This window comes from Ovis aries, chromosome 17 (genome assembly GCF_016772045.2).
Source record: "Ovis aries strain OAR_USU_Benz2616 breed Rambouillet chromosome 17, ARS-UI_Ramb_v3.0, whole genome shotgun sequence".
In the NCBI taxonomy this organism is placed as follows: Eukaryota; Metazoa; Chordata; class Mammalia; order Artiodactyla; family Bovidae; genus Ovis; species Ovis aries.
This window is the reverse complement of record NC_056070.1, coordinates 58,192,277-58,616,161: the sequence shown is the minus strand read 5'-3', so window position 1 is coordinate 58,616,161 and position 423,885 is coordinate 58,192,277. Positions and strand designations below refer to the sequence as shown.

Here is a 423,885-nt window from a genome sequence, read left to right as displayed (position 1 = left end):
GGCCCAGGAGTAAAATGTCAAATACTAACAACCAGTATGGCATCAGCACCACCAGGGAAGGACTGAGGAGCTGAAGTGGAGTCCTGGAGCTTCCTGCTGTGTCAGGTGTTAGCCTTGTCTTCTCTGCATTACGGGAAGTGGATGGAGGCCCAGGGAAGAGAGGCTGAGGTAGAAGGTATGTGGTGGGCTGCAGGCACTGGCTATTTATCCATCAATACAAAGGTAGGAAGGAAACCTATGACAAACCTAGACAGTGTATTAAAAAGCAAAGACATCACTGTGCCTACAAAAACCCATATAGTCAAAGCTATGGTTTTTCCAGTAGTCATGCACAGATGTGAGAGCTGGATCATAAAGAAGCCTGAGCACCGAAGAATTGATGCTTTCAAATTGTGGTACTGGAGAAGACTCTTGAGAGTCCCTTGGACTGCAAGGAGATCAAACCAGTCCATCCTAAAGGAAATCAAGGAAACCAACCCTGAATATCCACTGGAAGAACTGATGCTGAAGTTGAAGCTCTAATACTTTGGCCACCTGATACCAAGAGCTGACTCATTGGAAAAGACCCTGATGCTGGGGAAGATTGAAGGCAAAAGGAAAAGGAGGCAGCAGAGGATGAGATGGTTGGACAGCATCACTGACCCAGTGGACATGAATTTGAGCAAACTCTGGGAGACAGTGAAAGACAAGGTAGCCTGACATGCTGCAGTCCATGGGGTCACCAAGAGTCACACACAACTTAGCAACCGAATAACGACAAAGGTAGTCAAATATATGACCTGACATAGCCAGGCTCCTGAACATCAACCCACTGCCTAAAATGAGGGCCAGCTCTTTCTTCTCTGTCGACACTTCCCCCTTCCTCCTTCAAGTCTCAGCTTATGGGTTTTCTCCTCCAGGAAGTCTTCCCTGACCCCATCTTCTCTCTTGACCTCTCCTTCCATAGCATTTACCACACTGTCCTAGATGAATTGACATCTGTCTTCTCCAGCTCTTTAAGGCTGAGTCAGTGTCTTCCTAGTTCCAAAGTCCAATAAAGTGCTGGACACAGACACCTGGGTACACACATGAGTGAAAGGTTTTCTTTTGGCTTTTCTGGTGTGTGGTGCAGACACAGATAAACTCGTATGGAGGGATGTGTGAACAGCGAGTGAGTAAATGTCCCCCATACCTTATCTATCACTCCTTTAATTGAGACAGTGGGGAATCTTAGGACATGGGTTTGGAGAGAATGTATTGCTGCAGCTAAAAGGTCTCAGACTGTGGTCTCAGGCAACCCAGAGAGATCCTAGACCTTGCTGGCAGGCATGCACAGGCAAGCGACTTGACCTTCCTGAGCATCAGATCAGGTCAGTATTGCTCCAGCTTCACAGGGTTATTGAGAAGCTCAAAGGCAATAATACCTGCAGAACACTTAGCCTTCAGCAGCTCTGACTCAAAGAGAAGTTGGATCTTGTTCACCAGGGGGCCTGAATTGGTGACTGTGGTCACTGGACAACAGGAAAAGAGGTCATCTGCCATTTGTAGCCGTCCTCGAATAGGCAGCTCTGATTTTTGCCTTCCATGAGCTACCCAGTCTCCTGGGTCAGGCAATTGCACAACAAAAGTGAACTTTTCTCTGCAATAAGAATATAACTATTGGCAGATGTCACTGAACCGAAATCTGGAAGACAATAAAAATGGGCATTTTCTTGTGGGCCTGCAACTTCCTGTTTCTCTGCAGGAAGACCCCAATTTCAGCCCTGAGAGAGAGAAGACAGTGGTCCTCAATCATAAAAATCAAGAGAGAAACCAATGCATTGATTGCCTTCCCAATCAAAATGCCTTGTTTTCTGCCTTTCTGAATATTCTGCCCAAGAATAATTCTTGGCTAAAACGCGGCATAAATTGTCCCATTCCCCATGCTTCCACCTCCTTCCAAACCACGGTCTCCCAACAAATCCTGAATTCCCAAGAAAAGGCAGTTTTGCATCCTGCCTGAGAACTCAGACTCCAGAGTCAGACAGACTGGAGTTCCAGTCCTCCCCTTACTGGTTCCTGGCTGTGAAATCTTAGTCAAGGTTCTTAACCTCTCATAGTTTTTTTCCTACCCTGTTCGGTGAGCAAAGAACAGTGTCTATATGGTGGAGTTTCTGTGAGGACTAAGTGACACTAAGTGGCAGAACTTGGTGAGATTTCACAAAGTATTGGTTGTTGTTATACTCATTTGTTTTAAAGAGAGGATATGGGATGGCAAAAATATTTTAAATGCTTATAATAAGCCCTGCAGACCCACAAAATTTGGGAGACTCTCATTTTTATAAATCATCTCATCATCTCCCGATGTGGTAGGAAAGATTTAGAATCAGTTCCTTGGAATCTGGGAATGTGATCTCACTGGAAAAAGAATCTTTACTGATGTAATTAAGTTAAGCATCTTGAGATAAGATGCAAAGGGGCCCTAAGTCCAATAAAATTGTCCTTAGAAGGGGAGGAGACCTGTATGAAGGCCATGTGGGGACAGAGGCAGAGATTAGAGTGATACAGTCACAAGCCAAGGAATGCCAGCAACCACTCAAAGACAGGAAAGGATTCTCCCCTAGAACCTTCAGAGGGGGCAGGAGCATGGCCTTGCCAACATCTTCGTTTCTGGCCTCCAGAACCGTGGGAGGATACACTTCTGTTGTTTTAAGCACCTTGTTTGCAATAACTTGTTGCACAAGAACACATCTTATGGCATCTTTAATAGGGAATTCAATACCTTGCCTCACAGGGTTCTAAGAATAAAGAAGGTGATGCTGCAGGTTTGCTGCCTTGGGAGTTTTGTTAGAAGCCAGCATGGAGCCTGATCATTGACAGCAGGCAGACTTGGGTTCAAATCCCAGCTTCCCTTTTACTTGCTGTACAGTCTTGGGCAGGTGACTCAACCTCTCTGAACTTCAGTTTCTTCATAGGTAAAATAGGAATTGCTGTTCAGTTGCTCAGTCATGTCTGACTCCTTGCGACCCCATGGACTGTGGCACGGCAGGCTTCCCTGTCATTCACTATCTCCTGGAGTTTGCTCAAATTCATCTTCATTGAGTTGGTGATACTACCTAACCATCTCATCCCCTACTGCCCCCTTCTCCTTTTGCCTGGCTTCATTGAGTTATGCAAGCCCCATTGCCAACAACAAGGCTGTGATCCATGAAGGGAACAATAGGAGTGGTAATATCCTTTTTAAAAAAATAGTTTATTATTTTTGACTGCACCACGTGGCATGCAGGATTTTAGTTCCCCAAGCAGGGATTGAACCCAGGCCCCTTGCAGTGGAAGTAGAATCTTCACCACTGGACTGCCAGGGAAGTCCCTGGAATAGTGATATCCTTATATCATGTGATAATGGGATGATTCAGAAAATACATCCGAGGTGCCTGGTATACAGAAAATGTGACGATGACTCTTTGGGGGAAATCCATCTAGCTTCTCACACACGTGGCAAGATGCTGATGTGGTTATGGAGTGACTATGGCCGTGGGGCAAAACTAAATGGCATCATGAGTGGGTTGACCCTGCAGCCACTCCTGGTTAGCAAAGCTAGAAGGAAGGACTTGGCTGTCTCAAGGTGCCTCGTGAGACAGCCCACACTCAGGCCTCCTGCTTTATTGTTCCTGCTGAAATCAGGGGACAGAAGCCTTGAAAGCCAGCCCCCAGTGTTGCTCTGTGTCTGCCAGGAACCTTCTAAAGGTGATGACTTTTAAACAGGCAGTGCCAATTCCACGGCCGTCCCGCTTCCTCAGGGTGTCTGTGTTCAGAAGGCCCCACCATCCGTGACCCTCCTACTTACTTCCTAGAAGGGGCACATCCTTTCCACTCAGTTAAAAGGACATTTTTTCCAATGAAAGCGGGTCATATTTCAAGTTGCATTGCCAAGGTATTGGGAGCCAGTAAAAGGGGGCATTTAACACCGTATTTATTTTGACTGGCAAAACAGGTCATGGCTGTAAAAGAAACAGCTCTTGAGAAGGAGGCAGCCTCGCCGACTCTGGGCTCACTCTTCCTACCCACACACACACTGTTTAAAGCATTCCAGCGCTGCTGCCAACCTTCCTGGCAGTGCTCTTATTTCTTTACATGTATGTTGCATTCCATCTGTTTAATGTGCTCTCTGTGCCATTCGTGGATTTTGGCAAGGCCTGGAGAGGTGGCATGGCATGCTGAAGCTTGTTCTAAGCAAAACGGGGCACAAGGCAGAGGGAGGTTGGAGGTTGATGAAGGGGTCCTGTTTCCCCTTTGACTCGGGTGTAGGGGGCGGCGCCTGGAGTTGCAAAGACTGAGGGGGAGTCGCAGAGCAGTTTTTTCTCCAGATGTGGTTGAATCACGTGTGTGCCACTACGGCAGTTCATCCTTAGTGGGGATTTTGGGGTGTACTTTTACGGTTTCTGATACGTGGCCAGAAAAATTAAAGTGATGGAGGAGGGTAACTGTGGGGAAGTTGACTCGTACTCATGAATCTGGGTTTCCACCTGGAAATCTTCTAAAGCGAAGCCAGAAAATGCCAACACCTGGATCCAATGGGCCCAAGGCCTAAAGAAAACTGAACTCCATCTTTACATTATTCTCAAGAACCATTAAGTACTTGGTTGGAGAAGCTGAGGAGACGTGCTGTGATTTGGATCCTATTTCATCCACTTGGAAGACAGGAAAGCCACGTTTATGTACCGCCAAAACATCTGGTGAATTCAGCTAAAGAGAAAACTCACCACTCCAGTTGCAGGGTTGGGGGATGGAGGTGGGGACAAACCCTTTAGAAACAGTTGTTGAGTATTGGGTGACTAAAAAACTTCCTGTCGATTGACTCAAATGTTCACTTTTCCATTGGTTCCTGTCGAGTCCAACTCTTCAGAATGAGGAAACAATGAAGATTCTGGGCAGAGAAACAAAGATTCGGGGGTTAAAAAGACACAGAAAAAAGACAACTTAAGAAAAAGGTTGAGTGCACTTTTTTCTTTTTTTTGAGTCCAGCCAAGAGTGTGAACAGAATCCCCGTGTTAAGAAATGGAATTACTCACCTGAATCAGGAGAGATGATATGGTAAAGGAAAAAAATAAGATCCAGCCTCCTAATAAGAAACAGCCACATGTGGAATAAAATTAGTGCGAATTGTGTAATCCCAGTTGGCCAGTTGTAACAACAGGGAGGAGGAGAAAGGAGGACGGGGAACATGTTTCAGATGTGATTCAACAGGTCCTGGAGCCTGTCCTGACCCTCTGGGTTGGAATTTCTGACTCCCTTCTCTGCCTTGACTCAGAATAGGAAACCGTATCCTGACCGCGCGTTTCTTTTTATAGAATTAAACTTTCTTGCCAACTTCCTCTGGAGCACAGGATCATCCCTCCTCGCCTCTAAACAATACGCCAATCATCGGATGGAAGTGAGGGGGGGTGGGGGTACTGACCTGTTTGCACCAAACATAACCCAGACCCTGAGCAGAAGACAAACAACAGGAATGGAGCTTGGCTTTCATACCCAGCCTGGTAAATACAACATGTTCTTACAGGTTGGAAAACCGTCTGGCTCATCTTTTGTACTTTCTCTTCTTTCTCCCACTTCTTCTAACTTGGATCTCATCAGTCAGCTTTGACGTGGGCCAAGTTCATGTTTGCCAGATACTGAGTGGATAATGGATGGTTTGTAAGATTCGTAATAGGTTAGAGATGAGGAGTCAGGCAGCCAAGTGTATACTGGATGTGTGTGTTGAGATGACTTCTCCCGATTTCCCACCCAGCCCTGAGAAGGGCTGGCCATGTGCACCCAGCTGGCCATGTGCGGAGGGGATTGAGGGCGGTGGGGACAGAGTCCCTTGTTTTCTGTCCATTCGGTCACCATATTTGCGCTGGGATGCAAGACTCCCAGGATACTCTCTTGCCTTGGCCAATCAGTTAGTGGGGGTCATTTCTTGGGGTGTAAGATATACTGAGGCTTGAGAGGCCAAAGGGGACATTAACAGAATGCAAAGTGTTTAGTAGTCCCTCATTAAAAATGGATTTTGTTTTCAATGCTTTTGAGGAGGGAACAGTGAAGTTGGAAACTGTGCTTGTAATTGGGAGCAGGTCTCCTGCCAGATTCTAACAGCTTCAAGGGATATCCAGTTTTAGGTTTACAGTACTACATTCTGGCTCATTGAAATTGCATCTAAACGTTGCCAGAATGTGTCATAAACTACAAAATCTGTACAGAAATGTATCGACATAATGGCTCTGTAACCTTAAATCAGAGGGCTTGGGGAGCAGCGTTTGTTCCCAGCAGGATCGTTCTTGCTTTGTCTCATGTCAGACTTGGGGCGCCTGGGACAATTATCATTCATGGGATTCCGACTCTGGTCTGACCAGTTCTCTCGGCTCTTAGGACACCATGCTAAAGGACTCTAGATATAAAGCGTCTTCTTTCAGCTCCTCCATTGACCAAGCTCCCTCCAATCTCTGAGCCTTTGCTAGTGATATTCCTGCTGCCAGGAATGCTATTTTCCTGTTTGGTCCCCAATCCACCCCTCAATTTACAGGCTGATTTTTCATGGAAGCCTTCCCTGACCCCTCAGAGTGGGTTCCTTTGTAGCTGTTTTAGTCCATCTGGGGCTTGTTGTTGTTCAGTCTCTCAGTTGTGTCTGATTCTTTGTGGCCCCATGGACTACAGCATGCCAAGTTTCCCTGTCCTTTACCATCTCCCAGAGTTTGCTCAAACTCATGTCTGTTGAGTCAGTGATGCCATCCAACCACGTCATCCTCTGTCACCCACTTCTCCTCCTGCCCTCAATCTTTCCCAGTACCAGGGTCTTTTCCAACGAGTTGGCTTTTCCCATCGGGTGACCAAAGTATTGCAGCTTCAGCTTCAGTCTTTTCAGTGAATATTTAGAGTTGATTTCCTTTACTGGTTTGACTAGTTTGAGCTTTCTGTCCAATGGAGTCTCAAGAGTCTTCTCCATCACCACATTTCGAATGCATTTGGGGCTGTTATAACAAAAATATCATAGACTGGTGGCTGAAACAACAGACATTTATTTCACACAGAGTCAGTGTCTGGTGAGAAGTGAACCCTCACCATATCCTCAAACAATGTCCTCAAACATGGTCCCAAACACCATGCCACGTCCTCAAACAATAGAGGGTGTGAGGGGGCTTTCTGGGGTCTCTTTTGTAAGGGCACTAATCCTGCTCCTAAGGACTCTGCCTTCATGACCTAATGGCCTCCTGCCTTCATGACCCCACCTCCTGAGAGGGGAGGGTCACATTGGGGGTTAGGATTTCAGCATATATCAAGACTGTCACTTAAAACTTCTGTTTCATGTCTGATTAGAGCTGCAACTTCTCATACTATAACTGGGTGCACACAGATCTCCTGAGGTTGTGTCAACGTGCAGAGTCTGATTTAGCTGACCTGGAGTGGGGCCTGAGTGTCTGCATTTCTAACAAGCTCCCAGGTGACGCTGATGCTGCTGATCCATGGACCATACCCTGAGAGCAATGGTACCAACCTCTCTCACTCACGGTTCCATGAGAGAAGAAAATCTGACAGAAAATGAGTTGAGCTTCTGTTTTCTCATTTCTCCTAAGGATGGTGCTTAACTAGAAGCATTGACTAGAAGTTAGTTCCTTACACATCTTGTCTGCCTTAAGGTTAGGCTTTTCAACTTCCATTTGGTTGATATTTGGGGTGAGGGGCTGTGTATCATGGGATGTTTAGCAGCATTCTTGGCCTCTACCTCTTGGATGCCAGTAGCACCCTCCCACAATTGTGACATCCAAAAAGGTCTCCAGACATTGCCCAAGAACTCCTGTCTTAGGACTTTAGGGCATCTTTCTCTGGCATGCCCAGCTGAGAAAAGTGCAAAGTCAAAGAGAGTGTTTTGTTCATGGCTATAGGCCCATTGTCTAGCACAATGCTCTCTATATGGCAGGTCTATAATACGTGTTGACTGACTGAATGAATGAATGAACGAATGAAAATGAATGAAAATGAACTTTCAGATCCTGCTTGGCTGGTGGGTGAACAAAACTGCCTTTACACAGCCTCCAACCTCCTCCGCTCCTTTCTCCCCCTCAAAAAACAGTACAACTTAGTGGGCCAGTTGTCATCCAAGGCACGATTTTTCTAAATGTAGCATTTTCCAAAGTAAATATCCTTTTGAAAAAAATATAAAGAAAGATTCTCATTTGAGATCTGTTTTTAAATGTCTCCAATGACTAAAATCCTCTTACAGTAAGTACCCAGAGAGTTGCATTTGCTTAAAGAAAAGAAAATGCCATTTTTAGTCTCAAATATAGAAAGTACTTGAAAACCATATATATATATATATATATTTTTTTTTTTTTTTTTGCATCTGACTGGGCAGATTATAAAATGGTAGAATTAATTTTGGTTCTAGATTGTTTCTAAAACTCCATCTCAGACTGAGGACTTATAGATAAAGTAACATCAGGAACTTATTTGAAAAAAAATTTCTAGAGTAAAAACACAAAGAATTTGAGGGAAAAAAACAGCAGTTACAAGGATTGGAGGTGAGAGGAGAGGTTAATTTTATACAATTTCAAGAGGAAAACTGCAAATAAAAATAATCTGCACCTCACTCAAAAACTATAGACTGAGGTTCTATTAAGAAAAGAGGTGAATTCATTCAATCTGCTTGTTTCTACATATTCAGAGACTTCAAGTTTTTAAACCAAATTGCTATGGAGAAAGCAAAGCTGACCTCTCCTCTCTTTCAAACCTTTGGTCAACTAGGATTTGGGGCACTGAAGGAGTTTCTGGAAAAGGATACAGTGGTGGCAACATTTCATGCTCTTCCATTATTATTCTTTTGCACTTAGCAGAAGCAAAAAATCTTTTTTTTTTTTTACCTTATGTGCTTACTCTGAAATCCACTGGTAGTGGCTGTGTGTGTAATTTGGGGAAAAGAGTCATTGATCGGTAATGTCTGCCGTAGGCAGAGTGGAGAGTAGAGGTGAATCAGCTGTGTATTTGCCATTCTTGGATCTTGGTATGGTCTTCTCTATCACAGGTGTTTTAGGAAAAGAAGGACATCAAGGAGAAGGCCCTGCCCACCTGAGCAAAATGTGCGTCATTCTGTATCACAGAGACACACCAAGACAATGTTTCAAATCAAGAATACTCCTTGAGACAGAGTGACACAGAAAGGCACTCTGAGGGCACACTTCCCTTTCTCCTCTGGATATATGGAAGAGGATACCATATGCATGTCCTCCCTCTCAGGGGCAGGATGGCCAGGACATTGCCTTTCCCCCATCCAGTTACCCTACATTCGACTATGTCACCATGATATCATATGCTGCCAAAACCACACATCCTCCTTCCTTGGAAAAAGGCCTTTTCATAAGACTTATTAAGTCTGAATATTAATCATATTCATCATTATTCAGTCTGCCTGCTGTCCACAATATTTAAATGAAGGAAAATTTAAAAATGGAAAAAGACAAGTTTACGATTTTCAAGACACTGATGAGTAAGAAATGATGGGGAAGAAAGCAACAGTGACTGTAAAAAAAGAAACAGAGCATTTAAAAAAAAAAGAATCCACAAATAGACTCAACTTTCAATATTAGTCTTTATTTAAAAAATAAGGGGAAGGATGATTAAAGAGATGAATTCACTTTTGAATAGAGTCCAAATGACTTAAGAATTATTTGGATTCAAATATTTCAGTTGGACAGGGAATGATATTAGAGTTATGTGATACATTAGGGGCTAAAATGAAATGGAAATATTTCTTTTGTTTAAAAGCAATTTTCTGGCCTTTGTGGTCCTTGAGAATTTCCTAGGTTGTAAGTGCCAACCACCATCCCCCCGCTTTGCTTTGGACACATGGGCTCCTAGTTCAGATCCACTCTGTTTTGGTGGGGGAGGGAAATGGAGTCTGTATTTGTGAGAGCTCCTTCTTAAAATCATGTGGCTATGAGGAAGGCTTTCCACAGAGAGTTGAGAGGTCAGTAATTTTGAATCCAAATTAGGAAGTTTTGATAATCATGATATAGCAGGATCACATCTGAATTGGTGCTGGCTTCAGAACCTCCCCTCATGGAAGACAGCCGCATGAGTCTGTCCCCGGTGAGTGAGGCTGAAGTGGAAATTCCAGTTTGGGAAGACAGGAGGCAGGTGGCCCAGCAGGTCTCCAGCCACATTTCAAAAAACAGTGTGTATGTGATAGACCCCAGCAAGCAAGATGTAACTATACACTCACCAAATATTTGTTAAGCACCTACTTTGTGCCAGGCCCTGAACTAAGGGCTCTGACATGTGGCATCCCATTAAACTCCCACCATCCAGCCCCAACTTTTGACAAGCAGACCATCCAAGCAGACTCCACCCATCTCTCGTTCCTAAATGTGGATTTGATAGTTACCTCACAGCAGGGTTTCTCAACTTTGGCACTAGTGGCACTTTAGGCTGTGTGGCTCTTTGCTTCGGGAAATTGCCCTGGGCACTGCAGGATATTTAGTAGCATCCCTGGCTGCTACCTGCTGGATGCCAATGTCATACCCCATCCTAGTTATGACAATGCCTTTCTAGACATTGCCAAATGTCCTCTGGGAGAGGAAAACTGCCCCCAGTTGAGACCCTCTTCCTTGGACACAGAATGGTTTGAATCCTCAGGCAGTTGTAGGTAAACTTTCCTTTATTCTGTCTGATGGTCTGACTCAGTGGTTTTCAAACCCAAGTTGTTTGTACACAATACCATATACACCCTACTTTATGGGCAGAGCATTTTCAAGTGTATCTTGACCCCATCCTTTTTTGCCTTATGTGCTGACATGAGAACCTAAAACCTCTTTTAAATTTAACACCACCAGTCTCCTGAAGAGTCCTGCAGTGATCACAAAGATCTTTCCAGGATAGAATTTCTTTTATGCCCAGGCTTTTCCATGGAGCCAGTGGTGACACCTGCCATTGCTAAACACTCCCCATGGTATCCCACCATCTCACTAAATCCTCATGTTTACACCATTTCTGCCCCATTTCAAGAGGAGACACTGAAGCTCACACAGGGTAAATCACTTGCCCCAAATTCCACGGCTAGTAAATGGTAGAGCCCATTTGATGCCAAGCTGTATGACTTTTCAATAGAAAATACAATATGCACAGCATACACTCAATAGCTATCAGTGACTGTTTACTAGTGGGAAACAAATCTTTCTAATTTGATCACGAATAGTCATTCAGAATTCTTTCCCCAAGCTGAAGAAGCCTGATAGGATTGCCCAATCCTCCTACCATCCCAGCTAGCAAGGATAGGGCTTTTCAGAATGTATATATGTATATATATATATATACACATATACCTCAAATTGTGTTTCTCTTCTGCAACACAAAACAGAAACTACCCAAACATGCATTAACTAGCTGTCAAAACAAAACAGATCATTTCCTTTGGAACTACAAAAAGACTGGAGTGTTGGCAGGTACTACAGAATAACTCACCATCATACTTGCCACACCATAGTATCATTACACATTTCTACTATATTCTCCCACATGGCTGAGTGCTTCTTGACGTCAGGGACTGACTTACTCATCATCACTAGACGCTGGTCCCATACTATGACTGTAGAGTTAGTGAATAACACATGAATACCCTTTTAAACTTAACACGCGTATTTTATCTCCATTCTCTCAGTAACTGTGGGTGGTATATATTTTCAAGAGCCTCTTTTTCATAGAAAGAGACTAAAGTTGAAGGAGATAAAGTGACCAGTAACAAGGTCACCCTGTGGAAAATTGTGGACTCAAGTCTCATGCTTTGAACTCCAGATCTTTTGCTTTTTACAAAGAGGGCTTTCAAGGTCAAGATGGGTTGGGATCCCCAGGTCCTAGCCTTGACCCTGATATCTAACATTTCTGAACTGTCTTACTATGAAGCAAATTAAATATAGGGAAATTGCCTCCTATAAGCCTTTAATGTTCACGGATTCGGCCACACAGTCTTGTGGAGAGAAAGAACAATGTAATAAGTACAGGCGGTTCCTATAGGAGGATATGGGATGTAGGCTTACCCAGGGTGACTTTTGGGTGGGACCTGAGAGGATGGCCGATCCCTTGATTCATGAGTTTCTTCTTACATGTGGCCTTTGGCTGCCCTGACTGGGAGTCCAGTGTTTATAAACGTTTTTAAAGTATTTAAGGGTCAGCATTTTTCATACAATCTGACTCCTAAATACAAAGATACTGCTTTATCTGGTACCCAACCAAAGAATAATGTGGGATAAACTGACTGGGCAGAACTTACAAGATTGAGAGATGGTCTACAGATGACCAATATGGCTGCTTCCAAAGGGATTTTTGAGGGATGTGTGGGACTGTCACCAAACATGGTGATTCTTGACCCCAAGATATACCTGAGAATTACTGGGAAAACATCAAAATCAGATCTTATACAAGAGATCTGTGAAGATATAAAATAAGAAAGAAAGACAACGTGGACATCTTTTTTGAGTTTTAGACATTTTTCTTTGACATTCTATATTTTTAGCCCTATTTCACAGATGAAAAACTGAAGTACACAGAGATTCTGTACTTTGCCCAAGAATGTAGCTAGGAGGGGAATGAACCTCAGTAGTCCAGGCCCTCTAGACTAAACCACATTCCTATCTCCCCAACCAGACAGTCATCTCCAGGGGACTGAGACTGGAGTTTCTCATCTTTCTGTCACCTTCAAACCTGATGCTATCATGTAAACACCAGGAACTCAGTAAAGCTTGTTTTGATATGAATCAACCTCTTAGACTGTTGACTGGCCTTTAAAATTTTTTGATAAGGGAAAAAGAACCATTACCCAGGAGGCTCAGTGGTAAATAATTCTCCTGCCAATGCAGGAGACTCAGGTCAGATCTCTGGGTCGAGAAGATGCCCTGGAGAAATGGCAACCTACTCCAGTGTTCTTGTCTGGGAAATCCCATGGACAGAGGAGCCCAGGGGGCTACATACAGTCCACGGGGCTGCAAAGAGTCAGACAAGAGTGAGCACACATGCATGCACCCAGGAGCTCAACATGTTAAGCGATCTATAGCTTGGTAATCACACCAGAAGGAGTGGAAACCCGGTGATGAAATGAAAAATAAATAGAATTAACGTCATCTGCTAAGCACCATTATAATGCATAACAGCGGCTGGTCTGCTCTCTATAGAAAATACAACCTGTTTGCAATGTTTTGTTTGTGTTACTGTTTCTGTTAGTATGAAAGAATTACAGATAAAGAATTAAATATTTTAGTGAGAATTCTATTAATCGGGGAAGGAGTTGAATGTGGACCTATATTAGTTCTAACTCTGAAAAAGGCTTTCCAAAGCCTGATTGTGTGTGGGGGCTAGCAGGGGAAAAGCTTAGCCTACTCAAGACAACTGTTTTTAAGCAAGTTGACAACCACTTTGCCGGGGTTCCTTTAATGAGCTAATTATAAAGGGCTCTTAGGTGTTCACTGCAGCCAGTCCTAGAGGAGCTCTACTTAAGAAACACTGAATGAGTCATTAGCACCTGAAATACTATAAACACTATAGACTCTTAGAACTTATAATGAAATGAATGTATCTACCACTTCAGACTGATCTGGCGAAGTCAGAACTTTTTCAGTTGCAAGCAACAGAAAACTAACTCCAATTGGCTTAAACAGAAAGGAATGTTTGTTAACATTAGGCAGAGCTGAACCTTCCTGCTTAAAGGGATGTCAGCAGGCATCTAACTTTGTCCGTTTCCTGCCTTTTCATCCTTTGTGTTTGCTCCATTCTCAAGCAGGCCTAAATGATGTTGAAGCCATTCCTGACATTTTCAGCCTTACATTCTACTTGCTTAGCATCCCAGTGGAAAGAGAGCACTCTTAATATCAGCACTTCTGCCAAAAATCCCAGGGCTAACATTCTTTGTCTCTGATTGGTGTAGCTTGGGTCATATGCTCATCCCTGAGCCAATCCCAGTGGCCAGAACAACACTGTACTCTTATTAGTCAGGACTGGGTCACGCCTACCTCTAAAGCCAATACATGGCCAGGCCCACCTTGAGCCACAAGGATCTAGGGGAAGGGACCATCTTCCCAGAGAAATATCTGAATTCTGATGCCAATGTGGGCAGGGATACAGAGCAGGTGGATGCTGGAGCAGGCAAAACCAATGAACACTGGAACCTTCTCTCTAAATTATCTCCAACAAGCAAGGTGTTACCAAGCAAGAGAACTTTACAGGTGTTATTTAGATATTTGCTCAGATATCTGAGATTTAAAACATGACCTATATTGGCTACATTATTTTGGAAATGTTTTTCTGCAAATTGTACTCACCCACATGGCTTGAAGCTTTGGGGGTTTTCTGTCTTTCTGTTTGTGCGTTGTTGTTGTTTTTTTTTTTTCCTAATTCTTGGAACTAGTCCTTAAAAAAAAGAGGAACAGAAATGCCACGGAATGATTCAAAACAGACAACTCTGAGAGCAGACAGAGATGGCAAATTAACACACTGTTGACATTCCTCCTGTCCTGATGACATTTCTTATGTTTAATAATATTCTCACGGTTCCTTTTTGCCTCTCCATTTTTATGTTAATAACTGTGTTTCAAGTTACAAAAGCAATAACAACCTAACTCAGGAAGAACTGAACACATCCAGGAAGCACCATGGTGAGCACATACACACATATACCCACATACTATCACCCATCATTTTAGTTAGAAACATTTATTTAATAAGTACCTTGCCCTTGTTATAGTCCAGAAACCATCCTAGCCCCATATCAAAGATGAGGAAGCTGAGGCTTACAGTGTTCAAGCTGGTTAAGTGGTGGATCTGGGAACAGAACTCATATCTGTCTTATCTCCAAGCCCTCATCCTTACCCACCTCTGTTACTCCTCCTTTTTATCCTATTACCCAAAGATCTCCAAAATTAACCTTACAAAAATGACATGATGTTCATAATGTTTTATGGCCTGCCTTTTCATATACCACATTCTCCCATGTTATTTAATATGCTTCTATGCAGTTTTTTTTTTTTTTTTGGACTGTATTGAATCTGTCATATAGACGTGCCATAATTTACTCAACTAATCCCTGATTATTGGATATTCGATTTAGTTCTAATTTTTCAGTATTATATTAATGCTACAGTGAGCCACCTTGGAGGAACATTTTTTGCATACATATCTGATTGTGTCCTTATGACAAATTCCTAGAAATTCAGGATCAAAGGGATTGGGTATTTTTAGTGCTTTAGTATATTGCCAAGTTGTTCTTTAGGAAGGCAGGCCCAGTGTACAATTCCACAGTAACAGATGAGTTTCTGCTTTTCCACTCTTTGCCACTTACGCCTCCTCCTCAGAGATGACCAGTCATTAGTTAACTGTGCCTCCCACCCTCCGAAATGGGAAACAGTGCTCACGCTCAGTCACAAAGTCGTGTCCATGGACCGACCCCATGGACTGGAGCCCGTGAGACTCCTCTGTCCATGGACTTTCCCAGGCAAGAATACTGGAATATGCTGCCATTTCCTCCTCCGGGGGATCTTCCCAACCCAGGGGGCACACCCAAGTCTCCTGCACCTCCTGTATTGGCAGGCAGATTCTTTACCACTGCACCACCTGGGAAACCCAATTGGGAACAGGGGCCTTTTCAAAGTATAAATCATTTAATAATATTCAAATGGTTGAATGCAAATGCAGTGGTAAAAAATTGTCAGTGATAATTTGCATCCCTATCATTGTTACTGCCTACATTGGGAAAGTTCATAACCTTTCTTCCCCAGCTCTTGGGACTGGATCTGCAGCCTTGGCACAGGACTCTGGCCGGTACCATGAAAACAACTCTCGGTCCAAGTCAGGAATCATGCACTGATTTCCGTGAAGGAGGCTATGAGGCTGGCCTGCCATCATGATCCTTGCTTATGACTGTATCATGTTGACATGGAGCCCAACTTCCCTTTCTCCGGAAACAACCATGGCTTGCTCTGGGGAACCACTGTCAGTTGTTTGTGTCCCATGGTGGGTCCTGACTGGATCTGCCCTGGGCCGGTAATGTAGCTGGCCTTAAAACACAAGCGAATCAGATGTCTTTCAGAGACTTGAACTTGAAAAACTAAAACAACTGAAGGCAAGTGGAGAGTAGTTGAGTCCATTAGAGGGAAGGAGGGGGCTTGGGAGGGAAGATTCTGAAGCTCGGGATTCCACGGCTCTATGTCAAGCACAGGCTTGGAACACCAGAGTAGTGCTCAATATGTGTTTGTTGTTGAATGAATGAACGGATTTGCTTACAGTGAATTTTTTTTTTTTTTTACTCAGTTCAGCACTCTTTCCTCCTTTTTTCTGGCAACACCTCTGATGGGTAATTCTAAAGCATCCTTCTAGTGGGAGGAAGGCAGCCTCCACTATGTGTGAGTTGACACTGTCCCCCGGACCCACCTGAGCTGGGAGGTGAAGTATACCCCTTTAGCCCTTAGGACCTCTCCATGGTGTGACGCCAACATTCTTTTCCTTCTACACCCACGCTCCCCTCTGGCTTATTTCCATTCCCAGGATGGGCTCTGTACTTTTCCATCCTTTGTGTGTTTACTGGTTCTCAAGTCTTGCCTACTTCTCCCTCCATCTCTCCCTATCAAAATCCTTCAAGCCCAGCACAAAGACCACCTCTACCAGGAAACTTTTCCTGCTCTGCTCTATTTGATTTTCTTCAAAGTACTGGTCAGGACCTAAGACTCCCTCACTTCTTTAGGTGATTATGGTCTGTCTTCCTGGCCATGAGGTGCCTGGCGTGAGATCTTGTCTGTCCTGTTCCCAGCTGCATTCCCAGCTCTTAGACCATAGTCTCGGACACTGTTGGGGCTCAAAAAACCTGTCTCAACTGACCTAGCCTTAGGGATATTGTCTAAGCAAGGCCACCCAGGAGTTGGACTCTTGAATAGAGGGTGGGCACCTGCTTCCTAGGTGGCTCAAGTGGTAAAGAACCAGTCTGCCAATGCAGGAGACACTAAAGATAAGGGTTCGATCCCTGGGTTGGGAAGATCCCCTGGAGGAGGAAATGACAACACACTCAATATTCTTGCCTGGAGAATCCCATGGACAGAGGAGCCTGGCGGGTTCCAGTCCCTGGGGTCGCAAAGAGTTGGATGCAACTGAGCATGAACACGAGGGGAAAGGGGATCTGCTGAGTCATCTGTTGGTTACACGTCATGGCCAAGGGCCTCAGGTCTGCTTCAGTCCACCCTTTTCCTAGGACCCAGAGGCTCATCTCTTCTTTAATTCCAGAGCTACCCCCATAACCTTCCAATCAATTATTTATTTGCCCATGTGGCTGTTTCTGCTCTTTGTCATCCCCAAACCCTAACCACATACTGATCTCCATAACTAAGGTTCATTTACTATTTTGCAGAGGATGAAGCTGAGACATGGGCTTGGCCCCATATCCCAGAGATAGCATCACTTGTGGGCTTTGAGGAGCTTTTCCTGAGTTCCTGTTGAATGTGGCTGATCAACAGCCAACTAAGAACAAGATGGAGCCCCTTCACTGTTTTCTGAGCGTCCACGCTGTTGTTGGCAGCCTGACCTCCACCTGGTAATGAAGAAGTGAGTGTCATTCTCAGAAAGCAAAGGGCCAGGTGGGAGATGTTGCATGCCATCTGGAAAGGTGCGGACTGAGTTTGTTCCTCGGCAGCTTCCATAACTGAAGGAGACACAAAACCAAGGCCCTTTCTTCTTGGGCTTGGGTTCCTCCTGGCTCCCACATCTATCATGGTCTGTCTGATGTTCTGGGTCCACGTGCCCTTACAAAGAGTTGGACATGACTGAACACAAGTACAAGGGGAAAGGGGTCCTGCTGAGTCATCTGGTGGTCAGATGCTCCTATCCACTCTGATTGGACTCCGTACAGAATTTATGATATAATGTTGGGCTGATTTCTTGACCTGCCATCTGTCAAGACCTGTCATTCATTTATCAAATATTTGCTGAGCACCTACTATGCATGGCCCTATTCTGGATATATCAGATCCCTGCCTTGTCAAACTGACAACAGAAGGAATAAATAATGTGATAGATCACAGTAAATGAGTAAATTCTTTAGTATATTAAAGGGTTATAAATAGACCTTTCTTTTTCCAGAAGATAAAGTAGAGCCAGGTAAGGGGCTAAAGAAGAAGTAGAGAGGCTGGTTACAGTTTTAACCAGATTACGGGCATACCTTGAGATGTGAGGTAGGTTCCGCATCATCATATAAAGTGAAGATGGCAATAAAGCAAGTCACATGAAGTTTTCAGCTTCCCAGCACATACAAAAGTTATGTTCATACTACGCTGTAATCTATTAAGTATGCAACAGCATGATGTCAAAAACCAATCACATACTCTAAGAATCAGTTCAGTTCAGTCGCTCAGTCGTGTCTGACTCTTTGTGACCGCATGAATCGCAGCACGCCAGGCCTCCCTGTCCATCACCATCTCCCAGAGTTCACCCAGACTCACGTCCGTCGAGTCAGTGATGCCATCCAGCCATCTCATCCTCTGTCGTCCCCTTCTTCTCCTGCCCCAAATCCCTCCCAGCGTCAAAGTCTTTTCCAATGAGTCAACTCTTCGCATGAGGTGGCCAAAGTACTGGAGTTTCAGCTTTAGCATCATTCTTTCCAAAGAAATCCCAGGGTTGATCTCCTTCAGAATGGACTGGCTGGGTCTCCTTGCAGTCCAAGGGACTCTCAAGAGTCTTCTTCAACACCACAATTCAAAAGCATCAATTCTTCGGTGCTCAGCCTTCTTCACAGTCCAACTCTCACATCCATACATGACCACAGGAAAAACCATAGCCTTGACTAGACGGACCTTAGTCTGCAAAGTAATGTCTCTGCTTTTGAATATGCTATCTAGGCTGCTCATAACTTTTCTTCTAAGGATAAGCATCTTTTAATTTCATGGCTGCAATCACCATCTGCAGTGATTTTGGAGCCCCCCCAAAATAAAGTCTGACACTGTTTCCACTGTTTCCCCATCTATTTCCCATGAAGTGATGGGACCAGATGCCATGATCTTCGTTTTCTGAATGTTGAGCTTTAAGCCAACTTTTTCACTCTCCTCTTTCACTTTCATCAAGAGGCTTTTTAGTTCCTCTTCACTTTCTGCCATAAAGGTGGTGTCATCTGCATATCTGAGGTTATTGATATTTCTCCCGGCAATCTGGATTCCAACTTGTGTTTCTTCCAGTCCAGCGTTTCTCATGATGTACTCTGCATAGAAGTTAAATAAGCAGGGTGACAATATACAGCCTTGACATACTCCTTTCCCTATCTGGAACCAGTCTGTTGTTCCATGTCCAGTTCTATCTGTTGCTTCCTGACCTGCATACAGATTTCTCAAGAGGCAGGTAAGATGGTCTGGTATTCCCAGCTCTTTCAGAATTTTCCACAGTTTATTGTGATCCACACAGTCAAGGGCTTTGGCATAGTCAATAAAGCAGAATTAGATGTTTTTCTGGAACTCTCTTGCTTTTTCCATGATCCAGCGGATGTTGGCAATTTGATCTCTGGTTCCTCTGCCTTTTCTAAAACCGGCTTGAACATCTGGAAGTTCATGGTTCACGTATTGCTGACGCCTGGCTTGGAGAATGTTGAGCATTACTTTACTAGCGTGTGAGATGGGTGCAATTGATCCCTGTCTCCTGTACAATGTCACAAACCTCATTCCATAGTTCATCAGGCACTCTATCTATCAGATCTAGGCCCTTAAATCTATTTCTCACTTCCACTGTATAATCATAAGGGATTTGATTTAGGTCATACCTGAATGGTCTAGCGGTTTTCCCTACTTTCTTCAATTTGAGTCTGAATTTGGTAATAAGGAGTTCCTGATCTGAGCCACAGTCAGCTCCTGGTCTTGTTTTTGTTGACTGTATAGAGCTTCTCCATCTTTGGCTGCAGAGAATATAATCAATCTGATTTCGGTGTTAACCATCTGGTGATGTCCATGTGTAGAGTCTTCTCTTGTGTTGTTGGAAGAGGGTGTTTGCTATGACCAGTGCATTTTCTTGGCAAAACTCTATTAGTCTTTGCCCTGCTTCATTCCACATTCCAAGGCCAGATTTGCCCGTTACTCCAGGTGTTTCTTGACTTCCTACTTTTGCATTCCAGTCCCCTATCATGAAAGTGACATCTTTTTTGGGTGGTAGTTCTAAAAGGTCTTGTAGGTCTTCATAGAACCATTTAACTTCAGTTTCTTCAGCGTTACTGGTTGGGGCATAGACTTGGATTACTGTGATACTGAATGGTTTGCCTTGGAGATGAACAGAGATCATTCTGTTGTTTTTGAGATTGCATGCAGGTACTGTATTTCGGACTCTTTTGTTGACCATGATGGCTACTCCATTTCTTCTGAGGGATTCCTGCCCGCAGTAGTAGATGTAATGGTCATCTGAGTTAAATTCCCATATTCCAGTCCATTTTAGTTCGCTGATTCCTAGAATGTCGACGTTCACTCTTGCCATCTCCTGTTTGACCACTTCCAATTTGCCTTGATTCATGGACCTGACATTCCACGTTCCTATGCAATATTGCTCTTTACAGCATTGGACCATGCTTCTATCACCAGTCACATCCACAACTGGGTATTGTTTTTGCTTTGGCTCCATCCCTTCATTCTTTCTGGAGTTATTTCTCCACTGATCTCCAGTAGCATATTGGGCACCTACTGACCTGGGAAGTACCTCTTTCAGTATCCTATCATTTTGCCTTTTCATACTGTTCATGGGGTTCTCAAGGCAAGAATACTGAAGTGGCTTGCCATTCCCTTCTCCAGTGGACCACATTCTGTCAGACCTCTCCACCATGACCCGCCCATCTTGGGTTGCCCCGTGGGCATGGCTTAGTTTCATTGAGTTAGACAAGGCTGTGCTAAAAAATGCTAACCGTCATCTGAGCCTTCAGTGAGTTTTTGCCATAGTCACATCAAAGGTCAGTGATCACAGAACACCGTAAGAAATATAGTAATGAAAATGTTTGAAATATTGCTATCCAGATGTGACAAAGAGATACAAAGTATGCCAATGCTATTGGGGAAAATGGCGCCTATAGACTTGCTCAAACCAGAGTTGCCATAAACCTTGAATTTGTAAAAAAAAAAAAAAAAAAAAGCAGGATCTGTGACTCTCTATAAAGTTAAGCACAATAAGAGGTCTCAGTGAAGCACAGTGAAGCACAATAAAAGGCCTGTACTCAGTGGTGGCCTCACTAAGGAAAAACTGGAGGAAAGAATGGCTGGGTCACATGGATGCTGGGGTCCAGGGTGGGGAGAAGGGTTTTGCAGGTCCAGGGACCACCAAGTGCAACATCCCTAAGTGAGGAGTTTTAGAACCCAGCAGATTGGGGTTCCGATCTCTAATGCTCTACTTTCTCTCTGTGCAAGCTCGGGAAAGTTAATTAACCTCTCTGAGTTTCAGAGTGCTTATAGGCAAAATGGAGATAAAAAATTAGATAATACCCGTAAAGCAGGTTGAACAGGGCTAATTATCAGTAACTGTGACGAACAGGCCCTGCCCGATCCTAGAGATGTGGACATAACTACAGGAAAGTCCGAGGTAGCAGCGGGCAGTAAAGCGTGATGATTAAGAGCATCAGCTGTCATTTAGTAGTCCTGTGACCTTGGGCTAGTTTATGTAACCTCAGTCTCCTCTGTTGTAAGTGGGATAATAATAGCAGCGACATCAGACAGTCATTGTGAGGAATCAGTGAGCGAATCCTGGAACGTGCTCAGAAGGTGGGCTTGGCTCTGAAGAAGCACTCAGTGAATGGCAGCTATTTTTTTGGCTGAAACCATGGGGAGAGAGGCATTCTTTTCTCCGTAGGATTGCTAAACTGGTAGAATGTGAGCCGGGAGCTGCTGGGGGCCATCGGTGGGAGGTCTTCCCTGCAAAGGAAGCCAACCCAGGGAAAGCAGAGCTGAAGGGTGGACAGAAAGGGACTTCTGACAACTTAAAAAAAAAATGTAACTTTAAAAATTAACCCAAAAAACTTACTGTCAGGGGCTTGCACCATACACACATTCAGCTTATGCAAATCCAACTTGCCTTGGTGCAAGCTGGTTGCTTGCCTTGGTGATGCAGTCCTCAGGAAGCAAAGGGCCAGGCAGGAGGGGTTAGGTGCCAGCTGGAAAGGTAAGGACTGAGTTTGTCCTTTGGTGGCCTGTAGCTGAGTGGGGGGGATGGGGTGGGAGCTCCAAGCCAAGCACCCCCATCCTTCTCCCTTCTGGTTCCCAACCATCCCAGTGTTTAGCACCTTTGGATGCCCTTTTTAGAGCCTCTCAAAATCTCACCAACTTGTACATTAAACAAGTTGTTTAAGAGAAGGCCTAACAACAAAAAGCCATGATGACTTATTCTCTGCTTTTAAAGGATTTTTTTTTTTCATTGCGCTAGTGTTGAAAATCCAGTCATGTGTCTGTGTGTGGGAGGTATTGTTTATTCATTCAGTGGGTAACTCCAGCTGCACTCTGGACATGCGGGCCCTAGCTGTGACTCTGGAGCCCAACTCCCTCCCCCCCGCCGCCTGCAGGTCACAGCGGAGCCATCCTCACTTGGTGACCCCCAGCCCACTGAGAGGGTCCCCCGCTCCCTCCTGAGGGCCACGACCTTGTCCTGAAAGCAAGTAACACGTACATCCGTGGATTTCCAGTTTTATGTGTGACTAAGTGTCACTTTCTAGGAAACTACTGAGTTACTACAATTCACTAGTCATAACTAAAATTAGTATGTTACTAGGGTTTACCAAGAACTCAGCTGCAGCATTCTTCGTGGAAGGCTGGCTCCTGCTCCGTGCTTCCCAACCTTGTAGAACTCCTACTACGCAAATTGGAAAGGGAACTGGGGATGGAGACTGGATGAAGTGTCTTTGGCCACACCTAAGTTAACCAAAAGGGGCAAAAGAGCTTGAGAGCCACTGTTCTAGGATCTAGAAATTCAGAAATCTCCTCTCTGGGTGCTTTAGTGACCACCCCCCCCCCCCAACCAACACATTTCAATAGCCCTGACATTTCCAGTTGCCTCTACATCAATAGTGATTGCACACATTTAAACCACAATAAGTTACCCACAGAACACATTTTAAACCAGTATCCATAAATAAAATTCTAGTTCTGACCTCCAGATGCCTAAAGAACTCCTTCATACATTTAATATATACTCATTAAGACTTTAAAATAGGGACTTTCCCAGTGGTCCAGTGGTTAAGAATCCACCTACCAATGCAGGGGACATGGATTTGATCCCTGGTCTGGGAAGATCCCACATGTGGCAGGGCAACTAAGCCTGAGCACCACAACTACTGAACCTGCACGCCTAGAACCTGTGCTCCACAGCAAGTGAAGCCACCGCAGTGAAAACCCCAGGCACCACAACTAGAGAGTAACCCGCTGCTCACCACAACTAGAGAAAGCCTTCCCACAGTGACAAAGATCCAGTGCAGCCAAAAAAAAATTTTTTTAAGACTTTAAAATATATCAGGCATGGGTTAGTTCTGGGGCATGCAGTGAAATCAAGTCTGTCACATTCCCTGTCTGCATTCAGCTTACAGTCTGGTCAGAAAAAGGCATGACACAAGCAAACAGCAAAGCAATTATATAATTCCGGGGGTTTAAAATACTAAACAAGGTATTGAGAATAGCAGGGGAGGCCCTATTTAAACACTGTGATCAAGGATGGTGTTATCAGCCAGGCTTCTGTGGTTGCAAGCAACAGAAAATGAAGCTGGAATGTGGTTGCAAAAATGTGAGATGACTCACAGATGCAATGGAAAACCGGACAAGGTGCTGGAAGAACAGGAACCAGGGAAATGCTGGGAATCCTGGGCACAGGAGGAATGAGATGTCTTAAATACCTCAGACAGGAGGTATCATGGCCAACCATTTCCTATTCTTAGTTCACATGAGTCAAGGGCCCCTCCCTTGCTGGAGAAGTAGTGGAAGGGCAGGACACCTTGACTGACAGCTGTTCCAAGACCATGTGGAACAGGGGGAGGGAAACGGGGTCCCATGGCGGATCCCATTGGCTGGCCAGATCAATATACTTCTCCACCTCCTTCCCTTCTGCATGTTTCCATTATCAAGGCTGATACAATCTAATTCCTCGCCTTCCAAACCTTCCTTGCAGGAATAGGTGGCCACATATATGACACAGGTCTGGTCAATAAGACAAGCTGCTGGGGGTTGGGGGGAGAGGGTTCTGGAAAAGCTTTTTGTTTTTGAATAAAAGGGACAGAAGTTGCCAGTAGCACCACTTCCCTCTTCTTCCTGGTTGGAATATGGAAAAAAAACAGCTTGGAATGTTAGCCACCAGCCTTCTTACAGACCACAAGAGCAAGCCCAAGAGAAGTAGGGAGATACAGGTCAGGATGTTACTGTGTTGCCAAACTCTGAAATCACTTGAGATCTTGCTTTGTGAGAAAAATAAACCACCTTTTTTTTTTAAGCTACTGTTTGTCAGGCATTCTTTTGTTACTTGCAGCCAACTGTATTTTCAGCAGATTGTGGTAGATTGTACTACTGTTCCCCACCCATTGGCTTCCTTCCCTATAGCAAGCTTATACACTCTTGTTCACTGCTGTGTAAACTGCAATCCGCCCCCTAAAGGTGGTCTATCCTTCCCAGTCTTGACAGACTGGGACATGTGACCTACTTAAGCCAATGGAGGATCAGCAGATATGCCTGACATTCACATGCCAAGTCTGAGTTAATAGCTTTAAGAGAGGAGGTGGAGAATTCTCTGGTGGTCCAGTGACTAAGACTCTGTGCTCCCAATACGGGGTGGGGGAGAAACGGTTTGATCTCTGATCAGAGAACTAGATCCCACATGCCACAACTAAGAGCTTGCATGCCACAACTAACACTGGGCAAAATAAATAAATATTTTTTGAAAATAAAAACATTTCTTTCAAAAAAAGAGAGTGTACATTTTTAGTTGTTACCTGCTGTTTGCCATCAACCACCAGGTGGCTTGTCCCAGATAGTGGCTTCTCCTTCAGCTTGTCTCATGGAATGAGAGATACACGGAGCTGTGGCTAAAAAGGTGCCATACATGAAATAAACGTTTGTTGTTGTGACCCACAATGTTTGGGGCTGTTTTTTAGTCTGACGAAGCTGACCAAAACACTGTAAATGATGCTTTACAGTGTACCTGCTTCCCCCTGCCCCTGCCAAAACTGGTATGGATGTTGGGCAGGCAAAATTACTGGGTATCAACTATTGAAGACCTTGCTGAGGAAGTGGCAAGAAAAGCTGAGGCCTAAAGCCTGCAAAATAATCATCTAGTCAAAGAACCAGGTGAAGTATTCTAGGTCAGAGAATCACGTGCTCAAAGATCTGAAGTAGAAAAGTGCTTGGCTTTTTTAGAAATTGGAAGAAGGTCAGCATGGCTGGAACATCCTCATTCTTACTCCTTAATCTGTGTCTCTTTTCTCTATTTTTAAGCCTTTGGCTTGGACTCATGTTTCTGGTGCCACTCTCGTCTCCTTGGACTTGCTGACCCAACTCAGATTCACTCTCCTTGACCGTCCACCTCTCTAAGGATTCAGCTTGCAGTCATTTCTGGCTCATCCCACTCTTAGCTCTTTGGGGTATCCTTCTTGCCCACGCCAACTGTGACCCCATGAACCAAACCCTAGACTGAATCCAGTGGAGACCCTCTGGAAACACAAGGCCAGGCATCAGACAAGGTGGACTTTCTCCCCATCTCACTACTCAGGCTCATTTTGTGGGGCTCCAGTTCGGCCCCAGGGAAGGAGAAATCCTTCCACATATCTCTTAATTGGTGGCCACACATAGCTCATTAAGCTTAATTAATGAGCCTTTATCAACTTATTTTTGAGCCTTGGTGGAAAGTTGAATTCTATGTGCAGGCTGGGAAAACAGATGGATGGGTGTGTCTGCATGGTTCTCAGCGGTAGGTTGAATTCCTGGTGAGCACTCATTGGATCTTCAGTTTAAAACAGTCAGAATCCCAAGCTTACTAAACTGAATGGAAAATATGCTCCTAAATCCTATGAAACAGATCCATTTTAAGATACCAGCCTGCCCACAGGTCCCATTGCTGAGGTCCTGCCTGCCCCCAGGAGGCCCTGGAATGCTTCCCAGAGGCTATTTCTCAGGAGGCTTCTCAGTTCTTTATTGATTCTCTGTCCTTTGTTTCTGAGAGAATTGTGTCTTTACAGTAAATCTTGTCTTACTTGGGGGAGACTGAGCAGGTTTCTGTTTCGTCCAACTCAGGATGTTCAGCCTAGACCACCTGCTTTCAATTTTGCCCTAAGCTGTGTTATCTGGTAGAGACCAGAGTGTCATTATCTGGAGAAGGGCTGTCTGCCCATTTTCAACTGATCCTTTGGGAGAAAGTTTGGCTTTTTTCACGGTGGAGTCAAGGTGACCCTAGCAAGAAGTGAAGAAGGTTAGGGAAGTAGAGACTGAAATGGAAACATGATGTTGGAGGCTAATAGAGGAATGGAAGATTCTGGTGGTGCTTCTAGAATTTAGAAACTGGGGTGACTGGGGGCCCTACTTTAGCCTTGCAAACATGTTTGGTTGGGTTAGAACTATGGTTTTTAAACATTTGAGTGTAAATGCTTTCGGGCAGGAATGCACTTAATTTTTTTTTAATGTCGGCCATTTTAAAAGTCTTTATTGAATTTGTTACACTATTGCTTCTGTTTTATGTTTTGCTTTTTCTTGGCCGCAAGGCATGTGGTATCTGAGCTCCCTGACCAGGGATTGAACCGGTCCCTCCTGCATTGGAAGGCTGATTCTGAACCACTGAACCACCAGGGAATTCCCATGAGTGCACTTTTTTGTTCACCATAGTTCTCTCTCACCACTTCCTATTGTATTCTACCCAAATGTTTCCTTCACTTCAAGTCATATTAATATTTGTCTGGCTTCAGCTAATTGAGATTATCATCTGTGCTTTACGTAAAAAGCCTGGTGAGAAAGTTAGTAGGACTCTATCATTCAATTCAACCCTGACTTCACACTTGAAATCTTTCCACCAGAGTCCCTCCCACTTTATCAGCCTCTGTTCATCATTTTCATACATCTAATGTGTTCAAGAGTTACGTGCAAATCTGCACTGAAAATAGAAGGAGTGTCTCACATTGTTTTGGACTCAAAAACAGAGAACTAATATTTTTCACCAGTTTGTTGAAGCTTGAGGAGGAAAATAACCTCGAGTATCCCTTTGGAAGGGAGAGGGCTCTCAGTGGTAATCATTCCTGCCTCTAGGACCAGCGGACTTCTCATGGGAGGAAAAACCAAAAATGTCTCTCTAAAGAGCAAGGGAGAAAAAGAAAACACACTCTGGGACTGCCATGATGGGGAAGCCCAGTCCAGGGCAGTGCTGAAGGCAGGGGGCAATGGTAAGAGACTCTTCAGCTGCATTCCCCAGCTCAGCCTGAACTTTCGACCCCATTGTCTACTCTAATTACTGGAACCAGCAGGATTAATTCCTCGACCTACTTTCCAGTCCTTTTTGCTGCCACAGAGCGATAAGGCCTCACTGGGTTTCTCTCTGTCATTTTAATGCAGCAGAACTCGCTGAGAAGTTACATGTGAACTCGAATTTGAACCAAAGGAGCATCTCATTTTTTGAACTGAAGAAAGGGACTCAGGATAGCTCCTTTTTAGCTGATTCTGACATTCGGCTTCTCTAAAGTTACTCAACAAAGAGCAATCAAACACAGGAAAAAACTCCCTACTTTGAGAACAATTGGAGATAGAGCTAAAAACAAGGTATCATTTTATATCTCCTAAATTAGAGTAAGATTTAATCTAATAATAAGTGCTGGTGAGGTTGTAAGAAATCTATATGTTCACAAGTTGCTGGCTGGCACAATTTTATAATATGGCAATATATAGCAGGGGCCATTAAAAACATCGCTGTCCATTGATCCAGTAATCTCATTCCTGGGAAGTTATCCAAAGGAAGTGGTTCAAAAGAAGGAAAAAGCTGTATACATAGAGACCTTCCCAGCAGCATAGAGACAGAGGGTAGCAAAATAACCTGTGGGCTAGCTGGCAAGTCTATGGACCAAATTCAGCCTAAGACCTGCTAAGACCTGTTTTTATATGACCAACAAGCTAAAAATGTTTTTCTTTTTTTTTTTAAAGAATTATGAAAAGATTGTTAAGGCAAACAAACAAAGGATATGTGAAGTGCTGACCCTAGAGGAAGAGAAAATTGGATGAAGACTATAAAACAACATGGGGAAATGTTTATAATACATTAAACTTTGCAAAATATAAATGGGATGCTTGCCATGATATCAACCATGTAAAAATTTGTCATGCCATACAGACAGGAAGAGAATGCAAAAAAAAAGAAATCTGTTGTTTGGGAGTAATTTCAAAGGTTTATTTTTCTTAAAAGAATTTCTTCTTATTGGTTAATTGTTTTTTATTGAAGGATAATTGCTTTACAGAATTTTGCTGTTTTTTTTTTTAAAGCATTCCTTCTTATTGGAAACAGCACAGATGTTCACGGGGAGGGAGTTAATTGTGTGTATGTTATTTCCTTATGATGGAGTACTATGCAGCAATCAAGAATGATACTGTGGGTCTGCTTTTACTGAGATGGAAAGGTACTTAAGATGTATGTCGAAGGAAAACACATGTTTTACAGCAGTTTGTGCAGTGTGCTCTCATTTATATATGGGCACACCTCATTTTATTGCACTTTGGTTTATTGTGCTTTGCAGATATTACATTATTTTACAAATTCAAGGTATGTGCAACCCTGAGTCGAGCAAGTCTATCAGTGCTATTTTTCCAGTAGCACTCTCTCATTTTGTGTCTTTGTGTCACAGGTTGGTGATTCTAGCGATATTTCAAGTTTTTGATTATTTTTTATATTTGTTGTGGTGATCAATGAACTCTGATGTTACTGTTGCAAAAAGATTGACTTGCTGAAGCCTCAGATGATAGTTAACATTTACTTAACAATAAAGTATTCTCTTTTTTTTTTTTTTGGCCACATCATAAGGCAGGTGGGATCTTAGTTTCTGGACCAGGGATTGAAACTGTGCTCCCTGCAGTGGAAGCACAGAGTCTTAACCATTGGACCACCAGGCTTATATTCTTAAATTAAAGTATGTACCTTGTTTTATTTAGACTTCATGCTATTGCACACTTAATAGACTACAGTATAGTATAAACAACTTTTATATGTACTGGAGAAACTGAAAACTGCCTGAGACTCGCTTTATAGTGATATTAGCTTTATCACAATGATCTTGGAACTGAACCCAAAGTATGTCACCTTTATATCTCTGTCTATAAGGGTGGAGAACAATCTGGAAAGACAGACATTGAATATGTTTATAGCAGTTATTTTGGGGTGATGGGATTTGTGGCAAACTTTTTTTCTTTTACTATTTGAAGGTTTAGGGTTTTTTTATTTTTTGCAAGGATCATTTATTATTTTTAGAATCAGAAGGTATTTTCATAAAAATTAAAGAATGTTGTGAAGGGTTTCCCTGGTGACTCTGGTAAAGAATCTGCCTGCCAATGCAGGAGAAATGGGTTCCATCCCTGATCTGGAAAAATCCTACATGATGAGGAGCAGCTTAAGCCCATGCACCACAATTACTAAGCCCATTCTCTAGAGCCCAGGAGCCACAACTACTGAGGCTGGAGCACCCTAGAGCCTGCGCTCTGCAATGAGAGAAGCCACCGCAGTGGCTGCACGCTATTAACTGAAGAATAGCACCCACTGTCCGCAACTAGAGAAAGCCCACACGCAGCAACGAAGACCCAGCACAGTCAATAAGTAAAATTATATTTTTAAAACGTTGGTAAAATGTTTTTACAGTAGAAAAAGAAAAATGTGCCATTTATAATGCTGCCGAAGTTACAGGAATCTAAGCAAAAGTGTCCCTCTGAGCTGCTGGCTGCCTCGTCACACTGTGCCCACCTTAAATGCCGTATCCTCCAGCCTGAGGCTCTCTGACACAGACTGAGGTCGCGAGGGGATGGAGGCTCTTACTTTGGGTTCAAAATTTAAAGTGACAGCAAAAAAATCTCAATAGTCATGATAAATATTTTAATCCCATTTTTTTCAGAAATTAAAATTAATGGGGGAAAATCCATAATGAACAAAATATTAACATTTTAAATAAAGACAGGATCAGTATGACTGATTTTCCTTTTGCCTCAGGCCACCATATTGCTTGGTACACCACACTGTTACTGATCCTGTCCTTATTTAAAATGCTGATATTTTTATTCATTATGGATTGTGGAGCATCCATTTTTATTTTTAGAAATATCATATTGGGCTTCCCTGGTGGTCCAGTGGTGAAGAATCTGCCTGCCAATGTAGGGGACAGAGGTTCAACCCTTGCTAGAGGAATATCTCACATGTCAAGTAGCAACTGGGCCCACACAACACAACTATTGAAGCCCACATGCCTAGAGCCTGTCCTCCCCAACAAGAGAAGCCACTGCAACGAGAGGCCTGCATACTGCAACTAGAACGTAGCTCCTGCTCACCACAACTGAAGTCCACATGCAGCCACAAATTCCCAGTGCAGCCAAAGATAAATAAATAAATCTTTAAAATGTATCATATTAAAATATTACTTATCTTGATCCTGAATTTTTTGGCACCTCCTTAAATGTACTGAAAAGCATCAAATTGTGCATTCAAAAGATCTTTAAAATATATAAATTATATCTCAGTGGAGCTGTTTAAAAACTATTTGTGGCAAATGAAATTTAAATTTTATGTGATTTTCACATATCACAAAATTATTCTTTTGATTTCACTCCTCCAATTTACAGGTATATAAACTTTCTTAGTTAGTGGGTGATACAAAAGCGGGTGACTGTCCCAATCTGGCCCACGGACCATAATTTGCTGACTCCTGAGTTAAAACATGGGAAGTGCTTGACATGGAGCCTGACAAGCAATAGTTTAAGCTTGAAAGGAGTTCACTGGCCTCTGAATCTGTTTCTTCTGATAGAGGATGGGCTCACGCTAGCCCATACCTATGGTATTAATACCTATAATACCTGGGAGTAAGTTGAGGAAATACAGGCTATGCACCTAGAATAGAATTTCCTTTTGGGGGTGTTAAGATTGAGTTTCCTTACCTAACGAGGAGCAGGGCTGCTGAGCGAGGCCCCAGGCATCTCCCTCTGGAGGCCCAGGGGGTGCTGGGCCAGCTCCAGTCACTACCTATCTTCTCATCACTCCTTGGTCTCGTCCTCTCTTCCATAGTCCCCACTTCCCACTCATATTTCTCAGCAGAGTTTGTAATGACTGTCCAAGCAGCCGCCACCTAGCAGCTTATCTGCTTCATTACTGCATGACAGGGCCGTAAAACTGCAGATAACCCTGGCTCTCTGGGCAGGAGGGCGGCTGCCTTATCAGACACCGGCTACAATAATTAACCACGCGGGGAAATAAAAACAAGTATCAGACAGTGGATGCCTCATACGTGACCTAAAGCCCCTGACTCCACAGAGACTATGGGCTCTGCTGTTTCCTTATGGCTCTGATGCTGTTCTCACTGCAGTTTTCCTGAAATTTCCATCACCTGAGCTTCTGTTCCAGCTGCCTGTGACTTCTGAGTTGAAAACCCCGTGTCTTAACCTCTCGTTTATCATTCACCTCTACCTAGCTTTACATGCTCCCCAATTCTTCCACTTCAATTTATCACAGCAGACCATCAAAGAGGAAAATGGACTAATGAGGCCTCCATCATGGGCTTTTTGAGTGGATTAAATGAGACAACATACATGAAGGGCCTGGCTTGACGCCTGGCCCACAGTAGGTCTTGGTGAACAACTGTTAGTATCATTTCAGTAGATATGTTTAAATAGCAGTGCCTAGGATTTGCAGGCCTGTCCTTATTTCCAGGGGTACAGACTGTCGATGGGTCAAATTTCATCACCCCAAATGTAATCAATATCTTGCCCTATCAGAATGGTTTGTAATCAATTTCATTCATTCATTTATTCAACACTGAGGGGCTTCTGTATCATGTTAAGTAATATGAGATCTTCTGTAGGCATTGGAAACAAGCAATGGACTTATCAAAACTGTGTAACTGAACATTTAAGCTCTAAGCACTCTTCTAGACAAGAGTGGCATGGTTCCTGTCCTCAAAGAGCTTAAAGTTGAGATGTGCAGCCAGGCACACAATGCAAGTAACTTGCAGGAAAAAGGAATAAGTTTAGCCTAAAGGTTGAGCTTCTTCCTGTAGGGGGAAGAGTGTGAGTTGCCCTTGAAGGAAAAATGGCCAGGGTGGTGGGGAGGTGAGGGGGCAGTGGCCCAGATGTGAAGGGGGCTTGGTCATCTGAACACCAGCACAAGGGAAAAGCAGAGATGGTCCTTGTGATTTCAGCATGTTATTACACCAGCAGCTCCTTCTTAAATGTACTTTGAAAGGTTTGCTAGGTTCCTAGGTTTTTTTGGGAAACTAGTCCTGACATGACTGAGCCACCTCAACTAACAGCACAATTTCTGTTTGGTGAAAAGATAGACCCTCATGTGTTTAGCTGTTGTAATGGTTTTGGTTAGTCAGTGGCAAAGGTGATCCTGGTGGGTTGAATAGGGTTGATCATAGACAAGCTTTCTGGTCAGAGCCAAGAGCATCAATCGAAAGCATCAAGTCATGAGTGTCTGGGGTCTAGAGTCAGGTCACCAGGCAGGTTCAGCAACTGAGAACTCAGGAGCTGGCAGTGAGGCTAGGACTGGAACACAGAGAAGCTGGCTGCCCCTTTCTTAAGCCAGAAACATGACAATGGACTCCTGGGTGGAGGAAGAAGTGCCTCCCGTCCAACCCGGCAGGCTTGGGCATGTCAAGGCCAGAGGAATGGGTCTCCAGCTGAGATAAGAAGGGCTCATATACCCTGACATCTGATTGGATCTTGGCTTCCACTCCATTGCATGCCCTGTTTCCTCACTAGACCTGGCATTTTGTTTCTCTGATTCTTTCTCGTGAGGTCTTATTTTTATAACCTTCTTCCTTTACTCACTTGCTGCTAAGAATAAGGTAGAAAGATGAGAGGGCAGGAGGCTTAAAACTCCAAGGGGCTGTGGCTTCTTCTCCCCATTGCCCCTCCACCCCACCCCATGCATAAACATTTGCTGAGTGAGCGACTGAATGCACCAATGAGCGGGTCCTGCAGATTCCATCCTGCTACTATCTGTGCTAATCCATAATCATTTCTATTTGACTTTGGAATGCATTATGTAATTTGAATTCTGCAAATTTACCTTCCTAATTAGGTTCTTCTTTGGCTAACACAGAAATTACTTTGCACAGATTGAGTGATGGTGGGGGAATGTTTGCTAGGTGTTGGGATCATTAGGTAGATAATCCATATATTGGCAGTCAAGTGCTGACTATATCAGGAAGGTCAACTTGATTGATATTTGAGGCATGGGGAGTGTGTGTGTGTGTGTGTGTATGCATGTGCACACGAGCCTGGTGTTCTGTTTCTGCATTAGCCAAGCCATGGAAACTGGGTCTACTTAAAGCCCTACCTTCCAGCTCAGTCTTCGTCTAAACTGTCTGTCCTATCCTGTCACTGTTCTGAGAATGATGAGACTGTTCACAGCTTCAAAGATCCAGAAAGGAGTGCGATTACACCTAGTCCTGCTCATACTTCAGGACCTCAATGCCAGGGACTAGGTTCCCAGATTAGTACATTAGATGCTGGGATACTGCCTTATCTAACCCCTGCTTGCCCAGTGCATATAAGGATGAGCAAATGGATGGCTGGATGGGTGAACTCTTTATACAATAGGTCCCCAGTCTCAAATCTTGGTTCTCCAGGAACAATTGCTGATGTATTGACTTCTGTGCCATCCATCCACCTGATCTCCACTGACTGACCCTTCTGTTTGAACTGGGGCTGGGTTTTAGTTGGACTTTGATTACTAGAATCTACTTTCCCCTGGAAAGTATCCCAAGTGCCCAGCCCAGCTGGTGATTCTTGGCCCCATGTGCCTGGGTTTAGGATGCCCAGTCCCTGAGCTTGTTTCAGTGTTTAGACATTTGATGGGGCCTGACCTGGCCACGTGCCTTTAAGCTGGCAGGTCTCACCCCAGCCACATGGCCAGTATTCAATACAAATGAACCACTGACACCATCAACTCATTCACAGCCTTTGTCCTGGATCACTTGCCTTGACCTAGCTAGCTTGCCTTTTGTTCCTAATATCCTCTAGGTATATCTAGCCCCTAGATTAACCTTCAGATTGATTTATGCTTCTATATTGGCTGTGATCTCATAATTTCCTCCTGAGCAATGGGTTACACTTGACTTCCTACCCCAGAATTGTGTCACTGAGCTCTGCCTTCTCTCCTCAATGAAGGTTCATGCCAATCCCTTTGATTACATCACTACTGGCAGCTTTGGGTTAACATTTGGCCAAATCCGGAACTCTATATCCATGGCATTTTGTAGCCTTCTCGCTCCTGGGTCTATCCAGCCTTGGGAATGACAGCAGGATGTCTACACCTGTGGATCTGCTCATAATCTCAACACCAGCCTTTCCTGATCTCTCTTGGCAGCTTTCCTTCATCAAACAAGTATCAAATACCTACTGTGTGTCAGGCACTGTACGAGGCCCAGGGGATTTAATTGCAGCCTAGACATACACAGTCATTACATGAAAGTCTCTCAGGGAGATAGACATGTAAACAGGCAACTGCAATGTAGCTTGTCAAGAGCTAGAACACAAGGAAGAGAGCTCTGTGAACCATCACAGCACCTCTCAACAAGAAGTCGTAACTAGAACAAAGGAGATGAAAACGGTGCCAGACGCTGAGTGCCAAAGGAAACCCCAAGGAATTGCTGTTTCAGAGTCCTCTACTCTGGAAACCAGAGCCACTTCCTCCTCTGGGGGAGAGGCACTGATGGTCCAAGAATGGCAACCACCAATGCCATGTGAGTTGGCCTGATAACTGACTGGGCTCTGGAGGGCAAGCCAGGCATACTCCCCACAGATGGAGACTTTATTGAGCCTCCCCTCTCCAAAGAAGTATTGCTCCAAAGCAAATGTGGTGCTTCTGCCTAAAAGGAAAGTGTTGGAGAAATTACTGAAAACACAATGATGTTCAATTCTGTCTCCAAGATAATGGGGACAGGGCTTTAAAAGAGCTCTTTGATTCTAAGAAAAAAAAAAAAAATTAGAAGGAAGCTGAGCACTTGTCTCTGTGAGATGAGAAACCAAGAGACAACGCAGTATGGAAGTCCTGGGGTCAGACCATGTCAAAGAAAAGAGCAAAACAAATGCCATGAAAATAAGGTTTGTTCCCCTCTCCCCCACATGCCTATTCTTAGCTGATACTCACAGCATGGCATCTGGAAATCTGAATTCACTAATTTGAACTGTGTGAGGAGAGACAGTCTAAACGAGTAAGTGGTTCAAATGTTAGAATTTATTTGGAAAGAAATGATTCAATTATCTGGAAGAAAGTATGGTTGCTAAAGAAGCAATGTCAGGAAGTAGGGGAGGGGGTCTCCTTAAACGAATATCTGATGTTCATTTGGTAAAACAGAATTGTGTTCATGAAATGATGCCTGAGGTCCTCAAGAAAGTGCTTGCCCTTCCTCTTCTTGTCTGGATGGGCTTCCCCTACATCATATGACCTGCTTTGTTGAGATGACATTCACTCTACTCTTCCCCTTAGAACACGAGCCGGACAATGTGTAGGGAGAGGAGCTTCTCAATAAAGAAAGGGCCCCAAATGCCTTCCCTCTTATACTTGTTACTCTTTTAATTTCCTTGTCAAAACCTGGTTAGGATTTAAAGCAAAAGGATTTTATTAGGGGAAAGGTCCATGTGAGAAAAAACAGGGAGGAAGCCATGAAGTTAGGCGGATTATCAGACCCCCAGTGAAGAGGAGAGGAAAGGCAGGTCTTGTGGGAAGCAACCTAGAGTGTCATGCAATCTGAGGAAGATTCATTCGGGCAGGCCCATGGATCGCAGCTGCTGTGCTCATTCACTGGCTGGGAGCAGCAGCCCTGGGGATATCAGAGCCCGCACTGGGGGTCTCAATCAACTATGAGTCCTGTGGTAAGAGGTCCTCAAGGCACATTATCGTGGTTGCTTCACCTCTCTGTAGTTAGGGTGGCTCCACTTTCGAGTTTAGATCTGTGAATGTCTGGACTAGGGGCTTCTGCTTTTGGGTATGACAGGCAAATGGAGAGATAAAGTTTGCATGCTAAAATATTTCAGGGACTTCCCTGGCGGACCAGTTGGTTAAGACTCTGCGCTTCCAGTGCAGGAGATGTGGGTTCGATCTCTGATCAGAGAACAAAGATCCCATATGCTATGTGGTACAGTGAAAAATAAATAAAATAAAATATTTCAGTTGCTGAGATATTTCAATAGTTTGTGAAGATCATTGGGGTAAATATTTCAAAAATTAAGGCAGAGCTTCTCAAGGGTAGTCCTCTTCTGTCAGAAAACACCTGTTTAAAAGTTTTTATTTCTGCCCAGATCTGTTGAATTAAAACCTTAGTGGTTGAGAACCAGAAGTCTAATAGATGCCATATTTATAGATAGCACAAAGTAAAGAGAAACTTGTTTGAGGTTATTTACACCAGACCCAAATTAAATGATACCTAAATGAAATATGACCATATTTTAACATCAGTCTTCCTACTTTTTCCTTTCCACTAGTAGCTACATACACCCTTCTGCTTCAGATTCCTTCTGTTTTCCAAGTCCTCCCTTCAGACAGCTAAGGGGAGGGGGGGTAGTTAAGAACATTCTCAGAGAACTGGGCTTCAGAGAAAGCAGTAAGATTACTCAATTGTTTCCCTCTTGTTAATTTGAGGATCTTAAATTATGCATGTTGTTGTGCTCACATTTGCATGTTCAATTCACATGCCTGAGCTACCAGTCAGCAAGATAAAAATCAAGCACAATAATTTAAGTAACCTGCGTCTGATTTCTCCTCATCCAAATTTCAGGGCTAACCGTCTCTGAGACAAAGAATAGATAATTAAATCACTTGGGAAATGCAGGAGGAGTACTGGTAGGGTCAAGAAAGGAAAGCACAGGTCACGGAGCCAACTCCTGCCTCCATCCCTTCTAGATTGCCAACGCTTTCTCCTTCCATGCCCCGCTGGATTTCATAACCTCTATAAGGTCGCTTTCCCAGAAGGGACTGACTGCCTTGATTCCAATCCTTAAATCTAGCCAGGCAGGGAGACCAGAAGTGGAGTTTGTCCTCTGTCTGACGTGGGTAACCTTGAATATAGAGAAACCACCACAATAGGACCGTCCTGAAATTTGAACCAATGCGAACCAATATGCAGATTAGGAAGTTGGAGCCACCCGACCATTGGCGGATTGCTCCTGTGACGTCACAAAGACCCAGCCCAAAAGTGGCCAGAAGTGCCGTGGGCAAGTTTCCCGGCAAGTTGCAAAGTTTTTATTATTATTACTATTTGTATATGTGAGCCCCTTAAAAAAAATCAGCTGGTCCTGTTTTCCTGAATTTCCTGTGTTAGGAGAAAAGTGTTCGTGTACTAGCCAGAGCTGAAGGGCTCAGGACTGAAGAGCATTTTGTTCTGTGTGGTGGCTGTGTCCCTTTACTTAGGGTTGACTGGTGTTTTGAACAAAAGTGACATGAGGGAAAGCTGTGAATTCCAAATGAGCCATGGGGACTTTACGAACCTCTGCAGCTTAGTGGTGTCTGAGAAGCCCCAGCCTGACCCAAAGTCTGTGAGCCAGCTCAGTGGAAATCTTTGGCTGCAATCTTGACGCCAAGGCTCAAGAAATGCAGGCATAGGAGGTTGGGGCCTCCCTAACTTCCCCTACCTCTCTTTGCCAGGTTCAGGGCAAAGACAGAAGCAAGTTCCCTGACTTGTGAGCTTCTAGCAGTTGGCCCCTCAATGCGAGGTTCCCAATTTCAATACCTCTGAAGAGTTGAAGTCTGTTAGAAAGGAGGGAGAAAACTTATGTAGAGAATAACAAAATAGGTATAACTGCTAGCTTCACACACCCTGAAAGCTTGTTTTTCCCAAACAACTGTCCTTGAAATGTCTGGCAGTTCCTATGACGCTGTCTATTTGGTCTCCTAGAGCCACTAGGAATTTTTCCAACATCTCTCACCACAGGAACCCCTCCTCCCCAAATTGGCACAGGCAGAGATGGAACACAGCTGAAACGTTTCATGGGAGTTGGGGGAGGCACTCTGTGTTGTTTGGTTTGTCCAGATACCATTTTATCTCCTGGGAATAGCATCCATTTCCCCCTACCCCCACCTTGGGGGAATCATCCCATCACTGCTGTGAGTCTTTGTTTGGATTAAGAGGGAGCCCCACTCCCCAACTGTAGAGACCGGAATGTGTCCCAGGCCTGGCTGACCTGCATGTCTCATTCTCCTGGCTACACAGGGATCAGGATTGAGCATGTCATGTGCGTGTGGTCCAGTGATGGTCAATCCAGGGACTTTGATAGGAACTTTGTGACAATAGGTGCTCTCTTTTTGCACTGAGATCGCTAAACTGACAAAAAGCAAGCATGGAGTTGATGGTGACCATCTTTGCCTTTATAAGGAAAGAAGCTATTCAACAAGGAAGTCAATACCATAAAAAAAAAAAGAGAGAGCTAAAAGAGAGAGAGAGATTTCTGATAATGTTGTTTGAACACCTGGATCCAGCTGTGCCTGAAACTAGAAATGGGAAATTTTAGTTAATGGAACCAATATATTTTCCTTTTGGTATAAGTCAGATCAGGTTGAGTGTCTGTTAACCTGGTAAAAAGAATCCTCACTTAGATACCCAATCACCGGGTAAGGCTTACTCTTACATCTCAAGGATGGTTTAGGGCTAGATTAGTCCCCTTCCTGTGTGGTTTCTTCCTGGTTCCTTCTGCTTAGCTGGGGGGAGGGCGGTAGGGTTGGTTTGATGACATAAAATCCCATGGACGGAGGAGCCTGTTAGGCTGCAGTCCATGGGATCACTAAGAGTCGGACATGACTGGGTGACTTTACTTTCACTTTTCGCTTTTATGCATTGGAGAAGGAAATGGCAACCCACTCCAGTGTTCTGCCTGGAGAATCCCAACAACGAGGGAGCCTGGTGGGCTGCTGTCTCTGGGGTCACACAGAGTCGGACACGACTGAAGCGACTTAGCAGCAGCAGCAGCAGGTGACTGACAGAAGAGACTGGTTATTCTGGAGTGGTACAGCACAAGGATCAAATGAAGGGTACTGGGGTCATATATAGGGCTGGGAAACTAACATCACCTCGCTGAGCCCCACTTCTCTCATCTGTAACATGGGGACAGTGAAGGTCTCTCCTTGAGGTGTCGCTGTTCTATGCACAGCGTCTGGTGCATAGTAAATGCTCAAGAAATAGCAACCATTAGCTAATTCTAGACAATCAACCGCAGAAAAGATGGGCTTTTCCCCCTGGCCTCCAGTACAATGTGGGAACAAGGGAAGAGAGGGCTCTGAAAGCCTTCACTGCAATTCTAACCAACAATTCAGAGCCTCTGTTGACACTGCCAGCCACAAGCACCTGCTAAGCAGGCAGCATGCACCTGCCACCTGCCACTCCAAGAAGAGATTCCTATCCAGCCAGAGCAGGCGGCCTTCCTTCTAGGCCAGATCCTGGCTGTGTGTGGAGTCTGCAAGCCCGCCCACCTGTTCTGAAACCCCAGCTGGGCTCCGTCCTTCACTTGTTCCACCTCCCACCCCCAGCTTCCTTCCTTGATCCCACGCCTTCCACGTTGTTGACACTGTGCTAGGATTCACAGAGTGTGCAAGGAAAGAAACCTGCATCAGTAAAGCACCTCCCACCTGCCACATAATTGCTTTGCTTATCTGTCGGCCTCACGAACCTGAGAGTTGTGTTAAACACACCCATTTCACAGAGGCGCGAACTGAGAGCACTTCCTGCCATGGGTGATGGACTCAAGATCCGAATCCTGGCGTGTTTCTTCAAAGCCCATATTCTTCCCTTTCTTCTCATAGGCTGCCTATCACAACAGAGTGTAGATGGAGGCACGATGTCACATTAAAAAATTTAGTGTGCAATCGCACTTGTGGCACTTTATCTCAGAGAAACAAAAACCAAAGTTCACATAGAAACCTGTACATGAATGTCTACTGTGGCTTTATTCAGAATTACCAAAAACTAGAAACAACCTAAATGTCCCTCAGTTAGAGGATGGGTTAAAAAAAATCTGTGGTATATCCATACTATGGAATATTATTCAGTAACAGAAAGGAATGAAGAACTCGGATGCATCTTGAGTGAAAAAAGCCAGTCTCAACAGTTTGCATACTGTAGGATTTCATTTATGTAACATTTTCAAAATAACAAAATGGAGACTAGATTAGCAGTTGCCAGGGACTGGGAGAGAGGAGTTGTAGCTATACAAGGATAGCATGAGGGAGCTTTGTGGTGACAGAATAGTTCTTTATCTCGATTGCGATGATGTTTACACAGATTTGCATGTGTTAAAACTGCATAGAAATGTCCACATGCAGGACACCTGAACCCAGCAAGATCTGAATAACTGGTCAGTTGTATCAGTGCCAATTCCTGCTTTGGATATTACACTACAGTTATGCAAGATATTCTCCTTTGGGGGAACTGGGTAAGGGTACATGGATCTTCCTTATCCTTTTATTTCTTTTTTGAAACTTCCTATGAATCTATAATAATTAAAAATTTTCCCTTAAGTTAAAATAACATAATTCCTAGTACAGAATAAGTGCTCAGTAAATAGTTGCTATAAATACTACTAGGATTCTGGATCTTATGTAGCCATATGCATGGAGTAGGGAGACAGATATGTTAATAATTGACTCAAATACAGAAGACAGAAAGCAGAGATGTGCAATAGAAACATACTCAGAGCCATATACAGTTAAATTCTTTCTAGTAGTCGCATCCAAAAGGCAAAATGGAAAAGATGAAATTATTCAGATGAAATTAACTTTAATAAGATAGTTTATCTAACTCAATACGCCCCAAGCAGTATCATTTCAACATGTAATCAAGATAAATATTAGCAAGAATTTTACTTTTTATTTTTTGGTACAACATCTTTGAAATCTGTATGTAAGTAATCAGCTATACCCCATAACAAAATAAAAAGTTCAAAAGAAAAAAAAAGTTTAAAGTAAAAAAAATCTGTGTATTAAATATAACACGTCTCAATTCAGACACTAAATTTTCATTGAAAATACTTGATCTGTATTTAGATTTTATAATTTATGGTTGAAAAACTAGATTCACATACCCAAGTTATTCCAAACATACTTAGTTTTCCAATAACTGAATGCAATATTAGTTTTTTAACTTAAATTTAAACTAATTAAAATTAAGTTATTTTAATTAAGAATTCTGTTATTCAGTTGCACTAGTGGCTGCCTTTGGCTACTGTGTTGAGCAATGAAGGTAGAAAGGGGTGTGGGCTAGACAGAGGATTCCAGGTAAGACTTTAGGGAAGTGACACGTTTGAGCCAGGCCTCAAAGGATCAGTATGATTTTCACAGGGAGGGAATATGTCAAGTACACAAATCACCCTGGACAAAAGTAGGCAAATTCTTCTGGTTGCCCATGCAATATTTATACTACTTTCCTTAGTGACCTAACTTTGTTTTTTGTTAAGTGGCAACAGACCAACTAAAAAAATTTACATTTCCTAGCTTCCTTTGCAGATTGTTGTTGTTCAGTTGTGTCGACTCTGTGACACCATGGACTGTAGCAAGCCAGGCTTCCCTGTCCTTCACTATCACTTAGAGTTTGCTTAAACTTGTGTCCAGCTATACAAGTCATTTCTGATAAACAGTATGTGGAAAACATTTGGGTAGAGCTTTCAGGAAAGCTTTTTTAAAAAGGGTCAATTCAGCCACTGTACCCTTTTGCTTTTCTCTCTTCCTCTTTCTGCATGCCTGGAATGAAGACATGATGGCTGGAGTTGCACCAATGATTTTGTGACCTTGATAATGGCAACCATAAACCAAGGATAAATAAAAAAAAAAAATGAACATGGGACATTGATGATTCTGAGGACATAGTATGCCAGTCCTGGACTTCTTTTTAAGTGAGAAGAAAATAACCCTGATTTCTTTAAAAACCACTGTTATTCTGTTACCAGTAGCTGGGGCTTTTCAGGAGGCACTAGTGGTAAAGAACCTGCCTGCCAATGCAAGAGATGTAAGAGACACAAGTTCGAATCCTGGGTCAGGAAGATACCCTGGAGGAGGGCATGGCAGTTCACTCCAGTATTCTTGCTTGGAGAATCCCTTGGACAGAGGAGCCAGGCAGGCTACAGTCCACAGGGTTGCAAAGAGTCAGACATGACCAAAGCGACTTAGCATGCACACCAGCAGCCAAGCACAATTCCTAACCAATACAAGGTGTGAGTGGGGAAGGGAATGGCAGCCCACTCCAGTATTCTTGCCTGGAGAATCCCATGGACAGAGGAGCCTGGTGGGCTACAGTCCATGGGGTCACAAAGAGTTAGACATGACTGAGCGACTAAACCACCACCACCACAAGGTGTGAGACTGATCGGAGAAAAGCAAATAGTTTGGTACAATTGGTATTTCATAAAACCATCCTGGGAAAATTATTTATGTATTGAGTACTGCTTCACAGAGCTTAAAAAGTATAATTTACCTAACCATTGCTGCAATAAAATCGTGTTAATAAGGAAACTGAGACACAGGGAGAATTAAGCAACTTAGTCAAGGTTGCAGAGCTGACAGGTAGTGAATCTGGGCTTCAAGTCCAGGCAGTGTGTCCAAAGGGCTGCTTTCTTGGACAAAAGTAAAGGAATTCTGTCTGAATAACGTGAAGGAGCTCAGACTAGGTTTGGACACATGGACCCTGGCCTAGATGTTCAGATGCCTTCAGGCCCCTCTGGGTCTCTGAATACCAACCTCAGATCATCTACTTGGATGTGCCAGGCCATGTCCCCTCTACTTGACTGCACCCAGACTCTGGGTCATGCCTCTGAAATTTGCTTACTCCTTCAAAGTGTGCTATGTAGCCTCAGGGAGATGACCTCTTGGCTGGATATCATATTCTCTATTTTTTCCCAAGCTGTCTGACCCAGCAGGGAGCTCCCTCATTTTTACCCCAAGTACACTGGCTTCCCCCAGGGGCCCTACAGCATCAGAGGTTGCAGGGAGCCTCAGTGGGGCTGAGCTCATAGGTACGCCAGGCCAGGGGTTCAAAGCTAATGTCTCTTCTGATTGGCAGGTGGTCATACTTGTGCTGGCTATTAAAGACATATAATAACGCCCTTGCTTGGGCTATAAACTCTGTGTCTTCACAGCTATGGGATCTTGAAAAAGTCACTTCACCTCTGAGTTTTAACATGCTCATCTATAAAGTGGGACTATAATACCTCCTGTGACCAATGAGGCTGCAAAATCAGATTAGGCCTGTAAAGAACTCAGCAGCTCACCTAGCTCCTTGACAGGGCTGGGTAACTGGTAGTTACTATTATTCTGCTAGAGATGTCTCAGTTCAAGAGTGTGCAGGTCAGCGTTATTGCTTCCTGGGTCTTGAACTTGAAGTGGGGAGCATCTTTGATAACGAACAACTGCAACCTCCTGGCTCTGAGCCTCAGTTGGTAGGTAACATGGAAGGAACACTGGTCCTGTTTTTAGATGATCTGGGGTCTCATCTTAGCTCAGGTCTGATGTGGGACAAGCTGCCACTAAGATCTCTGAGCAGTCTTCAGTGGGGAGATTGTAGACAAAGACCCGCAGGGGTCCAGGTGGGCTGTGCAAATGGGAGAAGTGGTGTAGGGGGTTGGGTTTCAGATACAAGGAGAGGGGGCAAAGGTAGTAGGGATGAGACAGGGGTGGAGAGGTTCCTGTCTTAGAGTAGGCCAGTTCTACTGGCCTAGAGTCACTAGCAACTTCATGAAAGGAAGTGAAGTGAAGTGAAGTCGCTCAGTCGTGTCCGACTCTTTGCGACCCCATGGACTGTAGTCTACCAGGCTCCTCCCTCCGTGGGATTCTCCAGGCAAGAGTACTGGAGTGGGTTGCCATTTCCTTCTCCAGGGAATCTTCCCGACCCAGGGATCGAACCCGGGTCTCCAGCATTCCAGGCAGATGCTCTAACCTCTGAGCCACCAGGGAAGCCCTCATGAAGGGAAGGGAGGTAGATATGAACATCTATTAAGCTCCTACTCTATACCAAACTCTCTCTATATTATCTTATGTAATTTTAATAACACAGTTCAAGGAAGGCATTTTAATCCCCATCTTATAAAGACAGAGATTAAGGCCGAAAGAGGGAAATGACTTTTCCATGAGTCACACAGCTGGAGGCAGCTGAACTGACATTCAAACCCAGGCCTGTGTCTAGAGCGGGGGTCTTTTTGATTCCTTGAAAAATGCCATTTGGGGGTTTCCTTCTGAGGGTGCTGCTCCTCTGACTGAAACCTCCCCAACTCCCTACTTTCCAGGCCAGTTCCTTCTCATTCTGCAGGCTTCAGTTTAAACATCATCCTTTGGGGAGGCCTTACCTGACCACTCCCCGCCCTGCGGCTCTGAACAGGCCACACCTGCCTGAGTTATCCTCTCTTACTGAGCTGTTCCCTGCGTCACAAGGCACAATCACTTATTAACTTTTTGTTTGCTTCCTTTATCTAGACAAAGGCTTTACTCCCAAGGAGCTCGCATTGACATGGAGAAGAAAGACACGGAACCCAGAAACCAACAGTTATCCAGGATGGTGATAAGTGCTGAGAAGAAAGAAAACTAGGTAATGGGCTGGAAAGTGACAGAGAGGAAAGGGAAATTTAGAGTGGGGGTTGTCAGGGAGGGCTTCCTGGGGAGGTGATATTTTTGATGAGATCTGAGAAGTGAAAAGGAGTGAGTCATATGAAAATCCAGGAGTTAGCTCCAGGCAGAGGGAAAAGTAAGTACAAAGGCCCTGGGGTGGGAATGAGTTTGATGTGTTCAAGAAGTAAAAGAAAGCCAAGTGGCTAGAGTTGGCAGTCCCAGGGAGGGTGACAGGAGATGAGACAAGGCCAAGGGCCAGATCATAAAGGCCTTAGAGGCTGAGCTAAGGAGTTGGTTCATTGCTTGGTTAGTCTCCCACCTAGGCTGTGAACTCTACAAGTGCAGGGCCCTTGCTCACCACTGTATGTCAACACTGTAGCCCAGTGCTTGGCACATGGCAGATGCTCAGTAAATATTGTCTGAATCAATGAACAAATGTGTTCACACACTGCCTTCTACACTCAACACCTTCTCTCTGTGTATTTTACCATCTCTTTCTCCCAGGCTTCCTGTTTTCTCTTTGCTGTCCCCTTCACCCTAAGCCCCAGCTTTGAGAATGTACCCTAATCATGTGAGATTATTTACTGACAAAGGCTCAGGGGTCCCCCTTTCAAGGAGGCCTGTATTTGCATAGCGCATTGCAGAAAGTGAAAGTGTTAGTCACTCAGTCATGTTCGACTTTTTGCAACCATATGGACTGTACTTCAACAGGCTCCTCTGTCCGTGGAATTCTGCAGGCAAGAATACTGGAGTGGGTAGCCATTCCCTTCTCCAGGGGAGCTTCCTGACCCAGAGATTGAATCCAAGTCTGCATTGCAGACAGATTCTTTACCATCTGAGCCACCAGGGAAGCCCATTTCAGAAAGCTCCCTCCAAATCTGATGGCATCAAATGGCGGAATTTCAGGCCCATATGTGTCTGTGTCTACTTGGAAGTCCTAGTTGCCCCCTCAGATCAGTGCAAGAAGGCGACCCCAACCCACCAGCTGCTAGGAAACTCGGTCACATCAATAATTCCTATGCCTTGCTCTTACACCAGTGCCCGAGGGAGCAGGAAGTTAATTAGCTTTGCTAGAAAGGGCCTGTGAAGTGTGTGGGACTCTGCAGACTCGAGAACCCTTCACACTCAAGGCACAGCTCTGCATTCCAGCCCCAGCCTGGGCTCTCTCGGCCAGATCTTACACCTGTTCATGGTGTGGGGTGGTATTTACAGACAGTAGACACCCGTGGGTCAGCAGGAGGACAGGGATGGGGCCACCCCTGCGCTGCGTTTGAGTTGTCGCAGAGTTAACTTAATGATGAAACAATCACCATTCATTCTCCCTTCTCCTGGGAGTGCAAATGGCTTTATAAGCACCAGGCCTAGGGCAAGCGGTTTACCTTGGGTGGGGAGTGAGCCTTCAGTCCATTAAGGGGAGTCTGAGAGCAGAAGTTAATGGTCCCTCCAGGCCTGGAAGTTAATTTGGCCTTGAAAAGAGTTCTCAGAATCCATTTGCCGACCACTTCGGCCCACACTGATCTCCACGCCCTGCCTACGCCTCCTTGGAACCTCTCCGCCTGCTGTTCCTTGGTCTGATTTTCTCCAAGGTGCTGGCCCAGGAAGTCACTGACCTTAGATTGGGTTTCTCAGAGAGGGGAGTACCTTCCTTCTGTATGCAACACAGGTGATGTAATGCTAGTGAAACGCTTGCCTCTGGTCCAGAATTTAAGGTGCTAACAAAAAACTCAGTCATCAAGATAAAATAAGCATAAGCAATATTAGAAGAATTAAGATTCATGAAAAATATCTATGATGAACAAAATAAAATGTATAATAAGTACAGGATCTTATTCTCACTCACTCTACTTGGACCCTCGCTCAAATGACCTTGACTCTCATTGGCATGACCTTGACCCTCACTCATCTCCCTATAACCCTGATGCAAGATGATCTTAGATAGCCCACACATGAACTTTCAAAATTTTAACACACACTTTTTTTTTTTTTTTAAATTATGGCAAGTGATCCCAGCTTTCTATTCATGGTAGGGATATACCATTTCTCTTTTATAAAAAAAAAGTTTTATTTATTTATTTTTGGCTGTGCTGGGTCTTCATTTCTGTGTGGGCTTTTCTCTAGTTGCAGTGAGAGGGGGCTGCTCTCTAGTTGTGGTGCTCGGGTTTCTTACTGGGGTGGTGGTTTCTCTTATTATGGAGCACGGACTCTAGGGCCTCTTGGTCTTCAGTAGTTGCAGTATGTGGGCTCAGATGTTGCAGCTACTGGGCTCTAGAGCACTGGCTCAAGAGCTGTGGTGCACAGGGTAATTTGCTTCGAGGCATACGGGGTCTTCCTGGATCAGGGCTTGAACCAGTGTCTCCTGCATTGGTAGGCACTGAACCACCAGGGAAACCCCAATTTCTCTTTAAAAATACATTTATTTTAACAAATAATTTAAAGAAATGTATTGAGTAAATAATAGGATGGGGCCAACGTCCCGGTGGGGGGATATTTGGTCAAAGGCTTCACCTGTGATCCTGCTGATGGCAGGGCCAAACTAACCTTCTCTTCTGTTCCTTGTTGTATGAAGGTGACTTCTGATTTATAGCAGGAGCTTAAGAAAAAGAGAATGGGGCTTATTGGAAGAGTGGCTTCGACAGTCACCAAGTCCTGCTGAGCCCCATACTCTTCACCTCTAGAATGGGGCTCACAACATTTGCCCCAGAGGGCTGTGAGGTTTATAGGAGATGACTATAATGTGCTCAGTGGGGATCAACAGGGCCACACCTTGATTTTTTGTGGACTCCTTTCCTGGAGAAGGGAATGGCTACCCACTCAGTATTCTTGTCTGGAGAATTCCATGGACAAAGGAGCCTGGCAGGCTACAGCCCATGGGGTCACAGAGTCAGACACGACTGAGTGACTAACATTTTCCCCATTAAAAATACGAAGTTGTTTTTTATATTTGCATAGTTATAAAGATAAATGCAATCCACTTTAATTATTAATATATTCACCTTTATACCAACACAGTCAAGGTATGCATCTTGCTTATTTCAAGAAGTATTTTGGTTGGGGGGGGGACTCCTGAAAGTACCATGTCCACAGGCCTTGTGCCTGCTGTGCTAGATGGGGAGGCCAGTGCTGGGCACAACAGGCAAGCACTTATTCTTTTAATCTTCACAGTGCCACAAAGCAGGCATTACTAGCTCCATTTTATAGATGATGAAAAGAAAGTCCAGAGAGGTTCAGCAACTTGCTCAAGGTCACACAGCCCCTGAGTAGCAGGGCAAAGGTCTGAATACAGACTCGCTGATTCTGGAGTCTGCCATGCTGCCATGCCCCAGGAAGTGGGAGAGTCTGGAGGGCTGCCAACATGAGCAACTGTGTCCCTTGGTAATGGAAGTTGTGATTACATTTGGGGCCGGCTCCTGCAAGGCCTATAAGGTGGAGGCATTCTACAGGAGGAACCCAGTCTTCTGGCCCCTTGGTTGCCTGCTAGTTTGGGAGGGGGCTGGGCGACATGTGCAGGCTGGTTGCTTGGGAGTCTCTGGGCATTTAAGCTGCCACCCTTAGGCAGCGAGACGTGCTCAGGGCCTCTGAGACTCTGAGGACCAGACTCCAGCAGACTGGGCTGCAATTTGCTTCACAACTCTGTGTTCTTGAAAAGGACAAAGAAAAAGAGAAGAGGAACCTTGGACGCAGACCAAAGCCACTCAGGTTTTCCACTATGTGTCTTCTTACAGGCTCCTCAATGAGAAGGGCCTGACAAGTGTCACCTGAACAAGGGGTCAGAGCCATTCCCCTCCATGCACACGACACTGCAATTTTAAACAACTGTGGCTTGAGACAAAGATCCTCCCAGGGAAGGAAAATCTAACCGAGTTTGCAGTTTCTAGCTCCGGCACTTCTTGAATTATACATGGGCAAAACCCCCTTGAAGGCTGCTTTTTAAGCCGTGAGGGGAAGGCATGTAATTTTGGTCTCTGGCATTCTGCTAGAACACTTGCTGAAAGTGGGGGCCCCTCCCCAGCCAAGTGGCGTTTGCCTCGAAACCAACTGGGGGACGTTTGACGCCTCAAATAGCTTCAAGCTGCCAGCTGAAAGGATGCGGAGGGAATCGGTTTTCTTTTTGCCACAGGCTTGTCTCCGTAGGGGCCTCTGTCCCTCGGAGGCTCTTGCCTTGCCGTGGCAGCTGTGACACCGACCACAGACATCCTCCTCCTTCCTGGCTGGGAAGACGGACAAGTGCTATATTCTTCCGGAAGGGGAGGCAGGGGGCTGGGTAGGGGTCTGCAAGGTGCAGCAGGTCCAGCCAGACCCATTCCGGTGTCCTCTGGGAGATGGCAGCTCCAGGTCCAGACCGCCCTGACGTTACGCCGGGTCCAGAAAGAGTGAAGCCATTTCTGGCCCCTGTAATCGGGCAAACTGTCTCCAGTGATCTGCAACTGCAAAATGCATCCTAGAAGAAGGGGGTTCCCAGCATTCGTCTCCCACGGGGGATTGGCCCAGGACCGTGGTTGAGGATTCTGAGTCAACTGGGATCATTTGGGCCATTGGTGGCTTAAAGTGAGGGCCCTGGTGACAGTCTTGGGGTTTGGAATGGCTCTTTGTAACTTATTAGCTGTGTGAACCTGAGGCTACTGCACCTCTGGGACCCTCAGTTCCCCTGACTGTAGAATGGGCTGATTATCTACTTCAAAGCATTGCTATACAAATGAAATGTATGCTGTGTGCCTTTAACACCGAAGCAGGGCACATTTGAAAAAGAGTGAACGTGTTAGTCTCTCAGTCATGTCTCTTTGTGACCCCATGGACTGTAGCTCACCAGGCTCCTCTGTCCATGGGATTCTCCAGGCAAGAATACTGGAGTGGGTAGCCATTCCCTTCTCCAGGGGATCTTTCTGACCCAGGGATCAAACCCAGGTCTCCTGTATTTGCAAGCAGATTCTTTACCATTTGAGCCATCAGGAAAGCCACCAGAAATAGTGGCTGTCATGATCATTTGCATGCTGAAGGTAAGCAAATGACAAGTGGTGTTAGTTCCCATTGGTAATTCAAAGGGTGTGTGTGTGTGTGCACATGCATGTATGCATATGTGAGTGCCTGTTCCCTGAGTGTGAATATGAGTGTTTGTGCATTCATGAATAGGCTCCAAGCAAAGGTCAGGGGAAGAGTGTTCTTGTTCCTAGACGTGGAAACTTGAGAAGGGCAAATACTTCATTATTTAGATTCAAAAGCTACTCATTAGAGGAGACTAGGGCACTTAGAAAGAAGAGCTGACCTACAAGTGTAAAATGTTATTATAAGTAATGACAATGATTATAGGATGAGGGTTGAATGGAGAGAGGGAGCCGGAGAGGTTAATGTCCATTAACTACAACGAATTAGGAGATGGTGCTTCTGCAGACACTTCTGGGTGAAACCTAACAGTCTGTTTATTTACCTCACGGGGAGCTCTTAGCACATCAAAAAGGTATTTAAAACACCCCCCCCCCAACAATTAGCTTTAGGAAGAAGAGTAAATATGGATGTAATTTATCACTCCAAGAGAGCCCTGCTATCAGAGACAGATGCCGTCAGTTAAATAAAACAGACACTAAGACTTGCCAGAAAGATCAACCCAGAAGCAATTTTCTCATTTGCTGATCATCAGTGGACAGTAGGATTTGGGGGCCCACCAACAATTCATGTCTTTCTGCTGACTTTTGTAACCTGAATTACATGTTTCTTTTTGCATCTAGTGGGGGAAGGATGACTTAGGAATGGGTTGAGGTGATTTCAGTGGCTTTGTCCATCTGTGATTTTAAAATGTAATAGAAAGAAGTTGAACACTGAAAGAGTCACAGGATTGGGACTTCACTGTAGAGGGTCCAGTCATCCCAGTTTGCCCGAGACTAAGAGGTTTCAGTGCTAGAGCCAGGAGAGGGTTGGTCACCCCATTTATATCCCCTTCCCGGGGTTCCCAAGTGTGAGTATCAGTCAGTCCCAGTTGGAGTAATAGTGGGCAGAAGCTGGCTTGCGGCTTTCCCGTTAGAAATTCAACCTCCCCCCATATGGTGAAACAGACTGTGAACCCATTAGCAGCAGGAATGTGGGGTCACGTGGGACGAGTGCAGGGGAGCTGCACACATCGAGGTAAATGTGCAGGGAGACCTCTGATAGGTGAAGGCGCGGGGGCCCAAAAGCTGATCTTGTACAGATTGCTTCTAACTTCTCAGAGAACTCTTGATGGAAAATTGCAGAGCCCGGCGACACTTTGCAGATTCCAGAGTCTCTGCCCTCCCCACCCCCGCCAACAGGTATCTGATCATGTTTTATAAACTAGGGCAAGAATGCACACTAGACACTCAAAGTGCACATCATTCTATCATTTCAGCTGTTTCCACTGCTTCTGAGATTTTTGTATATAAATATCTCTGCGTGTGCGTTTGTGTGTACATTTCTTGACATATTTACGAAGTCCCAGTTTGCCAACCTTCAGGGCATAATGCAAGAACTATTTTTCATCCTAATCTTCTGTAATGACATGTTTTATTATACTATTTCAGCTGTTTCCATTGCTTTTGCTGTTTCATGTTTTATGTATTTTAACTAATGCTTTAATTTTAGGACGTTGTGCCCTAAGGTGGTTTCACAAAGGCTCACTTTGGAAAAGCAACAGGGATTCACAGAGATGGCCGTTGGAGGCTCTACCCACACACAGCTTGGCACAGAAGAAAAGAGGGTCCGAACACAGGGCAGGAAGCAGACACACAGGAAGGCAGACTGTGCGGGTCAATAGCTTAAGGGCCTAGCATCCATAACACCAAAATGTAAGGGGAGCTTGTGTTCGCCTAGGGCTTCTGCCCCATTTGGAACCTGCGAACCCCCTGGGTTCTGGACAAAGCAGGATGGTTGGTCACCCTACCAAGATGGTGGGTTTGATGCTTGAATATCCTGGTTCTTAGCAGGAGGGGGGCTTTTGGTGTGACACAGAAAGAGCCTGGAGTTTGGAATGCACTCTTCTTAGATTCAAACCCCAGCTCCACCCATACTTTAACAGTCATTTGAATCTGAGGAAGTCACTTAAGCCCTCACTAAGCCTCAGTTTCCTCATCTGGAAAATGGAGCTGGGAAAGCATATTGGGCAGAAGTGCTATAAGGTATGGAGGAAGTGATGTGTGATCTATGCCTGGTACATCATCTCCTGGTTCCCCAATCTCACAATGAGGGAGCCACAGCGCATGCTCAAAATTCATGTCCCATTGCAGGCCACCACCCAGACCTCCCAGACTTGGGCACCAACGTGTCCCCATAGCCTGTGCAAACCCATTGGTAGTAGGGACTAAGGAGTACAAGAGGCATAATAATAATGGTAATAACAGGAACGGCAGCGGTAAGGAGATACCCCTCATCCAAGGTAAGGAGCAGCGGCTGTGCTTTGCTGGAGCAGCTAAGAAGAGATATCCCACGCCCAAGGTAAGAGAAACCCAAGTAAGATGGTAGGTGTTGCAAGAGGGCATCAGAGGGCAGACACACTGAAACCATACTCACAGAAAACTAGTCAATCTAATCACACTAGGACCACAGCCTTGTCTAACTCAATGAAACCAAGCCATGCCTATGGGGCAACCCAAGACAGGTGGGTCATGGTGGAGAGGTCTGACAGAATGTGGTCCACTGGAGAAGGGAATGGCAAGCCACTTCAGTATTCTTGCCTTGAGAACCCCATGAACAGTATGAAAAGGCAAAATGATAGGATACTGAAAGAGGTACTTCCCAGGTCAGTAGGTGCCCAATATGCTACTGGAGATCAGTGGAGAAATAACTCCAGAAAGAATGAAGGGATGGAGCCAAAGCAAAAACAATACCCAGTTGTGGATGTGACTGGTGATAGAAGCAAGATCCGATGCTGTAAAGAGCAATATAGCATAGGAACGTGGAATGTTAGGTCCATGAATCAAGGCAAATTGGAAGTGGTCAAACAGGAGATGGCAAGAGTGAACGTCGACATTCTAGGAACCAGCGAACTAAAATGGACTGGAATACGGGAATTTAACTCAGATGACCATTACATCTACTACTGCGGGCAGGAATCCCTCAGAAGAAATGGAGTAGCCATCACGGTCAACAAAAGAGTCCAAAATGCAGTACCTGCATGCAATCTCAAAAACAACAGAATGATCTCTGTTCATCTCCAAGGCAAACCATTCAGTATCACAGTAATCCAGGTCTATGCCCCAACCAGTAACGCTGAAGAAACTGAAGTTAAATGGTTCTATGAAGACCTACAAGACTTTTTAGAACTACCACCCAAAAAAGATGTCCCTTTCATGATAGGGGACTGGAATGCAAAAGTAGGAAGTCAAGAAACACCTGGAGTAACGGGCAAATCTGGCCTTGGAATGTGGAATGAAGCAGGGCAAAGACTAATAGAGTTTTGCCAAGAAAATGCACTGGTCATAGCAAACACCCTCTTCCAACAACACAAGAGAAGACTCTACACATGGACATCACCAGATGGTTAACACCGAAATCAGATTGATTATATTCTCTGCAGCCAAAGATGGAGAAGCTCTATACAGTCAACAAAAACAAGACCAGGAGCTGACTGTGGCTCAGATCAGGAACTCCTTATTACCAAATTCAGACTCAAATTGAAGAAAGTAGGGAAAACCGCTAGACCATTCAGGTATGACCTAAATCAAATCCCTTATGATTATACAGTGGAAGTGAGAAATAGATTTAAGGGCCTAGATCTGATAGATAGAGTGCCTGATGAACTATGGAATGAGGTTTGTGACATTGTACAGGAGACAGGGATCAAGACCATCCCCATGGAAAAGAAATGCAAAAAAGCAAAATGGCTGTCTGGGGAGGCCTTACAAATAGCTGTGAAAAGAAGAGAGGTGAAAAGCAAAGGAGAAAAGGAAAGATATAAGCATCTGAATGCAGAGTTCCAGAGAATAGCAAGAAGAGATAAGAAAGCCTTCTTCAGTGATCAGTGCAAAGAAATAGAGGAAAACAACAGAATGGGAAAGACTAGAGATCTCTTCAAGAAAATTAGAGATACCAAGGGAACATTTCATGCAAAGATGGGCTCGATAAAGGACAGAAATGGTATGGACCTAACAGAAGCAGAAGATATTAAGAAGAGGTGGCAAGAATACATGGAAGAACTGTACAAAAAAGATCTTCATGACCCAGATAATCATGATGATGTGATCACTAATCTAGAGCCAGACATCTTGGAATGTGAAGTCAAGTGGGCCTTAGAAAGCATCACTACGAACAAAGCTAGTGGAGGTGATGGAATTCCAGTTGAGCTGTTTCAAATCCTGAAAGATGCTGCTGTCAAAGTGCTGCACTCAATATGCCAGCAAATTTGGCCACAGGACTGGAAAAGGTCAGTTTTCATTCCAATCCCAAAGAAAGGCAATGCCAAAGAATGCTCAAACTACCAAACAATTGCACTCATCTCACATGCTAGTAAAGTAATGCTCAACATTCTCCAAGCCAGGCTTCAGCAATACGTGAACCGTGAACTCCCTGATGGTCAAGCTGGTTTTAGAAAAGGCAGAGGAACCAGAGATCAAATTGCCAACATCTGCTGGATCATGGAAAAAGCAAGAGTTCCAGAAAAACATCTATTTCTGCTTTATTGACTATGCCAAAGCCCTTGACTATGTGGATCACAATAAACTGTGGAAAATTCTGAAAGAGCTGGGAATACCAGACCACCTAACCTGCCTCTTGAGAAATCTGTATGCAGGTCAGGAAGCAACAGTTAGAACTGGACATGGAACCACAGACTGGTTCCAAATAGGAAAAGGAGTATGTCAAGGCTGTATATTGTCACCCTGCTTATTTAACTTCTATGCAGAGTACATCATGAGAAACGCTGGACTGGAAGAAACATAAGCTGGAATCAAGATTGCCGGGAGAAATATCAATCACCTCAGATATGCAGATGACACCACCCTTATGGCAGAAAGTGAAGAGGAACTAAAAAGCCTCTTGATGAAAGTGAAAGAGGAGAGTGAAAAAGTTGGCTTAAAGCTCAACATTCAGAAAACAAAGATCATGGCATCCGGTCCCATCACTTCATGGGAAATAGATGGGGAAACAGTAGAAACAGTGTCAGACTTTATTTTGGGGGGCTCCAAAATCACTGCAGATGGTGATTGCAGCCATGAAATTAAAAGACGCTTACTCCTTGGAAGAAAAGTTATGACCAACCTAGATAGCATATTCAAACGCAGAGATATTACTTTGCAGACTAAGGTTCGTCTGGTCAAGGCTATGGTTTTTCCAGTGGTCATGTATGGATGTGAGAGTTGGACTGTGAAGAAGGCTGAGTGCCGAAGAATTGATGCGTTTAAACTGTGGTGTTGGAGAAGACTCTTGAGAGTCCCTTGGACTGCGAGGAGATCCAACCAGTCCATTCTGAAGGAGATCAGCCCTGGGATTTCTTTGGAAGGAATGATGCTAAAGGAGGGATTGGGGGCAGGAGGAGGGAGGGACGACCGAGGATGAAATGGCTGGATGGCATCACTGACTCGATGGACATGAGTCTGAGTGAACTCCGGGAGACGGTGATTGACAGGGAGGCCTGGCGTGCTGCGATTCATGGGGTCGCAAAGTGTTGGACACGACTGAGTGACTGAACTGAACTGAATTATTAAACAGTACATATTTAGTTTGTCAGGCTCCTCTGTCCATGGAATTCTCCATGCAAGAAAACTGTATTGGTTGCCATTCCCTTTTCCAGAGGGTCTTCCCAATCCAGGGATCGAACCCAAATCTCCTGTGTTTTTACTGTCTGAGCCACCAGGGAAGCTGAATAATGGTAATAATTACTATTACAAAACATTATATTTATATTATAAAATACTTTATCATCATAAAGTATTACAATAATCATGGTGGTATTAAGATGGCTTCTGCTTACAAAGTGCTAGCTATGTGCCAGGCAAGCCCTGTGTTACACATTGCCCTTCCTTATCCCATGTAATCTCCCAGCAGGACACCTGCTGGGTAGGTGAGACCATAACTCCCATTTTGCAGATGAGGAAATGGAGACCCAGAGAGGTAGGTGAAGACATTTGCCAAAGATACATAGCAAGCAAATGTTCAATGGGGCACTGGAAGCCACATCAGAGGTACTCCAATGTCCATGCTTTTTAGCATGAGGCCCGGGAAGAAAAGCTATGACAAACCTGGACAGTGTATTGAAAAGCAGAGACATCACTTTTCTGACAAAGGTTCATATAGTCAGAGCTATGGGTTTTCTAGTAGTCATGCACGGATGAGAGCTGAACCATAAAGAAGGCCGTGCACTGAAGAATTGATGCTTTTGAACTGTGGTGTTGGAGAAGACTCTTGAGAATCCCTTGGACAGCAAGGAGCTCAAACCAGCCTAGCCTAAAGGAAACTGATCCTGAACATTCACTGGAAGGACTGATGCTGAAGCTGAAGTTCCAATACTTTGGCCACCTGAAGTGAAGAGCCAACTGTTTGGAAAAGACCCTGATGCTAGGAAAGATTGACGGCAGGAAGAGAAGGGGGTGGCAGAGGATGAGATGGTTGGATGGCATCACCAGCTCAGTGGACACGAGTTTGAGCAAACTCTGGGGGATAGTGAAGGACAGGGAGGCCTGTCGTACTGCAGTCCCTGGGGTCACAAAGAGCTGGACATGACTTAGCTACTGAACAACAACCTGCAGCCTCCTTGTCTAGAAGGAGTGCAGAATCAGTCAGGGTTGTAAGGCACTGAGAAGAAATGGAGAGAAAACGTCAGTGGGCAGAGCTGAGAAGCCTTTCTGTTATTGGGCCTCGAACACCCACTCCAGCCTGGAACAATCCCAAGGTAGGGCAGGGGCAGGAGGCTGATATTTGACATCTGCCTTTCTCATCCTCTTTTCTCACCTGTACCCACTGCATATCCACATCCCACCCACCTGTCTCTGCGCCTATGCATGTACGTGTGGTCCGTGAGCATAGAACATACATGTATGACTGTTAGCTCTCGGAAAACTCCTATTCACCCTGCAATGCCCAGCTCCTTGATGTCCAGGCCCTTGACTCTTTAGATTCCCACTAGTGGCTTCTTTACTGACTTAATGGTAGCATCTGCTCATGCCTGACATGAAATGATAGAAAGTTGGTGGGAAGTTCATTGGTCAGAGAAGTCTCCGCTGTCTTGCTAACCCTGTCTGGAAGACAAGAAGCCGATGTGTTTCAGACCCTAACAATGTGCTACCACACTGAGTTTATTTAATTAATGGGGTCCCAGAAGCATCATCATTCCTATTTTCTAGATGATGGGTAACCAAACTACAGCCCCTAGGCTAGCTGCCTGCCTTTGTAAATAAAGTTGTACTAGACACAGCTATCCTTGCTCATTTATGTGTGTCCACGGCTGCTTTCACACTACAGTGACAAGGTTGAATCGTTGCCGCAGAGACCGAACGGCCCGCAAAGATATTTACTATCTGATCCTTTCCAGAAAAAGTATGCTGGCCTCTATAAATCAACGTAAAGACCTGAGGTTCAGAGAGGCTTAGCAACTTGCCCCAGTTCACTCAGCCAGCCGAGGGCAGCCCTGGGGCTCAAACCTGAAACCCCAGCCTTCAAGGTGGTGCTCTTTCTATGCCCCAAATGCTTTCCTGGCTTTCTTCCAAGTCCTCTTCCACAGACGTCCTCGGGTGCTCAGCATCAGGCCACATAGAGGAGGCTCCCTCCTGCTTGGGTTGGGGGCCAAGTGCAGCTGCCGATCACAGAGTCACCTGGACTCAGGTGTGAGCACTTTAAGGCACATGGGGGCCCAGAAAAATGGGAGTGGGCTGGAGAAGTTCTTTTCTTTTTTTACAGGTGAAAATACATTTGATAAAGAATCTCACCTCACCTGCCAACTCATTTCCCAAGCACTTTACATATAAACCCATGATGCCAAGTGAATCAGTCTCTGCTTAGCTGCTCTGCTGTTTCCAGTTTCAGAGAGGCCAGACCCAGCACAGCTTGAAAGTGGCAGGGCCTTCCTTGGGTCTGGAGACCGCCCCTCAAAGCAGGAGACAAAACTCCTTCCCACGTCCCACAGCCAAGATCCTCTATGTCCCCCTCCCCTGCACCCCAACCAGCACCCACCTTCCCCATTTCCACCCTGCAGCCTGCCCCTCCCTGCATCTCCAGGGGTCTGCTTCCCCACCCAGCCCTGGGAGTTCTGTTTCAACTGAGACACAATTACAGATCACAGCCCTTTTCTTCCTCCCTTTTTCTTTTTAATAAAACTGTTTTGTGTCTCCACTGGCCCCCCTTCCTGCATTCCTCCCATCTTAGTCTTCCCCTCTCCCCCTCCTGTAGGAAATGTCTTGGATTCTCTCACTGGGGTGTAATGGTTAAATTGCTACCAGCTGATTAAACAGCAGAAGTTGAAGCTGTAATCCTTGGTGTTCAGGAACCTGGGGAAGCAGAGATGAGGGCCCTGACCTGCTTAGCCCCCCTGACCCCCTGCCATGGGCCCGCCCTAGCTTCGCTCTTTTCATTTGTCCCAGGCTGATAGAATCCTGGGGCGGGGGGCGGGGTGTGGAATGGGGCTGGGGGAGGAAAAGGAGAGGAGAGGCAGAGACAGGGGAGGGAGAAGGGAGGTGATGTCTCCCCAGCCCTGGCCCAACCTCGAGGAATGTCTGTTCCCACCTCTGTCCCGTCTCTGCCCCCCAACAAGCCACACACACACACACACACACACACACTGACACATATACATGCAGACATTCTCACATACACACATGCTCACACACACCCAGACCCCCAAGCCGCACACATACCCTCAGACTCACACACACTCACATGCACACACATATACACACTCACACACACATGCAGACATTCTCACATACACATGTCACACACATCCAGACCCCCAAGCCGCACACATACCCTCAGACTCACACACACTCACATGCACACACATACACACACTCACACACACATGCAGACATTCTCACATACACACACTCATGCTCACACACACCCAGACCCCCAGTCACACACATTCACACACTCTTGCCCAGGCACTTTCTCACTTTCTGGAGAATGCAGACCAGGTGAAGGAGAAGACTCACCTGCCTTGCCCCTCCCTCCTCCAGGGAACACTGTCTCCCCACCTGCCCCACCCAGGAAAGGATGGGGAAGACAGAGAAGAGTGAGCTGGGAGGGAGGGGTCAGGGGAGAGGGAAGAGGAGAGCTTTTTGGGCATGGGCCCACTCAGATTGGACTCAGGCTCTGCAGGAGCCCAGGAGTTTCGGGACAGCCCTTCTTTGATCTTCTCTGAGCCTTGTTCGCTAACTGGGGGTGACAGCCACCTCACAAGGCAGCTATGAGGATGAAGCAAGTGAATACAAAGCATCATGCCCAGCCCGTCACAAAGCCTGTCTCATCTCAGATGGCCTGGGCTGAGGGCTGGGGTGCAGGGCAATCGTCGTAACCTCTAATACATAACCTTCAAATACATTCACCCCCTACCCCCACCTGCTGGCAAATAAAGCTGTGTGCCCCTGGGCTCCTTACGGGACCTCTCTGACCCTTAGCTCTTCCCCTGCAAATTGCCATCACCATGCTCTCCTCACGGGCCTGTGACAACTGGATGTGACCCTGCACAAGCCATGCCAGGTTCCCAGAGGCCGGGGGCCCCTTAAGGGTGTTTCTCTGTTATGGGTGGTGTGGTTACAAGTGACGTGGTTGTGGACTCAACCTCTGGGAGAAGAAGAGCAGAGGGCAGCGAGCCTCCTTGGGAAAGTTTATTTCCATGGAAAGTGCAGTTCAGATGAGGGGAGGATCCAGCCTAGACTCACCCTCCCCCACACTTACTCAGAAATCAAACAGGAGAGCCCCAGGGTGAAGAGGGAACTGGCTACCAGCACAAGGAATGTCTGCCCCTCGTCCAAATACCCTTGAAAGTGACCTTTCTCTTCCCTTGGGGGAAAGAAAAGCCTCTATCTTAGGGTTCTCCAGAGAAACAAACTCTCTATCCGGAGACACGTGTCTCTGTCATTGTATCTATATAGGTAGTTCTGTATATAGAGATGTAGATATGAAATACATATGCTATATGTAGGATAGACATAATATGTTACTGCTGTTTAGTCACAAAGTCATATCCAACTGTTTGTGACTCCATGGACTATAGCTCCTCTGTCCATGGGATTTTCCAGGCAAGAACACTAGAGTGGGTTGCCATTTCCTTCTACAGGGGATCTTCCCAACCCAGGGATCGAACCTGTGTCTCCTGCATTGGAAGGTGGATTCTTCAGCACTGAGCCACCAGGGAAGCCTATACATGATATAGACCAATCCATAGAAGATTTGGGTATGCAGCCGGCCTTCCTTACCTGCAGACTTCACATCCCTGGATACAGAGGGTTGCTTGTATTCACTGTGCTATGCTATTTTATGTAAGGAACTTCAGCTTCTTTGTTGGGTGTTTTGTGTTTTTTTGCCTGGAATCAAACCTGGGCCATGGTAGTGAAAGCCCAGAATCCTAACCGGTAGGCCACCAGGAAACGCACGTGTTTGAAATTTGTATCTGTTGGAACCAAGCCCCCACATATACCAATGGACATTAATAAATATAGATCTGAGATAGATGTCACATAACCTACATCTATCTCTATCTGTCTATCTATTGAGAGGGAGAGAAAGAGATGTATTCCAAGAATTCGGCTTGCATGATTACAGAGGATGAGAAGTCCCACAGCCTGCCATCTGTCAGCTGGAAACCTGGGAGAGCTGGTGGCATAAGTTCCAGTCCAATCACAGGAGAAAACTGCATCCAACTCAAAAACTAGCTGGCAGAGAGTGAATTCTCTCTTCCTCTGTCTTTTTGTTCTATTCAGTCCCGCAAGGGACTGGATATGGAAGGGCCATCTGCTTTACTCAGTCTACCCATTCCGATGCTAATCTCATCCTTAAACACCTCAGAGACACACCCAGAAAGTGCTTAACCAGATATCTGGGTACCATATGGCCTCATCAGGTTGACACATGAAATTGACCATCACAGCCTCCAAGTCAGGGAGTAGGAGAGAGTGGAGGAGAAGGCTGCTCGAGGGCTGAGGGTCGGGCCCATTTCTGTGCAGTGAGGGTGATTAGTGTCCCCTCAAACCCATGTTTACCCAGAACCTCAGAATGTGGCCTTCCCTGGAAATAGAGTCTCTGCAGACACAATTATCAGGGTTTCCCAGTTAGCTAAGGTGGTAAAGAATTTGCCTGCAATGCAGGAGGCCCCTGCATTGGTTTGATTCCTGGGTCAGGAAGATCCGCTAGAGAAGGGATACCCGCTCCAGTATTCTTGGTCTTCCTTTGTGGCTCAGCTGGTAAAGAATCTGCCCGCAATGCAGAAGACCTGGGTTCAATCCCTGGGTTGGGAAGATCCCTTGGAGGGAAAGGCTACCCATACCTACTCCAGTATTCTGGCCTGGAGAATTCCATGGGCTGTATTGTCCATGGGATCGCAAAGAGTTGGACACAACTGAGCGACTTTCACTTTAGACACAATTAAGCTAGAATTGAGATGAGATCATAACAGATTAGGTTGGGCCCTACATCCAATGAGAATATCCTAACAACAGACAGAAAAGGACACAGACACAAGGATGAAGGCTGTGTGAAAACAGAGGGGGAGACTGGAGTGATGCGCCATAAGCCAAGGGATGCTTGGGGCCACCAGAAGGTGGGATAAGCCAGGAAGGATCCTCCCCTAGAGCCTGGAGATGGAGCATGGCCCTGGTGACACCTCGATTTGGAACTTCTGGCCTTTGGAACTGTGAGACAATAATTTTCTGTTTTCACCCACCCAGTTGGTAATAATTTGTTAGAGTAGCCACAGGAAGCGAATACATCCTGCAAAACATGCACCACTGGTTCCATTTTACTGATGGGGAAATTGAGGCACAGGGAAGGGGAAAGTCCTATGTTCAAAATAACACAGATGGTTGGAAGTGAAGACAGGATTCAAACCCAGGTCTAACTCCAGTGCCTGGAGCCTCTACTGCTGAGTCCACCCAAAAGGGACACATCTGCGGGAGAGGGATGTAGTGAAAGATGGAAGAGAAGGCAAGCGCTGGCTTCCTCTGCTGCCAGCTCACAGGTAGCTGTGCTGTGGGAGGTCCAAGAGATAGAACCTGCTGTCTCAGGGGTCCTTTCCTAGGCTGAGAGTCCCTGGTGAGGTGGGGTGAGGTCTGAAAATTGCACTGGTGTAATTATGGGAGAAAGAAACTCTAGTCACAGCTGGTTTGACCAGAACATTCTTCCTGTGTAGGACCTGCCCTGAACTTGGTGTGTGCAATAAGCTACTAAACTTGGGTGTTTACCTAGAGGCAGGGCTGAGGCAGGTACCCAGGGCTCAGAATTCAAGGAGGCACTTGCTCACAGAGTCGTGCCCGGGCCCAGCCCCACAGTGGCATGAACTTGAGCCTGAGTGCCTTCTTACATTTTGCCCGGTGCTTGCGTCACCCCCATCCTGCCCTGCCCCCAGGGGTAGGTAACTTTTTAGAGAAACAGGGGGCATTCTTGGCTACTGGCAGCAAGTGGGCTTTGGAGCCACAGAGACCTGGTTTCAATCCTGGCTTTAGCTGCTTACCAGCTGGGTGACTGTGGATGGGTCTATTCTCTTATTTGAACTCAGTTTTCTCATCTATAAAATGGGTATGATACATTAAAACCTACCTCAGGGGCTGTGGTGGGGATTAAATGAGAGTCTGCCCAAGAAGTGCCTGACACTCAATTAAGACTATTGTTACTATATTTGCATCTTGGAAAGAGGAAGTTGGGGGGTGGCAATGGGAGTACCGGCTGCATCTGGAGGCAGATCAAAGGTGGCCAGCTAAGCTGACAAGCCGGTTGGGTGTACCTTCAGAGTGAACGATAACTGGTCATTTCTTGTTTAAGAAAAACCGGGGCTCAGACTGGAATAGCAAGGCAGCCCGCGCATGCAGCTCTTTAGGAATCTTCACAGCTCTTTACAGGAGTCACACTTCCCTGCCTCTTCCTCCTGTCTGGACTGGAGCCATGATGCTCCTGTGGGCTCCTGTGGGAACCACCTCCTGGTGGGGGGCGCTGGAGACAAGAGTCCCAGCTCCCCACAATTTCACCTCTGAGGATGTGAGCTGGTCACCTCCTGGGGTCCTGGTGCTTCCGTTGGAGACACAGAGGACGTTGGGCTGGGTCCCTGGCAATAAGGACAGGTTGGGTTGAGCAACCGCATCTGTTCCTTATCCAGGCGAAAGATCTTTTCTGAAGTGCAGCTCTGGCTGATGCCCTGCAGCGCGGCAGAGGTTCCTACTCCCACCACCCGTGAGTTCACAATTCTCCAGGCGGACGGTAGTGGGCTGCGAGGCCCCACAACGGCCGCCTGCCCTGCGAGGAAGGCAGACAAGGCCTCACATCATTGACCTGCTCTCACTTTTCAAGCTCATCAATTTGCCGTCTTGACCCTCGTTCCCAGAGAGAGAGAGGAGAGACTTACATCCAAAGCAAGGAGCAGGCCCAAAGTTCCTATCTGGGTTTTTTTTTTTTCTTTTTTTCTTTTAAGGGTGGGGCTGCTCATCAGCCTGAAGCAATCCCCTCCCAATCTTCTAGCTCAAACTACAGCCCTTGCCTGCTTGTTTGCACCTGGCTTGAACCCAGCTCCTTAATCTGTCCCTCTGCTAGGGCTCCCAACACGATGACGTTCACACTTTTCCATTAGCACAATTATCACATTCTTAATCAGTTTGTCTACCATTTATGGCGCTGTTACTATGTGCCAGGCATCGTGCTCAAAGCTTTCTTATGTTATCTCATTTAGACCTGGCAGTAACTCCAAGAGAAGATGATTAGTTTATAGACAGGATGAGCTACTTGATCTGGCTCACCCACCTGGGGAGGCAGGGTTTGAATACAAATCTGTTCAACTTCCCAATCTGGGCCCTAAACTTCCCAATAAGCCATCCTGTACTTTGGTTACCTGCAGACCTATGTCCCGTAGGGGCACAGCTGTCCAACCTCCGGGCCGCAGACATGTACCTCCTGTCAGATCAGTGGCAGCATTAGTTTAGAAATAAAGTGCACAGTAAATGCAATGTGCTTGAATCATCCCCAAACCATCCCGTCACCCTGGTTTGTGGAATAACTGTCTTCCATGAAATCAGTCCCTGGTGCCAAAAAGGTCAGGGACCACTGCTCTGGGGTATAAACTCTGAAAGAGCAGAGAGACACAGCTATTATTTTTTCAAAAGAAATTATATAAACTTACAATTGAATAAATTCTATTACTAACAAAGGAAATAAGTATTCAGAACTCCTCCCTTAATCAATTGACTGCATTATTCTACTATCCATGCTATAGGTTTGTGTCTATTACCTCTTACGGTGAAGATACTATATGGTATTTGCTACTGCACATCTGTCTGCACATCTTTTCCCAGCTCTCCATTCAATGAACTCATATTGGTAGCTTGAAACTGGCCACAGTGAGAGTCTTTGCACCATAGCAATTGGCAAATGCTGCAAATCAGAGTTTTCCTTCTGGGAGCCAATTATCAGATATTTACCTGTGCACCAGTAGTCACAACCTTTGTGGTAGGTATTAATCATTTCCCTTGAACAGATGAAGCAGTTGAGGTTCAGAAATGCTAAATGATGTGCCCAAGGCCAACTTCTAGGAAGTGATAGGGCTAGGGTAAGATCCAACTTCATACCATTTCCACTGCCAGGATACACCTTCATGTCTCCTAAAGACAGGGAAAAAAAAAAATCCAGAAGCTCACTTTTTTCCAACTTACCTGATCTCCAGCTGCTGCCTTGTCTTTGGTGAATGCCAGCCATGCAGAAGACCTCTGATTCAGAGAAGAGTGGTAGATAAATCCTTGGCCTGAGAAGAAGGGAGAGAAAGAGACAAAAAAGACAAGGTCAGGGGCCTCCCTGGTGACTCAATGGTAAAGAATCCACCTGCCAATGCAGGAGACACGGGTCCGATCCCTTATCTAGGAAGATTCCACATGCCACTGAGCAACTAGGTCCATGCACCACCACCACCAAGCACAGGCCCTCGAGCCCGTGAGAAACAAGGACTGAAGCCTGCGCTCCGCAACGAGAGAAGCCACTGCAGTGAGAACACTCACCACCACGAGAAAGTAGCCCCCTGCTCACCACTAGAGGAAAGCCCGTGTGCAGTTTTGAAGACCACGCACGGCCCAAAATAAATAAATACATAATAATAAAGAAGCAAGGTCAGGTTTTTAACAGACTGAAATCAAATTCCACTCACCTAAGCCTTCAAGAGCTGGTGCTAGGTTGGCCAATTAAAAGTCATTTTATCTCTAGAGTCCCTTTGAGGGTTATTCAAAGAAGACTTAACAATTAATCTCTCACTTATCCCAAGAACAAAACAAGGTTTCCCACCTCCAATCTAGCCACTCTTTTCAAAATGGAGAGGTGCAGTGTTAAATTAATGCTATTAATCGTGGATTGCAATCGCAGAAGAACTCTGCGGACCCGGCATGGTGTGTTGCATCTTTCAGTTACACGTGTATTTTAATGTAGACTCAAGGTCCCTCTTGTGAAAGAATCATGAGCTCAGCAAATAGTAGAAAAACCTGACACTCATCGGTTGGTAAATATCATTTGTTCTGTCTCTGGGAGGGCAGAGACCTCGGCCCGGGTGCCCTGGAGAGACTGAATCCTTACTCCTGAGAATTATATCATTGAAGGCAAGCCCGAACTAAATGGTTGGAGAACAGTGAGAGAGGAAATACAGATGCTAAACAAATCTGGAGGGCAATTCAACGACTATTATCCAAGAGAGGAAACCTCAAACAACACTTAGAAATCATTCATATATACTTTCAAACTAGCAAAGTTAGCAAGGAGGCAAATAACTCCAGTGGAGGTCAACACTGGGTAGGATTTGGTGAACCAGACATTTTTCATTCAGGGTAAACAGTACAACCTTCTAAAAACAAGCCAGGTAGATGATGCTTATCCTGAACTTTGTGTTCACTACAAATGTCCTCAGTTGTTTTGCAGAGGCATTTGCTACTTTGTCCATCTTGGACATGGAAATCACAACCATTTGTAACTTAATCACAGAGGTGACATCCCATCACTTTTGCTGTATTCTGCTGATTAGGAGTCAGTCTAGGTTCAACCCTCAGGAGGAGGGAATTATACAAAGGTGTGAACAACAAGAGACAAGGATCACAGGGTGGGATGAGGGGGTAAGAAGGGATCTTGGAAGTCTGTCTACCACACACTTGTACAAGCCAGAGGTGAAATCAGCTCCTCTTGAACTATGGTGGGTAGAGAGTGGAGGGAGAAATCTTCCCAAGAAATATTGGGATGCTTTTACCAGAAGACGGATAAGTTCATATAATTTGTACAATAGTTGGCTATTTATTTAACAAGGGGCCAAGAGGCATATGGTCCCTCTCACCAAGAGGCACACAGTGCCTCCCACGACTGTCAGGGCTCAACAGTGTCATCAGAGATCCTAGGTTATTTCCACTTTTTTACTCTCCCAGTTTCAGAATATCAATACTGTCTGTCCTCATGGTTGCAAGACAACTTGCCAGAGCACCAGACATCACAGTCTCATCTGACAGTGTCAGATACAGGATGAGAGAAAAAGGAGGAGAAGGAAAGAGAGAAATTATTCTTAGGCTAATTCTTTTTCCTTTGGGAAAGAAAATCTTTCCAAGACCACCCTCCCACAAGACTTCCTATTACATCTGTTTGAGTAGAAGTAGGTCACCTTCCCATCTCTAAACCAATCATTGGCAAAGAGAAATAATACTGTGTTTTGTTTTTTCTTTTCCCTCAATTTAGGCATGACCCATTACTGGACACGCAGAGTCAGACACAACTGAGCATGCATGCATGCACATTACTGGACCTAGATAGACTGCTGTTCTGAACATCAGGGGAATTTATCAAGAAAGAAGAAAGGAGGGGTCATTGGTGAGTGACCAAGAAGGGTATCCATGATAGTAATGATGATTATCCTAGGCATGTTTTTCTGGCTACCTATAATCCACCAAGTCCTGGACTAAGCATTTCATGTGCATTATCTCATTCAATCTTTGCAACCACTCTATGAGACAGGTTCTACCTAGTACTCATTTTTTATGGGTTGAATTATGTCCTCTCCAAATTTGTATGCTGAAGTCCTATTCCCCTCCACCCCACCCCATCAAATATCTCAGAATGTGACCTTGCTTGGGTCATTGCAGGGATAATTAGTTAAGATGATGTAATTAGGGCAGACCCTTATCCAATATAACTGGTATCTTTTGAAAAAGGGGAAATTTGGACACAGAGAGAAGGAAGGCAACAGGAAGAGGTGCAGGGAGAAGATGGCCATCTAAGGAGAGAGACTTTGGACAGATCCTTTCCTACACAGCTCGCAGAAGCAAGCAGCCCCGCCGTCACTTTGATTTCCAACTTCTAGCTTCCAGAACCATGAGACAATAAATTTCTGTTGTTTGAGCCACCCAGTTTGTAGTACTTTGCTACAGCAGCCTTAGCAAACAAAGATACCATTTTTACATAGTAATGGCTGAGAAAGTTAAGTGAATTTCCCAAGCACTCTTTCCAACCCAGGTCTCTCTGACCACAAAACCTATGGTCCTAACCACAAATCCTGTATCCTGCAGGAATGGGGAGCTGGAGAAAGTTTGAGTGGCCCATTGGAGCCACGTTTCGGGTGGAATGTCATTACTGCAGAGATCAAAAAGTTCCTTTTCACGTCTATTGTCAATCTCTTATCCCAGGCTCACAGTCTCTGGCCTGGTTTCTAGGAGACAGGCAGAACCCCTCCTAGTGGCCTCCTCATAAAACCTCCTGTGTGGACAAGAAGCAGGTAATTAAGTCCCTTCCTTTCTAGGACCTGTGGTCTTGGCCTTTGATCTTTCCTCGCTCTGCCCTGAAGCTTCCTTGGCCAATGAAGGAGGTGTGAGCAGGGTGTGAGAATAGCAGTGCGAGGGCGAGTGTCTAAGGGGACCTGGGACTCACCCAGAGCCAGGGGGATAGGGAAGGAGTGCTGGCTGGAGGCCTGACCTGCCACACATGATGTGGCCATGGCGACCCCGGTCTACCCAGCCAGGGGCTGACGATGCTGTATCTAGCTTCCTTCTTTGCTCCTGAGATCCAAAGTCACCTGATAGTTTGGCGCCTCTATGTACCTCCCCGCCTTCAAAAATGTATACATTTATATACTGGTTTTTTGGTTAAAAAAAAAAAAAAAAAAAAACAGAGAGAGGGAGAGTGAGAGACTGAGAGCTGCTTCTTTTATCTCCAGTCATTACAAAGCTCCTCTTCCCATCCCAACCCTGGCCCCGGGGCCGCCTCCCTCGCCATTCTCTACTCAGTTTGCAAGGCTGTTATTTCTGCCAAATGAGTCATTGATGTGGGAAAGTTAATTTATTTTGGCAGACTTCATCACTGCTCTGAGAAATGGACTGTGCACCTAATGCTGCAGAAGACACAGGTTATTGTGATGATTCATTCATTCCTCTCTGCTTTATTTCATTCATTCATTCTCAGAGCACATGACCATCTCTCTCACAGATACACATGGGCGGATTCAGGGATTGTTTTCTATCTCAGGGAGTAGATATGGGGCTTACATGAGGTCATGTATGTAAAAGGATTAAATAATAATTATTATTATAATAATAGCTAATCCTCATTTGAGCCCTTATGTGTCAAGCTTCATGCTAAGGTGTTTTGTTTTTAATAAATATGGCACTAAATCAAGCAGGCTTTATTTAATGCCTTTAACCCTGTTGCTGCTATCTGGGGCGGAGACGATGATTATCTTCATTTTGGAGATTCAGAGACTGAAGCTCAAAGGGGTCAAGGTGACCAGGTCACAGTCATTACATGTCTCATAAGTGGCAGAGGGAAGTCATGTCCAGCTCCATCTTATCACAACCCACATTTATAAGGTGTTGGCCACATGGCAGGTACTGGACTTACAAAATGCTTCTCCACTCCCAGTCCTCTTGGTTTTTCACAGGAACTGACGTGGAGACTGTGATTAGCATTTCTGTTTTCCAGCTGAGCAAACCTTGTTTTGGAGAAGCAGGGCAACTTGCCTGAGGAGGCATGGCTATTACCCAGAAGAGCTGGGCAGAGACCAGGTAGTGAGCGGAAAGCAGGCAGTCTGGGCTCAGAAGATGCTTTGCCCTCACTGTGAGCCGAGAGCTTGGTGCTTAGCGTATGTGTCCTGTTCTTATTGACCATACTCACCATCAGCACCATCAACACTCCTTCTGACGTCTTTACATGGTCTCAGGCACATAGGTCCTGTGACAGAGGCAGTGCTGTGTGCTCACCAAAACCCCATGTCTCCATTCTTTGAGACACACAGATGGACCGCAGCAATGAAATGGGTTCATGCCACTGAATTCTGACCAATGGAATGTGTGGTAAGTGATGAGGGTCACTCCCAAGCCTGGCCCTAAAAAAAAGCCCATGATCCTCTATCTGCTGCTCAGATGCAGAGGATCCCGTGGAACATTCTGAGACCCTAGGGGAGGGTGGAACCACTCAGCTGGAAGATGTCCAGGTCCCTGGGTGATTGTCAGAAGCCAAGCTCCTCCAACCTGAGCCATACCGGACTATAATGTGGACCTCAACCTTTACTGGCTATTTTTTGTAGCGGCTAGCCTAACCTTACTCATAGAGATGTTACTGGAAGGAGTTTTGATATAATGACATTCTGATCTAGGGTTCCCTTGGGAAAAAGAACTCAAGCTTCATAAAGGTAGAGTCCCCTGTGTCAAGTGCAGGGCCTGACACACCTTAGATCTTCAGGAAATACATCTGGAAGTGACCAAATGGACCTCCCATCTCAGAGGTCCTTGGACCACTGGGAAGCTTCCTGGATGGAGATGCAGGAAAAAAGCCTTAATCATGCTACCTAATCCTCCATCCTTTCCCAATACTCATGCTAACTAACTACCCTTTTCCAACTCCCTGCATATCCCTGGTAGAGTGCTGGGGAGACAACCCAAGCAGTAACATATAGAACCTGCCTGTCAAGTCTGACGTCATTCTACAAATATCAAGCTGACTTCATTCCATCCAATCTGGCTGTCAAATCTGGAAAAAGCCAAGCAGAGTGGGCTCCAAGCTGCACACACTACATTCAGATGTTTACAGAAAACCAGTGCATGAGGATTTGCTCAAAAGCTAAATTTCCTCTTAGCCAAAGCCCAGAAATACCTTTTAAACCCTGAGCAAATAAGCTAGAGAAGGCATTTTCCCTCTGATGGAGCCCTTAGAGCCTGGGAGATCTTCAATTTTGCAAGGAAGCAAGCTCACTGCAGAAAGGTGTGCTGCACAGTGGGGCCCTTCCCCACCCACAACCAGCTCCTTCAAGAACTTTCCCTTTAGTCCCAGAGCACATGGCATAAACGGCCACAAGCCCCAACCCTGACTTCAGGCTGTGAACAGAAGCCGTGACATGCACATTTAGGCCCACTTGCAGAGATGCTGACTTTGAATAAAATTAAAAGAAGCCATTTTTTTTTTTTTTAACTAACCAATCAAACAAAACCATTTTCCTATGGGGTGTTGAACTGAGTGGGATGTATACTGAACAAAGCCTGCTAGAGCCACCATTGACATGGGGAATACTGCCTGACATCAAGTTCTTAGGAGCCAAGTGATGGCTTTCTACAGAAACCTTGTTTCATCCTCACAACAAACTTCTGAGTCAGAAATGGCTGTTATTACCTCTTCTACACATGCAGAAACAGAGGGGCAGAGAGGTTCAGCCATGGGTTCAGTTTCACACAGCCAGAAAGCAGCTGTCCCGGGAAGCTCACTGAGCATGTCTGCAATTAGCCAGGTCCCAGCTAAAAGGCCAACTCAGCTGGGCCACATGATCTTGGGCAATGTATTCATTAAATAACTTCTCTGAGCACCTCAAGAATAGCAGCAGTACCTAGTTTATAAATTTAAGTGAGATGATATATGTGAACATTGCTAGAACGGTCATTGGGTCTTACGGCCTTTCATCTTGCCTGTTGTTTTATTTGTAAAGTGCTATTCAGGCTGCTGGTGGTGGGAAGCAGGGGTCTGCTCCCATATCTGGATGCATCAGAGACCCTGGGGACCCGAGATCAGGAAACAGCCAATTCTGGAGCCTGAGTGCATTGGCAGCAGCGGGAAGAAGTAGGAAGTGACCACGGAAGGGTGAAGAGAACTTGGCGGGAAGAGCAACAAGACCTTCAAATCTAGCAGCAAAACCAGTGAAAGTGGCCCCTCGATCAAGTGTGATGTGGCCCTACTGGGTACAGCCACAGGGGTACCCCTTCCTTCTACCTATAACAGGGAAGATGATGTTTTTGATCAAGAAGAGCGATGCAGATAGAGGAAAGCCTGTGGACTGCTGGGGTGGTCGGGGCAGCGTTTGGGAGAAGGAAGGGGCCAGTTGAACAGGAAGAAATAGGCAGTGTATGAGTTTTCTGTGGCTGCTGTACCAAATGATCACCAAGTGCTAGCATAGAACAAGAGAACTCTTTCTGTCTTTCCGTTCTGGAGGCCAGAAGTCTGAAATCAAGGCGGGGTCAGGCTCACACTCCCGCTGAAGGCTTCCCGCTGAAGGCTTGGTGGGAGGCCCCTTCCTGGCCTCTCCCAGCTGCTGGCAGCTCCAGGCATCCCTTGGCTTGTGGCTTCATCACTCTAGCCTAAGCCTTTCTTTTCACATGACCTTCTCCTCTGTATCTCCCCACCTTCTCTTTTGTTCTCTTCTAAGGACACTTGTCATCACATTTAGGGACACCCCCCACCCCCGCTTAATTCTGGATAATTTCATCTTGAGATCCTTAATTTTATTACATCTGCAAAGACCCATTTTTCAAATAAGGTCACATCCACGAGTGGAAGTATCTTTTGAAGGCCACCATTCAACCTGCTACAGGCTAAGTATTCATTTGCTCCCTAAAACTTACAATCATTAATGATTCCAAACACTAAAAGGCACAGAACATAAAATAACAGACTTCCATGTACCCAGAACTCGATTTAACAGATGTCAACATTTCCCCATAACTGCTCTGATCTCTGTCTTGGAAAAGAAAAAAATATAAAACACAACAAATACATCCCTTCTCTTCCTTCTCTCCTTAGAGAGAACCACAATCCTGAATTTGGTCTTACACTCTCGTGTATATTGCTATACTTTCCTTGCATGTGTATGCAACTTTAAATAATTGATAGTATTAATTCCTGTGTGTTTTTAAAGTATTACATAAGTGCTACCACACTGTATCTCTATAAAAACCTGAGGCTTTATAAAGATATAATTCACATATCATAAATTTCATCCTTTTAAAGTTTACAATTCAGTAAAAGTGTGGAAGTGTTAGTAGCTCAGTAATGTCTAACTCTGTGACCCCATGAACTGTAGCCCAACAGGCTGCTCTGTCCAGGGAATTTTCCAGGTAAGAATACTGGAGTGAGTAGCCATTTCTTTCTCCAGGGGATCTTTCTGACCCAGAGATTGAACCCCAGTCTCTAGCACTGCAGGCAGATTCTTTACTGTCTGAGCATTCAGTGGCTTTTAGTATATTCACAGAATTGTGCAACCATCACCACTATCTAATTCTAGACCATTTTCGTTACCCGAGAAAGATCATAATCACACCCTTGCCTTTCTTTACCCTCCAACCTCTGGCAAGCACTAGTCTACTTCCTGTCTCTACTAACTGGTCTATTTGGGACACTCCATATAAAGGAAATACATGTGGTTGTTGGGTATCTTTAATTTAGCACAAAGTTATTAAAGCTTCCCTAGCGGCTCAGACAGTAAGGAATCTGCCTGCAATGCAGAAGATGCAGGAGACAGGGGTTCAGTCCCTGGGTTGGGAACATTCCCTGGAGAAGGACATGGCAACCCACTCTAGTAATCTTGCCTGGAGAATCCCATGGGCAGAGGAGTCTGGTGGGCGACAGTCCATGGGGTTGAAAAGAGTTGGACACACCTGAGCAACTAATACCAGTTTTCAAAGTTCATCCATGTTGTAGCATGCATCAATTCTTCCTTTTTATGACTGAATATCTTATTGTATGGAAGGACCATATTTTGCTTATCCCTACGTCATTTGATAGACATTTAGGTTGTGGCCACTTTTCGGCTATTTTATGATGTTGCTGTGAACATTCACGTACATGCTTTTGTGTGGATGTATGTTTCAGTTCTCTTGGGAATGTATTTAAGAGTGGAATTACTAGGTCACATGGTAACTCTATGTTTAACTTTTTGAGGAACTGCTTAACAGTCTTCCAAAGTGGCTGTTGCATTTTGCTCTGCCCCAAGCAATGATGACGGTTTCCGATTTCTGTGCATCCTTGCCAATACTTGTTATTGGCTAACTTTTTTATTATAGTCATCCTAGTGGGTGTGAAGTGGTTATCTCACTGAAGTTTAGATATTCATTTTTCTGATGGTAATGACACTGAGCACCTTTTCACATACTTATTGGCCATTTCTGTATTTTCAATTGAGAAATGTTTATTCAACACTTTTTTCCTATTTAAAAAGCTGGGTTATTTTTCTTTTTATTATTGAGTGGTAAGAGTTTTTAAAAATACGTTCTGGATACAAGTCTTTTATCAGTTATATGATTTGAAAATATTTTTTTCCCTTTCAGGGGAAGAACGCACAAAAATTTTAAATATTATGTCCAACTTATTTATTTTTTCCACTTGTCACTTTATTTTTTAATTTTCATGTCATTTCTAAGAAACCACCACCTAATCCAGGGTCACAAAGATTTATGCCTATGTTTTCTTCTAAGAATTTTATAGTCTTAGCTCTTACATTGAGGCCTTTGATTCATTTAGAGTTAAATCCTGTAGATGGTATAAAGTAGGGTCCCAGCTTCATGCTTACACATGGAGACGTCTTTCTTGTATGTGCCTCAGTACATTTTGTGGAAAAAAGTTTTTTGGCCACTGAAGCGTGTCTTGGCACCCTTGCTGAAAATCAATCAAATACAAATGTAAAGGTTGATTTCTGGACTCAATTCTATTTCATTGACCTATATGTCTGTTCATATACTAGTACCACACTGTCTTGCTTATAGTAGTTTTGCAGTAAGTTTTGAAATAGGGACATGCCAGTCCTCGAAATTTGTTCCTTTTCAAGAGTTTTGGCTCTTCTAGATCTCTTGCATTTCCATCTAAATAATAGCATCAGCTTGTCAATTTCTATGGAGAAGATGGCTGGAATTTCTATAGAGATTGCACTGAATATTGAATTAATATTGAGATTAATTTGAGCAGTACTGCAATCGTCACAATATTATATTATGTCTTTCAACATAATCATGGGGATTCTTTCAATTTATTTAGGTCTTTAGTTTTTCAATGTTATTTTATAGTTTTTAATATTCAAATCTTATACTTTGGTTAAACGTATCTCTAAGTATTTCATTTTTTTATGCCATTATAAATGGAGTTGTTTCCTTAATTTTGTTTTCAGTCTGCTTATTGTTAATGTATAGAAACAATTGATTATTATATATTGATTCTGTATCCTACAACCTTGCTTAACTAATTTTAAAGTTCTAATAATTTTTACCTTTGTTTTTTGCATTTGTGGATTCCTTATGAATTTCTACATACAGGATCATTCCATCTGCAAATAGAGATCGTTTTATATCTTCTTTTCTAATCTGGTTGCCTTCTATTTTTTCCTCTTGCTTAATTGCCCTAGCTAAAACCTCCAGCACAATGTTGAACAGAAGTGGTGACAGTGGATATCCTTGTCTTGCTTCTGATCTTAGAGAGAAATTATTCAGTCTTTCATCATTAAGTATGAGGTTAGCTGTAGGGTTTTTCATGAAAGTGAAAGTGAAGTCACTTAGTCGTGTCCGACTCTTTGCGACCCCATGGACTGTAGCCTATCAGGTTCCTCGGTCCATGGGATTTTCCAGGCAAGAATACTGGAGTGGGTTGCCATTAGATGCCCTTTATCAGACTGAGAAAGTTCCCTTCTATTCCTAGTTTTTGAGTGCTTTTTTTAAAAATCATGAAAGGATTTTGGATTTCATCAAGTAATCTTTCTGCACCTATTGAAATGATTGTGTGATTTCCCCCCTTTATTCTATTAATATGGCACATTACTAGTGACTATTACTAGTGACACATTACTAGTGACTAGTTACTATTACACATGACTAGTTTTTTAGTATGTTAAACCAATCTTGCATTCCTGGGATAAATCCCACTTGGTCATGGTGTATGATCCATCTTATATGTTGCTGGATTTAGTTTGTTTTGTTGAGAAATTCTGCATCTATGTTTACTAGAGATATTTTTACTAGACCATACTATATTTACTAGGCTGTACTACAGTACAGTCTGTAATTTTGGTGTCTTTGGTTTCAGTATCTTAGTAATACTGGCCACGGGAATGATTTGAGATGTATTCTCTCGTCTCTTACTTTTTGGGAGAGTGTGTGAAGGGAACAGTCTTAATTATCCCCTTTTAACATTTCAAAAAATTATTCTTACATGTGGGGTAGAATTCTCCAGTGAAGCCATTTGTGCCTGGGCTTTTCTTCATTGGAAGTTTATTTAATTACGTATAAAATTCTTTAAATTTTAATGGCAGTTTTTCAAAGGTCTAGCATATGGTCTCTCCTAGAGAATGTTTCATGTGCGCTTGAGAAGAATGGTCACTGATGTTTTGGGGTAAAATGTTTCATAGACACCTAAGAAGTCTGGTTGGTTTATAGTACTGTTCAAGTCTTCTATTTCTTTGTTAATCTCCTGCCTTTTGGTAAGTACTGTACTGACATCTCCAACTTTTTTCACTGAATAGTCTAGTTCTCCTTGCAGTTCTGTCAGTTTTTGCTTCCTGCATTTCAGGACTCTGTTATCACCTTGACTGATTATCATTATGAAATGTCCTTTGTCTCAAGTACAGTTTTTTCTTAATGTCCATTCTGTCTGATATTTGTATAGCCATTCTCGTTCCCTTGTGGCTACTATTCACATGATATACCTTCTTCCATCCTTTTATTCTCAATATACTTGCATCTTTGCATCTAAACTGTTTACATAGATAGCATATAGTTGGATTTTAAAAATTCATCCTGCTCAATTTTGCTTTTGAGTGGTGTGTTTAGTTTCCTGGTGGCTCAGACAGTAAAGAATCTGCCTGCAATGAAGGAGAATCGAGTTTGATCCCTGGGCCAGGAAGATTCCCCTGGAGAAGGAAATGGCTACTCTAGAATTCTTGCCTGGACAATTCCATGGACAGAGGAGCCTGGTGGGCTACACCCCAGGGGTCACAAAGAGTCAGACACGACTGAGCGACTAACAGTTTCACTATAAGGTAGAGGTTAATGTAATTTTGGATGAGGTGCCTGTAATTTTTCTATGAGTCTGTCTTTTTCTTTAACCTCTATTCCTCTATCACTGTCTCCTTTTGTGTTAAATATACATGTTCCAGGGTACTATTTTAATTCCCTTGTTCTTTCTTTTGCTACATTTTTTTGAGTTAACTTTCTTAGTGATTGTCCTGCAATTAACACCTTCATTTAAAACAACTTAATTTCAACAGTACACAAAAACTTTATTTCAAAATAGCTTTTTTTCCTTACCCTGCCTTTGTGTTATCGCTGTCTCACAACACAGTACACAGAAAAACTACATCTTTCACATTATAAGCCCACCAACACACGTTAATAGTTACTACTTTATGCTGTTGTCTTTTAAACAACAAAGGAAAAGAAAAGTACTTTTATGAATTATTTTATATTTACCAATATAATTATCTTTACTTGTGTTCTTAATTGCTTTCTGGGATTCAAGTTAATGCCTAGGGTGCTTTAATGGCAACCCACTCCAGTACTCTTGCCTGGAAAATCCCATGGACGGAGGAGCCTGGTAGGCTGCAGTCCATGGGGTCGCTGAGAGTCGGACACAACTGAGCGACTTCACTTTCACTTTTCACTTTCCTGCATTGGAGAAGAAAATGGCAACCCACTCCAGTGTTCTTGCCTGGAGAATTCCAGGGACGGGGGAGCCTGGTGGGCTGCCGTCTATGGGGTCGCACAGAGTTGGACACGACTGAAGCGACTTAGCAGCAGCAGCTTTAATTTTAACCTGAATGATTCTCTTTAGTATTTCTTGTATAGCAACTCTCCCAGCAATAAATATGCTTCTTATTTGTCAATGTCTTCACCTTCATTTTTGAAGGATAGATATACTGGGTATGGAATCCTTTGTTCACAGTCTTCTTTTTGGTACCTTGAATATGTCATCCTGCTGCCTCCCAAACTTGATGATTTCATATGAGAAATCCATTGTTAATCTTAATGAGGTATGAGGTAATGAGTCACTTTTCACTGCTTTCAAGATTTTCTCCTGGTCTTCTCTTTTGACAGTTGGACTATCTGTGACATATCCGTGTCCAGATATGAGTTCTTGGAGTTTACCCTACTTGGAGTTTGTTAAGCTTCTTGGATGTGCAGGTTAGTTTTTCCTTAAAATAAATTTGTGATATTATTTGAATATTCCTTCTTCCCCTTTCTCTCCTTTCGAGGACTCCCATTATACATTCAACGGTATACCACAGGTCTCTAAAGTTCTGTTCATTTATCTTCATTCATTTTTCTTTCTGTTGCTCAAACTGGATACTCTCAATTCACCTGTCCTCAAGTTTGTGAATTCTTTCTTCTGCCAACTCAAATCTGCTCAAGTCCCTCCAATGAATTTTTCTTTCTAATTATGGCATTGCACTTTTCAACTCCAGAACATCTATGTGGTTCTTTGAAAAGTAATTTCTATCCCATTATTAATATCTCTGTGTGGCAGTACTTCATCTCATGTGTGTGTGCATGCTCAGTCCCTTCAGTAGTGTTCAACTCTTTATGACCCCATGGACTGCAGCCCACCAGGCTCCTCTGTCCATGGGATTCTCCAGGAAAGAATACTGGAGTAGGTTGCCATGCCCTCCTCCAGGGGATCTTCAAACCTAGGAATCAAAACCACGTCTCCTGCGTCTCCTGCATTACACGCGGATTCTTTACCACTGAGCCACCACGGACACCCACTTCATCTCATCCTTTTCTTTTATCCTTTAGACATGGTTTCTTTTAGTTCTTTGAACATATTTAATACAGTTTATTTAAAATCTTTGTGTGGTAAGTCCAATGTCTTGGCTTCCAAAGGGACTGATTCCTGTGTATGAGCCGTATATTCTGATTTTTTGAATGTCTAATATTTCTTATAGAAAACTGGACTTGTTAGTAATATAATATGGCAACTCCAGAGATCAAACTTTCTCCCCAGGGCTTTTGCTTTTTGTTGTTGTTACTGTTTGTTTAGTGACTTTCCTGGACTTATTCTATAAAGTCTTTAATCTTTGTTGTGCATAATCACTGAAATCTCTGCTCTGCTATCTTAGTGGTCAGTTTTTTCATTTAACAGAGATTTTCATAAATGCCTTGAACCAGTTAGTCTCCCAGTCTTTGCTGAAGGTTTATGTGTATTGGGTTATACTTTTCACGCCGTGGCAGGTAGTTTTTCTAACTGCTTTAATCTTCACTTGTGCTTGTACACAGCTCTTCAAGGTTAGCCAGAGTTGAGCTATAAGTACCTTCTAAGGTATTTATGACCATACACACAGCCTTGCATATATGTAAGACTTTCCAAATTCCCAGGTCTATATCAGCTTTTCAAAGACCCCTAGGGACAGTTGTCTTTTTCTGTTGTTTGATCAGCTTCTTTTAATCCCAAATGGTAGAACTGCCTTGGGTGACTGTGATGTTAAAAAATTGCCCCTGATTGTTTTTGACAAATGTTATGGAGATAGATCTGGGAGAGCTCTGAGTCAGGTCAGATAAAGACAAGACCTAAGAATGGACCTTTTCAGCAAGCCACCAGACAGGTTATATGGTGACAGTGCTCTGGGAATGGGACTTTTGGAGAGCTCTAAACCCATTTGATCCCTCTAGTAGCAGCAGGGGGGAGAAAAGTGGGGTTAGGGTAGGTAAGTTAAAACAAGGCAAAACTTATTGTTGTCACTGAAATTCAGTCATTAAAAAATAATCTTTAGATTGCTATAAGCCTTTAATTTCCAGAGTCCTCAGAAAGTTCTTTTTGACAATTTTTTATAGTTCTCATTGCTTTTATGGAGAAGAAGGATTTCAGAAGTCCTTTCTCTTCCATTCTGAAAGTGCTCTCAGTTCAGTCAGTCAGTTCAGTTGCTCACTCACGTCTGACTCTTTGTGACCCCATGGACTGCAGCATGCCAGGCCTCCCCGTCCATCACCAACTCCCAGAGTTTACTCAAACTCATGTCCACTGAGTCAGTGATGCCATCCAACCATCTCAACCTTTGTCTTTCCCTTCTCCTCCTGCCTTCAATCTTTCTCAGCATCAGGGTCTTTTCTTTCTCTATTTCTTTTTTCTTTTTTCAGGGTCTTTTCAAATGAGTCAGTTCTTCACATCAGGTGGCCAAAGTATTGGAGTTTCAGCTTGAGCATCAGTCCTTCCAATGAATATTCAGGACTGATTTCCTTTAGGAAGGACTGGTTGGATCTCCTTGCAGCCCAAGGGACTCTCAAGAGTCTTCTCCAAAATCACAGTTCAAAAGCATCAATTATTCAGCGCTCAGCTTTCTTTATAGTCCAACTCTCACATCCATACATGACCACTGGAAAAACCATAGCCTTGACTAGATGGACCTTTGTTGGCAAAATAATGTCTCTGCTTTTTAATATGCTGTCTAGGTTGGTCATAACTTTTCTTACAAGGAGCAAGCGTCTTTGAATTTCATGGCTACAGTCACCATCTGCAGTGATTTTGGAGCCCCCCAAAATGAAGTCTGTCACTGTTTCCACTGTTTCCCCATCTATCTGTCATGGAGCGATGGGACCAGATGCCATGATCTTAGTTTTCTGAATGTTCAGTTTTTAAGCCAACTTTTTCACTCTCCTCTTTCACTTTCATCAAGAGGCTCTTTAGTTCTTCTTCACTTTCTGCCTTAAGGGTGTTGTCATCTGTTTATCTGAGGTTATTGATATTCCTCCTGGCAATCTTGATTCCAGCTTGTGCTTCTTCTAGCCCAGCATTTCTCATGATGTACTCTGCATAAAGTTAAATAAGCAGGGTGACAATATACAGCCTTGACATACTCCTTTTCCTATTTGGAACCAGTCTGTTGTTCCATGTCCAGTTCTAACTGTTGCTTCCTGACTTGCATACAGATTTCTCAAGAGGCAGGTCAGGTGGTCTGGTATTCCCATCTCTTTCAGAATTGTCCACAGTTTATTATGATCCACACAGTCAAAGGCTTTGGCATAGTTGATAAAGCAGAAATAGATGTTTTTCTGGAACTCTCTTGCTTTTTCCACGATCCAATGGAGGTTGGCAATTTGATCTCTAGTTCCTCTGCCTTTTCTAAAACCAACTTGAACATCTGGAAGTTCATGGTTCACATACTGTTGAAGCCTGGCTTGGAGAATTTTGAGCATTACTTTACTAGCGTGTGAGATGAGTGCAATTGTGTGGCAGTTTAAGCATTCTTTGGCATTGCCTTTCTTTGGGATTGGAATGAAAACTGACTTTTTCCAGTCCTGTGGCCATTGCTGAGTCTTCCAAATTTACTGGTATATTGAGTGCAACACTTTCACAGCATCATCTTTTAGGATTTGCAATAGCTCAACTGGAATTTCATCACCTCCACTAGCTTTGTTTGTAGTGATGCTTCCTAAGGCCCACTTCACTTCGCATTCCAAGATGTCTGGCTCTAGGTTGGTGATCACACTATCGTGATTATCTTGGTCATGAAGATCTTTTTTGTACAGTTCTTCTGTGTATTCTTGCCACCTCTTCTTAATATCTTCTGCTTCTGCTAGGTCCATAACATTTCTGTCCTTTACTGTGCCCACCTTTGAATGAAATGTTCCCTTGGTATCTCTAATTTTCTTGAAGAGATCTCTAGACTTTCCCATTCTATTGTTTTGCTGTATTTCTTTGCATTGATCACTGAGGAAGGCTTTCTTATCTGTTCTTGCTATTCTTTGGAACTTTGCATTCAAAGCTCCAGTACTTTGGACACCTCATGCAAAGAGTTGACTCATTGGAAAAGACTCTGATGCTGGGAGGGATTGGGGGCAGGAGGAGAAGGGGACAACCGAGGATGAGATGGCTGGATGGCATCACGGACTCGATGGATGTGAGTCTGGGTGAGCTCTGGGAGATGGTGATGGACAGGGAGGCCTGGCGTGCTGCGATTCATGGGGTTGCAAAGAGTCGGACACGACTGAGCAACTGAACTGAACTGAACTTGCATTCAAATGGGTATTTCTTTCCTTTTCTCCTTTGCCTTTCACTTCTCTTCTATTCACAGTTATTTGTAAGGCCTCCTCAGACAACAATTTTGCCTTTTTGCATTTCTTTTCCTTGGGGCTGGTCTTGATCCCTGCCTCCTGTACAATGTCACAAACCTCTATCCATAGTTCTTCAGCCACTCTGTCTATCAGATCTAATCTTTTGAATCTACTCGTCACTTTACTGTATAATCATAAGGGATTTGATTTAGGTCATACCTGAATGGTCTAGTGGTTTTCCCTACTTTCTTCAATTTAAGTCTGAATTTGGCAATAAGGAGTTCATAGTCTGTGCCACAGTCAACTCCCAGTATTGTTTTTGCTGACTGTATAAAACTTCTCCATCTTTGGCTGCAAAGAGTATAATCAATCTGATTTCAGTATTGACCATCTGGTGATGTCCATGTGTAGAGTCTTCTCTTGTGTTGTTGGAAGAGGGTGTTTGCTATGACCAGTGCATTCTCTTATATATAAAATTTGACAATCTGCTTTGTTCTCTTAGGATTTCCTTTTTATATGAGACCAAATTTATTCATATTAACTGCTGAATAGTATTCTAATTTGTAAATAAAACACCACATATTAATCTACTCTCTTGGTAAGAGATGGTTATTATTTTCCAAATTTTGTTCTTATCAATAATACTATAATAAACATCTTTGTGCATGTCTATATGAGAAATGCTCTAGGACATACATGTAGAAATGTGTTTGCAGAGGCACAGTGTATATATATCTTTAGTTTTATGTGATATTTCCACATTTCTAATCCACCAGCAATTGCCAACCCACCAAAAACAAGTAAGAGTTCCAATTTCATCACATTCTTGCCAACATTTGAATTCATCAGATTTTGTTCATTTTTGATAATCTAATGGGTACTAAATGGTATCTCATTGCTTTCTTAATTTGCATTTGGATATTTTGTAATGTTAAGTCAAGGCTATGAAGCTATGAAGAAGGTAGACATTCTTTCAGCCTGGTAAGCTGTAGAAAAGCCAATAGGAGTTACTATTCCCAGTGATAAACGTTATCTTTTAGCTATTCCCACTGAAGCCAGACCCTAACAGGCAGCTGCAGATCTTTTCCTGGTTGAGTTTCAGATGAGATCACAGCCCCAGCTGACCTCTTGACTGCAGTGAGGGATGGTAAGCAGAGGACTGAGATAAGCCTTGCCTGGACTCTGGATCCAAAAAACTGCGAGATAGTAAATATGTGTTGTTTGAAGGCTCTAAGCTGTGGGAATATTACTAGGGAGCAATAGGTAACTGATATAGGAGACAAGGACAGATTGCCAAACTCTGAGGTTCTGTGGGTTTCCTTTACTGGATTTGGACTCCACCCTAGGAAAGAGCAGAGGGCCTGGGTCCTGAAGACCATCATCTGTTTACTTTCTGTCCTCTGCAGATGAGGACGGTATCTATAATCTCAGTGCGCTGCACAGTGTGTGGCATAGCATGGGTGATCCATCATTATGTGTCAAATTCTAAATTGATGAGTGAGCTCCAAGGCCCCCAGAGGATCAGGGAAACCCAGCTGCAAAACACAAAGAGCCAGGCCTGAAGACCCTCAGCCACAAGGTCAGAGTCAGGCCTTGAAATAGGCCATTTTTCTCCTTTTATGAGGACCAACAGGAGAGCCTCACTGAATCAGACCATGACAGTGTGATCATCGGTGTTGAGGAAGGCTGAGGCCTTAGGAGCAGTGCAAGGTGGTGGTTAGTGCAAGGGTTCTGGCACTTATTGGATTCGCCCCCAAATCCTGACTCAGGCTGGTTCCCTTCCATTGCTAAGCCCCAGTTTCTCATCTGTAAAAGGGGTGCTCATTGATGATGGTACTCATCTTGCAGGTCTGTTGTGAGGATTCATGAACACATATAAAATTCTTAGTAGCAGTAGTTTAGATGCTCAGTCGTGTCCGACTCTTGTGACTCCACAGACTGTAGCCTGCCAGGCTCCTCTGTCCATGGGATTTTCCAGGCAAAAATACTGGGTTGCTATTTCCTCCTCCAAAAGAATATATATGTTTGTGTGTGTGTGTATAAACATATATATTCATATAGTGAGTGAAGTGAAAGTCGCTCAGTCATATCTAACTCTTTGTAATCCCATGGACTATAGAGTCCATGGAATTCTCCAGGCTAGAATACTGAAGTGGGTAGCCTTTTCCTTTTCCAGGGGATCTTCCCAACTCAGGGATCAAACCCAGGTCTCCTGCATTGCAGGCAAATTCTTTACTAGCTGAGCCACAAGCACATCATAAATAAATGCTCAGCTAACATATCTCTTGAGAAACACATTTGAATAGACCATCAATGAGCAAGGTGGCGAGCCCCAGGCAGCTAAAATTGTGTAGACTGGAGCCCAGTTTTCCTTTCATGGAGTCACAGGAAGCTGGCTCCACGCAACATATGCCAAGGAGAGGAGGAAGCTTGGAGAGAACCCTGGGGAAATAGGGTGGGATGATGCTATCTAAAAACACAGTGGTTTCTCTTTCCCCCTCTTAGGGAAGAACTGCTGCCCAAACCCAGAGAGTTACTGGAGACAGGACTAGTCTGACATATAAACAGAGTAGCAGTTGTGCAATGGAGATGACTGAGAAGCACAGTGAATGACCCCTCCCCCTCCCCTCCCCCTCTCCCACCCACAGGCCAGTGGCAGTACCGGAGATCTCCATCAGTCTACTCCTAAAGGTCCTGAGAAATGTAATCTGTCACCTTACACTCATCCAACATCTCTTTAGCTCTTACTGCATACAGACCATTTTGGGAGAAAGATCTACTTATGTGTGTCTGGTAATTTACAAGGTACCTGAGTAGCTAATTTGATCATCATGATAATGCTATGAAGTAGGTATTGAAGATTCTCCCCATTTTGTAGAGGAGGAAACTGAGGCCCCATGAGGTTAAGGGTTAAGGGGCTTAATGCAAGTCAAGCATGTAGTAAGTAGCAGAGTCAGATCAGGCTCCACAGTCAATGAGCCTGGCTCCAAGTTCTTGGTGTTTTGTTCATTTTTTTGTTTTGCTTTTTTTTCATCCCCGCTGTTCTCAGGTTTACAGAAAACACACAAGTCGGCCAATTGACAAAAGGATCAGGGGCTTTTCAAACCTGGTGTCCTAGGGGTCCCCTGGGGGCTGAGAGGTGGGAGAGGGTTGACAGGTGGGTGGCACTGAACCTCCGGCTCCCCAGACATGGTGACCAGATCTGCTCCCATTTTTCTGTCTCTGGAGGTACAAGTGGTTCGATTTTCCAGGAAAGATGATAACCAGAGGAAAACCAAACGAGAATTTCTTGAACAAATACTGTGCATCAATACCTATTGAGCCTGGAGTGGTGGGGAGGGCCACTTCAGGGAATGTAAGGGGAGCTTACAAAACAACCCACTTGTGAAAACTTGAAGAACAATAAAAAATTAAATAACGGCTCAATTTAGCAACAGACGAGCTGTCCCACAGCTGTGTTTGGTTCCCTAATTAATTGCTTCAGCAGTGACTTGGGTGGTCAAGGGAGAGTAAGGATCTGTTTAGCTGAGTAACCCAGCATCACCCATTATCAGCACAAAGAGCAGGAGCCTGGAGCCATGAAACCCCGGGCTGGGCAGGTTTGGATGGGAGGAGACACGAGGGAAGGTGCTCAGTGCAGGGTGGTGAGCACCAAGGAGGCGCAGTGTTACAGCCAGAAGCCTGAGCAGAGGGCAGCACCACAGGTACAGCTCCACCATCACCACAGCCTTGCCCGTCGATGAGGACTCATCCTTCAGAAAGCACCCCCGTGGACCCCCTCGAATCCCCCTGCCACTTGCCATCCTGCTGGACCCTGGTGGACAGAGATCACACGCTGGATGGTCCTGCAGGTGGAGTGCGAACCCCAGCCCTGCCTCCCTGGAACTGGACTATGTGGAGGAAACAACATCCACCTTGTGGGGCTGCTTGGATGGCAAGCTGGGTAGTGCACATACACAGCCTGGCACCATTAGCTGCTGGCACATGGCAAGTTTTCAATGAATGTTATTGGCTACTCTCTGCAGTTATCAATACATTTAACATGGGCAGCCTGGGAACAGGCTCATCTTGGTTTTTATTCACTCATTTAACAAGCATTTAATGGGCACCTACCCTGTGCCAGGCACTGCGCTGGGAGCCAAGGCCAGAGATGGAAAAGTTCATTTTCCTTAAGTAGCTCCCAGTCCACTGGGGAGGCAGAGGGCAGATAACCCCCATTCCGAGTTAAGTATCAGAACGTCTGCCTGGGAACAAGGAGGCTAGTTCATGTTTATTGAGCACGTGCTGTGTGCCAGTTATGATGCACTTGATATGTATCATTATCTCATTTGATCTTTACGAGGTAGGGCTTGACTCTCCCTTTTCCAGAGGGGGTCGCTGAGGCCCTGAAAGGCTCTGAAAGGCTATGGCTTTTCCCCAAAGGCACGTGACCCACACGTGGCATGAAGTCTTTACTATTATTTATTATTATAGCAGTCCCTGCTTTTGTGTGGTTCTGATATGCATGAACTTCGGTTACCGAGCTTTGAAAAATAGCTCTAGCCATCCCCACTCTCCAACGTGGTTCAAATTTCACTGACCACAGTATATTGGGCTTCCCTGGTGGCTCAGACAGTAAAGAATCTGTCAGCAGTGCAGAAGGCAAAGGTTCAATCCCTGGGTTGGGAAGATCCCCTGGAGAAGGGCATGGCAACCCACTCCAGTATTCTTGCCTGGAGAAATCCATGGACAGAGGATGGTGTCTCAACAAGTCAGACAAGACTGAGCGACTAACACTGAAGATGGCATATTAAGTGTGAATGACTGCACAAAGTACAAACTTTGCTGCTGGCTCTTCAGTCTCCAGATCACTAGGTAAGTAACTGAAGTGCATCATGGCCCATGACCCATCACGTCACTTCTTACTAGTCTGCTGGGGACTAGTCACTGAGCATCTGCCATTCAGCCCACGGACTGACACCTGAGTGTGTAGCTGTGTTGCCTCCCTGCTCTCAGTGATAACCCATGTGACAGTTCACACAAATAGATGACAAAAAGAAAGGAATGGCCAAAGAAGATGAAAGTGCAGCACAGGAAAGAAATGAAAAAGCAAAGCTGGAAATGAGATTTGAATCAAGCTTCAGAGGCGTTTGTCGCTGGAGAACATCAAGGGTCAGGGTTCTCCAGAGAGACAGAAATAATAGACTATATATTAGACTATACATGGGCTTTACCGGTGGTGCTAGTGGTAAAAGAATCTGCCTGCCAATGTGGGAGATGCAAGAGATGGGGGTTCACTGCCTAGGTTGGGAAGATCCCCTGGAGTAGAAAATGGTATCCCACTCCAGAATTCTTGCCTGGAAATTTCCATGGGCAGGGGAGCCTGGCAGGCTACAGTCCATGGGGCCACAGAGTTGGATGACTGAGTGCCTGAGTGCACACACACACACACAAACACACATCAGTTACTATGCACAGATATGATATACTCTAGATAGATACAAAGAAGGATGGATGGAAAGGTGGATGGATGAATGGATGGATAGAAAAATAGTAAGTAGGTAGATAGAGGAGGCTAGTAAGTACAAAATCTGCATGGTAGGCTGGCAAGTTGGAAACACAGTTAACAATTCAGTGTGAGTCTAAAAGCCATCTGCTGGCATAATTCTCTCTTCCTCGAGGGAGGTCACTCTTTTTCTATTAAGGCCTTCAACTGATCGGATGAGGCCCACCCACATGAAGGAGGGTAATCTGCTTTATTTAAACCCCACCAGTTTAAATGTTAATTGCATCTGAAAAAATACCTTCACAGAAATTTCCAGAATAATGTTTTATCAAATAATCTGGGTATCCTGGCTCAGCCAAATTAATATAAAATTAACCATGAGAGGATTACAGGCTTACAGAAAAAAACAGACGATCATGAGAATATTGACACTGTCTCCATGTAAGAGGCTCTAGACCTGCTGCCAGAGGAAGACAGATTTACTGACATAAATGAGGGAAGTGGCTGTGACGAAAAGGATGAAGACATCCCAAGGAAGTGAAGCCAGCAGGAACTCTGAGATATTTCACAACATTCAAAGCAATAAAGGATAAAATGCTGGAAAAGGACCCAGTCTTATAAAGGAAGATGACAATTTGCCAAGGCATATAAAAGCTGCTCCCTCTGTATTATTAAACAACCAGAAGAAGAAGGCAAGCACTGTTCAAACTATTCTTGATCATATTTACACAAGGAAATAACCACACTTCAGTTCTAAATGTTTCCAATGGTTTAAATTTAGGTATACTAAATACATGTTGGAAGAGGGTGTTTGCTATGACCAGTGCGTTCTCTTGACAAAACTCTATTAGCCTTTGCCCTGCTTCATTCCATATTCCAAGGCCAAATTTGCCTGTTACTCCAGGTGTTTCTTGACTTCCTACTTTTGCATTCCAGTACCCTATAATGCAAAGGACATCTTTTTTTGGGTGTTAGTTCAAAAAGGTCTTGTAGGTCTTCATAGAACCATTCAACTTCAGCTTCTTCAGCATTACTGGTTGGGGCATAGGCTTGGATTACTGTGATACTGAATGGTTTGCCTTGGAAACGAACAGAGATCATTCTGTCATTTTTGAGATTGCATCCAAGTACTGCATTTCAGACTCTTTTGTTGACCATGATGGCTGCTCCATTTCTTCTGAGGGGCTCACAGCAGTAGATATAATGGTCCACCCGTTTCAGTCCATTTTAGTTTGCTAATTCCTAGAATGTCAACGTTCACTCTTGCCATCTCCTGTTTGACCACTTCCAATTTGCCTTGATTCATGGACCTAACATTCCAGGATCCTATGCAATATTGCTTTTTACAGCATTGGAACTTGCTTCTATCACCAGTCACATCCACAACTGGGTATTGGTTTTGCTTTGGCTCCATCCCTTCATTCTTTCTGGAGTTATTTCTCCACTGATCCCCACTAGCATATTGGGCACCTACTGACCTGAGGAGTTCCTCTTTCAGTATCCTATCATTTTGCCTTTTCATACTGTTCATGGGGTTCTCAAGGCAAGAACACTGAAGTGGTTTGCCATTCCCTTCTCCAGTGGACCACATTCTGTCGGTTTTCATTCCAATCCCAAAGAAAGGCAATGCCAAAGAATGCTCAAACTATCGCACAATTGCACTCATCTCACATGCTAGTAAAGTAATGCTCAAAATTCTCCAAGCCAGGCTTCAGCAATACGTGAACTGTGAACTTCCAGATGTTCAAGCTGGTTTCGGAAAAGGCAGAGGAACGAGAGATCAAATTGCCAACATCTGCTGGATCATGGAAAAGCAAGAGTTCCAGAAAAACATCTATTTCTGCTTTACTGGCTATGCCAAAGCCTTTGACTGTGTGGATCACAATAAACTGTGGAAAATTTTGAAAGAGATGGGAATACCAGATCACCTGACCTGCCTCTTGAGAAATCTGTAGCAGGTCAGGAAGCAACAGTTAGAACTGGACATGGAACAACAGACTGGTTCCAAATACGAAAAGGAGTACGTCAAGGCTGTATATTGTCACCCTGCTTATTTAACTTCTATGCAGAGTACATCATGAGAAACGCTGGGCTGGAAGAAGCACAAGCTGGAATCAAGATTTCCAGGAGAAATATCTATAACCTCAGATATGCAGATGACACCACCCTTATGGCAGAAAGTGAAGAGGAACTATAAAGCCTTTTGATGAAATAAAAGAAGAGAGTGAAAAAGTTGGCTTAACGCTCAACATTCAGAAAACGAAGATCATGGCATCCGGTCCCATCACTTCATAGGAAATAAATGGGGAAATAGTGGAAACAGTGACAGACTTTATTTTGGGGGGCTCCAAAATCACTGCAGATGGTGATTGCAGCCATGAAATTAAAAGCTTGCTCCTTGGAAGGAAAGTTATGAGCAACCTAGATAGCATATTGAAAAGCAGAGACATTACTTTGCCAACAAAGGTCTGTCTAGTCAAGGCTATAGTTTTTCCAGCGGTCATGTATGGATGTAAGAGTTGGACTGTGAAGAAAGCTGAGAGCCGAAGAATTCATGCTTTTGAATTGTGGTGTTGGAGAAGACTCTTGAGAGTCCCTTGGACTGCAAGGAGATCCAACCAGTCCATTTGAAAGGAAATCAGTCCTGGGTATTCATTGGAAGGACTGATGCTGAAGCTGAAACTCCAATACTTTGGCCACCTCATGCGAAGAGTTGACTCATTGGAAAAGACTCTGATGCTGGGAGGGATTAGGGGCAGGAGGAGAAGGGGACGACAGAGGATGAGATGGCTGGATGGCATCACCGACTTGATGGACATGAGTTTGAGTGAACTCTGGGAGTTGGTGATGGACAGGGAGGCCTGGCGTGCTGCGATTCAGGGGGTCACAAAGAGTCGGACACGATTGAGCGACTGAACTGACTGAAATACATGTTGAATACTAGAGTGGGTTGCCATTCCCTTCTCCAAGGGATCTTCCTGACCCAGGAATCCAACCTGGGTCTCCTACATTGCAGGCAGATTCTTTACCTTCTGAGCCACCAGGGAAGCCCCTAAATACATGTTTGTTTTGCTAGTTTTTCATTCATTTCCTTAAACATTTGTAACTAACAATGAGAGAGTATTCAGTGTTTTGGCAAAAAGAATATTAAAGGTCACAGAGTAATCTTTATTTTCTCACATTGACTTTTTTAAGAACATTTTGCACAATTTCAGCTTGCAGGTTCTTACAGTCTACACAACCGTGCAAAGTAAGGACTGTCTGCTTTATCTGTAATGTCACTGATTATCATCATCAGCTCTACCAGGCAGGTCTGGCAGACATGCCAGGATGCCAGCCCAGGTGTCAAGTTCCTTTGACATCTTTTTCTGACTCTGGACAGGGAGCCTCCTACAAAATCCCAGGCCGGCTCTGGCCAAGACTGCTCATCCTGCCTCGGCAGGGGTTTCAGGATTCTCTACAGCCTCAGGAAGTTCTCAAGGAAGAGAGCTCGGTTTACACACCAATAAAAATAACTCAGGGGGTGATAAACAGCCCCGTGTCTCCAGGGCAAGCCGCTCTTACGCAACCTGCCTTGATTTCAAAAGCCCCACATGGCACTGGGAGGCAACTCAGACTTCGATGTACACCCTGGCTGACAGCACAGGGAAGGGGCCCCCGTGGCCACAAGATCTGGGGAGAAGTGACTTTGGCAGTGACATGGTGGTGTTTCATTCACAACAGAAGGTACACAGAAATAGCACATCGATTGACTGGCTTAAATACAGATATTTCTTTTTACTTTCTATTTTTGGCAAGGTATGTAAGCAGTGGATGGTCTTAGTAGAAAACTCATAAAAGAAAAAGAAAATCAAAACCACTTATGGTCCAGACACCAGAAAGCCCTGATAGAGTTTTCTAGAAGCTATGTACCAAGTGTGTACGGTGTAGACTTTCAGACCACAGACTCTGGAGCCACTTTGTAAGTCTGTTGCATGGATAGAGGGCTTCCAGTTTTCTTCCCACTGCGAAAGAAGGCAAGAGGAAGCTGCTTGCGGTTAAGTCTTTGGGTACCTCAATTGTTTCTTCAAGGTAAATTCTTGAGAGTGCAGCCTCAGTGTCAAAGACAATTCACATTTTGATGGACTTGTTCATCCACTCCCTACCCAGGAAACTGTTTAACATGGGCTACCTGGGGACTTCCCTAGTGGTCGAGTGGTAAAGAATCACCCTGCAAAATGCAGAGGACTCGGGTTCGAGCCCTGGTCTGGGAAGGTTCCACATGCCGTGGAGCAACAAAGCCTGAGAGCTGCAATGACTGAGCCTGCCTGCCCTACAGCCTGTGCTTTGCAACAAGAGAAGCCACAGCAATGAGAAGCCCATGCATCGCAAACAGAGAGTAGGCCTCGCTCACCACAAGGAGAGAAAGCCCACATGCAGCAATGAAGATTTGGTGCAACCAAAAATAAATAAATAAATAAATATGTTAAAATGGGCTCCCTGGGACTCCTGCTGCAGTAAGGGTTGGCAGCTGAACCAACCATCAGAGAAGGGAGGCCCAAAAAGGCTGAGTCTCCCATCCAGGGCACACAGTAATTGTCACCATTAGACTGTCAGCCCCACGAGGACAGGAATGGTGTCTGCCCTGCTCACTGTGGTGTCCCTGCTCTCCCAGTGGCTGAAACAACTCAGAAGAGCCAGAATGTTCTGGAACTAACCGGAGCCCTGAGGACCTCACGTCATTCTGCTAACCATTTTCTTAGAGATACCATGCTGGATTCTTTGCACCTTGCAGCCTTTGTTAAATTCTATAATGAATAAAATATTAGCCAACACACTTCAAAAGAAAAGGAGGGCGCCAGAAACCCCCCAGAAGGAGGACTCGGGAACAAAGCAAGCCCGCCGTGAGAGGCAAAAATAAATAAATGCATCATTATTGTCCTTTGATTGACATGTCTTGAATCATTTATGGCGAGCTCCGCCTCTTTCTAATAATATGGAAATTGGGAACATGTTGCTTTCCGTCATGATTATGAGTGCATTTCAGAGCATGTTTGCAGGTGAGGGAGGGACGGATGTAGGTGGTGACACAGCCACTAAGGTGTGTGTAGATTTCAGCAGGCGACCACCATGGGCTTCCTGCAGTGTGGTGGCCTCTGATGTTAGTCAGAGAGTGAAATGTCTCCTGTCCTTGTCAAAATGATCATCCTGTCATTCAGTATTTAACAAGTACGCAGTATGCACTAGGCCCTGTGTCGAATGCCCAGGACTCTGCAGGATCCATTCTTCACTTTGCTGGGATGAAATGCTGCATGAACACCTACTCTGTGCTGGATGCCGTGTTGGATGCTGTGTCAGTGGAGTCAGTGGAAGAGTCTGGAGAGTGACACAGATGCACAGACAAGCAGCCACCTCTCCCACCTAAGTAGGGCTTATTCTTCTAAAACCAGGCTTCCTGTGCATTCACTCCTTTGATCCTTCCAGAAGTCCTAATGGCCACAGGCTTGAGGATTCTTCTAGTCTCAGACTGATCCAGCTTGGGCTCCTGGCTCTGCCACTTACTGGGGAAAGTGACACATCCTTCTTAAGTCTCCTTTTCCTCCTCTGTAAAATGGAGTGCTGCGAGCTTCCTTGTTAGTGTAAGTACATCCCAGCCATTGCATGGGATGTGCTTATACTAAAAATATTCCCTGTTCCTCTGGAACTCCAAATGAACTGGGTGCTAGCTGTTTTTTTTGTTTTTTGCTAAATCGTGTAGTCCTGGAAGGGGAGATAGTGATGGTGACCAATGGATGCCTCTCAAGGGCAGTTAACACTCCCAGTTCCTTCCAGATCAGGGGCAGGGGAAGAGGCATGTTGTTTCTGTAAAGGGATTCTATGCACAGCACCAGTAGCATCCTTGAACACAACTTCTCACTCTCCATTGTCAAACCTTCACATTAGGCGGACTCCTGGGTCCAGCAAAGTTATAGGTAGACAATCCAGTTTGTTGCTAAGAATCATAGACTCTGTCAGATTTAACCATTGCCAAATCCACCTGTCTGGTTTTGCTGAGAGGGCCTGGAGAGGTTGTGTTATTTTCCCAAGGTTGGGGTCACAAACTCCATTGCCAAAGGGGTCAGCCAGGAGAAACAAATGGTGTCCAAGATGATGAGGAGTGGTGGGGAATGTGGCAAACTGGAGAGAAGGGACCCCTCTAACAAGGCAACAGCAACAGCCTGTTTCCCAGAGCCATAAGGAAATGGGTGCTCAGAGTGATGCACGCCTCTAAAATTCTCCTGAGTGCTCGCTTCAGCAGTGCATATACTAAAATTCTCCTGAGGAGATGGAAATATGCATGTCTGTTTCATGTGAAATCTCTTGGTTTTGAAATGTTGGCACCTATTGGAAATTCTTAAGAACACTGGAAGGGCCAAGGAAAATATGTCAGCAGGCCAAACTGGGCCCTGGAGTCACCACGTGCAATCTCTGGCCTATGGCCCCTTGGGACATGGGAAGCACAGCCAGGCTTCCTGGGCCAAGGTCATTTCTATCACTCCAGCAAAAGGCCACGGCTCGAGAGGAGGGAGACAGGAGTGGAAATACTGGAGGAATGGCCAGCAGCTCCTACCCAAAGCCTCCAGTGTGAGTTAGAGTGGGAAATCTCAGGCACCGGTGTTATTTTGTTTTAATTGAGATGGAATTCAAGAACATAAAATGAACACTTGTAAAGTGTAAAGTGTTCAACGGCACTGAGTGCATTCAAAAGGTCATGCAACCAACCTGATCTAGTTTCAAAATGTTTTGGTCACCCCCAAAAGGAAATTCTGCACCTGTTAAGTGGTCACCCCCTCCCCATCCCCACCTCCCTCCAGCCCTTGGCCACCACTACTCTGCTTTCTATCTCTACAGATTTACAGATTCTGGGCATTTCAGATGGATGGAATCCTACAACATGCAGCCTCTGGTGACTGGCTCCTTTCGTTTAGCATCATGCCTTCAAAGTTCTTCCATGTTGTAGCATGTATCAGTGCTTCATTCCTTTTTATGTCTGAACAGTATTTCATTGTCTGGACGGACCACATTTTGTTTACCTGCCTATCAATGGCTAACTGGGTATTTTCACCTTTCAGGTGTGGTGAACAATCTCAAGGCTCACTTTTTAAGGGGAGGTAACCCCACGCTGGTGTTCAGGGACACAGAGACCCAGTGGACCCACTGTGTGCAGCAGCACAGTGCCTAGGGCCCATGAAACTGTCTTCATTCCTTTGAACATCAGAAGCAAAAAACCTGACTTTCAGAGTTGAAGAAAATGTTTTACTTTTGAATTTGGCCTGGATTATATTTGTCTTTATACCAAAGCAGCCATAAAATATAATTATGGAGGAAGGAACCCACAAAGGCAAAAGTGACTAAGGCACTCATGTCCTGCAGGGACACAGAACAATTAAGGACCTGGAGTTAGAGAAACCAGGTCTCTAACCTGGTCAGAGGGGGACCCCTCGTTCTCCTCTGACTCGCCAGCCTTGTGGGTATGTGCCCAGGGGCCAGGTTCTTTGTCCTGTCCAAATGTGGCATTCCTCACTGCCAAGACAGGGCCTGGCATCCAGTAGGTACTCACTAAATACTTTTTGAAAAGATTCATTAACCTAACATGAGTCACAGAGTTCTCTGCGCCTTGATGTTCTCATCTGAGACATGAAGAAAATAATCTGGATCTCTGAGGGTGGCTGAGAGGGTGAGAAGGCTGTGCCGGGTGCCAGGAAGGGAGAAGGCCTTAAAGAATCCACTTCCTTCCCTTTGCTTTTTTTTTGGCAGGGTGGGGGCAGGGTGAAGTTGATAGCCGACTTACGAGAAGCAAGTCTCTATCAAACCCGAGGTGCATTTGCTCTTGTCTCTCTGAGCAAATATATCAGGTATTTCGACATCTTGGCTGAAGATCCCAGGGTCTTGCGAGTGGGGGTGATTAGCAGACAAAACCACAAAGAAAACGTCGAGGAAAATAATGCCAGAGAAAAACAAGTACTGACAGGGAAGGGCCAGTGAGGGAGTGAGTGTGTGTGTGTTTATGTGAGTGTCTGTAAATGCATTGTGTGTCCGTGTGAGAACTGTGTGTGCTTGTGAGCACAAGTGTGCATGTGTATGCGAGCACATGTGTCTACACACGTGGTGGGAAGAGGCGGTGGCAGGGAAGGGAGGGAGGGAGAGAAGAACAGCCCTGTGATCACAGACACAGGAATTCTGCTTTGACTTTAGGTTGAGGCTGCACATTCCTGGGGCAGGCCTCCGGTGGGGTCTGAGAGCGGGAAATGACCATATCTGGTGTTTTGTCTTGATGAGAGGAAATTCTTTGCCCAGGGCAACAGCCCCCCTGGGGTGTGCCCTCCTCTGTGGGTGACTGGGAACTCAGAGACCCAGAGTCCAAGATCCTCTTCAAATCCAATTTGCATGAGAAATCAATGTGGTTTTATTTTATTATTTTGTTGTTGTTGTTCTTTTTCTTCAGGCCCTGAGATGCCAAGACCCTCAAGCAGATAATAATGATGCTTTTCAGACCAGGACTTCAAACTGCTTAGCTGTGATTAGTCTTCTGTTTAAACACAGGAAAACTGGGGTGATTTGAAGGAATCCACTGACAAGTCAAAAGGAGGCTCAAGGAAGCCTTGGCCCCATGCTGGGCCCCACTTACCTGGGGGCAAGGAGGTCCTGCTGGTTTCTGGACAGAAGTAAATTGAGTCTCTTATTGATGTCTCCAGGGCAAAGCCCTGTAGGCCAAGGAGGCAAGTTGCAAGATCAATTCTGAAAGGCCCTTTTATGGTCAGCTTTGTCCAGAGGCATCCGTGTGTCATGGAGTAAGAGGCGGCTTACTGGTTGGAATAAGGTTTGAGTCCTGTGACAGGAACCTCAGTTTTCTCATCTGTGAAATGGGGATAGTGTCCTTTGGCACAGGGTTCATTAAGGACTAATTAGATGTGGGAGAGTGTAGCGCAGTATATGGTGCAGACCCAAGCCGTGGTAATCCATAAGTCATAATACCACCATCATCATCATCATCTCCCTGTGAAAAGACTATTGAGGGGGATAAGAAAACTCACCCCACACTCCTGGACCCTTCAGGCCACTGCTGCTAAGGGAGGAGGGCAATTCCATAGAAACAGTGACAAGATTTCCTGGTAAGAGTTCACTGTCTCCTAGGTTCCTGGGGAGCCTTGGAGGTGTGGGCTGAAGAGATTCTGAGAACCCCTGTATCAAGAATGTCTGACTTCAATATAGAACTTTTAAAAAAATTAATTAATTACTGTTTTGGGTTTTTTTTGTTTGTTTGTTTTTTGTTTGTTGTTGTTGTTTTTGCCACACCACATGGCTTGTGAGATCTTAGTTTCTCAGCCAGGGATCAAAGCTGGGCCCTCAGCAGTGAAAGCTCAGAGTCCTAACCACTGGACTGCCAGGGAATTTCCCAGGTGGAACTTTCAAAAATTTACTCTCTAAAGGATCTGGTCTAAGACTGTGTGTCTGCAGACCCTGAAACTGATGATCGGCTTGATGGGAGCAGGTATCCTGGAAAGGAACTGAGTTTGGAGGGACACCCAGAGTTCTATAGACCTGTGTTCCAATCCCCTCTCTGCTGAATCTCAGCTGTGTGGGCCTGAATGAATAAACAATGCTGCGGTAATACACTCTCTTGGGATGACAAATATCAGGCTGCAGGCCTCACAGTAAGAGGCCCCAAATGGCAGCTCTGTTGGTTGGATCAACGCAATCAGTAAATGGACTGGTTTGAGATGACTGAAATGATAATGGTGAGTCTTACAGATGCTTACAAAGAACCACCTATGTGCCAGATTCTGGGAAATGGGACTGGGCTACTGTCTAGGAGAGGATCCAGGAATGGTGGTAACGAATGTAGTCTGTTCACCAAGTCCAAGCCAAGGCTGACACATCCCTCTCCAGTGCTTCCCTGGTAAGATGGGCCTCTGGGGAGAGTAGACCCAACCCCAGAGTCTTGGAACTGCTGTGGTAGTCCCTGGAGACACGGGGTGACAGGGGACGGTTTTCTGACTCCAGACAAACAAACAAGAATAGAAGAAAAACCTTGCCGAGTTGTCAAGTTGGGAGGGCGTCCCTGACAGTTGAACCTAGTCTTGGAAGACTGAGGTGCGGCCTGGTTCCTCGGGAGCCTCTCTGAGGTAAGATGACTTGCCCAGCATCATGTCAGATTGGCACAAGGGCCTCTGGGACACCAGCTACCAGTTAAGAAGTCCCCAGGGGCTGTTTCCTGACAGAAATGGGCCTCCCTGCTCTTATATTCAACCTGCAGCTGCAGAGGCCCGCAGGATTGCTTGAGGAAGGTTTCTGAGGAAAAGGAAGGGGGAAAGGAAGGAGTTGGTCATCTGGCTTTGGGTCTCTGGGCCCACTAAAGGTTCTCACGGGTTTCTCTCTGGTCAGGGATCAGGAAGCAGCCTGGTCCTACAGCTCCCTAGGTGTGGTCCTATCAGAGAGGAGATGAGTGGGGATGAAGTCAGGACAGTGGAGGACAGAGGGTGGGGGTGGCCTCCCCCGCCTCTCCCAGTAAGGATGCATCTTCCAACAGGAAGCTGCCCAGAACTCAGTATCTGGCTGAAGCCGTGGTCTAACAGCTGTGTGGGCATTATAAATCTCTCTCTTGGAGATGAGGCTCCAAGGCTCTCGATGGATCCTGCTAATGGTAAATCTGTCAGTGCCCACAGCGCGAGACCTGGACTCAGAGCATCAAGGTGAGACTGTCTGCTTCCCTCAAGCCTGTTCATTGCACCTGCTGTCTATTTCTCTCCAAACGTGGAGGGCTGTCACCTTCTTCATTGAAAGCATCAAGGCAGGTTTAACTGCAAGGTAGACTGTGCTTCAGGTCCAACTGAAATGCCTCTGAAGCCAAAGTTTCACCTAAAAACTTTCTGCCAGAAGGGACCGTTTTTCTGTAAGACCTTGGGTGATTTGGATGAGTTTAGGCCAGTGTCCCTTGGGTATTGTGGAGGTTTGTGTGGTTTTTATTGTTTGCTTTTTTGGGGCAGCCTAGCTTTAAATCTTCACTTTCAAAAAGAAAAAAAAGTGGTCATTAGCCTTATTTTGATTTAGAAGATGGGAAATCAAAAGTTCAGACCCCTGATTTATTACCTCATAGATGTATGTCTTTGAACAATCCCTTCATCTCTCTTAGACTGCTCATTGTAGAAAGACGATGATAAAGTCTTATCGGTTGGGTACAAGGATGAAATGAGATACTCCATCAATCAGAGCTTTAATTGGAAACATCCAGTGTTACTGTTGATAAATAAACTCCTCAAGGAACAAAAAGCTCTGATTTGTAGCACTTGCCAATTTCCATAGTGTAAACACTCCCATCACTGACACTTGCAAGCTACCAACATGACACTGTTGAATAAAGAGCTGGGAAGAGGAATGAACCATTGGTCCTTCTGCACTGAGCGGAGGCGCCTTAGTGCATTCCTGAAGACAACAGACACAAACTCTAATTGTATCATGAAATAAATGAGTCCCAAGGATAGAGGGTAGCTTGCAGAATTCCAGTTGGTGAATTAAACCTGGAGTTTGTGCAGGCAAAAGTTACATCCTAAATTACCCACAAAGCCATCCAATAATGATGTTGCTACTGTCCCCTCCGGCACAGATACAGTAACATGCCCCATCGTCACTAATAACTCTGGACACTGGCCAATGCCACGAAAATTGCAGCCACTGATAGCCCTGAAAATACCATGGTGCTGCGCTGTGCTGTGCTTAGTCACTCAGTCATGTCCAACTCTTGCGACCCCACAAACTGCAGCCTGTCAGGTTCCTCTGTTCATGGGATTCTCCCAGCAAGAATACTGGAGTGAGTTGCCATGCCCTCCTCCAGGGTATCTTCCCAACCCAGGGATTAAACCCGGGTCTCCCACACTGCAGGCAGATTCTTTACCATCTGAGCCACCAGGGAAGCCCTGAAATAAGATAGAGCTGCTCCTAATGTCATCCTTGACAGCATGGAGAAGGCCCTGGGAGAGGTGTGGCTCCTGCTTCCTCCCACCATTAGTTTCCATTTAATGCAGGAAGGTGCATCTGATTGGTAGAGTCAAGTCATACATCTCTGCCTAGCTGCAAGGGAAGCTGGGAAAGTGAGTTTATTAGTTTCCTGTGGCTGCTCTAACAAATAACCAGCAATCAGGTGGTTTGAAACCACAGAAGTTTGTTCTCTCACAGTTCTATGGACCTGAAGTCCAAATTCCAGGTGTTTGCATGGCTTCCCTTCCTCTGGAGTTTCTAGGGGAGAATTCTTCCCTGCCTCTTCTGACTTCTGATGGCTGTTACCATTCCTTGTGGCTACATCACTCCAGTCTCTGCTTCTGTCTTCACATGGCCTTTCCCACTTTTCTGTGTCTCCCCTCTGTGTGTCTCTTTATAAGAATATCTGCCATTGGATTAAGGGTCCATTTGGATAATCCAGGAAGACATCATCTCAAGATCCTTAAGTGCTTCTGAAAAGACCCTTTTATCAAATCAGATCAGATTCACAGATTCTGGAGGTTTAGGGTGTGGACATATCTTTGGATATATCCAAATAGTGGACATATCACTATTCAACCCACTGCAGTAAGTATCTGTGTTTTTAGGTTCTCTGGCAAACAGTGAGCCCTACCTCATTAGATGGGAGATTCTTTCATTATAAGATGGGGGTTCACAGGCTGGGCAGTTAGAAAAACACCCAATGTCTTCTAGAACAGGGGTCACAGCATTTTTTCAGTAAAGAGTCAGAGGGGAAATATTTTCAGCCTTGAGGGTCATACGGTTAACTACTCAACTCTGCCCTTGTGGCATGGAAACAGCCACAGACATTCTGTAAACAAATGGGGGTGGCTGTGTTCCAATAAAACTTTATTTATAAAAACAAGTGTCTGTTTAGATTTAGCCCAAGGGCTATAGATTGCTGACCCCTGTTCTAGAACATGAAGGAGTGCTTAGGAGGTATTGACTGAGTCTTTAATCCTCAGCATGTTTGAAATGTATTGAACATGGAGGACAGAGCCAGGACAGAAATTAATAAACAACTAAAATGTATCACTAATGCTCTGTGACCCACACTTTTGAATATGCAAGGGTGAAGAGCTGTAGTATCTAACTGGAAAAAACAACAACAACAACATCCAGTTTTACCTGTTTTAGAGCATAGTACTAAATATGGGCCACATTTTGATTCCGGTGTCATACCTAGTGACAGCATCCCTGACCCAACCAGAGACCAGGGAGGAGTGTGGAGGATTTACACAAATGAACCCCATCAGAGGAGCACTGGGGGCAGGAGTCTAGCACTTCCTGCTGGCAACAGAGAAGAGCCGCAAATGCCTCCATGAAGGATGAATCACATGAAATCCAGATTTCTACCTCTAAGACGGCAAAAACAGCACAGAAAACAGTGTCTGAAGGGCAAAAGGGCAAGGTTGGTGCTTATAGTAAAAAGACAACACAAAACAGTTTGGCTTTGAAGGCCAACAGACCCAGGTCCTTATCTCAGCTCCTCAGTCACTCAGTACAGCCCCTGAGTAGGTCTCTTTACCTCTCCAAGCCTCGATTTCCTCATCTGTAAGATGGGAAGAGTTAGATCCATCCCACCCAATGGTTAAAAGGATTGAAGGGGACAATTTTCATAAAATATTGTAGCACCCAATGAATGCTCAGTAACTAACACTTGTCAAATTCCTGACAAGTCTGGAAATTAGAAGTGGATTTTCAAAGTCTGCACACCAGAACATATATGGCGAAGAAAGCATACTCCTTCAAAGGAGGCCCCAGGGAAGCCCGACCCTTGGCTGGCCGGCCCGCCCACGGAACAGCAGCCCTGGCAGGGTACTTCGGGAACTGGCTGCTGATGAGCCTTTGGCGCCTCAACAATTTGTCCTGACTTTCCTCAGCGGCCAGCAGGTCTTCAGTCTTGGAGAGTGGACTGCTTTCTGGATGGAGCCCAAGGTTAAATGGAGCCAGGTCTGATGAACAAGGTAGGAGATGAAGCTGGCTGGGATCACTTTGGATGAGAAAATATCATGATTGCAAAATAATGAGCAGGGGTGACTTGGAGCCTTTCTCTGAAGGAAATCCCCAGAGAGGAGTTCCAAAAGGGCTTTAAGCATTGGGAGCTTTCCTGGAATAAGTGAGTAAGTCCCTGGAGGGGTGGCTATGGCAGGGGAAACACTTGTTTGGAAGGGCAAGCACTGGGGTATTGGGGGGGAGGGGTGTCTCTGTATGTTACAGTCGTATCTTGTGAGATTCATTCATTCAACATTTGATAAGCAATGGCACCCCACTCCAGTACTCTTGCCTGGAAAATCCCATGGACGAATGAGCCTGATGGGCTGCAGTCCATGGGGTCACTGAGGTCGGACACGACTGAGTGACTTCACTTTGACTTTTCACTTTCATGCACTGGAGAAGGAAATGGCAACCCACTCCAGTGTTCTTGCCTGGAGAATCCCAGGGACGGGGGAGCCTGGTGGGCTGCCATCTACGGGGTCGCAGAGAGTTGGACACGACTAAAGCAACTAAGCAGCAGGGGCTCCCCTGGGGGCTCAGACGGTAAAGAATCTGCCTGCAATGTAGGAGACCCTGGTTTGATCCCTGGATCAGCAAGATCCTCTGGAGAAGGGAATGGCAACCCACTCCAGTATTCTTGCCTGGAAAATCCCATGGACAGAGGAGCCTGATGGGCTATCACAGGATGAGACTGAGTCACTAACACACTCTAAGGCTAAGGCCCTGTCCTAGGCACTGGGTGTGGTGATTATACGCTTTCCTCCTTACCCTCAGATTACAGCCACAAATAGACATTATCGCAACTTTTGCGCTATGTTAGTTGCTCAGTCGTGTCTGTTTGTGACTCCATGGACTGTAGCCTGCCAGGCTTCTCTGTCCGTGGGCATTCTCCAGGCAATGTCACTGTGATCTTTGCAAACGGTCCCTCTGGAGTTGTGCAGTGCACAACCTGTAGAAAGGTACATGGCAGCCTTGAATGGGAGAAAAAAACAAGGGTGTGAATTATATGTGTAAGCTCAGGGAGACACTTGGTCTGGATTACTGAGGAGGTGAAGGCATTTTCAACGGAAAAGGGGTGGGGAAAGGGAAAATCAGACTCAGGGACGTTATGTACTAAAGCTCCAGGGGGAGGGCAAGGTGGGTTCTGAGAACGCTGAGACATCTGGTAGATTTGGGGAGGAGGCCGGCCAGCAGGCTAGGGGCAAGGAGGTTGAGGGGACTGACTTCCTGCACATGAGTCAAGATCCCCCAGGAGCTTCTGGGGGAGTCAGAGAGGCCCTTGAATGTCAGACATTCCATTCCTCTGAGTCGGCCTCTGCTGGAGAGAAAGATGCAAGGAAGCACACTGGCCTTCCTAAGCGTGGCACAGATCAGGTCTGGATACCAGCTCTGAAGCCTATAGGCTGTGCTGTGTGTTCTCCAGTCAGTCACTTAACCTCTCTGAACAGGAGTTTCCTAACCTGCAAAATGGAGGTCACAGTAATGCTGGGGGTTGGGAAATTTGGCAAGATTCGAAGTCAGAGATGCAACAGGTGCTGTAAACGTTCTTTTCTTTCCTTTCCAAGTTGTGGTCTCAGTCAACCTTTGTTTAGGGACGGAAACTGATACTTAGGGTGCTGACAGCACCAGCCCTCTGTAGGCTGAGCAGGTAGGAGATAATTCTCTTTCAGAAAGTCTCCCTAGATAGCTGGCCCAAGTCTCCACATTTCCTTCATTAACATGAGCATTAGAGAGCACTTTCTCTGTGTTAGGCAGGCCCTTGCTCCCCTGCGATTTTTTTTTTAAATGCAAATCTGCCCCTTTGAGTCCCCAGTACCTGAGGCTAAGTGACTTTTATTAGTGTTCCATCGACCCTAGAGTAGAAGGGTGGGGCCCAGAGAAATGGGGATTGCACATCTGAAATGGAGAAGGTAGGGGTTGCTTCCCCCATCCTCACCCCAGAGATAGCAAGGAAGCTCCTGGAATTGGAATATGGAAGGAAGAGGGGAAAGAGCTTCGAGGGCATATTAAATGCCTCCTCTATCCTCACCCTCTCTCTGCATGGTACTGTGTGGGGTGACTTGTGTGGAGACAGACACTCTGCATACCCTGGGTGAGCTCTGTGTGCTGGGCTGGGATTGTAAACACCAGAGAGCCCTCAGGGACTTACTGTCTGGATGGGAAAACATCATCAACGGATAAGTAAGGCATGGAGGCCAAGGTGATGTTGCAACGGTAACTGTGATGGCTAGGGCTTCCCAGGTGCTGCTGCTGCTGCTGTGGCTAAGCCGCTTCAGTCGTGTCTGACTCTGTGCGACCCCATAGACGACAGCCTGCCAGGCTCCCCCGTCCCTGGGATTCTCCAGGCAAGAGTACTGGAGTGGGTTGCCACTGCCTTCTTTGTGGGCTTCCCAGGTGACTGACTCAGTGGTAAAGAATTTGCCTGCCAATGCAGGAAACAAGGGTTTGATCCCTGGGTTGAGAAGATTCTTTAGAGGAGGAAATGGTAACCAACTCCAGTATTCTTGCCTGGGAAATCCCATGGACAGAGGAGCTTGGCGGGCTACAGTTGCAGAGTGGGACACAACTTAGCGACTAAACAACAATAAACTGTGATGGCTACCTGTTACTGAGCATTTACTGAGCCTGGCCCTGTGCTAAGAACCTTGCTACTTATTATCTCCACCTTGAGGTGGCTATTAGTAACCACTTTTTGCAGATGAGGAAACTGAGTCTCCCAAGGTCAGAAAGCTGGCAGGTGGCAAAGACCAAAAGAACCTAAGTTCTCCACCGCTGAGTTATTTGGCCTAAACTGGAAAATCAGCCCACCTGTGTGAGTTCTAGTAGGGATTTCCCTCTGTTACCTTTCATTGCCTTTCATTGTAACATTTTGGAAACAGAACCCTATTTTGTTTTGAGAGGGTTTGTTGTCTCATTCTGAAGACTTCATCAGAAACCCTCAGGGGTCCCCTCTTAACCACAGGATTCTTCCCAAGACACCCTCCCCACTGCATTGTCTCCCCTTCTTTGTGTGGGTGGGTCTACCATGGGGAAGAAAGAATTTGAAATCAGAAATACTGTATGTAGGAAATAAAGCCTCCTGTTAGGTGCAAAACGTAGAAACATGCAAATTTCTGCAGTTAAAAAAAAAAGACATCAGTAATTGCATAATTTCAAAACCGAGTGGCTCGAGCGAAATTTAAACGGTGGCGCACAGTTGCCATGTGTTAGAAACGTTTTAATGGATATAAACAGACAGGCTTACCACCCCTTTCAGGGCTATGCTTGGATTAGTTGAGGTTTTTATTATGTAAAGATCTTCAAGAATACATTCCTTTTAAATCTGTGACCTCCCTCATGACTATTGTGTTTGTGTATAAAAATATAAATTTATATTTATATAAATATAAAAAATATAAATTATGGGTCCCCATATGGCTCTTTCTGTGACTTAGTTGTATGTGAAGAACTGCCGTCTAGCTATCAAACAGTAATCAAATCCTTACTGTATGGAGTCCAAACCCCATGGCAACACTGAATACGAGCTGTCTCATCCTTCCCCCATTCTTGCACCCCCCATTCCAAACTCCAGAACTCCCAGACAGCGTGTCCTTTCTCATTGTCTCAGCTCTTAGATATGTAAATGAAATTAGTTTCTCTACCAAGTCCTCTCCACCTTCCTCATTTGTCCCATGTCTGCACTGAATGGAGGTTCTGCTGAGTCTCCAGGCTCAGGTCTTAGAACTGGGCTGACAAACACTCTTAGGGGAGAGAGGGAAAGAGGTGGAAATACCAGCGCTGGTAGGTTGTAGATTTCTAGCAATGATTATCCCTTAGTCTGATCTCTGCACTTTCCCCCAGCCTTACCATATCTTGCTGATTCCTGGGTAGAGGTAATTCCCCAAATACACCCACTGCCCATCTTAGGCTGCCCCCTCTGTCTGACTTGCCCATCTGCTTCATCTTCAGGAGTCCACTCTTGCATGGTTTCTTCTGTGACCCATCCCCAGCACCCTTACTGGCCCCCCACCCCAGGCACACTCAGCCCCCCTTTCCTCTGGATTCCACCCTTGACACACCTACATTCTTGACAACCACCTGCAATGGTTTGTTTACAGGTCAGTTTTATCTCTAGGTGGTGACCTCCCAGAGAGCAAGGACTAACTCATTTTCATGCCTCCATCCTCAGCACTGAGCCCTGCAGACACAGTAGGTGCTCCACAGATGTTGTTGTTGTTTAGTTCCTAAGTTGTGTCCAACTCTTTGCAACCCCATGGACTACAGCACGCCAGGCTCTTCTGTCCTCTACCACTCCCCAGAGTCTGCTCAAATTCATGTCTATTGAGTCAGTGATGCTATCTAACCATCTCATCCTCTGTCACCCTCTTCTCCTTTTGCCTTCACTCTTTCCTATTATCAGGGTCTTTTCCAATGAGTTGGCTCTTCCCAACAGGTGGCCAAAGTATTTGAGCTTCAGCTTCAGTGTCAGTCCTTCCAATGAATATTCCGGGTTGATTTCCTTTAGGATTGACTGGTTTGATCTCCTTGTAGTCCAAGGGACTCTCAACAGTCTTCTCCAGCACCACAGTTTGAAAGCATCAATTCTTTGGCACTCAAGCCTTCTATATGGTCCAACTCTTATATCTATTTGTGACTACTGGAAAACCATAGCTTTGACTATATGGACTTTTGTCGGCTAAGAGCTGTCTTTGGTTTTTAATACACTGTCTAGGTTTGTCATAGCTTGTCTTCAAAGGAGCAAGTCTGTTAATTTCATGGCTTCAGTCAGCATCCGTAGTGATTTTGGAGTTCAAGAAAATAAAATCTGTCTCTGTTTCCACATTTCCCCCTTCTATTTGCCATGAAGTGATGGGACTGGATGCCACACTCTTCGTTTTTTTAATGTTGAGTTTCAAGCCAGCCTTTTCACTCTCCTCTTCAGCCTCATCAAGAGGCTCTTTAGTTTCTCTTCACTTTCTGCCATTAGAGTAATATCATCTGCATATCTGAGGTTGTTATTTCTCCCAGCAATCTTGATTCCAGCCTGTGATTCATCCAGCCCAGTATTTTGCATGATGTACTCTGAATAGAAGTTAAATAAGCAGGGTGACAATATACAGCCTTGACTACTACTTTCCCAATTTTGAACCAGTTCATTGTTTCATGTAAGTTTCTAGCTGTTGTTTCTTGACCTGTATACAGGAGATATAGGAGACAGGTGAGGAGGTGGTGTGGTACTCCCATCTCTTTAAGAATTTTCTGCAGTTTGTTGTGATACACAGTCAAGGCTTTAACGTAGTCAATGAAGGAGATGTTTTTCTGGAATTCACTTGTTTTCTCCATGATCCAACAAACGTTCGCAATTTGACCTCTGGTTCTTCTACCTTTTCTAAAGCTGGCTTGCACATCTGGAAGTTCTCAATTTACATATTGCTGAAGCATAACCAAAGGATTTTGAGCATATCCTTGTTAGCATATGAAATGAGCACAATTACATGGTAGTTTGAACATTCTTTGGCATTGCTCTTCTTTGGAACTGAAATGAAAACTGACCTCTTCCAGTCCTGCAGCCACTGCTGAGTTTTCCAAATTTGCTGACATATTGAGTGCAGCACTTTAACAGTATCATCTTTTAGGATTTGAGACATAGCTCAGCTAGAATTCTGTCACCTTCTCTATCTTTGGTCATGGTGATGCTACCTAAGGCACATTTGACTTCACACTCCAGTATGTCTGGCTCAAGGTGAATGACCACATCATTGTGGTTATCTGGGTTATTAAGACCTTTCTTATATGATTATTCTGTGTACTCTTGCTACCTCTTCTTAATGAGCTCATCCTTGCATGAAATGTTCTGTTGATAGCTCCAATTTGTTTGAAGAGATCTCTAGTCTTTCCCATTCTATTGTTTTCCTTTCTGTCTTTGCATTGCTCATTGAAGAAGTCCTTCTTATCTCTTTTTTCTATTCTCTGGAATTCTTCATTCAGTTGAGTATATCTTTCCCTTTCTCCTTTACCTTTTGCTTCTTTTCTTCCCTCAGCTATTTGTAAAGCCTCATAGACAACCACTTTGCCTTCCTGTGTCTCTTTTTCTTGGGGATGGTTTTGGTTACTGCCTCCTGTACAATGTTGTGAACCTCTGTCTGTAGTTCTTCAGGCAATCTGTCTACCAGATCTAATCCCTTGAATCTATTCATCATCTCTACTGTATAATCAAAAGGGATTTGATTTAGGTCATACTTGAATGACCTAGTGGTTTTTCCTACTTTCTTCAATTTATACCTGAATTTTGTGATATTATATATATATATATATATATATATATATATATATATATATATATAATCTGAGCCACAATCAGCTCACAGTCTTGTTTTTCCTGACTGTATAGAGCTTCTCCATCTTCGACTGCAAAGACAATAAATCTGATTTCAGTACTGACCATCTGGTAATGGCCACATGCAGAGTTATCTCTTGGGTTGTTGGAAAGGGGTGTTTGCTATGACCAGTGTGTTCTCTTAACAAAACTCTGTTAGCCTTTGCCCTGCTTCATTTTGTACTCCAAGGCTAAACTTGCCTGTTATTCTAGGTATCTCGACTTCCTACTTTTGCATTCCAATCCTCTGTGATGAAAAGAACATCTTTTTTATTTTTTGGTATTATTGGTCTTCATAGAACTGATCAACTTCAGGTACTTTGGCATCAGTGGTTGGGGCATAGACTTGGATTACTGTGATGTTGAATGGTTTGCCTTGGAAATCAACTGAGATCATTTTTTCATTCATGAGATTGCACCCAAGTACTGTATTTTGGACTCTTTTGTTGAGGGCTACTCCATTTCTTCTAAGGGACTGTTGCCCCTGCTGCTGTTGCTAAGTCGCTTCAGTCGTGTCTGACTCTGTCCAGCCCCACAGACAGCAGCCCGCCAGGCTCCCCCCATCCCTGGGATTCTTCAGGCAAGAACACTGGAGTGGGTTGCCATTTCCTTCTCCTAGTAGTAGATAAAATAGTTATCTGAAATTCACTCCACAGATATCACGATATAACAGAAAGGCTTTTGGCATTCCACAGACTTGAAAAGGAAAGTGAAAAGGAAACGTTCCAAGCATAGGGATTGATATTCCTCTGGGAAAGGCACAGCACAGGCTGACTGCCCAGTTCCTCATTGGGTGCTCTCGTGTACATTCTGGGTGAGTAAGCAGGGACCCTTGGTGTGCTCCATCCCCAAAGACAGCTGAGCAAACAGCTTGCTCTTTTGCAGTTGGCAGTGCCCCTGCTCACACCCAAAGGCAGGGTTATCTCCCCTCTGCTTCAGTCAGGGCTCGCCTCAGGATAGAATACAGCAGAAGTGAGGTAGGTCAACATCCAGACCTCAGCCCTATGAAGTCTTTCAGCTTCACTGTTCACCACATCAAGAAGCTCAGGCTATCCAGCTGGAAAGGCCACACAGAGGAAAACCAAGCACCCCGGCAGACAGCCAACACCAACTACCAGACAGGGGAGGGAGGACATCTTGGATCTTTTAGACCCAGCCATGCTCCCAGGAGAGTGTAGCCACATAGGTGAAGAACAGCCCAGCAGGGCCCCTCCTGAATTCCTGACCCATCGAATCATAAGCAATAAAATAGCCGTTGTTAACATTTAAAGCATCTGTGTCTCAGAATGGTTTGTTATGCAGCAGTAGATAACTTAAACATTAATATTTTTCTGAATGGGCAAAAAAATTGGTGGTGCGGGTTTCTGTGACTTCTGAGTTGGGAGCTAAGAGGGTATGACTAGAATTCAAGCTTTGCTATCTGTATGTGCTTGTTTGCTTGCTTTCTAGCTTTAAAATACAGAAGGGTCCATTAACCCAGGGATCACAGTCAGCATCACCAGAATGGAGCAAAATGATAAAGATGCATTGGGAAGAATGCAAGACATTTCTGTGATCATCCAGCCAAAAGTGTAACACCTGAAAATAATCACAAATATCTGACAAACCCAAACTGAGGGGGCATTCTGTAATATACTGACCACTTCTCTTAAAAATTATCAATGTCTTGGGACTTCCCTGGTGGTCCAGTGGCCAAGACTCCATCCTCCCAATGCAGAGGACCCAGGGTTGATCCCTGATCAGGGAACTAGGGCTTCCCTGGTGGCTCAAATGGTAAAGAATCTGCCTGCAATGCAGGAGACCCTGGTTTGATCCCTGGGTTAGGAATATCCTCTGGAGAAGGGAATGGCAACCCACTCCAGTATTTTTGCCTGGAGAATCCCAAGGACAGAGGAGCCTGGCAGGCTGCAGTGCAAGCAGTCACAAAGAGCTGGACACAACTGAACAGGAACACTTGCAGTTTCTTTTAGGGAACCAGATCCCACATGCTGCAATTTAAAATTCCACATGCCGCAACTAAGACCCATCGCAGCCGAAAAAATAAATATTACAAGAACGTCATCAATGCCTTGAAAGAAAGAAAGACCGAGGAACACTTCCAGATTAAAAGAGGCTGAGAGATATGAACTGAATGCCATATGGGGTCCAGAGTTTCCTTGTGTTATAAAGGACACTGCTGGGACAAATGGCAAGATCCATGTAAAGTCTGTGATTAGACAAGAATGCTGTTTTGGTGGTCATTCCCTGATTTTGGTAATTATATTGGAAGATATCATATTGTAAGAGAATGTCATCTGTTTTTAGGCAACACATGCTAAAGTATTTAGAGGTAAAAGCAGTATTACGTCTGCAGCTTACTGTGAAACAGTTCTAAAAAAAAAAAAATCTTCCTCTTCTATGTATATCTATCTAGAGAGAAATGGAAAAGAATAAGGCAAAAGTGATAAAGCGTTTACATTTGGGGAATCCAGGTGAAGGGTGTGTGGGAATTCTTTGTACTGTCCTTGCAGCTTTTTTGTAAGTCCAAAATCGTATTTAGATAAAAAGTAATGAAAAAGAAGCAGATTGCAGTGGGTGCGTGATTGCCCCCCAAAAGAGGAAAAACTGACCTGCAGTAGGGGCGGGGCTGTCCCTGGAAACGCCTGCCTCAGCTGACACAGGCCCCATTCCCATCTCCCTCTGGTGGCTCGCAGGCCTGCCCTGCCCCATAGTCACAGCTAAACTCACCGTCTACCTCACTCACGCCCGGGCTTCTCTGAAGGCCAGGCTGGGTGTGGACGGGTCACGGGCCCCAAGAGGGCGGTCACGGAGAGTTTTCCCTAGGAATCCTCGGCTGTGGAGACCCAGCTCCACCCTCCTTGCACATCTGGGTTTGGGGGACTCTATTCAGAGCCACAGAGCAGAGGACCATGGAGGTGAGGGGTCTACAGAGGCCCCCCGTCTGTCAGTAAGCACTGTGAAGAGTACATACCTCAGGTGGTCTCACTGTTTCACATGCCTGGGCTGGGCAGGGCTGAGAGGAGAGGGTCTTTACGGCCCAGAGGAAGGGCGGTATAGGCGGCATTCACAGGATCTGGGCCGACCGAGCCTCCCAGGCTGAGTAGTGCCAACCGGGCATGTTTCTGGGCAGAGTTTCCTTCCGGAGGGGAGCTGGCTGGGCAGGAAAGAGCCAGGACTTTGGGATCCAAGAGAGCCGAGAGGGCAGACTCTGACTCGCCCCTTCCTGGCTGGGTGACGCTGGCCCAGAGACGTCTCCTGGCGCTGGATGAGGGCCCTCATCTGCAAGGGAAATCATCAAACACACCCTGAGATGTGAATCAAGTGGTAAGACAGTGTCCAGCACAAAGGAGGGTCCGTGCTTCGATTCTATTCATGTTTAAGGAGCATGGGCTCACAGCCAGGCACAGCGGGGATGTCCTGTGTGTCCCCCAGACCCCTGAGAGTAGACTCAAGGCCTTCCCCTCTTGCTTCTTCATCCTGGTCTTCCCCCTCTTCTGTGCCAACATCACCACCAAAGCCCAGGTGCTAGAGCATTTGGGTTCAAATGTGAGCCTTGCCTTGGAGTGACTGAGGTTAAGTTACCTAACCTGTGTGTGCCTCAGTTTCCCTACCTGGAACTGGGTATAGTAATAGCATCCACCCCCTAGATTGTTCTGGAGATAAACTAAATTCATCCTTGCAAATAATAGTGAACGCTTGCATAGTGGTTACTACATGCCAGGCACAGATCTTCACTTTTAATTGGTGTCACCCCCATTTTACAGATGACAAAGCTGAGGCACTGAGAGACTACATAATTTGTCCATGATTACACAGAGAATAAAAGGTAGAGCTGAAATCTGCGTCCCTAACCCCTGCTGTCTCCTGCCGTGGGCATACAGTAAGAGCTCAATTCACGTTTGCTGTTACTGAGGCTCAGAGCCAGGGCCAGCTTCACGGGTGCACCACCTGTACAGTTCCACAGGGCCTGGCACTTAGAAGGGCAATGCTTGTTAATGTCCTGTCACTGTCTTGAAGTTCTCAATAATGTTAACAAAAGGGCCCACATCTTCATTTTGCACTGGGCCCCCAAAATTCCATAGCCGGTCTTGCTTAGAATCTGACAGGACGTGACCACCTCTTCTTCCTTCTTCATCCCCCACCTAGACTTGAGTCCCCTGGGCTCTGAGATACAGCTACTTATCTCTCCATCCACCTTATTCCATGCCCGGCAGGTAACACGTTCTCTTGTTCTGGCCAAGAGGGACAGAGGTGGCTAGAGTCATAGCTGTTGCCCCCGCCCATACTTCCTCTCAACATCCTCAAGAAGAGCTTCCAGCCCCAGGAGCCTCAGGAACTGCCAGAGAAGAAACTTTTCAAGGCGTGTGAGGACTCCCAGCCAGTGGCCACCCAAACCAGGTCTTTGCAGAATGGCCAGGGAAGGGGGTATAGCCAGAAAACGGTGTAGATCGCTACAACTGGGGAATCCCAGCCGGGCCTGAAAGACCCTAATAAGCAGTTAATTATGATGCTGGCTCTGTAAACAGTGGCAGAGACCTGGCATAATGTGTAATTACACCAGTTGGAGCTAGAACTGGGCAGTGTTTTCTCCTGCGACGCCGGAGGTAACACAGATCCCAAAGCCAAGGCTTGTGGTCAGGGCACAAAGGTAAACAAGACCCTCCCTAAGGGCAGGCAGGACTCAGTCCAAAGGTTCAAGAGCAGTAATGATGGGGGTGAAAAGAATTTTTTCTTTTTTATATAGTGAGCAGGTAGTGGGGGTGGGGGTGGAAGGGAGGACAGCACCTACTATGTGTCAGTCTCTGTGCTCCATTGAGATTATGAGAAAGGCATCTGGGGCCAGGCAGAGGCCTTGGGCATTTCTGGGACTGGATGTCACACCTCTACAATCCTTGCCTGCCTGCCTTTCCCTCCTCCACACACATTTCTAATTACTGATACTTTAAAAATTGAGGTGAAATTCACATAACATACAATTAACCATGTTAAAAGTATACAATTCAGTGGCATTTAGTACATTCACAATCTTTTTTTTTTTTTAATAATTGAAGTACAGTGGATTTACAATGTTTCAGGTATATAGCAAAGTGATTCAGTTATACATATATATATTTTTTCATTTTCATTATAGGTTATTACGAGACATTGAATATAGCTCCCTGTGGTATATAGTAAGTCCATGTTAGTAATGTGTACATTCACAACCTTGTGTAACCACCATCTCTACCAAGTTCCAAAATATTTTCATCACCCCAAGAGGAAATTCGGTACCCGTTACTCACTTACTCCCAGGCAACCACTAATTTGTTTTCCGTCCCTATGGATTGGCCTATTCGGGACATTTTCATACAGATAGAATCATATCACATGTGACCTTTTGGGGCTGGCTTCTTTCACATTGCCTCCTGCCTTCAAGGTTCATCCACACAGTAGCATGCATCAATGCTTTATTACTTTTTATGGACAAATAATATTCCATTGTCTGTATCTGCCACATTTTGTTTATCCATTGGTGGACATTGGGTTATTTCTACTTTTTGGCTTTTATAAATAATGCTGTGAACATTTGTGGACAAGTTTTTGTGTGGACATGTTTTCAGTTCTCTTGGGTGAACTGAGGAGTGAGATGGCTGGGTCATAGGGTTACTCTAGATTGAGCTTTTTGCTGGTTTCTATGGCATATGGTGCCATAGAAACATATTCCATTCTCATCTGTAATGCACAAGGGTTCCCTTCACACCCTCACCAATGCTTATTTTCTTTCTTTTATTTTTTAAAATTTATTGGGGTATAGTTGCTTCACAGCTTTGTGCTAGCTGCTGCTGTACAGCAAAGTGGATAGGCCACATGTAAACACATCTCCCCTCCCTTCTGGATTTCCCTCCCATCTAGATCACCACAAAGCACTGAGCAGAGCCCCTTGTGATAAACAGCAGGCTCTCACTAGTTATCTATTCCATGCATAGCAGTGTATACATGTCAATCCCAAAATAATCACTGATTTCTCATGGGGGCTGAGGTAAGCCTCTGTCTGCCACCGGGGCTGAAACACAGAGCCCTGTCCTCTGGAATTATAGGAAAGCCCAAAAGAAGCTTTAGCCTTCCCAGGTGGCTCAGTGGTAAAGAACCCGTCTGCAGATGACGCGGATTCGCTCCCTGGGTCAGAAAGATGCCCTGGAGGAGGAAATGGCATCCCACCCCAGTATTCTTGCCTGGGAAATCCCAGGGCCAGAAGAGCATGGCGGGCTACGGTCCATGGGGTCGCAAGAGTCCGACACGACTTAGCAACTAAACAACGACGACCTACAGAAGCCAGAGTGCAAGAGGAACAATTTGGGGGCCCCTAGAAATAATTCATCGCCCAGAAAGAGCTGGATACTTTTATCCAAGCAGCTCCAAGTTACACCAGTCCTGTGGGGCCTGGTGATGAGCTCAGCGCGGCAAGCTGCCCCCAGGTGCTGTGTGGGTGCCACGGAGGGAAACGGCTAAGTGTGAGCTGAGAGACAGCCTGGGCCTCTGGAATCCAGCTAGCTTTGCCCCGGACGCTCCTGCCTGAGTGTCACTGAGAGAGGCGGCGTTTGCAGCTCTGGGGAACCTGGCACAGGGCAACGCTGACAAAATGAGGGGCCACTCCGGCTACTGGGGCGTGGTGGGAACAGGGCCAAACTGTGGGAACAGTCACATGGCTTCTCCCGCCTGTGAACGAACCAAGGACAGCCATACCTTGTTTCATTGTGCCTCACAGACAGCGCATTTTTAACCAACGGGAGGTCTGTGGCAGCACTGCGTCGCGCAAGTCTGTCGATGCCGTTTTCCCAACGGCTTTTAGGCACTTCCTGTTTCTGTCACGTTTTGGTAAGTCTCGCGATATTTCAAACTTGCTGCTAAGTCGCTTCAGTCGTGTCCGACTCTGTGCGACCCCATAGACGGCAGCTCACCAGGCTCCCCCGTCCCTGGGATTCTCCAGGCAAGAACACTGGAGTGGGTTGCCACTTCCTTCTCCAATGCATGAAAGTGAAGAGTGAAAGTAAATTCGCTCAGTCCTATCCGACTGTTAGCGACCCCATGGACTGCAGCCCACCAGGCTCCTCTGCCCATGGGATTTTCCAGGCAAGAGTACTGGAGTGGGGTGCCATCGCCTTCTCCGATTTCAAACTTGGTCATTATTATATATCAGTTATGGTGGTCTGTGACTGGTGATCTTTGATGTGACTAAAATGAAAAGGTTAAGACTTGCTAAAGACTCAGATGATGGTTTAGCAATAAAGTATCTTTCAGTCAAGGTATGTGTGCATGGGTTTTTTTTTTTGGGGGGGGGGTGGCTAATGCAACTGCACACTTAATAGGCTATAGTAAATGTAAATATAACTTTCATATGCACTGGGAAGCCAAAAAATTCACGTGACTGGTTTTATTTCAGTATTCACCTTATTATTCCGTTCTGTTGGAACGGAACCCGCAGTAACTCAGCGGTCTGCCTGTACCTCTGCATTATACTTGGGAGGGAAGAGAACCAGAAATATTTGGCAAACAGCACTAATGACTCCCATGTATATCCGACTGTTAGTCGTGTATAATCTACAATGTATTCATAGGTAAGCAGTAATTACAGTGATGTTTAGGAGTGCTCCTGTGTACCATGCACTGAGCTAAATGCATCCTTTCATGAATTCTCATGGCAATCCTGGGGCCTAGGCATTATGATCTCTAATGATTCTAGTCTGTTATTTAAGGATGCTTTAGGCTGCAAGTTACAGACAACACAACTTAGGTTCAAATGGCCTTAACCACTAAGAAGATTCATTATGTCACATAATAAAACATCCGAGGAAGGGCACACTCCGGGGGTGATGCCCATGGCTGCATTGTATCTTCAAGGTCACCAGTTCCTCCCATCTCAGACCTGACCACCTCAGGCTGCAGGGCTTGCAACATCACATTCAAACGTCATGACCATCCAGCATCACCTTCTTAGGAGGGAGGAGGAGTTTTCCCAGAAGCCCTAGCAAACTTTCCCCCTGTGTCTCTTTGGCTGTCATTGGATCACATAACCACTGGGGAATCAATCCCAGCAAGAGAAAGGGGAGCCCCATGCCTGACATCATCGTTTGGGTTTAATACACACTGGGGAGATGGGAGAAGTGGGGTTAAGCACAGTGAACAGATCCAGTGTTTGCCTTCTTCTTGACCTCCTGGATATTCAGGGAAGCAGCCCAGGCAAGGGTGGTCCTGAGCCCTCCAGCCCAGTCACCCTCCACTCCTGATTTCCTTGTTAGCCATGGTGTCCAGCACCTAGGTATCATCTGCCTTCAATCCCCGCCTCCAGCATCTAGCCAGCCAGTGACCCCGCACGTCCATTCCAATCAGTGAGCCCAGCTCAGAGCCAGCCAGAGAATTTTCCATTTTGCTCCTGATCATGTGTCCACCCGCATCAGCCTTTCCCTGCTGCCCGCAGGGCCGAGGCCTCTCAGAACTGCTCCTGTGCAGTCAGACATATCGGGCTGATCAGCAGTTCTGGGCGGGGGGCCAGCAGGGGCAAGGGCCTTTCGGGTTCTGTCGGTCCATGTACGTCAAGCTGTTCCCAGCCGGTGGCTCCAGCACCATCAGGCAACATGGCAGGGCCTGGCTCCGTCAGTGCAGGAGCCATGCAGTTAGAACCCCGCCTGTTTTGCCTGGGGTTGGGTGAAGGCGATGGACAATGGTAGTGAGGGTTTGGGAGGAGTAAAAGGTAGGGATGACAGAGGAAGAAGAAAAGAAGAGAGCAAGAAAAACACAAGGAGATTCCAAGACAGCGGAGATCTCATCTTAGTCCTGCCTGCCTGCACCCCTAACACCTAACAGAGTGCCTGGCACAAAGCAGAAAAAAGTTGGTTCAACTGGTCTAAACAATGGAAGAGAGAGAGGTGATCCCAAGAGCAAGGAGGGGGAGGAAGAGGAGAACGACACAGAGAACAGAGCAGGGCAGGAAGGGGTGGTGAGCGTAACCCCTCTTGTTTGTCTTTCCATCCCGTCATTCTCGAAACCCCCGGTTTACTGAGGCAGCTCCACAAGTGTTTATCTTGCTGAACCAAGTGAAGAGGAGGAAAGGGGAGCCAGAATCAGACAGGAAAGAAGAGAGAAGGAAGAAAACCCCGGGGGACGGGGCTCTTGTGGGGGAGAGAGATTGTGAGACAGAGAGAGAGAGAAAGGGGAGGGGAGGTCAGTAATCAGGAAAGAGAACAGGCAGGACCAACCCAGCAAAGGAAGAGGAAGCAAAGAGGTGAGGCAGGCAACTGGGAGTGGGGCAGGCTCAGCCCTGTGATGAAAATGCACATTAGCAAACGTGCTGGGATCTGACAAGTGCCAACAGGCCCATCGCAGAGTTAAAAAGTGCTACAGCTGTCAGGGTTTCCATTTTTAAGTCAGCACTTTTCCTCTCCTTCCCATGCTGGGATTCTGCAACTATGGTCTTCCCCGCGCATCTCCCTCGAGCACCTGGGGCTTGTCCTGGAGGCTTTAGACTTCCAGGGAACCTGGGAGGGTGGGGTGGGTATGTTAGGAGAGTCCATGGGCTGGGGGAGGGGTATGTGGCTGCTGCCCCTACAGCAGTTGCAGAAGTGTTCTGTGGAGGGAGGGCATGGGAAAGCAGGTAAGGTTTTCAGCAGACACTGGGAGGACCCAAGGCAATGAACCTTTATGTACTGGGTTGAATAGGGTTCCTCCAAGTTCATGTCCGTCCAGAACCTCTGAGTGTGACTTTAGCTGGAAATTTGGTCAAAGACCTTGAGGTAAAATCATCCTGGGTTTACGATGGGCTCTAAATCTGATGACTGGGGTCTTATAAGAAGAGGAGAGGATGCAGAGCCAAAAGGAGAGAAAGGTGGTGCGAAGACAGAGGCAGAGACTGCAGTGACATAGCCGCAAGCTGAGGAACACTGAGGAGGGCCTGGAGCCACCAGAAGCTACAAGGAGGCAAAGAGCCCACTCTCCCCTAAAGCCTCCAAAGGAACCCTTGATTTTGGACATCTGGCCTCCAGAACCGAGAGGGAATCGTTTCTGTTGTTTTAAACTCCCCACTTCCGGGTAACTTGTTACAGCAGCCCCAGGAGGACTAATACAACCTCCTGGCCTTAGGGGACCCATTTTGCATGCTCTTGGGTCTGATGGAATGAGGGGCACGACTGTCAGAGATGAGGGAGGGTGCCTGGCTCTCAACCCAGTCCCACCCAGTCTCCAGAGCTGGAGAGTGACTTTTGTCCCCACACGGGAATCACATTGACTCTGCTCTCCAGAAGAGAACTCAGGTTCCCGCCCTGGCAGCTGGAAGTTCTGTCTGGGGGCAGGGTGGGGGGTAGCTGGGGAGTGGGGACGGCTGGGGGTGGGGGGGCTTTCATCCAGCTGTGCATTCAGGGGCTAACAGAGGCTTAGGAAACCACCAGACCCCACAGGACTGGGGCCCCACAGGACATAGGGGCCCTCCTGGGTGCTCCTTCAGCAAAAGCCATGACCTCGGATAGTATCAAGTCCCGCGAATTCCAAGATGTGTGAGTTTCCCTTGGTCTAGTCTTCAACTCTGGGCTTTGAAAACAGCCTCCTCTGAAAAATGAGAAAGAAAATTCCTTCTTCCTGTGGTCACTGGGAGAATTAAAGAAGAAAATGTACAAGAAGAGCCTAGGCAACGCTTTAGGAGATGGTGATGAGGGAGGTGAAGATCTTTCCAAGCCAGTGTCTGTCTGGCCCTGGATGGTTATAGTGGGCCGTAAGGAAAGATGGCCTCTGCTCTTTAGCAAAATTGGCCACGAATTTGTGAAATTATTAGCAAACTATTAAAATACACGACAATAGATTTAGTACCGCCTGACTGGGATCAGATCTGACAGGGGGTCATGCAGGCAGGAGGTAGTGTCACATGACTAATTCATCCAAGTTTGCCTGGGACAAGCCTGAAATAAGCACCAAAAGTCCCATAGCCTGGACAAACAGGGATAGCTGGTTAGCCTACACGGAAGTGGAAACTTCAGGTGGACCTTGAAGGAATCATTCCTTCATTCATCCATTCTCTGAACATTTTTTGAGAGTTCTCCAAAGGCCAGACTCTTTGGGGCACTGGGGGCACTGGGGACACCTGACACAGCTCCTGCTTCCAGATCATTCGCTGGCATACGTGTATGCATACATCTATCATTCAGAAAAGCATCTATTGGGCAGCTGCTGTGTGCCAGGCACGCAGGTGCAGCGATGGCAAAGACAAGACAAGCGACATCATTTCTGATCTCAAGATGCTCACGTCTAGTCGGGGGGAGGGCGGCAGTGCGCCCCTTCCAGTGCAGGAAGAGTTGCTGCAACATCTAGTGGGTGGAGAGACCTCAGGAGAGAAAAGGGACTCCCAACTCCATTAGGGCTGTGTTTCGGTGGCAGTTCAAAGAATTTTCTGGAAAGAGGTTGCACTGAGAGGTGGCAGGCACCAGTCAGAGAAATGGAGAAGGGTACTGAGGCAAAAGAATCAGCCAGAACACAGGTGGCCAGGCAGGGTGCCTGGAGGAAACATAAGCAGGGCATGTGTGTGCAGAGAGAAGCCTCGGGCACCTGGCAGGGAGGCGGTCAAGATGAGGACAGGCAAGGAGAGGGAAAGGAAGGAGCGAGTCTGGTCTGCAATGGCACAGAGGATGGAGCAGGCAGGATCTGTGGAAGGGTCTTGACTGAAGGGAGGTGTTTAGGCCTTGCGCCCACCCTGGCTGGGAGTGGGGCAGCTGTCCTGGCTGCTGGCGCAGAGCACCATGGGAAGTGCAGGGGAGGGAGGGCACACGAGCTCAGCTTCAGGACCAACCCTTGCTGGGAGAAACAAGGAGAACAAAGAAAAGTCAGGATTCACTGAACATCACCCTACACTTGGGTCCCAGTTTGGGGGGCTGGATGATGGCACTGAGCCTTCCTTGGAGTTTGGATCAAGCAGGCACATTGTCCCTACTTGTCCTGTAATTTTTTCTATCCAAAGAATAAACACCTGTTGAGCATCTTGGAGCGGGGCCCCACTGCTGAGAAGACAAAACTGGGTATTGTGAGAGAGAGCCCTGGGGGTCTTGCTTTTGGGCTTTAGTGAGCATGGATGGGGCCAGGGCAAGCTGATCTCCAAGGATCCAGACCTGCTAGACTTGGGAAGACACGAGGAGAGGAGGAGAGTTCCACGCTGAGCAAACATTACATGCAAAGGATCAGAGGTGGGAATGAGCCGCATATACGGAAGGAGCAGAGGGGCATGGAAGCAGTGGGAGATCTGGGGCCAGGGGAGGTGAGGCAGGTACAGAAATGGGCCGGGTCAGATGAAGCCTGGTGGAGGGGAAAAGTCAGTGAAAAGGCTCTCCTTCTCATTGGACATGGCGGCCCAGACACACAAGTGGCCTGTCAGCATCAGAGCTGAGGTTAGGACCCAGGACCCCAGCTTTCCGATTTCCTCTTAATCTGACCCTGTTTCCCCTTCTGGGGAGGTGAGGACAGCAGCTCAGCTGGTGGTGTAGGGAGAGACCTTTCAAGATTCTGCTGCTGCCCCAAGAAAGGCTAGGTTCATCTGGGCCATGGGGCATGGCCCCCAGAGCCCAGAACCAGCCTGCACTCGCCGCACAGTCTTTATGTCTGCCCCTTAATTTCCAAGCCTTTCAATTTCCTGATCTCGGAGAATTTTACAGACATGGTGTGCGTGGCTGGCTGTAATAACTGTCTGTTGAATAAATGACCCCTTCTGTCTTGACTCACAGGTAGTTAAACCTCATGCTGAGAGCAAAGGTGAAGCCATCGGGGCTGGGGGGCGGGGGTGGTTTGCTTTGCCAGTGACCTGCAGGCTGTCTTCACTCTTGGGGGCTTCAATTTGTCATTGACAGAACATGACTAACAATGTTTATTTAACTCCTTTGGTGTTTTGGAACTGCTTAAGCAAAAATATTTGGCGTAAGAAATGCTTTGTGAATACTGTTCTTGAGTCTCCCTCTGGTCGAAGCTCCCCAGTTTTCCTCTAGGGAGCCACCTCTCCCCTGCCACCCTTATACACAGTCCCTTTGGGTGCCAGTGAGTACATCCTTCAGCTCCAGGGACAATGTGACTCTGGACCCACCTATCAGAACCCTGCATTTCCCGGCCAAAGGGGCTGAATCGGAAGTGGGCACGTGGCCCAATCAGAACCAATGGGACTTAATGATTTTTGTTACTGCCTTTGGAAAACCCTGCTCACTCTTCTCTGCTGGACTTGAAGCTGGGAAAGTGTGGTGGGGGCTGCTGGTGACCATTTCGTGGAAATTGAGAGTGGAATCAATATGGAGATCTGGTAACATTTGCACTCCTACATCCGACAGTACCTAAAGCCCACCTCTCCTCTAGGCTTTTCGTTAAATGCATCAAGAAGTTCCTCATTTTGCTGTAATCAGCTTGAGTTGGGCTATTGCCTGTTTGAAATCTAAAGAGCCCTGATAAGGTCATCGTGTAGATTGGGGTCAGCAAACCATGGCTTGTGGGCCAGATCCAGTCTGCTGCCTACGTTCCCCCTCCCCACTCTTAAGGGCTTTAATGAGATATAATTTACATAAATTATTTCACCCATTTAAAATATAAATTTGGTATATTTTTATGAATATACTCAGTCATGCAGCCAGTACCAAAATCAATTTTTGGAACATTTCCATCCACTCCCAAGATTTTGCTCGTGCTCTCTCTTTTTTATGCTTTATCAGTAAATGAATGTTTTTTATTTTTATTGATATTTTTGGTGGTGCTGCTTAGCATGTGGGCTCTTAGTTCCCTGACCAGGGATCGAACCTGCGTCCCATGCATCGGAGGCATGAAGTCTTCACCACTGGACCGCCAGGGAAGTTTCAGTGAATGAAATTTTTAACAGCAGCTCTACTGAGATATGATTCACATACCATAAAAGTCACTCATTTATAGCGTACAGTTCAATGGCTTTTAGTATAGTCACAGATATGTGCAGCCATCATCACCACAATCAATTTTAGAATATTTTTACTGCTTCAAAAAGAAACTCTTTTAGCCACCAGCACCCCACCCCTCTCAATCCCCCGATTCTTCCATTCCAGCCCTAAGCAACCACTGATCTACTTTCTATTTCTATGGGTTCACCTATTCTGAACACTTTGAATAAATGGAATCATACAGTATGTAGCATTTTGTGTCTGGCTCCCTTCACTTAGTGTAATTCAAGACTCACCTGTGTTGTAGTGTGTATCAGATGTACTACGCTGCTTTTTATAACCAAGTGATATTCCACTGATGGGCAGACCACATTTTGTTTATCTAGTTATCAGTTGATCGCCATTTGGGTTGTTCTCTCTTTTTGACTTTTACGACTTTTAATTCATGACTGTTGGGCTGCTGTGAACATTAGCATACAGATTTTTGTGCAACGCTTGTTTTCAGCTCTCTTGGGTATACACCCAGGAGTAGAGTATACCCCTGAGTCACATGATAACTCTAAGTTTAACCCTTGAGGTACTACTATTTTCCAAAGTGCTGTACCATTTGACATTTTCATCAGTGGTGTATGAGAACTCTGATTTCTCCACTTCCTCACCAATGCTTGTTATCTGACTTTTTAAGTACAGTCCCCTTAGTGGGTGTGAAGTGCTGTCACCTGTTTTCGTAAATAAAGTTTTATTGGAACACAGCCACACTCATTTGCCACTTCAGTATTGCCTATGGCTACTTTTATGCCACCAGGGCAGAACTGAAGAGTTGACAAAAAAAGACGATGTGACCTGTAAAGCCTAAAATATTTACTATCTCACTTTTTACCGAAAAAGTTCTTGAATCCCTGATTAAGACCCACTCTTTCACTTTTTTTGTAACAGGAAACTTAGGCTCAGAGAAGTTCTGTCTCTATTCAGTCCCTATATCATGGGAGACAATATTACAATATTAGATGTGGTGAGAATTTTAAAAGGCAGTCAGTAAAGTACCTAGCCCAGGGGTAGATATGCATTATTAAGTGTGACAGCCCCAGAAGCCGAGGTGCCCAATACCTAGTCTAGTAGTTCACCCAGTCCCTAATTCCCCATCTCGATGCTTCTTCCATCAGTCAGCTGGGCCCAGCTGAGTCACTAGTGTGCACACTGGCCCTTCCTTACCCTGATCTGATGTGTATTGGACATAAAACGAGATTCCCTACATCTGGTAACATCACTCAGCATGTGAAATGCAGCCCTGCCTCCTCCCCAGCGTCCTCTGCTCTCTGCTGTTCTGGGGGCCTCTGGCACATCATTGCTTTTGCTGGCCTGCGAGTCTACCCTCACAGCTCTGCAGCCGTCACCTCTTCCTGGCACTGTGTCAGAGGATCAGCTCTCTCTGGTCCCCACAGTCACTTCCTTCCCACATGCAGCCATGCACCGCAGAACAGGTCATGCATGCTTCCATGGTTGAGAACATGGGCTCCATCCAAAGTCAGGGTCTGGCCCTGGGACCTCGGGCATACCATGCAACCTCTTTTGGCCTCGGTTTTCTTATCTGCAAAATGGGGATAGCTGAGTCTACCTCTTAGGGCTTCACTGAGTAATAATTAAAGGAATAGAATGCCCGAGAAGCCCAAAGCATAGTGCCTGGCATGTTCAGTTGCTCAGCCGTGTCTGACTCTTAGTGACCCCATCATGGACTGTAGTCTGCCAGGCTCCTCTGTTCATGGGATTACCCCAGCAAGAATACTGGAGTGAGCTGCCAGTTCCTTCTTCAGGGGATCTTCCCGACCCAGGGATCAAACCTGTGTCTCCTGTAGCTCCTGCATTAGCAGGTAGATTCTTTATGATTGAACCACAATAGATGTGTTCTTGGAAAAGCAGGGGTAGAAAAGAGTGACTGTGCTGCAGCTGTGCAAAGGGATTTCTGTACATTCTTTCCATGATACAATGGGGATGAGGGTTCAGAGACATGAAGTGAGCTCCCCAAGGTCACACAGCAAGTGAGGGATAGAGTTCTGTCCCTAACTCCCTGCGCCACCTTGGGCCAGGCCTCTCCCCTTTCCAGGCCTCCATGCCCCCATCTGTCCCCAACACTGGGCTGATGATCTAGAAGACCTCCTGTTCTAGGTCCAGGGTCCTAGCTCCCTCAGGGTCCATCTCCTGGCAGGGGAGTTGCTTATCTATCTGTTACTCATCTGGCTTCCTGACCAGCCAGCAGTGCCCACATCTGTCCCACTTGCTGCCCACACTTCCCCAGCCTTTCCCTCTCTTGTTTTCGTGTCTTAAGAGCATCACCTTCTTCCTGCACAACTGACTCAGCCAGGAAACATGGGCTTGGGGTCCTCCAGGTGTTTCTACTCCTGGCTAATTTGTTTTCACCGAGTGCCAATCTGATGGCTCTGCAAACTTCCCTTTGAGTTGGAAATAGGGGCTTGCTGCCACTGCTGCGGCAGTGTCTGGAAAGAATAGTTACTCAACTGAGGTCCGTGAAATGACTCCTCTACAAGCCCTCTCATCTGAGTCAGCCCTCCAGGATGCTGTAAAATCTGTGGGAAGAGACCTCTGATAGGAACTTCAGCCTTCACAGTCACTCTGCCTGGAGCAGCTGACTGTCCCTGCCCACTTCCTGCCACCTGCTCCCACTCTTCATGGCTGACTTTCTCTTCCTTAGAGTCTTGTCTAGGAATGTCACCTCCTTAGAGAAGCCCTCCTAGATTGCCCCATCTAAGTAGCCCTCTGCTCCTCTCATCCTCATTTCCCGTTTGCTTCCTTCAGCATACTTGACCCGTTTCAGTTTTACACATTCCTGTTGACTTGTTTGTGTGCGTGTTGAGTATTCCAGGTCCTGGTCTGGGGCAGGGGGATAAGGCCCTCATCTGGGTTTTCCATCAGTCTGGAACTCAGCTCTCTCAGTGCCTAGTGCATAGTAGGTACTCAGTGCCTTTTGGCGGAATGAATGAAAACTTTGTTTGGAGCAGTGAAGGACGCCTGGGGAAGCTGCTCTTTAGCACTGAGAAAGCGCCGAGCTGGAGGGTCCTCCTGCTGGGAGCTGACATCATCGCCAAACTTGTCCAGAGGCTACAGGGCCGCACGGAGGGTACTGTGTGTACAACTATCGTCACAGCTCTTCAGACTTCTGAACAAGCTGCCCTCCCAAGAAAACGCATTACAAAGAGCACACCCCTCACCCTCCTGCTCAGACAGCCAGCGTCCCAAGAACTAGCCCTTTGTTTATGATAATAAAGCAGGGGCCATGGCAACACACTGTGATGTCATGGGAGTGTGAGGTCATAAATCCTTCCAGGGGAAGAGCAGGACAGACTGGACACAATGGAGTCCGAGCCTCCGCTGGCCTGGCTGGGACTGTTTGCTGGATATGTTTTTCTCACCCCGAGTGGCTCATTTCTTTTTCTTTATTCCCCTCTCTCTCTTTTTTTTTTTTTGTTTCTTGTTTCCCTCTCACTCTTTTTTTTTTTAATCCCCAAGTAAAAGAAAATTAAAATAAATAAATAAAAGTTTTAAAAGACTCCGAGTGGAAAGATTTGTCCCAGGAATTTCCTGTTGGCTAATGTCCAGTTAGCAAGGAACACCAGCAGTCATGTGAACAAGGCTTGCTCGTCCTGGACCTGCCACAGGAAAACTTCCCTGATCCCCCAGTTTCGTGGCTGAATGGAGCAAAGACTTGGAGGGTTGCTGGGCTTGGGATCACGGGGTTTGCAAGGAAATCTTTCCCTTGCTCACTTTCTCTGTCTTTCCTCCCACTCAACCCTTCTCCCTCTAGCTCTTTTTCCATCTTTTTCTCTTCTCGCTGTTCTCACGCCGTCCTGCCTTCTTCTGGATCTGGCTTCCTCTCTCTCTGTTTTCCCCCAGGACTCTCAGTACGTCTCCTTCCATCTCAGTCTCCATCTCTTTCTCATTCTCGGTCTCTCCGTGTCTCTCTTCCTTGGAGGTTCTTTTCTCCTGCTGACTCTGTCTCTCCCAGTCTCTGTCCCGGTCAGCCTCACTGTTTTTGACTCCCAGTCTCTCCCTCTCTCGCTTGCTCCTTTGCCTCTCGTCTTTCCCCTGTGCTCATATTACTATAACAAATCAACGTTTCTGACTCAGAACACTGAAGGGTGGGCCCGCTGCCCGTGCTTTCTGATCTGCAGGCTGAGCAGCGAGGGGTCCAGGTTTCCGGCCGGGGGCTCCAAGTGGCAGGAGGCGATCGGATGCTGGACTCCCACACCCACCTCAAGGAACTTGTTGGGCCTGCAATTCTGGAGCTGCAGGCGCAGCTGGAGAAAGGGTAGCCCGCTGCCTGCCAGGGCCTACAGACCTTTTGGTGTCACGCACCTCCCCCAGCCAGCCCCTTCTCTGATGCTCATTTGGAGAAGGAGTGGGGGAGTGGGAAGGCGGGGGGGGGGGGAGACTCTTCCAATCACTGGCCACCCCAGGGCCTGCCCAGAGCCTCCTCTGACAACCCATATTGTGTCCTGCATCAGCCCCCGTACTCAACCTAAACTCACATTTTTTTTCTACCTCAAGCCTACTGACATTTGGGCTGGAGAATCCTTTGTGGTGGGGGCTGTGCTAAGCACCATAGGTTGTTTAAGAGAATCCCTGGCTTCCACCCACCAGATGCCAGTAACATCCCTCCCCCCAAATGTCCCCTGAGATGGGGGAAATAAATCACCACTGGGTGAGACTCACTGCTCTAAACCATCTCTGCTCCTGTCCTTCTACCCAAATGCCTCACTCTCATTTTCTCCCTTGCTAAAGCCATCCACTGCTCCCTTTTATTATTATTACTATTAACACCATAGCAGACATCTATCTAGGACTTTCTATGTGGCCAGGAACTGTGCTAAGGGCTTTGTATATGGGTATGCATGTGTGCTCAGCCGTGTCTGACTCTTTGTGAGACCCTTTGAGACCCCATGGACTGCAGCCCACCAGTCTCTTGTCTGTGGGATTCTCTAGGCAAGGCTACTGGAGTGGGTTGCCATTTTCTTCTCCAAGGAATCTTTCCGAGCCAGGGATCAAACCTGCGTCTCTGGTGCCTCCTGCATTGGCAGATGTGTTCTTTACCACTGAGCCACCTGGGAAGCCACACTTTGTATACGTGTTAACTAATTGCTTAGCGCTTTTCCCTAGGGCTGCTGAGGTTGATCACAATAAAGCAATGCCCCTTAGCTCAGGGCTAGGTCGGTAGATATCGCTATTATTGCCTCTGCATGTGGGTCTTAGTTTCCCCAAGCCCTTTCATGCCTCTGTGCTTCTGCATCTGCCCTTTTCTCTGCTCACATGGCCCATGCCCCCTTTTTCCACCTAGCACCCTCCCCTGCTTCCCCCAGGACCTGTTTCTGATCTGATTGGTTCTCTAAAGACTTACCTCAGGGCCTGAAGCACCCTTGAGCTCCTCTGATGGAGACACATCTCTTTTTCAACAGTTCCTGCAGTGGACACATGCCCCCACTCCATCCTCCCCACAGCCCTCACCACCCCACAGGTTGGGAGCTGGGAATGGTGAGTGGGCAGGGGCCATGGTTCATGCATCTCTTTGTCCTGGTGGCAGATGGGGTTGGGGCTTGGTGATCACTGAATGTTCTGATGAGAGTGAGTCAAGTACGTTGGCTGGGAAGACTAGAACAGGAATACAAATGGAGAGGAGGAGCTGGCCCAGCTCCAAGCCCCCTCACCCCATCTGGGTCCACATGGTCCAGCCACTCTCTCTTACAGACTCCATGGGTGGCTGTGTGAACCAGGTCTGCCCATCAAGAGAAGTCCCACCCCCGTCCCCAGCCACAGTAAGTTGGCTCGTGGATGGACACCTGACTCAACTTGGTCCAATGACTTTTTTTTCTTTTGGAAGAAAGAGGACTTAAAGGTACACTCAAGGGTCCTACAGCCTGAATGGCAGCTGGAGGAAAATCCAAACCAAGAGAGGCAGGACTGCAAGATGGAGGAAGAGCCCAGACATCAGCATTTGAAACCCTGGGTCAGGTGATGCCTGAAGTTTCCACCTTGAACTCCACTTCTGGGGCTAAAAATTTGCTTATTTCTTTGAAGCTGTTTGGAGTGAACTGTCAGTCCCTTTAGGTCAGGCCGCCTGACTTCCCAACGAGTGCCCTTTGCCCTGCAGCACCTCCTACACCCTCATCCAAGTCCTGGTGGGAAAGTCCTTCATCCTTTTGGTCTCAGACCCAAGCGCTCCCCTAACCAACGAGGGACACCTAGAGGCCCCCTTAGCTCTGCATACTGTTTGCTGCCCGCCCTCCCTCAGCAAACTCAAGATGATACTTAGACCAGGAACTGAAAACACATCCACGTGTCCCCAGGGAGGAAGAGAGAACTGCCTCTCACCTTGGGGGTCTGTCTGCTCAGCGTCAGATCAAGACATGAGGCCTCTGCACAGGTCAACGGAAGGCAGGCCTTGGGGGAGGGCTCGCCGGGGCCCACACCTGCACATCTCCCCTGTGAGAGATGAACAGGGTGCTCGACTTCCACCGCAGCCCCACCATCTCTGTATACAGCCCTGCCACCCCAACCCTAGAGCCTGGTCAAAGGCAACTTATTAAAAAGTGAGTCATGGAGGATGGGGGTGGGGGAGCATGCCACCAAAGTCACTAATGTCGATGCAGCTGCACCTTCTAGAATGAGGTACAGATGGGCGAGTGTACACATGTGTGTGCGAACCCAGTGGGTGAACTGCCGTGCAATGCATGCTGCAGATTGCATGTCCATGCCAACAGCATGGTGTGCGTGCTCTAGGAGGCATGTGTGCGGGCCCGCATGTGCACACGCCTCCAGTGCTAAGCACTCTGAAGCACTGCTCTGCTCAGGATTCTGAAATCTTAAACCTGGGAACAAACATGGGGCATGGTGCTGTCAGGCAGTGAGTGCAAATAAAAGCCAATGGACAGTTCTTCATCGTACCCAAGGTGGGTACTATCCAAACGTAACCGTTCTCCAGTATCGGGGATTCTGGGAGGCACCCCAGACTCATCAGCGCTCATGCCACTTCCCACCCTCACACCCAGATGGTGGTGCCTGAGATATAATCGCAGTATAACCCCCCTCAAGGCTGCGAGCCATGGAATAAATTTCGAGCCATGCTATAAACCGTGCTTTTGGATGTCATTGAGCGCTCCCGTGCCAATGACATCACCGTTTCCATGGCAACTAATATAATTAACATGAGAGAAAGTGCAAGGAGAAAGAGAAAGGAAAGAGGGAAAACACCAAGTCTAACCCCAAACAGAGCAAATTACACGGTGGGGGAGAGAGAGGGGGGCCGAAGGGGTCTATAAAATGTTTTACTGCCACTTGTTAGGAAGGCCCGACATAACTCTGTTCATGGCTGCGGGGGTAATGAGATCATTTGCAAACTGTATCTCTCGCAAAATACAGAAAGGGCTTTGTCGCCTTCACAGTTTATGGAGTTGAAACAGAGGAGCCTGCTCCAGGTGAAGCAGGAACACCTCCGCCTCCCTCCCTGCTCAAGGTTCCTATTAAGCCAGAGCCTACTCAACTTGGGGCTCGGAGGGACTTAAACAGTTGCGGGTTTGGTCCTCTGGGCATTCATGTCCTCAAGCTGAAACATATCCAAGCGTGAAGCAGAAATGGGCAAAACGATGCGGCAGACACTCCTAGTTGACTGTGAGTGGTGAAAACATCTCACATCCCATTCAGGCTTTCCAGCACCTAAGAGATTCTCGTAAATTACCTTGATCAAGCTTAGTCAACTCTGGGCACCTCCTGTTTTACACCCACTCTACAGATGGGCACATTGAGGCTCAGAGAAGAAAGTGCACCTGAGTGGGCTGAGCTGAGTCTAGGACCCAGCTCTGTCTGACTGCTGGCACAGGGACCTCTCCACCATCTCAGAGTCATCCCAACCATTTCACAGCTGTCAGCTAACTCCAGGTGGGACTGGAAGAACCCCCAGCCCAACCTTGGCTTTCAGGTTGCTTGCAGGGTAAGTTAAGTCATTCTTCTTCACTGTGCCTCAGTTTCTCTAACTTTCCATTACTTGATAACATTGAGCTGGTCTGGCCCAGAAGGGTGGTGCCCTCCGTGTCCGTGGCCAGCTTCATGTCAGAGTCAGCTGGGCCCACGAGAACACCTCATGCAGGTCTCCATCCCATGGAGAGGTGGGGCTCCTCAGAAGGACTTGGGGTGCAGTGTGGGGTGGGGACACCAAGGACAGTGAGGGCAGGATTGGCTATGTGTGGAGCCCAGTGCAACAGTGCAAACTGAACATGTGGGTCTGTCGTTCACAAGACAGGAGCAGTGCTATTAAAGGTGCTAATATATAAAAAGCCTTTTCCTTCTCTCTCAACCTGTCAGAGTGTTTTTATTAGCTATTCAATGTTGTGTTCTCTTTGGCATGGAGATACTGGGGGGGTGCAAATGCTGACCCAGGTGCCCAGGACCACTGGCTGCTGGGTCCCCATTCCACCACCTGCTGAACTAACTTGCTGTTCCCTGGGTAGGGTGGAGAAATTGATCAGGACATCTTCCCCTTCCATAAGCCTGCCACCCCAGCCCCTGGTGGACCGTGACCCCAGGTACCAGGTGGCACTTAGCACTTGGATTGGGGATGTGCAATTGGCTTGCCCCCTCTGAGTTGCCTGCTGACTGCACCATGGCACTGCCAGTCTGGGGTACAGAGAAGTTTGCCAGTCTGTCCTCGTGCTTCAGGACACACATGCCCAGCCCCACCTCTCCCTGTGACACCCACAGTCTCCTGCCAGGGACAGGGTGGGAGTTATTACTGGGTGGGACTGAGGAGAGGTTGAGAGATTCCCTCCTGGGGAGATGAGAAGGAAGGCCCGGGTAGCGAGACCCAAGGTCAAAGCTCCAAGCCCTCTGTGCATGTTGCCTCATCCCACTGACTTCCGCTTACAAAAGAAATCCAAAGATAAACGTATTAAGGATTTCAAGATGGTAATAGCAGAGCCTCAGACTCCAAGTATACATGCCCCGAGTGATGGGACCTGTCTGTCACCTGCCCATGCAGCCTGCCGGAGTCTTGTTGACTGTGATTCTAAGTACGATTTCCTGTGGTGGAAAAAAGAAAGATTCCTTAGCTAGAAAGAATGTGAATTGTAAATGATAAGATAAAAGATAAAGACAACCCCTGGGGTGGAGGGGGGTTGGAAAAAAGAGTAACTTTTCAGGAGAGAAACCTGACAAACACTTCCTCCACCAGGAGATCAAGGTCAACATCAAGTGTAAATCAGAGGTGAGAAGCATGGCACTTTACTTCTGTGGTCTTCCTCCCCAGTACCTATGACTCCAGTCTAGTCAAGAGAAAAACTTCAGACAAATTTTAACGTGGGGAGGGGGGTGCGGCTGGAGTCCAGCAAAATCCCTGACCAGAAATCCTCAAAACTGCCAAGGTCATCAAAAACAAGGAAAGTCTGAGAAACTGCCACAGGCAAGAGGAGGCTAAGGAAACACAATGATTAAATGTAATGTGGTTAATTGGATGGGGTCCTGGGACAGAGAGTGGACATTAGAGAAAAGCTAAGGAAATCTAAATATAAAGTATGGGTTTTAGTTAATGGATTTGTATCGGCTCCTTCATTGTGACAAATGGACCAGGCTAAGGTAAGATATTAAATATAAGGGGAAATTGGGTCTAGGGTATAAGGGAACTCTCAGTACTGTTGAAACAGGAGGGAAGGGGGCAGGGCACAACCTTTGAAAGAATGACAGAGCCTGAGGACAAAACGTGAACAGATTAGAATCAAATGGGTCCAAGACGGCGGACAAATCAACCTAGACTAGGCTTCGACTGAGCGACTTCACTTTCACGTTTCACTTCCATGCACTGGAGAAGGAAATGGCAACCCACTCCAGTGTTCTTGCCTGGAGAATCCTAGGGATGGGGGAGCCTGGTGGGCTGCCATTTACGGGATCACACAGAGTCAGACATGACTGAAGCGACTTAGCAGCAGCAGCATAAGTGTTATTTGCACAGTCGTGTCCAACTCTTGGTGACCCAATCGGCCTCCAGGCTCCTCTGTCCATGGGATTCTCCAGGCAAGAATACTGGGTGGGTAACCCAGGCCTTTCTCCAGAGGATCTTCCCAACCCAGGATCAAACCTGAGTCTCCTGCATTTCAGGCAGATTCTTTACCATCTGAGCCACCAAGCAAGTTAAATGGCAAGGCCAACCATCAAAGACCAAAGAGTGAGTAATGGCCTAATTCCTGGAAATCTCTGCTCCTTTCCCCGATTAGTTGGAATAATCCTTCCCTAGATCCCCTGAAATGCAAAAAAGCGAAATGGCTGTCTGAGGAGGCCTTACAAATAGCTGTGAAAAGAAAAGAAGCAAATAGCAAAGGAGAAAAGGAAAGATAAAAGCATCTGAATACAGAGTTCCAAAGAATAGCAAGGAGAGATAAGAAAGCCTCCTTCAGCTATCAATGCAAAGAAATAGAGCAAAACAACAGAATGGGAAAGACTAGAGATCTCTTCAAGAAAATTAGAGATACCAAGGGAACATTTCATGCAAAGATGGACTCGATAAAGGACAAAAATGGTATGGGCCTAACAGAAGCAGAAGATATTAAGAAGAGGTGGCAAGAATACACAGAAGAACTGTACAAAAAAAGGTCTTCATGATGGTGTGATCACTCACCTAGAGCCAGACATCCTGGAATGTGAAGTCAAGTGGGCCTTAGAAAGCATCACTATGAACAAAGCTAGTGGAGGTGATGGAATTCCAGTTGAGCTATTTCAAATCCTGAAAGATGATGCTGTGAAAGTGCTGTACTCAATATGCCAGCAAATTTGGAAAACTCAGCAGTGGCCACAGGACTGGAAAAGGTCAGTTTTCATTCCAATCCCAAAGAAAGGCAATGCCAAAGAATGCTCAAACTACCAAACAATTGCACTCATCTCACACACTAGTAAAGCAATGCTCAAAATTCTCCAAGCCAGGCTTCAGCAATACGTGAACCATGACTTTCAGATGTTCAAGATGGTTTTAGAAAAGGCAGAGGAACCAGAGATCAAATTGCCAACATCTGCTGGATCATGGGAAAAGCAAGAGAGTTCCAGAAAAACATCTATTTCTGCTTTATCGACTATGCCAAAGCCTTTAACTGTGTGGATCACAATAAACTGTGGAAAATTCTGAAAGAGATGGGAATACCAGACTACCTGACCTGCCTCTTGAGAAACCTATATGCAGGTTAGGAAGCAACAGTTAGAACTGGACATGGAACCACAGACTGGTTCCAAATACGAAAAGGAGTACGTCAAGGCTGTATATTGTCACCCTGCTTATTTAACTTCTATGCAGAGTACATCATGAGAAACGCTGGGCTGGAAGAAGCACAAGCTGGAATCAAGATTGCCGGGAGAAATATCTATAACCTCAGATATGCAGATGACACCACCCTTATGGCAGAAAGTGAAGAGGAACTAAAAAGCCTCTTGATGAAAGTGAAAGAGGAGAGTGAAAAAGTTGGCTTAATGCTCAACATTCAGAAAACAAAGATCATGGCATCCGGTCCCATTACTTCATGGGAAATAGATGGGGACACAGTGGAAACAGTGTCAGACTTTATTTTTGGGGGTTCCAAAATCACTGCGGATGGTGATTACAGCCATGAAATTAAAAGAACGCTTACTCCTTGGAGGGAAAGTTATGACCAACCTAGATAGCATATTCAAAAGCAGAGACATTACTTTGCCAACAAAGGTCCGTCTAGTCAAGGCTATGGTTTTCCAGTAGTCATGTATGGATGTGAGAGCTGGACTGTGAAGAAAGCTGAGTGCCGAAGAATTGATGTTTTTGAACTGTGGTGCTGGGGAAGACTCTTGAGATTCCCTTGGACTGCAAGGAGATCCAACCAGTCCATTAGGAAGGAGATCAGTCCTGGGTGTTCATTGGATGGACTGATACTGAAGCTGAAACTCCAATACTTTGGCCACCTCATGCGAAGAGTTGACTCATTGGAAAAGACTCTGATGCTGGGAGGGATTGGGGGCAGGAGGAGAAGGGGATGACAGGGGATGAGATGGCTGGATGGCATCACCGACTCGATTCACATGAGTTTGGGTGAACTCCGGCAGTTGGTGATGGACAGGGAGGCCTGGCGTGCTGCGATTCATGGGGTTGCAGAGTCAGACACGACTGAGCGACTGAACTGAACTGAACTGAAACCTATTCTAAAAAAAAAAAAAAATGATGTCTATTAAAAAAAGATACTGCCCCCAACCCTCTCCCCCAATCCCCCTCAACATAAATATTGATCCAAGACCTTGCTGGTACAGAAAAGGGCAATATAGTGAAGTGGTCACAATCATGGGCTCTGGTGGCAAGAAATCTGGGTTCAAATTCTGGCTCTGCCAGTCTGCTGTGTGACCTTGGGCAACTGACTTCACCTCTCCGAACCTTAGTTTCCTCATGTGTCATAAGTGGGTAAGAATAACAGTCAGTGTTGTTGTAGGGATCAAAGTAGAAACTTCAGATGAAGCTCAAGGCATTAAACCTGGCAAGGAAAGTGATGCTGCTCCCAGGGGTAGGGACCCATCCATGAATAAATCTAGCCAAGCCTTTTCCATTCTCACACTGGAGCAACCCTGGGACAGAACATGTCTTTTGAAGATGTCCATATATAGAAACAGCTTGATTTATTTGATGGCCCTATTGAGTCAAGGTGACTCTTAATTGGAACTGCCAGAGTTTATCCCTGGCCACTGGGCTGTATCACTGAACTTCAAAAAAGATGGTATGATTGCGATTTCTCTATGATGAAGCCACATTCTAAGGGGAATGTGGGTAAATCCAGCCCGAGGAACTGCAGTATGGAGAGAAAGGTTTCCTCTGGATTTCTTAAGAGCTTCACAGAAAGGGGATTTCCTCGCCTCCCTTCCCCATCTAAAAACTCGATAATAATGCTGCTCAGCCTCAAGGTTGTCACAAAGACTCAGAGAGACAGTGCGTATAGATGGCGGAGGCCAGGGGCCTGCAGAGGGCAACCACTCAGTTTATATGGACTATTATTTACTGGCCTCCAACTGGGAGCTAATGCCAGACTATCACAGATTTGGAGACTGGGACTCAGGGAGGATAAATGACTTACTCAAGGTCAAACACAAGGTGAGTGGGAAACTCAGAGGTATCCTTTTAAGCATCCTTTTCTGACGCTGGGAAAGACTGAGGACAGGAGAAGAAGGGGGCGACAGAGGATGAGATGGTTGGATGGCATCACCGACTCAGCAGAAAACTCCAGGAAATAGTGAAGGACAGGGAAGCCTGGAGTGCTGCAGCCCATGGGGGTCGCAAAGAGTTGGACATGACTTAGCGACCAAACAACAACATCCTTGCCTAATTCCCACAGTGGTGATGCGTGGGCCAGTGGCAGCTCTGTGAGCTGAGAGGAGATTCAAACACACACTTAAATTTCTCCAGAGACTGAACTCTTAACTGGATTATTCTGTATAAGGGAGCGGCTCTACTTTTGACATTTTCTATATCCTCACAACAATCTACTAAATCATATCCTTGGAGCTGCCCAGGAAAGGAGAGCTACTCAAGTCCAAGGTGATCATTTTCCTTTGCATGCACAGTACAAGGTCTGCTGTTTGGGGGCATTTGTACAAGGCATGCAAACACTGCGGCTGTAAATATTCATGTTGAGGACCATAGCTGGGCCATTCTTCACGGAGCTGAGCTCAGGCTGACTCACAGATGGCCGTCTGAAAGATGCACGTGGAGGATGTGAAAGGTACCACTTGCCCTCTGCTGTCCCTCCTGCTGCCTTCCCGATGGCTGGCCTGCTGTGGCCTGAGCTTCCCATATTTGACCTTCGTGGACCTGCTTCGGTCTCCTGCAGGCTGCTGGGAAAATACATGTTTCTGAGGGAGGCATCGGGCACCAGCCTTGTGGGCAGCTGGGATTGTTTTAAGTAGTAGCCCCGCCCACATTCCAAATTCAGAATCCAAAGGCTGGCGAGCTCCCTGCGCCGGCCAGAGCACTGTACTTCCCTTGCCCTGCGCCGGAAAGCACTTTGTGCAATTAGAGAGCCCCAGAGGAAGGGAAGGAATTGTTACTCCATTTATGTAGGTTGGTGCAGCCTTCCTTGATCACGTGTCTCAACTTCCTTGCCCCCACCCCACAGCGTCTGTCTCATGAACATTCTCAAGGCACCGTGGGAATAGTGCCCATCCGTTTCTCAGCAGCTCTTCCTGCACCCGCCTTTCCTGTACAGCTCCCCTAGCCTCCTGGGTCAGATCTCTGGCCCCTGGGAGACCTGGGTGACAAACGCACTTCATTAGGGTGCACTGGTGGAGACACCAGTTCGATTCCTGGGTCTGGAAGATCCCCTTGAGAAGGGGCAGGCTACCCACTCCAGTATTCTTGGGCTTCCCTGGTGGCTTGGTCGGTAAAGAATCTGCCTGCAGTTCGAGAGACCTGGGTTCAATCCCTGAGTTGGGAAGATTCCCCTGGAGGAGGGCATGGCAACCCACTCCAGTATTCTTGCCTAGAGAATCCCCATGCGCAGAGGAGCCTGGCGGGTTACAGTCCAGAAAGGCCACAAAGAATTGGACATGACTGAGTGATAAGCACAGCACACAGCACAGGGCACACTGGGGATGGGGACAAGGAGGGATCTTTGGTGGGGGGCAATCCGCCAGATGACTGCCTAGGATGGAGGGGGTGCATCCCCATTTGATCCTGGCCAGGATGGTTTTCCCAGTGCTGCCTTGATCGCTCACTGTTACATAGTGGGGCCTCTACTGGGCGCTGAGCGTGACATACGTTTCTTGGTAAGATGGTAGTATCAAATAATGATACATGTTTCTGTTATTATTGTTTTGGTTGAAAGCTTATGCCCTAATTTATGCCAGAATGCGTCCTTTCTTCTCAATGCTCACCATTACCCACAAATGTTTACAAAGCTCCCATCTGGTACAAACCCATTATGGACCAGATGCAGGGGGTAATGTCCAGCTGTGGAAGAGAGCTTACTGACTGCTTACCTAGGTACCAGGCACTTTACCTGTGTTACTTGCTTTATCCCCCAAGAACCCTAACAGGGAGGTGGAATGACCCTTATTTTATAGATTTGGAACCTGAGGTACAGAGATGTTCATGTTTCTAACCTAAAGGGCAGAGCTGTGGCACAGAGTCCCTCGTGCAGAAACACAATCCCTGCCTTCATCAAACCACGGTCTGTGGTAGAGCAGAGAGAAAAAGAACAACCTGTCGGAGTTGGTGACCCAAGTGAGCACCAGTAGGGGCCATGTGAGCTCAACGGAGGTGGCCTTCCCTGTGAACAGAAGTTACCAGGAAGCACCACCAAGCAGACAGAGGAGGACATTGGTAGAAGTAAGTAGACAGGACATAAGAAAGAACTGGGGGAGTTCAGGTATCAACTGGGCTTGAGGGTAAGAGGTGAGAGAGAGAGAGAGAGAGAGGAAATTCTGATGAGGGCCAATTGCAGAACTTTACTAACTAACCAAATGAGCTCAGACTTTGTTTCGCAGGCAATGGGAAACCCTGTTGGCTTTTAAGGAAGAAAGTGATTTCTTAAAAAAGGCAGTGCCTTGGGAAAATCCATCCAGTTGTGTATCATCATAGTTAGTACAAATGCTTCTACTACTACCATTCGTCAGCGTATTTCTTTCTTTATCAGTCAGGCACTGTACTAAGCCTGCTAAGGACTTATTTTACTGTCCACATGGCACTTTGTGAGATTTATAATCACGTCCATCTTTCAGTGTCCATCCCTCTATTTCCAGACATTGGGATAGGGTGGAAGCATTTTGCGTTGTGAGATGGATGTGGATTTTGGAGGTCCATAGGGCAGACTGCAGTGGGTTTAATAGTGCCCCCCCCCAAAAAAAAACTCACATCTACCTGGCATCTCAGAATTTGACCTTACTTGGAAACAGAATCTTGCAGATGTAATCACTGAAGGATCTAAGATGATACCATCCTGGGTTTATGCTGGGCCCTAAATACAATGGCTGGTGTATTTGTGAAGGAGGAGAGAACAGAGAGACAAAAGGAGAGGAAGGCAGTGTGACTGTGGAGCCCGATTGGAGCGATGGGTTGACAAGACCTTGCCAGGAGCCACCGGAAGCTAGGAGAGAGGCATGGGACAGATTCTCCCCCCAGAGCCTCCAGGAGGAACCCATCCTACCGACACCTTGATTTCAGATATCTGGCCTCCAGAACCATGAGCGAATATACTTCTGTTGTTTTAAGCTATTCAACTTGTGGCAATTGGTTATGGGAGCCCTGGGAAAGTAACACATACTTTGTTGTGAGTAAGAAGACCTGCCTTTCTCTGATTCGGTCTGACAGAGTGGAAGAGGGGACGGTGGACTGGATCCTGGTTAGAAAGCCTGCTGTGGTTGAGAGCTGCCAACAGGGCTTCATCCACAGGAGTATGTGCTCAGGACTGTGCATGGTGCCCAGCACACAGTAGGGGGCTATAGGTAGGCCTGCGAGAGTGGGAACTGTCCATCCTACTAGGTGCTGATCTATGAATGGGCACACAACCACCTTGGAGATGCACCGAGTGAAAGGAGGGAGGTGAAAGAAGACCAGGGGTCTGGGTCAAGGTGTGGGGGCTAGGGGAGAAGTAGGGATTTCCCCCCTCCTCTTTCCTTCAGCCATCAGACAGGGCATGGCTACTTGGAAGCTATGACCTCCATCACACATTTCAGAAGAATTTCAATCTGCCTCTTTCTCGAGCCCAGAGAACCAAGATAATCCTAAGTGCCAGCCTACTGAACCTAAAACCTCATCACTCACCCAAAACATCCATACAACTCTCACAGCAAAAAGTCCTAAGGGGTCCCTCTGATTCTGAAGGGCCAGAAAGCACATTTGATTTTTTTTTCTTAATTCTCATCTCTCAGCATAAGGAGAGATAGTAGATATTTTTCAGATAGGCTGGGGTTTTTTTTTTAATCAAAAGGAAATTAAAGATCAGGGAATGATGTACATTTCTTACAGGGAGAGTGGGAGACTTATTCCTCGCCTGTCTTAAAATAGCCTGACGGAACACAGTATTTGCATTATGCTTGGGGTCAGCTGCTCTGGGGACCGTGGCCCAGCCCTGCCTGGAGTGGGGAGCGAGGGGCTGAGTTTTCAGATTTACTGCATTAATGCTCCTCCAGTTTCTGTGGAGTAGCCACTGGAGAGAAGCTTGGCTGCGGATGTAGTGAAAGAAACACACACAGAAACGCAGTATCAATAACTAAATATAACTCACATCTGAAAAGCCTTTCACTGCACCCGGAGTACTTTCCAAATATATTATCTCATTAAATCCATACAAAAGCTGAGGGAGGTGGGGTCCTCTCTCCCTCCTCTTATGAGGGGGATGGAGATTCAAAGCCCAGGCCTGTGACAGCATGCAGTGTTTCCTTTCATCTACAGCTATGGTCTTCCACAGGCTTCACAGAGCGCTAAGACTCCATGGAGGTGCCCTGGGGACCAAGAGCAGGGATGGGCTAAGGCAATATCATCTGCTGTAACAAACCAATACCCTCGCCCTCTACAAATCTATTACTTAACACAATAGACATTTATTTTTCACTGTGTGAAATCCCAGGCAGGTATGCTGATTGGCAGGCAGTCTTCCCCACGATCACTTAGGGTCCCTAGTTCTTTTCACCTTTTGGCTCTGCCCATCTCTCAGTCAGGGCTTCCCTTGTGGCTCAGATGATAAAGAATCTGCCTGCAATGCGAGAGACTTGGGTTCAGTCCCTGGGTCAGGAAGATCCCCTGGAGAGGAGAATGGCAACCCACTCCAGTATTCTTGCCTGGAGAATTCCATGGACAGAAGCCTGGTGGGCTACAGTCTATGGGGTCACAAAGAGTTGGACACGACTGAGATTGGATTCTCTGTTTCTTTGCATTTAGCCTTCAGATGGGACAGAGTTTTACGGGCCAGGCCTGGATATGCCCCCATCTCTTATCACTTCCACCCTCATTCACTGGATAGAGCTCATGGCTATACCTACTCACAAAGGAGGCAGAGAGATATCGTCTAGCTCTGTTACAGGAGGAACAGGAAGGAGTGTGGTGAAGAGCTAGCCAGTCTATTTTATCGGGCCCTCCGCTCTGACTTCCTGTTCCAAGCAGAGCAGTTCTGGTTTTATCTGTTTTATATATGGCATTCTGGGCTTCCTTGGTAGCTCAGCTGGTAGAAATCTGCCTGCAATGCAGGAGACGCCGGTTTGATTCTTGGATTGAGAACATCCACTGGAGAAAGGATAAGCTACCCACTCCAATATTCTTGGGCTTCCCTGGTGGCTCAGATGGTAAAGAATCTACCTGCAATGTGAGAGACCTGGGTTTGATCCCTGGGTTTGGAAGAGCTCCTCTGAAGGAAGGCATGGCAACCCACTCCAGTATTCTTGCCTGGAGAATCCCAATGGATAGAGGAGCCTGGTGGGCTACAGTCAATGGGACTGCAAAAAGTCGGACACAACTGAGCAACAGCACATATGGCACCCTGTATAAGATTTATTTTGGAACAAGAATCCCAGGACGAAAAAATGTGTCAAGGCTCTAGATAACAGAGCTGATTATCTGGACCACTAGGGGTGGTTATGAAAAACAGATTCCTGGGCTGCTCCCTTGGTGAGTCTGATTCAGTAAATACAGGGTCTGATGTAGGTACAGCCAGTGTTTACGCTGGGCTCCTCCACTTGCCTTTGCAAATCCATGGACAGATTAATGAAGGATAAAGAGAGCAGAGGATCATAGTGAAGAAAAGACAGGAGACAGCAAAAAAAAAAAAAAAAAAAAAACACTAGTGAGGATGTGAGGAACAGGAGCTCTTACAAAACCACGTATCTAGTCAAGTTGAAAATAAGTATAGTCTGCAACCCAGCAATTCCACTCCAAGTTTTCTAGAGAAACTCTTATCCGAGTGCATTCACAGACGCATGTAACAATGCATCAATGTCATGATTGCCAAAATCTGGAAATGAGCCAAATATCCAGCAGCGGTAGAAGGGGTGGTCTACAGCATGTTCGTACAATGGACTACAACGAAGCCGTGAAACGAATGAAGCACCACTGTGGACAAGAGCGTGCCTGAATCTCCCATTTTGTTGAGGGCAAAGAAGCAAGGGAAAAAAGAATGTATGAGTGAGAGTCCATTTACATAAAGTTGTCATTCAGGCAAAACAAAACGAAAGTGTAGGAATGTAAACATATGTGGCAAAACAATTACAAATAAATATCTAAAGGGCTCAGATGGTGGATGCCTCGGGAGAGACACACAGGGGCCCCTGAGACACTGACTGTGTTCTCTTCTTTGCCTAAGTGGTTGATGTATGAGTATTTACAACTGATAATTACCTTCATACTGACATATATGTTTCATGCCCTTTTCCATACATAGGTCATCTGTCTCAGTGAAAGAAAATGAAGGGAGGGAAGAGGGCATTCATTGGTCCACACAGCTCAGGCAGTACAGCACAGGTTCCAGAGAACAGAAAGCCTCAAGACTGATAAAGTCCCAAGTTCAAACCCTCTGTCCCCTTAGCTCTGCATGCTTGGAGTGGTTCCTTAGCCTTCGGGTCTCTTCGAGTCCTCGTCTCTGTAATGGAGATGAAAAGCCTTCCTCATAGGACAAAATATACACCGTGTTTAGTCTCCTCATTGGAAAAAAAATATAGAACACATTTAGCACAGGTATCAGTACATAGTAGGTGCTCGATAAATTGTAGCCTGCCTAGGCTAACAGACACCTAGGTTGTGTGAGCTGACAGGAGGCTGGATCTGAGAAAGCAAAAGCCAAGGACACTATGGTCATCATTGTACCAGCCTAATCCCTGTCTCATTTTCCCTCTCCATCTCCGTCTGTCCTGACTCCTTCCATCCACCTCCTTCTGGTTAACATCACAGGGCTGGATTTTTCAACTGCCTCGGATGGTTGTGGAACGAGGCATGCAGACAGACAGACACCAGGTGTCCCCGCTTCTGTGCTGTCCTCATGCGGGTGAAGCTTGGTTCCTTTCATGCCATCAGTGCCCATCCAGCACTCAAGGGGCATTTCGGAGGCTCCTCACCCGATTCTGAAGCCTGCACACCCTTCCTGGGGAAGGCGGGCGACATCACTCTGTGTTGTCTTGGCTCCATCTTCATTCTCTCCTTAGGACCCTTCTCAGTTCAACACTGTCCCCAAGGTACACACCTATCAATTTCAGCACCAGGCAACAATTCTGTCCCAGTTCAAAATGGTTGTAAAATACAAACATAGCCAGTGGTGAGACTGTATCTGACCTGATGTGGGCTAGGGCATCCTTAAGGTTGGGGGGCCTTCAGATTCACAGACGTAGGGCATCTGTGAAAGGTGGAGAAAATTTCCCAGGAGCCGTCTTGCTATTTTGACCACCCGTTCTCCAATTATGGCCTCTGCTTCCTTTATCCCCAACTTCGGGGCCTCTCTGCAAAAGTTTTTGGGACAACAGAGATCATTTAAATGTATCAAGCACAGAATTATTAGAAGTGCATCCAAGGGGTGTTAAAGGCTATGTGCAAGATTCTGTGGTCAATTAAGCTTTGAAAGTATCAGGTTGTGGTATGCTGTGCTTAGTCGCTCAGTCATTTCCAACTCTTTGCGACCCCATGGACTGTCACCCATCAGCCTCCTCTGTCCATGGGGATTCTCCAGGCAAGAATAATGGAGGAGGTTGCCATGCCTCCTCCTGGAGATCTTCCCTTTTCCCAACCCAGAGATCGAACCCAGGTCTCCCACATTGTAGGCAGATTCTTTACCATCTGAGCCACCAGGGAAGCCCAATACTGAAGTGGGTAGCCTATCCCTTCTCCAGGGGAACTTAATGACCCAGGAATCAAACCAGGGTCTCCTGGATTGCAGGGAAATTCTTTACCAGCTGAGTGTCTGATTAATAACAACTAAAAAAAGATGCCTTTACTACAGGACTTCTCAGAGCCTTTAATATGCTAATGTACATAAGAAAAGCTAATGAAGGACTAGAAACATTTTCCAAACTCCCCTCAGAGTTTCCCATGAGACTAGTGTTCCCCAGAACACTACTCCCTCCCACCCCCCAAAAAAAATTGGGGGGGCAGAATTCTGCTGTAGCTGGAATTTCAGATTGATGGTATAGAAATATGACTCCTGCTTTCAGTGAGCCCACTGGGCAAGTATCCCTGCTGAGGGAAGATGGAAGGTGAGCTAGGCCTCTGGGTTTTTTTGCCTCACTCTACCCAGCAATCAAATGGGTGAAGGGTCATTAACTCCAAGGCTGCCATGAGAGGTTATTACATTTTGCTATGTGACTCTGGAAGGAGACATTATTATTATCATCAAGGGTACATAAGAGTGGGCAGCTTCACAGCATCATATAATTTCTGAATGACAAAAAAGATTCCCATTAGATCATCTAATTGGCTCCTTTGGTCAGAACAGGAAGATCCTGGCTGATCTAGTCACACCCTTGGCTTTGCAGGCACACCTTCCTCGAGGGACTCAAAGCGCTACACTTTTACTAGGGTCAAGAGTTTCCCTGGAGATGAAGGAGGAGAATGAGGGGTGGTTTCCTCAACTGCAAAAAAAAAAAAAAAAAGATTATTATTTTAAATTACAACAGAAACATTGCTCCCAAGCCCCAAATGGCAACCCTACAGGCATAGACAATTAATACAACCCAGTTCAGCTCAGTTCAGTCACTCAGTTGTGTCTGACTCTTTGCAACCCCATGGACTACAGCACGCCAGGCTTCCCTGTCCATCACCAACTCCCAGAGCTTGCTCAAACTCATGTCCATTGAGTTGGTGATGCCATCCAACCATCTCACCCTCTGTCATCCCCTTCTCCTCCTGCCCCCAATCCCTCCCAGCATCAGAGTCTTTTAAAGGGAGTCAGTTCTTTGTATCAGGTGGCCAAAGTATTGGAGTTTCAGCATCAGTCCTTCCAATGACTATTCAGGACTGATCTCCTTTAGGATGGACTGGTTCAATCTCCTTGCAGTCCAAGGGACTCTTAAGAGTCTTCTCCAACACCACAGTTCAAAAGCATCAATTCTTCGGTGTTCAGCTTTCTTTACAGTCCAACTCTCACATCCACATGTGACTACTGGAGAAACCATAGCTTTGACTAGATGGACCTTTGTTGTCAAAGTAATGTCTCTGCTTTTTAATATGCTGTCTAGGTTTGTCATAGCTTTACAACCCAACAGTGGAAATGATTCCAACAGCACTCAAGAGTCTTGGGTTTGAATGCCTTCAATTTGCCCAGAGCTCAGGACACGCCAACCTCTGCCCCCTTGAAGACAAAAGCAAGGAGCCATGGAGGCTGCATCTTTCACCTTTCACCTACTTGACTCAGAATCACGAAGTCGGGAATGTCAATCAATACACAAGTGCTGGTTATAGACATTTTCTTTACCTACTGTGCATGCTTTCTATTGAAAAGCAATACAACTTGTGGTCAAATGGCCTCGCTCTTTACTGACTATGTAACGTGGGGCAAGTTATTTAAGGTCTGTGAGCCTCAGTGTCTCCTCTGTGAAATGGGACAGTAACAGTGCCTACCTCACAGTGTCAGCATGAGGCTGCAGTGGATAGCCCGATGCCGTTATGTTTAATGGTGGCAAGTTGTCACCACTGACCTCACAGAAGCCTGGGCATGAGAGAGAGTCTGTGCTGGGAAGACCTTTGTGACCACTGCAGGACTCTTCAGGAGACCAGTGGTGTTAAACTTAAGGGAGGTTTGGTGTTCTCGTATCAGCATATAAGACTTTTTGGATGGAGTCAAGTTATCCTTGAAAATTCTCTGCCCATAAAGTAGGGAATAATGGTAACATGTATAAACCATCTGGTGGTTCAGTGGTAAAGAATCTACCAGCAATGAAGGAGACACGGGTTCAATCCTTGGGTGGGGAAGATCCCCTGGAGAAGGAAATGGCAGCCCACTCCAGTATTCTTGCCTGGGAAATCCCATTGACAGAGGAGCCTGGGGGGCTACAGTCCATGGGGTTGTAAAAGAGTTGGACATGACTTAGTGGCTAAACAACAATAAACCTTGAGAACCACTGAGTCAGACCATCAGTGGGAATAAAAGGAATATTTGTCTAGAGCTGCCTGAGGACTCAGATCATTCTGTCTCTAAGGAAGAGGGTATCTACTGGGGGTGACTCCCCCTCCCCCACCCAGAAGACATGTGGCCATATCTGGTTAAGGACACTCTCATGAGCTTCTGGCGGGAAACCAGACCTGCCAATCAGCTGTTCGGGGAGTACTTTGGCAATAAGCGGCAATAGCCTTAAAATATGTGCATCCCTTGACCAGCAGTTCCACTCCTGGGGATTCATCCCAAGGAAATCAGAGTGTTCAATGTGTCGTTTAGTTATAATGACATTCACTACAGTTTTTGCAAAAACAGCAAAAGATTAGGGACCTACTTGAATGCCCAACAATAAGGAACTGATTGAAGAGTGTGGTACTGACGCATGATATAGCCACTACGAATGATGCAAAAGTTTGTGTGCTGACATAGAAAGATGTCCTTTCTGTACTTTGGAGAAAAAAAATAAAAAGGCAGATTTTACAACGAAGCAATGTAAGACATCTAAAAAGTGTATATGGCTGCATATGTATAGAAAGAAGGTTGATAGCCAATAAACATATGAAAAGATGCCTAGCTTCACAGTAATCAGGGAAATGCATATGAAGATGATGTGTTTATCCAGGAAATTGACCAAAAAAGAAAAAAAAAAAAGGACTGATCATTTCCAGTGCTGTCAAGGGTAAGGGGGATCAGATTTCCTCATGCACTTTACGGAAAGAGATAATTTGAGACAGTCTTTGGAGAGCCGTTTGACAATGTCTATCAACATTGATCTATAATTTCATTTCTATGAATCTTTCCCACAAAAATGCTTGCACAGGTGGACAGAGACATACACTTTGTATTAGTGACAGATTGGAAGTAAACTAAGTGCCCATCAGGAGGGGAGTGGGTCTATAAATCACAGTTTGTTGATGTAATGGAATGTTACCCAGTTGTCAAAGAGAAAATGTAAGATCTGAATGAGTGGGTACAGAAAGCTCTCCAAGACATATTGTCAGGTGACAAAAAAGTAAATCAGAGAAACACACACATTGCATGACCCTGTGTATGGTTTTTAAAAACATACTGCATATCTATCTATCTATACATGCATGTCTACAAAACAATAAGACAGTGGGCAAGTTTATACCAAATGCTTGACAGCAGTGACTTCTGTGGGGAGGGACTGGGGAAGCAGGAAAGTGGGTACTTTTTTATACCCCCCTTCTTGCATAGTTTGCATGCATTCATGCAATTGGCTGAACTTAACAGACAAAGAAGAGCTGTGGAAAGATGTTAACACTAGGCTTTTCTGGGTAGAGGCGTTATGGGTGATTGGTTGTGTTTCTTCTGGCTTGTCAGGATTTATCTACGATGAACATAGGTTATCTATACAATTAAAAAAGGAATGATATTGATTGAATACCTTATAAAGGAAAGTTGCATGGCTCAAAGTATCCTGGAGTTAAAACTCCCCTCTAGGTCCTCCCCACCATTCTAGGCAAAACAAGGAACTCTCTCACCCAAAGAAAAAATAGACATTAGGCTGATTACGCCCAGCTCCAAGCTGGCCCAGCCTCTGGCCGATCTCCAGAACTCCTTGCCCCAGCCGTTTAAGAGATAACTACTCCCAGCAACCTTGGAGAAGTACAGGCCCCCTTAAGACAGTAGCTTTCTACATACATGCCTATATATACTTACTCTTTTCTTAGATAAGTGCAGCAGCTCACTAATCTGACTGCTGCCCCTTCTCGCCTCATTAAAGGTGATCTGTTCCTGTAGGGTGCCAGTCTCGTTCTTTTTCTGAACCTCGCCTACTCTAACTCCGTACCTTACACCTTACAAAAGCATTTTAGGAGAAAAAGCTACTGCAAAGTAAAGGACACAGCTTTCTACACTCCTGGTAGGATCTGGTTGGGACACTGTCTCTCCAAACAAACACACACATACACACACATGACAAGACACAACAGAGACAGTAAGTGCTTCTAGAGGTCAAAGGATGCTAAGAATGGTCTTCAGTGATGTGGCAGGGAGGGTGTCCTGGGGGCTCTGGTAGTTAAACACTGCCTTGTAGAAACAGGAGGGCTTTAATAGACAAGAAACCCTCCAGTAATTGAAATTCTATTATCTGTGCTGGTGGCATCCTGCTCTGGGGATTAATGACCCTTGTTATCAATTAATTCTTCCTGGATTCCAAGCTAGATATTGGCTACTACGACTTAAGTGGCTTTTTTGTGCTTCTGTCCTTCGTGGACACGGAGACCTTCCTGTACATTGCAACAGGAAAAATAAGCTGTGTGTCCCATCCATCTCCTAGATTAAGACCACAGACAAAGGAGAGGAAACTCTCCCTGATGCGAAAACACAGTGCCATCCACCACTGCCAGCCCTGGCTGTTCTTCCATAGTAAAGATGTGTTCTCTGAATCCCTTTCCTCAGCTCGGTTTGCTCGGCAGCTGTCCGATGCATGTATGTCATGAGAAAACTGCCCAGGGTGCCTCACCTCTGTCCTCAAAGTAACCCTGGGAGGTAGCTGTGATCATCGCCATTATACAGATGGGAAAACTGAGACCCTGAGTCAACAGACTTGGGCCACGGAGGTCAGGTTTGAGACCCAGAGACAGGGTACCTTACCTGCATCATCCCTGCCTTAAACTGATGAGGTCAAGGGTGTGGGTGATGTGTTCTGAGTTAACGAGTTTCCTTCTGCCCTCTCTGTGATCACAGCCCACTGTACCTAACCCAGGCCAGACACATGGGCTTTCAGTCTCTGAGGATCAGAACCAAGTGTGTCGCCATCAACATACACTTTTCCGTGCCAATAAAAGCTCAGCATGAACACACGTGCTGCGGTTAAAGACCTCTGCCCCTAAGGGCTCACAGGCAGGTACAGGAGACACACTCTTAAACACACAACTTTAGTACAAGGTGGGACACATGACGGGATGGGAGAGGAGGAGAAACGTCCAAGAATTGGGAGAGGCCGAGAGGGGCTTCTTGGAGGAGCTGACAGACCAGCTGATCCTTGAAGAACAAACACAGTTGGCTGGCCAAGAGAAGCAGGGTGGGGGTGGGGGTGGGGAGCAAGATGAAGCCAGGAATACGGAACAAAACGAAGCACAGCATAGCAGCATCAGGCAGCGTTCGTTACGTGCTGGCTGTGCAGCTAGTTTCATGGATCACCTCATTTGACAGTCACACAGTCCCTACAGGACAGGCACTGTTTTGTCTTCATTTAAAGTGACTTGCCCAGTGCTATGTGGCTCAGAGGGCAGAAGGATGGATCCAGGTCTGTTAGGCTTGAGGGAGGGGTTCCTGACCTTCAGTATATGCCTGTAGAGCGGTGGTTCTCAGTGGCAAGGGGAGGCGATCTGGTAACATGCGGAGCCATCTTCAGTTGTCGTGGATGGAGTGGAGGTGCTCCTGGCATCTAACAGGTGGAGGCCAGGGATGCCACTCAATGCCCTACAGCCCGCAGGACGGCCCCACCACCAAGCACAGAGGAGGCAGGGTGTCTGTCTGTGCTGGGCACTCAGTGCCTAGCTGGGGAAGATACCATAAGAGATGAAGCCATGGGGGTGGGCTGGGCAAGGTCACACTGAGGCCTGGAGACAGGAAGGGTTTGAAGTAGGGGCCGATCTGCGTCTCAGGACGCTCACTCTGGCACTGCAGGGACAAACATCTCAGAGGAGAGTTGGGGGGAGCTGCATGGCAGGTTGGGGGCAATAGACCAGAGCCCAGGTGAGATTCACGGGCAGAGGGGGAGGGAAAGGAGTGGAGGGGACAGAAAAGCCGCTCCTGTGAGTTGCTTCACAGGCTGACACCGCGGGTCCCACTATGAACGATGGTACATTAAACCCTCTAAATGAGAGTAGCGACCTGATTAGAGATGGAGCCTAGGGGCTCCCCCCTCGGGATGCACACAGATTAACATGGTTATTCAAGCAGCTCCGGGCTCTCAGCCTGCAGTCACATCCAGCCTGTGGGCACTGAGGCTCCCCTCTCCTGCCCTTAGTCTCCTGGCTTCTCCCTGTGCCTGCCCTACCCTGGGGATCCCTGTCCCCCTGTCCTGTGTGTCCTCCATCCTTGGCACATGGCCATCTCCTCCCACTGCCCCAGGGGTGAGACAGGGGCTGGTGGAAGCGCACAGACCCAGGCCTTCTCCAGGAGAGGACTCGCTCTCTGCTCCCCCATCAGGGGCTGTCTTTTGGCGGGGGGCAATTCCTGGGGACAGGGTGGAATTTATTGGTGCTTGGGTTCCAGATGGACCTGTCTTAACTGAGCTTACTCTTGTTGCTTAAGTTTGAAGACAGGAGGGCCTGGAAATGGATCCCTTGATGACTCCCCACCCTGGGTTAGACTATTAGTTTCTTCCTTCAGAAAGACTTGAGTGTCTGAGCTCTGGGACTCAAGTTGCTGCTGCTGCTGCTATGTGTGTGTGAAGACTTCTGGGCATAAGGACAGCTTCAGTACCTCTTAAATCATGAAGTCATGTCAGCCCCTGGCTCAAAAGCCTTTGGACACTTACAGAACTACAAGATGAAATCATGGCCACCCAAGGACCCCCATGATCCCGCCCTCCCAGCACTCTGACCTCATCTACCATTTTTCTCCTACAGCGACCTTGCTGCTCCAGCCAGAACAGGCTCTGAAGAGTGCCTTTGTTCAACAGCCCCCCCACCCCCCCCACCAAAACGCACGCTGATAACTCCCAAACCCAAACCCTTCCTGGCATGGGCTCCCTGTGCTGCTCCCCCCAGGCCCCACCCCTGCCTCCCCCTCTCAGGTGAATCTGCTACCTGTTCATTCATTCCCACTTCCTCTGCAAGGCTTCCACTATGCCCTCAGCCCACACTCCTCCAGTCCCTCCTATGACAAAGTTTCAGGACGTGCGTTTCTCCTCGGCGGTTGTTCCTCGGGGCAAGTGTCTTGGCAGATGGGAGAGGGTGGTGGACACACAAAGTCAATATTTATTGCTATTGTTGCTGCTGCCATTGTTATTTTAATTCTCCAGTCTCTGACCTTGCTTCCCTGCCTTCATCTCTAAGTAACCGCTGACCTACTTTTTGTCTCTATAGATTTCCCCATTCTGGACTTTTGTGTGAACAGAATCATACATTCCAGGATCTTTTGGGGCCTGACTTCTCTCACTTAGTATAATATCTTCATGGTTCATGTGTGTGGTGATGTGAACTGGTCTTTCCTTCCTTTATACGGTTGAGTAATATTCCATTGTCTGGATAGACCATATCTGGTTTATTTGTCCTCTGACGGCTATTTGGGCCTTTTTTACCCTTTTGGCTATTGTGAATAGTGCTGCTATGAATGTTTGGGTACAGATGCTAAGTGGACATATATTTTCATCTCTTAGAGTAGCCTTTGTTTTAATTGCTTTCTTTTTTTTTCCCCTGGCCATATTTCATTTATTTTGAAATTCCAAATAACATTAGAACATAGAACAGTCGAATGGGTGAAGAGAGAAGGCGCAAGTTTGAATAAAGCATCTTCCTGAGGCCATCGGGCAGTAACCCTCTAGAACAGCATTGATCCCATCCTATCTTTCTCTCGGATCTAAGAAATCCCTCAACAAACTCTTGTGAAGTGATGTGAATGACAACAACCCCATGCCGAATGACATGAATGACTAAATCCAATTCTACAAACACTCACTGCACCGAGTCCCTTCATGCCTGCCAGGTACAGGACACCACAGAGTGCAAATATCATGCCCATTGTACAGATGAGGGAACTGAGTGAGTGGCAACCGCCACAGCCCTGTGACCCACGAGGAGTTCTAGAAAACAGCTGGAGGTGTGGCCACTCATCGTTTATTCTTCCAGCTTCCTCTACGGGAATGAGATGCTGGGGGCTCTGCTTTAAACAGGCAAGTCTGGATTGCCTCCACAGACACGCAAGCCGGTGGAGCTCGTTTTACAAAAAGGATCCTTTATCATCAAAGAACTGAGGTTCCCATTCTTGGCCTGGTCCCTGGGGGCCTCTGTTCTGTGGTGCAATGGGCCAGAGAATGCATCATTTTACACACCGGCTGGGCTTAGAAAGGAGTTGTAAGTCAAACTTTCGCAAATTGGGTCGTATTTTAGAGAACAGATAAAAGCATGAGACGGTGAATCTTTGGGAAGAACCTGTGCATGAGGTGATAATCAGAACCAGATTTATGATTTCCGTGGAGACAAGAATCAGAGATAAATGTCAACAACGCCTGGAATCCTGTGATGATTAATTAAGAGCCTCCTCGGGTAATAGACACTGTCCTAGCTTTAAAGATGTTTTCTCATCTAAACCTCAGCAAAAAAAGAAAAAGAAAACAACAACAACAACAAAAACCCCTTTTGAGTTAGGTGTTATCTATTTCCCGTTTAAGAATTGGGGAAACAGAGGCTTGGTGACCCGGTGGTTAAGTAAATATTAAGTAACTTGCCCAATGTCAGCGGCTCAGGGGTAGACCTGGGCTCCAGGCCCACCCTTTCTGTGGAAGCTCTGGCTCTTAACAGGAGGCAGTGCAGAGGTTGCCTGTGGACTCTGAGGTCATCCTGCCCACCCAGATGGAATCCCAACCTGTCCCTTCCTCCCTGTACATCTGCTTCCTGGACGGTAAAGTGGGCTGCAGAAACCCTCTCTCAATAGGTTGTAGTGAAGTGTCAATGAGATCATTTATTTAAAGCACCCAGCACACAGCTCATGCTCCATAAATGATAGCAATCATCATACTGAACTGCCCTATCGTGGAAATGTCAAGACCAATGCCGGCACACGTCAAACACCTACAGTGTCCCGATGGCCCCATCTGTGCTGGGATCGGATTGTCTGCGTTTTATACTTGCCCTGTCGCTTACTCACAGGGGACTTTTGCAAACTGCTCAACTTCTCTGGTCTTCAGGCTTGGGGCCACAGCACCACCCTAGAGGGTAACTGTGAGGATGGAGTGAGCCATGTAGGGCCCGATACCAGGAATCACTCAGATGGTCGCTGCCATTATTATTATATGCTTGATTTACAGATGCTGTTTAAGTGGTCCACCATCCTGAGTGAGTTTTTACAGGGGAGGGAGCTGAGACTGGAGAGGCTGGTATTAATAACTCTCCAGGTCCCAAGAGCAGTCCAAGGGGAGCTGCGGTCTGTTCTCATCTGACATTGTGAACACCCAGCAGGCTAACTACCCAAGAGGTATCCTCAGCACCCCTCTTTCCTGATTTTGCTCAGGTGTACACCATCCCTCATCTAGGGAATGAGACCTAGTCCTAGACACAAAGGGCTATGTGGCAATTTGAGTCCCTTGGGAAGCAGACGCCAAGAAGATAGATGGGTGAGAGATTTATTGGGGAGCTGCCTGTGAAGGACAGAGGGAAGGAGCAGGGAGAGACAGGAAGCCCGCAAGTCACAATGCTGTTCTGACACCTGGGAAAGGAGAGGGAGAAGGAAGGAAGGAAGGAGGATTGGTGAGGAGGAGCCTCAGATTGCAGTGCAGCTTTGAGAAAGTCCTAGTTGGGCTGATGTGGGTTAGGGTCCCACACGGGATGGAAATTTCCCAGTTCTCAGACCCCCCACCATGAATACAGCCACTGTTCTGGAGTACTTGGGGAGAGCAGGGTATCTATCTGCATGGACGCTGCAGCAGATTCATCAAAGGTGTAACACTTGCAGGCTACCAAGTGACTGCCTTCATTGCAGCAGGGAAATCAGAGTAGTATGCCTCTGTGGCCAGCACTGGTCCTTGGCATTAGACCAAGCCATTCAGAGTGATTCTATTCCCCCGGCAGTCCTGTCTGGGTGGAAGTATGTGATGTGCTTGGCCCATTGAGACATATGGAGAAGTCTACTGTGGCACATGTGGGGAAAATATTTTTTCCTTTTCCACTCAGTGGAAGAGATCTATACGGATGAGGTGTCTGGAGCTGTGGCAGCAACTTTGAGATCATGAGGGGGACAAACTTGAAGCCAAAAACCAGGACATTCAAGATGGCAGAGTGAGATTTAAAACTGAATTAACCACCTTGGAATATTCTCCCTCAAGAGGCTTGCTATGTGAGATAATAAATCCTTTATCACTTATCTATTTCTGTGTAACAAATTACCACTAAATGTAGCAGCTTAAAACAACTAACATTTATTATCTCACACAGTTTGGAGAGTCAGGAAGCTAGAAGCAGCTTAGCTGGGAGGCTCTGGCTCATGGGTGCAGTCTAGAGGCTGCCCTAACTGAAGCCGCAAGCAACTGAAGGTTCAGCTGGGGCTGAAGGACCCTTTCCCAAGATGGTTCACTCATGTGGCTATTGGCAGGAGGCCTCAGCTCCTCACCACAGGGCTCCATCCATAGGTCAGACAGCTTGAGTGTCCTCAGAACATGGCAGCTGGCTTTCCCCAGGATCTAGTGATCAAAAGACAGAGAAAGGAAAAATCCAAAACAGTTTTTATGACCAAGTATCTCAAATAACCCATTGCCACTTTTGCCTTTTTACTGTTCGTTAGTTGAAAGTTACGTAGGCCAGGTTACACTCAAGGGGAGAGAAGTTAAGTTCTAGTTCTTAAAGGGAAGGGTAGCAGAGAGTTTTCGTATTACAAGCCATTGGTTTGTATTACAAACCATTACAAGCTTGTAATGGTTACTTGTAGTTGGATCTTCTCTACTTATAAAGATCCCAAAGACAACATTCATTACACCCCATGACACTGCCAGCTTGAGTGGGGGAGAATTATGTGCTCCGATGGGGATCCAAACCCTCAGGAGATTTTCCATTTCAGAAACTCTCTAGGTCCATAAGATTCCCACAGAGTGGGCTCCTTAAAGATAGGTGTACCTGTCAAATAAGCCCTGCTAAGTCACTTCAGTTGTGTCCGACTCTTTGCGACCGCGTGGACTGTAGCCCGCCAGGCTCCTCTGTCCATGGGATTCTCCAGGCAAGAATACTGGAGTGGGTTGCCATGCCCTCCTCCAGGGGGTCTTCTCAACCCAGGGATCAAAACTGTGTCTCTTACATCCCCTGCATTGGCAGGCAGGTTCTTTACCACTAGTGCCGCCTGGCAAGCCCCCAAATATGCCCTACCTAAAAATAAATGCAAAATAATACTTTGTGAGAAAATATTAAAACGCTACAATGAAGGATAAAGAATAACTCAACGATTCCCACGAACATCACCTAGCTTAAGAAATAAAACAGCACACATGTACTGGAAGCCCCATATACTCGCACACTCTGATCATGTTGCTCTCATCACCTCCAGTGGGAAGCATTCTCCATATTTCAGTGTTTTCCATTCCTATGACTTTCTCCACACTTTAACTGTACATAGGGTAGCTCTGAGTAGTCTATGGTGTTGTTTTGCACATTTCTAAACTTTGCAGAAGTGGTGTCACACTGCACAGATTTTTCTGCAACGTGCTTTTTTCTCTACATTATAATCTGTCCGATTCAACCATGTGAGGGTATGAAGAAACTGGAACCCTCAGACATTGCTGATAGGAACATAAAATAGTGTGGCCACTTTGGAAAACAATTCAGCAGTTTCTCAAAAAGTTAAATGTAGAATTGCCATATGACTGAGCGATTCCACTCCTAGGTATATACTCAAGATTATTAAAACAAATGTCCACACAGAACCTTGCATGTGAATGTACATAGCAACCTTACTTATAAGTGTGAAAAGGCAGAAACAATCCAAATGTCCAGCAACAGATGGGTAGACAAAAGTGGTCTACGCATACAATGGAATATTATTTGGCCATGACAAGGAATGAAGTACTGATACATGATGCTAAGTGTGCAAACCTTGAAAACATTATGCTAAATGGAAAAAAAAAAAAAAGCCAGTTCCAAAAGACCATATGTTGCACAATTCCATTTATATGAGATGTCCAGAACAGGCAAAGCCACAGAAGCAAAAAGCAGGTTAGAGGTGGCGTGAGGATGGAGATGGGGACTGACTGCTAATGGGTATGAGGTTTCTTTTGGAGTCAATGAAAATATTCTGGACTTAGAGAGAGGTGATGGTCGCCCAATGAATATCCTGAAAACCACTGCATTGTATACTTTCAAGAGTGAATTTTATGATGTGTGAATTATATCTCAATAAAAAAGACTCAGCTGTAATACACAGGCCTGGTCACTCATTTTTATTCCTGGATCATAGCAATCCATTAGTAGGAAAATTCTAAATTCATCCATCTTCCCGTTGATGGGCATTTGTGTGGTTTCTCTCTTTGTTGCTATTGCAAGCAGCACTGCCAGGAGCATCCCCGGCGTATTTCTTTGAGCACATGTGAGGGTTTCTTGGAGGTACGTACCAAGGAGTTTAGTCGCTGGGGGGTAGGGGGTAGTCATCTTTAACTCCACACCACCCCTCTCTAAAACTCCTCGCGAGTCTGGGGAGAGAAGGCAAGGAAGCCAGCCCTGCCTCCACCCTTGGCCCCTGCAAACCACCTGAGGTCTCAGAAAATAGGGCAATCGAAATGGAAAACAAATAACAGAAATCAAGTGGTGGGCTGCTTCCCCTGTCGCTGTTCCGAGACCCGCCGGACAGGCAGCAGGGCCTCCCCCACCAGAAAATATTAACAGCATTTAATGAATATTCACAAGGATTCATTAAACATTTCCCCGTGTGGCTGAACAAAACAGTGTTCAAACCCCCAAGCCATTAACAAAAAAGGAAGAAGAAATATTACAGGGATGATGTGCACAAGCTAGAAACGCCACAGGCAAGAAACAGCTGCTGCTTTTTTTTTTTTTTAACTCAACTTCATCTTCTTCACCTCACTGGTGTTTAAAATGGGCCCAGTGTCCTAAGTCTCTGTGACTTCTTTGAATAGGACAGCCCTGATGGATAGGGGATGATGCCTACATTTTTCTACTCCGTGTTCCCCGAAAGCTGCCTTTGTCACAGCAGTAGTATTTAACAAGATGCTCCTGTTGGAAGGGGCTCTTGTCTGAGCCACCCCCCTGGACCCTCCCCGCCACCTGATGGGTGGTCCAAGTCCTACGGAAACCCATCACATGACAGACAAGGAAAACAGGTCCACGTTCATCGGTGGACTCACCCCAGGACCTGACGGAGACAAGAGCATTACGTCCTTGGTGCTTTGGCCATCTTCTGAGAAAAGTTGGCCTTGTGACCTTATGACTTCGCTACCCTGATCATAGCCCACTGGACCAGGCATGCGCTTGACCTGAAGACTGAAGCTCAGACGTGGTTGTGGGTGAGAGCATTGCCCAACAGATGCGCCCTCCATTGTGCAGCAGCTAGGGAGCTGGAGAGACCTTCTGTCTGGGGTAATCTGAGGCCAAGACAGAACAGGTGGGAGCCCAGGCAGAGGCGGATGGGCCTAGAGCACACAGCACGACCTAGTCTTGGAAGTCACCCTCTGTCACTCAGCCACATTCCATTCCTTCCAAGTGAGTCATTAAGTCTGGCTCACGCTCAAGGAAAGAGGAATCAGTCTCCACCTTTGGACAGGAGGAGTACCAAAGAATTGGTGGGTATTTAAAACCACCCCAAGGCCCAAGACTTATTACCAGGAAATGGTGAACGTGGGATTTATCAATACATTCCTGCTGCGAATATGGGCAATTTTGATATCTTTTGCTTTCCAATATGGTAGCCTAGCCACATGGCGACAGAGCACTTGAAATATGGCTAGTATGCCTGAAGAACTGTATTTTTAATTTTATTTAATTTCACTTAATCCAAAGTTTAAAAGCTCTTCATTCCACAACTGGAAAACTTTTATGTACATTTGGCACAACTTGGGTAAGTGGATTGTCTCTACCCATAAATTTGATGCAATCCAAGTAAGATTGAGTATTTCCAATGAAAACTTAGCATCCTAATTCAGATGTGCTGTGATATAAAATATACACTAGACTTTGACTGCTTTAGTATGAGGAAAAAGAATATAAAATGTCTCATTAGCAGTCTTTATATTGACCACATGTTGAAATGATAATATTCTGAATTATTGGGTTAATGAAAATACATTACTAAAATTTATGGGACTTCCCTGGTGGTCTGGTGGTTAAGACTCCGCCATCCACTGCAGGGGATGGGGGTTTGATCCCTGGTCGATGCTCTAAGATCCCACATGACACAGGGCAACTAGTCTTAGATGCTACAATTAAGACGTGATGCAACCAAATAAATAAATATTTTTTAAAGGGTATATTTTAAAAATCATTTTACCTGCTTCTTTTTTGCTAATTGAATTTGGCTCTTAGGAAATTTTATTGCATATATGGCCCACATTATATTTCTATTGACAGCACTATATGATATACTAAACACTATGGATTCATAGTTCCTACCTTCCTGGAGCTTACAGTCCAAAGGGGAAGATGGATAATAAGGGATTAATACAAAGAATAATGAGTGTTACAAGGTAGAAATCAGAGAGCCATGCAGGTTTCACAGGGGACCTGACCCAGACTGGCCCGTCTCTGGAGCAAGCCTGTGATTTGAGAGGGAAGGAGGAGTTACGAAGCCGGAGGCTAGGAGCAGCAGGTGGGAGGCGCAGGGCAGAGGCTGCATGCTGGGGGCACAGCGCCAGCCCGTGGGCTCAGGGCTGAAGGAAGCGGATGTGCCAGGAGCATCGCCACTTTGATGTGCAGGTGGCGGGGTGGCAGGGAGGGGCCGGGCTGCCATCAGCTGTCAGGTTGGCACTTGCTGGGTCTGCCTACGCACTCGCTGGGCTCCGGAGGCCCCCGAGGCTCTTGGGGTTGTGGCTTCATGTGGCGGCTCTGGAAAGCACCTGGGAAAGCTAGAGCGCGGAGCGTGGGGCTGGTGCCGGCTCCTGGGCTCCTTCCCAAGAAGAGGCCAGGAGGTAACTCTGATGACTATGTTACAGCAGGACTTGAACGACTAGGACTCCCTGGTCCCTGCTTCTGGTCAAAGTGATGTTCAGGGCAGTTTCAGAGGATTCTGTGGCTGCCTACCAGGTCCCTTGCCACGTCTTTCTTCCCCCAAACCTGCTCCTTGCATTGTCAACCAAATTCTTATTGTTCCTAAAGCATGCCAAACACGTTGCTGCCTCAGGGCCTTTGCACTCACAGTACCCCTGTCCTAGAATACCTCCGCTCAGAACTCACAGAGCTGGCGTCTCCTCACGGCTCAAGTCTTAGCTCAGAGGTCACCTCTGTCCATGACTTCGCATTCTAAAGTTAACTGCACAGGCTGCCTCTCTGTCTCCCTTCCCCCTTGGATTTCTGCTTGTATCACACTCCTCACCATCAGAAATTATCTTGTTCATTTGTTAGTTTGTTGTTGTCTGTCCTCCCAACCAGAAAATAAGCTCCAGGAGAACAGGGGCCTTGCCCAGTGCCTAGAACAGCTCCTGGCATGTGCTCAAAAAATATTTGTTCAATGAATTCATTCATCTTCCTAAAACTTGGATCTGAAAACAATTATGGAGACCTCATAGGAATGCGGACAAATGTTTGTGATGAAATGCTAAGTTAAAAAAGGAATAGAAAATGATACTCTCTGATACTGTACATATAAACTATGTAAGTTCAGGGACAAAGAAGGAAATGTACAAGTGGGAAACAGTCATGTGCTGGGGGTGTAGGACTAGAGGGCATTTCTGTTTTTCAAACTTTAATATGGTTTATTGTTGTTTTTTTAAATAACAATTTTACTAAGAATTCATACACCATAAAGTTCACCCTTTAAAATCAGGCAACTCAGCGATTTTACTTTTTATTTATTTGTTTGTTTCTGGCTGTGCTGGGTCTTTGTTACCGCACGGGCTTTCCTCTAGCTGCAGCTAGCCGAGGACACTCTCCAGTTGCCGTGTGCCCGCTTCTCTTTGCCGGGCTCCTCTTGCTGCAGAGCACGGGCTCCTGGGTGTTAGGGCTTCAGTAACTGTAGCTCCCAGGCTCTCAAGCCCAGGCTCAGCAGTTGTGGCGCCTGGGCTTAGTAGCTCTGAGGCATGTGGGAATCTTCCCGGACCAGTGATTGAACCCTTGCCTCCTGCATTGGCAGGTGGACTCTTTACCACTGAACCACCAGGGAAACCCTATTATTAGTATTAGTAGTAGTACATTCTCAAAGTTGTGCATAGATCTCATTTCAGAGCGTTTTCATCATCCCCAAAGAGCCTCCTCGCTCATTAGCTGTCAGCCTCATTCCCTCTGCCTACCCAGCCTCAGGCAATTGGTAATTTATATTCTGTCTCTATGAATCTGCCTGTTCTAGACGTTTCATATAAGTGAAATGATATAATGTGTGGCCTGTTGGGCCTGACTTCTTTCACTCAGCATCCTGTTTTTAAGGTCCGTCCATCTGTTAGTACTCCATTCCTTTTGTCTGGCTGAACACTATTCCATTGTAGACTCTCCAGTGTGGATATACCATATTTTGTTCATCTGCATCAGCTGATAGACATTTGGGGTTTTGGTGTCATATAGCTTTTACCGTGACAAAAAAAATGTTAAAAAGAAAAAAAAGTGAAGTGTGGTTTTCTTTCTGTCGATCTACAAGTGTGACCTTGTCATCCTGCCTCAAACTCTTTGGAGGGTAACCTTTTAAGATAACCATGCAGCTTCCTTTGCTTATGCTTGGCTATCTTTCCCGCATCATCTTCAGCTCTTTTCCCTGGACCCCTTAGCACCTGCTGCCCCCTCTGCCACTAAGTCTCAGCCAGTGCTATCCCCTCTTCCTCTTGCTGGAAAAAAGTCATCTCATTCTGCTCATATGTTATTTCCTTTGGGAAGACACCCCTCCTCATGGTCTTCGGCCTACGACTTGCTCCACTCCTAAAGGACTCAGTGTTTCGTTTGTTCCTCTGCCTGCCTTGGCCTGCGATAGTACTGCTCTCGAGCTTCTACTCATCTTTGCCTCCCTGGCATCTGACATGCTCACTTGCACTCACCGGGTACTCACTCAGGTCTGACTGAATGTCTAAATGGGGCTGTGAGCTGTTGTGATAGGCTGAATAGGCATCCAAGATACCACCCTCCGGCAAACAAGACATCAAAGCATTGAGGTTAAGAGAACAGGCTTTGATGATCTTAGTTCTAATGCTGATTCAGTTCCTTGCCAGCTGGGTGGCCACTCAGAGATCACTTCCTCATCTTTAAAATGGGGATAATTTCTCCCATCTGAGGGAAGTGTGCAGGTTAGTGCAGGTATAACATGTAGCAGAAAGCAGTTGGCTCACTGTGTTGTTTCTAAACTGAGATAGACATGGCATAAAAAGTATCATTTTAACCATTTTTAGGTGTATAGTTAGGCGAAATTAAGTACCTTCAAAATATTGTGTCAGTAAGTGTTTTGTTGATGGATATATTGGAAGTCTTAATGGTGTCTATTATGCTAGACTCTGGGCATCCCAGGTGGCTCAGACAGTAAAGAATCTGCCTGCAATGCAGGAGACCCCGGTTTGATCCCTGGGTCCAGAAGGTCTCCTGGAGAGGGGAATGGCAACCCACTCCAGTATTTTGCCTGGAGAATTCCATGGACAGAGGAGCCTGGTGGACTATAGTCCATGAGGTGGCAAAGAGTCAGACACGACTGAATGACTTTCACTTCACATGCTACAGACTAGATTAAATTTTCTGAACCAGTCAGAGACTCCAAGTCTCCACTTTAAATACATCATTTCACCTTCCCAAGAAGATGGGGAGGTTTTGTGCTTGTTTATACTGGAGGCTCTGAGTGTTAAGCCCAAGGGTGCTCAGCAGGCGGGTCCAGAGCTGGGATAGTCCCCCAGGCCCACTGCCGCCCCACCACCTGTCTACAGCTGCCTGCTAGGTTACGATGACCCCTTTTCGATTCAAATTGCTTTTCTGAGGTTTTGACTCTAGCAGTAAGAGGGCTGGAGCTGAATGGGGTTGGGGCAGGCAGGGGGAAGGTGATATCATTCAGGGACCAGGTAGGTGAGGCCAAGGGCTTCTTGCCTCCTCAGCTGAGACCATGCATTCTGTATGCGGTGACAAGGCAGGGGCTCGGCCTGCTGATGTCTTCATGAGGCTGGGATGGACTCCACCACAGCAGGCCCAGCGCACACTGTGACAGATGATAAAGATCTCACTCGGCTTGTGAGATCCACTCAGGGGACTGAATGGAAACAACTGAAAAGCCCTGCGCACCAGCCACTGAAGCTGAAAGCTCACAGATTCTGCTGATTTAAGGTCTTCTGTGTGGATCTGCTGATCCTAGAGAATCTCAGCTATTTGGAAATTTTAATAGAGTCTCTGGGCTTCCTTGAAGGGAACCAGAGTATTGGAATGCGAGAAGGACTCTGTCTGGTTGAGGCCACAGCATGGAGAAAGGACAAGCGTGCATCTGACATTCGGCCCATCATGTTTTCATTTTGAAGACTAATTATGATTGCTTTTAAATTTCACACTGCCTCCTGGGGAAACTCTTAAAGGAGCCCCTGTCCCCTATTCCCTTTGCCACGGGACAGATATTTGTCCTTGCAATTGCAAAGTCTCCTCCTGCCATCCTTGCTATATTTCAGCAGCTCCTGAGAGCCCAACAAAGGCTAGTTAACCAGCTAATTGCAACTACAACTGACCCCTTGAGTGTGTGAATGAATGTGACAAGTGGCTGGTGACATGCTCAAGTCACGTATTTGTGTCACTGAGTTTACCATTTGATTCTGTTCTTCTAAGTAAAAGGGTCTCACACCAGGTGATTCCAATTCATAGTGTCTTTGAAAACAGTCATGAAATTGGCTAAAAGATTTAACAGGCTTGCATTTATGGAAAGAGGATGCTGGATAAAACCCTACAGAAATCTGACCCATTGCCTTCTAGGTGCTGACGCTCTGACCACAGCAGATCAGCAATATTCTGCTGCTGCTGCTAAGTCACCTTTCTTATAAAAAGCATTTCAAAATGAATGGGAATGGGCAAGTAAACCATTTGGGCATAAAATGGGATGGCCTTTGGTCACTGAGGAAGGAGAGGGACATCTTCCACACCTGGCACCATTTACCTGACTTCCCACCTGCACACCTTTGCATATTCTGGTCCCTTTATTTAAATACTTTCCCATCTTTCCCTCCCCTAGCACACATGTGTAAGGCATTCAGGACACGTCCAGCAAATGAGTAGACTTTTCCCTTCTCAAGGGTTGACAAAGTGAGGCACACAAGGGGTGGGTCTTGGGGCAGCTGGGAGTGGAGGACGGTAGGTCTTGGTGTATTAGAAACAAGAGGCCTGTGGCATATAGTGAAGTGGGAAAAAAGGGAGCTTAAAAGCAGTGTCTTATGACCAAACTTTTTTGCAAAAAGGAAACTCCATGTTTACTTGTTTGCTTTGTGCACAGAAAAGTCTGGAATGGTATACAGCGCATTTGCAATGATTACTTCTAAGGAGTCAGGGGTGGCAGAGAGTATGAACAGGAACTTTTTGCTTTTAATTTTCTTCTTTCTAAAGTGTTTACTTTTTCCAATAGGCATTGTATTAATTTTATAATTAAAAATTGAATAAAGATTTTTAAATATGCTTAGGGAATAGAATAGCTATGCTTCCCAAATATTTGCAGTGGCCTTTATCATGGATGTACCAAGCTGTTGTATCATGTTGATTGCATGTGTTTTAATTATTTAACCAGATTCTGAGCTCCCAGAGGGCAGGAACCAGGTCTAACAGCAATACGGATAAAAGAAATTCCGACACTAACTCCACCATTCCTCACTGCTAAATGTGCTACCTACATCACCTGGCTAATTTCATCTGCTTTTAAGTCTTCAGAGCTCCTTACTGTTCCAGGCAGGCATAAGGATTCAATAAATATTTTTGATTGAATAGTGTGATTTGCAATACTTTGGGGAAATGTGCAACCGGGGCTCCTTATTCAACTGTGAACATTTTTCTATGAGTGGGATTTTAAAATGTTTCTCCTCACAAAAGGAAACAGCAGGTAGGAAAGAATGTAGAGGGCAAGCTTTATCCCCACCTAGGGACAGAATTCCCTAAAAGCTCCAGAACACACTAGGTCATGTTTCACAGGGTGGGTTCTGTGGAACCCCAGTCCTACATAATGCTCTGTGAAAAAGAGTTTCCATGATTTGGAAAATGCTTCTTATAGCAGATCCTCTTGGAGATTTCATGCTTGAGCATGATAAAGGCTCTGAAAAGTCCTGCAGTAAAGAAGCAGGTTTAACTTTGTTCAACCCCAAGTTTCCCCCAAATCATTTGATCACAGAGTCTGTTGTTTCATGAACAATTTTGGACAAGTTTCATGTCATACACACTGAAAAATACTGTGCTGGAATGTTCTCAATCAGCTGCCACCAAGAAATGTTTGATCCCCTCTTGGAGGCAAATCAAGGTTACGCCCCAGGCTTGAAATGGTCAGTACTAGGTGCTTAAAGTTTCCTCCAATCAGGTCCAAAGGCCGGGTGGGGTGGGGGGAGAATGTGGCAAAGGTTATTCGGCCTGGAGGGGAGTAATTCATCCTACCCTCCAGCTGCTAGAAGGGCAGAGCGCACCTATTCTTGGTGCTCTCTGGAACAAATGGTCTAATCCTGGGATATATGGGGTCAGTTCTGGGATAGCTCCACCGTGGACTCACTGTGTGGCTTTGGGGGAGTCACTGTACTTCTCTGAACCTACTTCCTTATTTAAAAATAAAAAAGTACATCCCTTGAAGAATCTTTTGAGGGGTGGACATCCTATACAGGAGATGCTTGAGGATGGAGAGCTGCTATTGGTATTTCCCCAGTTATTCATTTCCGCTACAGCTCTGCTCACCTGGGGAACTGCTGGGATCTCTCTTTGCTTCTCTGAGTTTCTACCTCCCAAACGCTTGGCATGCTCTTTGGCACCGACCAACGAAACTACAGGGAAATTTGGCAGACCTGCAACAGTTAGAACTGGACATGGAACAACAGACTGGTTCCAAATAGGAAAAGGAGTACATCAAGGCTGTATATTGTCACCCTGCTTATTTAACTTATATGCAGAGTACATCATGAGAAACGCTGGGCTGGAAGAAGCACAAGCTGGAATCAAGATTGAGGGGATAAATATCAATAACCTCAGATATGCAGATGACACCACCCTTATGGCAGAAAGTGAAGAGGAACTAAAAAGCCTCTTGATGGAAGTGAAAGAGGAGAGTGAAAAAGTTGGCTTAAAGCTCAACATTCAGAAAACGAAGATCATGGCATCCAGTCCCATCACTTCATGGCAAATAGACGGGAAAATTGTGGAAACAGTGTCAGACTTTACTTTTGGGGGCTCCAAAATCACTGCAGATAGTGACTGCAGCCATGAAATTAAAAGATGCTTACTCCATGGAAGGAAAGTTATGACCAACCTAGATAGCATATTCAAAAACAGAGACATTACTTTGCCAACAAAGGTCTGTCTAGTCAAGGCTATGGTTTTTCCAGTGGTCAGATATGGATGTGAGAGTTGGACTGTGAAGAAAGCTGAGTGCCGAAGAACTGATGCTTTTGAACTGTGGTGTTGGAGAAGACTCTTGAGAGTCCCTTGGACTGCAAGGAGATCCAACCAGTCCATTCTAAAGGAGATCAGCGCTGGGATTTCTTTGGAAGGAATGATGCTAAAGCTGAAGCTCCAGTACTTTGGCCACCTCATGCAAAGAGTTGACTCATTGGAAAAAACTCTGATGCTGGGAGGGATTGGGGGCAGGAGGAAAAGGGGACGACAGAGGTTGAGATGGCTGGATGGCATCACCAACTCGATGGATGTGAGTTTGAGTGAACTCCAGGAGTTGGTGATAGACAGGGAAGCCCGGCGTGCTGCGATTCATGGGGTCACAAAGAGTCGGACAGGACTGAGCGACTGAACTGAACTGAACTGACTGAAAATTCATCGGATACAGAGAAATTCTGAATTGAAACATTTTGAAAAGAAATGTCATCTTGTAACTTTCTGCATTGTTACAAATAAAACCAACGTATCATCAGTCTCAGGAGAATCTTGTTAAGTGCTTTTAAAGACAGGGAAAAGAAACGTGACCACATTCACTGTTCATGGCAGAAACAAATACAAGAATAACCTTCGCGGTCGCCCAGCCTTGGGTTGGAGTATCAGTTACAAGGTGTCCTTGCTGGACAACCCTGGGTAAGCAAACTAAATTTCTCTGTGCCTCTGATTGCTCGTGTGTAAAACGGAGAGAAAAAGCACCAGATCTCAAGGACTCACGATCTAAAAGAGCGCAGCGCGCCTGCAGAGGACTTGGTCCAGAGTCAGCGCCCAGTATCACTCTTACTACGACTACTACTAATTACTACGCACTGAATAACTCTTGGCTCCTTCTGCTTGTAACTCTTTGCCCCTTTCCTGTCCTTTCCCCACGGCCGTCTCCCCCACTCCCTTTTATCTGTTCCAGCGATACAAACAAAAAAGCCAACCGCGGACGCAGCTCGGCCGCTCAGGCGTTTTCTAGGAACCGGGTCAACGTCTGGGGCCGATGCTGAGCGCGGATGCCCCGGCGCGGCGTTCGCCTGCCCCGCAGCAGGCCCGGCGCTGCGCGTTCCCAGGCCATGCCCGGGTTCTCCGCGGGGCGGGGCGGGCGCGCTGGCGGCGCGGGCGGGGGAGGCGGCGTCGCCGGCGGAGGGTTCCCCGAGCGCCCGGGCCTCCGGCTGGCGGGACGCCGCGTCCCCGGGGCGGCTGCGCTGTTCAGCCCCAGCGGGCCCGCCGCGCCGCCGCCGCGCTCACTGCCGCGTGCATGCCAATTAGGCCCTAATCTGATTTCTGTTCTATCTCTGCGAACCCCATTAAAACCCAATTCTGCTTATTAACAACAGCTTTCTCGCTTCGCAGTGCCTCGCCCTCCCAGGGTTGCTCCGGCGCTGTGAGGATCGGGGCTCCGCGCGCCGGGCCGCAGGGGACCCCCTTCTCCGGGGCCGCCGCGCCCGCCCCTCCGCCCCCGGATGCGCCACCTCCCCACCTCTAGAGCCCCACCTCCCCGCGTTGCCCAGGCCGGGGTCGGGACCCAGGCCCGGCGCCCCCAACGAGTCACGGGACCCCTTCTTCGGGAACAATGGGATCGTAGAAAGCTGGAACTGGGCGTTGTTGGGAACTCGGAGGTCATCAAGCCCCGCCTCCCACGCCCTGCAGGAATTCCCTAGACGCTGGGCGATCCTCAGGCTGTTCCCGGTACGGGGAGCTCACTCCCTCTCTCAAGGAAACCTGGTCGGCTTCAAGTTCCCGGCGCCTTCGCTGTGTGACATTAATCAGAGCTCTGGACCTCTCCGGTCCGAAGTAGCTTCATCTGTACCCCGGGGGCGCGATGATAATGCTTGCCTCCTGAGACTGTTGAAGGATAAGAAGACACCGGCAAAGCATAAGAGCGCCGGAGTGAGGCAGCTGTAAGGAGCAGCACTACGGATCCATCTAGGTACAAAATTCAGTTGTGGTTAATTGAGTTAATGGTTAAATGATGTAAGTCCTTTCCATTTTTGGTCTCTGGAACTGCTGGAAAACTTTGTCCTTTCATGAACCGTATGGTCCTCGCCCCTGTTATAACAGCAGCAATGCTGATGAGTGAGTGTTGCCTTCTGCTTAACCCCGGTGGAAGGGGCTTGTCCCAGTCAGTTCTCAAAAGACACAAGGAAGGGCCTCCCTGGTGGCTCAGTGGTAAAGAATCCGCCTGCCAGTGCAGGAGACATGGGTTCAATCCCTGGTCTAGGAAGACTGCACATGCCCATAGAGCTACTGAACCTGTCCTCTAGAGCCTGGGAGCTGCAGCTACTGACCCCACATGCTGCAGCTACTGAGCCTGCTTGCCCTGGAGCCCGTGCTCCTTAGCAAGAGAGGCCACAGCAATGAGAAGCCCTCGTGCCACAACTAGAGAGTAGCTCCAGCTTGCTACAACTAGAGAAAGGCCTGCACAGCAATGAAGACCCAGAACAGCCCAAAATAAAATAAATGTATTCTATAAGACACACACACACACACACACACACACACACACACACACACACACACACACACACACACACACACACACACACACACACACATATATGGAAGGACCCTGAAAGATTTCATGTTTGGCCCCTTGACCTCATGGAGAAAAATAAGGAAGGAGGATAGACATCCTTTCCTCCCGTGGCACCTGCAGCCAATTTCCTGTCAAAACTCTGGGCCAGTAGCCCTCCCACCACAGAAATACTCTGGATGCTGCAAGAATTATATTAATAGAAATGGCTTTGTAAGTGTGTTAAGGCTGTCCCAGTATTTCGCTCAGGGAAGCTGCTTTAACTGCCCGGCTCCTGTGGACAGAAATTTGAGTTGACTTGAGCTGATAACCTCTGGTCCACTTTGAACCTTCTCTACCAGAATCCCAGATCTGGGGGCCTGCCTTCTCTGCCTGCCAGCTCCAGACCCTTGACTTTCTGCAGGGTGCACAGATAGTAGGGTCCACAGCCTGGACTTGGCTTCTGATCTTTCTTGGACCCTGGTAACTTGCAGGCACGGCTCTGACCAGTCTGCTTGCTGGGCTGGGTTCCAGAGCTCTCCCCCAGACCTGTCTCAGTGCCCTTGAAGGGAACAGGTGATCTCTCTGAGGCTACTTTCCAGGCATGGAAGAATGATGTAGACAGACTGGTCCACCCCTGCTCATCTTCCTTCCTGCCTAAGGCATGCAATTTCAAGATGACTAACTGGGGCTAAATAGCTGAGATACATGAGTTCAAAGCCAGCCTCTCATTCCTTTGGCAATGAGGTCTAGTCAGTGATAATAATCAAACTATGTGACACTTAGCACTGCAGGGACCCTCAGAGCAGACCTTGGTTATAGCACAGAAGCAGGATCCTGGAGGGTCCATGTGCCCAGGTACCATTGTCCCCTTATTGCTGGATGGTGAAGAGGTCCAGGCGGTCCTGCAAAGGAAGGGGGCTGGCATAGCCGAGGTGGCAGGTGGCACTTAGGGGTTCAGATCAATGGCTTCTTACCAACTGCTACAGACAGAAGTGTCCCATCATTTCAACAGTGTCGCTGTATTAGTATGAATACATATCATTCAGCGCTGCCTCTAAGCATGGGGGCTGACATCACTGTTTTCCCACCAGATTTTAAACCCCATGGGGAGGAGCTACATTGTACCCTCTTCAGAGCATGGCATAGGGCCTCGCACAGACCCATACACATGCGCGCTCGCACATATACATTTCTTATCTCTGAAAGAGGGAGGGATGGAGGCATTCATGGACATTAATGAATAAACCTGGAGCTGATGACACCCTTCCCCTGAAGGTGCCTGGAGCAACTTGACTTCCTGTCTCTTTCTAATTAACCTGCTGACTTGTTGGCTGCCTTCTTTTAACAGCTGGAAGTTTGCGGGTGGAGGGTTCCGTTTGTTTCAGTGACTTCCAGGAAGGACTTGCCTGTGTCCTGACAGGGCACGAGAGGATCTGCTTCTGTGAATTTTAACATGTGATACCTGGATCGTCTCGCAGCCAGCACTTCTTTCTTTTCTTCTTCTTCATTCTCAAAATGATCCCCTTTCAGGATACATTCTTGTTCTGAGGCAGCCTTAACAGATGACCACAAACTGGTAATCAATCACTGACTTAAAATAACAGAAATTGATTTAAACACTCCATCTCTGCCTCTGTCCTCACGTGGATGTCTCAGATCTCTCTCTGCCTTTCTCTTGTGAGAACACTTGTCACCGGACTTAGGGAGTCAGGATGGTCTCATCTTGAGATCCTTAACTTAATTACATCTGCAAAGACCTTATTTCTATAAAGGTCGCACTCACAGGTATGGGGATTCAGAGGTGGATGTGCCTCTTGAGGGGATAGTTTGGGTCACATTGAACCCACTGCTTATCTGCTTATTCACCTCTGTGCCCTACACGAGCACAGCACGGGTCCCTAATGACTTTGTGTGGAATGAATAAACAGTCTAGACAGGACTCCCATGGTGAGGAGATTGGTCATCTTTTGGAATCAGGCCTGTCCCTAAGCACTACGCATTTCCACTCTGCGTGTGTGCGTTCATGCTCAGTCGCTTTAGTCATGCCAATTCTTTGCGACCCTATGGACGGTAGCCTGCCAGGCTCCTCTGTCGCTGGGATTCTCCAGGCAAGAATACCGGAGTGGGTTGCCATGCCCTCCTCTAGGGGATCTTCCTGACTCAGGGATCAAACCCATGTCTCTTAGTCTCCTGCATTGGCAAGGGGGTTCTTTACCTCTAGCGCTTCCTGGGAAGCCCTTCTGCTTTAGCACTCTGTATTTGAATCCCAACAAAATTTAAGGACTGGGCCCCAGAAGAGGCAGCAGCTGAAGGTGAGTCCAAGAACCAGCACACTACCTTGGTTCTACCACATACTGGGTATATGATCTTGACTGCATCCCTGAAACTCCAACCCCAGTCTTCTTCCCAGCAAAACATGAGTGATAATAATGACCCCTCTCCACCAGGATTCCCGTTCAAGGGGAATGACCTAACACCTACACACTCTGTTCCGTGAGATGTTGGATACAGGGGGAGTGGACTGTGGGAAGGGTGCGTACCGACAAAGGTGACTTTTCTGTCCAAGAAGCAATATAGTTGACCAGTTGTGGCCGCTGTCACCTCCCAGCCATGCCCTAACAGCCCTTGAAAGAAGCAGCTGCCTCCAGGAAGGGCTGGGTGGTGCAAGACAAATTCACCGACTGCATCTCATGTTAACTATGCGGAATGCACACAGGCACCCAGCAACCCACGTGGGGCATTCACTTTGGGCTCCAGGATTGCTATGAAAAAGCAGAGCCTCCTATTTTAAGTTCTCTGGCTTGACAGTTAGCAGCCGAAGGGACATTTATATCTTCAGCCTCTCCTGCTAAAGTTCCTATCCAGATGCAGCCTGCCATAGCAGGGAAAGCTTGAATTCTATGACAGGAAACCAGGATTCATGGCCCAGGACTGTCTTTGAACTACCATGTGCCTTGGGTCAGCCTCAGTTTCCTCATCTGAAAAATGGGGGTGATAATAATATCATATTGTTACCTGCCATGCCATCTCAGGCCCAATGGTATAAAATAGCAGTTTAAACAGCTCGCAATTCTAAAACATATCCCAAACATTTCGTATGACTGAAGTTGTAGTGTAGGACGGTGCTTAAGAGCTCAGTTGCCTGAGTTTGAATCCTGACTCAGTTCCTTAAAAGCTGTGTGACCTTGACCAAGTTCACTGACTTTCTCTGCCTTGGTCTCCTCATCTTGTAATACATTATTCCTAATTACTCATAACAGTTTACAATGGAATAATTTTATAGAGTGGCTGACAAGGATTTAAATGAGTTGATTAACTTAAAACCAGTATACAATAAATTGTTGTTACAGTTATTTTTACTTCCCATTCCATAGGAGGGGAATGGCAGTGACATTACAGGGCAGTGAGCTGTGAGATATTGTGGGGGCAATGCTGCACAGAGAAAGCTTCTATGGCTTGGAGAAAGAGAAGCCAGGTGTGCACAGACCAATAGGTCTCAAGGTTGGGGGGTAGTATTTTGTCCTTCAAGGATGTGTGAGCAATGTCTGGAGACATTTTTGGTTGTCATGACAGGGGCTTCCCTAGTGGCTTAGACAGTAAAGAATCTGCCCACAATGTGAGGGACCCAGGTTCAATCCCTGGGTCAGGAAGATCCCCTGGAGAAGGGAATGGCAATCCACTCCAGTATTCTTACCTGGAGAATTTCATGGACAGAGGGGCCTGGTGGGCTACAGTCCATGGGGTTGCAAAGAGTCAGACACGACTGAGCGACTAACACTATCACTACTATCACTAGGTTGGGGCAGAGAGTGCTGCTGGCCATGGACTCTGCTTGCTGCTGCTGCTGCTGCTAAGTCGCTTCAGTCGTGTCTGACTCTGTGCGACCCCATAGACGGCAGTCCACTAGGCTCCTCTGTCCCTGAGATTCTCCAGGCAAGAATACTGGAGTGGGCTGCCATTTCCTTCTCCAATGCATGAAAATGAAAAGTGAACGTGAAGTTGCTCAGTTGTGCCCAACTCTTAACGACCCCATGGACTGCAGCCTACCAGGCTCCTCCGCCCATGGGATTTTCCAGGCAAGAGTACTGGAGTGGATTGCCATTGCCTTCTCCACGGACTCTGCTTAATGCCCTACAAAACACAGGACAGACCCCACAGCAAAGAATGCCCTGGTCCTAGACGCTGATCATGCCTAGGTTCAGAGTCCCGGGGTAGAGAGATCCTTAGTGCTTCCCTGTGGACACCAGGATGGCACGGAGCTGGCAAGCCCTGCAGAAAGCCAGGGACTGGCTAGTGGTCCCATCAGCGGGGGTGGGGCAGAGCCCCTAGTGCAGCCCCGACAATGTGAGGTGTCGTGGCCACGCCTTTGTGAAAACCTGGGAACTAGAGCCAGAAGCTGCCAGAATTTCAGCAGGAATTTCCCTCATCAGTGACTGGCTCACCAGGGAACTAGAAGTCAAGACACTGATTTCTGACAGCGCTGTGAGAATCCTCTATAGGTCAGAAATCAACCTTGGCAATTCCCTGAACATGTGCGTATTCTCACGCGGTAAAGACTTACTCAGCACTGAGGGTCTTCCCTGCCCGACCGCGGGTAGAAACTGCAAAGCACTGTTCCTCTGACACATCAAAGATCAGCTCCAAGTACCTGTCCTCCTATATGGAGCTTTGCTCTTTGCTGGGAGGCCCAGGAGCCCGGGAAGCAGTACAAGGCATGGGGACAGAGTTCTGCATGTCCAGTCATCTTAGCTTGTAGGATGACATGTTCCTCTTCTTGCAGAGGACACTGCTCATCAGCTGGCTTGGCCTCTGGGATATCTGTGGGCCCCAGCATCACCTGGGTCACACGATGCATTTTCTGCCTGTGAGTGGCCTCCTTCTGCCCTCTCTCCATGCTACCAAAAGGAGCTGCTCTCAGTGGCTGTTGCTGTCTTCCCTTGACCTTGAGCTCTGGAGATGGTCTTCTGGGTAGGATATGGCTTCATTCCTCACCTCTCAAGAGGCCAGGACGGATGTGACACGACAGGCACTGGAAGCAGAGTCAGGACGCCTGGTTCTACCATCAGTAAAAGGTGGGAGTTTGCATAGCTCATGTTTCCCAGGGCCGCTGCCACATGGGCCCACAAACTTAGGTGGCTTAAAGCAATAGCGATGTCTCCTCCCACAGTTCTGGAGGCCAGATGTCCCAAATCAAGGTGTCAGTAGGGCCGTGTCCCCTCTCCCACCCCCTGAGTCTCTGGGAAGGACCCTTCCTGATTTACCCCAGCTTCTGGTGACCCCAGGTGTCCCTTGGCTTGGGGACGCATTGCTCTTGTCTCTGCCTCCGTGGTCACATGGCCTTCTCTTCTCTCTGTGACTGATTTATAAAGGTATATGCTCTGGCATTCAGGTCCTGCCTGGGTGACCCAGGGGTTATCTCATCTCAAGCACAGTAAGTCAATCACATCTGCAAAGACCTTTTTTCTCAATAGGATCACAAGCAGAGGTTCCCAGAATCAGATGGGACTGTCTTTGGGGGAGGGGGGCATTTTTCACATCACTACACCCACTTCCCATCTCTGGTCTCTTCTGGAAAAGGACAGGCTGGTGGGTCTCAAATTCCCCTCTGGCTCCAAAAATCTGATCTTCAGAGAACAGACTGCATCTCTCCTAATGTTCACAGCAGCAGCATCTCCATAGAGCGTTCCAATTTTTTTCAACGCACTCTCCCATCTGTTTGGCTTCTTGCTGCCGACCTCCTGATGAGGAGCACAGGGTGGCTAAGATTAGGCCCATTTAATTGATGATGCAACCAAGGTCCAAAACCTCCCTACTCATTCTCCCCTTGGGTCATTCAGCTAATTAGAGCCATGAGCAGGCCTCTTGGTTTCCTTGGGCCATGGGACAGCCTCTCAGCACCATGGGCTTGGTTCTGGAAGCAGAGGAAGCTGTTTGCCATGGAGATCCAAGCCCACTGTCCATCCCTAAGTCATACTCCCTGGCTGTGTTGGAGGGACTTCATTGGAATTTGAGGTTGTCCACATGGCAGCGGTATCCTGGTCCACGTCTGGCTGCATCACACCACGGGAGACCTCTTCTTCCTTGTGAGGATCTTCCTAAACAAGGGGACTTCTCAAACCTCAGGAACTGAGAGACTGCTAGGGACATCAGCAGGATTCGAAAGATCTGCTTTGCTTCCAGGCAAAGAAAGATTTCAGCAGTGTTGTGCTGATCGTAGTTGCTTAGTCGTGTCTGACTCTTGGTGACCCCTCTGGACTGTAGCCCGCCAGGCTCCTCTGTCCATGGGGATTCTCCAGGCAAGAATACTGGAGTGGGTTGCCATGCCCTTCTCCAGGGAAATCTTCCCAACCCAGGGACTGAATCCAGATCTCTTGCATTGCAATTGGATTCTTTACCAGCTGAGCTACCAGGGGAGCCCAGACCAAATTCAGAAATGGAGACCAGAGGGGCAGGTACATAGTCCTCATTCTCCTTGCCTGTGACTTGCAGATCTGGACAAACGCTGTCCTGTCCTAGGCCTCAGTTCCTTGAAATAACAACAATTTGGTGGGAGGGCATGAGGGAGGGTAGAATACCTCACCCCTGCCTTTTACAGCTAACTCAGAAATGAGGATGAAGAGCTAATAACAGTCAAGTGTTTGGAGTTCTTGGGAAGAAAGATTCAACATCTACACAAGGTATCATTAGCTTCATTACTTCTCAGGAAGAGGTGGGGGAACCAGTTAGAAATTGGCTAGATGAGAGGTGAGTATACTAAGATCCCCAGAGGGTGTGGTGGGTAGATGGGCTGGAAATGACCATTATTTATTTATTGCTTTTGTTAAGTGCCTATAATGTGCTGGGCTCTGTGCTGGATGTGTGTGGGACACAGACATATATACAAACCACCCAGGGTCAGACTTCTGTGAGTGGGTGGAAGTTAAAGCTCTCACATCTCCTCTTCTCGAAAACAGAAGCCTCTTCCTGACAGGCCAAACCTGGTGCCAGAAATCTCTGCCTTTAGCTACAGCTCCTTGGGGGTAGCCTGCAGAGAACATGTATCTGGGTTAAGACATCTTATTACTTGGGGGGAGGAAGGCTGTGCCTGGCTTATAACATATGGACTGAGCTCATTTCACCCACGCTCAGCCACTGCTGCCGCTGGGACCTGGGCCTCTTGTGTGCACAGTGTGGAGACTGGCCCTGGGCTGATGGGCTGCTGCTGGGCGGGTCCAAGGTGGGACCAGGAACTCATGCCTGCATAAATCTAGGCGGCATTATTTCATCCGATTCTATGCTGTACTCCAGGAATGCATTTAGAGAACACAGTGAGAATGGTGGGAAGACAGGGGTCAGCACCACTGGAAGGTGGGGAAGGAAGGGTCAGTGCAGGCAGTCACTTTCCTGCTTACAGACTTACAGACTCTGGAGGAAACAGGACATCAACCAGCAAATGTTTAACTAGATCTCAGAGCAAGAGAACAAATTCAAGGGCCAGTAGCAGACCCAACTGCCAGGTGTATAATACCACGTAGCCTGTGGTGGATTACAGGTCTTTGTGAAGCTGAGAAGAGAGTTTTGGATCCTCTCTTTTGAAAAGCGCACTGACCTTTGTATACAGAGGTACACATGTGATGCATACTTTGAATGCAATTTCAGGGGGTCCACTGATCCTTGAAGCTCATCCCAGGACCCCAGTTAGGTACTCTTCTTTTCCGAGTTTCCATACTGTGTTTTCACTTCCGTGTGTGTGTGTGTGTGTGTGTGTGTGTGTGTGTGTGTGTGTGTGTTAGGGGCAGGGGTGGGGGGTGGCGGTGCTCAGTTGCCCAGTCCTACGACTCTACAGAGTGTAGCCTGACAGACTCCTCTGTCCATGGGATTCTCCAGGCAAGAACGCTGGAGTGGGTTGCAATTTCCCACCCCAGGGGATCTTCCCCACCGACCCAGGGATTAAACCCGGATCTCTGGCGTCTCCTGCATTGGCAGATGGATTCTTTACCACTGGCGCCACCTGGGAAGCCCTTACTGCCTTAGTTTGAAAATTTTCAGCAACCCTGGGAGGTAGGTGTGGCATCATCCTTCTCTGTGTAATGGAGGCCCAGAGGGAGCACAAAACTTGCCCTGGATCGTGTAGCTAGTGAACGTCCAAGCTGGGACCAGGAACTCATGCCTGTATAGATCTAGGAGGCACTATTTCATCTAGTTCTATGCTGTACTCCAGGAATGCATTTACAGAGAACACAGTGAGAATGGTACCTCCTGGGGGTCAGCCAGTAAGGCTGCTCTGGTAAACCTGGGTCTTCCCATAACCGTGTCTTTAGAGCTCATTTACAGGCATATATGCAAATGGACCAACTGAGTGACAGAAAAATGAGTCCAGGGGAAAATCTGATAGGGATGCAGTATCTAAAGACTTGGATGTCTAAACCTGTAAATGGAAGAATAGTTCCAAATTATCCATTTAACCAACAAATTCATATATGGAGCACCTCCGATGTGAATATCCACCCCCAACCAGCTTGAATAAAATCCAAACTCTTCACAGTGGTTTGCACGGCCCCTTGCCTGCCTTTCTCTCCTCCTGTCTTCTAGCTCTCTTCCTTACGCTATGGCAACCCTGACCTTCTGTCCATACCCGGCTCCTGCCAAGCTTTTCCCACCCCAGGGCCTTTGCATGTACTATGCCTGCTGCTTTGGAATATTCTTGCCCTGGCTCTTCTTATGGCTGGCTCAGTCTCATCCCTCAGGTCTCAGCTTGAATGTCACTTTCTCTGAGAGATCTTCTTTGACTTCATCTAAGAATATCCCTCCACTATTCTCCAGCCATCTGTTTCTGTCTTCTTAGCACGTTTAACAATCTGTAACTGTTTTATGTCTTTATTTCCTTATGTCCTCATTATCTCTCTCTCTCTTGACCATATAAAGCTCTATGGAAGTGGGAGCTGTGCTGTCTCAAACATCATTATATCCCCGGCCCCTAGCCATAATAGGGGCCCAAGTGCTGAAGACAGAGTGGCTGAAAAGTATGTTTAGAAGAAGGAGGACTCCTCAGCCATCACTTTACCCTTCCTAGTGCAGCAATACAATTAAATCTGGTCCCAGAGTGTGATGCTATCTTCACTGTGAGCTAGTGGGAGGGTGACTGTCTGAGATGGCGGCCTCTGGGTCCAAGCAAGCAGCCAAGTTGAAAAAGTAAAGGTCCTATGCCAGAACAAATATGAATTACACATACTTATTTGTTGATTTACCTATTTATTATCTGACTCTCCCACTTGACTGTAAGCTCCTTGGGGGCAGGGTTTATATCTGTTTCATTCACCACTGTATACTTAGCACTTGGCATATAATAGGTACTCAATAACCACATGTTGAATTGAAAAAAAAAAAAAAAGTAAAGGTCCTGCAACTTCACCTTGGAGAAGCAAGAGCAAATGCAGTGTGAGGGGAGGGTTGGGATGCTCCTAACTTAAAAAAGATGAGACAGTAATGCTGGCTTACAGAAAAAATGTCTTGCCTACTGTATCCATCATCAAAGGAAACCACCTTATGGACAGTTTTATGACATAGTCTGAAGCACAGGAAATGGGCTGCACGGGAGTGTCAGGACTTTTAGAAGTTGTATTGCTTTCTTAGGAAAATGCTGCTGGCTTCTGGAACTGCAGTTTAATTAAATTCAGTTGGCTGGATACCTTCAAAGGCTGTTCCATGTTCTTACCAGCCCTTGCAGACACAGACATCTTCCAAGCAAATGTGTGAGCACGGGAGTGGTGAAGCAATCCTTGGCGAGATAAGGCGGGCACTCTCCTATCTTGGATCATACCACCCCGGCATGTGGCAGAGGCTTAGGGGGCACAGAGTCTGAGGGACATGACTGTCCAGTCCTTCCTCCACCCACCCGGCCCTGCCTCCCCAAGGGACCACAGAGGCAAGAACAATGCTTTCTTCTTGGAGGTGTGTGGGACATCTGGGCTAGCAGAGAGGCACCCAAAGGGACAGACCCACATCGACTGGTTCTTCTGTCTTAAGCACTGCTGAAGACCCTCCCAGAGAGACTCATGTCCACCCGCAGGGGTGGAACCTGTTGGGCAGGTTACCCAAAGCTGATCTCCCACAGAAGAGAGCTTTGGGGGCTGCAGGGCTGCTGTCCTTCTGAACTGACCCTGATGGTGAGCCCACGACCACCTGCACACCCTTTATCTCATTGGACTGTGTCAACCACGCTGAGAAAAAGCTTTTGCTGGGCCCCTCTTCCAAATCAAGGCAGAAAGGTCATCACCGCTGGCCTGAGATCATTCAGCTTGTAAGTGGCACAGGTTGAGAGATTGAGCTCATACATTTGGCACTGTTGGTTAATGACCTATCGCTACTGATTATCAGGCACTGCTTTGGGCGCTTTGGATTTGAGTATATAGATACTTTCCCCCAACCCTCAAGAGTATATATTTAAAAAAAAATGCAATCCTTGCCCTCAAGGAGTTTACTCTTTTCTTTTACACTTAAGGTTGAATCTTTAATATTGATGTATGTATTTGTCTTATTCTCCAATTAGGCGGCACACCTTTTAAGAACAAGGAGCCTCACCTCAACTTGCCATGGCATGGGCCATGGACCCTTGGAGCAGCTTGGTGAAGGTCAGGGACCCCTGTTCAGGATCAAGCTTTTCAATCCATAAAATAATGCATTTAGGATTGCAAAGGAAACCAATTATACCGTAATACAGATATCAAAGGGCTTCCCTGGTGGCTCAGAGGGTAAAGCGTCTGCCTACAATGCAGGAGACCTGGGTTCAATCCCTGGGTCAGGAAGATACCCTGGAGAAGGAAATGGCAACCCACCCCAGTACTCTTGCCTGGAAAATCCCATGGACAGAGAAGCCTGGTAGACTATAGTCCATGGGATCGCAAAGAGTCGGACACGACTGAGCGACTTCACTTCACTTCACTTCACAGATATCAAAATATGAAGATCCACATTTGTGAAATAGTACTTTATGAGCTTCTTTATTATGTATTAAGTATCAAGATCTAGCCGCTGGTCAATCTACTACTGAGATTTTTGTGAGGCGCAGAAACAATATTTTGATATCTCTACCACAACTGCTAACGATAGTCTCTGTAATTTGCACGTGTGCTGTGGTCACAGGAACTGCCGATGCTACAGTCGTTTCTCACCTGCATTCCTCATGCAAGAAAATGCTGCCTTTCTACTAGAAGTTAGTGAGAGTAAAGACGTTATTTTTTTTCACCAGGTAAATTCATGGATCCCTGAATTCTACCTTTGCACCTGCAAGGGTGCAGGTGGCTGAGGATGCCAGGTTTGGGGCCCTGTTAATCTAGTGGTATTTCCACACTCTGTGCTACTTTGCAGTCAGCCAGGACTGCTGAGAGCCTCAGCAACCCTGCTGAGAAGACGCCACTGGCCAGGGGTTGCTGTCCTGTCTCGTTTTGTGATTGAGTGCATGCTTCTTCAGCTTTTCCGCATCATCCGAGAGGGTACGGTGATGGTGATGGCATGTGGCAATGAAGCAGTAAATAAAGGCAGGAGAGAAGAGTGGTCAGGAGCACGGTTGAGGTGATGGGGCGGGGGCTGGCACAGGGGATCAGATTCACAATCAGATGATCCCCTGCCCTCCACTCATCAGCTGTGTGTCCTCAGGCAGGTCAATAAGCAATCAAGACTCGGCTCTCTCATCTGTGCAATGGGCTGAAGCATACACCCTCATGGGCTGGCTCTGAGGACCCAGTGAGACAAGGGATGGAAAGTTCTGGAACAATGCTGGTGCATGGGGAACACTCAGTAAAACACAACGGTCTGAGAGCCACCTTGCCCTTTCACTGTTTACCGAGTGCCTCTCTCCAAAAAGGAGATTGCAACGGGATAGCTTTTGAATCAGAGTGTTCCAGTCTCCTGCTTATTGCTGTCACCCAGAATTCCACTCTAGGAAGTGGCTATTCACAGCTGGGAGGGGCTGGTGCCTCTGGGGAGCCTCAGAAAGTTTCTCTCTTCTTCCTGGCCCAGTCCAAGCTGATGAGTTTGGGGAGCTGATGAGTTTAACCATTGGTTCCATGGCTTTTCTTTTCTTTTTGCTTCCTGCCGCCCCCATGGGTTTTTTTTTTTTTTTTTTTTTTTGTCCACCAAAGCTGAGTTGCTGAGTGAATCGTTAAGGGAGTGAATTCCAAGAGCGTGAGCTTCTCTTGTTTCCCAGGACAGGTTTGGGCCAAGACAAACCTTGGTGATGCCAACAGCAGTTGCTTAAACAGTGGAGCTCAGAGCTGGCTTCCCGGCCTGGCTTGCGGGGCTCTGTTTGAACTTTCTCCTCTCTCCTTCCACCCAGTGATTAAAGGAACCACATGGAACTTTCTCCTTATGCCTCTTCCCCTTCCTTCCCCGTGTGCCCCCTTGGAAAGGCTCCGCAAAGTCCCAGTTTCTCAAAGAGCCCAGAGCTGTGGCCTCTTGATTTATGTTCACTTGGCAACGCGAGGTTGCAGCGGCCTGAGAAGCCTGAATAACTGGAAAAGGGAAATGGAGGAGGGTGGGGCTGATGGGAGGGTCTGATTGTGGCTTGAACTTGGCCCTCCCCACATCAGCACAGAGCCAAGGACTCTGGGACCAGTGGCCAAAAGAAAATCAAACCAAGTGGCTGGAGTGTGAAAAAGAAGTTAAAGTTGTTCAAAGAAATGAACAGTATCTGTCCTTTCTGGATGCTTGGTGACTCTTTGGGTTTTCTCCTTCAATAGATGCCTCCCCCTGGCCATTTTGGATTTAATGTGTAAACACAAGGAAATAGGGAAATCTTAATCCCCGGCCCATTAGAGGGGCTCCACAAATGTTATCTAAATTAAGTGCTCTTATAAAAGAAATGAAAGTCGACTCTCTTTGGTTTGGTTCTGTTTTGCGTCTTGCCTGGACCCGAGTTCACATCTCTATGAAAGCTTTCACCCCTGCACATGGAAGGTTGTGTCTGTTCCCAGAATTAGATCTTAGGTGACTTGAGGGCAGGAGCTATTCTTCTTTCCTTCTCTCCCTCCCTTCTTCTCTTCCACAAATATTTACTGAGCACCTATATGTGCCATCATTGTCTCCTCTTCACCACCACCCTAACGCTTAGCATGCCTGTCTTCTAATAGGTCCATAATATGCATTGGATGGATAGATGGATGGGCAGATGAGTGAATGAACAGATGGAGGTTTAGGTGGGACTCCAAGAAGTAAGCTAGGGTCTTAGAAGGTTGTACACATGGTTATATCTCAGAATTGGGATCCCAGGCAGCAAACAGGTGGGCTGGGACTGGAGCTGGAAACAAGGACCCTTGGTTGCCAGTCCCAACTTGGCGGCCATCTTGCTGTGGGTCTGGGAAACAGTTTCTTTAAGGCTTTGGGCTGCAGTTGTGTTATCTATAAAATGAAAGCAATCTCAAGACTTCTTTAGAGTTTTGTTACTCTCCAAAACTCTTTACCCTCAAACCAATGAACTCAGATCCTTCCATAGAAGAATTATGAGACCACCAGATCCACTCCGAGTTCGTTCATTTCTTGCATTGCCTCTTCTTGGTCTGACTCAGAATTGCCCATGTCTTTTCTTGTTCAAGAATCTACAGCGGCTCCCAAGTGCCTATCACATCCAGTGTACTTTCCTTTTCTTGGCTTTGAAAGATTCACAGTCTGTCCACAACCCACAAACCCACCACACTTCTCAGCTCTCAGCATTGGGAATCTCCCACTAGAGTCCAGCTGGTTGCTCCCTGACACCGATTTGCCTCTAGGCCCTTACTTATGGCACTTGCTATTCCATTTATGACTTCTAAATCTTAGTGATTTTATAAAATTTCTATTACAGTCAACCAAATTTAAGACAGTTTTGAAGAGATCATCTAAAAATAAGAACTTACTACAGAAAAGGGGAAAATGACCCATATTTCCAGAGCCAAAGACAAGCTCTGTAGACATCTTGGTTTATTTCCTTCTGGTCTTTTTTTTTTTAATCTCAGCAGGGTTTTAGGGGATGGACTACATCATTTATTTAGCAGCCATGAAGAGATACACCACGCCCAAGGTAAGAGAAACCCAAGTAAGATAGTAGGTGTTGCAAGAGGGCATCAGAGGGCAGACACACTGAAACCATACTCACGGAAAACTAGTCAATCTAATCACACTAGGACCACAGCTGTGTCTAACTCAATGAAACTAAGCCATGCCCGTTGGGCAACCCAAGACAGGTGGGTCATGGTGGAGAGGTCTGAATGTGGTCCACTGGAGAAGGAAATGGCAAGCCACTTCAGTATTCTTGCCTTGAGAACTCCATGAACAGTATGAAAAGGCAAAATGATAGGATACTGAAAGAGGAACTCCCCAGGTTAGTAGGTGCCCAACATGCTACTGGAGATCAGTGGAGAAATAACTCCAGAAAGAATGAAGGGATGGAGCCAAAGCAAAAACAATACCCAGTTGTGGATGTGACTGGTAATAGATGCAAGGTCCGATGCTGTAAAGAGCAATATAGCATAGGAACGTGGCATGTTAGGTCCATGAATCAAGGCAAATTGGAAGTGGTCAAACAAGAGATGGCGAGAGTTAACGTCGACATTCTAGGAATCAGCGAACTAAAATGGACTGGAATGGGTGAATTTAACTCAGATGACCATTATATCTACTACTGCGGGCAGAAATCCCTCAGAAGAAATGGAGTAGCCATCATGGTCAACAAAAGAGTCTGAAATGCAGTATTTGGATGCAATCTCAAAAGCGACAGAATGATCTCTGTTTGTTTCCAAGGCAAACCATTCAATATCATGGTAATCCAAGTCTATGCCCCAATCAGTAATGTTGAAGAAGCTGAAGTTGAACGGTTCTATGAAGACCTACAAGACCTTTTAGAACTAACACCCAAAAAAGATGTCCTTTTCATGATAGGGGACTGGAATGCAAAAGTAGGAAGTCAAGAAACACCTGGAGTAACAGGCAAATTTGGCCTTGGAAAGTGGAATGAAGCAGGGCAAAGACTAATAGAGTTTTGCCAAGAAAATGCACTGGTCATAGCAAACACCCTCTTCCAACAACACAAGAGAAGACTCTACACATGGACATCACCAGATGGTTAACACCGAAATCAGATTGATTATATTTTTTGCAGCCAAAGATGGAGAAGCTCTATACAGTCAGCAAAAACAAGACCAGGAGCTGACTGTGGCTCAGATCAGGAACTCCTTATTACCAAATTCAGACTCAAATTGAAGAAAGTAGGGAAAACCACTTAGACCATTCAGGTATGACCTAAGTCAAATCCCTTATGATTATACAGTGGAAGTGAGAAATAGATTTAAGGGCCTAGATCTGATAGATAGAGTGCCTGATGAACTATGGCATGAGGTTCATGACATTGTACAGGAGACAGGGATCAAGACCATCCCCATGGAAAAGAAATACAAAAAGGCAAAATGGCTGTCTGGGGAGGCCTTACAAATAGCTGTGAAAAGAAGAGAGGTGAAAAAGGATAAAAGGAAAGATATAAGCATCTGAATGCAGAGTTCTAAAGAATAGCAAGAAGAGATAAGAAAGCCTTCTCCAGTGGTCAATGCAAAGAAATAGGGGGAAAAAACAGAATGGGAAAGACTAGAGATCTCTTCAAGAAAATTAGAGATACCAAGGGAACATTTCATGCAAAGATGGGCTCGATAAGGGACAGAAATGGTATGGACCTAACAGAAGCAGAAGATATTAAGAAGAGGTGGCAAGAATACACAGAAGAACTGTACAAAAAGATCATGACCCAGATAATCACAATGGTGTGATTACTCATCTAGAGCCAGACATCCTGGAATGTGAAGTCAAGTGGGCCTTAGAAAGCATCACTACCAACAAAGCTAGTGGAGGTGATGGAATTCCAGTTGAGCTATTTCAAATCCTGAAAGATGACGCTGTGAAAGTGCTGTACTCAATATGCCAGCAAATTTGGAAAACTCAGCAGTGGCCACAGGACTGGACAAGGTCAGTTTTCATTCCAATCCCAAAGAAAGGCAATGCCAAAGAATGCTCAAACTACCAAACAATTCCACTCATCTCATATGCTAGTAAAGTGATGCTCAAAATTCTCCAAGCCAGGCTTCAGCAATACGTGAACCATGAACTTCCTGATGTTCAAACTGGTTTTAGAAAAGGCAGAGGAACCAGAGATCAAATTGCCAACATCTGCTGAATCATGGAAAAAGCAAGAGAGTTCCAGAAAAACATCTATTTCTGCTTTATCGACTATGCCAAAGCCTTTGACTGTGTGGATCACAATAAACTGTGGACAATTCTGAAAGAGCTGGGAATACCAGACCACCTAACGTGCCTCTTGTGAAATCTGTATGCAGATCAGTAAGCAACAGTTAGAACTGGACATGGAACAATAAACTGGTTCCAAATAGGAAAAGGAGTCCATCAAGGCTGTATATTGTCACCCTGCTTATTTAACTTCTATGCAGAGTACATCATGAGAAACGCTGGGCTGGAAGAAACACAAGCTGGAATCCAGATTGCCAGGAGAAATATCAATAACCTCAGATATGCAGATGACACCACCCTTATGGCAGAAAGTGAAGAGGAACTAAAAGCCTCTTGATGAAAGTGAAAGAAGAGAGCGAAAAAGTTGGCTTAAAGCTCAACATTCAGAAAACGAAGATCATAACATCCGGTCCCATCACTTCATGGGAAATAGATGGGAAAACAGTGGAAACAGTGTCAGACTTTATTTTGGGGGGCTCCAAAATCACTGCAGATGGTGAATGCAGCCATGAAATTAAAAGATGCTTACTCCATGGAAGGAAAGTTATGACCAACCTAGATAGCATATTCAAAAGCAGAGACATTACTTTGCCAACAAAGGTCTGTCTAGTCAAGGCTATGGTTTTTTCAGTAGTCATGTATGGATGTGTGAGTTGGACTGTGAAGAAAGCTGAGTGCGGAAGAATTGATGCTTTTGAACTGTGGTGTTGGAGAAGACTCTTGAGAGTGCCTTGGACTGCACGGAGATCCAACCAGTCCATTCTGAAGGAGATCAGCCCTGGGATTTCTTTTGGAAGGAATGATGCTGAAGCTGAAACTCCAGTACTTTGGCCACCTCATGCGAAGAGTTGACTCATTGGAAAAGACTCTGATGCTCGGAGGGATTGGGGGCAGGAGGACAAGGGGACGACAGAGGATGAGATGGCTGGATGGCATCACGGACTCGATGGACGTGAGTCTGAGTGAACTCCGGGAGTTGGTGATGGACAGGGAGGCCTGGCATGCTGAGATTCATGGGGTTGCAAAGAGAGGGACACGACTGAGCAGCTGAACAGAACTGATGGCTGGTTGGCTGTGGAGGCTATTTCTAATCTCCGACTATAGTCTGTGTTATGAGAAATATCCTGTTGTAAAATCTTACACATCTTTAATTATTTCCTTGGGCTAAATTCTTAACAGTAGAATCACTGAGATTAAAGGCTTTTTGACAATTGGCGTTGAGGGGGAGTGCATTGCATGGGAGTGGGGTAAGAGGAACCAGGTTGAGATCCAAATTCTTCTGTGAGTCGGAGACCATGTTGAATGAGAAGGTGCCACCCCCATCTTTTCTTTGTGAACTGGCCAGATAGGCATCCCAGCACCCTTGCTTCCCTTCCTACTCATGTTCTGGCCCAACATCAAGCTTCTGAGACATCTAGGAGGTTCTTTGAAGGCACTAAGCTAAAGAGAAAACCACCATGGCGTCTTCAGCTGGAACAGAGGATTCAGAACCAAGTCCCTCCTGGGTCTCCCCGCCTCCACCACCCTCACCCCACTTCCCCCCACCTCCCTTCTTGGTTGATGGAACTGTGCACTTGGACGTGTGTGATTGACTGTGGTATTAACAAAATATGTATGACACAATGTTTTTAAGCTTTTTCCAGAGATATTTATATCACACAAATGGCATGTTGGTTTTTTCTCCCCTCTCAACCACCAAGAATGAATAAATCAATTGTCTTAATCAAGCTAATGGAGAGGGCATGGGCTAGATGGGTGAGAGAGGGCTCTTTGCCTGAGCCTACGGCTCCTGTATTGGGGGTAGTGGTGGGGGGTGGGCCCTGGCAAAGTTGCTCCACGTCTCTGGGCCTCTGATCCCTGTCTTCTAGATGGGAATGGTCATATCCAAAATCTAATGACTTCATGGGATAAAGATCATCTTCTAAGTGTTTGGAATTCCTTGGAAGAGAGTAGCTGCATGAATTTTTAATCCTCTATTTTCAGCTCTTTGGAGCTGCATGTAGGAGCAGAGCTGTAAACACAGAGAACTCACCACTACGGTCTAGTGTGTAAAGATTTTTGTCTCACACAATCCCATAGAATCTGACCTCAAGAACGACTCAGAGTGTGGGGGAAATGCAGTTTGTCATGGTGGCTGTTATTACATAAAAATTAATGCCTTGGCAAACACAGGGATCACCCTGTCATGCTGAGGTCATGTTTACACCAAGCGTATATATTTCAAGTTCCTAAACCTTCAGCAGCACTGCAGGGCAGAATCGGCACAATTCCCACTCGAGACACAGAATCCCAGGCTGGAATTGCCATGGCTCTTAAGGAGGACATTAGTGAGGATGAATTGTGCAAGCAGAATCTCCTAAGCCTCCACATTTCTTATGTAGGAAGCAGGTTCTTCAGGTTCTGATGTATCGAGACCTACCAACTCCACTGAGAAGTGAAGAAAAGAGAAATTCAGAAGGATGCAGGACCCGAACTTGGATCTCATTCATTGTTCATCCATCCATTCACCAAGTATTTTTGGAGCACCTAAACTCTACCTGGGTCTGTGCTACGTGCTGAAGGTACAGAGGATGAACAAAAGCAGAATGGTTCCTGCCTGGGGGGAGGTTGTTGTCAAGTCAAGAAGGTGGACGTTAATCAGTAATCACACAGGAAACGTAAACTCACAACCAAGCTGGGAGCTATGAAAGGAAGGCTATGGGTCTTAGGTGCATCATCACTGGGAAATCTGATCTAGCTTTGGAGATGAGGGAAGGCAGAAGTCATTGTATATACAAGCCCCCTTCTAAGAGAAAGAGGTCTACTTGAGGATGCAGAAGCCCAGAGAAGTAAAAGTGAGGGGAAGAGAAAAGATGGAGCTAGACACACCCATTGGGATGGCTACTAAAAAAAAAAAAAAAAATAGGAAAGTAACAAGTGTTGGCAAGGATGTGGAAAAATTAGAAGCTTTGTGCTCTGCTAGTAAGAATGTAAAATGATGCAGTCACTGGAAAACAGTCTTGGTGGTTACTCTACAAGTTCAATATAGAATTACCATATGACCCAGCAATTCCACTCCTAAGTATATACCCCAAAGAATTGAAAACAGATGTTCAAACAAAATCTTGTATGCACATATTTACAGAGGGATTATTCACAATAGCCAGAAGTTGGAAACAACCCAAATATTCATTAATGAAAAAACAAAAGTTGGGTTGTCCATGCCATGGAATATTATTCACCTATCAAAAGAAATGAAGTTGCTACAACATGGATGAACATTGAAAACATAGTGCTAAGTGAAAGAAGTTATAAAAGGCCACACACCACAGGCTTTCATTTATATGAAATTTCCAGAATAGACAAACCCATAGAAATAGAAAGCAAATTGGTAGCTGCCAGGGGCTGAAGGAGGGTGGAATGAGAGGTGACCTCTAATGGGTAAGGGGTTTCTGTTTGGGTGATGAAAAGTTCAGGACTAGAGAGTAGTGATGGTTGCATGACAGTGAGAATCTACGTAATGTCCCTGAGTTACACATGCTAAAATCATTAAGATGGTAAACTTTATGTTACATGAATTTTATAGTAAGGATGATGATAATGATAGTATGAATAGCAAAAGATGTAGCTAGTGAGGTAGACTGAGCCAGCTGGTGAACGATCTGGATGGTGTTCTCATGTTCAGAACAACGAACAGATCATCCTGATGGCTGGTGGAAAATGGATGTGAGTGGGCAGCAATATTAGGCTGGGTATGGGAGAGGAGGTAGAAGCCTTGGTGCAGGAGCACGATGGCTTGGATCAGGGGGCACAGTAGCGGTGGAAAGAAAGAGGCAGATCTGAACAATACGTAGCAGGTTAAAGCAAGAGGGTTTGGTCATCCCAAACAAACTCAACTCTCCTCCCTCATTATCCCTTTGCACACTTATTCTTGGGGCTTGAAGGAAGAAAGCACGTGGACAGCATGGAAGAAAAGACCCTTGGGTTCCATTTTTTATTCTTTTTGCTGCCAGATCTTAAGCAAGTAACTTCGTTTCTTTGTGCCTCCATTTCTTCCCCTGTAAAATTGGGACCCTAAGACCTATTTCATGAATTCTTATGTGGAGACGGGAAGAAATAAGCGAATTGAGACAAGAGCGCCTGCCCTAGCTTTCTTCCTGGGATTCTTGGGAGACCTAGAGAAGCTGTTAATTTTTCAGAGACCACACAGATCACCGAGGGGAGGCAGCTCACACCGCTGGGGCTGATATCACAGCTTTTAGAAGGCAGGTCTCTCGAGCAGTCTCCAAAAGCAGCGGCTTTATAAGAATCTCCAAAGTAACAGATTACAGTTGTCGAAGCTATAGGATTAAAAGAGAGTGCATTCTAGGAAGCAGTGGGAGATGGAAAGCAATCGCCCATCACGTTACTGTCTTTCTCTGTGCTCACTCCGCCCCCGGCTAAGCCCCACCCAGACCCCGCCCCCGATTTTAGCGCGGGCCACGCCCCCTCAACGCCCAGCTCCCAGGGTAGGAGGCTCACCTGCGCTAAGCCATCGGTAACCGAGAGGGGATGAGAGGGCATTTGGTGGGTGAGGATCGGAGGGCTAGAAATTGGCAGGGTGAGAATTGGGGAGACGAATCCATCCCTGTCTCTGCTCTTCACTCACTCCCTTGTTGAGGGCTTTGGCTTTTGCATATTGTAAGTACTTATTTAATGCGTGCGCTGGCTCGAGAGCTCTTCGTTTGTCTTGCTGTCCTTCATATGCCAATGGGCTTCCGCCTCGTGTCTGTCTGGGCTGAAGCTCCTGGAGAGGAAGGTGCTTCCCAGCAGCTCCTTTTCGACCCCAGCCCCCGGGCCCAGGGCAGAGTGAGGCTGGGGCTGGGGAGGGGTTAGGAGTGGGGGATGAGAGCAGACGAGTGAGAGCCCCACTTGACAGGCTTCTGGAACCAGACCCGATGCCAACTTGGTTTCTGTTCTTTCCCTCAATAAAAGGAACTTTTCATTTGTGTTCTGTTTCCCCAGACACCCTTTACATTTTTAAAATGTAAAGATACTGGTTCCTATTCATCTGATTGGAGGCATCACAGAGCAAAAGAGAAGCTAAGTCCCGCACACACTAGCACACGAGCACGCGCGCGCACGCGCGCACACACACACACACACACACACACACACCCTCCTCCCGAGGTTTTCCCGAACATACCTACTCCGGTTACAACTAGACCCGGCCCCTCCCCCACCTCGCCTTTCCCCTGCCCCTCTTCAGTCTTGGGAGGAGCATTCTATCTGTGTCTTCCCAAGTCCCCGAGGGGGATCTCCTGTGTTGGAGTGGCATGGGGTGGGGGCGGGGGCGGGGGCGGGGGCGGCGGGAGGGTCACATAACGAAGACCAGAAAGAACAAATTAGATAATCAGAGGAATTATAGTAATTGCTTTCACTTTCCCCGAGCCCGCTCTGCGGATTCTCTGCCCCCGCCCCTTCCCGGGCTTTCTGTCTGTCGGGAATACTCAGTCTTTCCGACCCTCTCCCCTCCCCCAGGCTCCTCCTCTCCTCTGCCCTCGCTCGCTTGTTCCCTCTCTTCCTCCGTTTTCTGGTGTGCTGGAACGTTCAGCGGAATATGATGAATGATCACCTGTCACGGCTTGTTTATTATAATGCAGGCAATCAATTACACATCCCCAACGCTGGCCGGCCCGCAGGAAATTTATATGCTCAGCACAAACCAATGTGAAAATGGAATCTCATTTGCCAAATGTCTTTCTCCCCGTACAGCACGATGATTACAGTCTGTGTTTGTTTCAACAGTCGTGTACAACTGACAGTGCCATCATTTACTGCCTGGCTCGGGTCACGTTTCTCTAAGGGTTTATTTATTGCGTTAGGAAGGCCAGCACAGGAAAAGGACAAGAGGGTCTGTCAGAGATGCCACCGTGTTAAAAAGTGGGCGGGTTGGGCCACATTCCTGGGCAGGCTGTCCTCGCCCCTGGGCCCTGCCTCCCCAGGCCACCTCCTCCAGCATCCTGTTGCCAGCACTCCTAGGCTCCCAGAGGGAGGCAGCTCTGGGTATAAGAAGCTCCACAGGTCCTAGTATCAGAAGGACCACAGTATAAACTGTGGTTCTCCCACTGCACAGTTTTGTGTGTGGTCAGAGTTTCAACCTCTTTATCTGGAAAATGGGAGTTTTAATATGCTCCTTGCAGGAATGTTGTGATGTCTGGGATATCAGAGGGGTCACTATGTGTTGGTTCTAGTGACTTCAGATCACGCTCTGGCCAGACTAAAACCCACCCACGGGAGGCAGAGGTGAGGTCCCTTTGTGAGTTGGAATTCATACTCTGTGTTATCATCTTCCTCCATCTCTACTTTCTGAGACTCACCTGTCTCAAGATCGTCTGTTCTCTTTCCCACTAGAATTTTGCACTTTTGTTTCCTCTTCTTTGACAGATAGTGTGCCTCTGGGAAAGTAAGATGACCGCCCTGCTCTGCTTCCGTTTCTGTCGTTGTAAAAATAGGTGTAGCATTCCTGGCCTTTCGAGCTGTGTGACCTCAGGAAGGCCAATCCCTTTATCTCTCCCGGTCTCGAATTCCTCCCGCGGAGAGAATAACTCCTAAACAGCCAAACCCAGTCTTACTGGCAGGATCCAGAGTGTCCATGGTGTAAAAGAGCCGTGTATACTGGAAAGTGCCACTGTGGTCCCTGCCTGGCCTCTTTCTGTCATGAGTTCTGGTTGGTCTTTGGGATTTTGCTGCACCAGGCATTGATTCAGATCTGTGGCCCCTACAGCACTTGGCATAAGGCGGGAGATCAGTAAAAGAGGAGCAGGGAGATTCTCGTGTGTATTTAACTGCTCTTTTTTTTAAAAATTGTATATTTCTTTATAATTTTACGTAGATATTTGTTTAATGAACACCCTGCTGGGATGAAAACTTTCAGAGGAAAGGCACCAGGCTGACTTTGGTCATCTTTGTGTCCCCCAGCGTATAGCCTCGACTTGGCACACCCTAAAAAAAAAGTCAGTAAATATTTGTGGCTTTAATGGAGGAGTGAATGAGTGGCTACCTGAATAAATTCATGACAAGGGCAACCTCTGTGGTACACAGGGTGGGCCCAGGTGAACGGATATTTACAGGTATCTTTACCATCCCTGAGCCTCACAGAACCACCTGTGTCACACGTGTCTCAGCCTTGTCTGGGTGCCCAGGGTCATGCATCCTACGTGTTGCTGTTTAGTCGCTCAGTCATGTCCGACTCTTTTGCAACCTCATGGGACTGTAGCCCGCCAGGCTCCTCTGTCCATGGGATTTCCCAGGCGAGAATACTTGAGTGGGCTGCCACTTCCTTCTCCAGGGGATATTCCCCATCCAGGGATTGAACCCATGTCTCATGCATTGACAGGCAGGAGCCACCAGTAAGCCACCTGGGAAACCCTGCACACAGTACGTGTACTCATTGCCAACTGGTGAGAGATCATAGACGTGTCTGCCTGGCTACTCCTACCAGCCCTCAGACCAACATCCCCTGTATAAACTCCCTGATTATTGCTCTCCACCCCATGTTGCCATAAAATCACGACACCACTTTATGGTATTCAGGTCCCCCACATGCCCAGAACAGTGCTTGTCAAAAACAGATGTTTTCAGTCAATAAAGATGATGTTTTCTAAGCATTGATGTATGGACTACTACTTAGAATTCCATTAAAACATGCTGGGTCAGGTAAAAAAAAGATTCAAGTTCATATTCAAAAAGCGAAAAATTAACAGCTGCAGTGTATATTTTAGTCAAGTGCTTTGGATTCGTGGAAGGGGTTTCTTTCTATAAATATAATTATTAGTCGCCATGAGTATACTAATAATGGGCGGGGGGGGGGGGAGGAGGTGGCACAGAACCGAGCCTCCGCAGCAGGCTGGGCTGTGTAGCGCCGGGTATTCCCTCTGCTGACGTGCTTCACTAGTTGACTAACAGACCTTATTCCCCGGCCGAGCCGATCAAATCCTGCCAACGCCAGCTTCCTGACGTGGAGGGGGAGCAGGAGCAAGCGCCGTGGGGTCCTGGGGGAAAAGCAGCCTGTGTTTGTTGCTGCTTTGACAGTTGAGGCTCGGAGAGGGGCTGGCAAACAATGGGAAATGAAACATTTGAGTGGTTGCAAAAAATTCCGTGGGAAATCCCCCCTGGTGGTATTTATGTGCGCTAGCAGTGACAAGGGGAGCTCAGGGCTTTCGATTTCAAGGGTTCCTGGGCAGACCACAATAGCGTGCTGAGATGGCAGTCCCCAGAAACAGCTCTTCTGGGGCTGCACAAGCCTGACCCTGGTCTGTCCAGCTAAGGTTTGGCCACGTGCGTGGAGCTGGCTGTGAGCTTGTCAAGCGCTCATCCACGGTTTCACAGCGCAGGCCTCCCTACTTCCTTCTCTAAGACAAACCCCTCTCAACTCTTCCTCTAGATTTTCCCTGGCCTCAAGAGCCTGGGGGGAAGGAGGGAAGTGGAGAAGGGGGTGGGTTATATGATTGGTAGAGTTTCCCTTGGGCTCAGCCCCACCTGCATAATTGTGGGAATGTTAGTCCCCTGCAGACCCCTTCCCCACCATCGAATTGAAAAAAGTCCAAAACTGAGGCCTTATATACATTCCCCTGGCATTTTCCCATTAATATCTGGCCTCCTGCTTTCTTCTTTCCTGCTTATAATGGACATTTATTTGTCTTCTGCTTCTCCTCTCGACTCTCATTTAGAGAATATAGTGAACTGATAGTAGCCACCTTTTGTTTTGCTTTCCTGAGAACTAGAGAGTATTCAAAATCCTTAACCACTCTTGCCGATGTCTTGCTGCTGCTGCTGTAATGGCATACATGTGTTTATAGATCCACTTAGGGGTGTGGTGGAGGTGGGGCTTCCCTGGTGGCACAGACAGTAAAGAATCCGCCTGCGATGTGGGAAACCTGGGTTTGATATCTGGGTAGGGAAGATCCCCTGGAGAAGGGAACGGCTACCCACACCAATCTTCTTGGCTAGAGAATCCCATGGACAGAGGAGCCTGCAAACTACAGTCCACGGGGTTGCAAAGAGTTGCACAGGAATGAGCAACTTTCGCTCCACAGGGGTGAGGTGTATGGATTTTTAGAGACACTTAGTAGATGAGAAAACCGAAACTTACGGGGGATAAAAAAAAAACTTGCCCATTGTATTAGTCGAGAGGTTTCAGTTGCAAAATGACAAACTCCTAACTTGAATGGACTTAAGCCAGATCAAAAGTGTATGACTTTTTAACTGAGAAGTAAGGGCCGTGTGAGTTTCAGGCATGGCAGGACCCAGGCTCTCCTTGAAGTCTTCAGGAATTTGCCTCTCCTCACCTCTTCAGCCCTGCTTTTCCCTGTTTGGATTTCTGTTTTATAGAGTCTGATGGAGGCTTTCTCCTGGTTGCCTCCTGGAAAAGTCCCAGGGTTGGGTCTGGTGGGTTCTGATAGGTTCAGCTGCCCATTGCTAAGCCAATGACTAGGGCAAAGGGGCTAGAATGATCTGATTGCCCGTGTCTCCATTACATGCTCGCTGCTAAAGCCTGGCCAAGTCACAGGGACAGAGTAAGGGTGAGTGGTTCCCCTGGGGAACACCAACGTGCTCTTACCAGAAGGAGAAATGGATGCTGGGTGGGCAGAAAGCCACGGTGTCCTGTACTCCCACATCACGCTGCCAGGCGCACAGGGCAGGCAGGCCTGCACGCAGATCTGTGCTCCTCCGTGTTGCGGCAGACCACCTCGGGGACCCCCACCCTCTATCCAGCCCTGGGACTCTAGGCCCACTTCTACCCCAGGAATTCACTCCAGTTTTTAAATTGTGCTCCTTAGGTGCTGCTGGATGGAAGAAGAGTGGTGGCGAGCCAGGAGGACTGCCGGCTGGGACTATAGGACACCTGCCCTTCTCTCCACTACGCAACAACTCTTGGGTCCATTTGTATGTTTCATTCCCTTGAACACTTTAATTTAAATAAACAGTTTCTTATAGTTTTAAAGCTTGAAAATCAGCAGGGTTTTTTTGTTTGTTTTTTGCAACCTTTGCCCGCTCACTCGTTCATAAATGAGTAACAATAATAGCCAGAAAGAGGCAGGAGCCTAGCCAAGGCCACGTGGGCAGCAGCAAAGTGCAGGGTCTGAGAAGTCACACCTCAGGGTTCCCGTGTCCTGCCCTTCCCACTTGCCACCTTGCGGGTTGGCTAGAGGTCTGTGGACAGAGACCATCGCACGCACTCCTGCCGTGCCTCACTGACTGGTTAGTCAAGGAGGCAAAATGGCGCAGCTTCCCAGAGCAGAGCAGAGAGAGGGAAACTCTGTGTGGCTTTTTCTCTGGTCTCTGGGTACAAGCAGCCACGGGGGACTCCCTCTGTAGGTAAAATCCTGCCAGCATGGAGAACACCAGCCAGATTCCGCTACTCCTGCCTTGTCCTGGGAGCTTACGTCACTGTCCCAGAAGAACTTACATGAGTGAACCATGCGCTTCTGTTTAAGATGTTTACAAACAACTTCTCTGCTCTGTCCTCTGTGTCTGGAAAGCTGGTCTCTGGGCTCCAGACCTGCCATGTGTTTCAGACCCACCACTCTGCAGCACCGGTCACTGCTAATCATTGCAGCTAACCTTTTTCAAGTGCTTACAGTCTTCTCAAAAGTGTATGTTAAGTTCTTGATGGGTATTGTTTCGTCGCATCCTCCCAAGAACCCCATCAAATCCTCCCAAGACCCTCTTCGTCTCCCCATCTGTAAAATAGGTGCTGTTATTATTATTTCACAGGTTAGGAGATGAAGGTGCAGAGAGGTGAATCTGATTCTCCAGGGTGCTCAGCCAGCTTCAAACTAAAGCCATCAGAACCAAGAGCATGAGCTCATGTACATGAGGTGCATGATGAATGCGTGGACAAGGAAGAGGCAGTTGGGGCCGCACCTGTACCCAGACAGAAATTTCTCCACTTCCGTTTCCCTTCTCTCCTACGCTCTCTTGCCTGGTGTCTCCGGCAAACACACACACGGGATTCCAGGGAGAGAAGGCTCCCAAAGTGCAGGCAGAACATGGGTGGGTCGGGTAAGGAGAGGCACGTGGGCTCATTATTTAGACTACCTTGTGGCCACTTATTGAATTAGTGTGATTCTTAACATCTTCAGCTTGGATCTCCTCCAGGCCAGCCAGCTGGTGCATTCAGTACGACTCAGCTCGCCTTAACTCAATTAACAAAGCCGGACTGAGCTGAACTCAACAAGTATTTCTGAAGCACTGAGCTGGCTGCCGGGGCAGGAAAAACAAAGGAGGGCAAGACTCAAGACTATCAGACTCAACCCTGACGGAGATGCCTTGAACTTCTAGCAGATAATGCGGTGCCATGTTGTCTAAGAACCACCTTTGCACTCCCCCTGTGCTATGGCTTACTTCCTAGTCTTCTTTAAATTAACTTTTAAGAAAATTCATTTCCTTCTTTAAACTTAAATATTATTTTAAATTATCGAAGTGAAATCGACAGAACATGAAAACAACTATTTCAAAGCGGACAATTCAAGAGCATTTAGTGCATTCCCAGTGTTGTGCAACCACTACTTCCATCTAGTTCCAAAACATTCCCATCCCTCCAACATAAAAACCCTGCACCCATGAAGCAGTTTCTTCTCGTATCCACCTCCTCCTAACCCCTCATAACCGTTAACCTGCTTTCTGTCCCTGTGGATTTGCCAGTTCCGGGTATTTCATATAAACAGAGTCATACAATATGTGATTTTGTGTCTGGCTCCTTTCGCTCAGCACCACGTCTTTGAGGTCCGTCCATGTTGTGGCCTGTGTCAGTTCATCATTCCTTTTTACGGCTGAGTAATATTCTGCCATCTGCATCTATCACGTTTCGACTATTCATTCATCTGTTGGTAGATATTTGAGCTGTTGCCACCTTTAGGCTATTGTGAATAGTGCTGCTAAACAAGTTTACCCCATTCATTCATTTAGATACAATTGACATATAACACTGTGAAAACATGAAATGCTTCATGTATTTGCATGTCATCCTTTCTCAGGGGCTGTTAAATCTTCTCTGTATGTTCCAGTTTGGGGATATGTGGTACCAAAGTGAATGCTGAATGTTTATTTTAAAAGGAAAATTTAAATAGGATCTGTAACTATTATAAGTAAAAATGTCACCTATGTGGCACATAAAATCAGCCCCATGTACTATTCTTCAATGTAGTAGTAAAAAACCAGGCTTCTAGATGTGGTCAGCCTTGACTCTGAATCCGGGTTTCACCCACTGTGGGGCCCTGGCCGATGTCCTGTCTTCCTCCAGCCCCCTGAATAGCACATGGGTTAGTGGCATGGACTCCTGCACAGTCAAAACCATCCCAGTATAACTCTCTAGGTGGCCCTCATATCCGCGGTTCCACATGGAGGATTCAACTGGCCACAGGTCATGTAGGACCATAGTATTTATTGAAAAAAATCTGCAGGTAAGTGGATCCATGTTGTTCAAGGGTCAATGGGCCTTGTAATTGCTTCCTCCTGAAGCTGTTGTGAGAATTAAAATCATGTAAGGTGCTCAGTGCTGTCAGGCACGTAGTCAGTGCTCAGTATATGAAAGCTTGTAGGTAGGATCACAGATTCTAAACAGGCACACTAACAGGACTGGTAGCTAACAAAGCAAGTTGTGCACCGTGTGCCAGGAACTTGGGAAATGCTTTGCGTTTGCATTAATTCATTTAATCCCCACAAATTATTATTACCCCCATATTGTAGGTCAGAAAACAGACTGAGAGAGGTGAACCCAGGAGCTGAAGCAGAGACCTGAGCTCTGGGAAGGTTAAATGACAATATGAGAAGTAATCCCAAATCCACTGGAATGTCAGGCTGTCCCTGGGCACAGATAATTAATTGCAAAAGGGCTGCCTGGGCCCTGGCCTGGCAACTTGCTGCAGACCCTGCCTGGAGGTGCCTCGCAGCTGTGTGTTTTTATCAAGTCCCTCTTTCTTGGGTCTGCCAAGAAGAGGCTCCTCACATCTTTTCTAGTTGACTTGTCTTTCGTAGCTAATGGGATTCACCTGCCCTCCCTGTACCTCATCGTCCCTTAGAGGCCCTAAAACTGCCCCTTTCCTCTGCAATCTCCCCTCTTCCACCACTTTGGGAAATGCCACACTGTATAAAATATTGTAAAATGCAAAGTACATTCACAACTCTTCTGTGTGCACAGCAATAGAAGATAAGTTTTGGGGTAAATATACCAACTCTGGAGTGATTTTGTGATTTATTCAGAAAATTGGCTTCCAGATCACTGTGGACAAGACCCAACTTGGCTGGAAGACTGTGATCCGTCAGCAGAGCCACACGGACAGCTGAGCTGGCCAAATTTTCTTCTGAGAAAAGATAACTCTCATAGTGAAAGGCAAGAACTTTTAAGAAAAATTTATGCTACAGTCTGGTCCTACAATGTATGCAGTTATGTTCTGTATGTTCATTCAACTATGGGACTCTGCAGAATAGTAATAATAACAGCATGATAACGAGAGAAAAGATAGACTAAAATACATGTAAGTGCTAAGGCAAGGGTTCACCTGCCTTTCCTCTCTGGGGTGCATGCAGTATCAGCCCTCAGCATGAGTCCAGCACATAAATATCTGCTGTTTTCGTGTAAGACAGCCTCTAAAATTTGGCCAGCTTCATCTGGTGCTCAGCTGAGCAATCAACAACCTTCTCCAAAGCTGGAGAAACCCAGCTGTGTTGGGCTGACAGCGAGAAATCACGACCACCCCCAGTGGAACGTCTCTCCAAGGGCTTTCAAGGTTAATTTCTGATCATGATCTGAATTCGATTAGCTGGAGAGCTGTACCATCACCTCAGGTGTGACTCTGCCGTATTCTCAAAGATGAACAGAAACTGGTTTCGGCTGTATTGTCAAGGCAACTATTTTCTGAAAGCCAGGACCAAACCTACCACGGGGTTCAGTAGGGGCCATCAAAGTGATAAGATCTGAAGAAAGTCAATTAGCATCACTCCATGCCTCATTTCCCATTCTCTCCCCACCCCATACTAAAAAAGCCTAGAGGGGAAAACAGCAAAAAAAAAAAAAAACAAACCACCAAACTTTTAAAATCTGGTGGTGTTACTTTAATGGGGAAACTCTCATCCTCCGTAGTCTAGTATGTTTATCAGTTTACCTACTTAGTCATCAGCCGCTAAAAGTCAGAGGGTGCAGAGATTCCCAGCAGTCTGGGGAGCACAGAGCCAGTTCTCTCTCTCTCAACCTTGTCCCTGCGTAAAAACTCCCACTGCCCACAGAATGACATCCAAACTCAAGGATCTTCATCTGCTGGGCCCTACCCACCTCATAAACTAAGTTCCCAGGGCAGGGTCTGGTTCTCACTTATCTGCAGGTCTGCCTAGCACTGAATGTGCAGAGTTTGGCAGATAAGCCAGAGCACAAGGAATACATGTCAAATAAGTTTAAAAAAAAAAAGGTAACCTGTTTAGAGGCTGCCCTGGTGGTCCAGTGGTTAAGAATCCACCTGCCAATGCATGAAACACAGGTTCGATCCCTGGTCCAAGAAGATCCCACACGCCATGGAGCAGCTAAGCCCGTGTGCCACAACTGCTGAGCCTGTGCTCTAGATCTGTGCTCTGCAACAAGAGAAGCTACTGCAGTGAGAAGCCCATGCACTGCAGCTAGAGAGTAGCCCTCACTCGCCACAATAGAGAAATCCCGCGGTGCAGCAATGAAGACCCAAAGCAGACGAAATAAATACATGTTTTGAAAAAAGTAACCTGTGTAAAACACAGGTAAAGTGCAAATCTCAGCACTGTCATATTAAAAAAAAATTTTTTTTTTAGAGATAACTAGAGAGCAATTTAAATCTTTACCAAAATTTTCAGGAAACATCCAAAAAAAAATCTTATTTATAATGTAAAGCAAAACTTTGGAACTTTGGTATTTCTCCTAAATGGCATCTGGCCCCCAAGTCACTCTTGAATTCTCCCCAACTCTCCTTCAGCTCTAACTTTTCATTTCCCCTCCCATCTCCCTTTCCAAATACAGCATCTGCTCTTTTCTAGAAGTACAGGGTAGCTGCTTAAAAGAATGAGTGCTGGGGCTCACCTTGCTGATTACCAACACAGTTCTGTCACTCTGATTTGAGCGGGAACCTGGCATGTAAGTGCCCCATAGATGCAACCTGTTATTTAAATCCTATTGGCTTCCCCATTCTTTTTTTTTTTTCCCCAACTTGGCCCGCTTTTCCATTAATGCAACAAGAAATGTATATGAGTTTTCTAGGGGTGCCAAAACAAATTGCCATAAACTTCATGGCTTAAAATAACAAGAATTGACTCTCTCATAGTTCTGTAGGCCAGAAGTCTAAAATCAAGGTGGCAGTAAGGCTGTGCTCCCTCCAGAGGCTCCAGAGGAGAGTTTTGCTCCTTGTCTCTTCCAGCTCCTGGTGGCTGTTAGCATTTCTGGGCTTGTGTTGTCAGAGCTTCACTTCCTGCCCGTCTTCACATGGCCTGCCCCTGTGACTCTCTCCTCTGTGTGTCTCATGGGAACGCTTGTCATTGGATTTAGGGCCCACCCAGATGAATCCCAGATAGTCTCATTTCAAATTCCTTAATTTAATTACATCTGCAAAGATGCTTTTTCTAAATAAGGTCACATTCACAGGTTCTGCGGGGTCAGAATACGGACATGCCTTTTGCAGGGGGCCATCACTCCACCCACTACAAGATGATACTGGGTCCTTCCTCTTGTGGGTTGTGGGTGGGGGGAGACAAGGCTGCACACTCCTGTAATTCTTTTTTTTTTTTTAATCTTTTTATTCTCATTATAAGTCAGTAGCCAGCATCAGGTACTTGGGAATGACGAAGGAAAGAGGCAGATGACAGGAAGGCACTGTCAACTTTTCCTTTTCACTGATGTTCGTCAGCTCCTTAAATGACGCAGGTCTGCAGCCATTGCACACCTGATTGCAAGAGCTGCTGCGTCCTGGGGGCTGAAGTGGGTGCAGGAAGCAGAGGGTTTCAGCCACAGGTCTGACCCTCAGGCAGACATATCCTGTCAAAGGCCTAGGGACAGAGCATCTCAGCTTTCCCACCGGGGGTCGTGAGCTGCCTGCATCACTGGCTGGGGCCAGGGGACAGTTCACATTAGTTATTTATTGATATCCTGTGTTAAGGTTCTACCTCGGCTGCACTGAAGGGATCCAAGAGGCAGTGGCTTCACACGACTCACACTGCAATCAGCCAGCTTCTTGGTGCAATGTGTTTATCTACCCAGAACTATTTTTGGTGTGTGTTCATAGACAGCACACACTAAAGTATTTGGTATTTGAGATGCAAGCGTTAAAGATGACTAAAGTTAGCTGATAATGAGCATGCCTAGAATAGACGGATTCTGTGTGTGTGTGTGTGCACTCCATGTGTGTGCTCTGTTGTGTGTCTGCAAAGCAGATGTCTACAAGCCTGCCCTTATGTGACCTCACCAGTGTCCTGGATCAGCTAAGATGTCCATGGATGGAAGATGGAAATGGATGGGAACTGGCCTGTCTCAAAATACTGCCTTACCAGACACCCCAACCTCTCCCAACTCTATTCTGCCCATCCTTCAAAGCCCAGCCCATTCTGCCTTATCAAAGACCCTTGCTTGGCCATTCTCTGAACTCCTAGACCACAGATAACAAAGAGGCTTCATCTCCAGGACAAGCCCGGAAGAAATGGGCAGGGAACACCCAGAGTAGTATGCTGAGTGGGATGCTGAGAGCATTCAGACCACACCTACAGCATAAAGCCTTTACATGTCCCTGCTGTCCAGCCCAGGATCTAGATGTAGTAGGCACTTAATCAATACTTGTGCAGTAATTAATTTTCATTGTTTGGACTCTGAAATTAGGTCAGAAGAAAGGTCTCTCTCTGAAGCGCAATTCCCTGAGGACTTCTGAGAGTAAACTTGGATGACCACTAGAGGGTTAGGTGCCTGGGCATGTTCTTTTTTTTTTTAATTGGAGTATAGCTGATCTACAATGTTGTGTTAGTTTCAGGTGTACAACAAAGTGACTCAGCTACACTAGTACATATATCTAATCTTTTTCAGATTCTTTTCCCATAGAGGTTGTCACAGAGCACTGAGTAGCTCCCTGTGCTATCCAGTAGGTCTTTGGTGATTATCTACTTTATAGATGCTGCTGCTGCTGCTGCTAAGTCGCTTCAGTTGTATCCGACTCTGTGCAACCCCATAGATGGCAGCCCACCAGGCTCCCCCGTCCCTGGGATTCTCCTGGCAAGAACACTGGAGTGGGTTGCCATTTCCTTCTCCAATGCATGAAAGTGAAAACTGAAAGTGAAGTTGTTCAGTCATGTCCGACTCTTTGCGACCCCATGGACTACAGCCTACCAGGCTCCTCCGTCCATGGGATTTTCCAGGCAAGAGTACTGGAGTGGGGTGCAATTGCCTTTATATATAGAAGTATGTATATGCCAGTTCCAAACTCCTAACCTTCCCCCACATTCTGCACATTTCGTAGACCAAATCCTACATGTGTACTGGGGTGTCCCCCTCTAAAAGGATGGCCCTGTTGTTTAGTGAGGTAATAACACCAGGCTCATCTGTCAAGTCCATCTCTAATTGTTTGGTTTTCCTAATGGAATGTAGTGTCCTCAAGAAGAAGAGAAGCACCATAATGTAAGGTTTCATGTAGGCTGGTTTATAGCTGTGAGCTGTGGACCTGAAATGATAGTTAAATCAATAAAGAGGCACTAAGCTATTGTCTCAGAATCTGCGTGTTGGTAAAACCCTAGTATTGACAGCCTTCCGTGGATGTGTTGCAGGCCAGGCTTGATTGGGGTGCTCGCTCTCTCTCTCTCTGGACAGGAGCAGCCAAAGAGAAATGGAAGTATGAGGCTAGCTGATTGTTTTCACAGTCTGCATGTCAGACCGCCCCCCTAACAAGACTCCAGGTCAAGTGCTCTTCACTCTGTGGATCTAGTGGGGAGAAATTAGCTCTCAGTAGTATTCCCAATTATGGAGAGAAGTGATTCCTCCCTGCTATGGCTGTCACGGGTCTGGCAGTGGACCAAGAGGCAGGAAGCCTGTCTTCTTCCTCAGCCTCTTTCTCCATCTTGCGGTATGACCTTGGCAGGTGACTTAACCTCTCAACTTCTTCGCTGCCTCATCTGTAATGTCCCACCTTTTATCACTTTCATAGTCCTGGTTCTAGGATAAATGAGACAAGCCTCTAAAAGCCATATTTTAGTCTCCAAGAAATACTGGAGCCAGGTAAATGCTAAGGATATTCACTACATTTGTTTTTACTGTGTGTTACTAACTTGCGGGATTTTAATAATGGCAAAAAATGAATGGATTTATGTAATTGTTTTGTTTTGTCCTAGGTGCCTTGAGGCATTTCCAGAGTATTGTGTTATTGCTCACCTCTTTTATGGAGTGGATGTTGTTGTGCCAATTCCTTAGCAAACGAAGGGAGCTGGCTTTGAAATGAGCCACATGGATGGGCTGGAAGTAATTCCTACTCCTAACGTAGTGTGGGGCTTCCCTGCGGACCGATAGGTCCCTAGCACACACTCACTGATACTGGCTCAGCCAATTATTCAGCCATATCCCCAACCTCCCCCCACCAGCTATGCTGACTTTCTTTTACTTCTTTACAAGCACCAAATGCTTTCCAATCTCAAGCTATGCACACCTTTTCTTTGTGGTGGGAGGCCCTTCCTGCCCATGTTTCCTCTGGCCAATCCTGACCCACCCTTCTGGCCTCAGCTTTGATGTCACCTTTGCAATGAAGTTTTCCATGACCCTCCATTCTCTGCTCTCACAGGCACTATATCTGTCCTTTACAGAGCTTATCACACTTGTGTCTAAATAACTGTTAGCTTAATGTCTGTCTTCCCCACTAAAGATGAGTTCCATGAGGGCAAAGAACTACTTGTCTTATTCATTACTGTGGAGCCAGAACTGAGAAATAACTCAATAAAAATCTGTGGAGAGAGAGGATGGATGGATAATGGATAGATAGATGGATGAAAGGACGGAGGGATGGATGAATAATATATAACTAGGTGGATGGATGGATAGATGGAGAAATAAATGAATGTATGTATAGATGGATGAATAAATGGCTAGATGGATGGATGATGGATGGATGGATGGATGGATGGAGAGTGTTTGTATATGAGAGTGATCCAAGTCATCAGTATTCATCATCAAAAGAAAGTTTAAGTTCCAAATATTCAGAGAAGCCTAAGGATACAGACCTAGGGTACATGTCAACAGGGCCACAGAGACTCTGGGTAGAATCCTTCTTTGCCTCAACCTAGTTTCTGATGATGCCTGCTAATCCTTGGCTTGCAACTGCTGTTGCTGCTGCTGTCGCTTCAGTCATGTCCAACTCTGTGCGACCCCATAGACTGCAGCCCACTAGGCTCCCCCATCCCTGGGATTCTCCTGGCAAGAACACTGGAGTGAGGTGCCATTTCCTTCTCCAATGCATGAAAGTGAAAAGTGAAAGTGAAGTCACTCAGTCGTGTCCGACTCTTGGCGACTCCATGGACTGCGGCCCACCAGGCTCCTCCGTCCATGGGATTTTCCAGGCAAGAGTACTGGAGTGGGGTGCCATCACCTTCTCTGCTACATTGCTCCAATTTCTGCCTCCATGGTCACATGGTATTTTCTCACCAGGCAGAGGAACCAGATCAAATTGCCAACATTCATTGGATCACAGAGAAAGCAAGGAATTCCAGGAACAAAACCTACTTCTGCTTCATTGACTATGCCAAAGCCTTTGACTCTGAATCACAACAAACTGTGGAAAATTCTTAAAGAGATGGGAATACCAGACCACTTCACCTGTCTTCTGTATACAGGTCAAGAGGCAACAGTTAGAACTGCACATGGAACAACAGACTGGATCCAAATCGAGAAAGGAGTACATCAAGGTTTTATATTGTCACCCTAATTATTTAACTTATATACAGAGTACACCGTGTGAAATGTTGGACTGAATGAATCACAAGCTGGAATCCAGATTGCTGGGAGAAATATCAACAACCTCAGATATGCAAATGATACCACTTTAATGGAAGAAAGTGAGGAGGAACTAAAGAGCCTCTTGATGAGGGTGAAAGAGGAGAGTGAAAAAACTGTCTTAAAACTCAACATTCAAAAAACTAAGATCATGGCATCCAGTCCCATCACTTCATGGCAAATAGAAGGGGGAATGTGGAAACAGAAACAGATTTTATTTTCTTGGACTCCAAAATCACTGTGGACAGTGACTTCAACCTTGAAATTAAAAGATGCTAGCTCCTTGGAAGGAAAGCTATGACAGACCTAGACACTGTATTAAAAAGCAGAAATATCACTTTTCCCACAAAGGTCCATCAAGTCAAAGCCATGCCTTTTCCAGTTGTCATGTACAGATGTGAGAGTTGGACCATAAAAAAGGCTGAGCACCGAAGAATTGATCCTTTTGAATTGTGGTGCTGGAGGAAACTCTTGAGAGTCCCTTGGACTGCAAGGAAATCAAACCAGTCAATCCTAAAGGAAATCAACCCTAAATATTCATTGGAAGGACTGATGCTGAAGCTGAAGCTCCAATACTTTGACCATCTGATGCAAAGAGCCAAATCACTGGAAAAGACCCTGATGCTGGGAAAGACTGAAGACAAAAGGAGAAGGGGGCAGCAGAGGATGAGGTGGTTAGACAGCATCACTGATTCAATGGACATGAATTTGAACAAACTCTGGGAGATTATGAAGGGCAGGGAAGACTGGCATGCTGAAGTCCATGAGGTCGCAAAGAGTCGGAGATGACTTAGAGACTGAACAGGTAAGGACATCAGTCATACAGGGTTAAAGTTCCAGGCTACTCCAGTGTGACCTCATCTTAACTAATTACACCTGAAATAACCTTAGTTAGGACTTCAAATGTGTCTTTGGTTGGGGAACTCAATTCAACCCATAACAATCTGGGAAACAGCAATGCTTCTCCCAGGTATGTATCTTGGAGACACTCCTGCCTAGGGTGACAAGGAGACATGTGTGAGCATGTTGGTGGCAGCCAGGTTTGTCACAGCAAGGAGCTTGAGGTGACCTACCTGTCCATGACAAGGGAAACAGATAAACCAAACATGATGAATGCAGATCATGGAATAACACGCAGCCGGCAGAAATAATACACTGGGTTTGCATATATCACCATGGATAGATCTTAAAAACAGCATGAGATGAAAAAAAGTAGGAACTAGACTGAGATTTATGATACAAAACCATTGACATAAATTTAAAACACACACACCCAAAGAACAACATTATGTATGTTTCATAAGCATTGGAAAGTGGGTTGGAAGGATTTATTTTGCACACACTGGAGTCACTGCCTGTGAGAGTGGTAATACTAGATGAAGGCAAAAAATAATACGAGAAAGCACGAGAAAATAATACGAGAGGGTTCTGAGGCAGACAAGTGCTGAATCTGTAGCATAAATTGGGACGTGTGATTCTACGAATGCATGCATCTGGGGTCCAAACTTTACAAAAGGGAAGAAATTATGTAACGGATTAATTAGTGACAATTGTGCTGGGGACTCGGGGCAGTTGGGGGGCGCTCACGGTCTTCCAAGGACACACAGCAAGGAAACTTGATGTGCTCTGGAACAGCAGGTAAGCCTTTGTGGAGAGAACAGTGCTTACGCTAAGACCTGGAGAAGAACTGGAGTTGGGCTGGGTGGGGAAGGGCAGGACAGAGGGTTCCAGGAAGAAGGATGGCGTGAGTAAGAACCCAGGAGAGTCCAGGCTGGCCGGGCGCGTTAGCCTGGGAGAAGGGCACAGGCCCCACATCATTGTTCTGCCCTCCCCCCAACCCCTAAGGGAGGAGGGGGCACAGGGCTGGCTGTGAGTGTGTGTCGCCCACTCAGATGCACACAGGGACCAGGTGGCAGAAAAGAGTAAAGGATACAGATGCATACGAAACACTTCCACAGAGAATCACGGGTCTTCCCATACTTTAAAAACACAGGGCTCTCTCCAAGTCTTTTTTGCCTCCTGTTTGATGGAGACATGGGTGCTTGTTTCTTTAAGAAAAACAGCAGTGGAGTGTGATGAGAAGCCGACGATTCGGAGCTGGGGGAACTCTAGGGTCGGGTGGGGCCTGTGGAGCACCAGGAAATGATGCCCCAGTGGAAGGCCCAGCTGCTGCTGAGCCATGGACAATGCCCGCCTCCTCCTGAATGCAATCCCGTGTTGACAGCTCTTTCCTTTTTTTCAAGAGAAACCTGAAGTTGCTCTCGATATTTATGGGAAATCTTTTCCTTTTACCTATTACGATCTAACACAACCATAATGAGGTACCACTTCACACTAGCTAGGATGCTATCATAAAAAAATAAAATGGTAAGTAACAAGTGTTAAGGAGGATGTGGAGAAATTTGGAACCCTCACCCATGGCTGGTGGGAATGCAAAGTGGCCCAGACACCATGGAAAACAGTGTGGTGTTTTCTCAAAACGTCACACAGAATTACCATACGACCCGGCAACTCCACTCCTCGTTACACACCCAGAAGAGCTCAAAGCAGGTGCTCAAACCAGTGTGCCCACAGACACATTCATAGCAGCATGGTTCATAAATAGCCAAACGGCGGAAACAGTCAAAAGTCTGTGAATGGCTAAAGGCATAAACAAAAAGTGGTCTATCCATACAGTGGAATAGTATTTGGCCACAAAAAAAAGGAAATGAGGTGCTGACACAGACTACAACAGGGATGAACCTCGATAACATGATGTTAAACGGAAGAAGCCAGACACAAATGGTCGTACAGTGTATAGTTCCACTTATACGTAGTGTCCAGCACAGGTACATCTCTAGAGACAGAAAGATCAGTGGTTGCCAGGAGCTGGGGGAGAGGCAGATGGGGATGAATGAATAATGGGCATGGGGCTTCCTTCTGGGTGATGAACATTTTTTGGAACGAAATCAAGGGGGCAGTTGCACAAGACTGTGACTGTACTGAATGCCGTGGAGTTGTTCACTTTAAAACGATTCACCTCATATTATGTAAAGTACCCCTCAATTAAAAATACTAGAAAATATGTAATTCAAACATTCAATAGAAAATATATATATATATATATATATAGGCCCAATGAAACAAGCCTGCAGACTGAATCTCAGGCCTGGGATGCCCATGTGTAAGTCTGGTGCGCTTAAGCAAGCCCCCAGAGACAAGTTTTGTGCAGAGTTGGGGGTTAGGATCCCTATTTTATTGGGAAGGAAATGGAGGACCTCGGAGGTAAAGGGAGTGGATGAGGGTTGAGAGTAGGAGCTGGGGCAGGGGGCCAGAGTGTGGTCTCTAAGCAAACTGACCCCATGTTCCCTGAATTTGGGGCTGAGGTCTGGGAAAAGACAAGAGGGACAACTATTGGAGCAGAGAGTGGTCAGAGGTGTGGTCTGAGCTGCAAGTTCAGACAAGAACCATGTGTCGAGATTCCCTGGAATGGTCGCCTTCTCCTCCACAAGGCCAGGAGCATTCCTGATGAATTTAGGCAATTCAGCAAACCCATGCTGAACACCTACTGTGTATACGATTTGAGCTACATGTGAAAATAATAAAAGTTAGCAAGTGGGACACCTAAGGGTTTGCTCTGTGCAAAGCCCATTCTATGCAGGGCCTCTCTGATACCCACAGCAAGTCTATGAGGCAACAGCAGGGCTGGCACACCCTGCATGCATCGACATATACCAGCTCAACCACACACCACTGGCCAAAAAGAAGAGAGGGGGATGCTCATTAAAAGGGTGTGGACAGCACCCCGTGTCCTGTCCCTATGTAGACTTGCCACACAGGAAGCACGCAAAGGAAATGTGTGGACCTGCGCACCTTCAGCCTCCAAACCCAGGAGCCTTTCCTCTTGTGAGCATCTGTCATGTCACCACTAAGTGTGATTCTCCAGCAAGGTGTTTCAACTCTTCGGGGGAAGGGTGGGGGTCTGAAAGATTTTCATGGACGCTTTTGCCTTCGCCCTGGCCTTAGAGTCTAGCACCCACATACACTGCCATTCATAGGTAGTACTATCCTCCCATGACACAGCTGAGAAAACAGAGAACCACAGGGAATAAGTTACTTGCCCAAGGTCTCTGAGCTAATAAATGATGAAGATTTGAGCTCAATTTGTTCTACCCTAAAATTCACTCCTTTTTTCTTTTTTCTCCACCATATGACATTCCTGTCTTCAAGAGGGGCCCAAAGGAAATCAGCATGCCAGAACACAGAGACTCTTCACAGACTCTCACTTCTGGAGGTGGCAGTGAGCAGAACCTCCTGGTTCTGCATGAGGCCACAAGTAAGTTCAAATTCAAAAAGATATGTATTGAGCTGTGTGATACTTAGGATTGCAAGACATAGAACCTAACTCAGACTGGCTTAAACCCAAAAGTGAATGTATTAGCTCATATAACTAGAAAGTTCGTGGGGGCAATGGCTTCAGGCATGGCTGGATCAAGGGGCTCAAATGGTCAGAACACAGTCACTGCATGATTGTTTTCTTCTGTGTTGGCTTTATTCTTAGGCAGATTCTCCCTCCCTTTATATAAAGAGATCCACCAGCAGCACCATGTTTCAAATTTCACCACTGAGAAACCCAGCAGAAAGATTTCCCTCCATCCCCATAATTCCACCAGCATCCCTGAAGTTAGCTCTGATGATCTAAAGCTTGAGTCCTGTGCATATCCAGGAAGTAGTCCCTACAGTCAGGAGTGTGAGAGTCTCCAGGATCAGTCCCAGGTCACAAGCTCACCTCCAAAGTGTGAGAATGACGGTGAGCCCTGAACCTTTACAGAGAAGAGAGAGAGGGCTGCTGTGGCCAGAAGGTAAGGGGGCAGGCTGAGGCAGGTGAAACAGATGCACTGAAGCCACCCTGGGACACCACGAACTGGGCTGGGCATGCTCATCGCATGACAGTGCGCACAACAAGCGTATCATTCCTGCTTCATGAGGCTCAGAGGCTCGACGTTGTAGCCAGCACCTTATTTCCAGGTGAGGAAACAGCCTTCCTTGCCCAGAGGCATCCTGCCGTCGGGTATCACAGCCAGGACTTGAAGTCAGATCTGTCTAACTCCAGGACCACAGCTTGCTGCTGTCCCAGAGGAACCCGTCCATGCTGGTGAGCCCCATGAAACCTCTTCAGTGCTTTGTTCTATTCTCTTAACTCGCAGACCCAGTCAGCAAGTTCTTTATTTCCACAGACGGTGCTGTTAAACTAATGGCTCTGGGACCTAGAGGCTGGCCTCTGAGCAGTCAAGCCTTCCCCACATTCTGCCTTGCAAAGAATTCGTTAGAAAGTCCAGGAGCCAAGGCCCATGTGGAAACATTTGGTGGCCGCCATTTTGCTTCAGGATGGCAAACATGAGCACCTTATACAACCTCTTGCCCAGCGTTAAAGGCAGCCGGCGGCCGGGGTCGGTCATCTCCTAGAAAGGCCCCTTGGAAAGGGTGGTGGCGGACCTCATCAGGCTGAAAAATGCTAAGAAGCCAGGGTTGAAATAGAGGCCTCTTTCTGTTTGGTCAATAAGCAGCTGTGAAGGATGCGTAGGACGGAGCTAAATTTATTTGCTCCTTTCTGTCTCGGAACAGCAGCAGCCAGGCTCAGAATGCAGCTGTCTCACTCTCCCGTGAGCCTTCTGCAGGCACCAGCATGCACAGAGGTTGGCCCTCCAGGACGCAATTCCCCCCCCTCTCTCGTTGGTTCCCTTCCTGCTGCAGGCAGGATTTCCAGGGCCTCTCTCCAGTCGGGAGAACTGGGGAGCTGCCTCCCAGGCCCTGGGTGGAATCATTTACCTTTTTAAAAACAGACGGGCTGCTGAACAGAGATACCCTGGCCCTTGCGGCCACACCCTGGAAAACCACACAAGTCCTGACCGCCTCTGCTTTCACTGCTCAGACCTGTGGGAAACTTGTAAGACACAGCCTTGTGGGGAGCGGGCGGGGGCGCCGCGGGAGGGGCCCTTCCACCGACACAGCCCAGGCGGGCTTGGCAGAGTCCTTTCTGGAATCCATCTGCCTTTGCAAAGCCTAGCTGAGGGCCACCTTCAGCCAGGGCCTTGAGCATACTGGTCAAACTGGGTTGGTTTTTTGTTGTGTGTGTGTGTTTTTTTTTTTTTTAAAGAAGTGCTTTGTTGAGTCTTTCAGAAGGTCCCTGCGGGTGGGGAAGTGAAAGGAGGAGGGGATGCCGGGGGAAGAAACTGCTTCTTTATTTCTAGCCTTGCCTGAACGGCTTCTTGACGGTTACTGCTACGGTTCTGCTGAGTCAGATGCACACCCCCCCAGCTGCTCACCGGAAACACAGCTGTGAGGCGAAAATAACCACAGGGCCCGGCATGGAGCACCGTGCGCCTTCCAGAAAAGAGGGCAGAAAACCTCAAAACAGAAGAGAAAAATACAAAACAACAACAACAAAGAAAAAGCCACCCGTCAAAAACCCACCGCGGCTCGCTCACCTGGCCAGGCCTGTGGCGCTCTCCTTGGCGGTCACAGCTCAGAGATGGGAGCCGGAGAGCCGGAGAGCCGAGTGTGGCGGCTCTTCCACTGTAGCAGGTTAAGTAGGGAGGCCCCCTTCCCTCCCCTGCAAATGTGAGATGTCTGTTTCTTAACCACCGCGACCTGTGAACGTGATCTTACTTGGAAGAGGGGTCTTTTCAGGTGTGACAAATTTAAAGATCTCAAGATGAGGTCATCTTGGATTGCCTCGGTGGGCTCTACATCCAGTGACGGGGGTCCTTACAGGCTGAGGGCGAGGAGAGAGACCCTTGGGGAGAACACACTGCAGACACTGATGGGAGGGCCAGGGAAGATGGGGAAGGCGAGTCCTGATGCAGCTGCTAGCCAAGGAGCACCAAGGATCTGGCGCGGAAGCCGTGGGGAACTGACAAAGCCACCATGGCGCCCGCTTGCCAGGTGTTCTGCTCGCCACCCTTCTCCCTTTGTCTGGACTTGAAACACTCATAGCATCTTGGTTGCAAGGTGTCTTACACAGATATTGAGGTTCCCTTTTTTCTGGGCTTAGTAATTATCAGGAAGTAGGGTGGTGCCCCAAGAACTCCAGGATCTAGGGAGCAGCTGGGGTCCCCAGTTCTAGATAAGACTCTGCCACAGACAGAGACACAGCTGTGTGACCTCATTAACCAGCCACCATTCACTGACGGAGCTGAGCATGCTGTGGTAGAAAATGGGTTCTACGTTTGATTGCTGGCTCTGCCACTTACTAGCTGTGTGGCCTGGGGTAAGCTACTTAACTTTTCTGGGCCTCCGTTTCCTCACTGATTCAATGGGGGAGCTGTCCCGTTATACACTGGGGATCTATCGGTACCATGGAGAGATGACCTGAAAATGATCCTGCTATTAAACATACAGAGAGGTGTTGAAAAGAACAGTCACTGTTAGTACAGAACAGAGTTTCTAAGGAAATCAGGGTAATTCCTGGGTATGTGAATGTGAATGTGAAGTTGCTCAGTCGTGTCCGACTCTGTGCGACCCCGTGGACTGTAGCCCACCAGGCTCCTGCGTCCATGGGATTCTCCAGGCAAGAATACTGGAGTGGGTTGCCATTTAATTCCAAAATAAAGAAGGAAAGAAAGCCCAAAGCTGATAGCACAATACCTACAGTGCCTGGGGACAGGAGGCATGACCTTGGGTCACAACAAGGCTGGGAGCTGGAACTAGAAAACTGTCATAAGACTGGTCTTTCATGAGCTTCCACTCTGACACAGTTGTAAGGATTATGTGAGTTTGTACCTGCAAAGTTGTATTTGGATGAGGCTGTACTTGACAGCTCTTTTAATGCCTGTTGTTTTTGGCAGTTAGGTAATTATGACACTGTATTTTGGTGACAGCATCCCGGTTTATCTTTGGGAGATCATCTCTCTTCCACCACCTTGGTAGGAGGATATGCAACTCAGACCTGGCCCATCAGAGTCAAGGATTATTCACAGATGGATGTGCAATCCAAAATGGGCTGATCAGAGTGAATGATATCTGAAAATATTGTGAAAGAGAAAAATTCAGTCTCTCTTGGATCTGCATGTGAGCGGTGTCTAAGCCGGGGGCTGCCGGAGGACGTCTCTGCCACTATCTGGGAAGAACCTGCCAGAGGATGGTGCCAAAACCAAAGAAAGGAAAGATGAGAGGGAGAGAAGTTCCCAGTGATACTGTCTGAGTCCCCCTGGATCCAGCAGAGCCTGAGACTATCAGCACCTCCAAACTTCTGGGCTCCTTCCCTCAGTCAGTCAGTCAGTTCAGTCGCTCAGTCATGTCTGACTCTTTGTGACCTCATGGACCGCAGCACGCCAGGCCTCTCTGTCCATCACCAACTTCTGGAGTTTACCCAAACTCACGTCCATTGAGTCGGTGATACCATCCAACCATCTCATCCTCTGTCGTCCCCATCTCCTGCCTTCAATCTTTCCCAGCATAGGGCCACTTCCTTCGTTCTTCACATCAGGTGGCCAAAGTACTGGAGTTTCAGCTTCAGCATCAGTCCTTCCAATGAACACTCAGGACTGATCTCCTTTAGGATAGACTGGTTGGATCTCCTTGCAGTCCAAGGGACTCTCAAGAGTCTTCTCCAACACCAGAGTTCAGAAGCAACTGAGACTCTAATTACATGTAGGGTCAGTCACCTAATACTGTTGCAGAGTCTCCAATGCTGTGGTAATTTTTTTTCCAAGTCTTTTTTCTCCCTACAGTTTGAATAACTTCCATTATTGTGTTAACGTGTGTACTAATCTTTTCCTTACGCAACTTTTTATTGTGCTGTTGTTTAATATGCTAAGAAGATGTTTAATATGTTACTTAAAATGTAAACCTGTCCAGTGGATTTTACATTTAAGATATTTTTTCTTTCTAGAGGTTTCCTTTAAATTTTTTTCTCCTACTTTTCATTCATGTTTTTCTTTAAATCTTTGAACGTATTTGTAATAGCTGTTTTAAAGTCCTTGTCTGTTAATTACACCATCTTTATTATTTTGAGTCTGTTTATCTTGACTGATGTTTCCCTTGGTAATGGTTCACATTTCAGTGCTTCTTTCTTAGATGTCTAGCGTTTTTTTATTTAGATTTTGTTGGTTTTGGAGGGCAGTGATTTACTGGTTAGTTTGATTTTTTGAGGCTTTTTTAAAAGCTTTGTTCGAGTGGATCTAGAGGAGTCCTTCTTCTAAGGCTGTTTTAGCCCTGTTACCAAGGTCTGACCTCACCGTGGCCTCTAATGCGTACCTTGGATGTTCAATAGGATGTTATTCTCATCCTGGCTTGCTGCAATAAGTGCACCTAATCCCATGAGCACTCTGGGAAGTATTCAGCCTATACCTCCAGTTAGATATGTTTTGCCATCTTTGTAGTGTTTTACCCAAAGCCTGAGCAATTTAGTATTCAGTCAGTGACTCCAAGAGCTCCTCACACAGATTTCTGGCACTGTTTATCTACGTGGTACCTTCTTCTCTGGAACTGTACTTCACAGATTCCAGCCTCTTTAGCCTCTGCATATGATAATCCATGTCTCCTCAACTCTAAGAGGCCACTATGCTTTGTTTAGAATCATCCTTCTTGTGGCTCAGTGGTAGGGAACCTGCCTGCCAATTCAGAGAAAGCAAGAGACACAGGTTCAATCCCTGGGTCTGGAAGATCCCCTGGAGTAGGAAATGGCAACCCACTCCAATATTCTTGCCTGGTAAATTCCATGGACAGGGGCCTGGCGGGCTACAGTCCATGGGGACGTGACTGAGTAAGAACGCACACCCTTCCTGTGCTGCAATCTAAAAAGTACTCCCATGCAGCAAAGTGGTCATGGGCTGAGTCATCTGCTTCCCTTCTTTCAGGCTCACAGTTCTGCACAGCCTGTTGCCCAGGGCCTGAAAACAGTCGTTTCATATATTTTGTCCATTTTCCTACCTGCGTACAGCTAGAAAATAAGTCTGGTGCCAGTTACTTTATTATGGCCAGAGGCAGAAGGCGACTCTAACTAACTTGAGAGAGAGAAAAAAAAGTATGCATTGGATGAACCTAGGGGGACTCACAGAATAGATGTACTAGCCAAAGAACAGTCCTCAGAAGGGACATTGGCCACAGCAGCTCTGGAGTACAAGGGGAACTAAGAGAGTGTCTCTTCTGGGCACGGAAACCTGGATGGACGAGCTCCCACACTGTGGAGTCCTTCAAGAATCAAATTTCTGGGAGACTGTGTCTGGACTAGCCACAGTCAGGGGCTTATGTCTTGGCCAGAGGAGAGCAAGTCACTCTGATTAATGATTACTACCAAGACAACATCCAATGGAAGAGGAGGGGTCACCAAAACAAAACCGGGTTTCTCTATCCAAAAAAAAGGAAAATGGCTAATAGCCAAGGATAAACAACAGACACAATATCCAACCAGTCCACTCTAAAGAAGATCAGTCCTGGGTGTTCTTTGGAAGGAATGATGCTAAAGCTGAAACTCTAGTACTTTGGCCACCTCATGCGAAGACTTGACTCATTGGAAAAGACTCTGATGCTGGGAGGGATTGAGGGCAGGAGAGAAGGGGACGACCGAGGATGAGATGGCTGGATGGCATCACTGACTTAATGGATGTGAGTCTGAGTGAACTCCAGGAGTTGGTGATGGACAGGGAGGCCTGGCGTGCTGCGACTCATGGGGTCACAAAGAGTTGGACACGACTGAGTGACTGAACTGAACTGATTAGAGAGCAGCATTTTTAAGAGGAGTTGGCTCTTAAATGCTGAGCCTCGGTGTTTATTTTTGCTGTTTCCACACTAGACTGCATAGCTGTCCTTCCCCTGACATCCCTGCCTTCCCCGGCAACAGAGAAAGACTTTCCCAGCAACAACTGCCCTATATGGGCAACATACAGACAAGATAAAGGGGCTTCCCAGGTGGCACAGTTGGTAAAGAACCTGCCTCCCAATGCAGGAGACATAAGAGACTCGGTTCGATCCCTAAGTCAGGAAGATTCCCTAGAGAAAGAAGTGGCACCCCTACTCCAATATTCTTGCCTGGAAAATTCCATGCACAAAGGAGCTTGGAGGGCTACAGTCCAGGGGTTTGCAGAGAGTCAAACACGACTAAGTGCACACACACACACAGACAATACGAACTTCACATCAGGTGAGAAACATCAGTGTAGGGCTCATTGGTAATAGATTCTCTGAGCCTGCCAATGTTCAAGGAAGACTTCCAGAAAATAAAACACATGGGGCGGGGGTGGGGGAGGCAAGCTTGAACCTGTGTCCTGGGAACAGAGCAAGGAACAAGACATGTCCATTCTGCTTCCTTTATTCATAAGCCCTCAGAGCTGGAAGCTCCCTGCCTGAAAGAGAATGTTTTGCGTTTCAAGAGTGAGGATGAGGTGGCTGCAGGCTAGTTCATCCAGCAGCTTAATTCAACCAAACATACAGTCAGATGCAACAACAGGTGAAGGAACCAAACGTTCTCTGCTTAGATTGTTCTGAGGAAATTCTACCGCCCCCAGTCTGCGTACAGGCTAATCAGATACTGTGTTTGTGTGTCTGTGTGTGTCTGTGTCTGTGTGAAAGTTCTACAGAACTCATCACCTGAGGTTCTAAAATTTCCACAAACATGACTTTCTTGTATAATCATACCCATCTCGGAGATGGAAAATCAGAGGTACAGTACGTGGAATGGTGAGTCAGTGACACAACCTAGAATCGAGTTCATGACTGCAGGGTAAAGTTCTCTGGAGCCTTGAAAACAAATTTTGAAAGCATGGGCAGGGGGAATCAGGGAGGAAAGAGAGAGAGGGGGGAGAGAGAGAAAAGAAAACAAGTCTTCACAGGTGCTAGGTTTTCAGAATGTTGAGAGATGATGTTTATATACAATCAAGATTTAAATTGAAATCATAGTCAAGTAAAAGCACATCGAATCTCATGGCTATGTTTTCCCCCCCCCCCCTCATACTTTGTTTATTAGCTATGTCCATTGTCTGGTTCAACTTAGAAAGAAGTCTTTTCATTCCTTGTTGGGGCTTTTCCTTTCCTAAGAAAGAGACTGTGGTGCGTTCGTGCTGACTGAGCTCACCTCCTCGGCCAGTGAGAAAAGGATATGGGGATTCGGTTAGCCTTCTGGGGAGGTGTCCAGAGCTTGTGAGGGTTATCGAGGGACAAACGATTCACTGCTGTGTTTCTGATGCCAAGCACAACGTCTGATGCATGGTGGGTGTTCAGGAAATTATTTGTTGAATGAAAGAATGATGGCATGAATGTGAACTTCCAGTCATGCCTCGACTGCATATTTGCCAAGACAGACCCCAGTGCTGCCAGGGCTTTGCACATTTTTTTCATTCTTTGTCGTCCTGGCGATTGTCTCCTCACCCCTTTTAAGGCAACGGATCTTAACCTTTTGTGGGTCATGAACTCCTCTGAGAATCTGATGAGAGCATCGGAGCCTCTTCTCAAAAAATGCATAGACTCAGACACATGGTTTTGTGGATCTTGTCCAGTTGTGAGCACGTGCCCTGAACCTCATCCGCTGTCTCAGCCGAGCAATCCCAGCCTTATTCTCCTTCGTCCCCACAGAGTTGCTTGCTCCTTCACTGGGTTCCCATAGCACTTTCTTTTTAGTTCAAAACAACAATATTCTGCTCACACGTGTCATCTGGGGAGGGCTCGGATGTGCCCTCTGCTCTGTTAGCTGGGGCGGCTTGAGACTTTGATTGGAATCATCCAAAACTTGCTCACTCACCTGCCTGGAGGTTGATGTTGGAAAGACCTGGACACGGTTTTGCGGATCCTGTCCACTTGTGAGCACGTGCCCTGAACTTCATCTGCTGTCTCAGCTGAGCAATCCCAGCCTTACTCTCCTTTGTCCTGGAGGGGAGCTCTGCCCTACCCTGTCTCCTTCTCTCCTCTCCCCGGGCCCCTCCCCTCAGGCTCTCTGAAATGTCCAGAGCACTTTACACATACTTCTCTCATAATTTAACAAACAACACTTTAGTGATTATTTATGCCTGTTGATGGTGGTAACTGACTTAGTTACCACCAACACCACAGCACATTCCACCGGGGATGACAACCACGTGTGCATATCTATTTCCCTGTGGCCCTAATGAGTACCTTGCACATGGTATCTATTAGGGATCTGGGTAAATAGGGCTATATATGCTAATTGAAATACCAAAGTAAGTATGTGCTTATTATTATGCCCCATTACATTTAAGAAATAGGATTAGAAGTTAGCCTATTACATACATCAATACCACAAAACAAAAAATTTTAAACGAGGAGATGGGGACTCGGTGAAAGGTAGGAAAATATGCTGAAATGAAGAATAAGATCAGTACCCAAAATATACACCATGGACTACTACACCATTATTGGCAGTGACCTAGAAATCTGCTTTCAGCATCCTGCCAGTAAGAGCAAAGAGGAAAATATAATCAGTTGCAAAACTGATGGTGTTGGGTATAAGCAAACTGACTGCATAGGAAAGCACAGCTCCTACTGGTAAAATTGCAACCTTCCAGCATTAAAAATGATAGCAAGTTTATACTCCATGCAGGTTAAGGAAAGTTCAATACAAGCCAATCTATATAAGTGGCCTTAAAACAAATGGATAAAGGGGTGCAGGTCTCTGAGAGTCTTGTTTCATCCACAGAAAAATGTAAGGCTATCTAGTCCAGTTTTTCCTAAAGGGCATGTGATGGCATACAGTCCTGGAAAAGCTCTGCCCACAGAGGGTTCTGCAGTCAAGGAGGCAGGAAACCGCCCCCAACCCCATTGACTTCCTCTTGGGATCTCACAGTGAACACTAGCATTTTAAAGGCTCTGAGAAGTCCTGCAGTAAAGAAACCCAGCATTTCTCAAGCTCCTTTGCCCACTATTGTGCAGGAACCTAAGGACAGTCTCCAGATGGGACCTAGGTCCCTTGATCCTACTGTAAATAGCTTTTCTTTCTCCTAAGAATAGGTTAGATGAACAGACTGCCATTCTTAAGCAGCATATGCCAATATCTCTTTCTTTTGTTCCTTCTTAAAAGGATGCGGGCAGGGGGGAACTTCCCTGGTGGTCCAGTGGCTAAGACTCTGTGCTCTCAATGAAGGTAGCCTGTGTTTGATCCCTGATCGGGGAATTAGATCCCACCTGCCACAACTAAGAGTTTGCATGCTGCAACTAAAGCGTGATGCAGCTGAATAAATAAATCAATACTTTTTAAAAAGGACATAGCGTAAGAAGGAAAGAAAGTAATGCCTGCAAATCTCCTCCTTAAAATCACCTTTATTTAAAATCCTATTTGCTCTTTTTTTCTAGGTATGACTCCAAATAAAGAAATAATTTTTAGAAAAGAAACTGGTCATTCAAATTCCAAGTAAGGCAGAAAAAAGGTGTGAGGCACCACCACTCAGAGCCCACAGTTTCTCCCCATGAGAAACTAATAAGGGGTCAGCACACCTCTTTTTCTTGCTGGCCACCTCTGTAGATATCAGATAAGACCCCTGCGGTATCTGTAACCATAGCCAAGGGATTTCCCTGGTGGTCCAGTGGTTAAGAATCTGCCTTGCAATAGATGAGACACAGGGTCGATTCCTGGTCAGGGAACTAAGAGCCCACAGGCTGTGGAGCAGTTGAGCCCTCACACCACTACTAGACAGTATGTGTGGCGCAGTAAAATATCTCACATGCCAAAACTAAGATCCATGCCAAATAAATCAAAGCATCAACAGCAACAGCAACAAAACCCCCCATAACCATAGCCATGTCCTCCATTACCTATAACTGAGCGCTAAACCAGCAGTACTTACTCAGACCAGTGGGAAAACCATAGAGTTGCGCCTTCGGCAGATGGCAGGGAGCAACAGGGACAGTCTGTTGGCTTAGCCTGTGAAGAGAAATTAAGGGTGTGTGTTACCTTTTGTCCAGTTCCTGTCTCTAAAGAATCCAATCCCTTCGAAAAGGGAAAGCATGTCTGATTTTGGCAGGCCATGGAACAATCCCAGAGTCCTTTCTTCACAAAGCACTTGTTAATATCCTACGGAACACATAGCAGAAAACTGATGGAATGAGTGGAAGGAGTGCAGAACCTTTAAGGTCGATTCTCAAACTAGGTTCCATGGAGCACCAGTGGTTCCCCAGTGCTTCAGGGGCTAAGGGAAGGAAGGAAAGAGGCCCCTGGCAAGCAGAGATCTGAGTTCCCAGATGCAATCAACCAGGGCAGTTTCTCTTTTTCCAACGCAAGGACGTATTTGGGGAAGAGAAGGGGCAGGGATTTGGGTACTTAAATTAGAAAATGTTGAGAACTACTGCTTATATGGCGCTTCACATATATTATTTCTCATAGCTGAGATTCTGATAAGAATTGAAAAGCTAACAATTAACGTTATATTCTTAGCAACAACCCAGGGGGCAGAAATTTAATTTTTTTTTTAATCAAAAGCAGAGCAGAACCATGGCAAAACATGTGATAAATGATGAAAATACTTGAAGCCATATAATTAATAAAGAGTTAATATGCTTAGGTTATAAAATGATCCTACAAATTAATGAGGAAAAGACCAATAACCCAGTAGAAACGTGGGCCAAGGATACAGAATTCACAGAGGCAGAAATGCAAATATTCAATAAACATATGAAAAGATGCTCAGGCTCACTTGTCAGGGAAATGCAAATGAGAACAATGAGATACTATTTTTTACCCATCAGATTGGCAAAAACGGAAAATATGTGTAACATCCAGAGCTGGCAAGAGTGTGAGGAATCTAGCTCTCTCGAGCCGTCGGGGGAGGACTGTAAATTATTATAAAGTGGTGGAAAATCAACTGTTGGTATTTTTGAAAATTTAAACTGTAGCCCGGCACTCCCACTCCTGGGAATATATCCACCAGAAATGAAAATGCCAGTGTATAAAGATATAAATATATGAAGAAGCATATCGCAGCATCGTTTGTAATAGTTAAAAAAAAAAAAACCTGGAAACACTCTGAAAGTACATTAATAAGAAAATGGTTGAACAAATCATGATTATTTATATTAAGGAATACAGTACAGATATTAAAAATTATAAAATAAAATTGTACACATTGACTGGGAGATATGCCTACAACACCTTGTTAAACAGAATAAAAGCAAGTACAATCCTATTTTTATTTAAAAAACATAACAAAAAGACCAAAAAAAAAAATGTCACAACCAGTAAAAGGGTCTCTATGTGTTTTTATAAATAAAGAAAACAGTAGGGAAACATTTATACCTAACTGTTAACACTGATTGCATCAGGGAGCTGGATTGGAGAGGAATAGTAAGACTACCAATTTTATTTCAGACACTTCTTTATTATTTCAAATATTACAAAAGATATGTATTACTTTTGTAATTCACATGATCAGAATTTTTAACAACAGAATTAGGACAGGAAATTCAAAGCAAATCAAATTACTTTGACAATCACTGGAAGGCAGAATGGAGCTGGTCTCCTGGTATGGGGTCTTAAAGCATTGAACCCAAGGGGATGCACAGCTAATAGAAGGCACCCCAGCTATGCAAGGGAGTGGGCTGAAGGAGAGCCTTTTAACAGGGCTGACATTTTCCCTGAAAAACAGTCATGACTCTTCTCTAATATAAGCGGAAGGATTGAATGAGACCCCAAAGTGACAGGCTATAGCAGAGGAGTCAGAGGGATTTCCCTGGCGGCTCAGTGGTTTAGACATTGTGCTTTCCCTACTGAAGGCCCAGGTTCAGTCCCTGGTTGAGGAAGTAAGATCCTGCAAGCTGCTACCTGGCCAAAAGTAGAAACAAAAAAAACAAAACAAAGAAAAGGAGTCAGCAAATTTTTCTGTAAAAGACCAAATAGTACCTCTATTAGAGTTTGTGGACTGTTTGGTGTCTGTCACAACTGTTCAAGTCATTGTAGCAGTATGTAAATAAAATGGGCATAGCTATGTCTCAATAAAACTTTGAAAAAACAGGTAATGGGTGGATTTGACCCTAGGGCTGACCTCTGCTACAGAACATGGGCTTAATTATTTTTTAAAAGCAAACCATTTCATTGAAGTATATCTAATATATGTATGATAAAAGTATGCCAATCTGATGAATTTTTCAAAGGGAACATATCTTTATAACTACCGCCCAGATTAAGTTGCAGAACATCACCAGCACACCAAATGTGTTCCTTGGGCTTCTCCCAGGTATACCCCAGCCCCCAGAGATAGCCCCTAATTTGACTTCTGTCCTCACAATGTGTTTTGCATGGTTGTAAACTTCATATACATGGAATCATACAACACTTTCTTTCACTCAGTGATATGTGAGATCCCTCCATGCTTTCCTGTAGTTTTGTCCAATTTCATTACTATATAGTGTTCTATATATAGCGTTGCAATTATCAAATTGTAAGAATACGTCACACTTTATATATCTGTTCTGATACTGATGATATTTGGGTTGTTTCCAGTTTGGGGCTGGCTACAGAGTGAACATTTTTGTCCCTCTAAAATTCATATGTTGAAACCTAATCCCTGTTGTGACGGTATTAAGAGGTGGGGTTTGGGGAAGGTAATTAGGTCACATGGGTGGAGCCCTCATGAGTGGAATTAGTGCCTTTATAAAAGAGACCCTAGGGAGATCCTTGTCCCTTCCACCCTCTGAGGACACAGTGAGAAGATGGCATCTATGAATCAGGAAGTGGTCCCTCCCAGCACACCAACTCTGCCGAAACTTTGATCTTGGACTTCCCAGCCTCCAGAACTGTGAGAAACAGACATCTGTTGTTTATAAGCCGCTCAGTCTACGGTATTCTGTGATAGCCCCCTGAGTGGACCAAGACAGGGCTGTTACAGACTATGAATATTCTTGGCCATGTCTTTTGGTGCACACATTTACTTATTGCTACTGAGCATATTCCTAGAGTACATGTGCTACATCCAGCTTTTGTAAATACCAAGTAACTTTCCAAAGTGGGTGTCCTAATCTGCCCTCCTATCCTAAGCATATGAGAGTTCCAGCGGTTCCCAGCATTGCCAACACTTGGTATTGACAGATTTCTTTGTAATTTTAGCCATTCTTGTATATGTGCAAAATTTTTATGCAGCAAAGTTCAAAAATCTTAGGTGTTCATCTAAAAGCTTTTACTCATATGAAAACTATTTGTGGTTCGAATCACCTTCCCTTAATTACTAATGATGTTGGCTCTCTTTTGACAGGTTTATCTGCCCTTTGGATTTCTCTTTTGTGAAAAGAGTGTTCATGTGTTTTGCTCATTAAAAAAGAAAAGGATTTTCTTTTCCTTATTGATTTACAAGAGTGCTTGAAATATTCTGAATACAAGCTCTCCATTGATATCTTTATTCCAACTATCTTCTCCCACTATGTGGCTTGCATTTTCATCATCTTAATGGAGTCTTTTGATGAACAGAAGCTCTTAATTTTATTGAACAATTGATGAATTATTTTTTCCTGGTTATTTGTGTGTGTGCCTGTGCCCTGTTTCAGAAATATTTGCTAAAGGAAAACTGTTTCTATACTCACAATACTTGTGAATGAAATGTGTTGAATTTTTTTCCCTCAAACCAACCAATTTCCCAATCTTGGAACACAAACCAGGTGTCCTATAATTTGACTCGATTCTGACACTAAACTCCACAAGTTAAGAGCTCAGTTCCCACAAGACTGTCCTCAGTCAGATGCCTGTTACAAGTAACAAGTGCCCCAGGTACCCATACCTCCATCTGACTTGGCTACAAAGTCAGGAATTCCCACAACTCCCCACATTTGATAATTTGCTGGAACAGCCCGCAAAATTCAGGAAAATATTTACTTATAAAGGGTACAGATGAAGAGGTACATAGGGTGGGGTCTAGAAGGGTCACAATCACAGAAGCTTCTGTCTTCATGGAGTAGAGATGTGCCACTCTTCAAAAATGATATGTCCCCCCACCCAGAAGCTCTCCAAATCTCATAGTTTAGGGGTTTTTATGGGGGCTTCATTATATAGGCATGACTGGCTTTAACTCAGTCTCCAGCCCCTCTCCTCTCCCTGGAGGATGGACAGTGGGGCTGAAAGTTCAAAGCCTCTAATCATGACTCGATCTTTTTGGTGACAAGCCCTGGAGCAGGAAATGGCCACCCAGCTGAGCATGGACGCACGCATGCCCCATCCTGAAGTTATCCAGGAGACCACCAAGAGTTGCTTCATTAGGATGAAAGAAGTTCCTTTGACCCAGCGAATTTCAAGGGATTTAGAAGCTGTGTGTCAGAAAATAGACACAGAGTCCAATACATATATCTTATTATGTCACATCTGCCTATCCTAAAAGTCATGAAGACATTCTCTTATGTTGTCTCTTAGAAATGTAGAAATATTCCTGTTTTACCTTGTACATTTGAGTCTACAACCGTCCGAACAACCTCAATCAGAAACGTTTAGAAGTGAGTGTTACCCACTGCAATAGTTTCAGTCCTTGTGTTCTTCCAGAACCTTGACATTTGCCATCAAGAGGTAGAGTTTATCTTCCCTTCTTTTCAACCTGGGCTGGCCAACAGAATTCTCAACCAACAGAATGCCACAGAAGTGACAGCGTGACTTTTTCCAAGAATAGGTCACAGAAAGTGATGTGGTTTCCACCTGGCTCTCTCTGTCTCAGGACATCTGCTGTGGGTGCCTTGGCCACCATGTAAGAGAGCCAGCTTCCCTGAAGCCACTGTGCTGGAGAGACCACACTGAGATGTGATATACACCCAAGGAACCCCGCTGTTCCAGCCCCCAACCAGGAGTATAAGTCTGCCCAGCCAGACATGAGCATCTAGGTGACCTAGACTTCTAGGTGACCCTACTTTCGCCACATGAGATACCCTGAGCTAGAACTGCTCAGCAAAATGACCCATCTTTCCAGGCTCTGGACTTTTTGGTGGCTTAGTCATAAAGATTCCAGGCTCTAGCTTAGCACTAGTTTTACTGGGAAAACTAACCTGTGACTGGGGTAGGCTGCTTTCTACTCCTGCTGTTTATTTCAGGGGTGAGTTTTCAAACTCCAAAGACAAAGGAAGCTTTGACTTTCCTTTGTCAAGCCTCATTTTAATCTATTTAGTGGCTATGCAAATGGAAGAGCCCTTTCATGAACGGAGAAAGACTCCTGGAGATTAAACAGATGGGAAAGATGAGATAAGATGGTCCCCTTGGATACTCTTAAAGGGTAGTGAAGTCTTGGTGTTCATCCAGAGAGATTAGCTGGGGATCACTTCACTAACTTTGGTCAGAAAGATAAGACCAAAGCAGGGCTGGGGGAAATTTTACCCCATCCAAAACTGGGATAAGGTTGATTTCACAAAGAGATTTCCCTGCTCCACAGTCCCTGTCACTCAGCTTCTGTCTCCAGCCATCTGGCAGTTCAGGTTAAAGAAAAAACTCCTTCCAATTAGCACTCAGGGACTAACCAGGCCTTGGGGAGTCAACCCAGGGAAAAAGGCTGGTTCTACTTCCTGGAGGCTTAAGTGGAACATGCAAATCATTGTGTTTGAACTATCAGCAGGACTGCATTTTTCACTTTTGTTTCAAGTGATGCTTGGATGGGGAGACACGTGTGCACGCGTAGGTGGTTTGTGCCAATGTATGGCAAAAACCTTGGAGAAATATCAGTCACCTCAGATATGCAGATGACAACACCCTTATGGCAGAAAGTGAAGAGGAGCTAAAAAGCCTCTTGATGAAAGTGAAAGAGGAGAGCGAAAGAGTTGGCTTAAAGCTCAACATTCAGAAAACGAAGATCATGGCATCCGGTCCCATCACTTCATGGCAAATAGATGGAAAAACAAATGAAACAGTGTCAGACTTTATTTTGGGAGGCTCCAAAATCACTGCTGATGGTGACTGCAGCCATGAAATTAAAAGACGCTTACTCCTTGGAAGAAAAGTTATGATCAACCTAGATAGCATATTCAAAAGCAGAGACGTTACTTTGCCAACTAAGGTCCGTCTAGTCAAGGCTATGGTTTTTCCTGTGGTCATGTATGGATGTGAGAGTTGGACTGTGAAAAAGGCTGAGTGCCAAAGAATTGATGCTTTTGAACTGTGGTGTTGGAGAAGACTCTTGAGAGTCCCTCGGACTGCAAGGAGATCCAACCAGTCCATTCTGAAGGAGATCAGCCCTGGGATTTCTTTGGAAGGAATGATGCTAAAGCTGAAACTCCAGTACTTTGGCCACCTCATGCGAAGAATTGACTCATTGGAAAAGACTTTGATGCTGGGAGGGATTGGGGGCAGGAGGAGAAGGGAACAACAGAGGATGAGATGGCTGGATGGCATCACGGACTCAATGGACGTGAGTCTGAGTGAACTCCGGGAGATGGTGATGAACCGGGAGGCCTGGCGTGCTGCGATTCATGGGGTCGCAAAGAGTCGGACACAACTGAGCCAGTCAACTGAACTGATGGCAAAAACCACTACCATATTATAAAGAAATTATCCTCCTATTAAAATTAATTAATTAATTAATGATTGACTTGCTAATAATGGCAATAACACCTACCTCTATGCACAACCATATTATTTACCTGTTTATTCGCCACCTCCACACCACCACACGAGCTACAGAAGGTCAGAGACCTGGCTTGTCCACTTCTTGCTGCTTCCCCTGCACCCAGCCCAGTGGGCTCCAGAACAACTTCCTGAATGAATGAATGAATGAATGAGTGATAAATGATAACAGCAACCTTTTAGGGGCACCTACTCCAGGCAGGCACTGTCCATTATTTCACGTCCTCCTTCAGCTTCCCTTGAGGGGAAACCTCTGTCTTGGTTTTACAGAGATTAGAAAATTTGCCCCAAATCTCAGACTCTCTGAGGAGCAGAACACAATTTCAAACCCAGCCTGTCTGACTCACATAAACTTCTCTTTAATACTAAGCACAAAATTGGCCACAGAGGGGTTGGGGGAGACCACCAACCCTTTTTGTCTTTCCTGAGATAAGAGGGTTTTCATAAGGGCCTTGAAGACCAGAGTCGAAAACTCTACACTGCTCTGCTGAGCCTGGACCCAGCTTTGCAGCCCCAGCCAGAAACCTCTCCTTAGGCCAGGGTTCCTGTCCCACTTCTGTGGCCTGGGAACTTGCGGGGAAAGGGCAATTAAATTAACGGGGTCATGGAAAGAGGAGGAGGGTGAGAAGCTGGTGGCCAAATCCAGAAAGACCAGATTTCAATTTGCATAATAATTTTGTTAGCAACAATAGGCATCCAGGACATCTATTTAAAGGCTGTAATGTTAATTTAATGGGAAAAAAGCTAATACAATTCCCCTAGAATTTTTCAATTAAATTAATGTGATGGGCTTTAATGGATAGCTTAAGTAAAGAGCGTGAATTGGAGAAATATTGCATAAATTATACATACACTTATATATATGCTGCCCATATATATAATCTCTCTGCTCTAAGGTTCTGACATATTGAGAGGCCCTATGCTTAAATCTGGCAACCAGTTATAACTCTATTTCAATTAAAGTGACCCTTTTATTATCCAGAGAAGGGGAGGGCTTCTTCCTGTGGGGTTTCTTCAAACCCCTACCCTTCAACAACACACCAGGAGACTACAGTCTTAATGAAACAGAGGACTCACTGAGCGATAGGCCACGACAGGAGAGAGCACAAAAAGTCGATGATAATGAGACATCTCGCAACATAAAAGCCTCTTACTCCATCCCTGCTCCCTGAAGACATCTAACAGGAGAGCAAATAAAATGCACTGAGTTTCAAGAACCACTTTACTTTCTTGAGCATGAATTTATTCACACGTCTCGTTCAGTGAGTGCGAACTGAACAGCCACTAAACTCTGGACACCGTTGTGGATGCTTCCAGGAATGTCAAAGTGAGCAATCAGACATGATCCCTGCCTCGCAAAAACATCCAGGCAGTGTTCAGTTACGCTCTTCATGCTTCTGTATTGTCACTTGTTAAAGACGATGATGTTAAAAGATGCTTACTTCTTGGAAGGAACGTTATGACCAAACTAGACAGCATATTAATAAGCAGAGACATTACATTGCCAACTGAGGTCCCTATAGTCAAAGCTATGATTTTTCCAGTAGTCCTATATGGATGTGAGAGTTGGACTGTGAAGAAAGCTGAGCACCAAAGAAATGATGCTTTTGAACTGTGGTGTTGGAGAAGACTCTTGAGAGTCCCTTGGACTGCAAGGAGATCCAATCAGTCCATCCTAAAGGAGATCAGTTCTGAGTGTTCACTGGAAGGATTGATGTTGAAGCTGGAACTCCAATACTTTGGCCACCTGATGTGAAGAACTGACTCATCTGAAAAGACCCTGATGCTGGGAAAGATTGAAGGCAGGAGGAGAAGGGGACGACAGAGAATGAGATGGTTGGATGGCATCATTGACTCAGTGGACATGAGTTTGGGTGAACTCTGGGAGCTGGTGATGGACAGGGAGGCCTGCTGTGCTGTGGTCCATGGGGTTGCAAAGAGTTGGACACGACTGAGCAACTGAACTAAACTGAACTGAAAGATGATGACAGCAGAAGCCGCAGGTCACTGTCCGAGATGGTCCCCAATAACCTCACCACCTCGGTTTCCTACCTTTGTGTGGAACTCTCCCTCACTGAAGAGTGGAGCCAGTAGGATATGCAGAAATGGAGGAGGTGATTGCTAAGCCAAGATCATAAAGGATATCGCAGCCTCCTCTTTCTTCTCTCTCTCTCTCCCTCTCTCAGCTCATTTGCTCTGAGGGAAGCCAGCCACCAGGTTGTGAGGATGCTCAAGCAGCCCGAGGGGTAGCCTATCTGGGGGAGGGACTGAAACCCCCTGCGTCATCCTGCCAACAGCCATGTGAGTGAGTCACTTTGAGCAGATCCTTCAGCCCCAGCCAAGCCACTGGATGAGACAGCAGCCCAGCTGCCATCTCACCGTGTTGAGAGATCAGGAGTCAGAACCACTTTGCTAACCATACTCAGGTTTCTGACCCACAGAAACTGTGCAAGATGATAAATGTTTATCATTACTTTAAGCGTGTAAGTGTCAGAATAATCTGTAATGCCCCAATAAATAGCAGACACAACAGTCTCCCCATTCTGCTGCTGCTGCTGCTGCTAAGTCGCTTCAGTCGTGTCCGACTCTGTGTGACCCCATAGATGGCAGCCCACCAGGCTCCCGTCCCTGGGATTCTCCTGGCAAGAACACTGGAGTGGGTTGCCATTTCCTTCTCCAACGCATGAAAGTGAAAAGTGAAAGTGAAGTCGCTCAGTCGTGTCCGACCTTCAGCGACCCCACGGACTGCAGCCTACCAGGCTCCTCCATCCATGGTATTTTCCAGGCAGGAGTACTGGAGTGGGGTGCCATTGCCTTCTCCACCCCATTCAGCTAGCCTTGGGTGAAATCACGCTGAAGGCAAAGTTGGTCCTCTCTTCAGGGTCCACACCTGCTTCCATTCACCTTTCTATCCCCTTTACCAAGGCCACACTCTCTGCTCCTTTGCTTAAGCTCTGACCTGATGCACAGGCTCAAAGCCTGACTGACCATTCTCAGGGGTATTGTCATTGTAATTAAAGTCTTTCAAAAATTCAGATATTAAGAAACAAAGGTCCCCAGGTGAAATCTCAGGAAACTGAGGAGCTGTTAGGTACTGGGAGCACTTAGGGATCCTTACATCACCTCTCCCAGGGGCCCATGCTTTTTACTCAGTTTCAGCAGCCAAAACAGAAAGGGCACACAAGTGCTAACACTGACTCACTTCCAGTTTTTAGCATCAGTCTTTGTTTCCGTGGGCCACTTTTCTCCCTCACAGACTATTGAGTTCATGAATTGCTGATACAAAAGATAAATAGCTAAGTGAGGTTTATATTGATTCAACTCCAAAATGGACCAGCAGTGAAGCCCTGGCTGTATCGGTCCATAGAGGTGGCTGTGAACTTGCAGGGAGCCCCAGACTGAGTCTTGGCTCATGCATGAACACAAGTGAGTCCAAGCATCTCTCCAAGCCCATTTTCTCTTTCGTAAAGTGGGGATATTAATAGCTGTCTCACGAAGGTAGGAGGGAGCCTGGCATGTAGGAAGAGCTGAATGCACACTGCTCTTGTACAGCACCCTGCAGAGAGCGTGGCAGAGGCAGCAGGAAATAGCCTTTCTGCTCAGCATCCAGCAAACTATCTCACTGAGCCTCACAAGAGCTGACACCTAAGGGAGAGGGCGGGTTTGCTGTGTCTGATGGTCAGTGCTCTCTGACTGGCAACCTGGACTCCAGGGGGCTGCCCGGCTACCAGCAGCTCTGCTGCCTGCCCATGCAGGTGGTCCCTCTGGGCTGTTTCCCAAGGGGGTTTCCCTCTGAGAGGGACTGCTGTGTTGGCCCCTTTCCCAGGAGGCATGAAGGCCACAGCAAGGGGGGTAGGGAAGCCGGAGTTCCACAGGGTGGAGTGCAATGCTCTCCCTGTTGGGACTGACTCCCATCTGAAGTGGAGGAAGGCTGAGTCTTTAAGGGCAGCACATTTAGGAAAGTCATGTAGGGGGTGGGGGGGCTGTCTCCAGAGCATACCACCCATGGGATGCCCCAACCACCCAGATGCTTGGGTCCTTCTCCTGGTTTGTGCACACCAGGGTAAGAGAGCTACCACTCCACAGAGTCGGAAAGATGCGACTTGAGGGTTACCCCAGCTGTCTCTGCCACTGTGTGGATCAAGTCTGTCTGCAGGAAGAGAGAGCAGGGCACACAGTTCCTACTTCTCAACCATTTCCTTCCCTTTTTGAGCAGACAGCTGGGTCCTTGTCCTTTGCAGCACAGTTCATCACTGTCCATGAATGATCAACAGGAGAATCCAAACAAAATTCATTAGGGAAATGAGTACTGACACCCTGTCTTATAAGTGAAAGTGGGCAGGTTGTGTTACAGAAATCAGGCAGCCAATGAGAGAATTCGGGAGTTTTTTGCCCTTGATAGGAGATGCTCTTTGCAGTGGGGGCTGTGATGGAGTGATGATCCTGATAGTATCTGTCGACTCTCCCCCACATCCCTGCATCCGTACATCAGCTTATTCACCTATCCACTCATCCATTCATGCATCCACCCGTTCATCAATGCACCAGTCAACTGATCCATCTATTCATCCATCCACCCATCTATTCTTTTATCCACCTACCTATCCATGTGTCTATCCATCCATGTATCCATGTATCCATCCACCCACGTATCCATCCATCCATCATTCATTCAATCATTCACTCATTCACTTGGCAAGATTTTATGGAGTACCTAGGACTTCACTTTCACGTTTCACTTTCATGCCTTGGAGAAGGAAATGGCAACCCACTCCAGTGTTCTTGGCTGGAGTGTCCCAGCGACAGCGGAGCCTGGTGGGCTGCTGTCTATGGGGTAGCACAAAGTCGGACACGATTGAAGCGACTTAGCAGCAGCAGGACATCCGCGGCCCTATGGGATTCCCAGTTCAATGCGCACTTAACTGAGAGCCTACTCTACGCCTGCTATGCTACCTGCTGGTTTGTGAAAGGGAATATGCCAGGGCCCTCCAAAGAGTTTACAGTCTGGTTATGGGTGGGGGATAGAAAGGTAAACACCTGTTAGAGTGAAAGGAGTCTAGAGAAACGCAGAGGAGACCAATCCGTCTGTGATTCAAACTGGCCCACAGCAGTGACAATGGGGCTGCCCAGAGCCTCTCAGTCTCCGCCCAAACACCACTGAAAGTAATTGTGCATCTGCTGAAGAGCTAGTGGGGGAGGGGGGTGGGCAGGAGAGATAACTCACCACTGTTTCACCTGACCAGCACCTCTGGGGAGAATAATAAGTGCTCTTCCGTTCTCAGCTACCGTGGTTCAGGCAGAGCTGACCTCACTCATCTGCTCCAGGTCTGGCCAAGCAGAGAACCAAATACTGCTGGCTGGAGGAATGAGTTCTGCAGTGTGGGTAGCAAACCTTCCTTGAAACCTTGGTAGGAACCTGGGGAAAGGGAAGACTCTTTCTAATTCTAATGGGCCTGGAGCGGCCAGAACCCATGCTTCCCACCACAGAGCCAGTGTGTCTGAGGATGATGCCAACACCAGGGAAGCAAGACCCAGAGGAGGAGAGAGGGAGGGGGCGTTGTTTGGGCTCCTGGATCCGGCCCTGCTTCCTCTGATATGTGAGCCAATAAATCCCTCTTATGGCTTCAGACAGCCTATACTGGTTTCTGCCACAACCTAGAGTCCAGAGAACACACCTGGCAACATTCAGAAATAAGACCCACGGCCATAACTGCTCCATCAGGCAGTTTTGTCTGCATATTGGGAGATAAAGCAGTGGAATGGTGGGTGGGCAGATGGGCAGGTGGACGAGATGATGAACTGATGAATGCCGTCTTGTTCACCGGCCAGTCGGAAACTCTTATACCAAGAGCAACTTCTGTCAAGGACGTGTAGGGTTCACCGACTCTCTCCTCAGGGGGAGAGGTGACCTAGATTTTCATTTTAGCCCTGCCGCTAATCTGCTGTGTGATCTTGAGCTGGTGACTGTCTCTCTCTGGGCCTCAGACGTCTCAACTGCAAAGTGAAGGAACTGCAATGAGATCCACTTTTCTTGAAGCATAATCAGCAATCTTTTGAAATGAAGTGGAAAAACTATTTACACATGCATATGCTTAGGAACTGTGATGTGTTAAACTGTGTCCCTTCTCCCCTCCCCTCAAAGATATGTTGAAGACTTGCAGACTTTCAGAGTATTTCCTTATTTGGAAGTAGAGCAATTGTAATCAATTGTAATCAGTTAAAATCAAATCATAGTGGAGTAGGGTGGGCCCCTAGTCCAGCATGACTAGTGCCCTTATCAGACAACTGCCAGGTGAGGACAGACACACAGGAAGAAGGCCAGATGAGGATGAAGGCAGAGATCACAAGGATTCAGCTGCAAGCCAAGGGATGCCAACAACCGCCACATACTTCCAGAAGCTACAAAGAAGCAAGGAAGAACGCGTCCCTACAGCCTTCAGAGGGAGCGTGGCCCTGCTGACATCTTGATTTCCAGCTCCTAGTCTCCAAAACTGGAAGACAACCAATTCCTGCTGTCTTGAGCCCCCCAGTTCACGGTGCTTTGTTACAGCTGCCCCAGGGCACTGCTGAGGCAGTCTGGACGTCTGCTGATTCCGTGTGGCGTGACCCCTTGGAGACCACCAGTCACACTCTTGCCTTAAAAGGTCTAACGATTCCTCCAGAAGAGACCCACTTAAACACATCTAATCTAGGGTTTCCACAAGCTCTTTGATGGCTGCTAAGATTTGATGATCTCTAAGATCTGTTCCAACAGTGAATTTGTGGGATTGCTCTTAAGTTCATCATCTCAAAGGGAGAAGACACGGCTAGAAAAGAAGCCAGGCGGGGAATGTGGGTAGGTCTAGTCAAACTTTCATCCTTTTTATATTTTAATTAAAGAAAAAAGAATCTGCGTACGTGGTTTAAAAATATTCAAACAGTTTTTAAAAAGCCGTACACCTCTGTACATGGAAAATAAATCCCTCTTCCACACCTCTCCCTCAGGCCTTCACAAAACACTCTCTTATTTATTCATCTGGAGATAATTCTATGCATATATGAGCACATATATAGATATGGTAGCCTACTATCAATATACTTTTTGTTTTCTGCAGTATCTTTTTTAAACTTAACATACCTTTAAGATTCTGTATCAGTAGCTACAGATCAAAGTTTCTCAGTCTTGGCACCACTGGTATTGTGGGCTGTATAATTCTTTATTGTGGGGGCAATGCCAGGCGTTGCAGAATGTTTAGTGACATCCCTGGCCTCCACCCACTAGATGCTATTAGTGCTGCCCTTCCCCCGACAGTCATCACAACTTATCACAACCAAAAGTGTCTCCAGACTTCGCCAAATGTCCTCTGAGGGGTCAAGCTGGCTGGAGTGAGAACTGCTGATATAAATCTGCCTCGTTCTTCCGAAGGGCCATCCAGCCTTCCGTTGCATAATTTATTGTCAGCCCCTTACTGGCAGCCACTTACATTGTTTCCAGTCTTTGGTTGGTGTAAACAATGTTATAATGAATATTCTTGCACAGGTGTCTTTGGCACAAAAACATAAGTTTATCTGTTGGCTAAATCTGTAGGACATTGTCTTGTTCACCACTTAGTCAATATTGGTTAAGCAAACATACAAATGGGCTTCCCAGGTGGCTCAGTGGTAAAGCATCTGCCTGCCAAGCAGGAGATGACGTGGGTGTGATCCCTGGGTTGGGAAGATCCCTTGGAGGAGGAAATGGCAACCCACTCCAGTATTCTTGCCTGGGAAATCCCACGGACAGAGTGGGCTACAGTCCATGGGGTCGTAGAGTCGGACACAGCTCAGCAACTGTACATACACATATGAATAGGAGAACAGGAACCAGGAGCTTCCAATTCCCTTCTTTTCTACTAAGTGGGGGAAATTCTGCCTAGAGTTGGGAATGAAGCCAAGGCGGAGTAAGAAGCAGCACCAAGGAATGGAGGCCTCATCTAAGCCCCTTGATGCAGCCGCTCCTGCAGCCACCACCTCCTGGATTTGTCCACTCTGTGAGCCAATGTATTGTCTCTATGGCTTAAGCCTGTCTGAATTAGGGTTTTGTAACCTTTAACTAAAAGATTCCTGGATATCGACAGAAGCGTTAGTCCTCCAAGAGGCCTGTCCTGATCCAAACCTAATTTCCTGGGCTGCTACGGACCCCGTGCTGCGCGCACTCAGTCGGTTACTTCTTCCGTGACAGGCGCCCCCATGGATAGGTCTCCTCACCCCTCCATGCAGAGCCCCTGCCCAGACTGGATGCTCAGAAGCCTCTGCTGAATGAAAGAATGTGAGTACCATATGACTCGCAGCCTCAACGCTTCTGCTAAGTAGGGGCTCAATAAATCCATGTGAGGAGCCTTCTGGCCGCAGGAGAAGCCTCTTAACGCAATTCTGGAAGCTCCGCCAAAGGAGCAGAACAATTCCAGCTCCAGGGCACGAGGCTGGGCGGGGAGGAAGGGGTCTCTAGGGGTTGAGGGGCTGTCTTCCAGGAATCTCTGCTGTCCAGAGCCACCCACTGGACTTCACTGGGCAAGTGGCTTCTGAGGCCTCTGACTGCGCCTAAACTTTCCACTCACTTCCAGAACAGGGTTGGCTTCACTGGGAACCATCCTGCTTCGGCGAACATGCCCCACCTGCCGCAAACAAAGCACACCATTTACGTCGTTCATGTTTATAAAGTGCTCTGAGTGTCTTGGACCAGAGCCTCCACACAAGCGCAAAGCTTCACAAGCCAGCAGAAAGGACTAGAATCTCCTTCAACAGCTTCCACCTTGCAAAGCGGCCCAAATCCATGCCAGAGGACCCTGAAAGACCCAAAGGCAACAAGTAGGCATCCTAAGTGCCGGGCTTGTTTACACACATTCTATATTGACAAATGAGCACCTACTGTGTGCCAGACACTGGTCTAGGAGCTAGACTGGTGTTCAGCAGGGAATGAAAGTTTTCATTCTAATGGGATGGGGGCAGGCAGAGAAAGGAAGGAGTCGTTTCAAATACAAATAAACAGTGTAAAGAAAAGAGAACAGGGACTTCCCTGGCGGTCCAGTGGTTAGGACTCTGCGTTTCCATGGCAGCAGGGTGGGGGGACATTGATCCCTGGTTGGGGAATTAAGATCCCACAAGTTAAGTGGCACAACCAAAAAAAGAGAAAGAGAGAGAAGAGTGAGCGTGGTGGTAAACAGGACTCTGGGGAGGTGTTTCTCGAGGTTGGGAAACCACTCTCTCTCCTCCTCAATCCCCCCAGCCGCTGGAAGTCACCTCACTGGGGGAGGAGGCTGCAGGTTATGGAGCACAGGCAAGTGACCTGCCTCAGCCACACGGCCAGACAGAGTGGGCCGTGTTCAGGGTGCCGGGGGTTTGTTTTCAGCAGCTTTGATAAGACGCTCAGACATAGAAATGACTGTCATGAAATAAAGGAATTTCTCATACTCCCAGATCCCGAGAAACAGGAGGCGTGGCCGACATGCCGGGTCCCACGGGGAAGCACCAGGGACTGTCAGGAGGTGGAGGCAGCAAGGGAAAAGTACAGGCGAGAACTTTTACTATGGTTTCTCCTGGGAGGAACGGGTGAGGCAGGGGAGCAGGCTCCAGATGGGCTAGTTGGAATAACCTCAGTGAGATCCGGGGTGTGAGGGCTGTGCCCACGTTGTATGTCCTCGGTTAGCAGGGCAGGTGGACAGTGGCTCAGAGGGTGAGAGTCCTGTCAGGAAGAGGGTCGGAGATGTGACCTCTGGATTGGTTGGTCTGCATCTGTAAGGCATGCTTCCTGGCGACTTGTTCCCTATCTCCAGGAACTGGCTAAACCCAGGAGGAGTAGGTCCCAAGATGTTCAAAGCATCAGAATACAGGAAATAAGACACAGCTAATATGCAGACTCAGCCTGGGGGCTCAGACTATCCCCCCAGCTGCCCACAGTCACTGCAGGGACCGAGACCCTGGCTATGTGGGACTCTCCACCTGTGGGAAGGATACAACAGGTCTGGTTCCACTACATAAGGAAAGAGAAGAGTTGCTCTGGTGTCACTTAGGACACTGTCTTGGCATGGCCCATTCATCCTCATAAGCCTGCAGACAGAGGGTACAATGAGATAGACAAAGGCCCTTAAACTGTGAAGCTGATGAGAAGGAAAATGAGTTTGTGCTGCGATGCCCAAGAATTGTTTTATTTTCTTATAAATTCTGCCCCATTTCAATTCAGAGCTTGTTGTCAAGAGCAAAGGACAGAGGAGGTGGTGTCCTTGATTAAAACAACACAAATACTGTTTTCAAAAATGTAGCTGGCTGGTGCCCATGTTGTTTTAATTTGCTGGGACCAGATTGTCCAGCCCTCGTGGATGTGATCCCAGACAGGCTCGTTTGACTTATTCAGAGAAAAACTCTGTTTTCAGCCACAAACTGCACCCCTCACCCTGGCCAAATATGTTGTAATCCTTGCTAAAGGTCCCAACAGTTATTGCCCAGGAGTCCCAAGCCCACCTTCTGGATGCCAACTCCAGAGGCTACACACATGTTCTCCACGTGCCACTGACCCCAGAGGGAGACCGCAGAGCTGGTCCAGGCTTACCCTTACAGTAAAGCAGGTTGAGCTACCAGCATATGGTAGGCACTCCATAATTGTTTGCCCAATGAATGAGTGAGCAATTGGATCGGTGGATGGATGGATGGGTGGATAAGTGATGGATGGATGGATAGATGGTTGGATGGATGGATGGCTGCATTTTCTTTAGCCATTCATCAACTGATGGCTTTGGGCTTTAGGCTTGGTTCAATTTCTACCAGGCAGGTAAAAAGAATTTTCTCTCTCTTTTCCAGTGAAATGTTTTCATCCCCATATTGACTAGAACAGCTCTCTCTTTGGGGTCGCACAGAGTCAGACACGACTGAGCAACTTCACTTTCACTTTCACCTCCATAAAACAAAAAACAAAAAAACAAAAAACAGGGTTTCCCTGGTGGCTCAGTGGTAAAGAACCCACCTGCCAATGCAGGAGAGACAGGTTCGATCTCTGGTCCAGGAAGATCTCACATGCCACGGAGCAACTAAGTCCGTGCACCGCAAGTGTCGAGCCTGAGCTCTAGGACCCGTGCTCCGCAACTAGAGGAGCCGCTGCAATGAGAGAAGCCAGCGCAATACCGCAAGGGCAGCCCCCGCTCTCCACAACTAGAGAAGAGTCCACACAGCTGTGAAGACCCAGCACAGCCAAAGATACAAACAAATAAGCATTTAAAAAAAGCAAACACAGAACTACTACTGCATGATCCATCAGTGCCACTGCTGCGTACAACTCCAAAGGAGACGAGACCAGAATCTTGAAGAGATACCTGAACTTCCAGGTCAATGAAGCATTATTCACAATAGCCATGACGTGGAAGCAACCTAAGTGTTCACTGACAGGTGAATGGCTAAAGAAAATGTGGCATATTTACACAAGGGAATATTATTAGGCCATTAAAAAAAAAAAAAAAAAAGGAGATCCTGCCATATGCAACAACGAGAACCTGGAAGACATTAGGCTCAGTGAAATTAGCCAGACCCAGAAACACGATACTGCACGGTATCACTTATGTGTGGAATCTGAAAAAGTTGACCTTGCAGAAGCAGACAGTAGAACAGTGCTTGCCAGGGGCTGGGAGAGTACAGGAGATGGGGAGATGGTGTGGTCAAGGGCACAAAACTTTCACGGTGAAGATGAATAAGTTCTGGGGATCTACTTAACACTGCTGGTTAATAGTACTGAACTCCATTCTTGAAACTTGATAAGAGTGTAGATTTCAAGTGTTCTCCCCCCAACACACACAAAATTGTAAGTATGGAAAATAAAGATAAAAGAATCCACCTCTGTCTCTTTCCTTTTATTCTGCTCTCTTACTTCATGCCTTAAAACAAGTCTGGCAGCAGCAGAACGCAGGGAGCTCATGAAGACAGTCTCTCCTTTAAAAATGACCATGATCTCACTCCTCCTCCCACCCCCGTGGAAACTGGAGCACGGCTCAAGGAGACCTGCTGTCACAGGATCCGGCTTACGGGCACAAAAGCCGGGAAATTTCAGAGCCAATCTGGGCCAGGGGAGGCCAGAGCTCGTGAGCTGGGCTGAAATGATTCTTCCAGACTGCAGAGAAGAGAGTGGCCTGCCCGCCCGCCAGCCTGCCCAGCGGCAAACAGGAAATCCCAGAATTTATAGATGACCCCGTTACAAGGCAAATGTTTTGGAACAAATTGTTCTTCTTTTTAAATCCTTGTTTTCCACTAGTTCTTCTTTCTGGATTCCCCCCTCCTTTCCACCTTCCCGCTGTCCTTGTTAAACCGGGGCCACAGCGCCACCTGCTGCCTATCGCGGGCAGAGGGCCTCCACTCGGACAGGCCCTGGGTCCTGCCCCCAGCCCCCCTGCCCTACCAGGGGTGAGTGAGCGGCTTTCTGGCTCCTGTCCCAAGGGTTTGTGCTTAAGGTCACGTACCAAGCCGCAGGAGAACTGCTCCTGTGGTTCTTACGTGACCTGAAGACTCGTGGTAAGCTGTCTCCCCACCGCCCGTCCTCTGGGAAGGCTGGTGGAAAAAGCAAGTCATGTGGTATGACCGGCCAAGGCCAGGTCTCCACTCCGCGCACACCAGCTGGGCCAGCTTTGGTCAATCATGTCAACCCAAGGAGCCTCGACTTCATCCGGGCCCAAATGCAGCAACTTCGCCCGGTGGTCTGGAAAACGTGAGGTGCACGTGCCACAGAAGATGCTCCACGGACGTTGGTCTCCTTTCTTTCTGTTTGGAGTGCTGCTCATTGGGAGGGAATAGCCAGAGAGTCTTAGGGGCAAAGCCTGCACCTCATGTTTCTCTCCTGACAGGAGAGCTCCGCACGGGCACAGCCCGCCCCGGGCACACGATGAGCCTCAGCACAGCCCCCGCGTGTGAGCTGACGACTCTGGGTGGGCTGCTTCCCCCTCTTCAGGCTTGGGTTCCTCCCCTGTATCTGGGGTGGCATTCATGCCCACAGCACAAAGCTTGCTGAGCACTGAAGTGAAAGCACATCCAGAATTTAGCGGGGAGGACTTGGAGAGTAGTAAAGTCGCCCACGACCCTAGCTGTCGTCATTATCGTGAGACGAACATGGTGCCTCACACGTGGGAAGAAGCATTTGGTAAATGAATGAATGAAAATCATCAGAGGACGTGAGGCAGAAGTTAGTCACAGTTCAGGCACCGATGTGCCATGAGATACTAAATGTCTGCACTTGACCATTCCCATCCAGAAACCTTCCTTTATTGAGTATACGATCCTCCACCCAGGACCTCAATTTTTCCACTTGTTGGATGGGCATGACATCCATCCTCCCTATTTCTGAGAGGGGATCTGTCCAGGGGTATGTGTGAAACAGCTTTGAAAAGTTTTAATAGAGTGTAGGAAGGAAGGAAGGCTTTATTTTCATTTAGGGTGGTTCCATGTGCCTGGTGGCTTCACCCTTACCCTCCAAGGGTTCCTGGGGCTCTCTGGGGGTATGTGAGGTTTCTCTTGATGCAAAGTGGTAGCCATGTCCCCGAGCCCCAAATCACTGGGTGGAGTTGGGGGAGGGGGTCAGATCAATTTTATACTACAGAGCCTGGGCTAATCAGCTCTTTTGCTACTGACCCAAGTTGAATACACTCCAAGAAGTGAGTTCCCCTCTAGGAAAGCTCCTCCTCTAACCCAGAGAGAGAATCATGCCCTATAATGCGTCTCCAATATGGCGACTAGTTGGGGAAGAGATTCGAGGCAGGAGACGGGTGGGTTGGATGACATCAGGAAGCAAGGCTGGGGGCTACCATAAGCACCGTGACAGAGTCCCAGCCTAGTCTGGAGGGTCCCAGGGAGCCACAGAGTATTCATAGCAAGGGAGGGACGTGTCCAGAAAGAGAATTTAGGCAGCCGCATGAGGGATAAATGACAGCAAGGACCACACAGCTCCTTCCATGCTATGTGGCCTAGAGGCAGGATAATCGACTATCCTGGATCACCCAGGACAGAGGGAGTTCTCAGGGCATGGGGTCTTCAGGAAAACCCAAGGAGAGTCCTAGGACGAGCCAGACATGCTAATTCAGTGTAAACAGTGCCTCCTGGAGTTGTACAGTCCCGATTCTGACTCCTGCCCTCTAAGGCAGGCTTTCCCCTCACCTCCTCACCTGCCCTCACAGATAACCTGTCTCTGGTCCCACTCCCTCTCAGTTCTATTCTGCTGAACAACAGCTAGCTTATTGGATTAATACACAGGGATGGATTGCACGCTTATCCTTTCTAGGTAAGCTTTACGCATTTAAACAAAGGCTTCTTGGAGACAATGTTTAATCCAATGGAGTGACTCTAACCATAAACATGTTTAACCCAGAAGAGGTGGGGGAGACATGGAGGTGCTAAGCGGGGAGTTGCCCACGGCGCATCCCCCGCCTGGCATCCTGTCGGCGGCGATCTATTTCACCTTGCACGGAGCCAGCTGTGTCTTCCTGGCTTTCCACTCACCCTCCTGCCCTGGCAAGGGAGCCGGCAGGAGCCCAGGCTGCTTAAATATTCTGTAAATAATGCTGACTGCGGAACTTTATAGATAGACTCACAGAATCACAGCCATAGAATCACAGAATGTCAGAGGAGAAACAGATGCTAGACATCATAGAGTCCAGGGTCAGAAAACACACCGACTCAGGCTGCCACGTCCCCCTGCCAGGCCCATGGCAGACATCACTAATCCATCATGACACCGTCTAGCTGAGCTTGTTTGTCGCCTTAGACTCCTCCGAGGCATTCCAGGAAGCAACTACCAATTATCTCGGACCTACTAATAATAGCTAAGGTTTATTGAATACACTTACTGCGTGCCTTTTTCCACACCCTTTCTCACTGTTACCACTTGAGTCACTAATTGTCTGCCAAGCCCTTTATATCAGCGTTTCTCAATCACAGCACCATTGACAAGTGGGCTGGACAATTCTGTGGTGGGGGGGGGGGTGGGCAGTGGGCTGCCCCGTGCATCCCTGGCCTCTACCCACCAGGTATCGGCAGCACTTCCCTCCCACCCCCCAACTCCCACCCAAGTCATGACAACCTAAACTATCCCCAGGCATTGTCAAATGTCCCCTGGGTGTGGGGGTCGGGGGGGGGGGCATGTCCCTCCTGGTTGATAACTGTTTATAGAGTTTCTCTAATCTTCATAATACTCCCCTGAATTTGTATTATATGGGTGAAGAAACCAAGGCCAAGAAAGGGCTCAAGACAAGTTGGTGACAAAAGCAGGATGCAGGGCCCAAATTCCCCTCCGAGGACTCTTCCTCCTCCAGCCATTCGGGAAATTCCGTTCGGGTTCATTGTCTTCGGCTGCAGATTCCCAGGGGAAGGAGTGGAACCTGCGAGGCTGAGAAAAACCAGATGCCTAATCGATGCTCCCCCACGTATGACGAGGGCGCTGGAGGAGGACAGGGCCTGGCTTGGCAACCATCTTGGGCTTACCTCCCCTGAAAATGGCCCTGGGTTGTGGAGGCAGCTCCCCACCCCGGGGAGGAGAGGGTGTCTGGGAGCCTGCAAAGCTTGCCAGCGGCTCAGAGACTGTTAGAGAAGGGGGAGCAGCAATAGCGATAATACCCTCCTTCCCGCCAACACTGACAAGGCTCTCCCCACTTCATGAGGAGCACGTGAAACCCGGCTTTGCCCCCAGAGGTTTGGGATTGAAATTCTGACAGTTTGGACATATAGCCCGTGGGCAATGTTTCCCTTCTCCGGGGGCTTGTGTCTGTGCCAAGAATTCCTAACAAAGGCGGAGGGGGGTGGAGATTAATTAATTGTAACCCATTTAAAAAAAGGGAGGGGGCTCACGAAACTGACTGGTAAGATGCTAAGAAACTGTCCATTTTTCTCCTTGGTAGCGATGAAAATGTCGTGAGTTTCTACACACATATTTTACAGACGTTCCATAAATCCTCTCGCTGTGCTTCTTCCCTATAAGTAAGGTCCCCTGGGAGGTCATTGAGTTTCCTCACTACGTGTATTCAAGAGAAAATTGGATGTAACACTTAGAGTAGGCAGCGGTCGGTCGGGGGAGGAAAGGGGAGGGCGTCTGAGGAGAGAACGTGGACCCAAAGTTCAGTGCCAAGGACAGCGACACCCCTTGTCTTGGAAATTCCTGACATTTCCAAACTGTCTTTGGCTACTAGTGCACAAATAATCTCTTTGTACTATCTTTTTATTCCTTTTACGTATTTATTTCCAACCACAAAAGTAATACTTTTTTTTTTTTGCACAAAATCTGAAAGAGGAGAGGAAAGTAGAAACAAAACAGGACCCCCACCCCCACCTCCCGCAAAAAAAAACACACACACACAAAAACCCCCACCTTGGACCCCAAGATTTTTTGCTTTGTTCTGTTTTGTTTTGAAGATTTTCCTGGGCAGTTTGGTAGCATCATTTCAGCCACAGTAGTCCCACCTTCAGTGTGTGTGACAGGCACTCAGGGAGCTTGTTAAAACTGCAGAATCCCCAAGCCTGTACTCCCAAGAGTGGGGGAGGTTGTAGGTCGGGTTGGGTCCCACAGATCTGCGTTTTTAATAAAACCCTTGGGTGACTCTGATGCGGGCGGACATTGGACCACACTTTGAGAAATAATGAGTTTCAGGTTTTTCAGACCCTCCGCAAATCAGAGATGTGAAAATCCAGATTTAAAACAAAAATTGGGGTGGTGGAGGCAGGGGGGCGGTGAGGATTTGTTTTCTGGAAGGGCTCAGCTTAAACAGGCATTTCCCTTAGTGCTGCTAACATATGATTCCGTTCACACTCGGTGATTCAGCGACGCAGCCCGGACTTCATCCGCGCACTCTGGGCCAATACGGCAAAACGCCACCTTTTTACAGAGCAGCGGTGACACCCATCTGCTCGGATAAATTAACGTTTCCATCTCAGATAACTCATTTGGCTGGATCATCAAGGTTACATGCCAACTCAGAGAGAGGGGAGGAGACGATGTGGGGGGGGGGTGGGGGGCAGGAGAGGCGTTTTGCAATGTATAAATTGCAACACTGCCGCATTTTTATAGCCAAAGTGTGTGTGTGTGTGTGGGGAACACAGCTATAGTGAGGGCCAAACGCACCCCGTTTCTGTCTCCTTTCATAATTCCTGCTGATGCCTCGGGGTAGGTCACAGCCAAAGCTGCATCAGCTGCAGATGGGTGCAGTGAGTTGGGGCTGATGTTCCTGTGCAAGACACTGTGTGGAGCATGTGTGAGCGTGAGGGTGTGCGCCTGTGTGTGCGTGTGCATGTGTGTGTGTGTGCATGTGTGTTGGGGGTACGGCATCGAGATGTGAAGATTGTTCTAGACAATGACATCAAGAATTTCAGTGAAGGGCACGGAGTCCATAGTAAAAAGGTATTTCTTTTTTTTCTTTAACTTTTTACTTTGAAATAAATTTAGAGTTGAAGAAAAGGCTCGGAGATAGTAGAGATTTCCTGTACATGCTTTGTCCAGCTTTCTCTAATGTTAGCATCTTACACAACTATTGCCCAACGAGCCAAACCAGGAAACCAGCATTGGCACATCGCTGTTAACTAACCTACAGGTCCTATTCTCCATTTCACTATTTTTTCTCTCCTCACGTCCTTTTATTCCTGCCAAACAGGTACTTTCAGGTCAGAGAGGGTTGGGTATGAACCCCAGCTTTGTCACTGGGAAAGTGCCCAAAACTCTGCCGATGCTCAGAGTCCTGGTTTCTTCACCATCAAATGGGAGAGAGCCATCTCCACCTGATAGGATCCTGGTGAGGACTGCACGCAAAACTGTGTCCTGAACTTGGCACAAAAGTAGGCACTGATGTTCATTTTTCTTTTTTCCACCCTCTTTCAAAGGAGCACAATTCATCCTCAAGGACAAATGGATATTTGCATAAATTCCTGTTGGACCAGCTTGACTTAATCTCAGCTGCTGGTTCCGTTTTTTGTTTTTTTTTTTAGTTAAAAAAAAAAGACAAGAAGAGGAAATAAATTAGGAAGCCATTGCAATAGCCCTAAGCCTGCACAGTGGCAGTAGAGAGGTAAGGAGAGAAGAAGTTTAATAAACATTTCAAATGCAGAATAAAGAGGAGCTGATGACCGTTTGGATGTGGAGAAGGGAAATGGGAGGAGCCAACGATTAGCAGATTATACTTCTGAATGACTGCTAATCCCTTTCACTGAGATGAGCAAAAGGAAGCAGCTCAAGGGAGGAGAGAGGCCAGACACAATAATAACCCTAACCAGCACTTGTTGAGTGCCTGATGTATGCCTGCCAGGTGCCACGCCTAGCACTTTCCCAGACAGCATCACTGAATTTTCTAAAACAACCAAAGAAAATTGTGACACAGAGAAATTAAGTCACTTGCCCACATAATTTTTGGGAAGTATTAAAACAAAGTAACCTGCAGGCAGGACAGGCTACATAGCTTGCAGGGCTCACTGCAAAATATAGATGAGAACACCTTGTTAAAAATGCATTAAGTATTTCAGGATGGTGAGAGCAGAACACTAAACCAAAAGCAGGGTCCTGCTGAGAGCGGGGCCTGGTGCGACCCCACAGGTCTCAGGCCCTGCTGCAGGAAATCTACATGAGGGCAGGCACAAGGAAAGGCTTTGAGACAAGACAAGAGCTAAGGAAGGGCACGGAGGGCCACACTCACAGCAACCAGCAAGAGAAACGCACAAGGAGTAGCCAGCATGTAGAAGCAGGAAGAGGAAGATGCACTCAGAGCCACCGAGGATGGAGGCGCCCCTCTGTTTGCCAACTGGGACATTGCTGTTGGCCTTGGAAGCCCAGTTTTCAGGAGCGGAGGAGGCAGAAGCTGACTGCATTAGTCAGTGGGCTGAATGGAAGTGCGGGAGCCTCAGGGCGGCCCTGGCATTCATATCTTAAGAAGTCTTTCCCTTGCCAAGATCCGAGGGCAAGTTTGTGGCACCACAAAAGTGATTTAAAAAAAAAAATCAAACCACTGAAAGACTGCTTCTCATTTGGGTCCCCTGGGCACTGAGAAATGCCTTTCTCCTTCGGCTCCTTCTCCTCCCACTTAGCCTCACAAATGTTTGGCTGACTCCATCCTCAAGTTGTGGCCGGGGACTGGAGCTGAAATGCCTTTGAGGATTCTTGTACAGCCACCACGAGATTCTCTTTCTGGGGACTTCAGTGCTGCCAAGGCTTCAGCGTGGCCGGGGCTGGGGGTAGTGCTCGGATCCGGGAAAGGGCTACTTTCCTTTGTTTGGACAGTTGCAACCAGAAGGGACAGAGCGTCATGGACTGTTTATTTATAGACGTTGGCTGGGCTGTGGGTCTCATTCCGAATAGAGATACTAAAAGGAAAAGAGGCAGCTCATAGCGCCTAGATTCGGCCTCACGGAGAGAAACTTGCCTTCTGCGCCAAGCTGCCTGCTTTCAGTGTCATCCCTGAATGGCCCCACTCCCCTTTTTCCTTCCTAAGCCAGAGAGTCCCCAAATGATTGGAAGCCCCAGCAAGCAACTGGCCTTCCAGGCAAGTGTGCAGATCACCGACATTGGCACTGAACACTTAGACTTGCCATGACTGGTTAATTCCTGCCTGCGTGCATGCTAAGTTGCTTCAGTCATGTCCGACTCTTTGTGACCCTATGGACTGTAGCCGGCCAGGCTCCTCTGTCCATGGGATTCTCCAGGCAAGAACACTGGAGTGTGTTGCCATGCCCTCCCCAGGGAATCTTCCCCACCCAGGGATTGAACCCGCGCATCTCTTAGGTCTCCTGCCCTGGCAGGCAGGTTCTTTACCACTAGTGCCACCTGGGAAGCCCCGGTTAATTCCTGAGTATAACAATGATCAGAGTTTTCAGCAAGCTGTATGTTTCTAAAAGTCACAGGAATGGTCCATACCACAGTGAAAGTTTAACTTTTTAAAAAATGGACTTCGTTTTTAGAGCAGTTTTAGGTTCACAGCAAAACTGAAAGTGAAAGTTGCCCAGTTGTGTCTGACTCTTTGCGGCCCCACGGCCTATATACAGTCCAGGGATCGAACCCAGGCCTCCCACATTGCAGGCGGGTTCTTTACCAGCTGAGCCAAGAGGGAAGCCCCAGCAAAACTGAGTGGAAAGTAAAGAGAGTTTCCATTTACCCCCACCCATCAACACATACTGCCTCCCCCCACTATCCTTATCCCAACAAAAGTGGGGCGTTTGTTACAACCAATGAACGGACTCACCATCATCACCCAAGCCAACAACCGACACTCTGGGTTTGGACAAATGTATAATGACATGTTACCACCATTATAAGAGCGCACAGAGTGGTTTCATTGCCCTGGAAAGTCCTCTGTGCTCCACCTCCTTACCATCATCCTCCAACCTCACCCTTCCCCCATCCCAGCTGCTGGTAACTTCTCATCTGTTTACTTTCTCCATAGTTTTGCCTTTTCCAGAATGTCACATAGTTGGAATCATATGGTATATAGGTCTTTTAACAGGTAAGCTTAATATTAACTTTTAAAATACACGCTTAATGTGGAAAACCCCAGCTGCACAGAAGTGGACGCTGCTGCCAGTGTGAACTAGTCTGTATGAACCAGCTATGCTGCGCTGTGGTAACAACTTGGCCCTGAAACCTCAGTCCCCCCCAACAAGTCCCTTCCTCAACCATACAAAGTCTGATGCAGGAAAACGGGGACTCTCCCCACTTCAGCACGCGGCGCCAGAGATGCTGCAGCAAAGCGGGGAGCGAGAGCCGAAAACTCCCACCTGCTGTTAAACGCCTCCACCCAGAAGGGACACGCAGACACGCTCACACTAATGGCCAGACTCGCCACTCAGCCTCTATCAAACCACACAGAGACAAGAACGGATGTGAACACAAGGGCTACACAGCAAGCAGGACTGTCTCTGCCCCAAAATGAAAGTTATCTCCAAACCCTGATCCCACTCCACAGAGGTGACTAGCTCCTGGTAACTGCTGGGTTCATAACTTTCCAGATTGTCCTCTAATATATGCATATTTATGTACGTTACTCATAACCCGCTCTCCTACACATTCACTTTGTAATGCCTAAAACTTCTTTTACATAAATGGGACTGTGCTTTGCCTGAGTTCTTGCAATGTACTTTTTTCCCACTGGACAGTGTATCTTGGACGTCCATTCCAGTAGCAATGAGCTTAAATGTGGTTTCACAATAAAACAGTAAATTTAAACTGCTCTCCTGGTGCTCTCTGCTCCAGCTGTGAGCTCTGGGCTACAGAGATAGCATCTTATCACCGGTGCCATAAATTGGGGCTTCCCCGTGTACAAGGAGTGGTGCTAAGTGACCTACCCACTCCCAACACCACCAGAGAGACGATGCCATTGTCATCTCCTCCCAGTGTTCAGGTGATGTAGCTGTAGCCCAGAGATGTGAAGAAATGGACTGTCCAAGGTCACGTGGCTGGCGAGTGGCAGGAGGACTCCATAACTTGGGTTTTCTCCTCCTTCTTGCCTGTGGTGCATTTTCAAAGCCTCAGTGCCTACCCTGGTCTTGGTACTAGATAGGTGTTAAGTAGTATTCATTGAATAAATGGCTAGGAGGTGCCCAAAGACTGAAAGGAATCCCCCAAACTATATGGAAATGGCTATAGGCATCTGAGGGGCTTCCCAGGTGGTGCTAGCAGTGAAGAATCTGCCTGCTAACTCAGGAGATGTAAGAAACGTGGGTTCGATCCCTGGGTTGGGAAGATCCCCTGGAGGAGGGCATGGCAACCCACACCAGTGTTCTTGCCTGGAGAATCCCAGGGACAGAGGGACCTGCAAGCCTTTGGTCCACAGGGTTGCAAAGAGTCAGACATGACTGAAACAGCTGAGCACACACACACAGGCCCCTGTAGTATTTACTGCCAATACCAGTCTCCACGCTTAAATACAGTGTGTCCTTGGATTTGTAGTCTGACGATACTACAAATTCCTAAGGGCCTAAACCATGTGTTTCCTACTAAGTATCTCCAGCTCCCATCAACACAGGGTAAGCGAGAGCATCTCACCATCCTGCTGGGAAGCCCCAGGCTCCCCGGCGCTCACGCTGAAACACCCAGTCCCACCAGGCAGTGTGCTGTGTTTGCGCCTTCCCCCTGCCCACAGACATCCTTCCCTCCCCTGGACCTAAGCTCGAATGCCCCTCTCCAGAGGACTTCCATCACCCCTACCCTGAAGACCACTCACTGTCTTCTCTGAGCCGGGGTCCTCAGCCTCAACACTAGTCACATTTCAGTTCAGTTCAGTTGCTCAGTCGTGTCCGACTCTTTGCGACCCCCATGGACAGCAGCACGCCAAGCTTCCCTGTCCATCACCAAGTCCTGGAGCATGCTCAAACTCGTGTCCGTTTGGGCCCAGACAGTGCTCTGTGGTGGGGCTATGCCGTGCATTGCAGGCTGCTCAGCAGCACCCCCTCCCCGCCCCCCACCCCCCGCACACACAGTTGTGACAACCAAAAATGTCCAGCCGTTGCTGACGGTCCCCGTGCAGCAAAGCCACCCTCACAGAGAACTCCTGCACTAAGTGATCAGCATGTACACAGCCATCTCTTAGAAAAGGTCAAAAGGATGAACCTATTCTAAGAGGCTGGCGTAGCTCCTCTAAAGAGGCATTTCTCTGTGTCCTTCCGGAAATGACTTACAGCACTAACCACGGCAGCGCTCAAAGCAGCCTAGGACTGGTCTTCTGTTAAACAGAATTAGACCTTCTAAGCAAAGGTCTTCTGTGAAACAGACTTTCTGGGATGTACAGGGGGAAACCGCTCAGGGTTTCTCTTTGCTTCCACGGAAGGGGAAAGGAGGGAAAGGATGCTCGTTCTTTATGACAGCATCTTAGAATTCCTGCCTGGACTTCTCACTCAAAAACCAGGTAGAGGCTGCTGACAGGTGCGGCTGGACTGAAAGGCAGGGAGTGAAGGGCTGGCTTAGAACCCTTCCCAGGTCTACTCCAGAAGAAAGTTGTCTGTATATATAACTCACCTAATACCAAGGTTAGGAACGCAAGCTCTGAACAAGCCTGACAAATGCATGCTGTAAATGGCGATAGTTGAGGCAAAAGCAATACGCCACATTCATTAGGGACACCCTCGGCCTGGGGCTTCTGGCTTCGAAGGGATAATCCAAACAGAGCTTCAGACCTTGTCATTCCCCATGGCTGTGACCTCCAAGCAGGACACACTGTAAACCAACCAGGAAGCTCCCACTTGTGCCCCCTGGAAGCTCAGCTAGGGGATGGCTGCTCTAAGAAGTGCCTTCAGCCCCCAGCATTGAAATATGATAACTGTTTTGCTTCTTGGAATGAGTTTCAGGTTCATTCATTCAAATGGTCTGCAAGTGCTGATTGGGCCCTAACCACGTTCCTGGTAGTCTATGAGCTAGTGGTTAAGAGTGCCACGGGCTCTGTAAACAGACAGCTCACTTAAATGCCATCTCTGACACTTACTGTGTGATGCTGGGAAAGTTACTTAACTTCTCTGAGCCTAATGTTCTCGTCTGTAAAACTGGGATAAAAATACCTACCCCTGGGGCAGTGATGATTAAATGAGATAGTGTCTATAAAGTGCTTATCAAAGTAGCATCAAAGAGGAAGCAGATGGTATTATTATTACTATTATCATTCAGGAAAAATAGCTTTGTAAAGAATAAATAGCTCTGTAATCCCTGAAGGCAGAGTGCAAAGGGACAGCGGTGGACAGCAAGGCTGGTTGGTAGATAGAACTGCATTATTGACTAGGAGAGGATAGAAAATCATACAATCTTAGAGCAGAAAGGAGTATTCAAGATCATTCAGTTCAACACACTTTGCAAGCAAGGAAATAGAGCTGAAGTACACGGATGTTGGGTGACGTGACTTGTCCAAGGTCACAGAGAAAGTTAAGGGCAGGTCTGAGCCAGACGGAGCTCAGGCTTCCTGACGCCCGAGGCTTTTCCATGGCTTTATCTATCACCGATGCATGGACGAAAGGGAAGTACCTCCTCCCTCAATGTAAACCAAGACCATAGTCACAGACAGATGTTCCAAAGACTTTGCTGGTGGAAAATTCAAGTTGACGTATAGTAGTTTTAAGGAATGTTTCCATAGAGATGCACAAATAATTGGAACAATAATCCCTTATATGGACAGAAAAGAACCATTCATTCAGACAGGACATGAAGAGGAGGTGGGGGTGATGTGCTTTTTCTGGAACGGTGGACAGAAAGGCCAGGCTGAGAGCTCCAGAGATCTGGGTTTAAAAGCCAACATACTGGACAGTCAGTCCTGCTCACAGATAACACCTAGCCTGCACGTCTTCATTGAACAAGCATGTTTTTCTGCAAGCCAGGCCCTGGCTGGGGTACTGACCACAGACTGTCAACTCCTCTCCCGAAAAGCATTTCTGCCTGTATGAGTCTGCTTTTGCTGCTGTGACATATGGCCACAGACCTAGCAGCGTATAGCAACACTGGTTCACGTTCTGCATGTCTGAAGTCTAAACTCAAGGTGTCAGAAGGGCTGGCTCCTTCTGGAGGCTTCAGGGGAGTGTAAGTTTCCTCGCCTTTTTCCACTTGTGGAGGCCACCACCCGCATTCCGCAGCGTGTGGCACCTTCCCGGTGTCCTTCCCCTCTCCAGGATCGATCGTCACGGCTCCTACTGCTGACGCCAGCACAGGTGCAGCGTGTGATAGCTGAGCGGCCATCGGAAAGGTGCTTGACTTCTCTGAGTCCCAGTCTCCTCTTCAGAAAGGCATCAGTGGTGGGAACGCGTGAAACGAGGTATGTGTGAATGCTGAGCACCAGGCCTGGCCCCCAGTAAGGACTCGAGAAAGGCTGCAGTTTTTATGATAGCAGTGATTATTGTTACAGCCACCATCATCATCTGATGCTCTCATTTCCATCACACAGCTCAGGGGACACAGATGAAGAGGTGTGACATTTGCCGGGGATCTCAGGAGAGACTTCAGAAGAGGAGAGCCCTGAGCTGGCCCTGACTGGATGGTTGTGAAGAAATCTGGCCAACAGACAAAGGGGAGAAGAAGGGATTTCCTGGACAAAGGAACTGCACAGCGCAAGGCACGGGTGTCCACAAGTACACGGGGCGTTTATAGAACCAGGAGACCTCAGGCGGCCAGAGTAGAGGGTCAGGAGTCGGGTCAGGAGGCAGGATGGATGGCGGAGAGCTCAAGAGCTAGGTCTTTGGGATCAGAGGGGCCTGGGCTCAAGCCCCATGGCTCCTCTTAAGAGCTCTATAACCTGCTGCTGCTGCTGCTGAGTCACTTCAGTCGCACACTCTGTCCCTGGGCATCTTCCTTCTCTCTCCTCAAACTCCTTTGTAAAAAGGGGGAGGTGACAGTGCCCACCTCCCATGGTTGTTGCAAAGAAATGATTCGGGAGAGCCGAGAGGTCTCCTGGGAAGGGCTTTGCAGACCTGACTGCGGAGCCACTTTCTCTCCTCTTGTTTTCCCTTCGCTCTGTGCCCTCTGTCCCTTCTCCTCTGCCAACAGGAAGTCTGAGCACTGACCTTCCTAATCTCATGTTTCTATCGCTGTCCTCCTGAACTTAAAATAATAGACTTTGCACAGGTGGAAAAGATGTTACAAGACCTTTGCTCATCTATAAAACGTGGGTAATGCTATAAAACGACGCTATCATCGGCCCTCTATGGTTGCCCTGAGGATTCGCAGCGACTGTGCAGAAGGCGTTTGATAGCGCATCGCAGGAGGTTAATGGCGTGGGCACCGGAGTCGGACGCACAGAGCCCAGGTTCTGGCTGTGTCGGTTACCAGCTCTGTGACTGTGGGCAAACCTCTCTCAGTCACAGTCCCTCGTCTGCAAAATGAGGATGTTCATGCCGGTGGCAGAGGTCCTTTGAAGGGGGTAACTGAGAGAATGCCTGGGATATACTCGTTACCTGTTATTATGATGATTCTCTTTTCATTTACATATGAGGAAAATCGGTCTCAGAGAGGGGAAGTGCCTTGCCCAAGGTCACACAGCAACTTGGTGGCAATGCATCATACAGGAGGCAGCTTCCTGTCGGATCAGAGGTCCGGGCGCGTTCTTGGCACGGGTTCCAGTGCCTGGGACCTGAGACTATGCGGCGCACTCTCCCTTCGTAGGCTGTTGTCCTGTGTGAAGGGCAAGGTGGTCTCCCCCGCCCCCACCCCGCTCCCCTACAGCCTACAAATCCGCCTTGGTGGCCCTGCATCTCAGGGCGGTGCTGCTCTGCCTGCTGAGGAATCAGATGGCACCAGCAGACGGTCTCTCCATGCTACGGGAGCCTGCATCGCTCCCATCATTTATTTTGGACAGAACACAAGATGGGATATCAAAGGAATCAGCTGCTGGTCAGAGGAAACGGCTAAGGGGCCAGACCTCCTCCCAGGGCTTCCGGGAACAGAGTAAACACCCTGTGCAAGTGGGAAGCTGGCTCCCCCATTTTAATCCGACTTTATGAATTGAAACTTAATCCATTCAAAGATATTGGAGGCCAACTGGTTTCCCGGTAGAAAGCTTTTTACTAAAAAAAAAAAAAGTTATATATACTTTTTTTAAATTAAAAAAACTAGACGTATTTGTATTTATAGAATTCAAGTTAAGATCGAAGAGTCTCAAGCAACAGTTGGGGGTGAATGAAAGGAAAGGGTCAAGACCACTGGCTCCCTGAATTCAAAGGAGCCAGAGGATGACCTTTGGCTCGGGGCTATATTTTCCATCGTGCTCTGCGGAATAAGTGAGCTTTTCAGACTTCTTGGGAGCAGATGCTGGTGTGAGTAATGCCTTCCTTTGCTCAAGGCACAACATAAACATGTCCTAATGCCCAGTCAGCGGGCACACAACTACAATCCAGGCCAACAGGCACCACTGTCGTTAAGAGGCAATTGCCATCGTCCGGCTTCAACAGCAAGCATGCCTGAGGAAGAAGTTCTGGGGAGGATGCCTTGTAGGGGCCAAAGACGTCAGTGTTCGCGTCTTCCGTTCTGGGTGTGGGCGACCGGGTCACGGATGGGTTGGTGCTGACATTTTCCTTGGCAGGTAGGGTGCAGTGGAAAGGACAATGACCTCAAGGTCGGCAGATCTGAAGTCATATGCCTGCAGGATGTCCAAATCTATCCTTAGTTTCCCTGTCTATAAATTGGGCATCTCCCGGAGACATACTCTAGGTTTTGTGTGTGGGTGTGTTTTAAGTAAATTTTAATTTTTAGAGTGGTTTTAGGTTCATAGCAATGTTGAGCAGAAACACATGTGCAGCTCCCTCATTCTCAAAGTCCCCTAGCAGAACGGGACATTTGTTACAGTCGATGAATCTACACGGACACATCGTCATTGCTTAAAGTCATAGCTTACATTCGGGTTCAATCTTCGTGTTGTACGTCCTATAGGTTCTGACAAGAGTATAATGGCATGCATCTGTCGTCCATGTATCACACAGTGTCACTGCCCTAAAAATCCTCTTCTTGTTGTTTAGCTGCCTAAGTCGTGTCCAACTCTTTCACGACCCCATGAAAGTTGCCGTTTCCTTCTCCAATGCATGAAGGTGAAACGTGAAAGTGAAGTTGCTCAGTCGTGTCCAACTCCCAGCGACCCCATGGACTGCAGCCCACCAGGCTCCTCTGTCCATGGGATTTCCCAGGCAAGAATACTGGAGTGGGTTGCCATTTCCTTCTCCAGGGGATCTTCCCCACCCAGGTGTCAAACCTGCATCTCTTGTGTCTCCTGCTTGACAGGCGGATTCTTTACCACTATGCCACCTGAGCCACCAAAAAACGTTCTGCACTCTGCCTATTCTTCCCTCCTCCCACCCAGCTGCTGGCAACTTCTCTTTTTACTGTCTTCACAGGTCTGCCTTTTCCAGAATGTCATATAGTTGGAATCATATAGTATCTTGCCTTTTCAAGATTGGTTTCTTTTACTCACTAATACGCATTTAATTTTCCTCCATGCCTTTTCATGGCTTAATAGCTCATTTCTTTTTAGTGCTAATAATAGTCTGCTGTCTGGATGGACCGCAGTTTATTTATCCATTCACCTACTGAAGGGCATCTTGGTTGCTTCCAAGTTTTGGCAATTATGAATGAAGCTGTTATGAACATCTGCATGCAGGGTTTCATGTGGACCTAAGTTTTTAACTCCCCAAGTCTGAAAACCAAACCAGCTGTGTCTCAGATGCTCAGCATCCTTTTGATCGTTTGCAGTCTAGAAGTAAGCCCAGAGGAATTTACTCTGCTGTGTCAGTCACACTGGCCACTAGAATCTGAAAAAAATGTAGCTGAGAATACCAGGGAAATGGCTGAAGTGGAGATCAGAATGTAAGAATTATCTTTATACCCACAGGAATAACAACCCTTTGTTCAATCAGTTTTTCACAGCAAAATCAAAAGGTTATCAAGGAACCTCATCCCCCTCAACCTCAACAATCAATTACAGGCATACCTCGTTTTATTACGCTTCGCAGATACTGCTTTTTCTTTCTTTCTTTTTTTTTTTTTAAACAAATGGAAGGTTTGTAGCAACCCTGTGTCAAGCAAGTCTAGCGGCACCATTTTTCCAATAGCATTTGCCCACTTCCTGTGTCTGTGTCATATTTTGGTTAATTCTCGAAATATTTCAAACTTTTTCACTATTATTCTGTTTGTTATGGTGATCTGTGACCAATGATCCTTGATGAAGGCTCAGATGAAGCTTAGCATATTTGAGCAAAGAAGGATTTTTAATTTAAGGTCTGTACTTTGTTTTAAGACATAACGCTAGTATAGACTTCACAGACTGCAGTAGAGGGTAAACATGACTTTTACATGTGCTGGGAAACCAAAAAAGATACATGTGATTGATTCATTTTATTTCAGTGGTCTGGAACTGAATTTGTGATATCTCCCAGGTCCTCCTGTACTATCATGTAGGATGAACAACAATAGAATTGCCCTCCACTTCAGCCCCGTCTAGAATTCAAAACTGCTTTTGGCATACTGCTCCATTCATTTTCACAGTAACCCTGGGAGTGTTCTGTTAGGTAAAATCTATATTATTTTTACCACTACAAAATACATAGTGCTGTTCTCTTGACGGAAACTTACTCGGGCTATGGTCTTTAAAGGAATAACTGGGAGAAAATGCTCTGGGTGGTCTGAGCTCTTGCGGACAGTCCGAGTAACTCCCAGATGTAAGCATTGCACACACCCCCACCCGACCCCGACCTCTGCAGCAGTGAGGAAATGCTGCTTCTGAAGGGTCAGGGCTGGGAAACAGCTTCTGACGACCTGAGTACCACGGGGCCCTGGGAAGCTCTTAGGTTCACGGCATTTGAGTCTCCTGAAACAATATTATGTATTATTCTTGGCTCTGTAGCTCTCTTACTGGGTGAATTTAGAGGTTCGTGTAAACTCTCCACTTTCCTCACTTATAAATGGGTTCATTGTTTTTGTCCACCTCATGAAGGTGTTGCGCTGATAAAACAAATTGAAGGCAGACCAGTAAGGCCCCTGAATCATTACATGGGCTGCGTCAGAAATCCTAACTGCATGTAGTGAAAGAGCTTGCAGAGATGTTCACAGTCCTGACCAGCAATCACCAACTGGGGGTGGACTCTGCAATCAGACAACTAGTGTCCAGGATTGGGAGGACCTGGAAGAATGCAGGTGTGGAGCAAATGGATGGTCTTCTGAATTGGAAAGAACTGGGCTCAAATCCCAGCTCTGCTACTTGCTGGCTGTGTGACATTGGGTAAGTCAACTAACCTCTCTGAGCCTTCATTTCCATGAACTGTTCCATGAACTGAGAAAGCCCAGTCTCTGAGGATGAAATGGCAACCCACTCCAGTACTCTTGCCTGGAAAATCCCATGGATGGAGAAACCCAGTAGGCTACAGTCCATGGGGTCGCAAAGAGTCGGACATGACTGAGCGACTTCACTTTCTGAGGACTGCTGTAGGGATTAAATGAAGCATCTGACATTTAGTAGATGCTTAATAAAGGACAATGCTTATAAGAGCCTGTCATTTTTCATGAGGTCTTATGAATGTAATGCAGTGTTTGCAAAATGTGCAGCATTGTTGCCGCTTACAGGAAACAGAGCATTTCAGGTGGGCCATGGAAATTCTTAGATATGTGAGATTAGGAACAAACAAGGCACATCAGACTTGTTATTTCACGACTGTTACCACTTAGAAGGGGGCTAAGTTTTTAGAAAATCAGTCATTTTAAAAATGATAATAGATAAGTGATTATACAGTTGGACTTGGGGTAACAAAACCTGAAGGTGGTGTATGAAAGCCTTAAACCACAAATGGTTGATGGAATAGCCCAAAGGCACCGTGCTAGGAGCAGGTTCTGACCTTAGGTTCACACTCATCAGTCACATGGCCAAGGCCAGCTCCTAAATCTCTGAGCCTCAGTTCCCTCATATGTAAAATGGGATGATAATATCTAAGAAGGTAAAAATGAGGTTAAAAAAAGAAAACTCTTGGAAAACTGCACAAGCACCATCCAGCATAAGAGGTTTATTACTTGTTATCCCTAATGTGTGCTTTGGCAGAGAAGTAATCTATGCTTAGCTGCCAGTTGATAAGACTGAAACATAGAGTAAGTTCAAAGTCAAGGAGGGTGTCAATCCCCACCCTGCCATTTACCATCCTGCAGCTTTGAGAAAGCAGTTCAAAGTTTCTATACTTTAACTTTCTCGCCAGTGGAAAAAAAAAAAAATGGGGTTAAGAAAAACAATACCATTTGCAATTCGGCTCAAAGGTTGTAAAGGCCAACAACCCAAAGGAAGGTGGGTAAACTGTGACAGGACAGGACCAGAGGTGAAACATACGATGTCTCTTCAACATGCAAACATATTCTTTAACTCACTCATAAGATACACACTAATTAAAACCACAATGGTATGACTTTTTTCTCATTTTTAGGGGTATGGCTTTTTATCACCAAATAATCAGTTTGGTAAAGCTGTGTTAATGGTATAAGAAAAAGTTTTGCCTTCATAACAACGGTGAGGAGGTGAACTGTTACCACCTTTGGAAAAAAAGTGAAAGAAAATGAAAGTTAGTCGCTCAGTTGTGTCTGACTCTGCAATCCCATGGACTATAGCCCGCCAGGCTCCTCTATCCATGGAGATTCTCCAGGCAAGAATACTGTAGTGTGTTGCCATTTCCTTCTCCAGGGGATCTTCTCAACGCAGGGACTGAACCCAGGTCTCCTGCACTATAGGCAGATCCTTTACTGTTTGAGCTAAAAGGGACGCCCACCTGTATGGAGGGCAATTTATAATTTGTCAAGAGCATATAAAAGTACAGATCCTTCGAGGCTGAATGCTAGGGTCCACATCCTAATCCCTGGAATATGTGTTACCTTATGTGGCAAAAAGGATTTAAGATTAAGTTAGGAATCCTGAGACTGGGAAGTTATTCTAGGTTATCCAGGTAGGTCTGCTATTATCCAGGGGTCCTTATAAAAGGGAGGCAGGAGTTCAGGGAGGAGGAGGCAATGTGCTGATGGAGAAGAGATTAGTGGCTCTTGAGAACAGAGGAAGGGGCCACAAGCCACAGAAGACAGCTGGCCACCAGAAGCAGAAAAAGGCCAGGACACGCTTTTCCTGGAGTCTGCAGAAGGAAGCTGACCTGCCAACACCTGGGTTTTAGCCCGATGAAATTGATTTTGGACTTCTGACCCCTAGAGCTGCAAGAGAAGATGGTTCAGTGTTGTCCTGAGCCACTCGTTTGTGGCTAGGCAGCCATGGGAGACTAACATACGTTCTGCCACGCAGTGACCCCATTTCTAGGGCTTCATCCTGCAGACACACCTGGGTAGGCACAAAATAATGACAGACAGGGTTGCACGTTGATCTCCACAGGTCAGCTCTCTTGTCCACGAACAGGCTCTGACTGTGCTTTCATGCCGTCGTCTGCAGGACTCGGTCACACCCAGGCACGCTTCATCCTTCCCGCTACACTGACGCTGGCAAGACGGTGCCTATCTGCCAGCCCCGGGCCCGACGCTGACACTGCGGGCAGATTGCCCTTGCCGCAGCAAGTTTCTAGCCCCTACTCCCAGGGTCAAGTGTTAGGGAAAATTCCCTCCTTATCTAATCCTGAGAAGCCCTCGGGTGAGCCCAAACGGAGCTCTCCTCTCTCTACAAACACAATACACAGCTCTTTGTCTTCATTGTGGAGCGAGGCTTTTTTCCTGACATGGGAGAAATACTCCTGCATGATGGATTAAAATTCCTCAAAGAGGGAGAAAGAGGAAAGCAAAATAAATGTATCTGCATGACTTTGAGTACAGATCCCCTTGTGGGGCCTTGTACCATCCTCAGAGCTGGGCTGGAGCTGTTTTAAAACTAATGTTGTGCGTGAGACGAACCTACTCGATTGAAAAATCTTCTGTTCAGGGATGGAGATGGGCAAGAAATCAGTGCCGGGGCTCTGCGAGAGCTTGCTATGGTTATAAACGTTCCCAGCTGCATCAGCAAAGCTGCTCCGAGTTGACCGTAAACCTTTTGCGGGGAACTCAGGAGGCAGGGCTGACAAGGCAAATTGAAAACTGGAGTCCCTTTGACTGGGAGTCCTCTCAGGCTGCTAAAAATACCCAGCGATCTGTCCCATGTAGGGGCAGGCCAGGGAACCCTTTCTCCCCCCACCTCCCTGTGCCCAGTAAGAAAAGGGGCCAGTTAAGGAGGTGCGGATGGTGGGCCAGGAGAATTCAGCAGATACCAGGTGAAGCAGCTCTTGCCAGACCTGGTGCTGTGTGCCAGAGCTGCAGAGTGTCTCCCTATGCTAGGAGGTGAGGGCAAAGCATGGACTTCAGAGCCAGAGAGATCTGGGTTCAAATTCCAGCTCTGCCATTTATACTTGTCTGTAGAGTCACAAAGCACGTGGCTTTATAAGCCTCAGTTTTCCCATCTGCAAAGTGGAGCTAATAATCTGAACTTGTGGACTGCAAGCTTTAGGGATTATGTATGGCAAGTGCCTGGCATAGAATGGGTTCTGTACAAATAGGAGCTGCTATTATTGCTCTGCCAATCTAGTGAAGAAAGACCTTTAAAAGCAATGGGAAATCAAACAAGGAGGAAAACAGCACACAATCCCAGGTTTGTAAGGTTTGGGCAGCATGTATCAGAAAAATTCTCAGGAAGGAAACGTTCTTGATAAGACCTCACCCAATCTCTGTAGTCACAGAAATCTCTCCCCAACTTCTGATGTCAATAAATGCTGCCTTTCTTCCAGCCTGCCCAGATCTCCTAGGGGGGTGTCCTTTTGTCCGGCATCTTTGCAATATTCACCTGTTTGGTGTCTGCAGCACTGAATGGCATCGTTCCTTCTCTGATACCCAGGGAACTGGAAAATGGCAGGTGGCAGAGATCCAAGAGGGCCTGCAGCTGGGAAGGTGCTGCCAAGGCTACCAGTCCAGTTGGGACCCCGATTCTGCGGCAGAAGCAGAAAGGAAAGCTGTGCTGAGGGCACGTGGAGCTCACCATCGGCAGCACAGGGATTTAAGCATAGGGCCCCTGTGCAGACATTGTTTTGGGGGCTGCTATTGGGAGCTTGGTTTCAAATCTGGTCCTCTCCCATAACTTTGAGAGTGACTGCATATCCTTAAAAAAAAAAAAACAAATATATCTATATCTATATCTATATCTATATATATCTTTTCTCTGGTTCCTCTGCCTTTTCCAGAGAAAAGATATATATAGATATAGATTTATTTGGGTTTTTTTTTTTTTTTCAGAGATGGGGATACCAGACCAGCTAACCTGCCTCTTGAGAAATCCGTATGCAGGTCAGGAAGCAACAGTTAGAACTGGACATGGAACAATAGACTGGTTCCATTTAGGAAAAGGAGTACATCAAGTCTGTATATTGTCACCCTGCTTATTTAACTTCTATGCAGAGTACATCATGAGAAATGCTGGACTGGAAGAAACACAAGCTGGAATCAAGATTGCCGGGAGAAATATCAATAACCTCAGATATGCAGATGACACCACCCTTATGGCAGAAGGTGAAGAGGAGCTAAAAAGCCTCTTGATGAAAGTGAAAGAGGAGTGTGAAAAAGTTGGCTTAATGCTCAACATTCAGAAAACGAAGATCATGGCATCCGGTTCCATCACTTCATGGGAAATAGATGGAGAAACAGTGGTAGCAGTGTCAGACTTTATTTTGGGGGCTCCAAACTCACTGCAGATGGTGATTGCAGCCATGAAATTAAAAGACATTTACTCCTTGGAAGAAAAGTTATGACCAACCTAGATAGCATATTCAAAAGCAGACTGCACGCCAGCGAGTCCCTCTGCCAGGCAGGTTTGCCCTTCGACCCTCCCCATGCTTGACCCTCGGATCGCAGGTCAATGTCATCTCTTCCAAAAGGGCTGCCTGGACCGTGCTGTGGCGGAAGCCCACGTCTCCCTCATTATTCTCTGTCTGGCCACACTGTGGATTCCTTCAGAGAGTCTACCCCAATTTGTAATTATTTCACCTGTTTACTTGCTTATTGTTGTATTATTGTTCATTGTATTACTTGTTGTTTATTGGCCACCTCTAGATGGTAGATTCTATGAGAGCAGAGATAAATTTTCTCCTTAATGCAAGGTCCCCAGACCTAGCATACTCCTTGTTCCGTTTTATTGTAATAACTTGGAAGATCTTAGGTGAATGAACGAATTAGCATTTACTGAGCATCTGTGTACAAGAATTGTCATAGAACATGCGCCTATACATGCATATTAACTTGTCGAATCCTCATACTAACCCTATGTGATAGGCATTAGGTCTTATTATTCTCCCTATTTTACAGATGAGAAAATTGAGCACAGAAAGGTTAGGTCATTTGCACAAGGGCATACACAGCTAGTCAATGGAGAATGGAGTCTATACCTAAACAGACTAGCTTGGGAATCCATAGTCTCAGCAAGAGCTGCCTGGAAGGAAGGAAGAAAGGAAGAAAGGAAAGAAAGAGGGAAGGAAGGAAAAGTAATGAATGAAAAGTAGACAAGTCCAGTATTTCCAGAAGCAGGGCGATCTCTAGGGGTCCCTTCAGGTCCCAGGACCCTATTGTTCAGTGGGGCAGAGGCTACCCGGGGCTGCTGCTCATGCTGAGTGTTTGCACTCATGGAGTATGTGGGTATCTACACTGCCAGATGCTGGCAAATATTGTTACATCCACATCTCACAAGGGAACTGAGCTTTCAGACTCAGAGTCACAGAGCTTTTCCTGTGTGCTGACTTACAGAGTCTCCTGTGAGACTCAGAGATCCCCAGGGAGAGAAAAAGGCAAGCTTCCCAAGTTAGACCCTGCTGGAGTAACTGGACTGGTCAACAGGTCTAGACGTTGGCCAAGGAGAGCCCTCCAAAGATATCTCATGTGACACGCTGAGCAGTCAAGTTCACATGTTTGGGTAGTGATTCTCTTAGCTGCCCCCTCACCCTCAACCTCAAACACATTTTGGAGTGAATTCAGATCAAAACAAAGTTCATTTTTCATTAGTGATGGCAGAAAATACTATTTTGTCATGATTATGATGTTGTCATTTACCATTGTCTCTTCTGATATGACGTTATGATATACCGTTACACACAATGTTATGAACAGTAGAATCTCCATATCTGGGTCTCTTCGGAGTATCTAGAATAATCACAATGGAGATACAGTAGAGACCACAGTCATATTTTCCCCAGGTCATTAAACAGTGAATGGATGAAATAGGATATGACCAGAAGATTTGTGACTTCCTTGCTCCAAAGATTAATAAAGGAGTCTGCACAAAGATACTGACTGTTTTTTCCGAGAGCTGAGATTTGAGCGATCTCTGTTTTGCTGTATTTATAGTCTCTGTATATTTACATTCTCTTTATATTTTGCTGCCTTTTCTGTTTGTTGGTATTCTTTTTTAAATTAATCAACCAATTAATTAATTTTAAATTGAAGGATTTAAAATTACAATGATTTACGATGTGTGAGTTTCAAGTGTACAGCAGATTGATTCAGTTATACATATACATTTTTTTTCAGATTCTTTTCCAGTATAGGTTATTACAAGGTATTAAATATAGTTCCCTGGGCTATATAGTAGGTCCTTGTTGTTTATGTCTTTTATATATAGTGATGTGTATCTGCTAAACCCAAACTCCTAATTTATCTCTCCCCTGCCCCTAGTATTCTTTGTCAGTAAGGATGTTTTAGTTGTTTTTATAGTCAGAAAAATAATAATAATAAACAAACAACCAAAGGAAGGCATTTGATGAGTCAGTCTGGACATTGATCAACACAATAACCTTAATGTTCTGTGAGCTCTACGGTTTCCCGAGGCTAAAGGACTGGGTGTAGGAGGATAGAGAGCTTTGCCGAAAAGAGTTAAGGGGAGACTGGGGCCAAGGCCTGGAGCCCAGAGGAAGCAGGAAGTGGAAAGAATCGATGTAGAGGGTATAGGGCTCAGGACACGAGGCTCTCCCATCTCTAGCGCTGAAAATCCCGTGTCCTGGGGAACCCCCGGTCCTGAGCACACGGTGACAATCAGTCAGTCTGACGGGCAGCAGGGCAGTGCTGTAGAGACAGCCCACTTACAAGGCAGCTGTGGCCACCTTATGACTTTGCTCTGTCACCTCATGAACACTCAGAATCCTTTAATAAAACAGCTTGTCCAAGAGGTCTGCTCTTTCTCCATCCCCGAGAGGCCCCCTTCATTTCCTGAGAGAGGACTTTATTCTCGATTTGTTTTCACAGTGGTATTTTTAAAGTCTCAGCTGTTCCAGGGAGAGTAAATAGGCTTTAAAATTAATTATCAATTAAAGGGAGGTTAATTGGCACTGGGCTAGCCATCTATTTTGTCTGTAACTGAGGCAGCCCACCCCTCCCCGCTCTCCAGAACCCCAAAGACCTACACGAGGGCCAATAAACCCCAGCAGTGGAGGCTGTTCGTGTGTGATCTGAGGACTAATGAAAATCATCCTTGGTATTTACCTCTTCCCTGTTGGAAGGTGAATTCTGTGGTCATTTTGATTTTCCTGCTCATCAGTATGTATGCCAGTCTTCCAGGTGGACTTACCAAATTAAAAAAAGTGGCTTGCGAATATTTTATTGGCATAAAGATTTCTCAGCAGCCCCCACTGCACTTAGGGAAATTGCCACGACGGAGTAGCTCGTTTGTTACCCGGTGTGTATCTTCCCCTGTGATTAACATCTGGCACATCTTCTCATGTCCTGATTCCATTTAAGTTCAGTCTGATTCCTTAGCTCTTTCTGATTCCTTAGCTCTTGACATGTGATCCCGTGCCTTCTCGCTCCTGCTGGAAGGCCCGGAGTCCTTCAGGTGGGGGAGAAGGCTGTGGTTTGTGTTAACAATGATCCTTTGCTGAATTCCACAGCTCATCTGACCTCAACATTAATGAATATTTATAGGGAGCCAATAGGGTGCATTTGCCAATTTGGCTCAGGCCAGACAGGTGAACACTTGCAACCAAGATGATTACCTCGCCTGGTGTAATGATGGGTAGGAATATGGAAATACACCAAATTATACAAACAGGACAGGCTGGCTCTTCTCTGCATCCTGTCACTGACCTCGAACGCCTTAAAATGCAGAAAACAGGACTTGAAAAAGCCATGCGTCGTTTGGGTGTCCTAGGAATGTCAGTTGATGATCTGAGACCCAGGGAATCTCTTGGGAGTCAGTTGGAGTGTGATAGTCAGCGGGTCGTGTTAGGCAAAGATGCACCTGGGGCCTGCCCTGTGCCCACAGCCACGCTTTCTCCTCACTCTCTCCGCTCCTCTCCTCTGCTAGTCTCAGAAAGGTTGAACCTATGATATGCTGGTGGGTGATATGGCGGCCGTCACAGGCCCTGGAGGTCAAGCATGTTCAACCTCCGGTTCGGTTCAGTTCAGTTCAGTTCAGTCGCTCAGTCGTGTCTGACTCTGTGACCCCATGAATCGCAGCACGCATGGTTGCACCTTGCATTGTCGCTCTCAGTCACTATGTCAGGCACAGGGGGCTGGCGTTTGCCCCATTGAGCAGAGGAAGATACTGAGGCAGAGACGGTGGTTTGGAACATGGTGATTTTGGAAGGGGGGACTGGGGTCACTGGAGAGGTGGGAGGAAAAGCCCAGCTCATCTCTTGACTCCCTGGCTGAGGTTCTAGCATTGCTCCCATGGCAAATGTGTTCACTGCTGACTTTCTCCCTCCAGGCTCCCTTCTCCAGGTCAACATCCATTCCTTTCCTTTCTCTTCCTTCTTCCTTGCATCTCTTAAACGGAAGTTTCTCATTCTCAACACTACTGACAGTTGGAGGCAGGTAATCCTTGGTCTTCAGGGGCTGTGCTGTCCCTGCAGGTTGTTCAACAGCATCCCTGGCCTCTACCACCTACCAGACATCCACAGCAGCCCAACCGCGTTGTGAAAATGAAATGTGTCAAATTCACAGAGACAGAAAGTGGAGTGGTGGTTACTGGGGCTGCAGGGTGTAGGGAAAGGGGGGTTAGTGTTTAACAGGTATGGGGTTTCAGTTTTGCAAAATGAAAACAGGTTTCTGTGAATGGTCGGCCGCCGATGGTTGCACAAAAATGTGAAGGCACTTAATGTCATTGAACTGCACACTTAAAAGCGGTTAGGATGGTAAATTTTATGTATGTAGTATCTACCGCAGCAAAAAAACAATAGTGAAATAAATGACTTAAATGGAAAAGAAACCAGAGCTGAGTTTAATGGGGAAATCCCAGGGATGTGCAAAAGCACCGGCGCTGGGCATTTGAACTCTTGTCTTGGTTTTCATTCTCGCCCAGCACAGAGGAAGGAGAGCATGTGGACACAGCCGTGCTGGTCTCTGGAGACAAGCCGTGCTGCCCCCCAGGCTGGAGAGCCCCCAGTGACCAGTGAGAGTCCTGAAGAGCATTTTCTGTTCCTCACGTCCTACCACTCTCCCCCCGCCCCCCATCCCACGTTAAAAATATGACTCATCATCTTAACCCAAGCAGCAAACAGAAATAGCAATTGCCTCCTTGTGTCTCTCTGTGTCCATCCCTGCGATCTCTTGTTTGTCATGATTTCCTTGAGGTTCTTGAGACGCTATTTTAAAATCCCCTACTGGCAGAAAGGGAGATTGCACCTTTTCCATGGCAGCCTCCCAGCTCCGCCCACACCAACCCACTGATTCTCCAGATAGGAAAAACTGAGGACGATTTGTTCTGATCTGCCACCGTGAGTGACGGGGCTCTGCTGTCCTCCTCTCAGTGGGCTTTCCGGAAAGAACTCTCTCCAAGGCTGTGCAGTTCAGTGGTCAGACTGGCTCTACCCAGGCTCTGTGTGGAATTTCCCAGGAATGGGGTTAATTTATGTGGTCTCGAAGATGACTACCAGAGGACTCTTAAACGGAAATGGGTGAGGTTAGAAAACATTGTCAGTCCAGTCTTTGAGAGGTGAAGCTGGCCCAGGTCAGTGACTAGGAGCTGCTCTAAAGCAGCCGTGAGGGGCAGCGTGGTGTGAGTTATTCAGTGTTGTACACAGTGGGTGCGGCATCATTTAGCAAGGTGGAAAGGCAGCAGGTTTTCCAGACTGCTTTAGCACTCTTAAATTACCCTTCAGAAGGAGTTATGAGTGAACTGGACAGCTGATGATTCTCAATGGGAAGACTATAAGGTGTGTGTTGGGAGCAGGGGTTGTCTATAGTCAACTTAAGATTTCAGGTAGAAGTGAGCCGGCCTACTACTCTCTCTTGCCAAGCCACAAAAGTCTGTCTCAAACAGATGAAGGTCAGAGCTGGAGAGTCTGAGTGACAAATACTGGCGTAGCTTTTATTTTGAGCAACCTCAGGTTATTTCATCTTCCACTGTGCTCCTTGGGAAAATATTTTCCAGAAGCCAAACTGTGTCCAGGCACAAAACAAAACCTGTTCATCTCGTTGGGAGTTAAATAGTGAGGGAAATGGAATTTAGCATGTTTCTGTAAATATTCATTAATTCAGCAAAATGATCTTAACATGGGCAAGGCGCTGTGCTCCCTAGCTCTGAGGCTATCAAGATAAGAGTGTTTTAAAATGACATATGTTTAAGCAAAGATACCTAGTGTTTAAATACCAATGAATCTCCCTCATTTTAGGACAGAGATCAGCTCGAGGCCCAGTGTGGCGAGCCGGGGACAGCCCGCTCCCTAGATGATGGAAACAGCCTTCTTGTTTGATGTTACTTCTGCTAACTACGCTTCTCAGAGTGAAGGTAAACATGAAGGCCAGGGGAGTTTCACAAATATTTGCTCTTTGGTTAATATTAATGTATATTCATGTTTACTTGAATTTTCAAGTATACCCTGAATTGGTACCAACTGGCCATAAATGAACTAGTAGCAAAATCAGTAAGAGCAACACGGGAACAGGTGCTAGATTCTTCACAACCATATCAGAGCCCTTAAACGGGGTTCAGGCATTTCTTTTTTTTTTTTTCCTGTTTTTCATCTTTACCACCAATATTAAGCCCCGGTGTTGAGGAAGAAGAAGAGACATTCTAAGCACCCCTATGGAAGTGTTCCTTTTCACAATCTTAGTCCTGGACTAGCATCCAAGAGTGAGTTATCATTCCCATTTTACAGACTGAGGGAACAGGCACAGAAATGAAGTCTTTTGCCAAAGGTCAAACGATTGGAGCCTAAGTCTGTTTGGCTGCAGGCTCTCTATTATTATGCAAATAAACGAAAACATATGCTTTCCTTTACGTGGCATAGAAGTATGGAAAAATAAATGAAATCAGAATTTGTTTTCCCTAGTGCATTATGAAAGGTTGTTTTTCAGATCATTAATCATCTGATAGAGAATAGGGAAGGAATGGGGAAACTGAAAACTCAAACACCCCAAACCATTGGCGGTTACAGATGAAGCACCACTGAAATCATAATGCTGACCACTGGGAAAATACAACTCGATTTGAAATGTTTGATCTATACCCAGCTTTCAGCAAGCTCAATTATATCAAATATTTAAATAGATTAGCAACAAGGGCAGAGAAGCAGGGGTAATATTGAGAAGAGAAGAAGCTTTGGAGTCAGAGCATCCTGGACCCCAAATCTGAGTGCCCTCTACTACTTCTAAGCTGTGAGACCTTAGGCAAACTGCTTAACCTCTCTGAGTTTCAGTGTCCTCATTTATGAACTGAAGATAATAACACTCCAGCAGGGTTATGGCGAAGTTTAAATAAGACAAAGTATACAAAATCCCGTGGATGGAGGAGCCTGGTGGGCTGCAATCCATGGGGTCATGAAGAGTCGGACACGACTGAGAGATTTCACTTTCACTTTTCATTTTCATGCATTGGAGAAGGAAATGGCAACCCACTCCAGTGTTCTTGCCTGGAGAATCCCAGCGACGGCGGAGCCTAAAGTGACTTATCAGCAGCAGCATACAAACACCCAGGCTTCCCAGGTGGCGCTAGCGGTAGAGAACCCACTTGCCAACACAGGAGCTGTAAGAGATGCAGGTTCGACCTCTGGATCAGGAGGATGCCCTGGAGAAGGGCATGGCAACCCACCCCAGTATCCTTGTCTGGGGAAGCCCATGGACAGGGGAGCCTGGCGGGCTACAATCCAAAGGATCGCAAAGAGTCAGACATGACTGAAGCGACTTGGCACACACGCACGCATACAAAGGACCCATCCCATTGGGGATGATCAATAAATATTGATTTCTTTCTTTTTTCCATTCATTAGATTATAAAATTGTAACAAGTGTCTGAGGCAATTTCTAAGGCTAGGTTGAGAATAATATTAATAGACTGTGAAGGAATTAGGAAATAATCATACCGGGAAATTTATTTGAGGCAGAAGAAGTGCTATCCATCTTTATGATCTAAATGCGTGCATCTATGACCCACATACATGTACTTGTCACACAAATGTGGAGACGTGTCCATTTCTGAGTTGCTGCGACAAAGGTGCCAACACACATGGTCCTGCTTTCTGAGTCAGAGACTTTGTTCAACACAGTCCTTCCCAAAGCGTGCTCCTTAAAGCTCCAATCTTATAAATATTTCCTAAATGGAAAACCAAAATGAGCATTCAGACTCTAAGTTTGGAAATCACAGCATACTGTATCTCTCCCTCAGAAATTTTAATACATGTTAATGGCAAACCTATTTGACCACAGAACCCTTTTCCACTTAACATCTATTATTCATCTTATGAAAATAGTGTCCCAGTATGCTGGAAAATGCTGTTGTTAGACTAGTTGAAAACCTACTGCATTTTGACAGTATTAAAAGAGCGACATTTCTAGTCACTTCTGACTTGACCTCTGTTCCCCCTGGCTTTCTCTCTCAAAGTCATTTCTGCTTTCACATGTGCTCACTGTGGTTTATTCTACTTAATATAACAAGAAGCAATTTATTCCCGTTTCAGAACATGAGAGCTAGACTCTCATACAGGGGAGGGAAATGACACATTTCCTAAATCCACTGTCCATCATGAGGAGCAAACAGAAAGTGGCACTTGCACCAATGTGGGCAGACACTAATTTTGGCACTTAAAATCCCTTAAAAGTTCAACTGCCCGTATTTGACACATCAAAGAGGATTTTATTGGGCACATCAGAAGGGTGATCGTTTCAAAAGAGCCACAGAATCAAACAAGGACATAAAAGCGCAATTTATCACTTTGTCAAGGTTCAGCAAGGTCCCAGTCCACAAGCTAAGAGCCCCTAAAGCGAACAGGAGCCATCAATTCCATAATCAACAAGAGTCAGTAGAGACAATATCAATGAGCTGCAGAATACTGTCATACTTTAAACGGTTCTTGGCCAATGTCTGCCATAAAGCTGGAACTTCTTGCACGACTGGTACATTAAAACGTTTTGAAGCTGTAATCAACAAAAGATCTATTTTAGTGTTTGTGTCAAAAGCCCTGTGGGAAGCAGAATTCTAGTTTGGCCCCCAAGATGCCCAGCTCTTGCTATATATACGCCTTTCCCCAGTTTTTTAAACACCAATCTAGGTACTGCTAAGAAGGGATTCTGCAGAAGTAATTAAGGTCGTAAATCAGTTGACCTTTAGAGACAGAGATTATCCAGGTGGGTCTCACCTACCCACATGAGCTCTATAAAGCTAGATCTGAATGTCAGAGATTCAAAGAGCAAGGATTCTATATGCCCTCACTGGCTTAATGATGGAGGGGCCCACGTGGCAAAGAATGTGGGTCGCCTCTAGGAGTTGAGAGTGGCTCACAGCTGACAGCAAGTTCTAGAGTCATAAGAAACTGAATTCCACCATCAACAAGAACAGTTTTGGAAACAATTTTCCCCAGAGCCTCCAGATGAAAACTCAGCCCAGATGACATCTTGATTTGAGCCTGGAGATATTCTGAACAGAGAACCCAGCTCCTCCATGTTGGACCTCCAACCTACAGAACCGGGAAATGGTAACACTGCGGGTGTTATTTGAAGCCAGTGAGCTTGTGGTGACTCGTTAAACAACAATATAAAACTAAACAAGTCTCAGTCAACTCAGGGTTAGTCTGGAGAGCATAGGGAGATGATTCTTAAGTAAGGGCAGAATGCAATTGCTATTAGGACCCTCTATTGCTTTTCTTAGTCTGGTTTCTCAGCTGACAGTCAACCATCAGAATTAAAATTTAAAAACACAAGTGGTGGAAATACAAATCAAGACCATGAGAAATCACTTCATACTCAATGGAGTGACTATTAGAAAAAGAAAAAGGACAACAACAAGTGTTGGTAGAGATATGGGGAAACTGGAACCCTCACACATTGCCGGTGGGAATGTAAAATGGTGCAGTCACTTTGGAAGACAATCCAACAGGTAAAATATAGAGTTATCATATGACCCAACAATTTTGCTCCTAACTATATACCCAAGAGAATTAAAAACGTACAGTCACGCAAAAGCTTGAACATGAGTCTGCATAGTAGCATTATTCATAATGGCCCCAAAGTAGAACCAACTCCAATTTCCATCAATGGATGAATGCGTAAAGAAAATATTATATATCCATACAATGGATATATATAGCATACAACATTATGCTACGTGAAAAAAGCCAGATACCAAAGGTCATATACTAGATCAATCCATTTGTATGAAATGTCCAGAACAGGCAAATCCATTGAGAGAGAAAGTAGTAGATTAGTAGTTGCCAGGGGACAGAGAAGGGAAAATGAGAGCCTAATCATAAGTATGGGGCTCCTTTCTGGAGTGATGGAAATGTCCTAGAATTAGACAATGGTGATGATTGTATAGGGGCTTCCCTGGTGGCTCAGTGGTAAAGGGTCTGCCCGGATGCGGGAGATGTGGGTTTGATCTCTGGGTCAGGAAGATCCCCTGGAGGAGGAAATGGGAACCCACTGCAGGATTCCTGCCTGGGAAACCCCATGGACAGAGGAGCCTGGTGCGTCCATGGGGTCGCAAAAGAGTCGGACACAACTTAGTGACTGAACAACAAAAGCACGATGACTGTATAATATAGTGGGTAAACCAAAACTACCGAAGATGTACTGTGAAATAGTGAACTTTATGTGACGCAGATTATATTTCCATAAAAATGTAAAGAAACAGAAGTGACAAAAAGCTCATAAATGAAGTGGGTTTTTTCCCCAAATACATCAACTCTCTGTATTTTATTCCATCCCCATCTTTTTATTGTGAAAAGTTCCAAACATATAAAGTTGAAAGAATGAATTCCTGAATACCTTCCACCCACATTCAACAACTGCCGACATCTTGTCATATTTGCACTTTGCTTTGATGCCTCTCACTTTCTTTCCACACATGCACATACATGGATTTTGTTTTTCCTTAACGGATCATGTGAGTTTGTCTTGCCCGCACCACAAGCATAAGTATTTTGAGGGTAAATATTGATAACACCTTTTGCATTCCCCAAGCCATCTAACAATAAACACCGGAGAACAAACAGTGGGATGCCTCACTCGTCTCCAGAAACACTATTCTCTAGGGCAGTAAGCTTCAAACACTGTGTAAGCAACAGAACCCTTCCTTTGGTTGATATCATATTCAGATGAACTTTGTTTGGATACCTAGAAAACATTTGTGAGGATTAAATGTAGCATGCTCAGTACACGGTGAGTGATCAGTAGCTGGCATTATTGGGTCACAAAGAAACCAGGTTTTACTAAAATAGTAAATGGCAGCTTAAGCTTTAGTACAAACAACAGGTCAAAAGAGCCTTCTGAATTAGGTAAGATAGTTAACGCAGTAAAAGTGATGTTCTAGGGTTATCATCTAGTACAGAGACGATAGCTAGGGTTTGTTGACTGGTGGGGAGCGCAGGTTTGCTATGATTTATTAGGGATGTCTGCCATGATGCTGGACGTTCTCTATTCTGAGTGGACATGTCTTCCACGTCTGATCTGGATTCAAAAATGCAGCATGAACGCAGAGTAGAGGCCTGACCAGTCAAAAAGCAGTTTCAATAATAACATCTAGGTTCTCACTAAACGTTCTTCCCCGTGCCTGACTTTTTCTTTCCGGTGTTGTTTCACTGCTTACCTGTGCAACCTCCCAACCTCGCTGCTCTCCCTCCATCCTTTCTCTGTTACCCAGATGACAGAAACCAGAGAGCGAACACACAAAAGCATCATGCGGTATCATTGCAACCCAATTCTAACACGCTGGTTACGAGTGCCTGGAAGCATGAAGAGATCAATAAGCATCATAAGGAGTGAAACTTCCCTGCCCTTCCCGCCCCGCCCCAAGCTTGAAATAATTCAGCGTTTCTCCCTTTCCTTCTCTGGGAAGTGGCTTCCAGGTACAATTCCTCAAACAGGGCAGATTTCTAAACATATCTACATCAGAACCTTATCCGCAATCTTAAGTGAAGACTCAGTGCCCCAAGCCAGGGTGATGATACCTGTGAACTTTTTGGCATTTCATTCATGGTATTCAGCTAAGTCATCTCTTTTCCATGAAGATTTTCTTTGGAATACACTCTAGATAATAATAACCACTTACATCTATAACATAATACTTTTCAAAGAATTTTCATCAACAATTATCTAATTGATTCTCATTTTACAGATGAAAATTCAGATGTTGAAGCATCTGAGAAGTTAACTGAACTCTCTGGAGTCACACAGGATGGTCCAGTGTCTCTCCCAAGAACATTCTTTGGGAGTAGCAGAAAGAGGCTGGCCCACTTACCAGCTGCATACCGGCAAGATAGCAAAACTCACTGAGCCTCGATTTCCTCTTCTGTAAAACTTCAAAAGTTATAGCTACCTTTTAGGCTTGATATGAGAGGTAAAGATGTATAAAGTGCCTATCCCCTTGTGGAATGATGAAAAGCGGCCCTCCAAAGGTATCTATTTACTTCCTAAGTCCTGGAATCTGTGAATATTATGTCATATGGCAAAAGATATGATTAAGCTGAGGATTTTGAGATGGGAAGGTCATCCTGGATTAACCCGGCAGGCCCTAAATACAATCACATGTTTCTAGAAGAGAGAGGCAGGGGGAGATTTGACACTGGCACACAGAGAAGGTGATGTGAAGACAGAAGCAGAGATTGGAGCGGTGTAGAACACAAGCCAAGGAATGCTGGCGGCCACCAGGCGCTGGAGGAGGCCAGGGATGGATTTCCCTTAGAATCTCTGGAGGGAGTGTTGTCCTGCCAACACCCTGATTCTGGACGCACACATACGTACTGTACGAACAAGCGCATGATGGTGCCTGTCTAGCAGTGTCGCTGGGAGGATGGAACAGGATGATGCCTGTTCCAGGTCTGGCACAGTTCCTGGCACATCGCTCTCATGCAGTAGCTGTGGGACATTATCTCAGTAAGGAAGAGCCATCGTCTCCAAGCAAAACTCAAACTGAAGGTAGAAATCTAGGTGAGTTCCCTGTTGCTGCTGTAGCAAATTACCGCAAACTGAGTGGCTCACAGCAACACAAGTCTACCGTCCGTCATTCTGGAGGTCAGTAGTCTGAGATGGGTCCCCAGGGCTGCCTCCCTTATGGGTGCTCTGGGGACAATCTTCTTCCTTGCCTTTTCTGGCTTCTAGAGGTCACCCGTGTCCCATGGCTCTTGGCCCCACCTCACTGCTACCTCCTCTTCCGTGGCTACATTGTCTGGAACTCTGACCTTCCTGCCTCCCTCTGATGAGAACCCTTGTGATCACATTGAGCCCGTCTGGATAATTCACACTAATCCCCGCATCTCCAGATTCTTACCCACATCTGCAAAGTCCCTTTCATCACATAAGGCAGCAGATTTGCAGGTTTTGGGAATTAGGTGGTGGACAATCTGAGGGGCCATTATTTTCCCTCCCACAGAAAACCTCAGTGCTTTGCTTCTCCCATTAGAGGGCAAAGAAGTCCTCTAAATGGACCTGCTGTTTTCCTTTTCTTTTTAATTGAACATAGTGGGGAAAGATGGAAATCTGCATTTCAATACAATATTTATACTCAGCAGACAAGTTAACATGTTCAGGAGCTTATTTAAATTAGGAGACTTAGAATCAAACATGCAGATCACTTACCTCATACACATAAAAGTGGGATGGAAAGAGGACCCTAGATAATGTTCGTCACTTTCTTTTAAAACCATGGACACCGATCACACACAGCAGCATTTGTGCAGCAGCTTGTCAGCAGCTCATGTAATCAATGGGAACATTCATCCCAACAATATGTCCAGCCATCTACTTTCCATGACATCACTGTTTCTTTCCATAGAAAAGAACTCTGCAAACGTTCCCAAAGGAACACGTTTTGGCTCTCTCCCTGCTAATTTCTCCCATCTTTTGCTTTCTTTCTTTCTATGAATCTTCTGAGCCAGACGGTCCCAGTATCACATGTATCTGCGGCCTCTGTGCCCCAGTGTCTGTCCCTTCCTTCCTTCCTCTCTCTGACAAAGCTGCCTCTCTCTCTCCGCCTCTGCCTGGAAAAATTTTCTCACTAACTCGGATGTTCAAACCCAACATACAAAGGGGAGGGAGGGTGTCTAATGTTTGCGGGTATTAAGGCAACCTGAGAGAGGACAGAAGCGGCTGCCTAGGGTAGTGTGGGGAATGAGGGGCATGGGAAGTCACTGCCATTGGGTATATGATTCCTATCATGAGCATTGCACAACTCTGTGAATATTTTAAGAAACCACTGATCTGCACACTTTTCATGGGTAAATGATATCTCACCCATGAAATATTTTTTAAAATAGAGCTTTTCTTTAAAAAAAAAAAAATATTGATTGATGGATTTGGCTGTGCCAGGTCTCAGGTGCAGCATGTGGGATCTCTGATCTTCACTGTGGCATGCGGAATCTTTTAGCTACAGCATGTGAACTCTTAGGTGCAGCATGTGGCCTCTAGTTTCCTGACCAGGGATCAGACCCAGACCCCCTGCATTGGAAGTGCAGAGTCTTAGCCACTGGACCACCAGGAAAGTCCCAATAGAGATATGAAAAGAGAAGAGAGAGACAATCTACTACTACTACTAGACTACTACTCAATTAGTAAGAGTAGGTCTTCTTCCCTTAGGAAAAGTGCCTGTTTTCAGTATATGTAGTAGGCTCTGTGTCCATTGGAGGAGACGGTCAGATTAATGGACTGTGACGCAGTGACAAGGTAAGAGTTATGACGCAGGGAAGCAGAGAGTCTCAGGAATACAGCAGGAACCAGCAGACCTGAGCTGTGTCTAGCCTGTCTGTTCCACTGAAGCCAGAAATCCACCCCTAGTAAAACCATCTCTAACCCCCGACACCATTCACAATGCCCCCTTGCCTCACTGCACCTTACCCTCCTCTGCTCTACTAGTTCACCAGCGGCTGGGTTCCTGGACCTGCTCCTGGTCTCTGCCTGGCTGCTCTGCCTAAGCCAGTAAGGTAGGCCAGGCTAGGGCGCTCTTCCCAGCGTAGGTGACACTTCATCTCAGCCTTGAAGGGCACTTAAGAGGCAGCCAGGTGAAGAAAGGACAGAAAGCATTCCAAGCCAAGGATGCACCTGTGCAAAGACACGGGAGTTAAAAGCACATTTAGTCAAATTCAGGAATTATAAGCAGTTTGTGTGGCCAGGCCATAAGGAGGGTGCACACCATGGACAGGGGAATAGAAGAAGCCACACAATTGATGCCATACTGAGGAGTGTGGACATTATGCTGAGGGTTATGGGCACTTTTCAAACACCTATGAGAGATGTGACTGTTCACAGCAGCACTATTCACAAAAGACGTAAAGGGAAAGCAACTCAAATGTCCATCAACAGATGAATGGATAAACAAAATGTGGTGGGTCCTGGCAATGGAGTATTATCCAGCCACAAGAAGGGATAAAGCGGTGACACAGGCTACAACATGGATTAATTTTGAAGTCATCTAAGTGGAAGAAACCAGATATAATGAACAAATATTGTACCATTTCATTTGTATGAGTTATCTTGACTAGGCAAATTCACAGAGACTGTAAGCACATCAGAGAACACCAGGGGCTAGTGTTGGGGTTAGGGATAGAAAGTTACTGCTTCCTGGGTATGGGATTTCCTTTAGGGGTGATGGAAAAGATTGGGAAGCAGACTATGGTGATGGCTGCACAACGCGATGAAGGTAATTAGTGTCACTGAAGTGCAAACCTTGAAATCGTCAAAACGGCATATTTTATGTCTGTATATTTCACCACAGTCTTTTTTTTTTTTAATTTAAGTATGAGAAACACAAACGTTCATACAGTATTATTCAGAATAGCCAAAACGTGGAAGCAACCTAAATGCCCATCAGTAGATGGGTGGACAAACAAAATGTGCCATGTCTATACAAGGCTAAAAAGGAATGAAGGGCTGACATCTGCTATGAATGGATGAACCTCCAAAACATATGCCAGGTGTAAGAAGTCAGATACAGAGAGTCACATACTGTATGATTCCATTTATATGAAATGTCCAGAACAGGTAAATCCATAGAAACAGCAGATTCAATATCTGTGAGAGGCTAGGGGAAGAGGCACGGAGAGTTACTTCTTAATGGGTATGAAGTTTCCTCTGGGGGCAGCGGAAGTATTTTGGAGCTAGATAGAGATGATGGTTGCACAGCACTGTGAATGCACTGAACATAAGTGAATTGTATATACTCTAAAAATTGATTAATCTTATGTTTGCAACCCTTTCGACTATAACCCACCAGGCTCCTCTGTCCATGGGATTTTTCAGGTGTGAATTTTACCTCAATTTTTTTTTTAACATATCAGAGGAAAAGCTTCCTCATCCAGTAAAAATCTGTCCCACAATTTGAAGGATTTACATCACTGAGCAGGGCCCAAAACCTAAGGCAGGGTCTCCACTCTGAAACAACATTTTCTTAATTCCTCAGGAACCCCTGTCAACCAGTCTGAAGAGGAGAGCCCTTCAGCCTACAATGTAGCAGCTTCCAAACTGAAACCAAAGATAAGAGTTGAGAAAAGAAGGCAGATTCTAGGTCATTTCCAAACAGCAAGTCCTGCCTGCTCCCTTAGAACCACAAAACAGAAGTGAAAGTGAATTCGCTCAGTTATGTCGGACTCTTTGCGACCCCATGGACTGTAGGCCACCAGGTTCCTCCATCCATGGAATTTTCTAGGCAAGAGCACTGGAGTGGGTTGCCATTTCCTTCTCCAGGGGATCTTCCTGTTAAAGGGTCACAATCTGATCTGCCTGGGATGAGGGCAGTTGGGTCTGTGTTTGGAAACCATTGCAGGAAATACTTGCAATCTAGAACTATCTAGAAATAGTTCTAGAGAGTACAGGGCCACCATGGACTCTTTTTCCCAGCTCTCCTGTCCACCAATGTACTACTTTTAAAATTCCCTCCAGATAATGATTTATTTCCACCCCTGGCTTTTGATCTTTCTTCTAACACCACAATCTTATTCCTTCTAGTTCAATGAGTTGAGGAGGAACTCAGCAAGGGCTTCAGAAGATTCTGGGGGTGACAGTGAAGTTAACGGGGCTCCGCATACCAGAGCACTGGCTTGGTTCCTCATGTTCCTCGAGTCCTCGAGTCTTTACAAGAAACAGGGGCATTAATTTTTCCCTCTGCATGAATGAGGCCACCCACAGGCCCCAGATGTACAGAGGCAGTGGCGACGGAAAGCTGAGCCACGCAACTTACTCACAGCTCCAGTGGTCTCAGTACAGAGCAGCTTTAAGGGTCGAGGAGAGGATTAATAAGAAAGCAGAACAAAGAGAAATTTGGATGATTTTTGTAATGTTTACATTAAGAATTCAACTGCCTTGTGATACTCTACCATAGCTCTCAACTGAGGGATTCTTGGCTATATGACATTTTTAGTTGTTACAACTAGGGAGGAAGGGGTTACTGGTACCTGCTAGACAGAGGTCGGAGGCTGCTCAGCATCCTACAATGCACAGGACAGTCCCTGCAGCAAAGAATAATCTGACCCAGAACGTCAGTAGTGCCAAGGCTGAGAAACTCGGATATACCACATCTACATTAAAAGACTGTTTTATTTTGTTTTTGGGTTTTTTTTGAACATAGAGTAGTCACTAAGAAAAGAGAATTTTACACATGAATACATAAATAGGATCTCAAATGCTTAGCCAGAGTATTTCCTAAAGATAACATTCCTAAAATAAAAAATTAAATAACACAGGACCTTGAAAACTTCCTCATTTTCTTCATTAATCTACAAGGCTAGGGATTGTTTACATATGTGCCTAAAATGCTCACATTAGGAAAAGCTTTGCCATGAAGGAAATCTAAATGGGATTATGGGACCTTGAGCTCTATTTCCAGATGAATAAGATGGCTTCTGTCCCTAGGTGCCGCACAATGTGAGAAATTTTCTAATAGTAATGCAAAAATGCTTATAAATATAGGCAAAGAAGTGATTCACTTCTCCTGGGGTATTCAGAAAAAAATACCCAAGAAGGCAGATTTTGAACTTGGCCCTCTAGTAATTTTTCAAGAGAATAAAATGAGGAAGAACATTTGAGATGAGAAAGAGCTAAGACACTGCTATGTACTGAATTGTGTTCCCCCCAAAGGAAATATTAAAGTCATCATCTCCAGAACCTGAGGATGCAACCTTATTTGGAAATAGGGTCATCACAGATGTAACAGTTAGATCACACTGGAGTGTGCCGACCCTTAATCCAGTATGACTGGTGTCTTTATAAGAAAAGAAGAAATACAGTCACACACAGGGAGAATGCCATGTGAAGATGGAAGCGGAAAGTGAGGTATATGGTTGCAAGCCAGGGAATGCCAAGGACTGCTGAGAACTACCAGCAGCTGGAAGAGGCAAGGAAGGATTCTCCCCGACAGGTGACAGAGGGAGTGTGGCCCTGCCAACTCTTTGATTTTTAGACTGCAGCCTCCAGAACTGTGAGAAAATAAGCTTCTGTTGTTTCAAGCCACCCAGTTGGTGGCACCTTATTACAGCAGCCCAAGGTAACTAACGCAGGCACACAAGAGTTCAATAACATAAAATTCCTTCATTTTGAACAAACAACTGGATAATTGTTTCAGTTAATGTGGTGGTGAGTAACAGAAGAGTCAGTGTTGAAAAGATACCACAGTACCTGTCACATCTTTCTTGAAGGCTGTATGGAGGAGGTGTGACTGTGGGAGCTGTGAAAAGGGATGAAAGTGATAGAAGGGAGATGGTTTGATAAGCTGAGAATTATGCTAAGAAAAGCTGTAAATGCTGAGATGAGAGGCAACATGTAGAGTAGCATCAATGCCAATTCTCGACTAAACTATCAACTGGGAAATTTTTGAACCCTGGATATCAGTAGTGTCAAGGATAAAAAAAAATATATTTAAGGCTTTAATGTCAGGATTAGAATCAAAAAGGAAGAGATAACTGAAAAAAAGGAGGAAGAAGAGAGGGTAATCAACAAATGGAAACAAATAAATATAATTCCATACTTATAATACCACAAAGCATGAAATAAAAGTTTTTTTTTAAGCATGTACACAACCTGTACAATGGAAACTACAAAACACTGCTCAAAGAAATTTTAAAAGACTAAAATAAATGGATTGATATACCATGTTCATGGATGGGTAGGGTCAAATTGTTAAGATGTTGATTCTCCCCAAACAGATTTAACATGACCCCAACCAAAATCCCAGCAGAGTGTTTAATAGAAACAAGCTGACCTAAAATTTATGTGGAAATGCAAATGAGCTAGAACAGACAAAATAGGAGACATAAGAGATGCGAGTCCGATCCCTGGGTTGGGAAGATTCCCCGGAATAGGAAATGGCAACCCACTCTAGGATTCTTATCTGGGAAATCCCATGGACAGAAGAGCCTGGTGGGCTACCGTCCATGGGGTCACAAGAGTCAGACACGACTTAGTGACTAAGCAACAAAGAAAAGAAGGTATACAATGACCAGTAAACCCACGGAAAAGTGCTCAACACTAGTCACCAAGGAAACGCAAATAATTGAGATACCGTTGCGTCCATTAGAAACGGCTACCATTAGAAAGACTGATAAAACCAAGTGCTGATGATACGGAACACCCAGAAGCAGACACTGCTGGTGGGAATGTGAAAATGGAACATCGACTTCGGATAAAAGGTCTGGCAGTTGCTTAAGAAGCAAATATATACCTACCTCACAACCCAGATACTCTTAGGTATGTGTCCAAGAGAAATGAAAACATATGTCCACACAATCTCATACACAGCTAGTTATAAGAACTTTTATTCATAACATCCAAATCTGGAACCAACCCAAATGCCCATCAACTAGGTGAATCTATAAACAAATTGTGAAATGCTGTTCAACGGTAAAAGGAAATAAACTACTAATACATGTAACAATGTGGCTGAATCTCATAAACCAGTAAAAAGAAGGCAGACACAAGAGTACGCACTGTTTGATTCCATTACCTGGAATCATACAAATTGTAAAAGTGGAGTGACAGAGAGCAGATCAGTGGTTGCCTGAGGGCAGAGGTGAAAGGGGACTGACTTCTTCCAAAAGCTGGAAGGGATTTGGAGGGGTGGAGTGTTGGAAATACTCTATACTTTGATTGAAGTGATGGTTATCCGGTCGCAGACATTTGTCAGAACGTCAGCCCATACACTTGAAATGAGTGCTATTTATTGTGTGAAAATTACACCTCAATAAAGTTGACTAAAAGAATAATAAAGGTAAAGTCAAAGATCACCTTGATACTTTGGGAGCGTAAGGAGACTTGGCTGGGCTGTGGTTTAATCCTGCTTGGTGTTACAGCAGGCGACATCATTGCGGTGTTTTGTTGACACGCAGCTAGAGACCAGGACTCTGAGTTTTTCTCCGCTGACTTATGAGTGTGTCTTTCCAGTGCTCAGTAAATGATGACAGGAAGAGGTTTGAGATCAATTCTCATCTTGTGTGCTCTGCAGCAGGGAACTCTGATTGTGATTCACAACATTCTCTCAGTGTCAGCTTCTCTTTGAAAACACAGAGAGTGAAAAATGTGTCCTTTACTTGAAAGAGGGAGGCCAGTTTGGGTAAGCACCAGCCGGAGTCAAGAGCTGCTGAGCACAGGCTCTGACTGGGAAGAGTTGTGACACTCACTCTTCCTCACCGATCTGCAAACCAGGAGCCCTGGTGGGGCCTGCTGGACTCCGCGTGAGGAACCTGACCTATTGGGAGGTGACAGTCTCATTGACTGATTCTCTCCCACCTCGGCTCATGTCACAGACTCATAGGGCCTGTCAGCGCCAAAAAAATGCCCACAAGTTTCCCCCCATTCTCAGGCCTGATGCTATGTAAGCCTAAACCATCCTGCAGGTGAGAGGATGGCTTGTCCTGCGTCTTGGGTAACCAGCTGCTGTGTTGACAGCAAACAACTGCGTGAGCTGTTGAAAGAGTGAGGGACGACCGGAGGCCCAGATGCGGCCAATCCAGGAGCCAGTATCCGTCCACCGGTCCTCCTGGGGCCCAAGCGGCCACCACATGAGGGCCCCGATGGCCAGGGAGAATCCAGCAGGTGCCACAGGACCAGTCAATAAGGTCAGGATTCAGTCCAGCTGGTGCTGCTAGCGGGGAAGCAAAGGACGAGGAGGCAATGTGGACTTCTGCCTCAGCCACCCAGGGATTCAGTCCTCCCCCCACATCCCACTCCACTCAATACCTCCCATGTGTATTTTTTGACTTAGATAATTCTCATTGCCTCAAAAGCCTGCAAAGTGCTATTTTCAACACTGCTTCAGGACGAGTTATCAATGTGCGTCTCTGAGGTAGAATATTCTGGAGCCACCAGTGTTCTTTTCTTTTTCACGTTGTTCTTATGGCCTGTGTTTCTCTACCTAGAAACTCAGTCTCTGCCCTCATTCCACCCTGTCCCGTTCTTTGAGTTCAATGTCTATCTCCCTATAAGATGGAAAGCCCTCTGAGGACAAGTGCTTTATCTCTCTTCTTCCTTGTTAGACAACAGGGCTGAGCTCACTGACTGGTATATAATCAATATTCAGTAGCCTAACTGCCCCCCTCCTCAACCATATTCCCTGCTGGGGGGCAGTGGGAAGCCTTCCCTGTGTTATTTGGGGAAGCAAGACCCACAGGTTCCAGCAGCAGAGAGGATCTCAGTCCTTAATACCAATGAACACTTGCAAATAGTCCCAGGACTCTTCCTGACCTTTTAAACCCTCTGCCAGATGCCACAGCTCAGTTCGGACTCAGGAACCACCTGCGACAGTGGGACCTTGGGCTCCCCTTGTTCACCCCATTCCCCAGAGGCAGCGATGACACAACTTTAGAGTCCCAAGATTTTCACCAGACTCACCCCACCTCCGACCCCTGGGAGACCAGATTTAACTCACTTGAAATCAAAGTTTCTTTATATGTCTTTTGGCAGGGGATGGGGGCGAGTGGGTGTGGGAACCCTAAAGGAGATGTTCTAATGAACTTATTTTCCTTCATTTAAGGGTAGGGAGATTTTAGGTCATTTTAAATATTCCTTCTCCGTTTTACTAAAGCTTTGTTTGTTTTCCCAGCAGATCTACTATGATAATTAACTAAGCTCCCTAGACTCCTCTCCCCAGGTGCCACTAGTCATAAAGAACCTGCTTCTCAAGGCAGGAGACATAAGACGCGGGTTCGATCCCTGAGTTGGGAAGATGCCCTGGAGAAGGGAATGGCAACCCACTCCAGTATTCTTGACTGGAAAATCCCAAGAACAGAGGAGCCTGGCTGGCTACAGTCCAGTCACAAAGAGTCGGACAAGATTGAAGCGACTTAGCACACACAGACTTCTCGTGAGAGGGACGTGGTTTTACTAGGCCGTGAACCCCTTGTGGATATTCATGGCTTTTGATCCTTTTTTAAAAGATTGAAAATCGTTGGTATAGAAGCAGCAGCAGAATCTCCGTAAGCAAAAGGCTTGTGTTCAAATCCCAGCTCCACACCTTCAAAATGAAGTAACTCTGGGCAGGCTATTTATGTCATGTTGGAAGATCTGTAGAGGGCTGTTGAAGGGTGTTTCTACATGGAAGCCCTCCTGGGCTACCAGGTCAGAGGGCACTCATGTTCTTCGGAAACTCCAGCCCAATGCCCTTAGGCAGTGGCATCTGCTCTCTTCACCCACAAGTGCAGGTGAGTCTGTCCTACAGACGAGGAAACAGGCCAAGGGAGGTTACCGAACATCCCTGATAATGATAGAGAGGGGCTGAATCTTGCAAGCAGAAGGGAAGAGGAAAAGAAAAAAAAAAATCCAAACCCCAAATCATGCTTCTTTGTTCGCCTTCTGGAACTCAGACTCCCGACTTGCCAGAGCGAGCATTGCGTTGAGTCCTGGAATGTTTTTCGAGACGAAGATAGCTTCCCCATCCTGTCGTGTTTTTCACTCTCCCCTGACTCCCACCTGCTTGTTGCTGTCTGCTGGTGTCACACCTTCTGCACACTCGGAGCTCAGAGCTGAGCCGGGCTGGGTGAAACCGGGGCTCCATCTGCCCGCGTGCTTGCTGGGGGGTGTCTGAAGGTAACTTTGTGCCGGCACCCTTTGCCAGGAGGCTGAGAAGCCTTCTGCAGTGCCACCCGGCTCCCATCCACTCTCGGCAGAAGAAGTCGGTACCAAATCCAGCCCCTGGTGCCACTCAGCCAGATGGCAGGGGAAGCAAAACAAAAGTGACCTTGTTAGCAGACTGTGTCTTCCCCGGGAGAAGCTATTTTTGTTGTGGTTGTGAACTGAAGTTGTCTCGGCTGAGTTCTCCTTCCCTGCAAGGCTGTGGAATGTTAATTTGTTCCAAAGTTCAGTATTTTGATTAGAACCAGGAGTGCCAGATTTTGTCAGAAATATTTTGGAATGGGGTAGGCTCATGCGCGCTCACTCTTGCCGGCTCGCTCTCTCCCTCTCCCTCTCTCTCTTGGCCGCTGTACAAAGTAAATGTTGCTGCAGCAGCTGCTCTGGGGCAACAGCCCAGCACAAATCGGAGCTGAGGGGTGAACCCGCTCCTCCCTGCATGCGGCCATGACCTCATCGCCACAGAGGCACCAGGACTGGGGACAGACGTGAGACCATACTATCAGGACACACCCTCGGTTCGTGTGGAAATTGCCGAGAGCCCGACCCAGAGCCTGAAACACAGTAAAGAAATGTGTGCTGGAGGAAAACATGAGCTCCTCCAAGGCTCAAGGCCGGCAGAATTTCTGTAGCCAAGAGGTCACATTCAATGTTTGAATTCACATCAAAGGTTTTGGACTCCCAAAACCCTCCAGGTCTTTATCTTTGGTTCTTTTCCCCGACCATCTTCACTTCTCTCTCTCTTATGAGTTATGAACCCAAGTCCTGTACAAGTATATTCTGTATTGCAGAATAAACACAGATAAGATGAAAGTGCCCACCAACCTCCAGCCCCAGTCTTAGCCTGTAGGCCTTTTTGGGACGTAATGAGGTGCAGGCCCTTCGCCACTGCCTCATGGTGATTTGATTGTATCAAACCTATTACTTGTCGTCAGTCTGGTGGATGAAAATCGGCTTTTGATTTTGGATTTGATTTTTTTGTTTGTTTGTTTTATAGCATAAGAGTAGTTAAAAGCATGGACTTTGAACCCAGCTTCCCTGTGATCTGATCCTAGCCTAGTAGTAGAAGTAGCAGCAACAGCAGCTGTGTGGACAGGTTACTCAACCTGGCTGAGAGTCCATTTCCTCGTGTGTGGGATAGGAAGGTTTCAGTGTTTAGTTCCAGGGGGTTTGGGGGTGTTGAATGGACTTACACAAGCAGAGTATTCAGATCGGGCTGGCCCGTGCAGCACCCTGGGTTGGGGGGTGGGGGCGGTTATCATCAGCACCATGATCTCCCTGGTCACACATACCCCCGGCCCCACACCATCCCTTTCAATTTTGGGCTCAACGATTTCCTAGGTCTCCCAGGTTCCGCACCACACAGAACTTTGGAGCAGGGATTTCTGGGCTTTTGTTCCAGCCTCCATGCGAAGAGAGAACAAATACTTGGGGAGGAGCAACTTTCCTGCTTCTTCCAGCTGGGACAACGAAAGTCTCACGGAGGCAGCCAGGATGAGCATCCTACAGGACAGCTCCCCTCTCCCTCTCCAGGGCCTGCGCTGACCCCGAGGGCAGCAGTTGAGGAGGATTCCAAAGTACAGTAGGGATGCTGACAGGGAGCCCATGCTCTGCTGCGAACATAAGGGAGTGGTGGTGCCTGCTCTTTCCTGTTCCTGCTGCCCCCGCTCACCTCCCGCCCTTTCTACCCCGCCACCAACCACCACTGGTTTGCCTGCCATCAGTGAGAGGAAGGGATAAAAGCTCTGCTGAACCCAGGGTGCTCAGGCTTTGCTTCTGGGACCGTTTGTAGATCCTACCTCCACTTGATCTACAGTTTCCTGGGTACGGTCATCTCCAGCAGACAAAGCTGGACGCCCTGGCCACTCCCTCATCCACACTGTGGCCAATGTGGAGGCTTGGTGGGACCCTTGAGTGGGTGTTCACAGCAACACAGCCCCCAGACAATAACCGTTTAGAAGCACTAGTAGGCCTGCAGTGAAGACCAGCTCTTTGAGATGCCTGTGTACTCCAGGCCTTGGATCGATCCTTGGAAGGGAGGAGCAGGTGTGCGTGCTATATACACAGAGGCGGGCGCTGCAGTTCCAGGCTGAGGCTCCTCAGGAGCCCGGCCAGCTCCGCTCTCCCTCTCATTTCCCTCTGCAGGGCCAGGGAACCGTGGGGGTGCTGCAGGCTGACATCTGCTGCTACACACACCTGTGCTAGATGCCTTCCATGCAGACCAACTGTCTGTCCTTCTTCCTCTCTTCCCTCCAGCAGCTCTTCCTCCCTTTTCCCCCAAGGGGGCCTTTCAAATGGGTGTGCAAACTGCAGGCAGATGCTCAGGGTGCTTCCTGGACTGTCCAGGTACAGGGCAGCCAGCACTTCATCCTCGGCACCTGGGCAGCCAGGTCCCGAGCCTCCGGAGAGCTCACAGGTGGGTGAGCTCACCTGTGAGCTTTGGGAAAACCCAGTAGGAACAAAGTACACGCTAGTCAAGCAGATCCAATGGGCAAAGTGTCTCTACCCTGCACGGTGACACTTCTCGTCGGTTTGAAGATTTCTGTCCTCCGTTGGCTCTAAGTTGACAACCAGAAGAAGAGGGGCACATATATTGGATCACCCGGAGTGTTTTCTTCCTCATTTACTTCTTTTTATTATTTTTGGTTGTGCTGGGGCTTTGTTGCTGTGTGCAGCCTTACAGACTCTGGGTACGTGGGCTTCAGTAGTCGCAGCAAGTGGGCTCAGTGGTTGCGGCATATGGGCTTAGTTGCTCCTCAGCATGTGGAATCTTCCCGGACCAGGGGTCAAACCCATGACCCTTGCATTGAGAGGTGGATTTTTATCTACTGTACCACCAGGTATGTCCTCACCTGGAGCTTTTTCCAGATTCACCTGGCCAGTCTGCACACCTCCCACTCCCAGGCAAACTGGGGAGAGGAGTTAGTTGAAAGATGTCCCTAGGGCCAAGGTAATACTAACAGACCCCTTCTCTACCACCACCACTGCTATCCTTGTGCGTTTAAGCTCTGATTTAAAAATCAGTAGTTACTGACACAATGGGGGAAAGGATGGTCTTTTCAACAAACGGTGGTGAGAAAACTGGATATCCATAAGCAAAAGAATGAAGCTAAAGAGGTATCTAAACGTGGGATGTCTCAGAGTCTTTAAATGCCAAAGTGCATGGTCAGTCTTGAAATGGGTAAAGAGGATGCAGATAGTCCTCAAAACCATTTGACATCGGGGTCCTTCTGGATCCCCCTCTTTGAGGAGGATTTTTATAATATGTGCCAGTAGATGCTGAACCAAAAGATTTTGCTTAGAGTAAGAAGAATTCATCCTGCCTGGGATTAGAGAGAGCCGGAGGGCAGCATGCGGAGTTAAAGAGGTTCCTCCCATCCTTTCATTCATTCACTCAGCACACACTGTTAAACACACGCTAAGAGTTGGGCCTTTTGACACACACTGAAGATATGGAGATGGATGAGAAATGGGCCCCCCTCACCCTCACACAGGAAAATCTGAATAGCAGGGCTCCCTGCTGCCCCACCGAGAGAACTTAGCCCAAATAGTACAAGTTATGGGCTCAACTATTTGAACCTGACAGGGAATGGGGAAGGGGACAGGCAGGGAGGTGAAATGGGAAATTATCATAAAGGCCCAAGAAACAGATGATGAGGGCCTGAGTGGCAGAAGGAGAGTGGGATCCAAGAAACATTAGATTTGTCCTGTCAACCAACAGGTGACTCTTGAAGGCTGTTTTATTCTGGGCACTGTGGGGATACAGGAAAATAAACACAAGGCATGATTCTGAGCCTGCAGGAGTTTCTGTCTAGTTGATCCACTAACTATCCATGAACTATCTTCTCAACGAGGCTTATCAACTTTGTCAGAAGCAAACACATCCCGGGACTAAAGGGACGGAGATGAAAATGGCACTCAGACCCAGGCGTAGAGAACACAGCAGGGGAACAGGAAGACTGACCAGCTCCTTTGGTGCCAGGTGTCACAGACGTGCTGCCTTTGGGAACCCAGACAACCACTAGGTGACAGATGGAGACGCTGTACCCTTTCTCTCCCACGATAACCAGAATAACACCAGAGTAAGAGAGGAAGGAAGTAGAACAGAACAAGGACAAGGGTGGGGTTGCAAGTGAACAAGCTAAATGGGACCACAAACAGCAAGGCACAGTGGCAGCCGCCAAGCTGAGCTGTGCCGGAAGCTGAGAACTGGCCCCGAGGCCAGGTGTGACTCCAGACATTCAGAAGGGCCAATGACTTCTACAACGTGCTTTGGGAGCCGCGACTCCCTAAAACGGCATTCTGCCCCCTCCCAATCACTTCCTGACCCCTAAAATAAGCGGCAACCAATAGTGAGGTGAACCGTGAATGCAGGTTGAGGGGAACACATACCTGTCAAGGAAAGAGGCCAGAGTCGGAGGTGAAATTCAAAGTTGATGTTCTATTGGTTTCTTCTTGCAATTTGTGAGTCTTAGGGTCACAAACCCAGACTTAGTGTGCCTTTGGAGCATTCTGGGCTGTGTAATGGTGATATGTGCTCGCTCCTGTGGGGGTTAGGGGGAAGAGGATGCTGCAGAGACTGTGTCTTTTCATCTCTAAGCACTCGGAGGCCTCCTGCAGGCAGCTTTGGAAACCCAGTCCTGAGGTTAGGACACTAACGAGGGCTGCTACCACACAGGAATGAGAGGGTGAGAATGTGAAGGCAGGGGAGGGAAGGAGGTGGGGAGAGGGGACTACTGGTCTCTCCAGAACGAGAAACAGAAAAGGAAAGGGACTTGTCTGGTGTAGGTTTGACTTTCACGCTGGGGAAAAATCCCCCAAACGCTAAACCAACCCTGACTCCGTTTCCCCCTTGTGCAGTTAGGATGTCACCAGGCTTCTTAGCAGACTTACTCGTTTTCTTTAGACTCCAGCATGGCTGGGGCCTGAAGGGCAGTACTGGATGGAGAAATGTATCCATGGTACTCAGTATTCTGAATATGACTCAGGAATGCTTTAACAGAGCCTGCCCCGGGTCCCCAACCCCACTCAGCCCCCATTGCAGGATCTTAGGTTTTCAAGTTATTCCTGTTTTACTGACAAGCAAGCTGAAGGGAGAAGGGAAACGTCCCCTGACAACTAGCCTACAGCTGACAACTTAAACACCAAAGATTCCAACTCCTGCATCTCCTTCTGGGCTGTGGTGGGGGGTTGTCAAACTACAGCCCACAGGCCAAACCTGGTCCAAGGCCCGCAAGTTAAGAACGGTTTTTACCTTTCTTAATGGTTGGGTTGAGGGGGTGGGGTGGGGGAAATGTAAAAGAAGAATATTTTGTGAAAAGTGAAAATTATGTAAAATTAAAAATTTTTATCCATAAAAAGTTTTATTGACCAACAACCATGCCAACTCATGATGTAGCGTCTACAGCTGCTTTTGCGCCTTAACCGCAGAGCAGAGCAGTTGCAACAGAGACCGTATGGCCCGAAGACCTGAAAATATTCACTCCCAGGCCCTTAACAGAAAAAGTGCATTCCCTGGGGGCCAGCAGTATTGGCTGCTGGGCGTTGAGACCCTCACCCGGAAGTGACCTCAGAGCTGCTCACCGGAGATTCCCCACTGCCCCCATGGCAGCCACTCACCCGGCAGGTGCAAAGGCCCTGCCCCCTGGCCTCCGTGGGGGCTGCTGCCCCAGGGAGCCCCGTGGGAGTGCCTGACACTTCTGCTGCATCTGCTGGGTCCTGCCCTCACTCCTTTACAGACACTGTTCCCCAGAGCACACTCCCGGGAATCTGCACGCAATCTCTGTCTCAGAATCTGTTTCCTGAAGGCCCGATCCAGGTTGGGGGAGCATAATGAAAGTCGAGGCAAAATATTGTCTTTTCTTCTCCGCTAATCACGGACCAGCAGCTGTGTCTCCGTTTCTTTTTCACATAGTTTGATCCCTGATCAATTTCAAACCAGTTCTCATTCTGGCGATTAGATTTAATAGAGAGAATTTCAGGATAGGGAGCATAATGGTTTTCTATTCTTTTTTTTTTTTTTTAATATTTATTTATTTGGCCACACCAGGTCTTAGCTGCAGCACACAGGGTCTTCAGTCTTCATTTCAGATGCGGGATCTTTAGTTGCAGCATGGGGGATCTAGTTCCCTGACCACAGATCAGACCTGGGTCGCTTGCACTGGGAGCGTGAAGTCTTAGCCACTGGACCACCAGGGAGGTACCCATGGGAGCATCACCGGTTTTTCAGTTAGCTCTTCCTAGTGATATCTTCAGAAGTCATCCAGACTGCCCTGCTTAAAACTTGTCAACTTCCCACGGCCCTGGGGCAAAGGTCACAATAACATCCATGTCCCATATGGTCCTGCCTTGTCTCTAGCTTCACTTTATCTCTGCGTCCCCTTGTTCTCTGCACTACACATCTCTGACACTCCCCAAGGGTTAGTTCCCCTACCACAGGGCCTTTGCATGTGCTGTCTCCATTACCTGGCTCACTGAATTAAGTCCTGTTTATTCTCTGGATCTGTTTAGTTGTCTCTTCCTCAGGGCAGCTTTTCCTGGGCTGATTTCTCCATTAGAGATAGCCATGGACCCACAATACCTTAGGGGCCCAGGAGCAAAATGTTTAACTTCTTTTAAAATCAGAAGAACAAAGTGACTATAATAGCAACTATATATTGATGATCTAGCCTGGGTTTATACTAACTCCATTGTAAAATGTAATTTTTAAAAAGAATGGGGTCCCCCAAGGCCTGATGAATGCAACCCAGGCCTTTTCTGAACTCCTCAACCTCCCAGCACCACTAGTGGGTCAGGTGACCCCATTAAATGCCTGCAAAGTGCCCTGAACTCTTCTATCAGAGCACTTACCCTGACTGTCATCTTGCACCTGTCACCTAAACTGCAAGCTTAACAAGGGCAGGGGCCACACCAGACACACTCTGACAGCATCGTGTCTGACACGGCACCTGGCTTATCAGATAAGCTCAAGAGATATATGCTGCAGGTGTGAGGGCAGGCAGGCGACACACCTGCACGACTCAGCCTACTTTTTAAGCAAGAAACTCACTTGATCTGCTTTCAACCACCCACCTCACAGGCGGGTTGAGGGGAGGGGACAGGACGGAAACCCAGAGGAAAGACTCACAATGGACTTAGGAGAATGGACCTTGCCAAACTTTTCCCCTTGGGGAGGGGGGCAGGGACGACAGAGATGGAGTATAAACAAACATTTCCTTGTCTGGTAGGTCATTTTGTAATTATGTGCAGGTCAAGCACTTTAGACTCCCGGAAGTCAGACAATATCTGCTTCCAGAGGCCATTAATGCTCAAGGGCCCCCCAGAGTGAAGGGGGACTTTCATTACCAGGTCTTGTCCTATTTGGGCAGGAAGCATGCTAAGTGACAGTCCAGAGTGAAACAACGGAGCCAGGAAAAAGCAATAGGAAGGGGCACTGACCTCAGAGTTCAGAGAAGAGGAGGGGGAACAAAGCAAATGTGCTATGAACTCAGGGAATCGGCTAGGCCAGCTTGAAGCCCTGAGCAAGGTGCTCTGGGGGAAAGTGGTGAGACTTGGCAAGGGGACTGGAGAGCGGTGCTGGCCCCCCGGGACGGTCTTCACCGCCACTGGGGCTCTCCGCTGATGGGAAATGCGTGGAGCCAGCTGGAGGACAACAGGAGCCTGTTAAGAGAAAGCAGATGCGGCTGCTGCCAGATGTGGGACCTGGTTCTTGCCACGTGGCTGCCCCTTCATTCATGTCCATTCAGCAACAATGGCAGGGACCATCCAGTTCACCCTCGATGGTGGGGTTACATCGATGGGGTTGGAGAGTGAAGAGGATAAAGGGGAAGCTTGACTGGCAGCCAAAAGGAAAACATAACCACACACACCCATCCACACACAACCCCCAACTGGTAGCAAACAGGATGGACTGGTGGCCACGAGCCAAGATCCTCTGGGTTCACACTTGACACTGGCTCGGTGGCACAGCCGCTGGGCTTCCCTTTGCCGGAACGAGGTGGGTTATGGAAAGAGGCACCGGCATTCTTAAAATTCTCCTGTCCTTGCAGACCTAAAATTAACAAGACTGTTTACACTGCTGGATGTGGATTCAGAACACAATATTAGTAAACAATATAATAAGGATCCAGTGATCCAATGGTCTGAACTGCAGTTGTCTTTGCCTGTGGCAACCAATTGCCAATGCATTTAACAGGCTGTAATTGTCACTAATTATGTCGCTGTCCTTTGTATTCAGGGATGACTGATACCGTCCCTGTATGTGGCAAAGAGCATCAAAGAAGGAATCATGTAATCTTTTTTCTTCAAATGGCTTTTTGAGATACTATTCACATACCATACAGTTCAATTTTTTTTCTTATATATTCACAGGGTTGTGCAACCATTACTGCAATCTAATTTTAGAACATTTTTGTCTCCCCTAAAAGAAACTCCATCCCAATAGCGGTGAAACGAGTTCCCCTTCCCGCCACCGTCTGGAAACCACTAACCTCCTTTCTGTTTCTGTGGTTCAGCTTATTCCATGTATTCCATATAAATAGAATCCTAGTGTTATCTTGGGGTTATCTTGGCTTTCACTGTGCAGCATATTTTCAAGGCTCGTCCATGTTGGGGCATCTCCCTGTGTCGCATCATCCGTTCTCACTGCCAAATATTACTCCATTGTGTGGATATGTTGCATTTTGCTTCTTGATTCACCGGCTGATGGCCATCTGGGCTATCTTCCACCTTTGGGCTACTACTGCCAATGCTGCTGCGAACACTGGCACGCTCAACCAGGTAACATCTCAAACGGCAGCTGCACTGATTATCGCACAACTTTAAACCCTGAGTACCTTTCTTCTAACCTCACACATTGTATGAAAACACCCTATGCTTTCCAACTTATCTTTTCCTAAAAGGCAGTTCCGTGTAAAGGGATCATGGCAGACTATGGGTTAGAACAGTGGAGTCTGTGAAGAGACAACATCTGAATGATTTGGGAAGGCAAAATTGCTTAGCTAGGCAATGCTTGGAGAAGGCAATGGCACCCCACTCCAGTACTCTTGCCTGGAAAATCCCATGGGCGGAGGAGCCTGGTAGGCTGTAGTCCATGGGGTCGCTGAGGGTTGGACACGACTGAGCGATTTCACTTTCACTTTTCACTCTCATACACTGGAGAAGGAACTGGCATCCCACTCCAGTGTTCTTGCCTGGAGAATCCCAGGGACGGGGGAGCCTGGTGGGCTGCCGTCTATGGGGCCACACAGAGTCGAATGAAGCGACTTGGCAGCAGCAGCAGCAGCAGCAGGCAATGCTTCTTATGTAACAACTGTGTGATGTGCATGAATTTGCACATCGGTACGCTTATGAGACAGGCTATATGCAAAAGGTGCAAACCTGGGGCCCAGAGGCCAAATTCATCCGCATGGACATGCTGTGCTGGGCCAGCATATTAAAACTGTTGTATCCGACATTTTAAAAACATGATACAAATCTTGATTTCTGCTCTCTCTTGAAAGTGCAGAAGCTCTAGCCTCACAAGGACTTGCCCTTTTGGATGGGGTCACCTTATTGCAGTTGCCAAGACTCCGCAGCTCCCCTTCTTCGCCGATTTTGAGGCCAGGCTCGGCTGTCACTGATCACGTACATGCACTGCTGTTTCTATGATGACAAGAGAACCCTCTCTCTGTAGCCAGGCCTCTGCCAAATGTGAGAAAATCCAGGTGAGCAAGGTTCAAGACAAATGGAGAAAGCATATTCCTTTGCAGAGAAGAAGATCACTCCTTTGCGATTTAAGGAGCACAACCATCTGCATATGGCTGCGTCATACTGCGTGCGTCACTCCTGTCTGAGGCCTGTCTGTCCTCCATAGGTGTTAAGAGTCCGCAGCCCTAGGCCTGCAGTCTTCTCGTGTGTGTTTGTGGCATTTCTCCTGTCTGAGCGTATCTCCTAGGTTCTCTGAGGACCATCTCTCTAGTTTCTTTTTGTATCCATCACCCCTGGTTCCCTGAAGCACCTCCTATGGGACTGTCAATCAAAGATGCCTCGATATATTAACATGACAGGCTATCAAATCCAATAAAATATTTGAAGATGATAAGTGCATTCATTAAGCACTTGCTGTATGCCTGGCTCTGTTCTAAGCTCCTTAGGCACTCAGGTCTTCACCTGCCCCATGACAAACAAGGCAGGTGAGTCGTCCAAAGTCACCTAGTAAATGGTGGAGCTGGATTTGAAGTTTGGTGGTCAGATTGTGGAACCCACCCTCCTGACTACTAGTCCAGATGGCTACTCTAGAGTGACTTTTCTCGGATTTAAGGTCTCTTTTATAACCAACTGAGAGAAACTGAAACACAAAGCGGTCCAAGTCTCACTCAGGATCAAATTAAGCCTGAGAGCCCAGGACTTTCTTCCATGTGGACTGGAAGTGAGTTCCTTGTAGGTACCTGATTCTGCTTCACACAGGCCTTCCCATTCCAAGCTCACCTGTACTTTCTAAATGTCAGCGGTTTGGGGATACAAGAATATATTCAGAAAAAAACTCAGAAGCTGCCTTTTCTCATTAAGAGTTAAAAAATAAAAAAAGTCACATCCCGCATGGAGATGAATTATAAGTTTTTACAACTTCATTAGATTACAGGCTGAGGCACATGAATAGCAGCAAAGAGGTGGCTGAGCGTTTCAGCTTTTCATCTGCAGAGCTCACTGCGGTTCATCAAGTGCAATCAACCCATTTCTCCCTTTACTCTAGAGACCTCTTGCAATAGCTCCTGGGGTGGAGTATCCTATCTTCACAGATGGGGATAGTGTGATTCAGAGATGTGAAGGGATGTACTGAGTCCCAAAATCACATGCACCAAATCAGCAGCAGCTCGGGGGTCAGAATTAGTTGATTCCGTACAACGCGACAATGCCCAAGCTTGTGCCAAGGCCTGCAAGCAGTGCTGGGAACATATGGAGACAGGTAAGATGCACCTCTTTCCCTATGATGATAGAGTCTGTGTGTTCGGCTCAGATATGTACCCCAGAGAAGCCCCTGTTTCTCCAGGTGCCAGAGGGCTAGCCACTCTGGGTTTCAGCAGCCCCGGGGGACTGAAGCCCCAGCCTGCTATGGCCCTGGGCCCTCCACTGCAAATTCTACCCCCAGCCTCCTGCTGGTGGTCCCCCCCCCTCCTAATCTGGTGAAGCCTGGGCATTAAGGAGTCCAAAGAGCTTCCCCTCAAAGCCAAACATGAGCCGGACCCCTATATCACTCCTTAGATCAAAATAAATTCCAAACGGACTAGCATTCAATTTAAAAATTAAAGCCATGAAAAGGCTAAGGAGAAAAAAACCTGGTCATTAAATATATAAATATAGTCATGGAGAGGAAAAGGCAAACATAAAACCCAAAAGCCATAAAGAAAAGATTAATATATCTAACTACATAAAAATTAAAATATCCATGGTGAAAAAAATTACAAATGCAAACAATAAACTAGAAAAATATTTGTAACACATTTCTTTAGTATTCATAGAGCTCTTAAATATCTCTATTTTTTTTTTAAAGACAAAGTCAAAGCACAAACTGTGCAAAGGGCATGGAAAACCAGTTCATAAAATAATTATAAATGGCCAAATAAACACATGAAAAAAATGTACTCATAATGCACGTGAGTTACAATGAGCTAATTTTTCAGTGGGAAGAGTGTCAAAGATTAAACAGGTTGATAATGCTCAGGGAGGGTGAGGATAGGGGGCTGGTACTTTCATACACTCTGGGAGAGGGGAAACCGGGCAGATATCTGGAGCATAATTTAGCATCATCTACTGGAAGGTAAAGCGTGCATACCTGGTGACTAGCAAGCCCACTTTGGTCATTTATTCTACAGGTACATTTGCTCCTGCACTGCAAGGTATACACACAAGGATGCTTCAGAAGCACTAGTTAGAGGTGAACATTAGACGCAACGGAAACATCTATTGATAGGTAAAGGATGAAGCAACTGAAGTTAAGTATCCAGCCATGTAAAAGAAGTCTGCATGTGTTGATCTGGAAATACCTCCAAGGTATGCTGATATCCTCAAAAAAGCAAGACCCAAACATCTGCAGGCTGGCCCTGACTACCAGTGGCATCTCCTGTCCAGTCTTATTTCAATTCCAGCCCTAGAGTCAGGGCTAATTTACTAACCAAATGACCCTGGGTGAGTCACTCAATCTCTCTGTGCCCCAGTTTCCTCCTGGTGAATGGGGATTGTAAACACTTGCCCCTGTCATGGGATTCAGTGGGATAATACAGGAAGCACTTAGAAGAATTTGGGGCACTTGGTAAGCACTATCTAAATATTGAAATTTTTTAAATTACCACAAAACAAAAGAGTATGAGGTAGAACAGTGTCGGTAGCACTTGTTATAGCTTTTGTACTTACAGGGAAAATAGATATAACACGTGCAAAGCATGAGCCTGTATTTGCATAAATACAAGATAATGGTGACACTGGAGAAGAACAGAGAGGCTGGGGACAGCAGTGGGAGAGGGACTTTTCTCAGTAAAATCCTTTTGAATGTTGAACCATGTACACGTAGTAGCTGGGCAGAAATGGACAAAATTAAAAAAAGAAAGTTATACATACGTACAGATCCTTATACATGAACAGAAAATTTCAGGAAGGCTATACAAGAAATTGGTAACTGTTTACATCAGGGGAATGGGATGAACTGGAAGGGAACTTTTACTTTTGTTTCTCTTTTATACCACATTGTTGCATTTTTTAAATTTCACACATGAGCTTTATGTGAGCTTTATCGGAAAGAACAAAAAAGGCATACCCAAGCCAAAAGAGATGAATAGAAAATGGCTCCCTTCCTACATCACTTATGAGATTCGTCCTCCCTAGTGGTCTAGTTCTTTCGGCTGAGGGGCTAGTCATCCCTGACGATGGGCAAGAAGCTGGATGGGCAGGACTTGGATCTGACTGTGGTCAAAGTTCCAGGCAAGGTCCGGCCCGGGTTATTTCTCCATCCATCTCCCATTGGTAATGGAATCAATATCCACTTAAAAACCTGTGCTGGCTTCCCACTGCCTACAGGAAAAAGTCCAAACTCCATAACACACCATGAAAAGTCCTTTGCAATCTGTCCCCCTACACCTCTCCAGCTCCATTTTCTACATTCAAATCATACCAAGTAGGGCAGCGCTGGGGGACAGCATGTGGGGTAGGGTGGGAGGGACAGATAGGCCTGGGGAGAAATCTTAGTTCTCCACCTGGTTAGCCTTGACCTCAGCTGAGCAATGCAGTCTCCCCCAGCATCATCTGAAAAACAAGGATAATACCACCTACTCCTTGCAGGATATTGGAGGATTAAACAAGAAAATAGTTAAGCTCATCCTTCTGTCTCTTGATCTCCTCCCTCATCTTCTGCCTGGCGAACTTCTCATGAAACCTTTCCTGAGTCCCTCTCCAACTTCCCTTAGTATCATGGTGATACCTACCAGTTCATATTATAATTAGGTTATGCATCACTTAGTTCAGATTTGGGCAGAGTAGGTGCTCAGTAAATATTTTCTGAACCAATACATCTGATCATTTACCTTCAGTGAACTCCGGCACCACCTTTACCACATTCATCTTGAGAGGGGGAGTAACTGAGAAAAGGAAAATAGGCTTCCAATTCAAGGAAGCAGACAAGGGCTGCAGTGTACTCCTCAGGGTCGGTCTTTTGTCTCAAAGAAAGTTGCACAGAACTTTGCCATGGATTTCTTAATGCTTTGCTATTTCTCACTTCCCAAGACTTCCCTTTAATGCTTACCTGTTTGCATACAATGTAACCCCTGGGCACCATAACCCTGACTTCACTTTCAAATGAAATGTTTTTGACAAATGGAGAAGCAACCCAACCATTCCATTTTCCAATTACAGATGCACTAGGGCCCCACACCTGAGAAATATCAGCCTCATTCTCTTCCTGTCTGTGACCCCAGAAAAGGTCAGAACAGATGTTTCTAAATTGTGTACAAAAATAAACAAAGCCACAGTGAAAGGCTCCCTGGCTGGCCCCGACTTGACCAGCAGCGGGGCCTGGAGTGTGGTTCAGCGGCTGTGGTGGAAGCGGGTGAAAGGAAAGGAGAGTTCCTCACGGCAACAATGCTTTGGTGGGTGGAGAGAGGAGGGTCCCAGCCCCTTGAGCTGGGGGGCAGGAGCTCCTTGATGCCTGCCTGAGGCGGGTGAACGACAGGGGAGGCAGGGGAGGCTTGGCAGGATTTGGATCTTCGCATTACTCTAGGATCTGAGTCCCTGCTGTCAAATCATTAAGCACTTTGAAGCAGAGATTCTATGGCTGGTGAAAGGAATGAGAGACTGGGGAAGTGGAGGAAGGATAGGGCAGATGAGGACAAGGAAGTCGCCATTTATCCGTTTGCCTAGTGCCGCGCTGCAGACTTTCATATATATGATCTCATTTCATCCCCATGTCCCGTCTGGGAGATAGGCATTCCCATTCTGCAGATAAGGAAACTGAGTCCAGAGAGGGCAGTGTAGTCAAAAGTACAGCACCATGGGTAGCCCTTGTTACCCTACCCCAGCAACAGACTGGGGCAGGCCCTCACGCTCTGCAAGGCAGCACTCGTCCTATGGGTGCCTGCGACCTTTAGTTGGTGGAAGCCAGCGACTCCCGATCTCTCCTCTACCCGCAAGAGGAAAGCTGTTCCTAGAAAAACCACATCCTAGGGTAGGGGAAGAGGTGATACTGCCCCCTAGTGTTCGACGGACCACACGCACCTCCGCATCTCTTATGGCAGTTCTTTCCCTTTAAGACTGCCCCAGATATCCATTTCAATCAGATTTTGACTTAGTAATAAGTCAAAGCACAGGAGAAGCGCTCCTGTCATTCACCCTGTCGCTCATCCAGAGTTGTGCGGGTGGCCCTGGCCCAGCAGTGATAATGCGCATAAAGAGGTCACGTGTGGAGGGGCCCAGGGTAGTCCTTAACCGCCCTGGGCATTTCGAGTTAGTGGAATTAGATTCCAGGGCTCTCTTTCCTTTAAAAGGCACATCCATCAACTTGAGTACAGCAGAGGCTCTGATTCCAAGCACATCTTTGCTGAAACACAGAGTTCCGAGCAGGTAAACACTGCCCCTAACCCATCTTTAAAGACAGGGTGACTCACCCACAAAAGCCCAGCAAGGCAGGCATTCCATGTTTGCTTGGGGTGGGGGGCAGGGGAGGGTGGAGAAAGGAGAGTCTTCTGATGGGGAAAAACCAAGGTTTATGTATAATTGGTGCAAGATGTCATTTTTTGGATCGGATGAAAGATTTTCTGGTCTTTATCCTATTAAAGAGACTTTCTAGAAATTTCTCTTTATAGAGTAAGAGCTTAGTAATCAGAAAAGAATCCAATTCCAGATAAGCCCATGCTTTAAAACAGATTCTCAGGCAGCCCCTCTCCTCCAACAAGGGATGGATCCCAGTTTCAGAACACTCACATGGGCTCTGCAAGTTCCTGGAAACTTCCCTGACCCTTGCTTGCCTCAGTTTCTCCTACTGTAAAATGGAGCCGTGCTAGCTGCCATTTGTGAAGAGTTTCAAGGAGACTGAAGGGTCTTAAAGAAGGTTTCAAGTATCCTGGACTTGGAATTCTCATTACAAAACCTTATTTCACCTTCAAAGCACTGTAGCATTAACTAGATCTGCCTAATTACACTGCAGAGAAATGCCTTGAGTTTATTTCGCCTGAATGTGACAGAAATTGGGGTGGTCATCTGTCAAAAACGTTCCTGTGCCCACGAGATAGATACATAAACTTTCAGTCTTATCTGATTACCAATGAAGGTTCTGTGTGGGATTTTTTTTTTTTTAAGGTCTAAATACTGAGTGCATGATAAGAGAACAGTTCCTTTTTGCAATATGCCAGCTGTCAAGGGTTTCTAGGCAAGATATTATTTCTGATAAATAGATATGGACAATAGATAATGTCTATATTAATCTCACTAAAACGTGGTCCTCTCCTGCAGCTCACCCAGGACGGGGACAACGGTGTGTAAAGAGGCAGATGCCAGACAAGAGACTTTTTTCTTGTGACAGTTTGAGCTCCCCTGCCACAATTAACTTTTTCTCCCCCTCCCTCTCCTCCTTCATCTCATGCAATGTGGTTCAGTAAAAGGGGGTCTGTATTTTCCTCCTGCTGATGGAAGTTGATTAGCAGTCAGGTGGAGTGATGCTCAGGGGACAACACAGCGGATTAATTAAATCACTTCTACTGGCTAAGTGGTGACACTTTGATTTATAGCAGAGCTCACTCAACCAGACAGCAGCTTTTCTTGCATGCCGAAGGAGAGGAGGGCCACACTGGCCACTGGTTGGAGGCCGAGGGCTTGGCAAACTTTAAAGACAAGCATCCTAGTCATTAAAGCAGAGGCCACCCGCTGGGCTCGTCTCTCCAGGGCAGGGGGACCTGCAGGCTCAGGAGAGGAGCTGGAAAGAATGGAGCTGCTGAGGCAGGCCAGCAGTCTAACAAAAAGCTAGGGGATCTGTTTCAGAACATGAAGAGCTCCATCACACCCCTGCAGAAAGGCAGGCTTGAAACAGCTTAGCATACTTTTCTCCAGGTTCGCCTCTACTGGAAGGGTTCGTTAGCATCACACCTTGGTTTGCTCAAAAGACACAGCCCTATGATGGTCCTGTTGAACTGATTCCGGGCTGTTTGTGACTATTTTCCATCATAGCACAGGGTCTTCTCAATGAGGAGCCCTCAGGCCAAGATGCACACAATAGCTGTGCTCCTGGTGGCATGTTTTATGTTATGAGCTGGATACATCTGATGGCTAATCTTATTTCACTCTTTGCTTGGGCTCCTAGGAAGCTCAGAGCTGACCCTGCAGCCCAAACCACAGGCCCTCACAGATGCCCCTGTATGTGAATGCCTCATGGGATGCAACTGTCCCTTTACCCAGAACACTTCTGTTTATCTTAAAATGTTTGGGGTGAAAGCTGCCTCCAACTCTCTTAGGAACAAGATCATATAGGATAGTAGTCAAAACCCCTAGACTTCACCCATATTAAGCACACTCTAGTTCTCTAGATGACCTGTATTGAAGAAGTGTGCTTATTAAGACACACATTCCTGGGACCTACTGCAGACCTTCTGAGTAGGTCAAGACAGGGCCCAGGAACCTCCTAAACAATCCTGGAATGTTTGAGAACTATAGTTTCATGTTTTTAAATTTTTATTTATTATTCATGTACTTGGCTGCGCTGGGTCTTAGTTGTGCATGAGAACTCTTAGCTGTGGCAAATGGGATCTAGATCCCTGAACAGGGATCAAACCCAAGCCCCCTGCGTTGGAAGCTCAGAGTTGCGGCTACTGAACCACCAAGACAGTGCCAAGAACTATAGTGCTAAGCCCCAAAACCAAATCTCAGCACCAGCAATTAATAGTGGGTCGCCTCAAGCAAGACCTTTCATTTCTCCAGGCTTCCTTTCCTCAACTGTAAAATAGCATTGGTGAGAATTAAATTAGATGTTTGTAGGTAGGCACACACCTCAAATGGATGCCTGGAAACCATAATATTCAATAAATAGTGGGCAGCCCAAGTGGCCATCAGCTGATGAATGGATAAGCAATGCAGTATATACAAAAACGCAATATTAGTTGTTAAAAGAAAGTTCTGACACCTGCCACAACATGCATGAATCTTGAGAACATGATGCTAAGTGAAAGAAATCAGACACTAAGAAATAAATATTGTATGATTCCACTCATACGAGAGTCTTAGAGGAGTCAAAGCCATAGAGACAGGAAGTAGAACGGTGCTGCCAAGGGCTGGGGAGTGGGGGTGGGATTAGGGTTTAACAGGTACAGTGTCAGTTTGGGAAAATGAAAGACTTTAGGGGTTTGGGATGGAGGTGATGGCTGCAAAATGATGTGAATGTACTTCACGCCACTGAACTGTGCACTGAGAAATGGTTAAAACGGTAAACTCTATATTAGGTATATTTTATCACAATAAAAGAGAAAATAAACAATAGACATAGTTACCTCTCCCACCACCAACAAACCAAATTTATTTTGGACACCCTCCTCCCATTTCCCACCTTGCTCCCTCAGATCCTCTAAATCAATTTAGCAACAAAGCATCTGGTTGAGGTGTGGGAGGAAGGAGAACAGATGAGGAATGGGAAAGAAATGACAGTATCTAGCCCTCTCATTGTTTTTTCTTTAACCCAGGGATCCCAAAAGTCCCCAAGATGCCACAGAACACTTATCCCAACTGTGAAGGAAGCTGATGCAACATCAAATATTAAAGGGTATAGGAACCAGCATAGCTTTCCATATAAATGAATCTACTAACATATATGAAGATTGCTTTTAAAATTCAAACATAATTATTTTTTAAAAGGCATCCTGTGAGCACTGTCTCTCTCCCAACACTGACACTTCTGGGCCCCTGTCATGCTCCAGTGAGGCGCCTGTTGGCAGCCAGCCCAAAGCACTTTGTAACATGCCCTCCAGATCCTAAGTGAAAACTGATCAAAGAATTGGCACCGGCAAAGACAAGACTGAAATCAGCTCTCAAAGGGGTGGGGCTGGGCTATTGTCCCTCTTTGTGGGAACAGCTGCTTAACGGGGAATTGGAGCAGCGTGATTATAATATGCAGACGGGCCGCTCTGTTAACAGAAGCCGGCTTAAAGTACTCTGGGGGCCTCCACCTTGCATTTTGGCAAAGGGCTCTGCGAGGATGCTGTGTCAAATCTTTTTTGAAAATGTCTCCTTGACACGGAGGGTGAGTGAGGGCGCCTGCGAATCTCATTACAGCCCCAGGCCTCCCCTCTGCTGTCCCCCTGCTCCCTTTTCTTGGCTGCTGCCGAGTTGGGGGGAGCTGCACAGGGGGGTCATCCTGCCCCCTGCTTTAATCAGGACAGAGGCAGTGCAGGAAAGGGGAGCTTTGGTTACCTGGGTGGGCCTGGGAGCCTGGCTCTCGAATCCTGTGAGAGATCTACAGATTCTCCTGGGTGGGGAGGGGAGGAAGATGGAGTGAGTTTCACCCAAGTTCTTCTGAATGACAATGTGTCACGGAGAAATTCATCTTCATCGTGCTCGGCGCCACCTCTCGACACTGGGGACCTCAAGGAGCCCCGTGGACACACGTGACCTCTGGTTTCACAGACCCGGAGTAGGGGTGGGGCGGGGGGGGAGCGATCCTTGGGGAGGGGAGGGGAGGGGTGGAGAGGGGAGGGAAGCAAGCCCTGAGGCCTTAGGCTCTTCCATGTTCCTCATCTGACATAATCCTCCCCGTGCTGACATCCCCTTCAGGAGAGGAGGAAACTGCATTAGGAAGGTTAAAGCTATTTTCCCGAGGTCTCCTAGGAGAAAGTACCGGGGCTACCACACAGCTCCTGGTCAGTTTCCCTCCAAGGCCTTTTGTCTGTGGGTTGGTTTTGTTTTTAATTGCACTCTGCCCTAAGGAAACGGATGCATTTCTTTTTCTAGGGGGAAAAGTCGGCTGCTCCCAAAATCCTGTCTGCCCCAGTTCGGAAGGATCTCACTGCCTCCTCTGCCCGTTGGCAGCTAAAAGGCCCCCTGGCCTCCATCTCTGCAGAGACAGAGGAGGAGATGTGGCGGGAGAGGGGGGAGCCGGGAAGAGTTTTTAAATGAATATATGCATGTGTCTCTCCTGCTAATCACTGGAATGCATTTTCAGGAGAGGTAAGCACAGGGATTAGCTGCAGGACTCCCATTAATGTTAACTTTATTTCAGTAATGAGGTGGCGAGGCATGCAACAATCACGGTGGCTAACACGGCGTAATCACAGTGATGAGATACGCGTGCTGGGAAGAGGGGAGAGGGGGCGAGAGTCGGGAGGGGGGAGGTCGTTCGCTGGTGGGGACGATGACACCGCAGAGGCAGCAGGAGCCGCACTTGAGAGGCGAAGGGAGGAGGCGGGTGAGCCCTGTCGATGGGCTGAGCTGGGTAAAGGCAGGCCCCAGCAGGTAGGAAATAATAACAGCAGCTCCCCAGTGAGGCCTTCAGTAGGCCAGGCCAAGTGAGGAGCCCTGCTCTTCTCATGGCATCCTCATGAGGAAATGGAGACCTGGGTATTATTACCCCCATTGTAGAGATTGGCAAACTGAGTTTTTAAAAAGTGAAGATATTTGCCAAAGCCATGCAGTCAGTGGAAGAGTCCCAGTTTGAAGTCATATTTCTCCTAATTAGCTACACTTTACAGTATGCCCCCATCGCTATGAATATAAGGTGGGAGAAATAACCTGCAAACACCAGACGCTGAAAGAGCAGTACCAGAAGGAGGAAGAAGTGGCTCTGTACACGGGCCCCCTGCCTCCATGACACTGGTTTGCAGCTGTATTTGTAGGGCTCACCACGCCTGACCCCAGCCGTCACCTGGAAGTCTCAGTGATGCTGGGAGAGGGGATGGAGAAAAGAATTGCCCTCATTAGCCAAGTTCCAAGTACCGCCTGCAGCCAGGAAAGAAAGCCTCAAGACAACCGCGAGCAAAAGCTAGAATACACGCTGGCTCTCCAGACCACACAAATCCTTCCGTTTGAGAATGTATGCTGGCCAGAGACCAGTCACTCTCAACAGAGCCTGGTGGCCTCCAAGGATGACCTGCAGGCTCATCTGGGTGCCTGCGAAAAATGCCACTTATCCCTGGCAGTGCTTATTCCGCTGGTAGAGGGGCTCTGGAGCCACCCTTCCACCAGACGCCTGGCCTAGGTTTCCTGAGATTTCTTTGTGCTTTAAAGAGCTTGCAGGTGGCCAAGGCAGAGCGTTTCAGTGTCCATGACCAGTTAAGGCACACTCTGCAGGCCAGCCCTGCCCCCCTCCATGACCCCTTCCCCTCACAGGTTACTCAGAAGCATGAAGTTCGTAACATTCAACGTGATTACAGAGCACCTGACACGACTGAAGCGACTTAGCAGCAGCAGCAGCACCATGTCCCAGGCTCCACCCTATGCCCTTGGAATACAGCAGGGGACAAATCTAAGTCCCTGCTTTTCTAAAGCTTGCATTCCACTGAAGAAGACAAACAGATCGGATGGCCTGTCAGAGAGCGCCACGAAGAAAAATAAAACACCTGCCGGAGAGCAGTGATTCTCCACCAGGGCGACGCTGCCTCTCCGGGGACAGTGGGCCATGTCTGGAGATATTATTGGGCGTCACAGTGGAGGTGCCACTGTCATCAGGTGGGGAGGGGTGAGGGACGCTGCCCAACAGCTTACAATGCCCACGGCAGCTCCCACTACAGAAATCATCTGGCCCCAAATGGCACTAGTGCTGAGGCTGTGGACCCTGGCTCAGAGAACACGGATGTCTGGTCTTCAGGGAAGGGGTGAGGGAAGGCCTCTGGAGAGATTCAACCAGAGATCCAGGGGCGGGAAGGATGTCTGTGGGCAGTGGGGAGGCGCCCACAGAGCACACCGCCTGGTGGGCCTGCTGATTTCAAGAGTACATGCCCGGGAGCCTGCGGCTTCCAGCAGGAGAGTGAGATGCTCTCGCTTTCCTTTCCTGAGGGTCCCTCTGTAGGGAGCAAAGGGGAGTGGGAGAACCAGCTGGGAGGCTGCTGGCCTCTTCTAGACCAGAAATGTAGGGGCTTGAATGAGAGCAGGCGAGGCAGGGTGGCAGGAAGTAGTCTGCTGCAGAACATGCCATCGAGGTAGAACTTTTGGGACTCGCTCGTGGATTAGAGGAGGATATGGCACAAAGGACTCAAGAGTGATGCTTGGAGCCCCCTCTCCACTAGGTCGCTGGTACAAGTGTGTCCCTGAACAATGTGACTCCCTGCCCCACCCCTCCCCTTAACCCGGTGGTTCTCAGGAACATGAGACTGTGTCTGGGACATCGTGGGACACTGGGACACACTGGGACATTGTCACCACTGGGAAGGAGGGCTGCTACTGGCACCTAGTGGGTAGAGGCCAGAGATGCTGCTCAATGCCTTACAGCGCACAGAGCAGCCTCCCCGCTCCCACCTCAAAGACTCACCTGGCCTCAGATGCCAGTGGTGGTGAGGCTAAGGAATTCCTCCCCGGTCCCGGGCTGGGGGCCTCCTCTCACATGGCACCCAGCCCTGCCAATTTAGCGGGACTTTGTCAGAGCCTGGAGATTCCCAATCAATGCCCGTCGGTGGCTAAGGTCCATATTAACCACATCTCACTTGCTTCTGACGGTGACACAAATCAGATGCCGCTGCTGTCGCCACCGCCACCACATGAAACGAGACTGCTGGAGAGCAAATTCATTACGCAGCTGTTAAGAGCGACAGAGCATACACGCGTCTCTCCCAGACGGGGGGACCTGGGAGCCGGCCCCGCTGCAAGATTGAGTGCCTGCCCACCTCCTCCTCTCCGTGACCTTGACGCGCCGGGGCAGGGCCTCCGACGCACAAGCTAAAAATCCGAAAGGCAACACAGGCAAGTGACAAATGGATGGGTTAATGTATTTCATGTCTCCCTTGCCACCAGACTTTCATTCGAAAAAAAAACCCCAACAACAACAAACCTCCATTTTGGGGGCTTAATATCCCAGCTGCTAGGAATCAGATTCAGCAGAAGGAAGAAAGTGTGACATCAACGTAGAGATCTGTTTGTATTCAGTTGCGTTTGCTTAAAAACCGGTTTGGGGTCCGCAGGTTATTCTTGCTGGCTGGGACCTCGAGCAACAAGCGCTCACACTTCCAGGTGGTATCTTTAAGGAAAGCTAATTAGAATTCTTGGCACTTGGAGCACGGAACATTTTACAATTTTCTTCAAAGCAATTTGCCAACATTAGCTAATTAAAACACCCAGCCTTCCGTTGAGGGACAATGGGAAGAAAGTAGAATCTTCATTTCTCAGCATCTGCCGGAGGGTAAAAGCTCCAAATTCCTGTTGCTTCCACTTGGTGGAGGTTTTTCTCTAAAGGTGGCCTTTCGTGACCTTTTTGTGATCACTGAACAGACTCGGCCTTTTCTAACACTTTGTCTCTAAAATAAGGGACAACACTAAGAAGGGAAGGAGTTTGAACAATTAAGATCGGCCTGCTAAACCAGAGGTTAGCACACTATAGCCTGCAGGCTGAATACGGCTCCCCCCCACCCCCCAATTGTCCCTTCACAGATGCCTTGACCAAGATCTTCTACCTGGGAGGGTCAGACTGCCCTCAGCCCTGACTGGGTTTATCTCCTGCACCCATCTCCAGGTATCTGTGTCATCAATGGGGCTTCAGCACTCAGGCAGAAGCAAGAACCGCATATGTTTGCAGGGAGAAAGGCTTCTTCATACAGGATAAACAGCTCAGCCGGGACATGTGCTGGCAGAAGGGCGGAGAGGGCTCAGGAATGAGCACAGATGGCCTTCATTTTCAGCCACTTCTTGCCTAATGCCTTCATCTCACATCGAGATGCAGGGCTGGGTCTGACCCCCACTTCCTGGCCTCATTCAGGGTGAGTTCAGGACTCACTCCCCCGTGTTGGGCACCGCCCCACTAAGTGAGGCCTCGGGTTCAAAGAAGAGCACAGGATGGGACTCGCCAGGTCCCCAGGCTACCTAGGATTGTTGGGAGGGGTCAGGGGTCACCAATGGAGCTAATTTCCTCTGGTCCTGAGGTGTCTGATGGAACAACAGATGTGACTTGTTGGCTTGGGGTCGGTAGAGACATTCAAGACACCCCTTTCCATTTCTCCCCCAGCCTCACTGGCACATGCTTATCTGCCTTTATCCCAAGCATTGTTTGTGTAGAGTAGCTTGAAGGGTCCTTATTCATCCAAGACAAAACTGCTTTACGAGGGTATGGGAAAAGCTGCTCTTGGCCACACTCCCAGCATCCCCCTTATAACAAGGCCCCTCTGCCAGTCAGCCCCTTGAGGAAGGAGCTGGTGGAGGCAGAGGTGGGGGTGACCGGCAGACAGGAGGAGGGCACTGCCTAGAGATGCTGCACAGGCCTTTCAGGACTGGAGGACAATGCAGGTGTGCCCACAGGCTCACAAGCCGCCATGCGCAGGACTGGGGTCTTGCAGGACAGACCAGAGTGGGCTCAAGCAGACCACTAACTTAGGGTATCAAAACAAAGACACCACAGACTCCTGCAGTGGCCAGGCTTTTAGCTTAGTCCAAACCCCTCATTTCACATTTTGGATCCACTCAACTGCATTAACCCTAACCCACTAGATGCTTCTGGGAGGCAAAGGGGGCTTCAGAGTCTGTTCGCTAGCTTGAAGTCACAGATTCATGGCAATTCAGGGTCAAAAGACAGGGATGAGTATTTGCTGAGTGTGGCTATGTGTAAGAAACTTTACACACACCATCTATTTAATCCAAAAAGAGCCTGTGAGGAGGGTACTGTCATACTATCATGCCTGTCTCACAAATAAGGAAACAAGCTCCAGAGCAGCTAAGTACTAAGGTAAAATGATGCTACTTGTCCAGGGCAGAACTGGGGTTTAAGCTGGGGTCCTTCTGGCTGAGCCCAGTGCTCCACTTCCTCCGTGGGGTCCCAAGTCCAACACCCTTTCCCAATACACACACCAGCTCTTTGCAAAGCTCACTGTACACACTTTAAAAACAGCTTTATTGGGATGTAGTATAAAATGCACACCTATTTCAAGTGTATTTTCAGTATATTTCTTGGTATATTCAGAGTTGCGCAGCCATCTCTACCATCAACTTCAGATCCTTTTCATCACCCTGAAAGAAATCCCACATCCATTAGCAGCTACCCTTAATTCCCCTCATATAGTAATCTGCTTCCAGTCTCTATAAATTCGCTTATTCTAGACATTCCATATAAGCGGAATGATATAACACATGGCCTTTGGGGACTGGCTTCTCTCACTAAGCATCGCATTTTCAACAGTCACCATGCTGCAGCTTGTGTCAATACTCACTCCTTTCTGTGGCTGACTCATACTCCCCTGTATGGATGGTGCACATTTTTATCTGTTGATCTGTTGATGGGCATTTCGAGTGTTTCTACTTTTCAGTTGTTGTGACTAACACTGGTATGAATATTGGTGTAGGTGTTTTTTTGCACATTCTTTTAATAATCACATTTTTACTCCTTTTATTAAAGATTGAAAGTTATAAACACCTGTTCTCTCATTGAACAACAGTGCAAATATTCGTTGAAATGACTGAGGCATTTACAATAGGAGAAGCAGTTGGGTGTGGTGAAGGAAAATTAGGTCAGGAGTCAGGACACAGAATTTCTTTTTTTTCTTCATTCAATAAAGATTTATTAAAATAGAGTATAAGGCATTCTATTGGATACCAAAGATTCAGTTCAGTTCAGGTCAGTCGCTCAGTCATGTCCGACTCTTTGTGACCCCATGAATCGCAGCACACCAGGCCTCCCTGTCCATCACCAACTCCCAGAGTTCACTCAGACACATCCATCGAGTCAGTGATGCCATCCAGCCATCTCATCCTCTGTTGTCCCCTCCTCCTCCTGCCCCCAATCCCTCCCAGCATCAGAGTCTTTTCCAATGAGTCAACTCTTCACATCAGGTGGCCAAAGTACTGGAGTTTCAGCTTCAGGATCATTCCTTCCAAAGAAATCCCAGGGCTGATCTCCTTCAGAATGGACTGGTTGGATCTCCCTGCAGTCCAAGGGACTCTCAAGAGTCTTCTCCAACACCACAGTTCAAAAGCATCAATTCTTCGGCGCTCAGCTTTCTTCACAGTCCAACTCTCACATCCATACATGACCACAGGAAAAACCATAGCCTTGACTAGACGGATTGTACGTCGTAATTGTTCCATCATTTTTTTTTTTAATTGTTGCCCATTCTGTCCTAGAAAGCAAAGATTAGTCACTTATCTTCCTAGGGCCTCACTCTCAACAGCAAAGTGGGAACAATACATAGATCTGGGTAGACCTGGGAGGGCTGGGAAAAGCTGGCAAAATGGTACACCTGAGAGAGTCCTAGCCGACCAGGGACTCAACAAACATAATAATTTGACCCAAATGACGCAAGAAATGACTTGTATTCATTTGCCTTTCCACACTGAAGGTAAAGAACTGCTTCCTACTCGATAGTAAAAATGTTTGACACACTAGGAACTGCCTGTAGACTGAGAGGCACACAAGCTTCCCTACCTTATAGAAAACAGGTTCACTTTTTGTAAGTGGCTGAATTTTTAAACATTACCTCCAAAGGTGAAAAGACCTTAAAGCAACAGGAGTAGGTCAGAATGAAAAGAGTTAATTGGTACCTGACAAACTGCCATGGAGAAAGGAAAAAACAAAAAGACCTTCCGTAAAGCCTTCAAGTTTCTGGCATTGCACTTTTCCGACTTTGCCAGAAGATGGCGACGCGGTCCCACAAGGTTGCATTACTGCACCGCTGGCGATCAAAGGACAGGGACTTGGAGGGCAGCTAAGTTGTGCTGTATGGAGACTTCTGCTCCTTGTCAGTTGCACTGCAGAGGTCTGGGCACCGCTAAGCACATTCGTAGGGGAGGAAAAAAGGACACATGGAACAATGATGTGTTTGCAAAGGCTACAGGAATCTAATGCAATTTGCAAACGGCTTGAGGTATAAATCCAGATGTCACCAGAATAAAGATATTGGGGGTGAGGGTGGGCACGAAGACATTAAAACAAAGAACATTATGCAATTAGTATCAAACAATTATCTTTTTATGCTACATCTATTCCAAGGAATATTATCATTCATTAAAAATCAATTAGCATCACAATATGACACCAAAACCACAAGCAACCAAAGAAAAATTAAACTGAACTTCATCAAAACTAAAACTTTTATGCTTCAAAGAACACCATCAAGAAAGTGAAATGACAATCCATAGAATAGGAGAAAATGTTTGCAAATCATATATCTGACAAGGGGCTCATATCTAAAATACATAAAGAAGTCTAACAATTTATAAAGACAACTCAATTTTAAAATGGGCAAAGAATTAAGATAGACACCTCCCTAAAGATGTCCATGTGGCCACTAAGTACATGAAGAGATGTTCAGCATCATGAGCCATCAAGGATACGCTAATTCAAAACCCCCAACGAGATACCACTTCATTATCATTAGGATGGCTACAATAACAAAGGCAAGTGTTGGCAAGGGTGTGAAGTAATCGGAATCCTCGTACACTGCTGGGTGGGAATGTAAAGTGGTACAACTGCTTTGGAAAACAGACTGGCAATTCCTCAAAAGATGAAACCCATATCATAACCCAGTAATTCCACTTCTAGGTATATGCACAGAAGGGAACAGCAATCATATGTCCACCTAAAACTTGTACACAAATGCTCAGAGCAACGTTATTCACAATAACCAAAAATGCCCATCAACTGATGAATGGATAAGGCAAAGGGGGTCTATCCATACTGCGGAACACTTAGCCATAAGGAGGGATGAAGTACTGACACATGCCACAACATGAGTGAACTCTGAAAACATGCTGGGTGAAAGAGGTTAGTAACAAGCGACTACATGGTGTGCAATTCTGTTTATGGGAACTATTCAGAATAGGTCAGTCAGTAGAGACAGAAGGTAAATTGTTGCCACAGGCTGGCAGGGAGGAAGAAGGAGGAATGACTGCCAATAGGTATGGGGTTTCTTTCGGAGGGATGAAAATATTCTGGAATTAGTGGTAGTGGCTGCACAGCTTTGTGAACAGGAAAGAATACTGAACTGTATACTTTAAAAAGGTGAATGAGCTCTATATGAACAATTCAACTAGAAAAATAAACCTTAAAAAAAGAACAAAGTTCTGATACATGCTATAATTGGACAAGTCATGGAAACATGATGATATAGGAAAGGAGCCAGGCCCCAAAGATCATATATGGTTCCATTTAAATGAAATGTCCAGAATAGGCAGATCTACAGACTGAGTAGGTCAGTGGTCACCTAGGGCTGGACAGATCAGGGGACCTGGGAGAGTGATAGCTAACAGGTATGGGACTTCTTTCCGGGGTGATGAAAATGTTCGAAAATTGATTGTGGTGATGGCTGCACAGCTCTGAATACACTAACATCATTGAACTGTACACTTTAAATGGGTGAACTGCATGCTAAGTGAACTACAGCTCAACAAAGCCGCTACAAAAAATAAGAGTTCCAGGGCTGCTGGGTCACACAAGGGGGGAGGGGCGGAGGGGTGACACAGAATACACCATTCTGGTACTATGGGAACGATGCCCTCTGGAGTTGTGAAGTATGGGTGTTCGCCCATCTCCCTGGATCAATGCCTTCTTGGTAGGCAGTGCCCTGGTCACTTAACTCCACAGCCAGTCTGGCATGCAGACATCTTTCTCTGCCTTGTGATCACCAAATTAGATGTCAAAGCCCCTTTCAAGGGCCATTCACTTGGTGACAAAATGGTAAAATAGGGTTGCAATTTTCTTGTTAAATATATGTGCATGTGTACAAAAAGAGATGTATCACATAGTGGTTATCTACAGATAGAAGGATTATGAAAGTTTTTATTCTGTTTACTTCTCTGACTTTCTATAATGTGTCACTTTGTGACTAGGAAAAATGCATATATGGATTTACGCATCAACTGTGTTGCTTTCTCACACCTGCATGTTGGCATTCCATTTTAAAAGTGTCAGTCACTCAGTCACATCCGACTCTTTGCGACCCCATGGACTATAGCCTGCCAGGCTCCTCTGTCCATGGGATTCTCCAGGCAAGAATACTGGAGTGGGTAGCCATTCCTTTTAAACTGGTTCTACTGATCAGTATTATATACAAATACATAGCTTCCTCTGGAGAAGGCAATGGCACCCCACTCCAGTACTCTTGCCTGGAAAATCCCATGGATGGAGGAGCCTGGTAGGCTGCAGTCCATGGGGTGGCTCAGAGTCGGACACGACTGAGTGACTTCACTTTCACTTTTATGCATTGGAGGAGGAAATGGCAGCCCACTCCAGTGTTCTTGCCTGGAGAATCCCAGGGTCGGGGGAGCCTGGTGGGCTGCCATCTATGGGGTCACACAGACTTCGACACGACTGAAACAACTTAGCAGCAGCACATAGCTTCCTCAAATCTTGTCTGGTTTTTTTTTTCATATTTACTTTTATTTATTTACTTGGCTGCACCCTGCCAGGTCTTAGTTGGGACATACAACATCTTCGATCTTCGTTGAGGCATGAGGGATCTTCAGTTGTGGCATGCAAACTCTTGGTTGCGGCATGTGGGTTTTAGTTCCCCGACCAGGGATCGAACCCAGGCACCTGCATTAGGAGCAGAGTCTTAGCCATTGGACCACCAGGGAAGTCCCTCCTCCAATCCTTTATAAAAAGAACCAAGCTGACAGGGAAGCCTGACATGCTGCCGTCCATGAGATCGCAGAGAGTCTGACATGACTTAGCGACTGAACAACAAAGCTATACTAGTGTAAGTCTGTGAATGAGGCAGGATTCAATAAATGGTGCTTGGCCGTCTGAGCAAAAAACGCTCTCTGGAAATCCAAAGTGACGGTTTATCCTAAGGAGGATGGTAACATCATCACCTAAGAATGTTTAGGTATTAATACCATGTTCCCAAAACCAGAAGCTTAAGATCAACCCGACTTTAAATCCCAGGAGACTCTTCTAGGTCTCTGCACTACCTAGCACAGAGCTAGGCAGACAGTAAGTGCTAAGCGAGTACCCGCTGAATGAATGACCGGAGCTGACAATCCCTCGTCACCCCCATTCACAGGGCAACAAGGCTGAACCCAGGGTTTCTCCACCTCGACCCTGCTGACACTGAGCAGTGGACAACCCTCTGTGGTGGGGGCTGTGCAGGGTACTTGAGCGTGTGCCTCAGCTGGAGGCACACAGACATACACACGTCATGACAACCAAAACTGTCTTTATACATTGGCTTATGTCCCCTGGGGGGCAAAATGCCCCTCTGGTTTAACATCACAGGTTTAAAGCAGCACTTTTCAGGACTTGAGGCTAGACCCTAAAACTAGAACCCCTGAAGGCCAGGGCTGGAAGGAACCTTGGGCAGGCTCTCAGGTTCACTTTCGTAGAAAAGAAACACACTGGCGCCAAGATGACTCCAGCGGTGCAGCTCAGTGTTGCTACCCACCATGCTATCCTTTGGGCTTGCATAGTAACTCAGTATCACTTCCTTCAAGGATTGTTATCAGTCACCGCAGGCCTCCCTAACAAAATGCCGTAGACTGGGGAGCTTAAAGGATAGGAATTTATTCTCCTGCAGTCCTGGAGGCTGGGAAGTCTGAGATCAAGGCGTCAATAGGTTTGTTTCTCCCAAGGCCATTCTTAGATTGCAGATGGCGGCCTTCTTAAAGCCCTCTTTAAGGGCTTTCTCTCCCTCTTCTCATAAGGACATAGTCCTAGTAGATTAGAAGCCACCCTCACAGCCTCATTTTAACTTAATCACCTCTTCAGAGGCAGTTTATCTGAATAGGTTACACTGTAACGCACTGAGGGTTGGGAATTCAGTATATGGATTTGGGTAGGAGGAGACAGTTCAGCCCATTATAAGGACTCTGATCAGGGCGAAAAGGGAAGTTACCAGAGCTGTGCTGAAAGGCTAAAATCCTCTTTCAGTGCATTCTTCAAACACTCTTTCTGGCAGGACCAGCAGCAAGAAGGTGAAACATTTTGCTTAAATCAAGGATGATCCAAATCCTAGGCCAAATAGCAAGCTTTAAAGCAAATAACCCCTTCTCCATCTCGACCTCCTTCTCAGCACTCAGCCCACAGTGGCACTTACATCACAGGGGCTAAAAGTCAAGGTCCTGGAGCAAAAAGAGATTGGGTTCGATCACTATCCTGGTTTAAACCACTAAGACGATGTTTTCCCAGACAAAGAAATTAATCTCTGAGTTCTGTAGAATGAGGATAAAAAGACCTACAACTTCATAAGTGTGGTTGTTGAGATTAAATAAGAGGCCTTTAGCGCCAGAAATGATTGGAAGACGGTCGCTGCAATCACAAAGTGCCTGGACTGGGCCCGTGTGCACCTTCCGGGGCTCTGAAGCTGGCATCTATAACCTGGAGAAAAATATAACCCGTGTCAGAACCTGGCTCCTAAAATGAAGATGAGAAAGAACACCTGCCTCAGGAGACACTGCCGTGTGAACGCGATGGGGCCAATGCAGGATGGGACACTGTAAGCAGTTCCCAGATGTTTTTTGTCCAGGTAGGACCAATCAAGAGACTATCCTCCATTTCACCTCAGCAAATGGGTGGGGAGGAAGAAGAGGACGGTATAGGCCCCGAGTTAAGCCTGAGGTCTTCAATGGCACCAGCAGCAGATTTCCTTTTCTTTGCAAAAGGATATGCCTGAGTCCCTGTGCACAAAGTCGACAGGGCTCTGGGAAAGAGTCCTGGTTTGTCCTCACCACCAGATGGTCCTTCGTCTACAGAACAGCCTCATTGTCTCAGTGAGAGGGAGCCCACGTGGGCACAGGTCTCCCGGTCTCCCAACAAGGACTATGCTGAGGACAGAAAACCTAAGTAACTGGTGCCCCCAAGTGGCACAGAGAGCAACTGTTGGCGTTTGTGCCCCCAACACCTCCTGCTCTCTCCTCTCCCCTTCCTCCCATCTCTCCAGCTTCTCTTTCCCCTTTTTTCCTTGACAGAGTGCCCATGAGCATCGTTTAACTCGGCAGTCATCCTTAAAGGTCTGAAAAGACTGTGATGAAAAGAAAGGGCTTTAAGATCATATTGGACTTGATTCCATAGTTCCTCCCTCTGTTAAATCAGGTCAATGAGCTTATTTGTGTCAAATAAATGAGCCTGGCTGGCTGCTAAGCGGCTGCAAGACCATTTATATCAGGCCTCCAAGCTGGCATGCAGCAGGCTGCAGGCAGAGCTTAGGAAGGGCACGGGTGTCAGGGCTTACACTCTCAGAGCACACCCTGGATTGCTGCCCAGGCAAAAACTTCCTCAGAGAAACTGAGTCCAGCACGTGCGGGGGACTCCAGGCCTCTTGAGGCTCTGGAGGGAAGCACAAAGGATGCCAGCTCCAAATAGCAACCCATGGAGCATCTAGAACATCTTTAGAAACTGACATCCCTCTTGCCCTCAAAACCCATCCCCGTGGACCACAAACTTGACAAAACATGGCCGCTTTAAACTCACCTCATCCTTTTCCCGAAGCAGGTATCCAGAAAGATGGTCCCCCTGTATCCCTCCCAGACATTTTATAATTCTATTTTTTTAATTTCCTTGATTGCTGCACTTAGTGATTCACTGAAATGAATGACATAGTTGGGGATATTCGGAGTGGGGCTCCCCTCATCTTTTTTCCTCAGCTCTCTCAAGAAAGTGGGGTTCTGCCATGACAGGTTTCAACCTCCTCATGCTTCCTGCGGGTCAACTCTGGCTGAGGTAGGATGCCTGTAATTTATTTGTGAGGAACACAAAGACTTGTCTCCCTACTGTGTAAAAATAAAAGAAAAGGGATGTAGAAAGGCAATGCCAAATTTGTGTGCAGTTCTAAAAGGGCTTTCAGCCCTACCCTGACTTTATGTTGAGGCCCAGATGATACAATTAAAATGTACACTTTTCCCATTCTGTAAATTAATTAGCTATAATTGAGTTAAGCCAACCCGATAGGAACTGTTTATTTTAAAATATTATACAGCAAGATTCTACCTTTATTTACGTACTAACACAAAATATACATTTATGTACAAAAAAAGGCAAAACTTTACATCAAAACTTTAATTAGTGGTTATCTCTGGGGGGTGCTGGGGATCTGATAATTTAATATCTTTGTAATTTCCTATATTTTGAGATTTCTGCCTAGTAATCACAAAAGATATGAAAGGGAAACCTTTTACTGAGCAGTAACTACAGAAGCCCTAAATAGGAATTCCAAGATGCTCTGAGCATCTCAGGTTAAGCATATCTAAATAATTTAGCACTGTGTTAAGGTACAGCTACAAAGCACATTCTGGGCCTCCTTGCCAAAAGGCAGCTGTTTTTATGATGGAAAACACAGCAGCTGTCTTCACAGGTGCAGAGCAGCAATACATGATAAGTTGGTCCCAGCAGAGAAGAATATGGTGTCTATTTAATATTTGAGGAGAGAGGCAGAAAATGGTGAGCCCCAGCTGAAATCTTCAAGAGAGAAGGGGAAGCCCTGGTCTGAAGAAAACAGTCTCCAGATGGCTGGTCTCCACTTACCCTCTGAGAATCAGAGCCAAGGACCAAGTTGCTGGGCTCTAGTCTTGCTTTATATGTGGCAGGATCTTTGGCACAAAAATCAGAATTTTGGATCTGCAAGATATCTTAGTAATCACCTGCCTATGACAAATGACAAAACCAAAGCCAGAAGAGGTTAATTTACTCAAGGCCACTAAATGTTTGTGCTCTCGTCAATAAAATTAGGATGCTGCTCACACACTGCTGTTACACTTATAAACACACATACTCCTCCTCAGTAATAGGGACATGTGGCCACCATAGACTGAGATTTTGAATTTCACTGATAGCCAATACCACTTTTTCTCATTTAGCAAACATTTCTGACTTTGATAACCCAGATGCAAGCTGACCAGAGCTTCCCTACACTATGCTCCATAAAAATATGTAAGAATTTAAAAAGTCCAAAGACTGGAGGAACTACTGACCCTACCAAAAACTAGGAAAGCACCCACTTACAAATAAAATGCATTGATAGCAGTGATGTGGTTTTGATTTTGGTTCCCTTGAAGACATTGACCTTGCAGTCCTGGGAAACAATATAGGACCCGTTTAAACGTTTGAATGACAGTTGGACCCACTCGCTTTAAGTGGCTAGATGTTTTGTTTCTTTATAATATTAAAGGCTGTACTTCTATTTTTAAAATGTCCACCACTGCAGCTCTACAGCAGGGGTGAACCGAGTCGTACACATGAAGGTATGTGGCGAGGGGCTACCAGGACACGGAGCCAGCTGCACGAACACGATGACCCCCACTGGTCCCCACTCAGGCCTGAGGGGGCCACCTGTTCCTCTTCCCACCTGTGAAAGCAAACCAGACGAAGAACATCGCAGCCATGTGACTGAGTGAAAACAGGGATCCCGGTACTCCAATACTCCAAACAGTCTTCACACTGTGACAACAAACCCTGCAGGAAGAGTCCACACAGGCAAGCGGCTCGGAAGGCAATGACTGACGCCACAGAGTCAGGCAAAGTGCTGTGCAGTAAAGCACTCTCACAGTTCCACCAGCGTTTCCTTTCCATTATTACTATTCACTTATGTGGTACTTTTTTATAGTAGAAGGACCAGTTTTCTGAATGGGATCTGTAGTGACATTTCCCTTCCCCCCTCATCTTCCAAAGCCCTCCTTGCAAAGGGCTGCTGCAGGAGAACAGGGAGGGGTGGGGCTGTGAGTAAACCTGAGGTTATTCTGCCCACAGGAGGGTGTGTGTGCTTGGACTGTGTCAGCACGCAAGGGACGCCAATGCAGAGTAATAAGCCAGTTCCTGGAGGCAGCACTGGGCTGGTAGAGACCAGCGAGGAAGCCGTATGTCCTGTGGGATTTCAAGGTAATTTAATCAGCAGCACTTGGGCACAACAGAAGGCAAGGGCAAGGAAATAATCAAGTCACCTCTCAGCTCCTGGTAGTTTTTCCTCTTTAACTGAAAGGGAGGAAATGTGACCAAGAGTAGGGCCTCTCCACGTTGGCACCACTGACGCTTGGAGCTGGATCATTCTGTGTCGCAGGGGCAGTGGGGTGTTCAGTGGTATCCCTGGTCTCCAACCATCACACCTAATGACCACCTGGCAATCTGGACGTTGCCAACTGTTCCCTGGCAGCAAAACTGCCCCCGTTTGCTGCCCTAGATCAACTGGAAAGGTTAGTTTGTTAACAAGCCACTTGCCTCTGAGAAACGCAGGGCTGAGAAAGACAAGAAAAGGGGTTTAAGGCTTCCTTCAGTGAAAAACGCTCTGTAAGATAAAGACCAATGAGAGAAAAACTGGCCAAGGTCACAAGCAGCAGTTCACTACATCTGAATGATAAGATGATCAATCAAAATACGGGAAGAGATCAGATGAACATCAATTAGAACACTGAGATCCGTCAGCAAAGAGTTAAACAATGCCATGGGGTTCTTGGGTATACAGAAAGAGACACTCATCCCATACATTAGGTGGGAGTATAAACTGGTGAAAATCATTCTCCAATAAACATACAATCGTGCACGTGAAAGCGTATCATCAGTGTATTCCTTATAGTAGTCAAAAAAAAGTAACAAGCTAAACGCCCTCAGCAGGGGATTAATAACATTACTGTATATCCATGAAACTGACACCATGTGATCACTAAAAATTATTAGATAGGCCTGTATGTCACAAAGAAGAATGTTCATCAGAGGACTGCTTTCAAGAGGAAAAAGGGTTCTCATATCTGCCTAAAAAGTCATGAGGGAAGAGGAAAAAACAGAGGCTGATCTCTAGATTGCATGATTTTAAGTAATTATTACTTTCATCTTGACATATTTCTAAACTACCTCCAGTTAAAAAATTATCTTTAGCATGAGTTCTTCTAAAAATAGTAATGAAAACAATACCCAGAACTCTGTAGTTCCCATCCTTCCACCTGAGGGGCCTACCCATTCCCAACCTTGTTGACCACCTGATGTTGGGCTCCTGCTGGGTTGCAGATGTGGACTTTGTGCCCAGGACTGAGCCCTCACTCACTCAGACACCTCACAACAACCCCATGAGGAGCCATCGGATGTGATCCTGTATCACAGAGCAGGGCCTGGGACCTAAAGAGGAAAGAAGACTACCCAAGGCCATGCCTTAGTAACAAGCAAGAGTTACTGACTGCAAGGCCACACTCTCTCCAGTTGGTGAAAAGCAGATTAAAGAAGCAACGTCTCTGCCCATTCACAATTTACCTGCAAATCCCAACGATGGGAACAGCTTGCTCGAAATCTTGCACACAGCTCCCACAGCACCTGTGCAGCCTCACCAACCGAGGCACTCCCTGGATAGCCTCTGAGTCAGCTCTGGGAGCAGGCTGAAAGCTGCAAACCCTGTTCGAAAGTCCTATCCTCCGCTTTTACAAGAGCTGCAGAGTTGGCCCTTTGATACCAGCTCCAGCGCTACCAGGTCCAGGGCCACCCTGAGTCCCAGGCTGCGTCGAGGAGGGTGGCCCTTTTTGTATAGCACGCTTTTCATGGAACATTTCTTTCCCTATCAGGACATATCTTTACAGCTCCACCAATAAGCACGGCAGTTAAGATTCAGAATTAAGGGAAGTGCTTTAAATTAGCCAATTACCTATCACCCCAAACATTTCGAATTTAATATTTTCTTCTAAAGGAATTCTTGTTTCATCTTTGATCTTTTCCTAAAACCCAATGTATATCACACACTTTGCTGAGCTCTGGGCATACAAAACTAAGACAAGGTTCCTAATTATGGAAACTTCCAATTGAAGGAACCAGAAACAAACCAGAGAGGAGAGTAGAGAGGGGTCTAGGCTGGAAGCCTGGGGAGGCCCATGATGCTCCAGGTCCTTGGGAGGCTTCGCTATACAGTCTGCAGTACCATGAGTTTCCAAAAACAGCTAACACACCTCTTAACTGACTACAGTACAGAGAAACATATTCCAGGACTGAATGAAAATGACCTTTAGATTATCGACCCAATTTGACTACTTATGCCACCTCTCCTCTCTTCTGGCCTGGAATCCAAAGCTATATGCTCTCAGGGGAGTGTTTACAGATGAATCAGCATTGGAGCAGGCGAGGGGCACCGGGAAGGACAGTAGACCCCTGAGCAGCAGATGACGGTCGTGTTCTGGTTCTGTCGTGGAGAAGGGAAGTCACTTCACTCTATTACCTCATCTACAAGGTGGGAACAAGAGAGCTTAATTTTCTACTTAAGTTACAAAGACTGTGAAAGCAGTGAAAATGCAAGACGTGCACACCAATGTTCAAATACGGAGTAAACAGGCATGGCTGACCTTTGCCATAAACTGTTACCACAGCAAATCTACTGTGAGCTATTGCTCAAGGGTTCAAACAAGCTCAAAGAAGAGGCTTGTCAGTGACAACCACCGGGAGACAGGCTGAGTTACCAAAAGCGGTGAGACGATGAAACAGGTAGAGGTACTCACGCTTTCACAGAACACACACGGAAGCCAAAGAGCCTGATGCACACTAAATAAATTTCCTGGGATCTAACATTTAAAAACAACTGCCAGACAGTTTATCCTCTAAGAAAGTGGACTTAGGGGGACAAAGAGCTTGGGAAGATAAGGGTGAGAAATAATGTGAAAGAGTTAAGGGAAATTCCCACTATGCAGACTTCAAAGATACAGAGGAAGGCAAAGCTCCACTGAAATAAAAACGCTGAAAGCGGGCTGTAAAACCTGTGCTCTGCTCCAAGGGCAGCAGTTGAACAACCGACAAAGAATGAGGGAGACCTTGACAGATCCAGGGGTTAGTGGAGGGCTCTGGCAAAGAACTGTGTGTGATAGCATGACTTCTGAGAGCAAAGAGCTGTATTACGCGACAGGCACGACGTCTTGATCTAAGCCCCCAATACTGCTGGCATTGACCAGAGGGGGGTTGCTGTACCAGAAGCACAGGAGGCCCCGAGTAAGCAGACCAGTGCCTGTGCGTCCTGCATCCACCGAAGATAGATGTCTCCTATAGCACCTTGACAGAAACTTGAGTTTTGTTCTTTGTCTCTGTAAATCGTAGAGAAACCAAATGTCTGTACCTGTTACATCTCCTGAAGCTGAAAGCAATAAAAGATGACCACTTACAGTCAGCTGCAAGATGTATCTTCACTTGGGAATCACCTTAACACAGAGTTCCCATGTCAGGAGAGGAGGAGGCTGCCCCGCAGGTGACTTTCTTGAGACTCCTGATGTTCCAGGGCTGAGAAGACCAGTCATTTCAACCAGGGCGTAGGAAACAATTAACAAAACCCTCCAGGACAACAAGGCAGAATTTCTGGTTAAAACGATGCATGCACATCAGTAAACAAGCATATCCAAATAGACTAGAAAAAAACCTGAGAGCACACAGTGCCAGATGCCAGAAAGTTAGCACAGGATGAGAAGGGAACAGCATCTGAGTTTCTAGACAATTTTAGACGTCAGTGTGCACTCCTGAAGATGCTGTCAAAACAAAACCAAAAATAAACCAGCTTGAGAGAACACGCACGTTTTAAGAGGCCAAAGTTTTAGTGGGTGAAGGGACGATTTCACTCATGAAACTAACTCAAGAACACAAGAAAACAACAAGAACAACAATCTCCTTGTATATATTCCACTGTCAAGGCAAAACATTTTTCTACAGGAAACAGAATTTTCCCACCACTCCAAAGAAGTCCAATAAATAACTTTACAGTGAAGGGCCCGGGGAGAACACACAAGGGGGCCGACATGTTCCCAAGCAGCCGCAGGGCTGAGGCGCCCAAAGCGCCGACGCCTCCGCCAGGTCACCCGCCGTTCTGTCTTTCTCGAATGTGACCTGCTGGCGTTTCCAGCTGCTTTACGGAGCAAGTCCATCTGGTCAGCCCGGGGGCGAGTGAGGCCACAGAGCACAACACAAGAAGTGGTCATAATAAAGTCTTCTCTCGAAGACCAGAGAAAAGCTTCAGGCTGCAAGTTCTTCAGCAGCACGTCCTCCCAGAGGGCCGAGTCCCCCGCAGCATCACGCGGGTAAGAGCTCCGGAGGGCTCTCTCCGTAGCAGTACTTTGCTATGGGATCCCTATAGGTGTTCTCGTGCTGCACGCTCTGTTGGCAAAACGGAAGAGAAGAGTGTGGTGAGAGAGAGCGGGACGGCGGCCAGCATACACGCCCTGTAGGAGCCCAGGTGAGCCCAGCTCCAAAATGTCACCAGGGCACCCTCTGCAACCAAGGCGGGTGCTCGGCACGGAATGCCAACGAAGGGCATGAGAAAGGACAAGCGTCACAGGACTGCTTCTTTTATACACACTAGTGAGTTTTTTAAAACCCAGCTGTGACTGGGACAACCTGAGACAATAAACTTTCCTCAAATTATTTTAAGTCAGTTAAGATCCAACAGGTGTTCTGCACTTGACCCTGTGCTTCAAAGTAATTCGGTCTTCGGCACTGCACCCTGCAGAGGTGAAGGATACGCACTTCCAATTGCTTCCATCAAGGTTTGTGTACCTAAGGGCTGGCACATGGACAAAACACCACGGTGCCACACAAATGACCACACAAATGCTTGACCACATCTGGCCAAGCAAATGAAGTGTGACTACAGATAATCAGCCTCAATGACTAATTTTTCAGCAATTTGTTTTCATACAAGCAACTTGAATTTTTGGCTAGCCAAGAATTCATTAATTAGTCTAAGACCAAGGCTAAACATCTAAATTGTATTAATCCAATTTGTAGTCATGCAGCCAACTCTGTTTCTCGGGACACTGTTATAAAGGCAAATTGGCAACTGGGAATTTTCTCTTTACAGTGAAAAAGCAAAGTCAGAAAGTTTAGCATCTTCACTCAAGTTTGGAATTAACTCCTGGGTTTTACCAGTTAAGGAAAGAAAACACCTGGCCTTTCTTCTATTTTTCATTTCTCAGAATGAGAGTATGAATCAAAGTCACGGGTTCAAACTTCCTCCACGTTTCCTTTAAAGTCTATTCGAATGGAAAGCTCTTTCAGCGAAACAAGGCCATTAGGAATTTCTTCATGTTTCAAATACTCATTATAATCCTTGAAACATTTACCCAACAATGCTAGATGCCTTAAGAGCAGACCAGAGACATAGAGAGTAGCATAAAACCCAGAGGACTACAGAAATCTGGCAAAGGGTGTAAGAGCTCCAGAGAATGGCAACTGAGTCACGTATGTCAGACAGAGCCAGGTCCATCTTGGAGACACCATGAAGGAAAGCCAGAGGAAGTGCGCTTGTATAACGAACACATCTGGTGATTTTACAGAGGGCACTCCAACAACCACCCAATCAAAAAGGCTGAGAGCAGAGGATGGGGAGTCAAAACGCAAAAAGGTTCAGACACTTTCAGCAGCTGGTGCCATGTTTAATGCCCAAAGAGCAAAGCATTTAATGACAACATGCTAGAAAGTACTGAAAGCTTAACAACCTACAGATTTATCTGTGTATTTTCAATACCCACCTGCCCCATGCCCTTGAATCCTAAAATAAACCACATTTTTGTCCCAGAATAACTTAGTACCCACTCTAAACGAGTGGTGCCTGGAAAGCCTTAGTCAAATTTCAGTCAAAGACAGAGGAGAGAGCTTCTCTCGGGAATTTAACTAGTAGGACTTAAAATGCAAACAAGCTAATCAGACAGGGAAGATGCAAGTTAGTTAGACCTTGATTTAAATAAATATAAATATTTTACATCCCTAAATCATAAAAATCTCACGTTGACATTCTAAATACAGTCAGCCCTCCGTATCCACAGGGTCCGCATACATGGGTTCAACCGACCACAGGTCAAAAGTATTTAAAAAAACTCCACAAAGTTCCAAAAAGCAAAACATGGCCTTTACACTGTATTAGCTATTATAAGTAATCTAGAAATGCTTTAAAGCATACGGGAGTCACGCAGCGGCGGGCAGCATACGGGAGGATGGAGGGAGGTAATATGCAAACATTATGCCATTTTATATGAGCATTTAGGAATTTGGGGTCCTGGAACCAAATATGCTCAGATACCAAGGGATGACTGTACAATTAATCCCCCAAAGTTCCATTTAAATCTCTTCTCCATTATCACCCCCACCAAAGGGCCCCCAGTGTGGATTTTCAAGTTTTCTTCCAGACGTTGATTCCCACCGGCCCACCCCGCCACCAGAGGCATCATGGATACTGACCTGGGATGAGGTCCTGCATTTAGCCAAACACAATTCAAAGTGATCTTCGACTGCCATGAAGAGGTTCTGGAATGCCACAGCTGCCCGGTTGAGGAAGCGCTCCAGGAGGAGTTGCTGTGGAAACAAAAGTTAGTACCTATAATAAATTCCAAACTCAGCAGCACAAGGTAGCCTTGGAAACTTCTCCTAAACTAAGAGACGGCTGATGCAGGGAGGGGAGGGAGAGAAAGAGAGGCTTACATGAGCAGGAGGCTGGTGTCCTATTCCTTAGACATCTGACTGGGAATACAACAGCCCACTCTACCAAAGCACAGCTGGAGGAAAGAGAACTACGTCCTTCCCTTGCAGGCAAAGGCTACCTCACAGCAGCCATTTCTGACACCTACACAAGGTTCTCTTCTATTTTCAAAGAATCCCACAGAAAGACTCTAATGCTCAATGTGAAACGCAAGCAGAAAAGTTAAAGGAGTCGCAGCACAAGGAGCAACTCTCCATACCTTGTTGGGCTGCAGGCAGCAGGAGACACAGTACTCGTAGGCGCCGCAGCAGCCGCTGGACAAGCAGCCGTCGCAACAGTACTGCTTTGTGCCAGGGACGTTGACGTTACAGCAGCCATTCACCAGTAGGTCTTTCCTCTCACAAACATAACCTGAAAGTCAGAAACTAGCCTGAGTATAGACCTAGCAGTCCCCTACCTGTGACCAGGGGCGATCACACAGCGGCAATCAAAGTCCTGCTCCCAAAGAACATGAAGCCGGAGTCTGGAGTCAGGAGCATCCTCAAGACCATAGAGTTTGGAATCAGACGGTGTCCAGTCAGAGCTTGCTACCTGCATGCAGCAGTTTATAGGAAACACAGACTCCTATTTTATAAGTAGGCTATATACATCCTAATCCACCTAAATGACCTTTTAGTCTGCGGTCACATATTTGATTTAATCATCACATGGCCTTTGTTTCCCTGTTCTAACCTATGCAAGCCAATTTTTCATCTATGCCTGGAGAAAAATGTAATGCTTTTTCAAACAAAAATCTGAAGAGAGGAAAAAAAACAAAGCGTTCATTCCTGAAAATGAGATCCTCCTAGATTAAAAAAACAAACAAAAAACTTCACACACACTTTTTTATAAATGCCTTTCATATACTTGCCATTTCACATTTAACCTTTAGAAACTGATTTAGGCTGTTTTTAAGTATACAGAGCAGGGATTCAATTAGTCCTCAGGATTAGGGAATGCCAGTACTCTATAAGACCCAAGGAATAAAAATCCTAATTTCCTCCACTCATCATCTAAATAGACCCCCTCCAACTTAGTTCATGCATTCATATTCAACTTTAAGAAAACAATGTCCTCACAAAAGCAAACTTATTTTTCATAGCTGCTAAAGAGACAATTCTCTACACCCTTCTGGGAGTGGGACAGGAAAATGTAAGAATAAGTCCACGAGGGACCCCACCTGGCCCATGGGGCAAACTCCCAGGTGCAGGCTCAGGCCCACAGGTGCACATAGGTGCAGAGCAGCTGTTCCTCACATCCTTCCATTCCAAATGCCCCAGCTTCATAATCCTCAGAGAATGAGACCTCATGAAGCAAGAGGTTGTTTTCAGAAACCATTCTGGAAAACACAGTCTGTGCAAAAGCAGGAGGCACCAGTAAAATAACAATGGAAGAGGCAAGAAGGGCCCTCACTTCATACTAGGGAAGCTGAGGCCTATGAGAAGCCGATCCCATTTATCTGGGTGCTGGCGCTTCTTTTCGCCACTGTGGTAGTTTTAACTGTGTGGTTTTGTCTTCTAAAACAAGAGAGTATGATCCTAATGTCACACTAAATGTTTCTGGGATTCTTCCTAACTATTCTTACTCATCTTCACAGGAATTACAAATTAAAAATCCAAATAAGCCAGCATGTTCCTTAAAATTCTGCCCCAAATGATAAATACAGAGCATCTTATCATATAATGTCAGAAAGATGTAAAATATTACCCTTGTTGAAATGATCTTTCTGCCCTTTTCTCTTTTCCAGGTTGTAAGTGTTGGCATCTCAGGTCTTCTATTTTTCCCCAGTACAATCTGTCAATATTTAGCTTTGAAACCAGATCTTTCTAACTTCTGGTGAAAGAAAGCCCATCAAGATTTCTCCTTTTGCACCTGGAGAAACACACTCTTACAGACATTATTTCCAACATGGAGTCCTGTGAAATCACAATCTCAGTGTATGCTGCTCCTGACTGGGAAACCAACTTATAACCTTTGCAAAGTTTCTAACTTTATTGGTTGTCTTACTGAATAAGGTGTAACTCTGGCAACACTCATGTTGGTGGCATCTGCTCACTAAAACGCAAAAATTTCCTGCAAGTTTTCTTTATTACACTGTTTATCTCCTCTCGTGTATTCATGGAGGTAATATAAAACATATCGTTCCTGGATTTTTATTGATTAGTTCTTGGAACTTTTTACTTAAGAAATCTGACAGTCTTTGTCTCATTTGAATTAATCAGAGGGCAATCATTCTTTTGCTAGCTATGACCAAAGGAAAAGACAAACTGTCATTTATAACCTAATATTAAATAATAAAGTCAAGGCATAAGATTTCAAGCTTTCTCATTGGGTATTATACAAACTAAAGTCTGTAAGAAAAAAAGCACTGAATTCCAACTTCAGCCCTGGTCTTAGTCCTAGGTCTACCCCTGCCTGACTAGCTGGGTCATACTGTGGAAGTAGCTTCCCTTAACTGAACTTTACTCTATTTAAACAAAACACATGTTATTTGCAATTTAATCTGCTTTTCCAATGTAATCTTAAAAACAGAGCTCAACACTGTTTAGTCTTCCTGATTCTTTCCTTTAATCCCAAATAACCTCATATGCTCTGACACCTTTGAGATCTTTTAGGAAAAGGTTTTTTTTCCTTGATTATTTTACTGGGGTTGCAAACTTTAAAACACACACACATATGCACTGTAGTCTCATTTTAAAGACAGTACCTGTCTTCATTTTGTTGACCTTCATCATGTATCAATGAAGACTCTAATTCAAGGTTACTGTTATCAATTTCAGTATTGTTAGGTTTATTATTCATTTGTTCTGAGACTAACAGCAAAATTTACCCTTGCAAAACAAACCAGATTATTTGCAAACCACCAGCTGAAAAAGGAAAAAAAACCCACAAAACAACTGAGCAATTCTGACCACTGTTTGGATAATCGACATTAAGGAAAAGTGGCACCAGACTGCAGAAGAGGAAGGGAGCCAGCCTTACCCAGTTCATCTGTGATGAGGTGTTTCCCCTGAATGGAGTTCCGGCACTGGTTGCTGGGCCGACTACTATTGCCCAAATTAAACTGTACTTTCCATGGGATGGGTTGATCGTGGTCTTGGACCTGGAGGAGATTCCGATCTCTAACTGCCCTCTCCTCCTACAAAGAAACCATAAATGAGAAGGTTAAACTATTGTTTCTTGCATTTTCACTAATTTTTCATATAAACTACAGTAACAGGACAAAAACAATATAAAAAAGCTTGCACAACAGGATACCTCACTTGGTATAAGAAAAGTCTGGGCCAAAGTCATTTCTAAAAAGTGCAAAATAAACCTGAAGGAAGAAGTAATAAATTAGGGCTATGCTTCAAAACTTACATAAATGCCCCTAGATTAAGTACACATTATAAATGGGTACAAAAGCATTAATTTCTTCAAAAAATTTGGAGGGGAAGAGTTTTGAACTTTCTGACAGCAAATCATTTAAAACGTTTTTTATGTTAAAAGTAAACACTTACATTGTGGAACAGAATGTAAAATCTGAATGCGCTTTTAAAATGAGAGAGGAAACTTCAGAGAAACTTTCCAGCTGTCACTTCAGACAATACTGGACCGTATCACAGGTGACAAGGCTACTTTAGTTTGCAGTGAGAACAGCGGCAAACTAAACGGGAACTCTGAATTAAGAGCTTGGTTTTAGGTGCAAGAGCATGGAAACTTGCAAATTCTTTCTATGAAAAAATACTGAGTACATGACCCTGGGGGCTCCCCAGGTGGCGCCAGCGGTAAACAACCTGCCTGCCAATGCAACAGACACGAGACACGCAGGTTTGACCCCTGGGTCAGGAAGAGCCCCTGGAGGAGGGCACAGCAACCCAATCCAGTATTCTTGCCTGGAGAATCCCAAGGACAGAGGAACCTGGTGGGCTACAGTCCACTGGGTTGTAAAGAGTCGAACATGACTGAAGCGACTTAGCAAGCAAACAATGTGATCCTTAGAAGATATATCTTTCTTTACAAAAGACACCCACGTCAGACAGCCTTTACCTAGACATGCAAAGTGAGGAGCTTCTCTAGAGGCAAGAGTTTAGACCTTTTCTCCCAGCCCCCACGTCGCAGTTAGACTTTCCAAACTGCCTTGTTATACTCTTAAGACAAACTAAGTAAGGTGCCCAAGAGCCAAAACACAGACCATGCCATCTTCTGATTCAGGAGACAGCCACCTTCTGAATTACTCAACCTATCTATTGTTGGAAAACAAAACAATGATAAGACTCCCTCAGAGAGGTTGTGTATATGGGTGTGTATATGTGGGTCCCTAGTGGCTCAGTGGTGAAGAATCTGCCTGCAACACAGGGTTCAATCCCTGAGTTGAGAAGATTCCCCGGAGAAGGGAACGGCAACCCACTCCAGTATTCTTGCCAGGGAAGTCCCATGGACAGAGGATAATTTAACCATTCTACCATTTTGATAGAACTCTGTGGCTTTTGCCATTAAGAATGATCTGTCATGCGTCATTGAGCAAAAGGGACTAACCTTGAAAGTTGATGACAAAGGTTATACTTTAAGACAACAGAAAAGAGTTATTTTTCTGGGAAGAGTTATTTAATATTTACAACATGCATATCCACATATACTTTGGCACAGCAAACACATTTTTGAAACCTAGCCTCTAGAAAGTACCAATATGTAAGGGTGTATTAGGATGTCCACTATAGGACTGTTTATGTGATAGAAAAAAAAAACAGGAACCCCAACCACAAAGAAATGATTGAATAAACATGTATAGCTATGGCTATTACCAAAAAAAAAAAAAAATAGACATGACTGATGTGTATTTACCTACAGTAGGAGTCCTTAAACATGACTTGCACATTAGATTATATAGGACACTTAAATTCTGATTCCCGAGTCCAACTCCAGACTGAGTAAAAAGCTCTGTGGGTGGGACCTGGGAGTCATCATTTTTTCAAAGCACTCAGATGATATTAATAAACAGGGTTGCAGATCACTGATGTCCTTAGTATATTAAGCTAAAACACAAGTTACAGAATAATGTGCATATTACCACATGTTGTATTACAATAATAACTGCATTAATGTATACATACAGGATTGTAAGCGCTGAGATAAAGGCACGGAAAGATACACTACAGACCATTAACATGGAAAGGACAGGTGATTATTACCATCTTTCATCTTTGGAAAAGTTTCATTTTTAATTTAAAGTAAAATGGTAAAAGTTATTAAAAACACGGTTATTAACAATAGGTGACACTAGTGAGGAATCTACAGGAACTCTACCCTTGAAACTTCTCTGTAAACCCATAATTATTCCAAATTAAGTTTATTATTTTAAAAAACCATGATTACCAATCTGAAAGACATAAATATCCCACAATCCCATTACTTAAATAAAGCTGTAGCCATTTCTGCATATTAACTTCTAGCCTTTGACCCCAGCATTTATACTACAAATTAGGATGCTTCACATTCAGCTCCTCTTGACACTAATTGGATGGTAAACGATTCAAGTACCTACATTATCTTGATAATCATTTTCAAGGCTATATAATAATCCATCATGTTGATATGCTGTAATTTAGTAAACACATCCTCTACAGATCAATGTTTCTGCCTGCCCCAGGTTTTTGTAATCATAAACAGCACTGCAATAAAAATGGAGACCTTTTGCTTATTCTCTTGCATCATTTATGGTAGGAATTATTATTAGAAGTAGAGTTAATGCTATAATTCATTCAGTCACTCAGTTGTGTCTGACTCTTTGTGACCCCATGGACTGCAGCACACCAGGCTTCCCTGTTCATCACCAACTCCCAGAACCTACTCAAACTCATGTCCATTGTGTCGGTGATGCCATCCAACCATCTCATCCTCTCTTACCCCCTTCTTCTCTTGCCTTCAATTGTTCCCACCATCAGGGTCTTTTCCAATGAAGTAGTTCTTCACATAGTGCTAGATAATTTTCCAAAAGTTATACTTGCCACTTATAACATTACCAGCATTTAAATAACACTGTGCCACACCAGTACTGAATTCTGCTCCTTAATTTACTAAAGGTAAAACAGTCCTACCAGGTGGCTTTAATTTCTATTCTGCCCCCTCTTTTGGGATTCCCTGGTAGCTGAGCTGGTAAAGATTCCACCTGCAATGCAGGAGACCCCAGTTCAATTCCTGGGTTGGGAAGATCCCCTGGAGAAGGGATAGGCTACCCACTCCAGTATACTTGGGCTACCCTGGTGGCTCAGCTGGTAAAGAATCCGTCTGCAATGTGGGAGAACTAGGTTCAATCCCCGGGTTGCGAAGATTCCCTGGAGAAGGGAACAGCTACCCACTCCAGTATGCCGGCCTGGAGAATTCCATGGGCTGTATAGTCCATGGAGTCACAACGAGTCGGATATGACTGAGCTACTTTCACTTTCCCCTCTCTTTTGTTTCTTTTGAACTAGCATCAGCATGAACAAGATGGGTTATACAAAAACATCATCAGTATTACTTGGTTGGGGGAAGAATGGGAGCTAAATGCAGAAGCCTTGGGAATACCAAATCACTTAGGTGCACACTGCTTAACCACCTGTAAATTCATGCTCCTCTGCTCTGTTGGGGCTGTATCAGTTAATGACATAATCAAGCTATGTGCAAGCTAAACTGCACTTCAAATGCTACCCTAGATAAATTAATAGCCATAAAGACTTAACAGGCTGGTCAAAGTACAGTAAACTGGATTTACAGTATAGCAAGGTCGAAAGTGCTCTTCAAATTACTCTCAAACTTTCCTGTTATTCCTCCTGAAAGAAAACAAGCGTTCATGGTCAAGGGCATTCCAGAAGGGCCTCTTCCACATTACTATGATCCTGGTAAACAGGAAGGCAAGGCTCCCAGCATTTGAGATTGTTTTCAAACCTGAATATTCACAACCTTACCAAAAGGATTGGGTCAGAGTTGTACAACCAGAAAAGACTGTACAAGACAGTGTGTAAGACATAATGACGAAAGTAATGAATTAGCACATTTGTTTTTCCAAAGGTCCACTTTTACAACGATGTGGTGAAGGGGCACTGAAGGGATTTCTTCACTGAACAGGCAGCTTTAAACCTTTCCCCAGCTGGTCCACCTACCCTAACAGGCTGTCTCAATTTTAAACATCTCCTCCCAATATGTTTGTATTTTCTCATTTCAGATCCATCCAAAGGTATGAAGTTCTTACAATGTGTTAAGGATATAGAAACAAAGGTAGTTGGGTTCTCTATTTTCAAAGTGCCTCCAGAATTTTCATAAACTACAAGCAACTATAGAAATGTTTTATTCCTAACGTATATTACTTAACCTCTGATTTAAAAGGGGGTATATTGATAACTGGGGCTTCCCAGGTCGTGCAGAGGTAAAGAATCCACCTTCCAATACAGGAGACACAAAAGACAAAGAGTTTTGATTCCTGGGTTGGGAAGGTCCCCTGAAGCAGGAAATGGCAACCTGCTCCAATATTCTTGCCCGGAAAATTCCAAGGACAAGGGAGCCTGGTGGGCTGCAGTTCATGGGGGCAGCAAAGAGTCAGACACAACTGAGTGACAGAGCACATAAGCACACGCACTAATAGCCGTCCTATTTTTCAGGAGCTAGCCTAAGGGCCAAATGAGATACGTGTCCCATGTACGCAGGAAGGCACCTGAGCACAAGGTATTGTCATTAAAAGACTCGCTTCTGATTCTCAAAAGTAAAAAAAAAAAAAAAAAGGGGGAGCTAAAGGCCAGAGGGAATCCCGAATGTCCAATATTTGGGGAATGACAAATAAATATAACCTGATCATGGAAAATTTTAGTTATAAAAAATTTATACTTAAAGCTTTTAAAGATGGGGAAAATGCATACATGTTAAGTAAAAAAAGAGTATGCCCCAATTATATGTTTAAAATATGAAAATGAAGAAAGAAAATATAACCAAATATCAATGAATCCCTCTGGTTGCTGAGACTAAAGATAACTGCTTTCCTTGTCTAACCTGTGCAGCACTTTACAAACTCTGAAAGGTATATGTACTTTCGTGATCAGTGAAAAACAGAAAACACAGATTAGCAACTCTCATGATTTATTACACTTTAGACAGTGTCTAACTTGAAACCAATTTACATACTTAATTACTTAAAAGATGATGATGTTCATGTATTCTCAAGTAGTTATGCAAATAGCCCTGACACTTTCAGAACTGCACTACGTGAATAACTATGAGAACAGTTATTTACCTGAGAGGACCTCTAAGGACCCTTCTGACTCCAAGACTGGGATTTCTTTAATCTCAGCTCAAATGCCCCAAAGAGTTAGGCCCACCTTGCTGCTCTATCATAGTACCTCGTTTTGTTTTCTTTATATTACTAATTGTTATGTGACATAATCCTGCTCATTTGCCATTTCTACCCCTCACCCCCTACAGAATACAGGCTCTTGGAAAGTCAGACTACGTCTGCTTTGCCCCCCACTGTATCACCATCATCTAGCAGACATTGCCTAGTGCAGTTGGTTTTCACGAAAACATTTGTTAAATCAGTGTGCCCAAGTCACCTGGCACCCAGCCCTCTCCCCCAATGGCATCCCCACCAAGGTCACTAATTTCTCTTGTGTTCCCATACCTACAATTTAAACTATCCCCCAAAGCATTAATTAACATGAAAACCAAAGAAAAGAGGAATTCAAAGCTGTAGAGAATAATCAACTATCTCTAGGCAAAAAGTGGCTGCATCTGCTCCAAGAGTTCAGTCTCACTGAAGCAGAGCTAAGGATCATATGAAGCTTTGGAGTTTTTCAGTCTCCTCTCAATTAATTCTAACCACTCCTACCCCGCCTTCCTGTCCAATAGATAGCACAGCTCTGTTACAGATGGAGCCTGAGTCTAGGCAAAACGGAGCCCACTTGCCTCAAGCCACTGATCTCAGGAGTGCCGAAGACCAAAACAGCAGCAGAGAACAGAGCCAGCAAGCAAACTCACACATGTGTAAGAGCATCAGACTGGGATGCTGTTCATCTCACAAAAGTCCACGGACCCTTTATACTCTTAAAAATTATTCAGGACTTCAATATGTGGGTCACTGAGGGTTATGGCTATTGATAGTCATCATACTAGAAATTAAAACATAACTTCTTAAAATATTTAAATAAGCTATTTGCTTAAAAATAACAATAATGAACCCATTACATATCAACAGGTTTTCATGTGCGTGTGGGAAAAGAATGTTTTTCAAAACAAAAGTATGTATTTGGTGAGATGAGAAAATGTTTTTACGTGTCTGCAAATGTTTTTAATGCCTGGCTCAATAGAAAACAGCTGGATTCTCACAACTCCCTCTGCATCCAATCTATTGCAATATATTGTTCGGATTGAAGCTTATGAAGAAAATCTATCTCATACAGATGTGTAGTTGGAAGTAGAAAGAATATTTTAGTGGTTTTTCCAGATAATTATGGATAATCTTTGATAGTACATCAAAACTTGACAAGTATAGTTTCTTAAAAGTTCACTGCAAATGGTATGGCCACTTTGGAAAACAGCCTGGCAGTTCCTCAAAAAGTTAAATAGAGTTACCAAGTGACCATCAATTCCACTCCTAGGACCATACCCAAGAGAACTGAAAACCTATTTCCAAACAAAACCTTGTACACCAGTGTTCATGGCAAATAGTCAAAAAGTAGAAACAAGTCAATATTCCTGCCCTGAGAATTCCATGGACAGAGGATCCTGGGGTGCTACAATTCATGGGGTTGCAAACAATTGCAACTAAGCAACTAACACTTTCACTACTTTCACTTTTTTCAGATACAAGGCAAGTCTCCATCAGACAAAATGTGGTAGATGTTTACAAGAGTATTATTCAGATATAAACTACTAATACATACTACAAGATGGATGAGCCTTGAAAACACAAGCTTTTAATTGTAAGAAGCCCAGACACAGAAGACACACAGTACGATTCCATTTACACGAAATGTTCAGCATAAGTGAATCCATCGAGACAGAAAGTTGACTAGCGGTTGCCAAGGGCTTAATGGGCAGAAATAGAGAGATCATGGCTAACATGTTTTTTAGGCCATGGGGTAATTGGATCCAAAAAAATCTACAAAACGAAAACAGTTGTGAACAGTTTTAGGGACTCAGAATCATCCCCCCCACCCCCCAACACACACACCTCTATGATTGTGGCCATAGATCAAAAGTTAAAAAAAAAAACAAATACCAGGACACCAGAGTGAAAGGTAGTTGTAGTGAGAATTCCCTGGTAGTCCAGAGGTTAGGACTTCGCATTTTCACCCAAGGGCCTGGGTTCAATCCCTGGTCAGGGAACTAAGATCCCACAAGCCTCATGACATGCCCATCTACAACCAACCCTCAAAAAAGGAGACTGTAGGGAAAGTAAAAGAGTAGACAGCATCTGAGTCAATAAAGGAAAAATCAGTGGGAGTGTGCCAAACTGGGAAGAAAGGAAGCCACCCAATTATAAAGATTAGATTGTTCAACCAATATCTGAATAACCACGATAGTGTCTGGCAGTATTCTAGAGACTGGGATTCTATGAACAACACAAAGTCCCTGTTCTCCAAAAAATTATGTTCTAGAAGGGAGAGTGAGGGGAAACAGATAAACAAACAAATGATCCAGAAATCCTCAGTAAGCAATTTCTACCACACACAAAAAAAAAAGTACGACTATGGACAAGAAACTGAAGTCACTGAGACTGTGTCACCTGGTGTGACCTGGGGCAGTAACAGTAAGCCTCACTTGAATTAACAAGACTCACCATGCAGAGATCCTGGAACTGAGCCTGGAGTTTTACCTAAATGCAAGGGGGATCCAAAGAAGAACTGTATCTTCTTTTCTATTCAGATGATCATCCCCTCCTGCTGATAGAGAAAAAACTATAGGACAAGAAAGAAAGCAGAGACCTGTGGGTGGGCCCCTGCAGAGGTCCAGGCAGCCTGCCCTAGGGTGGCCGCGGTGACAACTGGGAGAGAAGAACAGATTCGGGATCTGCTGTGGAGGCAGAGGAAATGTTTTGCAGGCGAGGAGTGAGATAAAGTAAAGCAGAAAGTATCTGTGGCCGGACTACCTGAGGAACAGTAACTAGTGAGCCCGGGAAGACTAGAGAGGAAGTGCAGGTGCTGGAGAATCAGGAGTTCGGTTTTGGACAAGTAAGAGGAGCTGACAATACATTCAAAAGGGACTCAAGCAGGCAACTGGACAGAAGAACCTGGGGGTTTCTGAATCCGTGGAGGTTGGAGTTAGAAATCAGGATAGCCAACAGCATATAGTTGATATTGAAACCAACGGTGCTAGAGGTGAGCAACGGCAGGTGGGAGGGAGGCAGGGGGCTGAGTCCCTGCTCACTGTGGCACCCGCGGGACAGACAGGGGACAGCATGTGACCACGAGAAGGTGTCTGTGAAGTTGTGAAAACACACATCCAAGAAGCACTGAGTTCACAGGAATGTCACCCACACGTCCTAGTCACCAGAGGAAGCTTGTAACACAGGTGAAAAGTGGGATACAGTTCTCTAATTTCCCTTTTTACAGGTTCCCCACCAACCTGCTAAAACTAGGGTGACCATCTCCTTTACTGATTTTTTTTTTTAACTTAGAAAATAACTGCTTTCCAATACTGTGCTAGTTTCTGCCGTCCAACAACGTGAAACAGCCGTAAGTATACATATATTCCCTCCCTTGTTTAGTAATTTTCTATTCACTGATACATTCTATTTAGGAACTTGACTCTTGAAAATGAAAAGGGGAGATTTTTTAAACTCCCATCAGAGCAACAGCATAAAGCAGGGTTGTCCCGGTTACCCTCTGAAGCAGGCTCATTCGTTGTAAAAGCCCAAACGCTCCTACCGATTTCTAAACATCCTGCCCGTGCTCTGGGTAACATATTTCCCACCAAAGCTCTCTGCCTTTTCTTTCAGAAATTCGCACAGAAAAGAAAAACTCAGGGGGTGGCCAGGTGAAAACAAAATTCCACCCAACCCTGTTTTGTATAGGAAGGGAACCGCGGGGGTCCTGGCGATCACTGAGCCCCGAAATTAAATAAAAACCAGGCACACCGGCGCTGGCCTCGCAGCTTGGCTACTTATAGCCCAGGAATCTCCACCTTTCCCAGTCTCCAGGTTCCCCCGCTACAATACGGGGACAGTACACCTACACCCCACCCCAAACCTCCGTGAAGATGAAAGGAGAAATGCCAGCCCCGCTCAGCCCTGGGACCGGCAGGTGAGAAGCCTTGAGCCCGGCAGGTAGGAAGCCCTGAGGGTGAAAAGAACAGCGTTAGAGGCCCATCACAGCGGGCTCGAGTCCCAGCTCTGTCCCAACCAAAGGGGCAGGTCCCTTCTCCCGTCTCAGCCCCGGCGCGCCGGACACTCGGGCAGCGCGGCTGCAGAGGCAGCTTCCCTCACCCGGGCAGCCGGGGCAGCACTGACCTGCTTGAAGGTGCTGGTGAGGAAGTAGACCAGCGAGAGCCCGAAGACCAGGGCAAGCACCCACCTCTTCCGCAGGAGCCGGCGCCACACCATAGCCGCCAGGTTCACCATCCCGGCGCGGAGCGGGGCAGGCCCGGGGCCCCGGCGGCATGGCCCCTACACGGCCGGCAGCCCCATGGCTCGCGGCGGGCGACGGCCCCGCGGCCCTCAGCCCAGCCAGCTCCCGTCAGCCACCTCTCACCTCCCACGTGACTCCGCCCCACGCACCGCCTCCTCCCCTCTCGCGTCACCCGCCGGGCCTCATTCAGCCTCCTCCTCATTGGTCCCTACAAAGCGGGGGCTTCTTATTGGCTAAATCTCGGGAAGGGGGTGGGCAATCGTGTGCGTGCGGCCGGTGGAGCTATGCCCGGGTCTTAGCGCCGGACCTAGCGACCTGGGAGAAAAACCTGAGGAGAGGCCGGAAGCATTCGGAAGTCAGGTGCTCTCCCGGCCGCGCGAGTGATTGGCTTGGAAGGACGTGAATGATGCCGCTGTGATTGCTGAATCGTTTGTGCAGGTAAAAAGAGAACGTTATTTTTCCCCCTCCAGTATGGTAAGTGTAATCTGCCCTTGTAGTCCTGGGGCGTTTCGCGCTAAACGTTGGTTGCAAGAACGAAAAACGCCCACGGCATTGTGTTCGAAGCGCACCTGCCTTCTTCCAATGCAAGTGATGCGGGAGATGCGCTCTTGCGTGCATTTCCGTGCAGTCATATAACGGCCCGGGGATGCAACTTAAAATCTCCCCTACACTGAAAACTCTTGGTAAAATCCTTCTTAGGAATGGAGTGCGATGTATGAAGCAGAGGATAAAAAAGGCATTTCAATCAGTCATTTCAGAAGCATCCCACATGCAAACGTTTTATTCCAGAATTCAGTATCGGAATAGTTATGTACGGCCTGCTTTTAACACAGAACCTGAAGCCCCTTCGAAAGCAAGCATCTGAAAGTGGGATCTTGGGTATTTGATTTAGGAGTCTGTGGCAAATTTGTGGATGGAAACTTGGGATTTTTTTTTTTTAACAATAATTTGACTGCGCCGGGTCTTAGTTGCGGCATGCAGGATCTTCTATCTTCTTTGTGGCTTTCGAGCTCTTAGTTGCCGCAGTATATGGGATCTAGTTCCCTGACCAAGGATGGAACCTGGGCCCCCTGCATTGGGAGGACAGAGTCTTAGCCACTGGACCACGAGGAAAGTCCTGAAACCTGGGATTCGGTATTTTATTTTCCCCAAGGATTTGTAGGTGATGAGGAATCATTGTGGGGGGAGGGGGCATTAAGGCAAGATTGCAGGTTCTTGAAATAGATTTATGGGATAAGTTCAGTTCAGTCACTCAGTCGTGTCCGACTCTTTGTGACCTCATGGACTGCAGCACGCCAGGCTTACCTGTCCATCACCAACTCCTGGAGCTTGCTCAAACTCATACCTATTGAGTTAGTGATGCCATCCAGCCATCTCTTCCTCTGTCATCCCCTTCTTCTGCCTTCAATCTTTCCAAGCATCACGGTCTTTTCCAATGAGTCAGTTCTTCGTATCGAGTGGCCAAAGTATTGGCACTTCAGCTTCAGCATCAGTCCTTCCAATGAATGTTCAGGACTGATTTCCTTTAGGATGGACTGGTTTGATCTCCTTGCAGTACAAGGGACTCTCAAGAGTCTTCTCCCACACCACAGTTCAAAAGTATCAATTCTAAAGTGCTCAACTTTCTTTATGGTCCAACTCGCACATCCATACATGACTAATGGAAAAACCATAGCTTTGACTAGATGGATCTTTGTCAGCAAAGTCGTGTCTCTGCATTTTAATATGCTGTCTAGGTTTGTCATAGCTTTCCTTCCAAGGAGCAAGCATCTTTGAATTTCATGGCTGCAGTCACCATCTGCAGTGATTTTGCAGCCCCAGAAAATAAATTCTCTCCTGTTTTCATTGTTTCTGTATCTATTTGCCATGAAGTGATGGGACCAGATGCCATGATCTTAGTTTTCTGAATGTTGAGTTTTAAGCCAGCTTTTTCACTCTCCTTTTTCATTTTCATCAAGAGGCTCTTTAGTTCCTCTTTCTACCTCAAGGGTGGTGTCATCTGCATATCTGAGGTTATTGATATTTCTCCCGGCAATCTTGATTCCAGCTTGTTCTTCATCTAGCCCAGCATTTCTCATGATGTGCTCTGCATATAAATTAAATAAGCAGAGTGACAGTATGCAGTCTTGACATACTCTTTTCCCAATTTGGAGCCAATCTTTTGTTCGATGTCCAGTTCTAACTGTTGCTTCTTGACCAGTATATAGATTTCTCAGGAGGCAGGTAAGGTGTTCTGGTATTCCCAAATCTTTAAGAATTTTCCAGTTTGTTGTGATCCACATAGTCAAAGGCTTTAGCATAGTCAATGAAGGAGAAGTAGATGTTTTTCTGGAATTCTCTTGCTTTTTCTATGATCCAGCTGTTGGCAATTTGATCTCTGGTTCCTCTGCCTTTTCCAAATGCAGCTTGAACATCTGGAAGTTCTAGGTTCACATACTGCTGAAGCCTAGCTTGGAGAATTTTGAGCATTGCTTTGCTAGCATGTGAGATGAGTGCAATTATGGGATAAACTTTCCTTCATATATGGAGATGGTGCTACTGACCAGTTTTGTTTTGGTTTGTGTTTTGGGTGATTTTCCAAAAAGAAAGAAGGCTTCTCTGGTGAATTGTTTCTAATCAGCAGCCCTGGTAACACCAGTACTGTCCCCTGAAGAAGGCTGGTCAGGATCAAGAAATCACTCAACAGCCAATTATGGCGCCTTGAACTAAGCCAGATATCATCTTTTGTTCTGCGACAAGAAAATATTTAAGGAAGCTAAACCTATTCATATAAAGTGTCTGGCTTTTGTTTCTTCTCTAGGGTGAGAGGTCAGGGAAGGAGCAAGGCATATATAGAAAGAGGTAAAGTGAGAGACCCATTGATGTTTTACTTGTTGAATGCAGCTCTGTGCCAGGCAGTGTTCTACATGTGGAGGTGGAAGGGCAAACGAGGCAGATGGATCCTTACTTTTATAGCGTTTATATTCTAATGGGGGACAGAGCATAAATAAATAAGCAAGCATGTAAATAACTGATCGATGCTATGAAGATAGTTAAACAGGGCAACATATGGTGGGTCAGGAGGGTGAGAAGAGAAGACCTCTAGGAGGAGGCGACATTTGACCTGAGGGAGCTAGCCAGAAGGAACAGCATTCTGGGGAGAGCGAACAGCAAGCACAAAGGCCCTGAGACAGGAACAAGCTGGCATCTTTGAAAAACGAAAAGACCAGTATGATTGAAGGGGCTTGGTTAAAGGGAGAGTGGAGGCAGGTGAGGTTGGGGACAGGTGAGGCCTGCAGGCCAGGAACAGAACTTTGATTTTCTTCTGGTTACAGTGGGTCACCTTTGGAGGCCCTAAAACATGTCTATATTTCCCAATCAGGACTCAGAGTTTGACAATAGGGCAAAATATGTTCAGATCATAACTGTCCTCAGGAATACCAATGAGGGATCAATGGGAGGCTAGCAAAGGATAAGGAGGCAACATAACCTTCTGTTTATAGCCACCCCCCCCCCCCCATGAAGCCCTAAGACCTCTTAGGTTCAAGGCATCCCATGGACTAGTCACTTAAGTATTCTGTGCCATCTAGGATTTGGAATCTCTGGTAAGCTCCTGTGTCCCTTTGGAGAGAAGGAAGAGGGAGAGATCTGCTTTCTCTGGAATCCAGTGGTCACATCCCCACCTGGAACCCTGAATGCCCACCTGAGGTGTCGTCAACATGGAGTTCTGAAGTCCATGTGGTTCCTCACAGTGAACCAGGTGACGTGTCTGCATGGGGATTCGCATCTTCATTACCAAATGTGAGGGCTGGAAGGAAGCTCTGGGTTCAGACACTCCACCCCTCTCCCTTTGAACCTATGGGGACTCTGAGGCCACCAAGAGGTTACTGACTTGTCCAGGGTCACACAGCAAATTAAGGGTGGCATCAGTCCAGGATCTGTGTCTCCCAAATGTCTGTCTACTGCACCTCCTCCCGCACCTCTTTGCTTTATAGTTCACTTCTTTCTCCTCTCCTGTGAAGACTTCCTCCACCTTCAAGTCTCATCCTCCTCATCCATGAATGACACTTTCCTCAGGGGACAGAAAGTTGATTTGAGGGTTGAATGACATACCAGACTGAAACCCAGTTTGCAAAATGTCAGAAAGCTCTAGGGATATAAGATATGAGTAGTACTTATTTATAGTTACCATGGCAATCTAGGTGCTGGGAATGTTGGGAGACTCTGGTTCATGCCTGTGTTGACTTTTAGGTCTTAAGGAAAATGCAGAGACGCCACAGCAGCAACACAGAAAACGTTCCACCTGAAAGGTAGGCATCACTCTCATTCCATCCGAGGCTCTGAGCTTCAGGTGGTCGGGACGACCCAAAACTGGATTGAATGTTACCTGCTCCTCAGGGCTACTTGTCAGAAGGGTGGAGGAGATCTGATCGGAAACTGCTTTGCACAAAGATGACTTCATATCCTCAACACACAACAGCTTGCTGTTGCTCTTACGGTAATTCTCAAAGCCTGTGCAGCCAGTGGACCACTTGACTGTGTCAATGATTGCACCCAGGAGATTTTAATTTATAGAGGTGTCTGGGTGGGAACATGGAGAGGCTGATGACCTTGAAAGAAGATTTTTATTGCTTGCACTTCCCAAGAGAAAAGGGCATCCCATCCTACGCAGGGCCACATGGGGAAGCACCAGGGTCAGCCAGGAGACAGAAAGGAGCAAAGGGAAAGCATAGGTCACAGCGTTTATTGTGTTTTCCACACAAAGTAAAGCAGGGCAGAGGAAACAGCATAGCATTGACTAGTTTGAATAATGTTGGTGGCCTCTATGCTATAGGAGTGGTCTCTAGCTGTCTGGTACCTGGCCCAGGGTGATTTGAGGCAGAGGAAATATTGGCTGAGAATGTGAATTAGATAAAGGAGATGGTTGGGGATATAGGCTCTGGGTCACAGGGAAACTGTAAACAAGTTTGGCCATTAGTTTGACCCTACAATGTGTGTATGAAAGTGTTAGTCACTCAGTTGTATCTGACTCTCTCCGACCCCAGTGACTGTAGCCTGCCAGGCTTCTCTATGTGTAGAGTTCTCCAGGCAAGAATACTGGAGTGGGTCGCCATTTCCTTCTCCAGGGGGATCTTCCTGACCCAGAGATCGAACCCAGGTCTCCTGCATTGCATGCAGATTCTTTACTGTGTGAGCCACCAGGGAAGCCCCATAATGAGCAGATGCCAAATAGACAAATACAGAACCTAAGAAAACAACAGGTAAAACACTAATGAACTAGGATTTCTATCTACGTAAGCCAAAAAGAGTACAGACCGTGGGGCCCTGTTCTCAGGTTGTGACAGTCTCCTGGCCCAGCCCTCTCACCATGCTGGAATATACACCCAAGGAGCTGGCAACCAAGCTTTTCCTATTTCAAGTCCCCTGTGACTCTGAGGTTCACAGCAAAATCACAAGTACTCACCAGTGCCAGTGTTGAGTTTTGTATGAATCCTCCCTGTTCTCTGGGGAAAAACTCCTTTAGTCAGATAACCCTTCGACAAAATCTCACATCAGTCACTTCCCACTTCCGTGCCTTTGGCAAGCACCTTCACCTCTAGGCTTTAGTTCCCCCGTCCATAAATGGCAGATAACAAAACTCAGGGTTGCTTGTGAATGAGTGAAAATACAGAAACACAGCACCTGGGATGTTTGATAAGCTGCGCCGTTGGAGCTTTTTCCAGCCTCCAAAGACAGAACTGCTCTCCGCTTTTAAATGAATGGTGAGGTCTTTGGGGGCAGAGATGACACTAGAAAAATAATGGCCACTGTGACTTGTATACTTTCCTATGTCACCCTCATATTAGCCAGTGGACGTCAGGACTGTTTTTATCACCATTTTATAAATGAGGAAACTGGGGCTCAGAGAAGGTAAGTAAGATACCTGAAGTCACACAGACAAGAAGTGGCAGGGCTGAGATTCAGGCCCCAGTCAATTTGACCTCTGCGAAGTATGTGCTTTGAGACTCTACATTTCAGCTATCTCCTATTTTGATGGGTTCACTGTTCTTCCAGGTTGCTTCACATTCTAGCCTTTAAGTAGTTAAGTTGGAAGCTCACCCTCTGCTTCCCCCAAGGATTATTCTTTCCCATTTAGGCTGAAATCTCAACTGCATGCTGGGGAAAGGCCCAGGGAAGGGAGGCCAGCTATAAAAAGGCCCTTGGTGGGTTGGGCCTTCCCTGGTTGTACTAGAAGTCCCCTGAGCCCAGTGAGCTCAGAGTGCTGGCGAGCTTAAGGCAGGCAGGAGGTTTTCCAGAGCCCCTGGGATAGTGGGGGAGAAGGTGGCCTCTGTGGGCACCTGCCAGGACTCCTGCTGCCTCAGTTCAGCTTCTTAAAGTGCAGAAAAAGCTGAAGGCCCCTTGAGGATCATAGCCATGGTGTTAGTTATTATTGTCTTTATCATCATCCCAAGCTCAAGAAACTAGGCCCACACATTTCCTGGGCTTTTGGAGCCAGCAGGGATGGGCCATGGGAGGTGGGGGAATAGATAGCCATCTTCAAGTTCCCTCCCTTGCCCGGGCATAAAGTTGGTGGTTTATAATAACTTACCCCTGGGTCAAGTTTGTAAGGCCGGTGAAGCCAGTCCCAAGATTTCTGCAGATCAGAATCTCCCTTGCCGGGTTTAACAGATGTTCTTCAAGATGTGAGTAGGTTTTCTGTGGAGGAAAATAATCCCGTGATCAAATAAGTTTGGGAAATACTAGGTTTAAACAAAGTTAATGTTTTCAATTGCAGGCCTTCTCAGAGCCTTTAGTGTAACTTATTCATTCATTCTTTCAAATAATATTTATTGAGCATGTTCTGTGTGCCAGGTGCGTTGTGCTGGGTCATGGCAATCCAATGGAGGGCAGACAGTCATGGTCTTTATGGAGCAGGGCCCAGTCTGAAATACCATTCTTAGTGCCAAGTACATGTTATAATCACCTGGGGGCTCTGAGGGAATAGAAGTGCTGCGACCCAACCCCAGAGATTTTTTTTCAAGTTAGAATTAATATTATAACTTCAATGAATTTGTATACTTCTAAGTGTTTCTTTTTCATTGATTGGGTTTTATCTAGCTGTTTCATCTTCTAATGTCCGAGGCACCTGCTTTGGTCTATGCCGCTGGCTGGGCACTGAGAACAAAGAAGTGAATCAGATACAGTGTGTGGCCTCAAGGAGCTTACAGTCTAGTAGGAGAACAGGCCATGTAAACAAATCAGTGTCCTGCGTTGTAGCTTGTGGTATACTGTCCAACCCCAGAGATTTTTGATTCAGTTGGTCAACACTAGGTCCAAGGCCTGTATTTTTCAAAAACTCCCCTGAATGATTATAATGTACATGCAGGGCTGAGAGTCACAGGTAAGGAGTAAAATAACTATGATCAGTCCCATTTTGTGCCTGGATGATAGGAGGTTAGGGTACAGTGAGGACAGAGAGCAAAGAGACTGTCATTGTCTGGGAGGTGGGCAAAGCTGCCCCGAGAAAGAGAGAGTTTTAGCTGAAATCTGATGGATCAGTGTAGGTTTCCTGGTGGGGCCAACCAGTGAAGGGGCTGGGCTTGGCAAAGGCCCTCCAGTAGGAAGCGCTTGGGTAGTGAGAAAAGGGCACGTGGTGAGATAGTGGGGGAGAGGGTGGCCTCTGTGGGTACCTGCCAGGACTCCTGCTTTCTCAGTTCAGCTTCTTAAAGTGCAGAAAAAGCTAAAGGCCTCTTGAGGATCATAGCCATGGTGTTAGTTATTATTATCTTTATCATCATCCCAAGCTTGGGATGGGCCAGAGCTAATCCAGGCTGTCTGGCAAGTTCATCTCTCTGAGACTGAGTCTGTGTGCTGTGCTGTGCTAACGGACTCAGTTTCTTCATCTATAAAATGGGAATGATATTAGTCCCTAACTATGGGATCTATCTGAGACTGCAGGAAAGCATTTAGAATGGGAAGCCCTTTTAGTGGGATAGTGAAATAATTGAATATATGTTGGATTTTTTTTTTTTATTCACCCTGTTCTCTGAGTGGGAGATAGTTTATATAAGGTCAAGTGTGAAGGCAGTGTAAAACCTTCCCTGGAGCCTCCCTCAGGGGCCATTTCGTGCCTGGGTGATAGCTGCCGTGCATTTATTAAGCACCTACTGTATGCCCTGGGTTGCGGAGTCCAGAGGATGAGTGGAAGTCATCTCTCACTTGGAGTAAACTCTGGGTGTTTTAGGTATACTGAAGGGGTCTGTGGAGGTGCCTTGGGGGCCCTCTTCTGGGGTGAGAGGAGGAGGAAGAGGGTGGCTCTTTGCCCCTCCCACTGACACAGCACATTAAACTAATCAGTTCCACCTGTTCTGTGGACTGATTCCATTTGAAAAGGACAAGTCCAAGAGAAGACATGACATCCAGGGCTCTGGGGCCTGGTGTTTATGGGAAAGGGCACCCAGTTCAAGGCTCTGCATTCTTGGAAGAGTAACTCTAGGCTCTCTGCTCCTCTGGCAGTGGCTCTGAAAGAGCATCAGCATGCTTTATCTGATTTCAGTACAAGAGGCTGTGCTTGGAACTAGAAATGGCAGTTAGCCCTGGAGGTTTTGCATAGGGATAGAGATAAGAGTTCCCATTTACTTAGTATCCGATAAATTTGATCCCCAGGAATTCTATGCATGAACGGTGTTTATACCCATTTTCCAGGTGAGAAAACCAAGTGTAGACTTGTTAAGAGCCCTAGGAAGGGTGGAGCTAGGGTTCACACCTGGGCTTCTCCAATTAAGTCTTCTTCCCATTACTCTCTGCCACCCTCCAAATATCAGCTGTAACCACGGTGGATCCTCTTGGGAACTGGGAATCATTGAACTTGGAGATGACAGAGCCAGGGGAACCTGAGTTCCTGAGGTTATTCTCGAATCGTAGGACCCTGCGCTCCCTTTTCAGTGAAGTAAAGTGGTTAAGAAAGCAGACTCTAGAGGTAGCCTTCTGGGTTTGAATCTCTCTGTACCACCCCTTACCAGCTGTGTGACTTTAGACAAGTTACTCTTTTCTGTGCCTCAGTTTCTTGATCTGTAAAATGGGGGTATTATTAGTACCTAACTCACAGGGTTGATAGGAAGACTTAATGAGTTAATTTAATGAAAAGCACTTGGAAAAAGTATCTGGCACATAGGAAATTTTCAGTAAAGATTATAACCCTATTGCTATTATTACTTGTATTAATTTGCAAGGGCTGGCCATGACAGGGTGTTGTAGACTAGGTGGCTTAAATGACAGAAATTTATTTTCTCACAGTTCTGGATGCTGGAAGTCCAAGGTCAGGGTGTCAGTAGGGTTGGTTTCTTCTGAGGCTCTCTTGGTGGCTTGCAGATGGCCACCTCCTCCCTGTGTCATCATATCATCCACCCTTTCTTGTGTCTGTGTCCAGATTTCCTCTTGTAAGGACAAAAGTCATATTGGATTAAAGTGTCAGTCGCTCAGTCGTGTCTGACTCTTTGCAACCCCATGGACTGTAGACCACCAGGCTCCTCTGTCTATGGGATTTCCCAGGCAAGAATACTGGAGTGGGTTGCCATGCCCTTCTCCAGGGGATCTTTCCCACCCAGGGATCAAACCCTAGTCTCCTGCACTGCAGGCAGATGCTTTCCCATCTGAGCCACCAGGGAACCTGGACAAGGGCTGGCACTAATAATCTCCTTTTAACTTAATCACCTCTGCAAAAACCCTTCTTCAAAAACAATTGCATGCTGAGGTACTGGGGGTTAGGGTGTCAATGTATGATTTTCCTGGGGGAGGGGGCACAATTCAGCCCATAACATTATTGATCCTGTCATTTGCCCCCCATCCTCCACTGCCTGACTGGTCCAGAAATCGCAGCCAAGCGCTCAGCTCCGAGGCGAGTGTGGACGAAGGTGGCGTCTTTGAGAGTCTGAAGGCGGAAGCGGCCTCCCCACCAGCGCTCTTCTCGGGCTTATCCGGCCTCCCGGCAGGCGGCCTCCCCACCACCCCATTCCCATCCAGCTTGGTCCTGGGGGCCGCGGCTGGTGGTGGGGACGTGTTCCTACAGATGCCGGCATCCAGGGAGGAAGGCGGGGGTCGTGGCGAGGGGGGCGCCTACCACCACCATCGGCAGCCCCACCACCACTTCCACCACGGCAGCCACCGCGGGGGCTCCCTGCTGCAGCACGTGGGTGGGGACCACCGCTCACACTCGGAGGAGGCAGGCGATGAGCAGCCTGGGACACCAGCCCCAGCCTTGTCAGAGCTGAAGGCTGTGATCTGCTGGCTCCAGAAAGGGCTGCCCTTCATCCTCATCCTCCTGGCCAAATTATGCTTCCAGCATAAGCTCGGTGAGTGTCGGGGAGATGCAGGGGTCAATGCCTGCCACTTAACCCAAGGGGTTGGGGGTCTCCATCCCAAGTGCCAAGGGCAGGCAGTAGAGGTCCTCATGGTGCAAAGTCCTTTAAAGGCCAGGATTCCGCTTCAGACCTGGGTTCAAATCCTGGTCGACTAGCCTTCTCTGAGCCTGTTTCCTCATCTGTCCAGCAAGGGTTGTGATAGAAACTTTCAGCTGGTTGGGTGACTTGAAGGCGTGGAGGAGTTTAGACTTCTCCGATCTGAACCTGAATTCTTCCCCTTCCTAGCTGTGTGATGCTGGGGACATTATTTAACCTCTCTGTGCTTTAGTCCCAATGTCCATAAAATGAGGATTAAAATAGTATTTGTACTATTCAGGGGTCCCCAACCTCCAGGCCGAGCAACAGTACCTCCTGTCAGCTCGGCGGTGGCATTAGATTAGAAGTAAAGTGCATAATAAATGTAATGTGCTTGAATCACCCAGAAACCATTCCCCCCATCCCTGACCTATTGAAAAATTATCTTCCATGAAGTCAGTTCCTGGTACCAGAAAGGTTAGGAACAGCTGTACTATTTCATATGCTATTATGTAGGTATCATAGATACGCATATACTATAACGGTGTGTTACAGATACTATTATATGTACAGCTTCTGCCTTCATAAGACTGAGTAAGGTTAAATGAGTAAACATGTGTTAAGCCCATAGGTCAGTGCCTGGCAGAGAAGAAGTGCTGTCCAAGTGTAGATAATCATCTTTATTATATTCATTGTTAGTACCTGTAAAATATTTAATGTGGAATCCTGCACATAGCAAGTGCTCAATGAATACAGCCAATTACTAGGAAGGAAAATAATGATTCATGAAGTACTTAGCATAATACCTGACACATACTTAGCGTTCAATAAACGTGGTCTTTGGCCCACTGCTATTTATTTCTGTTACTGGTATTAGATCATGGTGTTGCTGTGTCCTGGAGAGTTTTAGGCTATTGTTTTTATCTTATGGTAGAAATTACAGTACAAATTATCTCATAGCCTAGTACATAGCCTAGTACATCCCACAAGAAATATCTAGAAGAGGTTAGGCCATCATTTGTGTCTTATTTGCCCCTTTCTGGTATGTTCCAGCTGACCCAGGTCACTCCTTCCTTTTCGGGATGCTACCATATCAGTCCCTTCCTTTTTTTTCTTTTTGACCAATTAAAAAATGGTGGCTTTTTTGGTTTCTATAATCGCGTACGCACTGGGTTCTGGGCCCTTCAGCACCTCCTTCCAAGTCTAGCACCAGCCGGACTCAGGTGCCTGTGGCAATGGTGCCGGTCCCCTTCTTGGGTGTCTGAGCCCTTTCCCCAGGTGCTGTGGACAAAGCTTCAAGCGGGAGGTTCTGCCCCTTGCTTCTAAACTTTGCAAGCTACTGAGCCTCAACCTTTGCAGGCCCCTCCTTTCTCCGTCCCCCCTTTCTCCTAATGTACATAAAGATTATACTGTACACCTATACCTTTTCATGAAAGAAAGTGAAAGTGTTAGTCACTCAGTCAGGTCTGGCTTTTTGCAACCCCATGGAGTGTATAGACCACTGACTCCTCTGTCCATGGGATTCTCCAGGCGAGAATACTGGAGTGAGTTGCCATGCCCTTCTCCACCTTCCTTTTTATTCCTAGAAACAGAAGCTGGCCTGTTTCTGCTTACCTGAATTCCAGCAAACTTGCCACCAAGTTTTATTCCCAAGTTTGGTCATATTCTTTCTCAGTTGTCAGGTTTGTTCAGTTGATCAAAGAGTATAAGAAGGGATTGTGGGGTTACTGATTTTGATTTGATATGTTTTCAGGAAAGCAACTCATCTTTTATAAAGTAGATCTGGAAGCATGCATGGAATACATGTACTATTTAAAAAGTAAAAGTGAACTGCAAGCATGGGAAATTCTGTACATTGTGTAAAAGCAGAATCCTGTCCACAAGGAACAAAAAGTAGGATTTGAAAATCCCTGCTCAGGGAGAATTCTGACTGTAGCTTAGCAAATTGTGGAATAAAACTCCATTCTTTTCCCCCCTCTCCAAAGGTCGTGTTTTCCTGTCAGCTAGGAATTCTTTTCCCTTTTAGCATGAAACTTCCATTTCTTATGGTGCTGTGGCCTTTTGCTACATATGCTTTTATTACAAATAACATGCCTCAGATTCTTTTTGAAAATAGAAATACTTTGTCTACCTGATGCGAAGACCCAGCTCATTGGAAAGGAGTCTGGTGCTGGGAAAGATTGAAGGCAAAAGAAGAGGCTAGCGGAGGATGAGATGGTTAGATAGCATCACTGACTCAATGGACATGAGTCCGAGCAAACTCCCGGAGTTAGTGAAGAATGGGGAAGCCTGGCGTGCTGCAGTCCATGGGGTCGCGAAGAGTGAGACATGACTTGGTGACTGAACAGCAACAACAGAAACTGCTAGAGATTGTGCACTGTAAGCAGTATCCCTCCTTGAGTTCAGTCCTGTTATTATTCTGTTTTTACAGAGGAGGAAACTGGGCTCAGAGCGGGGCAGTGACTAGTCCAAACTCACACAGAGAGAAGGTGGCAGAACTGAGATTTGAACCCAGATCTTACCAGACTGCACAGCCCATGCTAACTGGTCCTATAAAATACCCTCCCCCCAGTGGCCTCAGTCCCATCCCTAAGTCAGGGGCCTTGAGGTTCCCAGCAATATACATGGCAGCCCAAATGCCCCAGAGATGGGATTTTCTCTCTCCTCTGTGGTTGGTGTGTTGACTCTGAGGAGGGCAGGTATGTGTCCCATGTCCCTAGTAACCCAGGCCAGACCTGACACATCTAAGTCGGTGGTCTTGGCCCTTCCTCTGCCCTGCAGGCATTGCTGTGTGCATTGGAATGGCCAGCACCTTCGCCTATGCCAACTCCACACTCCGGGAACAGGTCTCTCTAAAGGTGAGTCACCTGGCAAATCAACCTTCCAGCGCTGCTGTAACAAATGACCACAAACTCATTGGCTTAAAACCACACAAATGGGTTCCTCGTGGTTCTATAGGTCAGAAGTCTGAAGTGGATTCCCCTAACCTAAGATCAAGGTGTCCACAGGACTGTCTTCCTTCTGGAGGGTTCAGAGGACGGTCTCTTTCCTCACCTTTTCCAGGTCCTAGCAGTCACTCACATTCGATGGCTCCTGGCCCCTTCTCCTCTGGGCCACCCACATTGCATCTGTGAACATCCTTCCATAGACACATCCCCCTCTGACTCTGCTCTTCTGTCTCCTTCTTCCACTCTCAGGGCTCTTAGGATTATTTGGACCAACCCCGCGGATAATGCAGGAAACTCTCCCCAACGCAGGGTCAGCTAATTAGCAATCTTAATTCCACCTGCAACCGTTATCACCATGGAACCGAACAGATTCACAGGCTGCGGGAGTTAGAACAGGAGCACCTTTGGGAGTCATTCTTCTGCCTCCTACCCTGGGAGGTCCCAGATGTGCCACCCTTCTCCCTTCCAAGAGCAGCCTCTCCTCTCATGCCCCTAGCCGAGTCCCCTTACCCTCCTGACATTCAGTCAGTTAACTCATTTCCAACCCACCCTCATGGTTAAGGCCACCCCAGTGGCACTTCTGGGTGGCTGTGTGGGTCTCACCACCATCATCCCCAGTGCCTTCTGATACCTGCTGAGCACTCAATGTGTCCAGCACAGTGCTGGACCCATTTCACAGCTCATCTGGGAGATCCGTCCCAGCAGCTTGGGAGGCAGGCAGAATCACAGTTTATTTTTCCAATGAGGAAACAGTGGCCCATAATTTCTTGGCTAAGATCTAAGTTTTCTGCCTAAGGCCATACAGCCAGTGCGAAGCATGGTGTCAGGATATGAATCCAGGCACTGTGCCCAGAGCCTGTGCTCCCCCAGGTTCAAATCCCAGCATCTCCACCCTCCTGCAAGCCCTTAGAGGGGTGACCTCACTGATCTCATCCTCAGATGCCACCTCTGGGCAAGGAATTGCCACATCCACTTCACCCACTGAGAGAATTAAGCAAGGTGGTGTGTGGAATGTGTTTTGTGCAGCACCTGGCTCATAGGAACAACTTAGCTATTTTTCCTTAACAAGCCTGTGTATTCTGCGGCACATGGGCTCCTATCATAGCCACAATCCTCTCTGACCCTGCTTTGGGGTCGTCTGCTTTCTTGGAAGCACCTAGGCCTCCATGAGGTGAAAATGCCAGCTCAGTCTTTATTTTAAACGTTGAAGTCAGGAGTAGGGCATGAAGCCAGAGGTTCTTCTTGACCCTCAGTCTCGTCTTCTTCACGCCAACCCCTTTCTGTTGCTATTAGAACAACAAGTTGGGACTTCCCTGGTGGTCCAACGGTTGAGAATCTTCCTTGTGATGCAGGGGACACAGGTTCAATCCCTGCTCAGGGAATAAAGACCCACATGCCATGGAGCAGCTGGGCCCACAGGACCCAACAGCTGAACCTGCACATGGCCACAACCAAGGAGTCTGTGCTGCACAACAAATGATCCCGCATGATGCAACCAAGTTCCCACATGCCTCAACTGACACCCCACGCAGCCAAATAAATAAATAAATGATTTTTTTTTAAATGACCTATAAAAAAGAGCAGGTTGTTCAGTGTCATAGTGGGGCTGTTGGGGCTCTCTCTTTCTCAGATGCAGTAACATCCTCAGGGTGCCTTGACTTGAATTGTAAGGACAAGGGAATGCCTGTATCCATGAATAGGTTTCTGGGGTCTTTGCACCTTTGAAGACTCGGGTGATGTTTTGCCTATATGTGCACATTTCAGTGGCAGTAGGTCTACACGACTCTTGGTTTAGGAATCTCAGCTGACTACTGGAGAACTACCCCACCTGTCCTCCAGAGTCTGGCTTCTCAGGGCATTGCTCATTCCCTCTCTCTTCTACTTTTGGTTCAGATTTACAGGGGATTAAGCTGGAATCTATTATTTATTGGCATAAAAAGGGCTGCCGAGTGGATTAATCACATTGATAAGAGCAGTTGGTTGGTTGGAGGTGGTTTCTCGAGCCGTTAACCTTGACCACTCCTGGAATAATGGGTGGATGGAGATGCATTTATTTTGTCTGCTCTATGGAAATGTGTGTTGTAACAGTGGGTGAAGTACTGAGCTGTGTCTGGAGACTGGAGCATTTACCGAAACCACAGGGAAGGTTACACTGGGAAAGTTATGACCTCATCTTATTCCAGCAATGCAGCCGCCCTGGTCCAGGAAGAGATAGGCTTTTGAGAATCTACAGCACTGGGTCTGATTCTGTATCCCAGGGTACACAGGCGGGAACACCCTGCTCTACGCATCCTCTAGAAATTTCCTAGGTTTGCTCTCAGGCTGAGAGACTACTAAGAAAACAAACTGAGAAGGTTTCCCAGCTTGTCTTCCTGGGGACGAATCAGAAACAAGTCTGAAGAAAGAGAAACTGGGCTGGATTGCAGAGGGCTTTGACGTCGACGTGTACAAAGCTGACTGTAGTCCTACAAACGTGCCCCTACGCTGAATGGTCAGTCCGGAAAGGTGCATACCAGAAAAAGTTAGAACAGCAATTTCTGACTTGTCAATCTGAATCGAGTGCTGGGTTGTGAAGTTGGAATAACAGGTCCTGCCACTTAGTGAGCCTGAAACATGCTCCTATGCCCGACTAAATGTTTATATTTGTCACATTTACTTAAACCTTAACAAAACCTCACTTTTGAATAAGGGCACTGGACCTTAAAATATATGCCCCTAAAGGACTTCCTTGGCGGAGCAGTGGTTAGGACTCCACGTTTTCACTACAGGGGGCACGAGTTCGCACCCTGGCCAGGGAACTAAGACTCCACATGCCTCACAGTGTGGTCAAAAAAAAAAAAAAGTTATTAAAACATGTGTCCTTGAGCAAGAGTTGCTTAAATTCTCAGTGCCTCAGTCCCTAACAGTAAATGTAAACTAACATTTCCTATATGGCAGTCACTGTTCTAAACGGTTCATGTACATTAGCTCTCACGACTTTATAAGTTGATATAATACGCACCCTTTTAGCGGGTGAGGAAAGAGAAATGCAGTGAGTTTAAGTCATTGCCCAGGGTTGAACAGCTCCCAAGTAGCAGATCAAGGATTTGAAGCCAGGTCATCCAGCTCCAGAATCAGTTTTGCTAAGCATGGTGCCCTTCTGATTCTGGATAGTTCTCCAAGCAAGTTCACACATTTCTGTTACCTCCACTGTAACCATTGCTTAGGTTCCAGTGGGATGGAAAGATGCCAACACCCTTCCTTTCACCATTAGCCGTGTTTCCTCCAAACCTTTGAGAAAGGGAACATTTGCCCCTTGTTGGGGAGCATTCTAGAATATTCTGCGAGGTGTACCTTTGACATTTCAGCCTCCCCACAGATCTCTTGCTTTGTCTCCAGGAGAAGAGGTCGGTGCTGGTCATCTTGTGGATCTTGGCCTTTCTAGCGGGGAACACCCTCTATGTGCTCTACACATTCAGTTCTCAGCAGCTGTATAACAGGTGAGCAGAAGAGTCTGACCCTCAGTGGGAAAGTGGGGAGCTTTGTTGCACTTGGAACCCACACCCCCTTCGTTGGAGAATGATATAGTAGCCCTCAGTCACACTGTAACCTTCAGATCCCACCCTGTTATTAGGTGCACACATGCCTAGAGCAGAATTCTTGAGCAGAAATAGGATGCAAGCCTCATGTATAATTTTGCATTTTCTACTGACCACCTAGTGCACAAGGGGAAAGGACTAGCCAGTGATGGTCTCTAGTACAGGGTTGAAACTCAAGCCAAGCTTTCAGATTATGTCCATCTGTTTTCAAAATGGACTTTGAGGAGTAAGCAGTTTCACCACTTTCTGGGGCCACCCAAAGTTGCATAAAAGCAATTTGGAGAATTCGTTCCAAGGCGTCAACATGCCTCTCACACATTGCATTAGTTGCCTGGCCCAGAAGATCAAGGTCCTGGTGGAGGGTAGAGGAGATGGAGTTTCCCAGAACCTTGGATGAATTTCCAGCTTGTGCCGTTTTCTGGGCATGATCACATTCGCAGGCCCAGACCTCTGTGCCCTCATCAGACCCGGGCTGAGTCAAACTGGCAGCAGATGAAGGGAAAGAGAGCGTCTTGGGGAAAAGCAATAGAGCGCCTTCCCTTTTGATGTCAGTGGTCTGGAGTGTGTTTGTGATACCAACAGCCATTATCTTACTTTGCTTTCCAAGTGAGCAGGGTATTGCTGTTGCCATTTTACGGGTAAGGAAACTGAGGCTTAATGAAACCCTTTTTAATGAACCTTAGTCCTGGTAGGTGAAAGCAAGTTTGAATCATCCCAGGATTTGAAGTCTGATTACCAGAAGGTCATAGTCCTGCCACATACCAGCTTATGCCCTTTGGCAGATAGTGGAGCCTTTTTGAACCTCCCCTAGTTTCTGTGTTTGTGAAACTGGGAGCAAGTTAATTGCTGCTTTACCCACCTGAACAGGCTAATGATTACAGAGGCCAAATATTATAATATGCAGAAACTACTGGGCAAACTGTGCAACATTTGATATGTCCTAATCATGTCATGATGTTATTGTTTTATGATGAATTACTATACCTTTTGGTGGTGGTGGCTAATGGGGTGGAAAACTGACAATAAAATGTATCCGTCCATTAAAGTTCATAGTGTATCTTAGAAATAAGTGGATGTAGTGATCAATCTGTGGAAAAACACTTTGGCATCTCTCCGGCGTCAAAGCCAACAGAAAAACACAAAGATGATGAAGTAAAACCCAGGTAGGTGAATGTAACAGATTGGTGTCTCTGGGATAAAGTGGAAAGTGGATGGCACATCTTCATTTTTTTGCAATCAGAGATGCATGCATAACAGAGAAGCAGGGCGTGAAAGTCAGCCCGCCAGCCTGGGATATGCCCAGGGAGGGACAAGAGCAGAGACGAAGAGAGGAGCTCAGGGCCGCCCGCTTCTCCCCATATCGTAACCTGGGTGCGTCTCAGACTTGGAGACGAGGCATCCCATGGAGATGGGGCTCAGATGTGGAAGGACACTGACAGTATCATGAGAGATTGCCAAAATAGATTGTTTTCATTGATTTAGCCCATAGTCTGGCTCTTCAAAGATCTTTATTATAAATAGAAATTGATTTTTAAAAATAAAAGTAAGAAAACAGACCATTTGACTCCTAGAATGCTCTCATCAGGGGACCTCAGCTTGCACTGTTGTCTGCCAGCCCAGCAGAGTATGTGGGAAGAGTTTAGAAAGCACTCAGTCTGGGCTGTGTGCACTGTGTTGGGGGGACAGGCACGACTCAGAGTGGCCTTTCCTTGGAGCTTCTAATCCAGCAGAAATAAATGCAAGGGGCCCAGCACGGTTTGGGTGCTTGTTCCAGTCCTAGCTCCACATTCTAGCTGAGATACTGTGGGCTCCATGATGTCACAGAACTCCAGACTCCCCAGCTCAAAATGCGATAATCATAGTGCCTACCAATCAGAGCCCTTGGGAAGATGAAATGACTTGAGACACATACAGCAGGTGGAATAGGGCCAGCATGATGTAAAGAACCAAGATATTATTAACATGAATAATACCATCATCTGCAGAGGTGACAGAGAGCAGTGCTGCTCCACATGTGGGCCATGGACCAGGGTCAGTTTGAGAATGACTTTTTGTCTGTCTCCCGTGAGTGAAGTACAGAAGTTGAGTGTGAGGTTGCCTTACCTGGTCATGGATGGGTAAGAGGGATTACACACTCCAAGCAGCACTACCATAGAGTAAGGACTGAGGGCAGTAATTGTAGCTAGCACACCTGGGTTCAAATCTACCACTGTTCTTTCGTATTTGTAGGACTATCTGCATGTTCCTTTACCTTTCTGTGTCTCCATTTTCTCACCTGCAAAATGGGTAGATAACAGTGCCTGCTCCGTAGAGATGTGATTATCATTGTCAGTGCTGCTTGGCAGAGTCTGTAGTATGTCTATTATCGAATCCCACCAATAACCCTAGGAGGGACAGAAAGATTCCCATTTTATTGATGAGAACACTGAGGCTTATAGAAATAATATGATTTGCCTAGTGTTCAAAAAATGGAGAAGCCTGGATTCAAATTCAAGTCTGTCTGATACTCATGCCCGTATGCTTAGCATGCAGTATGACTTTGGGTAACTTACCTTACCTCTCCAAGCTTTAGTGCCTCATTTATAAAGTGAGGGTAAGCAATGCTTACTGCACAGAACAATAAGATACAGTGAGTAAAGGGCTTAGCACGCTGTCACACATCAAAACCTTCCTCCCTGCTTCTCTCTCCCTCCTTCATGGTGTTGGTCAGCTTTTTTTCTCTCCTTCCCTTCCTTCCAGTTTCCCTTGTGGAAGCCTGTTGTGGACCCATAAAACTGGAGGGGATTTTAACTTATGATGTTCTAGGCCAAGCTCATCATTTAACTCTCAGGGGAACTGAGGCTCAGAGAGGTTAAGATAGCCACCCGAGGTCACACAGCAAGTTAGTAGCATATTCAGGAACAGAACACAGATGTCTGACTCGAAGTTTAGTGCTCTTTCTACAGGTAATATTTACAAGGCTCCCAGAGTGAGTAGAAGGAGCTGCCAAGGGCCAGTGGTCCTAAGTGAGCACTCTGACACTCTGACTCCTCTCCTAGCCTCATATTCCTGAAGCCCAACCTGGACACACTGGACTTCTTCGACCTGCTGTGGATCGTGGGCATCGCAGACTTTGTGCTCAAGTATATCACCATTGCTCTCAAGTGCCTCGTCGTGGCCCTGCCCAAGATCATCCTGGCCGTCAAGTCCAAGGTAGGCACAGGTGGCAGCCCCCATCACACCGATCATGCAGGGGTTCTAGTGCGCCTCCTGCAGAAAGCAAGGTTGGACTTGAGCAGAGCTGATGTCAGGTCATCAAATGAACAGGACCTGAGCTGGTAGATCCGGTAACCCACCTCTCATCGTTGCTTGAAGCTGCGCATTGTTCTTTATTGTCATCACCCTCCCGTCACGTCTCTACTCTCCAAGTGCGTTTCCTAAGTCTTATTGTGCAAAGCTGGCCTTGATGCAGTTTTCTTCTAAATTTCTCCCGAGAAAGGAAAAGAGCACATCAACGTGCCCTGGGTCCTGCTTTTCCCAGGGAAGGGTGGCTCTCACAGGTCTCACTCTTCATGGCTTCTGTGGCATGTTCTGCAGGGGTAACTGAGGCTCAGGAGGAAAGAGCTCTGATCTGCGAGTGATGCCTGCCGTGGCTGCAGGAAGAGAAATGGTGACAAGGGTTCTCTGCAGTGTCATCTCAGGGAAAGGTCTGCAGCAGGTGTTGGTATGAGGAGGTCTTGGGGGATAATCATTGTAATCCAGAGAACTGGGCAGGGTTAGGAAGAGACATCATCATTAGGTCAGAAAGCTCAAAATTTGTCCCGGGCCTTGGTTGGCAGAAGAGCAAGTTGGAATTGACCATTCGTTTTGAGTGACAGCTGGTCAAATCACTGGCCAGGTGTGTAGGAAAAATACACTCCTGTGTTTCTTCTGTACACACACATGCTCACTACCTCTGACACCAGATATGCTGGTTTTCCACACGTCATGTAATTCTCTGACACCAGCTGGGTGTCCAACAGTTTATCTAGTTCTGACACCATCCACCTCAAGATAGTATCAGATCCCATGGGAGAAGGGCTTAGTCCCACCAGACTTCTCCTGTCCCTTCAGATGGCCAGTCACAAGCCCCAGGTTGTCACCTGTGCTTCTGATCAAACAGCCACAAAACAGAGTTCCCACGACCCCCTTCTTGGGTTCAGTCACTTCTAGATGCCCTGAGCCTTTTCCTTCATAGCATTTGTGACACTTTGTGGAAGGCAAGAGATGTGAATCCAGGCATGTAAGGAAGCTGGCTTAACACTGACAGCCTGGAATAACAGTGGCTTGCAATTATTGAGCACCGACTGTGAACCTGAGACTGTGCTGTGCTTAGTCACTCAGTCGTGTCCGACTCTTTGCAACCCCATGGACTATAGCCCGCTAGGCTCCTCTGTCCAGGGAATTTTTTCAGGCAAGAATACTGGAGTGGGTTGCCATGCCCTCCTCCAGGGGCTCTTCCCAACCCAGGGATTGAACCCAGGTCTCCCACACTGCAGGCAGATTCTTTACCATCTGAGCCACCAGGGAAGCCCAACAGTACTGGAGTTGGTAACCTATCCCTTCTTCAGGGGATCTTCCTCACCCAGGAATTGAACTGGGGTCTATGAGCACTTTATGTATGAATTCCTTTTGTAGCCTCTTCAGTTCCTCCCAGAGATACTATTTCTCTCATTGGTGATGAGACGGAAGGACAAGCAGCTGTTACGTGGTAAGGGTTGGGACTCCAGCCCAGAACTTCAGCTTCAGGGCCCAAGCTCTGCCTCAAAGTAGCTATGGGAAAAAGATAAGGAAAATGGGCAGAGGATGGTCACTCATCACCTCGTATGTTCTGCTTCTTGCTAGATTCTTTTCTATGTCTTGACTTGTGTAAGGCTCTCAGCACCCCTCTAAGAGAGAGAGAGAGATTATGATCAACTCTTTCCAGATGAAAAGCTGATATAGTCACCCCTCAGTATCCGTGATGGGTTGGTTCCAGGATTTTCCTCGGATAGCAGAATGCACGGATGCTCAAGCCACTTACAGTTGTCCTCCTGCATCCACAGTCCCACATCCTTAGATTTTCTACATGAGAGTGGCTGAATCCACAGACGAGGAACCTCTAGACCAGACCCTACTTCTTTCATTTCTTTCCATACACCAGCTAGTCCCAATCTGACATGTGGCAGATGCTCTTATCCCATTTTCCCCATGAGAAACCTTCAAGACAGAGATGCTGAGTGACGAACCCATACAGCTTCCAGAGCCGGCTCTGTGCTGCCCTTTCTCCTACCCACTGATCCTTCTACCTCAAAGACCTTTTTCCTTTCTTATCTCTTACCCAATTCACGCTCCTCCTGCAGATCACAGCCTCTTGGACGTCCTCCTGCCCTTGGGATGAGGGATGGAGACCCTACTGGGGCTCTCCTAATGCCTTGTGCTCCCCCGTTCCAGCACTCACCACTCTGACCATAATTGCTTGTTTAATTGTCTGCCTGCTCTGCTCAACTGTAACCTCTGTGACAGCAGGAAATGAATGCATCTGGTTTCTTTGTTGATAGATCACCAGCATCTGATAAGCACTCAGAAATGTTCATTGCATGTAGATACGGGGAGTGGATGGATGGACGAATGGCTATATAGGTGAATGGATGAATTGAATCGATAGCTGGGAAGGTTGGTGGATATGTGGATAGATGGATAATCAAGTGATTGTGTGGATGGATGGATGGATATTTGGATGTTGGATGGATACGTGAATGGATGGATGGATATTTAGATGACAGATGGAGATTTGAATGGATAGATGGATGGAGATTTAGATGGATGGATGGATATTTGGATGGAGATTTAGAAGGATGGACAGGTAAGTAGATGGATGGGTGAGTGGATAAGCTGATAGTCTAGCTAGCTACACTAACTGTCATCACCTCCTCTTAACTGCAGTGAGAGCTTAGACTCCATTGTCAGCTCAGCTCAGACTTCTCATGTCTGGTAGATGTCCAGACACCCTGTTGTGAAGACACCAAAATCTGCAAGGCAAAGTAGTACTCACTTCCCTGTGCTAGAAAGGAACACGCAGGGGCCTTCAAAAAATACAGCCGCCAGACCAATAGTAATACATACAACTAAACATTGCTGAGCAACCACCAGGAACCAGGCCGTGTTTAAGTTAAGCACTGCCATTCGTTCAAGAACAGTTGCTAAATGCCAGCTGTGTACCAGGCACTGTTCTAAGCACAGGGGTATATCCATGAACAAAGTAGACAAAAATCCGCTTGCTCATGGAGTTCGCAGTCTGCTGAAGACATTGTCTTGTTTAATCTTAACAATCCTGGTAGGTAGATACTGTTGGTATCTCCTTGCATGCTTGGAGCAGACACCGAGTTAAATAACTTGCCAGAGATTGCAAACCCCAGGATAATAATACCCACGGCAATAGGAGCAGCTGATACGGAGTCAGGCCTTCATGGGGGCCAGGCCTGGCTCTAATTCATTTTCTTCTGACATCTGTTCTAGAAGGCAAGTGCTGTTGTTTCGTGGGTTTTAAAAAATTGAGGTAAATTTTACATAACATAAAATTAACCAGTAATTATTTAAAAGTGTGTTATTCAATGACATTCAGTACATTCACTGGTAACCATCACCTCTGTCTAATTTTAAGACATTTTCATCACCCCAGAAGGAAACCTCATACGCATTCAGTCACTCCCCCTTCCCTCTGACAACCACCAATCTGCTTTATATCTGTATGTATTTACCTTTTCTGGGCATTTCATATAAATGGAATCATACATTATGTGACCTTTTATGTCTGGCTTATTTCCCTTAGCATCTTATTTTCAAGATTCATCCACATTGTAGCAGATGACAGCACTTCATTTCTTTTTATAGTTGAATAATATTCCGTTGTGTGGAGAGACCAGCATTTGTTTATCCATTCATCTGTTGATAGACATTCAGGTTACTTTCACTTTTTGGCTATCAGGAATAGTGGTGCTTTGAACATTTGTGCACAAGGATCTCTCTGAACAGTTTTTCTAATACTTAAGAGTGGAATGGCTGGGTCATATGGTAATTCTGTGTTTAACTTTTTAAAGAACCACCACACTATGTCCCATAGCAGCTATACCATTTTACATTCCCAGCAGTTGCTAGTTTTATCCCTGTTTTCCAGAGGAAAAAACAAACCCAGTGAGAAGTTAAGAAGAGGCCCAGAGTCACGCAGCTTATATATGGCTGAGTGGGGATTTGAACTCAGCCGGTCTGATTCCAGGACCGCTCTGAATCACTAGACCACATTCCCTCCCAGGGAAGTTCTCGGCATTTGCCTGGGGAAATTCCTGTGTTGGCTGAGGAATGATGTCCCCATACACCATCTCTAGAAAATTCCCCCAAGGTTCAGGCAAACTTTTCCTTACTTCCTTCTTCTTCGACGGGCACTGCTGGGGGTCAGGGGGCGGGGATGAGATTCGGCACCCCTTCTCTGCACTGCCGAGGTGTGGGCGACAGTTATTAATGCCTCCCTGGCAACTATCCAACTCCCTTTTTCTGATTATTATTATTTTATTCGGCGAGATTAATGTGCCAGGTCAGAGCAGAATCCAGCCTGTAAGGAGTGATGTGAATAGTCTCCTCAAGATAAATTGCAGGCTTGGAAAAGGTTCGCAGCCTTTCCTTGCTTGTCTGAGTGCTCTCCCGAATCCTCATCAATCCTTGTCTGGGCAGAAGAAAAGGATGGGTCTTCATTTGCAGCTGGTGGGGGGAGGGGGAAGGCACACATCTGTCAGGGACCCTAATGGCTCACAACACAGATGCTCTTTCCTGCACCTCCATGCCGTCCACTGAGAGGGTGGGTTGGTTTTTAATATTATAATCATTGTATTGGAAGGGCTTCTGGAATTTGGGTTTGCCTGATGGCCCCACAGTCCCTGATGTGTGAGCCCGGATGAGCCACCGATCCCCACATGCCTCCAGACATGTGGGGAGGCAGACCCTCCGGAAGGTCTGTCCGGGATCTTCTCACACCTGGGCCTCCCAGGATCTCCAGGCTCATTGGCCAGCCAAGAAGGGAGGTGGGGTTAACAATGGTGACCACCCATCTGTAACCTCAGCCCAAACCATCATCCTGGCCGGATGACTAGAGCAGCCACTTGCCATCGTAAATCTAGATAACTTATACAACCCATACATCTAGGCCCTGCCCAGTCAGACTGCCACCCACTTCTCTGACCTCATCACCCATGACCTTCTCCTCTCCCTTGCTCACCCTGGACCAGCCAGCACCTTCCCTCTCAGGCCCTTTGCACTTGCTGCCCCCTCTGCCTGAGGAGGTTTTTCCCTATGTGTCCGTGGCTGTCCCATTGCCATCATTCTACTGTCACTCCAGTGTCCCTCCCTCTGAGACTCTGTCACCTCCCTGACGGTGGTCCCCAGCCTGCACTATCCCATCACCATTTTATTTCTTCCTTTAGCATGTACCAGTATCTGCAATGACTGAATTGTTTTGTGTTTATTTTCTCCCTCTGCTACTCGAGTATAGACTCACGAGGATGGAGACTGTCAAGTCTGTCTTGATGCATAGGAAACACACCGTAGGTATTATGGGCTGAATGAAGAGCCTCATGTTAAATTCCTATCGGGAGGTTAAAACCAGGTCTGCTGCTGCCCGCCCACCCCCCCCCCAGCCACCTCCCCTTTCTCTCCTCAATTCCACTGACATTATTTGGAACTTATTTGCTTAAAGAGGCAGTGCTAGACCTTGAGAATATAAAAATGAGTAAGACGCCTTCCTTGCCTTCATGCACTCCCTTATTCTCTGCGAGTAAAACTTGCTTTTGTATTAACCTAACCCAAACCTAGTTACCAGCTTCTCAGGTGGCACTAGTGGTAAATTACTCACCTGCCAATGCAAGAGATGTAAGAGACGCAAATTTGATCCCTGGGTTGAGAAGATCCCCCGGAGGAGGGCATGGCAACCCACTCTAATGTGCTTGCCTGGAGAATTTCATTGACAGAGGAGCCTGGTGGGCTACAGTCCATGGGGTCACGGAGCTGGACATGACTGAAGCGACTTCACGCATGGGTAGTCTACTGACAGCTGAGTCAGTGCTGACCTGATGAGAAGTTGTAGGGTCAGCAAACCTGGATTCCAATCCTGATTCCCGGACACTTATTGCCTATACAGCCTTGGACAGGTGACCTCACTCTTTGGAGCCCTCAGCTTCCTCACGTCTGAAATGGTCATTTTTATCCCGTTAAGGTTTTTAGAAGGTAGAAGAGTGGGTATCCAGTTGCTGGGTGGTTAATAGGACTAGCAATGTCAGAAACAAGGAAAAGTTTAGCCAAGCTGTTTCTCCAAAGAACACAGTACATGACCAACTTCCTGTCTTTTCCCATCGGAACAGGAAAGAGAAAGCCCTTCCCACGTCTGAAATCATCGTAACTGACTCCTAGTGCAGTCTGGATAGCCATCCCCCCGGATGAGAGGTTTCCAGAGGGCGAGATTCCACGAGCTTTCAGCCCAGTGGTTTGTCTCTAAGTACAGGGGAGAGCCGACAAGAGCAGGAAAGGTGGTTTTCTTGGATGTGAGAGCTGAGAGGATTCATGAGGCTTTTGGTGCCATTAAAATCCCTCTATTTCCTGGGCCCTGAACCCAGCACTTTTGCTCTGAGTGGTTTCCCATTGATTGAATCACCTTCCCTCCTGGAGGTCAGCATTCCCCTCTCCACTCCCCTCCTAAGCAGACACAGGTCTCCACCAGGGCAGGGCTGGGTTTCCTAGGTCTCAGCTGTGGTTCTCACAGTACATGCTTCTGTGTATGAAAGTGCAGAACTTCTCAATGAGCCAGCTGTACTTGGCCCAGCTGCCCACACAGCTGGACTAGAAGGGGTTCCCAACCAGGGGGACATTTGGTCATTTCTGGAGATATTGTTTTTAATACTGATGAATTTGGTTACGTTGGGTCTTAGTTGCAGCATGCAGGATCTTTCATTGGGGTGCACAGATTCTCTAGTTGTGGCCCATGGGCTGCAGAACTCTCAGCCTCAGTAGTTATGGTGCATGGGATTCATTGCCCCATGGCATGTGGGATCTTAGTTCCCTAACCAGGGATCAAACGCACGTACCCTGCATTGCAAGGCAGATTCTTAACCAGGGACCACCAGGGAAGTCCCTCGGGAGACATCTCTGATTGTTATAATGGGGTTGGTTGCGGGGAGGGTGGTATTGGCATTCAGTAGGTAGAGAGCAAAGATGCTGCTCAGCATTCTACAGAGCACAGGAAAAGGCCCTGAGACCAAGGATTATCCAGTCCCCAGTGTTGAGTGCCAGGGTTGAGAAACCCTGGGTTAAATGTTCATTTTATGGACTGAAATGCGTCCCTTCACCAAATCCATATATTGAAGTCCTAAGCCCTAGTACATCAGAATGTGGCTGTATTTGGATAGAGTCTTTAAACAGGTAATGAAGTTAAAATGAAGCCATTAGTGTGGGCCCTAATCTAATATGACCAGTGTCCTTATAAAAAGGCAGTTAGGACCCAGACACCCACAGAGAGAAGACAACATAGAGACACAGGAGAGAGGCAGGAAGCAGGCCTTTCCCTTACAGCCCTCAAAAGGCACCAACCCTGCTCACACCCTGATCTCAGACTGCTGGCCTCCAGAACTGTAAGAAAATAAATTTCTGTTGTATAAGCCCCCCATCTGTGGTACTTTGTTATGGCATCCCTGGGAAATTAATATACCTACAGACCAGTTTATCTGTCATTCTGAGTCCTTTTGAGAATGTTTTTTTTCCGTCTATTCAAATGTCTCTCAACTTTTTCCCCATTCCTCTCATTATTGAGAACACCATTTTTTAAACGGGTTATATAATCACAGAGTTCAGAAGTCAAAACAATATATGGTGAAAAGTCTCCTTCCCTCTCCATCCCCCAGACACCCATTTCTCCTCCTGGGAAATAATCATACCATCCTTGAATCTTTTTATAGCTACTCCGCCACATACAAGCCAACCAATGTGTATGTTCTTCCTACTCATCTTTATATTTTCACACAGTAATATTCTTTTTTTTTAACTTTGGGGTACAGCCAGTTAACAATGTTGTGATGGTTTCAGGTGAACAGAGAAGGGAGTCAGCCGTACATACACATGGATCCATTCTCCCCCAAACTCCCCTCCCATCCAGGCTGCCTCAGAGCATTGAGCAGAGTTCCCTGTGCTGTATAGTAGGTCCTTGTTGGTTATCCATTTCAAATATAGCAGTGTGTACATGTCCATCCCAAACTCCCTAACAATCCCTTCCCATCATCCTTCCCCTGGCAACCATAAGTTCATTCTCTAATGAACCCCAAGCTCATTCTTCCCACAGTGATATTCTATACATAGCTCCCACCTTGCTTTTCAAAACAACTAAACTATCTGTGTTGGAGATTGTTATACACAAATACAAATGGAGAACACAGCGCGATGGTTAAAAGTCAGACTGTCTGGGTCTGGCAGACCTGTTTGAGAAGCCCTTTGCCATTTACCAGCTGTGGCACCCTGCAGACTCGCTTCCTCAACCGTAACATGAGATCATCGTAGTTCCTACCCTTGTTAGTTTTCAACTGTTGCCTAAGAAGTTACCACCAACTCAGTGGCTGAAAAACACCCATTTGTTAGTTCACAGTTCTGTAGGTCAGAAGCCAGGTGGGCTTGACCATGTTCTCCATAGGGTCACATGAGGTCAGAATCAACGTGTTGGCCAGGCTGTGCTCCTGTTGAGGTTCTGCAGAATTGACTTCCAGTCTTATTTGGTTATTGGCAGAACAAGGTTCTGTGTGATTATAGTACTGAGATCCCCATTTTCTTTCTGGCTGTTGGCTGGGGATCACTCTCAACTCCCAGAAACCACATTCTGGTGTGTTCCTGTGGCCTCCTCTATCTTCAAGCCAGAATGGAATCCTCCTCGTGCTTCATGTCTCTGTAACTTACCCTTCTGCCTTCAAACGGCTCATGTGATTAGAGCAGACCTACAAGACCTCTAGGACCCTGATTAACTTCACTGACCCTCAATATCCCCTTCTTTAAAATGGGAATATCAGGATTTAACCTCACAGCCTGTTGTGAGGGATAATTGAAATAACACAGGTCAAGTGATAGCTGGCTAGTTATTCTTCTTTAAGTATAGTTGAATTACAGTATTGTATTAGGTTTACAGCAAAGCGATTTGGCTGTGCATATATGTACATTGTTGTTGCTGTTCATTCGCTCAGTTGTGTCCAACTCTTTGAGACCCTATGGACTGCAGCACACCAGGTTTCCCTGTCCTTCACCATCTTCTGGAGCTTGCTCAAACTCATGTCCATTGAGTTGATGATGCCATCCCACCATCTCATCCTCTGTCACCCGCTTCTCCTCCTGTCCTTAGTCTTTGCCAGCATCAGTGTCTTTTCCAGTGGGTCAGCTCTTCGTATCAGGTGGCCAGAGTATTGGAGTTTCAGCTTTAGCATCAGTCCTTCCAATGAATATTCAGGGTTGATTTCCTTTAGGATGAACTGGTTTGATCTCCTTGCTGTCCAAGGGACTCTCAAGAGTCTTTTCCAACACCACAGTTCAAAAGCATCAATTTTTCAGCACTCAGCCTTCTTTATGGTCCAGCTCTCACATCTGTACATGACTACTGGAAAAACTGTAGCTTTGACTATACAGACATTTGTCAGGAAAGTGATGTCTCCACTTTTTAATACACTGTCTACATATCCACTTTTTATTCTTTTCCATTATACTTTATTACAAGATATTTAATATAATTCCCTGTGTATGTACTCAAGTTACTTCAGTTGTGTCCGACTCTTTGCGATCCCATGGACTGCAGCCCACCAGGCTCCTCTGGCCATGGGATTTCCCAGGCAAGAATACTGGAGTGGGTTGCTATCTCCTTCTCCAGGGGATCTTCTCAACCCAAGGATCGACCTGCGTCCCCTGCATTGCAGGTGGATTCTTTACCAATGAGACACCAAGGAAACCCATAGTTCCTTAGGCAATACAGTAAATCCTTGTTGTTGTTATTAGTTATTGTTATTCTAAAGAAAATGAAGAGCATTTACAGTTTAAGGTAAGCAAGAAAGTCAGAATCTAACCATAATCAGATGGAAAAAAATTGCTATTTACTAAACTATTATTCTGAGGCCTTCAGTTCAGTTGCTCAGTCGTATCTGACTTTCCGACCCCATGAATCACAGCACACCAGGCCTCCCCGTCCATCACTGACTCGCGGAGTTCACCCAAACTCATGTCCATTGAGTCAGTGATGCCATCCAGCCATCTCATCCTCTATCATCCCCTTCTCCTCCTGCCCCCAATCCCTCCCAGCATCAGAGTCTTTTCCAATGAGTCAACTCTTCGCACGAGGTGGCCAAAGTATTGGAGTTTCAGCCTCAGCATCAGTCCTTCCAATGAACACCCAGGACTGGTCTCCTTTAGGATGGACTGGTTGGATCTCCTTGCAGTCCAAGGGACTCTCAAGAGTCGTCTCCAACACCACAGTTCAAAAGCATCAATTCTTCGGCGCTCAACTTTCTTCACAGTCCAGCTCTCACATCCATACATGACCACTGGAAAAACCATAGCCTTGACTAGATGGACCTTTGTTGGCAAAGTAATGTCTCTGCTTTTCAATATGCTATCTAGGTTGGTCATAACTTTCCTTTTAAGGAGTAAGCGTCTTTTAATTTCATGGCTGCAGTCACCATCTGCAGTGATTTTGGAGCCCCCAAAATAAGTCTGACACTGTTTCCACTGTTTCCCCATCTACCATGAAGTGATGGGACCGGATGCCATGATCTTCGTTTTCTGAATGTTGAGCGTTAAGCCAACTTTTTCACTCTCTTCTTTCACTTTCATCAAGAGGCTTTTTAGTTCCTCTTCACTATCTGCCATAAGGGTGGTGTCATTTGCATATCTGAGGTTATTGATATTTCTCCTGGCAATCTTGATTTCCAGCTTGTGCTTCTTCCAGCCCAGCGTTTCTCATGATGTACTCTGCATAGAAGTTCAATAAGCAGGGTGACAATATACAGCCTTGACATACTCCTTTTCCTATTTGGACCCAGTCTGTTGTTCCATGTCCAGTTCTAACTGTTGCTTCCTGACCTGCATATAGGTTTCTCAAGAGGTAGGTCAGGTGGTCTGGTATTCCCATCTCTTTCAGATTTTTCTAGTTTATTGTGAGCCACACAGTAAAAGGCTTTGGCATAGTCAATCAAGCAGAAGTAGATGTTTTTCTGGAACTCTCTTGCTTTTTCCATGATCCAGCAGATGTTGGCAATTTGATCTCTGGTTCCTCTGCCTTTTCTAAAACCAGCTTGAACATCTGAAAGTTCACGGTTCATGTATTGCTGAAGCCTGGCTTGGAGAATTTTGAGCATTACTTTACTAGCGTGTAAGATGAATGCAATAGTGCGGTAGTTTGAGCGTTCTTTGGCATTGCCTTTCTGCTTCCTTAGCAAGATTATTAAAAGGTGTAGCTTCCTGGAAATGGCTCCTGTGACTTTAACTTACATTTCATCGGCCACCACACAGTCACAATTGCTGCATAGGAGCTGGGGCCCATCCTACAGCTGGGTTCCAGTGGATCTAAGCAAAAAAAATAGTTCTTATTTTGAAGGAGGAAGGGGAGAATGGATCTTGCGAGGCACCAGCACATGCTGTACCAGGTTGCTTATCCCTGATTTGTAGAATGAAGGACCCAAGGCTCAGCAAGGTATATTCATTTACCCAAGAGTCACACAGCAAGCCTATGGCAGAGCTATGACTTAAGGCTAAGTCTTCAGATGCCAAGGAAGATGCCCCCAGAGACCAACAATAAGAACATAATCAATACTCTGTTTATGATTATTGATAATCATAATAAGATAATTATGATGCACCAATAACAAATAGTCAGTGTCCTTAGTACTGTTCTGAATGCTTCATAGACGTGAACTTTTTTAATCATTGCAACAACCCTATGTAGGAGATACTTACTACTCCCAATTTGCAGATGAGGAAACTGAGGCACAGAGTGGGTAAGTGACTTGCTCAGGGCACATAGCTGATGAGTGGCAGAGCTGGGATTTGAACTTGGGCAGTCTAGTGCCCGACCTCCCCCCTCTTCACCACTATCCAGTCCTCTCTTCTCTGCCCGTCTTTCCCTACCCCTGCCCTCCTGACTCAGTTTCTGCAGCACAAATAGCGGCAACAACCCCGCTTTGTGCAGCTGGGGAAGAGCCAGGATCACTCCCCACCAGTCAAGTGCCCGAGACCCTCCTCTCCCAGCCCCTCTGGTCCATAATCTTATCTCTCAGCTACCCTGACCCCCTTTCTGTCTCAGAGGCCCCACATCATTTTTTGTTGTTGTTTTGTTTTTTCCCCTTCCCTTCGTTCCCTGGGAGACTCGAGGTCTACATTCTGCCTCCAAGGAATGCAGTACAGATGGGCCAGAGCAGGCACCTGGGATTTCCTGCACCCAGCCTCTGCCCCTGGGGAAAGGGGGGGGGGGTCTTTCACCTTATTTATTTATCTAGCCCTGCTGGGCTCCACACCCCCCAAGCTGTTGTTCCCCACCGGGGAAGATGAAAAATGGCTTCAGACAATGGAGGACAAGGCTTGCCACATGGCCCCCGCAGTTTAATTTCCTTTAATTCATTTTATATTGAACCAAATGATACTGTTTGTTTTTAATGGCAAACACTCAACACGGAGGAGGGGCAGCCAGGCCTCCTCCTGGGGAAATTAGGAACACAGCTGCTATTTAAACTCTCCTCCATCCACCCCCAGTGCTGGGCCTTTGGAAATCACTTTCCAGATTGAAAGATGATACTTTTCACCACTCAGAGTGTCACTGCATACACAGGGAGCTGGCATGGCTCCCTCCAGCTGTAGTCAACCCTTGTGAGGGTGGCTGCCCTAGCCCAAGGCCCACCCTTCCCTAGGAATAACTAGATACACGGGAACAGGGCTGCGGCCACAGCTGTTGCTGGGGCCATAGCTGCTGTCAGCACTCCTACTGCTCCGGCTGTCACTGAAAACCTGGGGCAGGCACCTGGCCCAAGAAAGACCCATCCGGTGCGCTCACCCAGGGAAAGAGGAACACAGAGGTTGAGTACACTTGATCATTCAGCACCTGGGAGAGGCATCATGCATCGGTCTGCATTTTAACTAGATCCCCAGGGAAAGTTGGAAAAACACCAGTCAAGAGGAGAGATCCTTCCACTTTTGCCTTCAGATGACATCGCCATCCCACAGTCAGTCGAGCAGACCCTTCTGGCTTTGGTGGGAGTCAGTTTCAGTTCCTTGAGGCAAAGACAACTGTAACGTATACACCAGCTCCCTTGGCAGAGGCTGGAGGGATTCACAGGCTTTGTCCTGCTTGTGGCGTTGGCAGGGGCCAGACCACCATGATTAATGCTCAGTTTGGACATTCCAGTTCAGTTCACAGTCACTCAGTCGTGTCCCATTCTTTGCAACCCCACGGACTGCAGCACACCAGGCTTCCCTGTCCATCACCAACTCCCAGAACTTGCTCAAATACATGTCCATCGAGTTGGTGACGCCACCCAAATATTTCATCCTCTGTTGTCGCCTTCTCTTCCTGCCTTCAATCTTTCCCAGCATCAGGGTCTTTTCCAATGAGTCAGTTCTTTGCCATCAGGTGGCTAAAGTATTGGAGCTTCAGCTTTAGCATCAGTCCTTCCAATGAATATTCAGGACTGATTTCTTTTAGGATTGACTGGTTTGATCTCCTTGCAGTCTAAAGGACTCTCGAGAGTCTTCTCCAGCACCACAATTTGAAAGCATCAATTCTTTGGCACTCAGCTTTCTTTACACCCCTTTTTCTCACATCCATACATGACTACTGGAAAAACCATAGCTTTGACTGTATGGACCTTTGTTGGCAAAGTAATATCTCTGCTTTTTAATGTGCTGTCTAGGTTTGTCATAGCTTTTCCTCCAAGGAGCAAGCATCTCTGAATTTCATGGCTGCAGTCACCATCTGCAGTCATTTTGGAGCCCAAGAAAATAAAGTCTGTCACTGTTCCACTGTTTCCCCATCGATTTGCCATGAAGTGATGGGACCAGATGCCATGATGTTGGTTTTCTGAATGTTGAGTTTTTAGTCAGCTTTTTCACTCTCCTCTTTCACTTTCATCAAGAGGCTTTTAGTCCCTCTTCACTTTCTGCCATAAGGGTGGTGTCATCTGCATATCTGAGGTTATTGATACTTCTCCCAGCAGTCTTGATTCCAGCTTGTGCTTCTTCCAGCCTGGCACTTCACATGATGTGCTCTTCATATAAGTTAAATAAGCAGGGTGACAACATACAACCTTGACCTACCCTTTTCCCAATTTTGAACCAGTCTGTTCAAAATTCCATGTCTAGTTCTAACTGTTGCTTCTTGACCTGCATACAGATTTCTCAGGAGGCTGATAATGTGGTTTAATATTCCCATCTCTTTAAGAATTTTCCACAGTTTGTTGTGATCCACACAGTCAAAGGCTTTGTTGTAGTCAGGGAAGCAGAAGTAGATGTTTTTCTGGAATTCTCTTGCTTTTTCTGTGATCCAATGGATATTGGCAGTTTGATCTCTCATTCCTCTTCCTTTTCTAAATCCAGTTTGAACATCTGGAAGTTCTCAGTTTACATACTGAGAACTGTCATACATGGACATTCCAGAGGTACCCTAGTACCTTAGAGGCTGGGCTATACTCCTGGGTTTTTTTGCAGGGGCTGGGTGGCTTTTTTTTTTTTTTTTAAATATTTATTTGGCTGCACCGGGTTGTAGTTGTGGCATGTGGGATTTTCAGTCTTTGTTGGGCATGCAGGATCTCTTAGCTGAGGCACGTGGGATCTAGTTCCCCAATCAGGGATCACACTCAGCCCCCTGTACTGGGAGTGTGGCGTCTTAGCCACTGGGCCAGGAGGGAGGTCCTTCCCTTTTGTTCACAGATTTAGACCCAGAAAGACCTTCTTCTACAGATAAGGAAATCAAGTCTCCAAAGTTACTGCTCCCAGATCGCATGATTTATCCTCTCATATATTCATTCTGTAAGTGTTTATTAGACGTCAGCAGAGTGCTGGGCACCCTGCTAGGCATGGGGGGCTACCCAGACCTAGGACTTTCAAGCTCAAAACTCAGTCTGATGGAGTGACAGGCAGGAAGCGGAGCCCTCTGGGAAAAGAGAGAGGTGGGCACCTAATCCAGCCCCCGGCAAAGTCTTCCTAGATGAGGTGACCTTGGAACTTAAGACCTTGGAGGTTTAAAAGATGGTTAGTAGTTAGCCAGGCAAAGCCAAACCAGAAGGGAGAGGGGACAGCCAGGACCGCGGCACCGCAGTGGGAATCAGTTTGGCGTGTGCATTTTTCCAGCTGACTGTTGAATGTTTCCCCCTACTGGACTATCAGCTCCGGGAGGGCAGGGGTGGCGTCCGCCATGCTCGTGACTGGGCGTGGTGACAGAGTAAGCGTGCAGTGACTCTCAAATGAACAGATGAGTAACGTAAATGGCTGGTGTGAATTTGCATTCGGGGCAAGGCAGGGAGGCCCCAGTCCCTCACTCTCAGGCCCACTGTGTGCCTTTCCGCACCACGTTATGGCCGTGCAGCGGCAGCCCCTACTCTGGGGTGCTGCGGGGATTAATTAGCCAGCTAATTGGTGATTATTTTGCTCTTCTCCAGCTAAATGATTAGGGAGGCAGCCAGGCTCCCTGAGGTGGCCTCAGAGACATCCCCTTCACCTCCTCCCTCTGGGTGGGCACCTGAGTTTTGCCGGGTAGCTGCCACTCTACTGGTTTTCTGGGGTTGACTTCCTCCACTGTGGGTGGGCCTGCGCTGCTCTCACATTTCCCCCAGATACGCCAGGGGCAAGAAAGGGGGTTACAACTGAGATGGTCCAAGAGAGCCCACCACTTACACTTCTCAATTTATGGTGTGTCCAGAAACATTCCAGAGTCGTTTGGAAAGAGCTTGTGCTCTGGAGGGAGGCAGATTCCCATTTGAACTCTAGTTCTGCCATTTCTATCAGTATCACCTCTGGCCTGTCACCTCCCTGCTCCGTGCCTCACTTTCCCCAACTGTAAAAAAGGAGATGATGCCGTTTCCCTCAAGGCTTTAGGGGAGATTTGAGCTAAAAAAAAAAGACAAATTGAGACAGCACAAGTAGAGGTGCTTTCTGCAGTTACTGACACAGGATAGGTGCTCAGGATGTGTGTGTGTGTGTTTTTTCTTTTGTGTTTTCTCCCCCATGACCCTCACAGGTCAGAATTCCTCTGGAGCTTGGAGATTGGAGGTAAACAAGCTGCTCAGCGGCTGAGAGCCTGCTAAGGTTTGGCAGATCCCCGCCTCTTTGTCTCGGGGCTTAGGAGTGCCAGAGTCAGACCTTGAATAGGCCAAAGAAGGAAAGATATGTTATACTTCCTGCCCTGGCTGGGTCTTAGAACAGCTAGGCTTTGAATCTGGTTTGCCATTAGCCATGTATCCTCACAGAAGCAAGTTCAGGGGTTTGAGTTTCCACTGCCTCCTCTGTGTATGGGGCTGATAGACAATGCGGCTCCCGTCAAAGAGGAGCCCAGTGAGCAGAGAATGAGCTCATGGATTTAGAAGGCTTAGCACAGAGTTCTCAGTGCCTGCTCAATCTTTGTGTTGAGGATTTTATTTAAACAAGAGGCCCAGCATTTTCATTTCCACCAGGTGTTGCAAATTATGTAGCCAGTCCTGGTGATCAGAGAGGCAGCAGGGGACCACAGCGCCAGAGGCCACTCCCAGCCCAGAATGTGCCTTCTGGCCTCCTCCCATCCTGCCCTAGAGCCAGCCTTTCAGGGAGGGGCCTTAAACTAAGAGTCTCCGACCACTTGGTCCTGACTCTGTCCTCAGGATGGGGGAACTAAGGCAGAGTGTTTTGGTTTCCTCTTGCTACTGTAACAAACTGCCACAAATTTAGTGGCTTAAAACAACATAAATTGATTCTCTTACAGTTCTAGAGGTTGGAAGTCCAAAATGAGTCTCATGGAACTAAAGTCAAAGTGTTAGGTATGAGCTGGTCACTTCAGGAGGCTCTGGGGAGAATATGTTCCCTTGTGTCTTCCAGCTTCTGGAAGCTGCCTGTGAGCCTTGGCTTATGGCCCCTTCTCTCTTCAGAGCACGTCTCTCCAACCTCCGCTTCTTTCACTCTCTTCTTCTTTCCAGCCTCCCTGATAAGGACCTTGGTAATGACATTGCTCCCACCCCTGGTAATCCAGGATAGCCTCCCCTTCTCAGAATCCTTATCATTTAATCACACTGGCACATGCACAGAACTCCTTTTACCACACAGGTGACTCTGAACATTATCTAGGGATCAGGATGTACACATATGAGAGAGCCACTGTTTAGCCTACCACCTCCCCCAAGTTGCAGAAGAAGAAGCTGGGGCTCAGAGAGGAGATGTATTGTGGGGAAAATCGCTCCCAGCAAAGGGGCAGACCTGCAGCTGAAGTCCGTGTCCGTTCCACTCATGATCACTAGACCACCAGGAATGAGGCAACTTCTGTCCTTCTTGGCCACCCCTGCCCCGTGCACCCACTCACCTCACTCCGCCCCCAGTACTTTAGGAGGTAGACAGGCTTGGGAAGTTGCGGCCAGAGCATTTGTGCCTAAGAGTGTAGCTGACACAGGGACAAGTAAGGACATCCAGAATATGCCCCCTGGGACTGGAATGGAGGGAAGAGACTGCCTTTCTGCAGCTAACAGGGTCCCAGGCCACTTCGGTCTTCATTGTCAACACCATATAATTGGGCCTCTCCTGGGTCCTGAGGAGCAGGGCCCTGATTGTGAGGAAGCTCCTGATAACACATGTTGCTGGGACATGTCGCCTGGGCCCTTCCTGTTCATGGGGCAGAGGCTTTTATTTTTTGTTTTTATCATTTATTTTATTTTTGGCTGTGCTAGGTCTTCGTTGCTGCACAGGTTTTTCTCTCCTTGTGGAGAGCAGGGGCCACTCTTCGTTGTGGTGTGTGGACTTCTCATTACTGTGGCTTCTGGTTGCAGAGCACAGGCTCTAGGCGTACGGGCTTTGGGAGTTGTGGCACGTAGGATCAGGAGTTGTGGCTCCTGGGCTCTAGAGCGCAGGGTCAGTAGTTGTGGTATACAGGCTGAGTTGCTCCGTGGCATCTTCCTGATACAGGGGTGGAACCTATGTCCCCTGCATTGGCAGGTGAATTCTTTACCACTGAGCCACCTGGGAAGCCCAAGGGTGGAGGCTTTTAAATCAAGGGAACCACAGCCAGTGAAGCTAGATGCCTGACTGCTGCTGTTGAGGGGCAGGTTTCTCCTCACAGCTGAGAGACTCTCTGGGGCCTCAGTCCAGCCCCAAGAACTCTGTGTCACAGAGGCTGATCCCAGCCATTGTCGTGGAAACCCGAAGAGTAGAGAGAGGACCAGTGTAGGAAATTAGAGGTGGGAGGGTGTGGGTGGCAGGTGTGTTCACTGGCTCTGCTCTTTAATGACAGGTGTCTAGTTATCAGAAGGCAGGATGTCGTGGTGGGTGAGCACATCCATGTTGACATCAGACAGACCTGGATTCCAGTGCCCCTTCTGCCACTTATCAGCTGTGTGATCTTAGGCAAAACGATGAACTTCTCTGACACTGAGCCTCAGTTTCTCCCAAGACTCAGTGGTTCAGGCTAGTGGGCAGTGATGATATTCAAACCCGGGTTCAGTTGAGCATAAAGCTTGGGTTTATTTTGTACCTTCTAGGAAACTGGGGTTACTGATTTGCCCCCTGCCTCTTGGTGTTGTTACAGTAAATAAGTAAGCAAACAAATGTTCTGCTCTGGCATTTTTAAGATAAAACATGAGGTATATATAAATACATGTACATATATATCAGTTCAGTTGCTCAGTCGTGTCTGACTCTTTGTGACCTCATGGACTGCAGCACTCCAGGCTTCCCTGTCCATCACCAGCTCCCAGAGCTTGCTCAAACTCATGTCCGTCGAGTCGGTGATGCATCCAACCATCTCATCCTCTGTCATCCCCTTCTCCTCCTGCCTTTAGTCTTTCCAAGCATCATGATCTAGTGAGTCAGTTCTTCACATCAGTTGGCCAAAGTATTGGAGCTTCAGCATCAGTCCTTCCAATAATATTCAGGACTGATTTCCTTTAGGATGGACTGGTTTGATCTCCTTGCTGTCCATGGAACTCTCAAGAGTCTTCTCCAACACCACAGTTCAAAAGCATCAGTTCTTTGGCACTGAGCTTTCTTTATGGTCCAACTCTCACAGCCATACATGACTGGAAAAACCATAGCTTTGACTAGACGGACCTTTGTTGGCAAAGTAATGTCTCTGCTTTTTAATATGCTGTCTAGGTTTGTCATAGCTTTTCTTCCAAGGAGCAAGCATCTTTGAATTTCATGGCTGCAGTCACCATCTGCAGTCATTTTGGAGCCCCCAAAAAATAAAGTCTGTCATTTTTTCCATTCTTTCCCCATCTATTTGCCGTGAAGTGATGGGACCAGATGCCATGATCTTAGTTTTTTGAATGTTAAGTTTTAAGCCAGCTTTTTCACTCTCCTCTTTCACTTGAATCAAGAGGCTAATCTTTAGTTCTTTGGTTTCTGCCATAGGGTTCGTGTCATCTGCATATCTGAGGTTATTGATATTTCTCCCAGCAATCTTGATTCCCGCTTGTGCCTCATCCAGCCCAGCATTTTGCATGAGGTACTCTTCATATAAATTAAATAAGGAGGGTGACAATATACAGCCTTGATGTACTCCTTTCCCAATTTGTTTTTTTCCTTTCATCCAGTTTGTGAGAGACATACATTTAGTAAATGGGGAACAAGCCTTTCCCTGCATACTGAAAGCTTTCAGTCTTACTTGGGCTTTGAACAGTTTCACATGGCTTTCAGTTAAACTTTGGAAAACGTAGGTTTGTAGGTTTTTCCAAACATTTCTCTAGCGATTCCAAGTCCTGGGTACAAGCTCCATGGTGGTTTAGTCACTGAGTTGTGTCAGACTTTTGTGACCCCCATGGACTGTAGCCTGCCAGGCTCCTCTGTCCCTAGGATTTCCCAGGCAAGAATACTGGAGTGGGTTGCCATTTCCTTGCATTGCGAGAACAAGCTCCATACATTGAGAAAACAATCTCTGCAAAAACTTTGTTCATCTAACTTGTAAGAAACATTAACTCGTAAAAAACATACATTTTCTCCATGGGAAACACACTTCTGTGAATGGCCGTCATCTTATTCCTGTTTATATATTTATTTATTTTTAAGTTTTTGGTTGTGCCACACAGCTTGTGGGATCTTAGTTCCCCAAGCAGGGATCAAATCTAGGCCCCCTGCATTGAAAATGCAGACTCCTACCTACTGGACCACTAGGGAAGTTCCCTTACTCACCTTTAGAATATAGAAATTTGTGCAGCTTAAGGTAGCTTAGAAGAGCAGCATTACAGATCTCTTCAGTAATAATACGTGTATGCATCACACTTAAAATGTATCTTCCATTCAATGAAAGAACATAGTGCATAGCATTTCCTTCTTGCAACAGGAAACTATGTGTTCTGTATGTCTGTAAACAACAAAGACTCATGTACCCAGCTTAAAAAGTAGAAAATTACTCATGGCTTAGAAACTCCCTGTGCCCATCTCCTAGATTCTATCCATCTCCCTTCCTCCCTTTGTGCGTGAGAAACCAGAGTTTTGTGGTTACCATTACCTCGTTTTCCTTGAGTCTGCTTTTTTGTAGTTTTTATGTCTCCTTCCTTGCTGAGCTGTTATTAAAGCTAGGACGAGGGGATTTCCTTCATGGTCCAGTGGTTAAGAATCCTCCTTGCAATGCAAAGGACACAGGTTTTATCCCTGGTCAGAGAACTAAGATCCCACATGCTGTGAGGCAACTAAGCCCATGCACTGCAACTACTGAAGCCCAAGCGGCCAGAGCCCGTGTGCCGCAAGTACTGAAGCCTGTGCACCCTAGAGCCCATACTCTTCAATGTGAGAAGCTCTGCAATGAGAAGCCCCACCTCCACAACTAGAGAAAGCGCATGTGCAGCAACAAAGACCCAGTACAAAATTACTAAATAAATAAAATCATATAAAAACCAAAGACTAAAGCAGGCGTATACACGTAGAACTTCCTCCCTTCCACACCTAATTTCTTATCAAGTTCCTCCTCCTGCCCTCTGTCTGTTACCAAGCAAGGGCTCTGCTGGTTGGGAAACCAGAACATCAAACTTGTCAGTACTGTGAGCAAACTTAGAATTAGTAGGCTCTGAGTGAGCACCAGAATGGTTTTGCTGTGAATGAAGTTATGTGTACCAAGAGGCTTGGACTTCTTAGAAAGTAAATAAGCCCTAGCTTAGGCCCAAATGAGCCTGAGTTTGAATATCAGGACTGCCACCAGCCTAAGCCAACAATTCTTTGCATCCACCCTAAAAACATTTCTTGTGTATCTGTTGTATGACAGGCACTGCATAGGTATGGGAATGCATCAGTGAATGAAACAACAGGGTCAGTGCTTTCATTGAGTTGGGAAGAGCACCATTAAACAAACACAAACATAAAGCTTCAAACTGCAATAAGCACTAAGAAGAAAATAACACAGAAGTCATGGAAGATTCATTTAGGAGGATGGGAAGGACTTTCTGTGGAAAGTCCAATATCATTTTAGAAATGATATTGGAGCTGAAGCTGGTACTGCCTTGCCATCTGATTGTAGTTAAAATAAATTCAGTTTTCTCATCTGCAGAATGGAGCTGGTAATGACCCCCTCACAGCTCTGCTCTTGGTAATGGCAGTGACTCAGTGTCTGGCTTAGCACAGCCACTCGGAAAATGTCATCTCCCTCCCTCCCTGTCATCCTAAGGCAGTGGATGCTGCTGGAGAGCAAATGGTGAGCAGTAAGTGATAGAAAATCTGCTGCTGGCAAGGGAGTTGAGCCACCCTCCAAGAGGCACTCTCACTGTCCTGTCTTTGACTGCCTTTGATGGCTGACCTAAGGGGGGAGGAGACAGGTGAGAAGGTATATTGTCCACGGTTAACAGGAAGGCATCCCCTTTTGTTGCAGAAGGTAGTGTAGAGTAATACAAAGTCTGTGCTGTAGAATCAAATCCTGGCTCTGCCACAAGTCATTTCACCCCTTGGAGCCTTCTAACTCTTATCCACAAACTAGCCCATATACTCTAATACCTTTTCCATGGGTTTGGCATGTGGAACTGTGACTTTTAATATAAAGTACCCAGTACATGGTGGGCACCCAGCAAGTGTGGCCATGATCACAGTTTCCACCAGAGCAAGGAGGAACTGGGATAAAGGAGTGGATGTTTGGGGTGCAGCTAAAGAGAGCCAAGGGGTTAAAGTCCTTGCTGCAACCCTTCCTAGCTGGGTAACCTGGGGCAGGTGTCCCTTGCCCATCTGAGCCTCAGTTCCCTAGACTGTCAGACAGCTAAGAATAGAAGTTCTTTCACTGAGCGGCTGTGAAATCTCGCGTGCAAGTCGCCTTGCACTGCTCCTGACCTCAAGTTCTGGGGAGCTGCTGCAGTCTCTCCCTGCTAGACACGTGGCCTCAGTGGTGACAGGTTCAAATAAGTGGGCAGGAAAAGGTGCAGCAAGAGTGGAAAAGGTAGCTTTGCCTTTCTGAAACAGCCACCTCCTTTGTCCCCGAAGGCTGAAGAGCCAGGAGCTGGGGGGCTTGCTTGGTACTGATGGCAGGTTGCCCAGAGACCCTGGCAAAGAGCCGGCGCGCAGACCTGGGCAGCCAGGGGCGCGGGCCTGTGACCTCATCGGCCGGCGCCGTCCCGCGGGGCCATGAGATCATGAGATGCCGGCGCTTGCCGTGGAGTCGATTTGTTGGGAGCACGGGGACAGCCGGCCACCCGTTGCGGTGATCTCATCCGGGCCCGGGGGAGGAGGAGACAGGCGGCCCCACTTGCCCGCTCCACCGGGAGGGGGATTGATGGCCTCCGCCGCCACCGATGACGTCACCGGCAGCGCTTGTTGCCGGGTAACGTGCGGCCGCCTGCCTCTGGCCCCGCCCCTTCGGACCCCGCCCCCCCCCGCCCCCCGTCGTCGCGCTCCCATCCTCTATATTCGACCTGGCTCACTCTTCTTTCTTTTTTTATTTATTGAGGCATAACTTACATATTGTAAAGCAGTCTAATTATAAGTGTACACGCTCGATGAGTTTTTACATATGTATGTATCCATATGTAAAATATGTATATGTATATCCATATGTTTCAAGATATCACCAGTGCTCTCCAACAGAAATATAGTACAAGTCACATAAGCAATTTCCAATTTCCAAGTAGTCACATTAAGCAAGCAAAAAGGAATAAGTGACATCAGTTCTAATAATATATTTAACCCAGTATGTGCAGGGTATTATCATTTAAACATGTAATCAATATAAAAAAATTTAATGAGATATTTTACCTTTTTGTTGTTTTCCTAAGACTTTGAAATTTCCTGTGTATCTCATACTTTCAGTACATCTCAGTAGAGATTTAGCCACATTTAAAGTGCTCAATAGCCACACATGGCGACTGGCTACTGTATTGGGTGGCAGAGATATAAAACGCTTCCAGCACCCAAAAACCTATTTCATTCTCTATTCTGGTCAGAACCCCTATAGGTCCCTTACTCCCCTCTCAGAGACTCTGTTCCCTAGACTGTCAGACACCTAAGAATAGAAGGTCTTTCAGATAAAGGACCTCTTATCTGAATCTCATCCTCACTCTTTGGTTTTCTACCCTCCCACACACCTTGTGTCTTTTCTTTCTCTCTCCCCTCTCATCTCACTCTTAACTTCCTAACTTAGAGTCTCCTCTTAGAGTTCAAAGCACAAGATGGGAAGTCAGACTGGTTTTAAACCTGGCTCTACCCCTGACTAGCACATGGGAACCCCTCAGAGCCTGTTTCCTCACCTGCTAACTGGGACTGGTAAGAACAGTGTCCATCTCCCAGGGTTGTCAGAACTGGGGGCCACATGCAGGTACTAAGTGTTTACAGAGAAACTTTCACCACCAAGCTGAGCTGGCCCTCGATCTTCTCTTCTGCTGCTGCTCTCTTGTCTCTTCCCTCTTGTACATGTCTCATTAGCTCAGTCTCCTGCGCCTTATTCTTGCCTCTCCTGCGTTTGTTGGGGTTTATCATCTGAGAAATGGGACTGGGTCATAGCTGCCCTACCAGGGAAGCATTTGATGTAGAATTCTTGGCCCATGATATGTGCTTAATAATGGGATTACTTTCTCCTCCTTGGCCTCCTCTGTGCTAGTCTGTCATTCCTGGTGCCCTTTCTCTCCTGACCTTTAACTGTCATTCCTCCCCACTCTTCTTTTGGGCACATCCCCTATTTCCCCTCCTGTGTCTCTCTGCTTTCCCCACCCCCTACATTTCTCTCAAGCCTTCTTTCTAGTCCCAGTCCCCTCAACACCTCTTGCTCCCAGCACTCCAGGCTAGGCTATTCTGAAGGCAGTTACCAAATTCTTTCCCCACCCCTAAGCTTTCTGAAGTCTGAGCTGGCCCTCCTGTCCCTTAGCCGATGGGCACAGCACTTCAGAGGTCAATGTTGTGGCTGTTTTGTTCTGACATGCTCTTTCAGCTGCGGTCCCCCCGGTGTAGCCAGCAATCATAACAGACCCGCAGGATGCCTTCCCAAGAAAACAAGTCTTTGTTTTCAGCCCTTTGCACTGGCCCAGCCCACCCATTTTGGAGCAGGAAACGTGGCCCTGTCCCTTGAGGCAACCCAGAGCTAACTAGCAGTCCAGAGCAACAGAAGCAAATAAGGGCAAGCACCAAGAGTCTGGACCCAGTTACTGTTTATTTTCCCCCCATTAAAGGAGGGCTCTGCAGTGAGGACTCCCTTTGGCCCTGTTCTGACTTAAACTCGAAGAAGCTTTCTGGCCTCCTTTTCCTGCCACTTGCACTAGGGCGGAAGCACCTCTCCCGCTACCTGTGGCCCTGTTGCCGCTGTCAGCTGTGGCACCCCACCCACTGCCTGCCCCATGTGACCAATTTACCCAAGGCTTGCTGTTCAGGTTGGTGTTGGGCTCAGGGAGTAACAGGGCCTCTCTTTCTGTTGGAGTTAGGCTATGTGAATGTTGGCTTGGGGCTGCCAGTGGCCATCTTTCCTACCAAGTAGAGGTATCCAGAACTTTCTAGCTGTGTCCCCTGGGGCAGGTTGCCAATGCTGTGGGTCTCCCATTCCTTATCTGTAGAATGGGAGCATTGATAGCACCTACCTCAAAGTGCTGTGCAGAGAGTGGGTGCCAGGCACGTAGTAAGAGCTCAGTCATTGTTTTTTTCTTCTGCACTGCATGCTTTCCTCGTGGTGCTCTTGTGCCAAACCCAGTAGTCACTGGACAGCCTCTTTTCCTTGCTCCTAGCCTCAATAGTTTTTGAGCATTTCCTTATATGCAGTCCCTTGGTTCATAGCATCTATGATTTCAGGGTTCTCTATGAGCCAACACCTGTGGAAAACCTAGCTATTTGAACCACAGGATTCTTTAGCCCACCTAGTCATCTGTTCATTCATTCATTCAACAAACATTTGTTGATCACCTACCAAGTTCCAGACTCTTTGTATTAGTTAGAATTGGGATATGCAAGTAACAGCAAAAAAAGAAAAAAAGAAGTTTAAATTTAAGAAGAGTTTATTTCTTCCCATGTTAAGTCCAAAGGTAAGCAATCCAAACCTGGTAGTGTGACACCTTCTAGGTTACTACTTTACTAATCCTGGGATGTAGGACCCTTCCTCATGACCCAGGATGGCAGCTGGAGCACCAGCCATTGCATCTAAGTCCAAGATAGCCAGATGGAGGAAGAGGGGAAGAATAAGGTGACAGTTTCTCTGAAGTTATCACATGACACTTATATCTTAGTGCCACTGAAAAGGCAGTTGGATGGAGGAGAGAAGCTGGGAGGTGTAGTCTTCGCTTGAGATATCATCTAGCTAAAATATTGATGACTCCAGTACTCAGGAAGAAGGAAAGAACGAATGTGAGGTGACAGCCAGCAATTAGGAACACGCTGAGTAAGCAGAGGGGAAGGACGGTGAACGGGATGTAGTTCTCAGCACTCATGAAGCGCACAGCCTATCGAAGAAACAGACGGTGGTAGTAATAGTAGTAGTCAAAGTTATTGAACACTTACTCTACTCGAGGTGCTTCTTGGGCTTTTTCAAACATTTTAGACTCAGGACCTCTTTACAGTTTTAAAAAATATTGAAGACCCTACAGAATTGCCATGTATGGATTATTGTTATGACCCAGGTAGCCATAATAGAAATTAAAATCAGTTCACCACAATGAAAATTAAAACCAAGAACTTTTTATAGTACTTACTAATTAACTTAATAATCAACCCATTACATGTTAACATAAAAACCTTCTAAAGACAAGTATCCTTTTAATTACTGAGAAAAGGGGCTTTTTTTTTTTTTTTAGTATTTTCATAGATTATTATCTGGCTTAATAGAAGATACTTGTTTTCTCATATTTGTTGCAAATCACATCACAGTGAGTCCACAATGATCAGATTTGTGTTCTTCAAAGAACATTCTAGAAAGAAGAGCAGGTATTGCTCTTCTTGTGGGAGTGTGGCTGACTTGAAAACAGGATCTTAGAGTGTTAACATACCAAGCCAACAAACATCACCAGCCATCCGCACATCAGACTTACCCAAGAGAGTTGGCCTTAGGGGCAGTCAGCACTCAAGATGGTTATGACTTATCTCTCCTTAGCCCTTAGTCTAAAATGAACTTCATTTAGCTGGCAGCAAGCAGTAGTAGTAATAATAATTGCCAACTTTTAATATTGTGCTATACCACACCTTGTTTTAATATCTTTACATGTTACTTATTTTTCTGACAAGAGGGGATTTATAAAGTGGCCTCTGGAACCAGTCTGCCTGGATTCAAATTCTGTCTCTGCCACCTACCAGCTGTGTGACTTTGAGCAAGTGACTTAACCTTTCTGTGCCCTAGTTTACTCTTCTGTAACATGAGGATGATGATGTCTCCTATCTCATAGCTTGTTGTGAGAATTAAACTAATTAATGCAAAGTGCTTAGTATAGCACCTGGCAAGTAATAAGCCCTCAATGTATATATTTGTTATTAACATCAAAATCCTTTTGAAGGACCTTATCTGCAGTCTACAGATGAAGACACAGAGGCGCACTTATTCATGCAACAGATGTGAACTGAGCACCCTCTATATTCTTCAAACAGAAACGATAACACCAAAAAGACACAGAGCCCCTGTATTTCAGGAGTGCATATTCTCATAACAAAGAAATACAGTCTGTGTTGGGGGTGAGTGCAAAAAAGAAAAATGAAAAGCTGAATACAATCGGGAGTATGGTGGTGCAGTAGGAAGTACCGAGGTGCTATTTTATATACATTGTTCAGGGGTCCTTACTGATGAGATGACATGTGTGCTAAGACCCAAGGGAAGTGAGGGAGCCAGTTAGTTGGCAGACGTCAGGAGGAAGGGTGCTCTGGGGAGAAGGAAGAGCAAGTGCAAAGGCTCGAAGGTAGGACTGTGCTTGTTTCGTTGTTTGTTTGTTTGTTTGTTTGTTTTTGAGAATCAAGCACATCAGACATGTGAGCTGGGAGCCAGTCTTACAGGATCTGGAGGGAGCATCAGATGTCACCCTAAGAGAGGTAGGAGACATTGGCAGGTTTGAGCTCAGAGATGATTTGATCTGCCTTGTGTTTGAGAAGCTTATTTTGGATACTGTGCAAAGACTAAGCATAGTGGGACAAAGGCAGTCGCCATTAGGGAGCTGTTTCCAGGAGGATTTGTAGATGGATTGGATGGTGGTTATGAGGAAAAGGAGAGTCAAGGATGATTGCGAGGATTTGGGAGAGAGAGAGACAGTTAGTGCTGAAGGAGGGAAGGAGTGAGAGGGAGAGGGAGGATGGATGCTCTTATATCTCTTTTTATAAGGACACTAATCCCATTCGCGAGGGTCCATCCTCATGAAGCCCTCATAACCTAATTACCTCTCAAAAGGCCCCTTTCTCCAGATACCACTATACTGAGGGTAAGGGCTTCAGAGTAAGAATTTTGTGGGGACACATTCAATCCATAGCACTGGCTGAGTATCCTTAGATGAGTACTTTAGTTGTTGTTCTTTCTTTTTTTTTCTTTTGGCCTCAAACAACCACCATTTCATTATTTCCTATGATTCTGTGGGTCAGAAGTTCGTCCAGGACACACTGAGGACGGCTGGTCTTTATGTGATGTACAGTGAGTCTGGACTCTCTAAGACGGCTTTTTCACTCATGGGTCTAATGGCTCAGCTGACGCAGGTGGGATGAATTGCCCAGGGTCCTATATTTGCTGCCTCAGTTCTCCCTGTTGTCTGGGTTCCTTGCTTCTCCTCCGTGTAGTCTTGCTCAGAGCCTCTTCCTCTGCACATGGCCTCTGCATGGAGTCTCCCTTTGGGTTTTTCATAATGTGGTGCTGGAGGAAGAAAGGCAAGTGAGGGGGAGGGGCTCTGACAGCTACCAGGTCTCATGGGGCCTGGGCATCCCAGATAGCACCTCTGCCTCATTCTACTTCAGTCCTATTTCTTTTGAACCTGGGGTACCCCATCTCTGAAAGAAGGTGACAGTAATAGTGCCCACATCCCCAGGTCATCATGAGGTTCTTTCTCGGCTCTCATCATGCACTGGGCCCTTTCTGGGTACCTGTATTTTAGGTTCATATGCTCACTCAGTCCTCCCAATCACTTTGGTGTATTGGAGCCAACTTGCACAGGCTTGTGAGAGCGGATGGTTACATTTTCAGGAAATTTGCAAATAGTCCTTAAACCCTAGGTACCTTGAAATTGGCCTGGTGGGAGTATTTACACCAGAGAAATTGGAAACGTACATATCGGGGCTCTTTTTTTTGCTCGTTTTGGTTGTTTTCCACTCTGTGTGTTTGTTTTCAAGCCCACTTACAGACGAGTAAACTGAGGCTCAGAGAAGTTTAATTATTGCCCTAAGTCAACCAATTTAGTAGGTAGCATATTTGACCTTGGAGCCCCAAACTGCGTGTCCTTAACCACTGTGCTGTCCTACTTCTATAGATGAGAAAAATGTGTATGAAAGAAATTCATAAACAGGTAAAGTCTCATAAATATTAATTAATTTTGAAGTAATTCAAAATTCATTACTTTTGATGCAGAAAAAAATCTTCTTTCCGTGTCTGTCTATTCTTTATGTCTTTGTACATTTATACTGCTAACAACTCTCTGCTTATGTCTCTGTCCCCTTCCTCTTCATCCCTGTAATCCTTCACATCACCTTTCCTAGGTGTGTTTCTCCAGAGTGCTCTTACTGTGTTCCTTTCTTTGGCTTCTCGGCATCCCACTTGCCTTCACTTCCCACTCCCTTCCAGAGTCAGCTCTCTCTTGTTTCCTAGCTTCCCAGTTCACTTGTGGTCCTTCCCTCCCCCCTCCAAGCAGTAAGAAAGTCAGAACCGCCTTCTCCATCTCGACTGTTACCGCCCCCCTTTATCAGAATCCCAGCAGCAAACTCTCCATGCCCAAGTTCTGCAGCAATTGCTACTGTTCCCCCTTCACGGGTGACAGGGAGGCCAGACGGCTCATAATCTGATCGCTTTCCTTGTTCTCTGACACCCTGGAGAAACCACACATTCCATTTGGTGGTCGTCAGAAATAACACGCTTAAGCAACCTGGAATTATAAAACTGCTTAATTAGAGAGAGATGGTTTCACTGGGATATGCCCAGTTCTCCCCGGTGGTTCTATCTCCTTTTCCAAGTGCCTCCCCCCACCCTGCCAGCAGCTAATTGCTACCTTTAGCTCTCTCTCTCCCTTTATTTTATTTTCTGTGACATCAGGGCTTGCTTATAAAGAAAAGTACTCTCTTCCATGTTCCAATTCTGTTTCTCCATCAGCAAACTCTAGACATTGACCTGAGTAATAAAGGTGGAAATCTTGTGCTTCCAAAGTGTCTAGCTCTTAAGTGAACACCTACTTTGTGCTGCATGCTGGTGATATGATCAGGAGCCAAATTATCTTCATGCTAATGGGGCTTACAATCCAGAAGAGAGAGATAATTTTTTAAATGTGAGAGGTGATCTAAAAGAGTGATTTAAAGGGTATAACAGGAGCATCTAATTAAGTAGTTGGGGAAGAGTCCTCATAGTAGGTGACATCTAGCTGAGACACAGAAGATATTCAAGTGTTAGCTCGGCAAAGAGTATGGGACCAAACATCCATCTGCAGAGAAGGAGCATGGTCTTCATAGCAAAGCACCTGAAAGAGGGGCCCAAAAGCTCTTCCCTGAGTCTGCCCTGAAATTCTGGGGATATGTTGGGAGCCCCCAGACTTGATTTATCTAGCTTCGTATGTGTAGATCAGGGGTCAGTAAACCACAAACTGCATTCAAATATGCTCCGACACCTGTTTTGATAGATAAAAATTTACAGCCTTGCCTATTTGTTTGTCTGTTGTCAATAGCTGAGGGGTAGAGTGGTGACAGAGGCTGTGTGACCTCAAAGCCAAAGTAGTCACTATCTGGCCCGTGGCAGAAGAAAAAAGTTGCTGACCTTTGTTCTGGATTCACTCATTAGGCCAGTGTGGAGTCTGGGCCAGGGGACCAGCTCTCAGCCAGTGGGGCCTGAGAACTGGGGGGATCCAAAGACAATGACAAGGGAACAGAAATAGCAAGGTAGCTGGCAATAGGATCTGAGTCCAGGCTGTGTGGTTCCTGAGGCTGCACTCCTACCCACCAAGCCGGACTGGTGGTACAAGATCAGCCTGAGAGGGAACAGGAGGGTCTGTCCCCCAGAGCCAGCCAGATGAGCAGGCAGGGGTTCCCAGAGACACAGGGACATAGGACCTTTCATAAGGTGGTCATATCCTCACCCATCATGGGGCCAGGTGGACAGAACAGGAGGCTTCCCAGCAAGATAGCCAAAGACTGACCACCTTTTCTGTCACCTCTGGGCTTCTGCAACACCTTTCTTCCCTCATAGTGCCCACGTTACTGCATGATCCTTCTTCCACTTATCCACTGAAAGAGAGCTTCTCAAACTTAAACGGGCACACCCGTCACCTGCGAAGCTTGTTAAATCACAGATGGTTCTGGGCTTCAGGCAGGTCTGGAGTGAGGTTCTGATTCTGCAAGGTCAGACACGGGAGTGAATGGATGACTAGATGCCCATCCTTGGTCCTTAGCAGATGTGGGTACATCCTCTTCAAGGGGTCCCCTTGCGAGTGACCTGTACCCAGGCCATCAAGACAGAATATAGCAACATGGAAATAAAGTCTCTATCCATAGCCTTTTACATCATCCATTTGTGGATACACAACATGTTTTCATAACCTTTTTCTCCCTCTAATTTAAATTCATCATATGTTCAGTACCGAAAAAATTGGAAAAGACAGAAAACCACAACGAAAATGAGGAGTTTCTACATTCTGTGGCTTTTCCACTTGGAACTATAATATGAGCATTTCCCTGAATCAATTGATATCTTTTGCCAGGATTATTTCTTTTTAAATTTTTTATTTTGGAATAATTTTCAACTCAGAGCAAAGTTGCAAAAATAGTGCAGAGTTCCCATGTACCCGTCGCCTAGCTTCCCCTAATGTTACATTTAATATAATCATAGTTCAGTTAGCAAAGCCAAGAAATTAAGATCAATTCCCTTACTAGTAGCTAAACTGCAGACTTTGTCACATTTTGCTCATTGTCCCACAGATGTCTTTTTCCTGATCTAAGGACCAAATCTAAGATTCCACATTGCATTAGTCATGTCTCCCTAGTCTTGGCTTAGATGGTAAAGAATCTGCCTGCAATGCAGGAGGCCCAGATTCAGTCCGAGTCAGTAAGATCCCCTGGAGAAGGAAAAGGCTACTCACTCTTGAAGAATTCCATGGACAGAGGAGCCTGGCAGGCTACAGTCCATGCAATCGCAGAGTCGTACATGACTGAGCAACTTTCACTTACCTTCTTCTCCAATCTAACAACTCCTTGGTCTTTTCTTGGTCTTTCCTGAATGTCATGCTTTTGAAGAACGCTGGATAGTTACTTTGTAGAATGTTCCTCAGTTTGGGTTTGTCTCTTGTTTTCTCATGATTCAATCAAGGTTGTAACTTTTTGACCAGAATACACAAGAGTGATGCTGTGTTCTTCTCAGTGCATGTATCAGGGATTTAGGCTTCAGTGATTTATTATTACTGGGGGTGTTAACCTTAATTAACCTTGGTTAAGGCAATATGTGCTGGATTTCTTCACTGCAAAGTCACTCATTTTCAGGATGGTATTTGGCTGGCTGTATGGCTTTGCATTATTGATCTCTGTCATAACCAGACCCTCTTTGTACACACTTACTTTGTCGCTTTTTTTTTTTTGCTCTGTTACAATGAATGCTGCATTGGCCATTCCTACTGACATATCTATTAACCCAAATCCCTGATTTATTAGGATAAATTCCTAGAAGTAGAATTGCTGGAACAAAAAGTATTCAGTTTTTAAAAAACATTTATTTATGTATTTATTTATTTGGCTGCATGGGGTCTTCGTTGGGATCTTTGGTCTTCATTGTAGCATGAGGAATCTTTAGTTGAGAACTCTTAGTTGCGACATGTGGGATTACTAATAGCTCCCTGACCAGGTATCAGACCAGGGCCCCCTGTATTGGGAATGCAGGATCTTAACCACTGGACCACCAGGGAAGTCCCTATTCATATTTTTAAGGCTGTGCATGCCTGGGGCAGGGCTGTTTGTTTCTGTTTGTTTCTTTCAGTCGACTTTATTGAGGTGTAGAACATATCTATACAACAAAACACATAGATTTGAAGCACACATTTCAGTGAGTTTTAGCAAATGTATGCACATGGACAACCACCACCCCATCACTATATACAATATAAAATTCTATATAGACAATCTGAAATCTCTTTCATTCCCCCAAATTCCCTGATGCCCCCTTACAGTCTGTCCTCCCCCATCTCGCCCCAGGTAACCACTGGTCTTATTTCCATCACTGCAGCTTACCGTGGCCTATTGTAGATCTTCAGGTAAATCACAGTGACACAATATGCACTCTTTTGTGTCTGTCTCCTTTGATTGGCTAGAATGTGTGAGACTCATCCAGGCTGTTGTGTATCACAAATATTTGTTCCTTTCTTATTGCTGAGTGATACCCTGTTGTATATATATACCACAATTTGTTTATCCATTCTTCCATGGATGGACGTTTGGGCTGTTTCCAGTTTGGGGATATTATGAGTAAAGCTGCTGTGAACATTTCCCCGTGAATGGACATATATTTTCCCTTCTCTTGGGTGCACACCTGGGAGTGGAATGCTGGGTCCTAAAGAGGTGTCTGTTTAACTTCATTGAACACGGCAGGGTAGGTTATTTTCATGTCCATTTTATAGCTCAGTCCCCAGAAATCTGAGGGACTTGAATAAAAGCTGAGAGAGGAAGAGAAAGAGAATCCTAGATACTTTTCCTGTTTATTTCCTTCAATCTTCAGAGCCACCCAGAAGGTAGCAGTTGCAGTTCCCATTCTGTGTATGATGACAGTGAGGCTCGTGGATATGTAGTAAGTTGAGGTTCTGAGTCCCCCAAGCCTGAGACCCCTGAGTCCATGTTCTTTCCCCACATACGATCCTGCCTCCTTGGAGACAGTAGGCAGTGGGGCTGGGCCATCTTCTCCCCTCCTCTTCTCTGCCTATCCTTCTCTGCATCCTGTGGTCCACCCTGCCCCTGCCACTGAGGGCAGTTGCCCGTGAAGCTGGGGCCAGCCCCCTAGAGATGAGCGTGATCTGTGTGAAGGACCCGTATGCCCCATGATCGGCTTGGAGCCCTCAAAGCCACAGCAGGCACCAGGGAGTGACCCCCACTCCAACCTTCTACTAAAGGTGTCCAGTTTCTGCCTCCCTGAAAGGCGGTCCTCAGAGCGTTGATCTCCTGGGCTGGTGGGCAGTGGGTGAGGGCAACGGGCAGGGGCCTTGTCTCCCCGGCCACATCGCAGGCCCATTAGGAGCAGGCCTGAGTGCTTTCCAGAGCTGATTAATGGGCTGGCTGTGACCTGGAATGTCATTACTCCCTGGGCTGGAGGGCCCCTCAGCTGGGTCCTTTGGGTCTTTACTCCTGATAATAATTGATGCTTTCTGTGTGGTTGCAGGGAAAGTTCTATCTGGTCATAGAGGAGCTGAGCCAGCTGTTCCGATCCCTCGTTCCCATCCAGCTGTGGTATAAATACATCATGGGTGATGATTCCTCCAACAGCTACTTCCTGGGAGGGGTCCTGATCGTCCTCTACAGCCTCTGCAAGGTGAGGTGCCCTGGGGGCTAGAGGGCTGGCCCAAGGACGACCCATTCACCAGCTGAACCTGGCAGGTGGTTGGGGGGGGGGCGGGCAAGTGAGGAACCTGGATAAACGCCCTCATCTCTTTCTATTTAACTGAAAACCAGAATTCGCACAATACAAAATTATTTTACCATTTTATAGTGAACAGTTCAGTGGCATTTAGAAGATTCTCAATGTTGTGTCACTACCACCGCTGTCTAGTTCCAGGACGTTTCACAAAGAAATGTCTGCAGAGAAAGGTGGGTCAGTAGTAAAGAACCTTCCTGCCAGTGCAGGAGACGCAGGTTCGATCCCTGGGTCAGGAAGGTCCCCTGGAGAAGGAAATGGCAATCTTCTCCGGTATTCTTGTCTGGGAAATCTCTTGGACAGAAGAACCTGGTGGATCACAGTCCATGAAGGCGCAAAGAGCTGAACATAACTTAGCAACTAAACAACAGCAGCAGCAACTTATGAAGCATCACTCTTCATTCTTCTATCAGCCACTGGCCACCACAGGTCTTCTTTCTGAAGACTCTCTGGATTTACCTTTTCTGGGCATTTTCGTGTAAATGCAGTCATACACTCTGTGATCTTTAGTGTCTGGTTTCTTTTACTTAGGGTCATTTCTGAGGTTCCGCCACATTATACCATATGTCAGTACTTTCCTGCATTAATGGGTACAGCCATCCTAATTTCTTGCCCATAAAGCTCACTATATGCCATCCTTTCTCGTTGTCTTCTTCACCACAACCCTTCCAGATACATTCCATTATCATGTCAATATTATGGGAAGTGTGCTGAGGTCCAGAGAGAAGTACCTTGTCCAGCATCACTCAGCTGGAGATCACAGAACGAGCATCAAACCCAGGCAGGCTGCCTCCAGAGTCTAGAGATCTCAACCCACCAACAGCACGGCCATAGAATTTGTTTTCTGCTCCTCTTAAATTGCACACCCTCAACTCTGCAAATCAGTACAGAGCACTCCTCTTTTCATCATTAGTGCAAAGTCAGATTCCCCACTCCCCGACAATAAACACATCCTCCTCTTTCTTTTTCCGTATTTATTTCTGGCTTTAGAGAATCCTGGAAGAATCATGTGTTCCCTTTCCTTAAAGCAGGACTATCCAGGCAGTCCATGTCGAGTCAACCACTGGGGCTTGTCTTGGCTGCTGATTCTGATCTGCTGGCTGTGGCTGACAGGAGATGGAGAAGGATGATCACAGCCTGGCTCGGAAAAAGAGTGATCAATTAGCAATGCCTGGCCTGGGCTTATGGTGGGGGAAGAGGCAGTAGGCATGCCGTATATTCGCCATTCTGGCCCCACTGGCAGAGGAGACTGCTGATGGGTAGCAAGACAAAAGCCAAGTAAAACTGGTGGGAATGGGGAGTTTCAAATGGGAGGATGTACCCTGCAGATGTTCAGAGTCAAAGATGAGACCCACGGTGAGAAAGATCCTCAACCATCCTTGGATAGTTTGTAGCCATCCACTCACTCTGCTTTCAGTCCTTCGACATCTGTGGCCGCGTGGGCGGAGTCAGGAAGGCCCTGAAGCTTCTCTGCACCTCTCAGGTGAGTTGGCTTCTGATGGGCCTCACCGAGCTCATAGGAACTGGGAGCTGGGAACAGACCACACTGTGCTTCTGAGGGTACCTCTCCAGCAAGGGGCCACAGCTGTGTTTGTGTCTTTCTCCCTCCCTTCTGTCAAGCAGAATTACGGAGTCCGGGCCACGGGGCAGCAGTGCACAGAAGCTGGTGACATCTGTGCCATCTGCCAGGCTGAGTTCCGAGAGCCTCTGGTCCTCATGTGCCAGGTGAGCAGGGCCAGGCGGGACCACTGGAGATGGGCGCCACGGGCCACAGGGCCCTGCCCCATGCAGGAGTCCCAGGTCCCTGTCCTCTGGCCAAACCTCGGGGCTCTGGGCTGGGTTTCTGGGAAAAGTGTGGTGAAGCCTGGAGTCTGTCAGACCCAAGTATAAAACTCTGTTCTGCCTTTTCCCAGCTGGCTGCCCTGGGGCAGGTTACTTCACCACTCCCAGGCTTGGTTTCACCAGTAAAATGTAGAAAGTGCACATTTTGGTATGGTACAGTGTCAGAATGTTCTGCATGTGAATCTCAGCAGGTGTGTGGACCCCAAGTGGCTCAGTCCATCTCTCCAAACCTTGGTTGTTTTCATTTATAAAACCGGTATCATAATAGTGCCTACTTTATTTAATCATAAGAGCTATTCTTATGATCAAATGAAATCATCCCTGGGAAGAGCTAAATTTGAAATATTCAGCCCTAAAACTTTATACTATTACAGTTATTAGTATCGTTATAATTCTTACTACCACTTGTTTTCATTATTGGTTGTGGGTCACCACCTCATAGTACTGCTCAGTTACTTTTAGCTGCCTAAACTTATCCCTTCTCCTCTCCCCTCAACCCTTCCCTCTCCCACTCCCCTTCCTGACATGGGGGCGGACTAAGATGTCAATTCAGCAAATATGTATGACTCAAAGCATCCTATCAGATACCGGGGAGGGGAGGCAAGGGGGCACACAGGCCCTGTCCCCTTCTCTAGAAGCACAGTCACCCTGGGGAAACAGACACATACATAAATAACTATGAAACAAGGCAGGCAGTGATAAGTGCTGTGTAAGAGAGATTCATGCAGCGTCCCAGGGGACCGGGCCAGAATGCGATGAGTTGGAGGTTGAGAAGGCTTTAGGGGAGGCGTAGCCTGCAGACTGGAACGAATGGGAGAGCACACAGCTCTCCCCCTATCCTCTTGCCCCCACCACCCAGGGGTAGGAGTACAAGAGATGGGGGCCGTTTATGGCACCAACAAAATTTTTTTGGTTTTGCTATTTGGGGATGTTTAAGAGGTTCATTTTTAATTTTTAATTGTATTTATTTTTTTAATTGAGAATAAATTCGTGTGACTCAAACATTCAAAAAGGAGATGAAGAAGTCATGATGATTAAATACAGTGTGGGACCTGATACAGAGAGAGGACAGGAAAAAAAAAACTAGTGCCATAAAATCCGAAGCGAGGCTAGAGTTTAGTCCATGGCCATGCCTCTGTGTGGGTTTCTTTCTTGGCTTTGACAGATCCACCATGGTGATGCAAGAGGATGGTGCTGGGGGAGACTGGAACTGGGGAAGGGGTATCCAGGAACTTCCCATACTACCTTTGCAGACTTCCCTGTGGCTCAGCTACCACCTGCAATGCAGGAGACCCTGGTTTGGTTCCTGCGTCAGAAAGACCCCCTGGAGAGCGGATAGGCCACCCACTCCAGTATTCTTGGGCTTCCCTTGTGGCTCAGCTGGTGAAGAATCTGCCCACAATACGGAAGACCTGGGTTCAATCCCTGGGTTGGGAAGACCCCCTGGAGAGCGGATAGGCCACCCACTCCAGTATTCTTGGGTGTCCCTGGTGGCTCAGTGAAGAATCCACCTGCAATGCAGGAGACGTGGGTTTGATCCCTGGGTTGGGCAGATCCCCTGGAGGAAGGCATGGCAACCCACTCCATTATTGATGCCTAGAGAATCCCCAAACAGAGGCACCTGCTGTGCTGCAGTCCATGGGGTCACAAAGAGTTGGACACGACTGAGCGACTAAGCACAGCACAGTACAAGATTATTTCAAAATAAAAAGTTCGTTAAAAAGATATTCTAAAGATACAAAAAGGGAAGTGATGACAGGGCTCCTTCACTTGTCCCTAGCTCCCTAGGCCCCTAAATACCCACACAGGCAACCACTGTTGCCAGTTCCCTTTATAGCTTTCCAGAGATGCTCTGAAAAGTTTAAATACACAACACACACCATGAACATATCATTTCCAAAAAGACCTAACTGTGGCCCATTCTGTCCAAGCTGCATTCTGCCTCATTTCTTTTTGATTTGAAACTCGGCCTGAAGAGATTGCTCCTTATTTGCATAACATCCCATTTTATGGATTGCCCATCTTTGTCCAACCATCCTCCCGTTGACGGGCCTTTGGTGGTTTATAATCTTTTGTTACCACAAATGCGGTTGTCAGGAGGGATCAGGGAGGGATAGGGAGAACTGTAGCACCTACCTGGACTCACTGTGTTGATTAAATGAGTTAATTCAGGTGATGCATCTTGAACTACACCTGGCACATGGTCAGGGTTCCGTAAACATTAGCTCTCATTGGCACGTATTCCATTTCACACGTGCAAGCTCTTGGTAGGATACATTCCTAGTAGTGGAAGTACTGGGTCAGAGGGTATGCAGTCTGACAGACACTGCTAAATCGCCTTCCGTAAAGGAGTGTATCTGTTTGCACTCCCAGTGAGGAGTGTGACGTGCCCTCTTGCTTCGCCCCCCTCACCAGCACACCGCATTATCAAGCCTTTCCTGAGCCTCGCCAATCTGACAGGTGACAAACGCTATCTTGGTGCAGTTTTCATTTGCATTTGTCTAATTATGAGAGCAGATGAGCATCTTCTCATATGCTTCAGAGCCATCTGTATTTCTTCTCCGTAGCAGTGAGTATTTGAGCATGATGTCAAGGTGAAAGTTTTTCTTCTTCGTTGATGGCAGTCTCTCCAAGCCTTAGTCTGTGTGTCTGTCTCCCATTCTTCTCCCGGTACCGCTGTGTGTCCCCATCACTGGATTAGAATTGGTGGGAGGGGTTGGACAAGACATTGCCATCCCAGAGCTAGGAGCAGTGGCCACAGCCAGTGCTGGTTGAAGCCCACATACCTGGCCGGGCCCAGTACACGCCTCAGTCTTGCTCTGCTCCTGTGAGCTGGGCTTAGAAGGACAAGGACAAAGATGCCTTCCTGGGAAAAGGGCCTCAGTAATTCCTAAATGCACCGAATGAATGAGCAAATGGATGAATGAGTCACGTGTTACATCCTCATTAAAGGCTTCCCTGATTCTGTTTCCCCAGACTAGTTAGCACCCCTAGCTATGCAGGCTCCAGATCCTGTTTTTCCTTAAGAGCACTTATCCCAGTTGTCAGCTAGATGGCTAATTGGGCAACTGGCTAGGTAGGGTGTGTCTCCTCTTTGCCAGATTGTAAGCCACTTGGGAGTGGTGGCCATGTCTGTCTTAGTAGTGTAACCACAGTACTGACTCAGTAAACATTGGCTAGATGGAAGGAATGGGATGGTTGGAGAGATGGATGGATGGATGGGTGGATGGGACAGATAAGATGGATAGAGCACCTCCTGAGGGCAGGGTGGCGCAAACCCACCCCAGGATATCTCTCCCAAGTCCACATTCCAGGAGACATAGCCAGGGAAAGGTTAACCATCCAGCCCCGCCTGCGATCCCCCACCAACCACAAACTGACCTGATGCTACACATCCCAGCCTGGAAGGACCCCTCTGCCCCCTCCCTCTGTAGACACGCCTTTGTTTCTCTAGATGTCGGAGGCAGTCCTAGGTCATGAACTCCTCCAGCCTGGCCCCTGGGGTCCTATGTGCTTTGAATCTCTTAATTTGGCACTAGATTCTGTCTTGTCTGATTCTCTGAGAAGGAGACCATGAGCTCTTGGAGGCCAGGGACCAGGTCTTCATCATCCTGGTATCTCTAGAATCTTCCACCTAACCTGCATGGGAGGGCATTCATTTGTCAGAGTGCAGGCCGGGGCTAGGCAGTGGGGCTACAGCAGCAGCAGTCACTGCCCTCGTGGAGCTGCTGGGCCTGTTGACCCCTGGATCCTGCACTTCAGACCATGCTGAGAATCTGGGCACGGCCTTCAAGATTCTGCATGGCCTCCTCACCTCCTCTCCCCCACTACCCTACTCCCTGTAGCCACTTTGATCATCTCGAGATTCTCAAACAGTTTCCCATCTCAGGAGGTTTGCACAGCTGTTCCCTTCAGCCTGGAATGCTCTAGCCCCACCCCTTCTCTTCCCCCAGTTAACCCCTAAACATCCTTCAGACTTCAACACAAGTATCACCCCACCTGCAGGAAGCGGCCCTGACTACACAGGGCAGAAATCATCCTTCTTGTTCACTGCTGGGTCTCAGCTCCTAGGACCGAGGCAGGCATGGGGTGGATGCTGGGGGAAGCGACCCCAGCGGTTCTGATTGCTGTCCCCGCAGCACGTCTTCTGTGAGGAGTGCCTCTGCCTCTGGCTGGACCGAGAGCGCACCTGCCCCCTCTGCCGCTCGGTTGCCGTGGATACCCTGCGCTGCTGGAAGGACGGGGCCACTTCTGCACACTTCCAGGTGTACTAGGGCTGAAGACTGTGGCCCCGGGGCTCGTAGGCACACCAGGGAGATGACGGAGGGTCAGCTGTGTCGGGACCACCTCTGGGAGCTTCCTGGAAAACAGCCCTCGGGCCCCGACTGTCCTCCATCCAGCCTTCGTCCCCCACCCAGCCCCCGCCCTCACCTTCCTCTCTCATGCTGTTCACGGTATGCGCATCCTTCGCCTCCACATGGGGACGCCTTCTCACTCACACTTGGTCTCCACCGAGGTCAGTCTCCCTCCTCCCTCCAAGTCAAAGAACTGATAATGGACCAGGTTCTACCTGTTGGTGATCATAACCCGTGGTGACCTGACACCTGATGCTGCCAACTGGAGAGGGGCCTTTCAGTGCTGCCTCCCTGCCAGGGCCCCAGGTCTGCAGACGAGAATCACTGTGAAGTACTTTTCAAATGCAAATGCCGGGCCCCACCTCATGCCTACAGGAACTTCATGTATCAGAACCCTCAGAGTGAGCCAGGCACAGTCTCGAACTTTCGGCCCAGATGACCTCCTGTAAGGCTCACAACCGCCCCAAGGTGGAGGTACTGTTATCTCCTCTGTTTCACAGATGAAGAAATTGAGCTCAGAGCTCCATGTAGAAACATTCCCAGGTCACCCAGTGAGCAGTGATGGACCAAGCTTCCAACCCTGGCCTGTCTGGCTTTGCAGCCTGCCTCTTATCCACACACTGATGTGCTGCTCAGACACTGCAGGCGTGGGGGCCTCTCAGTCATGTTTTGTTTTGTTTTTTTTTTTTCAAAGCACAGGAGGTGATTCTGACGTCATCGGTGACTCAAGTATGTAGTGTGTTTCATTTGGACTGCGTTGAGGATGCTAATAGTGAATGCCAGCTCTGAAAATCTAGTTATGATTGGGTTCACAGAAAATTTTGGTCCTTAAAGTTGCTGTTTAGCTGGATTCCTGCCAGGATGCTCAGTTGTGATTGGGTATCTTCCAAGTGGCGCAGTGGTAAAGAATCTGTCTGCCAATGCAGGAGACGTGGGTTCGATCCCTGGGTTGGGAAGGTCCCCTGGAGGAGGAAATGGCAACCGCCTCCAGTATTCTTACCTGGGAAATCCCATGGACAGGGGAGCCTGAAGGGCTACAGTCCACGGGGTCTCAGAGTCAGACGCGACTGATTGAGCACAGCACATGGCACATCAAGAAAGGCCAGTTCTGGAGACCTCCCCGGAGGCAGTGGCTAAGACTCTGTGCCCCCAGTGTGGGGCCCTGGGTTTGCTCCCTGCTCAGGGCACTGAGATCCCACATGCCATGGGACGTGACCTGAAAGTGAAAAAATAGAAAGGCCGGCTCTGGCCCAGATGCAGGTGTTACTGGGTGTCCCCGCCCGTCTTCTCTTCTCCTTTTGTCCTGTCCCTCACTTAAGTCTCAGACTTGTCAGCAGCTCCTGTGGCCATTGCCTTCTCCTCTGGAAGCCTTCAGAGCAAAAGGCAAGATCCTTGGTACGGATTTTTTTTCCACAAGCCAGTATGCTGGCAGAGAGCACAGCAGCGATCGGTGTTTCCTGGAATGTCTCTACCAGAGCTCCTAATCTCTGTAACACAAGCTCTCCACCCACGAGACCCTCCCTGCTCTGAACTCTGGGAGGAGAAGGCACAAGTGGTCCCTTGGAAGCCACTGGAATCTTGCCTGGCCTACCCACCCTCCCAGCGCTGTTCTCTCACTGTCAACCTCAGCATCACAGGTCAGTGCGAACAGCATTAGAGAGAGAGCAATCTGGGTGGCTACTGAGCAGATTAGCAAGAAAGCCCTGAGAGAAATGGTGGGAGCCTTGCTGCCACCTCACCCTCAGCCAGGATTCTCATGCCCATCCCATTTCCAAGAGATTCAGGACATTCACCCCTTTTGTGCTATCAAGTCAGGACCTTTCCTTTGCCTGACATCCCTGGCTCTTTCCTGGTACCCAGCAAGACATCCCTTCCAGGGCAGCGTGGCATCTTTCAAGCTCTGTTACTATGGCAATGGCCGTGATGTTAACAATCCCACTTGCCTGGATAATCAAGTCGGAAGGGGAAGTGGGGCCAGGGGGATTTGGCTGCTCTGCCCCCTCCCCCCTCTCCCCCCACAACCCTGCCACTTTGAGGAAGAACTGAAGGGACACACCAGGAGCTTCTACAGCTGATTTTTATCAGAAGGATCATCCTGCCTGCAGATGCCATCAAAGAAGCATGAGAAAATGCCACTGAAGAAGACTTATTAATGTGCCAGCGTGTGATGGAGCAGACAGAGCAGTCTGCTGGGAGTCAGGCCTGGAATTCTGATTTCAGACTCCGCATGGCTTTGGGAAGTCCCTTTACCTCCCCATAGCCATCTCCAGGGTGACAAAGCCTAGTGCATTATCTACGGGAACCAGGGAAACCAGCAATGTAGATTGCTGATGAATACCCCAACCATTTTGTCAATTACACTCATGCCACCAAAAAAAAAAATACTGAACATTCTGCAAATAATGAGCCGTGTCTCAGACACTATAAAGAGTGTCACATGCGGGGGACATTAGGGGGGGGGAGGGGCAGGTGGGATGATTTAGTTTAGATTTTATTTATCCCACCCTCTGGGGCGGAAAGTCATTTTCTGGAGGTTTCCTTTTGGGGTGGGAAGATTTAACTTCTGCTCAAGGTGGAGAAACAGTGGCCAGGGGCAGAGGATTCCAGACATCAAGCTGCATGTTTTCCCTAACAGAAGATTTTAGTAAAAGCAGCCAAGAGTCACCATTGGAAAGGAAGAACAATGCCACTGTCTTTTATCCACCTCGGCACTGCAAACTCATTTGTTAGAGACAGGGTTAATTGAGTGTCAGGTGGGAGAGTCCTGCTCTTAATATTTTATGATTCACTGGCTGAAGTTCCACGGAGTCCTTGGAAATGGCTCTCCTAATGTAAAAGATCTTGAGTGTAATAAATATGAGATGAAAAAGAAAAAAAAAACAAGCTTTGGACCTGGATGTCATAGGTTCTTTATCTTCCTAAGGGGAGCATGTGAGAGGTATGGGAAGACTTCCAGGCTGCCAAGACTTGGGGTTGGAAATAGGAAATGTAAAGTGAGTCCTGGAATCTTGTAGTGTGTTTGCTCTGGGCCAAACAGAGCCAGCTTTGGTGTGTTTAACATCCCCTGAAGTTGCAGTCTGCCAATAAATATGATGTGTTGATAAAAGTTACATCCGGGTTTTGAGTCTCCATTTGCCTCTTGAAGCCAGGTGGACCTGTTTTTGGACAATTTTGAAGAGATGTTTTGTGCAGGGGGTGGTTCTCTGATGGCAGTTTTTCCCCAGCGTGGATGCCATTGAGCTGCGTGTGATTTATTAAGGAAGTGCTCCCAGGAGAAACCAGTAAGGGAATGAGTGAAACGGGAGAGGGAGGAGATGGAGCCCAACAAGAGGGCGACTTTCAGAGCAGTCCCAGCTCAGCTTGGTCCCACGGGGAGCTCTGGAGCATCAGCTGCATCTCAGGGTTGGTCCCACCCTGAGGTTTCCGTGCTCCCAGCCGTGGGCTCATGCGGGAGGTGGGAGGAACTCTCAGGCACTCCACTGAGGAGACCCCAAGGCTCTGAAAGTGTCAGGTGCCACAGAACACACAAAGGTACAGGACAGCACCAAGAACTGGTAAGAGGGATCAGAAGGATCTCGGTGTGGCATCTACAGTGCCCACTGCAGCTTTCACTATAGGCTGAATGACACCAGGTGCATGGGCTGATTCAAGAAGGCTTTTCCCAGACCCCGGATGATGGTGGGTATTTAAAATGTAAATAGCAGCAGTGACAACTGGTGCTTTTCAGGTCAGCATTAGACAGTCAGCCAGACAAACATCATCAGGCAGTACCTTTTGGTCGCACTTATTGGTAAACCAAGTCAGCTATGTCTTGAATAAAAGGCCTCTATTTGGTTCATGTAACAGCATGGGCTTCAGGTACAGCTGGATGCAGGGGCTCCAGGGACATTAGAATCACGTCTTTCCATCCCTCGGTTCTGTTTTCCTTTGAGATGCGTCGATTTTCAGGCTGTCAGATCCCATGTGTTGGGAAGAGGGCACCCCGAAGCTCTGTGCTTGCGTTCTACCAGCTTCACAACCTCAGCAAAGAGCCCCTGCTTTCCTGCAGCTCCAGCAGCAGTCTTGAGCCTTATTCTCATTAGTTTGTTCCCAAACCAATCATTTTCGCTCTGGGGACTCAGCGCTGAACAAGCTTGTATTGGGTGTTGTGCTCTGGATGTCAGAACAGAGTTGGGTGGGAAAGGAAGTCCATCCCTCCAGATCTTATGGACTGAGAGTGGGGAAGCAGTGGGTCCCCAAAGAAGAGAGAACCTATTATCTAGAAAAGCAACTTGTCCTCAACCTACCATTCTTAGGAAGAAACTAGAACTTGGTCTCTTGGTACTACTCAGACCAGATAAATGCAGGTGAAAGTACCCTACCCAGAGCGGTTCATTCATCCTTAGCTGAAGACATGAGTCTGTAGGCTCACTTGCTTATCTACATGATGTCATGCATAAATGATGCTTTTGTGCACTGACCTTGGACTGTTGGACATGTTCCCCCAATCTGTTGCTCAACCCAAGGGTACTGCTTAGGCCAGTCCTCCCCTTGTGTTCCAAGGAACCTGACAGACAGGAGGTAAGTGTGTGGCCTTCTGTCCCAGGAAAGGGTGGCATGTGCGGCTAGATCCTTCCATAGTCCTTAGGGACCAACCTTCCAAGAGGAAATGAACACGCAAAGGCCTTTGGCTGGAACCACACAACTAGTTTGTTTGTTTTTTAATAAAGTCATTACAAATATGTACAAAGCGTCTCCAAGGTATGAAATTCCTCTTACAAAAGAGCACAACGAACCAGCAAGGGTAGAACCCGGAACGGAATGTCCCCAAGCTTATTGCCCCTCCAGCTGAGTCAGAGGCCTCACTGAGGATCCAAGCAGCCCCACAGCTATCCCCACCACACACGGGGTTCCTGGGCGCTTATAGTGCAAAAGACCTTGAGGGGAGGAAATTGGGGGTTTGAGTTGGGGAGGACACAAGGAGGGGAGAAAAACTTCCTATGTCCTAGGAAGTAAGTCAAACAGACCTTGTTTGCAAGTGAGATACTTGTCCCAGGGAAGTTACAGAAACCAGAAACACAAAGGGCCAGGAACAGATACAAAATCCCCAACTAAGCCATCCAGCCTGTCCTGGAGTGCCCCCAAATGCAACCTAAGTGGGGCTCCCCTGCCAGTTGCTGGGCCCCAGGCATGTGCTTGCCTTTGAACTAGTGATGTTGTGGAAGGAGCTCAGTGGAGCAGGACGGTTAGCTCACGGGCTTGGAGGGAAGTGGGACCGGGGCAGCAGAGGGGGGCGTGGTCACAGAAGCCTCAGCCCAGACCTTGGCTCAGTCACCTCACTCTTTGCATGCAACTCTAGCTAAGTTGCATAACCTCTCTGAGCCTCAGCTTCCTCAACTGGGAATAATACCAGCACTGTCTTCCAACGAGGGCATGAGGAATAGCTAAGGGGTAAACGCAGAAAGCGCTTAGCACAGCTTCTTTGCTGTGTGAAGCAGCAAGAACCAGCCTCTTCGTGCTGGGAATGAGTTGAGGTCATCGGCTTCTGAATCGCCTTCATGAGAGTGTAGCTCTTAGTAAATATAAATTCTGAAGAACAATCTGCCAGCAAGGCTTGGGGTCACAGCGACGGCCTGACAAATCTGTTAATGACCATGAGCCAGACTGGAAAGAGACACTGAGTATCGTCTGGTTCTAAGTGGGTCTACCCCTCCGTTATCAATACATAAATCTCTTCCCAGAGGACATTCCACAACCTGGCATGTTGTAGGTGCTCAATAAATAGGTGTTGAATGAATTAATTAAACTTTTAAAAAGTAAACTTTCGGTTTACACTTTAAAATGACACTTTTGACATCAGCTTACTCCATCAGTTCCCATGGGACTAGGCTAAAGTGTCTAGCCTGCCCTCTTCATCCCCTAAACCAGCTTCTGACCCTGTGATTGGCCCAGGTGGACTTAATGGGACATTCAGAAAAGGAAATGGTATCAACATAGAAAAAGAAAACCTGTATTCTGATCACTGCAGCCTCTAATACCAGGTGGACACTCAACAGTTCCACAGTGGCAAACCAGTGTCCCCAAAAGACATCTGTATAGCATCAAAGAGGACTTTCTTAATTTCCCAAGCAAGAGGGGAAGTGATATTTTGTCAGGAACATGAAAATAAAGGTAGGAGTGCATGAAATCAGATACATGAATTGTGAAACCAAAGTCACAGGTCCATTGTTTTGTGACAGTACTGTTCAAATCACCCTTTTCCCCTCACCAAACTAGAAAAGAACTTTAAAATGAGACCACTGGAAGAAGGAGGGGGAAAGTCTCCAGGATCCCAGTGAAAGAGGAACAAAATGGGAATTGGGTTCTAGGAAATGCACTGTCTAGAACCATGGACAGCAGCCAGAGAGGCGCAGGACTCCCCAAAGAAATCTATTACTCAAGCTGTATCTATGTCCAAGGGAATAAGAAAGGGAACCCCAAATTTTAAAAAGGGAGAAGAGATCTTCTCTGCTTGGAGTTGGGGTAAGGGAGAGAAGCTTCCAGAAGGGAATGGATCTAATTTGGAATGTGGAAGTCCCAAGAGAATTCAATCCTTGTGGCTCCTTGATCCCTGCCTTCTGAGAGCAACCAGAAAGAAGGAGGCCCTTCTGTTTGCTCCTCACCTCATTATGCAGCAAGCTACCTAAACGATGATCTCAGAGGCCTCCCTCGGCTTTGCACGGACACACACACACACACACACACACACACACTCTCTCTCTCTCTCTCACTGCTGTCTGCTGAAACCCGATATGAGGTCTTTTTTAAAATTTATTTCAAAGCCTCCCTCCCTCCCTCTCTCTCTTCACAGACGCTCTGCAGTGAAGCTAATCAAAATCAATGACTCCTTGGCAGCCAGAGAAAAGCAAGGGGGTGGGGAAGGGAGAGAGGGAGGGATGGTGCCAGCACTTTGCATGCTGCGGAAATATTTTTTTTAAAAAACCACCACCCCACTATCTCATGCAATCCAAGTAATGCAACGAGAGAGACGGTGGAGACAATATATACATATATATCATGCTTCAATTTCCTAATACAAATGTCCATCAAGAAGTCAAATCTCATATAAAAACAAGCATTAAAAACAACCCCTTGTCAAAAATCGGGGCAGTGGAGAAATGCACTCAAATTAATGATGTGCAAGAAAAAGCCAGGGTTAGATAAATACACAGTTTCTAACAATACAAGAGAATATGTACAAGGGACTTGGCTGTAAAGCTCCATCAGGAGGGTGCCGGGTGCCCAGTTCTCTCAGCAGTGACTTCATTGAAATAAAAATTGTCCCAAACCCCAGCGCTTGGAGTGTGTATCCTCCAGTGGAAATGTCATAAGCTAGTCAGGGTTGAAAAAGGGGATTCTCTGACCTTTAACCTGTGTCCAGGCGGTCAGCACATCCCCGCTGTGGTCTTGAAGGTGCAGCCTTAAAGCAGCAGAGAGCTGTGATCAAGTACAACTATGGTGATGAAAACCCCCTCCCCAGAAAATGGGGTCAGCTGGAAAGTCTAGCGTCTGCCTAGGAAAGTGACTGACAAAGCAGAGGCTGTATTTCATTTCATTCTAGTGAATTTGCCTTCTCTGAGTTCACGGCTTGGTGGGGATGTCACCTGCCGCTCTCTGACGACTGTGCCTACACACCCATCTCCTGTAAACAGAACTGCAGGAAGGGCTCCAGCCATGAGGGAAACAAATCGTCTATAAACAAGCTTTCCTTTTGGCTCTGCTGAGTTCCAAGCTGTCTGGGAGGAGAGGGGAAGCTGCCCTCACCTTCAGCAGTTATGGGTTGCATGTTTCTTTAAAGGGCTATTTAGGAAAACATAAGGCATGGACTTACTTATTTTTCAAAGAAAGAGACAGCTCCCAGCTTGCAGAGGCACTGAAAGCTCCTGCATTCTAAAGGACCTGGTAATTTTCAGCAAAGCCCATGGGAAAGAACTATTGTTTCAGCCCTTAAAACAGATGATCCCTCTGCTGGCTTCTTGGAAGGGTGTCTGCAGAACAGTCCAGGACACCCGCTGTCCACAGGTACTGAGTGGTGACCTGCAAACCCAGCCTTGTAGAATGACTGTCTGGACCTACTGTCTGGTGCCTCACCACCTCAGCTTTAAAACCCATAGGGTGTACCCTGCACAGAGGAATAATACCTGTTGTTGTTGGATTTTTTTTTTTTTAATGAAAGCAAAAAATAATCATCGCTCCCTGAAGAGTCTTTGCAGCCAAGTCTCAGTCCAGCACACATCTTTTTTTTTTTTTTTTTTTTAGCCCTTCTAGAAACTTCTGAAAATAGTAGCTTATCCTGGAGAAAAAAAAACACATCAGACCTTCAGTCAGTGAGATGCTGGTGCATTTCATTTAAATGACCCCGCTCCCTCCCCCAACGTCCCTGGCTTATAAATCACCCTTGACCAGAACTTAGCCGTTTCTTGGCTCTTTAATCCATAAAACCTAAGCCCTGAAATTCCCTTGGGGTGAGGGGGAGGCTGTGGACTGAACTCCCAGGATACTTTTTGTGGGGGTGGAAGAGACAGCAAACAAGCCGCATGTGAGGTCAGCTTTCTACCTCGTGACCAGCAAGCCACTCAGTGCCATCAGCATCCACCTCCTCCCTCCTAGACCCCAAGGTTTGCTCCACAACACCTCTGGATATTCATCCCCACGCAAAGAAAAAGAAAAGACTCTCAAGTGGCACTTTTGTGACTGATCCCTTTTAAAAAAGAATCCGAAACAGCAAAATAGACATCTCTCTCGTTCCCTGGCCTTGCAGGTCTGGCAACAGAACACCATTGCAGCACCAGCAAGAACACGCTTAGCACCAGCAAGATTTAAGTGAAGCACCAGAGACACCAGATTGGTCGGGGGGAAAAAATGCCTTTTGTCTTGATGTGACAGCGGGACTAGCCATCTATCTAGGTGGACAGAGAGAGGCTAGGATTTGTGAAGACAGAAATGGAGGTATCCCCAGGCTCTGCCCCTACGACATTGGCCCCAGGTCCTCACTTTTTTGTTTTTCTACTTTGCCTTTTGCCATTTCACCTCTTCCTCCACCAGCATCCCTTCCCAGGCATTTGGTTGCCTCTGAGGCTAACTCCCACCAGTCTTTGCAAATTTTCTAGGTACACAGTAAGCATCTCTCTTCCAGTGCCCCCAGACATGAAAGAGCATCAGAGTTCACATCGGAAGGTGCAGAAAAGGGAGGGGACCACGTCCTCGACAAGGCATGCACTGAATAGTAATATTCATATTTTCTTTTTTTTATATATAGAGAGCTGTATGTAAATAATGTTGGGTTGTCTTGTTTCTGCAGCTGGACATCCAGAGGGCTTCCCCAGTCCTGTTCCTCATTGCTGCTATTGCTCCAGGCGCTGTATTTTTCTCCACTTCCTTCTCGAAGTGCCAACTGTGGCCTTGCAAGCTCTGGGCTCCCCCTTGGGAAAACAGGAACCCGCTTTCTCCAGGACACAGGGTTTTCACCAACCTGCAGAAATAAAGATTTGTATTTCAGTCAGTAGCCACGTGCAGACAGCTGCTGGGGATGATGTCAGCGCCTTGGACTGCTGCACAGCCAGCCCTGTGTGTCAGGGAGGGGGATGGGTGAGAGCTGCTAGATACCAAAGCTCTGATTTGGGAGGAAAGGTTCCCCCAAAGGTGGTCTTGGTGCTGCTCCTCCCCACAAAGCCCTGTCCACGTAGCAGCCTTCTCTAAACATGCATTTGTGAGTACACACACACATACCTGTCTCTGCTTTCAGACCTAGATGGATTTACATAGGCATCTTCTGTGATTAAAAAAGACAATGTAAAGACACTACTTTTTTGCTCCTCCATGTCAGGAAATGGGACCTTCATCTATTCATTTCATAGATCCATCTTCAAAGCAGACTTGTAGGACAATCTCTGCATTCATCCATCCATCCATCCATCCACTCACCCACCCATCCATCCATCCATTTGCTCATTGATGAACATGCCAAGCACAAACTAAGGTGTTAAACATCCAGTGATACAGTTCTTACCCTTCAGGGGCTCAGAGGCCAACAAAAGGAAGACGGGATGAAATCAATCATGACAGTGTCACAGGAAGAGCCTGCAATCTGGGTAAGTGTGGGCTATGAGGGACCAGAGGAGAGGTAGCTTGTGAGGGAGAAGGAGGAGTCTGAGAAAAGTCCTCAGAGAAAAAACAAACAGACCCCTATTGAGTACTGAATGATACCAGTGAATTAGCCAAGTTAAGGTAAGGTATTCTGGGCAGGGCTGAAAAAATAGTACAAACCCAACAGGGTGGAAGCTATACATCCACAGAAAAACTTGTACACAAATGTCCAGAGCAACATTATCTATTAATGGCCCCAAAGTGGACACAACGCAAATGCCCATCACCTGATGAATGCGTAAATAAAGTGGGGTATCTCCATACAGTGGAATATTATTTGGCCATAAAGAGGAAAGAAACACTGATATACACGCTACAGTACGGATCAACCTTGAAGACATGATGCTAATGAAAGAAGCCAGACACGAAAGGGACAAATATTGTATGATTCCATGTATAGGAAATGTATAGAACAAGAAAATCTATAGAAGCAAAAAGCAGATTCATGGTCACCCAGGGCTGGCAGGAAATGTAAACAGTTGTGGGGGTAAATGCTAATGGGTCCAGGGCTTCTGCTGGGGAAATAAAAATGCTCTAAATTTGACTGGGGGTTGGCCATACAACTCTGGAAATATAATAAACACCACTGATATGTACACTTTATTTTTTAAAAGATTGCTGTGTGTCTGTTAGTTGCTGTCATGTCTGACTCTTCCCATAGACTGTAGCCTGCCAGACTCCTCTGTCCATGGGATTCTGCAGGCAAGAATACTGGAGTGGGTTGCCATTCCCTTCTCCAGGGAATCTTCCCAACTCAGGGAGCCACCAGATAACCAGGTTATCATCTGAGCCACCAGATTGCAAGTTTATTTTTAATATTTATTAATTTATATATTTATTTAGCTGTGCCAGATCTTACTTGCAGCATGCAGAATCTAGTTCCCTGACCAGGGATCGAATCCGGGGCACTCTGCATTGGGAGTGCGGAGTCTTAGCCACTGGACCACCAGGGAAGTCCCAACTTGTGCACTTTAAAAGGCTATAAGGACGGGAAGAGGGAGTAGAGGAAGGGGGAGGGGGCTTTAGGGAGGAAGGAGGAGGAGGAAGGGAGAAGCAGCAGGACCCAGAGGAATGGCATAGCATGACAAGGTCGGGGAGCGTGATGAGGCTCAAGTGAAGACTGGGCCATGGGGCCATGGGACGGATGAGGCTGGAGAGTTAGCAGAGGAGACAAAAACAATTCACACAGCAGGTGGTAGGGAAACTGCCTTGTGCCTGTTACAAACCACGTCGGGTAGGAGAAAGATCACTTGATGACCTTCAGGTAGGCAGCAGTCCGGGATTTTGACCTGCCCGAACTGCACCAACAGGCTCACTTGGGCCTGTGGCCTCCTACAGAGTCTAGTTCTCAGAAGGCAGTCATGGGGCCACAAACAGGGCCACAGATTGGCCGGAGCGCCTGCCAGGAAGCTCTCTGCCATAGCTCCAGGCTCCTGTCCTCACCTTTAGGCCAGTCTGCCAGGGAGGGGTGGGGGCGTGGTGGTGGAGACGGGACTGCAGGCACCCCACAGATTTCCTAAACCCTGCCCACCTGTTGCCATCGAACCTTTACTAAACTCTCCTCTGATAACTCAGTTTGGGGGTGATCTCTGCCTCTTACTTGGACCCTGGTCAAGACATACAACTATATGAAAGAGGGGAGTCACAATCATGTGGACCCCACAAGCTAGTCGAATGACCAAAAAGTCGGTTCGGGTTTTTCCATGAACTTTTTTGCCAAACCAATGCATCTGCATCAGAGGGTCACAAGGATCTGAACCAGCAACTTCAAACCTTTTGCTTTTGACCGGCTCAGGTAGAAGGAGAAGATCCCTGCAGCCTGCCAACCACCACCCCAACCCCGTTCCCCTCCTGTCTCATCAGGGCACAAGTACAGAAGGCGTTCTATTTAGCCGCTGTGTGTTTTCATGGAATACAGATTCAGAGTCACTGTCAACTCAACTGAGAAACACGCTTGATTTAGTTCATGGAAACCAGCTTCTGTAACTCCTAAAAATCATACTTGGTTGGTGCCTAGTCATACTGATCTACAGAGCCAAAGTCAGTGGAACCCTGCAATATTAGCCTAAGGCAATTATGCTGCCTTAAATACCGGTACAAAAAAGGAAGGATGGGGGGACTTCCTTGGTGGTCCAGCAGCTAGGACTCCACACGCTCAATGCAGAGGGCCTGGGTTCAAACCCCGGCCAGGGAACTAGATCCCACATGCTAAGACCTGGCACAGCCAAATTAAAAAATAAGTATTTTTTAAAAAAAGAAAGTAAAGAGAGAATGCACCTACCGTGGGCTATCAAGTGTGCTGAGTTTTTACTAATAAGCATTGTTCCCTGCTCTAGAAAAAGCTCAGTTTCTGCCCTCAACTGGCCTCCAGTCTTACTGGGGACGACATGAAATACCAGAGGTCAGGACTGCAGAAGACCATTGTCTGCAGGTGTGTTTACAGCCTAGAAATCGGGATGCGGTCATATCACCAGGAAAGTTTCAGAGAGGAAGCAGGATTTCATCTGGGTCTTGAAAATACACGGGAAGTTTTTTTCCTATATTTGGAAGAAGGGAAGATGGTTTAGGTGGGGAAGAGGCTGAGCAAGGCTCAAGGACAGTGACAGGTATGGCTCCAACAGGAGACCCTAATGAGCAGGGAACTGCATCAGAGAGTTGTGACAACTGAGATTGTGTTGATACTTGAATTGAGTAGAGATGATGAAGGGGAAAAAAGGTGGCAGCAGGCAAGAAACGGTATTGTTTTCTTGCAAAAGTAGAACCAGCAACTGATTTTCACTTTTCCTACCTATAAATCATTGAGCCAATAATGAGTCTTTCTAAGGCTCTCCTAGGGCTGCTAAATGGACAAATTCCTGTACCAGTTGGCATCCTGATTACAGGTTGGTGTCCACAGTGAAGGACGAACATCAGAAGCACCTCTCTGCACTGCATGGAAGACCCAGTGGACACATCACCACGTCACCACGTCCCACAATCAGTGGGTGGGCCTGTGTGTACACTTCTAGGGGATTTTAAATTGGACACCCTACACTAGCCCACAGAAGTAGTAAGTGTACATAAGGATGTCCCCTCCAGCTTTATTTGTAACAAATTTCGCAATTTATTACAAATCTGGAATTTGGAAACAAGCCATGTGTTTATTTTTATTTGTTTATTATTTTTGGCTGTGCTGGGTCTTCATTGCTGCACACAAGCTTTCTCTCATTGTGGCAAGTGGGCTTCTCATTGAGGTGGCTTCTCTTATTGCAGCGCACAAGCTTAATTGTGCCCAGGCATGTGGGATCTTAGTTCCCGGTCCAGGGATCAAACTGGTGTCCGCTGCATCGACGGATTCTTAATAATCAGACCATCAGGGAAGTCCCCTATGTGTTTACTGACAGGAGACTGGATTAACAAGCCTCATAGAAATTAGAAAGAGGTAAATCTAAATTAGATAGACAGAGGAGGAGAAATATCATATGACATCCCTGATTTGTGGAACGTAAAAAGAAATGATACAAATGAACTTACTTACAAAACAGAAACAGACTCCCAGGCTTAGAGAAGGAACTTGTGGTTGCCAGGAGATGAAGGAAGGATGGAGGGAAGGAACAGTTGAGTTTGGGATGGATATGTGCACACTGCTATATTGAAAATGGATCACAATGGATAACAAGCATGTACTGTATAGCATAGGGAACTCTGCTCAGTGTTATGTGGCAGCCTGGATGAGAGGGGATTTGGGGGAGAATGGATACATGTATATGTATGGCTGAGTCTTCTCACTGATACATGTATGGCTGAGTCCTTTCACTGTTCACCTGAAACTATCACAGCATTGTTAATTGGCCATACCCCAGTACAAAATTTAAAAAAATTTAATGTATTGAGATAGAAAGCTGGCTATGATTTTTAACTGAGAAGAGCAAATAGCTCAGGTCTTTTTTTCTTTTAATGAATATGTATTTGTATATGTGTATACATAGACATTTATACCTATCTATATATCCATATAAAAAGTATTGCAGAAAGGCAAAAGAGTTTAATGGTTAAGAGCCCAGTCTCTGGAGCTTGACGCCTGAGTTGGAATCCTGATTCAGACACTTAAAAGCTGTGTGACTTTGGGCCAGTTATTAACCTCTCTGGGCCTCAGTTTCCTTATACGGAAAAGGAGTGGGGCAGTATGTTGAATCTCATTGTGTTGATGTAAGGACTGAAAGCAGCGACCCATTTGTTATTATGATTGTTACTGTTGTTATATATACATCCAGACTGAAAGTTACGCCAGGGGGGTAGCTTTAGGGGCTGAGTAAAAGAACACTACAGTTCTCCATATACTGTACTTCCATATTGTTTATGTTATTTTTCTTTTCTTTTTTTTTTTTGCAAGGAGCAAGGAGTCACTATACAATTTAAAATTACTTTAAAAACATAAAGTCCACCTCCCCCTACGAGCCCAGTTGTCCTTCCCCTGGGATATTCTTCCTCAAACTTGGCTCATAAAGCATTTTCTCTAATGCTGACTCACAACCGAAGCTCACAACTGGGGAGATTCATGAAACTTCTGTTTTTCAATGTCCCTGTTTCCACTTTGCACCCGCAGAGTGGAAGGGTGGGGTTGGGGTGGAGGTGGGGACAGGAAGCCTGGAGACCCCACCTGCCTGGGCTGAGATATGGCAGGTGGGGAGCTGTGAATCCCCACTGCAGCATTAGATGGGACAGAAGTCTCACTCCCTTTTCCCTACATCAGAGAAGAGTTAGGACTCTTGGGTTCTCTCCTAAGGGGTCCCAGTTTTAAATTAAAAAAAAAAAAACTTTTTTGTTCTTGCTATTTGCATATGTGGTCAGTTCAGTTCAGTTCAGTCACTCAGTCGCGTCTGACTCTTTGCGACCCCATGAATCGCAGCACGCCAGGCCTCCCTGTCCATCACCAACTCCCGGAGTTCACTCAGACTCACGTCCATCGAGTCAGTGATGCCATCCAGTAGCAGAGAAGGATATACAAATAAAATGAAAGCCGCCTTCACCTCCCCCCTCCCCCCGCCCCGAGCCACCCAGGACGCCTTCTGTGCATGTGCACACCGAGTCTCTCCCTTGATCCATCATGTTTCCTCAGGGCCCAGCAGCATGCCCGGCACACAGTAGGTGCTCAGTTCAACCTGTCGAATGACAGTGGCTAACTGAGCACATGAATAATGGTAGTAACTTCCCAACTTTTCCATCTTTGGGGATTTTTTTTTTTAATCTTTAAAATTGATTTTTTACTGGAGTATAGTCGACTTGCAATGTTGTGTTAGTTTCTGCTGTACAGCAAAGTGAATCAATTATTATCGTTGTTTTTCAGTTGTTAAGTCGTGTCTGACTCTGTGATCCCCATGGACCACAGCACACCAGGCTTCCCTGTCTTTCACTACCTCCTGGAGCTTGTTCAATTTCATGTCCATTGAGTTGGTGATGCTCTCCAACCATCTCATCTTCTGTTGCCCCCTTCTCCTCCTGTTCTCAATCTTTTCCAGCGTCAGGGTATTTTCCAGTGAATTGGCTCTTCGGGTGGCCAAAGTATTAGAGCTTCAGCTTCAGCATCAGTCCTTCCAATGAATATTCAGAGTTGATTTCCTTTAGGATGAACTGGTTTGATCTCCTTGTAGTCCAAGGGACTCTCAAGAGTCTTCTCCAGCACCACAGTTCAAAAGCATCAATTCTTCAGCACTCAGCCTTCTCTATGGTCCAACTATCACATCCATACATGATTCCTGGAAAAACCATGGTGGTGGTGGTTTAATCGCTAAGTTGTGTCCAGATCTTGAGATCCCATGGACTGTGGCCTGCCAGGCTCCTCTGTCCATGGGATTCTCCATAGCTTTGACTATATGGACCTTTGTCAGCAAAGTGATGTTTTGCTGTGATGCTTTGCTTTTTAATCAGTTATTCAGTTCAGTTCAGTTCAGTTCAGTCGCTCAGTCGTGTCCAACTCTTTGCGACCCCATGAATCGCAGCATGCCAGGCCTCCCTGTCCATCACCAACTCCCGGAGTTCACTCAGACTCACGTCCATTGAGTCAGTGATGCCATCCAGCCATCTCATCCTCGGTCGTCCCCTTCTCCTCCTGCCCCCAATCCCTCCCAGCATCAGAGTCTTTTCCAATGAGTCAAGTCTTCGCATGAGGTGGCCAAAGTACTGGAGTTTCAGCTTTAGCATCATTCCTTCCAAAGAAATCCCAGGACTGATCTCCTTCAGAATGAACTGGTTGGATCTCCTTGCAGTCCAAGGGACTCTCAAGAGTCTACATGTACCTATCTATATCCACTCTTTTTTAGACCCTATACCCATATGAGTCATTACAGAGTATTGAGGAGAGTTCCCTGTTCTTTACAATAGTCCTTATCACCAACTCTTCCATCTTTGGTTTCGATAAGTTTATTTTGACCATGGGGTTCAAATGGTACCAGTGGTAGGTCCTAATGTCTAAGAATCATGGGTACAAAGTTCTTCAAGTGGAATCCTCCTAGAGGGAAGATGCTCTGGTCTTTGTTATCATTTAAATATCCACCCATGTAGCTCATGCTGGCCAGTCAGGAACACTGGGCTCTGAGGAGACGGTGGTTGAGGGGACTAACAGAGCAGAAGGCTAGGTTTAGGGTGTATGAGAAAGGAAGCAGCCATTTATTTGGCAGCTCCTGGAAGAAGTGTTTGCTTCTCTCTGCCTATCTTTCTGCTGCCCCTGTTATCTGTGAATAGTTATCAATTCTATCAGCGAATAGTGTTTTTTAGTTAATTGCTGTATTTCTTTTTGGCCTGTGCTGGGTCTTCATTGCCATGCAGGATTTTCTCCAGTTGTGGCGAGCGGGGGCTGTTCTTTGTTGCGGTGCATGGGTTTCTCGTTGCGGCAGCTTCTCTTATTGCAGAGCACAGCTCTAGAGCACAGGCTCAGGAGTCGCGGTGCATGGGGTTAGCTGCCCCTCGGCGCTTGGAATCGTCCTGGACCAGGGATTTGAAGCTGTGTCTCCTGCACTGGCACGCGGATTCGTAAGCACTGGACCGCCAGGGAAGTCCAGTGAATAGTTACTGATCACACAAAGTCTGCGGAGAGAGCCCGAAGAACTCAAAGCTCCACCCACTATGAAGTTCTGGCAGGCGGGCCTTGAATGCCAAGTTCACTCAATGTCCAGAAGGGTAAGCACTGAGAAGCTGGGGAGGCAGGGAGTAGCAGAGCACAGAACTGACGCCAGATCAAACGGGCAGATCCTTCTTACAGCAATCTCACCACGCGCATCACATTCTCACACGCTCGTTTTTTCACCCAACAACTTCACCTCTAGGAACTTCACTTTTTTTTTTTTTGCAAAGTTGTTCAAACAAGAATGTTTACCAAACCTCATTTATGAACTATCAGAAAATGGCAACAGTGTAAATATCCCTGGGGAAATGACCAAATAAGGAAATCGTGGTCCATCCAAGCAACAGAACACCATGCAGCCATAAAAAGAGATGATGAAAACCTCTGTTGACATGGGAACATCTCAGCAACCTATTTTTTATTGGGGAAAAAGCAGATTACAAACAGCAGGACCAGAATGATCTCATTTATTTAAAATAGGACGCATATGTGGCTGTGTCTATGCATCAAGGGACCTCTGGTGGGGTGGTCTCCGAAATCAGAGGTCGTCAATTTAAACGCATCAGATCCAGTGCAGGAGGGGCCACAGTCATTGGAGAGTTTGTGTCCCATCTAAAGAGGTTTCTGATGCTTGTCTGCAGCCTTTCACTGCCACATGGGACTTGCTGTTGTCAGATCTTTCCATTTTTTCAAGAAAAACTGAAAATGTGGGCTTCTATATGAAAGTGCCTGGTTTGTAAGTGTTGGGGAAAAAGCATGCAAGTCAAATAAAACTCAACAGCAGGCCAGTTTCAGCCAGGAAACTACCAGGTTTCGATCTCTGCCTAGACACGAAGGTATTCTTAGACAAGGACAGCTGGCATGTAAGCCCACCTCCTTTTAACCCTCAGAAGCTCTCTGAGCCTCAGCTTCATCATCTATAACGTGAGGAGTTGGGTTTGGTGGTTTCCAAAGCCCTGTCTAGCTCTGGCTATGCTTCTAGAACAGTGATCTCTTGGGGTCCTAGATTTTTTGAGACTCAGATCAGAGCTATGATTTCTCTCTGAAGTGCGGGAGAGGAATAAAGGAGTATGAATCAGCCAATTGTATGTCTCGTTTCTGGGGGGGTGTCCCAAATTTTCTAGGCCTCTCCCCAACTCATTCACTCATTTACTCATCCATCCATCCATTCAGTAGTTAGTGAATGCTTACTGTGTACCAGTCACCATGCCAGGTGCTGGGATAAGTGATGAATTGGGGTCCCCTGGGGACCCCAGGGCTAGTGTCCCCCAGGACAGTAGGGGAGTCCTGTCCCCTAGGACAGTTGGGGAGTGGTGGTCTGGAGGTTCCCCCTGCCCTGGTGCAGTGACTTAAGAGGGCTGTTGGTGATCCACAGGGTTGGGGAGGCAGGATAGGCAACTCCTTTGTGCAGAAGGCTCAGAGAAGTCCCTTAAGAGCTCCCACCAGGCACTGAATATGAGCCCATGGACTGAAATTTACACCAAACAAGAACACATATCCTGCACTATCATTTACCACTTTCTACCATTTTCTGAACATCAGTGACACGCCTTCTACTGCTCAGAAGGTAGAGAGGCATGCCTACGATCACACAAGTGGGAAATGGCAGATTAGGACCTGACCTGAGAGTCAGCCTGACTTGGAAGTTCATGTCACTTTCCACCAAGCTGTCCTACACTGGCAAAAAATCTGGGTGAGTTAGATAAACAGTTACCAGCAGTTCAATTTTCTGAATCAAGAGTGAGGCTCCACAATGCGCTCACAGGCTAAAACATTTTCAATCTGGGCTGTCTTTGAAAATGGTGCGTGCTGATTGCTAAATCGCTTTAGTTGTGTCCAGCTCTGCGACCCAATGGACTGTAGCCCGCCAAGCTCCTCTGTCCATGGGATTCTCCAGGCAAGAACACTGGAGTGGGTTGCCATGCCTTCTTCCAGGGGATCTTCCCAACCCAGGGATCGAACCCATGTCTCTTATGTCTCCTGCACTGGCAGGGGGGTTCTTTATCACTAGCACCACCTTGGAAACGTATGAAAATGGTACCTCTTCTTAAATCTATCTCATGGCCCCTGGCAAATTCCCACCCTCAGAAGACCCCTCCAAAATCACTTTGTCTAAGATTCCCCGCCATCAGGATGTTAGCATCTTGCAGTATTTATTAAGTACCATGTGCCAAATCCAAGAATATCAGATGAACATGGTGCCATAATGACAAGTACAGCCAGGCAGGCAGAGAAGTCCTTCAAACTTAGTGACACTGGTATGACTTGGAGCCTTTTCCTGAAGTTGGGATCGGCATGCCAGCAGTCATCGCACTTACGCACTCCAACAACTGCTAGAGGTGTGGTCTACGGAGAATATTCCATAAAAACACAACACAGATTTAGCTGAGGATGGCAACAGCTAGCTCCAGAGTCAAGCGATAACCACATTATGGATAGTGGCTGGTGACATAAATGAGAAATGGGAACAAATGGCAGAGTTTATCTAGAACCCACAAGATTTTATACTCTTTAGACGTCCTTTATAATAAAAGAATGTTTACATACACTTTTGATACCAAAGTTCCACCTGTGGGCCTTCCTTAGAAAATCTCTGTGATGTACCCAGAGTGACACCCAAGGATGTTCTGTATCGCAACTGGAAACAATCCAAACCTCCAATAGCCGAGTGAGAAGGCAGATGATGGAAGAGCCAAACAGAGAAATCCTAAGTAACCTCTAAGAAGTGTGTCACGGAGAATACCATGAAACATGGAGAAATGTCCACGATATCATGACAAAGTCAGGTTACAGAAAATGTATTTACAGGGATTCCATTTGTTAAACTACTTCTCAGCGCATTTTCTTCAGCCACGCCATGTAACATGTGGGATCTTAGTTCCCAAACCAGGGATCAAATGCATGCCCCTTGCAGTGGAAGCATGGGATCTTGATCATTGGATGGCCAGGGAAGTCCCCTCAGGGCATTTTTTTTTAATGGAAAGAAATCTATCAAAATGTTAACAATGGGTAGTGAGATAAAAACAATCGACTAAAATGTTCTTTTGAATAAAAGAATACTGAATAGTATTTTCCAAGTATTTGATAATGAGCTTGTAATATTTTTCATAATCAAGAAAAAAGCTAGTTTCTTTTCTAAAAAGGTAATAAACTTTATTACATAAAGTTTCCCTGCTGCTGCTGCTGCTAAGTCACTTCAGTCGTGTCCGACTCTGTGCGACCCCATAGACAGCAGCCCACCAGGCTCCCCCGTCCCTGGGATCCTCCAGGCAAGAACACTGGAGTGGGTTGCCATTTCCTTCTCCAATATAAAGTTTCCCAAAGTGATTTAATTCCATCTTGCCCAAGTCCGTGGCCTGTGGAGCAAAAGTTTAGAGATGGTGATACTGTGGAATAGTCAATGTTCTCTCCACAGGGCAGGTAAAGGAGCCTTCTCTTTTCCTGGTGTAGAGTGCTACTGGAAGGTCACATCTCACTGACTTGGCCTAAAACAGAGATCCCCACCCAATAGCAGGGGCACCAGTTTAGGGCAGGAAGGAGGGAGGGAAGACAATACGGAATTGAATGGTGAAAGTTCTTAGGTGATGGACATCCAGCCTGTATCCACAATCTTCTAAGGGCACTAAGGGTTGGTCATCAGAGAACCGGTACAGGGACAGGAATCTTTCAGACCTTAAACAACCTAAATATTCATCAACAGAGGAATGGATAAAGAAGATGTGGTTTATATAGATATATACATGTATATGTATACATACACGTATATATACATATACACGTGTGTATACTTGTATATACATACATGTATATGTATATATACACAAAGGAATATTACTCAACCATAAAAAGGAAAGAAACTGGGTCATTGGTAGAGACGTGGCTGGACCTAGAGACTGTCATATAGCATGAAGTCAGTCAGAAAGAGAAAAACAAACATCATATATTATTGCATAAATGAGGAGTCTGAGAAAATTAGCATAGACCATCTTATTTACAAGGCAGAAATAGAAACACAGATGTAGAGAACAAATGTATAGATATCCAAGGGGAAAGAGCAGACTGGGATGAATTGGACAATTGGGATTGACATATACACGCTATTGATGTCTGTGTGTGGGCTCAGTAGCTCAGTTGTGTCTGATTCTTTGCAATCCCACGGACTGTAGCCCACCAAGCTCCTCTGATAGGACTTCCCAAGGCAAGAATACTGGAGTGTGTTGCCATTTCCTTCTCCAGGGGATCTTCCCGACACAGGGATCAAACCCAGGTCTCCCGCATTGGAAGGCAGATTCTTTGCCACTGAGCCACGAGGGAAGCCCAGTTCTCTCTCGCGCATCACATCTCATCCTCCGCTTATAAAGCACATCTTCCTGTGCTGTCGGCACGTGTCGCTGCCTTTACAGCAACACTCACCCTCTCGACCACGGCCTGATCTAGCCCGTCTTCCATCTGACTTTCTCTCCCCCTAGGTCACGTGGTCTTAGCCCACTGCTCGCTTTTCTCTTCCTCAAACATACAGTGCAGAATGTCACCTCCCCAGAACACCTTTCTTCCAGACACCCACATGGCTGACTCATTCTCATCACTCAAGTCACTGGTCCCCTGGTCTCTCCTTGAGCGGCCATCACCGTCCATTGCAGGTAGGAATGCACCAGGCTCCCGCTACGACAGGCATACCTCAGAGTATTCACAGTTGTTTTTGCTTTTTACAAATGGAAGGTTTGTGGCATCCCCGCATTGAGCAAGTCTATTGATGCAATTTTTCCAGCAGTATTTGCTCACTTCATGTCTCTGTGTCACATTTGGGTAATTCTTGCAATATTTCAAACTCTTTCATCATTATTATATTTGTTATGGGGATCTGTGATCCGTGATCTTTGATGTGATTATTTCAAAAAGATTATGACTTATAGAAGGCTCAAATGATGGTCAGCAGCATTTTTTAGCAATAAAGTATTTTTTAATTGAGGTGTATACATTGTTTTTAAAGACATAACCCTACTGCACACTTAATAGACTACAGTATAATGTAAATGTAACTCTTACATGCATGGGGAAACCAAAAAAATTCATGACCTGCCTTATTGCAGTGGTCTGGAACCAAACCACAGTATCTCTGAGGCCTGCCTGTACATTATCTTTGTGTGTTACCTTCAGAGCCCACAGCACTTTTGAAATTCTGTGTTTAGACTGCCTAATCCAAAGATGGCTACAATATCTTCTCTCCCATTTGCTATTCTAGAACCTTGCCACCCATGGGGTGGGATCTAATTCCACTCTCCTCTAAGTCTAGGCTGACTTGTGACTTTTGACCAAAGTGATTTCTTTCTTTTTAAAATATTTATTTGGCTGCGTGGGGTCTTAGTTGAGGCATGCAGGATCTAGTTGCCTGACCAGGGATCGAATCCGGGCCCCATGGACTGGAAGTGAGGAGTGTTAGCCACTGGACCACCAGGGAAGTCCTTTGACCAAAGTGATTTCTGAAGCTGGGTCTAAAAAGACAAAGCAACTTCCATTTGGCCCTCTGAGACGTCTGCCTTTGGAGTTCTAAGACACCAGGTCAGAATCCATCTATCATGAGGCTGTCGTGCTGTGGGGAAGCCCAGGCCACAAGAGGAGACTGAGTATAAATGCTGTGATTGGCAGTCCCAGCCGACAGCCAGCTTCAACAGCCAGACCTTTATATAAATGAAGATCCCACTCCCATGACTCCAGTCCCCGAGTCAGCCTGGGACAGACACAAGTCACCCCTGCTATGCCTTGTTTGGGTTTCCAACCCTTAGAATGTTTGAGCCTAATCAAATCATTGTGGGTTTTTAAAAAATGTTTATTTAAATATTTAATATCTAAACATTTATTTAAATATTTAATATTCAAACATTTATTTACATATATAGTATTTAAATATATGATATTTAAATATCAATTAAACATATAATAGTTTAGAATATTTACTTAAAGATTTATTTGGCTGTGTCGGGTCATAGTTGCAGAACACGGGGTCTTAATTGCGTTGTGTGGGCTCTTTCATTGCAGCACACAGACTCTCTAGTTGTAGTGCTCAGGTTTAGTTGCTCTGGCATGCAGGATCTTCCCAGACCGGGCTTGAACCTGCATCCCAGGCATTGTAAGGCAAATTCTTAACCACTGGACCACCTGGGAAGGCCCTCAAATAGTCATTTGAAGCCACTAAGTTTTGGAGTCATTGGTTACACAGCAGTTGTAACCGGAACAGTCTTTAGTGATTGATCATCTGTACTCTTCCCCTAAAATGTAGGCTCCATGAGAGGCAGGGGCTTCTAATGTCTTGGTCCTTCTGGGTCCATCATGACCCGCACACAGCAGAAACTCAAGAATTAATGGTGAATGAGTGGAAGAAGCTGAATTTGGGAAACAGTGATACTCATCTGACACAGTTTTTGAATGACTCATGTACTGTGTTCGTCATAGTTATTTTGTATCTACTATGCCACAAGCAAGTTGCCATGAGCTAGGGACAGAGTGGGGCAGCTCGTTGCTCCGGTGAAATCCTACCACACAGAGTGATGACCAGTAGGGAAACCGAGGCCCTCTATTCTGCATCCTCCCTACTCCCAGCCTCCCAGCGTAGGTCTCAAAAGCTGACGTTTCAAAAACCAGAGGTGCGGTTGCCAAATCCACCCAGCCCACATCTGGGGTTGTATTTAATTATCCCGGGTGCGGCTGTGTTTACATCCACAGCTCAGTCACTTCTGCCCTGGCCTCTCAGCAGGCAAGCTAGTGACTCCAGACAGGGACCATGTGGCAAGAGGGCTGCCACAGTCCCACACATCTGGCCCCTTCCTACGGGGTGGGGGTGGTCCTCCCCAACAGCTGTCTCCCTCCCTTCTGTTCCCTCCTTTCCCTCTCCCCGCCGAGGCTTTCAAGCTCTAAAAGTCATTCTGGCAGGGGTGCAGCAGGCTGGGAGGGAAGCCTGAGGGATGCGCCTCCAGGTTTAACCACTTAATCCCCAAAGTACCTGCCAAGAACCAGTTAGCATGTCTGGCGGGCAGGCCAGACCGTCATTAATTCATTAAAGCCGGCTCCTGCTGGCCCATTATCTTCCTTGCCGCTGACCACGTCGCCTCTTGGGCGCACAGAGTCCCCCTTTCTCCACTTCTCCTTAGTCCTAAGGCAAGGTTCTGCCCTCCCCGAGCCCCCTCCCCCTGCCAGAATCCTCCTCCTTCTCTTCCCCTCCCCTCCCCCTCCCACGGCACACACTTCTCCCTAGCACGCCTCCGCCAGCCAGCGCTTACCATAAAGCATCTTTTGTTCCCTCTCCTGTATCTTTGGAGCAGTGACTGGTTAAAACACACCCATTCTCCTCCAGGCCTCCCCAGCCTCCAGGGAGCCTCTCCTTTGCCCACTCCCCCGAGGCTCTCTCAGAAAGGGAATCTCTCTAGTGCAGGAATTTGAGGCTCACCACCCCCTCTGCTTGCTGCTCACTATCTTCTCCTACCCTGCACCCCTCAAATCATCTGAGGGGCAGCCAGGTGCAGGTCCCCAAAGACAGACCCTCCAATTCGAGTTCTGACTTTGCCCCTGATCCTTCAAGACAACTCAGGTGGATTTTCTCTGCCTCGGTTTCCCCTTTGAAACAATAAGAATGGCATTAACCATTTCATAGCATCCTCTAAGGATTGAACTAAGTGTCAGGCACTGCACTGGGCATTTGAAATGGATGACCTCTTATTGACCTCCCAGCAATCCTGACAGAGATGCAGCTGAGGTTTACACATAAAGGCTCAGAGAGGTTATGGTTCTTACCCAAGGTCACACTGCCAGAAAGTTCTTGGGCTGGGACTTAAATTTAGTTTTCATCTGATCCCTAAACCCATGCTCTTCACCAATATACTATCCTGGCCCATGTGGCCCTGATTCCCCAAAATGCCAAGTAGAAATAGTGTGGAACCACCAGCAAGGACAATGGCAAAACGTGGTCTACTTTCAGGCAAACGCAGGTATTAAATGCACAATCCCTTCTTGAGCAGAGAGGCGCTGTTTTAGAGCTTTCTGTATATGACCTCATTTTACCCTCTTGACAATACCTATGCATTTAAGTACTGTTATTGTCCCCATATTACATATGGGAAAACTGAGTCTTGGAGGGGAGGTTGGCTCTTTGTTTAATGATGACTTCTGAGAAAAGTATTGGTGGCTCGCAGTAGAAGCTCCAGACCACTTTGTTGAAACCGCTGTCCTAGGTATAGCTAAGCTCGCCTTTAACGCCTAAGAGAATGGTCTGCCGTGGATGGCGGATTCAGGCCTCCCTGAAACCCCTAAGGTACCCTGTGAGCATTTCCATTCCTCCTCCAGGGTAGGGAATGTGGGAAAGACCACGCACAGAACTCAGAAAACTGACTTTCCCCAGGGGATTTCCTTTCACTTCTTCCTAACTTACCAGAGGTTAACCAAAGATGGGTTTCCCCCAGTTAAGCCAAAAGCACAAGAAAGGCCCGAGTGGTGGATAGCAGGGAGAGAAGCCAAGTCCTTGGTATGGGAGCCAAGCCTAGAAGACCCAGCGCAGCGAACCCCGGGGTGGTAGTGGTATACACTCTGCCATTCTGTAGGCGATCTGAGACGGTTCCAGGCATCCTAGGGTCAGGGTACCCAGGGAGAAAGGACCCTAGAAGGGTGTGACTGCTGGGGACGCCCGGCAGGGACGCACATGCGGGAGGAGAACCCAGGGGTGTGCTGAGGAGGTGGCCTGGAGTCGGGACGCAGCACGAGACTCTGCGGCAGAAACAGAGTGGGGAGGGGGAAATCAACTCCGCGGAGACGACGCTTAGCCGACACCACCCCAGCGAAACTCCTCCCAAACTCCTCCCCGTCCCCCTCCCGGGCGGCATGGGTCCTACCGCGCGCCCGAGCCCAGAGCGGCGCGCTCCGTCCGCCCCGCGCGCCCTCGCGGAGGTCTCGGGCACCTCCCCGGCGGTAGCCTTCTCCTGAGGACCCCGGAGCACCCCTCGGCCCCGAAGCGAACACACAGTCGGGCTTTGGCTGAGCGCCCTCGGTCCTGGGGGGTGGGACGCCCAGCATCCCGCACCGTCCAATCGTGAGACTGGAGCGCTTCTCGAACCTCGCCCGGACCCCAAGACTGGAGGAAATGATGTCCTAACCTTCCTCCCCATTTCCACTGGGTTCCTCTCGCTTCCCATCTTTCTCATCCACGTTCCCACTGTCTTGTTCTCCAAGAAGTCTCTCTTTTTCTCCACTTCTTCAACTTTCCTCGTCTCGCCGCCTTTTTTTTTTTTTTTTTCGTCTCTGTCTCCTCTCCCACCTTCTTTCCGCCTTTCCCTAAATTACACACTGTGGGCTTCGCGTCTCTTTCTTGGCTCCTTTTTCTGCCCGGCCTCTCCGTGCCCCATCCAAAAATTTTTTTTCCTGCCCCCAGGATCCGGCAGCCCCCGCCTGGTCCCTTGCAACCGAGGCTAGCCCCTTGTCTCTCTTTCGCGAAAGGGAGAAGCGAATGGGACCTCCGAAAGCCGTGCAGAGGGCGCCCCGAAGCGCGCACCTCTTTTCGCCAGCACCGGGGCTGCGCCGGCCCACGCGACATCTGTCACCCGCGCGCTCCCGGCTCACACTCCGCGCACCCCCGCAGCTCCCCGGGCGTTGCCACCCCCCACGCTCCGGCTGCCGCCTCTCCCTGCAGGCGCCGCGCCAGCTTCCCAGGGTGTTGGCGCACCGCGGGGCTCGGCCGAGACCCGAGCGCTGGGCGTCTGCGGGCCGTGACTACGGGGCTAGCTTTCTCACTCTCCGGCCCTAGACCCACCTGTGGTGGGCTCAGCCTGATTCTCTCCACCCCCATTCTCTGCAGCTCTCCTCTCTATTCCAGAACCTGAAGACAGTCCTGACCTGCTCGCTCCCTTCAAGTGCCTAGCACAGTGCCAGGCACACAGCTGGTGCCCAGCAATTCCCCAACCCAAGGACTTAGCGCACAGTAGACGCCCAGTACCTTTCTTCCACTGGTTCCAAACATGCTAGGCGCTCGCTACTTACTACCCATCACCATCCAGTGCCTAGCATACCGCAGGCTCTCAAACATTCCCTCCAACTACAAGGCCTAGCATCCAGAAAGAGCTCAATGAATGCTCTTTCATTAAGGCCTTCCCCTGGAGTTTCCCTAAGAGCCTCAGATTCCCGCTCATTTGGGGACACCGCCTTCATCTCAACTCCCTCCGTTTGGTGACGAGGAGGCCGAGCTCCTTGGATGGTTCACCTCACTGGAGAAGGAGAGAAGTTGGCAGAGCGGAGGAAAAGTGCAAAGTTTTAGGGAGAAAGAGGGAGCCGGCCTGAAACCCGGAGGGGGAGGAAGTCGCGAGACGCGGTCCGGGCACCGTAAGATGGGCTACAGAAACTGAAGAAGGGACACTGAAGGAGAACAGGGTTTGGGGCGGAGGTGATGGAGACGGTGGCTCTTAGGAATGGCAGGCCGCAGGAAGAGGACTGAGGACTCGTCTTGAAACCGCGATAGATGATAATTCTTTGGCGTGGCTTGTAACCCTGTTCTCTGAGCAAGCACACTTTTTTACTTGCACTGTGTGTTTGCTTGAAGGGTTGGTGGGACTTACGGAGGCTAAAGTCCTCCCAAAGCCCCTCGATGGAGTGAGTGGCAGGAAGCGCTTAAGAGGAGTTGGAGACAAGGGGCAGAAACGGTGGACCTGGTACATGGAAGGAGAGATGGGGACTAAGAAGGGGAAGAAGAACCCTGCGAGAGAATGGAGCAGAGAAGATGGGAAGCCGCAAACTTGCAGCTCTCCGGCTCCCAAGCCAGCCTCACGTCTCCAGTCCCCAGCCGCCGCGCCCTGGCGCTAGCTCGCGTACCTGTTGCTCGCTCCGGCTGGGTCTCGGCTCCGGCCCCACCAAGAAGCCCCGCGTTCCTACAAGTTCCGCCTGCCGAGCAGCCAGGCCGCCAGCGCCGCCACCTGCGCGGCCGCGCACAGCCAGGGCCAGTAGGTAGGGAGCGCGCCGGGCGCCGGCGCCCTCCGGCTCCGCGCGCGGCGCCGCCACATGGTGCGCTGGTGCAGCTCGTCGCCGAGCGCCTTGAGCCGGGCGGCCGTGAGCTGCGCGGCGGACGAGCGCAGACCCAGACGGCCGGCGCTGCAGGCGCACACGGCCGGGGGGCCGCGGCCGCGGTGCAGGGGGCACGGGCACATGACCGCTCGCCTAGCTCCCTCCCCGCGTCCGGTCGCCCCTCGCCTCCTCTCCCTCCGGCCTCCGCGCCTGCCTCCGCCGCGCTCCAGTCGCCGGGGGCCTCCCCTGGACACCAAGTTTCTCCTTGTGTTGTGCGTTTGTTGTGCTGACGGCGCTATTATTAATTAAAGTGTCACATGGTGGAGGGGGGCGGGGAGGGCGCGGGGAGGGGGGTTACATCATCCGGCCCCGAGGGTGGGGGGGGGGGGCTGCAGGCAGAAGAAACCGAGAGGTAACTTTTAACCCTAACGGCGCCGGCCGCGAGGGGACGCGCGGCTTGGGAGAGGAGCGCGGGGCGCTGGGACGCCTGAAAGCACCGCTGGGGTCTCGGGCTGGAGGGGTCGCAGGAGACCCTCAAGGAAGCATGGAGCGCCGGGGGAGGTTTTCTCCTTCTCTTTTTCCCGAATTAAGCTCCGATTCCAATTTGGCGATGGGAACAGGCTTGTTTGCCGTTTTGGATGAAGCTGATGTCGAATTCGGCTGCGCTAAAAAAAAAAAAAAAAATGTTCCGAAGCTGTTGTTTTGAATGGGAGAGGTGGGTCGGTTCAGAATCTCCTGAGAGGGCCAGATTCAACCCAGCTTGCCTACTTTGGGGTCTGACTCCGCACCTGTAGGCTGCGGATACAAACACATCCGACACCGTCCCCCCACCCCCCTCCACCCGTGTCAGAGATACGCGGCGGGACCCTAAAGCGCCCCCAGCGCCGCTGGAAACCTTGGGAGGGCTGGGATTGGCCTTTAGCCTTGGCAGTTTGCAGCGCACCGCGTCTCCACCCGAGAAAGACCCTCACTAGGGGTTTTCCAGGAGGAAACTTATTTTCGTGTTTCTTTTGTCAGCATTACTT

General features: G+C 46.6%; 3 protein-coding genes, 5 long non-coding RNA genes, 1 other non-coding gene and 1 pseudogene across 26 annotated transcripts; 5 read left to right on the top strand and 5 right to left on the bottom strand.

The window, feature by feature from the left end:
• Positions 1 to 2,704: 2,704 nt before the first annotated feature.
• On the bottom strand, positions 2,705 to 285,116 carry LOC121816951 (uncharacterized). 4 transcript variants are annotated; one of them, XR_009596876.1, is made up of 9 exons: positions 284,853 to 285,116; positions 270,993 to 272,450; positions 216,843 to 216,919; positions 109,911 to 110,218; positions 64,512 to 64,600; positions 14,295 to 14,382; positions 6,785 to 6,996; positions 5,031 to 5,080; positions 2,705 to 4,885 (listed from the first exon to the last, which is right to left on the bottom strand). It is a non-coding gene; the product is annotated as an uncharacterized LOC121816951 (long non-coding RNA). The 4 variants fall into 4 exon arrangements; XR_009596877.1 differs by lacking the exon at positions 270,993 to 272,450 and adding an exon at positions 223,585 to 223,698 and having other exon boundaries at positions 284,853 to 285,104; XR_006056690.2 differs by lacking the exon at positions 270,993 to 272,450 and adding an exon at positions 223,585 to 223,698 and having other exon boundaries at positions 5,031 to 6,965; positions 284,853 to 285,113.
• Positions 44,014 to 44,085, bottom strand: TRNAS-GGA (transfer RNA serine (anticodon GGA)). Its single transcript has one exon. It is a non-coding gene; the product is annotated as a tRNA-Ser (tRNA).
• Positions 164,482 to 183,809, top strand: LOC121816950 (uncharacterized). The gene is made up of 2 exons (XR_009596873.1): positions 164,482 to 165,257; positions 170,623 to 183,809. It is a non-coding gene; the product is annotated as an uncharacterized LOC121816950 (long non-coding RNA).
• Positions 186,589 to 192,060, top strand: LOC132658002 (uncharacterized). The gene is made up of 2 exons (XR_009596874.1): positions 186,589 to 186,743; positions 191,885 to 192,060. It is a non-coding gene; the product is annotated as an uncharacterized LOC132658002 (long non-coding RNA).
• LOC114108938 (U6 spliceosomal RNA) lies at positions 194,039 to 194,134 on the bottom strand (annotated as a pseudogene).
• Positions 207,939 to 223,526, top strand: LOC121816952 (uncharacterized). Its single transcript, XR_009596880.1, has 2 exons — positions 207,939 to 207,997; positions 208,302 to 223,526. It is a non-coding gene; the product is annotated as an uncharacterized LOC121816952 (long non-coding RNA).
• On the top strand, positions 247,691 to 259,278 carry LOC132658003 (uncharacterized). The gene is made up of 3 exons (XR_009596879.1): positions 247,691 to 248,298; positions 248,428 to 253,242; positions 257,244 to 259,278. It is a non-coding gene; the product is annotated as an uncharacterized LOC132658003 (long non-coding RNA).
• Positions 285,117 to 304,964: 19,848 nt separating the features above from the next.
• Positions 304,965 to 334,165, bottom strand: SPRING1 (SREBF pathway regulator in golgi 1). Of its 11 annotated transcripts, none has more exons than XM_060400790.1 (6): positions 333,982 to 334,165; positions 332,250 to 332,352; positions 324,446 to 324,602; positions 321,684 to 321,835; positions 321,187 to 321,300; positions 305,618 to 306,200 (listed from the first exon to the last, which is right to left on the bottom strand). In XM_060400790.1, exons 2-6 carry the CDS (start codon positions 332,250 to 332,252, stop codon positions 305,910 to 305,912), a joined length of 717 nt encoding a protein of 238 aa, XP_060256773.1. In that variant the 5' UTR covers positions 332,253 to 332,352; positions 333,982 to 334,165; the 3' UTR covers positions 305,618 to 305,909. The 11 variants fall into 11 exon arrangements, with proteins under 11 accessions (XP_060256776.1, XP_060256773.1, XP_060256772.1 ...); XM_060400789.1 differs by having other exon boundaries at positions 332,250 to 332,349; XM_060400787.1 differs by having other exon boundaries at positions 332,250 to 332,349; positions 333,918 to 334,029.
• Positions 334,166 to 334,332: 167 nt separating this feature from the next.
• Positions 334,333 to 397,676, top strand: RNFT2 (ring finger protein, transmembrane 2). 5 transcript variants are annotated; one of them, XM_027956547.3, is made up of 11 exons: positions 334,333 to 334,473; positions 337,605 to 337,774; positions 338,266 to 338,324; positions 343,864 to 344,345; positions 347,211 to 347,287; positions 350,756 to 350,856; positions 353,994 to 354,147; positions 388,118 to 388,267; positions 389,787 to 389,852; positions 389,993 to 390,094; positions 394,351 to 397,676. In XM_027956547.3, the coding sequence occupies exons 2-11, from the start codon at positions 337,751 to 337,753 to the stop codon at positions 394,483 to 394,485; spliced, it is 1,350 nt and encodes a 449-aa protein (XP_027812348.1). In that variant the 5' UTR covers positions 334,333 to 334,473; positions 337,605 to 337,750; the 3' UTR covers positions 394,486 to 397,676. The 5 variants fall into 5 exon arrangements, with proteins under 5 accessions (XP_027812348.1, XP_060256764.1, XP_060256767.1 ...); XM_060400781.1 differs by having other exon boundaries at positions 389,993 to 397,676; XM_060400784.1 differs by lacking the exon at positions 334,333 to 334,473 and adding an exon at positions 338,413 to 338,512 and having other exon boundaries at positions 337,609 to 337,774; positions 389,993 to 397,676.
• Positions 397,677 to 399,237: 1,561 nt separating this feature from the next.
• On the bottom strand, positions 399,238 to 423,136 carry HRK (harakiri, BCL2 interacting protein). The gene is made up of 2 exons (XM_015101650.4): positions 422,672 to 423,136; positions 399,238 to 404,056 (listed from the first exon to the last, which is right to left on the bottom strand). Exon 1 carries the CDS (start codon positions 423,001 to 423,003, stop codon positions 422,728 to 422,730), a length of 276 nt encoding a protein of 91 aa, XP_014957136.2. The 5' UTR covers positions 423,004 to 423,136; the 3' UTR covers positions 399,238 to 404,056; positions 422,672 to 422,727.
• Positions 423,137 to 423,885: the final 749 nt, after the last annotated feature.

What these genes read in the sequence shown, in the direction of transcription:
- RNFT2 (XM_060400781.1), top strand. Translation starts at nt 337,751, where the DNA reads ATGTGGTTCCTCACAGTGAACCAG. An exon ending in GGTTCCTCACAGTGAACCAG is followed by an intron (nt 337,775 to 338,265) that starts GTGACGTGTCTG and finishes GTTGACTTTTAG; the next exon opens with GTCTTAAGGAAAATGCAGAG. An exon ending in ATGCTTCCAGCATAAGCTCG is followed by an intron (nt 344,346 to 347,210) that starts GTGAGTGTCGGG and finishes TCTGCCCTGCAG; the next exon opens with GCATTGCTGTGTGCATTGGA.
- SPRING1 (XM_060400785.1), bottom strand. Translation starts at nt 334,028, where the DNA reads ATGGTGAACCTGGCGGCTATGGTGTGGCGCCGGCTCCTGCGGAAGAGG. An exon ending in TCACCAGCACCTTCAAGCAG is followed by an intron (nt 324,603 to 333,917) that starts GTCAGTGCTGCC and finishes GTTTCTTTGTAG; the next exon opens with GAGGAGAGGGCAGTTAGAGA. An exon ending in CCTCATCACAGATGAACTGG is followed by an intron (nt 321,836 to 324,445) that starts GTAAGGCTGGCT and finishes TCTGACTTTCAG; the next exon opens with GTTATGTTTGTGAGAGGAAA.
- HRK (XM_015101650.4), bottom strand. Translation starts at nt 423,003, where the DNA reads ATGTGCCCGTGCCCCCTGCACCGCGGCCGCGGCCCCCCGGCCGTGTGC.